The 498,783-nt window shown below is 41.6% G+C and overlaps 35 protein-coding genes, 4 long non-coding RNA genes and 3 other non-coding genes across 72 annotated transcripts; 24 read left to right on the top strand and 18 right to left on the bottom strand.

Annotated features, from left to right (window-relative positions):
- Positions 1 to 6,349: 6,349 nt before the first annotated feature.
- LOC117769423 lies at positions 6,350 to 12,526 on the bottom strand. Its single transcript, XR_004615219.1, has 2 exons — positions 11,899 to 12,526; positions 6,350 to 7,041 (listed from the first exon to the last, which is right to left on the bottom strand). It is a non-coding gene; the product is annotated as an uncharacterized LOC117769423 (long non-coding RNA).
- Positions 12,527 to 24,465: 11,939 nt separating this feature from the next.
- Positions 24,466 to 33,479, top strand: LOC117769818 (histone-lysine N-methyltransferase, H3 lysine-79 specific). Its single transcript, XM_034598962.1, has 7 exons — positions 24,466 to 24,584; positions 25,223 to 26,840; positions 29,013 to 29,041; positions 29,825 to 29,953; positions 30,640 to 30,706; positions 30,802 to 30,909; positions 32,175 to 33,479. The coding sequence occupies exons 1-7, from the start codon at positions 24,466 to 24,468 to the stop codon at positions 32,820 to 32,822; spliced, it is 2,718 nt and encodes a 905-aa protein (XP_034454853.1). The 3' UTR covers positions 32,823 to 33,479.
- Positions 33,480 to 36,197: 2,718 nt separating this feature from the next.
- rom1b (retinal outer segment membrane protein 1b) lies at positions 36,198 to 41,602 on the top strand. Its single transcript, XM_034597199.1, has 5 exons — positions 36,198 to 36,344; positions 37,772 to 38,014; positions 38,570 to 38,757; positions 39,290 to 39,536; positions 41,328 to 41,602. The coding sequence occupies exons 1-5, from the start codon at positions 36,198 to 36,200 to the stop codon at positions 41,568 to 41,570; spliced, it is 1,068 nt and encodes a 355-aa protein (XP_034453090.1). The 3' UTR covers positions 41,571 to 41,602.
- A 2,357-nt stretch (positions 41,603 to 43,959) lies between these two features.
- ccdc88b (coiled-coil domain containing 88B) lies at positions 43,960 to 89,613 on the top strand. 2 transcript variants are annotated; one of them, XM_034597193.1, is made up of 28 exons: positions 43,960 to 44,168; positions 45,319 to 45,461; positions 46,963 to 47,071; positions 53,987 to 54,056; positions 54,248 to 54,306; positions 55,758 to 55,841; positions 56,610 to 56,750; positions 58,106 to 58,251; positions 59,401 to 59,482; positions 60,367 to 60,525; positions 63,088 to 63,234; positions 63,581 to 63,758; positions 63,957 to 64,072; positions 64,425 to 64,493; positions 65,611 to 66,315; positions 67,267 to 67,446; positions 70,995 to 71,335; positions 71,523 to 71,682; positions 72,992 to 73,390; positions 75,539 to 75,700; positions 76,089 to 76,366; positions 76,614 to 76,757; positions 77,405 to 77,591; positions 80,548 to 80,693; positions 84,288 to 84,395; positions 86,384 to 86,535; positions 88,418 to 88,762; positions 89,425 to 89,613. In XM_034597193.1, exons 1-28 carry the CDS (start codon positions 44,109 to 44,111, stop codon positions 89,460 to 89,462), a joined length of 4,908 nt encoding a protein of 1,635 aa, XP_034453084.1. In that variant the 5' UTR covers positions 43,960 to 44,108; the 3' UTR covers positions 89,463 to 89,613. The 2 variants fall into 2 exon arrangements, with proteins under 2 accessions (XP_034453084.1, XP_034453085.1); XM_034597194.1 differs by lacking the exons at positions 43,960 to 44,168; positions 46,963 to 47,071 and having other exon boundaries at positions 45,348 to 45,461.
- Positions 89,614 to 100,839: 11,226 nt separating this feature from the next.
- Positions 100,840 to 214,079, bottom strand: macrod1 (mono-ADP ribosylhydrolase 1). Of its 2 annotated transcripts, XM_034597197.1 has the most exons (11): positions 213,522 to 214,079; positions 212,548 to 212,646; positions 211,585 to 211,692; positions 149,615 to 149,644; positions 138,348 to 138,464; positions 117,515 to 117,636; positions 115,020 to 115,050; positions 111,768 to 111,841; positions 108,013 to 108,094; positions 105,301 to 105,330; positions 100,840 to 101,259 (listed from the first exon to the last, which is right to left on the bottom strand). In XM_034597197.1, the coding sequence occupies exons 1-10, from the start codon at positions 213,928 to 213,930 to the stop codon at positions 105,326 to 105,328; spliced, it is 1,077 nt and encodes a 358-aa protein (XP_034453088.1). In that variant the 5' UTR covers positions 213,931 to 214,079; the 3' UTR covers positions 100,840 to 101,259; positions 105,301 to 105,325. The 2 variants fall into 2 exon arrangements, with proteins under 2 accessions (XP_034453088.1, XP_034453087.1); XM_034597196.1 differs by lacking the exon at positions 105,301 to 105,330.
- Positions 184,088 to 190,869, top strand: flrt1b (fibronectin leucine rich transmembrane protein 1b). The gene is made up of 2 exons (XM_034597195.1): positions 184,088 to 184,706; positions 187,405 to 190,869. Exon 2 carries the CDS (start codon positions 187,420 to 187,422, stop codon positions 189,616 to 189,618), a length of 2,199 nt encoding a protein of 732 aa, XP_034453086.1. The 5' UTR covers positions 184,088 to 184,706; positions 187,405 to 187,419; the 3' UTR covers positions 189,619 to 190,869.
- Positions 214,080 to 215,341: 1,262 nt separating the features above from the next.
- fermt3b (fermitin family member 3b) lies at positions 215,342 to 225,731 on the top strand. 2 transcript variants are annotated; one of them, XM_034597825.1, is made up of 15 exons: positions 215,342 to 215,536; positions 216,606 to 216,792; positions 217,689 to 217,922; positions 219,223 to 219,339; positions 219,944 to 220,112; positions 220,679 to 220,781; positions 220,930 to 221,037; positions 221,414 to 221,548; positions 221,690 to 221,736; positions 221,957 to 222,081; positions 222,472 to 222,578; positions 222,833 to 223,054; positions 223,237 to 223,361; positions 223,834 to 223,975; positions 224,595 to 225,731. In XM_034597825.1, the coding sequence occupies exons 2-15, from the start codon at positions 216,669 to 216,671 to the stop codon at positions 224,772 to 224,774; spliced, it is 1,938 nt and encodes a 645-aa protein (XP_034453716.1). In that variant the 5' UTR covers positions 215,342 to 215,536; positions 216,606 to 216,668; the 3' UTR covers positions 224,775 to 225,731. The 2 variants fall into 2 exon arrangements, with proteins under 2 accessions (XP_034453716.1, XP_034453715.1); XM_034597824.1 differs by having other exon boundaries at positions 215,343 to 215,536; positions 216,668 to 216,792.
- On the bottom strand, positions 217,153 to 217,224 carry trnaw-cca. The gene has a single exon. It is a non-coding gene; the product is annotated as a tRNA-Trp (tRNA).
- On the bottom strand, positions 218,683 to 218,754 carry trnaw-cca. Its single transcript has one exon. It is a non-coding gene; the product is annotated as a tRNA-Trp (tRNA).
- LOC117769150 lies at positions 225,266 to 249,117 on the bottom strand. The gene is made up of 3 exons (XR_004615160.1): positions 249,107 to 249,117; positions 240,771 to 240,778; positions 225,266 to 226,210 (listed from the first exon to the last, which is right to left on the bottom strand). It is a non-coding gene; the product is annotated as an uncharacterized LOC117769150 (long non-coding RNA).
- Positions 226,713 to 229,492, bottom strand: trpt1 (tRNA phosphotransferase 1). The gene is made up of 8 exons (XM_034597829.1): positions 229,205 to 229,492; positions 228,940 to 229,021; positions 228,053 to 228,222; positions 227,431 to 227,608; positions 227,270 to 227,326; positions 227,064 to 227,174; positions 226,914 to 226,979; positions 226,713 to 226,806 (listed from the first exon to the last, which is right to left on the bottom strand). The coding sequence occupies exons 1-7, from the start codon at positions 229,259 to 229,261 to the stop codon at positions 226,957 to 226,959; spliced, it is 678 nt and encodes a 225-aa protein (XP_034453720.1). The 5' UTR covers positions 229,262 to 229,492; the 3' UTR covers positions 226,713 to 226,806; positions 226,914 to 226,956.
- Positions 229,470 to 232,865, top strand: zbtb3 (zinc finger and BTB domain containing 3). 2 transcript variants are annotated; one of them, XM_034597827.1, is made up of 4 exons: positions 229,470 to 229,562; positions 229,850 to 229,964; positions 230,274 to 231,100; positions 231,290 to 232,865. In XM_034597827.1, exons 3-4 carry the CDS (start codon positions 230,277 to 230,279, stop codon positions 232,320 to 232,322), a joined length of 1,857 nt encoding a protein of 618 aa, XP_034453718.1. In that variant the 5' UTR covers positions 229,470 to 229,562; positions 229,850 to 229,964; positions 230,274 to 230,276; the 3' UTR covers positions 232,323 to 232,865. The 2 variants fall into 2 exon arrangements, with proteins under 2 accessions (XP_034453718.1, XP_034453717.1); XM_034597826.1 differs by having other exon boundaries at positions 231,287 to 232,862.
- On the bottom strand, positions 234,426 to 237,171 carry rnaseh2c (ribonuclease H2, subunit C). The gene is made up of 5 exons (XM_034597831.1): positions 237,047 to 237,171; positions 236,068 to 236,222; positions 235,833 to 235,945; positions 235,303 to 235,422; positions 234,426 to 234,665 (listed from the first exon to the last, which is right to left on the bottom strand). Exons 2-5 carry the CDS (start codon positions 236,219 to 236,221, stop codon positions 234,642 to 234,644), a joined length of 411 nt encoding a protein of 136 aa, XP_034453722.1. The 5' UTR covers position 236,222; positions 237,047 to 237,171; the 3' UTR covers positions 234,426 to 234,641.
- LOC117769149 (seipin-like) lies at positions 237,235 to 242,424 on the top strand. The gene is given in 11 exon segments (XM_034597832.1): positions 237,235 to 237,371; positions 238,844 to 239,091; positions 239,193 to 239,271; positions 239,408 to 239,551; positions 239,687 to 239,722; positions 240,360 to 240,494; positions 240,607 to 240,704; positions 241,436 to 241,565; positions 241,733 to 241,814; positions 241,955 to 242,014; positions 242,017 to 242,424. Coding segments are annotated over 10 exon segments (1,098 nt in total). The 5' UTR covers positions 237,235 to 237,371; positions 238,844 to 238,849; the 3' UTR covers positions 242,109 to 242,424.
- On the top strand, positions 242,552 to 247,917 carry si:ch73-22a13.3 (inositol-trisphosphate 3-kinase A). The gene is made up of 7 exons (XM_034597828.1): positions 242,552 to 243,593; positions 244,626 to 244,710; positions 245,678 to 245,891; positions 246,449 to 246,653; positions 246,760 to 246,861; positions 247,250 to 247,321; positions 247,515 to 247,917. Exons 1-7 carry the CDS (start codon positions 242,745 to 242,747, stop codon positions 247,788 to 247,790), a joined length of 1,803 nt encoding a protein of 600 aa, XP_034453719.1. The 5' UTR covers positions 242,552 to 242,744; the 3' UTR covers positions 247,791 to 247,917.
- Positions 249,118 to 249,750: 633 nt separating the features above from the next.
- Positions 249,751 to 262,360, top strand: zgc:153681 (uncharacterized protein LOC751719 homolog). 3 transcript variants are annotated; one of them, XM_034598635.1, is made up of 23 exons: positions 249,751 to 249,818; positions 250,037 to 250,131; positions 251,637 to 251,726; positions 252,156 to 252,366; positions 252,653 to 252,824; positions 252,912 to 252,995; positions 253,291 to 253,395; positions 253,673 to 253,753; positions 254,452 to 254,521; positions 254,736 to 254,824; positions 254,943 to 255,050; positions 255,142 to 255,251; positions 258,736 to 258,772; positions 259,152 to 259,220; positions 259,391 to 259,446; positions 259,637 to 259,744; positions 260,386 to 260,444; positions 260,745 to 260,860; positions 260,959 to 261,001; positions 261,105 to 261,183; positions 261,588 to 261,770; positions 261,861 to 261,921; positions 262,004 to 262,360. In XM_034598635.1, the coding sequence occupies exons 2-23, from the start codon at positions 250,068 to 250,070 to the stop codon at positions 262,040 to 262,042; spliced, it is 2,034 nt and encodes a 677-aa protein (XP_034454526.1). In that variant the 5' UTR covers positions 249,751 to 249,818; positions 250,037 to 250,067; the 3' UTR covers positions 262,043 to 262,360. The 3 variants fall into 3 exon arrangements, with proteins under 3 accessions (XP_034454526.1, XP_034454527.1, XP_034454528.1); XM_034598636.1 differs by lacking the exon at positions 251,637 to 251,726 and having other exon boundaries at positions 249,765 to 250,131; XM_034598637.1 differs by lacking the exons at positions 249,751 to 249,818; positions 250,037 to 250,131; positions 251,637 to 251,726 and adding an exon at positions 251,350 to 251,571.
- A 1,685-nt stretch (positions 262,361 to 264,045) lies between these two features.
- Positions 264,046 to 285,938, top strand: atg2a (autophagy related 2A). 2 transcript variants are annotated; one of them, XM_034598633.1, is made up of 42 exons: positions 264,046 to 264,595; positions 264,949 to 265,111; positions 266,049 to 266,198; positions 266,689 to 266,791; positions 267,169 to 267,313; positions 267,709 to 267,906; positions 268,007 to 268,106; positions 268,952 to 269,116; positions 269,633 to 269,775; positions 270,102 to 270,180; positions 270,343 to 270,592; positions 270,814 to 270,955; positions 271,728 to 271,826; positions 272,702 to 272,857; positions 273,102 to 273,375; positions 273,732 to 273,804; positions 274,003 to 274,171; positions 274,271 to 274,413; positions 274,721 to 274,842; positions 274,978 to 275,126; positions 275,324 to 275,456; positions 275,582 to 275,766; positions 275,848 to 275,928; positions 276,929 to 277,035; positions 277,117 to 277,209; positions 277,368 to 277,438; positions 277,988 to 278,064; positions 278,806 to 278,976; positions 279,223 to 279,349; positions 279,885 to 280,108; positions 280,236 to 280,465; positions 280,566 to 280,701; positions 281,145 to 281,372; positions 281,573 to 281,674; positions 282,070 to 282,154; positions 282,445 to 282,598; positions 282,713 to 282,782; positions 282,901 to 282,983; positions 283,167 to 283,288; positions 283,406 to 283,560; positions 283,854 to 284,012; positions 284,231 to 284,467. In XM_034598633.1, the coding sequence occupies exons 1-42, from the start codon at positions 264,425 to 264,427 to the stop codon at positions 284,465 to 284,467; spliced, it is 6,024 nt and encodes a 2,007-aa protein (XP_034454524.1). In that variant the 5' UTR covers positions 264,046 to 264,424. The 2 variants fall into 2 exon arrangements, with proteins under 2 accessions (XP_034454524.1, XP_034454523.1); XM_034598632.1 differs by having other exon boundaries at positions 264,073 to 264,595; positions 267,694 to 267,906; positions 284,231 to 285,938.
- Positions 285,939 to 286,698: 760 nt separating this feature from the next.
- trmt112 (tRNA methyltransferase subunit 11-2) lies at positions 286,699 to 289,774 on the top strand. Its single transcript, XM_034598642.1, has 4 exons — positions 286,699 to 286,909; positions 287,906 to 288,007; positions 288,343 to 288,435; positions 289,383 to 289,774. Exons 1-4 carry the CDS (start codon positions 286,835 to 286,837, stop codon positions 289,482 to 289,484), a joined length of 372 nt encoding a protein of 123 aa, XP_034454533.1. The 5' UTR covers positions 286,699 to 286,834; the 3' UTR covers positions 289,485 to 289,774.
- Positions 289,775 to 292,048: 2,274 nt separating this feature from the next.
- tgfb5 (transforming growth factor, beta 5) lies at positions 292,049 to 300,803 on the top strand. Its single transcript, XM_034598641.1, has 7 exons — positions 292,049 to 293,446; positions 294,755 to 294,918; positions 295,553 to 295,685; positions 295,781 to 295,891; positions 297,769 to 297,949; positions 298,337 to 298,490; positions 300,309 to 300,803. Exons 1-7 carry the CDS (start codon positions 293,086 to 293,088, stop codon positions 300,465 to 300,467), a joined length of 1,263 nt encoding a protein of 420 aa, XP_034454532.1. The 5' UTR covers positions 292,049 to 293,085; the 3' UTR covers positions 300,468 to 300,803.
- A 4,809-nt stretch (positions 300,804 to 305,612) lies between these two features.
- Positions 305,613 to 319,797, bottom strand: kcnk4a (potassium channel, subfamily K, member 4a). 2 transcript variants are annotated; one of them, XM_034598639.1, is made up of 10 exons: positions 318,543 to 319,797; positions 317,011 to 318,347; positions 314,015 to 314,152; positions 312,175 to 312,487; positions 311,745 to 311,862; positions 310,209 to 310,369; positions 309,713 to 309,899; positions 309,472 to 309,608; positions 308,252 to 309,376; positions 305,614 to 307,750 (listed from the first exon to the last, which is right to left on the bottom strand). In XM_034598639.1, exons 4-9 carry the CDS (start codon positions 312,361 to 312,363, stop codon positions 308,273 to 308,275), a joined length of 1,896 nt encoding a protein of 631 aa, XP_034454530.1. In that variant the 5' UTR covers positions 312,364 to 312,487; positions 314,015 to 314,152; positions 317,011 to 318,347; positions 318,543 to 319,797; the 3' UTR covers positions 305,614 to 307,750; positions 308,252 to 308,272. The 2 variants fall into 2 exon arrangements, with proteins under 2 accessions (XP_034454529.1, XP_034454530.1); XM_034598638.1 differs by having other exon boundaries at positions 305,613 to 309,376.
- Positions 319,798 to 319,959: 162 nt separating this feature from the next.
- On the bottom strand, positions 319,960 to 339,060 carry si:dkeyp-115e12.6 (centromere protein F). The gene is made up of 18 exons (XM_034598634.1): positions 338,841 to 339,060; positions 336,038 to 336,214; positions 334,891 to 335,087; positions 334,290 to 334,393; positions 333,918 to 333,979; positions 333,292 to 333,556; positions 331,567 to 331,763; positions 330,771 to 330,896; positions 330,490 to 330,618; positions 328,455 to 328,577; positions 327,458 to 327,593; positions 325,591 to 327,050; positions 323,948 to 324,784; positions 323,286 to 323,620; positions 323,051 to 323,141; positions 322,130 to 322,700; positions 320,789 to 320,917; positions 319,960 to 320,702 (listed from the first exon to the last, which is right to left on the bottom strand). The coding sequence occupies exons 2-17, from the start codon at positions 336,197 to 336,199 to the stop codon at positions 320,802 to 320,804; spliced, it is 4,911 nt and encodes a 1,636-aa protein (XP_034454525.1). The 5' UTR covers positions 336,200 to 336,214; positions 338,841 to 339,060; the 3' UTR covers positions 319,960 to 320,702; positions 320,789 to 320,801.
- A 2,747-nt stretch (positions 339,061 to 341,807) lies between these two features.
- Positions 341,808 to 343,988, top strand: zgc:162144 (RD3 domain-containing protein). Its single transcript, XM_034598136.1, has 2 exons — positions 341,808 to 342,148; positions 342,848 to 343,988. The coding sequence occupies exons 1-2, from the start codon at positions 341,841 to 341,843 to the stop codon at positions 343,233 to 343,235; spliced, it is 696 nt and encodes a 231-aa protein (XP_034454027.1). The 5' UTR covers positions 341,808 to 341,840; the 3' UTR covers positions 343,236 to 343,988.
- A 472-nt stretch (positions 343,989 to 344,460) lies between these two features.
- stx5a (syntaxin 5A) lies at positions 344,461 to 350,965 on the bottom strand. 2 transcript variants are annotated; one of them, XM_034598428.1, is made up of 12 exons: positions 350,826 to 350,965; positions 350,110 to 350,344; positions 348,969 to 349,039; positions 348,639 to 348,694; positions 348,466 to 348,536; positions 348,224 to 348,340; positions 347,824 to 347,880; positions 347,619 to 347,700; positions 346,620 to 346,706; positions 346,366 to 346,469; positions 346,138 to 346,259; positions 344,461 to 345,837 (listed from the first exon to the last, which is right to left on the bottom strand). In XM_034598428.1, exons 2-12 carry the CDS (start codon positions 350,170 to 350,172, stop codon positions 345,678 to 345,680), a joined length of 990 nt encoding a protein of 329 aa, XP_034454319.1. In that variant the 5' UTR covers positions 350,173 to 350,344; positions 350,826 to 350,965; the 3' UTR covers positions 344,461 to 345,677. The 2 variants fall into 2 exon arrangements, with proteins under 2 accessions (XP_034454319.1, XP_034454321.1); XM_034598430.1 differs by lacking the exon at positions 346,620 to 346,706.
- A 2,455-nt stretch (positions 350,966 to 353,420) lies between these two features.
- Positions 353,421 to 353,887, bottom strand: LOC117769508. The gene is made up of 2 exons (XR_004615246.1): positions 353,771 to 353,887; positions 353,421 to 353,537 (listed from the first exon to the last, which is right to left on the bottom strand). It is a non-coding gene; the product is annotated as an uncharacterized LOC117769508 (long non-coding RNA).
- A 2,018-nt stretch (positions 353,888 to 355,905) lies between these two features.
- vegfba (vascular endothelial growth factor Ba) lies at positions 355,906 to 370,670 on the bottom strand. Of its 2 annotated transcripts, XM_034598028.1 has the most exons (8): positions 369,630 to 370,670; positions 365,347 to 365,398; positions 365,057 to 365,253; positions 364,892 to 364,965; positions 364,742 to 364,777; positions 361,805 to 361,888; positions 360,169 to 360,402; positions 355,906 to 359,850 (listed from the first exon to the last, which is right to left on the bottom strand). In XM_034598028.1, the coding sequence occupies exons 1-8, from the start codon at positions 369,705 to 369,707 to the stop codon at positions 359,829 to 359,831; spliced, it is 777 nt and encodes a 258-aa protein (XP_034453919.1). In that variant the 5' UTR covers positions 369,708 to 370,670; the 3' UTR covers positions 355,906 to 359,828. The 2 variants fall into 2 exon arrangements, with proteins under 2 accessions (XP_034453919.1, XP_034453920.1); XM_034598029.1 differs by lacking the exon at positions 361,805 to 361,888.
- Positions 370,671 to 373,271: 2,601 nt separating this feature from the next.
- dnajc4 (DnaJ (Hsp40) homolog, subfamily C, member 4) lies at positions 373,272 to 378,065 on the bottom strand. 3 transcript variants are annotated; one of them, XM_034598032.1, is made up of 8 exons: positions 377,974 to 377,991; positions 377,503 to 377,616; positions 377,294 to 377,411; positions 376,763 to 376,853; positions 376,205 to 376,386; positions 375,348 to 375,515; positions 373,960 to 374,046; positions 373,272 to 373,853 (listed from the first exon to the last, which is right to left on the bottom strand). In XM_034598032.1, exons 3-8 carry the CDS (start codon positions 377,383 to 377,385, stop codon positions 373,757 to 373,759), a joined length of 717 nt encoding a protein of 238 aa, XP_034453923.1. In that variant the 5' UTR covers positions 377,386 to 377,411; positions 377,503 to 377,616; positions 377,974 to 377,991; the 3' UTR covers positions 373,272 to 373,756. The 3 variants fall into 3 exon arrangements, with proteins under 3 accessions (XP_034453923.1, XP_034453921.1, XP_034453922.1); XM_034598030.1 differs by lacking the exon at positions 377,503 to 377,616 and having other exon boundaries at positions 377,974 to 378,065; XM_034598031.1 differs by lacking the exon at positions 377,974 to 377,991 and having other exon boundaries at positions 377,503 to 377,965.
- A 934-nt stretch (positions 378,066 to 378,999) lies between these two features.
- On the top strand, positions 379,000 to 383,067 carry nudt22 (nudix (nucleoside diphosphate linked moiety X)-type motif 22). Of its 5 annotated transcripts, none has more exons than XM_034598520.1 (7): positions 379,000 to 379,055; positions 379,716 to 379,889; positions 380,899 to 381,604; positions 381,681 to 381,803; positions 382,031 to 382,128; positions 382,475 to 382,568; positions 382,730 to 383,067. In XM_034598520.1, the coding sequence occupies exons 2-7, from the start codon at positions 379,801 to 379,803 to the stop codon at positions 382,832 to 382,834; spliced, it is 1,215 nt and encodes a 404-aa protein (XP_034454411.1). In that variant the 5' UTR covers positions 379,000 to 379,055; positions 379,716 to 379,800; the 3' UTR covers positions 382,835 to 383,067. The 5 variants fall into 5 exon arrangements, with proteins under 5 accessions (XP_034454411.1, XP_034454410.1, XP_034454414.1 ...); XM_034598519.1 differs by having other exon boundaries at positions 379,014 to 379,055; positions 379,648 to 379,889; XM_034598523.1 differs by having other exon boundaries at positions 379,014 to 379,055; positions 379,648 to 379,889; positions 382,720 to 383,067.
- Positions 383,068 to 383,195: 128 nt separating this feature from the next.
- Positions 383,196 to 388,817, bottom strand: si:ch211-107m4.1 (heterogeneous nuclear ribonucleoprotein U-like protein 2). Its single transcript, XM_034598518.1, is given in 12 exon segments — positions 383,196 to 383,338; positions 383,906 to 383,958; positions 384,047 to 384,152; positions 384,154 to 384,275; positions 384,647 to 384,815; positions 385,237 to 385,338; positions 385,459 to 385,581; positions 386,274 to 386,540; positions 386,646 to 386,758; positions 386,857 to 387,099; positions 387,195 to 387,271; positions 388,093 to 388,817. Coding segments are annotated over 12 exon segments (1,938 nt in total). The 5' UTR covers positions 388,596 to 388,817; the 3' UTR covers positions 383,196 to 383,278.
- A 1,103-nt stretch (positions 388,818 to 389,920) lies between these two features.
- Positions 389,921 to 394,077, bottom strand: zgc:153018 (uncharacterized protein LOC767701 homolog). The gene is made up of 4 exons (XM_034598585.1): positions 393,499 to 394,077; positions 392,623 to 392,760; positions 391,962 to 392,040; positions 389,921 to 391,333 (listed from the first exon to the last, which is right to left on the bottom strand). The coding sequence occupies exons 1-4, from the start codon at positions 393,819 to 393,821 to the stop codon at positions 391,133 to 391,135; spliced, it is 741 nt and encodes a 246-aa protein (XP_034454476.1). The 5' UTR covers positions 393,822 to 394,077; the 3' UTR covers positions 389,921 to 391,132.
- A 1,665-nt stretch (positions 394,078 to 395,742) lies between these two features.
- On the bottom strand, positions 395,743 to 395,815 carry trnaf-gaa. The gene has a single exon. It is a non-coding gene; the product is annotated as a tRNA-Phe (tRNA).
- A 658-nt stretch (positions 395,816 to 396,473) lies between these two features.
- hs6st2 (heparan sulfate 6-O-sulfotransferase 2) lies at positions 396,474 to 399,272 on the top strand. Of its 2 annotated transcripts, XM_034598560.1 has the most exons (3): positions 396,475 to 397,418; positions 397,846 to 398,560; positions 398,591 to 399,272. In XM_034598560.1, exons 1-3 carry the CDS (start codon positions 396,844 to 396,846, stop codon positions 398,669 to 398,671), a joined length of 1,371 nt encoding a protein of 456 aa, XP_034454451.1. In that variant the 5' UTR covers positions 396,475 to 396,843; the 3' UTR covers positions 398,672 to 399,272. The 2 variants fall into 2 exon arrangements, with proteins under 2 accessions (XP_034454450.1, XP_034454451.1); XM_034598559.1 differs by having other exon boundaries at positions 396,474 to 397,418; positions 397,846 to 399,272.
- A 2,492-nt stretch (positions 399,273 to 401,764) lies between these two features.
- Positions 401,765 to 406,189, top strand: rack1 (receptor for activated C kinase 1). Its single transcript, XM_034597969.1, has 8 exons — positions 401,765 to 402,010; positions 402,894 to 403,065; positions 404,219 to 404,366; positions 404,696 to 404,791; positions 404,990 to 405,100; positions 405,352 to 405,492; positions 405,732 to 405,842; positions 406,077 to 406,189. The coding sequence occupies exons 1-8, from the start codon at positions 401,902 to 401,904 to the stop codon at positions 406,140 to 406,142; spliced, it is 954 nt and encodes a 317-aa protein (XP_034453860.1). The 5' UTR covers positions 401,765 to 401,901; the 3' UTR covers positions 406,143 to 406,189.
- Positions 406,190 to 406,577: 388 nt separating this feature from the next.
- Positions 406,578 to 408,476, top strand: LOC117769208 (nucleoside diphosphate kinase homolog 5-like). The gene is made up of 5 exons (XM_034597968.1): positions 406,578 to 406,820; positions 407,292 to 407,497; positions 407,864 to 407,964; positions 408,050 to 408,168; positions 408,262 to 408,476. Exons 1-5 carry the CDS (start codon positions 406,695 to 406,697, stop codon positions 408,358 to 408,360), a joined length of 651 nt encoding a protein of 216 aa, XP_034453859.1. The 5' UTR covers positions 406,578 to 406,694; the 3' UTR covers positions 408,361 to 408,476.
- A 1,835-nt stretch (positions 408,477 to 410,311) lies between these two features.
- nme5 (NME/NM23 family member 5) lies at positions 410,312 to 412,249 on the top strand. Its single transcript, XM_034597967.1, has 5 exons — positions 410,312 to 410,571; positions 411,022 to 411,227; positions 411,675 to 411,775; positions 411,861 to 411,979; positions 412,072 to 412,249. The coding sequence occupies exons 1-5, from the start codon at positions 410,446 to 410,448 to the stop codon at positions 412,168 to 412,170; spliced, it is 651 nt and encodes a 216-aa protein (XP_034453858.1). The 5' UTR covers positions 410,312 to 410,445; the 3' UTR covers positions 412,171 to 412,249.
- A 921-nt stretch (positions 412,250 to 413,170) lies between these two features.
- hnrnpaba (heterogeneous nuclear ribonucleoprotein A/Ba) lies at positions 413,171 to 416,899 on the top strand. Of its 2 annotated transcripts, none has more exons than XM_034597966.1 (9): positions 413,171 to 413,310; positions 413,816 to 414,052; positions 414,473 to 414,641; positions 414,734 to 414,892; positions 414,976 to 415,104; positions 415,190 to 415,280; positions 415,412 to 415,567; positions 415,668 to 415,753; positions 416,195 to 416,899. In XM_034597966.1, the coding sequence occupies exons 2-8, from the start codon at positions 413,832 to 413,834 to the stop codon at positions 415,736 to 415,738; spliced, it is 996 nt and encodes a 331-aa protein (XP_034453857.1). In that variant the 5' UTR covers positions 413,171 to 413,310; positions 413,816 to 413,831; the 3' UTR covers positions 415,739 to 415,753; positions 416,195 to 416,899. The 2 variants fall into 2 exon arrangements, with proteins under 2 accessions (XP_034453857.1, XP_034453856.1); XM_034597965.1 differs by lacking the exon at positions 413,171 to 413,310 and adding an exon at positions 413,561 to 413,696.
- phykpl (5-phosphohydroxy-L-lysine phospho-lyase) lies at positions 416,716 to 423,375 on the bottom strand. Of its 2 annotated transcripts, XM_034597953.1 has the most exons (13): positions 423,025 to 423,375; positions 422,812 to 422,930; positions 422,568 to 422,727; positions 421,771 to 421,845; positions 421,598 to 421,685; positions 421,390 to 421,506; positions 420,886 to 420,968; positions 420,568 to 420,793; positions 419,778 to 419,932; positions 418,255 to 418,344; positions 418,037 to 418,170; positions 417,847 to 417,891; positions 416,716 to 417,469 (listed from the first exon to the last, which is right to left on the bottom strand). In XM_034597953.1, exons 1-12 carry the CDS (start codon positions 423,081 to 423,083, stop codon positions 417,848 to 417,850), a joined length of 1,350 nt encoding a protein of 449 aa, XP_034453844.1. In that variant the 5' UTR covers positions 423,084 to 423,375; the 3' UTR covers positions 416,716 to 417,469; position 417,847. The 2 variants fall into 2 exon arrangements, with proteins under 2 accessions (XP_034453844.1, XP_034453843.1); XM_034597952.1 differs by lacking the exons at positions 416,716 to 417,469; positions 417,847 to 417,891 and adding an exon at positions 417,915 to 417,963 and having other exon boundaries at positions 418,009 to 418,170; positions 423,025 to 423,341.
- Positions 423,376 to 423,523: 148 nt separating this feature from the next.
- Positions 423,524 to 429,301, top strand: LOC117769205 (protein FAM53C-like). 5 transcript variants are annotated; one of them, XM_034597962.1, is made up of 6 exons: positions 423,524 to 423,842; positions 424,906 to 424,968; positions 425,689 to 425,939; positions 426,020 to 426,080; positions 426,162 to 426,988; positions 427,812 to 429,301. In XM_034597962.1, exons 3-6 carry the CDS (start codon positions 425,856 to 425,858, stop codon positions 428,070 to 428,072), a joined length of 1,233 nt encoding a protein of 410 aa, XP_034453853.1. In that variant the 5' UTR covers positions 423,524 to 423,842; positions 424,906 to 424,968; positions 425,689 to 425,855; the 3' UTR covers positions 428,073 to 429,301. The 5 variants fall into 5 exon arrangements, with proteins under 5 accessions (XP_034453853.1, XP_034453854.1, XP_034453850.1 ...); XM_034597960.1 differs by lacking the exon at positions 423,524 to 423,842 and adding an exon at positions 423,867 to 424,787; XM_034597963.1 differs by lacking the exon at positions 424,906 to 424,968 and having other exon boundaries at positions 427,875 to 429,301.
- A 137-nt stretch (positions 429,302 to 429,438) lies between these two features.
- On the top strand, positions 429,439 to 443,915 carry ctbp1 (C-terminal binding protein 1). Of its 5 annotated transcripts, none has more exons than XM_034597954.1 (11): positions 429,439 to 429,880; positions 430,937 to 430,985; positions 431,273 to 431,413; positions 434,651 to 434,805; positions 437,039 to 437,183; positions 437,283 to 437,489; positions 437,766 to 437,980; positions 438,734 to 438,864; positions 438,968 to 439,095; positions 439,778 to 439,895; positions 440,031 to 443,915. In XM_034597954.1, the coding sequence occupies exons 3-11, from the start codon at positions 431,353 to 431,355 to the stop codon at positions 440,215 to 440,217; spliced, it is 1,347 nt and encodes a 448-aa protein (XP_034453845.1). In that variant the 5' UTR covers positions 429,439 to 429,880; positions 430,937 to 430,985; positions 431,273 to 431,352; the 3' UTR covers positions 440,218 to 443,915. The 5 variants fall into 5 exon arrangements, with proteins under 5 accessions (XP_034453845.1, XP_034453848.1, XP_034453846.1 ...); XM_034597957.1 differs by lacking the exon at positions 429,439 to 429,880 and adding an exon at positions 429,971 to 430,187; XM_034597955.1 differs by lacking the exon at positions 429,439 to 429,880 and adding an exon at positions 430,003 to 430,219.
- Positions 443,916 to 448,341: 4,426 nt separating this feature from the next.
- spon2a (spondin 2a, extracellular matrix protein) lies at positions 448,342 to 460,496 on the top strand. Its single transcript, XM_034597744.1, has 6 exons — positions 448,342 to 448,534; positions 452,247 to 452,475; positions 454,461 to 454,681; positions 458,622 to 458,813; positions 459,190 to 459,361; positions 459,541 to 460,496. The coding sequence occupies exons 2-6, from the start codon at positions 452,247 to 452,249 to the stop codon at positions 459,726 to 459,728; spliced, it is 1,002 nt and encodes a 333-aa protein (XP_034453635.1). The 5' UTR covers positions 448,342 to 448,534; the 3' UTR covers positions 459,729 to 460,496.
- Positions 460,497 to 461,766: 1,270 nt separating this feature from the next.
- On the top strand, positions 461,767 to 481,016 carry kdm3b (lysine (K)-specific demethylase 3B). 4 transcript variants are annotated; one of them, XM_034597741.1, is made up of 26 exons: positions 461,767 to 462,309; positions 465,656 to 465,820; positions 466,554 to 466,667; positions 466,956 to 467,061; positions 467,875 to 467,999; positions 468,084 to 468,143; positions 468,283 to 468,984; positions 469,093 to 470,263; positions 470,348 to 470,564; positions 470,667 to 470,881; positions 470,989 to 471,141; positions 471,800 to 471,907; positions 472,015 to 472,142; positions 472,221 to 472,527; positions 472,623 to 472,876; positions 473,305 to 473,577; positions 473,694 to 473,865; positions 473,981 to 474,071; positions 474,996 to 475,126; positions 475,261 to 475,380; positions 475,747 to 475,770; positions 478,258 to 478,397; positions 478,659 to 478,835; positions 478,944 to 479,078; positions 480,021 to 480,155; positions 480,192 to 481,016. In XM_034597741.1, exons 1-25 carry the CDS (start codon positions 462,115 to 462,117, stop codon positions 480,099 to 480,101), a joined length of 5,364 nt encoding a protein of 1,787 aa, XP_034453632.1. In that variant the 5' UTR covers positions 461,767 to 462,114; the 3' UTR covers positions 480,102 to 480,155; positions 480,192 to 481,016. The 4 variants fall into 4 exon arrangements, with proteins under 4 accessions (XP_034453632.1, XP_034453633.1, XP_034453631.1 ...); XM_034597742.1 differs by having other exon boundaries at positions 480,021 to 480,165; positions 480,198 to 481,016; XM_034597740.1 differs by having other exon boundaries at positions 461,772 to 462,309; positions 480,186 to 481,016.
- A 1,653-nt stretch (positions 481,017 to 482,669) lies between these two features.
- Positions 482,670 to 493,360, top strand: reep2 (receptor accessory protein 2). The gene is made up of 8 exons (XM_034598276.1): positions 482,670 to 482,931; positions 485,479 to 485,551; positions 486,909 to 486,985; positions 487,200 to 487,320; positions 487,908 to 488,021; positions 489,437 to 489,617; positions 491,923 to 492,104; positions 492,493 to 493,360. Exons 1-8 carry the CDS (start codon positions 482,900 to 482,902, stop codon positions 492,562 to 492,564), a joined length of 852 nt encoding a protein of 283 aa, XP_034454167.1. The 5' UTR covers positions 482,670 to 482,899; the 3' UTR covers positions 492,565 to 493,360.
- Positions 493,361 to 496,170: 2,810 nt separating this feature from the next.
- Positions 496,171 to 498,178, bottom strand: LOC117769400. Its single transcript, XR_004615213.1, has 2 exons — positions 498,020 to 498,178; positions 496,171 to 497,813 (listed from the first exon to the last, which is right to left on the bottom strand). It is a non-coding gene; the product is annotated as an uncharacterized LOC117769400 (long non-coding RNA).
- Between the last annotated feature and the right edge of the window lie 605 nt (positions 498,179 to 498,783).

Below are 498,783 nucleotides of genomic sequence, written 5' to 3'. Positions count from 1 at the left end.
AGAGGGACAACTGTTTGACTGAATACAATTCAAAGTGGAAACCTTTTTCCAGAAGAAGCTTTTAAATACCACAGGCCTGAGCGCGAAGGATTCCTCCTTTATGAACCGTAGGTGTAGACTTGAATGTAGATTTTGGAAGGGCGGGCCATATAACTTAATCTGCAAGAGTCACAAATACACAGTCCCCTCCCAACCCAACAAAGCAACTTGAAGCCTGTACAGAATTACAATGACTTCTAGTAAAGAGACTTGTTACCACACTCCCTGGGAAAACAGAACGTCTTGCTAGATCTGGAGACTAGTTCTGAAGCTGCTATCCTGCGAAGAAAAGTGTCCATCTTGTTGGGTGCACCTGGAAGTTTCCTATTCAAGGCCTTTTGAGCCGGTAACATGGAGCTGTGAATTCTAGGGAGAGACTGATTAAGGCCCCACAGCGCCCCCACCCATTACAACACGTTCCAAATAGTGAAGAATAAAGAATCTGATGGACTTATTGAAAAATACCAGATACCTTCCTACATTTCTTTAAACCACAGTAGATGCACATGATCCCGATCCATAGCACTATAGAAAATAAGATGAGCTCAACTTGTAGCATGCGGCTAGCGCGGGGGAATTCTTTCGATAATCAGCTTTAGGGGGCCAGGCCTGTGAAAAGAAGAACTCGAAACACACTTTTCAAATATCCTCCTCCCCCCTTAACCCAATAACTATAATGGAAAATCCTTTGAATGAAAAATTACTGTATTCTATACAGCATAGGTAATTATGAGTTATGTACAGGATAGTTACACCCACATGTACATTTCATGCATTAACTCACTGCTGGGTTAAGAGGTAGATGTAGCTGATGTACCAATGAGGCGCTGTTGCTGAAGCACTGAAGGGTTGTGGTATACACGCAATCGGCGGCACAGGAGACCATCCACTCTCACTCCAATGCTGAAACTTCTCTCAGGAAGACCTATTGAACAACACGAGGACCGCCTCCCTCTCCAGCTGGGGGAACTACTTCTGATTGCAGGGGGTCGAGAAGTCTGAAAAGATGTTCCTCTCGCCAGCACACTACCAAGGCATTCATCACAGCAGACACCACCACACTCATGTCAGCGCACAACCGGAGGGGTGACCACGGTACAAAATGACTTACCTTGCCTGAAAAGAGGAAGAGAGAGCTGTGCGAGAAATTGTGTTCTACAACATCGGTTTCTAAAAGTAATTGAAAAGCTAAATGTCTGAGAATGTTACAGAGATACCTCTACCCATTATACAAACCACCGCATTGCTTTAACGTGTGAAGCTAGAAGACTTGTGCGCCCTGTCCCACCCTCTCATCACTGGCTGGCTTGCTCTGGAACTGCTGCTTCAGTGATGGTCCCTCTGTGCTGCTACTCTGCCCTGTGCCTCTGGCTCTCTCTGGTGTACACCAATTCTCCAATTTAAAAAGCTTGAGAACTGAAAAAAACGTCCATATAGAATAACAGCCTGTGATTCCTTGTGCTACAGCTCTGGTTATATGAGCTTTGTTTCCTTTCAAGTTGCCTTTTAGACTGTAGCTTTCCTTTGTTATTTCTTTGATCCAAAGGAAAGCTATTGTCTTTGCATTGACTATTGTCAAAAATTCTAAGCTGGTAGATGTAGACTTGAATGTAGATTTTGGAACTTCAACTTATCTGCCTTCAATTTCCACTTTGAAAAGGGTGTCCTATGAGCCCAGGTCACATCCGCTGCTCTACAAAGATCCAAGCTTTAGTCATACCTGAAAAAGCACAAGAAAAGCTCCCCCACACAAGCCCCCAAAAAGAACAAATGCATACCAAAACTGTATTCAATCACAACAAGCTATGCATTTTTTATGCAATAATTAAATCCTTTACAGATAGTTCACTCATTGTATTTTCAATACAAAGTATAGTAACTAATTGCAAAGGAATTGCAATGGAGGCATCTAGCCAGACAATGAATGTTAAGAGAAATGTGAATACATTTAGTGACCTTACATGATGCTTGATGCGCAAGGGAACTTGTACAAACAATGAGTTAGGAGAGTTCCTGGTGATCTTGGGTATTGGAAAGCGCACAGGACACAGCACACTGAAAAATGCAAAGGAAAAAGCCTCTCCCCACAATACCCTTCCCCAAATACAAGCAGTACAACACTACAAGACAATCACTGGAATTACAGTAAATTAAATTACAACTGCCTTCAGAGGGACAACTGTTTGACTGAATACAATTCAAAGTGGAAACCGTTTTCCAGAAGAAGCTTTTAAATACCACAGGCCTGAGCGCGAAGGATTCCTCCTTAATGAACCGTAGGTGTAGACTTGAATGTAGATTTTGGAAGGGCGGGCCATATAACTTAATCTGCAAGAGTCACAAATACACAGTCCCCTCCCAACCCAACAAAGCAACTTGAAGCCTGTACAGAATTACAATGACTTCTAGTAAAGAGACTTGTTACCGCACTCCCTGGGAAAACAGAACGTCTTGCTAGATCTGGAGACTAGTTCTGAAGCTGCTATCCTGCGAAGAAAAGTGTCCATCTTGGTGGGTGCACCTGGAAGTTTCCTATTCAAGGCCTTTTGAGCCGGTAACATGGAGCTGTGAATTCTAGGGAGAGACTGATTAAGGCCCCACAGCCCCCCACCCCCATTACAACACGTTCCAAATAGTGAAGAATAAAGAATCTGATGGACTTATTGAAAAATACCAGATACCTTCCTACATTTCTTTAAACCACAGTAGATGCACATGATCCCGATCCATAGCACTATAGAAAATAAGATGAGCTCAACTTGTAGCATGCGGCTAGCGTGGGGGAATTCTTTCGATGATCAGCTTTAGGGGGCCAGGCCTGTGAAAAGAAGAACTCGAAACACACTTTTCAAATATCCTCCTCCCCCCTTAACCCAATAACTATAATGGAAAATCCTTTGAATGAAAAATTACTGTATTCTATACAGCATAGGTAATTATGAGTTATGTACAGGATAGTTACACCCACATGTACATTTCATGCATTAACTCACTGCTGGGTTAAGAGGTAGATGTAGCTGATGTACCAATGAGGCGCTGTTGCTGAAGCACTGAAGGGTTGTGGTATACACGCAATCGGCGGCACAGGAGACCATCCACTCTCACTCCAATGCTGAAACTTCTCTCAGGAAGACCTATTGAACAACACGAGGACCGCCTCCCTCTCCAGCTGGGGGAACTACTTCTGATTGCAGGGGGTCGAGAAGTCTGAAAAGATGTTCCTCTCCCCAGCACACTACCAAGGCATTCATCACAGCAGACACCACCACACTCATGTCAGTGCACAACCGGAGGGGTGACCACGGTACAAAATGACTTACCTTGCCTGAAAAGAGGAAGAGAGAGCTGTGCGAGAAATTGTGTTCTACAACATCGGTTTCTAAAAGTAATTGAAAAGCTAAATGTCTGAGAATGTTACAGAGATACCTCTACCCATTATACAAACCACCGCATTGCTTTAACGTGTGAAGCTAGAAGACTTGTGCGCCCTGTCCCACCCTCTCATCACTGGCTGGCTTGCTCTGGAACTGCTGCTTCAGTGATGGTCCCTCTGTGCTGCTACTCTGCCCTGTGCCTCTGGCTCTCTCTGGTGTACACCAATTCTCCAATTTAAAAAGCTTGAGAACTGAAAAAAACGTCCATATAGAATAACAGCCTGTGATTCCTTGTGCTACAGCTCTGGTTATATGAGCTTTGCTTCCTATCAAGTTGCCTTTTAGACTGTAGCTTTCCTTTGTTATTTCTTTGATCCAAAGGAAAGCTATTGTCTTTGCATTGACTATTGTCAAAAATTCTAAGCTGGTAGATGTAGACTTGAATGTAGATTTTGGAACTTCAACTTATCTGCCTTCAATTTCCACTTTGAAAAGGGTGTCCTATGAGCCCAGGTCACATCCGCTGCTCTACAAAGATCCAAGCTTTAGTCATACCTGAAAAAGCACAAGAAAAGCTCCCCCACACAAGCCCCCAAAAAGAACAAATGCATACCAAAACTGTATTCAATCACAACAAGCTATGCATTTTTTATGCAATAAGAAAATCCTTTACAGATAGTTCACTCATTGTATTGTCAATACAAAGTATAGTAACTAATTGCAAAGGAATTGCAATGGAGGCATCTAGCCAGACAATGAATGTTAAGAGAAATGTGAATACATTTAGTGACCTTATGTGATGCTTGATGCGCAAGCGAACTTGTACAAAGAATGAGTTAGGAGAGTTCCTGGTGATCTTGGGTATTGGAAAGCGCACAGGACACAGCACACTGAAAAATGCAAAGGAAAAAGCCTCTCCCCACAATACCCTTCCCCAAATACAAGCAGTACAACACTACAAGACAATGACTGGAATTACAGTAAATTAAATTACAACTGCCTTCAGAGGGACAACTGTTTGACTGAATACAATTCAAAGTGGAAACCTTTTTCCAGAAGAAGCTTTTAAATACCACAGGCCTGAGCGCGAAGGATTCCTCCTTTATGAACCGTAGGTGTAGACTTGAATGTAGATTTTGGAAGGGCGGGCCATATAACTTAATCTGCAAGAGTCACAAATACACAGTCCCCTCCCAACCCAACAAAGCAACTTGAAGCCTGTACAGAATTACAATGACTTCTAGTAAAGAGACTTGTTACCACACTCCCTGGGAAAACAGAACGTCTTGCTAGATCTGGAGACTAGTTCTGAAGCTGCTATCCTGCGAAGAAAAGTGTCCATCTTGTTGGGTGCACCTGGAAGTTTCCTATTCAAGGCCTTTTGAGCCGGTAACATGGAGCTGTGAATTCTAGGGAGAGACTGATTAAGGCCCCACAGCGCCCCCACCCATTACAACACGTTCCAAATAGTGAAGAATAAAGAATCTGATGGACTTATTGAAAAATACCAGATACCTTCCTACATTTCTTTAAACCACAGTAGATGCACATGATCCCGATCCATAGCACTATAGAAAATAAGATGAGCTCAACTTGTAGCATGCGGCTAGCGCGGGGGAATTCTTTCGATAATCAGCTTTAGGGGGCCAGGCCTGTGAAAAGAAGAACTCGAAACACACTTTTCAAATATCCTCCTCCCCCCTTAACCCAATAACTATAATGGAAAATCCTTTGAATGAAAAATTACTGTATTCTATACAGCATAGGTAATTATGAGTTATGTACAGGATAGTTACACCCACATGTACATTTCATGCATTAACTCACTGCTGGGTTAAGAGGTAGATGTAGCTGATGTACCAATGAGGCGCTGTTGCTGAAGCACTGAAGGGTTGTGGTATACACGCAATCGGCGGCACAGGAGACCATCCACTCTCACTCCAATGCTGAAACTTCTCTCAGGAAGACCTATTGAACAACACGAGGACCGCCTCCCTCTCCAGCTGGGGGAACTACTTCTGATTGCAGGGGGTCGAGAAGTCTGAAAAGATGTTCCTCTCGCCAGCACACTACCAAGGCATTCATCACAGCAGACACCACCACACTCATGTCAGCGCACAACCGGAGGGGTGACCACGGTACAAAATGACTTACCTTGCCTGAAAAGAGGAAGAGAGAGCTGTGCGAGAAATTGTGTTCTACAACATCGGTTTCTAAAAGTAATTGAAAAGCTAAATGTCTGAGAATGTTACAGAGATACCTCTACCCATTATACAAACCACCGCATTGCTTTAACGTGTGAAGCTAGAAGACTTGTGCGCCCTGTCCCACCCTCTCATCACTGGCTGGCTTGCTCTGGAACTGCTGCTTCAGTGATGGTCCCTCTGTGCTGCTACTCTGCCCTGTGCCTCTGGCTCTCTCTGGTGTACACCAATTCTCCAATTTAAAAAGCTTGAGAACTGAAAAAAACGTCCATATAGAATAACAGCCTGTGATTCCTTGTGCTACAGCTCTGGTTATATGAGCTTTGTTTCCTTTCAAGTTGCCTTTTAGACTGTAGCTTTCCTTTGTTATTTCTTTGATCCAAAGGAAAGCTATTGTCTTTGCATTGACTATTGTCAAAAATTCTAAGCTGGTAGATGTAGACTTGAATGTAGATTTTGGAACTTCAACTTATCTGCCTTCAATTTCCACTTTGAAAAGGGTGTCCTATGAGCCCAGGTCACATCCGCTGCTCTACAAAGATCCAAGCTTTAGTCATACCTGAAAAAGCACAAGAAAAGCTCCCCCACACAAGCCCCCAAAAAGAACAAATGCATACCAAAACTGTATTCAATCACAACAAGCTATGCATTTTTTATGCAATAAGAAAATCCTTTACAGATAGTTCACTCATTGAATTGTCAATACAAAGTATAGTAACTAATTGCAAAGGAATTGCAATGGAGGCATCTAGCCAGACAATGAATGTTAAGAGAAATGTGAATACATTTAGTGACCTTACGTGATGCTTGATGCGCAAGGGAACTTGTACAAACAATGAGTTAGGAGAGTTCCTGGTGATCTTGGGTATTGGAAAGCGCACAGGACACAGCACACTGAAAAATGCAAAGGAAAAAGCCTCTCCCCACAATACCCTTCCCCAAATACAAGCAGTACAACACTACAAGACAATGACTGGAATTACAGTAAATTAAATTACAACTGCCTTCAGAGGGACAACTGTTTGACTGAATACAATTCAAAGTGGAAACCTTTTTCCAGAAGAAGCTTTTAAATACCACAGGCCTGAGCGCGAAGGATTCCTCCTTTATGAACCGTAGGTGTAGACTTGAATGTAGATTTTGGAAGGGCGGGCCATATAACTTAATCTGCAAGAGTCACAAATACACAGTCCCCTCCCAACCCAACAAAGCAACTTGAAGCCTGTACAGAATTACAATGACTTCTAGTAAAGAGACTTGTTACCACACTCCCTGGGAAAACAGAACGTCTTGCTAGATCTGGAGACTAGTTCTGAAGCTGCTATCCTGCGAAGAAAAGTGTCCATCTTGGTGGGTGCACCTGGAAGTTTCCTATTCAAGGCCTTTTGAGCCGGTAACATGGAGCTGTGAATTCTAGGGAGAGACTGATTAAGGTCCCACAGCGCCCCATTACAACACGTTCCAAATAGTGAAGAATAAAGAATCTGATGGACTTATTGAAAAATACCAGATACCTTCCTACATTTCTTTAAACCACAGTAGATGCACATGATCCCGATCCATAGCACTATAGAAAATAAGATGAGCTCAACTTGTAGCATGCGGCTAGCGCGGGGGAATTCTTTCGATGATCAGCTTTAGGGGGCCAGGCCTGTGAAAAGAAGAACTCGAAACACACTTTTCAAATATCCTCCTCCCCCCTTAACCCAATAACTATAATGGAAAATCCTTTGAATGAAAAATTACTGTATTCTATACAGCATAGGTAATTATGAGTTATGTACAGGATAGTTACACCCACATGTACATTTCATGCATTAACTCACTGCTGGGTTAAGAGGTAGATGTAGCTGATGTACCAATGAGGCGCTGTTGCTGAAGCACTGAAGGGTTGTGGTATACACGCAATCGGCGGCACAGGAGACCATCCACTCTCACTCCAATGCTGAAACTTCTCTCAGGAAGACCTATTGAACAACACGAGGACCGCCTCCCTCTCCAGCTGGGGGAACTACTTCTGATTGCAGGGGGTCGAGAAGTCCGAAAAGATGTTCCTCTCCCCAGCACACTACCAAGGCATTCATCACAGCAGACACCACCACACTCATGTCAGCGCACAACCGGAGGGGTGACCACGGTACAAAATGACTTACCTTGCCTGAAAAGAGGAAGAGAGAGCTGTGCGAGAAATTGTGTTCTACAACATCGGTTTCTAAAAGTAATTGAAAAGCTAAATGTCTGAGAATGTTACAGAGATACCTCTACCCATTATACAAACCACTGCATTGCTTTAACGTGTGAAGCTAGAAGACTTGTGCGCCCTGTCCCACCCTCTCATCACTGGCTGGCTTGCTCTGGAACTGCTGCTTCAGTGATGGTCCCTCTGTGCTGCTACTCTGCCCTGTCCCTCTGGCTCTCTCTGGTGTACACCAATTCTCCAATTTAAAAAGCTTGAGAACTGAAAAAAACATCCATATAGAATAACAGCCTGTGATTCCTTGTGCTACAGCTCTGGTTATATGAGCTTTGTTTCCTTTCAAGTTGCCTTTTAGACTGTAGCTTTCCTTTGTTATTTCTTTGATCCAAAGGAAAACTATTGTCTTTGCATTGACTATTGTCAAAAATTCTAAGCTGGTAGATGTAGACTTGAATGTAGATTTTGGAATGGCGGCCCACCCTTCCAAAAGTGCGGGCCGCAGATAACTGAATCTGCAAGAGTCACAAATACACAGTCCCCTCCCAACCCAACAAAGCAACTTGTAGCCTGTACAGAAGTACAATGACTTCTAGTAAAGAGACTTGTTACAGAACTTCTTGCTACATCTGGAGACTAGTTCTTAAGCTGCTATCCTGCGAAGCAAAGTGACCATCTTGTTGGTTGCAGCTGGATGTTTCCTATTCAAGGCCTTTTGTGCCGGTAACATGGAGCTGTGAAGTCTAGGGAGAGACCTGATTAAGGCCCCACAGCGCCCCCCCCATTACAACACGTTCCAAATAGTGAAGAATAAAGAATCTGATGGACTTATTGAAAAATACCAGATACCTTCCTACATTTCTTTAAACCACAGTAGATGCACATGATCCCGATCCATAGCACTATAGAAAATAAGATGAGCTCAACTTGTAGCATGCGGCTAGCGCGGGGGAATTCTTTCGATGATCAGCTTTAGGGGGCCAGGCCTGTGAAAAGAAGAACTCGAAACACACTTTTCAAATATCCTCCTCCCCCCTTAACCCAATAACTATAATGGAAAATCCTTTGAATGAAAAATTACTGTATTCTATACAGCATAGGTAATTATGAGTTATGTACAGGATAGTTACACCCACATGTACATTTCATGCATTAACTCACTGCTGGGTTAAGAGGTAGATGTAGCTGATGTACCAATGAGGCGCTGTTGCTGAAGCACTGAAGGGTTGTGGTATACACGCAATCGGCGGCACAGGAGACCATCCACTCTCACTCCAATGCTGAAACTTCTCTCAGGAAGACCTATTGAACAACACGAGGACCGCCTCCCTCTCCAGCTGGGGGAACTACTTCTGATTGCAGGGGGTCGAGAAGTCTGAAAAGATGTTCCTCTCGCCAGCACACTACCAAGGCATTCATCACAGCAGACACCACCACACTCATGTCAGCGCACAACCGGAGGGGTGACCACGGTACAAAATGACTTACCTTGCCTGAAAAGAGGAAGAGAGAGCTGTGCGAGAAATTGTGTTCTACAACATCGGTTTCTAAAAGTAATTGAAAAGCTAAATGTCTGAGAATGTTACAGAGATACCTCTACCCATTATACAAACCACCGCATTGCTTTAACGTGTGAAGCTAGAAGACTTGTGTGCCCTGTCCCACCCTCTCATCACTGGCTGGCTTGCTCTGGAACTGCTGCTTCAGTGATGGTCCCTCTGTGCTGCTACTCTGCCCTGTGCCTCTGGCTCTCTCTGGTGTACACCAATTCTCCAATTTAAAAAGCTTGAGAACTGAAAAAAACGTCCATATAGAATAACAGCCTGTGATTCCTTGTGCTACAGCTCTGGTTATATGAGCTTTGCTTCCTATCAAGTTGCCTTTTAGACTGTAGCTTTCCTTTGTTATTTCTTTGATCCAAAGGAAAGCTATTGTCTTTGCATTGACTATTGTCAAAAATTCTAAGCTGGTAGATGTAGACTTGAATGTAGATTTTGAAACTTCAACTTATCTGCCTTCAATTTCCACTTTGAAAAGGGTGTCCTATGAGCCCAGGTCACATCCGCTGCTCTACAAAGATCCAAGCTTTAGTCATACCTGAAAAAGCACAAGAAAAGCTCCCCCACACAAGCCCCCAAAAAGAACAAATGCATACCAAAACTGTATTCAATCACAACAAGCTATGCATTTTTTATGCAATAAGAAAATCCTTTACAGATAGTTCACTCATTGTATTGTCAATACAAAGTATTGTGACTAATTGCAAAGGAATTGCAATGGAGGCATCTAGCCAGACAATGAATGTTAAGAGAAATGTGAATACATTTAGTGACCTTACGTGATGCTTGATGCGCAAGGGAACTTGTACAAACAATGAGTTAGGAGAGTTCCTGGTGATCTTGGGTATTGGAAAGTGCACAGGACACAGCACACTGAAAAATGCAAAGGAAAAAGCCTCTCCCCACAATACCCTTCCCCAAATACAAGCAGTACAACACTACAAGACAATCACTGGAATTACAGTAAATTAAATTACAACTGCCTTCAGAGGGACAACTGTTTGACTGAATACAATTCAAAGTGGAAACCTTTTTCCAGAAGAAGCTTTTAAATACCACAGGCCTGAGCGCGAAGGATTCCTCCTTTATGAACCGTAGGTGTAGACTTGAATGTAGATTTTGGAAGGGCGGGCCATATAACTTAATCTGCAAGAGTCACAAATACACAGTCCCCTCCCAACCCAACAAAGCAACTTGAAGCCTGTACAGAATTACAATGACTTCTAGTAAAGAGACTTGTTACCGCACTCCCTGGGAAAACAGATCGTCTTGCTAGATCTGGAGACTAGTTCTGAAGCTGCTATCCTGCGAAGAAAAGTGTCCATCTTGTTGGGTGCACCTGGAAGTTTCCTATTCAAGGCCTTTTGAGCCGGTAACATGGAGCTGTGAATTCTAGGGAGAGACTGATTAAGGCCCCACAGCGCCCCCCCCCCCCCCCATTACAACACGTTCCAAATAGTGAAGAATAAAGAATCTATACACGCAATCGGCGGCACAGGAGACCATCCACTCTCACTCCAATGCTGAAACTTCTCTCAGGAAGACCTATTGAACAACACGAGGACCGCCTCCCTCTCCAGCTGGGGGAACTACTTCTGATTGCAGGGGGTCGAGAAGTCTGAAAAGATGTTCCTCTCCCCAGCACACTACCAAGGCATTCATCACAGCAGACACCACCACACTCATGTCAGCGCACAACCGGAGGGGTGACCACGGTACAAAATGACTTACCTTGCCTGAAAAGAGGAAGAGAGAGCTGTGCGAGAAATTGTGTTCTACAACATCGGTTTCTAAAAGTAATTGAAAAGCTAAATGTCTGAGAATGTTACAGAGATACCTCTACCCATTATACAAACCACCGCATTGCTTTAACGTGTGAAGCTAGAAGACTTGTGCGCCCTGTCCCACCCTCTCATCACTGGCTGGCTTGCTCTGGAACTGCTGCTTCAGTGATGGTCCCTCTGTGCTGCTACTCTGCCCTGTGCCTCTGGCTCTCTCTGGTGTACACCAATTCTCCAATTTAAAAAGCTTGAGAACTGAAAAAAACGTCCATATAGAATAACAGCCTGTGATTCCTTGTGCTACAGCTCTGGTTATATGAGCTTTGCTTCCTTTCAAGTTGCCTTTTAGACTGTAGGTTTCCTTTGTTATTTCTTTGATCCAAAGGAAAGCTATTGTCTTTGCATTGACTATTGTCAAAAATTCTAAGCTGGTAGATGTAGACTTGAATGTAGATTCAGTTATCTGCGGCCCGCCCTTCCAAAAGGGCGGGCCGCAGATAACTGAATCTGCAAGAGTCACAAATACACAGTCCCCTCCCAACCCAACAAAGCAACTTGTAGCCTGTACAGAAGTACAATGACTTCTAGTAAAGAGACTTGTTACAGAACTTCTTGCTACATCTGGAGACTAGTTCTTAAGCTGCTATCCTGCGAAGCAAAGTGACCATCTTGTCGGTTGCAGCTGGATGTTTCCTATTCAAGGCCTTTTGTGCCGGTAACATGGAGCTGTGAAGTCTAGGGAGAGACCTGATTAAGGCCCCCCCCCCCCCCCCCCATTACAACACGTTCCAAATAGTGAAGAATAAAGAATCTGATGGATTTATTGAAAAATACCAGATACCTTCCTTCATTTCTTTAAACCGCAGTAGATGCACATGATCCCGATCCATAGCACTATAGAAAATAAGATGAGCTCAACTTGTAGCATGCGGCTAGCGCGGGGGAATTATTTCGATGATCAGCTTTAGAGAGCCAGGCCTGTGAAAAGAAGAACTCGAAACACACGTTTCAAATATCCTCCTCCCCCTTAACCCAATAACTATAATGGAAAATCCTTTGAATGAAAAATTACTGTATTCTATACAGCATAGGTAATTATGAGGCATGTACAGGATAGTTACACCCACATGTACATTTCATGCATTAACTCACTGCTGGGTTAAGAGGTAGATGTAGCTGATGTACCAATGAGGCGCTGATGCTGAAGCACTGAAGGGTTGTGGTATACACGCAATCGGCGGCACAGGAGACCATCCACTCTCACTCCAATGCTGAAACTTCTCTCAGGAAGACCTATTGAACAACACGAGACCGCCTCCCTCTCCAGCTGGGGGAACTACTTCTGATTGCAGGGGGTCGAGAAGTCCGAAAAGATGTTTCTCTAATAACTAAGTCCATTCCTCCCCGTGATAACTCAGTCCATTTTCCCAAGAAAAAAAAATCTTCTGTCTTCTCTAATCAATTAAAATAGATTGAGAACTGAGAACGTCCATATAGAATAACAATAATAAAAAGTAATGAAATATAAGCTAACCATCTTATATGAGCTTTGATAACTTTCAAGTTGCATTTAAGTATGTAGTTTTAGTTATTTATTTCTTTGATCAATGCAAAGACTATACCTTGAAAGTAAAAACATCTTAAGCGAAATTGTAATGCTAAAAAGTCACTCGAGTACAACTCGAAGAATTACCAAAAAAAAATGAAATTGCATGTGTGATGGAAATTCATCTTGAGATTTGAAATAATGAAATTCTCAGACTGGAGTTGCCTTTGAGTCTTTATAATAGTAAGCTCTGCAGAGGTTACACAACAAGCACGGGTGCTCAAAAAGGAACTGGCCGCAAGTTCACAAAAGCCAGAACGTATACAAAGAGGCGTTACATAGAACATAATATGAAAAAAAGACATGAAAGACATGAGATCATCATCTGTGCCTGTCCGTCCGCTGTAGCAGTTGGAAGAAAAACATCACCAAATAAGGGCATGCACCCTGTTGATCAAGGTCATAGCAGTGAGACACCACCAAGTAAGGGTTCCATCCTGTCAGGTAGACAGTATCACAGCAGTGAGACACCTGGTCAGGGGGATTTCCAATACCTTAGACACTGGTCAGTTGAATTTTCCACTACACATGTCAAGATGCTTGCTCAAAGAGTGGCATCGACTGATGAGTCTAACAGGGCGTAATGTAACATAAATGTATACACAGAAATTGATTGTCTTAACTGCATCTTTGGTTTTTCAAGTAAAAGTTGATTCCTTTGTTGGCAAAACAAAATGAATTTGTCTCTTATCTTTGCTTGATTTAGATTGACTTTTAAGTGATTTCTCATAATTTACTTTGTTCTCTTTTATGTAGCTTTTTAAAAAAAAAGACTGAATTGACAAGCGATTAAACTAATAGTCTTGGTATCTATAGCTTAATTGTTATCTGAATTAATCCTTGACTTTGAGTTGAGTCTGCATTAATTAAGACTTTTTTTTTTAGTTAGTTGACTCCAGTAATATGTGTATATTAAATTTGATCTGAATTTAGATCAAATTTAATCTAGATTAAATCCTTAATGTTGCAACATGCAAAGTTACGAAAAACCACGTCATTCTAATAATGAGACAGTTGAATAAAAATGCCCTTTAAAAAACTTGAGGATTCTGAGATTGAGATTAAGGGCCTCTGGCTCTAGCTCCATAGCTGTGAAACAAATAGGCTCAAAACACCATTCACTGATTGTGTGCCATTTGATTTGAGGGAATATATTTAATACAATTTTTGGACTAAATAAACTAAAATGTTGGAGGTCTCATGTAGACTGGCCATTAAATTGGTTGGCTGATGATATTGGCCGATATGAGCCGTTCACACGTGTACCTGTATTTATATTTTCAGATATGAAAATCGCAATACCACAGAATAAACAATGAAGAAAATCTATTTGTGTTTAAGTTTTAGGTTAAAATGTAAAACATCAAACCCCAATTATTTTATACGATCGTTTGACAACCACATTTTGGGAATTACTGCCATGTTCTTTTTTAATATATGCAACTGCCAGTGTCTAGAAATTTGAACAATGTTAGCACCCATTTATTAATTATTCTACTTTTATATTATTTGAAAAGAGGTACATTTAGCAACATTCATACAAATTTTAAATGAACACGAGTTAGCTATAAGGTTAATTTTCATCAGCAGTCACTTTGCCAGATGATATTATGCATCCTGCACTGTCAAAATATCATGGAATAGTAGCACATTATTTGCATCACCCTTGGTCAAGGTCTACGTTTAAGGCAGGTTCAACTTTGTCAGCTTAAATTGAACTGTAATTATTTCTTTTATTTCTATTTTTCATATGGTAATTCATTATTTTTAAAGGGGACATAGCATGCAAATTCCACTTTGTTAGTGCTTCTACAGGTTAATGTGGGTATCTGGCATGTCTACCAACCCAAAAACTCTGGGAAAAAAACACTCGCGCGTTTTGTTATGGTTCCTCTAAGTCAGAACCGTCATGCTTGAGTGATTCGATTGAGCTTCCTGGGTTTTGTGTCGCAACAAGGCACTGGAAGTCTCCCTACATGGCCTTGGCCCGTCCCCCCACACTCGTTACGTTGGGTTTACACCGGAGGCAGCGAGGCTGCGAAGCGTCGTTCTCAAGCGCGCAGCCGCCTGGCTGTTCACATGGGACATGCATTTCTCCGCGCTGGTCAACCCCATAGACTGTATATATAAGGTCAGCCCACGATTCTGCTTTCTCCGCTTGTTGTTGTACCCGTTGAATGTCGGGGTTTGGGGGAAAATGATGGTCTTCATAGCCCCCTCACCCCTCTCTTTCTCTCGCTGTCTGTCTGCTTGTAGTGGATGGGCAGAGGGGGACATTTAATTATGTGATTGGGAAAATTAAAACTCCAGGACAACAGAAGGGGAATACAAAGTATGGGATGCATATTTGATAATTTATATCATAAAATATGTAATTTAAATCGTTTAAAATCATGGGGGGAGCTGGCTCATTAGCATTTAAAGGAACAGGCACTCAAAACAGGTCACTCTGTGGAGGGCTGTTTTATACAGGGTAAAAAGGGTGCTGTTTTAAATGATCCTTGTGGTATTTTGACCAAAGTATGTTACAGTCATTTCATTAAGACCCCAAGGAACCATATCAACTTGTGGTAAAATGGGCATGCTATGTCCCCTTTAATGTTGCTTTTACAGATTATCTTTACCAAGTGTGCATTTCACTATTCACATTTTGCTACTGTACCAGTTAATTCCCCAATAAAAAGGACTTCTGCTAAATTTGTGTTCCATAAAATTATTAATCCAAACTCAATGTACAAATGCCTGAAGGCCACTCAATCCAACATAACAATGTCATTATGATTGACCCTAAGTTATCACCTATGCACAAATGTTTTTTTGGTGGCACTTTGATTCTCCAAGCTGTCATATTGCCAAAAGTCAGACTAATCACATCCTTCTTTTATGGCTATCAAAAAAAGAAATAAAATAAAAGATAAGAGAACAGAAGATATTTATGTACGCTTTTATTCAGTCGTCATTGTGCTACGCAAGGCATTTGCAATCATGTGCAGTTAACTGATTTAAAAAAAGCACTTCTACCCACGGTAAAATGTCAACTTTGATTCACACACTGAAATGCAAACAAGTAGTAAATAATGTTAAAGATTCTAAATTGGACTGGGACACACAAACTGTATTGATCATTTACGCAAATAAAAAAAAAAAGTTTCAATATCGGCAAATGTCTTCTTGTTACCAACCAAAACTTGTGGTTTGCAATTGAAAATGGGACCAACTGTCATTTGAATTTTTTTTGCACCCCATTGCACAGCATTGTTAAAAGCAAGACACCGCAGGGAATTGAACCCTGTCCTGACAAAGTCAGGAGTGCCACCACCGGGGTCTTTTGCTTTTTTGTTGTTGCTGTAATAAGGGCAAAAGCAAAACCTGGAGGAACAAAACCAAGACTTTGTTCCCCCAGGAAAAGAAAACCACTCTGCACCTGGCTGCTATATTATTCTGTCACCACATGGGGATTTCTCTCGGTCAGGAGGCTGAAACTAGAAGAAAGAGACAACTGGTTTCCCCAATCCCCAGCATTCCCCACAACGACACTGAATTGGCGAATGACTAATTCAAAGATATCCTTTTATCCATATTAGCAAAGCCACGATACCAGCATCCCTGATAATAATGTTTTCCCGTTTGCAATTCGGCAGGATTCACGGGTCAAGCGATCTGGTATGGCTTTCTTTCCAAGTTTAACGCTGTAATGGAAAAAAGACAGACAATGTAAGACTCCCCACCCCCTCCCACATGAACCCCACACTGAAATTCCAATGAGACAAATAATCAGTGTAATTTTTGTTTACCGCCAATGGCGTAGCACCTTTTACCACAGCTATCGGCCCTCCACGATGCACAATTCGTCAAAGAAATAAAGACCCTAGAGGCTGGCTGTACCAAGACATCCCATGACTCCCTGCAGAGGGTTAAGTCGCCTGGCTGTCGCAAGTTAAGCTGAACAAGAAATCTGAAAAGAGAGAAAAGTGTTGCCCGTCCCCCCCTCAAGAAAAACCCTTGACTGAACACTACTGCAGTGTTTGACAACGACTACATGAACATTATGTTGTGCATTACAAATAAAATGTTATGCAGAGCTGATGTGCATGCAACATGTTGAGTTACACATTTAAGCCATGGTGTGTTAAAGAAAAATCAAGGGAACCGAAATTACTTAACTTAGAACCCATGAGACTGAAGTGATGCAGTATTAGCGAGACAAGCTTGCAGCTCTTGATCTTAATGTGACTGGATTCTCAGTGTTCCAACACAGGTTAGGCCATCCCAGATGACATACAAAGACAATTTGGGCAGTTAAACCTGAGAAACCGAAGGGAAAAGAAAAAAGGCACACACACAAACAGAGAGCGGGGCTTCTGCGAAGGCCATCAAGGATTCAGATTTAAGCTCAAGCGCACAGGGGGTTGGTACTTCATTCAGGGGCCACACTCATATTCGCTGACAGCTTCCACAGATGATTTTGCATTCAGAGGCAGGCGAGATCGAGTGGACAGACGAAGATGATCTGAAACAAAGAGTGATCTACACAACACACCCACCACACAATACTCAAAGATTTGAGGTCTACTCATCTTTTGGTTTAAGATGCAAAGCAGTAGGGCCCTGTGGCCAAAGAGAAATGCTAGTAAAGCATTGTTACTAATTATTTGAGGTTAACATAAAGCCAGTTCCAAGATGTAATTTTTCAACTACAACATTGCAGAAGTTCATTATGAAAAGTTAAGCCAGCATCTTACTACATGCTCCAGGTTAGAGGACTTCACTCGTTCTTGAGCCAGTCTTGCGCTCTTATTTCTGTGAAGAGAAGTGCAGGGACACACCCAACCAAACCCAATAGCAATATAAACTACTGCAACACATTTGCACTGCATTTCAGACCAAATTGAAGCTGCACCATGCACAGCCTTCCTCAGCTACTGAATTTTTTTTGTTTTACTTCACGCAGTTGCGCGATATGAGCAACCTACCACCTGCACAGTTGCGCAAGGGCTAGCAGCTGAGGGCTAATCATTTCAATCTATTGATCAAAAAGCAACCTGACTCCCATTGTTCAAACTGCATGTTGGTTGAGATGATTCCTGTGTTGTCTTAGGTAGACTGCATTCTTCCGTCGGACTTTTCTGCAAAATCAAACAAGAGGTAGACAAGAAACACCCCCTATGCCCCCCATGGTAATCGTAGAACTGACCATTGTTATCCTTGCCCAAAAGCTTTACTGCAGATAATGTCAGAATCAATGAAGGTCCATCAAATCTTCCACTTATCACAAGAAAGCACAGCAGTGCTTACAGTCAAGTATAGCAAGTTGCTTTCATTCCAAGAACAATGAGGGCAGTTAAACCCATTAAATATAAGTGACACCCACTAGGGTTGAGAATTTTTTGCTTCCAACATCAATATTTGATGGATTCAACTTATCTGCCTTCAATTTCCACTTTGAAAAGGGTGTCATACGAGCCCAGGTCACATCCGTGCTCTACAAAGATCCAAGCTTTAGTCATACCTGAAAAAGCACAAGAAAAGCTCCCCCACACAAGCCCCCAAAAAGAACAAATGCATACCAAAACTGTATTCAATCACAACAAGCTATGCATTTATTATGCAATAAGAAAATCCTTTACAGATAGTTCACTCATTGTATTTTCAATACAAAGTATAGTAACTAATTGCAAAGGAATTGCAATGGAGGCATCTAGCCAGACAATGAATGTTAAGAGAAATGTGAATACATTTAGTGACCTTACGTGATGCTTGATGCGCAAGGGAACTTGTACAAACAATGAGTTAGGAGAGTTCCTGGTGATCTTGGGTATTGGAAAGCGCACAGGACACAGCACACTGAAAAATGCAAAGGAAAAAGCCTCTCCCCACAATACCCTTCCCCAAATACAAGCAGTACAACACTACAAGACAATCACTGGAATTACAGTAATCTAAATTACAACTGCCTTCAGAGGGACAACTGTTTGACTGAATACAATTCAAAGTGGAAACCTTTTTCCAGAAGAAGCTTTTAAATACCACAGGCCTGAGCGCGAAGGATTCCTCCTTTATGAACCGTAGGTGTAGACTTGAATGTAGATTTTGGAAGGGCGGGCCATATAACTTAATCTGCAAGAGTCACAAATACACAGTCCCCTCCCAACCCAACAAAGCAACTTGAAGCCTGTACAGAATTACAATGACTTCTAGTAAAGAGACTTGTTACCGCACTCCCTGGGAAAACAGAACGTCTTGCTAGATCTGGAGACTAGTTCTGAAGCTGCTATCCTGCGAAGAAAAGTGTCCATCTTGTTGGGTGCACCTGGAAGTTTCCTATTCAAGGCCTTTTGAGCCGGTAACATGGAGCTGTGAATTCTAGGGAGAGACTGATTAAGGCCCCCCCCCCCCCCCATTACCCGAAGCATGTGCATGATAGCCCATATACACAACACGTTCCAAATAGTGTAGAATAAAAAAATCTAATGGATTTATTGAAAAATACCAGATACCTTCCTACATTTCTTTAAACCACAGTAGATGCACATGATCCCGATCCATAGCACTATAGAAAATAAGATGAGCTCAACTTGTAGCATGCGGCTAGCGCGGGGGAATTCTTTCGATGATCAGCTTTAGGGGGCCAGGCCTGTGAAAAGAAGAACTCGAAACACACGTTTTAAATACCCCCCCTCCCCCTTAACCCAATAACTATAATGGAAAATCCTTTGAATGAAAAATGACTGTATTCTATACAGCATAGGTAATTATGAGGCATGTACAGGATAGTTACACCCACATGTACATTTCATGCATTAACTCACTGCTGGGTTAAGAGGTAGATGTAGCTGATGTACCAATGAGGCGCTGTTGCTGAAGCACTGAAGGGTTGTGGTATACACGCAATCGGCGGCACAGGAGACCATCCACTCTCACTCCAATGCTGAAACTTCTCTCAGGAAGACCTATTGAACAACACGAGGACCGCCTCCCTCTCCAGCTGGGGGAACTACTTCTGATTGCAGGGGGTCGAGAAGTCCGAAAAGATGTTCCTCTCGCCAGCACACTACCAAGGCATTCATCACAGCAGACACCACCACACTCATGTCAGCGCACAACCGGAGGGGTGACCACGGTACAAAACGACTTACGCGGGTTGCCTGAAAAGAGGAAGAGAGAGCTGTGCGAGAAATTGTGTTCTACAACATCGGTTTCTAAAAGTAATTGAAAAGCTAAATGTCTGAGAGTGTTACAGAGATACCTCTACCCATTATACAAACCACCGCATTGCTTTAACGTGTGAAGCTAGAAGACTTGTGCGCCCTGTCCCACCCTCTCATCACTGGCTGGCTTGCTCTGGAACTGCTGCTTCAGTGATGGTCCCTCTGTGCTGCTACTCTGCCCTGTGCCTCTGGCTCCCTCTGGTGTACACATCGCCGACAGCTGCAGTTTCCTTTTGGACCCCTCTGCTCCTCCCTGGTCCTGTTCTGCCTGGCTCCACTCTTGTCCTCCCCGAGTCCCATGGCCTCTCCATGCTGGTCCTGCGATCTTCCTCTAATAACTAAGTCCATTCCTCCCTGTGATAACTCAGTCCATTTTCCCCAGAGAAAAAAAAATCTTCTGTCCTCTCTATCAATTAAAAAAAATCTTGAGAACTGGAAAAAAAAATTCACATATAATAACCTCAGCCTGTGATTCCTTGTGCTACAGCTCTGGTTATATGAGCTTTGATTCCTCAAGTTGCATTTAAGACTGTAGCTTTCCTTGGTTATTTATTTGATCAATGCAAAGTATATTACTTGAAAATAAAAGGTTAAATTGTAATGCTAAAAAGTCCCTCCAGTACAATTGAAGAATTACAAAAAAAAAGAAAGAAAAAAAAAGACTGCATGTCAAGATGCTTGCTCAAATAGTGGTATCGACTGAGGAGTCTAACAGGGCGTAGTGTAACATGTATACACAGAAATTGATTGTCCTAACTGAATCAAAGTTGATTCTTTTGTCAGCAAAAAAAAAGGGTGAATTTGTCTCTTATCTTAACTGGTTTAGGTTCAGACCGATCTGTCGATTCTCATTTACTTTGTTGGATATTATGTAGTTTTTAAAGAAAAGAAAAAACGACGAATGACGACTGAATTGACACGATTACATTAATGGTCTTGGTATTTGTAGCTTGATTGTCAAATAACCCTTAGCGCTTGAGTTGTGTGCTATAAGTCTGGCTTTTAATTCTGCCATTTGTTGACTTTACTACTTATGACAACTACTCTTCTCTGTCTGTTACTTTTAACTAGCAATCTCACTGCTAAACTTGTTTTTAAGCCTTTTTCCCCTCATACGATCTGTTATCGAAGACTAAATAAATACTTGCGGTTAATCGATGTAGCCTTGCACCCATCGTTGGTCTTTGCGGCTGGAAAATTCCTTTTCTGTCTTTCCATGTCTAGTTTAAGTGAAAATAAAAATAAGATCGGCCACGTAAGCGAGTTTTTCAAACCGTCCAATAGCCAATAGGCTCCTACGTCACGGCTCCCATCTTGTGCCGAATGCCGTTACAAACGTTACGATCACTGACCTCAAGTGTTTTTTTTATTAACATTATGTAAACCTGTGGAGTTGGCGACTCACACAACCTGTTTAATATATTGTGGCCACTGCCAAGGCTTCGATGTCACTTACATTTGTCTATATTTAGCACACATAGCCTGGCGTTAGCTAGCTAGCTACGCAGTGTCGACAAAATAAATTAAGGTTTGGTTTCGGTAAAAGCCGTTTTCCACTGAAATTTGCCCACTCAAACATATAAGTTACATAAAAAGCTTGATGACAAAAGGCCATACTGAAAAAAAAAAAAAAAAGAATAGAAGTCTTATCTGGATATTGAAGCAATGTTTGCCGTCAAGGCGGGGCCTCCAGCTCGGTTACTGCCGTCAGTAAACAATAGGTTTAAATAACGATACGCATATAAAGTTAGGTAGAGCACATCGAGATCTCTTCGTGAGTAACGATGGTTTTAAAGTATTAAGAAAGAAAAAAAACAAGGCAAATGCGATTTGACCTGCGCCGCTCGTCGGATCTCGATGAATGGTGTCGTGGCAGTGTGAGCTTATGCAGCGTCACTTGTGATACTTATACTGTTTGGGTGATTCGGCCACGACAAGCGGAGATATTCATCCGCTGAGAAAGTAGTCACGCTTTTACGCGACGAAACACGCGGACGCGTGTTGACTGGAGTTTTAGAATCGAGTTCAAAACATCAGGGATCAATAATCAATCAGGATATATAACAACTGAGAGGTTTATAAACACAGCACTATATATAACTATATATATAAGCTTCTGTTCTGGTTGGAAGCGGCTCAAACAGACAACAGATGGGGGGTTGTGTGGTTTTGCTGGTGTCGCTGGTTGGTTTCACACAATATAAACGTCTAAAATACAAAACATTAAAGTAACTTCAAAATAAAAGGAGAAAATGGTGAAAACAGCTGACGTCATGGCGGACTTATCTTTGCTTGTGTGTAACAAGGCCCCACAAACTGGATCAAACTAGAATACAGTTGATTTGCCGGATCTACTTCCCCTTTACTGCAGTGTTATGCGGTTTGTGATTGACGAACAATAGAAAACAGCCAAGTCATCTCCTTTAATGTGGATGTTGGAACTGTTCTCTGATCTGTCCATGAAAACAGATAAATAAACATGTCCTAAATGTCACTTAATAACCCAATCTCTCTCTTTTGGTTTGATGGTCACTGTAGAAGCTTCTATGTGGTATCATGGCTCATTTTACAGGCCTTCATAGTGTTAATAAACAGACTCTAATGCCTCATTCAACATCAGCTGATGATCAGTAAGAGTTTAAAGAGTGGCTGAAATGGAAATATCCAGAAACATCGAGAGCCAGGCTGCTGTAGCAGTGGAAAATTACCAGTTCTGAAAAGTCAGGAGGGAGAGATACTTTTTTTTTTTTAACCACGAGGGGGCGCAGTGCAAATACTTTGTATTTGTCACGTCTCTTGAAACATGGAACACGCCCATCCCTGGTTTTTCCATGTGCAGAACTGAATTTCAACATTGATCACTGTAGCTCGGACATGTCTGGGCAACCTCCCTTATCTAACTACTCTCATGCCATTGATCAGCAACACCCCAGTGTGTGGAGTTGTCCCTGGGATGAGTTTCAGCCGCTCCCGGGCTCCATGAATTGATCTCTTTCGTGCTTGTTAGGCAGGATATAGTCAGTGCCACAAAAGAGGCCTCTCCTTTCATGTGATAATCGTCATGCCACACATGGGCCTTTCACTTTAAATGATCAAGACCTTGGCGTGAGACTTGCTAATCAAAGTCAAACTGTATAACTCAAACAGAATCAGCTTTATTTGCCATGTATGAGTACACATACCAGGAATTTGACTCAGGTGTAGTTGCATTCAGTGTACTAACACAGATAGACATACGATTAACAGCAGGCTACCAGAAACTAGCAGAATAAAAGCGACCACTATGTGCAATAGAGTTAAAATGTACAAGACAGTACTGCAACGGGAAACCAAACGTTCAAGGGTGGACTAGAAACATTGAACTACTAATTATGACAAGAAAAAAACCACACAGAGACAAAATTCAAAGGAAACAATTCAAAGTCAGAAAGCACTGTTAAAAACAAGCAAAAATAAAAGAGTTGAATGAAAATATTAAAAGAGGTAAAATAAATAAACTGTTCAAGATAAAAAAATTAAAATAGAAACAAGTACTCAACCACACTGAGGGAAACGGCTTTGAAAAATCCCATCTTACCATCTCACTCACTGATTTGCAACATTGCAGACAATTAGTTAATACAACCTAACATATTAAAGGAGAGAATATCAAAATATTAAAAGGGAAAAACTGAATGATAGATATATTGTCATATTGCTCATCCTAAATGTAATTACAAAGGCCTCGGGTGAATGACCACAAGAAACCTTTTAAAATCAATGGGGCAGCTGTGGGCAGTTCAATAGCTTTGGCTCATGCTTTTGTATATTATTATACAATACTAATGAAAACAAAGTTTAAAAAAATGTCACACAAGTTAATAGGATATAAAGATAAAGAAGATGTGTGAGGCAGCGCAAACACATGAGCAAACCCCACTTTCAACCAGTAACCATGGGTTAAACAAAGCCCGTTATAGATCCTGGCCGCAGGGCTTGTTTCGATTGTGTCCTCTATGGGGACAAATGTCCCGCTTTTTCAGCTGCTTCAGTGAGCACCCAGCTGTTACATCAGGCATGATGCAAAACCAAACCACCATCCAGGAGCTCATACATCCTTTGGTCACGAGCCGAATTCCATTATTCTGCAGCCAGACGCTGAGGGAGACAAACTTATTCAGAGGTACTGCAGCTGGATTCTTTGCTAAAACACTTGTGGATTTATCTTCAGTAGAGACTTTCACATTTTTGAAGGCTTATCAACTAGCCTAGGACATCTTACTTTGTTGTGGTCAGAATGACTGTAACCAGCGTTAGATAATTGTCAGGTCTGAAGTGATGATCTTTGCAGCTGACATCGATACATACACTGTAGATTTATAGAGAAAAATATTATCATTGAAAAATAATAGACCTCCTGAGAAGCAGTAGATTATTCACACGGACCTCGATCGTTGCCACTTTTATAGTAAACCCAACCAGTACAGCGTCCACAGCCTAACACCAGGAAAGAGACAGGTGATGGAGAAGTATTTTAAGCCTGTTCACAACCCCTCTGACCCGGACGAGATCAAGCTACGGAGGCACCACCACCATCATCATCATCATTTTCCCCATCACCAAGACCCTCAGTCACACAGGTAGGTTGGTTAGTTACATCCACGTAGGAGGGGATGTTTCAACCCTGGCTTTTTGTTTGTTTGTTAGTTGTATAGTTTGTTTGTTATAAGAAATATTACTTAAAAAACTTCCAGACAGATTACCACAAAACCTGGTGGAAGGCTGTGGTGTGGGTCAGCGGAGAACCCATTCAATTATGGCGCAGATCCTGGATTTAGTAAAACAATTTTCATGCTTTCTTTTTTGTTATTTCTTTAACATTGTGAGATAGGGCTTCTTCTTTTTTTAATGACTCATAGACTTTGATAAAAGAAAAATCTGGCATATTTACGGGACTGATTTCTATGAGTTTGTGCAGTTTGGTGCTGCTCGATTGAATTTAAGGGGAATGTTGGCCCAGGTTTATGTTAAATTGTAATGATATTTTAGCTTGAAAAGTTATTTATATTTGCCACTGTAATGAAGAGATTCTGAATTAATGCATTTGTATGTTATAATTGATCCTTCAAATAATCAGAAACCAGAAGGGATTATAAGTAAAAACTATGCACCATCATTGTTTATGTATCGTATCATGTCGGGTATGTGCACTGATTGGTGCAGTTGCATCATTGATTTTGTTCATTTTCCTTTGCCTTTTTTTTTTACTTTGCTGTAGGTACACAATGTTTGATGACTCAGACAGAAATACGGATGAAAGCCATGATCACCCCCACCACCATCATGGTCACTATTTCCATGACAGCCCTCACCACGATGCCCACCATCGCCACAAAACACAGCCACTTCCCCTCAGCGAAGAGGACGAGATACTTTACAATCACCACACCCCTGTGACCATCTCAAGGGCCTCATCCTCTTCCCTTTCTTCATCCTCCTCCTCCTCCTCCTCTTCCTCCTGGTTCACAGAGGGGAGCGCTAATGATCCCTTCTCTCTCCGTCATGCTGTGCGGCCACAGCACTCTCTGTCCTGCTCCAACATCTTAGATGTGCGCAGAGGGTTTCAGGAAGACGACAGCAGCGAGCCCATCGTAATTGCCTCAATCAGACATGGCAAACAAGTAAGTGTTTGTGATGAGATACATGGAAGCTCACAGCAGAGGGGAAAGCCTGGTTTTTCTTCTCTTGACCGTGGTCACAGCAGGAGTGAAGAAGGCCTTCTGCAGTGTAACGAAAGTGATGTCGCAGGAGAACAATCCAGGGCTTCGCACATGAACTATGGGCCTCTGTATAAGACAGCCAGTTTGAATCGTAGTCTTGCTTTTAGTGAGGAGGATATTCTGCTTGGGGTATCCAGGGGCCCAAAGAGAGCAGTGTCCTCCAGCCAGCTACCCAGCAAAGGCATCCTCAAGAACAAGAAGCCTAACACTGACATTCGCAAGGCAAAGTCCATGGAGGTGCTGTCACCCAGAGTTTCCAAAGGACGAGATGCGAGTGGACAGAAAGGTAAAGGGACGACTCAAACTGAGATACAGAAAGCCAGGTCAAATTTTGTGCAAGGAAAGCTGCAATTCTCAGCCTTTCTAGACGAGATTACAAAACAGGTTATAAGTCCGTCAGATCTCACCAACTTGGGCGTGAACAAAAATAAATCTACTGGGAAGACGGCTGCCACCGCCCCCCAGACACCTGCTCCAGTCAAACCTCAGCTCCCACCAAAGAAGCACAGACAGAGCTTGGCAGAGGAGAGGGAGCAGCATCCCCAACAGCACAACAGACAGGAGAAGGCAGCTCGCAGCAGCTCTCGGAAACACTCAGACTGCTCCAATCCTGACAAGCTGAACTCATATGTAGCTCGGAACCATCACGGTAGCCCCCCGCCTCATCAACAGGCTCACCCTGCCAGCCACAATACTCATCTCGGAAACATCCCTAAAGACAGGAGGCCGTCGCCCACCGGAGGCTCTGTGTCAAGAGACAGATATGGCAGATGTGGCCCTCACCTTACTGATGGCACCAGCACCAGTCCTGAACCCAGCCAACCCAAACAACATCACCACCGTAAACCGCAGCACACTGCCTCTCACTGTCCACAAACCCAGCATCCCCACCATAACCCACCTCTGCAGGTGCACCCAGACTCTGGTCACCAGAGACCCGCCAGCTCACCTCCATCCTCGGCCCAGGCTGCAGGCGCAGGCGTGGGATATGAGTCTTCATCTTCAAAATCAGATTCATCCAGGGCCAGAGACACAGTCTCCACAGTTACCAGTCACACTTCAGAGAAGAGTGGTCGACAACATTCACAATATATGGGGCACTCCAAACAACACAGGGTGAGTTAACTTTGATAGTGTGTTTGCTCTTTTTAATAGGGTACAACACAATGAGACAGGAAACACAGAAGGGAAGAGGAGTTTCACACTTTCACTTCATAAAAATGGAAGTTTAATGTCACTGGTACGGGGCACAAACCTTATTTCAGTTTCACATCACGCTGAAGGGCCACAGGAAAACAAGACACAGGAATCAATATATCTTAGACAGATAATATAATTTCTATGTTTTCATTTTAAGCTATTTATTCAAGATTTATTCAACAATAAAATATGAATATAAGCAGTAGAAGTATTAAAAAAAGTTCTTAATTAAACAATTAGTAAACACAAGTTGAGGTAACATGGGTGCAAAAAGCATACAATGCCAATAAAGGGACGGTTATAGATAAGTATGATAAATAACATGAATATTACACAGTGTATTTAAGTGGTATGATAAATATGATAGTTATTGCACTGTTTTAAGGTAACATGATTAATATGATCTTTAAGTATTGCACATGATATATGTGATAACATTGTACTGAGGAGATTTTATTTAAGAGACAGCGAAGCCTCAGCAGTAAAACACAAGTGGCTTTCAAATGGGGAATCTGTGAGAAAAAAGAAGTTATGGTTCATTAAAAGTAAAGAGCCCACTATCTAAAAACGAGCTTCAACACTACCTCTCTATAATACCTATATGCTATACATACAGTATATATTGTATTTTGCTTTTATCATGAGTCACGCTCTTAAAAAAGAAATCTGGTGTACTGCATGAGTCAAGAGTCTAACTGTGAAACGATTCAGCTCCTGATGGGAAAGCGCTGCATTGAAGAGACTGTGTCGGTGTAGAAAGCACGGGACGAGCATAACAAGTGGAGGGCAGCTCTTTGCTTGCAGAGGCAGTGCAGCTGAGTCACAGGCTGTGTCAAACTACGCATTGCAAGCTGAGTCATTCTCCAGCAATGCAGCACATCCTGTACTTTTAGGGGAAACTCGACTTGAAACGACCTAATTCATCAATAATAATTGTGATAATGATAATGATATTAATAATCATCATCATAATAATAATGCTCAAAGACACTGGGTTGATAAACAGAGAAAGCAAAGAATGTAACTGTCCTGCCCATTGCCACTGCATGTCTGTAGCATGTTTACCTACACACATCATACATCCACTGAGACATGAAGCCAGTAGCAGCACCAAGTAATAAAGTGAGATTGAATTGGTTGCATAAGAATTCGTATCACATTGCTCTTATGCAACAATCCGTTCCGGCCTGTTCACTTATGTTGCCTACTAATAAATACACAACATTACATAACATGGCCTTTTTCCATGTTGCCGCTGTGCAGGGATGTGGGCCCATTTAGTTTGTCTGGTTGAGTAAAGGTTCGGTGAAATCACACACACACACACACACACACACACACACACACACACACACACACACACACACACACACACACACACACACACACACACACACACACACACACACACACACACACACACATGCATGCATGCATATACTTAATCTCACATACACAAAGAGAAAATTCTGGGTACACTTTACCTTCACAGAACTGATTGATTCTAACGAACTCCATTTCCAGCCTCAGGATAACTGAGGCCACGGCTCAATAAAAATCCATCATGTCATCAGTAGTGGAGCGGCGACCCACTGTAGGTGTAGTCAGATGTCTGTACAATGCATACGACACTAAACAACAATAAGTGTGTAAAACAAGTAAATAGATAGATGGATAGAAGGTTATGTACGTATTCTTACTGTTTATCATTCTTTATATATCTGTGCTTTTTTTTACATATAGCACCAAATCAGGAATCAGTGCTGAACTATAGTTTTACTCATACTCTTAATATAGCTGTGCTGTACTTGGGCACTGACTTGTTTTTCATCGTGTTGGATCTCGTCCAGCTCGTTGGAATTCAAGTGAAACCCCGACAACCAAGCCGGGTGCTCAGGGATTTATCACATTCCTATTAGTTTAGTAAAGAACGAGTTGTCTCCCATTTTACTGAACAAAGCCCAAACAATACTGTTAGAGTACATACAAACTCACTGTATAAAAAGTCAGCGACACATTGTTTCATATCGGACCAAATGCTTCCTGTATCTTATGAGGATTGTTTACTTTTCTTTCTTCTTTTTCCAGGACACAATTTGTGATGCTGACCATCTCCAGTAAGTGTATACTTTCTGTCACATTTTACATGTGAGCACAGCCTTTCATTCATTTCTCTCTGTCTCACGCTGCTCTCTGTCTCTCTCGTGGTGGGTCAGTGGTTATTGATCTCATTTTAATGAGCATCCTCTCGTCCTCTACTCCTGTTTCAACAGGAAGAGGTGAAGAGTTATGAAACGTATACACAACGTATTTATAACTTATCTTGTTAGGTAGGAAAAAAACAACATAAACACCAAACAAAACGCTTAAACTTCTTAGCTTTATTACCAAAATATTATTTGTTGTGTGACATAAATGCACAAGTCTCTCAAAGCATTTCCACCCAACTATTCCTCCATTATTATAATTATATTATCAATACTATTATTAATATTATATTGTAATTGGTAGTTGATATGCTGAAGTTCTGATTGTCAGCCTTCTATCTATAATTGTGCTGAGAGTCAAATTTTGTTCATAAGGTATTTATATTGTTTGTGTGGAATTACAGTTTGAGATGAACATGGCAAAGAAAAGGTATATCTTAAAATGGACTTTATACCTCTAACCAAGGCCCAAAAGTCCCCTCATGAGACCACATTTAATTTCACTAGATCCGTAATCCTACTCCTTTTTTGGAGATCATAACACCATGCATGATCAGTAGATCTCTAAAATGGAGGTACATGAGAGAAGGCCTCATTGATTTGATACCAACCATATATTTATGTTCTATATAGCAACTATCAGTATGGAGTCAAAAAGGTGACATCCTTCTCCCGTCCTCCCTCTGCGTTCAGGGCTCTCCAGGAGGAGAATGCAGATCTTCACCAGAACTTGCTGCAGACAGTGGTTTGCATCGAGAGCCTGGAGGCGGAGCTGCAGAGGACCAGGGACGAGCTCAGTCACGTCAAGGAGAAATATAAAAGGTTTGGATTCGTGAACAGAGCTAATTTCAACAGCCACGATGAGTTAACACCACTTATACCCAATCACATACATGTGCGGGGAAACATCTCTTCCACTTGTAGCGGGATGCAATGCAGTATATACGGGTAACATGCCTCTATATGAGAGGGTAATGCTGTGATGTGTGAGCACATATTGACCCTGCAGCCTCCAGTAATCATTAAAAACAACCTATGGCTTTACATAACAGTTCTTATAGATTAATTGAACAGTGGACCATAATGGATGAGCAGCATAGGCCACATGTTTCCCCCTGTACATTCCTATGGCTGTTCTGATTTGGCCGTGTGTTTCCACGAACAACACACACATGAGGACTACTTGAGCATCTGTCCTTTCCCTTCACACTCTCCAGACAGCAGTGTTCTGGCCTGGGTCCTGTCAGGCCTGTATTACATAGCACACATTGTTCAACAGACTGGAGCAACTGGAGTGAAAGTTGTCTCACACTGGGCTCCAGTTTGGAGTCAGTTGTTGCATATTCATCAGGACAGTTTGTGGTGGACACTTGCCCTAACAAACAATTGTACTTATCCTCTTACCCCCCCCCCCCCCATCTTTATTACTATCTTATGATAATGTAGGGGATATGAAGTGAAAGGTATAGAAATACGGGTTTCTTTTCTTCCCTCTTGTGTTCTTACAGCCTTCTGGAGACCCACTCTGGGACCAAACAGGCCAATAACCTGCTGGGTGAACACCTCCACATAGCGGTGAGAGAGCTGTATGGAGATAAGGATGGGTGGGGATTCATTCACAACCCACGAGCTGTTTTCATGCCTTTTAATCACTGTCTTGTTACGTGCAGTCAGAGAGTCTGAGCAGTGAGAGGAAGTATCTGCTGAACCGTGTGTCCCAGCTGAGCTCCGAGTTGGAGGACACCCACAGGACCATCGCTGCAATGGAAAACATCAACGTGAGCACGGCGCCATCTAATGGACACCCATGCACACTTCCACACACAGTGGATGTTTCTTTTAATGAATACTCTAATGGGGTGGATCGGTTTTTAATGCTGTCTTGAAAGGGTCATTTCAGAATTTGAAATTTAGTATCATGAAACCACAACACCCCATGTGCCTACTTTCACACACAAAGGTATTTTTTGCAATTGCACATGCGTTTCAGCCAGTACTAGATCCTCATCACACCCAAGTCAAGATATTAAAGTAATAGACACCATGAAATCAATGTTTGTGCACCCACAACTCTCCAGTCCACGTAAGCATGATGAGAGGATGTGTGATGAACTAGAATGGCACTAAATAGAGCGCATACCCCTGCCAAGGCCCAACAAGCTCCCTGAATTCAATCAGGCTGCACCAAATTGTGCACAATCATAGTTATTATGATTATTAATATGCCTGATTTTTTTCCTCACCGAGATACATGCATTATTTCTTGAGAAATCAATGAAAATTTTGAAAGAGTTTGTATCTTGAAATGTTAAAAAAAGCAGGAAAAAAATCAATGGGTTCCTCCTTGACCCACATCACGTTCTTCCAATAAGGTTTATGATAATATGTGCTGTAGTTTTTGCATAATCATGCCAACAAACGAACAATCCACAAAACCTCCTTGGTGCAGGTAATAATTGAATGTGACAGCTCGAGGTCCAGGGTCAGACACTGTCTCACCTACTACATATTAATGTACAGCATGTACTTCATACTAAACATCGTAATACTCTATTTAGCAGTCAGTAGATAAAATTATAATGATAATTTATGATTTTATTCAAAATATTATACATCATGCATTAGATTCAATGTCAGTCAAACTAAAGCTTTTTCCTATGAGTTAAGACTTATTTTTGTTGAATTGTTGTTGAACACACTGCTCTGAAACCTGCATGTAATCAGAATGTATTTTGGAGTTGAGACATGACAAGAGACTGTCTGAAATTACCATTATTAACCCGTCTCATTTGGAAGCCATAAAATATAGATATTTTATAAATAATACTGAACATCTGTGAGTCCAGTGTTGAAATAGAAATTCTCCGCCTCCCTTAAAATTACACTTCAAACAAGTATTTCAAAAGAGTTGAGGTATAACAAGTGTATAAAGTTTGGTGTAAACACATTATCGTAAACCTTCAGGAATGTTCAGACCATTCTTCTATTTCTTTTGCATGGATTGAATACAGAGTTACTGTTCGTGTTGGTTTGTCTTCCCCAGGTGCCGTACTTGATAAGGGATTTATTGGAGAAGCACTTTAACTCGTCTGAGGCCATACAGAAGTTCCTGACAGCTTCAGCTCCAATCAGCCGCCTCGCCACCTCCCTGCCAGGAGACGGCCAATCCCACTCTCCTAATATGGTGGAGGCTGCATCCGATCGGTTGACAAAGTCAGAGGCAGGTCTGCAGAGGGTCACTGCTTTCATGCCTTTTAAACAGGGGACGCCAACAACAGCAACTGAAGCCTGTCTCTCAAATCAACATGAGTCGAGCCACAGCCCGCCTATCTCTGTAGCTGACATCAGCGCTGCTATATATAAAAAAATGGCAGCCGGTTATGCAGCCAGACCCCAACCTCTCTATCCCCAGAGCCAAAAGCAGCCTCCCATGGGCACTAACCACACTGACACCCCTCTAGTCCCTCAGAAGGCCCATGTGGGTGGCGACAGCTGGGGTGGAAAGGGAGGGATAGAGGTAACGCTTTTGGAGCAGGACGTTGTGGATGTGACCTCCTTGTCAGCCCAGCAGATCCTGGATGAGTTCATGCAGCAGCTGCAGGCCCATAAGGAGGTGGGCGGAGGGACGGAGCCAGAGGTCAGGCAGGAGTGGGTGGAAGGAGCGGAGCAAACAGGCAAAGTGGCGGAGTGAAAATTCTATCTCAATAAACAGGGCAGGATGAACTTACATTCTCGCCTTATTGTATATAAATATATATTCATTCATATATGTCACTGATGTTGTAGTCAAAAACTGTTTCTCCCAAATTACAAGACTCACTGATTTTTTTCAGTTTGTTGTTATTCTTATTTTAGCTTGTATATATTGCACTTCATGAATATAAATCTATGAATGGCAAATTAATTTTTTTGCATAATGTTTTAACATGAAATATTATGACACAAGATATAATAGACTGGTATTTGAAATAAAAGGTACAATTTACAGGAATTGCATCAATAAAACAGACAATGGGACAATTAAAAGACAAAGTATGTTAAAAGAAGTTGAACCTGCAATAATAGAATATGTTTTTATCATAGCAAGCAAAGAAAAGTGTGATAAACTGTGATAAATTGACAGCATGTAATTCGAATTCAGTAAATACTCTGTGACATAAGTTATAGACCCAATAGTGAGTATCATCATGTGTTTAATATTTGTGGTGTAAAGAGATAAAGAGTTAAGGTCTTAAAAGGTAGGAGCCCGTGAGAAAATCTGTTAATAGTGTACGTTCAATAAGAATAACAGATTCCAGGTCAGCTCACAGTATTCTGTAACCAACCTCTTGTCAGTTTTCTAAATGTGATTTTATGCTAGAAAGCTGTGCTATCAAGCCAATGACAAAGACGGGTTGAGCCAGTGTGCAGAGCCCCCCCTTCTCTCTTTTCAAACATTTCAATCTTTTCAAACAGAAATAATCTATTGTGTGTTTCCTAACAATTGTTCATTTCTAAGATTTGTGAAGAAGAACAACTTATGAACTTTAGGCAGCAGACTCACAAGAGATTTTCAGAGCAGACCAAAGAAAACTGCTCTCATATAGTTAGAAAGTTGCATTTTTTTTAAATAATAACTGATTGACAAAATTATTATATTACTCTACATGTAACTGTAAATGTTAATTTCCTTGGTGTATGAGCATGTATATTTATATACACACAAACACACACAAACACACACATATACATAAACCCCCTACCTTCACTGTAGATGTTTGAAAGAAAGAACAAAAATATTCGGTTAAGATTTAATAATTATTCTGAATATGTGTTATTCTGAATATGTGTTGTGACAAAGTAGATAAGAAAACATATTGATGTCGTTGTATTCTGTATAGACCTTCATTAATTGAAAATATAACTGTGTCATGACAGCTGTTCACCAATAAAAGTAGTCACATTAAATTCACCAACACCTCAGATTTTCAGTATTTGTTATTATCTGTGTCTCTGTCTTTAAATATCCTGGGGAATGTTGTCAGTGTGCAAGAATAAAATGTTCAGGAGATCGAAAGTCAGTAAGAATTATATTTTTGGGTGTCAGAATATTGATACTAAATTTCATCAGAATGTGGCTGATTATTGATAAGATAATAAGATAATATTGGTGAATGGACTGACATTTCCCTTTCAGCCACAAGAGGGATAAACAAGTTTCCTCATTATATCACTATGATCAAATTTCACAAATGTTCATGTAATTGATGAAGGTGTGGTAATTGAATAATAATAGATCATTTCTAGAGTTATATGTTGAGTATTTGTCTTTTCTCCTCTGTTTGGTGTGTTGTAAGAACTGGTGGAGTGAGACTGGCTTTAAACAAGCTACAGCTCTGAGCTGTCATAGTGATTTATAATAATCCCATTGATCCTTTCCCACCCCCCCTCTCCACACCCTATTCATAATCCCAAATGAGCGTAACTCTCCCCTCCATCGTCTTACTTTCACTTTACATGAACCAGCCTCAGTCTGACCGTCCCCCGCAAAATCCCTCAGATCATTCTCGGGATAATATTCACTTAATTTCAGTGAAGAGATTAACCACTTGATATGTGGGTTGCATTAAAGGAGAAGTACGCAGTGTAGTAAATAAATAAGCCACAGCAGACATACTTGAAAGCCATCATTGTATTGCCACCACGCGACATAACACACACTTTTTTTAGTTTGGATGTTGTTGGGTTGGAGTAAGTTAAGTGATTAGTTAGTTGGTTTTAGGTTAAAACTGCATGTTAAAGTAAGTGGTGAGCTTAGTTTGAGTAGGGAGTTTATTAAAGGCCGACTGTAACATCTACTAGTGTGTTAAGTGAAGACTGATATTTATCTCCAACAATGAGCTCATGATTCTATCTGTTCTTGTGCTAGTAGTTAGCAGGATTACACAAAAACTACTGGAGAAATGTTCATAAAACTTGGTGCGATAAGCCAATAAATGGTTGGTGAATGATGGTCACAGATCTTTTCTGGGCTATTTGGGCCACATATGCAATTTTAGTAGTGGGCACACATCCATTTTGTCCAGGGGACTGTTGGGCCTTGGCGGAGGTAAGTGCTCAGTCCTTCAAGTTCTGGTCTGTTTTCATCTCCCTCCATCAACTACCAACTATATTTCCCTTGTTATACAAACACAGAGTGGTGGTGACACTAAACTAGTTTCACACTCTCAGATAAGATACTCCTTCAGTCACGATTCTGTCTTTTCTCTGTCTCTCCACAGTGCTACAGGCTTCTGATTGGCTCAAGTGAGTTCACCTGTCATAATAATCCATCAGGCCTCCCGTAGCTTACCACTTGTCTATCAGAATAAGTTTGCTGATCAGACACTGGCCTGCTTTCTCATTGGCCCTTGGACTTTAATAGGATCCCACGTACTCCGCTGGGGAGATTACGGCTCCAAACTCTCACATTTGGCCATTCTCTGCGTCCTCCAACCATGGCTACAGCGGTTTAGGGGGGCACAGACCCAGAGGGGCGCCACCAAAAGACAACGTCAGGAGGAAGAAATCATTGGTTTCAGCTTGAAAGGGGGGGGCTACAGCAGAGTAGCAGAACTTGAGGAGAAAACTCGTTATCTCAGGGAAAAGGAATATATCTCTTTCTCCAAATTTCTTAAATAAACAATTTCTCACATTTTTCCAAGTTTCTACAAGACTGCATTGGATTTATAAAAATCTTTTTGGAACAATTTTTGCATCCAGGTGAAAGTTTTCGGATTATCCTCTGAGGTCGGCTGTGCCCTTTACCATCGAGGGGATCTACCTGCTTATCCTCTCCACCTGGAACAACTTAGATGAGCTCAACCTGCTAATAACTCACCAAACGACAAGTTCGAGGCTTGAATCGACGGCTGCAGCAAAACTGAATTCACCTTCTAGTGTTTTGTTTTCTACATGCAGCTTGCGACCTCTGGAATGACTAAATATTTGACCAGAATTCGCTGATTCTCATCTCTCCTGCTCTCCTTCTCTTACTCTCTCACTCCTGTCATTGTGTTGATTGGTGTGTGGTAGTGGGCCCTTGAAGATGTTGTTGAAGATGAACTTCACCCAGCAGAGGCGGGTGCGTCTGGCACAGGGCCTCTGGCTGCTGTCATGGCTGGCAGTGATGTGCGGGGCCTTCATCTTCTGTCTGGGGGTTTACCTTAAGACAGAGCTGATACGCAGGGATGAGGTAGGGAGGAGGAAGAAACGCACGCACGCACACACACTCACACACTCACACACAATCGTCCACTAATTAGAAGGTCGGCTCTTTCAGTCAGCTTGTTGAAGTGTCCTTGGGCGAGACACTGAAGCCCATGATGGCTGTGCCAGCAAAGTGTGAATGGGATGTATGATAGAGAAGCACTACATACAGGAGCCATGAATGTCTGTGCGCACGTGTGTGTGTGTGTGTGTGTGTTTGTGTGTGTGTATGACTGTGAGCACTTTAGGTTGATAAGACTAGAAAAGTGTGACATAAATGCAGACCATTCCCCAGTGCAGTTCATATAATGGAATGTCAACATTTCGACTAAAAGTTTGGCAGTGGGGCGGAAGTCTGAAAACACTGACATGATCTCAGTCAAAGTTACACAAACAGTGCTTTATGTGCTCAGGGCTTCGCATTTGCTCGTGGTTGTTTACCGAGTCGTGTTGTCGCTTATCAGTGATATTTATTCAAAATTAGCTGGACAGTTTAATCCACAAACACAAACGCACAGCACTCAAAACACTGGTGTAAACATGCACTCAGGGACCCTCTCTCACATCAATGCATGTTAAACCATGAGGGTGGAGGATGCAGCAACATTTTTTTCCCGGAGTCATCAGGGCAGGTGAAGGTCATGACCTCCACAGATTACTCACTGGGCTTGATAGATCACTGATTGATCGGGATAGGGTGCAAGCATTGATAACCATTGGGCTGCAGATGAAAGCTGCAGGGCTTGAATGCATGCCTTCAGATATTTATTGATCTTCAATGAGAGACTGTGATTTTGTAGTCTCTTGGTTGTATAGCAAAGTGGAATTGATTGAAATCACTTAACTGAGTGTAATACAATAAACTCTTGTAGTGATATTGGTGTCAGGAAACAAAAGAATCTTGTGGAATGATTCAAAAGAGCGTAATGTTACTTGTTATTCAAATATATCATCTCAGATATATCACCTCATTCAGAAAGTTTGCTTGGCACCAGATAACAGATCTATCTTTATGATCACATGTGGCTGCACTGATGTTAATTTGTGAGGATTTTAGACAGTTGCAACAGAGCTGGGTTGAGTTTTTTTTATGGTAATTGTCGAACAACAATGGATAAAATGTGTGTTACAACTGATCGGTTTTCAAACACTCAGCCAGTAATAAACTAAGGCCTCAATTGACTTTCCTTGTTACCAGGGCAAAGAATTAAATGTGCCATCTTATTACCATCCAGCATATCAGCAGCTACCTGAATCTCTCAGTGGCCAAGGTAATTTTTTTTATAGCACAGATAAGCCTAATTGAATGCAGGATTATTACCTGCTGAAGTGGGCAGAGGAAATGACAATGTGACCTGGGTTTGGCTGCAGCTCCTACACATTTATCTTTGACTGTGCTCTTCCTCTCTCGAGGTAATGGACAACACGGAGATCCACGTGGTGCCCAACATCCTCATGATGGTGGGCCTGGCCTCCATCGGCACCAACTGGCTCGCCAGTCGTGTGTGTCAAGACTCCTTGGATGCGAGCCGCTTCCCCCGCTGGAAGGTTCTCCTGCTGGCTTGGTTTGTCGTGGCGGCACTGCTCTGTTATATGCTGATCGCCGTTGTGGTGCTCAGCTACGCCCTGCAGGGAAGCCTGGAGGAGTCCCTGAAGGTAGGGGTCTCTGGGCTGGGTAATGATTGGGGGATGACTTGGGGGTCAAAGGGCAGAATAGGCGTCAGTATGGCCTTGTGGTTAAAAAGAGATAGAGAATGTCTTATATCAGGATGGTGTAGCTGTAAAATGTAGGCTTTCAAGGTCACTTAGAGGAGGGCTACTCCATACTCCTGCAAATTGAGTAATGGTTAATACTACTATTACTACTATTACTACTACTACTACTACTAATAATAATAATTACAATAATAATAATAATAATAATAATGATAAAAATTGAAAATATATAATTCAAAACAAATACATATAACAGAAATGATGTATAAATTAGCCACATAGAGGAGTGCTATCCCATATTTCTGCTAATTGAGCAATGGGTAAAACAACGATAGATAGATAGATAGATAGATAGATAGATAGATAGATAGATAGATAGATAGATAGATAGATAGATAGATAGATAGATAGATAGATAGATAGATAGATAGATAGATAGATAGAAAGAAAATAAATGCCCCCTTCCTTCTCTCCCAATTTTCTCTCCACTTTCAGGTTGGCCTCAGGAATGGTATTCGTTTCTACAAGGACACAGACGTGCCAGGCCGCTGTTTCCAGAAAGAGACCATTGATCGTCTGCAGATGGAGTTTCGCTGCTGTGGAAACAACAATTTCAAGGACTGGTTCGAGGTTCAATGGGTCAGCAACAGATACCTGGACTTCACTTCCAAAGATGTCAAGGAGTGAGTGAATCACAGTACAGCAATGTGAAAATCATGAGGCACAGGGAGGTGAGATGATAAAGTAGAAAGGGAGGAAAGGTGCTGATAAGGGATATAAGGATAATGGAGAGGAAATTGGAGGTCTAGATGAGTGACAGATAAGTAGATTTTAAATCTAAAAAAGTCTGACTAAAGATATAAGGGAATGATGAAGAGATGCTGGGAGAAAAAGAATGATGTGGAGGCAGAGGAGGAGTGAATTAAAAATAGATCTGGCCTTTAGTTTTGAAGTGAGCAGCAGTGGATGGAAAGGTTGGTCGTGAGGCGAGCACAGAAAGGCTGATCAAAGATTAAATAAATGAAAAAGGATGAGTAAACAGAACAGACATGATGACACATGTACAGAGGCACTGCTCATTTCTCACATATGTGGAGTGTTCATTGAGTTGAGAGTGAGACGTTTAACTTGACTGGCATTTTCTATAGCTACTATTAGATCAATCCACCTTCTCCTCCTTCTTTCCTTCCTCTCACTTCCCTCCTCTGTCTCCAGTCGCATCCGGAGTAATGTGGACGGCCGTTACCTGTTGGATGGCGTTCCCTTCAGCTGCTGTAACCCGTCGTCCCCTCGTCCCTGCATGCGGTACCACCTGACTGACAACAGCGCCCACTACAGATACGAGTACCAAGCGGAGGAGCTCAACCTGCACAGCCGCGGCTGTAGACAAGCTCTGATTGACTACTACATGGGCTTATTGAATTCAACTGGTCCTGGTGTGATTTCCGTCATCTTAATACAGGTGGGGAACCAAAGCAATGCTCCACTTAGTCTGTAACACACACAGACACTTGTCTAACCTTAACCATCACAACTAAATGCCTAACCGTAACCCTAACCTAAACCTAATTCAAAACCTAACCCTAAAACCAAGTCTTAACCCTCAGTCTTAACTATTTGAATTTGTGAGGACTAGCCAAAATGTCCTCACAATGATGGTATTGAAAAGAAATTGGCCCTCATAACTATAGATAGACATGAACGCGCACACAAACACCAAATGTCCAAAAAACGCACAATGTTAAAGACAATAAAAAACATATTCCTGGATCTGCTCACTCCTCAGGATCTGCACCAAAACTTTAAAATGGGGGGTGTTGGTGGAGGTTTGGCCTAAAGGCAGAGTTAAGACAGGCGGAGCAGGGGAGGCAGTGGGTATTTTAATTGGTAAACTAGCTAAACGGACCATGAATTAAATGGACGTGGCAGGAAACAGGGGTTGACATGGGTTTCACAGGTGAACCTGAGGCACAGGAAGAAAAAAAGGTTTAGCGGTAGCAGAAACAGGAAACCAAACAAAAAGCTTAGCTGCAGCTTGTGTAGACTGAAGATCTGGGACGTAAGTGTCTCCTCACAGCAGCTGGAGTGGCTGATGAGCAGCAGGCGCACATGTGAATTACAGGGAGCAGCTACAGGAAACTGAAAAAGGATGTCGCACCTTGTTAAGCCCAATGAGGCAAATTGTGATGTGTGAATATGGGCTATACAAAATTTAATTTGAAAACATGGGGGGGAATAAAGGCCCAACCCACCAGATGCTCAAACACGTGTTAAACAGAGCATCATGCTAATCAATGACGCTATGTTTTAAATGCAGCAGCTCAGTTTTGTGTTTATTCAGAGGCAGATGAGTGACACGCGAGCAGATGAAAAGGCCTGAAGAGTAGATGCACCTGTTTCATTTTCAACTCCAAACCCTGCTATCATGTTACACAAGATCCAACCGAAGCATGAAGAGGAAACATTAAATTAAATGTGTAAAATATGTTGCAGAGCACTAACTTTGTCCCAATGAACATTTGTGTTTGTGTAAAACTTTGGTGAAAGGTAGAACCTGTACATTAATAATAATATTTTATTTGAAATGTATATTATTTTGTTTGTATGGTTAACATATTATGATGCCATTTATATAACTATATGTCACCAGAATTGATATCTTCTTTAGACCTTATTGATGTACCCACAACTTCAAACTTAACATCAAACTTGAATATGTTAATGGGATAATGGCTTTCCCTATTTTAACATTTGATTTCTTAAAATGAATCATTAATCCACAGGGTGATTTAAAATATACAGTATTTATGGTGAAAAAAAACCTTGGAGCTCTACCAAGAAAAATAAAGGGAAAAAACATGATTTCCCCCTTTTTAGTTCCCAAAGTCATTATTCTGTCAAACTGTGAACATTCTCTGCACTCCTGCACAAATGATCATTATAAATGATTGTTGTAATGATCATCTTCATTCTTCCATGGTCATGCAAGCGAGTCAAATAAGTGCAGAGAGTAGAGAAGAGTAAAGCATGTTCAGGGAATGTCAGACTGAATATGTGTATCTCAGATGAATGGCAGTAGGAATGACTGGGTTTTCGAATGTTTGTGACAAGAAAGGAGAAAGAATTGTTACATAACCGGAAGGAAAACGTTTTTGGCTGCCTATCAAACCATTTTGCCATTTGATTTGGCGACAAATTCTGCCTGCTGACACAGATATTAGATGCAGTCCCTTCATTGCCTCTCTCTGTCCAGATGTCAGTGCTGCTGAGCCTGCGATACCTGCAGACGGCTGTGGAAGGGGCCATGGCTCTGGAGGACCCAGAGGGCGACAGCGAGGGTTACCTCCTGGAGAAAGGAGTGAAAGAAACCATTGAGGACGTCAAAGCCACTGTCCTCAACTTGCTTAAGTTTGGGCAGGTTGACCCCAGCGACGCCGAAGAGTCCCCTGCGGCTGCAGATGTCGATAAAGCAGCCTCCCCTACTCCTGCCAGCTAGAGAGGGGGGAGAACAACAGTCATCAAATAAGAGTTGAGGAGGAAAGGATGCCAGGGTGTGGGTGGGGGGTGTCTGAGGTTCTTGGTGAGTGTGAGTTTGGCTGGTGGCGGGTAGAACACCTGTTGGGTTTTGACACATTAGACTTGATTTATGCTCCACTGACGCAGCAGCCGCAGCTCCCTCACACATGGCCAAGACAAGGCGACACATGGGGGAATCTTATCAGGCCTTGCACAGACCCCACAACAAACACCTCCTCTGTGCAGGAATTCATGAATGTGTAACCACCAGAGAACCTGCTCAGGAGATGCGTAGTACTTTTTGTCGTAAACTAGAAGAGAGTACATTCAGTTTAAACGGATGCAGCGTACACATACAGACACATACTTAAATTTTTCTAAATCACAATCCCGTGATGCTAACATTGATACCATGTGCAATGTATTATTTATTTCACAGCTGTAGAGTTTTTACTAAACTGCAATATAATGCTTAGAAACCTTAAAATGTCAACGCATCTGAATGATACATTAAAGGTAGAAGTTTTTAACTGCCTTGTAGTGTCGGCTTCCTTTTGTACATGTTACGTCATAGATGGTTGTATAAACAGACAACGGGTTATCTAAGTTTAACAAGGAGAGATGGATTAAGTGTGTGTTGTGTGTGCTGCATATGTGTATGTGAGTGTGGTGCCCTATATGAAGCTATCATCTTGTCTATTCTAGCAGCTCTGAAACAATCTGATAATCCCCGTTTAGTTAATCCCAGAACTGCTGCACAAGCGGTATCAGCACACACTGACAGCAGCAGCACACACACACACACACACACACACACACACACACACACACACACACACACACACACACACACACACACACACGATGAAAGTGTTTTTATAAAGCAAAACAGTTGTTAAATGCTTTTTATATGCAAAGAATATACCGTGATGATCTGTCCTACAGCTAGAGGCATGTCAAATGTGTGCTCATTCTTTTTAAATAAAACTCTATCACAGAATGAGGTCAGTGAATGTTTCATTCGATTCACAAAAAGCAGGTAAAAGCAGGTACATTTCTTTAGCAGAAATACACACACTACAAAAACACAAGCAGATGATGAAGCAGTGGCCTTGAAAGTTTGACCTTCAGATATAATTCAATTATCTGCTCTTCTTCAATGGTTACACCAAAAATAAATGAATATACCATTCAAATATTAAAATGAATTCATTAGTATGCAAGCAACATTGGCAAGCATTTTTCATGGTGAATTCTTCTCAAATTTAAGATTCCCTGTTTTTAAATGAAATACTTGATGTAAACACAAACAAGAGCATACTATTGTACACACAGAGCACATGGAAATCAATCTATACATCTACATCCTCAGAGTTTTATATGGCGACAAATCTTGATTCCAAATAAGATCAGTCAATGCAAAAGCAGAAAAAGATATTGTTCTGCTGGTACAGAGCCAGTGTCTTAAAACAGTGTTCACTGTGCAGGAGGTGCTGTGCATAAATAAAAACAGGGCTGCTGCTTGGTTACACGTCCCCCAGTGACTGTGTGATGGAAATAGTGATGAAATTCATAAAATGAGAAGATAGGGACTTTGATTGTGAACCGTTAGAGGGCGCTATTGCACAGCGCTAGAAGAAGTCTTGACTTTGAAGGACTTGGGAGGAACACGGGAACCACTTCAGCTCTGACAACTTGTTGGTATAGTAAGTGAACTGAAAGCCTGGTACAGGATTTTACTCTATGTAAAGGTATACAGGTACATATATATATATATATATATATATATATATATATATATTTATACATGTACATATAAACATACAATTTACCCATTATTTATAAAATATACCCATATTTTAAGTCCTAATGTCTATCTATCTATCTATCTATCTATCTATCTATCTATCTATCTATCTATCTATAGAATTATTTCATATATGTATTTATGTATTTTAATGAATGTACCCATTATTTAATAGAAATTTGTAGTTGTATATATCTGGGTTACAACAATAACTACATTTAGCTTACTAGTTGCTACTCGTAGTAGCACTAGTACTAGTACTTGTAGTAGTTACTACTACTTGTATACACACACACACATACATTATACATAGGAAAAATTATACATATATTTTTTATGTATATAAAAAATTACATATATTATATGGTTAACAATGTTGTATTTAAAGCACATGCAGCCTATGTATTTACCTAACATAGATATAGTTTTTGTTGAATATTGTCATATAGATTCAGTTGAGGTTGGCTCTGTGTAGTTAAGCCTTTGAGTCACAACCATGTGAGTTGTGACAGTTCCGGTGTGATTTTGGTTTTGCAATGAAACAAGAGAGAGGAAGAGACAGAGAGGTGGAGGAGGGGAAGGGCCACATGTAATGTCAAAGTACTTCACTTGAGGCGAGATGGCTTCTCTCTCTCCATTACTCACACTGCGTCTGTAATGTTTTTGAATTAGATATATTCTGTAGTGTTTCACTGCTCTTCTAACACAACAATGGACGCGGACATTACGGAGATAATAGAGGAATTCATGGAAAGTGCGTTGGCGCAATGGGTACGTCATTTATCATTTATCACTGTCAGCTAGAGAAAAGGTCATCATTTCTAGTGGTTAAGGGAGAGGAGGATAAAAAACAGTGAAGCGCTTTTACAGTGGCTAGTTCTGGAGTAAATCCTAAATTATTTTGAGTCACTAATACTCATGAAATGTATGTTTTACAGCAGCCTCCTATTCGTCCATATTAATTTAGAACCATGAGTTAAATAAACAGCAGACAAACGCCTAGTTACAGTGTTTTTGCTTTTGTGCACAGCAAAACAAACTGCACTTCTGCTTTTGGCAGCTTCCTTCGCCTCTTAATAACCTGCTCTTTTCTGCTACTAGCCATGATACTTCCGTGTCCTTGTGTACATTCCTTTTCGACATACAACATAATCCACTGTGTGTTCAAGAGAATATGTAGTTCCTCTGAAATCAGCTGAGGGGTTGTTGTATGTATAGTGAATCTTCAGCTGGGTTTTCCACATGGGGAACCAATCGGCCCAGGGGGATTTGTTCCCCTTCTGCTCAATGAACAGTATTTATGTAGTGTGATACCCTGCTTAACCTGGTAAGGATACTCTTTTTTTTATGGTGGGTCTCTTCCAAAGCGGCGGTCAGAGGTCAGGTTCAACGGGATGGCCTGCAGCGGGCAGAGGGACAGCATTTGCTCAAGGGCACTTCAGCTTATTCACTGACTGAGTGTTCCCCCCTCTGCTTCACATATGTTGAAGGACATCCTCTGCTTCCCTGTCGCACAGGGTCACGAGCTCACTCTGCCTCAGCTCATCAGCTGAAACAACCCAAGCTTGTGTTTACCCACAGTGCAGTTTTTAGAAGGTGCAGGTGGGAATAAACCTCATTATATTACAGTTTGCATTGGCACAGCTCTTTTTTAGCAAAGAGAGACAGACCTTGGCTGCAGTCCTGCTTGGCTGCCTGTCACTGTGAAGTGTTTCCCAGTGGGAGAGCACAGATCCCACCTGTATAGACAGGTGCACCGACTCAAGTGGCTTCCTGTGTGAAAATGTTTATGCCTCTCCATCTCTTTCTCTCTCTCTGCACCTATTTTTTCCTCCTGGCTGTGTCTTCCTTGTCCACCTCCTGGTCCACTCTCATGCCTGTCTCCACAAATTAAACATAACACCCCCCCTGTCTCTCATAGGTTCAGCTGTTTGAGAAGATGGTTGAGAGGGAGGACGGCATCTCACTCTACAGCCTGGAAGTGAACTCAATTTCCCAGAGTACCCGAGATCGCTACCTCAGGCTGACCAATGGGATTTTCCTCAATGAGGTCATGAGGGTCATGTAAGATTGATTTAAATTGTCTTGCCATACAATTTCAATTGTCTCGCCGCACGACACTGGCTGCAATAAAAACGACCACTAGACAATGGAAATTATGAGCTGATTTCATGATGATGGGGACATTTTCCAGTGAGACAGTAATGTGAGAAGAGCATTTAAATCTCGAATGAGAAATAAGCCTTAAGCGCTCATTTTGAACCATTTCTGTGGAAATTCACGATGGGAAATAAAAAAAATAAATAAAAAAAGCTACAATAACCTTCAGCTAAAAATTGGTCATGGCGTTTATTAATATGTTAAAAACTGGAAAACAACTCGTTCTTAATTTAATTTCAAGGCAATTTCTAGAGTGAGAAAATGGCATAAAACATGTTAAAAGCATGAAATAATAAAGTGAGACCAACAGAAGTAACTAGTTTCTAAACATGTGGCTTTAATGATGGCAAATTCACTTCCTCCTCAAGATGAATTGCACCTCTGTGTATTCATTTGTCCAGTTCTTCATTTCATGTCCAAAAATTACTGACATTACCGCTATGTTTATTGCTAAAGTGAGCATGAACTAAACACTAAACCATGGTCTGTATAATAGTATAAAGTATAATATGACGAGTCTCAACTTACTCCCATTGTACAAAAAAAATGAGGCAAATATATCCAGGCGTCGCCATTTTGCACTTTGGATGCCATTTGGACCCAGACATTTAAGAGTGTACTGGAGTGGAGCTGAAGTATCGACCAATCATAAGTCAGGCTCGGCTGTCGATTATGTTTCACCCCGTTTTTAAAGCATTTAATAATTAAAACCAGGGGTGTATTAAAAAATACTCTGTAGCCAGCCACCAGGGGGCTATCATGATGATTTGGCCTCACTTTTGGGGAGATGGCTTGTTGTAAACTAAGATGGTGAAGGTAGTAAACATTAAACCTCATTAGCATTAGCTTATTATCGGTGAATGTCAGCATGCTAATGCACAGTCCAGCCTGACAGAGCTGTTAGCATGGCTGTACACACTCAGCCTAATTCATTCTTGCGCAAATTTGATATAACCTTGTTCACATAGCCATTTTTATACTCAAATTGTTCGGCAGCCAGTGCAAAACGATGGCATAAATGTGTGACATTTGCCAAAAATTTCCAGTGAATCATGAAAGGAGGGTCTGCATAAGTGCCATCCTGTTAGTCGACTCTGCTGAATTCCTTATCTCCGAGTTCAAATTTCAGCAGAATAAAACCTTTTCTCTCTGAGCTGCCGAGGCCAGATCCTCGTCAGTATTTGCCGAACAGCTGATTAATTTTGCCTGACCTCAGCCACACCATTTCAACAAATAATTGCATGAGGATTCTCACTGCCTCCTTCTCAGACTCATTAAAATTGTATTCACTCTCTGCTTAAATGCACAGTTGCATAAGAATTTCTCGTCTGGAGAGACGTGGCGCGGGGCTGTTTGATCAAGCTGCAGTAAATACACCGCCTTGTCTTTTCTGTGTTCATCCCAGAGACCCAAACCCCAAAATGGAGCGGCTTTACAACAGTGGGAGAGATGACCACATGCTGAGAGTGCAGAACTTTTCTATTTTAAATCGACACCTCAGAGCCTTCTACCAGGTAGGGGAGGGTCACGGGAGGGACGAGGGTGAGGTCGAGGAGTTAAATCAGGTCATCAGGAGGGAAATCAGGAGAGATGTGCTGAGAATCATCAGAGCAGGCTCGAGAACCTCAAATGGGGGACATCCATTGAATGTACAAGTTTCAGTCTGTTTAAGCATTGCAGGGTATTTTGACTCTGAGATGCAATTTGTAAGAGTTGGCAATGGAAGTAATGACAGATTCTCTTTCTTCTATTAACTGCATCTGTTGTGCACTTCAAAAACAATGTTTTATGATTTTAATTTCACTTAAATAAGCCTACATTCAACCTTTAAATCAACTCAAGTACCAGTGACTCGAGATGTTCTGATTCCATTTTTCCCTCCCTGATACCGAATCCGCCATGACTTTGCATAACGCAGCACCGATCCAATACCAGTGCATTTAAAAAAACTAAATAAAAAACAACTTATATAAGGTATTTTTATGCTTGTATACTACTAACCTGCAAAGTTTAAGGACATGTGATATTACATTTTGTTCATTTTTTGGGGATATTCCTCTTAGCCGCTAGGAATGAATTGTTGTCCAGATGTGCTTGGTTTGTTGGGTGAATGCAAGATCAGTCGTATGTACTCTTTGTTTTTACTGCGGTAGAGCCAACAAATATTGTTGATCCACAAATATGAACTCATTTACTGAGACAATATGATTTGTTCTTGAATAACAACGAGCAATGCATGACGTCCACCTCAGTGGATACTTTGTTAATTTAAATTAACCTTTTGAAAAATAGGAAAAATATTTAGATGTTAGTTATCACCATATAGATTTTCACCTGCTGGAGTCTTTCTCTGTCAGAGGACTTTGGCAGATATTTCTGACGTGCTCGGATTTTTGGATGTTGGGGTTTTTATCTGCATTTTCTTGTAAATTGGTGTCTGCTTATGGTGTTTTCAAGGATTTTCCACTGTAATGACTGATATACAGTCAGAGCATCCAAACCCAGGCATATACAGGACAATGTCTTTCAAGGAGTTGTCTGCGGTTGTGACCAAACATGCACAAACGGTCAGTACTGTCACGTGTGGAAAACACTTCAGAGAGCAAAATGAAAGAAAGCTGCAGAACAGGAGGCGAAAACTGAAACAACAGGAAAAAAACAGGTGATGAGAATAAGCCAACAAAACTGAAGCACGAGTAAAACCCAGGGATGTTAATGAATGAACTGACAGAGGAGAGCGAGGAGCACAGAGACTTATATACACAAAAGGAGGCAGGATAACTGAACTCAGCTGTGACACATTAGAGCAGGTGCAGACAATCATGAAGCCGAGAAACCAGACAAAGAAGGAAAGAAGCTCCAGAGCAAAACAGGAAGAAATGAAGTCAAAGTGAGATATTCAAAAAAATCCAAATATACAAAACCAAAGTCCAAACACGAGGAAATATGTGTATTTTGTAGTTTCTTTTTATAAAGTGCTTTATAAATAAAGTCCGAACTGAATAACAAAATACAACCAATTCAAAATTGTGTTTTACAAAAATAAATCAGACAAAGACAAATCAAAAGTCTTTCAAATGGGCCATAACAGTCTCTTCAACACAGCAGCAGAATTATGACATGTTTCATCTAGTTTGTTTAATCATAATAAAAACCATATGAGCAACATTTCAGTTGTTACTGTGCCTGAGCACAAGCCACAACATGTCATTTTTAAATATAAAATTTTCAGAAAACAAGTTAGTTAATTGGCTGCCAACACTAGCTTGTATTTACTCTACAGACACGAGAGTGATCATCAATCAATCGCCTCTTTTACTCTCGGCAAGAAAGAAACAGAGTATTTTCGGGAGTTCCTATTCCTTGAAGTGATTTTTATTGTAGATATATCTCAGTGTAAGTAAAACCTCAACAAAGCTTATACTGGATATTTTGATACTTCAAACTCCTCTGACCTCCGTTGATCACTTCTTGGAGGAGTAATACCGAGGCAAACCTGCGACACAGTGATACGGACTACACGAGCATTTGGAAATGGTCTGACTCTGGAATGAGCTCCATCTGATGTGTTTTACAGAGACATTTTGAAAAGACCTATTCACTTTATGAAGCGTTTCTCCCTGAAGTTCTCCAAAAACACCGGTGTAATGGTTTTTTTTTGTGGTTGTACTGAAACGACTCCCAGTTTATTATAAATAGACAAGTGCTGTTGCTGAAAAATCCCTCTCAAACATAACTCAGGGCCACACCAAATGGCAGGGGAGAGCGGGTGGTGGGAGGAAGGCTAGAGAAGCAGTTGTGTAGCTGTGAGGCAGCAAAAACACAGGACAAGATGAAGCTCAGCGATCAGTCTCGGCGGTCAAATATTCCGCCTCAGAAAATTGTAGAAAGTTTGAAGTGAGTGGAGTGGGTGACAGAGCCCTCGCACGAAAGACAAGATGAAACACCGAATATTTCCATCCTTAGTAGACGTGTCCCTGCTTATTAACAGGCAAAGTGAGTGAGGGAGAGTGGCCAGCTGAATCTTTTATGGTTAGGGAGCGTGTTGAGGAAGGAAAGAGAATAAAACAATCTATCAAACAGCTCTCAGTATCATGCTTTTTACGTTGTAGGGGCCTGTGGCATTTGAGGAAATGACACAATTCTTTTCCCCGGAGGAGGAGAGGCCTCTGTTCTCAGCAAAGAACGCCTCCTCGAGCACCGGTCGAAGGGGAGCGAACGTGAGCTGCTTAGCTCATCACACAACACACGTCTACAAGGTTTCACTTCCATGTACATGAAGCACTGACGTCAATTGAAAGCTTGAAGTGGCAAAAGACACTGGCAATAAGTTAGAAGCAGAATGGTGTTGCAGTAGAATTTCACCTGTACCCAAAATAGGTTCCATTGTTCCTGTGGATGGTTATTTCCCCACAGGTCCTGTTTTTACTTCATCCTTTCTGTTTGTTTTTAAGCTGTGTATACCGTGTGTGTGTGTGAGTGTGGCGTGCAGCCTGGCAAGGCTTGATTTCCTCTGCTGTGACCTCAGCTTCTCTAATACAGTGACTGAGCTATTTGTGTCCATCCAATAAAATATATCTCTGAGTTAACAAAGAAAAACCGACAGATGAAATTTGGTTTGCTTACCTCCCGAAAAAAGGAGAAGCGAGTCTAGCTTGTGAGCAATGTGATATGAGGAAAATCTTTGGACGCAATCTTCGTTTATTCTGACAGAAGGAGCCAAATAACAACATCCTCTGGTCAGTTGTGTACATAAGTGAAGCCCCCTAATGGCACTCAGTAGAACACATACCTTACCCAAGGCCCAACAGTCTACTTTAAATGACATTTAAATTTACTAGATTTGGATTTTTTGAAATGAAGGATTCTCTGACAAATCAATGTAAATGTTGTCCGGTAGTTTTTGTGTAATCCTGCTAACTAACAGACAAACAAACACAGACAAAAACATGCCATTGTTGGAAATTTGTATGATCACAATGTCACAGATTGACTGTGGAGGCCTGCACATGTCAGGGACTATTTACACAGATTTTGTGTAATTATAGCTGGACTGGATGATATGGCCAAAAATGATAGGGTTAGGGTTAGGGTTTCAGTCGATATCGATTAATTATCACGATAAATGTAATATTATTATTTCTTGAGGTTTTAAAACTTTATACTAAAGATTTTTGCTCCTTAGTGAAAGTTGTGGCTATAAACTCTTTATGAGCAGAAAATGAAAAAAACTTAATAAACAACAAAAATTTGACAAATCTGAGGTCGATCAGTTAATTAATAATGTATTACACCTCCTCACTGTGCTTCTCAATACATAAGCAATACTACGATATATACATATGTTGTTTTATTGCTATTTATCAAAGTTATATTGCGATAATCATTGATATTGTTTCTTATTATAACATTAAATATTATAATGTCGTAGACTCTGTCACACATACTCCTGCTGTATAATTGGCATTGTTACAAGAGGGCCCACAGAAGAATTGGAAATCAAAACAGGAGTTATAGATGAAGTAAATATAGAGATGTATTTTAACTCTCTTCATCACCGCAGCCAGCAAGTTGATGAAAATGTTTAGTTTACAACTGTAGATTATGTTCAGTGAAAGATTCACTGAGAGATGACTTCAAGGAAACCTTATTCCTTGTTTTTATCTTGATGCGGCTGGAAAATAACCTGCAACATGTGTTACTCATTTCGTAAATCTCTTTCATAAGCAGCGCATAATATTGTACAAAATGATATTGTATAAAATGCCATGAAGGAAGGATTCAAGCTAATGCAACCTAGTGTGTTTCTTGGCTGTGTGATGCGGAAGAGGGAACTCTTCATTAGCATTCCAACAACAAGAAGCCGCTTGTATATAATTTCCAGTCTGGTTAACCTCCAGCTGAAGTCTGTGTTTGGCTTCATGGACCAAACGACAATGACTGACGCGGCAGCGATGTGGCTGATGCTCCACATGCCCTGAAGGGGCAGAAACTTCAGGTCGGCTGCACATGCCTCTGATGTCAAACTTGCACACGATGGAGCTGCTGAAGGGAGTGACTGTCTCTTGGTACATTGCTTTTCTCACTGTATGCATAAACTACAGTTAGCAAGCAGAGAGAGAGAGAGAGAGAGAGAGAGAGAGAGAGAGAGAGAGCTGTAATTGTGACTTGCCTCTGTGCTATTGTGACTTGAGAGATGATTCATGGGAGAGATGGGCACAGGCTTTGATAGCAGCTGGGAGAAGAGAGAGCCAACGTCAGCGTGTGGCGGGTCCACAGAAACTATTGTTCTGATCTTTTCTGAGTTCAAGACCAGTTAGATAAAGGAGTAAAGTAACAGGCTCATGACCATTGGTGCTACACAAGATACCAATGTAACGGGAGCAGAGCACTGCAGGCCCCCACAAATTATTTTGTTGCCAGAAAAAAAAATAAGTTTCAGTACGGGGGATGACTGAAGCACCATTAAGAAGAGATCTGTCCAAGATCTGAAAGCAGAAATTACAGCTTGGTGAAACAAGCTGACCACATTGTCAGAGTAAAACATGTTATAAATTCTGTCTAGCACAGGACAAGAAACATCCCCATTCAAAAGCTTTTCTTTCCCGGCCAAGAGGAAAGACTCAAACATTTACTCAAGCATCGCTATTTAACAGAGGGGGCATGGGTCTTCTTACTTTTGAAATTCTGGTACACTGCAAAATGTGCCCTGTCAAATGTAACTGTCTCGATATCAACATGATTTTACTCAAAATATGGCTGCCAGAGCAACAAGTGACTTTCACTTGATAAAATGTCTTAACATAAGTCGGGCTGTTCGACTGTCATTTTATACATTCTTCTAATAAGAATAAAAAAAAGGACTAATTTCAAGCAATCTAGTTCAGCCCAACTAATGCAAAAATTATTCAATTAAAACTCAAACTTGGTTACTTTTTTTTTTAGCATCAAATTACTCAAAATTATATTTTTGTAATTCTTCTTTTTAAGGAGCGAAATTAGACCCCATGACCTTAAATAAGGAAACATTGAATTTTTATTTTCAAACTACAAACAACCAAACACAATGTCAACATAGACACATCCCTTGCTTATTTTAAGCATTATTCATGTTTATATCGAGACAGTGTTGCCTTAAATTTGACAAATTTGAATGTAAATGTTTTATTTTTTTTGGGAAGCTTTCTGTTTGTAAACAAAAATAGCTTTTCTCAGATGTGATCTTTTAGTATTTTACTCCCTGGTATCACACTTCAGATAAATACAATAAAATTATTTCTGTCACCAAGTTGCTGGATATCTATGCCTATTTTTCTTTTTAGATTAGATTACCATGATAACCATATCAGACAAGTTAGTAGAGATACAGTTATCTTGGCAGAATTGCGATCATTGAATGATATGCACTTTTCCAGAGCTGTAATCTCTGCCTGTATATTTAATTCAGGAAACAGGAAAGGATAAATTTCTCCTAAAACAGCATCTTCTGACACAATCTTCCTCCTCATCTTATAATTGTATGTATCTAATGATATAATCTTTGCTTATTATAAACCTCAAGGCATTATGCCAATTGCACTCGTATTGAACTGCTGCAATAATTGTCTCGTTGGTTTTATTTATAAATGTTCTTTAAAGCCATCTGTCATTGTATGTGTTGCATTGTTTATTTATATTCACTTTGGGTATAATCTCTGCTTTAGACGATTTAGCGTGTGTTATTTTAATGAATTGTGAGTGGGTGTTTGAATTGGTGAGTTTGAATTTATGTGATCTGTTATTAGGGTGTAAGTGGATGTATAGCTTCTGTTCTGATGAAGCTGATCAGGATCCTAATTACAGAAATGAGAATATATTGATTATACACCAATATTTATAGACCTGTCTGAAGCTAAAATCAGCCAATCATAATGCTCATGATAATGTACCAGACATTATCATGAGCATTATCGGGCTCTTGTAAGTAGCTTGTTTGCAGGAGTTGTCTTTGGTTTGGTGTTAGTAAACGGTTCAGGTTGGGTTTGACGGCTCTTGTGATCTTTGTGACTCTGCACGTTGTTAATGTGCCGTGTCTGCATCTCCAGCATTACACAGACCTTTAAAGCACAAGGGCAACAATGGAAACACTGCATTGATTTAGTTATTATTCATTCATCAGATCAGTTTCTATGTTTCTATTACCTTGAGATAATCCTGAGATTAAGCCACACTGAAATATATAATAAACCTGATCAGTACAAAGCCTCCCTGACCCTGAAGAACAGAAACAACATACTCTTATCGGATATCAGCTGTTTGTTTACACCACAAACCGCAGCCGGCTGGTGGAAAGTTTTGTTGTTTATTCAGTCACACTGCGGGCAGACCTGCTGATCACTAACAGTTTTTCTTTTTTTGCCTAACTCGTCACATTTATTCTTTTCTTGCAGGAAGACCTGCAACAGTTGATACTGATGTCCCTCCCAAATGTCGCCATCCTGGGGCAGGACCCCCTCACAGGTACAAGATAGCAACAAAATCCTATCAGCACCATGTCTGTCAGCAGCGAGAAAGTAATTATACTTTATATACGAGTCCATATCTCTGCTATCTGTGAAACACATTAAGGGGATAATCATAGGAAGGATGGCGGTGGGGGCTGGAGATGATGGCGATGATAATGATGATGACAGTTATTTCTGTGTCCTCAGAGGCGGCGGTGGAAGAACTCAGGCGACTGCTGCTCCTCTTATTGGGTTGTTCCGTGCAGGTGATCACAGACTCACATGACCACCACGCTCTTTTAAAAGTCGATAATGACACGCGTTATTCTACTGAACCTTTGGACAACCAGTGCTTTGTATTTTTGTTCAGTATCTTACATTTTAGCAGTAGCCTAGTGGTCAGTCTGTCGATCGATCCCAATCCTCTGCCCCTGAGTAAAACAATTACTGGATGGATCAACATGCAATCTGACACAGACGTTCTTGTTCCACAAAGAGTGAATAATAATTACTCAACTGATGGCCACACTTTTTATTTAGGCCCAGATTTGAACTTATCCAATGTTTCATGGCAGGATACGGCCCCTGTTATAGCATCTTTCAAATTGATCCCATGGCAACACTGTTTGTTTGTAGAAAAATCGAAGTGATGGAGCCAAAACAGAATAGAACAGCAGATGTTTACCTACAGAGAAAGAAAGGCTGAACGAGAGATCTGCAGCTTATTAAACTTTTTTTTTATCTGAAAGGTCAAACATTTGGTCTATTCAGTATCGAGGAAAAACCTTCAACATAAGCACATTGTTGTAGCTTTCAAGAAGGGATTGAATATTTTTCATCAGTACTCTACATATTGAATATTACCACTGATAATGATAGATTAATCACATAATAATTTGTTTTATTAGCAAATATTTGATTAATTGATTATTGTACAGCTGCAATCAATGATTGTCTTATTATTTATTACTCCCTTGATGGTATTCTTGATTGGTCAATGAATTGTTTAGAACAGGGGTCTTCAACGTTTTTCAGGCCAAGGACCCCCAAACTGATGGAGAGATAGAGCAGGGACCCCCTACTATATATATATTGTATAAAATCGTGTTTTATATTAAACTGGGCCTAGTGCTGTGTATAAACATAGCTACCCTGTTATTGTGCATTCAATACTAAGCTATTCAAATAATACACCGAAAGATAACGTCTTCTGCCTCCATTTATCCGTTCGCTACAATATGTTGGATTCATGTTAATGTGTATTTAAAGACATTTAAATTTGTGGGAAAAAAATTTATTGGAAAAAGAAATTAAAAATTAAAAAAATATAAACAATTGTCTAATCAACCCAAAATTTCGCGACCCCCCTGCAGTACCTCCGCGGACACCCCTAGGGGTCACGGACCCCCTGTTGAAGACCTCTGGTTTAGAATGTCAACAATTGTAACAACAAATGCCCGTCATCTTTTCTCAGAAACTGAGATACAGCTTTAAAATGGGCCAACAGCCCAAACCCAAAGATATTCAGTTTATAAATCAGAGAAAAGCTCCTAAATGTTTGACAGCTTTGCTTGAAAACACAGAAATGTTGAAATTTATATATTTTGATCTAACACACACACACACACACACACACACACACACACACACACACACACACACACACACACACACACACACACACACACACACACACACAAAACCTCTGTGTCCGCAGTGTGAGAAGAAGGAGACGTTCATTCAGCAGATTCAGTCTCTGGACATTGAGACCCAGGCGGCCATTGCCAGCTGTATTCAGCAGGTACGTTCACTTCAGATATAAAAAACCTGCTGATGGAAATACTGTCCAGGGGGAGACACTTCTAAAATGATTTTTATTCATAAATATGATTTAGTAAAGAATTACATCACGGTCTGGCCTGAAGGCTGACAGTGTGGAACTATTACCTCTTCTGCTCCTAGTAAGTGTGAGCTTCCTGTCACTGTGCTGGCTCCCTCTTTACCTCTGGCTGCCACTTGTGACTGCAGGATGGATCCTGCACCACTCTTTACCTCCACCTCTTTCTCTTCATCCTCTTCCTCATTTATTTTCTGTCGTTCTCTGCTGTCCTCTCCAATAAGGCATGAATGCCAAATTGTGCTCTTTTAAAAATACACCCTGTGGATAATTGCCAGTGTTACAAAAACAGCATGTTGCATCCCAGTGTGTCTGAATTACAATAACAGCATGTTTCCACCATCGTTTTCTGTGCCAGCCTCATAAATCACTGAGGTGAGAGGTGTCCTTCCTGCAAGAGTGGATGCAGCCCCTGCTTGCAGTTCATATGCCTTCCACCTGAGGACATTTCAAACCTGTTTACATGATTATTAGTTTTGCATGCATTAGTCAGGCATTTTTGGACACACTTCACAGATAGAAATATGAGAAATATTTTTTTCCCACTGCAAACAGATGCATTTCTGCTTAGTATTCACACAACCTTCATACCTCCTGGCTAATTTGTCTCCAGATCAGCCATTTTGTGTCAAGTTTTCTTATTGCAAACCTGAGACCCTGTCCTTGCTGCAGGTGACTCAGGATCCTCGCATGGTGCTGCCGCTGCAGTGGGAGGAGCTGGTGGAGGTGGAAGGTGCAGACTTACAGCCGGTGTTCAGCTCCATGGCCAAACAGATTCAAGGCCTGATGGCACAGAGAGACACTCACCTGGAGGTATGCATGTCCACACTCAAAGGACATTTTGAGATTTTGGAAGATATACTAATTTCCTCTCTTTGAGATTGATACCACTCTCATGTCTGCATGGTAAATGTGTGGCTGCAGCCAGGAGCCAGTTAACTTAGGTTAGCTTAGCATAAGGACTGGAAAAGGGGGGAATTAGCTGTGCTGCTTTTAATCTAAATACGTGTAAATCCCATAATGTCCAACTATCATTTGAAATGATGTGATAATATTGACACTAATGTGAGAGAACCTCTAGAGCAGAAGCCAGACATGCTGTGATGATATCTGACATAGTCATAAAATTAGTTCCAAATAAATCTTGTGGGGCTTTGTGGTGAAAGATGAAAAACATCTTATATAAGAACAATATCTACCAGTGTTTCCTCTCTACCTCTGCAGAAAAAATATCCACCAAAAAACAAAAGACCAAATCCTAAAAATGTTCTTGATGTTTTTCCTTTGAGACCTGTTTCACCCACACCAGCATGATAATGAGAAATTGTCTTTTTTAAGAAGTAACAAAATGGGATTAACTGAAAATGAAAGCATGCATAAGTAAGTACAGCACTTTTCATCGTGCCATATATTTGATCAACATTTTATACCTTATCCCACTCAGATCGCAGTAATTCTGACATTATTGTTGTAGTTGCACTCCAGATGAGTGGGCGGTGGGAGATATTTAAATGCAGAAAACATGAGAATACTGTGGAATATTAAAATTAAAATTAAAATGCAGTGGACTGAGGTGCTCTCCTGCACTCTCTCAATAATGATATTGCAACAAAAGACTTTGAGATATATTATGTACAAAGAGCAAGATAATTTTTGCTCTGAGACGCAGACCACAATTATCACTCAATATATGACATTGTTTTATTTTGACACCGTCGTGCAGTTTGACTGAGATCTGTTACTAGTTTTTGCTGCATAAAAAAACATTGTTATGGGTTTATTTCAGTGTAGAATAGTGAATAATACAATTTTTATTTTGTGAATACTTATTTTTACAAACCTTTAGTTTATATTAGAAAAGGTAACAAACTGACTCAACTAAGCTCACCTGGATGTTTGTTGTTTGAACTGTGTAACCACATGAAAACTGGATTTGTTTTCTTCTTCTATGTCATATAAAATCTCGAGTAGATATATATTTTACATTCATTTTGAACAGGCATCCTCACTTGTGTTTAACATTATGAGTATAACCCTTTTAACAACCTTTTCGTCGTTCCTGTGAGTTGCTCTTATTTTCTCTATGTCTCGTTCTCAAATCTTTTCCTTCGACCTCTCTGTTCCTCGCCTCGTCTATCGACCCATCTCTGGCTCCCTCGCGCTCCCAGAGGATAGTAGAGCTTTGTCAGGAGCGGGAGGCCCAGGCTGACTCAACCACGGTGCCCCTGGGCGGTCAAAGCGACGAGCCACCTCAAGGTCTGGCACTCCAGCTGGCAGATAGCAAGGCCAAACTCCGCCGCCTTAAACAGCAACTGTGAGTGTGTGTGGATTTGTACTTGTTCTTATATATTTATGGGTACCATTTTGAGCATAGCCCTAACAAAGTGAGGACATTTTTGGAAAGTGAGGACATTTTGGTCGGTCCTCACTTTTTTATAGGCTTGGTTAAGGTTTAAGACTTGGTTTTAGAGTCAAGGTTTAGAATTGGGTTTAGGTTAGGGTTAGGAATTTAGTTGTGATGGTTAAGGTTTCGACCAAGGGGCTGGCAAATGCATTATGCCTATGAGTGTCCTCACTAAGATTGAAGTACAAGAATGTGTGTGTGTGTTTGTGTGTGTGTGTGTGTGTGTGTGTGTGTGTGTGTGTGTGTGTGTGTGTGTGTGTGTGTGTGTGTGTGTGTGCGTGTGTGTGTGTGTGTGTGATGGAAACTCAAGAGAGCCTTTAGAGAAGTTTTGATAAAGGTCAACATAAAAAATGTGCAAATGATTTAGTCACACTTAACAATACACAAAACTGTGAGTTGTTTCTCATTAGGGAACAAATCAGGGGCTCACTGCTCTAATCCAATTCACAGAGTGGATTCAATGTAGACTACATCGTAATATCACTGTTGGCCAATTATAATTCTGGATATACATGTCTCTTGCAAATATAACCCGTCAAAATGAAAATTATGAACTGCTTTTTATTTTATTTTTATGCCTCCACAGCTGCGACAGCCACTGGTGGGATGCATTGTTTTTGTGTTGTCCCTCTGCCTCCTTGTGAACTCGATATCTCAAGAATGCCTTCTTCAAATTTGGTACAAACCTCACAAACCCTATTTGGCCTCACCCTTATCTGAAGAACGCATCAAGAGAATTCTTTCAAATAGGGTTCACATAGACTCATGGATGAACTGATTCGATTTTTGGTGGTCAAGGTCACGGTGGCCTCACAAAACACTTTTTTAGCCTCTTGAGCAGGATGACTCAGGTTTGCCTTGAGGGGATTTCCTCAAATTTGACCAGTTTGACTCCAAGATGAACTGATTAGATTTCAGAGGTTAAAGTTCATAGTGACTTCATATTAATCTGGAAAAGAAATATATGTAGTCTGAAAGTGCACTGGTTGGTGCAGGCATACAACCACAACGCAGCAATTCTAGTTAAGTAATGATGGTTTTATGTTTGACTGTTTCTAGGGAAGATAAAGGGGATCAGATATTGGATAACAAGCAGGAGATCCAAACCATGGAGGAGCAGCTGAAGAAACTTCAGAAAGAGGTACAGACACCTGACCCAGCTGCGCCCGACTTGTACTGCCAAATCTGAGCTGTTTCTGTTGTAACTATTTTTAACAAGCTTTGGACACACAGGAAGAATTTATCACACATAAAACTTAACTAATTTGGCAATGGCTATAATTCACTGTATTTTAGGCTCAAAAAGGGTAAAGCACAGCCAACGGCACAGAACACAGCTGTCTTTTTATAGCCAGTAAGTTGATTCCTCTTAGGTCATGTATTTAGCAGCAATTACACTGCAGCCAACTACAGTGCTGTCCAGAGGAACACTGCTGTTAAAGTTCAACTCCTGTCCCAGCTGAACCTGACAGGTTGAACAATATTCAGAACAAAACTAGATGCATGATCCTGGGTCGCAATTTTCCTTACCCAAATCATTTAGTTGTATCATTCCAGTAGAAGTAATATTACTAACAATCTAAGGTTTTGTCATTGAGGCATTATTTGATACTACAACAAAATGTTTCAGTAGCTTCAATTAAATGACTTAAATGACCCTTATTCTGTTCACCACTATGTTATTATTTCCTTAATCTGAACCTGGTCCAGGTAAACAAATTGTTTTTTATCTCCTTTTCTCTTTGTGAGGATATTTCATTGCTGTTAAGTACACGCGCGCGCACACACACACACACACACACACACACACACACACACACACACACACACACACACACACACACACACACACACACACACACACACACACACACACACACACACACACACACACACACTATTCCTTCTCTCTGTATCAGACTTTGTCAACATTTGTTCTGCTGCATATCCCATATCTGTATACAACCTTTATTGACCTCATTCCCACTGGTGTTTGAATATGTGTGTGTGTGTGTGTGTCTGCAGAACCGCACTCTGCAGGGTGAGGTGAGGGGCATGCGTGCACTGCGGGATGAGCTGGACTGCGCCCGAGAGCGAGCTACACGGGCCGAGCATCTCCAGACTGAGCTTCAAAGTTGTAAACACAGATTACGCAGCCTGGAGCTCACACGCACTCAGCTGAAGGTACACACATTGCACGCTTACACACACACTCACACAAACACACACACACACACACACACACACACACACACACACACACACACACACACACACACACACACACACACACACACACACACACACACACACACACACACTTCTGAATAAGCACTTTACACCACAGAGGGAACAACCAGCACGTCTACATCTACACCATGAAATACATTGGTATTGTTGTGACAGTGCGTTACATATAGACATCAGATATTTTGGACATAAACACACAAAAAGCAACAAAGACAAAGAGAGTTCCTCTTATAAATATTACCAGTGAAGGTCGTATCCAGAAGATCCTCTTTTAAAAGTGTTCCCTGAGTAGCTATTATTTTTTTTAAAAGATGTACTCTCAGAAGCCATATATTCCATCTTATGGCTGTGAGGTTTTCAATCAGGAGTGAGTATGAACAAAGTCAGAGAACGAGGTTATATTGTATGATGTCATTGGGATTTACAGCCCGGAGCTGCTTCATTGACAGAGAGCAGGAGTATGGCTTCGGTTATTGGAACTTTTATACCCAAATGAGATTTATTCTGTGGTAGTAGAGCTGTTCTGAGGCGGAAAATGTGCTCATATCCTTGTAAAACACCCCAGTGTCCTCGCTGTCACCTTCTTTTTATGATTTATTCTGCGTCACTGTGACAGCCCAAATTAGACAGCGGGATGAATTTTTCTTGTGTTTGGATTCATAATTAATTTTGACACTGTGAAGTTTAGAAGAAGAGCGGCCATTAAATGTTTATATGCAATCTGTGCTGGAAAACTCCAGATTCTAACAGTTCAGATCCTATTTTCACAGTTCAGGCCGTGATAATGGAGAATGCACCAAGTGCTGACAATCTCAGTGACATCTCTAATAATGAGTCACACAGGGAAGAATCACAAATGTTCATACAATTAGATCTTTATAGGCTCGTTTTGCTTCCCCCTCAAAAATCAAGTGGTTCATATCATCATGTTGCCTTGTTTAGCATCTGTTTGTCTGAACACTTGTGTTTATTATCTTGTCACACATTATTTTAGTGGTAGAGTTTATAGATCTCAGCAATTACTCTGCTGAGGCTGCTACCATAACTAACAGACACAAAGTCGATGACTACGAAATATGAAGGGAATTACACTTAAACACAGTTTAACATGCACTGATGACACCTGTTATAGTTCTGAGCCCATTTTGTTTTGCCGGGAGCTGTAACTTTTCTTCTTTCTGAAGACAAAATCATCATCAAATATCAGGTTTTAGTGGAATTATGGAGTGATGTTTTTGTTCAAAAGGAAGAGATTCTTCCCTCTCCAGTGAAAACTGCCTCAAAAGATCCGAATGAAAAGCAGCTACAAGTCATGTCGGGCTTTTGTTGCTGGATAAAAAGGGATGCTGCATTTTTGATACAAGTGCCAGTGTGATATCTGGATTCTCAGCTCTGATTCTGGAACAATAATATTTTTTCCATAACTTTGTTTGAGGAATGTAAGCAGGCTTTTCTCACACAGGTTTTCATTTCACCTACTCTGCTGTATTCTCATGGTGTCAGTATTTAATTGTGACAAACAGCTGGATAAGAACTTCAATAGCATAAAAAGATTAATAAGATTTTATCACACTACATAATAAGTATGGAACAGTTTTCTATGTTCTACAAACTCACATATTATCTTCCATACTGAGGGACCTTGATGCATCATTCTCTTTCTTTCCTTTCCTCACCACTTCCTGCCTGCATCTTCATCATAACTACCCCAATTGAGGTTAAAGCCAATGCACGACTATAGACCTATATTACTGTTCTCAACATGTATAACTATAGAGGAAATTACTGGCCAAATTCTTTGAAATGTTAGAACAACTGTGGCAGTTATAGGTGTGGGCAAATTAGAGGAAGTGGTTGCATTGTAAATTACCATCGCTTCTCACAGAATACATGAAGTCCTGACTGTGTCCACAACATATCATCTTGTGTGCTGGTGCAAACAAGTGTGGGACAAAAATCAAAAAGCTTTGATGAGCGGAAGTGAAAAATTTGAGCCAGACCAAGGATTTGGTTGGTGAATAAAAATCGGTATTAGCATTTATGTTTGTCAATATGAAACATTTTATTATGCAGATTAAACAATGTAGAAAGGATTTCTCATAAGAACTTTAAGAATGTTTATATTTTACATAAAAAAATATTGTTTATTTTTTGATTCAAGTTCATATATTTGGTTGAATTTATATTTTCATTTTATTTATAGTTTATGATAAAGTTTATGGGTAAACTCAAAAATATCAAGGTTGTCATGAAGGTTGATAATGACAAATCAGGAATCATTGCCTGTTTTTCTTATATAAACATCGGCCGACGTATCCGTATCTGAAATCTTTTACTCCCTAATATCAGGGTTGGCCTCGGCTCGCCAAAATTGGGTTCTAGAAAAAATGTGGTCAAATATTTGTTCTGAAGGTCCACCTAATGTCCGGTTGACATAATGATAACTCCACTTTATCATTCCATGTTTTCTCTCCCTTTGTGCGGCGCCCCCTGCAGGAGCAGGAGCAGCTGTGCGCGGCGCTGCAGGAGACCAAAGCTCTCCTGGAAGAACAGCTTACAGGTGCTCGGGCACGTTGCTCTTCGTTAAGGGAGCTGGAGAGGGACAATCTTCTGTTGAGAAATAAAATCATGGATGTGGAAGCGGTGGGTGGAGCAATGATGTCTAACTTTGTGTTTGTGATCATTAATTTGTATACTGTTTTTTAAATTTGCAAATGTTTTTAAATTTGTGTGTGTCTAATTTGAAATGGTATTGTTGGACATATTAGTGTTTGTGAGGGCTCTGTTTGTACGTACGTGTGTGTTTAATATGTAAGGAAATAATCAGTCTTTCTTAAAAACCTTGTATGTCATGAATGTAGTAAATATCTTTGTATATTGTGTGTGTGCCCCTTGACATCAATGTGTGTGTGTGTGTGTGTGTGTGTGTGTGTGTGTGTGTGTGTGTGTGTGTGTGTGTGTGTGTGTGTGTGTGTGTGTGTGTGTGTAGGAGAGGGACACTGAGAGGCAGCGAGTTGACGAGCTGCTGGAGATGAACATGAGCCTTGAGGCAGACCTGAGGCACAGCAGCAGTGACGGAGGTGGCAGCGTTCCCTCCGTCGCTGCAGTTCACCAACGTTTCCACCAATCAGAACTGGACTCTGACGAGGAGCTGAGCGAACTGATTGGTCAGAGCAGCTGCCTCTCTGCACCTTGTCATTTAAGACATTTTAATTAACTGATAAGAGGAAATATGTTGAGGGGAATACTGGCCCACAGGTTATCAATCAGCAATAATCAAGTTCAATCTCTTTTCCTCCATTTTCCTTTTCCGCCTCTCCTCCTTTTTATGCTTTATTCTTTATTTATCCCTTCCTTCATCACAGATCAGAAGCCGCTGAGCGTGGAGGTGGGTGAGGCGTCAACGCTGAGGCTGCTGGGAGCAGAGCAGGAGAACGCAGAGCTGAGAAGACGACTGGAGGAGCTTCAGGCCCAGCAGGAGGTCAGGGCTGAGGCATCTAACTCTAACCCTAACAGTTTACCTACAGGTCTGAGGTCAAAGCAGATTATAAACAAAATATAGATGATGAAAGTGTATTGGAGGGATCAGTGGTTAGAGGGAGAGACAGAAGAGAGATGACAGAGCTTTAGAAGCACATGTTCAACTCCATACTATGTGAAGCAGAGCATAAACTGTGTAGAGTTTGCCCTTATGTATTATAATGATCACCAGAAAGGACTACGTCGGTGTGTTTATTGAAATCACTTGTAGACTTAGCATCTGTAAGTGTCTGAGCCGCTAAAGATTTTTGGATAAGCAGCTGTAGGAGTTAACCGATCTCCTGTCGCTGCAGGCGGATCCTCCAGATACAAAGGATGAGCTGACTTGTCTGGAGATGGAGCATCAGAACACACTCACAGAGGTGAGCAGAGAGGGACCTGAGGGTTACTGTAGGTTGTTGCAGACCCAAATTCAACAGATATAATAGAAATGTTTCATTTTACAATGTCTTTTTTTGTCTCACAGTGCTATTTCTTACTTATAGAAGTAATATTATACAATAATATTGTCTAAAAAGTTATAACTGAAAAACCTATAATAATAATAATAATTATACATTTTATAGGGGCCATTCACAGCACTCAAGGTCACTTGACAAAGGCAGAGATAAAAACAGAACAAAGAAAAATAACAATGTAAGAAAAAAAAAAGATGGTTTTGAGACAGGATTTGAAAATGGATAGAGAGTCAATATTAAGGATATCCAGTGCGAGGGAGTTCCAGAGGCCGGGAGCAGAGTGGCTGAAGGCTCTAGATAACATGATGGTCAAATCAATACTGTCATTATTTAAGAGTTAATAAACTCATATACATAGTGTCCCTACACCAACCTCATTCACTTAAAAATAAATACATAATGACAACGAAAACCCCAAATACAAACAAAAACAAATAAAAACAAATTTTCATTATACTCTACACTCACCGGCCACTTTATTAGGTACACCTCACAAGCAGCTGCTTCTCAATCATCGATCAACTTGTATCAAATCCACAGATCAATTCAAACACAGATAGGTTTGCAATGGTTTATCTCTTTGCATGTAGAAATGCTGTATTAATGGTTTATCTGACAGTGTATCCGCATATTCTCTGAATTGTACAATTATCTGTGATAGCTGTGACCTCATGTTCTTTTCAGGATGTCCAGTCTTACGGCTCAGTTGCCTCTATGTTTATATGTGTAGAGCAGAGCCTTTGTAAACTATTTTTATAACCAACCAAAAATCATTTAAATCAATCTCTAATCTCTTCGTTGGTATTTATCCTGCTTCCATCATTTTCTTACTTCTTTCATGCTTCTTTGTATCGATCCTGGTTGCATTTTAAGTAAGAAAAAGAGGTGATGACAGTCTTTTTACTCACAATGCATTCAAGTTGATTCATGTTCGATGCATGGAAGCACCAAAAGAAAAGAAACAGAAGAAATTCAAAGCTCTGTAAAAGCATAGACATTTCTCTCCCATTATACTTTTCAGTTTCAAAACATGAAGAATGAAAATGCCACATTGAAACAGCACCTAGAACAGCTTGTGACCAAACTCCAACACCAAGAAGACCAGACGAGGGAAAAAGGAATGACGAAGCCTTGCAGAGAGGAGGAGGAGAGGAGGGAGAGGGGAGTCCAGGGCTCTGAATCCTGCCGTGGAGAGGGAGAAGGAGGGGTGAAGATGATGGAGGGGAGGGAGAGAAGAGGAGAAATCATTGGGACCCGGCGGGAAGCAGGCGTGGGTGAGGAGGTTCTCCACATTATAGGGGGAAAAGGTGAACCATGTGATGAGGAGATTGAGCTCAAAAGGAGGGGAGAGGCAGAGGGGGGGCAGAAAGAAAGGGAGAGACAGGAGAGAGAAAGTGGACTAAAGAAAGAGCAGCCTGCGTCAACAACAACCTCCGAGGTCCAGAAGCATCCACAAAGCATAAAAGATAACGCCGAGAGCACAGCTGCAGAGCAGACTGAGTGCTGCTTGCCTGCTCCTGATGTGGAGCTTCTGACAACCCGACTCATGGAGGCCCAGGAGGAGGCTGACAGACAGGCAAATGTGGCTCAGGTTCTGTACTCCAAGCTGGGAGAGCAGAGCAAGAAAAACTGGGAGGCCGAGCAGAGACTGGTGGTCTTGGAGGCTGAGCTGCAGCGCCTGAAGAAAGCCGCTGCGAGTCTGGGAGAAGCTCGCAGGCAGATAGAGGTACTGATGAATGGGTGGATGGATGGATGGATGGATGGATGGATGGATGGATGGATGGATGGATTGATTGATATAACATTTAGTGTAACAAGTAATATCCCCCATGACTTTGAGTGTCCAAGAAGTCGTTATCCTCTGTATCAATAAGTTTAACAACATATTCTCAATATGATATTAAACCCTGGTTGATATTGTTTGTTCAAATATGAGAAATATACTAAGGTATTGATTCCTAAAAAGATACTGGTAGAAGGTGCACAGATTCATTCCAGCACTTACTTATTGTATAGTCCTGTAATTGTCTTGCAATCTCCTAAGATAATGTGTTTTAGTACAGTAATAATTATAGAAAAATTTGTATTTACTTGAGGTATTTATCCAGACTTAAACACATACACTTTAAGAGAGGTTGTAATGAAATCGAGTAGAGACATTCATGAGATGATTTGTAATCACTTTCATTTCACATCGAAATTTGCATTTGTCCATATAACTAATGACGTACCCTTCATTCTTGGCTGTACATTGTTTTAGTGCTAATTAGCAAATGTAAGCAGGCTAACACACGACACTGAACATTATACATGCATGATTTCAACATTTAGCTCAGACCACCACTGTACTGAAGTAGAGCTGCAAACCTGGCTGGAGACTTTTAATCTTGTCGCATATTCATCTGATCTTCTATGAAGCGGATATAGCGAGGTCCCGCTGATACACATGCTAAACCAATCGTATAAAATGAGCACATGTTCATCAGTGTGACATAAACTATTGCAAATGACAGAAACCATATTTGAGAAAATGTATTCAAATGTGTTCTTAAATTTTTTTTGTCTGGTGTATTGGATTTCAATCAGAGGGCTAAATAACAACAAACCTCTGATACAACACAGTTCAGCAGCCACACGAACTGAAGCCTCCGATAAGTGAATTTCCCCGTTATCTCAGGTGCTACAGTCGGACGGTCTGACCATGGAGGAGGAGCTGTGTCGCCTGCGGAGCCAAGCCGAGCTTCACAGGATGCAGACCACGGTCATCGCCACCCTGGAGGGCGAGCGGGCCGCACTGGAGAGAGACAAGGAGGCGCTACGCAGCACGGTGGACACCCTGCGCACCGCCCAGCGCAAGGTTGGCGAGCACACAAACGCACACACTTGATGTGACACAAAAACATTTTCATCACCACAGCAGAGGTTACTTCATTTCAGCAAAAATGAACAGATGGTAGAAAGAGAAATACACATAGAAACCAAATGAAAGGGAGCTGAGTAACAAAAATCCTCAATGACAAAATTTGATCCTATTTTTAATCGTCAATCTCATCTTTCCGTAAACTCTTTCAATAATTACTGGATTACATTGAATGAATGACATTAGATCGGGATTCTGCTTGCCAAATAAATTTATCTGAAAACTAATTATACTATTAAACAGAGAAATTGTTCAGCTGGAGGTGAACTTGACAGCATGAAGTGAACTGGACGATTCAAGATGTAAAACAACAGGTCTTCATACAACCAGCATTGAGCAAGCGAGTCTGTTTTGAAGCTGAGATTCACATATTGATGAAAGAACGAATCGACAGTCAGACCAGAGATCACAGGCTGAAGATGTAATACAATTTATTCAGTGCAAATCCCAGATGAAGGTTCAGTGAAAACCAAACTGAATCTCACTGCAGGTTGTGAGTCTCTAAATACTGTGCATAATGTGCTATGTGCAGTGAAGCATCGGAGAGATTACAAGCTGAGTAAAAGAGCAGAGCTAAGTTAGCATTTAATAAACACCATAAAACGATTTAATTTCTCCCATTCACAGAGATGTTGTAATATTCGAATGCATTAATATCATTTTTACCTCTGCCAAGGAGGTTATTTTTTCACCTGTGTCTGTTCCTGGTTTGTTGGGTTATTTATTTTTAGGATTATGCAAAAAACGAAATGGATTTTCACCAAACTTGGTGAAAGGATAGGGCCTGGGTCTGGGAAGGAACCATTAAATATTTGAGTGGACGCAGATCCAGTATTTCTTTTTTTTTATTTTACTGTGTTTTATGATTTTATGCCACTTGGACACAGGCAGAGGGTCGATCACCTGGCTGAAGCAGCCTCTTGTAAGGTTAGAACACTGATGATGTGTTTTGTGCAAGTTTGAAGAAGATGAAGAACTATGAAAAATGAATCATTAGATTATCAGACCATTTTCCTTTTTATTTTATTTTGATACTCTAAGAACTAGATGATCATGTAGGATTGTTCAGCTGTAGAGGATGTGTGAGCTCTACTGAGCGCCATTCTAGTTTTATAAAGAGAACATAGATCTCATATGAACTTAATATCTACTAACCAAAACATTGCTGTACATATATTTGCAATACTCTTGTGATCCATCCTTTATCTATACCGTTTGCTGGATAGACTGGAGTTGATCCCAATTGACTTTGGATGAGACAGGCGACCTGTCCAGGAACAACATACAGAGATATTTAGCAGTTCAGTTCTGACTTTAAGATGTATCACATGCCGTTTTAGGGATAATATATGTCCTTTTTGTATGTATCGATGTTGTTCTGTTCACTTTGTGTTTGTGTGTCCTGTGCATGTGACTGTAAGCCAAGTTTCCCATCTGGGATAATGAAGTTAACTTGAAGTTGAACTTGTACCCACACAGACGATGCACACTCCACACAGAGAGACCCTGGCCAAACAGGGGTTCGAACCACGAGCCATCTTGCTGTGTGGCGGGGAAACACACATGCTTTCACTGTACAATATACAGCTTGATACAAATGAACATGTCAAAAATGTTCTACTAACTTCATCCAGCAATAAGATCCCCAAGAAACAGGGTTCAGTACATTTGTTCATAAGAAGAGCAACGACCCACGATTTATGTCGATGTCGGATCAGTTGTCTTTACACAGTGTCAAATAATATCAGAAGTTATGTCAAGGCTCTTTTCATATAGAGCAGGTCTAGACAATACTCTTTACAATATTATTTATTGGGCCCCCTGTGAGAGAGTACTTGGCAACAGTGGTGAGCAAAAACTTCCTTCCAACAGGAAGTAACCTCGAGTGGAATCAGGCTCTGGGCCTGCGGCTGTCTGCCTTGAGAGGAGAAGATGGGGGGGAAGTATTGAGGTTATGGTGTACAGGACTCAGACTCCGGACAAGGCAGATGCAGCATAGAAGAGTGAATAAATAAAGAGGCTTACAGTCGCTGGTGACCAGGCAGGAAGGTAGGCAGGCAAAGGAAAGTCAGAAAAACGAACAAAGAACAAAGTAGAGACATGAGGGATAACTGGGGGGTAAAACTGAAACACTAAACTCGAGCGGCTCGAAAAACAGAAGAGAAACACAGCTGAGCAAAACAGAAGCAGGAGCCTCGACTGACTGAGACAAACTAGAGCACAAGCTAAACCGGGGACATGAACAGACCAACTGGGAGCAGAGAGACTAAACACACAGGGGACGAACCAGGGATAATTGGACACTCTAAAACCATTCACAGTTTTTTTTAATGAAACTTCACAGTTATGTTAAATCGCTTAGTGAATTGGTTCCTTTGATATCAGGGGTTTAATACAATTTTTATTTATTTCTGTAGTCCCATAGCGACAAGTTTGACTCGGCCAAATTGAGAGCAGGTTTGGTTTCTGGGTTAAAAATCCAAATATCTTTTTATTATATTATATATATATATTTTTTTTAAGAGAATGTTAATCAGGTAGTGAAGTGGTGCCTTTTGATATTTAATATTTTTATTTTCAAACTTTCATTCTTCTTTTATAATGATTCCAATTTTTGTCTGGCAAATATTTGCCTTTCCTTTCTGACCTAATTATTTCACAGCAAGTGATTCTCATCTGCCAACAACCAAACACAATATATACATGTAGATAACCATGAAAAACTGTGGAATACTGTGTAAACTATACAACAACAAACCACTCTCTGAATGTTACAGCAGAAGAAATACTTGGCTATCAATTTGGTGTTGGAATAAAATATCCCATTTGTTTATCAGCACCAAATTAAAATGTTAAATTTATAAAACAAAGCAGTTTCTAGTTACAGTTTGACAGTCTGAATTCATTATAACACTGTGTGTTTAATGAAACATGACTCTACCTCTTTTTTCAGCTGTAGTGGTGAATTAAACCCAAATAGAAAATTAAAACCTATCAATATCCTCCACTGACTTAAAACTAAACACAATCGTTGTGTTGATTTGGTTTACAAGAATATTATGTTATTATTATGTTTTTTTTCTTTTCTGTTAGTTTACGAATAACTCATTATTTTTCTAATACACTTGTAGGGAATTCTTAAGGTTTTCTTTCATATACAGTTTTACAGTTTAATTTCATGATTGTTGATTCATTTATTGATCCAATTTTTAGCTTTGTCACTTATTGTTACATTTGTATTTATTTATTCTACTTTAATTCTATGTTAAACTAAAAGCATCTGGGAACATCTGTTGGTGTGTGAGTTATTGGAAATACCATCATGTCCATCATATTCTGTCTATTTGTGTGTTTTGTTTCTCCTTGTTATTTTCCACTGTGCACAAGAGCCCCAACCGGTTGCCTCTCAGGCCATTAATAAATGTAGCTAATCAAGCAGCAAGAATCAAAATAGCCTGAATCCTCCATCTCTCCTCTTTTACCAGAGCGACCAGTTGGAGCTCACCACCCAGACTCTCAAAGCAGAGCTGGATCGCCAGGGACGCAGTCTAGAGACTTCTCGCCGTCGGGAGGAGGAGCTGGAGGCAGAGCTGCGGGAGGCCACCCTGGAGGCCGAATCACTGGCCAGGGCGCGAGACCAGGCGCTGCTGGAGGCCTCGCGGCTGGAGCAGGAGAAGGAGGTGTGTCAGTTGGAGCTGGATGACCAGAGAAAGAAGGGGAGGCAGAGAGAGAGGGAGGCAGCAAGACTGAGGCAGCAGCTGGAGAGCACAACCCTGGCCCTGGAGAACAGCAACCAGAGAGCGAGGGCTCTGGACGCAGAGCACAGGTACACACACACTTTCCTGTAGGCACACTTAACCCTGATCAAGATCTGAGGCACGCAGTTAACTTTACAGGGCTTCAGAGAGAGCTACTGGCTGCACCGTGCATTTACCTGTAATGTCAACTCTATCTTCATTCGACCCTCTGTCTGACCTGTGTTGCCTCTGGTGTCTGTGTGTTTCTGTTTGCAGACGTGTGTGTCAGCAGCTGTCTGAGTCTATGGAGCTCTGCAGTCGGCTGCAAGACCTGGAGAAAGACCTGAGCACTCGATTAACCAGCACGGAGGAGGGTAAACAGCAGCTGCAGGAGCAGTACACAGACGCTCAGGCCAAGATTAGCTCACTGTCCCAGGTGTGTGTGGGTGGTTGTGCATGTGTGTGTCTGTGTTGTGTTGTCTATAGTCACTGACAGTAATCACTGCTGCAGGACTGTGGTGGAGGCTAAACTCAGTGTCTACCTTTATCTAGGCAGCAGGAATGGCCTCTTTAAACTGAGATTTGTTTGTATGACATAAAGTCATAATAATAGTTGTCCACTCTATTCTATGATGTCTATGTCTGCCCTGTGCAAGTGAATGTATTTATTCTGTATTATTAGGTCTATAGGTCACACAAGCTGCACATCAATTCAGTCTGTTCATGCTGAAAAAGCAATGAAAGTCTGCGCACAAAGAAAAAGTACAGTTTGAATAACACAGTTTCTGAATTTTCACCATTCATTATCGCACAAAGCAGTGCACATGTGAAATGGAGGTGGAAAAACTTAAAACACCCCCCAGGAACCCAACATTATTATGCCCTGCTAAGTGCATAGTGCACAGTGTTGATTATCACTAGCTGAGGTGTCTCAAAGTGTCTTCTGCCCTGTGTAGTCAAATCAAAAACCTTCCTATAACAATCCCAAAATGCAACACTTCATATATGTGTTATATATATGAAGTTTAACATAATATATATTAAATATGCAACAAAGACCGTTCTGCTGCTCTACAGCTGTGACACAAATTGATGATGTTAAGCTTGAGTCAATCAATCAAAACAAACTATTATGTCTCCTTTCTTTCTTTAATTGGCTGCAGCCAAAGTCACAGTTTGATTGATAGCTGTCAAGTCAGTGAATCATTTCTTGGTGGCGTATATTAATGTCTGGTCAGTGAGCATTACTGCATGTAATTAGTATGCAGCATGGAGCTCGGCCAAAAATACACAGTGGTGTTAAAAGGATTATATGAAGATGGGTCCCTTTTAAGACTTAAAGACAGGCAAAACATTTTAAAACATGTTTTGTTAGATTTGTAATAAAACCAATTATGGTAATATAATTTTCATAATTAACAATATAACAAGAGTTCAATATATTGTTGTATTGCTTATGTTCAAGGATCACCAGACTTGTTATATATGTTGATGACTTGTGTACTTATTATGTAATTATTTACATAATCCAAAATGTTTTCAAAAATGTTCAAACCCAGAGAAATCCCCAATTTTATTCAAGGTAACAGGATGTTTCCTTCACTCAGGAGCAAAAATCTGTCTTTAAACTACAAAGAAATAATAATGTGACATTTAGCGTGATTCATCACCCAGATTTGTGTTTTTTATTTTCCACAGATTTTAAACTTTGAAAGACGTATTGTGTCATATCTCTCTCTTACCAGGACCTTTCCAATGAGCACGCACGTTTTCAGGAACTATCCACTGAAGTCGAACGTCTCAGCCAGAAACTACAAAAAACCGAAGCTGAACAAAAGGCGGTTACAGATTCCCTCAGCCAATCAGAGGCGAGAATAGAGTCGCTCTCCCGGTGCCTTAAGGAGAGCGAGTCTCTTCTCCAGGTGGAAAAGCAAAGAAGAAGTATGGAAGCGGACATTACGTCTAGTTCAAATGTAGACTCGTCAAACAAGACGCACCTTAGTCAGACACCCACCCAGGAGACGTCACTTCTGGATCAATCCCCTGGAGCCAGCAAAGGTCATGACCTTTCTGTGACTCGTGATTCTGCCACAGGAGAGACAGAGCGGCAGCTGAGTGAGCGGTTGACAGAGCTGGAAAAAGAGGTGTGTATCTGCGATTGAATGCAAGTCTGTGAATAAGCTGTGTGCTGGTGTCGGACTTTGAATCACATTTACAGGCTGTCAATGTGGATCAGTCCAACTGCTGCACGTGGAAGATGATCTATATTATGCTGAAATTCTTGCTCTAGGGATGTTTGACGACTATCAGCTCACAGTACACTCCCACAAGTGCAGCACTTTATTTCCAAAGCTACTGCTTTATCTCTGCTCATCAGTTTTCATCAGTCACTTCGGCTACTGTTAATCTTCCCTATCTCTGCTCCTGCTCTCTTGCTTCTGCTCTTACTATTTCTTTATTTCTTTTACCCTCAAACACACACACACGCACACACACACACACACACACACACACACACACACACACACACACACACACACACACAAACGCACGCACGCACGCACGCACGCACGCACACACACACACACACACACACACACACACACACACACACACACACACACACACACACACACGCATCGAGCCATAACATCCAGCATTGCCAATGTCAGGGATTTCATTCAATGCATTGCTCAGTCGGTGTGGTGCTGCATTAACATCGTCAGGATTTAAAGGTTAACATCAGGACAGATGAAGCAAAGCTGTCACCTTGAGGTTTCAATTCCTGGCTCCACCCACAACAAAGTGCAAGTACACATGTTGGGGCTCAAAGTGCCACTACAACAAATTTGAATTCATTTTTCTCCGTTACTTTTTTCTTGTCTTTCACCTTTATTGACAGGATAGTAAGCGTGAAATTGGGGGAAGTGACACCAGCAGCATCTGGTTGTCCCTCCTCTGCTTGTTGCCCCTCTTTGTCTCCTCGTCTCTTGGGTTGTTTCTGGAAGATGGAGATGGAAACATGAGTGAGAGAGAGTTGGAGAGAGGAGTTTGGGTTTTTACTGAGAGAAACTGTTATGGCTGAATCATTTTCTGATGGTCGTCCCTACGTGTTTGAGCCGGAGTATATACGGACCAAGAGCTCCAACAAATTGAAGAGCGAACAAGGAGAGAGACAGGGAGAGGCAACGAGCAGAGGAGGGACAACTAGGTTTATGGTCTGGAGCGAGACTTCTTGTTTAGCAAGGCATGTGCAATGTTTCCAGACTTTCAAGCCTTTTATTGGTTTCAAAAAATAACTTTCAGTGGACATTTCGGGTTGTCACAGTTGCCCCATAAGAGTAGATTGTAGCCACTGAGGTGATCCACTGGACCAATTCTCAAGTACTATTCATTTACACAGCCACATTTAAAATCACAGGGCCCAGAAAATTATCAGAATTCCTCTTTGATGGTGACAACAGGACACTGCTGTTTGTGTAGCATCACAAGCTAAATATATGAAACTACTGGTTTAATCCTCAACAAAGTGCAGTCATTTATAATGCAGAAGCCTTAATGTAAAATCTTAAACTGTGTAATAGTTAATAACGCTAGCTTCCAGATTAAAGTAGCAGAATAAAAGTACAATATTTCCCTCTGAAAAGCAGTGGATCAGAAGGAGAGAGCAGCATCAAATGGAAATAAAAATGAAACCTAAAAGAGAGTAAAACTTTCATCTCTAAATAAAAGTAGAGATCCCCTGTGAAGCCGAATGATTGGACCAGGTGCTGGTGGAAAATGTGACAAACTCCAAAGTGAATAAAGAGCCATCACACACAGAGCTGAGCTGCAGACTCTGGAGACGATGAACGCATGAGGCATGTTGTCGCTCTGCCAGTACTAAAATTATTCACATTAATTGTGCTGTGTGCTGTGCTGCAAGTTCACTCGGAGTTTGGATAAAACAGCAGGTTTTATACCTTCAGCAAGTTTACAAAATACAACAAGTTCTAATCTAATATTAGTTTCTTCTTCTATTTATTTCTGTCTGTTTGTCTCTATTGTTATTATAGCTTTTAAAATGTATTATATGGTATTTAAATGTCAGCAGTTTATTTGTTTTGTCTTATTCTTGGCTCAGCAGTTAATTGTGCAGCGCTTTGAACTGCACTGACCTGGATGAAAGGCGCTGCAGAAACGTTCGATTGATTGATTATAGCTGTGAGCGGTGTGTGTTAGAGGTAGCACAGCCTTATACGCCGCTGCTGTTGAACATGGCTGTGAACAAAAGGGATTTTTCTCTCTGTCAGAAAGCAGTGGCACTCGCAGGACAGGAGGCCTTGATGTCGCGTCTGTCCCAGTCCCAGGACACATGTGAGCACCTTAAGGAGCAGCTGGAGGCTCTGCACCGGCACTCGCTCAGCCTGCAGGATTCCTGCACCCGACTGCAGACACTCAACACCCAGCTGCAGGTTAGACAGACAGAGAGCATGATTATGTCCCAACTTGGAAACAGAACCTATTGAATTCTCCTTTAATATTTACACACATTATTTTTGTCTAAATTGAAGCAGAGGTACTTTTTGCAGTAAATTTAGACAATTTTATAAAGACTGTAAGGAGTGGAGATGAAACATTTATTATGTAATTATAATGTATGCAAGGTAAATATGCATTTGAAGTCAGCAGCATGTTAGCTTAGCGTAAAGACTGGTAACAGGGAGAAAACGATAAACTGTACATAAAGATGAACGACACGACTCTACTTCCTCCCACTCTTCAGAAATGAAGGTCAATAAATCTAGAGTCACAACTACAGACATGCTTTCTCTGTTTTGTACTACATATAAAAAAACATAGATGGACCAAGCATCACTGAGCTCCCAGCATTCAGCTTTGCTTGCATGCTGCAACGAGGGCGAGGCCCGGAGTGCGACCCTGGAGGCCGAGTCTAAGGTTTGGGCGCGTGAGCGGGAGGAGATGGTGGCGAGGATGGAGGCTGTGAGGCGGGACCACGAGCGGATGACGGCGCTGCAGCAGCGGCAGGAGGTGGAGCTGGAGGAGCTGCTGGACAAGCACTCTCAGCTGAGGAGCAATAACCGCAGCCTAGAGGCCCAGCACAGGGAGCTGGAGGCCAGGTACAAACACACGCTGGCTACATTAAATTAGACTCTTGAGGTGAAACACATTAAATTCTCACTGCAGCAGAGTTTTGAGTCTTTTATATATCTTTGTGAGGACGAGAGACCAGAGAAACACGTAGGAACAACACACAAACCCGCTGATACAACATCCCTAAAATATACATCTTACATCTTTCTGTCTTTCATGTATTACAAGTCATATTTTTTTGTTGGGAGTGAATTTTGTCTTTACAATCTAAAGGTACAAGGAGTTCCTGGATGGTAAAACCCAGATGGAGGAGAGAGAGAGGGAGATGAAGATGGAGCGAGAGGAGATGGGGGCAGAGGCCCAGAGGAGACTGGAGGGAAAACGAGAGCTGGAGAGGCTGAGAGAAGACAACGTGAGGTAAAGAATTCAGTCGTCTCCTGCATCATATTCATGAGATCTGATCATTCTTTCTTGCCACTCACTCTCACTGCTGCCACGTTAATTTGAATACAGGGAACAGCAGCATTAACCCGTCTACTATATATGAATTATGATAAGCAACACAGGCATTGGTTTGAATGCAAATTTACAGATAGAAATATAGAGAGGCATTCAATGCTGAGGAGCCACAGTGAACAAAACACACAAAACAAGACAGAGAAGGAATTACTTCATAGAAATATTTTTTTCCCACAATGAGCATTAAGAGTTTCATCTCATTACAAAATAAAACAAAGATGATTACTTACCTTTACCGTGCCACTGTTTTGTCAGCGATGAGTGATGCTCCACAATGTGGTCCTCATTCATTTTGTCTGACATTATGTCAAATGTGTCTATTGGTTTTAAGCAGGTCGTCCAGTAATCAGATTGTCGGTGGTTCGATCCCTGGCTCCTCCAGTCTGCTTTTGAAGTGTCCTCGGGCAAGACACTGTCCCCAAACTCCCCCTCAGTGTGCTGTATGAATGTGTTACAGGTGGAATGTGACTCGTCGCATGAAGCTACTTGAAATGCTTTTACCAGTGACAGTGGTAATTGAAAGTCCCTGTGTGTGGGTGTTGCAGGCTGCAGGCCCACCAGAAGGAGTGGTTGGCATTGCAGGTGGAGCTGTTGGCTCAGGGCTCGGTGCTGAGGGGGGAGCTGAGCACCTCCCAGCTGGAGCGGACTCGACTGGAGGGTGAGCTCAGTGCCCTCAGGGAAACCAACCAGAGCCTGGACCTCAGCAACGCCCGCCTCACCAGCCAGTACCAGGTATTAACCAGACACACACACACACACACACACACACACACACACACACACACACACACACACACACACACACACACACACACACACACACACACACACAGGAACACCATTACACAAATGCTGATACACATCAATGTTTTGTATTCATGCTGCACATTGACTATTTACATGCCAAAAAGGGATTTATGCTTCACAGTGGAAACAATCACATACATTACACTCTTGAAACAGTTTATTTTAAGTGTTATTGGGCAATTATATATTTTTATTAGGATTTCATTGCATTTTTATAGACAGTATTTTACATAGATAAAATACATCATATTATCAGTGGGGAACAGTGACTGGTTTCGAACACTTGATACAAACCCAATTTCAGTTCGACATATCAGAAAAAATGATGTATTGGTCCAAACAGAAAGTGAATACCAAGTAGCTAATAAGGAGCAGGGACGATTTTTGCCTCTAGGGGAGAATTTGCTCATCCATGTAATGCTGTCAAACACGCCCTGAATATTGAAAACATCTTTCAAGGAAACTCTCCAGAGTGTTTGAGGGATGAAACAGTTGGAGAGTGACTTCCTGTAAAAGGTTCCAGAAGTCAAGCAGCAGATGTTTTGTTCTGCTGCTTCATTCAGCTGCTTGTGAAACCACTGCTGAATCACCTGGTGGACACCTCATGAGGATCCTTTCAAATTCTGCACAACTTGGACTCAAGATCAACTGATTAGATTTCAGTGGTCAAAGGTCAAAGTGACCATTTATGAGTCTGGAAAAAAATGTATATAGACTGAAATTGCACTGGTTGGTGGAGGCATCAGCCACAGGATGGTAATTCTAGTTGATTTGGATTTTTGTTATCACTGTCACTTGGTTGAGATAACACAACTTCAATTTAGGACATAACAACCCATCTATCCATCCATCCATCCATGATCTATACTGCTTATCCTCAGAGGGTTGCAGGGGGCTGGAGTCAATCCCAGCTGACATTGGGCGAGAGGCAGGCTACATGCTGAACAGTGTATCGCAGGGCCCACATACAGAGACAAACATTAACACTTACATTTACACCTACGGACAAGTTAGTCTTCAGTTAACCTAACCCCAGTCTGCATGTCTTTGGAGTGTGGGAGGAAGCCGGAGTACTCAGAGAAAACCCACGCAGACACATGGAGAGCAGTGTAACTCCCCAAGGAATCAGACTAAGAACCCTCTTATTGTGAGGCACCCACTGTACCACCGTGCTGCCCACAATACTGACCTAAGGGAATTGTTATTCTCCTACTCTCTTTCTGTCCAAGAATTAAATAAGAATTGATACCACACTCATGTCTGTATGGTAAATATGTGGCCGTAGCCAGGTGAGCCAAAGGTAACAAAGTCCACCTACCTGCACCACCACTGCTCATTATCATGTTATTATTGTGTTGTTTTGGCTCGGAGCAGTAGTGTGGGAACCAGCAGAAACACCAACAGGTTACTGCACCTGGCCAAGAAATAGCTCAGCTCATAATTCACCATAGAACAATGACTTGTCATTTTTACACTCATGGATTAAACAAATACAACATGTTAAATTGTGAGCTTCTAGTAGGTGGATTTTCTTACCTTCAAACAGAGTCAGGTTAACTGTGTTGCCCTGATCCCTGAGCTAAGCTTACAAGCTGCTGCCTGTAGCTTCACATTTACTGTGCCGGGGGGCAATTTTTCATTTCATATAACTAGAAGCAGATTAATGCAAGAAAAATAAGAAGCACACAGAAACAGATTCTCCTGTTTAATATTTTTTTCAAATATAATTTTTGTTTCTTTAAACAATTAAATGTATCTCTATTGGTATTAATATGTCCAATTTTAACTTAATAATAATCCTCCGATTTCAGAGGTTTGTGATTTTAAGGAATGTTTTCTAAGCTCAAACATGCCTAAAGATGAAAAATGATTAAAGAGCCTTTTTTAAAAAACTTTTTCCTCTGATTATACTGATCACACCTTGTGATGTGGCCTCGCATGTGAGCCTTGGATGGTAACTCTACCTTAAGCACCTTTATGAAACTCTCAATGCTCAGTTTTTGGTCACAGCTAGAAAAAGTTGAATAAAGCAGAATGAATCGTGTGGTTGCAGTTTGTGGTTGTGTGTCTGATTGCAGTTTGTGGTTGTGTGTCTGTTGGTGAGCACCAGTGGTGGAGGAAGTACTCATTTTACTTTAGTAAAAGTAAAAATAAATAGACAAAAATATTCTCAAGTAAAGGTAAAAGTACCACTTTTCAACTTGAGTAAAAGTAAGTAACTTTTTGAGTGTAGCCTGTTTGCTAATGCAACTGTTTACTACATCATTCTGGCTGAGTGTTGGCAGTGGCCTCTTCCAAATCCATTTCAGGTGTTTCCTCTTCCTCAGTGATGCTGCAGGAGGCGGGGTCTAATCTTATTGGATCAGTGGACCAGTTCCCCGGTTGTTATTGGTTACTTTTAAAAACATGAAGAAAAACATGTGACACAATGCATCGTAAAGATGCAGAGGAGAAGAAAGTACAGATATTTTCTGATGAATGTAATTGCAAAAGGGAAAAGTATCTGAAATTAAAACTACTTAAGCAATGTACACATAAAAAAAGGAATTAAGTACAGTGTTGAAGTAAATGTAGTTTGTTGCATTCCACCACCGGTGAGCATGATACAGATGACGACTAGTGAGTCTTTGTTCCTGTTTCTGTGGCTTTGAAATACAAAATGTCAACACATTACACTACACTTCTACCTGCTTCTCTATTAGAAATGAATCAATCCTCAGAGAGATCCTTGTTCGTCCACGGTGTTTTCTATGTCAGTTTTCAGTTGCTTCTCTTGTCTACTTTGTCCGTTTTCTGTCAATGAAAGTGTGTACTAGCACACACAGGCACACACACTATCTTGGGGAAACATTCATGATGTGTTATGTACTTGCATGTGCAGCTGTTGACCCAGCTGAAGGGGAACATGGAGGAGGAGAACCGACAGTTAGCAGAGCAGAACCAGGGTCTGCTGAAAGAGAACAGGGCCTTAATGGAGCAGAGCATGGAGCGCCGTGACCAGCACTATTCCCAGCAGACGGAGTACCAGTCAGTACACACACACACACACACCAGATGATTCTGTTTCGCTGAGAATTTCTGCCGTGAAAATTGCAGCAGATTGAAGAGGGAATCGCTTTTACAACAAAGTATCTGAAATGTGTTGCTCAAATTGTAGCAACATGCAGGAGCGTTTCATGTAGGTGTGTTAGAGAAAACAAAATGTTTTACCATTTGAAACTCAGTAGAACATCGTCTGAGCTCCTGCTATGTTCATAAAATAACACTTATGTCAAGACAATTTCACAGTACAACAGCACTCAGCAGCCGTTCTTTTAAATGACTAATAGCAAGTAATAGCAGATTAATCCAGAACTAGAAGCGAGCATGCAGAGCTGGTCTCACCTTTCAAATGTTATGAGTCAAATGCCGCACAAATTACATCTGTTCATGGCTTAACCTTACATTTTTGGAAAGAACATTTTTCGACTTTGCTCAAATTACGGACTCAAATTTTTATAATATTTCATACTTTAGTGTTTAAAGGAATTTTTTTGTTCTGCACATTAAGAGGTCTGTAGTCTCCCAGCCCGGAAACACTGATGGCATAAAATCACACTGCATTGTTCAGACCGACAAAATCAAGTTTCATTTTCAGTCCATATCAGCACACCAGTATATAAGTATAAACTAATGCATATGTTTAGAGGTTTTCATGTGGTAATGGTGCACTCCTATTAAATATAATGATTGACAGTTGAGACTGACTCACGTTTGGTAGTGCATGTATCAGTGGGACCTCGCAAACACGGCCCCATCCCATGATGCTACTGTGCTGACTCCAAATGCACAATATGGCGGTGTTTGTATCCAGGATGTTTTGGCTTCCTTCGTGGATAGCTGGAGGAAGTGGCAACACATTGTCCCATCTTCATATACAGTCTGTATTTTATAGTTGGCTGCGTGGCCCCCTGGTGGCCAGAACAATGTGAAAATGTAAGATGCAACTTGTTTTCAAATGCGTTTGCCAAGAGCTAGAACGGAGCATTTCAAAGAGGTGAAAAGAGGTACTGCAGTAATGTATGGTTTGAGGAAATAATGCAAATCTTTAACAGTACAGTATGTACACCTAGTAATAGCCCCCAAAATTACAGTTATGAACCTGTACATGGCCAAAATACAAAAGTATATATACTTTAATTAGTATTCAGAGTCAGAAGAAACAATCCAGCGGTGTAAAACAGGTATAATGCATTGTTTGGAAAGCTTTAAACAAAACCTCACCAGATTCTCTGATCAGAAATTTTCTTCTGAAATATCTGATAAATTATTATCAAACCAAGACCTGAAGTCCAGAAACAAGGGCCTGCAGTGCATTTCAGAGCACATTTTTCAAACTGGAGTGTTCATTCCTGCAGTTCAGGATATTTGAGCAGGAAATGCATGTCTCTCTCCTGAGCCAGTAAAGTGCAGTGTGGCTCATTAGGTGTGAGGATGAAAACCAAACCAGTCCAAATAGGATGTGGGGGGTAGAAGGGGGCGGATGTTATTATCTCAAAGTTAGCTTGCTGAGAAAAACAGGAATTAAAAATGAAGCAAAGGTGAATCACAGACTGAACAGAGGCTGATGTGCAGCTTCTTGTTGTGTTCGTCGGTGGAATCATGGAAAGACAAAATTACAGTTGCAGTGTAATGACTGTGTTACTTATTAATCCATGTGATGCTTTATTACATGTAAACAAATACAAAATACAATAATCCACCAAATATTATATGTACTGCGTGAGTCAGATTAGAAGTAGAATTACCGCCATGCAGTTGTATACCTTTGACAACCGATGCAGTTTCCGCCTACATACATTTTGTCTGAGTGACCTTTGACATTTGGCCTCAAAAATCGAATCAGCTCACCCTTGTCTTCAACTGAATGTTTGACCAAAGTTTGAATAAATTCCCCCAAGTTGTTCTTGAGATATTGTGTTCAAAATAATGGGACAGATAGACGGACAACATGAAAACTGCACTGTTGCAGAAGCATAAAAATATATGTATAGTTGTAAGAGTACATCTAAGATAAGATGCCTCACAAACATAACTCTTCAGTTGAGGCACTTCACAGGCATCGCAGCTCCTTTGCGTCTCTGCAGTTTCTTATATCTTTATGTCTCTGCACCAGTGACAGATGTGGCCTGAGGCATTATGTTTTGTGGTGGTCCATCCGTCCGCCCCGCTCTCGTGAACATTATATATCACGAACACCTTGGGTGAATTTCTTCAAAAATGTTCACTTCGACTTGAGGTTGAAATGAGTAGATTTTGTTGCGACAAAGGTCAAAGTCATGGAGACTGTCATGGAGACAGAAAAGCATGGTTCTGGTCATACACCAATTACAGTATATAGTAATACTTTAATACTTTCACCACGTACATGAGTCAGGAGAGAGGTGTGAACAGCAAGGAAGTAATTTTAGTTTTTGTCTGTTGAAATATTCATTCATTTGGTGCAACGTACATTGGGAGAAATGTTGTGGATCCAGTGAGCAAACATGTGGAGGCATCAAAAGTTTTCATAAAATGAATCAAACTGGCCTTCAAGGGTGGGTGCTTGATTAAATTCAAATAAAATTGATACTAATCGCCTACAATTTAATCACTTGGTTTTAGTTGATGCTGATACTGAAAAAGGGGGATTTTAAAGAGGCGATACTGCACAGATCTGAGCATAGAAATAAACAGTATTTAATTAGAAAACATGTGATAAGATAGATTAGCCTTTTCATGAATGTGAAAACAAGGCCCACAGCAATGCCAGCAGCTCTGTGAGGCTGTACAAAGGAACAGTGGAGTTTTGAGCTTAATGCTAAAGTCAGCATGCTAATATGCTAATGCTAAACATGTATCTTACCAGGTGTCCAGCTAGCACATAACACAAGGTAAAGCTGAGCCTGCTGCTAATTCGCTTTTAAGTATAAAATCGGCAATTTTCAAGGCAATCTATCCTATATATTAATGAGACATTTCATTTAAAACCACTGATGTGAACCTCATGGTGGCGCTAGAGGAATCTTTCCTGATTTTAGAGTGTATTAGCGTTGGTATTATCAACAAATTAAAGTTAATTCAAACTGCACCAAATGATACGTGTGTGTTATTTACAACCATGTTTGTATGGTTGCCAGGCTGTTAGCGTGGCTTAAAATGTACCAAGACCTTGATATTAACCGAAACCTCTTATTTTCCACCACTGACCTTCGCTCAGCTGATCTAACATCCCTGATTGTTTCCACCCACAACGTGTCAGTAACCGACAGTCGGCTTGACAGTCACAGACTTTGTGTGCTGAACCTGCACACGATTTCTCATCATGTTTATCGATACCACAGCTGGAACTCTGAACCCTCTGCTCATCAGCAGCACATATGACCAGGAACATCCACATGCAGCCTCTTTTCTGATCTGATCATAGGATCTGATGCTTTAAAAAGAATCCAGTTCAAGAAGCACAGCGGGCTCAATTTCACAGCAGTCAGTTTATAGGCATAATAAATGCATGAAATGAATCAAACAGACCGTCCTACTCAGTTTTTTTCTTTATGCTCGCCTCAGCTGCTTTATTCTGATGCTTCACATGTTTTCCCTCAGGGAGAAGTTGGGCGAGCTCCGTCGGGAGAAGCAGAAGTTGGTGGAGAAGATTATGGATCAGTACAGAGTCCTTGAGCCCAGCATGCAACCTCCAACCATCAAGGCCAAGTACTGTATAAGTATTCTATATATACACACACACACACACACACACACACACACACACACACACACACACACACACACACATGTATATGTATGTATACATATATACTGTATATATATATATATAGAGAGAGAGACAGAGAGAGACAGGATCAGGGAGAGCAGAGAGAGTTTAATCCAACTTCAATCAAGTTAAAAATCCAGCTGGTGGCTGACTTATATCCCTGAAGTGAGAATTAGGCTATGGCTGTTGTCAACTACTACTACTGTACACCACCTCCTCAGCACCAAGCAGCAGAAAGACAGTTAGCGTAGTGGCTGGAACATTTAGCAGCTACGGTAAAGGGCTGGATATTACCCTGAGGTGTTGGTAGCAACCAAAAACAGAGCAAAAAGTCAATATGTGATATAAATTCATCGGATGGACACAAACCTGACTCCAAATAAACATCCATGTTACTCTCTGCTAGATAAATAAACTAAAAGGCGGAATATGTCAATGTTGTTTGCTGCTCCCAAGTGGCCAGGAAATGAGTTATGTAAAAAAAAAAATATATATATATATATATATATCTGTTATTGAAGGATTAAGAAATGTAAAAACACATCACAAAATATTTTCCAAAGTAAAAACGTACAAATATAAACAAAGTAATTTAGGATGAAAGTGCAAGGGGGATAATGACGGTGGAAAATGTTTTAACATCATTTGCACTTCTGTCAGGTTTATCTATGACTAATAAGTTAAGTATTATCTCAGAATTTGAGTGGAATTTAAGTTGGATATTTGTGTCAAAGAGGAGCTAATTGAACTCTGTTTTTTATTGCTATTGCCTCACAATGAGAGGCATCCCTAATGTTGCGTACACTCTGTAGGGATGGGCATTAATCCAGGAACACTCCTCTGAGTCTTGAAACAACAAGAGATACTATATGGTTTTAAAAATTATGCTATTTTACACTTGTGTCATTGTGATGACAATTGGCCATCACTCAAAAAAAAGACTGTTGATATTCAGCCCTAGGTTAACCATTCGACTTTTCTTCTGAATCTTTTGTTGGGCTGAAACAAGTATCTCTGCAGGTGGCAAATCCCCAAAAAATTAAATGATGATTAAATTAGTTAATTCTATTGTTTTCACACTGTGAAAAAAGCTGTAATTTTTGCCTGTATCTTGTAAACTGAATGTGTTCAGGTTCACAAGTCGTACTTTATTGGGGCCTTAAACTTAGGTCGTTTGACTACATACAACATTTTCTTCTATAAAATGTTGAGGTTTCAGAGAGTTTGATGTTTAATTCAATTCAATTCAATTTTACTGTGAGGACGGCCTCTTTCTGGTTCCCTACAATGAGTCTAGTAGTGCTCTATAAAAGGAGGAGGATTTAACTCCGTTCTCACAAAGATGCTGCAGACATGCGTCAGAATAAGAATGCCAAATGGTGAACCGAGGTCACAGCCTTTGTGTGTTTTGAGTACAGCGCTCTCGGTTCACTCAGTGGAAGCTCGTCTGTGTCTCATTTGACGGTTGACAAGTATTTTGTGCCATAAATGTAACATGTAGTGATTAGTATTGTTGTGTACAAATTGTTCAGCTGTCACGAAAGTGCGTTCTGTCCTCTGTGCTACGATTTAATATGGTAATGACTTTTTAATTATATCATTTACAAATTGATTTCCTTGATGCCATGTTTAATGTGCTTTGTTTAGCATGATAAATGACAGTCGCCAACTTAAAAGTGAAATTCTGTATCAAGCAACAAAGGCTGCATGATGCGCAATTCATCACTGTGAACAAGATGCAACTAGTGACACTTGGTATCCTCCTCCTGTTTCCTGGAAAACCAGGGCGCGCGCACACACACACACACACACACACACTCACACACACACACACACACACACACACACACACACACACAATCCCAGACTTTCTTGGGTTTACCTCATCCCTCTTTGATAATGGTCCCTGTCCTCTGTGTCCTCATAGGAAATCTAACTGGATTGCAGACAGGATGAAGAAGCTAATCAAACCGCGTGGAGGAGGAAGAGAGGGACGTACCCTCTTCACCGCCGCAGGCAGCGTGGAAAACCTGGCCGACAGCACTGAATTTACATCAGACACACACACACCTCAGTCTGGTGAGACCACACATAAACACCAACCCTCTTTCTTTCTCTCTCACACAAACACAAGCCCATTGGTTTTCACAAAGATATGCTCTCATGCTCAACCCATCACGCAAGGCTACAGGCATGCATACAAATCATCTCATGACTACCAAGTGTGGTCGGCATTGATACCACGCTCTTCTCTTCAGATCTCCCCGTAGAGCGCCAAGACTCACTGAGGCTGGCGTTCTCTGCTAACCACATGTTGAAAGGCAAAATTCGAGGCACAGACACAGAGAGAGGAAAAAAGGAAAACCCTCTGCAGATGTTTTTCAAAGCCCTAACCTGCGCTTACAACATGCTTATCTCTCTTTTTGACACACTGTTACTGCCCATTTAAATTTTATTCTTCCCTCCTCCTCCTCCCTCCTGGCTCTCTGTCCCTTGAGTTCTCTCAATTGTCTCGCAGGTAGATAAAGCAGAAAATCTCCCGAAAATGTATTTGAACCGTTGTATTTGAAAGACGATGAGGAAACACCACAAGTACAAGTGAAATAATTCAAATTCTAGTTTTATTTGTCCTGAGTAAACAAGAGAATTTGGGATTTTTGTTGAAACTGAGAGAGAGATTGTTTGAGTCCTAAACAATTCCAACAAAAACTCCACTCCTTACTAGTGACTATGCTGTGGCGACCATTCCCATAGCACCTGCATTTAACCCTGAAACTGACCTGCTTTATAGCTGGTCAAAGTGACATTAACCACTGGTCTCAGGTCAGTTTTTATGCTCCAGCTGGTGTTATGAGTCTCTGAACATACGACAAGTTTCTAACTAAGGCTCACAGTCAGAATTAAGTTATTTCAATTTGATATAATTCCCTGTCAATAGGTTAGGATTGTAAATCTCCTCAGAAAATAAGTGAAACATGGATATATACATTTTGGTTGCCTTGTTTATGCATTTTAATAGAGTCCAAATTTTTATCTAAGGAGCATTACAATTATATATTTAAAATTCTAATTATTTCTCAGTATCATCTCTGTTATTATCATAAATTTATTTTCAAATATAATTCTACATTTAAATGTAATAATACTCTATAAGAATAAAGAGATGAGCTCCTGCACACAGTCAGTACATTTATTGAGCAACAACATTAAAGCCAATAAACTCAATCAAAAGATGCTGTTGTTTCTTTTTGAGTTTAATGTCTGAAATGTTGCTTTTTCAATTGTGTAATTTATTTTGTCTTCATTCTTTTCTTTGTTCTCATGTGTTCTTGTGCATTGGCCAAATGTGCATTAGACAATATTTTTCTTAAATGCCATCGAGGCAAAGGGAATTTAAATTACTTTGCTACTATTTACACATAAATGGATAAATACTTGAGATATGTGCTTAACTACGCTACATGAATGTGGGTTGCAAACCATTTACTTTTACCTGTTTACATACTTACAGTATAAAAGGTTTTATACTTTTTATACTGTACACTCACAGTGTACAGTATAAAAAGATGAACAGATGAACTGCTGCTGATGCGTGGCCATCAGCAGCAGTTTTCAGGACATAATGAGCTGCTCAAGGACATTTGACATGTGTTCAGGAGGAGCCAGGATTCAAACCACTAACCTTGTGATTAATGGCAGACGAGCTCCACCACCTGAGTTACAGTTACACACATTTCTTGATTCATTTCTGCACCTGCCACCATATAAGTCACTAAAACTGCAACTGGAAGAAAGGTTCTTATGTACTTGTTCTTTTGTACTCGCAGATGATTACCTGAGGTCAAAATGTCGACCTATAGATCTCAACCTTCAGTATTAGATCACTACCTCTGTACAAACATGGGATTTAGATGATAATAACCATTTCTCAACTCCTGACTTCCTTTCACACTGTTTCCAGATCCCCGCAGTGCTCCGGTCTCTCCCTCTCCCTTGAGAAAAACTGCATCCGAGACAGAACCAGACATTTCACTCCCCGGGACTCCACCCTCACGCTCCGGCTCCGGGGGCCGTCGTAAACTGGGATCTCGTCATGGCTGGGGGATGGGCTTGGTCAGAGGAGGCTCTGGAGTTTCCCAATCATTCAGTCCTGGTGACAACAAGACACATCCCCGTCAGCAGCTGCGCTCCAACCTGAACACGTCCAGCGTCCTCTGGGAAAAAGAGAGGGGCGAAACAAGCGCACCTCAGACAGCAGATGCACGGTTGACCAATCAGGAAAGTGTCGAGGGGAACGAAGGGAAAGGTAAGGAGGAGAAAGTACAGTGATGAAAATGGGATTTTATGTCTCTGCACTTTAGAGATGTCTGACCAGATTTTCACTTGTCTGATTGTTTATTTGTTTATTGCATAATATGACAGGGGATAAAGTGATCAGTATTTCCGTCGGTAGTGGTGCCTTTTGATATTGTGGGTTTCATTTGTCTTTTTTTCTCTCTAATTCCATGGCAATAACTTTGACTTGTACAATTTGAGAGTAGATTTTTTTTAAGAAAACCCCTAAATTGAGTTTTTCAAGGAACATAAAAATGATAATCAAGTAGTGACGTGATAACATTTGATATTCTGGGTAATTTTGGTTGACATTTTTATTTTTGTTTATTTCCATTCAGTTAATCAATTTTGATATGTGTTTTTGTGTGTGTGTGTGTGTGTGTGTGTGTGTGTGTGTGTGTGTGTGTGTGTGTGTGTTCTTCATCACTGAGAGAAATGTTACCACTTCATGTAACTGTGATAGCACCAAATGTCATCTCATGATGACTCATATTTTAAAGTACTTGTTTTTAAAAGTGTGTAGCACATCGGAATAGATCAAAGAGGCAAGAGAGTCACTCAGAAAACAGATTATACTTTTTTTAATTAAAACGTGTGTATGCATATTACTCTGTGATCCTCTCTGCCTTCCAGACAATCAACAGTCCGGTGACAACACGCCGACGGCCTGAGAAAGATCTACAGTCTCCACTAAAAGCACTGTTTTGTGCTGTGCTTCCAGAAAACTGTTTTGATACCGCTCTTTGTATGTCTGACTATTTTAAGTACAAGATCCTTGTAGTATTTTTGAATATTTTTGAATGAATAAATCATTTACCAGTGTTGCTGAGTTGTGAATGAATAAACCACCTGTCAATAGTGAGGAGCTCTAAATCTGACAGTAAATTATTATTCGGACATTAGAAGAATATCAGAAATAATAGAGAAACTGACCATGCTATTTTTACTGACTGTATTTATCTCTAACCAGCTCATTTATATTCATTAAGTTTTTACCGGTTTTTACCTGTTTGGTCTTAACATAAATGTACTTATATATTTCATAATAACATTTCTTTCAACTTTACCCAAACTCATTCCCTAACATAAACCTTATCATAGAGGTAATTTTAGCCCAAATCATAATCGTTTCCTTTGTATCTAAATCTAACTGTAACTCAACACTAAAGGTGTCACATTAGAAAACACTGTATTCAGTTTAATTGTGAGACTTGTTGGTAACATCTTCAGAATAATTAAGGACTGAGTAACACACTGAACACCATCCAACCTTCTCAGCTAATAATAGTTATTCAGCTAATTCTAACTTTAGTCATGAATCTACAGCAGCCGGTCGACCCAGTGTTAATCATCCACAGATTGAATGTCAAATGATAAGTGTAAAACTTTATACTGTTATTTATTTATTTGTCAGTTTTAGTGCTGTATATATACATTGTGAAAATACCTAAGTAGAGAATATCTGGAGTGTGTAAAGAAACACTCCATTGAAGATGTTCAGAGAAGAAATCAGGAATATATAAAGTAAAGTGTTATATCTTCTCAATGGGCTGGGGAAGGATTGGTGTTAAATCCCCTTTCCATTGTACACTATTTCCTTCGGTCCAGTTATCCACTCGCATGGCTTCTCATATCACTTTTATGCAGACAACTCACAACTGTACCTTTCAGTATCGAACATTGACCCAACAGTCTTGGCATGAGTCATGAGTCTCTGCTTGTTTGTCAGGGATGAAGGAACGCCACCTTCAACTGGACCCCGACCATGCCATGTTTAATGACCAGGATTTGTTGCTGTTGTGAACGCGTGTGAGCAGAGAACCTCCCACTGGGTTGTGAATGTGTGAAAGGCAAACTGCGGAGAAAGCCCGGACCCAACGCTCCTGAATTCCTATTTTACATGCATGGTGAGACCTTTACAGAAGCTCCAGAATGTGGTGTCACATCTGGTTTAGGATCTGCCAAAAAGGCCATATCACTGCGCTGCTCATCCACTTCCACTGGCTAGCCATGTCCACCTGCTAAAAATTCTCAGAGGATTATTATCTTGCATTGTTAATCCTTGCACACAAGGCAATCACCGTAGACTGTTCGTGCTTGTGGCTCCCTGATGTTGGAACGAGCCACCGAATGCTATCTAACTTCAAGAACCTCATGAGGACTGATCTTTTCTGAGGGGACCTCCTCATCTAACGCCTCTACCACCCAGATATAACCACCACTTTGCAATTTCTGTTTACCTGATCCTCTTCACTTTGTCTTATTGAACAAATGTAGCACTTTGTTCTCTCTCCTTCTCTCTCACTGTACTGAAGCGTCAGTGTTGTCTCTCAATCATAAGTTGCTTTGCATAAAAGCGTCTCTCAAATGAGTAAATCTAAATGTAGTTCAGCAGTGGATGAAATAAACAAGTGGAGCAGATCAGGTAGAAGAGAAGCCCTCATATGCTAATTTTACTTTAAATTCAGTGCTAGAAGCGTCTCATCTCGTCTTTCATAAACCTTCATAGGATTAACTATGAAATGTTCAGTGTTCCTGCTGTTTCCTCTGATCACCTCTTCCTCAAGTTGGCTCACTCAAAGTAAAAAAGTATCACTTTTAAGTGCTGATCACATACTCTGTGAGACATGCTTCAAGGTAAAAGGAGAAGCTGTTAGGTACCAGGTATGTTGAATATTAGCTCTGAAACAAGGTCAACCAAAAGCATAAAGATCTCTGGAATCGACAAATCAGACAAATGTGCCACAGAAATTGATTTGAGATTAATATTAAAGTAAAGACCTGAGACTAAATTATAAATAAACCGGCAGTGGATTTTTGAGGCATCTCTCTGAAGGTCGCATTTATCCAGTGAGCCGGATAAATACGTACGTCTAATAATAAACCCCCAGATCAGATCAGTGAACAATGGGATGAGCTTGGAGAAACTCGACCATCTGGCTCAAATATGGTTGAAAAAAACCATTTCATTTTAGGATTCCAGAATAAATCCATTCATTGATCTAACGGCAAACGAACTGCACTTTAATGAGAATCCTCCCTAACTCCTATCGCTGTCGCACCAAATGGTGTCATTGTGGAGCTGGCCTGGCCTCTGTCAACACACAGACAGACAGATGGATGAAGAGAGGAGTATTAGCATGCAGCTCTCTGAATGAGCAGGCCTGAGAGATCATCATGAAGCTGAAAGGGTCCACTTATAAGACTGGCAAAGTCCAAAGAGCCTCTGCTTCGGATTAGGACGAGGACATGTCAGCGTTTCTGGTCAGGGTTGATGTTTTTTGGGTGCGCGTGCTGCAGGAGACGATACTAAGGTTACTGGCAGGCTGCAGCTCTTTCTCTCCAGCCAGCCCTCTCCAAACACACATCCCGAATTACGCAAATGACAAATGGGCCGCTAATACAATTCATGAATTATGTAGTTGTCATGGTGACATTAATCAAAAAGCAGGCCCCTCTCTCGGATCCGAACATTGTGTTTGTTGAATTGAGATGCACAATGGGGGCTGCACACCGAGCCGCCTGAGTGAGCGCAGGGCAAAGCGATAGCAAGATATTGGTTCTGCCAGTCACTCAGTGGTTTATTATGAGTGCAATGCAACAATCACATGCCCCCAGGCACACAGACAGACAGTGCCCACAGACAAACAGTGAAGGGTAAAGCTTTAAATTCTCCGCGGAGGAGCCTTGCGGTTGTCCACACAGCGAGTGCATTCAAGAGCTCCTTTTTTCCATTTATGAACCTCTGCGCATAATCAAGGAATTCTTAAAGAGGAGCACTTGAAAAGAAGAATGAATTAAAAAAAAGCAGTAATGTGATTCATTTCCTAAATGACCCTTGTTTATTCACCACGATCTCCGGCTGCGTCCTGAGGGAGGGCGATGTCCCCGCGAGCATACGAAGCAGCAGTAACATAAAATCAGTCAAAAAAAAAAGCCTTGAAGGGATCAACAAAGTAGTGAGAGAAAAGTCTTTGCTCAAAGTGAGTGATTAAGTGTCATCTCCACTCTTGATCCCAGAAGCGATGAATGATGGATGGCTGCCTCATCTGACATCACGCTTGGATTTCAAGAGTCTGCTCAGCTGCTTAGTTATCGAGCACCTGAGGGGCATCGAACTATCTGCGAAAACCACTTTTTAATCTTGTGTTTTAGCCTCCGTCCTCTTGTAAAGCTCCTTTTCTTCTCTCTCTTCCTGATTCTCAGTGAAGGTTTTTCCCCTAATTTTTCCATCCAAGCAGACGCTCTCCACCTCTCTGGCCTTGTATATCTTTCCTCATCACGCCCCCCCCCCCCACCCGTTTACCTCCATTCCTTGCCTGAGCCATCAAATTTTAATGACTGTCTTACTAAAGAGCCCCCAGCGACCAAAAACCTCACTTAAACCACTTAGTCCACTAACGGAACAGGTTGGGCATCCTAAATACTGAGATGTGCACTCGATTTTTGTTCTGGTGACTGCGTCTGTGATGAATTTGTGCGAATATCAAGTAAATCCAAATCAAGCTGCTTTCGACTCTTCACTGGCTCGTCTCTGCAGTCCGGCTGATTTAGAATCTGCGCACGCCACCGAAACTTCACTTTGGTTTGATAAAAAGTTGTAATTCTTTGATTGTTGTTGAGCATTTTCCCCCAGCAGAGGCCCCTCGGTGGGGCAGGCACAGAGACTAGAGAGCGACGAGGTGATCTTTGATCGAGAAGTGGTTGTGTAATTCAATTAATTATGTTTTGCCTCGGGCAACAGAATCAGTGAGGGGATCACTGAGAGGGAACACAATACAAGTAGGTGGAAAAATAACAAGTGGAGTGAGTGTGTGTGTGTGTGTGTTTCTGTCTGTGTGTGTCTGTGTGTGTCTGACCCTGCAACCTCGCCTCCCCACAAAACTGTCAAAATCTCAGTGCTTTCAGCGAGCTTTTACTCAATGAGGTTAGCCCAAAGGTGAGCGTGTTCATCTATACTTCCCTCCCCAGCCTCCATCCATCTCTCCCTTCTCTCCTTCTGTTTCATCATTCTCTCTCTCTCTCTCTCTCTCTCTCTCTCTCTCTCTCTCTCTCTCTCTCTCTCTCTCTCTCTCTCTGCTTCGTTCAGGATCGCTCCTCTCATAACAGTTTGTCCCTGCAGCTCCCGTCGCGCCTCCTCCTCCCTCCTCCTCCCTCCTCCTCCCTCATGCACTCCCTTTCTCTCCCCCAGTGTATTAAGGGGCTTTGACGCTCTCAGTAAAAGCTGATTTATTCTCTGGGTGGTATCGATCGGTTTCTGCATTAAAGATCATAATTCATTACCCCGGCCCCTTTTAATACATTAAACACTCAAAATAAAAATAAAATAACCCCCCACCCCTCCCACCCAGACTCTCTGTGTCCTGAGGGTCCGGGAAAACACTCTTGTCGAGACGTCCGGCCTGTCGCCCTGCGCCCCAGAGCTCCCTCCACCTGTGTCTGTGTGTGAGTGTGGGACTGACTCAGACTAAGATACAGCAACACACTCCTCTCTGTATACACACACTCACACAGTCTGATACAGGGGAGACACATCGCACACAGACACACAGCGAGGAATCACAATTTAAAAGTTGAACAGTAGATAGTCTGTGGCAACAACTATTAAGAAAACAAGTCGCTTTAGTAACCTATGAGGACGAAAATAAAAAAAACACTGTGGATAATTAATTGTGAAAACTTTGATTATCTCCCGACTGTTAGTAAGTAACAGCAGCAGCTGCAGGTTGAGACAAAGTTATTGGATATATCAGCATGGAATATGAGATCGGCATTCATGTTCCCCTGAGGATGAACTGTAATAACCTTAATGATCCCTTAAGTGCCATCAAGTTAAAAAGTCAAATGGATGGAGGGATGTTCCTTCCTTCCTTCTACCGTTTGTTTGTTCCTCCCTCCCTTGTTCCTTCATTCATTAGTTCGTTCCATCCATCCTTCCTTCCTACTTCCTTTCTTCCTTCCCTTCCTCTCTTCCTCCCTTCCAAATCAAGTTAAGGATTTGTGTGTTGCCTACATCCTCTCCTCTGTTTGTCAATACAGCTCTCCACTGTGGGATAGTAAGGATTTAAGAGGCACCATGTGTCCCCTATTGATTTTCCCAAAAAGGCCGCACCAATTCCCTGCTCAAAACAAGGCTGCCCTTCCCCGTAGCCTCGACAGATTGATTTTGTATCTCAGCCGTGAGGACTTGAGGGGCAATCCCTCTGATTCTGCCTCCTCGCACTGTCACTCTGACGGACAATTTCCCTCTTCATCCCTACCGCACCCCGTCTCTCCTCTTTCTCCTTCCATTAAAGGACTCTTCTACCTCTACACTCTAACTTCTCTCTGTCCACCCCCCCCCCCCCCCCCACATCCCCCTCCTCTGCCTCTCTTTCGCTCTGACAGGCTTTCAGACAGTAAATCAGAGACATTGATCCAGCGCAGAGCCCAAGTGTCCTGGATTCTGCTAAAGAGCCATTTTCATTTCACAAGCAGTTTACTGGCCTCGCTGCCCCCCCACCCCGTAAACATCACCCTCCTCCCTCTTCTCTCGCTCTCTCCATCATGGCCTCATCCATACACATCACCCGACTCACCTAACAGCCAGATCCTCATCTCCTCTGAGTGCCGCCCGCTATTTGCTTCCCACTTTTTGCTGCCGACTCTTGATTTTCTTTCGCAGAGAAATACTTTGAAAGCCTTGCAACATTTCACTAATACACACTGATTGCACACACATGCCTGTAACCTGCACCTGCATTCTTCCACAACCATTACAATGTATTTACATATAAATGTGACATGGCAGTGGTAGCAAATTCCTTTGACGTGCACTGGCTGCAGTGTTAAATATACCAGGGAGAAAAATTCAAACTGTGGCCGCTGTTTCTCTTTGTGTCGGTTGCATCTTGACATAAAATTAGACTTATTGTGCTCATTAAACTCATATCCCACCTTGGTATAGTTAATGCCATTCAGTTTAGCGTGAGCTACCTTTGTTTGCCCTAATCCACCTTTTATAACCAACACAAGTGGCAGGGACAACACCTTACCTTATAAAACACTTGATGCAAAGCCTCGTTTTCATTTTCCACCTTAACTGAGTGACAACATGAAGGGAGTTCTTTTATATGAATGATTTTCATGTGCTGTCTGTAAGGGATTCAAAAATGTTTTGTTGATTGTAACAGTGGTTTGTTACAATCAAACAAACCAGCTCCTTTAAATGAGCTAAATTGATTGTGTTAGTGTAACATTGGGTTTTGTGTAGCTGGACAGTAACTGTGAGAGGTTTGTTGACCCTTCTTCTGTTCTTCTGAATTTTCCTGATGATGGTGACTTGGGATAACAACTAAGAATCTTACACGTGGTTTGAACATTACAACATGAATGAGGAATATATGTGTGTTCGCTGATGTGATGAGACACTGTACAGTTCAGTTAGATGCCGCTGACATTTATTCTTAAGTGGCAGCCACACAGCAAAGTGATATGTGCGTGTCCATGTTGTGTTATTGAAGAGGGACAACAAAGCTGTCAGAGCAAACAAGGTTCCTGACGGTCGCTCAACATACTCATTACCTCAATAGCTTGGCCTGGTTGCTGACAGGACAGTAAGTTCTCACTGAAAAAGAAAATCAACTCATGTCTCATAACCACTGCTCTGTTGTGGACGAGCTTTTACTCCAACAGAGGAGGTTAAATAGATTGAATGGTGCGGCACATCTTATATTCTGCAACCACTTCCTCCAACGCACTGTAAAGTCACATGCATCCTTTTTTTTCCTCCACCAAGGAGGTTATGTTTTCGTCTCTGGTTGTTAGTTAGTTGGAAGGGTTACGCAAAAACTACTGATTTTCATGCAATGTTGTGGAGGGGTGGGGCCTGAACCAAGGAAGAATCCATTACATTTTCTGGATCGTGGGGCAGATCCAGGAATTTCTTTTCACTTTCTTAAACATTGCGAGATTAAACGCTGAGAATATTTATAATAATTAATGGAGCTTGACTGGAAAAAAATTGTGTATAAAAAGGGAACTGATATTTAAATGATCTAGTAAATTTAAAAAACGTTTTTTAAGGGGACTGTTCTACAATCCACTGTGGAATTATCAAAGTCAACTTTATTGTCAATTCTGCCATATGTACAGGACATAGACGGGATGCTGTTTCTCTCTGATCCCCGGTGTAAACATATAAGTGGACAGAACAGAAACAGAATATATAAGTATGCAACATATTAAGTACTCAAAACATAGTACGCAGTACAATGCGGCCATAAGGGTGGATAGGATGAGAGTAGTGCAAACTGGAATAGTGTAAAAATATAATTATTAGCAGTAATTAAAAAAGAAAGAGAAAAGAACAGAAACATTTCATAAACACGATAGACAATATTCAAGACACCACTGAGTATAAATCTCACTGCGGACACTTAATCAAATGGTGCAATGTAAACACAGCAAACTTAGACAGTGATTCCAGCTCTTAAGAGGACAAGCTGTGCCAAAACATTGATCTTTAAAATAAAAAGGCTGCATCTGAATTATTAAAATGTGCAGCTCTCCACTCTTTTATTTTCGCCCATAATTTTTGTCCAACGACAAGAGATGAGAGAAGGTGACAATCACCCAACACTGAGTGATTAGAATGGCTGCTGTCAGGTAGAACCAAACTTTCATTATGAAGTAAAACCCATATATATAAATCTTTATTTACCCGGCACATGCACTCAGAGAGATTTGTGTCACCTTATGTGATGCACATCACAAAACCTGCATATAAACAAATTGGCTTATCACACTGTGATTAACTGCACTTTCCAGGCCTGTACAGAGACAGAATAATGAACAGCACATCCGGAGGGCTTAGCACAATCGAAACCTTTAGGTAAAAATTGCAAAAGCAGAAAATCCCCCTCATTTTATATGTAGGAGCATCTCAGCCACACCTGAAAAATACTGGATGTGAATAAGAGCCATTTAGAATAAAACGCCACGATGAAAACGCAGTAAAGGACAGACGAACAACTTCAAGTTTATTCCACGTCTTCCCTGCCGGAAGAAACTCGAGCAGAACAGCAACAATTATGTTCAAGTGCCAAGAAAATGTTGACAACGCAGTAACCTGTTAAACTGCGGCGAACCAAGTCAGCAACATCAACCTGAAATAAATTGGTCATCAAACACCGGAGAGTTCGACCCCCTTCACATGCTGTTAGATGAACAAGCAGCTGACATTTTTCAGCACACACTTTCTACCCTGTCCCTCACACACACTTCCACAGCCGTTTGCACACAGCACTTTTGGCCATTGAAGGTATTATAAGGTACAGACACACATTCGCTCGCACGCACACGGGTGTGTTGGTGGGCCGAGAGCAGCGAGCAATTTCCAGGGCCAACAGGATTATCAGTGTATGTTCAGGAAGATGGCAGGGAATCAGCCTTCAAGTTAACGCAACCGTTAGCGTAATTGGTCTTCATCTGTCATCTCAAACAGAGCTGTGGACTGTTTTAGAGAGGAGCACAGAGGGAGGGAGGGGGGAGGGGGGGAGAGATTACTGATGGGACAGTGATGAAAACTGGTCGGAGGATAATGAGTCTCGTTGTCTTTTCATCCTCTCATCCTCTGTCTCCCCCCACCCCCCCCCCCATCTCTCTCATTATTCAGAGTGACTCGTCAGAGTTGCTTCACAGTCTGCTGCTTATTAAAAAACCCACAGTGCCTTTAGATGAGTTCATCAGGCTCTCCAGCCCTCTTTTTCCCTCCATCCCTTCATCCTCCCGCCAGCTCTGCATCCTCTCATCCCCACCTTTTTTCTCCTCTTCCTCTCTCTCAGTTTGAACATCCTTCCTCTCTCTGTCTCTGTGTCCCTCTCTCTTCCATCTGTTTATTTTTTCCCACTGTTCCTGTAGCGTAAAAACAGCAAGAAAGAGATATGAGGAGTGGGAGGAGGAAGAGGAGGAGGAAGAGGAGGGAGGATGGAGAAAAAACAGACATGGAGGGAATCAAAGAGCTCAGGAGAGGAAAAGACAATCCCCTTTGTGACAGATGAAGCTTTTATACAAAAAAGGAGGCTTCTCCCAATTTCCTGTTGATATTCTTTGTAGTTTGTCCCCCCCCCCCCCCGAACACCCCTCTGCTTCCCGCGGCCTAGCTCTCCACCTCCCTCCTCCCCGTGCGTCTGTGCCGCCGTGGCAGATTGTTTGGAATCAATAAAGATGGCTGTTGGCAGATGAAAGTCATGGGGCGGGAAGGTGGCTCGCTAAACACTCATTTCGCTTCACACAAATCACTGCCTGCATCCCGCCGACATGTGACGGCTACATCCTGCAACCAACAATTAAAAAGTCATACAGATGCGCTGTGGGGAGAAGCATGATAGCGGCTGCATAAACACACATATGGTGTGTTGTGACAAGCAGGCAGGCAGCCGCAGTGGATGGGATTTGGACAGCATGCAGACAATAAGGATATAAAGGAGGGAAAAAAGAGGGAGAAGGGGGAGGATTGATGGAGGTTGTTAAAAATGAACAGGTGCTGCAGTCATCCCAAAAATAAAGTCAAGCTATCAAAGTGAAAGACAGTAAAATGATAGTGCTGGAAGGAGAAGTGTTCAGATCCTTAACTCTAGTAAAAGTAGTAACGCTAATACATGACTGCTAATATCTGCATTCTCATTATTATTTAATATCAGTCGATTATATTTAGAGGATATAAACAATCTTTTTACAGTAACAACCTGGGACACACTTCGGAATTACGGCCTCAATCTGCAGCTCACCTCGGCATTACAAAGAATTATAGTGAGTTTCATTTCATCCTGTCCGAGCACAGATTTACCGTGTTGCCTCAATCTCATTATTGACTCTACATACTCTCCACAGGCAGCTGTTTTTAGTGAGAACACTCGAACAAACGTGCTGTAAACAACCTGCTCAGGACCAAACAGCAGACAGACAGTGACCAGCTGGTGAACATAGTGGAGCATTTAGCAGCTAAAGAGCCGGAGATCTCCCTGAAGGCTAGAGACAAAAATAAAGAGCTAATACAGAGAGATGACTGGACTGTTAGAGTTGCTCTGTTAGATGTAATCATAAGACATTAAGACATAAGGATTCTAAAAGAAAAGGGGGCTGTGCGGTGGTGCAGGGATCAGCCTCACAGCAAGATATCCCAGTTGAGCGGGGATCTCTTCCAGTGTCCGTGTGGGTTTTCCTCGGGTACACCAGCTTCCTCCCACAGTCCAAAGACCTGCCGACTGAGGTGGGGTTGATTGGAGGCTCTAAATTGACTGTATATGTAAATGTGAGTATGAATGATTGTTGATCTCTGTATATTGTCCCTGTTGCTCCGCCTCTCACCCAGTGTCAGCTGGGACTGCAACCATCCTTAAGAGGACAGAGTGGATGGATGAGGGAAAGGGCTCACTGATAATTCAGTATTATTGCTTTTTACTTACCTTCAGTGGAATCGACAATGTAAACAGTTTCTATCATCATTCTGACAGTCAAACTTTATTATAAATAAAAGTGTTACCTAAGTTCTAGATTTACACAGAAAACCGTTTAGTCTTTTCTTTCTCTTACTGCCTTATTTATCCACCTATTTGTCGAATTATGGCACATTAATATTGGAAACCACTAAACACAATATAAATATATTGTATATTGACAGTCTTACCGATGCTACCACTGGGTATTCTCTACACATTGCAGAAGCAGATCTCAATCTTCAAAGTAAATAGTAACTATGGTTGTCAGGTAGATACAGTGCTGTTAAATGTTCAGTATTTTCCTCTAAATTATAATAGGTAGAAGTATAAGAGAAGCATAAAATAGAAATACTCAATAACTACTTCAAAATTGTACTGAAGTCAGTACTGGAGTAAATGTACTTTTCCATCCCTGCTGACAGATAAACACAGTCCCTCTTTCTCCTTCACATACAGACATGAGGAAACAGGCAAGGAAATATTCATGTGAAGTTTTCCCTTGTGACAATCAGCTCACTGATTCATACCTCATGCATGTCGAGAAATAATCAATTCTCACACATCAGAAGCCTGTGGAATTCATTTTAATAAGCTTTTGTCAGATGCACTCACAGTGAAATCCAGATTTTCAAAAAGCACACAGGGCGAAGAACTCAGGTTGTAAAGCAACTGATTTCAGAGAATAAGGGTCAAGTTAAGAGTTCAGCTGAGGATATATCAGCGTCATTTCACACTTTAGTGGAAAGAAACAGAGGAATTTTTCAAAATCTGCAGGGAGGCCGATGTGCATGTAGACACAGAGTGACATTAACCTTCAAAATCAAGAATCAACCATTTAGCAGTTGTCTTCCGGCTGAGGAAGGTCTTGATATGCGTCAACGGTGAGGAGGAGGAATCTGGATGTGGAGCGTAGCGGTGTGTATCCAAGGCAACAAAATCTGACAAATCCACTCTCAGAGTTTACTCTTGACAGTGGCTTCCTTGGGAGCTGAGAAAGAGAGAGAGAGAGAGAGAGAGAGGATGAAAAGTAAAACCGGGGAAGAGTGCATTTCACCTTGGTCATACAGCGGTTAACAACAGTCTGGCTATTGGAGCGCCTGGTTGCTTCAGAGGGATCTGTTAGTGAGGAGTAGTCACCCCCAGTCCAATATGGCTGAAGTCACTTTTCAAAACATGCAAAAACACACGCACACACGCACACATCAGTAACAGCCAGTGTGGAGTGTGTAGTGCCAGGTGTTGGAGACACAGAAGGTTTATAGCCGCGACTTGGAGGCCCGCCTGCAGCAGCTCTGTCACACAGACAGACCGTTCCGGTCCATCTACCAGCCAAGCACCGCTACTGCTCGCTCACTGCTGCTACAAAATCTGCTGCACGTCCATTAGACGAGAAAGACACAAGAAAGACCGTGAGCGAGCAACAACTTTATCTTTTTAAAGTGACACACCTGCTTTTGTGGAAAAGAATCTCTTTTTAGTCAAACAAGCCAGTGGGAAGGATAAACGTGCTGATTCATGCTTACATTTCATATGTTGACTTTTTGCCTCATCACAGAGGTAAGAAAACTGACCAAGCACCTCTAAAGCTGGGTGGTTTATTATTCATTACATAAAATAACTTTACAAACTGACCATGAAATCAAGCTAATGTTATGCATGAGCCTGTAGAGCAGCATTAATTGAATATTTTAGCCGGCTGAGGGCAGAGGAACAAGCTGTAAACACAAACTGATTTATTATGACCTCATAAAGTCATCGTTGCAAACATGTAAGAAAACAACAGAGCAACATCAACTCTCATTTAGAATCTGGTTCTCAAAAGTAATGTGAGAATAAAATCACACTATTATCAGAAATAAGTCATTTTATAGGTGGGCAGTCAGAAGTCGTCTGCGGAGGAATGTTGAGCATCTCGTTGAGTTATACTTTTGTATCGTTTCACAAATAACAAAATACTTCATCTTTTGTCTCATCAGCACCGAAATGTGAAAGAAACTGTCTATTGTGAAGAAAGAACCACACAGGCCTGGAGGAATCTGCCTCTTTTGTGGAGGGTGTGTGGCAGTGGTCGACTCCGAGGCTATCGGCTGGATTCAGAGGGAGGAACTCTGGCATTCTGTCTGTATGACCTCTCAGTGAGATCATATTTTGGCGACTGGGATCGATGGCAGACTAGGATCGATGGCATCCTTCAGACAATCGCACATCTTACATTACATCCGACTATACCTTGAATAACATTTTTAAACTAACAATTTAGTAGCACTTAAATGGCACTTACTTATAGCACTTTGTAGTTTTGCTTTTTTGAAGAAATTGTACTTTCTTGATTCTTGTTGTTCTGGGTTTGTACCCTCAAGGTTGAATGCACTTATTGTAAGTCGCTTTGGATAAAAGCGTCAGCTCAATGAAATGTAATGTAATGTAATGTAACATCAAAACTATCTCTTCTTTGAAGCTAAATAAAAATCTTTACTTGCATGTGAATGTTCATTTACTTTTTCCAGACTCTGAGGTTCTGTGTAAAACAAGGAACAACAGCTTGTTACATCTGTTCAACTCAGACTCACAGTTGCACATTCTACTGTATTTTAATGTGGGTTGGTGCTTTTTCTTCATCATTGTTTCATTGTTATCAACAAAACACGTCCCATTAAACTCCCAACATACTGTATTTCAATTTTTGTATAAAGCACAGAATATAAGGGCATCACAGTTTGAGATCCCATCAGTGTTAGCGACTGATCTTCCCTGAGGCTCGCATTGAAATAAGAGAGAATTCCTTCCAAAAAAATCCCACTACTGTCTGAAAAAAGATAAAAATATCAAGACTCGTACCCCAGTGTCTGTTTTTAAAGCTCATGTGAGAGATACGGCTGCAAAGTTGTTTGGATTCTTCTCCCTTTTAACATGAAGCTCTTCTCTTCTCTCTCACTCTTCTTGAACTCCTCGTCCGTCTCATACAAGTGAAATATTTGTAATTCTCAGTTTATGGTATGTTTTTGTCTTATATGATTTACTGTGTTGCTCTTTCATGCTGCTGTTGCTTTACACTGCTTCTTTATACACGTATCTGTTGAGCATCATGCATATTAATGTTATACTGAGTGATATATTCTAACCCCGGGGGCATTTCTCTGTTGTATTGACTTTACTGCCACTGAGCCCATGAAATTTCTCCGTTCATTTAAAATTAAACACAACACTCCGTCCTTTGGTTTCCAGCTCAACCTTGTTTCACTGTGATCGCTTCTGTTGTTGTTGTTGTCGTCGTCGTCAGTAGAGCGAGTGAAGGTATGTCTGGTATAATCTTTGTTGTAAATAATTGTTCTCATTTCATGAATTTATTATTTGTCACATAATGCTGGAGACTGGAGTTAATTAAACTAATAAAGCCTGATTATTGTTACCAGTAGGCAATATGATTATGTTTTTTACCAAGGGAGATGGTGTGTGTGTGTAAAATAAAAATGCAGGGATGGATTTTCATCAAACTTGGTTGGAATATTACTTGGGAGTGTATCTGCTGTTGACTCACTTTTGGAGCTGATCTGGGACAACACTCCTGCAGGAGAGAACTGAACGCTTGTTGCATGAACGTGCACAGTGAAAGTGGTTTCTATTGAGTTTATGCTAAATCCTGTCTGCCTGCCGAAGACGGTAAAATCTTACCAACGACGCGGGTAGAAATTCTACCAGCGCTGCTGATGGTCAATTAGACTGTGCCAGATGGTCAGTGTTTGTGTGGGAGAGAGACCAAGAGCGTCAGAGAGGCAAAGAGCGCCGTCCTTCTGTTCTTTCGATGCCATTCGGTTTCAACTTTTAAGGATTAACTGGGAACCCCATGATTTAGTTAGCAGCATTAACTACGGGATGCTCATCAGCACACACAAATTGTCTCTCTGCACATGTCTCTCTCTCATAGGGGATGTCGGGATGCCTGAGAGGGGACGGCAAAATCGGCAGGTTGTTTAAGGGGGAAGGTATTTTGGTCGAGGACGGGACGGCATCATACAACATGCCTGATGGTTGTAACTGCATGGTACAGTCTATACAAACTGACAGAGGCAGCTGGTAAAGGCACTAATTCAGTTTTTTTACTAACTGTGTTTTGAGAATATGAGTTTAAGTGACCAGCTCTGTCTGAAGTTAATGTACAATTCTGATCAAATTAGATGCGGGACTGTGCAGCCACGAGAGAACCTTTCTGAACCTTTTGCTCATCTTGTGTTTATTTCTGTAGCAGCAGATGAAAAAGGATAAGTTCTATGAAAGCAGAAAGCATGAGATGTTTGAAACTCATTCTCTCAAACTGTTCTGAGGCGAGAGGTGAGTTTGATTTATGGCAGTGGTAAAGCGAGACATTAGAGGTTATGGTCTGCAGTTGTAATACCAATGCTTAATTTGAATAATTGAGTGAATGACTGATCAGGCTCAGGAGCCCAGACTGCTTGGCATTATAACGCTATCAATCACCAGCGTAATCAAAACAAATGGGTGAAGTCATCATGTCACAGCTCAAGCCAACATTGAAATTTACGTATTTACCAAACTTCATTTAACCACACAGATCAATCTGCAATGATGGCACACTACTTTCACTTTAGTCCATTTTGAAAAGTAGGTGAGACAGGATGCGCAGATGGAGCCAAGACGCTTGGAGGCTTCAATTGTGGCTGTCATTTCTTTTTCTCCACTTAAACCAGAAACTTTTCACCCTCGGAGGAAAAAGATTTTAACATTTTCGTCCACAGCAGAAGTTTGTAAACTAGCTTGAGGCCAACGGCGTCCATTCAGGAATGCACAGAATGCAAAAAAGCTTTTTTATTTAACTGAGGTGAAAAAAAAAGCTGGCAATTTTTTCCCCCATAATGTGACAAGCGCTTGTAGAAGGAAATGTCAGAGTTTCTCTCTGTCACAAGTCCTTTATATTTCACACAGGAGTTAAAGCTGCCATTCTACTGTCAGATTAATTGTTATTCCCCTTAATAGAGCAAACAATCAATCAAACAATCACTCAATCAGTTACCTGAACAATAAGCTGCTGCCATTGGTCAGGCTGAAGGGTGGACACAGAAACGAAAGCAAAACACAGACGACTGGTCAGAATCAACTTTTCCACTTGAAAATAAAGGAAACGGCTGATGCTCAGTACAAGGTCCAAACAGCACTTAAGTCGTTTTCAGACACGAAAACGCAGCAGCAGATTGTCTGACACATTCACAACAGCAGGGAAATGTGACGTCTGGGTAGCACATGCAGGAGGCAGGACATGATGTGGGAATATCGCTGTGGAAATCACGTGTTCTTGTTTACAGCCACAAGCCCTCGAATCTCGTTGTCTTTCCAAGTTGACACCTTTGCTGTCATCTTCTACGTGTATGGCACCTCCTCTTCATCCTGACATGTTTGTATTTTTCCAGTTTGGCGTTCGCCGCGCATTAGAGACGTCATCAACACGCTGTGGATTGTATGGATATTTCCCTGCTCTATTCTCACATGGGCTCACGCAGACATTTTACGAAGGGGGCTGGCAGGAAAAGTCCGGGGCAACAGACAGCCCCTCGATCATTTCAGGAAAATGTCCGGAATTCGGTGCATGTCTGAAAACTTACAGCTTACAGTACAGAATAGTTCAGTGTCCTGGGAAACATTTTTCTTGCCTTGGTCCCGAGAGTGAGATGATAAGAAAAACAGCTGAGTGTGGTGATTGTGTGCAGCTTCCCCCAGTTTGCTCCTCACAGTTTTTACATTTTTCCCATCAGGTGTCTGATATACTGATAAAATCCAGCTGTAATGTCATTTACACTGAGCCACATATGTTCTGTTTACACTGATGAGCCAAAACATTAAGACCACCTGTCTAATATGCTGCTGGTCCTCTATGTGCTGCCAGAACAGCTTCGACCTGCCAAGGTATGGACTCAGCTACACCTCTGAAGGTTGAAGGTGCTCGGTTGTATCTGGCACCAGGATGTTAGCAACTACATCCTACAAGTCCTGTAATATGTGAGGTGTCAGAGTCGCTCAGGTCTTTACACCCCCCATCTCCTCTGCATCCACCACAGACTGTAAGAACCGATCATTCACTTATTATATCCCAGAATATGCACCGTTTTTACAAGATAACCACCATTATTTACTTTATCTGAGAGTGAAGGCCGAACACTTATAAGGATAGACAACACATGTCCACTTCCTCCAACTATCCAGATATGAAGCCAAAATATCCCGGATACAAACGCTGCCATCTTGCACGAATGATATCTGAACATTCGGGGGATGATGCCACAGGATAGAGATCCTGCCGACTAAGCTGCCAGTCACGATGTTTCCCCCGTAATAATTAAAACCAAACTTACCAGAAAAATGAGCCCTGGATGACCAAGACATTTTTCACCTTTGTTGAGCCGCCATCATGTCATCCACCTTAATAAACAGTGTCTGGGCGAGACTTTTAATTTTTTTAGGCTCATCTGTGTACGTCTCTCTCTTTGCCAGACCACAAATCTGATGGCATCCATCTTGGTTTTCAAATGCTTCATTTAAATCAGAGTGGGTCTCAACTACTGGTAACTACTGAAATCTTCAGAAGATGAAACACTTGTGCACTTATCTGTAACAGTGAAAGTTTGAACAGCTATCTATGAACTACTATACAAAACCAATACTAACACATGGATGACTTTACAAAGATGCTCCCTCACCCTGTCAAACATACATTTGCACAATTTAACAAAGTGGCCGAGTACAAAGTTGTAGTGTTTGTGAACAACAAAAATAAACAAGATATAACATGTTAATTAATGACCAGTAAAAGGTGCTGACAGATTATTTATCTAGACTATCAATATGCTACACCCAGCCCTATACTGACCATACTGACATAAATTTGCTGTCATATAATAATATGATAATTATAATAACAAATAAATGTTTAGATCACTATTGAAAATAACAAGTCCTACTAATGTCCCTTAAGCTGGTTATGTGGATATACATTTTTTTTGCACACACTACTTGTGAATGCCTGTAAATGTCAGGTAGGAAGGGTAAGAAATAACTAACTTTAGTTGTGCAATAACTCAAAAAAGATAGAAGTAGATTTTGTAGATTTTTTCCTGTATGTCTCTGAATGAAAAATTCCACAGCATAACTTACATGACAGAGTGTGTGTAGCACAGATTTGCATTTGTCATCGTGTGTTAACTCACAGGAACAAATGTGTGACTCAAAGACGTATTAATCACTGGAATCTATGTTCTGATGAATTAAACTGACTGAATAAATAAAATAATTCATGAGTGAAGTAACAAGGCCGTTTCTCAGTTTGTCAGCTACAGGAGAGGCCATTCCAGTAAACAGAAAATATGGATCACAAGTACGATACGTAAGTGTTGTATCTCTAAATGTCCTCACGTGTGAGTGTGTGCTTTTGTGTATTATATTTCATAAGACACATACCTTGTATCCTTTGTGCATGTTTGTGAATGTGTTTATATATATTCTGTGTCTAATGGCCTTGTGCATGTGTGAAAGTACTGAATGAGCAATTAGCACGCAGTGGATGATGCACAATGTTTATCACACCACTGTGTGTGTGTGTGTGTCTCTATAAGCGTGTGCAGTTAAATTGAGCTGGGCTGAGTTGTCCTCACTGTATATAGGCGTGCGTGTGTGTGCGTGTGTGTCCTGCAGTGCATGTGTGCATGTGTGTGTGAGAGAGAGAAAGACAACTCACCAGCAGGGAAGTAGAGCGGGAGGTTCTTCAGATACAGCTCCTTATCCGTCGGCAAAAACACACAGAAGATGACTCTGTCCAGCTGTACACACACACACACACACACACACACACACACACACACACACACACACACACACACACACACACACACACACACACACACACACAGAATGACCTTTATTACGAGGAAGCAACAATGTAAAAGTGTGTGACATTGTGCGGCGGTGATACCAGGAGGATGCAGCTAATGCATCAGTCCATTACTCCCCTATTAGCGTCCTATTATAATCATGCCACAACACAGCGCTTACTACACTGAGCAATAGGGACAGAAAGCTGTAGGGTGTGTGCGCGTGTGTGTGTGAGAAAGAGAGGTTGGGGGTGGAGAAAATGAAAGAAAGAGATTAGAGAGAGGGAGGAGTTCAGTGTAGATCTATAAGTACTTGTACTGTATTAGAATGTGTGTCAATGGATGTGTGTTATACCGTGTGTGCGTGCGCCTTTGTGTATTTGGCACAAGGTCCTCGATCTATCTCATTAGTGTGTGAGAAACAAACAGGAGTCGACTCAATCCAGAGCCATGGCATCAAACTCTGTCCACCACTGTGAACAAACACACACACACACACACACACACACACACACACACACACACACACACACACACACACACACACACACACACACACACACACACACACACACACACACACACACACACACACACACACACACACACACACATTTTAACTTCCAAATAATATTAAGTCACTGGGCGAGTGCGTGCAGCTCCTTTATGACAATAAACTTTGTGTTCTTAAGACCCCGGCTCTCTAGTCTATAATATTTACATTATGCTCTGTATATGTGGACATTCAGTAGAGTACATAACAATATATGTCAGAGGATTAAAGCTACAGTAGCTATAGTAAAATAATGCATCCTGGGACATAAGCTCCAACATGTTCTCTTATTTCTCAGACTCTGACAAACATTATTACCACCATGATGTCTCTACAAAGATTTTCCGTTCTGGGCAAGGTAGTACAATTTATAGCCAGGCTGTTTCTATTACTTTCTGCCTGGCGTGGGAGTTAAGGTCTCATTGCTTTCAAAGACATTTCAGCAGCCTGCTTGCCCGCAGCCCGGGTTTTTCAGTCCCAGCTTGTTGCACAATTACGATCACTTGCCAGGATTTGAATGGAGGCTAAAAGGGAGATATGGAAATGTGCAGTAAGTAACTACATCCCCTGGGCTACGGTTCGGAATCTCTAACCTCCACACCAACTTGCCTCCACTTGTGCCATTTTGCAGCCTTTCTCATTCAAAGTAAGGGAAATGCTTGTGAGGGAAGATGCAAAATGACCTCCAGAAAATGGCAGCCGCAGGGAGCTCATTTTGATACCGTTGCAACATGGACCCGGGAGATGGTAAAGTTAGCAACAACCTCAAGTGAATGTAATGTGCTCGCTCACGACTGGCTGTCTTTACGTGAAGCACAGAGGCTGTAAATATTCCTGTCTCGTACAGAAAGTCTGTGTGCAGCAAGTTTCTTTTTCACGTCATGCCTGGTTCACTTTGTATTCACTGACTGTGTGAAGTCGGATGGAGGCAGAAAACATCTCCATCCTGACATGTAATATGTAGGATGTTTACCGTCTTATATGGTTTTTAATAAATGAAAAACGAGTTTATAGCAGAAATAAAACAACTGAGTTCATTCGCAATCTCGCAGACAGTGGTTGAAAAAAAAACAAACAATCAAACCACAAGGTCTATTAAGTAGCTGCTTTGGAACTTTCAGTCATAACATAGGATCGTCTTCAGCGAATGTCCAAATGTCCAAATGTTTCTGAGCCATATTGACCCACAGCTCATATTGAACATCCGAAATTGAAAGTTCACTAACTACTCTCCTGTGACTGACCAAGACGTTTGGAGGTGGTGTCAAATTATTTGCTTTTCCAAAACCACAGACACAGAAATAAAAGTGAAAGGGATGGATTCTATGTTTAATGCAACAGTGGGTTCATTGCAATACACAACGTGAGCTGGAAAAGCTTGCATGAACACCTCATAGACTCCATATAGAGAGTGAAAACAGAACAGCTCCCCAAAAGTGAAGCCAAAACGTCTTAATTGCCCCCTGGTGGCTGGCAGCAGTAGAGGTCATAAACCAGGCCTCATCCATGTTAGTGGATGGGACATGGACCAAACACTGATGTGCGTTTGTTGTTTATTTTTCCAATAAGTTTGGTTTCAATTAGTTATTTGATGCTATAAAAACGAGGTGAAACGTCACGATTGACGACTGAGACTGACTCCTGATTGGTCGAGCGTATGTATCGGCATGAACTCGGTACTACAGCATCATCCCCCGATAACTTTGACGCAGACGCTAGCTCCAAATGAAGTCATTGCCACAAGATGGCAGCGTTCAAATGCGGGATATTTGGTTCCATTTCTGGATAGTGGGATGAAGTGGAGAAGCGTACAGTCTATAGTACAGCTACGGTAAAAACTGAGCTTTAGGATCCTATTTAATTTGAAAACTGATCTCAAACATCATATTTTCTGGTCAACTTTGACTCCAATATGAAAAATATAACTGAATCTCTTGGAGCTGTCTTGGTTATTACTTTCTTGCAGCACTTTGTCACAGCGTTGTTTGTGTTTTATGAATAAATGATTGTGTTTTTATTCCACTTGATGGAGCTTGTTGGCACCTTGCCCCTCCTTCAGTCCATTTTGCGCCTTAGTGTTTCTGCCATTTTCAATTTCATTTTCTACATTACAGCTTTCCAAGCCAGAGCGAGCCCAACAAAACACACTGTTAAAAAAATTGTCAAATTGAAGCAGTTCAATTCAAGTGCAAACGCAATTTCCTCTGGTGAACAGTCTTATTTTATATGCATGCAAATGAAGTAGGTCTCACAATCTCATTTGTTTACAATAAAACTTTCTCCCCCCATAAAGAAAACACAGTGGAGCTATTTCTGAGCCGAACGTAAATAAACGTCTCATTGACTTAAACGGCTTTCTGGTCTTATTTTCAGCCGTTTAAGGCTTGTTGACTGTTGTACTCTATGGTAAATTATGTAATGTTTAATGTTCGTTTACTGAGCTCGCAGATTGCATCAGTCGACTGGCATCGCTGCAGAGGCTCTGGAGACGCCAGCGCTAACAATAACATCGTCAACACCCTCTCTGGGAGGTGATACAGCCCGGTGCTTACAGAGAGAGAGAAAGATTGAAAAGAGCAGTGGGAGGATACCTCAGAAGAGAGGGAGGAAGAAGGGAGGAGAGTTTAGAGCATGTAAACGACTGATTGGAAACTTTCTTCTTTGTTCCAATCTCCCATCAGCCCCCTTCTCCCCCTCTGTCCCTCCCCTCCAGTCATCTATTCCATCATTTTGTCTTTTCTTTGCTCGCCGTTTCTCCGGAGAGAAAACGTGTGTGTGTGTGTGTGTGTGTGTGTGTGTATGTGTGTTTGTCCCGCAAGGAGCTAATTAAAAAGCAGACTTTGCCATGAGCATGAGAGACAGAACCTGGGAGTGTGTGTTTAAATTTATGTTCAGGTGTGTGAGTGTGTCACCGCGTGTGCGTGTGTTCTCTCAATTCACCCTTCTCCTTGCTCTCACCAGAAAACAAAAACAACAGCTGTGAAAAGGAAAATACCTGGAGGAAATGGTAAGGAAAATTTGCCAATCATGCAGACACAAGCACACAGACGCACACACACATGTACGCACCTTGTCATGATGTGCATCCAGGTACTCCCTCACAGTTGCTAACGCCTCGTGCACAGCCTGTTCAGGTGGATATCCTACAGGAACACACACAACATCAGAAATATACACACGACGGAACAGATGCAGTGACAGATCCGTCTGTTTGCATTCGGTGCTATGCACTGTGTTTTCTTTTTCCATACAGGTATCCGTTCTTCCTGTTATTATTCTGACAGTTGTGTTTTCTCACTTCCTCCCATCCCAACTTGCTTATTCGGGCGAGATGCAGACACAACACACTTGTTGGTTATGAGCAGACGGATGGAGAAAAACTACAGCGTTTCCTCTTTAATTCGTTCAGCTGACGAGACCTTTCGCTGCTAGAAAATGATCCCCACAGTTGGAAAAGCAGCACAAAGGCAGAGAAAATTCATCATGGGGCAAAGTGTTCGGCCTGAACAAACACGCTGTGGCATTATACAGTAATTATTCCATACATCAAAACAGAGGGTTCAACACCAGACCACAGGGGAATACACAGGGGTGAGAATTTGCACCGAACAGTTCATCGTTTAAGTGTAACATCAAAATAAACACATGCAGTTTTCACACTACAGGAGATTTGGAAAAAAGTGTTTTTCTGTGATTTATATTTAAATCAAATAAAGTTTGCCTGAAAAATAAGCACTAGCATTTGTGAATTTCCCACGAACTACATTCATCGACTTTCAACAGCAACATCAACTCACATAAGAACATAATAGGGAATTGTTCCAAAGGAATGAATTTGTACAATATCCACAACTGGCAACGAAAGTAAGTTGTGTGTTTTTATGGCTAGTTAGTTCAAATCACATGCTAGTTAAGGAAAGATCATGGTCTTCGTTTAATATTAAAAAGTCAACAGATGCAAAGGTGTCAGAATCCGGCAAATTGTACTCACACCATCCACACTGATCATCTATGACATAACCTAGCTTTTCCTAGTTTGGTTTCAAAAACATGTTTGCAAAAGGGTCTGGAACTTTTACATTCATTTTGGATTTCCCAAGAGTTGTCATTAACACTCACAGAACAGACCAACAACCAATCAGATTAATGAAACGTGTGACGTAGCACACAGGGACATTGTAAATTAACAAAGTAGTTGTTTGTTCCTGTGGTAAACTGTCGAGTTTGTTAAATACTTTTACAATAACTCATTCAAGACAACTCACTTGGAGTCAACTTGGTTGTAAAGGAAAATGCTTTGGCAGGGCTGCATTTGGATGATTTCTGTCTGTCATGATGCCCAACCTGCCCCATTTTAGATAAACGGTTGAGATTGGTCCAACCAGGTCAGATGGTTTCCAGGCTAAAACTTTACTTGAACGAAGATAAAAAAGCTTCTAATAAAGTAATCAAGTCAGAAATTAAATTCGCACCAAAACACATTTACTGATCTTATTAGTAAATGAAGTGACCTCATATAATTCCTTGCAAATGTCTGCCCACTAAACTATAACAAGGTCTAATCAGCTGGAAGGAATGTAATTGCCTCTGTGGCTGCGCAAATCCTAAACTTTAACTTTTCTTTTTGTGTGAGACATTGGAGCGATGACTGGATGTCTGTGAAGTGGGAAACACTGGTGACAATTCTTTTCTCGTAACGTTTCAATTTCTTCAAAACACATTTTGGTTTTCAGTGCTTCAAATCCAACTTAAATCAAACAGGTCGTCTGTAGCATTATTCAAAAACTACTACTGCGACTGGCTGGAAGCCATTTTGGCACCACAGCTTCCTTTTTTCCTCAATTTCATCACATCCCAAAGAGGGTGAAACAGTGATGAGCTGAGTTCCAGTGCTCAACAGCAGTTAAGTCACAGCTCTACCTGTAACCCCCCAAAACCTTCATTATATCCTCTTATCAAATGAGCAAAGAGGGAAATAAAAAAAGATGTCTCCCCCCCCCCCCCCCCGCTATTCAGAAGAAGTGTGAACATATTCTTGAAGAGAATGAGCAAAGCAGGTTTTCCATCTTTCTTTTCATCCAATTGTAGCTGCAGACACTTATATCCTACATCTGATGCAGATGTAGCTCGTATTTTAACCAACACCAAGCTTAGGGCCCAGAACTTAATTCATTAGTTGCCAGTTAAATTTAGAATTGATTTTAACATTCTTTAATAACTTTTAAAGATCAGCCTGTTCAGGCCCCCTGTTATTTTACAGAGCTCCTAACTCCCGATGCTTCAAGCCGTAATTTCAGATGGTCCAACCAACACTTGCTGGTAGATCATAAATCAAGGCTGTAACTAAATGTGACCACGCTGTTGCCATCAGGACCAAAAGGCTCTGAAACTCCAGAGAAGATTTAAAAACTTAACCTGCTTTTAAAATCATTGATCGAAACCTATTTTTTATAGTAAAGCCTTTTATTACATGCTTTTTAAGTGGTTTTAATGGATTTTATTTGTTTTTAACATTTTGTTTTTGTTATTTTTGTTATTTTTGTTTTGTCTTGTTCCGTTAGGTGGTGTTGTATTCCCATGAATTTTGTTACGTACTTAAGTTTTTATTTATATTGTTTCCAGTAAAATGAGATAACCTTTTGTTATGCTCCAGTTTCACTTACCGCAACAAAACACTCCAGAAGAAAGAAAGAGAAATTCACAGTCACAACAGGAAGACATAGGAAACTCACTGAGTCAATAAGAACTTTGGCCTTTTCCTCTTTTCAAGCTATGGAAGAGTGTGTTGTCAACGGGTCCACCCTGGGGAGTGCTTAAGCATCATCCTTAATTCTCTCTCCTGCCAGTGTGAAGGGGGATTACAGTCAATCTGACACTATCTCTGGTCTAATCTATCTTAATCTGCCAGTCTTAATCCGGGGCCTTAATCAGAGAACCACCTCTGGGCTGCAGGAGATAATGTGACAAGTGGCCCCGGGCGGCTCAGCACTCTGGTTAAACAGAAACACTGATACTGGAAACAAGCACTCGACGGAAAAAACAGCCAGTGTGTACAGCGCATGAACACAGACACACAGATATACTGTTGTTTGACCAAAATGGATTTTCTGTGTAACACAAAAAAACTCAAGTTTGAGTTTAAAGCCCTGAGCGACCAATAAACAATTGAAGCAAAAAAAGAAGAAAATTAAAGTAACTCACACATGCGCTCATGCACTCACTCACACAGACTAGATGGAAATGTCATTTATTGCATTGCATTTTTTTGTGGTCTGAGGATGAGACACACACACATTTATACACGCACACACATGCACTGACCGTAGATTCCAGTGGAGATGCAGGGGAAGGCCTGCAGAGAAAAGATGGCAAACAAAGTGGTTAGAGTCTGTTGCTGATTACATAACAGTCTCTCTCAGACACACGCTCACGCACGCACTCACGCACGCTCACGCTCACACACACACACACACACACACACACACACACACACACACACACACACACACACACGGCTGGATCTTTGATGATGTCCTGACTGGCAGCCCTTTTTTCCATCCTCTGATTTTCACATGTACTTAAAGTCCAAACTGTTGATTATCTTGTTGCAGCAGTGTCAGCAGTGACAACCAGGCATTATTATAGTAGTTCAAAAGATGGATATGCTGACCAACAGAGAGGAAACAATCACTTATTTATTGTATGTTATTATATTTCAGTAACAAAAAGGTCAAGCTGTAATCCATACCATTTAATCTATGCTATTTCTACCACCAAGGAAGTTGTATTTTAACGCCTACCAACTTTTTTGTTTGTTTGTCAACAGGGCTACACAAGAACTACTGAACAGATTTCCATGAAATTTGGCACAATGGCAAAGAAAGACAAAGATCAAAGGGGTGGATCCAGGATCTTTCTTTTACTTTCTTTAACATTAGATTCTGTTAAGTAACAGGTGAGTGTGTTTTCAAAATGAATGTTTTTATATTCAGTTGTTTTTGTTGCTATCGGCAGAGTCAGCAGGAACCACTACAGAAATATAGAAATAACTTTTAAAAAGGGCATAAGGGGATTGTTTAAAATAAAAAATGAACCTCTCCTTTAGTCTGAAGCAGCAGCAGGAGTGATGTTGAGTTTGCATTAGCAGTAACTTAAGACACCTTTGATACCGTTTCCTGCGAATCCCGTGTGAGTGCGGGGGTAATTTAAAACCTGCTCAGGAAAGACAGTACAACAGTAATAATAAAAACAACTGAATAGAGAGGCCGTTACAGATTGTAAACAGACACAATGGATTAACTGTATCAAAAAGAGGATTTGCATAATAGAAATCTAAGCAACTGTAACTTTAAGTCATTGAAATCCATATCAGGCAGGTCCATGCCACATCCCTGGCACAGAGTTGAGTCATGCAACCAGGAGACTTCAAACTAAATCAAATCTGGCAGGTTCTCAACCGGCTGTCAAACATGGGAGGATACGAGCAGATGCCAGGATGCTCTCTGTGTCTCCAGAACTGTTCTTTTGACCAGACTGTGAAGCTGGCAAGTCAGGGTGAGAGCAGATATGACTCACAAGTTCCTCAAGAGAAAAGGTAAACATAGAAATCGATGGAAGTGAACCAGTAACAAAAAGCTTTAGGGGGTTATTTAAAAAAAACACACACACAACACTGTTGCTGGGCTGAAATTAGGTTAAATAAGGTTAAAATATATCAACATGTTTGGCTGACGTGCCTGTTTGCCTTCAGCACAATGAATGTCTTGTGTCTCCTGTTAATGTGCTATATAAATAAATCAGATTTGACTTGACTTTGTTTGCTTGCACGGTTGCAGTTTTGATTTTAATCTAGAGTAACATCTGTTTTCATCTAAAGTCTTGTGCAGTGCCCATTCCTGCCTGTTTGGAATGGGCTGTTTGCTTGGCCTGTGGTGATGCTGGTTGCAGCTGTCTTTCTAAAACTGTATGAATGACCTGCAGTATTTGAGCTGCAACAAGTAAAGGCTGTTGGACTCATTCTGCAGAACCATGAAGCTTCTCCACCGCTGCAGCACAAGGAGCTGCTCAGCTACAAAGTCCAGTTGACTCCATTTGTACGCAGAACCCCGAACTGGAAAATCACTTTCCGTTGTCGTGATTGCGCCTTACGTCGTAAGATGACTAGTTCTCGAGATATGCATTTCTCATACATACAAAGAGTACATACATACATACATACATACATACATACATACATACAGAAAGCATTATAATAATTATCTGGAATTATTAGATAGAGCCATAATTATATCATGGTATAGTCAGCGTGCCTCTTCATACACAGCATATATTATGGGGGTAAGAGAGCAAAAATACAAAATTTCAGAATGTTGAAGAAATATAACTTTAACTGTAAATAATTGTTTGCAATTAGTAAACATGACATTTTGCTTTGAATTCCGCTGTTGATGAGAGAAAATCTAATTATTCAGTCTCTCTCTTCCCACATCCTGCATGAGTTCTTTCTCATCCCACATCCCTCTGAAGTTACTTTTGTGTTGCTATAGTGTTTTTCTTTGACTTTAACACCGCGCCCTGTTGTGAAACCTCCTGCCTGATGCGTTTCATAAAAGCTTCAGACGAGTTAACACTGTTTGTGTGTAGTTCCTGACTCTCCTCTCTCAGCTCTCAGATTTCTGTTTAAACTGTAGGATCTCGTCACACTGTCCTTGCCCCCGTCTTCACCGGTTCCCGTCCTTCTCTTTTTAAATGTAATCTCTCAGGTTTCTGCTCTCATTCATTCTCTCTCTGTCATCCCTTCATCTCGTCCTTCTTACCACAGAACGTGCAGCATTTTCAGTGGCTGTTTTCAGGCTGTTCTCGTAGCATGACCTCAGAGCCTTCCTTTCCTCCTCTCCAACTCCTCCTTGAGCAATCGGCCCCACAGTGTGGATCACATCTGCAGAGAGAGAGATGGAGAGATGATAACTTAAATAAAAATTAAATATACTGTCAGTCAAGCATTTATTCAGTATTTATTACAGAAACCTTGTTAAATGTTGTCCACCTTTTAATTACTAGTACAGCTAAATAGAGCTCATACCTCCACCAAGGCCAAACAATCCTACTCCTGAATGTCTAGTTCATAGAAATTGGGGGGGAAAAATCAAGTGGTCTGATAATCTCTCTCATATTCAGGAATTTGGGTTATTACTTACTGGTCAGAGAACGCATCACTTTCTTGAAACTGTCCTCAATTGCTGCAGCTGCTCTTTTTAGCCTCTGTCTGAAACACTTGGTTTTAGGTTGTGATTGGTTAACCGCTTCTTACTTGTGTAAGAAATGCCGGCCGCTGCTAAGTGTGTATTATGCAAATGTATTTGCCTGGAAGCATCGTCTTGACTACTGTTGAGGCGTTTGAGGAACTTCCCTTGCCTTGGACTTTAGCCTTTGGCTATTTCCTTTAAAATATACAAAAAACCTATAACAAACAAGAGGAAAGGGAACAACTAAAATAATGTCCCCTTAAAGGGGACATTGTATGCCCATTTTACCACAAGTTGATATGGTTCCTTGGGGTCTTAATGAAATTTCTGTAACATACTTTGGTCAAAATACCACAAGGATCATTTAAAACAGCACCCTTTTTACCCTGTCTAAAACAGCCCTCCACAGAGTGACCTGTTTTGAGTGCCTGTTCCTTTAAATGCTAGTGAGCCAGCTCCCCCCTCCCCCCTCTCCCCCCATGATTTTAAACGATATAAATTACATATTTTATATGACATAAATTATCAAATATGCATCCCATACTTTGTATTCCCCTTCTGTTGCCCTGGAGTTTTAATTTTCCCAATCACATAATTAAATGTCCCCCTCTGCCCATCCACTACAAGCACACAAGCAGACAGACAGAGAGAGAAAGAGAGGGGTTGGGGGGGCTATGAAGACCATCATTTACCCCCGAACCCCGACATTCAACGGGTACAACAACAAGCGGAGAAAGGCTGACCAGCGCGGAGAAATGAGCATCCCGTGTGAACAGCCAGGCGGCTGCGCGCTTGAGAATTTTTTCCTGAGTTTTGGGGTTGGTAGACATGCCAGATACCCAAATTAATGTGTAGAAGCACTAACAAAGTGGAATTTTCATGATATGTCCCCTTTAAGTTTAGTGGAAATCAGTTTTGTGTTTTAAAAAAACATACATTTTAACCCCAAACCCAGTAGAGTGCATCAACAGACGACACTTGCCTATATGTTTTAAATCAACTGAAAGCTTTGCAGACACGTCACCTCCTCATGTAGATCACATGTTCTGTGCCCAAAAAATCACATGTGCACACTGTTAGACACTAAAATCACCCAGTTGTAAACACTGAAATGGTCGACTTTGTTTTCGTTGGCGACACAGTCTCACTTTCATTGTCACATTAGCATCCTCTGATCTGGAACAGCCTGTTAATCAGACTTGATTTACCATGGTTCCAGAAAGAATTTAGGCTCCCTCACTTTTGTACACTTGTGATGCCGTTTTTGCTTTTACTCCACATACTGTACAATAACCTGTAATGTTTTTAGGTTAATGTGGGTTAGAATAATTGGTTAAAAACTGTAATCTTTCAGAAATTTGATTCGTTACTTTCTAGAAGCCTCTTTCACAGCAGTTACAGCTCAGATTTGTCTTGGTTAAGTCTTGAGAAGCTTTGCACACCTGGATTTGGGCGGTTTATCCCATTGTTCCTGCCAGATCCTCTCAAGCTCTGTTAGATTGAATGGTGAGTGTCTGAGCTGCCATGCCAGGACTCTTCACAGATGTTTTATGAGGTTTAAGTCTTGAGCTTTGGCTGGATCTCTCAAGAACAGTCAGAGATTTGTCCAGAATCCACTCCGGCAATGTCTTGCCTGTCTGGCGTGAGCCATCACTCCAGTCTCAGTTCAACTCTGTAGGAGATTTTCCTTAAAGATCTCTAAGTGCATTCATTCTTCCATAAATTAGCGTAGGGTGCTATTAGCCAGGTGATGGGCAAGAGCTTGGATTTCTACCAAAAGAGTAAAATTTTCCTCTCATCAGACCAGTGAATCTTTTGCTTCATGTTCTCTGAGTCATTTAAATGCTGTTTACAAACATAAGCCGTATGCTCTCTAATCGAAGTAGCTTCTGTCCTGCCTCTTGTAATCCATGAAGATCTGATTGATGGAACGCTGCTGAGACGATCGTCCTTCTAACATGTTCTCTATTTGAGTGAAGGTTGGCCCTTCATAATCGGTTATTCAGTTTGGTTGTAAGCCAAACTCTAGAATGAGTCCTGTCACTTCCAAACTTCTTCCATTTCACAGTTATTGAGGCCACTGTGCTCTTGGGAACACTCAAAGCTTTTTATATCCTGGACCTGATCAATGCGTCACCACAACTTCAACATGGAGGTCTAAGGAAAATCTCTTGAACTCAATGGATCGTTTTCTTTCCTGACATGCAGTTTAAATTGTGGGACCTTATATACACAGCTGTGTGCCTTTCTAATTCAGTTTACCACAGATGGACTTGGATCAGGTTGTAGATTCATCCTCAGGGTGGTTTAAGCAATCTGAATGCACTTGGTCACAATTTGGACCTGGATCCTTTACTGGATAAGAGATTTCAGTGTTGGATAAAAAAAAATTGTATGTTAATGGGGAAAAATGGGCGCCTCGCAGGACATTGACTTTGCATATTCTCTCTGTGTCTACGTGTAATTTCTCTGACTATATTTCTCTTTGTACTTCCTACCAACGCACAAAGACATGCAGATTGGGGTTAAGTTAATTAAAGACTCTAAATTGACCGTAGCTGTGAACGTGAGTGTGACCTGTCCAGGGTGTCTCCGCCACTTGAACAATGTCAACTGGGATTGGCTCTTGCCACCGCTTGACCCTCAAATTTAAGATTGAATCCACAACACAGTCAATTTTGCATAAGCGTCTTTTTGTCTGAAGCCAGTGTAACTTTTTTTGGTATTGTTGATTAGGGTGTGTAAGAGGACACAGTAGGGGGATAGACTTGACATCACACAGGTCTGACTCATTATTAAACTTTTTACTAGCCATTAATGCAACTCAGCTGGTGGATGGGAGGGTCAGCAAAGATGGATTAAGATTTGTGTTTTATTAAATTGTAAAATATAAAAATTTACAGCCAAGAGAGGGAATGAGGAAACTGTGCAGTTTGTGACCTGTGTTATCGTGAGGCTCCCACACAGAATTTCATTAAATGTTCTGGACTGAGGAGGAATTCTTGAGTTTGACATTTATTTATTCAGTGGTATCATTAAATGTCTTGTTTAACAGCACGTGTGTACTGAAGACATAAATGCACCACTGTCACTGGTTAAAGTGCTGGGTTCAAATACAATTTTTGAAATATGCAACTGGGAAAGAAACCCTGAAACACCTGAATGTCCAGGGTGTTTGTCATTAATTATAAAGTTAACTGTCCAAAAAAGTAGATTTGTGTCCAAATTGGGAAATCTGCTGGTTTGTTGGGAGCTGTGAGCCAATTAGCCTGATGACCTCTGGCTTGGCTGCCAGAGGATGTATCAGGATGCCAAGGACGCTCTCTCGACTCGCTTTTTAAAAATTAATCTCACAGAAAAGCTTTAAGAGTGTGTCTAGTACTACACAAAATGACAGGAGCTTTCTCTGTGCCTCTCAGTAGGTTTACAGCTCAGATGTCTTTTAGGGTTTCTAATTGCTCGGTGCAATATTATATTATCTATGTTTTTCTGTCAGCACCTGAAACACTTAACTAATTCATACTGTGTTTCTTTGTCAAGTCAATAACAATTTTGTGTCTGAAAACATATTTCAGTCGGACTAACTGAATAAATAAAGCGTAAATGAACTAAAGTGTGTTGAACTTAAGGCAGAGAGGGAGGGAAAGAGGGGAAAGAAAACCTAACGAAGAGAAAGTGAGTGTGGAAGTTTGAGCTGCAGTCGAGATGGGGTTTAACCAACCTCTGCACGAATACGCCAACACCACCACACATTCTGATGAAGCTCAGCATGTTGCTCTCAGCTTGAATCCCAATGGTGTGATAAAACCTAGTTGGACCACTGCCTCAAAACGCACACAGAAAAATTCCACCAAAACATTTAATCTAGTATTGAGACTTTTCTTTCCAACAGGATCTCAAGGTGTGAAAATGTCTGGGTGAGTTATATATATATATATATTTTTTTTACAGATAAATCTTGAAAGTTCAGGTCTTGGTTCAAGAGTCAGATTTGTGATGCTTCTGGACTGAGCTACAGCGATGCCAGATTTGACTGACACCCAACAGCCCAATCAGACAAAGAAGCCTGACCTCCATTTAGGAGAAGGTATTTGACTGACACATAACCTCACTAAAGCTGAAGTCTGGACATTTTCCAGAATTTTCCCATAAGGTGAGAACACAAATGTTCGAGTCAGTTGCTTTGCACATTTCTGGCACGTTCTCTGCCACCCCTCTTGTGAAATGTCTGGAAAATGTCTTATTGAGCCCATGAGAGACTACAGCAGGAACATTTCCAGAAAATTCACAGCAGGTGAGTGGCCACTTTGTTGATCTTTCTAACATGCAACGGACATGAGACTGGAATAATTCTAATATCTCAGGTTGAAAAATAGGTGACACACATGTAGCAGATACAGACAAATATATCTCTGTCTGACCCCCAATGAAAATCCTGAAATGAACGGAGTCAGAAGTAGGGCATTACCCTACTGGGCAAGATTTCTCTTTCACAATTCAAGACAATATGAGTCTAATTATTGATTGTATTAAGATGGACTTTAAATAAGCACCCTTCCTCTCCATCTCTCTCTCTCACACACCCACATGCACATAATTAATAAGCTGCAGATTGCACAGCAGAAGGCGGCCAGAGGAAGTTCTTTAATCCAACCCTTGGAGGATCGGAGACCATTAGGCAGAGAGATTTAACTCAGAGTTTGGGACTTTTTCAAACACAATCTGGTGATCCCGTTCACAATCAGAAATTCATGACAAAACCATGAAACCTGCTCACGCGTCCAGTACACTTCCCAAAACCCTTTACAGGCTTGTTGTTGTTAAAATTATTAAAGCTGTAGCCACTGACAAGGAAATCCTGCCGCCTAACCACAATCAATGGAGGATATTTGGTTAGCGATGCAGGATCTGCTCATTACGGCCAGCCAGTGAACCAGAGCTCCTGCTGCCAGAAAACTGTTGTACTGTGTTTTTTCTTTATAACAAAGTGTTTGAGATACAAAGCTGGAAGAGAGGGAACTCTTGGGGAAAAAGGAAACCTGGTTAGAGCTTTAATCTAAAAGTACTTGTCTCCTTAAAGATGAATGTGGTAAGAAATATTCTGATAACGTTATATAATGTTTAACACATTACTTTCTTTGATACATATTTTTTAGAAACTTGTTCACACAGTGACACAAACTAACCTGAGGTAGCACCATTAGTCAGACATTTTAAGGTGTTTGAATACAATTCAGCACAACTCAATAAAATGTTTTATTAAATTCAAATGGATTTTCATGCCTATAAAAAACGACACATAAGTTAAAGGGGCTCTTTTATTATACATTTTTTCCTCAATTGATACCGATCAGAAAAGCCAACTTGCTCAAAATTATCCAGAGACTGAAATGCAAGAACAATCATGAAAACTGGTGTAAAATCTGATTTTAAGAGAACAGTTACTACTTTACACATTCAGCAGACACTGTGCAACATCAGCATTTATATACTTATTAGTTTTAAGTTTCTAGACATTTGATAAGTCCAATAACACTGGCCTTTGAGGTGGGATGTTTTTTTTATTCTACTTAATGTATTTATGTATTTGTGAGCAATGTGGTTACTCATTTCAAGAATGCCCTCATTTTTTTCCTTTCTTATTGCCATATGTTATATGTAAGTTATAAAGAAAGTTCACTAAGATAACAATTTTATCGAAAACTAAAAAGCACTGACCTTTTAGCTCTGTTTTGGTCTCCACCGACCCCTGAGAAAAACACCAGGCTCTTTTGCCCCTAAATGCTCCACTATATTCACCAGCTTTATTCCCTAACTTTGACTGTCAGCAGTGAACAGTGGAAGATTTGTTTCTCTGTAAAACACCTGCATGCTATAGTTGAAGACAACACCGATGAGAGCTGAGAGCGTGAACCTATAGCCAAAGAGCAACAACAGCCAGACACAGACCCTAAAAGACCCTAAAGAGCTTTACAGTACAAGTCACATTCACCCATGCACGCACACACTCATACAACAGCACTTTATCCCATCACACAGCATTCATACACTGTCAGCAAGGATACTTCAGAATATAAGAGAGGAGCTGGTGATCAAACCATCGCTATCTGGGTAGTGGATCAGCCACAGCTACCCGGATTAATTTATCAAAAACCATATGACCAAAAGGGCAGGGATGAAAGTCTGCGACACCAACTGGTAAGAGAGAGTCCTCAGAAACTTTGAATAACGTGACAATCCATCATCAAGATGCTCGCTGATGAAGGAGAGTGCAGTCCCTGAGAAATCACTTAGTCTGAGAGCATAAACCCACACAGAAAGAATAGTCAGGGTTCCAATCAAAGCCTGCAAATTGACAAGACTATTACACAATAATATTCTCTGATTGCATAGATCATCAAAGGTTAATTCTAAATCATTTCTTTCATATCTCATGAAACAGGAGGTGGATCCACAAAAAGAGCAGAACATGTTGAATCCTGTTTCTCCAGCTCCAGCTTGGTGACTGGTGTAGACTATTCCCTGGATTATGTAAATTGTTCATATTAATTGGTCTATATTTCTATAGACCAGTGGTATTTTTGGTTGAAAAAAAGATGTAATACACAGCGCTGTGCCATCAGTGTCTGATTTATTAAACACTTATATTTTATTGAATATTTATTAAATAACTATTTTTAAAGGATTTTTGAATGGATGCTAATTTTAAATATATTTTTAAAAAATCTCACGTACCCCCAGGGGTACTAGTACCCCCATTTGAGAACCACTGCTATAGACCATATTGATTTGATTGATATTGATTGTGTGGGACGTTTTTACATGAATTGTGTGTCCGCCTCCTGAAATTGATGCTCTTGAACAATGATTCCAAGCAGAATCATATAATTGTGTGAGCTGCTAGAGTCAAAATGATCAACAAAACATTTATCTTTTAAATCTTAAAAGACCAAGAAAATCTGCTATTTTAGACGCTGTAGGCTGTGATTCTTGAAGCCATTTTTGCTCGATAGTGGTTTTATAAACAATTTATCAAAACAGTTGCAGAAACTATGAATGTTGTTAGTTTTTAATGACCGCTTGCTCAAGATGATTAAGTAATGAGATCATATCAAATCAAAATGCTTACTTCATGTTCATTCGATTTTTTTAAAGCTTTTTCATGTTCATTAGATTTTTTTTTAAAGCTTTTTCTTGAGATTTGCTTATTATTAAAATGTTCTGGTGCAAAAATCTTTCTGAATCTTCAGTTCATTACAAACACTGGTCATAAACAAAACAACTTCATACCACCTTAAAATACCCTGAATCTAAATGCTGTACAATCCTGAAGCTGCTGACAGAGCCTGAGAAAACCCTCTATTACGCTGTCACATCAGGAAAAAAACAAGGGGTTTAAAACTGAAAATTTAAGAGCTCCCATGGGACTGGCTATAGAATGAATCACTATTGTGATTCATCACTTGGTGAGCAGCAACAATTTTATTTATAGTGTCTGAGGATGCTGCAGATGACTGTTTAAATAGCAGCGGAGGCAGATTAGAAGATGTGAATTAGTTCAAACACGGAGCAGATAAAACACTTGCGGACACATGAGTTTAATTACTGTAGTCAAACGTGCAGTCAAGCATGGAAGGACATTAAGGAAAGGACAGCATGAATGGAGAGGAGTACATTGTGGTCTTGGTATTACAGTTTGGCACATATTTGTTGTGCACGTGTTTGTGTGTGAGTTGTGTGATTGTTTATGTTGTTGTGGTGTGTGTGTGTGTCTGTGTGTGTGTGTGTGTGTGTGTGTGTGTGTGTGTGTGTGTGTGTGTGTGTGTGTGTGTGTGTGTGTGTGTGTGTGTTTACCCTAAACTACTGCAGTATAGTCGAGTAGCCCACAGCGAGTTTGTGCTCTCCGGTCGGCCGTGCCATCGCATCCGCGGTGTACTCAGCGGTGGCCGGGTTCACAACTCAGTCATGTGTGTGTCTGTGTGTGTGTGTACGTGTGCATGTGTTTGTGTGGGTGCACAGTGCTGTATGTCTTGTGCTGGTTCGGTTCAACAGTGGGTCACTTGGTGGTCATTCATCTACATGTCATCTGCTAAATGTCACTGCCACACACACACACACAACAAATATGTACACGGTTTCTAGTAAAATTGAATTGTAATCTATAATTGCCATGGTGATTTGTCCTCATTGCTAAACCAGTCATCTGTTTTTCTGCCCTCAGTTTTTTGTTTACCAGGGCCATTTCCTCTTTTCCACTTTCCTTCTTTCCTCATCTCCTCTCCCCTCCATCCCTCCATATCTTCCTTCCTCTCACTCCATCTTTGGCTCACTCTCTCTGTCCTTTGTCATCACTCTCTTCCCTCCCTCCCTCCCTCCATCACCATTACCTCATCCAGCCATCCCACCTCTCGCCCCCATTACCCTCTCCTCCACTTCGTTTCCGTCCCTTCTTTCATTCGCTCATCCCTCCCTCCTTCTTTTTTCCCTTTTCCATTTGTCCCTCTCTCTTCTACTTTGTCCCTCTCATCCCTCCATTATCTGTGCACCCCTGCATCCTTGTCTCTCTCTCTCCCTCCTTTCCTCCCTTCCCCCTATTAGATATTTCCCTCACCCTCCTCCTCCTGCTCACTTCTCCTCTCTCTCTCTCCGTCACCTGAGGTAGACAGTTCTGTCAGGAGTCTGCCTTATTTACCGCGTCTCTTTGCTCCTGTTTACATTATCGATCGGCAGGGTTGCTTTAGTTCCACCATACATCAACACTCCCTCCTCCTCCTCCTTCCCACCCCAATGTTACGGTTGCTGGCTCATATTCCCCTGAAACAGCGAGGGGTGGGGTGGGGTGGGGTTTTCGATGGGGAGATGGAAAGCTAGCGGAGCATGTTGGGATGTATGAGGGATTTATGTGTGAAGGAGGATGTTGTGGTTAATGTGCTATGGGGCCTGTGCGAGCAGCGGTATTAAAGGGAGAGAACAGATGTGCGTCTTCTGAACATGTGTGCAAACTGAGAGTAAGAATGTGTATGTGTGTCACGATTTTCTTGAGTTTTATTTTTTTCTTTCACGGGCCAGACGTGACAATCTAACAGGCAGTCGGGCTCTGGCACCGTGTAGTTCTATAGAGCATGATCACCCTGTGTGGTCACACAAGGCTGTTGTTTGGTTATGAAATTCTCTCTTTGAAAATCTAAATGTACATATAGTTTAAACTACATGGTCAGAATGTGTAGACGACATTATACCTTTAATGTGAATATAAAACCTTTTCCAATGGATGTCAGTTGATGTTTCATGACATCTCAAAGCAGTTTTAATGAGGTTGAGGTCAGGGCTCTGAACAGACATGATTTTCTTCCTCACCAAACTCAGAAAATAATTTTTTTTGTGGAACTGGCTTTGTGTAGGGTTAGGGTGAGCATCTAAGTTTATGTTTCGCAAACATATCCCTCACAGTTCCGCACCAGGTCCAATTATTGGTTCTTCTAGCTTTTCTTTTTGTCGGAGGAGTCGATATTTTGACTATTCTTAGGATTTTGTGCATGTTTTGGTAGTTGGGAGAAAAGGGTGGCTCGGCTCTGCTACCCTAACCTCTGAGTTAGTGTGCTATGCTCTTGGGACGTGATCCAATCAATGGTGAGAATAACCTAGTCTCACTCCAGACTCAGAGAACGTTTTACAGAACATAAATTCAAACAGAAACCTAGGATGATAGCTACAAACTCCTACAAATGCTAAACCTCACCTAGAACATAACGAGTCGAAAAAAAACAGGTGTCCGCATAGTCTACATGTGTGCAGAGTGAAAGGTAAAAAGTCACAACAGAGTTATATGATCAGAAAAGTGTATATATATGACAGTCTTCATACAAACATTTCCCAAGGTTAGGTACCTAAAGGTGAAAGGTACTGAACTAGAATGAAATCAAATTGTGCACCTTTTACTTATAGATGACACTTACAGATGTTAATGTTATTGCAAATAGCCTTTCTGTCCTTCATTTATCATGACAACCACTCATCTCTTCAATGGGGTTGTTGCTGAGGATCCTGGGCACTGCTGTGTCATTTGTGTTATTATTTTTACGAGTGGTTTCTCGAGACCTCAACCCTAACCCTGTTTATTTTTAACTGGAAATCAGTCCACAGTGCACTTCTCAGAATCCTCAGCAACAAATCCACCAAGTTTGAAGTAGATCAGATGAGAGGTTGTCGTGATAAGCAAAGAATAGACAGGAAAATAGATTTCTGAAATTATTAGTGACATTGAGGTACAACTTTTTCAAACCAACCAAATACAATTTGTTGGACTCGCATGCACCAATCAAATTGCATCTACCTCATCATATCAGGTATCCAGAAATCTCTGTATGTGCCTTGTCCTGTGTTTTTCAGTCCCTGCCTCTGTTTGTTGATTAATGAGGCAGAAACTTTACAGACCAGCTCGTTCATGCTGATTTTGCACAAGCATTTATTTTTCCCAACAAGCAGTTTTCGACCCAACAGCAGCTATCATTGTTGCACACGGTGCAAAAATGTGGACGTAATGGCCACATTTTATCATCCTGCTGGAGGTTAAATATTTTTAAATTGTCATTTTATTAACATGTGCACATGTTGAGCGCTTAAGCCATTAGTGTAAGGTATGCAGAGAGGACATTTCGAACTGCCTGCAGATGAACATTAGTGTGCAGAATTAATGGCTGTTATTACCCTGTGACTGTGCATTTCAGTGAAGCAGTGGGTCTTTGCTTCTGTGGGGCTGAAAAGGTCGAACGTCCACACAGAGGAGGGAATCATGACCTATTGTTCAACAGATGTGAGGCCTTTTGGTTTTTGCCCTGCAGACTGTTTTTCCAAAACCTCTGAATAACAAGCTTCATTGAATCATAATAGGAAATTCTATGTAATGAACTGACTGTATCTAAATGTCAAATAATCTATCTATGCAGTGCTCTCGCTGGATGTCTGATTGTTAACTCCTGCCGCTCTTGTTTTGCTTACAGGCTTGTTTAAAGGCAGCAGACCTTTCAAGCTCCAACCAGGTTTGGATGAATTCTGCCCTTTCATTCAATTTAGAAAGCACTTAGCTTAGCACAGCTAGTTGCACAATCAACATTGACATGTTTGTGTGTCAGTTATGCGCATGTGTCGTGTGTAAACTTCTGCAGCTCAGTTTGATATTCTTATGACACTTAAAGTACCAGTTCCCTAGTTAAACGGCCGGAAAATGTCAGAGTGAGCTCATGTTAGAATACAGCAGGAAAATGTCAGGAGAATTAACAGTGAGTGCTTCTAACACCCAACGGATGCAAAATCTAAAAATAAATCAAAAAAATGTCACAAATATCTCAGGAAGAAAGACACCAGCCAAGATGTCAACTTGGAAAGATAAGGTTCGAAAGCTTTCAGCGATTAGGGTCAACACTGCTGTTGATGTGCTGTAAACAAAAATGTGATTTCTACTTAAGAATTTATACATCTTGTCCTGCTTCCTGATTGCCTGGGACAATCTCCTGCTGCGTTCATCACATGTGAAAGACAACCCAATTTTCCAGATATTTTCTGGAGTTCATGTCTGACCTTTGCAATTATTTATATTAAATAACCATGTATTTTATAGAACATATACAGCATTTCAACATGAACTAGAGCAAAAATGATTAATTAAAGTTTTTCTTCAGTAAAAGCACAGAGAGGTTTCATCAAAATTAAAACATTTTGCGTAAAAGTTCTTATTATGGAGGCTGAATGTCCCCAGTCAGTTCTTTTTTTACACATTATATCAATGGATTCGACTTCACACTTAAATCTAAGCAGCAATTTTATGTTGTAGCTGATTGAAGTGGAGCTAACTTTACTGACCATTTATTTTTATGCACAGCAAAAGATAAACCTTATATCTCCAAAGTAACAAGTATCCACAGAGGCCAGAGGAATGTGGTAGAGCAAAAATGTGTGATTGAGAACATGAAGTACAAAGTAACAAACAATGGAAACACTGAATTAATTTGCACCTAAGCACATTATATCATTAAATGTTCATTAAACATTTTGAGATCACTTTCCCTGACTAGTGACAAGTATATAAAATATAATTTAAAGTCAAGCACAGGGTGGTCAAGAGTTATCTTTGAACAGTGACACTGACTAGTTCCATCACTCTCATCTAGTATATGTTTTTTGACAGTTGTTCTCACTTAAGCTGTTTTCAGACGTAAATGCAGCAGGAGATTGTCTGAGTCAGACACATTCACAGCAACAGTAACATTTCCAAAAGATTCAGGTGAGGGGTGGCATCTGTCTGGAGCATGAAGGAGGCAGGACATGACGTAAAAATCCACATGCTTCTGTCACACTGACACCGGTGTCGGCCATAAGCTCTTGAATCTGGTCTTTCCAAGTTCGCATATCTGTCAGCGTCTTCTACATGTCTGACACCTAAAGATATGTATATTGTTTTTTATTTTCAGTTTTGCATCTGTTGTTTGTTACAAACGTTTTCCAGTTGTACTCTTCAAAGGGTCACTCTGACATTTTAAAAGGGGGCTGGAACATGTCTGGAGCAAATGACTGAATGAATGAAAATTACAGAGTTCAGTGCATGTCTGAAAGCAGCTTTACATAGCCCCTCTCCTCACAAAGTGCTGATGTCTACTGTGGTTTTGCTCATCAAATTGATTGGAATACTTCCATCAGTTTGTAAAAAACACAGATCAGTCTGATTACACTCCTAACATTGCCCTTTTATCAAACTATGGATGCTCTGATCCGCTGATCATCTGATATTTGCAGTTTGATCAATGCTCTAAAAAGGCAGATCAGATGATACAAAACTTGCAAGAGCAGCTGAACCATTTCAGCTGAGGTGGGAAAACTTCCCACCTCAGGTGAAGATCACTCGTTCTTCACATTCCTCTTTCTTTGTGTGAGTGTGTGCTTGAGAGAGATAGAGATATATATAGAGAGAAAGATAGAGAGAGAGAGATACCAGCTGTGTAACTCTCAGGATGAATTAAAGAGCTGGCAGGAAAGCAAATGACCATATTGAAAATGTTCCAATTCAGAATTGATAAATTGAAACACTGATATTTTTTGACAACTCCAGTGGCTCCACAGTTCATATTGCATGCATAAATGGCTCTGGCCTAAATGATTGGTAAATGGAGCTATTGCTTTAAGGTAGTGTTGGTAAGTTATTTCTGAAACGCTTTTTTATCTTATTTGGTAAAATACTTTTCCCGTCCCGAATAATCATCAATAAATTAAATCGTGTGAACAGAAAAAGTCTGTGGCCCTCGCAGGACTGTGGGATGATCGATGAATGAATCGGTTGCATTTTTTCAAGGTGTAGTCCGCTCAGCAGCCCTATAGTTTTACGTAGTTAATATGCTGTCCTCGTTTAGGATGCCAATCTGTGTACGAAGCCAAGTTCATCACTAATCAAAGTTTAGCATGACCTATAAAATGCATTCAGAATAATTCTATTTCTCTAGTTTTCTTTAAAATTCTAAATCTTTAAAAACTCTATCCACTTTCTATCCCCCCCCCCCCAAACAAAATAGTCCCCATCACAGGTGTGACTTTCTTGTGTGTGTGTGTGTGTGTGTGTGTGTGTGTGTGTGTGTGTGTGTGTGTGTGTGTGTGTGTGTGCGTGCGTTCTCTCAGAAATGGGCGTCACACTGGTATGACCCTTAAGACTACTTGACAGAGGGCCATCCGGTGACACCCACCCAGTCTTTTCTTCTTTTTTTTGGCCATTCCAGCTTTTTTTCCTGCTTATTGTCGTCACTCCTATTTTTTGGACTCAGTTATTTTTGGCCCCCTTCCTCCTGATCTTCCCCCCTGGTCTCTCACCATTCTTACCTGGGAGGCCACGAGTTGGTGCCCCCTGCTTTTCAAACTCAACAGCCCTCAGTGAGTCCGTCCATCCTCTCCCCTCCCCTTTCTCTGTTTCTTCTCATACCTCCATCTGTTCCTCCTCTTTCTTTATTTGCCTTTAAAGCAGGAGGCAGGAAAAAGGCAAGCTGCTCCTTTGTGTACCGGGCCTCAGTTAATGCTCAGCCAAGCGGACACAGCTCTTAAATCCAGGGCCCGGCTTTGGCACAAAAGGAGTGCTCGGGTCTTGTAAAGGGCTCTAAGGCTCTCCCTATCTTTCCACCTTTCTATGAAAAAGACAGAGGGAAAGTTATTCTAAACAGGAGGACAACAGTGGACAGGGGGAGCGAGATGGCAAAGCTAGAGCGGGCATAATTCTCTTCATCCAAGAGCAGCAGCACCAAAGTCGCTCTTTACTCGCTCTCGCTCCGGCTCTCCAACTCTTTTTCCCTGAGCCAAGCAACACTGGATCTTTTTTTATTTGATCCCTTTTTTCTCCTTCAAGGCAAATGAATTAACTGAATGAATTAACACCAGGGCTGCTGCTGCTGCTGCTATGATCATCATCATCATCATCATCATCACGCTCCTCCTCATCAGCAGCAGCAGCTTTGATGAAGCTTTTTAACACCAAGTAGGATCACACTGCTGACGCCGAGGCAGGAAGAAGCAAAGACGTCGACAACCTTGTAAAAAAAAAAAAAAACACTCCTCCAACTCACAAGGTATCACAGTCTGAGTGCTACAGTCTTTAGCCCAAAGCCTTGTCAAGTCTCTTGGCACTACGACAGAAACCTCTGTGCTGATGATGGTAGGAACACTGGGGGAGGAGGTGAGATGCTGAGGGGAGCGGTGGGGTGCGCGATACCAGTGAGGGAGGAACCAAATGTGGGAGTGAGGAACGAGGGACCAAAAAGAGAGGGGGTGAAGAAACATAGGGGGAACAAGCGGATGAGGGGAAGAGGAGGAAGTGAGGTGTTTAAGTTGCTGATCGCGACAGGCAGAAACAACACATCTTCAAAGAAAGAGAAACAGACAGGAGCGAGCATCAGGGTGACAGGCGGAGCAGGGAGACGGAGGTCTTGGAGGAGAGAAAAAGGGGGAGTCCAGGGCAGTGCAGTGAGGATTTTAATTAGTGGTAATTGGCCACCGAGGGAACTGAAACCGGGAGAGGGGAGGCAGGGAGGGGAGAGAGGGGAGAGCATAGCAGACAGTTTTTGACAAGAGTGATATCTCTCTTGCTTTGTACCTCTCTATTTCCTTCAGCACTTTTTTTTTTCGACACAGGCCTTTCCAGCCCCATCTTGTTTTCCCTCCATCTTTTTGCACCTCCGACTGCGTTACTCCCACTCTCTGCCAGTTTCCCCCTAAATACAGGAGACTGCAAACACACTATACGGGATTTGACAAGCGAGACAAGATAAACCAATATGTGCAATTGCGCTGTAAAGATGTGAAAGTTGGAACCGTTGCAGCTTTACAGCAGGGATCAGCTCATTGTTTTGCTTTTTCCAGACAAAAACATCAAACAGCAGATAAACAGTTTGTGACTATAGCTGGTGAACGTAGGTTGCCTCGGCTGAAATGTGTCCCTTTGTGTTGACTGTACTGAAATGACTGTGAAAACTAATTTCCCTCAGGGGACAATAAAGTCCAAAGTCTAAATTAGTGGAGCGTTTAAAGTGTCCTGACTCCTGAGGTGTTTTCAGACATGAACTCCAGGGGATGTCCGCACAATGGGGTCTGGACTCTGAGGAACGCAGCAGGAGATTCTATATCCATTTAGGAGCGTTCAGGTCAAGTGTGGCCCAAGGGTTATCGCAGCATGCAGCAGGAGGCAAGACGTTGTGTATGCATTTGTGTTTTTGTTAACAGCATTGGCATCGGCCCGAATCACCAAAACTCTCAAATCTTGTCTTTCCCAGATAACATTTCGTCTGCATCTTATTCGTGTATTTCACCTCTTTTTCATCCTGAGATATTTGAATTGTTTTTTTTCAGTTTTGTGTCTGTTGTGTGTTAGAAACGTCCTCAACGTGCCCATTCGCTCGCGGTGAATCCTGCGGAGAATATCCTGCCGTATTGTCACATGAGCTCACTGTGACATTATCCAGAGCGTATAACTTGAGGGTTGGCAGGAAAAATTCATTTTGCATTGACATTTGCATTCTCACATTCAGCCCTTCTGGATAATATAAGGAGATGTCAGTGTCTGAGTGTTAAAGAGAATGAATGTGTTGCTCTGTGCCTGCTGTGTAAATAATAGGCAGCTGTTTTCTAGTGAGTTTGAGAAAACAACAACACGGAAGGTGATAATATGTCACAGTTCACAGTTCGTTAACAGTTGCAGTTACAAGTGCTTGAACTCGGCTAAAGTCTGTGCTGAAGGTGGGTCGACAGCAAACAAATGTGAGCAGTCAGACAATTATACAGGCCACACACACACTGGAGGCTCAGCCAAACAATCCAGCCAGTTATTCGCAGGTACAGTAAAACTGAAAGTACACACGTCCCTGATATCATCAATGAACCCTCGCAGCAACAAGAAAGATGTGCGGGTGCAGCTACTGTAAGTGTGCCGTGCTGTGATGGATGTTTGCAGACTATTCGGGTAATAGTTTTACCATTCACCTTGTTTATGTCGTGCAAATACATTTGGCCGCCCTAGGTGTTTGTTTCCGACCTGCACAACAGATCCAAATAAGTCAATGCACCTTTTTTTTTTCTTTCTTTAAACAAAAAAACTGCAGCACCCAGACAATGACATATCCATATTAAATCCATGGGAAACTATTAAGCTGTTGCGGTACACTGCCTGTTGAACTATAGACTTACTCTTTTGCTTTTGTGTTTGTGTAACGTTGTGATAAATACAGAAAACTGTTAACAGCTGATCTCTACAACAAGAGTAAATGCCTTTGCACACCACATGCATTTTTTACATGGTGTTAATTTGCTTGTTTTTAATATTTTACAAATCTGTATCCAGTCAATCCAAGGTCAATGACGGAATTTCACAGAGCAATATTGAGGTTTTTATTTTTCCAGACCCAGGTTGTTTCACTGTACACAAGAATGTTATGTAGTCGACAGTTGACCCGACTCCTGTCCAAGAAATTGAATGAACCACATGTGCACAGTTCAGAAAGTTTACAAACAAACTGGAACCTCTTCAAATTAAATACTAAAGAAAAAAAAAACAATGACCTTGGTGCCAGCTGTTGCAGCAGTTCTTCAAACTGTCCAACAGACATCATGAAATAGGTCCTGAAGCGGCTGAGGTGCAGTTTAAGCCTCTTGCGGCATCTTTTTTATCTCTTGGGCATAATGTAAATTATGACTGGCATCAGAATTCGCCTCAGAATTATTTAGCTATTTTGTGACTTTTTTTGGCATCACAGTGGATGTGAAGAGGCCTTAGGTCCGTAAGGAGTGACGTGAGTTTTGACCTCATGTTGTCAATTTCTCTCACCCTCTTTAGACTCACCCCCGGCTCCTTCCCTCCCCAGTGTGTCACAATGTCGTATTCTGGTGGGTTTGGCAGGGGAGCGAGGGGTGACTGGGGAACAGGTTAGCCGTGTTTATCGGTACACAGGTGAGCTCTGGGGCGCTGAGTCGTCTGGACAACACCCTCTGCCCATGTTCCCTTGTCTGACAACCGCAAAACACACACAAACACACACCTCGACATGTGCACGTGGATGTTACAGCATGCACGTGCCTCACAAGTGAACAACACACTAATCTTATGCACACGCCAACAGACCGCTCCTAATCAGACCCTCATTTATAGCGGCTCATATGCTCCAACGCTGACAGATTGCTGATTTAACTGCCTTTAAGTTTCAGTTAATATGTGAATTTATGCAGGGCCTGCTTGAAAATTTCCAGCTGTCATTTGCCAATATCGCAAATTGCATGTGACTCTTTGCTAAACAGCAGCAGTAGTGTGCCATGCGCTCTGCGTGTTGCTAGGTTACGGCACTGGAATGCTGCTGGCTAAGTGGCTGCGGGATCATCGATGGACACTCTGCATGGAGGGCTGACAGCAGGTCCTCTGGACCATTTGGCAACTTGGGAGTCAGACTCTCTTGAAATCTCACATCTGGTGGCGAGCCCATACAAATCAAGATCAAAGCGCTGGCTTAGAGACTGGATCTGTCTGTCAACCCCTCTGCCTTGCTCCTGTCGACTTCCATTTCACGTGTCGACTTATGCACATTTTTCCACACAGTCCTCCTCTTGCTTTGCTATCTCTCATTTGCGTTCCCCTCTGTTTTTGCTGTCTCGCCTCCCCGCCCCTCCTGCTGAGAGGTAATCAAGTCCTGTTGCGAATGTTTAAGCACTGGAGCAGATGCATGTTGAATTATTCTTGGGACTAAATATTTTGTCTGGGGAGAAGAGAACCAGTCTCCTATCCACATGCTGGGTAATGGCGACACACACCTGAATGTGTGGACTCAGGCGCGCGCGCGCACACACACACACACACACACACACACACACACACACACACACACACACACAGTTTGTCAGTCAGTGAGTCAGAATGACACTCAGTCAAGCAAATATCATGCTGACAGATACTTACAGGTAAGAGAGTGATAGGACCTGACAGGTACCATGAACTGTGTGCACTGATACACTCAGTGCAACAAAGACACAGGTAAACACAGTAACCTCAGAACAGTACAGAATGCATGTGCACAGTATCAAACTGTACAAGCGAGAGAAACTCACATGCACACAATTCCAAGCTCAAACACACACACAACCATGCACTCATAAGGACACACAGCAGCATCCACTCACACACAAACATTACAGCGGAGATCTTCTGAGTTAAGCAACTGAACCAACAAAGGAGAGCAGACAATGTTAGAACTCATCTCCTTATTATTCCCTCCTGTCATCAGCTCCTGTCGCATCCGTCCCCTCCCCCATGCTGCTTTGTTTTTATTTTTATTCTTCTTTACCACTCTCCCACTCCTTCCTTATCTATCTCCTCCACTCCTTCTCTCCATTCTGCCTTGAGCTCATCTTTGTTATCGACTCTCCCTCCTTTTTTCTCTTCTGTTCCTTTGTGAACTTAAACTCTTCATCGTATACACTCAGTTCCCCCTTTCATTTTTGTCGGGCACGAACGCACACACCTGGATGGTCAATATAATCTTCGTAGCTACTACATTATTACAAAGAAAAAAGTTTATGCATATATATTCTTATAAAGCATACGTTGTAGTGCTGCCCACCAACTGTCAACAGACTTATATGGAGTATATGGAACTCTTTAATTCCCACTGCTACAGCACTCTTTTATGTTTAATGTTTGATACGTAAACAAACAGACTGTGCTTGTGTGCATGGCTTCTGAAAGCCGGAAATAGGTGGGGACAGTGTAGCTAATATTTCAGCTGAGATGATCATAGGACGCAAGAAAGAAATTTCAACAAAGGCAGAACTTTGTGACGAGAGATTTTGTGAGTTTGTAAGAAACTACAGGCGTCTTTATTAAGGGGCCTCGCCCGGTCACAGGGACAGTTTACAACGCGGATGCTTCTGACCTCGTCTTAAGAGGTTCATTGTCATCCTCCACCATCGATATGTTTGCTGTCAGAATCTCTGCACTGCCGACAAAATGAATGCAGAGTATGGTCAGAAGGCTCCGTCCGTTTCTGTATCTAACGTTGAGCATAAATGAGCCGTTCGTGTCCACTCTGTCTTCAAATTGTCCTCAGAAAAAAGCAGAACAGCTGTGAGTAAAGCCTTGAAAACACTTTTTCGACATTTTGAAGATGAGCAAAATGGGATAAGATAACCGTACATGCATGAGTTATGGAACTGACCCAAAGACCTCACGCTTCATGTCCTCAGGGATTCCAGAAACAGAAAGAAACTGTCTGTACTTTTAATTTCAGAGTTTTTAGAGTTTAGTTTAATTGGAATTTAAAATGTAGTCACGAGTTTTGACCTAATGTCTGTTTTGACCTCTCGCAAACACAATGTACTTTGTGCTGTTCAGTTCCTCTCATTAATGCCTTTGTTGAGTACTGATAACCTCACCCTAACTCTCACCCTCCATCCAGAATCACATGTTGTGTTTCAGGCGTCAGGAAAGCTGGAGCAAAAAAAAAGTAAAAGACCTAGAAAAGGCTTTTTCTGTCATGTTGAATCTTTGGATTCGTCATATGCTGCAAAGGAGTACCAACTTAATAATTCAGTGCCAGTCACTGCTATAAATGGAAAGCAGTAACTTACAATAGTATGGATACCTAGATGGGTTTCTACTGGTTGGATGAGCTTGGGCTGAAAAGGAAAAACCTTATTGCAAAAATAAAAAGCGTAATTCATGATGCTGTTCAGCTTATATTTGTCTTTCTTGAGAAACTCAACTGTGCAGCTTGCTCATTTCCAGCGAACCTCATCGCTGTCACACTTTCCCCACACATTCATACCTGGAAACAGTCCAGCACAACCACAGGGAGCTGGAGACGCTAGAAGTTCAACAAACACTCACACACTTTATACTCACACTTTGCCGCCAGGCCGTAGCCACAGGTGATCTTGGCCTCTCCAGTCTCGCAGCCACAGTGGGAAGCGCACTCCTTTTTCAGCAGCGGCCCTGCAGCGCGGTGGACTGCTCCGTCCACTGCAGAAGAGACGACAGGAGATTCAGAGAGTTGGCCTACTTATGTGAATCTGCTGCACGCTGACTACTTAGAGGGCGTCAAAATGTTTTTTGAAGTCAAGCACACACATTTATAGGTGTCAAAGATTAGCGCTGAAAGACCCAGATAATGACTCGGCATTAGTGCTGAACAGTTGAATTTCCTGTCTTCGGCAGGTTGCAAACCTTTTCCCCCCAAATCCAGTTTTTTCCCCCTTCTTCTTCTAGAGCTTCCATCTCTCTGTACGTCACTCAATTTAATGGATTTTAAGGCCACTGCAGTAGTTAATTGCTCGATTTAATGTATTAAGGACTCGGCTGACTCTCGCTTTTTGGTCAATTAGTCTTTATTAATTACATTTTCATAAATCTACATAGTATTCAGAAATGTGTATCCATCTTTGATTCGCACCACATCTAAAGACTGTGACTGTGTTCATTTCCAGGAGGGCAGTGATGCAGGGAAAAGCAATTTTACAGCTGTGCCAATTATAGTTTCAGTCAGAATCTTTGCACCCCTCCAAGTTCAACACATTTCCTCAAAGTTAATATTCATGCAATCTTCATTTCAACAGCTTTATTACTATGACTCTCAGCACTATGGGCCTAAGAAAGCAGCTTTTCAACTTAATTCAGCTTGAAACAAAAAAAGATGCAAGACCAACTGCAGACAATTAAATAAAAAAGGAATTTGTTCACACTGAATGATTGATGAAAATATGTTCATGTTTTTCGCAGAAAACTGTATTTCCGCTCACATACGATGTAAAAATTATAAATGACATCCACCAAGGAGGTTATGTTTTCACCCCTGTCTGTTTTTGTTTATTTGTTTGAAAGCAAGATGACAAAAAAATTGAAATGACTGCATTACCACATAATTTGGTACAAGGATGTGGTTTTGGTCAGGAAAGAACCCATGACATTTTGGGGTGGATCCAAATCGGAGGCCGGATCAAGGAATTGCTTTTCTCTTCATCTTTATACTTTTCACAGATCTTGATGAAAAAAATCTGACACATTAAGGAGACTGATTTCTATGAGTGTGTAACATATTGGGCCTTGGCAGTGGTATGCGATCTGAGTGCCATAATTTTTCATGAAGTGATTCAAAATTACTGAAACAACACAACACACCGGCTTTTTCTTTTAAATTCTATAGATCACAGTTTTTTGGTCAATCAAAAGAAACCGTTAATCAATAGAACTGTGTTGTGTCAAGCAGACTTATAGGCAGCCAATGAGGAGCTTGTTTTAATCAATAGTCCCTGACTTGTTGTATTATGATTGGCTCATGGTCAGCGAGGTCAAGTCACAGACAAAGCCCAGTTTCATTTTTGTACGTTTTTTTTTGGTTGAGAGTAAACAAAGGGATTGGAAATGACACATAACAAAGATCAAGAACAAACTAGGGATGAAGAGGTTCATGGTCTTCGGCCCTAAACAAACAGAGGGTGGTTGTGTTTTTGATGATAGTTTGTATACCCACTGCTGCCTCCGACTACCTCCCTCTTACTTTAATGCTGTTTATAATTGAAGCGCTCCCTATATTTGCAAAAAATGATGACATGAGCAAAATCTGACGTTATTTTTCTTATGACGTACACTCTACAACACGATATGAGTAACTGATTAAAAAGGATTGTGTTTTTATGGTTATCACTCAGCACTTGGTCAAGGTTCAGGAAAGATCATCCTCTTGGTTTAATAATGAAAAAGTCAACACTGTTTTGAAGCACAAGAGAGGATGGATATTTTCCCTTTATTATTATCTTGTCATAATCACAATCTTTCCTCAAACGTCAACACTTTTTGTTTAAGTGAAACCTAACGATACAGATGGGAACACCAGGCTCTGGTGGTACGCCCTCTGTCGTATCTGACCGCCTCCCTATGACAGATGTATAATTGTGGTGCTGCCGTCAATAAGAAGGCAATAACATTGCCACTTAACACTTTTGTTTCCATCAAAATGTCATTGTCAAAACAAATTAGCCTGCACTGTAGTATGTACGCCATTTATAGAAGAGAGGGTTGACAGACTGTATAGATTTGAATATCCTGGCTCAACAGTGCTTTTGTTTTAAAAGATTACTGAGGTCTAATGTCGGAGGCTGGTGTAAGCAATTCATAATTAAACCAGAATAAAACACATCTATCAAGAATGAGTCTGTCACTGCACCGTGAGACTTGTCAGCACTCGGTGAAAATAGTACAATAACACCCATCCATATGTCACAGCTCAGCGTGTTGGCCTGTGGCTCTGATCTGCGTTTGTATACAGACCAGCTGTTACAGCGGTGCGTTTCACGTTCAGACAGGGGTCTGGTGTTATCTGAACGTTATTGTGTAAAGTTGGCATATCACATGCCGTGCTGAGCTGTAGTGTGCCATGTCATGCTGTGCCATGTTGAACTGGGTTGCACTGTGAGCTAAGTACGAGAGTGAGGATGTGAAAAGCGAGCGATGTACACGAGCTGCCTCCTCAGCCTGCACAGAAACAGAAGCTCAGACACAGTACTCAATCTCAAGTGTCCCTTTCTGTAGATGTGAGGAGACATTTTAGTTCAAAAGCATCAGAGCAAAGGACACTCTGGACCTCACCCCTTCAAAGAGGTTTTTGAGATTCAAGACTTGACTTTAAGGTTATACTTGCACCCCATTTGCATCTGGAATGCATTGCTGGGGATCAGTTCGTCAATTAGATATCACTTGAAAGTATGGGTGTAAATTCACCTATGAGGCATTGAGGAACAAGATAGATGGAAATAATAATTGCAAACAACTGTTACAAACCAATGAGGTAGCAGCAGCTAGGCAGCTGTAAGGCAATTACATCAGTCTTCTCCTTAGTCCTCAATTTATTCAAGACACAGTGTGAAGTCGAGACTCATTGAAAAAAGCAAACCCAATAAAATACTGTCACTGATGGCTCTCATCTTCTATTCTTGTTGTTCTGTTTGTTGTTGTAACATGAGCTGGACAGAGCGATCAGTCCGCTGTTGGATCTCAATGTGGACACTGGAGACACATATTAGTATTAGGTGTAAATATAATCAGGTTAAAATCAAATCTAGATGCAATCTGGATACAAAATGCATTTCAATGCCAGGTGTTAATGGAGTCTGAAGGCAGATAAGGAAACAAGGCATCAAAAACAGAAACGAAAACTGAGCTGAAACATAAACCAACAATATATTTTGTTTTGTTTCTTGCTTCATGAATGTGTATGTGTGTGCAAGGTGTGTTTGTGCAGGTGTGTGTATAATGGTGAGAACAGTTGACGTATTAATGAGTGCACAGCACAGCCTTGAGCTACAGCAATGCTTTTTGACCCAAGAGTCCCACACAAACAGACCTGCTAATGTGCGTTTGCAAAAACAGCTGAAATACAAAGATAACGATGCTTCCAAATGTACACAACCACACACATTAGTGCATGTGTGCACGTACAGCAAATACAACAAAATATCCAGATTAAGTAACATGTGTCCAAGGAAAGGGTTAGGGTTAGGCAAGTGACTATAAATATATCTAACCTCTAATCCATGCATGTTAACATAAACCTCAGAAACCACTTCAATGCTTTGTCTGTGCAACTTGATGCATACGTCCCCTTGTAAGGCCTCAGTGTGTGTGTGTGTGTGTGGGGGGGGGGGGGGGGGGGGGGGGACAGAGTTCATGTCAAATAAACATCCTTGAAGATGCTTTCTGTCATTTCAGGTAGTTCTGATCAAATGGATGTTTGTTCAAGTGTTCATTAATCCAAGTTTTTTTTTAATTAGTTATTTGATGCTGTATAAACAGAGTGAAACATCATGATTGACAGCTGAGACTGACTTGTGATTGGTCAAGCGCATGTAGTGGCTCGGCGATCATTTCCAAAATATTTTGGCTTCACTTCTGGATAGTGGCAGTCGTCCATCTTTATATGGATTCTATAGGAAGGACTGAAGTTGGTGGGCCCTGCTTAACTCCACCAAACTGCATTGGTTATCGCCATGTCAAATGTTGTTGGAGAAACCTGGAATCAACAAAGCAGTGACTTCAGTGTCCCTGTTTTTAACAACTCCAGACTGCAGCCCACACATCCTGTCCTTTTAGCTGCAAATAATGTCATTTGGACGACACACTCCACTGCATTCGCTTTCACATGAACCACGCTTTGTGCATTCAGATGAAGAAGGCTTTGATGTCCTCATGGTTAAGTTAGATTGCTCCTTGTCAAATGGAGATTAGGAGAGCAGAGACAGAATGGAGCGCTCCCTCTCTCTTTGGACACAGCCTGAACCTGCTGAGCAGGGCTAATAAATATCCATGCATCTATTCAGTCTCTCGGTGACTCCCACCTCTCTCATGTAGAGAGTTGTGCCTCCATCTACATTCACTGAAGACAGCCTGTGTTAGCTTTCTTTCAGACTGTGGTAACTTCTGACTCTGTGGGAGCCGGTGTAATAGCACAGCATGAGCACCACACGCTACTGAGTAGATACAGACACTATTCTGTCACTTCAATGCAGTCCGAAATATGAAGGGGGAATTCATGAGCAGAGGGGAGTGCGGGTGAAATATGTGTTTGAAGGAAAGCTTCTTCAGCTCAGACACATGAGCAGGTGTATTAGTGCCCAAGGACAGCATGTGACTGAGGGTATAAATATTATCTCTTACAGAGCAATATTAGGAGTCCATCTGGTCACACTGCGAAGGGCAAAATGAATGAATTAAAACTGCACCATTAAATATTTATTCTTCTGTAATACATTTTTAAAAAAGGGAAAATTAAAGATTTCTCTGCATTGATTGTCCAACATACTGTTGTTGCAAATTTTGTAGAAGGGATACTGAGACCTTACTTAATCTTTTTTGTTTTTCCTGTGATGTGCAACTGGTACAGTACTGGTAATGGTTCAGGTGATGTCTTGTCATTTAACCCAAACTACCAAAATGTCTCTACAGATGGCGGTGGTCACAGACATTCAAGCACCCCTCAGAATGAATTGCCATAATTCTAGCATAATTTACATATGGCAACCAAGGGATTAAAAAAACCAAAAGAGAAACAATATTAAATGAATTTTGGGCCAAGATTTAATACAATACTTACTAATGTATCCTTCAGAGTGGGAAGCCCTCACCAAATTAGCATCACTGCAGTGTCAAAGGATACTTGTTGTTCATACTCCATTGACTTTTTCGCATGCTAACTGCTCAACAATCAACCATAATTGGCTGCACCTAATGACACCAATGCACATTAACAGATTATAATGAATTAGTCATGAACATAATTTATACAACTTAACAGAAAAAATGTTTTAAGACGTGTCAAACTGATTTACATATTTTTTTAAATACCGATCATTATTTAGCCTTCATTACTTTTTGAAATAATGTGTTGGGACTGACATGTATATACAAACATAATGGAGAGAAAGAGAGACACAGACTGAGGGGATTGAAGAAGAGAAGAGAGGGAGGGAGGGAGACAAAAGATAAAAGGGGACGAGGTGAATGTTAAGCAGGGGTTCAGGGAGGAGAAAGGATAAAAAGGATGCAGTGGACGGATGAGTGCAGGAGAGGGAGTAGAAATTAGTGTTTTGGCCTCTTTAGGCCAGTCACCAGCCAGCTAAGCAGGCAGCTGACCAGTTTAGGTGTTATCATGACTCCCTCACAGGCTCTATATTGACCGACTCTGGGGGAGAGCAGGCGGGAGGAAGCCAGAGAAGTGGGGGGACTGGGAGGTGATAATTGGCGATATGCTTACCTGGCGAGGAGCCTGCAACCCCCAGCAGGCCACACAAACACACAATGACGCACACACCTGCCTGCAATCTTATATGCCAGGACAAGCTTTAACTCCCACAAACCCCCACCTACACTGCACACACACACGCACACGCACACACACACACACACACACACACACACACAAAGACACACAGGTAGATTGACATTAGAGTAAAACCAATCCGGAGGTCTCTCCTATGGAATACTAATATGGCTGCCCTTGCCAGCTGACCTCTTATAGGCCAAACAGGCTGTCCGTCAAACTAATGGGGCGGAACGCTGGCATATTGCTTTCCCACAATCCCTCAGCAGAGCTAGGACACTCATTTACTTCAGTCAGCTTGTTGCCAAGGCAACATTTAGGATGGGTCTGGTGGTGGATGCACGCACACACATGCACACTGCTTCACACTCAGTTGTATATGCAGACACACTTGTATGCACAGACACAACACGTATGCACACAGGCATGCAGCAACGTGTTAAATCCGACTACTATAAACTTATTAACACACACACACGTTGCCAACAATGTGAAACAGGCACATTTTTATATGCGGCCGAGACACTGACAGTATTGCTGTATATGGAAGGTACACTAAGTGCTCTTTGTTGCTCGTCTCATCTCAGAGCCCCAAAACCAATCTTCTGCTCTCTCCCTTCATTCACAATACATGCTCCGTTGTTCATTTGTTCTGAAGGCAAGCAGACAAGCCTATCCTGCGCCTGTATTTTTCTCCTCATCCACACAAGGAGAGAGCAGAGAGAGGTGTAGACACACAGGGACAAGAGCCGAGAGAGTGCAGGGCATCAAAACCCATCCTTGCTCTGGAGGATTGATTATAGATGTCAGCACACACAAATTCATCCTGGCTTTTTCAGCTCTGCAAGAAATCCAGTACGGGAGGATTTTGTTCTTTTTTTAACCCCCACCAAAAATAAATTTAAAAAAAAAGCAAAGTGGATGAAATTTTAATTGGGATTGTGCTCATCTATTGTGTGCTGGATATGGATGTCTTGCAACACCTAAGCCAATCAAAAGGCTGCGGTGTTTTCATGGCTGGTTCACATCCTGTGCACTCTGTCCCCACAGACCCCAAGCACAGTCTCTGATACCAGCTGCCTGTTCCTCTCTGTTTGCAACCGTGCGGCTACGTTTGATCGGGAACTTGTTATTATTCAATTGCAGCACATCACAGCAGGTGAGGGCTTTGGATAGATGATTCCATTTGCTGCAAATATGACTTGAGATGTGATGCTGTGACAATGCTGAAATGACTTTCGACTTTTTAATCTTAATCAGAACACAATACCTGCGTGTCAGATATTAGCATTAAAACAGTTATTTACTGCTTTATTCTTTCCTCCTGTCTACAGCTAAATCATCAACCATACAACTGCCACAGCATTACCCCAAAACCTCAAGCTGTTTCTCCTTTCAGTGGAGATTGTTGATAGTGAAGAAAAGTTAAAGAAAATTAAAGAACTAAATCACACATATTTTGATCTTGGAAAGCCATCTCTACTGCAAACCTAGCTGCAGTCACACCAATATAAGTGAGAATGCATGAGCACAAACACGGACCTCGCACTGCAGTAAGGCTTCTCTTCAGTAATGAGAGTGATACAAGTCCCCGGGAGCCCACTATCGCTCAGAATGACAGTGTAAATAAAAAATGTGAGCGCAGTTCAGCACCTGATACAAACAAACATTCAAACAGGAGCCTGATCATGAACAATACACTCGTCTAGACAGGTGCAATACATTTCAATTCAATGGGTAAAATCCAACACTGAACAACAAATAAATATGGTTTGAATATCTATATGACCACGCTCTTGTTGATCCCTTGCATCAAGTATAAACCCAACTTGAACTCTGAAGTTTATTCAAACTTTCGCTGAGAGATGGGAAAACTGCTTTTTCATAGATACAGAATTTGCTAAAATAGGAACATGAGACTCCAATCAGCAAAAGTCAAAGGATTGCTGTATGTAGTGGATTCAGAAGACAAGAAGAAGTTTCTGAACAACTTTTCTGCATTGGAGAAAAAGGTCAAATACTTGTGGGTGTGGGTGGGCTAAAATATACCAGCATTTCACAGTGGCTGACTGGGGGAAAAAAGTCCTATTTACTGATGAATCCAAGTTTTCGATAAGTTACAGGAGGGTGTATGTAAGGAGACGAATAAAGTCTGGAGGGGTTTCGTTGGACTACTGCACTGAACTGATTCCACCCTGACCAAGGAGAAATGTGCTCCAATCCTCAGAGACATCCTGGTTTGTAATTTTGTGGAGGAGGATTCAAACTGTAGCTGGATAATGACCCTGAACGCAGCTCAAAGCTTCACAAGAACCACTTGAAGACCAAAGGACACAGATGCGTCCATACTCTTATGTGCTGCTCTCAGACATGCACTGAACTCTACACAGTCTCCTGAAATTATCCAGAGGGGCTGTGTGAGAGTGTGTGTGTCAGGTGCCACAGAGAGTTTACAGCCCCATAGAAAATTATCCGGGAAATGTCAGAGTGAGCCCATGTGAGAATAATGTCCGAAGAATTCATAGCGAGCAAATGTATGTGTTGTCGACATTTCTAACATTCTAACAAAGAAAACATATATCTCAGGACATATATTTCAGCCATACACTTAGAAGATGGCAAAGAAGAAGTCAATTTTTGAAAGACAATGAGATTCAAGAGCTTTTGGTGAGAAGGTCAGGCCTGAATGCTCCAGACATTTTACTCTGGCTGTGAACACATCTGACTGGGACATTCTCCTGCTGCGTTATTGATATTTGAAAAGCAAAGTCCGAGGATATGCATACCCAATCATCTGGAGTTCATGTCTGAAAAAGGCTATAGACTTTACTCCAGTCGCCTCACCTCCATCCCATTGAAAATGTATGGAGGCAGCTGAAGACTGAGAAAGACCTGAATTCTGTGACATCACAAGAAGCTCTTTGGTACATTGTCAAATCATGGTGGGATAACATGGGTCAGCAGGGAGTCCATGCCAGACAATGTGCGTGCTATCATTGAAGCAAAAGGAGGACAAACAACACACTTAGATATTCTGAAATAAAAAAAAAACTCAACTGGCTGATGTTATCATTTGCAATGAAATAATTTGTATGAGGTTCGAAACCAATGCATAATAGAAATATGTTGACTAGTGGTCTCAAGTTCATTGTAGCTGTCTGCCTGACTGAACTGAATGACCTGACTGTCTCACCGAACCCCAATCATCATCATGGGCTTGCTTTCCCATTCGGAAAATCAATCAAAGCAGTGAAACGTTGAAATGGCAGATAAGCTCTGGAATAAATGAGCAACAGCAGCCAGTGGACATAGAAAAGGTTAATTTCCTGCCCTTGAGTTTGTTGTTGAAGCGCTGCCTGAGCCTGGTCCTCCTCTAGTTTGAAGTGAGAAAACAATGTCGGCAGGTGAGCATTTGATCTTACTGAATGACATTTACCCAGGTACCCTTGAGACTGAGTAGTAAAGCACTGTAAAGACCTTTTGTTGCCTCTTGTCTGATGAAAAAAAACACACTCACTGAAGCTGAATGAACACTTGGTTATTCAGTGCACTGTGATGTATACCCACAGATTTTTGTGTCTTTCTCCCCACTTAGCTCTCTTAAAAACCCTATAGAACCTTCAGTGCTTACTCTTTCTTCTTCTTCTTCTTCTGGCTCTAACCATCAACTCCCTCTCATCTCTCTTGTTTATTCTATTCTTCTCCCTATCTCTACGCTTACGTCTCTCTCTAATTAACACCTACTGCAGGCTCTGCCTTAGCAAACCCCTGAGGACAGAGCTGGAAAGAGAGACACAGAGAGTAAAAACATGAAGAGACAGATGAGAGGAGTCAACTGCGCAAGAGAGAAATGTGCAAAGAGCGACAGAGAAATAAAAGAGATGAAGAAAAAACCCAAATGCAGATGGTGGTTGGTCGACAGGTAGCCTCATTCAGTGGACATTTTTAAATTGAAAACAGATGTTGTCATTAAATTTAACGCAATAAAAATAATTAAATTAAATGAAAATAGCAAAAACCAATGCAAACAACATAATGTTTGTGTGTGTATGTGTGTGTGTGTGTGTGTGTGTGTGTGTGTGTGTGTGTGTTTAGTCTGGTTTTGTTATTTTAAAGAGACACACACAGTTTGACGACACACATTCACAGCCTCTCTAGAAACCATCTGTCTTTGTAGAACCATCAGAGACTTCAGGACAACATCAAACGATGCTGCAGATCTCGAGGTGCTTGACTACATACACAGTGTGTGTGTGTGTGTGTGTGTGTGTGTGTGTTTGTGTTTGTGTCTGAGTATGAAGCCACAGGACACAAGGGTGTGCAGTCCATTTTTATGGCTTGAGGCTCAGCTGGTGTATATCAGTAAGGGTGGAGCTCCAGTGTGTGTGTGTGTGTATGTGTGTGTGTGTGTATGTGTGTGTGTGTGTGTGTGTGTGTGTGTGTGTGTGGATGCCAAGGACTTAATAGCTTCATCAGAACCCTTGATACAAGCAAATATAATGCTATGAATTGACATATGAATGCACACACATTCACACACAGAGGAAGGTTAAAAATGGCGTTGCAAATGTGATGGTCTGAGAGACGAAAGCTGTTTGTCCAAATGAAGAGAAAGAAAACAACCACAGGCAAATACACCAGCACCAAGATTTGCAACCATCAACCGTGTGTGTGTGGTGTGTGTGTGGTGTGTGTGTGTGTGTGTGTGTGTGTGTGTGTGTGTGTGTGTGTGTGTGTGTGTTTGAGCAAATGTGGCTGCCGCATTAGTAGTACAGATTTATTACAAGTATCGATTAACCACGGACGTCCAACATCACACGCACGCAGCAAAGCACTGAGTCAACAATACACTGAAAAATGACTGTTTATATCCACAGCACTCCACACCCATAAATTATGAACTATCGACTTTGCACCTGCGCGTATACACACACACACACACACACACCCAGACAGACACACTGCGCAGCATGCAAACGCACTTTGAGCACCTGCCACAACAAAGAGCTACCTGCTACCGAACACAAAGAATAAACAGACAGACACAACACACACACACACACACACACACACACACACACACACACACACACACACACACACACACACACACACACACACACACACCATTTGGCTAGCACATTGCACTGCATCATCTGATTAAAAGAAGTACGACATTTCCAATTATTTAGTGCCCAGACTGGATTATTTGCACCACAAAGCTGCAAAAACAGCTGAGGCCTACGAGTGCCTTGGCAGCACCGGCGCACACAACAAACGGACCAGGCAGGTTGTGACTTACCTCCACCTCCACCGAGCAGAGTCTTGTTGGCTGAAAGAAAAACAAGACACAGGAAATATTAATGAAAAAAAACCTTTTGAAAAATATTTTGCAATTCATTTCAATAGACTGACAAATCATTCAAACAATGAATCATCTTGTGGATGACCAGAACATTAGTTTCTCAGTCAAAATAAATTTGGCTTTACAGAAGGAGCATGCTGATATTCTCTGGTTCTAGTATTTTTGAAGTTGCTTTACAGTCATTAGGTTGACTTTATTTAATAATGAGACAAAGGTGAAAAAACCTTTGTCTCATTTTCAATTTCAATCATTCAAGTCATTTTTATTGTTTTTCACTTTCTCAGTCCATTAAACCTGTATAAAACATAATTTGTTAATTTACTGATCTGCTGATCATCAGAAAATTAACTGCCAATTATTTTGATAATCAATAATTTATTTTGTTTCTCAAGCAAAAAATGCATCTGGATTTTCTACATTGGTATTTTATCATTGTAATTTTTAGGTTTATATTTGAGGTTTATATTTGAGACTTTGGACTGTTGGTCTGACAAAAACACATTTAAGATATTGAAATAATTTTTGAAGGTTTTTGAATTAATTATTCATCAATTGATAAATAATAGAATCGTTCATTACAAAATGTATAACAAATCACTCGACCTTAAACATTTCACCACAGTGTTGAAAATCATCACTGTATTTATAAACTGAACATTTCTTTGCACTGTGTGTGTGTGTGTGTGTGTGTGTGTGTGTGTGTGTGCGCGCGCACGCGTGCTGGTCTGAAAATAACGTTTAGCTTTTGCTTGTATACTTTCTATGGGGATAAACATGCTCCATGTTTGTCCTTCACAACATCATTTTGTTATTGGCGTCAGCGTTTCTCACTGACTCGCGCCACCGCTGGTTTCGCCAACCAGCGAGTTAACATTGCAGGTGTAACTCAGTCCTTGTCAGATGGACAGAATGGAAACCAGTTGGCTTCAGGTCCCTTCACTGGGGACTGATAAGAGCTGTACAATAAGAATGAATAGCCTCACTGGCAGCAAAGCTAATAATGATACTCATGCTTAGACTATAGTGCAAAGGAAAATAAACAATTGAGTGATAAGAAAGTGACAAGGGCAACATGGTTCAATTCGTCTTTTAGTTATTAAAAAAGTCAATCATACAGGAATTTTCCACCTGGATAACAAGCAGGTGATTAAAGCTTAAATACAATAACAATATAATGAGCTATTTTTGCCAGGCAAAGAAAGTATTTAATTTTACTGCTGCTAGCCTGGCTGCTTTGTGCCAGATCATTATACCATCCCAGTTTGAATGAAGCCACAGCACATGTTTAAACAGTGTAAATTGCTGGCTGGGTGACAAGGCTGGCTGCGGCTGACATATGCGATATCCAAGAGTTTGTTCCTCTCCCGCATATCCATAAACACACAGTGGAGTCTGCAGCGCTAGCCCAAGGACATCTGCTGCGCGTTCGGGAAACTGAAACCTGGAGACTGAGTCATAAAATAAAAAAAATCCTGTTTTTCTATTCTTTCTCTGCACATGAATCCGATTTTGAGTTCGCCGTGACCGTGTTGTGAAAATCTGCAAGGGACGGTTACAATGTTATGTCAGAACTCACAGGGGATGTCTCCCATATTCGTTTACCTTTTTTCAGTGGGAAATTTGCCAAATGGGAACATGCTCACATAATGTATCAGCCAAGTTGGTTTAAGAGAAGGAGAAAAAGAGTGTAAATCCCTCAGCTGCCTTTCTCTCTCAAGAATCCTCCGCTCTTTTTTTTACATTTTCACAATCCCCCATCGCCTCATTATTGGTGAATCTCACTTAATTTCAGCCTTTAAACACACTATACTTCTCCATATATGTGTGAACCACAGTTTCATTAGCATCTCCCAATGTGAATATCTCCACTCTGTCAGTTGGAAAATGCGCAGCTCAGTACGGCGTGAATTTATTTAATGTGACAGTGTGAGACTGTTCCAGGTGCACAGCTTGTTTAAGAGCTGATAGATCTTATGATGAACTGAAATAAAATTCATTCAGGTGTAAAAAGAGCAGACAAATAAAATGTCTCCATTACAGTAAGGCTCCCATTCACCCATTTGCTGATGAGCTGCAGGCTGTACATAGAGTAATATCAGACGCTGTGCCCTGTTAATACTCGTCCATGCGCCCCAGGCCATGTGAAACACATCTGAACCTGAGTGATGAAAGCTTCTCTTATTAAGAAAAGACACTGCATTGAAACCACACTTTATTACAATGTGATCAGTGGAGTGAACCAGTGAGTTCGCCTGATACACCAGGACTGAGCTGCAGCTACAAACATGCCAACAGCTGTGTTTCAAGTCAGGGGCTGCATCCCACTGAGGCTGCATGTGAAGACCGATTGCGTCACAGCAGCAGGACTGGACTGTACCATTTCGAAGGCTCCTTCAAATGCAGCCGACAAATGCGTCCCTCCATCCCTGAGAAATGAAGGCTCCAACAGGTGGAATCCTTACCGGCCCAACATGTGCTACGACTAAATTGTGCTTTAGGGACGAATCATTTTTTGCTGACAAGTAAATGTCCAATACTTGAGTATTACACTTCTACTCAACTGAAGAGCAAACAGTACATATGTTTAAAAAAAACAGGGGGTGTTAAAACTTTCTTGTTGCGTCCTCTGTGGACCAGACCGCCTCATTTCAGTTCGGGCAAGAACCTAAACCCCTAGAAAAACTGCTGTGTATAAAAGTGCTATGAATATGTGTGACTGGGTGGATGCATAATGTACTGTAAAGCGCTTTGAGTGGACTAGAAAATTTCTGATATTTACAGTTCCCAATGCAAACTTACAATTTCTTCGATATTCAACTTTTGTTCTAGATAGATTCTCTGGACGATCCACTGCACTTATTTCATCAGAACAATGCAGTTAAATCAGGCCATCCCCTTTGCCTTTTTCTGCGAATACTGTTAAACTACCATGAATGAAACCCTCGACGTCCTTCAGGATTTGCAGCCATCTCTTTTAGAGGCTTTTAGTGAGAAGAAAGAAGAAATTACTGGAGTTAATTGTAGTGTGAAAAGATAATTTAAAAACATGAACTGAGAACATTAGAAGGGTAATATGACTGCTGTTGTACTAATTGATTTACTGGGTGCTGGTACCACAGCTACTAAACTACAAACAAAGGCAATACTTAGTTTTATTTTACTGTATATCTGCATTAATGGAGCAATATGTGTTTTTCAGGCTTAATAGGATTCATTGAGTGTATAGTGAGTGGGATGAATTGCATTATGCTAAACCATATGACTATTTGGCCATTTAGGCCAATTTTACTGGGGTTTATTAAACTGAGATGTGTCTTTTGAAATGTAATTCCCATTTCAGATTATTTGCATTTTGCTGTTAGTTAGCAGGATTACGCAAAAACTACTGGCCGGATTACCATGCTGCAACTTGGTGGAAGGATGCGGTACGAAGAGGAAAGAACCCATTCAATTTTGGTGCAGATCCAGATCAGAGGGCAAATCCAGGAAAACACTTCAACATTGCAAGATAGGTTTATTTTTGTTGATTTCTCAGAGAATAATTCATAAATCTTAATGAAAAAAAATGTTTAGGGGACTTAAGGGAAAACTTTTTTTTATTTAATACCATAGCAATTTAATAATTTTTGGAACAAAGTAAGACTGGTTTTAACTTTGTAATTGAATATCGTGACTAATGTGTTATGAAACCAGCGACTGTCTCACTCTAAAAGGCTGTCGACAGCTTAACTATCTGGACCATGTGGTTAAATCCTGCCCATATATAAAAAACACTAAGGCTTTACCTTTACTGCACTTCACTGCCTGATGCTTTTACTGTTGTGTATCTATTTATGATGTTTAATGCATTTCAGGTTTTATCTTGTGATGCAGTGTTGAAATGTAATTTTTTTCTCCACTTGCTTTCCTTCTTCCTACCCTGTCTACATCTATGCCAGTTGATTTCCCAAAATGTCATCGCAATAAAACCCAGAGAACACACTCAGAGTGATAGTGAAATTTCTCCAGTGAAGAAAAAAAGGGCTCTCGTGTTACCCATAACACAACATGTTTTATAGCTGCATCACCCTCTGGATTTCCAACGCTGCCATCAGTGTTGAAATTTGTAAAAATCTGGCTCCTCAGCAATGGATTCCCCCATTAAAACTGATGAGTGCCTGCTGCAAAATGGTGTGTAAAAAGAAGCCCCTCTCTTTCCTTCTGAGAGACATTTTAGAGATGTTTTAGATTATGAAATTTTTTTCTGCAATCACTTCTCCATTGTAGCTGCTGGAAATTTCCCAGTGAGAGTTGGCACTGTCTGTGTCTGGAAAGTTATCATCAGAAACAAGTAAAATATACTTCCAAATAATAACAAAACTGCCCCAGAATTGCAGCGTTCATGTTTATGCAGCATATTATGTATGAATTTGCATGAGCTGAACATTTCCACACTCATCTATCTACTAATACCAGAAGTCTCTGCCCTGTCTGCATGTCTGTCTGTCTGAATGTGGAGGGCATATCTCCAGAACCATTCATCGTATCTGCTTCACACTTGGTATGTGTATTGTTAAAAGCCCAAGGAAGTGCAGTGTCAAATTTGGTGTAATTTGGACATGTGAAACGTTCAATATTAATAGCCTTTGAATAGACAGGTGACTATATCGCTCTGTAACAGCGGCCTCATGGACCCATCAACTTAAGGGATGTCAATCCCGACAACAGCAAAGACAACGGATTCCTCAGTTCGGGGTTCTGCGTACCGAGTCAAGCTGCTATGAACTTTGAATAAACAAGTGAACAGCTGTTTGTGCATCTGCAGAGGTGAGCGGCTTCAGGGTTCTGCAGACTGAGTCCGGCAGTTGGTCTTTACTTTGCCGCGGCTCAATTATTGCAAGTCACAATTAAAGTTTCAAAAAGAAATCTGCAACCAGCATCACCACAGACCAAGCAAACAGGCAGCGCTCTAGTTTATCCGATTAAACAAATATCGATATAAAAATAAGAGCAACATCCAAAACACATGTCAGGCTCTACTGTAAGGGCCTTTGTAGGTTTAAAACAAAATGCTTGTTGTATTATCTAAATGGCTATTCGGATTGAAATCAGCTCCACACAAAACAAAGCAAAAATTGTATTTCTGTGTCCGCTTTGATGCTTCAGGTAAGGGTGAGAAAATCAGTAAAGATTAAAGTTATGTTAATGATTTTAACAGTGTATCAGAGCCAAAACACATGTGCCATGATTTGAGATATTACGAGAAAAGGTTTCACTGTTTCCGACAGCAATGTAAAAAGTGAATACCGCTCATCCACCAGGAATGCGTAGATGTATTTGATCAAGCCAAGCAAGACCTTTTTAGGATGAAGTTGAAAAGTTGAGTGAGGTTCAAATGTTTTACCAGGGCACTCTGATGTGTATTTTGACTTCTTATTTTGGTCCATGTCCCATCCACTAACATGGAAGAGGTAGGGTTTAAAACCTGTACGGCAGACAGTCTCCAGGGCGGCAATCAAGACCTCCATCTTTATACACAGTCTATGGGCTCAACATGGCCCAACAACATCTGAAACCTCTCTGACGTCAGCTTCAGGGGGCTGTGTCCAACACCCTCATCGTGTGAGGAAGCCTTCGAGGAGACTCTGTCTCACAACACCTGTAGCCCCACTTGTACAACCTAATGAATCAAGACACAGACATGCAGCAGACACTTTGTTCTTGGAGAGAGAGCAGAGAGGCAGTACCATCCAGCCAGGAGGAGGCTATGAAAGCCAGCTACTCTCCCCACCTTTGTGTGTGGAGCCTCTAAACAGGTGTAAACACCTCCGCCTTCAGACGAGGTCAGACAACACGTGTTCCTCCTGGTTTGTTTCAAGGATACTGAACCGAACCGAGGCTCTTCTCTATCTTTCTGCTGTGTGACAATAACTGATGAGCATATAATCACACACAGCTGGCTGCCATGGGAAAAGCTACAATCTCACAAGCTATTTTCATTTATTTTGCCTTTCAGAAAAGGTGTCGAGTTCAAATTAAAGTTGCAAGTGTTACAAGGAATTAACTTTCATATTATCTCATCATTCTAAAGTCCTGTGGCTAGTAATCTTAAATCGTGGGATTTCATGATTATTAAGATTGTCTCATGTATAGTGCAATCAACATGTACCCATGTAACAATTATCTTCCAGACTGCGAGCCCGGTGGGGAAACAAAGGCATCAAAGCAACCAAAATACTCATGTGTATGCACAATCACGGAGTCGCACAGATCGGGACACCACACGCACACGCACACACACACACACACACACACACACACACACACACACACAAGGGTGCGCACACAGATATGCTACACCATAGCAGCAGCAGCAGCAGCCTCACATACACACAAATGCAGACAGAGGCATTTTGGTGTTGTGGTAACCATGGCGACGGCAAGGCCCAAAGGTTTGTTACTGAAACCTAGTTAATTAGAGAGAGAGAGAGAGAGAGAGAGAGAGAGAGAGAGAGAGAGAGAGAGAGAGAGAGAGAGAGAGAGAGAAAGAGTAATGTCAATGCTCGAGGGAAGATGTTTCACCATCTGTTAAACCCACATGTATCTTCTACCCGGTCAAGTGTGAAGTGAGTGTAACTGCGAGTGTGTGTTTGAGGCGTGCGCACGTGCACTGGCCACAGTTGCTGTCGAGCCAAAAACAAACACACACTCTCCCATGGCGCTCTATACAGGGAAGCTAACAGTTTACTTTTTCTTATTGGTATTAGATGACTAATTGTTATAGCTAATACTCAAAAGCTAAATAAAGCCAGCTAGCATCTGCTGCCGAGACACACCAATTATCAGAGTGGAGCAGGGATCAGGGTGATAAGTTATACAACTACACACAGAGTGAGAGCGGGGGGAAGGAGGGAGGGACGGAGGGTAAGTTGACAGGGAGGAAGTGGAGGAGGAGGAGGAGAGTGCTAGGTGTCGGGGGACAGGGGAAGGGCTCGGGGAAGGGGAGAGAGAGCGATGGCGAGGGAGGGAGGGAGGGGTGACGGAGAGTGAGTGAGAGAGACAGAGACGGAGTGAAAAGAGAGTTGAGGCAGGAGAAGGGAGACGCAGGACTAAATTTGCCGGGAACATAAAACAACAAGATGGAGTGTACTACTACTTTCTTGGGAGGTAAGTAATCATACTGAGGGGGGGAGAGACACATGGGGGGGGTGTTGGATAGATTGATGCATCAGTGAAGGACAAGAGCTAAAAGCCTAAAACCTGGCCACACAGAGGAGCAGGAGGAGGAAGAAGTTGGCTGTGATAGAGAGACTAACAAGAGGGCGAAAGCACACATCTGCTCCAGATGATAAAATAAAGGTGTGTGTGTGTATTATAAATAATAAGGAAATGAGTGGTGATGATGAACAGAAGCAAATCTCCTTCACGTGAAAGTCTGACTTAAAACAGTGTGTTTGCTTTCTGTGGCCCTCCATCTTATTTTTCTTACCCTCCACTCTCTGTACCTCTTATTCCCCAGGCCCCAGTGCAACCTGTTTGTGTATTCCTCCCTCTCCTGCCTCCCCCTCCATCCCTCCATCTCTCCCTCTCTCTCTCTCCCCCCTCACTGGTCCTAACCACCATTACACCTCTTTCAGTCTTTTAATTTCTTGCTATGATTTAGTTGGTCCACTTGAGAATGCCAATCAATTTGCTGGTGTCCTTAAGGAAAAGGAGACAAAGCTGCACCGATATGGTGAAGGATGAGTGCAGCCACAGTTCTGCACCTTTATCTGAGATGAAATTAGAAGATTGGAGGAATAAGTGGATTTTGTTTTTTTCAGCAGAGGGAGGTTGAAAGATTAAAAGAAGAAAGTGAACATACAACAGAGAAGAAAAATACCAAGATAAATGCTTTTGCTTTCAACAGCAAACCCTCCTGTAGCTGATCAGGTTTGTAATGATGGGGGATTCACTAATGGCTGCCCCACCCTGAACTAAACACACAGTGCAGCTGGGCCAGTGCAGTGCTGCATAATTAATCGATGATTGTAAAAAAATATACTAGCCTGTTTTCATTTTGAAGAGAAATCCATCTTATTGTAGTTCCTTTTGTCTGCAGCTCACTTTGAACGTGGTTTTAAGCTTCCTGTATTCTTATTCACACCTTGATAGAAGAGACCCGTATTTCACCTCATGATTAGATGCAGTGAACAGTGTTTCATCTTTTTAACACAAAAAAATCATCATATTCAGATTTACTGACACGGTCCTCCACAAATCTACAGTTGAGGTACAACAAAACAAGCTGCAGGAAAAGTTTGTATTTGTTTGTATGAAGTTAATGTTTAAACAGACATGATAAACTAAACAATACTAATTACCAATTTAATTTTACCATGTGAAGTAAAAGCAATTTTCTCTTCCTTTTAGTGACGATTGCATTGTATAAAATGCCCAGTCCATCTAAATTTACATTTACATTTTACATATATAAATGATTGGTGGACAGCATTAATTAAGAAAGAAACTACTGTTTCAGGTTTTTACTACTGGTCTGTTTTTTGGTTTTTGTGTGGGTGAGACCATGCAAATAATTTAACAACATAAATATTTATTCTTTTAACAATATTTTCACCATGTTTTGATTAAAAATTTGACATTTTAATTTAATGAACAGTTGTACCCCGAGTTCTAAAGTTGGTTGTCAAAACATTTTCAGTTTGTTGTTTTTGTTCTCGCATTTTGTTGAATTCCTCTCCCATAGGCTGTTTATCAGCTTGAATCCTAATGGGCCCTAATATGAGTCATTTCCAGATGTTTGACCACACTGACCAATCTTCCTTATATAATCCTACACATGAAAAGGAGGGAACTCATTTTTGACTAATTTTATTCAGCGATCCTCAAAGATATAAAGATCCTTCTGCAGCTCGGTGGCTCTCCCCCTCCACAAGTGAACAAAGGCCTTGGAAATATTTTTTAAGAAAGTCTATGCTTTAATTAAATTGTATGTGATTCTGTGTGAATTTAGTAAATCCTAATATTCCAGTACAGTTTGTCATTGCTTTCATTAGCACAGACATACAGGACGCCACTTAAGAATATGACCAACATGCAGAGCACTGAGCATGATGACAACTTGGAGATAAACGTTTTATTTTGCCTTCTCTGGTCCAATTAGAGGGGAACATCTAGCCAGTGTTTGGCGATGAATGTTACCACTGAGTTTAACTTACAAATATCAATGCATAACATCTACCGTTTGATATAGAGTGAATCAAATAACTGAGCTTTCTTTGAAACCTTATGTCCAATCATTAGAAATCTCATCAATATCAAATTAATATTTGATAAGTTGTGACCCTCAGAGTCCAAATGGTTCTGCCCACAACAGTTATATTCTCACCCTCATCAGTTCATCAACCATTAGACTATTGTCTTTTTGGTGGTGTTTTTTATATGAATGAGTTTTTTGGGGCAATTAAAGGGATTGTGCAGCTAACAAAGTTTAACCTACTTTTACTTATAATTGCCTGCACAGGGCTATTAAATTGATACCATGTGAGATAAGTAGACTATAATTTACAGTAATTTACTGCATGTGTACAAATAGTTCCTGCAGGACTATGGCTGCTATTTTTTATGGAAGAAACTGTAAAACAAAATTTATTTTAAAACTACTCGATACACCAAACTCATCCTGCTTTTGTATGATGAGCAAAACAATATAACAATATGCAAAACAGCAGCACTGCAATCAATAAATTTAAGGGCGTGTGTCTCTGGAGGGATGAATTAACACTTTCTCGATATGACCATAACAAAAACTGACTATTTATTAGTATTTGCATTATGAATATGATTTGCATTATACTGTATTATTCAGGTGTTCACTTTAGTGTGTCCACCCTCATTACCCATTACAAAATAAAACTGGTCACATAGCACATTAATATGTAAGGGGTTTCTATAAACATTTTTTGAAGCTGAAGGATAAATCAGCCAATTTTACCTCAGGGCATCGTATCAGTGTCCATACACATGAATGTCACCTTAGTAACAACACACTGCAGTACAGGCATGCAAGATGCTGTATGTTTGTGATCATTTAGAAACAAAGTAAATATTTTGGTTTGTTCGAATGTTTGTTCATGTTATGTGCTGCTGTTAAAAATGATTCCAGCTCATCATTCAGTTTTGAAATTCTCAATACTGATGTCAGTGCCATACATTTATTCTGTTGGGAGTAATACAGTCTCTTTCTAAATGTGGCAGTTTGACTTTGGGATTCACTTGAATTGAATTAGACTAAATCTTGGGAAGCGATCTCTGGCAGAGCGCCAGAGGGTGCTGGTGGTGCAGCTGCACCCGCACCCAGGGCCCCAAGTGGCCCACGCCGGGGCTACAGATGCTCTGTGTGCAGATGAGCAGTGCACGTAAAGTTGTGTATGAGTGGGTGTTTAGACATGGTAGGGGTTGTGTCGGCATTTTGTAGGTCTGCCATGTTCTCCCAGCGAAAGCTACACCTAATATTGCTGTGTATGCTATGCAGCAGCCAGAGGGCTAATCGTGGTCAGTCTTTTGTGACATAACAGCTCAAAGGTAGTAAATGCTAATTAATTGTGAGGTTTGCCTCCAAGGCAAATAAAAATCATTGGTCACAAAGTCTGAATTAAAACACACAATAACAATTAAACTTGTGTCATTAGCTAAGAACACACCCTCAGGAACCTTATCTTTGATACCCCAGTCTTCCTCATACAGTACGATGCCACAGATACTATCAGTGTCACACTGGTCTGTATGTTTTCATTTAAACTCATAAGTCAGAACCAGGCTTACTCTCTACATTACTGCCAAACATGTGAGAATCATTTTCCTTTCCTCAAGGAATAAAATCGACTCATTCTCCATCTGAAGGGCTTCAAAAACGGACTGCATGTGGGTGGGCCCGAGCTCCAGCTACAGTGTGTGGTGCTTTGTGTGTGTCCGTGTGTACTGGCTTTTTTTCACCTTTTCCAGCGAGAACACTGACCTTTTAAGGACCAGTAGAAAACATAGGGACCAAAGCCTGGTCCTAAATGGTTTAAGTAAGTTCGGAGAAGGGTTAGGGACAACGAAATGAAGCGGAAAATGTGAACAACGTAACTGAACTGATCTTTAAAAGATAATAAAAATAATAATATAACACCCCGTCGAAATTAGGATGACTTTACTAGCAGGTAAAACTCACTATCCTTTTCAAATTTGTATGCATCCATCTACAGGCAGCATGTTATGACTAATTACTTGATGTAGAATTCATTTACAAGTCACTTTGAAAATGTACCGAGTGGTTATCTACCTCATTTGGGGCTGTTGATGAGCTTATGTAGGGGTCCAGTATTATCTTCTTTCATGGGGCCCCAATATTTCTAGCCGTGCCCCTGGGTTTGGGTAAGGGGCTACAGGGAACGCATTATGTCTATGAGTGTCCTCACTGAGACGGAGGTACCAGAGTGTTTGTGTGTGCGTGGGCGCGTGCGTGCTCACCTGTCAGTCTAATTCTCGGTGAGTTGTAGGTAATTGCTGGACCGTGGCGACCCGCTGAACCCCTGTATCTGAGCTCAAAGAACCGATGCAAAGAGTACACCCCCACCACCACACGCGCGCGCTCACACGCACGCACGAAATCACACAGAGAGAGAGGGAGAGCGAGAGAGCGCGAGCGAGAGAGAGAGAGAGGGAATTAACCCCGCGCGCAGTCCCGGCGCAAGAAGAAGAGGAGGAAGAGGAGGACAGAGCGCGCGCTGGAGGCGACACCTGTCAGTCCGTTTCCAAACACCAATCGGTTTGTTTAGAGAAAAAGAGAAAAACCCCTGAGACCTCCCGAAGACCCGCGGGATTAACCGAGGTGGAAATAGAGGCTGGTCGCACACATCGCCGCTGTTTGACGCTCGGGGGAGAGACGGACACGGAGTGAAAACAGGAGCGTGTGGCGGCAGCGTTATGACAGGACGTGCCCGAGTTAAAGTGGCGGAGTTGACGCAGGTTAGATGTCGAGCGACTGCCGGAGAGAGAGAGAAGGAACGGGACTTTATCTGAGGTCAGTCGCCCTCTCACACACACACACACAGACACACACAGAGCGCAGAGTGGATCGACTGGGTGGGAGATAACTCGTGCGCATCGCGGAGCTCTCGGTGCGGACACCGGGCTCCATCGCCCCGCTGCCCGGGACTTAACACACCCGCACACGTATCTGTTAACTTCCCAGGGGGATTTGACGAGGGTGATGTGAGGGAGGCGAGAGGATGGATGACAAAGGTATGAATGTGGTGGTTCTGGTTGATGACTGATCACTGGGGACACACATGTTCATCCTAACAGGCTTCTTTTTTTTTAAGGTGTATGTGTGCAAGCTTGTTTATACGTACGTGTGTGCAGTTCTACCTGCTGGACCAGCTCTACACTGTAAAATGGAACAAAAAGAGTCGAGAGATTTGAAACAGCAGGGCTTCAGAGAGTTACTAGCAGAGGGAGATTAAAGTGAGAGATTATACTTTTTGAAGAGATAGAATTCCCATTTGCACGTTTTCTCTCATCTCTCCCATCTTTCTTCCCCAGCGCCCTCCCTGCATCCCTCATGAGAGCAGTGTGTGTGCGTGTGTGTTTTCGTAGACTATATATGAATAATTGCATGCCTGCACCCTCCACCTCAACACACACACACACAGGCCTATGTGTTTTGAACCTACATGCAGTGTAAGACTAAAACCACACAAACAAAATGTTGCGTCATTCCACTCATCTCAGCAAAACATGCCTCACATCTCTCACTGGATGTAAACAAACACACATCCACATACTGGTATATATACGGGATTAGCGGTCATACAGGGCCATATTGAGACAGCAGATTAGAATGAGATTCTCGGGGTCAAAGCCGTACAGAACTCGGGATTAAAGAAGAAAGGCAGAGATCGACGGATGAAGTGATGGACAGCGAACAGGGGCAAAGAGAGCGAGCGGCAAAGAGACCAAAAGGAGAGCATGACAGAAAAGAGATAGAGAGAGAGAGAGAGAGCAGCACAGAACATGAGATTAAAGTGTAATGTCCTAGAGAGGCAGAGAGAAAGAGCGAATCCAGGGCAAGTCATGCAGTTACAGGGAATAGCTTACTGGCAGAATGTGGCGAGAATAAAGAAAAAGAAAAGGCAGCAGACACTCTTTCTGTATCGCCTCCCTTTTGATCTCCTCTTATTCACCAATCCGACAGAAGCAGTGGAGCGCCGCTTACATAACTCTCCATTTGAAACACAATAAACCAAAGAGGGGTTGAATTAAAAAAAACACGTCTTGGAGAATGTCAAAATTACCTGTCTGTGAACAGACAATGCATCGTCCTTGTCCCTGAATGGGGATATTTTAATGTTTTCTAAATTCTGTCACATTCATTGTTCAGCCTGATTACTTGGCTGTTTAAAATCCTCAGTACCTGTGTGAGGCTCAGTCGACTGAGCTTCTGCTAAGTTTTTAACAGCCCATGTGTTTTAGTGCCGGCGTGTTTGGCACAGCATGTGTTGGCTGTTAACACGTTTGTAGACCCTGGCTGTGTGGTCTTTATTTGAACTCCACAAATGATTTCTGACAGAGTAATCTCTTCTTTAAAGCAGCTTTTTGTCATTTTGTGTCAGGATTGTTGACTTGGCTCTGCACTCAGGACTCCGATGCAAACACCAGGCTAATAAAGTACGATCCAAGAGCCTGACTTTCAGCCCTTTTTTTTTTCAAAATGACAAATAAGGTGTTAGAGCTCCCTCATCAGAGTATAACCTTCCAAAGCGATAGACACACTGAATACAGCTCTGTAGAAAGTGTCGTAGAGCACGCTCTATGTGGACTTTATGTAACTGAGGCTCATTGCAGTCTGTGGTGACACTGAAAGGAGGCATGGTTGAATGAAGCTCAGTAAATTTGGGAAACATTTTATTTAACATCAGATTTAAATTATACTTGTATTGTTTGAAATCCTGATAATTGCTTAACATGCACGAAGCACGTATTTTGGCCATTTACAGGCAGAGCAACAAGCTGGAAACATAACATCAACCTAACACTTTAATATCTATACCATGAACGTGTTTGAAGAGATTGCTTTTTTTATGCCTTCAGCAGACAGAACAGTAGCATTTGTTTGGAGTTGCATTTCTGGCAATGAGACTAATCCAAGTCCAATATTTATTCTCCTTTCATCTCATATTTGGTCTCCACACTCTCCTGAGATAAATATCGGACAGCCTAGTTGCTAAATGCTCCTTTATGTTCCACCAGTTTCATCATTTTGTCTGTCTGTGGGTTATCCGCTGCTGGAAATACTAGTTGCGGGCCATAAAGTGCTCCAGATAGCTGAGAGGGAACTGCGGAGTCATGTGATCATTTTCTTTGGTTTGCTTCCAGTAGCGGGAAGTGAGGGCAGTTTTCCCTGGAGGCAGTTTGTTCAGTGGTGAGCAGTGTTCAAGACTCTGGGTCAGCGCCCTGTGGCAGAAAGAGCAGGTGTCAAGAGGAAGAGATGACTCTCTGTGCTTCATGGGACTAAGCGGTGTATCTGCTATCCTGAGGCGAGTTTACCTTCTTATCTAATGTGCCTACCTGAAGGATTTCTAGTTCTATTCATCAATTTATTCATTATTTCACAAAATCCACCTTCATCATCCTATTAATCTCGTAATGTATGTAGAGTTAGGGACAGCTTCACAACACAAGACTGTCCTCTGGTTTATTTTCATGCCATAGCCATGATATTCAGTATAAATATTTCACTGCAAAATATAAATAATTGAGCAGTATGAAACCAGGACTGGACTGTTACTGAGCATATCACTGCTCGTCAACTTTGGCATGCTCTTAATATTTCCTTTCATTAATGATTCAATATTGGAAATGTTACTTGTCCAAATCAATATCTAATTGTAACAAGTGGAGGAAGTCCATGCTACGCTCAACTGGGTTGTGGCCTTATTTTAAAAACGTTTGTACTTCGTCAGGGAGAGAATTGGATAAATCCTCCGATCAGTCAGATGAACTGAATCAGATCAGGATTGTTTTATTGATCAAAATGGGAGGAAATTGTCAACTTCATCACCATGGCATACATAAAAAGGGAAACTACAGCTCTCAATAATAATCTAAAGTTAGATCTAAAAACGTATGTGAAAATACTATGGCTTACAAGCCCATACCTCCAGCAAGACTAAACAATCCTACACATGATTGTTTAGTTCTTACAGTTTAAATATTGAAGAAAAACCAAAGTGGTCCAATAGCCTAAATGATTTATTTGTCATAAAATATAGTTTGAAAAAGTGTGAAAAATCCTGGATTTGACTCTTTGTAGTTTTTGCATAATCCTGCTATCAAATACACCGACCAACAAACCAACAGACATGGCTGAAAACACAACCTCCTTGGAGGTAATGAGCAGGAGTAGGAGGAGAGTGCCTGCTATATACAGTATATGGGTCTCCAAATATACCCGCTGCGCATTAATGTTTCCAGACTCCCCGCCCTATTAAAGCATGTGTGGGAAACACTACACTTGTTGCCAGATTTGGAGTTTAACCCACCCCCGAGACAATGATGTCATAACCGTGTCCTGAACGACTTTACAGAAACACAGACTGAGACATCACGCAGGATGATTAACTGAGTTTTCAAATCTTTTAAGATGAACTCAAACTGACAACGACTGAATCTATAGTCAGAGTTAAGATTCACAGTTTCTGTCATGCCAGAAACAACATGTTTGAAGACTTGCACCGTCACACGAGACTATAAGAGGAACAGAGAAGTAAATGCAGCTCTATCCTTACTTATGATAGAAAATCATAATGTTAGTACAATAGCACTCAGTAGAGGACATAGCTCCATCAAGGCCATTCAAATCTACTAGATCTGGATTTTTATTTCCAAATTCCATAAATATCAGTCCCCTAAACGGGCTTGATTTTTCTTCGTTTAGATCCGTGCATTCATCTCTGGGAAAATCAGTTAAAACACATTATCTTGAAATTCCTGGACAGATCCTTTTGACTAGATCAGTAGCAAAATTGAATGGGGTTTTCCTTGGTCCATGTCCCACCCAAGTTTTAATGAAATCAGTTATGTCGTTTTTGTGTAATCCTGCAAACAGTCAGACAAACAACAGCGACAACATAGCCTCCTTATTGGCGGAAGTAAATATACGGGCCTGCAGGCTGAGGCAGAGACTGTGAGCTGTTAATATGTGATGTGAACATTAGTCATCTCTCATTTCTGTTTCTCTACATTATAGCAACTGAAAATGTGTGAAAGAAACAATCCTGTCTGCAAACAGACTAAAGGACACAGGCCCCATTTACACCTGTTTCTGTCACGTGATCCACATCCAGATAATGACATCTACTCCACAGGACTTTGCACTCACACCTGGTATTAATAAGTGTGCTTGTTATCTCAGTTCTTCCCGCGTTGTGATTGGATCTTAATATGGAAATGAGTTTAACTGGGCTGCTGAACAACAAACATAACACAACCCAGGTAAAGGAAAGGAAATGCCGTGGATGCAGCTGCTGGTAGCTGTGTCCAGACCTGCTTAGGCAACAACTGAGAGGCAGAGTTAGCTATTCTTTCAATTTATTGGGTGATGTTTCAGTTAAAGCAGCAATAATCTGCAGCTAAACTTATTAAGAATGCATATAGTGACATTGTAAAAGTGATCGCTTGTAGTATTGAACACGAAGAGACTCTAATTTAAAGCTCCCCTCGGCTTAATGAAGTTTCAGGTCGTAGCATAGCATCATTTTTTAGGGGCTGTTATACCTACATTGTCTGGTCCAGACATTTGGACTTTTCAGTTTGGCCCAGACCAAAATAACACATGTGAAAATAGCCTCATCAGACTTTAACTTAACCATTGTTCAGTGTGTTGCAGTGTGAAAATGTTCCTTTGGACAGTTTGTACTTTTGGACCAAACATGAAGTTTGACAGCATTAAACAATAGAAGAAGAAAAAGAAGATAATAATGATATCACAGTTGCGATGACATTAACAAATTTAACCTGTTTATTCATTTTCTCTAATGAAATGGAAAGACAACATTTTTTCTATGCACTTTATTCAAAAAAAGTTAGTGAATCCAATAGCTGAACTGACAAAACACCCACATCCGACACACGTCTGTCCAAAAACAAGTCAGGGACAAGCCAGAGAAAACAAGTGGGTTTTAACCTTAAATATGTCTTTGGAAGGGAAACACTTATTTGTAAATGGTAAGCTATCCAAAAACCTTGGAGAGGCTACAGTAAACGCATGACTGCCTTTAACCTCGACCAAAGGTAAGCCATGAGCAGCTGGTCAGAGGATGTAAGAGATTTGGGAGTGGAAAGGGAGCAGAAAAACAGAGATGTATTTTGAGGCCAGGCCATTTAATGCTTTAAAACCAAATAAAAGAAACCTGTACTGAATGCTTGACCTTGTGCCAATGCAGGCATGTCAGTGTAGGTGTGTTGCTGTCTCTCTCTCTTCCTGGTAGCAGTTAGCAGTCTAGTGTTAGCATTCTGCACCAGCTGCAAATGGGACAGGGATGACTAGCTAATGTCCAAATAGAGGACGTTGCAGTAATCCAGCTGTGATTAAACGAAGGCATTTAAAACAATCTTCAGGTCATTAACAGGGAGGAAGGGTGGCCACATTAGCCAGGTGGCCAGACGTTCAACTCCAAACGAGTGATAATATTGCATGCACAGCTTGCAATAACATACATTCACATTATCCAGATACATCTAGTATGTGACATGTTGTATATTAGTACCAGGTGCAATTGGGCTAATACAGTCAGCTTATACCTTCTGGCACCAATGATAAGGTGCACAAGCACATCATTGATATAGTTAATTTGATATGCATGACATAGTCTACTTAGCTTTACATGAAAATATAAGACAAATACTCTGTGTTTGTTTAAGAGTGAAATCCACTTTTCTTTTGCTTTGTTTGAAAAGGCGAACAATTTGTAGAGCTGGAGATAAGAGGACCAACAGATGTATTCAGACAACGTTACAAAATGGATTCTATGTAGGTCTATTCACTGTCTTAGATTATGGCTTACGCAATCTATTGTAGGAGGCATACAACGCTGAAACAGCTGCTTTTATATAATTGAGGTTATGCCATGTTTTGGCTGAGACTGTCTCGAAAAAACAAAATAAATATAATCTCAGAAAAATCTGAAATACATATATCACACACTAGATGCCAGATAAGAGAGATGCATTACACAAAGGGAGGTTTTTACAATTTAGGACACAAAGGCGTATACACACAAGCACACACAATAGCAAACAATGGCCTTGCATTAGGCTGCGTTACTTAGATTATGGCTATATATATACAGCATATATATATAGTATATCTGTGTGTCAGTCCATTTGCAGAAGCAGAGAAATAGTGTGGCAGATGCAGGTCTCAGATAGTAGGAGTCACACAGAGACAAGTTCAGAGATGAGCTGTTGTTTGAGCAGCAGAGACGACTTCACAGCGCCTGCTCTCTTCTTTAACCTAAACCAGACACACACGCCTCCACAAACACTGGCACCTTTGATTAACTGGTGCCGGGAAAAATGAGCTAAATAATTGTAAAATCAATTCAATTAACTATTTTAGTTATAATTAAAGAGATTAGTCTCACTAATACAAAAAGAGACTGAATGGTTGTATTCAAAACAGTAATGTTTTCGTAAAAAAAAAAAGAAGAGATTTGTTACAAAGGGGTTTTCAGAAACGCAAATAATGACCTCTGATACAGTCATGTGTTTATATATACAGTGTGTAACATTGTAAATATAATAGCAAGATATGCTAAAGCAAGATTGAGGTTCGGTTGTAGACTACAAAAATGTTCCTCCTCCACGACACTAATGTGGAAAAAGTCGGGGAATTCAGAATTCATGATTAATCAGCCACTTTTTTTCCAATTACTCATTTCATCTACAGTTTGTCAGAAAACAGTTAAATGTGCCCATAACAATCTCCTAGAGCTCAAGGTGATTACCTCAAATTGCTTGTCTAGTTCTGTTATCTATAATATGCAACAAAGACCAGCAGCAAATCCTCACATTTCAGCCTGAAAAATTACTAAATTAATTAACTGATTATCACAATAGTTTCTGATAATTGATCAACTGATTTACAAACCAACCATCCATTTAACCTTTAGGAAGGATATACACCGTTTGGTTGTCACTGTTTAACACCAGTAACACTATCACTAATACCTCACACTCGAAAAACAAACTGTTGTCATGAAGCGTTTATACTGTAGGTTAATGAAAAATAATTACAAATTATCTCATTTTTTACCTGCTGAGCGCCGCTGTCGCCGGTTAAAATAACAGACGTGCTGGTGGTGCCAGTCTCAGCTTCAGTTAATTAACCTGATGACGGGTCTGAATTAAACATGGGTGTAGTGTGTTTGTGCTTTCTCTGCACATCACCGTCAGTGCTCGTCGATGATAGCATGCGAGAGAAAAACAGTCACTCTGTAACACCACTGTACAACCATGAGTGTTTCTGCAGCTTTCCACAAATCCAACAGAGTGAGACGTCATGTCACTGTCGGAGATTGTATTCTCCAAAATGAGCTTTCATTGATTATCTCATCCATAAATTAAGCTCATAGATTTTATGTTTTGACTTTCAGCAAGAAGCTTATTACATAGATTATATGTGTGGGATTAACTAGTTAACAGCTGTGTCAGATACACAGGCTGTTTAAGTGACAAATTATGTATAAGACTCATTATTGGCAGATACTCAATATAAAAAATATATATAAAACAGTTAGATTGAGCCAAAATAACTTAATCAGGATACATCTCATAATAACTCACATAACAACATAATAAGAGTATATTAACAATGAGAATTTATAATTTAAATTATAGCAGAGACATTGGGACAGTAGTGTGAGGCAAGGTGCTACCATCTATTCAGGGACTGTCGGCCATCTGCAATGGAAGATCAGCCCTTCCCCTCATTGACAGCTAAGATTTCTGACATATTGCTGTTCTTACTATGGAGAAAACAGATTTAAAAAGAAAAAAACGGAGAGGAAAACATAGCCACTGATAAAAGAATGAACGAACGATGCAATTGTTTTGGCGAGGAGTTCATCTGAGGAAAATAATGATTTTGTTTTGATCCTTCTCGGATCAAAGGCTGAGAAAACTAATGAAGTGGGACAAGTATTAAAGTATTAATGCACGAATCAAGCACCTATGGCCAGAGGCTAGTGGTTATTTGGGGAATAAAAAGCCATTCATCATCTTATTTATGAACATGAACTTTTTATATTGAGTTTGTACTTATTTATAGTTTGTGTCATGACTCGAACATAAAATATAAAAAGATAAAGACATAAAAGTCCTTGTTTCAGGAATTCAGGCTTTATTAGGAACTGTATTTGATCTGCAAAATCATAACCAATCATATCAATAATTTGTTTAATGTAATTTTCATCAATAGCAATGTAACAATGTCTCTGATATTTGCACATAATATATTTGCACACCATGGCATCACTGTGAACAGTGATGCCATGGTGTGCAAATATATGGTGAACAGCAAACACAGCCACGCTATCTAATCTGATGAAAGAACAAAGTAAGTGTAAAAAAAAAGCCAATTATTGAGCCGTGTTGAGAAAGTGCTGCACTCTCACTCAAAGCATGACAAGATGGAGCTTCATTGTGAGGACGACTGGGACGAATACGCATTTGACCTGATGAATTGAATTGCAATGGATCTCGCAGGTATGCAGGGCTCGTGCCTGACTCTGCGCTTGAATAAGCTTTGATAATCACCTTATTGCCTTTTCTGGAGTGAGCTCATTGTCTCTTTATAATGAGGAACAAAGGTAAACACAGCGAAAATGGAACGACGGCTGACTGACAGACTGCCAGGAGTTGCATCGTTTTTTTTTTTGTTCACTCATATTTCACGCCCCAACTTCTTCCTTTTCTTCTCAAAATGTTTAGCTCCAGTGAAATCTTTTTTTCTTCCCAAGATAATAATGAAATGGAGAGTGACAGGAAATAATAAAGAGCGAGAGATAAAGTGTTGGAGGGTGAAAGATAACAAAGCCTGTCAGCTGGATTCAAACCTTCAGAAAGGTGCCACAGCCTGCCACCAGGAGGCCATGTGTACCTCATGTCTTATTGGATTTAAAATAACTTGTTAACACAGGCGCGCGCGCGCACACACACACACACACACACACACACACACACACACACACACACACACACACACACACACACACACACACACACACACACACACACACACACACACACACACACACACACGCACACGCACACGCAAAGAACTCCAGGGATTCTTCTGCAAAGGCATAAGTGCTGAGTTCAACCTAGCAAGAGTTATTGTATCCTATCTAAGAGTGCCTTCTGGTGGACTGTTTTGCGTGTGTGTGTGTGTTTAAGTGTGTGTGAGGGTGTCCGGTCCGTAAATTGCCTGTCTGTTGATACTTCCTGTGCATACCTCATTCCGAGTGAGACAGAGAGAGAAAAGAGATGGAGGGAGAGTGCAAATGCTTTGAGCCGGAAAAACCCTCCATCATATTTAATGGGATTATTTATCCACATACTGTCATGAGACAATGTGTATGCATGCTGGGCCTTGTGTGGAAGTGTGTGTTTTGCTGAGAGATGGGGTATATCAGAGCATCTCCTGGCACATAATATTGCAGGCAGATGACTGTGTTTGTTTGTTTTTTGGTACAGATAAATTTAATGAAGTCTCTCCAGTGTTAGACTGATATAACAAACCAATATTAAAGCTGTTTATAGCTGCTTTCAGAAATGCACTGAACTCTGAATAATCTCCTGAAATCATCTGGAGGTGGTGTGTGTGGGAACGCAAATGTCATTCTGCAGAGGTTTTCCTGCCAGCCCCCTTGTAAAAAGGAAATCTCAGAGCAAGTCCATGTGAGGATACAGAAGGATCAAGTCCGTAGATTCTCAAAGTTGTCAACTTGGAAAGACAAAAAATCGGAGAGCTTTTAGGGTTAAGGGCCGACGATTGTGTCAACGTGCTGTCAACAAAAACACGTGATTTCCAAAGCCAAATTTATACGTCACGTCTTACCCAGACGTCACCTCTCGTCTGAATGTTACCGACAGTTTCCTGTTGTTAACATGTCTGAGCCGAACAATCTCCTGCTGGGTTCTTCAAATTTGAAAGGCAAAGTCAGGAAGATGTCCAAGTGTGCGGACATCCTCCAGAGTTTACAGCAGCTCATGTTTCATTCAGACGCTGGCCTCTTCACGTCGTCTGCTGATGTGATGAAGGCCCCTCTCTAAACAGGCTTTTATAAATATTGTCCCTCTATTGCAGATGGTTAAGTAGAGAAATCATCCGTGCATGGTGTGGGAGGATTTTGACTCACAGCTTCAGGGGTGACAGTCTGTAAAACCTGCACTGAAACCCTGCCTCAAGGAGCTGCCAACACGACCTCAAAGCTTTCATCTGCGAGAGTATTACTGGCTTTTCACTGTCCCATGGTGTAATTGCAGACAGCTTTTCTATCCTGTCAAGACTAGCATGCTGGGAGAGAAACAGGGAATCATTTCAAATGAGAGTCTCTGTTTGCCATTAAAATGCCCAACTTTTAATTGAAAGATGGGGAACTTTTGGTTAGCCGCTGCTTGAGTCAGAAAATTTGTACGCTCGTTGTTAAGCCTGCATATTTGTCCAACGCTGTTGGAGGACAAGCAAGTGGTTGAAGTAGCTGGACTGGAGCTCACAGCGCTGTGAATATGTTGTCAGCACCCAAGGCTGCAGTGTTCAGAGATAATACCGTTTATTTACCGCTTATGAATAAAAATCTGTGTGCTGTCTCTGTAGCCCACAGTGTGAGATCTGACTATTTTAATTACTAGCTGCTGTGGTTAAAATAAAGCCGTCAGCATTTTCATTATTCGCAGCATATTTTTGCAAGGCACCTTCACTCTGGGTGGGTGTGTGTTTTTGTGTGTGTGTGCCTTTCCATCTCATGGTTACCTATTTCTCTCTCATCTCTACTGCTGCCCTCCCTCTTCACCTCCTCACCTCCTTTCTCCCGTCTTTCCCCACCTCCTCCTCCTCCTCTCCTCCTCCGTTTTCCTCTCTCTCCAGCAGCGCTCGATCTCTCTCTCAAAGTCTCGTTTACTCCCTCCTCTGCTGTTCACTCCCTCTTCGGAAACCAGCTTCCTCCAGGGCAGAAACTCTGCAGCTCACTTTGTCTCCCTGTCCGCCTCCATCTATGTTTCCCTCCTTCTATTTTTCTTCTTTATCCTCTCTCTTTCACCCCTTTTCACTTCTTTTATCATCTTCTCTCTCCCTCTGACAATAGGTCTCAGGACCCATCTATTGAAAATTCCCATTTGCACTGCTTGCCTCTCAGTAGCTTCCTCTCATCTTATCACTGCTGGAGTTTGTGTTCCGGCTTTACTGTTCAGAGGATGTGGAGGGAAAGAAAGGAGAGAAGGTAGTCACAGTGAGGAACACTCCCAACACACACAGATAAGGGAGCAGGAAAGGATTTAATGTAAAAGCTTATCTATTTTTTTTTTTGCTTTGCAACGTTTTTCTCCAATAAATGAACTGAAATAAACTGAAGCTACATGTAAATGTTAGGACTGAGTAGTGATGATGATAAAATTATATAACCGTGACAACGATAGAAAATTTCCACAGGAAGGAAATTCTTATTATATTATTATCCTTTGATACACAGTCGATAACCTGCATTGCTTAACAAAGTACTAATAGCCCAATCACAACAAAGACATGACTAATGTATCTAAAGTTAAAACTTTCGACAGGTGAGACGACCTCAGCCTCTGAGGAAACCTTTTCAAGTCGGCACACTAGTGACAGATCTACAGTTCCAGCAGCTGCAATGTAAAGAGCTGTTGTGAAGAAACAGGATGTAGGAGGTGTGACAGTACTGTGGCTGGTTAAAGTGGACGAGACAGTCCCAGATTAGACGAGGCTGACTTTACTTTAAGTCTGACACAAAACACACGTTTACCGGTCACAGAGCTGAAAAGCTTTTCCAACGACAAGGAGAAAAAAGCACAAAAAGTGAAGGTGACCTGACGAAGTGCTTTAGATCTCTCCAGTAATTAGAACCAACCGCAGGCACAAGGAGCAATGAAAAATACTCACATCTCACTGTGACATTAGTGAATGCCGTCACCTCTGTAGTACATCTGATGCTGTTTTTTAAGAGCAGGACATGGTGTCAAAAGGTAGTGTTAAAAATTAAGGATTTAAATTGAAATATTTAAATTGTAACTTAAGGTATGAGATCTAGCTGTAAAGATAAAGATTTTGCCTTTTCGATTTTTGTCCAATTTATTTATTCAAATATTTTTTCTTTTTGCACTTCCTGGTCATATTTTAGATAGATTCACAATTTATATAATGATAAACTATCATGGAAAAAGACTATTCTTGTATAATGAAATAATGAGAGAAAGGTCAGAAGAAAGAAAATCTGACATGGTTAAAGACAGAAAATAAAACAAAGAATCCAAGAAGAAAGAGAAAGAAAACTAGAAGGGCTGGCAAATAGAGGATGATAGCAAAAAGGATGCAGACAGAACAGAATGAAAATAGAAAAAGAAGAACAGTGAACAGGAAGAGGAGGTGTCGGACGTGACGGCCTACTGTATAAGCAAATTCAGAGATAATTGACCTCAACACTCTTGTGAGTGAGCTGAGAGAGACGTACCATGGTGGGAACTGCTCTATAAGTGGGAGGTAGTGTTGTCACAGTGCATAATGCTGTTGCTATCATTATCACTGGCTAAAAGAACAAAGAGCAGTGTGTGTGTGTGTGTGTGTGTGTGTGTGTGTGTGTGTGTGTGTGTGTGAGTGTGTGTGTGTGAGTGTGTGTGAGTGTGTCTGTGCGCGGGTGTCGGGGACAAAGAGAGAAAGTCACTGCAAGTTCACAGGTCGAAGGAACTAGAAAAAGTGTGCGTGTAAGGGTGTGTGTGAGTTTACATAAGAGAAACGATGAGTGTGTCGCTGTTTATTTCTGTATGGAAAAGATTTGCAGAACTTTGCATGCGTGTGTATTTGTGTGTGAGAGGCATCCATTTTAGAGGAGCAGCTGCTGATCGAGCCTGGTGGCGCACAAACCATTGAGGCAGAGATCTGCGTAAAATGTTACAGACAGCGTTAACCCTCTCATACGTGAATTATGAAAACCTCACTTTTCACGTGTTTTTATTCTTCTTTAGGCAGGAAAATTAATTTGAGAGTTTTCCACATATCCATGCACTCGAGTGGACAACAGGCATTTGAGTTTTCATCCCTAGAAATTAAACCAATAAATAAAATGATATATTATGTGAATACTATAAAAAATGATATGCATCTAATGCTGTTAACCTATAGCGTTCACATATTTTAACATATTATAATTTTGTTTAAAGCAATGTAAAATTTGCTTCTGACTATTCTGTCTACTCCTCTCTTCGCTCTTCCCTCATTTAGCTCCTCGACTCTCTCAGCCTCCCCCTGTTGAACTCTGCATGTATTTCTATTCTTCCATGCCATTTTCTATCAAATCAAAACAGGGGGGCCTTCCTCTGATGACCAATACATTCTTGATCTTATTAATTCAATGTTTGTCCATTTTATTTCCTGCGAATTTCTTCTTTTGTCAAGGCCAGATTTTGTTTTCAATTCTGGAGTGCATTCGAGTTTGTATTGTGCACCATTGCATTTATCAGATAAATAGTAGGAAATAGAGCGATAAAGAAATCTATTGGTTCTGTTCCCTCAATATTCACTTTCCCTCAATATTCTGCTTTCCAGACAGTTCTGCTTTGTCCTTGAGCACTATCGTGTAGTGCTTCCTCTCCTCCCCCAGCTCCACTGTCACTATTACCAGTATTTGTTAATGCTTCTTTTGCTGGCAGCCATTCATCATCACTGTCACTAGCATCATCCTCACTTAACTCGGATGGTATTCCGTCGTCTATTCTTTTGGCCTTTTTGTCACGTACCTGCACCTGAGCTCCACAAAACATGAAGACATAAACAGTTTTTTATAAAATGTAATAAATCGGCATAAAATATAGTTTTTTGTTAAAACACTGCGAGTTACAGATTATAATTCATCATAAATGATATTAATAAATGTTATTTTATCTACAAGGGTATCCTTCTATAGAGGGACTGGAAGGTTATTCCTGAATGGTTCAGCGTTTTTGGTCGTCTGTCAGCCATATTGGTTATTAGAAATTTCTGTTACACTTACAACAGCTGGCCATTAGGTGGCATTGTATGGGATAACCATAGACCGTATATAAAGATGGACAATATCCCACTGTCTTAAAATGACGCAAAAAAGTCTTGATCACTACCTGGTGGCTGGCTGCAGTATATGTCATTAATCCTGCCTCCTCCATGTTAATGGATGGGAGATTGACCAAACTAAAAAGTCAAAGTACACAGATTTTTGTAATCCGATTACATAAATCTGATCATATGTAAACCTGTTCAAGGGATTTTAGTCCTTAGCTGTAAATGGGAGCACTAGAGAATAACATTTCACCGTGGATTATTTTTTACCAGCTCATTAAAACCTAAAGAAAACATGGTTTTGTCACATCAAATGGATCAAATGCGAGACAAAAGTGAAGAACATTGATTCATCACTGCCACTTCAAAGTTACTTTACTGCTGTGCTAAAACACTGCACTTGCATGTGCGAGTGTCTGAGCATCAGGAGCAGATTAATGCTCAATTTACTGAAGGAGTGTTGTAAAGCCTTTTGTGCATGATTTTTTTTTTCTTTTTGGCTCCAAATCTGGATGAAGCAGTAAGCAGCTCCAGTTCAGGCAGGATGAGTGTCCACATGTCATCCTATAAATGATCTGGGACAGGCACCTACAGCCAATCATCCATTTCAAATGCCATGTTTTGCAGAGGAAGGCATTTCTGAGCTGGGAGCAGGAATAAGTTAGGGAAGACATTTCATATTTAATTTTTTGTCTTTGACATACAGGCAGCACACAGTTAATCAGTCTGACGGCTCAAAGCAGTTAATTTGGTGCATTTAGTGCACACCCTACCTCTGATTGGCTATTGTTAACTCCACCAAGGGGGCTTTGTTTTCATCGGCAAAGGTCTTCTGCAGATTGTGACGCAACGCTTTGTTTTAACCTCATTGCTGCAGAAGAAGCGACACCCTGCTTATAAAGGACATATTCATCAGGTTTTTATAAAGATCAGTTCTACGTGTGAGTAATAACAAAATGGCATTAATCATTATCGAGGTAAAAGTTTGAAATGATCGTAATATTGATTTGAGGTCATATAGCCCTAGATCTTAGTAGAAAAAAAACTCAGGCATGTTTAAGGGACTGCTATTTATGAGTGCGTGCAAATTATTGCCAAATGAAAATCTGAATCTAGTGAATTTAAATGTGTTTCATAGGGGGTGTTGGGCCTTAGCCTTATGCACTCAATTCTCATTCATTCTTTGGTTAAAGTTATGGTCAGATGATAGAGTAGCCGGTCTTCACAGATTACCTGGGTGGACGGAAACAGAGCAGTAGAGCTTCTCAGGATAGAGTTAAATAACATGAATATTATGGTACAAACATTTACCAACAGTTTTTTGCTTAATGGAAAATCTGCTGGCATTTGGCACTTGGGTCCATGTCTGGGTGACAGACACTCGAGTCTATTTTTAATCAGTGAAACATACACTGTCCTCCTGCCTTAAATAATCTCAAGTTCAAATGTGTATCAATGCTTTACTGAAAATAACCCCCAGACAAATCTACTATTTACTCCAGTTTGAGTAATGTTTCTCAAAATCAACAGTGGCCAGCTGCTCATGGACATAAGTGACAAATGGGCTTTGAGATGGGTTAGAAAGGTCAAAAAGTATTGAGTCACACTGTTGCAATTAATTGACAAAAAAATAAATAAAAAGAAGCCATGTTTTTTTAACTGTAAAAATTACCAAAAAAACCAACCCCCAGTGTGTCTGTGTGTGCGTGTCACAGCCCAGTGTCAAAGTGAGGCTGGAAGTGATTGGAAAAAACACGGTATCAAGCCTTCCCCTCCCTTCAGATCTTTGCTGATTATCCCTGCTCTGTCGCTTTCCTCATCTCTCCCTGTCTCTGCACCTCCCTCCCATGCTAAATGGAAGCTGTGTGTAGCTGTGTTAGAAAGCTAGTCACATCCTCTCCCTCTTCTTTTTAGCCCCTCTTTCCAGTCTCTCCCTCTCTTTCTCATTTCCCACCTCTACCTTTCTCTCTGTGTATCCTTGACACTCTCTCTCTGTCTTTTTCTCTCCCCTTTCTGCTACCCCCTCCTTCCCCCACCCTCCATCCTCTGTCCACGCCAACACCCGCGACTGATTCTGCCGGAGTCATGGCCTTCAGAGCCTGACAAGAATTCAGTGCCTGCGACCACGCGTGTGCAAGCGTGTGTGTGTGTGTGTGTGTGTGTGTGTGTGTGTGTGTGTGTGTGTGTGTGTGTGTGTGTGTATCTGTGTCTTCAAGCATAGATGAAATATGAGCTGTTAAATATGAATGCTGGGTTATGTTCTTATGCCAAGTACTCACGTCACTCATGCATGGAGCACTAAAAATGTGCGTGCACACACACATACATGGCGTTCAGTGTGTATGACAAGTAACTGCAGAGCTTCAGTGGCATTATCCTGCATCACATTTGCTTTCCATTTGTCTGTGATACTTGCCACACAGACACAAAACGCGCACATAGAGGCAGGCCCTGGATTCAGGCTTCACTGACTTTAAACCGTGCTCAGTCTGACAGTAATTTCTGCCTCCAAATTACATTCCAATGGCTTCATAAATCTGCTGCCTCCTCCTCCGCCTCTTTCTGCACCCCCCCCCCCTCGCCTTTGCCTCTCTATCTTTCCCTCCTCTCTGCCGTCTCTCCTCTCTCCCCTGTTACTCCAGCCTCACTTCATTTTTCCTGTATAAACCTCTCTCTATCCCTCTCTCTCTCTTGTTTTCTTGTTTCCCCACACTCCTTCTCTCTGGCTCTGGCTCAGTAAATGAGAAACAGGGAGGCAGAGATGGGGAGGTTACGTGTGCGGGGTAGTTAAACAGTCACACTCAGACACACACACCCATAAATCCATACAGATACATATGCACGTCCACACAAACACAGATGTGCACACACTCTCAGTCACAGATGTGCCCACATACAGAAATGTGTAAATACACACATCCACAAGCACACATCTACAGTCAAACATCATAAAAGGCACATTACACTTGGATTGAAAGACAAGCGTTTGTGCTGCCATATATTTGCCAGGCCTCTAAATTGACTTGTGTGGGCGTACATGTGTGCCCCCTCCACACAAACACACACATTCACACACGTGTATGTGCACACTCCTTGCGATTTTAATGAGAGTGTTCATTTTACAGATAGTGCCTCTCGGTGAAATAATTGCCAATGTTTGGCCCTGATGGCGGGTCCAAGTGTTCTCAGGCCAGTTGTCTTTATGGGCCATGGTGGGCCGCAAAACACACCCCTCATCTCCCTCACTGCCACTATAACTGCTGCTCTGCTGCAGCCGACACACACATGCGATGAAGACACGGGCATAATATGCATAAGCACACAATGTAGACCAACTTACGCCTTAATACTAAACACACACATGCACACGCACTGAGGCAAAGGCCAGCGGAGAACAATAGGGCCGTCTGACAATGGGGCTCGGAGGGATGCTCTGCTCCATATTAATATTCAGCAGAGTGGATGTAGGGAGAGTGTGTGTCAGCAGGGACGCATGCTCATCAACCTCACTAACACTGGGGTTAGGCAGCCACATGATTACAAAGTACTCAGACTTTGGTCCCCAGCCCCACAACTATTAATCCCTAGCTCCTACTCCCTCACTTCCTAGCTCCTACCTCCCTACAGTGCACAGAGTGAGCGCACTGCCAAATATCACAGCTGTCACTTTTCTGTGCTTTTCCATTTTGTGAATTATTCTGAAAGGGCCTGATGGAGGCAAGGGGGTGGGATGGCAATGGAAATGTGTCAATGTCCTGCCATCACCCTCTACAGGATTTCAAATTTGTGATAAAGCAGATAGAAGGTCAGCTGGAGGAGACTTTGAAAGAACAAAAGATTTAATTTCTCCCTCTTTCTCACTCTTGATGAAATTGTCAGAAACACTCGAGTATCCACTCATAGATGGTTCTTAGTCTCATTCGCATCATTTCCTTCTGTCAGAGCAAAGATGTATGCATGTGTAGTACCAGAGTCTCCTCTGAGTATCTTTCTTTCATCTGTAAACTGTACAAGTAGACTCCTGACATGCTCTGACCACATGTCTGTACATACGTGTTGCCACATCTGTACACATCACACATTTGGGTTATTGTTATAGTGCGTTCTTTTGTAGCTCTGATGTGGCTACATTTTTTTATCTGTGTATTTCTTCTAATATTCTCAGTTTATTCAGTTTTATAACTACGAGCCTCCTCTACCGGTCTCCTCATCAAGCAAAGGAAAAAAAAAAGCTTAATATCTAATTGATATTGTACAACAGAAAGAGGAAAACAGAACAGGGAGAGCATTCGGAGTGGCACTGAAGCCACAGTGAAAGTCACATACTGTAGTGTGCCTCCAGGATGCACAGTTGTCATTGACTGGCTCACAAGAACAGAGTGATTTCTGTCCCCTCGAGGAATGAGATGCTCCCTGTTATGCAGAAAAAAAAACGAGTACACAGAAAAGACTCACAGTGGAGGGTCAGTGAGAAATGCTTTTGACCTCAACACTGCATGGGTCATCTGCCCAAAGTGTGGCAACTGCTCTCTTTAATACTGCTTCTCCTCCTCACTAACGGTGTGAGAGTTGTATAAAAACTAATAGTAAGAAGAAACTAGAATGGCACACAGAGTGCATACCTCCACCAAAGCTGCAGCAAGTTTCACACACTTCAAATCAGTGTCCTAAATGTGCCTGATTTCTTTTATCAAGATCCAGTTATTGTTATGACAAACGCCCTATCGCACAATGTTAAAGATTCTCCCCTGGCCCATACCACGTGCTTCCACCAAGTTTTGTGGTAATCTATCTTTTAGTTTTTGCGTAGCCTTGCCTACAAACAAACAAACCAACCTGCACATGGACGGAAATGAAAACATAACGTCCTTGGCAGAGGTGAAGATGCTGGAATTGTTGGAAAAGTTTTACCAAATTAAAGGAAAATACTGAAATAGTTAACACTTTTTTACTGAGCAATTGTACCTTAAAATAAATTACCTTTTTAATGTCCTATTGTAACCTCAGAGCAGTTACCTAACTATCTGTGTCTCTGTAAGGAGCTGTCCTACAGAATATATGGAGACCTGCAATAATGAGACACATTTCACCATTAGATCCAAATAAAAATCTGATTCTAGTGAATTTAAATGTGGTTTCAAAAGGGGACTGGTGGAAGTATGCACTCAATTGAGAGCCATTATAGTTGTACTTAAAGTTTGAGCTTTAGTGTTTGCTCAGCTCTTGGCTTGGACTTAATTTTTGATTATGTGGTCTTATAGTTTTGTAATTTTGGGGCCTTAATGCCCAACTTTACAACATATTCTACTAAGTGTTCTTTTAAAAAACGGCACCTTTTTAACATCAAATGGTTGTAAGTTTTTATAAAAGATGCAATAAATTCAAAGAGCACTCAAAGCTCTTTGTGATCCAGTGAAAGACATCTGGCACTGTGTCAAGGTTTTCATTTAATTTTTTCTGCAGTACGTTTAATCTCTGTCTTGGATGTTCACAGGTATGTTCAGGTCTTCGATAAACATCGCTTATTCATAAGGGAGATATTTGCTTTGAGAGGTGATAAAACTGCTGCAACAATGAGCTGAAATTAAAACTGCGACAAACATACTTTTCAGTCGTTACCTTCTTCTAGATGACTTGAGTCCTAAATCCCTGCTCTGATTCATACTTCCATAATTCCCTCCTCCTCACCACACTCCCCCTAGCAAAGCTTGCTTTTGAGAATCCATCAGAAAACATTTTAAGGACAGCCACGACACTCGGCAGATAGAGCTTCACATATTGATGACTAATGGGCAATGGCAGCGAGCTGTAGAAATGCTGCTGATGTTCAATATTCACATCTTGTCCGACGCAGGCAGACATTTTGCCTGCGGTAGGTGAAGATTAGTGGCGAGTGTAGAGGGTCTTTTTTGGACCAGACATTGCAACCAATTAAGGGGACATGTTTTAAAGCGACAGCTACTGTTATTAAAGGCGACATCTACTGTTAATACATGACTGATGGCATCCAATTAAAAATCTTCATTTGAATTATGATTTGAATGTGAAGCCACTTAAAAGCTTTGGCCCAAAATACTAACACAAGAGGCCTTAATCGTTTTGAAGTATTAGACATCAATCAGTGGATTACAAATGAATGGAATGGTGAAGCACTTTATAATGTTACTCTAGCAGCAAACATAAAGCTCTCGATACATCGACACTGTCCTTGAGCAGACCATTATCTAATTTCTCCTGAAGCGTCAGTCACAATGTCGGCGCATTTCGCAACCAATGTCTGTTTAGCATTCTGTCCTCCATGTCGAGCTGTTTCCATTTCGCATGTTAGCCGCACTCTGCACTTATAAATCAGTTTACTATGCCACAAACTGGATATCAGTCTGGAGCCGTTTTTTTTAAAAGGACAATTTATCTCAACACACGCTGCCAACTTCAACCCACAGCAACCACATAACTTCCCCTCTAAACTGTACCCGCTTTAACAGAGACCAGTCCATTTGTGGAACCAGTTAAAACACCTAAAACAAACACACACACACTTGCATTTAGGATGTTTGCTGAACAATTTACGACCTTTTTAAATACCCTTCAAGGATGCACACGAGCACAGACAGCCTGTTGACCAAGCTCTTCCTCCCCTTGCTACAGCATGTGTTCTTTGAAAATGAAAATGAGGACAGCTTTATTTGTCTCTATTTGTGTTTAAGCAAACTGCATGATAATTTCCCAGTTGGCTGTGTAGTCTACTTACTCTGGGATGAAGTGAACAGACGAATGTGAGCAGCGGTGCAGTTAATGGTCTTGATGAATCTGTCTCTGTACACTCAGTATGCCTGATGAAAACCTTATATTTCAAAAGCCAGCGTTCACTAGGGGGTTTAGATTTTGCAACAAGACACAGGCACTTAGCGCGTGGTGGTTAATGAAAGCTCCAAAGCTTTGTGCGAGTAAAAAAAAACACACTCAGATATAAAACATGGAGTCACCTTAATGGGAGGTTTGTGTCCGTTGGGAGCTTAGTGGTGCGCAGATGCAGCACTGACCTTCAGGAATATTTACACGAGGTACTTAATTTTAAACGGTATAACAATTCTGATGGGGATAATTATTTAGCCTGTGCCTTTTAGTATTCCATATTGTGTCAATGTTGAAGCCCCAAGATTGCGTCTTGGTGCCATTTAAAGAAAGCTGGTGTTAAAACGAACTGAGACATGACATTTATGCAGACACTTAAAAGTAGACATTTATTTTAGCATTAAACACATGTAAGCTGCTGAGACAGTTTTTGACTATTTTTGCAGTAAAAACATGTTGATGGTGTGAGGTAATCAGCCACAGATATGTTCAATTTCCTGAACTATTCGAGTATTCTTACATTTCTTCAAACCTCTCAAATTTGAATCTCATGCACCTCAGTAACTAGGTATGTTGACTAAGCCATGTTTACATCTGCATGTTAAATTGTGAAACACAAAATAATTCCTCTAACAGATTCATAACTTTTATTGGAAAACATGCAGCCAAACAAATACAAATTCTAGTCTGTGTTATGCTGATCTTCTATGCGTTCCAAATCCTGAATGACAAATCTAAGACTGTACTTGTCTTCTCTCTTTTCCAGGTTGGCGCTCGGTGACACTCGTCCAGCTTTCCGGCTGAAGCAAACATCACTGACGTCCACCTTCAGGATAACAGACAGCAGCCCGCTTCACTAATCTGTGGGCGAACTTTTCACATCGAGCCACGTGACCGACCATCATCACAGCGCAACTGTGGACTACAGACAGTAAACACTCTCATTAGGCTTCGCTGCGTCACAAGTGGATCTGTGTGAAGTGACAAAGAAGCGATCAAACATTTAACAGAGGAAAAGAGCCCAACTCTTACAGCCTGTATTCAGCATCAGGTCAACCTGTCCATCACAGCCTCCAAACGTGCTTATTACCATCACCAAACTGTGAAATTTATGTTGTCGTAATTGTGACAATACAACCAATAATAACGGATCAAATTTTCCTAAAGACCTTTTTACTGGATTTTTGTGAGCACTGGAAAATCCCACGAACTCTCATCCCACTGCTCATTAATTAAGACCAGGACCTGGCAATTCAAAGCAAGCGTAGAACGACACGGCCCTATTTTTGCATGACCCACTGATTGCATGAATATCCAGGATTACTTTTGACTTCGAAGAAGGACCCTTGAGCCCCCAACCATCTTCTGGCTGTCTGCCAGACTGTAGCATTTGGGTGTGGAGGAGTTGTTTCAGAATTAGGCCTCTGGACACCCATTGAAGATGACTTGAGTTGGCAGGCATAAAAACCCCTTACCAAAAAAGAAAAAAAAATACCCAGAGAGAGAGGGAGCTTGGCAGCAGGACACACAAACACAAATGTGGGTGCCGAGGCGGCTTTGAGCCATGCTGGTGTCGCTGCTCGCGGAGCCCTGGAGTACAGGCTATCATCATCCCTATCATCATTCACCCAAGCTGAGGAAGATTCAACGGCCCGAAGGAACGAGGCGACACTTCTGAACAATTCAAAGAATCTGAGCTTACACACAGAGATCCAGAGCGACGTCCTCAATCACACATACAGACACACTCACGCTAAACCTTGATTCAGAAAAAACAAAACTGCAGCGGCGGACGTGAAAGGCACAGAGACTGAGCAGGTTAGCAAGCCCTCGGCAATACACCTTTTAAACACACACGCACTCCACTACATTACACACACACACACATCACCTGCATTCACTGCAATGAAGAAAACCACACTTAGCTGTCAGCTACACAATAGGAAAACAACACACACACACACAGGCTCTATTCTCCAACAAAGCCTTTTATTTCAGAGCATGATTGAAATGTTTGGGTTTTTTTATGGCAGGGGGGACCACAAATGGAAGAGGAAGGGGAATGCGGAGGCAAGAACACTGAGGCCAAGAGGGAGTGGGAGGGAAAAAAGAGAGGTGGGGTGGAGAGGGGGGTCTGCTGCAACTAAATGAAAAGGGGAGAGAAGAGGAGGAGAGGAGGAAAGGAAAGGAGGACTGAAACACAGCTGATTGATCAAATCTAAGTGTGTAGGAGTCAATGAACGACTTAAGAGGAAATCAGAGGAAACAAAATTGTTAGAGACGGGGAGGAGAAGAGGAGGATGACTACACGGACGCTTCTGTAAGCAAAGCTGAGAGTGGATATACTAAAAGATTATTAAGGGATGGAGGTGAGGGTGGGCGTATGTGGAGAGGTAGATGGCATTAAAAATAAAGGTGCAGAAAGAGGAGCGCAGCGTTAGAGAAGGAGAACGACAGTTGGAAAGAATGAGAGAACGAGCCGGGAAGCGGAGAAAACAGAGGATCATTAAGAGGACGTGTCGATAGGAGACTTTGGCATGTAGGCAAAAACACACATAAAGGTTTGTGCCAAGAGGATATTTATGAAAGGAAACCAGGGAAACTGTGGCACGGAAGCATATGCTAGTTGATATTCATGGAGCATTTCCCAATATGGTCTCTGCTCCTACCTTGACACTCCCTCTTGTGTGCATATGTTCCTCCTCCTCACTTTTTCTGTATCTCAAAAGCTGGGACTGCTTAAAATAGTCATATCTAATCTCAAAAAAATACTATTAAGAAACCAGAGAAATATCCTGGGTCCATGCCAAATTGTGTGGCACCCTCCTTGTCACCCATATCAAACAGCGCCTGTGTCAAGCTGAGACAGGAGCTGGTGGCTGTTGATACAGATCTTGTTTCACATACACACACAGACACACACACAGCTACGTACAGGTACAGAAAGTGTAGCTATTTTTACACCTATCTTACAGGAAAAAATCAACACCCGACCAATCTTTGGAACCATTTTTCTTTTTGCAGCAAACTCAGCTGATACTGACTTGAGCCTTCATTGCCAGGAACTCATTTCCCCTCTCCTCCTCTGACGGACTGTCCAACACTCCATCTGTCTCCTCGCCACCATCCCTCCCTCTCCCCCGCCCCACTCCCTCCATCTCTTCTATTGTTGCCATCTCTTATTTTGCTTTGCATGGATTTTGACTACAGCCAAGGGGCGATTTTGCATCTAGCACTGAGTGCACATATGAACTCACACGCACACACATGCCTGCATGTACAGAGGGGGAGAAAAAATATACTTGCCTTTAGAGGATTTGTTTATCAAATGTGCTGTCAAATCATGTCGAGCATTTCATGTCAGGGCACATTTTCCTGCCTCAGGCGACTCAGAAGAAAGAGTTCAAACAAGAGTGTGGCACAATGTAATTTCCACAACTTTCACCACTGTATATTATTCATATTCTATAAATAATGTTCAGTGTATGTGAGTGCACAGAGATCATTTTATCTGAATTGTAAATTTTTGTTATTGATGTTGGTGTCAGAAATTCGCTTCGAGACAAGTCACAAAACATCGACAGAGGAACATATTAATGTTGCAGAAAAATGTTTCTCTGTAAAACATCTCGCTAAAACATTTCTGGGGATTTCAGGACCAGTGCTGTGAATAATTTATAGAAATTTCACGAACAATAACAACCAAGACAAAACATGCATTATACATGTCAGCTTGTACTGAGACTGTTCTGTATGAGAAAGCTGTGTGCTTTGTATATTTACTGATTTGTATGTGCATTTCTGTGTGTGTGCTTTAGTCACAACCAAATATATGTACAATCAGTTGCTTTTCTATTTCTCCTTACACATTACTTATGTTATATATTAATAACTGTAGTGCAGTTAAGTGCGGTTAACTGTAGTGCAGTCATAACAAGTTTAGTGCTTCTGTTGTCTTCAACGTTATCAACAGCACTGTGGGCAATTAATCTGATTTCCTTCCCCCCGATCTCCCCTTCATTTTAGTTTCATGTCACTCACTCAATTTCAGTTAATCTCTGGGGAAAAAAATCTTCCTCACTTATTTTCACTCTCTGCAACTGTCACTGTCCAATTTTCTCCATCTCTGTTGTCCGTTTGCCTCCTCTCATTCTTGTAATCTTTCTTGCCCACTTACTTCACCCCTCATCGCACTCTGCCTCGATATGTCCGTTTGTCTTCTGCTTGGTCGCTCTGACCCATATAATAGTGGACAGGCCGTCTAAATTACATCTGACTTTTCAATCCACAAATCTTCTAGACTTTAGAGATAAAAAGAACTACTTTTAACAGTATGTCGAAAAAACAGAAGTAGTAGTCAAGGAATTTTAAAGAAGGGTCAACTGTGTGGTTCGTCTAAATCATTATTTTACCAACAGCTCTTTCTACTTTCTCTGTTGAATGTAGAGATGCCTCTTTGAATTACAGCCTTTGCACCATTTATAATCCACTTTCTGATTTCTTCTCTTTCAATCAGGAGCTGTGTACCAACATGGCAGCTGAGAGTCTTGCTGAGCTCCGCGACTGGCTCTTTCTGCTTCTCCTGTGCCTCACCTTATTGGCTGAGGTGCTGGAACTGGCGGCAGCGGCAATTGCCATGGAGACGGGCGAGGGAGATGAGGGCATTGTTTGTCCCTCAGTGTGCCGCTGTGATGAGGGTTTTGTCTACTGCAACGACCGTGGCCTCAGCCTAATTCCTCCACTACCGTTAACAGCTGCCATCCTCTACTTGCAGAGCAACCGGCTGAGTAATGCCGGACTGCCTCCCTCACTGGAACGTAGTAATTCCATACGAGTGATTTACCTGTATGCTAACCAATTAGATGAATTCCCTATACACCTCCCGCCTTCATTACGAGAGCTCCATTTGCAGGATAATAATATACGAACGTTACCGCGGTCAAGTTTGGCCAAATTACCATTGCTAGAACGTTTACACCTGGATGATAACTCTATATCTACGGTTAGCATCCAGGAGAGAGCTTTTTCGGGGACTCCACGGCTTCGACTGCTGTTCCTGTCTCGAAACCACCTGTCAAGCATCCCTGCGGGCATGCCAGCTTCCTTGGAAGAGTTGCGACTTGACGACAACAGAATTAGCACCATCCCCACACATGCCTTCCGGGGGCTCTCGTCACTGCGGCGCTTAGTCCTGGATGGGAACCTGTTGGCCAACACACGCATTGCAGATGACACCTTTTCCCGTCTCTCCAACCTGACTGAGCTGTCACTGGTCAGGAATGCCCTGCAGTCACCACCTGTCAAACTGCCTTCAGCTCACCTGATAAGACTCCATTTGCAAGACAATGGAATGACCCACATACCAAGGGGGGCACTTGATGGGATGCGGCGGCTACAGAGGCTGGACCTGTCAGGAAACAATCTGACCAGTCTCCCCCGAGGACTTCTGAAGGACACAGAAGGCCTGGAGATGCTACTTTTGCGAGGAAACCCCTGGTACTGTGGGTGCAACCTTCGCTGGCTACACGCCTGGCTGCACAGCCGGGGGGCAGGAGTGACAGTCAGAGGTCTGACCTGTCAAGGGCCTGAGCCTGTAAGGGGCCAGCTCTTGCGAGACCTAACTGACCTGATGGAGCAGTGTGAAGGCCCTCCTGTTGGTCCCAGCACTGGAGTCGGGGTGAACCCAGCAGAAAAAGATGGAGGAAGTGAAGATGGTGTTGGAGGCGGCCAAGCAGTGGCTTCAGTTCCACATGGCAGCACCACCACTTCCTCTCTGTTGGTCTCCACACAAGGTTCCCTCTTTACCCTGCGAGCCAAGCGGCCGGGCATTGTTATGCCTCTGCCTCCCAGTGAAGGAGGACAGATATCTGGAGAGGCCTTGGAGCTGACTGTAAAACATCTCTCTTCAGACAGTGTAGTGGTCAGTTGGCTGTGTCCACAGCCAGTACCCTCCTTCCGCTTGTCGTGGCTGAGATTGGGTAGCAGTGCATCTCTTGGTTCAATAACGGAGACTTTGGTTCCTGGGGAGAGGACACAGTACCTCCTTAACCAGCTCAGCCCACACTCACATTACCTCATCTGCCTGCTGCCACTACGACAGGAGCACTCCTTTGGGGGTTCTAGCATGGGTTCATCGCGATCTGGCAGCATGGACACAGACAGTAAAGACTCAGCCCCTGCCTGTGCTCAAATAGAGACTGGAGATGCTCTGATTAGCTCAGGAGGGGAGGGGTCAGATAAAGAGGGCCAGGACTCAGAGATAACAGCCCTGCCATTAGCTGGGATCATAGGGGGTGCTACAGCATTGGTAAGCCTGTTGTTGATATTTGGCATCTTCTGCTGGTATGGACAGAGGGCAGGTTACATGTCCGGGGACTCGGGCTCATACAGCAGGGGCCGAGGTGGAAAAACTTATGATGACTATGTAGAATCGGGCACCAAGAAAGACACTTCCATTTTAGAGATCAGGGCCCCTCCGCCAGGGTTTCAGATGACAACTATGGCCCATCAGCCACTCCAACCGAAGCTGGAGGATGTCACCTATATTCACACCATTTTCCCCTCCTCTTCTTCTTCCTCCCAAGCTAACGGGACCTACCGGAGCACCCACGGGGCTGGCAGCCTAAATGGCACCATTCTCAGCCAAACCAGCCACCATCATGTCACTTACGGCACCAACCGTGGCTACAGAGATGGTGGTATCCCCGACATAGATTATGCCTACACGTGATGATACAGGGACACTGTCCCTAAGCCATGTATGCCAGAGGTCCCATTTAGGATGACGACCCTTGGCTATTGGCCATTTTGTCCTTGGTTTCCAAAGTACCCTCTGTGCCTCTGCTGGTTCAATTCTGATTGGTTTGTTAAGTAGAAAAGCCTGATTTTAGCAATGCTGATTGGGCATTGCTATTGAGTGACAGAAGTTACTGTCCTGCTATACTCTGCTACTGTATACAACATTATACAGTAGGCCTTTTCAGCTCTACTTATAGTTATGAATGGTTACGTTTTCTCTTTTGGATATCTCAGTGTCTTTCAAACCTACTGTTCTTCTAAGCTCATAATATTACACAGTAACTTATTTGAGGTTGATATAGTAGGCTTAGCTGATTTAGCAGGAGATATATTTATTATATGAGGAAAAGGCACTTGATGTGTATAGCGATAGCTCTCGTATCTCCCTACCAACTGTAAGCTCTGTGCTGTATAGATAAAAAGGATAACAGAGGGAGAATTCAATGGTTGTTATAACCCACAGATGACAATGCATCATGGTTGACATGAAAAGATGTGTTTCTAGCCCCCTCCATTCCCCTGTTTTACTCCCCTGCTTTTTAATTTGTTCTCCTTTCTGCCCCTTTTTTTTTGGCTGAGATTCTTTCCTTTTATTTCTCTCATGTCTGCCGTTAGCAGAGGACGACTTTGTTCTCGCCAAGGGAGCTGACAGAAGTGATAACAGTCCTGACAGAGACTGGAGACACAAACCACAGCATGAGGAGACTAATGAGAGGGGGAGAGAGAGTGAGAGAGAGAGACAGAGAGAGAGAGAGAGAGAGAGAGAGGGGGTGATAAATGGATGGATGGATGGAGGGGGAGAACATGAAAGAAGACAAGGGGGGAAAGAGAAGGGTGCCGGTTTGGGCTCAGAGACGCTGAGAAAGGTGTGTTGGCTCAAGGCAGTGAGGACAGAAAAGTGGAGAAAAAAGGCAGATAAGTAAAAAGCAGGGCGTGTGACAAATGCAGCGGCAGGAGGTAAAAAAGCACACAAAAGGAAAAGAGGATGGGGGATCGAGAAGCGTGCGGGCGGGGCAAAGCAGAGAGGTGACAACTGGAGTAATGTAACATCATCATCCCAAAAAATGGCTCAAGTTCTACCCACCATGTATCCACGACTGCACTCAGCAAAAAATAGTGATAACAGGCTGCACACTTCTTTCCAAGACTGATGTTTCAGCTGCCAGTGAGTGATCATTATCATTACAAGTCAAAGACTCAAAGAATTATACCTGAGCTTTCACCTTATGTAACACGTTTCATCATCAAAACATGGACGTTTACAACCTTTACTCAAAAATCTGGAAATCAGAGCAAAACACAAAAAAATGTCAACACCGTAGGAAAAATGACAAGCTTGTGAAGAGCGGCTGTTAAAGAGCTCCCTCTCAGAATTTTAAAAAGGTACAGCATGTTCCCAGTTTCTCTTGTGGACTGGTCTCATTATTAAATTACATTTGCAAATGAAGACAGAGAAATAAAAAGTCTTATAATAGTAACCCATTATCATCTGGAGGCTGGCTACATTTATTAAATAAAACTTTGAAGAGAAATGTTTTAGCAGCTAATAATCTCTTGGTGGAAATCAAAACTACTGTGGTCTTTTGGCTAAAAATTACACACACAAATAATTAATTTCAATCTTATTGAAAAAAATTCTATACACAATAGGGTATGATTAGACAACATGTATATACATAGAGGATTACTGGACTTGGATATTATTAAATGAATAACAGATTATAGCTCAAATGACCATGATGCTTTTGGAAAAAAATAAAGACCAAATGACAAATTTTATAACTTCATCACAATGATGTAAACATCTGTTTAAACTCCTGTGTTGTCATCAAGTAGCTTTGCCTGTTTATTTTGAATCAATATAAATTGAATCTGCAACAATCATTTTCTAACTAAAAATTTTAAAACTTGTTTCCCCCGTCTTAATTGAGAGTATTTTCTACTTTTCTTGTGAATAAGAAAATGTTTTAACCATCATTTAGATTAAACAAGTCATCACCTGGGGCAGTTTTAAAGGGTGTTTCTTCACAATTTCTTGACAATTAAAAGACCAGATTATTATTTGCAGTTCTACAAAATTATCTCATTGTATACCATCTTAAAAGAGGGTATTTTAATTCTTAATGATAGTAACAATTGAAATTTCAGACTTGATGTGGTGCATTCTGGGAGATAAATTACTTTGGTTGACTGTGGTCGTCCAGTTCGGTCTTGGCACAGCATCGATACCGTTGTGTTATAACAGGGATCATAGCCTGACCGCTTCACGGTGTAGTTCAATGTAAACACACTACCCAGCTACACGGCACCTCCTTCCACTGACCCTGTGAATATACTGTAAAGGGAGGAAGAACTTCAAAAGACACCGCTAACAAAAAGTGAGAGATTTATAGAGAAGGTGGAGAGAGAAAAAATAAAGAGTGAGGCTGTGGAGGGGAGGATGGGGGAGGCCCAATTTAGATAGAGCCTGTGAGTGTTGAAGCCCATTCTTGCTTTCAGTAGCTCTCTTCCTCTGTTCAAGCCTGTGCCACTGTGCAGGAGTAATATTGGAAGAGCTCAGATGTGAGGTTTGATTTTTTTATGTCTGCATTTGTTTTTCTTTTTTACAGAGCACTGAAGAACCCTTTCATTCTGTGTAGAAATCCTTTTTCCTTTAAAAATGTGGTAATGAAAACACTCTTATGTATAAACATAGAAATGGGTGCAAAACGCTATTCCATTTATCGGTCTGTCGTCTTTTTTCTATGCAGAAGAATAAAGACTTGAGGAAAAGCAGTTTTTTGTGACTTCTCTTTGTGTCCGTCTGCGTGGGGTTCATTAATGACTGGAGAGTTTAAATAATACACTGGGATGTCTTAAACAAAAATAAAAATCAATGAGAGGCTCAGATTAATAATATGATTTATGACGAGATGGAGCGGACCTCATTAAATCACACACACTGGATGAATACATCAGCTGCTGCAAGCTCCAATTCAGTTTAGAAGAATCTGCCAGACAAGAGCAGACACTTGTGTTTTTATCCTGAGACATTAGTGTGTTCGTTTGTGTGTGCGTGTGTGTGTGTGTGTGCGCACGTATTTGTATGGATGTGTTTATTCTCTACTTGTGTGTTTGGGTGAAGACATGCCTCTCATTCTAAGTGAGTGCTAATGCTTGTGTAAGCATGGATCAATATAACGAACGGGGGAGTGTATAAGTGTCCATCTTGAAGTAACTGCTTGTGATGGGCATTTGTTAAGAAGAAATACACTGCATCAGTGGCGTCTGGTGATAAAATTTATTGGGGGGGGGGGGGGGCGCAATGTTTAGGGGGGCAAACAAACTCAACAAAAATAGGCCAATCCTGTAGTCTTCATCGAGCTGCTGAGCAATGCTAAGGCCTGCTGTAAAAATGTAGCCTCATTGTGTGGTCTTGGTGGAAATCAGAACTTTTCTCTGGCAACTTTCATGCCATTTGCATTTTTCAGACAGATGTTTCAGGTCTCACACCCACGTCGTTGTCCACAGTACCTCCGTGCCGAAACTTTGAAACAGCAAACAGGAGAAGCAATAAAAGGCATTACTTGCACCACGTCCAGTGAGTGTAAGTAAGAGCGGTAGAAGCCCCGGGTGTAAACCCGTCCTTGTCACTTGCCGGCTGCTGAATCTGTAAATTTGTTCGGTCTGGACCAAGCTCCCTTTTTTTCTTCTGCTGAACACCTTGTGAAAGGGTGTTTTTGTAAAGAAATTAACAGATTTGCCGCAGTTCCACTAAAGTTGCCATATCTTTGCCGGATAGCTCGCAGCGGAAGTAACTCAGTGACAGCGGATGTACCTAAGACAGCGTAGAGGGTCGACCAATCACATTAGATTTCAAAAAGGTTCATCAACACCTATTCGCTGAAAATAAAACTGGGAGTGTCCAGGGCGCAGAGAACTGCGTCCCATGGTAAATCTACAACAACCAATTAAAGAGCAGCCTCAGGTCCTGTGGTTGCCAAAAGTTTACGGATTCACATTCACTTTCATTTGGCCGGCGCCCTACACCAGGAAGTATTTGTATTTAGACAGAAATTAACCAAATACAATTTCTGAATTGTAAATGAAAGTGGTTTGTTCTACAATGAGAGCTGTTCTATGTCTTGAGACTGAGAACCGACTTTTCATTGATATTTCACTTAAAGGATGCATGATGACATTTGTGTGTATGCATGTGTGTGTGTGGGTGTGTGTGTATTCTGTAAATGTATACATTATACAAATGTTATATAAACAACAGTGGAGTCATTATGGAGGTCTTTCATTATCACAGTCCATTATCTAACATCTAACCCTGCATCTTAATTATATTAGCTCACATTACACCCAAGCAGAGTCATGTACATGTCTGCTGAGTCATTAAGTTATTTTTGCTCAGTGACAAACGTGATCAAAGTTATTTATTCAAAAATACTTTCATTAAGTTACATCTACAAAAGCGTTATCTATTTAAAATTTAAATACTGTAAAAATATGCTGACATTATTGCTTAAAACGTGTTTAAATCATAAAGTGAATATAAAGATGGTCGACATGACAGCTTCCTGAATGTGAAGCCAAAGTGTCTTGATCACCACCTGGTGGCTGGCTGCAGTATAGGTCATAAATCCTGCCTCCTCCATGTAAGTGTCTAGGTCATGGAATCAAACTAAAAAGTTTTTTCAAAGAAGGTTTCTGTCATTTTAAATACTTCTTATCACACTGATGTCCAAGTGTACATTTTTCAAGTAAATATATTAATTAGTTGTTTGATGCTATAAAAATGGGGTGAAACATCATGATTGACAGCTGAGACGGACTTGTGATTGTAACGGGACTTCTCTACAGTGGCTCCATCAGCTGATTGCTACTGCACAGACTCTGTTTCCAAATGGCACAGTTTGTATCCAGGATATTTTGGCTTCATTTCTGGATAGTGGGAGGACGTGAATGTTTACATCGACAGTCTATTGTTCAAGGTATCAAGCAGATGTTGGAGAGTGAACGTCTTCGGTTTTAATGCCTCGTCTTTTAATTCAATGTGTTTTTTTAAACAAATAAGCTCAACCCGCCGACACACAATAAAACGGTCAGCTGCATTATGAACTCCATGCTCAGTAGTTTCTTCACCACAGCGCTGTCAAGAATGATGTAAAGCTGCATCGCTTGGTAAAGTGTTTTCCAGTGTTTGCATGCATTATAAGCTCCCTTAGCAAAAGGTCAATGTATTTCTGTAAATGCATGCATTTTGCAGGATTTATGTTTGCTTGCAGATACCATCTCTCCCAACAACAGAATCTATTTCAACACCACACCATTTTGTTTACACCTATTTTGGTTACAAATGTTCCCACAAATTTTCAGGTAGTCACTTAAGACAAGTTAAAAATTAGAGAGCTGCTTCAGGACTGAGCATGAGTTCATGTTTCTTTTCAGACGCAGATTGAACTCGCAGCAGTCAAGAGAACAGTGGAGCGAAAATATTAACAGCTGAAATACACAGACATGGGAGCTCAGGGACCAACTCCCTTGAAACTACAGCTACGTTGCAGATAAACATCAACCCATGTACAAGCAAAGCACTGCTAAATTTGAAATTATATTCCACATACACACATTTGCCAACCTGTAACCCCAATCCTCACTTCAGCTGTAAATCAACTCGAGGTAAAGATATACATGAATTTTTAATTAATTCCAACAGTCATTGCAGTTTGACACACAACCGTGCACCATAGAGCGACACGGGACTCTGGGGGGTCCCAGAGGAGCTGGACGGAGCTGGATAACAAGCACCGACACAAACACACCGCAAGAAACCGGTGAAATACCTCAGAGATATGAAGTGATCCAACAACAACAACAGGGTTCCTTTGTAGCGAAGGATGGAGAGGACTTCACTGGAATAAACAAGGCAGAGAGAAAACTAAGACAGCCTCCGGGGGATTATAACAATACCAACTGTATGAATTAGGCTGTCTATCAGAGAGCCAGAGCCACTTCGGTGCGACTGCGAGATGTCTCTAGTGAGAAGGAGGGGGGGAAAAAATCCTTCCCAAAGAACTTCCGCCATAACCATACTGAGAGCATGTACAAAAATATAACTAAATTGCCCTTGTATAGCAATTGTCCTCCATTCCATTTGCAAAGCCTTGTGTGTGTAATCCTTTAATTTGCTTAATTATGAGCCTGTTTACCGACCGAATTTTTGGGAACTTTGCCCGTCAGGAAAAAAAGAGCATCTAAAAAGAAGACAATTGAAGTCAATTATAACCTTAAGTAGTCTTTGTGCTGTTTGCCTCATTATCTGTCTTAACCTGACAAAGTGAATAATGGATAGATTCCTTTCCGTGTTATGATAAATCATCAGGCATTCGGTTTAATCTGCTGCCAACATGAGCAAACTGGAGAGAAACAACCGGCCGAGGAGCGCTTTGGGCGGCGGGTTCCTGCTGCATGTGGTCTTCCAGAGCTCTCAGCCTTCACTCATGGTCGGCTTGCTGCCCACCTCTCCGGGGCTACACTCTGGACCTCACAACTTGTAGTTATGGCAACTTGTGATTTCTCTAGAGTACCGACTCACAGCCTTTCTTCAGCTCAGGCAGACACATCACAGCCAAAAAATAAATGAATTCCAGGAGCACAGTAAATTATTCATTACTTAGTTGAAAATGCCACAGAGTGGATTATGATCATACCAGAAGTCCAGCGAGCACACAATGAGCTGCCGGGCATTTCGTTTCACTTACAAAGGTAACAGGCTGGGTCGAGGGTAGAAAAAACAGGAACTAAAAAATGTTACAGAAGAAATGTTGAGCAAAGTGATGAAATCACATCATTAATCACAGCTATTCATCTACTGTAAATTAACAAGAAAACTATTTAACTGCCCCCTCTTCAGTTTCTAAGAATTCTAATGATAAAAAAAATTTGAGGCAGGTGATATTCTATATTTTACAAGACGGAAAACCCACTCTGAACGTCTCCTACAAATAAGTATCGTCTGTGTAGCAAAGGCCTGATTCGTCTTATTTCTCTGTAGATCTCTGCTGTCGTCAAAACATCTATTAAACGAACGATAAATCCGTGCACCCTGGTGACTTGGTGGTTAGGGTCAGACCACGACACCCGACAGAAACAATAAGATGAAGCACATATTAGTCCACTGACAGAAAAACAATCTGTAACTCAGGTAAGGATTTCCTTCAATTCTCCGTATCCAAGCTGTGAAATGTGATGCTCAGCTCTGGGCTCTTTTTCATGGATAAAAAAAAAAAAAAAATTAATCTAGAGAAAACAATTGTTAGCTGGAGCCCTTGTTCCTGGTTTGAATCTATCTGGGCTGGGGACATTTATCGGATTTAATTTCCAGTCATATCCCTCCTGTGAACACAAAACATATCCAATAATATGAATGTAATAAAAAAGCAACTAAAAAACTATCTATTGGCCAATATTAGGTTATTGAGTATAATATTGAATCCATGAATATGTCAGACAAAAGTAACAAAGTAAAAAGTGCCATAAAGAAATGCCCAAAATACCAAATGGTTGAGGTAATGTAGTAAGCATTCAGGTGTTAAATGGTTTGTCCGCCTGTGATGTACTGACCAGCAATGAAAACTTTATTGTTCAGCAGTATCAGGTGTTTCTCAGTACAAATCTCACACAGGTCACAGTTATTTAAAAAAAATGACATTTATATTTATAAACTCTCAAATATCATCAGCAGTATTGGACTGAGCAATACTGCACACATTCTTGTTATTTGTATTCTCTGGTAACACTCCTGGGCAGCTAAGGACTAATACACATTTTCAATGTCATTTTAGGGCAGAATATCTTTCATTTTAATCACTGAAACTGACCACAGGGATATCTTTACTCATGCACTTAAAATAAACAGAATTTCTTGAGGTCTTAAACACAAAATATAATGATTTATTTAACTGGAACACGGTGCAACAGCTGCAATTACACAAGTCAGTTGAACAAGTGACAAAAAAAATGGTCTGTACATTAAAGGCTAAAACTAAATATCAAATCTCTCTCCTCTGAGCTTCCAACATCATAGAAACTGTGTAGGATATTTGAAATTCTCACTATCTTGACCTTCTGATCTATGAAACCTCACCGTACACAACTGTGCACAGCTGAATCCACTGGCTCATGTTCCACTCAAGCAAACGCCCTACTGTACAAGATGACACAGTCCGGCTCTAACCAGGGCGACCACTTACACCCGTGGACAATGGCAACAACAGGATAAGTGGATAAATAGCTCCTATAAATAGCCCTGTCATTTCCTAAGCTCTGATAATGCAGCGGGGCCGATGGGATGCACATCGGGCACCACTTCACAACAACGCCTGAGAGAAAATTACAAGATTGCAATTATGTGCAGTGTGTGCCATGTGTACTCCCTGTACTCCCTCTGCGTGTCCGTGTGTGATAATGTGACAAAACCAGCATCTGTGATGGGGACACGTGAGCCGACAATGAGGGCCCCTTGTATTTGCCTGCGGAGACGGTGGGGAGAGGACTCAGGTTAGCTTCAGGGGTTACAATGATACATCCTTTGTATTCTGTTCACTAAGCTGTGATTACAAAGATGAGAGAAAATGGAGGCTCATTGTCAGCCTGCATTATACTTTATTATTCAAACAGCGCTGCCAACAATGTGGATAATCTTCCCAAATGTGCTTTTAATTTCCATATCATGATTTTATTCGTATTTCGTATGTGTGTCTCAGGTCTCTTCAGAATTATTTGCACAGCTGGTTCAGTGAAACTGGGTTGAACTCAAATGTCAAAAGTCTAAATAAAAAGCATCAATCACCAATCTTCAGAGGTTGATAAACTCATTAAAAAAGCTATTTATCAGGCGATTGTGGCCGCACTTAATGTGTGTGTGTTTTGGTTTTTTTTACAACTGCACAAGTATTCGACCTGAGCGGCCAAGGAGACGAGGACTTTGGATGCAGAGCCAAAGCCCCGATGCTGGACTGATTACTTGTCTGGCACTAAAACCAATATTTGAAAAAAAGGGCAGGCGGCACACTATTATTGTCATAAAGAACTGCAGATGCAAATGATTATAGCTACACGAAGGAGTGCATTAAGTGAGGCTGCACAGAAAATTGAACTCTGCCCTACACAAGGGAAGACACACAAGTTTGGCAGCTGGCTGCTTTACAAGTCACACATTATTATCACACTGGCAGAACCTCAGAGGACTTTATGCAATATCAATAGCCCCTGTCACATTTAGTCAGCCATTTTTAATGAGAAATAGCCTCAGAAGTGTTCAAACCAACGTGTAGCATCTGATTTTAAGATTCTTTGGTTTTTAAAGGACTAAATGGACTAACACTAGCTTCCATTTATGATCTCCTTGGTTTAATAACTCATCACCATCCACATTACCAGTCAGAGTCATAGACTGTATATAAAGCTGGACGATGTGTCTCCACTTCCTCCCACTATCCAGAAATGAAGCCAAAATATCCCGGATATGAACAATACTATCTGACGCCGATGATATCATTTTGAGCCCAAGTCTGCACAGTAGCAATCGGGGGATGAAGCTGCGGTATCAAGATCCAGCCAATACACACATGTTAGTTTCAGCCTTTAATGTGAGAAAATCTACTGACAATGACAGAAAGCATCTATGAGAAAATGTATTTGACGTGTACTTTGAGTTGTTATGTCCCATCCATTATGATGAGGAGGCAGGGTTTATGACCTATACTGCAGCCAGCCACCAAGGGAAGATCGAGACACTTTGGCTTCCATCTTTATATGCAGTGTATAGTCTTTTCCATTGCCGCTACCAAACTGTTGAACATTTTATCCATCACATCAACCAGCATTTTCAAATTCTTCCTGGACATATCTTCTGTGTTTGAGGCCCCTCAGTCGTTAATATGACAACACAAATGCTTTAATGTTGCTCTCTGAGTAACGCTACTTGTTTTTAAATGTGCTTAACATGTTGACTGGCCGGGTATTCAGAGGAGTGAAGGTCAGACTTGTAGATCTTCTCTGAAACTTTCTTTCATTTTTCACTCAACTACTTCCATCACTTATATCTAAGGTGGACCATCCCAAAGTAACACACTTATGTGTTAATATATGTTTTGTATCAAGACAACAAGGACATGCAAAAGACACAGGGCCATCTGGTCCAGCACAGATGTGACGCCTTATGCAAAACATATGTACCACTGCTGTATTAATTGAATAGACACAGCAGACATGAGAGTATTTGCAAGGTGTGCATCTCCCATCATTACATACGCATTTATGGAAGGATCACGTAAATAACAGATGGATCCATGTTAACAGAAGCTGATTATGTATTCTGCTGGATTTACTGTGGTCATGCAACTCTCAGTTTTGCAGGGAAAATTTATCTGCTTTTTAAGACCGGGCATAATCAAAACTTGGACTGGATTTACATGAGACTCAAGAGCTGCCGTAGTGGAGAAAATAATGTATATAACTAAAAACAAATTATTCAAAGGAAACATTAAGAAATTAGATTGAGTCTTTGTTTATCGAACTTTAATATAAATGTGTTTGTTTCCTGCTAATGCATTACAATTAGATATAGTCTTAATATTATGATATGATAAGTAATATTTTGAATAATAATGACAGTTTTTCTCCAGTGAAGTCAAATCAGAGTAAATGCTTTACGATCAAGAATCATGTGCTGTTATTTGTTTTCTGAGCTTCTTGGCCTCATAGAAATTAACCACTGAACTGCACTCATGAGCTCTTCTTCTTCTGCATTGTGCATCCTGGAGCTCAGGGGCTGTACTAAAAATCCAAAGCACACATTTGTACAAAAAAAATCGGGCCCAACAAGTTTTTGGACAGAAGTCGGCCATGCAGGACGCGATGGGATTCCATCGACTGTGGCCGTGAAGAACCACAAGGTAGACACACGTTTGCTTTTAGACGTGGTGAGGTGCACAGTGCAGCTCGCTCCATCAAGTGCCATGCCCTCAGATGCCCGGTCCACTCTTGTTTTGCCTCAGTTTCTATCACTCTCTGTCCTCTCTTACGTGTCCTCCAATAACAGGGCTCTTTTGCCGGGATCCGAGTTGGAACAGTCCGTCATTTCCGCTACCTGGGGAAAGCCACTCATATCTACCGGGGAAAACAAAAGTGCACCTTCTTTCTGTTTTGGTTGGTCAGTGCCAGAAAATATGGGACAAAAGACAAACACATCTGGTAAACAAAATGTCAATAGGTGCTGGATAGATAAAATAGCACAAAAGTTTGAAAAGAGAGGGATATAATTTGACATAGTGTTGTTCTAACTTCTGCACAGAGCCAGACACACTTCCTCTGTGTCGTAAAATCGAGGCTTAATATTTCTGTGAAGTTTTTGACCCAGACACGGAAAAATAATTGTGTCGTGACAGTGAGGATTATATAAAAAAAAAAATCGATGGTCATTCATTTGTCATTACATTATTCAATCAACATTCAATTCATAATCATGAGTTGAAGCAAAACACTACAGCCACATTACCTTTACCACTAACTCCATCAATGGCTTCCCCCTCAACCCAGGAGCCATCAGAGGATCATCTCCGGACCCACCGCGAGTCACAACTCTGCACAACAAACCAACACATTTGAACGCAGCACATGCCTTGATGACAGACACTCTGATGGGCCAAGTGCTGATGATCAAGCTGACTACTTTTCTCTTTTACTCGCTCATTCACTCCATCTCTTTCCATCTCCCACATCGGCCCAATCAGACTAATGAGGCTCGCACTTCCTCCATCTCTTCCTGCTCCACTAAAGTGGCGATTGATTGGAGGGGTGGGAAAGCTTTTAACAAGGGAGGGGTGGGAGAGAAATAATTAGCACAAATGAGCTTTTCTGCAAACTCCTTCAGTTTGGCCTTTCGTTTTCCATTTATTTACCGACTCGGACAACATTAGGGATTAACTCTCCAAGGGTATGTTAACTTCTCAGTGTCAGGGTGTAAATCAATCTGAAGCTGTAAACTGAGGACGTTTGTCTAATGCCAGTGTCTCGCTCCTCTCAGGTCACAGCCTTGATGTGATGATGTCTAAATGGAGTGGGGAAAGGGAAAAGGGAAAGGGGAGACGACAAAACTCTGGAGATGCACAATCCAGCAGTTAAGCTCTTCTTCCATCTTCCCACTCAAATTGAGACACAAACTGGACATCGGAGCATGCCGTGGAAACTCAGGGCACTGGACCTTGAAAGCTCAAAATTTTCAGTGCACAGCGAGCATTAATGTCGCTGCCCAAATGACCAGCAGAGTGGTCTTCTGACAGTTGTACCGTAATTAACTCGGACAGATCTGGACTGGAAAACTAGAGCAGCGGCACTGTTGAAATTAATGCATTTGAATTCACGCAATTCAAGTGAAGACACAAATACAAGAAGACAGAGTGGACACGACAACACAACTCCAGTGCTGTGATTCAAAGTATGAGATATAAGCGTCTGGATTTAAGCTAAGAAAAGACAAGGGTCAAAATGTATAAATGTAGAGACTGAATTCTAAAAAAAACAGCAGAGATCTATGGCTGCACATAAAACAAATGTCAGTCACCTTTTAAAGTGAATTTGAAGCATTTAGAGTCTGATTCCTCACAGTGGTGGAGCTCATCATCTAAAGCCTTAAAGATATGAAAAATGCCTGCAGCTTTTACCATCAAAAATGAACCACTTCAAGAGGGTGTACTAATGTAAGTTCTGAAACTGAAGACATACGATAAGCATTTTTAAATCATAAAGAATATTTATTCAAAATCCTCAAAAAGATGCTCAGAGAAACGACTATGGCTTAGATGTGAGCTCAGAAGCTACAGGGCCACGGTGTATACAGAAACCAAGTTTCCTTAGTGCTACAATACTAACATTTTAATTTCAATTTTACACCAATGTTCTACAAACAACCTTTTAATATCCACAGCTTCCATAAAGTCCAGTCTTCTCTTTCAGAAGAAAGATATGCAGTATAAAAACAAGGATATTGGAGACTTTAGCAGCTGTGTTTACACATTTAATCCACTAATATAAAGGTGTACAGATGTATTTGTCACTGCTCTTTGTGGCTGCGAATCAAAGATGGCTCTGCACTAATGCTTCAACACCATCCTAGAACCCGATGACATGAGCAACAGGACATGTATAAAGCAAGTTTTGGTCAATTAAGTTTTTTATTTGATTGACTGAAAATTCTGCAGCAGCTATTTTGATAATTGGTAATCATGCAGTATATTGCATAATTACAAATAGCTTAACGTTTACTGGTTGCCGTTATTCTTTGTCTGGTATGTAAACAGTGAGGCTGCTGACCACCCAGCTAATTAGAGAAGTCTAATTCAGCACTAAACAGCTGCTCCATCAACAAACCGACGAATATTGGCTTGCATAGTAAAAGGTGATTTTGTTAAATCAAAACTTTAAGACTCACTGTCTGCCATCTCACTGTCTGTGAGAACGCAGTGTGTCCGTGTGAGAATACAGCAGGAAAATATCCAGCGAATTCACCATGAGCAAGTGATTTCAAACGCATCACAAACGCAAAAACTGTAAAACACCTGAAAAAGGTCACAAATAACTCAGGATAAAAAAGAGGTGTCGTACATGTAGAAGACGCAGATGAAGATGTCAACTTGGAAAGACAATGAGATTTAAGGGCTTTTGGTGATAAAGGCCGACGCCGGTGATAGTGCGGGATTTAAGTCACGTCCTGCCTCCTGCATGCTCTACCCAGGCACGACCCCTCACCTGAATATTGCAGTTCCCTGCTGTTGTGAACACATCTGGCTCAGACTATCTCCTGCTACGTTCCTCCTAGAATATCCTGACCACATTGTCCAGACACTTTCCACTCGTCATGTCTGATAACAGCTATATATCTGTACATGGCCTTTGACACTGCCAATCACTTCCCTGCTTACTGTCGACCTCGCTGATTTAAATCCACTCAGACCACATTTACTCAGGTGCATATTACCCTCTTACTCATTTTATTCTTCCCACTAAAAAAAAGTGGGTGGGTTTAATGTTTCCATTTGTCACACTCTGTTTGATGCTCAACACAGTCATTTTGTCCTGGTTTAGTAGCTGGTAGGTAGAGTGGAGAGGTGGTCATGACGGAGCAAAGCTTTGACAGCACATCTTATTTACTCTGAAACGAAAGCAGAATCAGCAATGCCAATTTGCCTCTGTAAGTGCTTGAGTGTACCGACAGTTGACAGGCATATTGTGAGAATATGTCCATTAGGGCTGCTTCACAAAACACAAAGTCAGCGTGGTGGGGTTGCTGCTTTAGGAACTAGAGCTAAGGAAGTGAGTCCAGTTACTATGGCGGGGAGACAAAGTGCAGATCATGAGGGATCTGTAACCTGCTTTGCTTCATAACAGCAGCGCAGGTACTTATTTTATGTTTGAGTAAACAATACAACTCCAGCTAAATGAATTTTTAATTAACTGAAGATGAAAGGTACAAGGAGAAAAATATTTTAATTTGATCTCATTTTAATCTAGGCACTGCACAAAACACACAAATACTCAGACCAGTTTTATAGCATCTATTTTAAGGATTTCTTAGAACGAACACACACACACACACACACACACACACACACACACACACACACACACACACACACACACACACACACACACACACACACACACACACACACACACACACACACACACACACACAATACGTGTCTGCGACTGAAACTTGGTGTGACATTTTGCATCTTGTAATATGAGCCTGTCCTAAGAGGAGCTGACAAGAGCTGTGGGGGAGATGTATGGTAACTGCAGCAGAGGGAGCGACAGAGAGCACACAGTGTGGAGCCTGGGGGACCTCGGCGGCACGAGAAGTCTCTGTTCTGGGCTTTTCGTCACCTCCTCGGGCTCCTGGTACTACCAGAGACGGGTAGATCAAAACAACTTGCCTCCCTTGATTAAAACTCCAGATAAGCGACTCAATGACAGAGACCCTGCTCATACATGTCGTTAACATGCGTCTTTAATCACAACCCGACAGCTCCGAGTACGTCACTTCACACCTGGCATTAGAATGCTTCTCCATGTGCGTCTCGAGTGACCACTAGTGATGGCATCTACTTTCTCAGTCTAAGTGACCCCTTTTCCACCAAAGTGAACTGAGTTCTAGTGCTGGTTCTTAGCTGGTTCCACTTGCAAACGGTTTAAGAACCAGTTTGAATTTCTACGGGCAAGAGCTGCCATAGAGACACATCATTGCGTCACTGTCTACGTCTCTGATTTCCCAACAATAATTGTGCCTTCATTGGCAACCAAACACAACAAGTTAAACGCATTTGTTCGGCTCACGGATGGCAATTACGTTCAAAAAGGTAATAACCTAATACGTTTCGTTTCTTATTAACACTGAAAGTAAGATGTTAACCTCAGTCACAGCCTGAGCCTTTAGCTATCACCTACACTGTTAAGTCGTGCATCCTCAGTGTGTCTTGGTTGCGTTCACACACCTGAGCTTGAAGCCCTTCACTTAGATGCACGTTAATACAAGCAGTGAATGGAGCCACGTGACTTTATTGTCAACAGATGAAATGCTGCCTTGAAAACATTCATTTGGAAGCAGAAGAAAATACTACACAACTGGATAATAATCGGATAGCTGCTACATGGTGTAAATACTTAAATGAACAGACTCAACAGCTTAAGCACAAGCAACTGGAGAAAATATTGTAGCATTAATCCTTGGCTTGATGTTGTAAAATCCCTTCTAAAGTGGTTAAGTAAGCAAATATTGCCACTGTATGTCCCCTATTACTCCATTCAAGTAGGAAAAATGTAGCTCAAGTTAAATCTGGGAAATAATTTTAGCTGCTCTGAAGCAATTTAGAACAACAAGTCAGGCCTGACAATCTGCCATATACACTGTAGCAGCGTGGCGAAAGCAGGGACGTCTGCCAGGCTGATTTTGGCGCCGAGCACATCGCTAAGCCCCGTTGACAAAGCCAGCTGAGAATCAGCGAAGCCTTACAGAAGGAATATGACGCCATGCCACTGTAAGGTGAAGCTCATGTAAGGGGCTCTACCTGCAGAGCCACGGGTCCGCCTATTTTATCCTCCTGAAATCACCAAACAGGATCACTGAGCACAGGCCTCTCGCCCTTCTGCTCCAGCTGTTCAAGTCGATGCCCTGTTGCTTGTCTGCCTGTCTGTCTGGGGCCAGTCATCCATGTCTTCTGAACACCCGCATCTCTTCATCCTCTATAACCCCCCAGCCTGCCCCACTACAGCTATCGGCCATCATCGGCCATGGACTCCACTGGAATCAATAAAAGATGCTCCCCCGCTGGGTGGAATATATATTGCAGCCGATGGAAGCATCCAAGCTCAAAAAACACTGATGTTGAATTATTGATGACTACCCCATGCATCCATCCTAATATAGAGCATTGTAATAATGAAAAATTAAGCTGATATTGGAAAGTTACTTTACAGATGTACGTACAAGATGACACATTTTTTAGAAAGTACGTTTTTTTTAACCATTTAGTTGTTTCAGAACAGTTTAACATTATACATACGTGCAATAAGGAGCATATAGGCTTACATATTACAGACAGGCCCACAGTGCAGTTAAAGACTGCCACCTTTTCCAAAAGAGACCACCTCCACTAAAATCATAAAAACTGGAAACTGATAATGTTTCTTATTTTTGCTTTAAAAAGACAAACATTCAAAAATAGCTGCAGGTTAATATTATGTTTAATTGTTGCAGCTCTAAAAAGAATTAAGGAATAAATTATTATGTTTCTGAGGGAAAAGCAGACGTACTATTTCACAGCAAACACTATGCTCATAGAGGACTTGACTGTTGTTTTTGCCATTGTCTGCTTCTTACATTGATCACAGGACAAGCAGCTTGATTTGTCATATTTCATACCGTCATGTGACTTTGAGCTGAGTCAGCATCTGACCTTTGCAACAAATACACGTTCAAACCTTTATTATTGTTCCAGATGAGTCAAGCTTCAAGCTTTGATTAGCGTCTCAGGTTAACTCTGTAAATATCACTGAACTTTTCAAGCCTGCCATTAGTCATAACAGGCTTGTTTGTGCCGGAAATTTCCAGACATCTCTGAGGAAACGCTCAACCCTCTGACCCGCCGCGTTCCTTTTTAAAAAACGTACGTCACAGTGTTGCCATGCTGAAGGTAACATGATGTATTTTTGTGGAACTTGCAGCCGAGACATTAAGTGTTGTTGCCCTTCAGCTGCTTCCTGACCCTTATCCCTCCTTGTCTGTCAACTTACTGTCCTTGCAATCCATCTCCTCATCCATCCATCAGTGCTTCCTTTACAGGTTTCTTATCTGTGAGGAAGTTATAGTGTAGTGTACAGATGCTCCTTCTCTCTCTCTTATTCTGCCGTCACCTGCAGGGCAGGAAAACTATTGGACCTAATCTTGTATCTCTCAGCTGTTACCACAGAGAGTGCGTTTCCAGTGCCAACCAACAGCTTTATCTCTGACCTGCAGAAGAAAACCTTGGAGACTCTATCTCGTGCACACATGATACCTGCAGAGTGCACACAAAATGCACAAACCACTCATGCACCAGACATTATACTGCACACACGCATTCATAAGGCTGGGATTATGCGCACTGTTTCTGCCACAAGCAGGTGCAGCTGTGCACAGGTGCGCACATGCAGACATACTGTGCATGTATGTGATCTTCTCAATACATTCAAGCACATGTGCACAGGTGCGACATACACACACAGTCCTGTATATACACACACAAGCACACACACACACACACTCCCAGAGACTCCCAGCAAGCAAAAATTGTGACGATGACAAGTGGTTCAGCTGTAAAGACTGAGACAGGAGCCGAATATTCTTTATCATTTGACAGTGCACAGCTTAATTTTAGGGACAGTTTTTTATAGTCGAGCCTGAAAGATTTATCAGCCTACTCTCACACACGGTTAGCGCCACTGGAAAAAAGGACATTACACAAAAAATACCAAGAGGTTTTACCGGTCCAGTTTTTAAACATTTTTCTATTAAACTTTGGTTCTATGCTGAGAAATGGGAAGGCCAAAATAAGTAGCAATTAATGTCACACACAGTAAACAGTGCACGGCGGCTGAAAGTACAGTAAGTGCTAGAATGGAAATGAGGAATAAAACTTTTTGCGAGTAAAAATACAGCTCAGTAGAGCTAAGCAAATTTGCATTTAATCAATTTGGAAAAAGGTTTTAATGCAAAGTTAGCTGCTGAGATGTTGTACACACACACACGCACACACACACTCTCACACATGCACGCACACTCCAAGATCTCATCAGTCCAACGACATTTCATTGTGCAATCCATCTTAATCAGCTAGCCCATCAGAGACAATATATCCTCCCCTCCATCTCGCTCTCCTTCTCCGGGCGGAGTGATTGAGGGGTGTAAAGAGGAGGATGTTTCTGCCCCTCCCCCCTACACCCTCCTCCCCTCCCTCCCGCCTCCCCCCTCTCCTCACCAGGACGGCTCTTAAGTGCTTGTGGGTTTTTACGTTTATAGTGTTTTATAGGAGTGGGCAGGAGCCAGGGGCTGTAAAAGTGTGGAGGGAGAGTGGGAGAGAGGGAGTGGAGGGGCAGGAGGAGAAGTGGAGGATAAGGAGGAGGAGTGGAGAGTTACTGTAAATCCAATCTTTATTGAGAGCGGCACAAATGGCAAACAGCGGCCGCCCGGCCTCCCCGCAACGCCCTGCTCACCTGATCGATGAGTTCGGACTGAGGAGGAAGCAGGCGGGAGCAGCAAATAACCAAGTTCCCACCTGTTAATCCACAGCTGCTTCTGTATCTGTGTATCTGCATGGATCCACCCACGGTGTGCGTGGGCGTCTCTGTATGCATCCATATCCGTGTGTTTTTGTGTGTGTGCAGTCCACTGCTCACCACCAGCCAGGCCTGGAAGCCCCCCACCCACCCTCCCAACCTGCCGACCAGTCTGTCAGTATAGCATATAATTGGCCACAGTTGGCTTCAATTGAATGTTTGCTGCCTTAGGGGCTAAATGATGCTTCAAGGCCTTTCAGAGCAGCCAGAACAGAATTCTGCAACACTCCCCTCCACATGTCAAAAACCACAGGTGCAGGGTGGCTGCTCTGTAATGCTGGAGCTCTGCTGTTCCAGTCATTTTCTAAACGAGCGTGACTAACCTTCACTTTTCTCTTTCCCCTCGATGTCCGTTTGCTGCTCCCTTGCTTTTTAATGTCTTATCTCTTTAACTGCGACTCTCTGAGCCTCTTAGTCATTCAGTAAGTTCAGTTAGTCATCAAATGAAAAGGTCAGCCACTTAGTCAACAAAATGACCACAAAGACAGTCAGCCGGCCGACCAATCAGTCACACAGAAAAGGATGAACTGGCTGCGCTGCCCAAAAGTCCTTTGAGGGTACCCTGTACCTGCTTGTTGCCATGGCAATGCAGTCCGAGATTTAAATACAAGCCTTTGTCCTCCCCCCGCCTCTCTTTTATCTTCTTTTCACTCCTCCAGACTCTGCATGCTTTTTGTCAGCTGGTGTGCGCTGACTGTCTCTCAGTCATGTTTCCTCTGGCACTGTTGTGTTTTTCACTCTCCCTCCCTCACCTTGCCTCGTCCTCTCTCTGCTAAACGACACTTTACTGGCAGTTTCCTCTTGTTAATTCCATGCTACTTCGCATCGTGCGACTCTGTAAAAGCTCCAGTAAAACAAGACAAAGTCGCCTCTTCAGCCGCTCAGAGACAAATTACAATCGCCTGCTGCACGTACACACATAATTACTTAAAAATTTGTGGGCAGATGCATTAATGAACGCTTGCCAGAGCACGCACAAGCAGTAATGTCATAAATGAGAGTCAACGATCAAAACATTCACTGGATGCTGGCACAGCATGCACCTGCTGACAGTCAGCTGCCATTGAAAATCTATCATTTTCTGCTACAGCCTCATCATCAAGTATCATTTAGGCGTGGTGGCCTGCCTCACTCCCCCCCCATACTACGTCTGTGCCAAGACGCCGATTAAATTTCTCCCAAAGGTCCAAAGAGCCTTGTGGGAAAAGGTCTTCAGTGCATGAACAGCTTTGTGGCCCCATCTAGTGGCCAAAAGAAAGACCCTAATCTTTCTTGAAGCTGGTGGTGAAAGAAACAACTTATGGGAGGAAACGAGTAAATTCTGAAATAAAATTAAATAAAAGCTTTTTAACAAGGAGACAATGGTTACTGAGATTAAATGACTCCTTTATCAAAGCTGTATTAGGCTCAGACTACTAAGTAGCACTTGCGCCATTATTAGCTTTTGGTGTTGGCTATATATTATACTTGTTATTCAACTGTTACAATGACTAAAGTTACAGTGTTTGTGTACTATTTAATTACTCTGTATGACATTGATTTGTCTACGAAAAGCCCAAATTTATCAGAGCTCAGCATTTGTAAATATCTTCCCTTTGTAACAATTCCTGATATTTAATTTTTTATTGACCTCTGTTTCATTGCACCACTTGTATTTGTTTTTTGACATAGTAACAAGGAGGCTCCACATTAAAATAGATTTTAAAATTATATAAGTGGGAGCCACCAGTGGGACTGAAATGAATGAATTTCATGATTAGACAGAAAATTAATCTGCAACAAAATTGATGATCCATCTATTGCTGGAGTTGCTTAATTATGCAAACGCACACATTAGTTCCAGCTTCTCAAAAGTCTGGTGACTCGCTGTTTTATTTAAATTTTTTTTTAATTGAATACCTTTGGGGTGTTGACTTTTTCTTCTAAAAACTTCTAATGGGAAGATTTTAACTATTTTTTTTACATTTAATTGACCACAACAATAAATTCATTAATTGAAATAAAGAAATCAACAAGTTAATTGATAATTAAATTAATTGAACGTTGCAGCGCTAGCTAATTAATGGTTTCTTCGCAATAAAAGAAGTAGTAACCCAGGACAAATTACTAGAGGAAACCACGTAAACAAAACAAAAACAAACTGAAAAAAAATGTGTTTGATGGGACCATCCACGCCCTTCGAGGACATATGCACTAGTACAGATTATTTTCAAACCATTAAATATTTGCCATAATAGGATAGTAAACTAAATCTGCTGCAGTACCCAAATAAAATATAGGATTAGCTGTGCTCATTGACACTTGACTATCATAGTTATACCCTCACAAAACACCAGTAGCTATCACTAGATTGAATCTACAGTTTGTTTGGGCCTTTAAAATGAACATTGATCCGTTTCAAAGGAGTCGGCCCATAATCTTTTCAGGACTGAGATTTCTCATCAACGCTTTGTGTTGCTTTGCCTGCTTTAGATTCCAGTCCCTCTGATTCTCAACCATTCTGTTGTTCTTTTATTTTTCTGTACTATACACTAGTTTGAAGCAAACTTCCCAGTATGTTGGTAACCATATAAAAGCTTGTATCTGTCCCTCCCACACACACAGAAAGCATCACCCATTATCACAGCACAAACCGCCCTCTCAGGTGTTTTGTGCTATATTTATGTACAGTCCATGCACAGCACTGCACAAAGGGACCAGAGGCTGTGCTCAGTTTAGCACCAAGCTTTTAAATCCCTAATCCTTTCTCATATTTCCAACTGGATGGCTTTCTTATTCATATTATTCCTGTGCATGAGTTTTCCCTTTTCCCCGATGAAAACTATTACTTTTGCAGCAAATAGTGGAAATAAAAATGAAAGAAGATCGTGCCTTATGCCATTTTTATTTTAACATTAGATCCTCTGTGGCCATGTTGGATGACAAACCCTCTCACTGTTTCAACTAAGAACATTCACTTACACACACACACACCTACCTGCATTAACAATAGCATCAATCTCCAGCTTGGTGATGTCACCGCTGTAGAGGGAAATCTTCTGGTCAAACTTCTCATTCCTCTGATAGCGGCTTGGCTCAGAACCACCTGACAATGAGACACAGAAATACAGGATGAACATTCATCAGTTTGACGATGAGTCATTTTTTTATCTGGTAAATTTACACAAGGGACATGTGTTGGTGGTTTGTTCCCATACCTAACATCAAAATAACTAAATTAAAGCCACTGGACACCGATAGCCCACCCACACAAGTGATTTGTGATTAGACCTCTGATGTGGGTGTGGACAAATTGGGTTTGACTGGCAGCTAAACTCTCCTCTTGAATTTGTAGTAACTGACAATACTTGACATTGAATCTTCCCACCCATTATTTTAACATTACCAGCTCTACTCAGCCAGATTCATTTATTAAAAAATTATTAATTGTAACAGTGTGCAGAGGCTTTACATTAGTGGTATCTTGTGATTTATGTTTAAATTATAGAGACAAATATGTTTATATTACCTCTAATCAACCACAGTTCTTGGTCTTCAGTGATAAAGAGGACATGTAATGGCTAAATTGAGACCAACTAGCCTTCGCATAACAATAGCTGACATCAGAGCAACTTGGACAGCAAAATCATGAATCAAATATCTGCTGTATTGTACAGTGAAAGGAGTTTACACAACACGTACACTATGCACTATAAACTATTTATGCATAAACATTTATATTACATATTGAATACAAGGTGCTTCAAAGTCTCTGTGTTGATCATAATTTCTTGAGATGCTCTTGGTGTAGAATTGTATAAGTTCTTCGACGTAATGAGGCCAAATGCCAAATAACACTTGTACACATGTCTTTACTTCTCTTCCAGAGAGTTTCACCCCCCACAGGTCCCCAGTCCTGAGTGAACAAGACAGTGACTTTGACTGATGTTGGGTTTCTGACCTGCAGTGGGGGTCCACACTGGGATGTCGTCCAATGGCACAAAGTTAGACGTCCTGTAGTGCTTACGCCGGTCCTTCACCGACAGAGACAGCAAGACATCTGAGGTATATAATGAAGATAGAGACCAGATAGCGAGATATTTGTTACCCTGTGCATGGACATAGCCATAAGCTGGGTATTATTTTCACCCCGTGAGTGTGTGTGCATGTTTGTACAAAACTCAACAATACATACAAATATTTTCACCTTATTCTGGTATCTCAGGGCATAGCAAAAGCAGGATCTACCGAGTTAATGGTGAATTCTGCCTGCCAGCTGAGGACAGCAAAAACATTCTGGATGTTTTAACAGGACATAGGCGCGAGGGGATTGCTCCACGTGCTGCCAATGGACTGTCATAAACGAGTCAATGTATTTGTGAATTCACAACCAATATTCCTCAAACTCTCCACTTTTTTACGTCAAGAGAATGTCATAAAAATACTTTAAAATGTTACTGATATGTTGACATGTTTTCATTATTTAACCTTAAAAAGGTCCAGTGTGTAAGATTTAGGTGAAAAGGATCTATTGGCAGAAATTGAATATAAATAATAGTAGTGATGTTTTCACTAGTGTGTTTCATCAAAATTGTATGAATTGTTGTTTTGTTTACCATAGAATAGGCCCTTTATAAATGAATAAATTAAATTATATTATAGTGTCGTGTAGTACTGTGCGGTATCTTGTGAACTAACTCGACTCTGATACATGAATTACAGAAGACAAAGTATTAAAACTAATTTTACTCCTTCAGGTGACATGTTTGTACAACTATAAGCTCTTAGATAATTGTACTCATCATCATCATCATCCATCTCACATGCATGGGGCTGGTAGTTTCAGTTTAGTGTAAACTGTGTATATCTGTCAACCAGTGGCAGGTGCAGCTCTGTTAAATGTGAATCTTCTCGGGTTTCGTGGCTCAGTCTCACCCTTGGTCTCCTTCCAGTCTCCCTCCGCGGAGTTCAGGTTAACTTTGACGGGCATGGCGGACAGGGTCCCGGTGTGGAGAGACCGGACCAGCGCGACTGTGCTCACTCCAACGGCCGCACCGAGGGCGACCTTACCCAGCCAGCCTCTCCTCCCCCCGTTGCCCAGACTGGACTTCCAAAGAGCGGCCGCTGCTGCTGTGGAGAACTTCTCTGCTCGGAGGGCAGCGTTAATATGGCCGCGGGGAGGACTTGTTGCTGGCTTCCATCCCGACCGGGGGCTTCCTGGAGCCGCTGTGTGTTTGAACTTGGCCGCGGCTCTCTGGAAGTCGGCACGGACACGGGGCAGGGAGCCGGGGCAGCGGGGGAGGGCTCGGACATGTGAAAGTAGAGCTGATATTTGCAGCGCCATGTTAGACACCGGGGGGGCTGTGACACCGTGTCGAGTTACTGAAGCTTCATCGGAGACTGATGTCGGCCACACGGTTAGGTTTCGTTTTCGGTTCTAGCCCCGCACCGGACGTTTCACTGCACGTCTGACAGGCAGCTTCCATGTGCCATTTTTGTTTTGGCCGCAAACCGTGTGGAATGTACCATCTACACGAGGAGGGGTGCCAGTTAACTGTCACTCAATATACTCATTTTAAAACGTGTAAATAGGTGTTAACATTATGTATAATGCAGTTTTGTATACGTTTATATTATTACCAGAGAAAATTAAATGTAACAGTGTGACCAATGCTACTTTTATTTTTTATTCCACACAGTCCGTCCCCTCAGTCAGATGACATGAGAGAGCCGAGGCCAACGAAACAACGCTGAGGCCTCCTTCATAAATTACGGAAATATTATAATCATGGCAAAAAGTATTATATGTATATAATTATTTTACCGATGTAGAAACGTTTCTTAAACTTTATATACATTTTAAATGTGTCTTTTATTTTATTGAAATACCATCTACAGAATATTTATAGGGAAGGAAGCAGGGCTTTAACAAACGTTAAAATAAATACCGGAAATATACTCATATACTCGTGTATTTTTTTCAGTTTAAAATAATTACATATCAGGACGATCTGTCTAATGACTTTCACACATCATATTGCAGTAGGATGCAGTAGTATAGTTGTCTCCTCACACTGTTTGACTGTGTTTCTCTCCTTCAGCCCAATCTGCACAATATAAAAACGGTCCCTAAAGGCAACATTATGTTTCGCCTATTATCCTTCATTTTGTCGCCCCCTAGCGGTTCGTGCAACTGAATATCAGTAGAGTGTGTCCATGTTTGTAGTTCAGGGAAGATGAAATCAATATTCGATTGAAGGATTGTTTCCCTCAACCAGTCAACTCTAATCAGGTTAACATAATTATCTGGATTTGCTGCACACACAATGTACAGGAGATTCCCAGTGGACAGTGCCCAATGAAAAGTTTTGCTACAAACACATTATCCCTTTATTTCAAACTGGGGGTAAAATATTTTTGCATAATCCTGCTAACAAACAAACATACAACAAATGCAGATGAAAACATAACTTCCTTGGCAGAGGGAATAACACATATCCTAAGACTACTTATTGCTAATCTTGCAAAACTCCAAACGGGATCTGTGGTCTACCATGAGTTGTGTGTGTGCTTGCTATCTGAGACAAATGGAAGAGAGTGATACTGTGTATTGTCTGTCATTTAACATCTCCTCCACATATTCTGTAGGAATATGCACATGCACATTGCCTGATATGAGTAAGTTCACACTGCCTGTCAGTCAGAAATTGAGCCTGTTTCACATTTCCGCCTGGCGGAAACTGACAAAAAAAAGGAACAAGCTTTTCTTGACAGAAGTGACAAAGGCACCCCAGATGTAGCTGCACAGACCACAGCCCAACCCGAGAGACGCGACAACTCCTACACAAAACTTTTACAGAAAACGTGGGAAACTTCTTCAGAGATCTGGCAGAGGCACAGGGGTCCCTCCACTTTTCTTCTCTCAAAACCTTGAACGGAGGAGACTGAAGGTAATGTTTTTCTACTGTGAGATTGTGTGTGTGACAGCATGAGTGACAGAGAAAGTTAGGGGGTGTTACATGTGAGGCTTTTGTATCACAAATGTCTCTTACAAGGTCACGTTGCTTTATATAATACAATGAAACTGGTGCACTGATTTCACATCGGAACCCACTCAGATAAATGTAAAGTAAGTATAGGCCTCTAATAGAGGTGAGGAGTGGTGCAGACCCAACATCTATTCATTGCCATCGCATCGTTTGTGATACTACTCTTTGAAAATACAATAACATGAGGAATTAACACATCAACTGTAATATCTCTGAATTGGACTCACTCTCAAACACACGCAGTAACTGTTTCAGCTCTAGATGAACATCACACTGTGGGAGCGTCAGAAAGCGGAAGTGTGCGTCCATGGCGATAGTTCGAAGAAGAAAAAGGAAGTGCTCTTTAAACTGGACATGTCAGTATAAGGTCATAAGGTTTGTGTATGCGTGTGTGTTCGTGTTACTCCGTAACATGTGATATTGAAGCCTGTAATATAATATGCAAGTTTTCTTTGTCTCATATAATAAGTTTAATATTTAGTTCTCTCGTGCTTTTCTTACAGGATGTGAAATTCACCTTTTCACAGCAGTTTTACCCTCTTTGAAAATGTCTTTCACATTTTTGACATACGTTATTATCTTTTTTCATACTTTTAAACATGTTAACAATTTGTTCACAGATTAAAGTGTATAACTTCTCACTACTGACATACAGATAGGACAATAATGATTAAAATATAAAAAATTTCCATGAAGAAACATCTGACAAATTTGAATACCTCACATGAAGAGATGGTGTTGGTAGTAAAATGGCTGTTGTATTTTGATATCATTCAATAAGATCTGTCTTGTTCATCTTTTTTACATACTGGATGAATCACATTTATCAAACATTTAAAAATCCCTTTCTGACCAGCCGTTTTTTAACAACTTGTTTTCAGTTTGACTAAATCTCGAGCTTCTTTCTCTCCATGTTTGTCTCTGCTGCTTTCCTCTCCTCTCCTGGTATCTGTCTACTCCGCTCTGTCAGACCTGTCTCCTTCATTCCACTCTCTCTTTCTCTCCCTCTTTCTTCCTCTCTCTCTCTCCCAGTATGGCAGCGTGGGACCTGGCAGTCACAGTGGAGGACCTGGGGCCCGATGCCCCACCTGTCAACCTCAGCGTGACCTCTGAACTCCACGTCGGAGGGGTCATCCTCAAGCTGGTGGAAAAGACACGTAGGTCACTGTCTGTCTGACGCCGATTGTCTCAGTCTTTCTCTCAATCTCTCAAATAAAATTTAATTTCTTTGTACATAGCCTTCATTTGCAATCTCTTGTATGTCTTTTGGGGGGTTTAAGTCAGGTGGCTGCTATGACACTGAAATGTCCCTTTTGGGATTTCCTGTGAGAAAATTAGGACAAAAGAAAAGATTAGCAAGGAGCTCAGTGACTATATTATTCTAATCATCAATTTATTAATAGTCCATTATTTAAGTTATCACTACATTTCTTGTGCTTGGTGCATCAAAGGCACAAACTCACAATATAATGGTCTATACCCAGTCCAAAGAAAACTCTGAAATTGCTCAGAGCATGTGACCCTGACGTGATTTGAACACGCAACCTTCTGATCTGGAGTCAGACGCGCTACCGTTGCGCCACAGAGTCTCTGACAGATGACTTTGAGGTCCTTATCAAATGACCAGTACAAATACTCACTGCTCATTCTCAATTATTGCTACAACTGTTTAAATATGTAGTTTTGATAAACGTTTTTCACAGCAGCCATTTTGACATAAAACAGAAGGTAAAAACCTATGTTACTGATAATATTAATTTAAGCCTCTATAATTGAACAGAACAGAACCATAATTAATATAAGTAATTAAATACCTGTGTGTACTGTCCACTGAAGCTGCGGTTTCATGTGAAAAACATGCATCACATGCAGTCACATAAAATGGATTGTTCCTACTGAAATGAACAGTAACACAAGGCTACATAGAACGTATACGATATCAATTAATAGTTTTCCTCTCGTTGTCACTTTAATGTTTTGAGTGCTTGAAACAAATGAATGTTAACTCAGCCTCAGTCTTTAGTGACATTTGTTCTGTGTGTGTCCTCTGCAGAGATCCAGCGGGATTGGTCGGACCATGCCCTGTGGTGGGACCAGAAGCAGCGGTGGCTGCTGAGGACGGCCTGGACTCTGGAGAAATACGGCATCCATGCTGATGCTCGCCTGCTTTTCATGCCCCAGCACAAGCCCCTGAAGCTGGGTCTGCCCAACGGCATCACCCTGAGGCTCCACGCCTGCTTCTCCAGCCCCGTCTTCCAGACCGTGATGGGCATCTGCAGGATGCTCAGTGAGTCCATTCGTTTCTTTCTTTGTGTCTTTGTTTGTTTGTTTGTTTGAGTAATTTAACTATTCCCTCAGTTCTTTTTCATTCTTCTTCTGCTCAGTAGCTGTTCACGACCTAATTAATCAGAATGTCTAAAAGTGTCTCATTAATATGTTGCAGTCTAATTTGAATGTAACAACACACACACACACACACACACACACACACACACACACACACACACACACCATTGACTGAAAACAAGTCCTCCACCATCTGCTTCGTGCTTTCATTTAGTCTAATTGTGGCACTTCTTGGTCTCGATTCCTCACCAGAAATCCCCTGGAGGTAGCAACCGACTGGAAAGGTTGTTGAAAAGCAGCAGACTGAGGGGAAATAATGAAATCTGTCAGTAGAAAAGCAGCTTAGAGGGAGCTGGGGTACAGCTTAACAAAGCTCTGATTTCTATCAAATTTACCATGAAGCAGGTAGTTAGAGCACTGAGAGGAGGAACAGACACAGAAATAAATCTCTGTAAACTCTCTTGTGAATGAAATATAACTCAATACATAAAGACTCAATCAGCCTATTATTCACAGTGGTTTCAATCTAGGGGTTTTGTCATTACTGTCAGTGGGTTAGGGTTAGAACCTCTTTTGAATATGTGACTCTTGAATCTAATTGTTGATCACGATAAAGAAAGAATAGAATATTTTACCCTTACTTTTTGTAACAGTATCAAATGGCTTGCGGCACTTAACAATAATGTCAAAAAAATTTAAACTGACCCTGACGTGATTTGAACACGCAACCTTCTGATCTGGAGTCAGACGCGCTACCGTTGCGCCACAGAGTCGCATGACGTAATTCTATTTGTCAACAACACATGTAATAAACCACTCATCCGTGGTAGCGTTAGGAGTATTGAAAAGCCGTTAGATCTGGAGATACAGTAAATATACATATTTTGGACTCACTGAGGATTGAGAACAAAACTGATCTGTGATCGTATGAAATCGGTTGTGTAATTTGTAAACATAATTGTAAAGAATAATCTGAGCAGCGGAGCAATTCGGAGATTTTGAGTTTTATACTTTGCAGGTTTCAATACCCTTTGTAGCATAGGTTTTTACGTCTGTACCACAGTGTTGTACTGTATTTACAGTCGTTTAGAAGAAGAAGTTGAAAAACGTGTTCCCCGCTTAGTTTAACACACGCACACACACACACATTCTTCTGACCTGGAATCAGACCATTGTATTACAGCTGAGACAAACTCTGCTAATTAAATCAAATCTCTATTTCCTCTCTGTTACCTCTACAGACATCCGTCACCCTGAGGAGTTCTCCCTCCTTCGGCCTGTAGAGGAGAAAAAGAAGAAGAAAGACAAAGACTCAGCAGAGGAGATCTACGACCTGACCGAGGTGCCCCTCTCCTCAGGTACACACCTCATACACTCTGTGTGCCTGACATGCACACATGCGAGAAGGGGTGTCTCTGATAGAATTTATGTAAAAGCTTGAAATTTCTAAAATGTTTATGCAGTAGATGCAGAATATGTAATATCTAGTTTCAAAAGATCAATGATTGATTTACTACGGCCAATTTCACCTTTTCATTTTTCCTTAATGGAATCTCTTTGTATCTGTGCCATCAATAGAGAAACTGATAAAAATAACCTTTTAACTTTTTTCAACATATGAGTGGCACCTAAGGTAGGAACAATAATCACTGAAAGATCTTGATTTGAGTCTGTTCTGCCTCTGAGAAGACACTGGGGGATGCTCCAGGCTGAGATAGTTTGTCCTCAGGAGCTTTTATACAAACAGACTTTTTAAATCTACTTCGTGGTGCCTGTCTGAAAGGTGCCATACAAATAAAGTTTGATTGAAAATACACCATAGCAGCAGTTTTCATCTGTTTCTTTTTTCTTAATCAGCTATTGTCGGTTTTACAGTAAAAACTGAGACATTAATTGGGGAGGTCAGATTTTATTTATATATTTTTAATTACTGTAACCTTCCTACTCACTCCTCATTTGCAGTGTCCCGGCCTTGTCTGTACAACGGCATGCCAGCTCACTTTGCTGACTCACCTCAGATGGAGGCCATCTACAAGATGCTGTCGGTTACTCAGCCTCTCCCCGCCCCAGAAGTCATAGCCAAGCAGTACCGCCCAGCCAGCGTGGTAGACAAGGCCCATATCAATGGCAGGTATGTCTATACACATACACGTGTGCTAAAACCAACTAAACTTATGAACATAGTGAGGAGCTGTGGCTTTTAAGACAAGAACAAACCAGGTTAAAGCTCTACAGCCCCACAGTCTAATACTGTATATCATAGGTTATATACAAAGTTTTGCTTCAGGCCTCCTGTCGCTCTAAAAGAGTCTGAATCTAAGGAGTCACAGTTCTGACCTGTAATTGACGAGAAGTGTTGTCATACTAATTCACTGACTCAAGCCTCTTTCACAGCTCATATTTTGACTTGTACTTTGAAAAAAGCAAAGATGTTATTAACAAGGACAGAGAACTTTTCAGTTGTGCCAGTCTTGGTTGATAAAGATACTACTACTACTGCTGTCTGCCCATTCTTTTTTTCACTCTTTTCTTCCAACTGTCTTTCTTAAGTTTAAAGTGAAAAATGAAATGGAAAAAATAGATAAACAGTAGATCTCAGGAATTGTGGTACTTGTCCTGTACTTGGCATTCGCCAAAATATAAAAAATATATACATATATTGATATATTTCACATGTAAACTTATTTTTTTTCTCAGGTGGTTGGACTCATCCCATTGTCTTATGCAGCAGGGCATCCGAGAAAATGATCGACTCTGGCTTCGCTTCAAATACTTTGCCTTCTATGACATAGAACCCAAGGTGTGTGTGTGTGTGTGTGTGTGTGTGTGTGTGTGTGTGTGTGTGTGTGTGTGTGTGTTAAAACAGTATGTCTTTTTGTGTACAGTACAGTGACAGTATAACCGTTTTTTCACCTTCACCCTCTCATTCCTCTCGTGTGTCCCTGCAGTACGATGTTGTGCGTCTGACCCAACTTTATGAGCAGGCTCGCTGGAACATCCTGCTGGAGGACATCGACTGCACCGAGGAGGAGATGATGCTGTTTGGAGCTCTGCAGGTAGAGAACTCTGCTGCTGAGGGAGTAATCAACAGAAATGGAAACTGCTCTATAGGAAGTGAACGATTCCCCTATGAAACTCTGAAGTGTCCCATTTTACAGGAATTGAAAAGTTCATCTGGACACTAGTCATAACTTGTCACTTACTGGATAAAAAAACACACCCAATTCTTGTAAATTTAATAACAGATTTAAGGTTGCAATAATATTAAAGATACACTTAGTTGTAAAAGTTCTTCCACTCTTGAAGACAAGTTACAAAAAATCGCCCTTTATAAACTGATTTTAGAATCTACATGAAAATAGGAAGCTACAACACATTTTAACATCTCGTACATGATTGTCACTCTCCTGTCTTACATTGAAACTCGTGTAGTACCACATCAGTAAGGTGTCTCAGTCGGAGCCCCCGATGTTGAGCTCCAGTGCAGCCATGGATGACCTGGAAACAGCCCTGCAGTCTCTAGAAGTCAAGATGGATGGAGAGAGCAGCTCCGCCTCCGATCTGCTGGTCAGACATTTTGGACTCACTCTCTTATTTCTTTTTGTTTGAAGTATGAGTTTAAAGAGAGATTTCAAAGGGTAATAATGTTTACGTTGTTCTTCATGGAAACAAGATAGTGAAATGTGAATCATTTATCCATTCCTCCAGGAAACCATGACTGCACCAGAACTCAATGACTATCTGAAGATATTCAGGTGAGATTCATTTTCCAACCTCTCAGGTCCACATGAAATAATCTTTATGACGATATAAACATAGATAAACATCTGCTCTTTAACAAATATTTGACTTTTGATCCACTGACAAAAACAAAAACTGTATTTTCAATTCCTTTTGAATTTCTTTTATACATGAACAGGTAACATCTTGAAAAATAGTGATTTGGTGAAATCTATCCATGTGACTGTGTTTCAGACCAAAGAGGCTGACACTGAAGGGATACAAACAATACTGGTTCAAGTTCCAGGATACATCCATCTCGTATTTCAAGAGCAAAGAGGAGAGCATCGGGGAGCCCATCCAACAGATAAACCTCAAAGGTAATGAACAAATTATCATCACTTTTTATTAGTATTATATTTCCTGCTAAGTCAGGTCAGCAATAATTGTAAGTAAGTATGTATCAATTAGTGGCCGATGAACTGGCAGTCATAGTTTAGCATCCTGTTTACTTAGATCTGTGAAACATCACTGCTCAGAAATGATCACATACAGTACTACAGCATAAAGTGATGCTTACAAGTAAATCCCAACACAAACACACGCACACAAGTTTGGGCAGGTATTATTAGGATTTGCATTGACTTCCATATATTGTGGATAGCCTAGTTTCCCTCCTCTGTATGTTCCAACAATATTCCATCTCCATGTCTGACCCATAACTGTCACATGTGAGTTTTCTTATACTTCAATATTGACTCTGCACACAGGGTGTGAAGTGGCGCCAGACGTTAACGTGGCTGCACAGAAGTTCCAAATCAGACTCCTGATACCAGCACCGGAGGGCATGAACGAGGTCTATCTGCGCTGTGAAAACGTGAGGTCACACACACACACACACACACACACACACACACACACACACACACACACACACACACACACACACACACACACACACACCTCTCCTTGTTTCTGTATGTGACATCCTCTCAGTTCCATCACCTCTCTTTCAACACCTCATGTCATTGTCTCACTATCTCACATCTCTGACCCCAGTTCCACCTCTCCTCTCACTCACTGACTCTCTCTTTCTCTCTCTACACTGTGTCTTTGCCTCTCGCCCTCCAGAAGCAGCAGTATGCTCAGTGGATGGCTGCATGTCGGCTGGCCTCCAAATGCAAGAGTCTCGCCGACAGCAGTTTCCAGAGTGAAATACAGAGCATTCACTCTTTCCTGGAAATGCAGCAAACCAACACAGGTTCCCACGGTAACGCACCTGCCAATGATGAAAGCATCAATACCCACAGTCTGGTATCGCCACGCTACCACAAGAAGTACAAAACCAAACAGGTACAACAGCCACACAGGAGGAGGAATATCTTCACAGACACAAAATTATAAAAAATTGTAGATGCAAGGTTTCTTATTTGTATTAGACATCTGCAGTAGTACAGGGATGGATATCGACTTAATCAGTTTGTGCAGCAAACATATGTTTACATCTGATCGTTACCCTGTGCCTGTTCCTCCAGCTGACCCCTCGTATCCTGGACGCGTACCAGAACGTGGCTCAGCTCTCTCTGACTGATGCAGTGATGCGCTTCCTGCAGATCTGGCAGGCTCTTCCTGACTTTGGTCTCTCATACTTCGTTGTCAGGTCACGTTTACAGTTTACTTTGAAGCTTTTTCAGAATTCATCAATTTAATCCTATTTGGTCACAACATGGTGTCCGATAACTAGAACTTTCATAGTTTTAAATATTTCCTCCTATTACATAAAATGTAAATACACATTTACTCATACACAGCATAAATATATCAATGACTATTAAAGTTGTCGGTATTTTCAGAAAAGAAGAGTAAACAGTTTAAGGCCAAACAATAAAAATATCTAAGATCCTTAAAACTTTTGTCAAAATTACTTTAAAATGTAGATTGTTGATGTATTTGCAACTACCACCTATTCGCTTGACACAATTCAGTAGATGAATTGTGAAACTTTCGAACATTCATTCATGAGTCCCCGCTCCTGACACAGTCGTGGTGTAAACATGAGTGTTGATAAGAGTGATGGTATCCAAAGCAAGAATTTAACAACAGGAAGCTAAAAGACATTTTCTGACCAATAGGTTCAAAGGTAGCCGAAAAGACGAGGTACTGGGCATCGCCCCGAACCGTCTAATCCGCATTGACCTGGGAGTGGGTGATGTGGTCAAGACATGGCGTTACAACAACATGAAGCAGTGGAACGTCAACTGGGACATACGACAGGTCAGACTCTGTAATCAGTTTTTTTTGCGTGATGTGCTGGTGAATTTGATTCTTACAGGGATGAGTTTAACTTTTAGACAATTACTCTCATATTAAGGTTCCAAATTAAAACTTGGGGTAGGCTCTGTCTGTCTCTTTAAGACTCCACTCCAAAGCCCAGTCTACTCTGATTGGCCAGCTGACTCTCTCGGTTGTGATTGGTCAACTGCTTCCAGTGCATGTAGGAAATGTCAGCCTCCTCTCTTACTTTACCTGGCTTTATCAGGGAGCGTACCAGACTACCTGCTGGCGTGCATAATGTGAATGTGGGCCATTGTGATGTCACTTGACACCTCGATGATGCGGAAGTATCGGCCGAACCACTGACGAGGTGTTTCAGGAGCTTCAGGAGCAGTGTTTTCTGTGTTGGAGAGGAGCTGCAGACTTTTACATACATACAAACCTATGATACACTACTCCTTTAAAAGATCCCCTAATAAATTGTCAACATTGTATTTTTTCACTGTCTAATTATCATTCCTCATATTATACGTTTATCTTTAGCTAACATTTGTTTCTTTGTGTGTGTGTGTGTGTGTGTGTGTGTGTGTGTGTGTGTGTGTGTATCTGACCCCTCCAGATGGCCATCGAGTTTGAAGGCAACATCAACATCGCGTTTAGCTGCGTGACTGCTGACTGTAAAATCGTTCATGAGTTTATTGGAGGCTACATTTTCATGTCAACACGCAGTCGTGAGAAGAGCGACACGCTCAATGAGGAACTCTTTCACAAGCTGACCGGAGGCCATGAAGCTCTCTGAAACGAAAACACACAGTGCATTCTAGGTTGCATTCAGTCGAGTAGAAAAAAAGGGTCAAAAAGAGATATTCTGCTCATATGTTAATGTGTAAACCCACTTTATCAGCTCACTTATGTTTTTATCTAGTGTTAGATTCACACGCACTGTTTTTTCGTCAGAGGATGGAGGACTTCACATGAGTTCAAGTCGAGTGGTCCTCATACTGACTTCTACTTGCCTTCAGGATGGAGTAAACATCTGGTTCATCATCACTGGGACAAAATAATTTCATGGAGCTGTAACATCAACACTTGGATGAGCCACCAGCTACTTTTCCTTTTCACCCTTTAGTATTCAGACTTGTAATCAGTATTATTCAGTATGCAAAACTAAACTTTGTTCACCGCTGCAGTCATAATATCACTTAAACGTTTGTAAGTAATGAATGCCGTAGAAGTGCCACATTATTATTAGAGCCAACAATTAAAAATACAATCTTTGCCACAAAAACATATGGATAAACAAAGATCTTTTTTAATAAATACAAGAATCCACTTTTAATGATCTGTCGTCTTCACTCCGGGTCGTCGTGACATATGGTGGTAACTTCTGTTATTTGTTACGCAGGAAGCTTTTGATCAATTATCTCCTGTCACATGCTGTGTGTCCTTATCTTACAAGACACAGTAAAGTTAGTCCGTTAAATAAAAACCACAGTTTCTGCACCCTCTGCTTTCCTAGAGTCACATGACTAACCACATGCAAATGTTTGTTGGCTTGTTGGTGCCAGCAGGCAGAGTGTGTGTGTGTTTGTGACCAGTGTTATATATTTTATAACTTTTAAGTAAGACTGACCAGGTCGTCTAAATGGGCCATAGTTTATTTAGCACTAACAAGGCAATGGGAAAATGTAAAAAGTGACATTTGTTAGCTTAAGTTGGTTAATTTGTCATATAAAAATAAAGATGCTTCCCTACAGTTTTCCTGATTCTTTCAATGACAAGTTTTTCAATTTAGTTTAATTTAGGATTAACTCTGAATGGACTCTCCTATTCCCGAGGATGCTCCTTCCAAGTGTTACCAAGGGAACTAGTATAAGCATCAACCAACCAAGGGATGCTAGCACAGTCAGGTGAGAACTTCCTGTGACCACAGAAGAATTAGTATCCTCACACTGATGGCATTTCTATGACGCTTGATCACAGCCAACACTGAGAGGAATGGTCAAGTGCTGTCTAATCAGAGCAGGAGAGAAAAACACAGGAACATATTAAGAACCAAATAAACATGCATGTATGATACTGTGAACTCTACATAAACACATGTGTAATGCACATATTCACACTAAAAACTGTTGTACACTCATGGATGGACACATATTCAATATCAACACGGTAAAGTTCCACCAATCAAAGCTTTAATCAGACCTTCCTAACTATTCTTACATTTTTAAATCACTGACACCATCATTACTATATTCAAAGAAAGATATATATATATCATCCTTTTCCTACAGCACTTTTATTCATTGCTTTTACAGTTTCAGTTAAAATACTGCAGAGGAAATTCAGCATGTTCGCTGGAAACAGACGGGAACAACTGGGCAGTTTAATATGTGGTGTGATTTTACATGGTATAAAATAACAAACAATATATAACATGTTAAGTAGTGATATTTAAAGGTGCTGGGATTTTGTTAACTAAATATTGACAGAATCAGGCTAACAGGATAAACCTGTCTTTATGATAAGCTAAGCAGCTGCTTTGTATTTACTGTACAGATGTAATGGAGAGTCTCAGCTAACTCTTCTTTGTAATAATTGAATACATTGTTTAATTAGTAATTTTTTGTTGTTGTTGTTGTTATTGTCATCTTGGTTTTCGCTGTTATAACAAATATTAGTAATAATGACCCTGGTTGGCTGCATCCTTTTTAAATCGCCATGCACTACAGTATCATCACCATTGTTTTGAACCCACCTAACTCAATCATTCAAAACATTGGTTCCTCCCACTGGCGCTCTTGGTCGGAGCAGTGTTCCAGGAAGCCTGATGTGAGACCACGGTTTTTACCTCCACAGCTGCATGCTCACGTCTCCCAACTCCACCAGATCCATGGCGGCTCAGGGTGGGGCAGGACGAAGAAAACGGTAGGGGAGAGGTGTGTGTCCCCCAGGTTACACAGAGGTGATGCAGGCTGCTGCTACTGCAGTGGCAGGATGCTCTCTGAAACACAGGACCAGAGTGACTTCAGTGAACAAGGAGATCATAAATCCTTCAAAACAAAATCCATGTGATAGTTTTTCTTACGTGTAGGTCTCAGTCTTAAGGCTCGGCTAAAGTATTTTGGGAGAAGTTTTCCCTCTGCGTCACCTGCAGTCAGCAACACGCCGTTTTCTGACCAGAAGAACTCAATACCATCTGTACAGTCACAAATAAATACAAAACACACGTTAGAGAGATTGTTGGCTCAACATGTGGACTGAATTGGGCAACAGTCAAAAGGCTCAAATTACCAGCGAGAGCCTTTGGGACGTCGATGAACACGGCAAGATCACAGTTTCTTCTCATTCCTGGAGGGAAAATGAAATAACTCTGTAGGACCAGTTTTATCAATGTCCAGAAGACACGCGTGTGTGTCTCCTTTTCTGTCACACACACCACATGCAGAGTTTACCACTGATGATGCCCTCCTCCCCTGGGAGTCCTGATGCCAGGTGGATGTGCGTCCTCTTCATGCGGCTCAGACCCTGCTGCTGGATAGAGCTCCAATTGCTGAGGTAGGAGCCGTGAACGGCCTCAGCAGGATAGTCTGAAGAACCAGTCAGGACCGGTTTCAGCTCCAAATCCCTCACCTGACACCAGCAAAGGAACCAGGGAGAAGTTTATTGGACTAGATTACGAGTTTTGTTAAACTTTGTAAAGAGAATGTCGGGGATGTTGTTGCTTGATTAGTTGTAAAGATCTATAGTGATAGTGAAGTAAACTACTATTTAGGGGAAATTAGGAGAAAAAACTGTACTGGATAGGATTAAATTAGGGGGCATTTTAAGATGTGACTAAACCTCATATAGATTTATCATGTTAGTCCACACAGAGGAAAAGTGATCCATCTAAAAGCAGTTTTGGTGCACATTAAATAAACAGCACAAATATAACACTGAAAACAACATATCCCCAAACATCCTGGCAAGGCATGCTGGTTTGCTGATGAAAACCATTTTCTGTGCCATCCACAGATGTCCACATGTCTCTGTTCTGGAATACAAACAAATCCGAAAATACATTGCTCTGTTTACCTGGACTGAATGGCCCTGGTTGGCTCGAATCTCCATCCGTCCATCCTCTGGGTGCGAACGCAGCTTGAAGCGCTGCTTGTCATCTGTGACCACGACTCTCTTGATGTCTTCCAATGAGTACGAGCGAAACTGCGGGTGAGCCAAGAGCTCCTCCACAAACAAGAAGCCATCTGTGAGGAATGATAGCTGTTATAACTCTGGTCACAGTTCCACTTTCCACTCACCTCTGTGCACTGCACGCTGCACTGGAATACATTTACAGTCCGCAAGCATTCTGTGAAACTCAGAATACAGGTGATGGTTTTGTGAATGAATGCAGAAAGAAAACCACTGCCATTTCTAGACCTGTACATAATAGCAACAGGCAACATTTACCAAAATGTTAATTACTATCTCATATGGTCAATTGTAACTTTTGCTGGATGAACCTACGTATGTTAGACTACAACCCTGATTTTATTGAGTGCTTTGACTATGGTTCATAATATGAGTGACTCTGGCTGGGATTGAGGCACAGACCCAAAACATTTGCATTTGTTCATCATCTGTGTTTAGTGCACAAATTGGTCACATTAAAAACAAACAGTCCGATATGTGAAAATAATACAGTATAGCAAATCTATTTCTATGTCAGAGAGGCTTAAGACAAAAATAAACCCACAACATATTATATTATTATAACTTTATTTGTATAGCCCAACAGATTGAATTCAGTTCCATTTTATGCGCCAAATCATAACATATTAAGGTCGAGACCTTAAAATTTATATGGAAATCCAAATTGTGGTTGTTAGATAAAAGATAACATAAAAGCTTCATACATCCAAACTTCTGACAGAGACTGTGACGGTATCAGTGAAGGGACATTTGTTTTATGACCAGCTCACCTGCTCCCATTTGAAGACCCATCTGGTTGGCTCCATGACGCAGAACATAAGTCATGGATTTGGACAGGCGGACATCTCTGTCCTGGTCAGGGAGGACAGACAGAGACACTCAATCTCAGCTCTAAATATAGCTATGGTTTAAAAATAGAGCACAGACTTTACAATTACAAACAACCCATGCTGCCTGTCTTAGTAGTAACATATCACAGACATGTCATGAGCTAGAAATATATTTTTTGAGCTGTGGGGCGCTGCAATCTCTCACCTCTCCACCACGGGTTCTCCTTCCTCTTCCTCCTCTTCCTCCTCTGTCACTGTCCATTTCAATGCAGTGAGCTTTATCACTCAGATCATGGTTTCTAGCTGCTGGGTGGTGTAATGTATAAATCTGCGAGTTTAATCCAAAAAATTACTGTCACAAACTACTGTTACTCATGAATCAGAGGACTCGCCACAACTGCTCTCAACAAACATACAGCTTGCTACCTACTTCCTGTTTGTTCCCCCAACCCGCCTGTGGGTGGCGGTGTGGCAGGTGGTGTGCGGCTGTCGAAACCCAGGCACCACAGAGGAAAAGGTGCATTTTGTCTGGGATAGAAACAAACAAGTAGCATCTGTCGCAGGTAAGAAAACTTTCACCGCTTCTCTAAACGCAGGAGTTGCAACCAGAGCGGGACCGCTGCTCTCTGTTTCAGGCTAACTCAATGCTAATGGGTGCTAACAGAAACCATGGGATCGTGGAGCTCTGGGATTGTAGACTGAGGCTGAGCTGACTTGGCTAACAGATGTTAGCACGGGTGATCAGGAGCTGTCTGTCTGTCTGGAGGAATACCTCTGTCATACCTTTTTCACGCTGTTAGCTCTGTGTCCTCCTCCCCTGCTCCTCACTGACTGTGTTGTTTGTATGTAGTGCTACACGCGATGGTAAAACTGCGCTGAGGGGTTTGTTCAGATCACTATGGCAGCGCTCCGAAGACTCACCTATCAATAACGACGTTTGAAGAGATACACGGGCCACACTGTCGGTGAGTATCCCGCTCTTTTGTTTTACTGTTGATGTCATAAAGTCATTTTCTCAGTTACATGTTGATGTTACTCCTGTTCTTATGGCGAACACTGTATTGGAATTCTTATGTACGGTGGCCCACAAGTGTCGAACAGAATGTTATGAATATTGCATTCTCTCTATTTTATTTTAAGATAAAAACCTCATCAAATATATGTGTAATGGGATTGGTGGGGGTTTTTTTGTAATTAGAATGCACTGACCCATAACTTTTCTTTCTAGCTGACCCCAGAGCTGTCTGTACTGATTCATCCTCTCTCTTGCACAGGTGATGGAGTTCCCCCAGCATTCCCAGCAGCTCCTGACCGGGCTGCGTTCCCAGCGTCAGCGAGGCTTCCTCTGTGACTGCACTGTCCTGGTGGGATCGTCCTGTTTCATGGCTCATCGTGCTGTCCTGGCCTCCTGCTCGCCTTTCTTTCACATGTTGTACTCAGATTCCCTAGGGAGCAATGGTGAAAACAAATCTACCAGCTCTGTCACACTCGACGCAGACATTGTAACGGCTGCTGCTTTTGGCTTGCTCTTGGACTTTGTTTATGAAGGTGTGCTGCCGCTGGAGGAGTCCCCACCAGTGGAGGACATATTGGCGGCTGCGAGCTTTCTGCACATGAATGAGATGGTGAGAGTGTGCAAAAGACGACTACAGAGACGAGGGCCTCTGGCTGAGGCAGACAGCACTCGCTCCGAGGAGAGTGCCGGTGTGAGGAAGGCAATAGAGATGGGAAGAGACAGTGATGATGGTGGAGCTCAGCCTGTTGTGGCCATGGCAGGAGATCGCTTGAATTCAGTTGCAATGGCAGTGCGACTCTCACCAGTGGCGGTGAGGAGGCAGTTGGAGTCTGTCAAGTCTGAGAGGAGGACTAGTGGGGGGTCATTAGAGGCACGGATTCACACTCTTCTGAGCCCTGATCTTGCTGATACCACTCAGCCAGGTATGGATGCCCCTCCTTTGCCCCCAGGCAGAGAGTTTGTGCAGGGCCTCATCACTGGTCAATCTGTCCCCGCCGCCTCTGGAGGTCACACGAGGATGGGAGTTGGAGGTCAGGGGGAGGGGTCGGCACTCAGCAGCCCCTGCAGCACCACAGAGATGTACAGGTATAAATCTGTTGTAAATTTATCGACTAAAATTATAGAATGTTCAGAGAGAAGTGGAATTCAAACGGTAGTTCCAGTAAAATGTACAGGTTATACCCTAATTTGCTGTGTACTAATGGGCATTCTTACTATTTATTGTCGTTGTTCTTTCTATCCTCATTCCTTTCTTTCTTTCACCTGCCGCAGCAGCAACCAGCAGCCCTCTTCCTCATCTTCTTCCTCCCTGATCCCTGTGAGTGTGGCTGGTGGGCGGTCAGGAGTTGCTCTGTCAGAGTCCAGTCTCTCTCCAAGCCTTCATCAGGACGTACCACGATTACCCCGTGACAATGATGTTCGGAAACGCTTAGAGACTGACCACAGAGGTACATCAGACGGAGGACAACAGATGGTCATGTTAATCCACGCATCAGCACCCATCTCACACTCACAATCCAATCCGACACAATCACCAATCCAGCGTGCGCCTCCCCAAATCCGAATCCAGAACACTTTGTCACTCCAAAGCCAAAGCTCCGACTTTCACATTCACTGTCAGACACAAAACCTTGGGGGACCTGAGGGGGATACCGGAGCTTCACCCACCACAAGAAATGTGGGCAGAGTGCGTACAGACAGCAGTAATGACAAGAATGTGATAGTCAAAGTGGAGGCCATAGTTATATCTGATGAAGAGCTGGAGGAGGAGAACAGAGAGAGAGAACCAGTGATGGAACTGGACAATGATTTTGAAGACGACATCCAGGAAGAGGAGCTGAACAGTCCTCAGTTTCTCCACTCCCACCCGCAGGCCCTACTACAGATGACGTCCCATTCAAATGACTACTCCTTCCCCCTCTCTCCCTCCTCTTCCTCTTCTGGTGCCGGCCCTTCCTCCCAGGAAACCTCCTCTTTTGCTGCCTCCCTCATTACTCCGTCCACAGCTCAGCAGCATTTAGAGACTCCAACGTACTACCAGGACTCTATGGGTAACTTCATGGAGGACGTCCCCACTTGTGGCGTCTGTGGAAAGACATTCTCATGCACGTACACATTAAGGCGCCACGCCATTGTGCACACACGCGAGCGCCCTTACGAGTGCCGCTACTGCTATCGGAGCTACACACAGTCCGGCGACCTGTACAGACACATTCGCAAAGCTCATGACCAAACGCTGCCGGCCAAACGCAGCAAGGCAGACATGGAGCCCTCCCTGCCCCCACAACCACCACCGGATCTCAGTTAACACACAATATTTTCCATAGTTATTCACACACACCAAAACTTTAATCTGATATACTGACTGTAATAATGCCTTCCACCCTAAATTGAGTGGGGCTGCAGTTAGCGATTACTTTTTCAATCAGTTGATGATGTGTCGACTTTAAAATGTTACTGAAAATCTCCATCACAATGTCCCAATGCCCAAAATGGTTTCTTCAAATGTTATTTTCTTATTTTATCCAACCAAGAGTTAAAACTGAAACACTTTATAAAACTACAATAATCTAAATATTCCCGTTTGAGAGGCTTAATTGAGTGATTTTTTTCCCCCCAGTATAAAATAACAGCCAATCTGCTTTCAAAGTATTACATTTCTGAAATAAATACTTAGAAATCCTTTTAAATATATAAACACTAATCTGTTTATCTTGACAGTTGCATTATTTACTTTCTTTCATACTTAACACTACATTTGAACATTTGACACTTCCCTGAAAGGACAAGGCAAACCTATGATAGATTTTTTTTTAATTAATGTAACAACATTTTAAATCAAATTTCTAAAAGCACTCTTCCCTCTTGAGACCCAGCAAAATTCATGCCCTTAGTTGCGCTGCCTCAACCTTCAACCAAAAAAGTATCCATCTCATTTTATTAAAATATCTAAACCTGGACTGAAGTCACCTCGTCTGTCTATTCAAGTGAGGACGTTTGGGTCCACATAAGTACAATGAAATACAATCATTAATACTGAGAGTAAATACCAGGGATGTCGCAGTGAAATCTGCTCAAAGTAGCACACCGTATGTCAATGTATGACAGGATACCTGTGCATTACTCTTAATAGCAAAACTCATTTAATATTCTACACTCAAACCATCAGTTTATGTTAAAGCAACACTATGTAACTTTTGCTGAGCAGCAGCGCCCCCTGCAGCTGAACATAGTGATTAATTCTGTTGACTTTGGAGAAAAAACTAAGTCTATCCATGTGTTGCACAGTCCCACTCACTGAACTAAACCACAACTGAGCGGTGGATATAACCCCATGATCCCCGGCTTCCTGAAACAGAGGCTACTCTCTGTTCACTCTGTTCAGAATTCTTCATATTTGAAGTTTTAGTGACTTACAAGTCTATTTAACTGATCTACAGTTAAGCATTACTTTTTCACTTGCTGTGTCTGATGCTGGTCAGTTACACACTTCTCACCAATCGTATCCGTCACCAAAAGTACATAGAGGAGATAGACGTTCAGGATAAGGAGTGGAAACGAAAGCGGCATCATTCTCCGTAGTTCCAGTCAGTGAACCATCGAAACTCAATTCGAAGCTGCTATTTTAAGGTTAAAAAGTTGCTTAGTGTTTGCTTGAATTGATAAAATTGCCTTTCCAGTGTGACTGTGTGCCAGCAGAGATCGACCTATGTCCTACCATGGTGTACTGTTTGGGGTTTTATTTACAGGATGAAACTATCTGTCCTTTATGTGTTAGCACATATCTTCAGAAAGTATATAATTTGAATCTGATCGTGCAATTTATATTTTATGAAACTTTGCCGGAGTCTCTCAGCACTGTGCCTTATGATGTCCTGCCTTGCGATTTCTCTATCACATGTTTCATAGACTCATGACATTTCCCATCAGCATCAAATAAAAGTGGTTAGAAATGGAAAATAAGTTCAATTGTATGAGCCTACATTACCTGGTAGGATTGTAGAGTGGAGGTGAGGAAGCAGTGAATACCTTTTGTGTTTTTCTTTGCTTATTCTGTATTTTCTCCTGCCGTAGCAAACTGCATATACAGTGTGAACACACATGCCTCCTCTCTCATTGTTGAAATTTAAAACTGTAAATGTGCCTCAATGACTGTTTGACACTGTGGGATTTGTTCTTCTGCACCATTTCACCTGTTTTTGGAGCTGGTTTAATGAAATTTGATTAGTATTGTATTGCCACAGAAACCTAAGAGTTTTGGAGTCATAAAGGAAAGTTGAATCAGTTGTTATTTAGAGTTTTATAGTAGCAAATGTTGAAAATCTAAATGTTACCTTGTTGTGAATAAACTGTTTAGAATAAATGTGTAAATATTCATGTTTCAGTGACACACAATGCACAGGTTGGTCAGTTCACATTTTTTTTTATTTCACAAGAGAACATGTACAGTACAAAAATATAAATGTTACACCTGTAACTTATTGCTTTGCAACAATAACACTACACAGGTTAGTATGTCGGAAGTCGTTTTACAGGCCGGTAACCAGCAGTATCTGTACATTTCATTCCAAACACGTTGAGGTGACATCAACCAGCCTTTTCTTAGCGGGAGATTTGGTCTCTAACTTCAGTCTTCGACCGGCCCGTGGATCTGTGAAGAGAAAATATCAGTGTCCACCTACAAATCTGTCTGCCTCTGTGTCCTTGTATTTCCAAACAATGATATTCTGATTAAATATTGTTGTCAATATAATGTTTTTGTCTATTTTCTTTAATTGAAGAGAAACAAAGAGCAGTGCCACTGTTCCAATCTCAACCAGAATATCCAATATCTACCCAGAGATCCATTTAATTGAACCATTTGTATCTACTCTTCATATTTGTAAGTTGTATGTGGACTGAAAGACTCAATTAATCATAAAGCTTTTAGGCTGCAAAAGTAATTTTAACCTATAACGCATATATAACATATATGCTTATGTGACATAAACTAATGTGTGATTAAAATTATTGTTTGATAGTTTGCTCTGTCAGTGAACAAACAAATCAACAAATGTACAAATTTCCTCTGGAAAATGTAAAAACATGTAATGAATAAAAAAAGCTGCAGCTTTAGTTAACTTATATCCTTAAAGCCATGCTTGTGATTAAGGGTTAAACATACTAAATAAATGAACCCATCTTAAACTACAGTCTAGATAATGTAAGATCAATTTTCAAATATTAGGTGACACAGGAAAAGTCTTAAACCAGCGTTTTAAGTAAAAAAAAAACAACCAACAACTTACAGCTTCAGCAAGCTCTGGCCAATCCATTGCCATCACAACAGTGTCGTCAGAATTCGGAGATGTCTCCATGTTCCAGTAAGTCAGCTTGTCGAACACAGAGGACACATTCACTGTCCTGTCCTGGACACACATACAAACACATCATTTAGCATCATGTATACATTCAGTTGTTTACTAAACTTTTGGCAACTATGGTCAAACTGCATATTTGTTGATTTTTTTGGGGGGGTGAAAAGAAGTAAATTCAAACCCCAGCAAAGAAAAACTAAAACAAATGAGTGTCTCTCAGATTGTTTTATTTCATGAAGTTTAAGAATAGAAATTGCAGCATGTGCAGGGGTGCTTAGTGACCCTGCTTTTGGCAGATATCACTTTTTGTACCAACCCAAGTATTTTTATTTTATATATATATTTTATTCTGTATTGAGTCATTTTTACCCACTCTCCACCCACACCCCTGCACATCTGATTTTATGCCTCATGCATTCAACGCTATGATGATTGATCCAGACAGTTTTAGTGGTGTTTACCTCTTGGTCAGAGCCGGGCTTGTTGATATCTTTCAGCACCAGGCCAGTGTAACCCTGCGGACAGCTGAGCTCCTGCCCCTTCAACCCACGCCCTCTGAATGACACCGTCTTCTCTGTAAAGGGAGAAATACACACCAGTGAGTCTTAGCCTTAGTCTGATCATTTTCCCTATGAAATGCAGCTTTCATTTGCAAAAGTACAAATCTGACGGAGATTAAACATACTGTGTGTGTACCATATTTTTGGTCTTTAGTGGTCGCTGTGAAGTATTGTGTGACCTGGGCCGGCCCGTTGTGTTCAACCTCACAGGGCAGGAGATGGACTGGAGCTGTCTGTGCCTGGCCCACTGACGACACACGGACACGAGTCACACTGGTGTTACAGGACATCCTGCAACCAGAAGACAGGAGAGGACAAATTAATAACAATTATTTGTACTCTACTATTCCACTTATACAGAGTGTTCAGCCTGTGCAACCTCCACTATTATTGCGAAAGCAGGTTGTCTGGGTTTTGCTTACTTTACATTTTAAATTGCTCTATTCTCTTTTCTCAATTTTACTTGTCACTCAATTGTATGTAATTTTTAAATCTGTTTTATTGATTTCATTAGAACATTTTCATTTGATTTCTTTTACATTAGTCTGGAATTGTTTGAGTCATTACATCTCTGCTGTCCTTGCTCGTCAGCACGTAAAGCAATTTGAATTGCTTTACGCAAACTGCAGGGAAACTGCGATATAAATACAATTTGATAGATTAATTTCCCTTCTGTGTCCATTGGCTTGATATAAAGAACTCCAGCAAATAGATGATTAATCAAGTTAGTTCACCAAAAAATAATCGGACAGTTTCAGATAAAACTGCTTTTCTCTATTTTGTATTATGATAAACAGAACATTTTTTCACAGTTTTGCCCTATAACGTCACTGTAAAGTATTCAGACATGTTATTATAATATTTGAACTAATTAATACCTAATGAAGTTGTAGTAACAACACAAGAAGAAGTTTATTTAAAGTTGGTCAAATGAATATTATTTCGAGAGGAATCATTTGTGTCCGTATCTGTCAATGACCACAAACATCGAACACTTCCCCTAAAATAAACAGCACGTCTCCTCTGTTACAGACTTTCAAGTGTTTTTAATGGTTCCTGTTAAACATCATTAAACAAACATGCTGTTTAGAGTTTTTTATACGATGACACTTTACCTTCCTTTAGTTCTCCGTTTAGCGCCAGTCGCTGTGTGGCGGCGGAAGTGTCTTCTTCTTCTGCGCTCGATGATGTTTTACCGGGTCTCTTCGACGAGGAGGTACCGCCCCCTGTCGGTGAGAGAGGATCTTGCTTACGCAGGATGTGGCGCTCATCTGTTCATGTGGGACGAACTTAACCCTGTCGTCCAATGGCAGCTTCTCAAAGAGCTAAAGATAAGTTAGTGTTTCTCTGTTCACAACACTTCATGGAGCCAGTGTTATGCTGTGGATCAACACAAGGAGAAGTCATTTCCTCACAGTTTGGTAGCAACTGAAAGCAGAGGTGAGGATTTTTTTTTGCATACTAAAGGCAGATGACTGTTACAGGCATGTTTGATCTGGATGTTGAACTAAAATGCTTCAGTTCCCTATATTCTCGCCAAAACATAACTCTAGATATATTGCACATACTTTCATATTTTCATATAGTACATATTGTTTTACTTTTGAACTTTCATTTTTATATATATTTAATATAGCTTCTTTAATTATTGTTCTTGTGTTTTAGGTTCCTGATTTTATTTTTCTCCCAGAACTTTACTGCTCGCCTCTTACTTTACTTACTTATTCATTTTTCTACCTAGTTTTTTATGCACCAAACACCAAACCAAATTACTTGTATGTTTGGTGATAAACACGATTCTGATTATGATGTATCGTAAAATATGCATGTGAGTGAGTTTGGATAAATTGCAGCTTGTCCTAAACGTAGCAGCCAGGCTTCTCACCAAAGCCACAATTAGAGATCTTTATTCCTGTTTCTCTTTGTTGGCTTATTTTAAGATTTTCTTGTTGATCTTGAAGACCTTTTCTCGACTTGGACTCCCTCAGCAAAAGGCCTTGCTATTGTACAATCCCAAATCCCTTGAGATCTGTCTGACAAGCTCCTTATCCTAGTTTCAAACTTTTATAGATAAATAAAGTGTGTTTACCCGAGAGGTGAGGTCTGAATTCATATTGGACTTTCTAAAAACTAAAGTCAAAGTAAAGCGTTTTTTTTTTCATCCAGGCTCTGATCTTATTGGCTATTTTTATAATTTCCATTTTTTCTTCTCACATCCATAACATTTTTATGCTTATTCTTCTGCCCTAATGTTTTTTAACTCATCAAAACAATTTGTTTTAAAAGATTGTTTCATATTGCCTTCAAATCTAAATTTTTCAGTAAATTATTATTATTTGTGTTTAATAAGCAGATATGATTAAAACTTGAATTACCTGAAACAAGAAAATAATCATCTCCATCTTACATTTACATTTTATGTTTAGGGAAGCGTTTCCTCCTCCCGCATCTTGTACAGTTTATACAAACAGCTTGATGGTTTCCAGTTACATGTAATAAAGTGAAAGTTGCAGTCGACCATTGACACAGTTCTGAGTCATATGATCTGCGAGGCCTCTGCTTGTGACTGAGATTGGACTCGGTGGTTTTTCACTCATTAGTATAATGAATGTACCGACCTGTCTTTCAACCTCAGGACATGAAAATATCAGCATCATCACTGAGTTGTTGTGACCGTGTACAATTACCATGTTTCTTTTTTCAGTAAAATAAGGATCAAATCAAATAACACAGTTCATTCTCAGTGATGCCAGCATTCTTCTTTTAATTAATCTGTACAATCCCCTTGTAAAACATGCCTGTGACATGGTTCATTGACCTTTCTGGGTATTTTTGTATGCGTTGCTCTGCAGGTATTCTTGGTGAATCTGTTTTTTCAGTTTAATATTCTTCATTGCCTCTTGGATTTTCAGATCTTTATGGATCAAGAAAGTCGCTCGCGTGCAGGAGAACCGACAGTCCTCATTGGTCGGGCTCTCCTGAGGCTGCGGGATGCTGTCGCCATGATGATGTCAAGTGTCCATCAGAGAGTCATACGGAGCATTGTTTTGTTCTTTATCATCTCGCTGATCCTGTGCCTCGCTGCCTTCTTATACGGGAGCTTCTACTACTCGTACATGCCCCTGTCGTCTTTTTTGACACCTGTTCACTATTACTACAGGTGTGTAAGTGAAGTGCTGAGGGCCACACTATGAATACAGTGTGTTTTATGCTATGGCTTATGTCTTACTGTAACTCAGTCATTCACCTTTTTGTGTGCAGGTCAGACTGTGAATCTCCCAACTCTTTTATGTGCACTTATCCAGTGGCCAACATCTCTCTGATGAAGAACAATAAACCTGTATGTATGAGCATGTGTGTGTGTGTGTGTGTGTGTGTGTGTGTGTGTGTGTGTGTGTGTGTGTGCATCTAACTTTCTGTGTTTAAAGTCTGTACTACTAGTTGAAGGGTGTCCTCTTTTCAAAATCTTATTGCAGGTGCTGTCGTTTGGCCAGGCCTATCAGATCTCTTTGATCCTGGAGATGCCTGAGTCTCTAGCCAATCAGGAGCTGGGGATGTTTATGATCAGGATGACCTGTTTCTCTCAGGAGGGAGGCCCGGTCGCCTCCTCTGCTCGCACTGTGAGTTGTACTGAGATTTGCTCAGCTCCTATCTTCGGCCTCATGTGAATTTACAACCAACTGCTTTATTATTAGAGTTCCTACAAACTCCAATGATTCACTGGTGCATGTTTGCTTTTGCTGTGTGTTTCTCAGGCAAGGCAACCGCTGTCCACCTCCAGCTCTCGCTTCGTGAGTATAGCCCTGACGCACAATAGCCTCCTAATCACGCAACCTTGGCAGAGCCAGATTAGAGCAGTTTATACGCCTGCTGCAGAGATCCGCTACTATACAGGCAGTACCTTAACCGTCCATTATCTACATATATACCGCGTATCAATCTGACATTGGGAGCGAGGCAACATATAGAGACAAACACTCATAGCTTATTCTCACCTACAGTCAATTTAGAGTCTCCAATTAACCTAACCCCAATCTGAATGTCTTTGCACTGTGGATAGTACGAGGAGAACATGCAAACTCTTCACAGAAAGGCGCAACCAGGGTATCAAACCAATAACTTTCTTGCTGTGAGGCGATAGTGCTAACCGCTGTACCACTGAGCTGCCCTAGAAACCTTCGGACACTATCAGAGAGGCATTGATCATAGTTCACTGAGATCAGCTGTCATTAAACTGAACACACAACCCAGTCATCGGGTCATACAGACGATAAAAAGTGTCAACATAAATTTTCCTAAATGTTCATCAAGGCACCACTGAAAATATCTTTGTTAGTTGGGGTATCCCACATTGGAGGGTTGAGGATTGTATAAAGTAATTTCTGGTAGTGTGATGTCAGGGTGACTGTGTGGTTCTGTTGTGGTCAGAGCATGCTGCGATATCGCTCAGAGCTGCTGAGGACGTTGGGAACGCTGCTGTTCCTCCCTGCCTTCTTGACCGGAGCCACTGAGCAGAAACAAGTGCTGGAGGTGGAGCTCTTCTCCGACTACACAGACGACCCCGTGAGTAGTGGTGCACTCCTTTGTGAGAGTATGTGCGTGTGTTAAGTCTGCTTGAACAATGAAAAAGTATTTTGCTTTAAGTCTAACCAATAAATTGTGTGTTCATGTTCAGTATGCCCCCTCCGTCACAGCCGTCATTGAGATCCTGTCCACCAGGGTGCAGATCTACTCATCTGAGTTCTATGTTCATGCTCATTTCAAGGGAATTAGGTGAGAGTCACTTACAAACTTGAACATGAATCTGTATCATATAGCTGATAGTTTATGTAACATCACAAAGAAAACTGTGAAATTAACATTTTCTATCTCATGGCTGAGAGTTTGTGTTTTTCTGCCTCTGTCCGCCCCCCCATTCTTGTGAACATGATACTCAGCAACACTTTGAGGGAATTTCTTCAAATTTTGTACAAACATTCAGATGGACTGAAAGATGATCTGTCTAGATTTTGGTGGTCAAAGGTCAAAGGTCGTGTTGACCTCGCAAAATCCTTTTTTGCCTTGTCAACGTGTTAGCTTAAGAACGCCTCAAGAGAATCATTTAAAATTTGGCACAAATGTTTACTTAGGCTCACAGATTAATTGATTCGATTTTGGTCAAATCAAAGGCTAAATGTCAAGGTCACGGGGGCCTCACAAAATATGTTTTAGGCCTTTAGATTTGTTACTTGGACTCGAAGATTAATTGATTCGATTTTAGTGGTCAAAGGTCACAGTGATCTCATATGAATCTGGAAATGAAAATGTGAATAAACTGAAACTGCACTGTTGGGCGGAGGCAGGGTGGTAATTTGAATTTTCCTTTGAATATCTGTCTGATTATTGATTATTAGCCATCACCGTAGTTCTAGTACATATAGAGAAATATTGTTTCTCATTATATGACAACACCTGTGATACCATAATTACATGTTTCTTTGCTTTTCTCTGTGTCCTTTCATCAGATACTTGTTGTTCTACTTCCCTGTCATATCGGCCCTGGTGGGCGTGTCCAGTAACTTCATCTTCCTCAGCGTCCTCTTCATCCTCAGCTACGTGAGGCTGCTGATGAGAAAGGAGTGGAAAGTGGAGCAGGCGGGAGGACAAGCACAGCTGACAACAGTGAACTTACCACACACAGCTCCCTCTCTTTAGCTGCACTTCATGAGTTTGTGCTTAAGCAGAGTGTGAATTGAATCCTCTCTGGTGTTGTGGCTCAGACTGGATGGCCTCTGAGTGCTTGTTCTCCTTGTTGTTTACAGCTCAGAACAGATGGACCTGAGTCAGAGAGGGAAAAGAACATGAACAACAACCAGCAAGAGGATGAAAAAGATGTTGCTGCGGGTACAATGAAATAACACAGACACACTGGCAAAGGCACACAGAAATTTTATGTTATTTTGAGCTTTTAGCATTATTCACTTGGCACTGACAAAGTGAGTGTGTTGTAGCATGTTTGACTGCAGAAACAAATTCTTTGACAGGTACGGCAGAGCTGCTGGAACCCCTCCAGGTAACCCCCACAAATCAGAGCTGGAAGAGGCCCGATTGCACTGTGGCGCCAGCACAGAGCAGCAGAACATAAATACACGTTGTCAGGAGGAAATAAATGAATTAGAGGCAGCCCGAGGACATTAGAGAAGAAGAGAGAGGAAACAAAGAGAGCAGGATGTAATGATCAAGATTTAAGAGCGATATGTGGTTGAAAATTACTCCGAAAGAGTAAATCCAATACTGACAGGAATCCTGAGGGATGAACTTTACTTTCAAATGTTTTCAATATAATTGTCAAAGCAAAATGTAAAATTATAATTAAAACATATTGGGCAAACTATGCATCGTTTTTAATGTACAAAAATAATTTTAATTGATTGAATTTTATGTCAAAATGCTTGTGTCTTGTCCTGTCTAGAATCTACTCTGTTTACCTGCTGCAATAAACCTTTTAAAAACCCTCAAGACTATTTGTTTAATCTTTTGTGTTGTCAGAAAACACAACCCAATACAGTAAACTCACAAAGTACGCACTCATTCAGTGTGATGACACCTGCTATCTGACACAGGCGGATATCATTCCTGGATGTCCTGTTGATGTGGGACACAGTTGGCAAACTTCCAGCAGCGGAGGCTTTGGAAACGTAGTAACGTCACTGCATGCAAAATATGGCACCAGCAGAAAGAACGTGAGAGAGAGATGCAACTCACAGGCACAGGCACAGAGCTTTCAGTCACTGAAAACTAACACCTGGAAGATACAGGTAAGTTCACACAGACATGCTGGACTCAGGTGGAGATTCTCCATCAGCCTCCTCCATGGATACAAAGATGGACACGGATGATAGCCACATGGAGGGAATGAAAATGGAAAGAGAAATTGAACAAACAATGGGTAATGACTTTTCTGACGAGCTGCACCAAATCCTTCCATTGGGAGAAGGACCATCCAACTGCAGGAGAGTCGGAGCGAGATCCAGACCCAGTCTCCAGTGGACAAAGAGCTTCCCCCCTTACAGTCAGTGCATAGGTGGACTCGGAGACCGGGACAGTGAGATGATGAAGGATGAAGACTGGATGGAGGGTTTTCAAAGCACAGAAAGAAAAGATGATGTTGAAGTGAATCCAAGATGTGCAAGGGATGAGGTGAGGGCAAAATGGAGGGCGAAAATGAAGGAGAGGTCAGGAGGGAGCTATGAGGACGATACAGACAGATGGGAGGGAGGAAGGTGGTGTGGGAAGAGAAGAGTGGAAGAGAATGGTGGAGAAAGGGGCTGTGATAATGAGGAAAGGGTAGGGGGCACAAAGAGAGAGTGGAAACACAGGAGAGGTGGAAACTCCAGTTTTGAAATAAAAGAGAGGGATGAAGAGAGGAAGAGACTTTCCGTTTTATTCGAAGATGGAGAGAACAAGGGGAGTGGGGAAAACCTTAAGGAAGAGGCTGAGGAGCTGCCGAGAACAAGAGGAGGCTCCACGACATATCAATGGTCCTCCCCACATCCAATCCTCTCCAAGCTGTTACAATCCTCGTCCACCACCTCCTCCTGCTCCATCAACCTCTCCTCAGTGGAGAGCGACGACGTCTTCAGTGAAGGAGAGGATGATATCAAAAAGAAAACATCCAAGAAGGTGAGAATGGCGGAAATAATAATTGATGGATGTAGTTGAAAAACTATATATTTACTATACTATAGGCACTGGTTGTTCTGTTTTTCCATGGAAGGTTTAAAATTACATTTCTCAACTGTTCTTTGCGCCTGTGGACCTGGGGATTTGCATGGGATTGAATGAGGACTTTGACAGGGTAAGATTTGAATGGTGTTTGCATGTCCGTCTCCTGCTGCGGCTGCAGATAGAGGAGGATTACAGAGGAAATGTTGTTTTTATGCTGTGAACAGTAAACAAAGGTGATGATTTGTATCTGAATTCAGAAGCAGTAAATAAGTGACCAAAACAGTATAATTTAGGATGTAAACACCTGTAATTTGAAGGATGAAGTCTAATTTGCCATTTTGCATCATCATTGTCTCTACTGAGCATGCTCAGATCTACTTGAGCTTCCCATGTTTTTTCAGTTTGGTTTAATGTTATGTCTGTGTTTAGTGGGGTTTTTTTTTTTATTTAAATACAAACAGCTCAGTTTGTTTTGTACACTCAAGACCCATGATGAGTTAATATTGTATAATGGGCTAAAACAAACTTCGGTCAATCTCAGATATAATATCAAAAAGTGAAGGGTCTTGGGTCGTGTTTTATCAGGTTTTTCTCAAAGAGGGAAATTTAATTGGTGGACATTTTTGTCTGAAGAAACGTACAAACAAACCAATCCACAAGGTGAAACTAAAGATGAATATGCAGCCTTGTGTTGGTTCTCACGTTTTTTTGGCTCAGGCCCCTGATTCAGCAGTACTTACAGGGTGAGGTCTTTCCACTTAAAGGCATGCAGACATTCAGGTTCAGTTGAATTGGGATGGTGAATATCTTTGTCTTTATTCTTAAGCTTGATCACAATCCAACTCGCTGGGATAGGCTCCACTCCCTGTACACGATAAACATGCCTTATGCAATATTCATAATGGGTGATATTTCACATACTACTGTACTGTCTCAGCATCTGTGCAGCGTGAAAACAACATAACCTGCTCTGCTCTTGTGCCTCAGTCTCATTCCTGGAAAACCTACCTGACCATGATGCACTGGTCGCTGCGGCGGCAGAGCTCCTGGGCCCAGCTGGCTGGACATCAAGGTGTGTGTGCCACAGATCATCCAAAACAGAAACTTACAAGAACTCAGATACTGCACTTCTTCAATCAAGTCTGCAAATCACATGTCTGACCTATTTGTTTCTGAAACTTTCCATGAAGAACTACAGAACCTTCACAACCACATGTTTCTCTACACTACGGATAACTGTAAATGGCCCACATTGTCCCATATATAAATAGTACTACTTTCATCTCCATAGTCAGAAATTATGGGAAAAAAATATTTTTTATTTCAGCCACTTCAGGTTTGGGGTTTATTTATTTAGGTTTTAAATCAGGTTTCATCAGCTTTAGGATTTCTTAGTCTCACTTGATCTATCTCCATGTGTCACTGCTGGAGAGAGGCCTGGCTACTGCACCCATTATTGCTCCAATATAGGGGAATATAAACTATTTCCCCCATTTTTTTCTTTAAAACAATCAATTGTATCAGATGCTTCTAAAACCAGGATGCAGCGACTGCAAAATAGTTTCGGGGGAAATTTCTTGGTGGAACATTTACACATGAGGTATCGATCACTTTCATTGAAAGTCCCTAAGAAAATGTTACAAAAACACTCAAAGATAAATGTCGACTGTGTGATTGTAAGATTCACATTGCATCAACACATATACCCAGTGATTCAAATTTAGCTTGAGTTAGCAGCTTGTCACCTAATAGAGGACTACAACATGCAAACCTAATTATTCACTGACATTACAACAGGAAAACTACACAAATAAGCCACAGACGAAAATCCACAATTACTCCTCTCAGGCGGTAATGAGAAACGCATCACCTGTATGGGATATACAGATTATTTTAGAGATTAAGATTTTGGTGTTTAAGCCTTCAAGACTTCTAAAACTGAAAGAGTGGTCCTGAAATCAGATCATATTCACATTTGGCCTCTTATTTTATTTTTGATATGGAACCATGATCTGTTGTGCGGTTGCTGGTGTCACCAGGTAACTTCCAGCTGAGTAGTGAAGGGGAGGTGCTGAAACTGCACAATGAAGAGGAGGCGAAGTGTCTCGAACGCCTGATGAGGGACCCACTGAGACCCTTTGTCCCAGAGTTTCATGGCACGGTCACCAGGGGGGAGCACTGCTACATCCGGATGGAGGACCTGCTGAGCGGCCTGAGGAAACCTGTGATCATGGACTGCAAGATGGGAGTCAGGTAGAGTTTGAGGTCTTCCTCTAGAGGTGATGAGTCCGGATCGGATTGTGGAGAGTGGTATACGTTCTAAATCAAAAATAAAACTAAATAAAGTAGCTTTTCTGCAGTTTTCAGTCATATTGATTTTTCTGTCAGATGGATTTGAGTACTTTAAAGACATCTTGTACACATTGGCTTGAATGTTGACCCTCAAAGTTCATTACGACCAAGACAATCTCACCTCAAGGTCCATTAAGCAGATTATGAATTTCTGACTTCTACAATTTTAGCCTGAAAACTAAAACGTTGGCATCATATCCTAATTTTTAATCAACATTACATCCCCAGTTTATTAAGTAATATGGATTTGGTGGTATAACTAGTAATTCCCATACAAAGCAAATCTTTCCCTGATTATCATCTGTATTTTGTATTTGTATGTATCTGTATTGGTTTGTGTATTTATAGATCTGACATGCCTCTGGTGTGGCTGGATAGATTAATACTGGACATGCTGTTTTTTTCATGTAGCAGTTTACTTTTCAACACATTGTACAATATGGGAGTTCCCTTGTTAGGACATACCAGGAGGAGGAGTTGGCCAAAAATAAGACCAAAGCCACCCTGCGGAGTGACATGTACCAGAGGATTGTGAAAATAGATCCGTCCGCCCTGTCAGAAGAGGAACACACACAGAGAGGTGTGACCAAGTGGCGCTACCTTCAGTGGAGGGATACAACCAGTTCTACATCCACACTAGGCTTCAGAATAGAGGGCATCATGGTAGGTGTGAGGGGCCAGTAAAATCACTGTTCAACTCATACAGCCCAAAATTATCTACTTATCTGACCCCTGTCTGTGCTGTTGTGTTTTTGTCTTTGTGACTCAGATGGAGGACGGAAGCGTCCAACGGGACTTCAGACAAATTAAGACTTTAGCTCAGGTCACAGAGGCATTGCTGTACTTCACCAGTAAGCAGCTGGACGTCCTGGTCAGTTCTGTCGATACCCAAAATACCAGTTACATTACTCTGCTCTCAACTTTAAAAACGGTCCTAATCATACTGGGGGATGTGCTCCAATTTACTGTATTTGAATGTACACAAAAGCACTGCAATAGCAACCGAAGAAATGCAAAACAATGTATGAAGATATGATACATCATATAGAAAACATATAATGAATCATTTTTAAACGAGCAATTAAAGTCAAAATCAAATCCATTTTCAAAATAAAGCCAAATCGGAGAAAGATGCAAATCTTCAACAACTTCCTTTACCTCCAGAATTCAAGCTACTATCTATCTGCCGTTTTAACTTTTGATATCTTACCCTGTGTTAACACTTTCAGTCTCCCCTGTCTCTCTATCTCTGCTCTCAGAAAGCCTATCACTCCAGACTACTGGCCCTGAGTGATGCACTGATGAATTCACCATTTTTCCGAACCCATGAGGTTGGTTGAGAGACAAATCTTTTCTTTTTTTTATTAGATTCTAGCTGAAGTGTAAAATGTGGATATGAAATATAAGCTAAAGCAAATAAAGATAAGGAATTCACCAGGAGATCTCCTGGCGGATCCAGTTTATTTTCAGTTTACTTTGTTTCATAATGAATCTACTGCTTTTTAATATTTTTGACCTGATCAGGTGATCGGCAGCTCGCTCCTCTTTGTCCATGACCATATCAGCATGGCCAGCGTGTGGATGATAGACTTTGGGAAGACGACCCCAGTGCATGACACAATCAAGCTCCGACACAACATCCCGTGGGTCGAGGGGAGCAGGGAGGATGGCTACCTCATTGGCCTGACCTCCCTCATCACGTCTTTGAGCCAGGCCATCAGTGTGGCCTCCTGTCACAAGGAGGAGAGCGGCAGAGAGGAGGAGAGCATTATAATGAAGCAGACTGAGGAATGTGGTTAGACAACACTCACATTCACCATCAGATGGACAATGCTTGTGCCATTACCCCACTGAACTTCATTTCATTCACTGAAAGGGAGGATTTGTTTTATGGGAAATCTGTCTTTCCTGTTTTATTTCCTTTGTGAAGGACCAAAATCCCAAGATGCATGTTTTTACCTTCGAAGCTTTCTCACTACGATGTTGAGTTTTTTGTGGGAGCTGATCTGAAGAAAAAAAAACTCATAAGAAGAAAATCTCAGGTTTCAGACTGTTTTAAGTAAGTCTCAAAAAGACTAAAGATGCTTTAACCCTTTGATACACAAGCTATGCAAACCCCTTCTAATGCACAACATGGGTCAAAAATTACCCAAACGGTAAACGGTAGCTTATTCTTCCTTCTTCATTTAGGAGAAGGCTCCTTTGATGACACAGAAGATGAGTCTCCAATGTCATTAAAGACGCCTTCCTTATTCATGAGAGCTGGATTCCAAGACCCACAACTCCAGCTTGATGCTGTGGAACATAGTCTAGGTCCTCAGCATCAGAGGTTATAGATTCGGAATCAAGACCAAGAATTGCCTCCTCATTTCCCTCATCCTGTTGTTCATACAGCATCTTTATGACCAATGTCAACGTAAGCCTGAAATGATTGCGACGAGCCATACTGACACTCTGGATAAAGAAAATCAAAAGCATATTTTCATATCAAGCATATCAATAAGTCTATTGAGTATATATTGTTCTATTTCGTGTTTTATTTTGTTGATCTATGGTTAGCTAGCCAGAAAAGAAGCTAGCTAGCTAACAGGCTAGTTAGTATTGTACATATTTCTCTTTCTCACTGGTTATGGATTGTAAAATAAGACTTAAATCCATCAGATGTGCAAAAGCAGCTGTGTTAAATGAATGGTAGGTGTTCCGTAGTGAACACATACTGTATGGGTCAATTTTTAACGATGTGTGTAAAAGTGATGTAGAAATATAAAATGTACCTTTGTTTATAAAGTCAGAAAGGAAAAAGGAAAATAATGATTTGTGGTCATCAAAAATAAGATATTTAATGATAAAATACATTTATTTAAAAAAATATAGCAAAGAAACACCCAGCCATGCATGAAATAACACAGGAAATGAATATGTGTCATTTTTTACCCATGTTTTGCATTAGAAGGGTAGTGATACACAAATGATTTTTATTCAAAAAGTAACAAAGGAAAAATTTAAATAAGGATTTGTGATGATCTAAAACCAGTTAATTGGGGCATACCTGAAATACCGAATGATGAAATTCATTCACTGCAAAGATATAGAAAATAAAACATGAGCTGGGGCACTTTTGACCCATGTTGTGTACAGAGGGTTAAAAGATTATTATATATTGATAAAACATGGTTGCAATATCATTATTGAGGATTTTAACTATTCATTCTGTATGATGCATTTGGAAAGTGTAATACTGGTGAAAAAGTGAAATTAACAATGAAAAGCCTTGATCGACTCAGTCTTCTTATATCACAATTACAGTTTGACAAACACAATTAGATGAACCAATGAAGTGTAATTTGTACCAAACTTCTTTGCAGGAAGAAATGATCAGAAAAATTAAGTATTGTAAAAGTTAATGTAAAACAAAGCATCACAAATAATTTAGTGGAATAACAACACTCAAGTAAAGTACAAGTTCCTCAAAACTGCATTGAAGTTACTGTCCAGCTCTGAATACTGAAACCCAAATCAGCTGCACCAGGTACTACAAACGACCATTAAGTTGAATTAACGTTGAATTAAACTTCAATAGTTTGAAGTCATCATTAGGAGCCTCGCGGAGTTTAGATGTATTTTTGGGTGTGTTTTGTGAAGTAGGACAGATGCAGTGCCTCGAGGTTCCAAGTAGCCCCGCCCACTGTCCACTGGGCGTTGCCATGTTTCTTTCTTGGCGCACTGGAGCAGAGTGACGCGGGACAGACAGACTGACACCGCCCGGGACAGGTGCGCCACATACATCACAATACATTCACAGATTACTACGGAAATCGAAAAAACGCGGTATAATCGGTGAATATTGTCGGAGTGTGTCTGTGAGTCCTGAAGGATGCTCCGCCGTGTTGACGCTAACTGTTAGCTAAAGTTAGCTAAAGTTAGCTAACACTAATTAACAGCGCACCGGACTGAGGCGAAGAGACAAAAAGTTCAAACTTACATTTATAATCTGTTTCCGTGTTTTTTCTATACGACACCGTGAACTCCGGATGGATTCCCTGAAGGCTGAGCGAGTTTGACAAGGTTTCCTGGAGGATGCAGTCTCTGTTTCATAAAAAGTTTTACCCCAACCTGGTGGTGACACGTGCTGTGAACGGCGGTGAGTGCTCCTATTACATCCATGTTTGATTACATCCTTGGTACCTGTCTCAGGCAGGAAGGTCAGGGAGACGTCTGATGGGGACAATATAGCTTAAATCCCACGTAAGTAAAATATACAAAGCTTAAAATGTGCCTGCATCACTGTGTTGCAGATCGTATCTACCACTGTTTATGTGCAATAGATGCATCAGATGTATTATAAGCATTTTTCAAAATTTTGTTTTGGTATCATCAGACATTCCCCCAAAAATCTATTGTATCATATTGTTGTGTTTAATTTATTGTTCAACCCTGATTGTAAAATCTTGTGAAAACCCCTGACTGTGCAACACCAATACTGTCCCCACTGTTTTTGTGTTGACATGACATGAATTAAACTGACACCAGGTCAACACAGCAGTGATTTTTTTCTCAGGAAGCTCTTATTTAACTTTGGAAAACCTGGAAATCAGTGTTTCCAAAAGCAAACCAATGCGATTTTTCCCATTTTTAGATTCATTTTTAATTAAAAGTTTGGGAGAATGTATTTTTAACAAGAAAACAGGGCAGCAAAGAGCTGCTCGTAAAGCAGTTTTGTTGATGTAACTACTTTGGAAGTATCTTAAGGGTAGCGGTACAGTACATGTTGAAAACATTATCAAGGAATTGAAACATATTTTTTTGAATAGTAAACATTCAAGCCAAAAGATAATCTTGTGTGATTGTTTTTCGATAATTCCTTAAATTCGTTATGCATTTGCCTCCAGATACGTGCAAATGTGTTTTTATTTATAGGACTCAACGTGAATTCCACATTCAAATATTAATCTATATTTAAAGTTATTTTGAAATGATTAAAAAATATATTTATATTAAAATGTTAAATCCAAAATATATTCTAAAATGGCTCTGTCAGTGTTATTACATTTGTTCAGCTGAATGTTCCTGCCGGTTCATCACATAAAAAACGACCTATTGTGTTTTTGTTGTTTTTTGACTTTACTGGTTTGTTTGTGTAGATCCATAAAGAGCAACTGTAACGAGAGCTGGTCTCCGTTTGAGTATATTTATCATTATTTTGAAAACATAAATATCAATGTATCATAAATAAATATAATACATCCCGTCTTACGTGTATGTTAAGCTTCACGTTGGAAATGTATTCATTTTTTTCCATTGTTTTACTTTTTAACAATAACATTTTAATTTCCCGCACCATTTCCATGACCCCGGAAGTTAAAGGTATAAGAACTACTTCCTTCCTTCATCGTGACGCATTGGGCGCTAACAGCTAACAGCTAACAGTTAAAGAAACTGCCATCAGGGCGCCGTCTTATTTGTCCTCTATTCCGCAGTCTCAGCCTCTGTGTTGTATGAAATAGAGAACACGGTTTTATTGGTGGGGCTTTTGGCGAACAATATTCGAGAATCATGGCGGATGGCGGACATTACTACAACGGTAAGAAACCATTTTCACTACCGCATGATTCTTACACGTTCGGCACCTTGTACCATTGTTTTCAGAACATGGGGATTTAACCAGGAGGAGAGAGGTCAGGAGCGCTGATATCGTGATCGAAGGAGGAAAACCAGACTATTACGACGCTTCCCGAGGATCTAATCATGGCAATTTACCGACATAAGCATTTATGAACTACTTTATTATTTCAACTGTTTTTTTCCTTGTTATGAAAGTACCAGACTATGGATTATAGTCTAAACACAGACTACATTGTCTGCAGTTATTTCAGCGGTTAAAAGGAGTGGGTCTGTCCTGTACCATGTTTATTCCCTTGAGTATAGTATTCTGTTCCTACAAGTAGAATTTAAGATTTATTTGATACATTTCAACACATAACTTAGAGAAAATATAAGGTCATTACCTTATATTTTCTCTGTTATGTGTTGAAATAAATATATAACTTTGTTTGTACTTCTCTGATGTATGTGTTGATATAATTGCATAACTGTGTCTGATCTTTCTGTTTTGTTTTTGATCTTTAAGTATGTTAAGTAACGCTTGAATTCTGTTCCTTTTCTCAGAGCACGATGATAGAACCACACCACAATTTCGTAACCGCAAAGGCCGAGGCTCTCACAAGGGACGGTCGTATGACAGATCTCGCCGAGACCGCCCGCGGGGAGGCCATCAAGGTGGCTTTGGAGGTCCAGGACCACGGCCTAGGCTTGATGACATTGATGGAGATGTAACCATGGGTGAAGGCTCTCAGGACAACGGCTCCCAACACAGATTGTAAGTTTGCCCGTTGGGCTACGTCCCAGTTTTGTGGTTGAACTTTTTCATCAAAAATTAAACAGCATTTTTGTGTGATTGTAGGGGAGAAAGAATCACAACGGTACAAAAAAGATAACTCTCAGGACTTTTTATTTTTTTATTCTTTCAGGAAATTTAGAAACCCCAAATGAAATTGCTTCAGTGAATTCTGGGTTGTTTGAAAAAATCTCCACACAGCAAGAGCAGGCAGACACTGGCTGAAGGAGAGTTGTTTAAATATATGTCCTTGTTTTGTCCTCTTTAGCAACCCATATGGGAAACCTGGTCGAAAAGGAGAAGGACGATTTGACCGAGACAGGCGACAAGGGAGAGGAGGAGGTGGTAGAGGTGGAGGTGGTGGCTTCAGAGGAGGAGACCGAGGTGGAGGAAGCGGCAATGGAGGAGGAAGAAACCAGTCAGGCTGGTCTAAAGTAACAGTGAGTATTATTAATATACAAATGCCAAAAGACAGATTACCTTGTCATGTTTTGAAGAACATCATATTTTCCTTGTCTCTTTGACAGATACCACACGGACGAAAATATGACAAGAAATGGTTAATGACCGCTCTTCAGAACATCTGTTCAATTCCCTTCACAGCTGTACAGGTGAGGTTAACTCGTTTCTGCTCTATGTACATGTTAAGTATTGGCTTTTGCATAGTTCTTATTTTTGTACAAATTAAAAGATCTGCTATCAGCAAATGTTTTTATTTATATGTGAGCTTAATTTCAGCATGGATTCAGCATTTTAGTACATAAAGGGAGCTGTGAGTCCCTGTAAGAGAAATGATTTCACTTTGACAACCCACTAAGCTGCAGATGTTGTGGACGGGGTTGTTTCTCGCACAATGTCTTTGTGTAGATGGATCTTGATTGTTTCTCTCTCTCCCGAATCATCCAGTTCCATGTCGACCACGACAGAGCCCATTTCTACGTGGATGATCCCTCTGTTTCTATCGCTTTACGCAAATGTTCTCACAAGATCACAGACACAGATGGCTATAAGGTATGTTGGAGTAATAATGGAAATCTTTTTGTTTCATTAAAAAATATCCATTGTCCTTAATGATTGATTATGTCATGCATCATCAGATGCTGGCAACATCTTACACTGTTACATGCAGCTTGTAGATTATTGGTACATTGAATTGGTATCTTGGTCATCCCTATTTCTTTTCTTTTGTATATTTGTATTTATCTTACATCACATTTCATCTTAAACTCAATGTCTACAGTGTATCTTTATTTACTAACCTCTCTCACCTGATGTTTGTTCTCTGAAGGTTGAGGTACATGTAAACCCCCACTCTCCACCAAACTTCCTCCTCGCTGACCTGAAACCTGAACACTTGGAGCACCTGAAGGTGAGCCAGAGGAAATCATGCCCTGCCTGAGAGATCTGAACATGTGAATGGGGCTGTTGCCGTCGTTGTCCACAGTACCTCCGTGCCGACGCTTTGAAACAGCAAACGGGGGAATCAATAAAATGCATTACTTACACCACATCCAGTTAGCCAACTCTGTTTCTCATATCAAGAACGGCATAAGCCCAGGTGTAAAATTGTCCTCATCACTGGCCGGCTGCTGAATCTGTAAATCAGGTCCTCTTTTTTTTTTTTTTTTTTTTTTTTTTTTTTTTCTTTTTTTTTTTTTTTTTTTTCTTTTTTCTTTCTTGTTGGGGTGTGTTTTGTAAAGAAATTACAGGATTTGCCACAGTTCCCCTTGAAGTCTCCATATCTTTGCCGGTCAGCTCGCAGCAGGAATAACTCTGACGGTGGATGTACCTGAGACATTTACTCAGTCGAGGGTCGACCAATCACATTAGATCAACTAACGTTAATAATACCTATTCGCTGTAAATAAAAGTGGGTGTGTCCGGGGCGCAAAGAGCTGCGTCCCCTGGAAAATTTGCGACAACCAATTAAAGAGCAGCCTCAGGTCCCGTGGTTGCCAAAAGTTTAAGGATCCACATTTACTTCCATTTGGCCGGTGCCCTTAAATTTGTAATTTTTTTCTGTGCGGATCTGACTTCTCATGTCTGCTGTTATGTTATCTTTCACAGCAATGTATGGCAAAACGTTTTGATGGCTCCCAGCAAGCACTTGACTTGAATAACATCCGAACAGACCCAGGTAATTAGACTCATCTCTTTCTTGGGCATCTAGCCTTTCTGTGATCTAGGTAGACGGTGGTGTTTTTGTACATTTGGGATTCAATAGGGGGTAAAGACAGTCTGTGCTTGATTTGATTACTTCTCTGGGACTTAAAATGATGGTGATTTTTTTTCTAATTCCAGTTTTTTATTTTAGGTATTTTAATTGTGGATTGTTTTTTTGTATGTAACAGACCTGGTGTCCAACAAAGTTGAAGTCACCTTGAATCGGAAGACGCACATGGAAGCTGTCATTACTATTATTGAAGAAAACATTCCAGAGGTAAGATTAATACATATCTCTTATTCTTTTCTGGAAAATAAGTGACATGATTTTTCACTGTTAATGCTAAGTAATTGGTCAAACTGAATGTATGTGCATCTTATCTGACTGTTGCCAGCTGACTTGCTTGAACCTGAGCAACAACCGTATCCACAAACTGGATGAACTCTCTGAATTGGTTTCCAAGGTGCCTAATCTGAAGACTCTCAACCTTTCCCACAACGAGGTAAGACGGGCTGCTCTGTTAATCTCGACTAATAACCGCACACATTTAAAATCCTCCTCACACCATGTTGTTCTGTTTCTGTGGGGTTTAGCTCAAGTCTGATCGGGAGCTGGACAAGGTGAAAGGCCTGAAGCTGGTGGAGCTGTGGCTGAACAGGAACCCTCTCTGTCTGTACTTCAAGGACCAGGCCTCATACATCAGGTCAGTCAGCGAGTTTGGGGGATGAGGGGTAAAGTCGCTATGGAAGGGACACAGTGGTGTGACTGCCTGTGTGCAACTAGGGGTGTCCACGCATCTTTGCTCTGTAGCAAGAGTAACCAGTATTGTGCTGCAAATAGGGCTGGGCGATTATGGAAAAAAATCACAACACGATAATTTTCTTATATCCATCGATTTTAATCGCAATATAAATCAATATTGATATAATATAAATCAAATCAGCGCCACTGCAGTGAGGCGCATTACTCTGCGCAGGTCAGTGTCGCGACATGACAGATCTATTACTACTGAGGCCAGTTTGTTTGACACTGGGAGCGATTTTGGAGTTTACACACACAGGCCCCAGGGCCCCACCCCCACTCAATCACACATCGACACACAGTCTCAGGACCTGATCAGTACAAGTTTACTTGGTGTTGTTTGATCTGCTCCAGAGTTTGAGGCTGAATTTAAACATCCTGAAAAATGAGTCGTCAATATCTTGTGCGCGCTCAATACAACAACACGAGACGTGACGCTCACAGTCAGGACTCAGTGACTGGAGGATCCGGATTCATGATTCATTCACTAACAATTAATATCTAAATACATGATCGTAAGTTTGTCATCTAAATGATAACCATCCCAATATGAAAACAGAACAAATGATTGGTAAAGTAGTTCATTTTCATCTGTATGAACTGAACTTTGAACTTTTTTAAATGTGAACTGGCACAGATCAACAAGTGACTCTGCTGCTATGATGTTTTCTAATCCCTCACACATAGAACTGCTGCTTATAAACACTTATGTTTATAAGCTTATTCACACTTCTTATAAGAATCTTTATATCATGTTCCTGTATAAACGGGGCGTCGCTTCTTCTGCGACAATGAAGTTAAAACGCCACTTTAAGTCATAATCTGCGGGAAGAACTTATCTTCTGTCCGCAAGAGTGTGTGTGCGTGTGTGTCCGCTCTAATCTGTCCATCCTAACACACAAACTGATAATCACATGGGATATTCACCATCTAGTCCTATATTCTGAAATGGTTATAAATCGATGATGTCAGATCATGACTCCGGATCGTTCCAGTCACTTTAACCCTGATGTCCTGACTGCGTGTCACGTTATGTCGTGTTGTTGAGCAGGTTTAAACATGCGTCTCAAACCCTCGAGCAGATCAAGCAGCAAGATGCCTGTGTGATAACGAAACTGTTTCCTCAACAGTCAAGGATGACTTCAAGGAGCCAGCTGACATTCACTGTTTACTCCCCTATATTTGTGTTTTTGTTGTGTAGAATAGAAAGCCTTTATTGTCTAGTGATACAACGAAATGTCTAGTGCCACTCCATGAGGTGCATAGGAGCGTACTCAAATGTATAAAAAAGATAAAACACATATCATACACATTGCACCAAAGTAGGTGTATAAAGTGGGTAGATTGCATATGATTATTGCACAGTCCACAATATTGCACAAGAATGGGAGAATAGAAATGATTAAATGAACCTGCAATTACTTCAAACAGTAATTTGTTTATATACATTTCTTCCTACTTAATAATTAATCCTTCCTTCTTTCAACATTCTTTAACAAAGATTTCTATAACTACAAGTTCCTGAGGATCATCAAACCGAGATGCACTTCAACATTGTTTTCCTTTCAGCTTGCTTAAACTCTCCACACTTCCTGCAGTTATTCACCTTTGATGAGGGACATCCTATCATGCTTTGGTCTCTTTTATGGTGCTCAGTGATTCTGTACCCAGCACTCCTCTGTTGATATCCTGGTTAGTTTTCCATTAACTGCGATAAAATTTGCCACCACTCAACTGCTATCAAAAACCCTTGATATGACACATTAAAGGAGACCGTCAGCATGACAGTCCTCCTACATGATCTCCTGCTTTTAAAGTATGAATCCAACACAATCTCTTGAGCATTATTGTCTCACAGCGTAGTTGTGTTTATTGAAGAGAGGGCAATCCACAGGGGTCTTGGCAAATGTTTGGATGAAACAAGAAAAACCACAGCCAATGATTTCCATCCTTGCCCACTGGGACCCCTAAATCAGGCGAGTATGGAAGGCTGGATAGCCCATGACGGGTAAGATCCCTCCTCAAAATCCTGGGACAACCTAAGGCAGGCACAGTCACGATTACTCAGCCTCAGTCCCCAGGAGCTCTGGCTCACTAAGAATGTGACGGGAAGAAATTGAGAAGACCGGACTCCACAGGAGAAGCCGTTGGGCTGAAGCAAAGAGGATACGTGTCATTATTAATGACCAATGATGAGCCAAAGAGAAAAGGCAGTTTGTCTCTTCCACTAACTTGGTTCTATCTTGCCTGAAACATGCCGCCTCTTTTCAGTGAAGGAAGTGAAAAGTTTGACAAATACCCTTTACTAACTTCGGAGGGAAATGATTTCTGAACTCCCAAGTTCACTTTTGCCCCCGAAATAAGTCAACATAAGTGAAAATACTCTCTTCCAGTTTCTGATGGCTGTGACAAGTACATTAAGCTCAAATATTCAGCAGAGAGATCATACATGTTTAATAATATCCCACTCTGTAACCAGAGGGTTGGGGTCTAAATTAAGAAGGAATATACTCCGTCTACTATTGGTGCATCAAGACCCATCTGTTCAGAAGAGATGGTGACTGAGACAGTGATTACTGTTCTGCTTATGCAGTAGAGGAAGACTATAGGATGAGTGGTAGGACTGCTGGGTCCAGCTCACTTTGAGGCCACCTATCCTTTTTGTTGACCTCTGTTCTCAGGTTACCTTTCTTTGCTGATAATCATGGGCACACACACTGGAAAAATCACTCACATGATGATTAGCGTGCATTTTACTTTATATATTCTTTTTACCCAGACCTTGTTAGGTTTTGTCATGATGTAGATTCATCTGCTCCCCCACATCTGGGCCAGAGTTTGGGGGGAGTTGACACAAGACTCCTGGCCACCTCTCTCCCATATTTTACTATTAAACATGGACGTGTTTGCTGGTTTCCAGTGCAGTCGTGGGTCTCTGCATGTTTGTATGCGTGTGCTCCTAGAAAAGTGTGCTTATGTTGCTTCCCCATGTCATATCTGTGTAGAGATCCATATTGGGTGAGTACTTGCTGGTAAGTACAATTTGGGGTGGGAGAAGAGCCAAAGAGTACAGCATGAAACTGAAGGGAGGATGACAGTGTGTACAAGACACCATTTGCTGTTGATTCAAGAATAAGTCCTTTGAGACACTGGATGTGTTTACACAATTTTCGTGTATCTGTACATGACTGTATTCTCCTAAATTTTCTTGCAAACCCGACCACTTAAAATGACAACAACTGAGGCGCATAAAAAAAACATTAAGGGGGTCTGTGAGTGTGACTGTCTGTGGCATCATAGTTTTGGACAACAAACACATTAGAACTGTGTGGGTATGTGGTGTTTTGTGATAACTTTCCTGCTCTTGATTTTTGTTCCTGTACCAGTGCTGTGCGGCAGAGGTTTCCCCGGCTTCTCAAACTGGTGAGTCCACGCGTTTATCTCGCCTCATCATTTATCATTAGCCTCTGTTCTTTCAATACATATGAAATTGGTTGCAATTGAACCACACTGAGAGTAAGGACGTAATAAGAAACTCTGGGTTTTCTGGCACCCTGTTATTAATACAACAACATACATCTAATAGCTTTTGTGTCATTTTATAGTTTGACTGCACTTCTTTCCATCTCTATGAGCTTATTGTAAATTTTTATTTATATCGGTTACACTGCAGTATTGTGCAGTTTGCAATTTAGACAGTTTTACAAATTTAAGCTGTTCATGAGTTGTATCAGCGTCTCAAGTCTGTGACATCTACAAAGAATTGCTAATATCTCTTGTGTATTTTTTCTTTTCTTTTTAGGATGGTAACGATATCCCCCCACCCATTGGATTTGATGTGGAAACACCCACCACTATCCCACCGTGCAAGGTTACTTGTTTTATCTCATGTGATTTGATATTTATCAATATTGAAACATTCTATTCTTGTCTTTTGGTACATGTGTAAGTTTAAGATGCACTGTCCTCCATGTGAAAAGTCTCAAGATTATTTTGTTGTTAATGACCTGACAACATTTTCTTCTCTATTTGATAATCCAGGGCAGCTGTTTTGGATCTGATGAAATCAAGGCTCTCATCCTTCAATTTTTACAACAGTGAGTGTCTATATAAATATAAAGTCTGTTAATTACTGGCTGTTTTCCAGGGCTAATGCTCTGGTTATGTGACCCCAAGTAGGGGCTTGTTAATTAGTACTGCTTTAAAATTGAATTTCTATAAAAAGGTTTTTAAGCAAGTTAGAATCTCAGGAACCCAAGAAAAGTGTTGCATGTGATTGTGTTGCAGGTACTACAGTATATACGACTCTGGGGACAGACAGTCGCTTCTTGATGCTTATCATGATGGAGCATCGTTATCCATGACAACACCTTACTCCACCCAGAACCCCTCCAGGTAAGAACATGCTCAAAGACACTTCTACATATGTGCAACATTGGTCGAAGGAATGTGATGCACTAATTAATTTAAGATTTTTGTGGAGCTCCAGCCATCATGGGCTGCTGTTATCTCTGAGCCCACTCCTCCCTATCTGACGCTACATCCACACCTGTACGTTTTAGTTTAAAAGACATCCATTTCACAACAATTTTGACTGGCATCCACACAATATTTAGTACCTACAGTGGAGACTTTTGGAAAAGCTTCCGGCCCTTTTTTGGTTTGAAAACTCAGTGGTTGTGTTTTAGTAAGGATATTGATATTGATATTGATATTGAGACTTAAAAGACGAAAAAGATGATGCAGTCACCCACATTCACGTCCTGATTTGGTCTTAATAGTAACAACTGGACTAACAGAGGTGAGTCCAGGCAAAGAAAAAAAACTAGGGACTTACTTTTTACTTTTGCTGTTTTGTTCATAGCATTTTCTGCAACCTAACAACCTTATGCAAATAGACAGTGTGCTACAGAGCTAGACTGCTGATCTGGACGGTGATGGTTTTAGTTTTAAATCCCTGTTTTAAAATAAAAACATCAGTGTGGATGTAGTCTGAGCTGTATTCTCATTGATTCTGTCGCTCTCCTGGTATTTAGGAGCAGTCTGGGAGAATATCACAAAGACACTCGAAACCTGAAAAGGATCAAAGATACAAGTGAGTTTACCTTTCACAATCTTTTACTGATGGGTGAGTGGCAGTCCTGCCATTGTTCTGCTATAAACAAAAAGAACAAATAAGCAGTACAGGATTCAGTGAATTACTGTCATCACAATAACCTGCATAAGAATAATATCAATGAAACATTCTTATATAGGTTAAACACATAGGTGGGTTTTGTGGTTGGTTCTACATGGACTGTAGCCTAGTAACTACATAGCAACCATCATGGCATCTGAATAGTTGACATTGAATATTTTTGTGAATTTTTCCCTCTCTGGATCTCTCCTACTTTAGCAATGAGATTTCGACTACTGAAGCACACGCGACTGAACGTGGTTGCTTTCATCAACGAGTTGCCCAAAACTCAGCACGACATTGCCTCCTTTACCGTCGACGTAAACACCTACACAGTGAGTTCATGTTCCTTAGTTTGGGCTGCACCTTTCTTTGGCCACTTTGTCTCACTGTGAATCATTTCCATTAACTCCTTAAAAATGTTTGTTTATAGAACACTCTGCTGTCATTCACTGTGAGTGGTGTCTTCAAAGAAGGTGAGTTGTTTGCTCATAAATATTTGAAATGTGGTTCCCACCCACTGTAAAGGTTAAACAATGCTTATTTGTATTCATAATTTATGTCTCGTCTGTTTTACAGTTGCTGTTGACGGTAAATCCCGAGACTCCACCATGGCCTTCTCTCGAGTTTTCATCACAGTCCCAGCAGGGGGTTCTGGGTAAGTTTAGTGAGCTCCCAGTGGTTCCTTTCATCTTCCTGTTGTCTATCTTGTTTTCCCTGTGGAAAGTGCCTGTTTCCAAGTACAAACATAGTAACAGTTGTGGGTCACCAAGACCTGTCTTCTGCACATTAAACGTCATGAATGATAATTAAAAAAAGACAATCTCACTTACAAACCGGTTGAGATTTGTTTGATTTTTCCACATTTGGTCCTAAATTCTATTTCTAGCCTTCTCAAAAAGTAATACGTTTTTTTATTTAACCACAAGTATCTAAATATCTCGAAGCCTTTTATTAGTAAATAAAGACGACCACAAACACTTTTCCGTGTAGTAAGTCCACCACCTCCTGAAACACCTGAAGCGTTCAAACTTAATTCTCCGTCTGTTTTTTGTATCGTAGTTTGTGCATCGTGAACGACCAGCTTTTTATCCGAATGGCCACAACAGAGGAGATCCGCCGCGCTTTTGTAGCTCCCGCCCCAACTCCATCCTCGAGCCCCGTCCCCACCCTCACCGCACCGCAGCAGGAGATGCTCACAGCCTTCTCACAGAAGTCTGGCATGAACCTTGAATGGTCCCAAAAGTAAGGCTTTTTTCCCCACGTTGTGTTTGTAGACATGACATAATTTATTTTGATAACTCAAAATATCTGAACACTTGTTCTGTGTCACAGGTGTCTGCAAGACAACGAGTGGGATTTCAACAGAGCGGCACAAATCTTCACTCAGTTAAAGGTAATATGTTTTGCAGTCATTCATTTAATTTCCATATGTGATCATTATAGCAATGCTCTAAAATGCTTTTCTCTCTTTCCAGGCGGATGGCCATATTCCTGAAGTTGCATTCAACAAATGAAGAGTTAAATCTGCAGTTCTTATTTATGCCTTTTGTTTAATCTTTTTCTGTAGACTTTTTTTTGTTTTGTTTAAAAAAAAAAAAAGGGTCGAGTTTACTTTCCTTTGATTATTGCTTTATTTTAGCAGCCAAATGTCAACAGTTTGACCAAACAACTGATGTTAAGATTCAATCTTGAGCTATTATAGTAACCTTAGTGTTTGGTTTGTATAGAAATTCACTTCATGTTTTCATAGGAATAAAGACAGATGGCTGGACTTTGTTCATCTTAATTTTGTTGTATTGTGTTCAACAATAAAAATATTTTGTCACAACTGATACATTTCACTTTGACCATAATACTGTATGAAAATAATATTGAGTACCAAAGTTAAACCCTTAAACTTGGAAATACTCAAGAAAACATGAAAAAAATCTTAAATTAAAGGGCCAGTTGCTGCTTTTTTCAGGAGCTTCAAGCACTTCTCTCAGTCTCCATAAATACAGCATGTTAAAATAGGTACATGTCTTGGTGACAGCTGAGCTGGCTCATGAGAAAATGCAAATATGTGGACAACTATGGCTCCAACAACTTAAATATTACGCTAACAAACTGAGCGACAAATAGTATTGTTGGGAATTAAAATACTATGGGTATTGGGATGTAAAAAATGCTGCTGATATATAGGTTTTGTTCATTTGTAGTGGAGATGATAGGGTCTTGAGTCTTAAACTTGTGCAAGCTGCTAAACATGGCACTATTCATCTTTCTCAGATTACTATATATATACTTTCAACAATGTATTTAAGTTTTTGCAAATTATTAGTTGACTTTCCTTGATATCAAAGATCACTTGGAGTCTGAAGATAAATTTAAATAAAAGAACGTGAGTGAGGTAGTCCTCAAAATTATTCCCATATGCAAGTTGTTATCAAACTAAATTTCTAAAACATTTTCTTGATCTGAGATAAGTACGTGATGTGGATCATCGATTTCTCTTTAAATAACTAATTCCAAATCCACCTTCAATGTTTCTCGAACTCTAAATTCAAAATGTGTTAACACAGTTTAAGTTCTTGTCAGTAGCTTATTTGTTTTCAATGAAGACATTATCCTGTAATGACTTACTTTTTATTCATATTTAATTATTAGAAAAGGTGGTTATCAATCATTGCTATTTGAAAGAACAAAGACTGGCATTATGTTTTACGGTATCCAACACACACTATACGGACAAAGGTATTGGGACACCGAGCGAAGCTTTTATGACATCCCATTCTAAATCCGTAGGCATTTATATGCACTGGTCCCCCTTTTGCAACTAAAACAGCTTCCTCTCTTCTGGGAAGGCATTCTAAAAGATTTTGGTGTGAGTCTATGGGAATTTTTGCCCATTCATCCAGAAGAGCATTTGTGAGGACAGACACTGACGTTGGACGAGACGACCTGGCTCGCAATCTCCGTTGTAGTTCATCCCAAAGGTGTTTGGTGGGGCTAAGATCAGGGCTCTGTGGGGCCAAGTAAAGTTCTTCCACACCAAACCCACCCAAACGTGCTTTTATGGACCTTGCTTTGTGCAATGGGGCAATAGAGTCACGCTGGAACAGGGGCCTTCCCCCAACTGTAGGAAGCATAGAATTGTCCAAAATGTCTTGGTAAGCTGAAGCATTAAGTTTTCCCTTCAGTGGAACTAAGGGGCCTAGGCCAACCAATGGCAATGGGACTGAATGAAACACCTGAATTCAGTGATGAAGAGGTGTGTCCCGATACTTTTGTCCATATATTGGATCTATAGTATTAGTATTATTTTCCAACACAGTACTTGAAAGAGTATTAGATTAAACGGTAAAATATTCACTCGTATAAACAGTTCCCCAACAATGTGTGAATTTTTGGAGAGTTAAATTGAAAGTAATTGCTCAAAGTTCATTTTTGTGACCTTACAAAGATGGCGCCGGAGTCGAGACTAGAATCGAGCGCCTCTCTTCCGGGCTTCGACGTGATGACGCACGTACGCTCGCCATACCATCAGTCGGCGTATGATAACAATAAACAACCCTGAAACAAGAGATACGCACAGACGGGACCTGTCGCTCCGAATCAAGTCAAACTCAGCGGAAACATGAGCTGACACAGTCGCGGACATTTGGAGTAAAGTGTCTTCAAGTACCGCGGGAGCCTCGTCCGTCCTGACACCAAGTATTTTCGGTTTTTTGTGTCAGACCTCGGGGAGAAGTAGAGTAGCGGTTCGCCCCTTCCTTAGCCCCTTGTAGCTAGCTGTGGCTCATTCCTTGTTCTTTGCACACTTCGCGTTCGCCTGTTATGCAGTTGCCAGAGGACTGTAGCCGCACTCGTTCTCCTCCGGCACCTCTTCGCTCCCTCTCCCCGCTCTCTCTGGCCCTATGTCTCGCTGGCTCTTCCCCTGGTCGGGCTCTATCAAGAAGCGGGCCTGTCGGTACCTCTTGCAGCACTACCTCGGCCACTTTCTGCAGGAGAGGCTGAGCCTGGACCAGCTGGGCTTGGACCTGTACAACGGCAGCGGTGTCATCAAGGAAATCAACCTCGATGTCTGGGTGAGTTACTGGAGGATGTTGTTTTTGGGACTGGTGGCTGTCTCCGACCACCGGAGCAGCCACTGTGTGTTTTTGTTGGACTCGTGCGCCCCTGACTGTTTCGCAACTGCTCCCGGAGTTCAACAACAATCTCCAGCGTCATGCTCTCGGCCAGGCTCGCGTTTCTTCGAAGAAATGCACTCACGGGAAAGACATCATCAGCCAACCAGATTAGCTGCATCTGTCGTTACTGTCTAACACTTCCTCTCCTGCTAGCTATGCACTTCCCATGCCACCTGAGACCAATGTGAAACAAGCTACTCTCATTTCTTTTACTTTGACACTCACGTCCGACTCTTCCCTGTTTACTCAAGGCGGTCAACGAGCTGCTGGAGTCTCTGGGAGCTCCCCTGGAGATAGTGGATGGCTTTGTGAGCAGCATAGTGGTGACCATTCCCTGGCAAGCGCTCCTGACTGATCACTGCACCCTAGAAATTTCTGGTCTTCAGATAACATGTCGACCAAAGTACCGGACCAGTAAGTTTACTCAAACACAGCTCTTGACATCAGTCAGCCTCAGGATGAGTGAGGGGATCTCCGCGAGTTTTATGCTGTCCTGGTTTGAGGTGTTTGGACCAAATACCTGATTATTCTAAAGACTAATTTGTCCCTGTATTCATCACTGTTAAATTCCTTCTATTGTACTCATGTTACACAAGAGTACACAGATAAATGTCTAATATTTGACATGTAAGTACAACAGAAAGATATGCAAACATCAGCATGTGAATCAGGGTGGACGGCTCCAAGCATCCAGCCAGCCTCATTTCAATGCAAGTCTATTTATCATGTGTGTGCTCTCCAAATTAAATCATGTATCTACAGCTACAATTAATCACTTACATGACGTAAGAGATTAGTTCTAAATATTCTTTTCTTAATTAATCCAATCCTGGGGTGTTTTTCTTCAGTCCAAGATGGTAAAGACAAATGAGTTGTTTTATACGAGTGAAAGTCCAAAAACTTAACAAAAATAATCAGTAATCTGTTATATATGAAGAAGAACAACTCTAAATCTTTACATGTGAGTAACTGTCTCCGGATGTTTTTGCGTGACCGAAATTATTAATTTGCTACTATTATAATAATAATTTCCTGACAATCTCAAGAAATCATCTCAGCTCTGTACAGGTCTACAAAATGCCCTGGAGGTGCCACACAAATCTCATGTTTAAAATTCTCAATTCTATGTTAAACTCATATGTCACAAGCTTGCATTGGACGTAGTAAGTATCTCAATCACAAATGTAGAGCACGCATGTCACTTACATGTTGTCTCTGCTAAAGCACAGAGAGAGAGTGAGTGTGAATAGTTGATGCAAGGCTGGTTTTTAATCTTCAGTAATAACGCATTTACACAGCAGCCCTGAAGTACAGACATGACTGAATCCCATGTGGTTTTGTTTGCATTCAGGTGGGGGCTGGGACTCCCAGGGCTGGTCAACCAGCATGACCTCCAGCATGCAGCTGGCTCAGGAGTGCCTGAAAGACCCCCCAGAGGCGTCCGAGGAGCCGCCTGCCCCTCTGGAGGGGCTTGAGATGTTTGCACAAACCATTGAGACTGGTGAGTCAAAGATGTGTGTGAGTGAGTGTGTCCTGTCTTTGTAAACAAATCACAGTCAACATTAGACAAGCAAACTTTCCCTCAGTAAACTTTGTACACTCTGACAATATTGCTGGGATAATGTATATTTTCATACAAAGTATAAGTAAATACACTTGTTTCTTTTGTGTTAAATTGACACATATGGCTGGAATATAATTCAAAGGGATTATGTGTTTGTAAGATCCTAATGAAGATCTATTGTCGATACAGGTATGTGTTGGTCTGTCTTTCCATATGCTCGTCACTCAGAGAATAAATTAAACTTATTTCACCTGAGGAGTTTTTTCCCATGTATTCAGCAAGACTTCTGTGATCTTGTTTTTATGATATTAGTTAGAATATTTGTCCACTTAGATGAATACATGCTCTCAAATAAGAAAAGATATTCTGAAACATCAGTACTAATTAAACTTTGAATGTCTCTCATCTCCTCTGTGTGTCTGTGCAGTCCTTCGTCGTATTAAAGTCACCTTTATAGACACTATCGTTCGCATCGAGCACCAGCCCCAGGACCTGGAAACAGGCATTGCCTTAGAAATGCACATTAAACGGTAGGTTTGAGTTCATGTTTCAAGAAACACTTGGCTATTTTTTGTTGTGTAAGGCCTTTTTAGTTTTGCCCCTCCCTCTCTGTTCTGAAGAGATCTAGGCGCTTGTGATGTCACTGTACTTCAGAGGTTCAGACCACAATTTGAAGTACTACTTGTACTGATGATGTCATTTAGTGTGATATTGATTTTAAAAGCGTGGCATATTCAACTAATTCGCTTGCTGTCACAGTGCAGGTGTGGATGCCTATTCATTTGCTCTGGAGGAATAGCAGCCCCCCTTTCTTCTCAATTCCTAACATCTACCCTTTTTCCTACATGTAGTGAATTTATTTTTTGCCATCGCACTAAATAATGTTGTTTGCACGGTGTTGCTCTAGGCTGGAGTATTTTGACGAGGCGGTGCGAGATCCAGCCAGCCAGACTGCTGTGCCAGTCGACATCCACCAGCCACCTGCCTTCCTGCACAAGATCCTCCAGCTGAGTGCTGTCCAGCTGTTTTATGACAGCACCGGCACAGTGCAGGTGATGGACACCAAAGTGACTTACTAAGCAATCCTTTTTCCGCACAGTTATCTACCCTCATAAAACATTTTATGCTCTGTCTAATGTGTGGATGTGAATCTGAGGGTTCTAAAGGTGCCATGGTCTTATTAAATCAGAGGAAGTCTCAGCCTCTTTCAAACTGAGATCATTTCATTTAGTTATCCTGCAGTGATGACCGCATTTTATGCAAATTAAGAACGCTTTTATTTTGTATGTGAATAAATGGCAGCAATTGCTTTTTGTGAACAAGGAAATGTTTCACTATATCTTTATCCATCCTGACAAAAATCCCAGAGTAATATTTTATGTATCAACAATCTATAACAAGAAATGTTCAAAGATTTGACTTAATTTTTCAGGGTTTTCCTGTGGAGGAACACCCAGATTCCGCGCAGGCAAGTGAAGGAGATGAGGAGGAGGAGGAGGAGGGTGAAGAAGTTGATGAGGCAGAGCCAAAGCCCCTGGCTGCCCCTCCCTGTCCTTCATCTCAGCCACTGCTCATAGGAAGCTGCTCTGGTTTCATCGAGACCACCGTCAAGATCAAAAAGAACGACATGCTGCCTGGACCAAAGGTGTGTTGGCGTGTTCATGTGTGGTCATACTCAAGGTTGAGTAAACGAAGCGGTTCTCTCATATTGACATGTATCCCGACTCTTTCTCTGTGTTCATTAGTTGGAGTTGGATGGGAAGGTGGGCTGTGTCCACATGTTGCTGACTCCAGATCAAATAACCCATCTGACAGACCTGCTGGCAGCTCTCTGCATAGAAACTGGTACACTCACTAAAACACTGTTAAACTAAACTAATGCAAAGGCAAAGACTGCTTTTTCAGTTTCACCCGTTTTTACTGAGAATGCTCCAGATCTAAATAGTTTCAATTACATTTTAATTCAAATTGGCGTTAGCATGTGTTTAATCTATAATGGTGATAATGTCACTTGCCTTTTTGATAAAAAAAAAGAACCCAAGGCCAGTTATGATAACATGAATAAATTGGAATGCAATAGAGCGCAACCTCTGCCAACAGTCTCCTCATGAAACCAATTTAAAATCTGCCCCAAATTGCACACACTAATAAACATCAGTCTCCTAAATATGCTTGATGTTTTTTCCATCAAGATCCATGAATGATTCTTTGGGAAATTGCTGTAAAATGTCAAAAAACGCCCCACCTTGCAATGTCAAAGAAAGATAAAAAAATTCCTATGTTTATGTTCCATCTTTCCACCATGTTTAATGGAAATCAATTTGGTAGTTTTTGCATAATCCTGATGACAAACCAACCAACCAAACAACAGACATTTGAAAATAATAACTCCTCTACGGACGTAATAATAATCAAATGGATTTTAGAAGATTTTTTTATTCCACTAAAATAAGACCATAAATTCACTACTTATTCATTTCTTGTTTGGAAACTAGGAGGAAATTGTGTGCCCACTGAGACACAGAATAATAATCCTGAATAAACCTGCTCTGTTTCCCCAGTAGCTCCGAGCGACACATTAAGATCACAGACATCTACAAATGCCTAATAAACATGATTTCACACACTCTCCGTCTGGTTCCCTTCCACGCATATTATGAATTAATTTCTTTGTCCTCTGTCTCACTCAGAGCCAGATACTAAGTGTGGTGGAGTGCACAGCCGCCCGTTGGACTCAGACGACCTGCGTTTGATTGAGGAAGATCTCAGTAAACAGCTGGGTTCCAGTCCCATGGACAGGGAGTGGGATGAAGAACCCGACCTGGAGCCCTATCTCACCAGTCTGGAGAATGGAGGTACACAGAGCAGCAAACGTTCACTTGTTATGTATCTTTCTGAGATGCAAAACAACTTTAGTAGACCTGAAACTGAAAGCATGGAGTTTTTAATCATGCCAGACACTGAAATTTGTATTTATAATATATATATAGCCTCATTCCAACGTGAGGTATTGTTTTACTTTAACTAGACAGACATCCAGTTAACTTAATGGTAATGCAGCTCCAGCCCAGCAAGGACCTGCAAGACAGGTTACACGCAAATATACAGGACCAGAGCTCTTGGGCCGTCACACAGTACATATTGAATAAAATGAGCACTGATTTGAAAATAGTTCTGCTTCTCCTTTCTTAACATTTTGGTATTTAATGCTATTTATGCTTTAAATTGTATTTGTGTGTGTGTGTGTGTGTGTGTGTGTGTGTGTGTGTGTGTGTGTGTGTGTGTGTGTGTGTGTGTGTGTGTGTGTGTGTGTGTGTGTGTGTGTGTGTGTGTGTGTGTGTGTGTGTGTGTGTGTGTGTGTGTTCCTACAGAAATGTTTTTCTCTATGGGTCCTACTGGGATGAGCAGTAGCGTGACGTCTGTGCGCTCCGGCAGCGAGCTGTCAGACAGTGATATGGAGTCCTCTACACACAGTCTAGCCAGCTTCACACAGCCTGTATCACTTTCTGGACAGGTATGGTGTGTGTGTGTGCGTGTTAGCAGATGGCTGTTCATCCAAGACTGAAAAACATCAGAAAGTGGAAGATAATATCCTTGATTCCCCCCCCCCCCCCCCCCCCCCCCCCCCCCCCCCCCCCCCCACCCCCCCTTTATTAGCACAATATGCTTTAATTAGGAGCCAGTCAATATAAGTATTTCCTTCTATTTGTATTTTCCATTAGTATTTTTAATGTTACCAGACTAAAAGAGAACAACAAACACAGAACTGGAAATTGTGGCTTGTAAATATACTCATCAATTCAAAAGCAATCTTATTTCCACTTTGATTTTTCCTGCCAGGGCATGATGAACTGTCCCAGGAGGTATCCTGTAGCGGGCTGTCTGTCGAATCTACCGCAGGCCAGCAGTCGCACCAGAGGTAAAATCAGTGAACAAAAAAAAATTACACTCACAGTCAGACTTTAACTTGTTCTTTAACATACTGACACCTCAAGCTTCCTTACTGACTTTCCCTTACTTTTCAGTCTTTCTGAACAAAGTATGATGACATAAATCCGAACTCTCGTCCTCTTCCTTGCAGGACGCTCACACAGTGGCCAATCAGAGCAGATGAAGCCTGAAGCTTTGTTGCGTCTGACGCTTGGCGGGCTCACCCTAACCCTTCTGCAGGAGGACAAGCCCACTAGCCTTGACAGAGCCTCATCATTGACCCAGGTGTCTCAGGTGTTCTTTCGGGAGTTGGCCTTCTTCAAAGACAGCATGTTCAGTGAGAGGGACTTCCACCATCTGAGAGGTGGCTTTGCCAAAGCCTGTCCACACTCTCATCTAAGGTAGAAAAACACAGACACATATTTGTCCTTTCATTGGACATATCTTTCTGTTAAAATGTCTTATTGTAGAATGCGTGCAAGTTTTAAGGTACTTATTTAGGACTTGTAGTACTTAAGAAATGTGGTTTTCTACTATATTTCTACTTTCTACAATTTTTATTCTCTTCACTGAGAGTGACTCATTTTTCTCTCTCTCCTCTCCTCTGTGTCCTCTTTCCCAGACTGACGGGAGCAGCAGTGCAGGTTGCTTGTGAGACACGAAGCGGGAGGCGCCACAGCCGAGCCGTGACCTCTGACCTTTCCTTCAGCAGACTGGAGCTGTTAGAGTGCCTCTGGGAGGACGGAAAGCCTCAGTACAGTGAGGTAGAACTCTAAAACCGTAACTCTTAAATTACAGCTTTTTCACATTAGGTCATTGTATTTTAAATGAAGCCATTATTGAACAAGAAGGGCGCTCAGTGAGTGCATCTGCCCATTTTACTGGATCTGCTACAAATTGAATGGGCCCTTCCTTGGGTCATGCCATACTTCACTAAATTTCATGTATATCAATTCAATAGTTTTTGATTAATCCTGCTGACAGACAGATGGCAATGAAAACATAACCTCCTTGGCAGAGGTAATAAGGGATCACATTAGTCATTGTAAAGTGTACATTTTAATGAGTGAACACTGCTACCACAGCTGTTCTTCATTTCTCTTTTGTAATAGAACAACTTCTTATGTTTGACCGAGAGCATGGAAACATGATAATCGGTAGGCGTATCGATAACCCATTACTGCAATGTCCACAGACCTATTCCTAACTGGGGGGCTCTTGTTGTAGGTCATCACCCGCTCTCTCTCGGCTCTTGTTTTCTTTCTTTCTCAAGACTATCAAATATAATTAAAATCCTCCAAAACAATGAAAAAATCACATAAATAGTGTGATGAAAATGACCATTCATACTGAAATGATTCTGCCACAAAACAAATATGTATCCGATGTAAAACCACAAATGGAAAGTGACCGAAGCAAATCATTGTAGATGGTAATGTTTTTTACCTCTTGTCTGAAGGTAGTTTATGTTTGTTTCTCTGTAATTGAGCTGATGATGATGAATTTAAATTACAATGTGTCTGTGTCTCCTTCCAGCTGCTTCAGTTCCAGAAATCTGGTCTGTTCACAATTGGAGCTGCAGCCAGACCATGTGCCCAATTACACTACAGCCTCAGTGAAAGACACCTGCGGAAGGTACACATTTAAACACACACACACACACACCATGTTCCTTCTATTTCGATGTACACAATAAGCTGTTCAAATAACATTTGGTAGTTAAGTAGTTAAATATTTAGGTGCTTCAGTGTTAATACCATATCTGACAAAAACTGCTGTTTGAGGAAGGCCTGTAAGAGTGAATAAGTCAATAAAGACGACAAGCAAACATACTCAAATGAAGCACGGTCGCATGTTAAGCAACTTTAAATAGTAAAGCAGCAATTCTTTGCAGCAGCAGCAATTGTTTTCTCATGACAGGTTTGTAGTTACACAGTTACATTATATTGGATATTACTTTTAATGATGTATATAGTAAAAACAGGTACGTTTTTGACACCCTTACAATTAATATTAGTAACTGTTTTAATTAAAGTTTCCAAAATCCTAGATTTTACAGTATTAAATACCTTGTTTTATTGTTTTCTAGTATTAAATAATAATAATATTATTCAAATTATAATATTTTTTAAATTATGTTTCCCATTTGTTAACTATTTGTTTATCTAAAATGTTATACTTTGAGAAGGAAAACAGCTTTGGCACCAATAAAACTGAATAACTGAACTGTGACACTGTAATAACTATATGTTTACTCATGCCAACATAAATATGTCTTATAAAATGTAAAATGTCTACAAAAAGTATGTAACAAAATGTGTGAAAAGGAGCATGACATGATAACAGATCAGAAATACATCCCTCTATCAGTCTTGAACATGTGTGTGTGTGTGTGTGTGTGTGTGTGTGTGTGTGTGTGTGTGTGTGTGTGTGTGTGTGTGTGTGTGTGTGTGTGTGTGTGTGTGTGTGTGTGTGTGTGTGTGTGTGTGTGTGTGTGTGTGTGTTGCCAGGGTAAACAGCGGGTGGTGCGTCGGGAAAGTGTGGTGCGGGTGGACCTGGCGGAGCTCTGTGCTGAGTTGGACCTGGACATCCTTAGTCGCCTGGGGAACCTGAGCAAAGCCTTCAGCCACTGCCCCACACAGAGAGCTGGACCTGGACGTATACAGGTTGGAGCCCACATTCCATTATCAAAGAATGTTATAGAATGGTAGATTTGCCTGATATAAAGTATCCCACCATGTCTGACCAATCATATTTGATATGAACAAAACTGATAAGCTAATAAGCTAATTTTCAGTTGTCAAAGTCTCCAGTAAAGCTACTCAGTCGCTAAACACTAACTACAGGAGTGACTATCTGTAAAATCCATGTTCATCTAACTAAGATGTGTCTCACTTTCTTTTCTCTCAGACCCAGAGCAGTGAGCTGTGCTCCTCCTTCACCCTCCTCTCCCCACACGCTGTCCTGAGGCTGCGTTTCCCCATTCCTGACCTGCGGCCCCTCCCTAAGCGTCGGCCCCCAACTCAGAGGGCAGTGCGGCAGGAGATCTTGGTGCTGGAGCTGACAGAGCTAGAACTGAAGCACCAGGGGGCCCCGGACCTCCAGGGCAGCCAGACCACGCCGGGACAGCCGTGGGCTCCCTGCCTCACCCAGCTGCTGGAGGCCTCCTTCACTGACCTGCACGGTGGGGAGTCTGCAATTGTTACTGAAGTTGTCAACCGATGATCCATGAAAAGAGCAACTAAAGCTCGGAAAACAGTATGCTTCACTGTCTTTGTTTAATCAGGACGTTCTGGGTACATATGTTAAAAAGAAGCCATAAATAAGACAATTAATGCCGTGATCAGGCTGCATGATAAGTCTGACCCTGAAGACCTGGAGACTGGGGTTCAAACATATTATAAATCACTGCATAATGAAAATATGTCTCATAGAAGAAGTGTTTAATGCTGACAAATACTGATGAGCATTTATTGGATATTTATATACGTGTTCTAAATAATAAATAGGGAGACTTACTGATGTGTTGTGTCTCACCAGGGTCATATGAGGGCTGGGAGGGCGGCTCTTTCCCCTGTATCAGAGTGAAGAAGAACCGTGACTCTCTCCCCAGGTCTGTTGTGATAATCTAAAAGATGACATATTTAATGAAAACTATATAATCTATTTAATCCATTATTTGATTGCAATTAATATTAAAGTTCTCCAAGAAAAGGTTCTGCTTCTAAAATGACTCATGATCTCTCATCAAATCAGACAGATATTGTTCAAATCTACCCACCTTTGAAAATTGATCTTTCCCCATGAACAGGTTATCAGTGCATGTGCGTGGAGGTGAGGCTCAAGGCCCGGCAGCAGGTCTGAGTGGGACCAACCTCATCAGGGACCTGGGGGCCGCCTTCTTTGAAAGTCACTGTGAACTCAACGACAAAGCCAGCTCTCCGTTCTCCTCCAACCGCACCATGTTTGAGACTGAGGAGGTGCGGTGATGCACACAAAATATGACATGTCTCTTTTATCAGCCATTTTATCAACATTCCCTGATTTAAATCTTGTTCTCTCCTCCGTCCTTGTTTTAGATGGTGATTCCAGCCGACCCAGTGGAGATGCGTCAGTTTCAGTCGCAGTGTGTTGCTCAGTGTCAGTGTGCTGTTGACATTAGCCTGCCGCAGGCCTACATTCTTCTGCCCAGCAAACAGGCTTTCCAGAGCGTCTACAACAGGTATTTAGAGACTAGTGTAAAGTGATCTTTTCATCCAAGCTCAGATCATCCAGGTATCACCTCAAAACTTGGAAAATGCTATGATTTATCATTAGTAGAATGTCTTCAATAAAATAGATTATTTTTTGTTCATAAGATTTTATTGTTCTTCAAGTTCACTCAAAGTGAAGTGTTACAAGATGCATTTACATAATATTCCTCTTAACATCATCGGTTTTATTGACCTTTTATAATGCTGCTTTCCTTCTATGTTGATCATGAATCGGAAGTACCAATACTTTTCTCCTTCCACCTCTTTCACCCAAAGGATCAACAATGACCTGTTGATGTGGGAGCCTCCTCCCCCTCCTCCCCCCTCAGGCCACAGCCCCGACCACAGCCACCGTCGTCATGACGAGTTCCAGCTCTGCAAGTCGGCCTTCAGACTGGGTGAGCAGACAAGTAGTTCCATGCCTGCCCAAACTTCTTTTTATTAATCAAGCAGGTTTAGTGTTATATTTGACGTTTGATCCTCCATTGTTGAATGACAGTAAACAGTATATTTTCATCTCTTTTCTCTCACAGACTCTGATTCAGAGGAGGATGAGCCTCCATTCTACTTGGCCAGTGAATCAGCTGGAAAGCCAGGTCCCCGCCCAAACCACAACCTGAGCCTCCTCTCCCTCACTGTGATTATCGGCCAAGGACGGCTTCAAGCCAGAACAGACAGAAAGGTTAGGCTGATGATGGCTAACTATACTATTAGAAGGACATTTCACATCATGTTGGCACTGATGAGTTTAACGTCATCAGGTCTTAAATATTAAATCTGTTCATTTGTTTTGTTTGGTGGGGTTACAAATCAAAAATCCATGTATTTATGCCGTATAATTTGTGTGTTTAACCCTCATATTTAATTTCGTTGATTCAGGAGGACCAGAGTCATGGGGAGATTGTACTCGACCTGGAGGGAGGGAAGATTTTCAGTGTGGCGCAGCACCAGAATGACCCTAATCTCAATTTCCTGTGTCTGGAGAGCAGACGAGTAGAGCTCTATCACAAAGGTTCACATTTATATGCAACATAATTAGTATTATCCTATTTAAATTATGTTAAAGTGTATTTAATACTAAGTAGGAAAGGTAATCTATCTTAATCAAGCCCATTTTATTTCCCATCGTCACTGCAGCGGTGGTAAAAGACACCCCCATCCCACAACGGTTGGAGATGCCGAGCTTCACTCCCCCAAAACACTTGGACCCTACCATCTACCCCACAGAGGTGGGTGTGAGCAGCGTGAGCGGCAGGGAGGGGGAACTACAGATGTTATCCACAGCCATCAAAATCACACTGGACCTCCAGAGGAATGTTAAGGTACGTCCTCATCACACACCTGAGTTTGGTGTCGCTACATGTTTGAAATGAATTAATGCTTGTTTCCGTGTCTCCTTGTAGGAGTTCCTAGTTGCCGTTCGACTTCAAGGTGCCACCATGAGACATTACATGACGCAGACGAATCAGAGCTGGCATGAACAGGTGAGAAGCGTTACAGATCATGTTTTCTTCTCTGTGTTTTCGCAAGCTTTTAAAGTTCATCAACTTAATGCTACTAACACTGTACACTCTGTACGTGGTTTCTGTTTTTATTTTATCTGTCCTTATTGTGCACACCTTGTATCACTGAAGGAACACATTTTCCCCCTCATATTAAATATGGTGCATAGAGAGAATGACAATAAAGTGAAAATGAAAATGAGAAAAACAGTTACTGGTAATAAAATTAATAGTTCTTTGTATTTTATGATTTAATTTTCAAGCATTTTATATGTTTTTGTCTTATTTCATACTTTATTTGCCTTTTGAGCAATTTTCATTTATTTTGCAGGGAAATTACAGATTTGGGGCTCTATAGACATTTTTGACATTTGACATTCTCACAGAAATATACATTTCAAGAATGTAGAGTACAAAAGGAGGGAGAGGGAGATACCAATTTATCCTGTAACCATGGACCAGAATGCTTTGGAGTCCATCTAATGTCTTGAATTAAAGGCTTAGCTGTGGATTTTTTTTACTACAAAATCTCCATTATTCAAGCATCTTCTCCAACTACATAAATTGTGTCATTCGTGGTCTTGTTTTCATGAGGAAAACAGGATTTGGGGAGTTTTGTAAATTCCTTGAGTAGATGTGACAGGTTTAGAGAATCTGGGGTCACAAAGGTCAAAAAGATGAAAAGAAGTTAATGATATATCACAGACAGAACAGAAAGAGCAACTGAAGATGTTTCCATGCAGACAGTAACAAAAAGAAAAACCCAGAGAACTGGCACACAGATGACTTGACCAGGGACATCATCTTGTCTGTGCTGATACCTGTTTCCTCACAGGTCCTAGCAGTAGTATAGAAATAGTAATAGAATATGTTTGCTTTTATTTTCCAGTTAAATCGTTTTTGTTCCATGTTGAAGTCAAGTCAAATTAAGTGGATATATTTTGTTATATTCTGTATCTAATACTGACTGTGTTTCTTACAGCTGGTCGACTTCCTGGATGTCATTGATGATCCCATTCTGGGATACACAGCACCTGCTGTCATCACTGTCCTCCACACACACCTCGCTACCTGTGCCGTCGACTACAGGTTTGTAAATGAAAAGATGTTTTACATTTAAAATGGAAGTGTAAATTATCAGTTGCCATCATCTGCCTCTCTGTTCGACAGACCTCTGTATCTGCCTCTGAGAGTGTTGTTCACTGCAGAGTCCTTCACTCTGTCCAGTAACATTATCGTCGACACCGCCACCTTCCACCTCAGGTATAGCATCCATTAAATACAACACACACTGAAATCCTCTTGAGAATGATAATCAGCACAGTGAATGTTTTTAAATGTTGCTGTCAGTGGGTAGCACATTATACTACCTGGTTATTCCTGCTGTAAGATATTTATGTATTTTGCTGCGTTGTATTCAGATTCATCCTGGATGACTCTGCTCTCTACCTCTCTGACAAATGTGAGATTGACACCGTTGACTTGAGGAGAGGTAAGACACATGATGTACATGTGTTGCTGTATATAGTGGTAGAAAATGCTATTGAAACAACAAAACCGCTGCACCCACTGCTTAATGCTGATTCTCTTTTAAATAATACGATTACAATTTGAAAGCCCTTGCTCAAGGACTTGCAGCACTGTTGAGTACAAAGTGGACAAAAAAAACAAGAAGACAAAACTTCAAAGGCTACAACCAAAATAATACAATAACATTTGAATTCAGAGAGAGCAAATTATATAATACAAAATCTAAAATCAAAGACAACAAATTAGATAATACAACATCATTTAAAAGTAATGACAAAAGGAAAGGATAAAGGAAACACAAATAATAAACCTTTAAGAAAATGTAAATTTTAAGAGACAGTGATGTTTCAGGTCTAGAGATAATACAAAGACTCTAAACTTCTTCATCAGGCACAAACACACCAAACTTTTTTGAATTTTCATATATTTTTGGACCTGGACATGAAATATGTGTGTTTATGTTTGTTTGTACACTCTAATGAAAACCACCACGTGTCTGTTTGTCACACAGATTATGTGTGTGTCCTGGACATCGACCTGCTGGAGCTGGCCATCACCACATGGAAAGGCAGAGATACAGGCAAATTGGTGAGTGCTCGCCATCTGTTTATATACCTGTTTCCTTCACTTACACCCAATCATGATGCAAACCACCAACAAACCGAGATCATTATAATTCCCTTCACAAACCACTAACAAGCAGAGGCCCCTGTTTATAAATATTTATTTTCACCATAATGAAGTTCCTCTGTAAGAATAGCTTCAGACGTGAGACCTCTAATTTATGACGAGGATCACTTTTCAGTCGGAAATGGAACTTAAACTAACAAGGTGCAGTAAACACGACGTCTCAACGATGATGCAGCCATCCTTTTAGCCAATCAGTAACATAATGAATAAATGTGTGAAAGGTCAGTTTTAAGTCTGTGTTTGATTTTAATTGTCCAGTCTAGTCAATCTTATGTTAATATTCTGCAGGTGTATTCTTATTATCAATTGTTTTCATTTTAAATTTTCAGCTTTCATTGACATTGGTTTACATGTCTGTTATTTACCTACACCTCCCTGGAATTACAGAAACAGGATGGATCTGATCTGAAAGACACAAAAATACTTAACAAGTGCAGACGACAACAATATTGATTCTTTTTCATTTCTTTTACTCGCAATTGAAAAATTCTACTTCTCAGGAAAATGGATGCAAACATTAGATTAACAATTTACAGATTTATGATACATGGTTTGATTTTAAACAGAAAAAAATCCTATTGAATGTGAGTCTGTTGTTTTTCTTCGTGTTCTTATTATGTGACTTTTCGTCACCTCCAGACTCAGCCTCTCTTCGAGCTCCGTTGCTCCAACAACGTGGTCCACCTGCACACCTGCGCTGATTCCTGCGCCGCCCTCGTCAATGTGCTGCAGTACCTGGTCGCCCAGGGGGACCTGCACCCCCCACTGCGACACGCCTCACCCACTGAGATCGCTGGCCAGAAATTACCAGTAAGGACTGTGTTTGCACTGGAGAACAACAATGATGAATGGATAAGAATTTTAAATGGATTTTGTGTTCGATGATTGTCCCTTGTACTTCAACTCAGAAAGAAGTATGTCATGTATCGATTGATACAATTCAGTAAATGGCACATGTCACAAGCAAAGATAAGAGTAAAATGACTTGAGTTAATGTTGACAAGTGGTATAAAGATCCCGTGAAGTTAAAGTCTGTGTGATCTTCTGTCTTGTCAGCTGTCAGAGAGTCCTGCCTCTGTGCTGCCCTGCCCTCCAGCTGAAACCGCTGAGATCAACCAGTACGATCTGGCTGATGCCTTAATAGACACAGAGAAGAGCTACAGAGAAGACGGTTTAGATCCAGGTACTGCACAGTTTCTCACTGTTTTTGCTTTTTGCTTACACTTGTTTAAGATACAATTCTTTTGTATTGTGTCTTTGTGAGTGTGTAATGTCACTTCTTTGCTTTTTAAGATTGTTCTTTATTAACACAATGTATAAATTGTCAATCCTTCATCAGGCAAAATTAATACAAACAGCACAATGAATGCATTTTGTTTTACCTTGGGAAAAATAAATCCACCAATCAGAGGACACCATCAACACCTCATTTGCTATACATTCAAATTAAGGACAATGAGCTCCTCATATGTGAAAATAAATGCATTTCTGAGCTCATACAATTGTTAACATACATGATAAATTAGTCCCATATTACACAATGTAGCCTATAGTCTTAAATACATGGCTATCAGTGCCTTTTTCTACCTTTTTTATGTAACTTTTCTACCTTTTTATATACAGTATATGTTGTGTTTAAGTGATTGACAGTGATTGAGCTGCCACTCCAACACAACCTCCGGTCTTTGCATAATGTTGGACTTTGTTGGACTTTCCAGGTTCTCCCTCAATGCAGAGAGGCTCACCCGTCTCGGTTTACCTGTTCCCTGGTGAAGCCTCGAAGCACGGCCCCTCCATCCTGCAGGGGGAGGACTCTGAGCTTGATGGATTGGTTGCCACAGCAACAGAGGCTCAGGTAGATATGATGTCGGATGAAGGCTCAGACGGCTCCACAGACAACGACGACTTCTGCATCCTGGAGGCTCCTGGCATGGGCATTCCTGTGAGTCACGTATAACTTTTACTTTTTCTCTTTTGTCTTATAAACGTTTTCTTCAACAGTAGCCCCATAGCATGACTATTTTTCATTTATTTTACTTGTACCTGTCCTCACGTGGGATTTGTTACAGCCCAGGGATGGGGAGCCCGTGGTGACAGTTCTCTCCCCGGGGCCCGTCAGGGTGAAGGAGAGTCACTTCTCGAGGCCTCGTGGCAGCTCCGATCTGCTCCGAGCCCCCAGTCGCTTCCCAGTGCCCCAGAGCAGGGTGGTGCTGCGGGAGATCTCTGTGGTCTGGCATCTATATGGGGGAAAAGACTTTGGCGGCAAGCCCATGTCCATACATGCCCAGCAGGCAAACAGGTAAAACACACACACACAGACACATGAAGGTTGACCTACTTTTATATAATTTATTATACAAGGTGCAAACATGTTTTTTGTCTGTCCTCCTCTCTTTCAGAGGTCGTTCGGCCCCTGCTGGTATTCGTGGGTCCCCCTCTCGCTCTGCCTCTTCCTCTCGCCCCCAGAACTCCTGGCGGTGGGCGGGAGGCAGCGGCCGTCAGCACACGCTGCTGATGGAGATCCAGCTCAGCAAGGTACAGTGTTAACTCTGATGTTTAAAAAAGTTGCAGTTACATATTGCACTTACATGTAGCACTTTGTAGTTTGGCTTTTTTGAAGCACATGTACTTACATGATTCTTGCTGTTCTGGGTTTGTACCCTCATGGTTGAATGCACTTATTGTAAGTCACTTTGGATAAAAGCGTCAGCTCAATGAAATATAATGTAATGTTAGAATTAAAATAAGAACCCTCAGTCAGGTGCTATATTCACTGTAAGTATTATTCTGAGGTGCATGCACTCTAGTTAATTGCTTCCATTTTATGTGAATTCATACTTTGAACTTAGCTACATTAAAAAAATGAAAATGTAATACTATTTACTCATGTACTATTTTTACTATTTTTATCACTTTACCTATTAGAAGTTTTTAATGCATTTTTACAAAACAGTACCTCTTCTGGCTTTGTCCTCCAGGTTTCCTTCCAGCATGAGTCCTACTCACAGGCAGTAGCAGGGCAGGATGGGGAGGTGTCGCTGCCGGCCGTGGTCACAGCCGGTCCCGTCAACGAGCAGCCCCTCTCCAGGCAGGTGTTCATCGTCCAGGAGCTGGAAGTTCGAGACCGACTGGCCTCCTCACAAATCAACAAATTCCTCTACCTCTACACCAGCGAGAGCATGCCCCGCCGAGCCCACTCCAACATGGTGAGAGCGCACGTGATGAGAGGTTTCTGTGATTGAAATGAACTGACTGGGATTGAACCAACCTGATGCAGCTTAGAGGATTGTTGTTCAGGGAGGGAGGGAGAACTGAATTGAAATATGTCAGCGGCCTTGTACTTTTATAAAGTATTGATTATGTGATATGCAATAAAAGATATTGATTGTGTGTTTTCTTTTCATAGCTGACAGTGAAGGCCCTGCAGCTGTGCCCAGAGTCTGGCCTTGGTGGTCCAGAGTGCTGTCTTCGGGTCAGTCTGCTGCCACTACGACTGAACATCGATCAGGTAACTCCAGCACCTGAAACTGAATGTTAACAGCAACTGTATCATCCTCTGCAGCCAAACCTGGTGAATGATGTTTGAATGTGACTGAGTAGAATATTTTCTATAAATGCTTCAGCCCAGGGAGAAACAACAACTCTGTTAAATATATCATTTTGCATATTAATCAAGCAATCAGTATCAGTATTTTTAGTCTGTCTCGATTACAATTAAGTCTTAACTACATTCAGACTAAATAAGGTTCTCAAGGTCAATGATTTAACTTTTTCTCTGTTTTGTGACTAATAAAGTTCTGCCACATATCGCATTAATGTTTTTGGGGTATAGATGAGTGAGCACAATTTACTGTGACAGGGCTCCTCCCCTAACCAGCCTGTTTTCTTCCCCTTTCTGTCCAGGATGCACTTTTCTTCCTTAAGGACTTTTTCAGTAATCTGGCTTCCTATGTTAACCCTTACCTGCCTGTGGACCCTGCAACTGAAGGTGAGCTTTGTCTGAAAAAACAAGTTCTTTGTTGAACAAAAAAATTAATATTAATATTTCAAAAAAGATCCATTATGCAGTCTTTGCTATGCTGCTTTTTATGGAGTTATGAATTGAATTACTATTTATTGTCATTGTGGCATGAAACATTGTCAGTGGTTACAAAACATGTTTAAATTATGACTCAAGTTGATTTTGAGCATGTTTAACATTTCATCCAGTATATAAACACAGACATGTTGTGGTAAATATGTTTTTTTTTTTTTATATTTCTCTTTATTTATATTCAGTGAAGGCAGACCCATCCCCGAAGGCGTCTGAGGAGGGAGAGGCAGCTGCTGGTCTGGGACCTGACCTCACAGCATCCGTTGAAACTACCTTCAGCGAGCAGAGCTCCTCTTCTGCAGGCTCCACCTCCTCCTCTGACCAGCCAATCTACTTCCGGTATGTAGACACTGATCCACCAGGAGACACGATCACAGGAGAAAGAGGATTTAGTTGTGAAGACTCAACAAGTTCAAATGTGTCAAAACTGTAAACTGAATAATTTTTGTTCAGGGAGTTTCGTTTCACCTCTGAAGTGCCTATCTGGCTGGATTATCAGGGCAAACATGTTGTCATTGAACAGGTGAGAGTCTTCATCTGTCAGCTGGTGTGAGCATCAAATCTGTAGGATTCATTTGCATTTACCAGGAAATAAATTGTCCCCGTTATTCACTCCTCTGTCCTGCACTTCTTCATCACAGGGAACGTTTGCAGGGATCCTGATTGGCCTGGCTCAGTTAAACTGTTCAGAGCTGAAGCTGAAGAGGCTCTGCTGCAGACATGGGTACGAACACACACCTCTCGGTCAAAACAAACCGTCTCCTTTGTTGTTTGAGACTGATCGCTGTCCTATGTCTCTCTAATTTGCAACTGACCCAAATCTCTTCAGAAGTTTGAGAATGAATCATTATGTTTGAGAAATGTTTTGGTGTAAGTCTCTTAGTCTTTCTTCTGCAACAAATCCTAGTCTCCTTGGTGTGGACAAAGTGATCCAGTACGCCGTCACAGAGTGGCTGACAGACATCAGGAAGAACCAGCTGCCGGGGCTTCTGGGAGGTGTTGGCCCTATGCACTCAGTTGTCCAGCTCTGTGAGTTAAAAGTGCTTTTGTCTACAAACACATCGTCAGCTTAACATTTACATGTTCTTCATCCTGCTTCATCTACTCATTAAAATCCCTCTTCTCCACCTCGCTGTGTTTCTCCAGTCCACGGAGTGAGGGATCTGTTCTGGTTGCCCATAGAGCAGTACAGGAAAGACGGACGCATTATCCGAGGTCTCCAGAGGGGGGCAGCCTCTTTCGGTACCTCAACAGCATCAGCTGCTCTGGAGCTCAGCAACAGACTGGTGCAGGCCATACAGGTACTTGGTCTATAAAGACAAGAGGGCAGTGACTGTGAATTAAGCAATTTAACTCAGTGATGATATTAGATGGAGAAAATCTTGTTGCTGTGTTCAATTGTGTGGACAATGTTGAAGTATTTTAGAATAAACACAGCCTCAAGAATTTGGTGTCAGGTCAATTTTATACAAATAGCTTAAAATAATACATTTGTCTCACAGCTTTTTACAATACATATCACCTAATCTATCCATAGACTCTTACTTCAAATAAGGAAAAATAATTTGTGGTTTCTGTCTGCTATTTTTTAAAGGCCACCGCAGAGACGGTGTACGACATCCTTTCGCCAACACCACCTCTGAATCGCTACGCCATCACTGAGGGCCGGGCCCCCGGCAGCCGGCCCCGTAGAGCCGCCCAGCCTGCTGACCTCAGAGAGGGTGTGGCCAAAGCCTATGACACAGTCAGAGAGGTATGTCCCCAAATTGACCCTCACATTGTGCACTCATTTTTTCCCCCTTTTATCAGAAACTGTGTTGTTGACTTCCTGCAGTAATGTTTAGGTGAACCTCAGTATAAATAATCAGGGTGGGGAATCAGAGGTCACAGCCTGAAGGAATAAATATCCCGGTCGTATATTTAACCAAATGTCCAACCCGTACATGATGTTCATTCTCTCTGCTCCTCCAGGGAGTGATTGACACGGCTCAGACTCTATGCGATGTAGCATCCCGCGGCCACGAACAAAAGGGTCTGCCTGGTGCTGTGGGCGGTGTCCTGCGGCAGATCCCACCCACTGTGGTCCGACCTTTGATAGTGGCGTCCGAAGCCACCTCCAATCTGCTCGGTGGCATGAGGAACCAGATCAAACCAGACGCCCGGAAGGAGGATTTCCTGAAGTGGCGCACGGAAGATGGTCAAGAATGATGGCGGCTTCTTGTTTCTGTGTGAGAGAGAATGACTGTGTGTGTGTGTGTGTATGTGTGCACATGTGTGAGTGAGAGTGTGAGAGACATTATTGAAATTATCATTTGGGAAAGTCTGATCGAAGGGAGTGAATCCAGAGTTTGAATGTGTATTTGCATGTGTGTATGGTCTAAAGAGAATCAGCCTGTGCTCCAATGCAAAAGCAAAGCAAAGACTAATTACTACTGCAGTTACTAACAGCCAGTGTTGTATGTGGCTCCATCATATATGGACGCAGCAGATTTAATTGTTGAGTTGTGCATTCAGCGAGAGCTCTCCTCATATCCTTCCTCTGAGTTAAATACTAGTCTGCAGATGTTCTGTGCAAACATATCACCGTCACACTGATTCTCGATCCAACAAAGGGCAGGAAGGATCATCTCTCTCAAGGTTTGTATTGCTTGTAAGAAAGACACTGATGGGGGGGGGGGGGGTCACTTCATGTACTCTGAATTGTGCTGCTTTAAACTGTTTGTATTATGATTAAAAGTAGTGGCACAAGTTTACCTTCTTAGTCTCATGGGCGTCACAACTCCAGCAGCACCTGTGAAGCTCATAGCAGAGACGGAGAGTAAAGAGTCAAGGAATTGCCTTTTTCTAACACGCTCCAGATGTTGGCAGATGGTTTTCACCCTGACTTCACGACACCACACCGTGTGACTGGTTCAGCTTCGGCCCCACTACGCACCCACTTCTCTCAGTGCAGTTATTTGTGCCATAAACCTTGCAGAGTGCTCTTTTTGAAGAGTTTGTGTTGCCTTCCTCAATCCTGTTCTCTCCCTCTCACAAATAGAATGACACACACCTGACTGAACAAAATCACCTGATCACATGAAGCATCTAAACTGTGTAGCACATTGGATTTTGTTAAAGCTTCTCAAAGTCAAGTTAGACTTAAGTTTTAATTGTTTTACAAAGTGATGCCAGTCGACGTCCCTGCATTACAGCTCGTTCGTGCTTGTTTCCATGAGGAGTTTAGAGCCCGGGGCCCTGAATAAACCGACAGTAACTGTCCTCAGAAATGCTTTGCCCACTTCTTTAGATGCCTTCCTGCATTTTTTTCTTTCTTTATGTGTTTTTTATTTTGTCAAAACATAAGTATTGTTGTACTCATTTTCAAAATAAGAGTTGAGAGGATGTGAATCTGGTGATGGAGGAAGAATAATAAGGGGTTTTGTGATTAAAAAAAAAAAAAAAAAGGTTTTACATTTTTATCGTTTTTGTTATTTAGTGTAAGGGATGTGTGTGTATGTGTGTGTTTAAGTGCGCGCATGATGCATGTCTGTGATGGTGACAGGCTGATGCCTGTTACATCTCTCGTGTGTAATTACTATTTACTATATCATAAACTGTATGAATGACCTGTATAATACAAAGACAAGGAGTATACAAAATTAATACAAAAAATAAAAAATTTGAGTATAAAAATGAACATCGTCTTTGTCTGCTAACTAACACAGTCAACACAATTTAGCATATTTTGTCATTGTAGGTGGTGGAATTTAACAAAATACATTCACTAAAACACTGTTTAAATATGCTCTTGTACTTTACTCGACTATTTCAAGTGAGTATTGTTACTTTTAACTTCTACACTTCATTTCAGAAGCAAATATTTTTTACCTCATACATTTATCTAAGAGCTATAGTTACTGCTAACTTTTAAAATGTTTTAGAAAGTTATCTATTAAAAATACATAAATCATGATTGACTAATGAGATGCCATCTATTATTTAATGTAAAAAATACAAAAAAGTACGTATGGTAGCCAGCACTGGATTACACCATTATAAGTTTTGTGTGAAAGATTTTGCTTGTGTACCTTGTTGAAGTTTAATTGAAAACCATGTTACTCTACAAGACAGGGGCACAGATGATAATAATAATAGAAATATTGACAGCTCTTTAATTAAGAACCCCCCCAAAACATTTCTCTTTTTTTTAACGTTAATACAATTTAACCAAAAACTACATCCACCAATATCATACAGCTGAATATATGAACATGTGTATTTATACTAAATAAAAATTATAATTATTGAATACTGGTTACTGTTAATATAACTTAAAATGAGGTCACAATATATAGCATTGGTCCTGATTGGGTCCTACAATGTGACATGAATGTATTTATATACATTTATTAAACTAAAGAAGTGACCTAGGAACTAACGGCGCTGAGGCCAAGGTCCCGGGGAACCGTTTTAGCGACGCAACAGTTGACACTTCCGGTCCACATGTAAACGCTATAGCGTGATTTACATCTCGAAAAGACTCAGAGTGTGTGTTTGTTGTTGGTAGTAAATCAATCATCATTGTGTTTAAACATGAAGCTGCTCACACACAACATGCTGACGTCTCACGTGAAGGGCGTCACTAAAGGATACCCGCTGCTCATCAAGGTAAATCCTCACATCTGCTTAGCATCGCTGCTAACGATGCTAACACTTTAACATAACATCCCATTAGCTTCATGCTGCGTGTTGTGTCTTCACCGGGGAACGGAACTGTCATGAGGCCGTTCAACATTTTATTCATATTTCCAAACGCATCGGTTGTGTTGACAGTAATTGAGCTGGATCAGGGTCTGACAGACGCTCAGTGTTATTACATAGAACTGTGCAGTTTATGGTTATTCGTTTCAATTAACTCTACTTTAATTCCATCTGATTGATGTTAATATTGTTCAGTTTCTGTTGACATGTGTAAATTAAATACTGAAGTTAAATATTTATGGACAGTGTCAACAAAAACTGAACATTCTAAGTAAACACCGAAGTAGAAAGTAAACTCCCCATTTTGTTGTTTGTAAAACTAACCAAATGAAGTCCCAGCTTTAATCAATAATCCACATTTTACATGTACCTAATTAATTTAGCATGTATATGCTAATTACATATTTTTAAATCCAAATATAATATATTCACCTCAAATTGAGTATTTTAAGTCATATCTTAAATAGGAAAGGAAATGGAAATTTTGTCCGTCCTGTTTACACACAAGAGGAAAGAATGATATTAAAAACCTATCTGACCATAATTCAGTTCAGTACATTAGCCACTAAATATGACCTCAATCCATTTAAGTCTTCATAACTAATCATTCACATTGAAAACCATTGTGTTAAAGGTTTTATAGGGACACACCAGTAGTTTATTATTCTCCATTTTTAAGTAAAGATCAGGTTCTTTACCTCACTCACCAGTCCTCCTGGTTCCAGGTGTTTCTGTGTGATGACTTCTTCCCTGCAGCCACACACACAGATAAAGCCGTAGACGTAGACATTTTTTTTTAGACCTCACTTGTTTACAAACATGTCTGAGGACTAGCCGCTGTTTTAGGACTGCTAGTTTGATGCTGACAGGTTGTTTTTTCTGTCTGGTTGTTTTTGTGCGAAGGCAACTGAGGTGAAGGTGAATGAGGTGGAGTTCAACCCTCAGTTCGTCAGCCGGATGATTCCCAAACTGGAGTGGAGCGCTCTGGTCCAGGCAGCAGAGGAGGTGAGTCCGTCCATGCTTTGAATTTTAGTCACTGGCAGTCTTCATAGGACAAGACTTAACTGTGTGGGAGTGTTTGAACATAGGAGAAATGTTAACAAGACGTCTGCCCACGACCGCACAGGCTTGATGTTGAATCCTTAAGAAAAAGCAGCTTGCTCTGTGGTAGACAAAACGAAAACATAAAAATCTGAGGACAAACATCCATTAGTCATCACTGAGATTCTGGGTTTCAGATCACTGTGTTCCCTTTTCCCACCACTTCCACTTGTGAGGCTCATATTCAGCTGTGAAGGTGCAGCAGTTTGAATTCTCGCTGCTGTGTTTCCTCTCTTTAGCTCGGTCATCGGCAAGACCTGCCGGCTGAGCTGGTTTCAGAGTACGAGAAAGATGAAGAGTTCCTGAAGAAAGTGCATCGAGCACTGTTGGAGGTAAAAGTTCAGTCTGTCATCAACAATCTGCCCTTTGTCTTCTCAAGTAATAACTTTAGTGATGTCGTCAAATGTCTTATTTTGTGATTAACTATTTCAAACCCAAAGATATTGAGTTTCTTGTGATAGAAAACAGAGAAGATCAGTTTGACAGTTTTGCTTAAAAATGACTTTAACATTAGCATAAAACAAGCAGGTAAAGTTTAATTTGCATCTGTACTTCTTTACAAAGATCTCTTTTTCTAATTTAATGATACAAATAGTTTTTGCTCTTTGATTTTTAGACCATCTTTGTGTTCTTGATTTGTGTTCCAGGTGTGTTTTCTTATCCCTGTTTCATTATGAATAGTTCATAATGTGACATCTTTGAGTGGGACAACATGTCATGCTGAATACTGAAAGGTGCTCTAGTATCCCGTCCACTGTTACCGTAGTTACTAAAAATGTACTTTAATAGAAAATCAGTATATTGTTTTTGTTGGGAGAGTCAGGATGAGCGAAACGGCACCAAGTTCAAGATAATAACTTCAAAAAATAGCATTTTAATTTATAGATTTATTATTAAACACGACCCAGGGTTTGGGAACCACCGGTCTAACAAATCATCACAAGCTGGAGCAATAAAATCTTCCTGAACTGGAACCAAGGGGCCGAGGCCAAACCAAACAAACCAGAACCAAACCAAATGTATGGCAACAGGGGTGTCCATATGCTTTTGGCCATATGTGTATTTTTGCACTATGATGACATCTAGTGGTGGCCTCATATTGTTGTGTGTGTGTGTGTGTGTGTGTGTGTGTGTGTGTGTGTGTGTGTGTGTGTGTGTGTGTGTGTGTGTGTGTGTGTGTGTGTGTGTGTGTGTGTGTGTGTGTGTGTGTGTGTGTGTGTGTGTGTGTGTGTGTGTGTGTGTGTGTGTGTGTGTGTGTGTGTGTGTGTGAGAGAGACAGGTGGAGGTGATCGAGGGCTGTCTGCAGTGTCCCGAGTCAGGACGAGAGTTCCCCATCTCCAGAGGAATCCCCAACATGCTGCTGAGTGAAGACGAGGCGTAAACACCCCCTCAACATTTCCTGTTACACAACCTCACCCCTAACCATCACTCACATGGGTGTACGTTGACTCTGGTTTGAGTTGGTGCCAAGAGAAAAGATGCAGCGCTGTTTGGTTCATTGTAGTTATGACATTTAGGTGGCCGATGCTGCCAGTGGAGGGAAAAGATTGTAAAAGTAACGAATGGAAATGTTTCCCTGAGAGAAACCCCCAGTGGTTTTATCTGTATTTATTTTTGTAAATGTTCACTCTTTCATTTTCAATAAAACTGTCCTTATTTCCATGACAGCCAGAACTCGAAGGTTTTTGTGGAAAATATGGAATCAGTTATATTACAGACATGCTTCAGTAAAACCGTGCGTGCGCGCGTGTGTGCGTGCGTGCGTGTCTCTGAACCCCAACTCGCCCGCTCAGTCTCAGAAAGTGCTGAGGACCAGATGACGTGGCAGTGGCTGCTCTATATTTGGTTCTGCGTTAAAAAGGGAGGAAGGCAAGAAGTTGTTTTTGAGGAAGTCTTTCTTTCTTCTTTTTTTTCTTTTCAGCCACACATTAAATCAGACACATACATATATCAGCCCACATGGGTGGGCTCCTGTGACGCGAGGACCCCACAGTGTGTCTGACCTTTTTAAAAAGAGAATTTTGAAAAGAAAGGGGTTCCACAGAAACAAATGAAGTCTCTTTTTTTCACTGAGACGTTGCAGCAGTCATGTTGGAACAGGAGCACGTTTGTTCACAGGCAGTGTTATATTTTAGAAATGGTGCCAGGACAGATGATGAAGGAGCCCTGACCAGAAGCCCGGAGGCAGCCTGAGTCTCTCCTACCTTTCCCTTCTACTTACAGCAATTACAGGCCTGCGCCCGCAACTATAATAATGGTATAATGGGATGGCAGCAGAGCAGCAATAAAAACCACCCCTGACAGATTAACAGTCCTCTCCGAGTCCTCAACTGTAATTAACAATGAGACCCAAGAGGAAGAGAGGAAAGAAAGGAGCTAGATTGAAAGGCTGTAAAGATAAAAAGGGATGGGCTCTCTGTGGAGGGTTTTAATAAAATTAGGATAAGCTTTTAAGTGACGGCATGAATGAGTTTGAGCTGGAAATCCCACCGAGAGCCAGACTAGAGCTGCGTTTTGAAATCAGTGGCTTTGACTAATGCATCACATTCCTCCATTTTCCACTTTAACTTTGTCTGGTAACGATCTTAACTGCGCTGATCTGTGCAGAAATATGAATCTACAACAGAGTCTGAGAGATGAACGCAACGAAAAGGCTGGAAAAAGCTGGACTGGCTAAAGTCTCTGAGCAACATCAGCAGCGACCACAGGGGGCGTTGTCACAATCATGTGTTTGATCGAGAAAGTTTCTCGTGTTTACGACTTGTGAGTGTTCACGTCTTCTGACTACTCACGTCAGTTTGCTCTAAGCACAGAGGCGCTCGTGTGAGAGAGCAACAAATTGTGCACAGACATTTAAAAGCTGCATTCACACAAATGTCGGAGGAATAGAAAGAAATGGAAAAACACTGGTGAGTCTCAGAGTGTGAATGCATCTTTCTAAGGTGGTTAGCCTGAGTGCTAAGTCTGCTAACGGTGCAGTAATACAGTCTAACAAACCAGATACAACTACAGATCTTCATAAAATGAGATGAATTGTCTGTATTAGTAATGTTTATTTTGTAACTTCCAGCAGTGATGCGTTCACAGTCATCCCCTGTAGTTCTTTTCAAAGTTGAAGATTTTGTCTGGGCCAAATGTGATTTGCAAAAAATATATCAATTAAAACATTTTAATATAAATCGTTCCATGCGATAATTATCAACAAAGCATTCAAAGGTTTTCTCTGCCACAACAAACTGTATTAACTTTGTAAATCACATGTCGTGATCAAAAAGGAAAAATCTTTATTTCTACCTTTGCCAAGGAAGTAAACATATGTTGTTGTTTTTCTCCTCTGTCCGTTTGTTTGTTTGTTTGATTTATAAGATCCGTCCTTTATCAGTCTCACAATGGGGGGATTTACCATGTTAGAGCAGCGAAAAGGAAATACTGAAACACTGAGTAAAGGTAATAATACAATATAACAATAGAATATAGAAAAATGTACAATGTAAACTGATTTCCCTTGAACTTGAGTCGAGACTTGATTCATGTCAATAGCAGAGACCACTTATTCAAAACAAGGCTCTCAGCTGTCTTCATATTTATCAAACAGACACGAGAGTGGAGAGTGAACTGATTCAACTCCTGCGATTCTCTGTAATGACACGAATAAGCAGAGTCGTGAAAATGCAGAACTGGTCCTTTAAGTCTGATGTGGCCTCATGAGATGTTTACCTGCGGACAGAGGGTGATTCAGGCATTTTTGTGGAGAGGAAGAAATTGCAATGTGTGTGTGTGTGGGTGCCCGCTTCAGAGAGAGGAAGATGGCTCTTGCCTACATAATCACACACTGGCCTCACTTTGGTGGCAACCCGCCCCACCACCTCCTCCTCCTCCTCCTCCTCCTCCTCCTCCTCCACCACCTCTCTCTGCATCCAGTCCCTCCCTCTCAGACTCCCTCTGTCTGGAGCTCTGTGCTTTTCTCCCACTAAGGATCTGCAGAATAATGGAGTCGCATCACACAGCAGCTCTCAGTGTTTTCAGCACAGCAGACTTCACACTGGAGCTCATTTAACCCCGGGATGTATAAATTACTGTAAAGTTTTCTCTTCTTTTTTTTTTTTTTTAAATTTACAGCACAAGGACTTCTTTCATACGTTTTTCTGCGTCATGTATTTTTATGTCGTCTGACCTTTTCCGTGTTTTTATGTTTATCTGAGGGGGATTAACAGACCCACCATGGTCTCTCCTACATAAATCAACATTTTGTTCCCTATAACTGCAGGCTGCTCTCTGTTTACCTATATGAAGGGATGGGAGGATCTCATTGGGTTTTGCAGAAGAGCTGTGCTCCGTGCACAGATGGGTGTTGTGGAGGTAAAAGCAGCCTCGGATGAAGTGAGCAGCTCAGGTTTTTCTGTTTGCAGGCTGTGCGTCATGGGCTGAGCTCCTGCGATGACTCTTTTCCACCGAAAGCTGTTTTGAATTATCCGAGCATGGACGACGGAGACGGATAAAGACTTATCGGACAGACAGAGTTAAAATATCTTCACCTTTACGCGAGGAAACTGCGCGCGCACCGGCACGGAGGCGCACCGGAGCTTTGGAGCGCACCAGACTGGAGCGTCAGACAGATTTCCAGTCTCTCAATCCGAGGTGGAGTTTGGTTGTTGAGTTGAGGTTTATAGATAGATCTTCAAGTAGTGGTTTTACAAAGACATTTCCCTTTAGATTTATTCAGTTAAATGAGTCTAAATAATACATGACCATGCGTCTTTGTGCGCCTGGAGTTAAAATAGACGGTCCCGTTGATGTGGTTTTAGTTGCTTTGACCGGGACACGCTGTTAGAGTTGGATATTTGGCTTCGGGTTCATTGGTTTAACCCTCAGGTTTAAATGTTAAATCATTTTACGCACACTTCTCTTCGTGTTTGGCTTTGAGGCTCCGCTCAGTTTTACCCCACCAGAGACCCCCGTCTCCTCCATCCTCCCACCGGACCATGTGGCTCCCCCGCCTCGCTCTGCTGCTGCTGCTCCGGTTCTCCGGTGTGTCGCCGGTGGACGGACTCAACACGTGTCAGACCATCAACCTGGACGCGCAGAAGTCGCGGCGCATCGAGGCCGTGCGCGGACAGATCCTCAGCAAGCTCCGCATCCGCAGCCCGCCGGACGACGACGAGCAGCCGCCGCCGCGCCCGGTGCCGCCGGAGGTCATGCTGCTGTACAACAGCACGCGGGAGCTGCTCAAGGAGCGTGCGCGCCTGGCCGAGTCCACGTGCGAGCGCGAGAGCAGCGAGGAGGATTATTACGCCAAAGAGGTTCAGAGGATCGACATGATACCTCCACATGTTACTGGCACAAGTGAGTCCCTGTGTGAGCTGTGTGTGTGTGTGTGTGTTTGTGTGTGGGGGGTGTGTGGCCAGGGGCCTCCAGGGCACGAAATGAACCTGGTAACCTGTAGAAATGATCCAAATGAAATGATAAAGTAATGGTTCACAACCTTTAAAATGAAACCACTGCATGGTTTCCCTTCGTTTTGAAGGGTATGAGGAGGGGAAAGTCTCCACTTGGTCACAAGCAAATGTTGGAGGAATGTTGCTGAAGACTCTTCATCGTTTTGTTCGTCACTAACCCTCTTTCTCACCATTTGAATCTTCTTGTGACCCCTCAGACACACGATGGGACCTCATTGGTGTCATGAGCCCCATGCTGGAAACCAATGACATTATTATAGTAGTGATCCCTTTTTATTTTAGTGAATAACATCTCAATAATAAAGTGAGGTGAATTAGTCATAGACTTCACCTCCATCAGTTGTGTTCAAAGTGTTCAGCGGTGACAGATTGTACTTAATTAAATAAGTCTGTAGATATTTACAGTATTTGTTTCAACCTGTGTTCAAAATCTCCCTCATATAACGAGTATGCAAAGAAACTGATTTGTTAAAAAAAAAATCTAACTTGGTCGATTCCTGACAGTTACTATAAATCCACAATATTTAGCATTTAAACGCAGCTTATTTTGTTACCTGGCTTAAATATGTTCTAATTTGATTGTAAGTAACTATATGGACATTTTATTAATGAATTTCGTGTCCCCAGGCGTTGCAGTTGTTGACACTTATATGAATGAAATATGTACAACTACACTAAAGTGTGTTATAAACATGCATGTATGTGATGTTTATTTGCTGCTAATGAATGCTCAATAGGGAAACTGAAAAAGTCAAACTAGTGGTGTAAAAACTATATATATTTCATTTTAAAAATGGTAATTCTAAAATAAAGTACCAGTATTTTAGAAGTTTATATAATCACAGTATTTTCATATACAATATATCAACAGAAACAGTGGTTTCCCCCCCCCGTCCTTCAACAGTTCAACCTCTAAATTCAGTACATAAATACATGACGGCTGATGTTTCTTACAGTAAAACCCATGTATGCAACAGTTGCCCATCTATTAAACATAAGACCAGACACATTTCCTCACGAGGGTTAAACATATCATTTAGTTTGGAGACGCTCATCAGCAGCAATTATGTCTGAGACAATGCATCAGTCCCACAGCTCTGTTTTAACCAACAGCTCCAATACGATAGTGTCTTAGAATTTGCGAGATGTTGTTGGAGCTTTAGTCATCCATGTGTGCTCTTTTTCCCCCGTACAGACACAGTGCAGCCGGATGCACCGAACCCCCACCATAGAGTCGTCCACTTCGACGTCAGTGGAGTCGACCTGACCAACAGCACCCTGGTTATGGCCGAGTTCAGGATCTTCAGAGCTCCCAACCCGCAGGCCCGGGCCTCAGAGCAGAGACTGGAGATCTATCAGGTAAAGAGCAGTGTGACGTCATAGAGCACGGCCATGAGGCACCAGCAGGAATATCAGTAAGCGAGAGAGAGACACATTTTTTACATCCAAATAAACCCCTTTTTTTCTAATGGAGCAGACACTAAATCACTCAGAGGAATCAAGTGTAAAAAACAAAGTGACAAGTGTATACTGTATAGGAATATGTATGTATAAGTATGTATGTATCAAACCACTGAGAAATCTTTCCCACTTCTTTCTTCTCTAACGTTCATGTGCCTGATACCATTTAAAATGGTCTTTTTGATTTTCGCCTTCAAGCCAACAAGACTATTACGATAATAAATCTTTGTCAGTGAAGCTGAATTTACATGTTGGCTTCAAGGAGATATTTGAAACCTCTCAGAGAAAAATGTTGCCCCCAGAAAAACAAGTCACATAATTGAGATGTCTGATAAACGTTCTGCAGGTTATTATGGGTTTTTATAATGACACAATGTTTTGATCTATGCCTTTCATGTGTTCTATAACATCTATGGAGGATAAACTCACTGTGCCCTGAATCACAGTGGAAACTTTAAAAGCTCCTGTCAGGAGGAAGAGAAACTGTTCTGTACATCAGCTCCGTCACTGTCTCCTGTGTTTTCTGTGTCAGCTGCTGAAGCCAGATGAGGACAGCACCTCCACTGAACGTTACATCGACTCCCGCACCGTTCAGCCCAGGGCGAAGGGATCCTGGATGTCTGTGGACGTCACAGAGACCATTAAGGACTGGTTGTCAGACACAGGTCAGCCTCAGCACCAGGCATCTGTTTCCCACAACGATCCATAGAAGCTATGGTTGTATATTTCACCATCGTGTCTATTCTTCTTCTTGCTTCAGAGAACAATCTTGGCCTGAAGCTGGGCGTCCACTGTCCCTGCTGCACCTTCGTCCCGTCCACCAACAACATCGTTCCCAACAAGAGTGAGGAGCTGGAGGCCCTGTTCGCAGGTTTGTTGCAGGCTAACATACATATGTATATTTTTTATTTCTGTGTAATGCCAATGCATTTGGTCCATCTCTTGTTTGGATTACAAGACTGGTACAATGGTCAATGGTCTGCATTTATATAGTGTTATCTAGTGTTAATGACCACTCCAAGCACTTTACAGTACAGTTGTTGCATTCACCCTTTCACACACACACATTCATACATGTATGTGCAGCCCTTTCTCTATCACACTTCAACCACACACTAGTGGCACACACAGTCTTGGTTTTTTGCCCAAGGACACTTTGGCACGCAGAATCAGGGAGAGTGGGCTCAAACCACTGACCCTCCGGTTAGTGGACGACCCGCTCTACCTCCTGACCCACAGCAGAACCTAAATATAAAAAAGATACGCATCCTCCTCCAGTATTATACATACAAAATATTTGGGAATAAGAAAAGAAAAAGAGAAGACACGTCATGTTTGCAAAATCTTGGTTTACTATACCAATAGAATATTGTATGTATAATAGATGATTAGAGTGGTTTTCTGTGCCTCAGACTACCCCACAGCGACAATAAATCTTAAAATGCACTTGTATTTGTAGCTTGAGGGAAGATTTTCACACCACTCTAACCAGGAGAGCGAGTTAACTGGGTTTCTTTGAGAAGCTGTTTCACATCAGGGGGAAGACTTGAGATTTGAGTCTTTCCTGTCTGAAGAGGTTGTTTGTCTCCAGATCTCTGGTCAACAAAGATCAGACGTTAAACTGACCACGACACAAAAACAAATCAATAAACATGACAGGCAGTGAGCCAAAAGTCTGATGAAGTACAGTATCGATCAGACAGAAGTTAAACCACAGTTCAACAGTTTCATCCATAGGCGCCATGATGATGAGAAATGTGTCTTTAACAGCTTCGGTTGTGAATGGCTTTGTTGGGGCATTAAAAGCACTTGTTGAAGATTTATCTGCACAGTAATAACCCTGCAGGTCACAGAATGTGAAGGTTAAGTGCACACTCCTCTGGAAGACACCTCGAGGGATTCTGAGTCACTCGCAGACAAGGAATCATACAGAAACTGCTCTTTTACTCACGGTGACACTACTGAATACCAGACTGTCTGCCTTACTTCATTTAGGCCCCAAATTATGGCACTTTCCTCTCTTCACTCAGCTGAGCCAAGTCAGGGTTTTTTTAACACTTGGAAGAAAAATAATTTTTTTGATAAAGTGACACAAGCAAGAGCTTGTTTTGAGCTCAGAGAAACCATGAAACCAGGTACAAGCAGTCAGACCATCGCTCAAATGTTATTTGGAGGAGAATGTGTGAGTTTTTGGGGTATAACTGCATATGGACTGCTTCTTTTTTCTGGCATTCAAATTATGCAAACCACAGTAATTCAAAAATACAAACCATGGTATTAATGCAGTGGCTCCCGATCAAACAGCATTGTCACAGGTTGCATGAATCAGTTGAACTAATGATTGATGTTGTCTGAGAACGTTTCATGTGAATAGTTTTTGTAATCCTGCTGGGAAACAATTATCCATTACTTCACGATAAAGATGAGAGAAGTATCTGACAAATAAACGTTATTGTGTAGCACAGTCACTGTTTTTCCTTATTTCTCTTGTTCAGTATTGTGTGACTCCTCAGGGTTTATTCATTGGATCTGTTTGTATTATAAATATCAATCTGGAGTGGAAATCGTCACAAAATCTATCAAATATCTGGAAGTAATGACACATTATCTCTGAGATGTGATGGACTGGTAGTGTTAAAGTAGCATATCATCGAAATATTGATGTAAAGTACCTGGAAATTCTACTTCAGTACATTACTTGAATAAATGTGATCTGCAACTCTCCACCACTGGGCCCGCTTTCCGCAGGTGTTGATGACGAGCAGCTTCGTCAGTTCAGAAAACCCGGTCAGGTCAAAGGTCAGGCGGATTTCAGCTCCAAGACGCCGCACCTCATCCTCACCCTGCTGCCCAGCGACAGAGTCGACAACCCGACCAAGAAGAGCCGCAAGAAGAGGGCGGCCGCCACAGAGACCACAACCTGCACCCGGTAGGCCGCTATGCAGCCGCATGTGTGTGGTTATGACTGACAGCACTGACACTGTTTCCAAGATTCGTAGTTACATAATTCTGAGATCTAGTTGTTGTGGGCGGTGGATTTCAGTTTTTTTCCTGAGACTATTGTGTGGCAGCAGTAACAATGCCGACCCTGTGTTTAGACTGCAGGCCAGCAGGCATACAGTGTTTTATTTAGACTACCTCACGCTGCAGGGGAAAACTCTGGCAACACTGCACCCTCATTACCTTGTGTTGGCTGCTTCTTCAATGGTGACCCACGGTCATTTTCCCATGACCCAACTTTGGGCCATTGCCCCAGACGTTGAAGAGCAGGATGGGAGCTGAAATGTGTTTGTGTGTCTGTCTGTGTGTTTCTCAGTGGCTCAGACCAGGGCTGCTGCTTGCGCTCGCTCTACATCGACTTCAGGCGTGACCTCAACTGGAAGTGGATCCATGAGCCCAAAGGTTACAAAGCGAACTTCTGTGCCGGAAACTGTCCTTACCTCTGGAGTGCCAACAACCACTACAACATGGTGAGTGGGCATTTATATCTAATCATAACCTGAACATTTATTTTTCTTAGAGTCTGAAACATGTCTGTCGTAACCAGTATCAAAACAAGTTCATGGCACTTAATGCCTAATTAGTCATTTGCTTTATTTATTTTTTAAATCAGGTTGATGCACTTATTTTATAAATTTTCTTCTGGTTCATTTTACATTTTGTTTTCTTTTATTAAATGGAGAAAAGTGCTATGAGGAAAAAAAATATTTTAAAAGCAGTAGTTTGACACTTATTTTGTTGTTGAAGATTGATACCACTGTCATACTTCAGTATGAATTAAGGGTCAGGGAATGATTAGCTTAGCTTAGCATACAGCCTGGCAGCAGGGGGAAACAGTCAGCCTGGCATCTCTAAATATACTAATTAACACATTAATCATGATTAGATCATGTTTGTCTTCCTGTGTCTGCCCGAGAAATAGCTTCAGTAAACAGCGCTCCATGATACCACAACCTGTTTTTGTTGGATTGGAACAAACAAGGCTTTTCCTTTAAAAAACTAGTCCTTTAAAATGAAGTAGAGAAAAAAGTTTTAGTGTCAAAACTCTTATTCAGACCATATCCAGCCCTGTACTTTATGACTGGGTTCAGGCACAATATGTTCTTATGTTTGGTTTGGTTTAAGAACAGCATTTAATTTAGTTTCTGCTCGCAACCGAGAAACACAACATCACAAAAATATATGAATGAACGAAACTAACAAGCAAAAACTAACAATTTGGATGGGCACAGTGACAGAGACACAATCAAACGTTACAAACAGAAATCTTCCGTCTGATCAGTCACAAACAGACGCTCCAGTTCAAACAAAAACAACTTCTGCAATGTCAGAATAATCGACGTAGCTCCTCAAGCTCTGTGGTGAAAATACTGCGGTTTGGACCAAACTGAAATCCAGGCTGTAATGTACAGAATCCTAAACTGTGGCATCTTAAACATTTGCCCTAAAATGAGCTTCATGGGGATTGTTTGTCGTAACCCCATGGTTAACCCTGCCATCGTAAGTGGGCTGTCACCTCGCAGGCGCCTGCAGCAGAACATATAGGGTTATGCAACATGGCCTTTTGTCTTGTAGCTTATGGGCCTGTAATCACTTCTGGTTTATTCATATTTATTTGACACTTCAGTTTGCTGCAGAAAGGCCACTGTGACTTTTACTGACTTTGATGTTAACGTACATGTTAAAGTATGTGAAGCATAAATATGGAAACAGACTGTCATACAGGGGCCAGTGGGTATAACACCACTGGTTTACCTTGATTTGGGTTTTAGTATTTTTATCATTTTTATACAAAACGTTTGGAGGAAACATTCCTGGTGTTTTTCATGGAGAGTTCAACTCAGGACTGTGTTTGTGTGGTTTGATCAAATACAGAGCCATTTTAGGAGGCAGGTTTATTTACAAGTTAAATAACAAGATCAACAGCAGCTCTCACATCTGTAAAGTGAATATGAGGCTGAACCACCAGCAGCTGGTTAGCCTGGCTTAGCACGAAAACACAAGCACATGTAAAACTGACACAGGACAACCCTCCACCAAGGCCCAATCTAATTGAAGAAAGATATCCCAGAAACATGCATTATTTTACCATTAAGATCCATGAATTATTCTCTGAGAAAACAGTAAAATTGTTTTTTTTTAAAAGCCCTATCTCACAATCTTAAAGAGAGTGATAAGACAATTCCTGGATTTACCTCCTGATTTAGATTTGCACCAAAATTGAATGTGTTCCTCCCTGACCCATAACACATCCCTTCACTAAGTTTCGCACTCTGTCCCCTGCTCAGATCCTGCCCCTGTACAACAAGCTGAACCCTGAGGCCTCCGCCTCGCCCTGCTGCGTCCCTCAGGACCTGGAGCCGCTCACCATCATGTACTTCATCGGCCGCACACCTCGTGTTGAGCAACTCTCCAACATGGTCGTCAAGTCCTGCAAGTGCCGCTGAGGGAGGAGAGCTCAGAGATGGAGGTCGGGGGGGGGGGGGGGGGGGGGGCAGACAGGAGAGGAATGATTACTGGACAAAAAAAAAAAAAAACAACAAACCGCTTCGCTCGGGGGGAAATAACAGACGAGGACAGACGGATGGATCCTGTGTTCATTAATCTAGTTTGATCGACTTTAGCAGACTTTTTCCAGATATCAGGATTCTTTTTCTCCAATTCTTTTCAGGCTTGAGAACGTATCAGATCATTATACTTCATTTTCTGGAACTTTCCATCTGATATAGGACACTGTAAATAGGACACATAGCTCTATTAAACCTGTATTTGGACATCAAAAACAGGCTGTTGTGTGATTTGGCCACAGTTGCTGCTGCATAAGAAGGATTCTCTTTATCAGGATTTTGATTCCACCTCGGTTGTAATGCTGCGGCCATGGGCAGCCAGACATGTGCTTGTTTGCTTTAGGTTTCAAGGTGTCGATTGGGAGGAGGCGTCGTGGAAAGGTTTTGCAGACGGAGATCTTTAGGCGAGGGAGGCAGGCAGCAGATAGAAAAGAGAGAGAGGAGCTGTGTCCAGGCAGAGGCCCTGCCAGCCCTCTGCGGTCCCGGGCTGAAATCTGCCCGGCGTAAACAGGATGTGAAAGGGTTCCAGACACCGAGCCGACCACTCACGGAACGCTACATTTAAATGCTCCCCTCATCTCCTCTGTCTCTCACTCCCTCTCTCTCTCTCGCTGCTGCTCGAGGTTCTGGGATTTGTGGTGGGAGGAGAGACAGAGAAAAGAGAGGCTTTGAAAATGAGACGTGGGATGATAGGGCTGCATTTGGAATGGCTACAAGTTTGGAAGGTGGTGTTTTGCAGCCTTAGCAAATTTGTAACTGTTTGGGTCAGGCTCAAAAATTCTGTAATCACACACTCTGCTTATTTTCTGAATGTATGTTTATTATCTTATTGTAAAAAGCTGTTGACTCATAGCTGTTCTTATGCTATGATTATATTCTGTCATACCTATGTTTATCAGTCTCACTGATACACACACACAAACACACACACACACACACCCACACACACCCACACACACCCAAGTATCCACATTGACCACTTTTGATAGAATGTCTAAATGCTGAAAATAAAAAACATCCCCAGGGCTCATTTTAAATATAGGCCCTCTGGTATGCAAGTGGTTTGTGTGCGCGTCTGTACAGTATGTGTGTGTCTGTATGTGTGTGAGTGTGTGTAAGTGTGCGCATGAGTGTGGCTGGTGAGGTCATGCGTGATAGTACAGAAAATATCGTGTTGTGTGTGAAAAACATCTGTATATATAGTATATCTTTGTGAGGACCATTTTGAGCATAGACCTTACAGAGTGAGGACATTTTGGGTGGTCCCCACTTTTCAAAGAGCTGTTTGAGGGATATGACTTGGTTAGAACTGATATGACTTAGTCAGGGTTAGGCATTTAGTTGCAAAGGTTACTGTAGGGGGCTAGGGAATGCATTATGTCAATGAGTGTCCTCACTAAGATAGAAGACAAATAAAAGCTTTAAATTTGGGTTAAGATTCAGGGTTAGGGTTAGGGTAAGGCAAGTAGTAACGCTTAGGTTAGAGTAAGTCAGAGCAAGTAAATAAGAAACACAACTCTCTCTGTGTGTGTGTGTGTGGGGGGGGGGGGGGGTGGGGGGGGGGGGGCAATTTTGGTTCTATACTATCATTGTGACGACATTTTCAGGTTGTGAGGACATTTTGGCAGTTACCTCACAAATTAAATTGGCTTTTTGAAGCCTAAGACTTGGTTTTAGGGTTAGAATTAGGTTTAGGTTAGGGTTAGGGCTAGGCATTTAGTTGTGATGATTAGGGTTAGGGTAAGGGGCTAGGGAATGCTTTATGTCAATGAGTGTCCTCACAACTATAGAGACGCACATGTGTGTGTGTGTGTGTGTGTGTGTGTGTGTGGACAGTGAAGTTTGAGCTGAAAAGGAAGCAACCCAGTCTGACCAATACGTGGTCGCCAAAACGGCGTCTAGTCGTGGATGTATTAACAGACTCTGTGGTTTTCATGCAATTAGTCAAATGATTGCACAGCCACATGAAATACTGGCTTCTGATTGGCTGGCAAGTGCTTGTTAAAATAACACTATAACTGGACGTCTCAAACATCTAAATAACCACTAAGTTAAATACTCAAGGTGCGTTTAAGGGTTAGGTAACATATTTTCTCATTTACCTCTAATAACATAATGATGGTTTGTTTCCTATTCAGTGGAGGTAAATGGGATTTACCTTTAATGAATTTTCCTTTTTCATACATTCTTGTAACAGTTTCAATTAAAAGTGTTATAGTTAGATATTCAAATCATGTTTCTGCAGAGACTCCTGGAATTTCTCAGTGATGTTAACACAACAAACAAAATGACATTCACCCCTTTTGCCTGTGAAAATCTGGGCATATAAAAACCCAAACTGTTTTGCCAGACCGACCACTGAGGGTGAAGAAACACAAAGTGGAGTTTTTATATTCTGGATCAACCGGGCCCTTAAATGGTCCGTCACCATAGCAACAGTGCTTCTGCAGTTGTATAGTTGGCAGTAAAGTCTCACTGGTGAAACTCACAACACTATGAAGCAGCTGAGGATTTAAACAGCAGCTTTTATTCGTCTGTGGTATGTGTCATGGTCGTGGTTTAGACGTGATAATGCTCTTGAGTCTTGTGTACAACTAATTAGTCAACAGGAAGCAGCAGTGGTGCACATTAAAAGTTTATTTACTCCAATAATGTGTGAAAATTACAAAGAGTATTTTCATTTTATGCCACTTTAAACTTTTACTACAACAATGATTGTCCTTTATACCGCTCTACATTTCCTCTAACAGCTGTAGTTACTGGTTATTTTAAGGAAGATTTTAAATACAAAACACACTGAGGTATGAGCTCAAAATACGATGCATTTTAAACTATCAAACTGTATTTGAATCATTATATAATTCCGTGATGCGGATTAAATCATTAAATCTTATTATTGTGGAATTATTACTGTTCATTTCTTATTAAGAGTTTGTAAGATTGAATTTGAACTTCTTTTTAACATTATTTTTATCAAACACAAAAATAACACAAACAATGCCAACAACATACAATGGCCACAAGAACTGACCATTTAGCTTCACTCCATGATATATAAATCAATAATAATGATAATATATATTCTAAGTAAATATATATACAAATGGGAAAATTTCGACAGTACGCCCATATCTTTACCTCGATCAGCTACACTATTAAAACAGGTAACCGGCTTTAATTCAAATCTTAAAACCACGTTGGCCACAGATGAAACTAATGTATTGCACTTTTAAGTACATTTACCTGTTAGTACCTTTGTACTGTTACTTCTCTAGGATTCAGTATTTCTACTTTCTTGTATTCGTATAGGCTACTTTTACTTGAATAAAGGATCTGAATATTTCATTTACCTCTGAGGATAGGTCGTGGTCATTGTTTCAACAGGTCCCATCTCTGCCTTGTGCATTAAATAATAAAACCAGGAGACACACACACTTACCTCCGTTCATTTCAGAGTCTAACTAACGACTTCTTTGGCCAATTCAGTCACTTAAAACAATAATTAGAATGAAAATATAAAAAGGACTTCAATTATACGGTTGTGGACCACAAATAAAAAACAGTTCACCTCCATTGTGTTAAATATTATACATGGATATGTAAAATAAATGTAAATTAAACCAAACTACCAATGTTTTGCCCCTACAGGTGTTTGTTTTTCTTCATTAATTTTGGTGAACTGAACCTTTAATATCTTTAATATCTGACTTCAGTCGTTGCTAAAGATACGTCTGTCTGAACTGAGGAGAGACAGGTTTTTATATCCGAGCGGCTTCTGCTGTTAAAATAGCTTAAAGAGATACAAACTGTTCTCCAGCCATTCCTGTAAAAATTGTTTTTTCTAAGCCACAGTGAGAATGCTGTGTGTGTGTGTGTGTGTGTGTGTGTGTGTGTGTGTGTGTGTGTGTGTGTGTGTGTGTGTGTGTGTGTGAGAGTGCATGTGTGCGTGCGCGTGTTTGTGTCAGAGTGCTAGTGCATGAGCTGTGGTGAGGCTCCCTCCCCCCTGAGTAAACTTGCCCCAGCATCTGTTAGTCTTTTCCACTTAACTACCCCTTGCTATATCCAACCTGTACTTATCCCACAGCACAGCGCCCTGCTCTGTCTCACACTGGGTCCCACTGTCCTTGGGAGGGGAGTCTGCTGTGGATGTCGACCCCCGCTCACTCATTCACACACATACACACACACACACACACACACACACACACACAGATCCGGCTTGTATGGCCATAGAAAAATACATTATGATTTATGACTCTTGTTCCTGACACACGCCCCTCACTCGCCAACATGTAAAATAGAGCCTTTGATTAAGGTTGTAAAAAAACAATTCTCTCCCACATGCACCTCCTGGTCCGTCTGAATCAGCCAGATTGAATTCATTCCTCGGTTGTTTTGAAAGTTACATTGAAATTCTGCTCTCGGGGCAACAAAACACCAGGAACCAGCAGCATCTCCTTTTTACTTCTTCTCTACCAGTAAACAGGAGATACTGATCTGGGCCCACAGCCTTATTGAATCATATCCTCCAGGCAGTTCATCTGCAGAGCAGAACGGTGTTTGAGGCCCTGCTGAGACCAAACCCACAGAGCCCTGGCTGTTCCGTTGTTAAACAGATGAGGGCGACATCCTGCGATTCCTTTCCTGTCATTGATTCATGTTTTTGGATTCAAGGTAAAAAGCTGCATTTGTTCAATAACTTAAGTTATCAAATACATTTTGTGGAGAACAATATTTATATCTAGTGAAGAAGTAGAGGGATAAAATTGCATGAAAAGAAAATACTTATAACTTACATTTAACCACTGGGATTTACTTTTAGGAAAATGTATTATGATTATTTAAATGTTTAGATGAAGGGTTCAGGTAAAACTAACAGTGTCCTCTATCGGAGATATAAGTTTAGAGTTTAATGCCACATATTCAGTCTGAGACTGATGAAAACTTGAGTCACCAGTGAGACGCAATTTAAACATCCTGACTCCCCACTTTCTTTTTTATTGCATATAAAGAAAAACAGAGCAAGAGGAAAAACCTCCTTCACAGGTCAGGAGTCAGACTCATAATGAAGATGATGGTCAGCAGTGTATGTGAATATCTTTCTCCTTCCAGCCCACTGTCAACAAATTACAAAATATGTGGGAGCCTGAATGTGTGTGTGGATACAGTGTGTTACTTATTTTGGCTCTGGCAGACGACGCGCTGCCACAAGAGCCTGGTGTCGTAGCTCCTGGTCCTGAGTAAGCAGGAAGTGATCCCACATCCACAGAGAGACGAGTTCATTCAGGACTTTCAGGGTTCAGGTCATTTCACATCCACTGCTCCTCCAGGGGACAGAGGACAACACACTTATTCTGCAACTCCGTATGCCACAGAGTTTCTGTTGGTTTAAACAAGTTAAAATTAAAACTTTTTAAGACCATAATGGATGAAATTTAAGATCTATCTAAGTACAACAGATATGAAGGAATAGTCCCAGAATGACTGACGCTTCTCCATATTGCAGATAAGGTGAAGTATTCCAGCGGAGAATAACTCAAACTACAGGCAGAGACAGTAGGTATCCAGAGTTGTTGTTTTATTACATTGTGCAAATAAAAAAAAGTGTGCTGTATCATTGAGAAAGAACAACACACAGACATAACAAACTATGTACACCTTCCAAACAATATTCTAAAGCATGATGGAAGTAGCGTTAAATGAACATTAACACAACTAAGACCTGCCTAATAAGAATTAAGAACTACGTAGTATTTCAACAACGTATTTAAAATTCTAATTATTAAATTTGACTCTTTTTTTACTTTTTAAGACCCTGCAGAAACCGTCGTAGTAGCATAGTAAACTAAATGTTACTCTTGCACAGGATAGTTGAAAATAAATCTTTATATATATATACTAAAAAAGATATGTCAATTGAAGAGAGAGCAAAATGTCTCTCTACTTTTTTGGTTTTCCAAGAAGTTTCTAGAATCTTTATTTATATTTATAATATAAACTATTTTGAGTGTTCAGAATTTTGTCTCTTTTCCAGCATGAACACACTCAGATACAGTTTAGAAATAGTAAGTAGTATATTCACACTTTTTCAACTTTAAGTTTTTGTTTACATTCACTGTAAGTCTTTGTGTGCATCCCTGAAGTCCAACAAACCATCCTCGTAAAAAATTTGACAGCTTTTATATTCTTAAGTCTTTGAAACCCGCACTGTTTACAATCAGTTTACGAGCCTGACATGTGCGATGAGCTGTGACCATTTGATCAGACGAACAGTGTAAAGCCATTGGCTGGAGGTGTGATGTGTCATCAACGTGCACTGGAACGAGTAAGAAGTAAAAAAAAAATAAGAAAATAAAGCTCCATTCTGTCACAATAATGTAAAAAAATCATAAAGGCATCTGCACAGACAAGTCATGTTAGTGTCAAATAACAGTGTGTGTTAATAGAGAACTGATCATCAATAATCACTTTAATGTGTCGCTGGAGGAGAATACGAGGCAGCTCACAGAGTTCAGCCGACGACCAATAGCACTTCAAGTTGACGGGCACTCGATGGCACAGTTGGTAACCACCACAACATTAGAAATAACTTTGCTCGAGTATCTCTCTGACCACTTCTATCTGAGGCGAACACACAAAGATGCTTATCATGGTGTAAAGCAGCACAAACTTCGGAACACAAAGCGGTGGACACCAACTGAACATTCAAAAACATTCAAGAGTCATTTCATGAACCAGCAGATTAAATAACGTTTAAGAGAAGTTGTTGGTCGTCCATTTTGTCCTTCAAACTTTTGGACAGTTTTAACATTGAAGGCTTTAATGGGTCACGACTTGTTTGACGGCGTCGCACAGACGACAGACGCTGGTTTGAGCGTGAACACTGACGTACGGTTGTTGTGGTTCACTTCCTCCACCCACCACAGGGTTTTACCACAGGAATCTTTTTAATTTGAAGTGGAAAGACACCCATGAAGAACTTGACGCACTGTGTCTTGTGATTATCTTCGTTAGTAGATGGTGTCCTAAACAGCAGTCGCATTCTTATTTTTTATATTTCGTAACGTCATTTTTGATGTTAGTGGAAGTGGCCTCCACCTCAGCCGTAAAACCCTGCACTGAATTTAAGGCTGTTAGTCAGTCGTCAAATGTTAGCCTCACAAATCCACCTTAAATCTTCACTTAGTGAAGAATCTGTCTGAGCAGCATCGACTGAGCTCAGTGGCTGGAAGTCAGATCAACTTAGAGGATAATTATGTGTAATGATGTCTGGATCATGATGTGACTCATTGCCTCCTGAAACCTCGAGAATTCCCGGCCAACTATTTACGGCAGGTGTGGTCGATTTTAAAGTCAAATAAAATTCCCTCATTCGAAAAGGCCTATTTGTCTTTTTAGATTGTTTTTGGAGGAAAAACCTGGAGTTTCTCTGTGGAGGAAAACAGCCATAAATCATCTATTGTGGAGATTTCTGTCCTGAGCAAATATCTATTGAACTTTGTCACATCACAAAGTAACAAAGCAAAGTTCATGGGCTGACTTTGCGAGGTCAAACATAAATAGCAGGGGTTAGCTGCTGACTTGTGAAGTGAGATGTGGATATGGTTTGCATGTTGCGCGAGTGTCAGGTTTGTTGTTTTGGGGTGTTTATGTGTTGTCATGTCATGTTGTGGCTGTGGTGGTCGTCAGAGTGCAGGGGCGGAATCTGTCTGCTGCTTCGATGAGGGCAGGTCTGACAGAGAAGAGTCTGGGGGTGGTGTAGGGGGATTTGATGGTGGCTGCATGTCACTGTTGGGCTTCCTCACCTGCAGGGGGCTCCACTTGTGTGGCAGCTGCCTCCTCATGCTCCTCCTCTTGGGCTTTCGCGGTCGTTTCTTCCTTGCCTCGCTCGCCCCCGGCTGGGTGCGGTCGCTCAGCGTGTCTGAGGACTCATCGATGTATGCTAGGTTCTCCCCGAAAAAATCCAGTAGCTGGCAACTGGCCGAGGAGGCCGTGTTGAGGGGAGGGGAGGGAAGGATAATTTGTGGCGGAGAATGAGGTAAAAAGGGGGGAGGAGGGGAGGAGCGTGGGCGAAAGGCTGGGGTATGTGATTGTTTGTAGGTACTGTTTGCTACAGATCCACATTTCTTTGCTGGAAGCAGTTTGTATTTCTCTTGTACTGCGTCCATGTCTGTGGCTCTCGCTCCTCCCTTCTCCATGGTGCTGATGGTGCAGCAGGGCTGGAACTGGTGGAGCGCCAGGAAGGACGAGGAGAACGAGGAGCCGTCTGATCTGGAGTCATACGGAGACTCCGATCCAGACAGAGATTCTCCCTGCATGGCTGCAGCTGCCGCGTTCAGCTTCGAGGTGGAGTGGGCCATCGGGACGGAAAACGAGCGGGCCAGCAGGTGAGGAAACGACCTTCGCTCCACGTGCAGACCCACAGTGGGCTCGACCCTCAGCCCAGGCCCTGCTCTTGGGACTGTTCCCCCTCCAACAGCACTGACCCGTGGCCTGGACTTCGCCACCACCGCCCTCTCGATAGACGAGTGGGCCTCCAACCGGCTCATGGAACTGGAGAGGCCGCCCCAGCGGTTCGGCAGGTATCCATTCTGAGATCCCGCTTGAGCCCAGTATCCCAGAGTGCCCTCGGCTCCCCGACGCATGCGACGGCGCTCACTGCGTTTCCAGCGCCGGCGCTGCAGGAGGAAGGGGTCGTTGAACTCCAGAGGGTTTGGGATGCGGAAGTCCATGGACATGTTCTGGATGTTCTGGGTCCAGTCTGTGGCATGGGCTCTCAACTCCTCCATCTGAGTGAGGGAGAGACACGTGATCAGCAGAATAAAAAAAAATAAGTGCAACTCTTCCTCTATTAGTAGATATTCCTGCACCATAAATCTCTTACCTCAGCGCGAGTCCTCTTCGACAGCACCCTCAACCAGTTGCCGATCATGGTGAGGATGGAGGCAAAGTAGGCGAGACCAAAAACTATCCACAACCACACCAGAGGCTTGAAGAACAAGCCATCCTCACGACCACCACCTGGACACAGAGACGGTGGGATTGAATGTGGTGTGCTGTTTATAACATCTCCTGAGTCAGTCTCTGCTATCAAAGCCAGAATCCGCTTGCTATTCTGTCAGTACCTGGTACATAGTCTCCGAAGCCGACAGTGGTGAGAGTGATGACGACAAAGTAGAGAGACTCCAGAAAGGACCAGTCCTCCACTCTCTGAAACACGACCGTCGGCACGGCGAGGAAGATCAGACAACCAATCAGGATGGAGAGAACTGCCGAGATCACGCGCACGGTGGTCGGCCTGACCATTCGTTTCTATGGTAGAGAAAGAAAATGGAAAATACAAGAGGCAGAGTGAATAATGATTAATTGAGGCTGTCGTGATAGTCACAAGTTTCAAAATGATGACAAGGTAAAGAACTGGATTAAATGAAACAACTAAATCATTAGATTTAAAAGTTGACAACTCCAGTTTAAGAGGGAATTAGATGACAGACTTTTATTTCTGATGACCAGAAATAAAAGCTGAGACAGCGATAAAAGAACAAAGGTGCAAAGCTGTGATTCAGACGCGTATAAATCCAAATGGGATTTGGTGTTCGGGGCAGGACAGACCAATCTCACCAGAAAGAGGGTTTCAATCTTGGCCACAGCTCTCCGCAGCACGGTGCCCATGTGATCGCTCACTCCAGCCAGCAGGATGCCAAACATGGGGATGCCCACCAGGGCGTAGCACACGCAGAACAGCTGGCCGTACCACGTCCGAGGAGACAGGTTCCCAAAGCCTGTAACAAAAACAACAACACTGACCTTTAGCTAATTATATAAGTAAATATCTATCTCTTTTGGACACACAGGAGGGGTCGGGTTGGGGTCTTGAATTCCTTCAAATATGAGGGTCCAGTTCATTAGATGCCTATTATTAAAGATCCATCCATCCAGTATCTATTTATCATTTGAGGGTCGCAGGGAGCTGGAGCCAATCCCAGCTGACATTGTGTGAGAGGCGGGAGGACAGGTTGCCAGAGGATCAGCAGAGCCAGCATACAGAGACAAACTATGATCATATTCAATTTAGAGTCTAATTATCCTAACCCCAACCTGCATGTGTTTGGACTGTGGGAGGAAGCTGGAATACCAGAGAAAACCCACACACACCTGTGGAGAACAGAAAGACCCCGTCTGAACCAGGATTTGAACTGGGAACCTTCTAACTGTGAGGAGACAGTGCTAACCACTGCATTAAAGAGACGGAAATAAGAAATAGTACATTACTACTTTATTCATTTTGAGAGTTTTTTGCTGCTTTGACATGTTGGTGTTATTAAATCTCCAATCAGCAGTTTGTCAGAACACATGTACACTTCGTCAGCATTATTCATATGGTCCTGAGTTACTGAAACTGTCGACAAACCAAAGCCTCATTCACAAAACACAAAAAGAAGCTCTTGGAAGAATCAGGACAAACTAAATGTCAGAGACGAATAAGAGGCAGAGCAGAGGACTCCTGAGTCACTGTGACCTACTCACAGTCTGTAATGTGTCTCATCAGATCGGCAATTTTGATGATTTAAATCATAATAAATTTGCAAAAGCAAACAAGTGCAAAATAAACAAAAGCCTTTTTTAGATATAAGTAAAATTGATAAATATCACGTCAGCTCATCTACAATGTGAAACACTGGAGATGATGATATGTACGACTCTGCACCACTGTGGAAAAATACTGTTTGCAGCACTGATGACATTTCCCAGCGGCATGCCGTTAAATCGTCACAAACTGAAATAAATAAATTTTCCATCGCTTGTAGAAAATGAGACTGAAGAAAAGATCCTTTGTGAACGTGGCCCCAGGGCCCAGATGAGACCCCGTCAGTGTTAGGGATCGTATCATCGTTAGAGATTTACAGATATGAAAAAAAACAGAGTATTTAGTGATTTGTTTGTAGCAGTTTTAGCTTCACGCTGTGACGTGAACGCAGCTTTGTCTTTTAACTGATCTGCTGAATATTACAGAAGCTCACTGTGGAAAATTGTTTTCCTGTTAATCATTTCCACAGCATATCAGGTATGTAATCTTTACAACAGAGGTGAGGCATTTTATAGTTGAAGGATCATCAAAAGTTTCTCCTGAGGGGAGGCACCATCATCACCACCTACCTATGGTGGTGATGATGGTGCCACAGAAGAAGAAGGCGGAGGGTCCGTCCCAGCGGCTGGTGAAGTTGTCGGACAGTCTGCTCACATCCAGACCTGCGTCCACTGCAGACACCACTCCCTGCAGGGGAGGGATGGAAGCTAATTAGTTCAAAGTAATATGTCACTTTAATATAATATATAATTTAATATTTAACATTTTTAACTGTTTCATATTGTTAACCTTCTATTTTTCAGTTTTAACTTGTAAAGCACCTTGAAACTGTTTTGAAGGTGCTATATTAAAATAGTTTTAATATACTATTATTGTACTAGTTAGATGTCTTTGTTAGTGTGCCTTTAAATGGACATGCATCTTGTGTCTTGTCCATTTTTAATCAAAAAGAGTAACGTTTGTATTCATTAAATAATGAATTATGTGACGAGTTGATACCTTCACCAGCTTGTGGAAGTCCAGCTCGGTCACACAGGAGTTATTATCCAGGAAGGTTTGCTTGGTTCTCAGCAGGTCGTCGTATGACGAGCTCTCCTTGGGGGCCTCCAGGGTGCGGAAAACCAGCGCTCCCATCCCCAGGTACAGCATGACCCCAGTCAGCAGGGCCAAGAGGGTGGTGTACCGCATTTTCTCCCCGCCGGCCCCCCCGGCCCTCCAGGGTTAGAGGTCAGAGCTCAGATGCCAGGATCTGGTCGGGCTCTCAGTCAGGATACAGTGGGGCACAGCTGGCCATAAACAGGAAGTTCCTTTACTGTGTGTGTGAGCATAGAAACATGTAAACAGGTAACAAGAGTTCCTGGAAGGCTGACAGATATTAACAACCTTTATTTATAAATCTGTGCGTCAGTGTTTGACGGGGATTATGCAAATAAACAGTAACTTAGAGGAAAAGTGAAAAGTTAAGAGCTACTTTGGTGTAAAATAACATCAAAATAACATCATTTGAACTGTACAATCTGGTCAGAGAATACAGTGTGAATTAGTTTGAGAGCCACATCATCAAAGAATAGGTTCAGATAATCATGTTGTAATTTGTAATAGTGTAATTTTCATTGTAAGGACTATGAAAAAATTATAAGCTGCTGCAATTTTTATTCCTGTCCATAGTATTTGCAAAGAGGAATCTTTTATAATGTGATTCAATAGTTAGTAAGGGACTTTATTGGGAATGATCTGTCTTCACATAGCATTAAAAACAGTAACAATACAAGAAGATAATTGATAATACAGGGTGATGTAGCCCAGGTTCTTTAAACATGGTTTCAAATGCAGAAAGAAAACACAGGACAGTATCTACAGTCCTCTTTTGGTACAGTTTAGACAAAGCTGAGTTTATCTAATCAAGTGGTTAACCATGAACATGTATCAGTCACGTCTTGTGAATGAATTCTGCACAGAACAAGGACTGTGGCTTTTCTCCCCCCGACTCTTAACCTGTTACCAGACTGTTCCACGTCAGTGCACAGGCCTCAACATAATGTAGCAAAGATAATCAGGTTACTATTCTCTAAACCTTTTGATGACAGTTTGTAAATTCTATAAAAAAAAAGTCAGGATGAGAATCAGAGATACTGAACCAAAAGTTACAGAAGCACAAACATAGTAAAATAATACATTTTCTTGCCTCAATGGGAATGTAAAGCCTGTAGTTGTGTCTTTTATGAAGAAAATACTGTGTCATGACCACAAATCTGAACCAATTCTATGTCAGCAGTTACTATGGTGATATGAGGATCCTTAAATACATTGTACAGATAGAATCAGGAGACGTGGAGCTTTTGAGTGATGTATAATCTGTCGAGTACAGACCACAACCCACCTATAGTAGAGCTACCAAGGCCAAAGTGTCCCACAGGTGTAATGGTGTGTTTCAAAAGGGCTAAAGCTGAAGTTAGGCTTTTCAAATTAGACAGATAATATACTTGTAGCCACTTGTGACTGTTTTTACAGGCTGAGTAGAACTGATAAAGTCTAAACTGAACTGAGCGGTCCTTAAAGCCACCAGGTAAACAAATACAGTTACAGCAGTTTGTTTTCCTCTGCGTCACTCTGAAGTCGTGTAAGATGCTGTTAAAGTTGAGCTCTGCGATCAAACCCGAACAAAAGGTGCAGTGTGTTGAAAAGAGGGTCCAGTGTGATCACAGCCAAATGCAGCTTTTATATTATATTATTGAAAGGGACTATTCTTCACATTGAAATGTTTTCTGGGGTTTCTTTTATGCCCGCTTTTGTAGAGATAAAGAACGTTTTATAAGTGAGCAGACGATAAAGACAGTACCTTCAGCCGCTCATCCCATGTTAAAGCTCCACTAATCAGGTGACGGAGAAATCCTTGACTTTTTCTTTCCTCTGCTTTTTCTCTGGTTCGCTCGCGTCCTCTGTGTTCAGGAGTTGGATCGGTCCATTTCTTTCTTCTCTTATGAAAACAAGATGAAATGAAAGTAAAAACATAGACGACTTGATTTAGTGTACATGCACGTTGGCACAGTTGCGCTTCCCTCTCTGTTTTAATAGGTTATGAGCAGAATTGTTGAGTGTTCACGTTCACAAATGAGCGTTCCCGTAGTTGGGACTTCGTCATAATAACCAGGGAGGGACTGACACACACCAGGCCGCCCTGCCAGCCGCCTCACAAACGATTAGACTCTGCCAGAAGTCCAAACATACATCTTGACATTAATCGAAAACATGTTTATCCCTTATCTTCATTTGGCTTCTAATAATTTCTTTGAACCGTGTTTACCTTTGAGACACACACACACACACAGATGAAACATACAGACACACACACACACACACAGATGAAACATACAGACACACACACACACACACAGATGAAACATACAGACAGACAGACAGACAGACATAGAGGAAACACACAGACAGACAGACAGACAGACATAGAGGAAACACACAGACAGACACACACACAGACAAACAGACAGACATAGAGGAAACACACAGACAGACACATACACAGATGAAATACACAGACAGACACACACACACAGACAGACAGACACAGATGAAACACACAGACAGACACACACACACAGACAGACAGACACACACAGATGAAACACACGGACAGGCACACAGGCAGAGAGACAGCCACACACAAACAAACAGACACAAGGACAGACACACACACATAGGCAGAGAGATAGACAGACACACACAGACAGAGAAACACACAAAGACACACGCATACACTGACATAGGCAGACACACACACAGACACATATACAAACAGACAGACACAAACACACACAGAAGGACACACAGAGATGACACTTACAAACAAACAGACACACACACAGGGATACAGATAGACACACACACACACAGAGTTGGACACACAGAGATGACACATACAGAAACACATACACACAGGGATACAGATGCACACACAGACACACACATATACAGACACACACACACAGAGTTGGACACACACAGACAGACAGAAACACATACACACAGGGATACAGATGCATACACACACACACACAGGCTTCTCTTTCTGCTCGTCTCCACATGACAATGTTCTGAGATTTCCCAGAGTCCCACCAACTGTTAGCATTCTGCGCTAATGGACCGCTGGCTCCTCTTTGTGAAGACAGTCTCTCTGCACTGTCAGATATTATTAGTTATCACTGTCTAAACCTAAGCTGGCATATTTTGATATTTTGCTAAGATATTGAGCGAGGGGCTTAGAGAGAGCAGGGCTGTGATCTTATCTGAAGTTAAACAGAGGGGCAGGTGGGGGGGGCCATAAATCATGAGGTGATCTGTTTGAAAAGAAGCACAAGGCTGGAAGAAGATGTTCATGAGCTATTCTTAGCTTTTACATTTAAGGCAGGTGTGTGGTAGAAATCGGACCAAACTGAGCAACGACAGGAACTAAAAAAAACGACAACAGCTGCAAACATCAGACATTTGTAACTAGTCTCTCCCTCAGGTTGTGTTCGTGTTCCCGGTGACGTCAGGCTCCGTTTTAACAGCTGAAAAACTAAACTGTAAACCCCTGTCCAATCAGAAATCTGAAACTGATGATGTATTTCAGAAATCTACTAAATAATGATGAAATACTTCTTGTCACAGTGATGCAAAAGTTAAATACAGTTGAATAAAGGGTTTATGGAAGATCTATATCTATGATTGATGTTGTCAGTAACTCATACACAGATCTGCTTATCCCAAAGCTGAAATAGGTCTATCTGCATGTCTGATACTGTGGTTCATAAGAGGTGTGACAGGGAGCTAGACCACTCTGACCTCAAACATAAGTCACATCATTATGCAAGATAATATGCAACATGCAAACAAAAGGAGTGTGTAACATAATTGTTTAAGAGGTACACATACAATAACTAACAACAGCGAATAATAACAGAGATTTATGGCCATTCCAATAGTTTGTATTAAGGGGAGGGATCACTACTTCAGTTTATATATAAATATATCTCAATCTTTAGTATTATTATATCAACACATATTGCTGTGGATCAATGAGGAAACAAAGGGTTAGAGACTCAAATCACTGGATTTTAGTGACTGATGTGTTCCTGCTCTACGTCAGTTAACAGCAAGAGGCCTGTTTATGAACGTGACTCTGCCACAGCATGAGAATCAAACACCTTTGTCCCAGCCCTTCATCTGTGCCCACAAGCTGACAAAACCTCCAGAGATGAATGAGCCGGTCTGCAGATGAGGATGAAGTAATTTAGAAGTTTACAGCGCTGAGGGAAAATAAAGCCCCATAAGATGTAATTACCCCCCAAATCATTTGGCTCTATTTCTCATTGAGCCAACACTGACGTCAGAGCGAGATCACAGGTTCACAACTCTGCTTCTCCGGTTTAGCACACTGGGAAAGACTGACGCAAAAAAAAAAATGATGGGATGGTTTTTGACTACAGAAGTAGCCAAGAAAACGATAAACTGGCTAAGAAAAATAACCTCTGAACAATAAATTACTATCAAATGCAAAAGCTGCACACACAGGAAGACAGTTGCATGAAACTTTTCTGTAGTTGAGATAACTTTTATGGGCAGGAATGTTAGAGCAGCGGACTGATCGTCTGATTTTAAATCAGTCTGACAGTATTTCCTATACTTGGTCAACTTTAATCAAAAATGAGAAAGGAGCACACATGCAGACTGAATATAAAACTAAGCATCATGCATCATTTAAAAAAAATTTACATATGAAGAGAGAAATCAGTCTCTGATATTATACTTCATATGAAAAAAAAAATGTTCATGTCTTACCTTCAGTTTGGAGAAGTGTTGCTATCGCCTCATGCAGCATGTGCTGTTCTCTCACCATTCACCGAGGAACTGTGTGTGTGTGTGTGCATGTGTGTGTGTTGTGAAAGTGCATGTGTGTTTTCTCCTTGGAAGGTGTTTCCCCATTCTTGTGACCCTACATCACTCTGACAGAGGAGAGCAGATTGGAGGAGGAGGAGGGGGAGAAGAAAGGGACGAGGCGTGAGTGCATGTGAAGTCCATCGCCGCACAGCGAGTGTGATTTACTGCCTTCAGCGCAGAGGAAGAGCAGAGGGCCCAGAGTTTCCTGAGCTGGACGTGGGGGGGCTCGGCTCTCTAAATCCTTCGCCTTTCCAACCCGTGTCTTTTTGGGAAGTAAAAAGAGACACTTGTTTCTTCAAAGTCAAAGTTATGCTCCAAACAATTTTTCTTGCGCTTGAGGAGGAATTGCAACATGAAATAAAACAGGCTCTGAAAGTTGGAGAGCCCAACTCGTCCATTCACCCTCTAATTCTCTGCTGCTTGAAATCTTTCAGTAGCTTCTCAACAATGTGTGCATGACCAAGAGGCACAAAGACAGGACTTTGGTAATTGAGGAAATACTTATGTGATTTTACCAAGATATTCCACTTAAACCCTTTGAGGCTCTCCTCATTGAACCAAGGAACTCATTTAGGCTTAATTGAACGCCAGCAGTAAAAAACTAAAAAAAATCCTCACACACACCGACAGCGGACCAAACAGCGCTACCATGACAACGAGGAACACAGCCCGACTTCACATACTCAAAGGCGCTGACGGATAAAGGAATCTAACAGAGGGACAACGGACACATTAAATTCAAGCCTTTTATTCTAGTCAAAAACACAACACAGATACATTCACATCAAAGTGTCCAAAACAAGGCAACAAGATACACAGTGAACCTCCCTGCTCAGCCCCCCCTCACCGCACTGCAGATCTCAGCGATATGAAGGCAGCTGGAAGGGAGGGAGTGTGTGTATGTTTGTGTGTGTGTGATTGGTGACAACATGGCAGATGAACAGCGACGGTACTGAATCGTAACCGTCCAATGTTGTGAGTTAACAAGACAAGACCAGGAAGTGACAACTCCCCCTTAACATAAAATATAAACATAAAAAAAAACTAGATCAATCCACACTTTTAACACTAACGTGTCAACAAACCTTCAGCCTAAATTATTTCAAGTAACACTGAAAGACAGCACAGCAGGGTTTTAAAGGATAGGTTCACACTTACTATTTAAAACAACACCCACATGCTTATCTGTAAATTGAAAGAATAAACAGTTGTGTTGATAGTTCATCTGTCCATATTGGCTGCAGGACAACCTTTATTAAATCAGCGTCAGTGTTATTAAAGGGGGACAAAGTCACAGGTCCTATTTCTGAAGCTGGTACACGCCTTCAAGAGTCTGAGTTATACACAAATCAAGCATCTATATTCCAGCGTTGTCTTTGTAGTAAGAAATTCCCTCATTCAGATACAGTCCCTCCACTACACCTCGAGTAAACACTGCCCAGTAGAATCTTGAGGAGCAGATTTTGTTCTGTAAAGAATATTTGTGGAGGATGTCCACATGCTTTGATTAAAGGTTTGGTCACGCAAAGATTGGAAAACAGAAAAAATATAAAATTGTTTCTACATTTCATTGGAGTCCCTGCAATTGGTGGATCGTCTCACAGTGGAGAAGTAAATAAGATAAAAATGTACCTGTGCCAATCTTTGGAGTCATGTTTAACTTTGTGCTGCAAATTCACACCAATGTCCAATAGCAAGCTATCTTGACAGGGCTGACCAATGAGAGGACAATGAGCCAGAGTCCAAAATGAAGGACGTCATTGTTTATTCAACTTCCTCTGTCAGTATAAAGACTGCTCCGGAAAGAGCAGCAGTTCACAGGTAGTTAATGGGACAAATGTGTCTTTGGCACAAACTGTGTGAAGCTACTGTCCCGACAATTAAGGACAAAATGGTTTTCAATGATGAAGTCAAAAAGTCAAAAGAACAGTAGCAGAAAAAAATCAATTCATTATGTGGGAGCTGTTGAGACTGACTGGCAGTAACCATTTCCAAATAGCCCTCCCAGTATTGTCACCCAACTTCCAGTCCAAATAATTTCATACAGATGAACTATCATTGCTTTGACAAAGCTCCTTAATCAGACGATTGAAGTTTTCTGCTTAACTTTAGTTTGTATTTCTATAGAGAATGCAGACTGCTGATTTTCTCCTCCATCTTTCACATGAAGGCTACTTTAAAAAAGGATCTTTGCAGCCAGGAGCAGGCAGAAAGTAGACCTATGATTTACAATGTACCTATGAGCATGTGAGTATAACTTTAAGAATAGAACCTGTAATAATGTGAACCTGTCCTTTCACTAACAAGTGAAACCTTGGAAGCGAAGCAAAGTGGTGATTATCCTCTGGTATGAGGCATAATGAAACTGTACATGAATCAAAGTCATTTACAAAATCTACACTATACATACATGTGGGCTACTGGTGTCTATGATGCAGTAACAAATGTGCAATCCATCAAATTAGTCAAATAAATAATCTCTGATAAATCAGAAGAAACCAGCTGAAGTAAACACATGTTTAGATTTTGGTCAGTTCATCACACAGTTACTGACTAATGAGTCCTCATTAGAAGGAGAAGCAAAGCAGCAGAGGGAGGAGAGAGAGAGAGCACAGGGTGCATCTCCATACATGGAGCGGAAACCACTGCACTGAGTCATAGACATGTGCTCGGCCCTCTCTCTCTCTCTCTCTCCCACACACACACACACACACACACACACACACACACACACACACACACACACACACACACACACACACACACACACACACACACACACACACACACACACACACACACACACACACACACACACACACACACACACACACACACACACACACACACACACACACACAGGCGCATATACAAACAGTAACATCCAGAGGACACACATGTTTTATTCACATCTAATGTCGCACACGTTTTCACTTAAGTTTAACGCAAGTTTTGTAAACACTTGTCCTCTACTGAAACACATTCAAGTGTCCATAAATAAGCCACCTCATGAATCAAAAAAGAAAAAATACAGATCAAATTTCCACAAGAGGCCCTTCTTGGCTTCACCCTTTTGGAAAAACAAGTCAAACTTATCTTGACAAGTGCTTGTTTAAAAAAGCATCAGCAAGGCACTGTTTCGTTCAAAGTAGGCCGAGGCTGGACTCATACCCTAATCCTGAGGTACTGAAAAACTAAAACAGTCCCTTTGTAGTGGTTAACTTCCCAAAAAATCAACAAACATCACTAAATCACCACTTCTGCACCTAAATAAACAGGCGGGTGTAACGTCACTGCAGCAAGACGGACAATTATGTCTCCTCACAGCAGTTAGAGGATAAACTAGTGACCATTAAGACTTTTCAGATCCACAGTGGAGGAGTTCATTCTGCCACTGCAGGACCGGTTACCTGCTAACACTTGTTTAGAAGTCCAGGGTGAATGCGTCATTTTTTTATACTGGTTCTGTGTTGGTTTGAAGAAAGAAGTGCTTCATGTTGCTGGTGACAGGAGTTTCCTTGTAGACAGGCTGTTGTTCAAAGTGAATCATTATGATTCGTGATCAGTTCATTTCCACCAGACCTGAAGACAACCAGCGTGAAAATCAAAGATTATCTTTGAGTCCTGGACTGAGTCAAAACCAACACAGTGTAGTTTATGGTCTTTGTCTGGAGGTTACCTGTGGCTGTGTTTTAATCTGTCTCCTCCTCCTGTCCCAGTTTCTGCGGGACAGGCACAGCAGACGTCCCCAACAAACCTCTTCTCACGATGTAGGGACACGAGGGACCACTGGGGATGTCGGCAAAACCTGCAGGATGGAAAGAAAGGGAGATGGAGAGATGAATAAGAGGCTTTGGGACAGTACATGAAGGAAAGACTGAGAAAGCACAAACATCTGGAACCTTTGCTTCTTCTGCTTCTGTAAATTAAAAGGGTCAAAAACTCCCGGCAAAGATTCTTGATTTTGTTTTGTCAAGGCAGAATTTGAACTTTGAATTTGAATCCTCTGCTCTTTGGTTTTGTTCGACAGGAAGGAATTGTCTCTCTATCCCATTAAAACAGCGGTTTGATGGAACATTTTGGGATAGACACCGTCAGACCCACAATAAGATTAAAGGATCGTACCTTTTCTTCCAGATTTAACCGATCTAAGCCAATTTACACGTCTGCGTTTGACTCGATTACACAGGTTCGGCGTACCCACAGACCCTACATCCATGTCTCTGTGGTTGGACAATCACACAGATCTCCCCCTCCTTTGGCCTCAATCAGTTCAACGATCGTACACATCATCTCCGCTGACGTCTTCTCTTTTGTGTGTTGCACTAATTTCCGTAAAACTAACCGTTGGTAAACATATATTAGCTCCAATTTCAGTTGCTCTTGTTAGAATGTACACACAATGTGGAAGAGAAACTTCCACACTGTGTGACAGACAAACTGGTGTTACACGTGGCATCAATTGCACTTCTGTCCGTCCTGGGAGAGGGATCCCTCACATGTGGCTCTCTCTGAGGTTTCTACGTTCTTTCTCCCCCGTTAAAAGTTTTATATTTTTCTCCTTATTCTTGTTGAGGGTTAAGGGCAGAGGATGTCACACCTTGTTAAAGCCCTATGAGACAAATTGTGATTTGTGAATATGGGCTATACACATAAAATTCGATTGATTGATTGATTGATAAATGTTCAAAATGGCGTAGCGTAAATACTTGTGTAGGCTACTGAAATAGATGTACGGAAAAACTGCTAGTCTACATTTATCGAAAGTTGAAAAATCTGCCTTCCAACCACAAAGTAGTTTTAGGACACTTTGAAAACAAGACATTTGTCTTATTTATTTTCCTTTAAGCACAGTTAGCCAACAGAGGACATGTTTTCACTTAAAATAGAGGATAAAATATATCACCATTAAGGTGAGAAAGGTTTTGTATTTAATGTGCATTTCCACAATTTTACACACAACCCAAAGTGATTCAAGCCTGATAGTTTAGACTGTCAGTGTTTCAGCTGGTGAAGTTACCTCTCATGACGACCTCTGGCAGTCCATACGGTTCATACTCTGTGTCGTCAAAGGCAGCCGACAGCTGCGTCCTGTTGCGGCGGATTCTTTCAGCTAAACGGGCCGGGTCAGACGGGATGGGGAAGGAACCTGAAAACAACATCTTGTCTCTTGACTTTGCCCCCTCTGATGATGGGATAAGAGACACGGGAGGTGATTCCACTAAACCTAATTCATCTTTCTCCTCCTTCTCTTCAGTCTGTGTGTAAGCACAGTGAAGTTCAGATGCTGTTGGAGCGCTGCGAGGATACAAGCTCTCCTCTGTTTGACTGCTGACACTCTTCATGTCTGTCCTGGCTGATCTCTCTGAGGAGTCATTGGTTGTGTTTATTTCACTGGTTGTTCTGGAAGTGTTTGGTTTGGCCACTGGATTCTCCGTGGGACACTCTGCTGTTTTGGTTTTAGTTGGTCCTTTGGTGACTTGTTGACCTGTTTTCTCTGAAGACATTTGGATGAGTTCAGAGTCTCTCTTGTCTTTGTGCTGTGATGGACAGGTATCTGACCACTGCACAATGTTTTCTTTCTCCGATTCCTGCATCAAAACACAAAATATACAATTAAAGGCCTAAAGAAAATATGTGGACAAAAATGTACAAACTGAGGAAAAACAGGTATTAGTATTTATGGCTCCTCATTTTCTTTGAAGTTTCCTGGAAATAAACTATTAATTATTCGAAACTTAATTCTCCGGGGGTTACACTTCCAATTAACTTTTTTTTTTTACCACATCTTTTATTTTCTGTATAATTTGCACATTACACAGCTCTTTTACTGCAACTTCCTGGGAAATTATTTGGGATTTACCGAACCTTATTTGGAAAATTAAGCTTTAGTGGAAAAACTAATTCAGTCCTTACTCCTTCTGAAAGTCAAGTAAATCACCTTGTCAGGGTCCTGGTTGTATTCCTGAAGAGCTGCAGTCTGTTTAAATTGAAGGAAACTCTTTGGTTCAGGAACGTTGCTGTGCTGCAGTCTTGGTGTAAAAGGATAAAAAAAAAAAATGTATTTCAAGCAATACATGGTAAGACAGCAAACAGTACATTCATCAAACCGTGCAAATATACCCAATTGTATTGTATAAGTCGTTTCCACATTTTTCATTGTGCGAGTGTGTTACCTGGAGAACAACATGCGGCCTGGCAGTTTGTTGGAGGAGCAGGAGAGGAATAACTCATCCTCTCTGATGACTGTCACATTACTGTTGCTCTCCTGAACCTGAGCAGTCGGAGCCTGGCTCCTGGTCCCTGGTGGGATGTGGGTCATCTCATCAGTCTGTAGCTGCTGTGACTGGGATTGTCGGACAGCAGAGTTTTGGTCCTGGTTGTCTTTGTTGGGAAGGTTTTGGTCAATAGTTGGAGCTGGTTGTGAGGCCAGTCTCCACAGAGTGAGCTCCTCGGTCTGCTGCTGAGTCTCCTCAGATAGAGCCCGAATCTTCATCTGCAGCGCCACCACCTGGACAGGACAGAAAGTACAAGACAGACTGAATGAAACAGACATTCTTAATAAAACTCAAAAAAGAAGAACATGAGTGATAAACAAGTCGATCTTTACACAGTAATTCAGATAAGTTGGAATCATTTAGTTCCAAAACATTTGGTAATACAAAAATTGGATTAATCTTTTACTTTGCTATACCAGAAGTATACGAAATTCAGTTTCCTGAATTAGTGGGAATTAGGTGCTGAATAGTTTTAGGAGAATGTCAGACTTAAATGTATGTATGCAAGCTTCTTAGGTTTCTAACTTGTGATAAAAATAAACACAGTACACTGTCACTACCTTTTGCTCTAGAAGGTTGATCTGAAGACAAGACGCTTCCTCCAGCTCTTCTTCTTCTTCCATTGTTGTTCTTTTTTCTTCCCTTTTTATTTTGTTTTCATTATTCTGCAGTAGTGACTCCTGCCCTTCAGGGGTGATGTTATCTTTCATACTAGGTGGCCTCTGCTCTGTCAAGCAGGGCAGAGCAGCATCTCCTGTGTAATGGCTTTGTTTGACTGGGTCTTCTTGGTTTTCACCGTCTGTCTGTAAAGCCAGGTTTCTGGTCTCTGACATGGTCACGCCTTCTATTCTTTGTTTCAGCAGCTGATTCTCCTGTCGCAGAGCGAGCAGCTCTGACACCACGTCTACTCTGCCTCCATCTCGACTGCTCTCAGTCTCCTCCATCACACAAGCAGAATCAAGATAACTCTCAGTCTTGTCTGAGTCAACAGAAACTGGATGCTGTTCACTTAATGCACGGTCCCCTTCCCTGCTAACAGGTGTTGGTGTTTCTGCATCAGTCTTAGTTTGATCGTCATCTCTCTGTGTAGTAGAATCTCCATCAGCCAGTGACTGTGTAGTGTGAGATATGACAGTACAGTCCAGTTTCTTGTTTGGTTGTTGCTCTGTGGTCTCCATCGACGTCTCATCTCTACTTTCTTCTCTTTGATCGCCATTTCGCACCTTTGTAACTTCTTTTTCAGCCTTGAAAGCTTGCAGCTCTTGCTTATATCGCTGCAGTTCCTCTCCCTGGCTGAGGAGGGCACCCTCCTTCTCCTGTAGCTCAGCTAGAAGGCCTGAGATGTGCTGACTCTGCTTCTCGAAGGCCATGGTCAGCTGCTGAGTCTGACGTGTCACCTGAGAAGAAAAATATATAAGATAGAAACAGTGGAAGAGAGAGAATAACAGGTAATAAAACTACACCCTCTTCACTGCTGTGTTTTGAGAACAGCTACAAGGAACATGGCATCATAAAAAAAAAAAAACTACACTTTTCAGTCACTTACTTCTTTACACAATCAATTGATATGATCTTTTCAGTCTAAAAACCAAATGTCGACCAGGAGAAAAGGAGAATGCATGTAATAAAATCACTGGTATAAATTAAAATTAGCTTCCATGAGAAAACAAGTTATACCTCATTAGCATAGGCAATGATAGATATATGAGGTATGTAATTCCATATCGGCCTTTGGATTGTTGATCAATATATCATTTTTTCTCTGGTTTCTAGTTTTCCTTTTCTCACTGGTTTCTCAGATGCTTTCAGTGATAATCAACAGCGACAACAGTGATGCTGACATTATCTGTAACTTTTGTCTGTAAAATATAATTTCTGTGAGGGAGATCAAAACTTTGAAGCACCACTGAGTGACTTTTCTGCCTCGACAGATTGGGGTGAGCAGGGAAAAATGGGGGGGGGGGGGGGGGGAGGACACAATCACACATGTGCAGTATGAAGGCAGAATGTCTGGTTATAACTAAGGAACAAATCAAGACATTTTATATTTACATGTATATTTGTTCATATTTACCTCTTTGTAAGGCAACTACTCACAGCCCAAGTGTTATAATTTTGTACATAAAACATTTTCTTTGTATTATATAAATATAAGTCGTTTTTCTGTGGCTGGATAAATGAACTATACCGATGTATTATTTACCTGGCTCTGCAGGACCTCCAGTTTAACCTGGCTCTGTTGAGCACGTTGCGTTTCCTTTGCTTTCTCCTTGTGCAAGCGGTTCACCTCTTTTTCCATATCTGGGGAGGTAGACCCACATTTCTGGAGAGGAGAAAGTTCTCCTCTCTGGTCTGACGGTGGAGACCCTGCCAGATACTCTTCCGAGTCAGAGGCCACTTGACCCATTTGTCCTTCATCTGACAGAGGCAAGCGTTCGGGATCTATCACTGTTTGTTCTTCATGAATGAGATCTGCTGTTGCCTGAGATACCAGCATGTTGAGTTGGTTAGTGGACTGACAGAAGAGAAGGTGCTGCTCTGGAGAAGGGAGGAGTTTGTTGTCACAGTGAACAATGTTGGAATTGAGCTCATCATCATGGAGAGTTAGGTACTTCAGCGGGCTGTTGGTTATCAATAGTTTCTCCTCTCCTCCTCTCTCATCTTCTTCTCTGCTGCGCTTCAGTTCTTCCAATTCAGCTTTAAGTTCTGCAAGTTTTGTGCTCAGCTCCTTTTTTTCATCTGTGACCATGTTTGTTTTTTGGTTCCTCTCCTCTTCCTTTCTCTCCTCTCGTTCTAAAGCCAGCTGGGCTTTTACCTCCGCTAGCTGCTTCTTCAGCTGCATATTAAGTTCTATCATTTCACTCTCTCTGTCTTCTAATTCTTTGTTTTTCTCCTCCTCCTGCTCCTCTCTCTCGTTCTTTTTACTCTCCTCCTTTCTGCTCTTCACCTCTGTCTCCAAAGCAGCCACAGTGTTCCTCAACCTCTCTGTCTCAGTCCTTTCACTCTCCAGCTGAGTCCTCCATTCCTTTTCCTGCTCCCCCTTCTCCACAGCCTGGCTGGAATGTTTGCAGCTGAGCTGTTTGAGCCGGGTCCTGGCCTCTGCCTCAGCCCTGCGTTGGACTTCCAGGTCCTCCAATCTTTTCTGGAGTTCTTCGCGCACATCATTTATCTCTGATCGCAGCATGGTGTTAATTCTCTGGAGGTCTTCAGAGGCCTTGGCCTGCTCTGGCTTTTCAGAAACATCCACAGAGGCGTTGGTGGACATACAGAGTACAGGATCAAAGCCGGAGTGCTTCTGTGTTCCAGAGCTGTCACACTCTACCGCTTTATTCCTCCTCATGTTCCCTTCTTCCTTACTTTTCCTCCTGAGTCCTTCCCTTTGTAAACTCTCAGACTCTGAGGAGATGACGGCAGTGATGTGTTCAGAGTCGATGCCTTCACCTGGCTCTCTGTCAGAGGGGTAACATGCTGTGATCTCTGGTCTTTTCTCATCCATGCTCTCCTCCTCCTCCTCCTTTCGTTCGGCTCTTACGGTAGTGGTTGTCCTCTTGGTGTGAGTTGACATTCGAGAATGAGGAGCGTGAGAGGGCTGAGGGGAGAAACTCTGTCCAACCGGGCAAAACTGAACAGTTTGTGGAGGAGGTGCTGGTGCAGCTTTTTGCTCTGGATTTCAAAAGGAAAGAAAAACAAACAGAAGGAAAAAAATGACAATTTCTAATAAACCACACATGAACTTAGAAATAAAAGCCTGGATATAGATCTGCCTTTTTAATAAAATGAATGCATCACTAGATTAGTTTATAGTATTTTGTGAAAATGATGAACCATGAACCAGCAGGAGGCAGCACTGAGGTCAGAGACTGATGCATTTGTGTAGAATTAACATAGCATGAACTGTGAATGATCAACAGGGAGTCGACCAGAGTCCTGGTTCAAACCCCTGGGTCAGCAATTATTTTCCCAAGACAGTGAAAATGATCTTAAATGTGTGTCTTTCAATAACGTATTCAATTATTATTAACAATATCAGTGTGCATCTCATGATTGATGGATTTGTCTTCTCTCCTCACCCTGCAGGTCTTTGAGGAGACGCAGGGCGTCTGCTCTCTCCTCTGCCAGTCTCCTCCCCTCCTCCTCCAGATCTCGCTCTCTCTTCCTGCTCTGCTCCAGACTCACCACCACACCCTCCGCCTCACGCAACGCTTCCTAATGAGAGGAGGGAAAAAATTGGGTGGATTAAACACAATCACAATTTCCATTGTAAGGACTGAAGTTGGAGTCGTCAGTTCTCAGCTAAAGCTTATCCATATACAATGGCCTCTTAAATGTTGCACAAATAGTAAATGTCATATATGAATAGTATATTTGTCTGTTGACTTTAAAGCATCTACATCTGCTTTTATTAAACTGTCCAGTTCAAACACCTTTAATTTCTTACACTTGGACATAAATAACTAAATACGAAATGTGTCTAAATTATTAGTTTTAATATTTGCACCTGTATCTGTGCAGCTCTTAACACCATGTGATGTCGAAAGCTGGTACACACGTAATCAGCTCCCACTAACAAATGACTCAACTTAGCTTTTTGACTGATTAACTTCCTCTGCAGTGTGTTGGCATCAAGCTTTGGTCTTTTAAATCAATTTGAGCATTTTAGAATTTCTGATGTATAAGGTCACAAGCTTTTCTTATGTGCAAGTTCATCCAGATTCAGCATTTCAGTACAGTCGGATATGAAGTGATTCTTGTCAAAGTGACTGGTGGGGGAAATGGTTAAAAAACTAGGCTCTTAAGCTTTCCTGGTTTTCTCTCAATGCAACGTCTTTAATAAATTATCAGAAAGCAGCTGGATACTCAAATAAGCCACTTATTGTCTAAGACTGACATATGACACATTGAGGTGTTTTTAAAAATTTACAGAGTTCATTAAAACCCACTGTCCAGGTAATGAATAATTGATGCATGCAGAAAGGACCATCACTAGAGTGTGTGTATGTGTGTGTGTGTGTGTGTGTGTGTGTGTGTGTATGTGTGCGTATGTGTCGGGGGGGAGGGATGTTTTACCGTTAGTTTGGCTTGTGTCTGTGTTTCTTTTCTCTGGCTCTCCAGCAGCTGTCCCTCTGTCCACTTCAGTTTCTCCTTCAGAGTCTCCAACTCTTTGTCCAGTGCTTGTTTCTGTAGAGACAGCTGATGGAGAAAATAATAAATCGGCAGCTGCTAGAAAACATGAAAAACCAAAACCAAAAGATAACTGGAGGGAAAGGACGTGAGAAAAAAAAAGATCAAGTCAGGGGTAAAAGAAAAAATAAAGACTCAATAGCTGCTATTGCAGGTGTAGGAATCAGGACCAGCGAAGGGAATGGGAGGCAGGAGAGCGATCAGGGATCAATAGCGAGCATACGCTGTGTCCAATGTATTGTCTACATCTCTGGGGAAACTAATGAAGACTTAAGCTGATCGGCTTCCCACCAGTGCTGATATTAAGTACAATCCAATTAAAGCTCACACATTATAATTTTTAATCCAAACAAACCCTTTGTTACTGTCATGCTTCGGTCACGTCATGTTTACAACTCACTGCTGTAAACATTAGGTCATGTTTTTGTGATGGTCATAAATCAGACAACATCCGCTACTAGATTGTTCTACGATGTCAATTTTCCAAATAATTCTAAGAAAGCTCAGAACAGCCAATTTGGAAATTAATGCAATTTTATGTCATAAATAGTTTAACTTACTAATTTCCTCAGGCACGAAAGTCATAATTATAGAGAGAAATAGCAGGAACTGTTTATCTTTTCACTTATTTTCTTCAAAAACTAAATTCTCATTAATTATGCCTGCAAACAAATCAGATAAGTGGATTATTTTTAAATGTTTCATCAAGTCTATTTACTGCATACAAATATTTAGAGATTCTATAAAATTATTGAGATTGTATTGGTTACTCATCACTGAAACTGCATGCACAAGCAAAGAATACAATATACTCCATGAAAAGGCAGAGCAAAATATTCACATGAGTTGAATTAAATCTACTATCAGAAGCTACGATTACATTAAACCCAAACTGTGCCTCTATTGTGTGTTTACTCTATGTGGCCTTATCAGATATAACAAGATAACATCTGTGTGGTTTACAAAGTGCTTACAGTGAGGTGTTAAGGGACAATGTGGGTCGAATGAAAGGTCATTGCTAAGAGTTTTTACAAAATGTCTAATAGTGTAGGAATGAAGGTCAAGCAAATGCTATGTTTGTTAGTGGTAAGAGGCTCACCCTTGTTCAGAGATTTAAAATCGGTTTTACTGTTCTGCCGATAAATAATACCAAACTCCACCAGGTAAAAGAAATCGAAATAAGAAAAAAGACAAAAATACAACACTGTCTTTAACCATAAACACACTCCTCCTCTACATTCATGCAACTCGCCTCAAACACACACCTTTGCACAAATGTTCAAACCCTCTTCACCCTCATCCAGTAGCCATGCCTTCACGCCTCACTCGATTAGAACAGATTATTCCTCACACACAAGTTACGAGCTATGAGTTTTATTTTCATGCTTCACCGACCAAAGCATTCTGCATCGTCAAACACAGTCACACTGTCATTACCTTCGCTGCTCAACCTTTCCACTGGAGAGAAATCGAGAGGAGAGGAGGGCGAGGCGGACAAAAGAGCAGGTGGGGGAGAAAAAAAAGAAACACAGAGCGCAAGAGAGTGAAACAAAGAGTGAGAGAAAACCACAAGGGCAAGAAGCAAGCGTGTGAGAAGAAGTCAGAGACGTTATTATTACTGACGTTTGGTACAAATAATACAAGTCCGGGGAGAAAGGGCGAGGGAGAGAGGAGAGGGGATGGCGACAGACAGTAGGAAAGAGAAACAGGAAATAGATGAAAAAACAGATATATAACCTCAAATATCAACAATATGTACAGAACAAAATGTTGGTCCTTAATTTCCAGTGTTTTTACAAATTGGATTTTAAACTAATCTTATCTTATCTTGGTAAATCCATTAGTAGGAAAATGCTATCAGAAGGATTGTTTGCCTTGTCCATGTGTTTGATTGTGAGCAAACGTAGGTGTGATAATTTACCTTGTCATTCTGAGCCTGCAGGGCATTGTGGAGCGTCCTGGCCTGCTGCAGCTCCTGGTTGAGCTTATTCACATCCTGCTGATGCTGCTTTTCAAGCCACTGCCTCTCTTTCTGAAGCTCCAACATGTCCTGAAGGCAACACACAAGCATCTCTGAATGTGAGCTGCTATCTTCAACTGTAATGTGGAACAAGGATGAAATCAAACTAAAAGTAATCAGAAGTTTTCCCTCGCCTCCTTCAGTTTCCCCATGTGTCTATCATCCATCTGTCCCTGTCTCACCTTCTGATGTTGTTTCTCCATGTCCTTGGTGCGCTGTTGGTGTTGCAGTCGGATGCTCTCTGCATTTTGCCTTTGACAACGAAGCTCCTCTTGTAACTGCTTCTGCCTTTGCTCAGCTCCTGATGCCTGCCACACAAAAAAAACACAACACACACTCTTTAATACTGACAATAAGACAACCTTAAGGTGTCATTATCTTTGATACCACTATGGGCTTTGAGTGCGTACTACAGGTATTGATATAGATATTGGAATTACTGCACAGAAATAAGTCATATATTCAACTACTCCACTCTGCCACAGTGTTAAAACTAGTTAGTGGTTTTATGTTGTGGCTTATCTATGTTTTACTGTGATGTCTTTCACTGTTTTTAACTTTGTCTAACTTGTACATCAGGAAAGCATTAACATTTTAAGAACTAATTGTAGCTAATAATCAGAGAATTATTGGTAGAAATGCATCCTCTCCCCTTCTCTCCACAGCATTCTAGACTGTTTGCCAAAAGGTTAGATTTCAGAAAATATTTGCTTGATTGTTTTACATCACATAAACAAGTTTTCACATGTTCAATGTTTGTGATAATAACAGACTGAGTCACAAGTAAAATGAAACAAACATGTTTGTCATTTTAAGTGAGGTCAAAGATCATTGTTTTGACAAATGAGGCCAACGCCCATTTTGTGCCAAAAATAGCAGGGCCTCAGGAAAATTAGGACTAGTATGAAACATATTTGTTTTCAGTAGCAGTAGCAACCCCAGCAGCAGTATCAGTAGCACCAGTAGTGTGGTTTTTACCCGTTCACTCTCCTGGGTGATGCGTGTGTGCACCAGACTGAGCTCATCTCGAGCTTTCTGCAGGCTGATCTCCCTGGAAGTGACGTCTTTCTTGCTTTGCACCAGGTCGCTCTGAATGGACTTCAACGTCCTGGTCTTCACAGAGAGCTCCTCCTCCAGACATGACACACGGCTCTTTATCTCTGACAAAGATACTGCTGTATGGAGCAAACACACAGACTTAGTGGTTAACAAGCTGATAGAAAAAACAAGTACCCCCCAAAAAACCCTTGAATTACACCACTGAGAGTTATTTAGTTAGGAAACAGTTGAACAACTAACACTGATATTATCAGCTAGAGTTGGTTGATTTCTTACAGCTGACCACCAACAGCAACACACAGTTGGAGTCATGACAAATAAGGTCAATCCATACAGACTGATTCACTGACAGCTGCTGATTACAAAGCGAGGGATGAAATCAATTTCCTGACTGTCCAATATGTTGTCTTGTATAGTTTTCCTGTTGCTCAATTACACACACACACACACCCCATACAGAACTTCTGCAGGTAACTTAAAAAATGACCCTGTTTTTGTTTTTATCTTTTCCACGTTTTTATATTTACCACAAAATCCCATTAAAATGAAATGTTAAAAAAACATAACTAAAGCAAACACTGCCATGCCCCTCTCCCTCTGTGTCCTAGCAGCAAAAAGAAACATTTTGTTACAGGATGAACTGATCCCATCCTCCACACACACACACACACACACACACACACACACACACACACACACACACACACACACACACACACACACACACACACACACACACACACACACACACACACACACACACACACACACACACACACACACACACACACACACAGAGAGTTAAATGTAGTAAGAGCCACTCTACAGTGGATCCAGCAGGAGTCTCCAGCTGAGCCAGTGCTTTCTACACAGCCTCTTATGTAACCCGTGCTGTTGACGTTATACAAAGTACATAACATTCGGGATGATTACATTGCTTTACTTAGGGTGACCTTGCAGCTGTGGTCTCACCAAGAACTGGAAACCTTAAATTAAAACAGATGAAATGTCATCACTATTTTGTCTCTTATTGCTCAACCCAAGAACGCAACAAAAACTGCACTCCAGTCAGATTACTCAAAAACTGTCAGTATATTAGTCCTAATCGAGAAATATTTGCTAAAACTTATGTCGAGCTGTTTACTGAGTGTTTTTTGTAAAAAGAAAGTGAAATCAGAATTTGGCTAATAGGCAATAGTCATCAACAAAGTATTCTAACTAGAACTTGCTGGTCATAAATACAAATTTAAGACCATGTGCATTTGAGCCTTTGCTGCTTTGACTCAGACTCTGGAACAACACAACAATTGGTCAACAATTTTAACTTTACTGAGGTAAAAGGATAGCAAGGGCTGCAACTAATGATTCATTTCATTATCAATTATTCTGCATATTATTTTCTCAATTAATTACACATAAACTCTTTGAAACCAAAGAATATTATATTTACTGTTACTGTTACTGAAAGAAAAACCGCAAATGAACATATTTGAGAACATGGAGCCATCGCATATTTGCTTTTTAGTCCTGATGTAAGATTCAAGCTGCCAGGCTGAGATGTGTGTGTTTATTTTCAAACTGCAGATGGGCAAAACCCATTGGTGCCCTGTAACCAAGGTGTCATTATGTGGCATCCACACTCACTGTCGCTCTCTGTCCTGTGGTCCTTCTCGTTCCCACAAAGCCCCACTGCCAACTGGCCTTGAGTGATGACATCAGTGCAGGGCGTCTGGGGAGAGGTCTGGGATTGTCTCCTGTTTGTTGGCCTGGTGTCATCCCGTTCCCACGGAAACACAGCCGAGGGAGTGGAGAAGGACTCCGATTGGTCAGACGGGTGGCGGTGGGGTGTGCTCCTGTGCTGTTGTCTTGGCAGTGAAGTTGTGGGCATGTCTGAGAACTGGAGCTGCTGCTAAAGGGGGAGAGAAGAATTAGATAAAAAAGAAAATGTGAGTCTGAACATCTTAGCGAATTTACAACAGGGATCCTGGACTCAAGTTCTAAAACAAGATTTTATTGAAAAATGACTAGAGCAGGGTTGGGTGACGTCTGACCTCTGGACCATATATGGCTCAAGAGACAATTTGATACATCCAGTGAGACAACTCAAAATACATGAAACAAATAAGTAAAATAATGAAAACAAGTGAGTTTATCTCGAGAAACTCAGATTACTTGCCAAAAGATATCCAAAAACTTTGATGAACACTCCAACAAATTCTCAGTAAACATAGTTGAGGATATTTTAGTTTGATTTATATGCTGGCACTTACTCGGATGTGCTTGCTCTGTGCTTCATCTCGATGTCCCAGCTTCTCCTCTTCCTTTCTGCTCCCTACAGGCCAACAACACAACATATGCATTGGACTTACAATACCAATCACTAATGCTGAACAGAAACATCAGCAGCAAATAACCGAAGTGGTTTACTGACATGGGAGCAAAGAAAAATTCATCAGTCCCCAGAGAGTGAAAAGCTGGGAAAGGATAGGGGATGAGGGAGTTTATTTACAACACATATGTTCCCTTGGGAGTCTTGTGGTTTTATGTTTAATTTTCCAAACTATGCAGGGCCTTAATAACAAGATAAAGACAAATGGATACGGGAGAATAAACATGGGAGTCATAAAGTTACAGGGACGTACCATTATGTTCCCAGGGTGAGGATGTATTCCAGCAGGGAGTAGAAAACAGAGTGGTGTCTGCCGACCTGCTGCTGTTCTGCAGCTTCTCAAGCTCTGCCTCCAACCTGCCAGAAAGACAAACAACAACGGTCCAATGAAAGAGATGAAGGATTTGTCTTTTATTAAGGCACAATAAAGCTTGTATAACAACTGAGAATGATTACAGTTTCATGCTATCTAAAAATGTAGGCAAGGAAATACAAAAGAAAACAATGGGCCTATTTTATTTTCATTCTGCAAACAGTAGCCTCCATTTATCATCAATTATTATTTACATTAGGAACAGACTTATCTTAGTTTTATACTAATGATGCTAAATCACAATGCTAATCTGTTCCTTTCACTGCTCTACTATAATAGCTTGGATTTACTGGACATCATCAGTTGGGTTGATGTCAATATTGTTAATGTTATCCATTTGCCTTTTGCAGGGAATTCATATTATTTCTCAGATGTTTAAATTTAAATTGTAAACTCTTCTTAATGAGAATGCAAAACGCCTTAAATAAAACACAACAGACGGAGAAGTTCATTGTCTCAGATGATTTCCTGTGGCGCTAACCTTTTGACCTCCTGGGTGAGTTTGTTGTTGAGGGTGCGGGCGGAATCTAGCTGGCCCTCAAAAGAGCAGACTTGTGCCTGCTTGGTCTGCAGCTCCTGGGCCAGGCACTCGCTGCTGATCACTGCTGTCTTGGCCTCCTCACGAACATTCTGGAGCTGCCTCTGCACAGAGTGGAGCTCCCCGCGCACCTCGTCATACTAATGAGGGGAGGGGAGGTGCACACGTTAGGATATCAAAAACGGAAAACAACAAATCCTGTGAGAGACGACTGGCTATGACAGTATATGGCTGAATCATACATCTTGTCAAGTACAACTCATTTACTTATTAAAGATCGCCTCTGAACTGCGTTATCACTGAATGCTCATACACTTGTTACCATCTTTTAATGGACAGATAGAAAATAGATAAAAATAACTAAGTGTCACACCAAGTTACGTCTGGGTTTTATATTGAAACCAGGGTGTGGCCGATTGAGGGCACACTATACTTTAGTAGTATGCAACATAATCTTTTAATAGACACAGCCAAACAGACTTTATCTGGCTTGACAACAATATAAACTTAGATAAGAGAAATATGAGAAATAGGCCAACAACACACTATGTGACAACCAACTCTGAAGCATTGTATCCAGATTAGTTAGTACCTTATAAACTAAACTTCCACACTTCTGTCTAAATCATGGACTGTATATAAAGACGGATGACACGTCTTCAGTTTGTCCCACGATCCAGAAATGAAGCCAAAATAACTCAGATACAGCTGCAGCCACCTTGCACCTATTAAGTTATATGGAGCCGGCGCAGTAGCATTCGAGGGATGAAGTAGTGAGGTCACGGCTATCTCTGCTGTCAATCATGATGTTTCACCCTGTTTTCATAGCATCATAAACTAATTAAAACCAAATTCACAGGAACAAACATCAATGTGATAAGAACTACCTAAATGAAAAAAAATCTCTTTGTCGTCCATCTTTATTTTCAGTATTTGGTCAAAATCAATCACACTCTTGAGTCAGCGCCTCTGTTTGTTTGTTTTTATACTCATTTGTCACAATGACACATTTTGCAGAGAACATCGAAAGGTTGAACGGTAAAATGGTTCCCCACACTTGACCTGATATAACCAACGTGGCTGATTTTACCTTTAGAGTCTGTTTTTCAAGGTTAGTCTGGATGTTGTCCAACTGCAGCTGTTTCTGCTTGGTCTCTCTTGACAGTCGATCTTGTTGGACCTGCAGCTCCTTCACCTTTTGCAGGACCCGTCCAGACAGGCCCACTGTCCAGTCCTCCTCAGCCCAACTCATCTCTCTCTGTCTGGGTTTGACAAGATTGGAAGACAACATCAGCACAAAAAAAAAACTCAAATACAAATTCATTTTTACTTTAAATATTTTGTTTGCCTGGATTATAAAACAATCTGAAAGTATTTTCTTTCTAATCTAAAAGCCCTGGGTTCAGAGGGCTGGAAATGTAGCCCAGGAAATGTGCCAGCTGACCTGTCCTATTGCTGCTTGACATATCCAGAAGGAGCCATGGGAGCCAGTGGGAGGAGTGAAGAAACCAGCGACTCACACAGTCTGAAACAAAGAGGAAGTACAGGCCTGACAAATAAGGACTGCAGGTAGGTTGGGACAGAGGATCCAATCCATACCACACTTATTCAAACACGTTTCATCTGTGCCTGTGTCTCCTGTCTCGAATATGTTATGCTGCTATGGCTTTGATCCCTGGAGGAGACGCTGGTTGTCACCGCTGGGCAGCTTGAACTCATTTTTCCAACACAAGTCGTCTGCAATGTTCAAACAGCACTTCAAGTTGATCATAAATCCCTTCTCTCTCTCATAGTCCTGCAATAACAGCGACATATAAACATAAAACCAAACATTTATACTCAATACATCACATCTGACAACTGCCTGCAAACGCTGCATTTACCAGCTCTTTGTATAATGCAGGTAAACAATGTATACACTATATCCACACATACTGTATACGCGGTGGTAAGAGGGAGTGTGTCAGGTTATGAAAAGCTGATCGAAAAGGAGAGCCTAGCCAAACCTGTACAGGTTGATTCTGAACCTTGTTTTGATTTGCATTCCAGTCTCAAGGCTATTAACAGCCTACAGTCAGACAGTTTCCACCATAGCTCACAGGTTGTGACACTTTGTTTACCTGCCACTGGAAACAACAGGTTCAAATACTAACCTGAACGGACACATCTATTAGTGAAATATACAACACAAACCTAGAGCGGTGAAAAGAGACCTTAGTGGAGGGATTTCTTCCAAGTGAGTGATTTCCTGAAGCTGACATGTTGAGCCTTGTATTCATGAGAACGAGATCCTGGTTTAAAAGCTTCATTTGGTTTTATACAGGCTGCAACAATCAGTTGTTTTTAATAATTTACCCATAATTCTCATCATTCATTAAGCTGTAGTTTAATGTGAAAATAATACCTCCGCAATTTCTCAGAGTCCGAGGTAACATCTCAAATTTGGTTATGTTGTCTGGATAACAGTCTGAAACACACACCTATTGAATTTACGATGGTGCAACGAAGAGAAAAGTAGTAAATCCTCACATTAATGAGAAGGATGGAGCAAATTATTTTAGGCATGTTTCCTGGTAAACCAACTTTGAAATTAAGCGTTTAATTATAATTTTCTGTCATGAACTAATCACTTCAGCTCTATTTATTGTTATTTATCAGACTTCAATAGAACAATCTCCTGTATCTGTAACCAGGACTGTCCCTGATGGCTTCACAGGCCACAGCCATTTGTCAAGCTGGAGACATGTTGGCTTCTCCTCTGACCTCGTGGTCTAGACACATATTGTGTACTTGCAACATCAGTGGTTTGACTCCAGCTGGAGACCTATGTTGAATGTCATCCCCCCTGCAGCTCTCACCCTGTGTTTCCTATTTATATCTTCTACTAAATGTCGTTTGGACAAAGTTGGAGACAGACATGTGTGACAACAGTCCCCAAATGAATCATATGCAACAAATAGTGTTTGCTCCAAGAAGCAGACAAAGAAGATGGTTTAACAGACACCAAAATAACCACATCATAAACCACAGCAGCTGTGTGACATATGCTCAATAGGCAAACATTAACATAGGGCTGAGCAATAAAACAGTATAATTATCATCAAATGCACAAAGAGGAGACATAATTGTTCTACCTCGGAAAATGTTTTGCTGTTAATTAAATGTTTGTCATTCTGTGCTCAAAAAGAAGAGTTTAAAACCACAACCTTCACTCAGGAGCATTAATCAATCTTTAAACTTAAAAATAATAACACATGTATCATGATTATTATTGATATCGCCTGATTTAAATGATTTCTTATCTTGATAAAGCCTAAGTGTTGACCATGTCATCCAGCCCAACTAAGACCTTAAAATGGCTAAATGACTCATAGAAGTAATAAATAGTGTTTTGTTCCAAGAAGAAGACAAGGTGGAAGGATTGTCTCTGACAGCCAGATCACCACATCATAAACAACAACAGCTGGACGACGTTGCTCAATAACACCAGACCACATGAAACGACATGTTGGTGTGTGCACACTGTGTGGAAAACCATCTGAGAGCTCAGCCTTATTTGACACCTCCATGAATGAGGGAAGCTGCTCATCTTCCAGAGCTACATGGACGAGTTGATCCATTGGCTGATAGACAGCGTGGATCCAGAGGCTGGCCAGTGTTCAGTGTGATCACGAGGTTCAAACAAAACAAAAGACAACTCACATCAGCCATAGAACAGAAACGTCCGTTAAACGTCCCCCACGAACAGTGTCAGTGCCAGAGCCACAGCTGCTGCCCGCCTGGGACTCCTCTGTCTGTGGGCAGCAACTGACCAAGTGACAACTAACTTAGCCGTGTAGCTACAAGCTAACCCAGACGCCACTTGGAGCTAACCCAGCTCTAAAGCTACTTACCGACACTGGGAGGCGGCTACAAAGAGCCGCCAACTGCCGGGCGGGTTCCCGCGGGCTGACAGCGGGGACGGAGCTCTGATACCGCGGGTTTAAACCTCCAGCACTCACCCGGTGTTCACTACCGACAGAGTGAGTTTGAACAGAACCGATATAGTGACTGACGTTCACTGACACTGTCTCATTTCTGACCTGATTCTGACCGTGTGTCTTTGGCACGAGGCGGGGCGGGAGCTGGTGACGTAGCACGATGTTTTGGGCTGGGCTGAGGCTGGAGGAGCACGCGATGAACCTCTGATGACCTCTAGTGACAAATCACACTAACACACACCTCTCCTGTTTCACTGGCACGACACGTTACTTTACTTTACTTTACTTTACTTTACTTTACTTTACTTTACTAAACTTTACTTTACTTTACTAAACTTTATTTTATTTTACTTAATTTTCTTTTTCATTTTGAATTATAGGATTTATATTATTATTATCATCATTATCATTTCCACTATCATAATAATAATAATAATAATGATTAGTGGTGGTAGTAGTAGTAGTGGTAGTAGTAGCAGTAGAAGTAGTAGTAGTAGTAGTAATACAACAACAACAGAATTTGATCACCAAACCCTTTTCCTAAATAGAATTTTATAAAATTGAAAGTGAAAGTGATAGAAACACATTCGGCAATAGGAAAGTGTTATATGATTTTAAAGATACCGTATAAAAACTGCACTAAAACATATATAATATTCTTAAACTAATTCCAACGATAATAATAATAATAAAAGATTAACATATTTCACACTTCACAGGGTCTATGTACATAAATAATGTGCAGAATTGAGCAAGACACAGCTTCATCCCTGACCAGTGAACACACAATTATGAATCTACTTTCCAGACACTAGAAACAGTGACTGGCCAACAAACTTCACCATCACAACTGAGCTGGGTCGATGACACTAACACATGGATGCCCGAATACATTAATATTGTGATGTAAAATACAACATTTAAAACATTTTCAAGAGAAAATTGGTAGATGTAAACGCGACATTACAAATGCATGTCATTACAAATTTTGAGTGCGGATTCCCGCAAGGTTGTATTTTGGGTCCTTGGGTCTTCATAATGTATATGATTAATTGTGCTCTACTAATGTATACACACACACACACGCACACACACACACACATATATATATATATATATATATATATATTGGCAGGGTATTATCTCATCTTCTCTAGCTAATGCACTTCAGCTCCCAATTCTAGTGTTGCAGTTCAACATATCATTATTATACTAAAAAGAGTCAAAAGTACAGTATTTGCCTCTGAAAAGTAATGGAGTCCAAAGTAAATGAATATTAAATATTTTCAAAGATTGTACAAGTACCTAACTACCCTTAATACTAAATGTATGTAGTTATATTTCACTACTTCACTACGTCGACTGTGTCATTTTAAGAGTTTGGAGGCTGAGCTGAAAAAGTTTTATCGTTCAGCAGAACCATAAATAAATCTATTTTTGAGTCTAAAGTTGATTACATCAGAGTGCGTCTCATTCTAAAGCCTTAAAAAGATGGCTCCTCTGCACCTTGTCTCTTGAATTATATGATGAGGGAAGCTTGGGACATGTAATCATATTCACTCTGACACTTTGTGACTGTGCGTTTGACTGGTGTTGGAGGAAAACAGCAGAAGAAATCCTTGATGGTTTATTGTACCTGGTTACATGCAGCAACAGCCATGTTGAGTCATAGTATTTTTAATCAAAGTAAAAACAACTCCAGTCAAACAACCCTGGTTAAATGTCACAGTCACATACAGCCGTTCCCATTACAGCAGTAACAGCACCCACTGTAGGCAACTGTAATTAGATTATAATCATTTTCCAGGTAGCCTATGGATTTGGTTGTAATCTGGGATTTGGTTGCTCAGTGCTGAGTGGTGCGGAAACCCAGGAACTAGCCTGTGGTCACTCTGCATACGATACCATGTGCACACATATACCATATGCATGGGAAGCACACTGCTAACACCTGAGAGTTATTAAGTGTGAGAACAAGGGATTATTTGGGTGGTTGTGTAATATTAATGCTTGACCATAACAGTTTGATAATTACAGGTGTACATGAAGGATTATCGTCTGCAGAGTATTTTTCAATATGTTATTTTAAAGGACTGAGCTGCGTGTGAAAGCAGTAGCCCAACAGGCTGAAACCAGAAAGCACACTGGTCAAACTTTAATGAAGGCCCACTCTGAGGTATCTTTGAGCTGAACAGACTTATAAAAAGAAGGTGAACCTGGAAAACACATGCAAAAGAGAGTCAAGTGTTTAAATGAAACACAAACAGCTTTATTATCCATGCATTATGCCATTATGTAACCCACCCCCCATGAATTTCACACACACACACACATACACATACACACTCCTCACTGGAAGGTATGCTCATGCCATGAGATAAGCTCATCCCGTCACTCACTCTTTATTAGTACAGGATTACATTTATTCTCAATCCCAAACTCACACAGACACTCAGTACAGCACTGTCTGCCAGGGACCGTCAAAGGTAGCCAGGCAGTCAGGTCGCTTCTGGATTGTTTCATGCTCATGAAGGTCTGTTGCTCATTTGGCTACTAACAGAGGTTTTACCAAGAGACAGGTGGATTTCTGTCAGACACGAATAAACCAAAGTTTTGTGAATTCAGTTTCATGAAGGTAAGACAATGATCCCACTTATTTGAACAGGTGGCAGGTGATCGGTACTGACCAGTGAGCTTTTTGTATTCACTTAGTTATATCTAATATGATAACAGATGAAATTAACCTGCCATGGAAGTTGTAAAGTTTATCAGAGGTTTCTGTCTGCATATGAAACCTTGTTTTTTGCATCTGAAATGTGCATGCAATGGTCTCCAAATGTTATTTATTTAACAATATAATTCAATAATAGTAAAGTAACATAACCCTCCGCCAACCCTGTCCTTCTTCCCCAGATGTTTCCTTGGTCCGCGGTTTTCTCCCTGGAGCCCAAAGTCCCTGGCCAGCGCACAGCGGAGGAGCTGGTAACCAATACTCTGATGCTGGAGCTGGGGGCCATGGTGAAACGCACCGAACGCATCCGTTTAGAGAGGATGACAGAGGGCCGTCGCCGCCGTCGCAGCTCCTCCTCCACTGCTGACTACAGCTGGCTGGCCAACACCCCCACCCCACAGCCCTATGAGCTGACCCCCAACGACCTGCTGGAGCTGCAGGAGCTCTGTACCAAGATCCCTCCGGCACAGTGCGGCCCTTTGATCGTCAGGTGAGGAAGACGAATAGGGAGACATAGTCGAATAAGAGAGAGAGAAAGATGTGACAAGAAGACGAGTACATGTAGAAAGATACAAAGTACTAAGAGAAGGAGAGCCAAAGACAATCACAGAGACTGAAAGAGAGAGACGGGCAGGAAGGAACGCAGCATGAAGAAGAAGAAGACGAGGAGAGAGCTGCAGGGTTTCAAACTGATCCCTGTAGAACCCTTCAATTTAACTCAGAAAGTGAGCTGATACTTTAATAACTTATTCTTTCCTAAGAGACAATAGTACATGCACGGCATCTTACAAATGACATGCCCGTATTCAGGGGCGTCACAACACGGGAGGCAAAGCAGGCAATTGCCTGGGGCCCCGAGCTGAGGGGGGGGGGCCCTGAGAACGATTGGCAAATGCCCCAATTTCACAGGAACCAGATTCTAAAGTAGTTGCTTGTTTTCTTTACCTTCTGTGATAGTAAATCTAGTTAAGTATAATGAGGGCCCATATCCTACCACGGGCGTAGTTAGGGATTTTGGACCCGTTTAAAAACTGCCCTTTAGGCTCCACATATCTGTCCGTGTCATCAGCTTTGCTATTCTGACCTTGTTTGGGTCGTGTTTTGAGGCGATTCTAAAGCTCTGTAAATGTATGTGTTGAATGATCCTGTTGGTCCTGATCATCACCATTCGTTATTCCTCCTGCTGCAGGTTCAGGAGGATGGTGTCGCAGATGGAGCCTGAGGTTGACGAGGTGGCCCGGCTGTTTCGCTCGGTACTGCGCGACTGCGTGGACGAGATGAACGGAAACGAATACATTGAGGAGCAGGACACCGTGTTCGAGAAGCAGCAGCGCAGCAAGAGCCTCTCCTTCGTAACTTTCCGCACAAAGTTTCGCACGGGGCACTTCTTCAAGGGCAGCAGCATGAGGGGCTCCAGGGGGAACCTGCAGCAGCAGGTGGACTGGTATGACGAGCAGGAGGAGGAGGAGGAGGAGGAGGATGGAGCAGAGGAGGAGGCCATCAGGGCCAGGGCAAGGAAAGGGAGGAGCAAGAGCATGCCAGAGATTACCCCTATTGAGCAAAGTGACCAGGTGTGAGGGGAAGGAGGGAGAGTAAGGTCAATCCAGAAGGGGTGTTCGAAGGGGGGGCACCTGTGGAGGTGTTTTGGAGGGGAGGGAAAGAGAGCCTGGATTACAGAAGGCCAACATAAATCAGGGGGAAGGGGTGACAGGATAGATATGAAAAATGTTCACTAGATTTCCTCTAACCTGGCCACTTTTGAAATATCAAAAAGATTTCTCTACCTTCAGGAACACTGTCCATTAGCTGATGAACTTTAGTCCATCACAAGAAGCATACTTGTTTGTGTGAAGAAGAGTGGTTAACATTTTGTTTTGTTTGGCTGATGTATGTCCAAGATTTCATGAGCATCCAACGGAAATACAAATATGAACCTCATAGTGGCGCTGAAGGTAATTTTTAGAGGGTTCACCAAAGTCAGTAGCATTAATCATCTGTGGACAAGGGTTACCAGGCCTACATCTCACGAAAGGTCTCTCTAATAGTTGTTCAGATAGTTCAGTTTGTACCAGAGACTGAAGGACGCTGCCATCCCTAGAGGTGAGACGCTAATGTAGATTAAAAAACTAATATGTGCTGCATGGGATTTTCTTGAGTAAGATCTCCTGACTGTTTAACCCTCACATGCTTCAGGTATCTCTAAAACCATGACTGATGCTCGCCAAACAACAGAACAGCTGTCAGCATAGAGAGCGGGGAAGTTCAGCTCAGGACACTGATGTGGATAATTCAACTGTTTGAATCTGGATAAATCAGCACAGTTAGCAGGTGCTCACATAGTGTATCCATTAAGCAAATCCTCATCATGTCAGTCATTTGAAATCTTGTTTTTTATTGTGTATATGAAATGTATTCGGAGAAATAAACATATGTGATTAAAACATGTGTTTTTTCACAAATGCTACTGTGATTTTTGGGATTAAATGTAAAGTTGAGAAACATTTTGACTAAATGTAATTTTGGCCACGAGAGTCACTATTAGATTTACACTAAATGGTCAAATGATAATGGACGTTTTGCCATTTGTGGCTGACAAGGTAAAAATATTTATATGCATATCTATCTGGGCCTGTACCGTAATAAATGAAAGGAAAAATAAAAACCCTACAACTGTGGTGTAAATATTGGGAATATAAACTGCAGCGTGGCCCCATTTAGCACGTCTCTGTTGGTGAGTCTCAGCATGGCTAATTATATCCCTGCTGACTAATCCTATTATCTCAAGAAAATCTCATCCATAAATGCCAGCACCCCATTATTCTTTTATTAGTATGCACTTTCTTATCAATACATCATTATCACTATTTGCACTTTGTACACTGAAGTCAAGGCATTTGGCTAAAAAAAAAAAAAAAAAAACAAGAGGAAAAATAGGAAGAATGTTTTCTTTCTTCTTAAAAACCTGTGGTCATTTAAAATACTGCCCGTACATTAGATAAAGGAGGGAAGCAACTACAACAGTGATATTCAACCAGACACTTCAGGGAATCTGGCTGAACGAGTCACTTCATTAGTGGGTCTTCAAAACCAGCGCAACCCTGTCAGACGCACTGATGTCAAACCCGGGTCCTGTTCAGACACTCGTAGGCTGTAGTCTTCCTGCTGCACCGAATGTGGAAGGTACACACTTTTCCAACAATTCAACATGCTTCACGGCTGCAACCAGTTTAATTTAAAACAGTTTTCTTACATAGCTTAACATGTCATACAGCTCGTTCCTGGATGAAACTAACAAAGTCCCCTTTATTAACTGGCTCTAACTGCCTTCTTGTGCCTTCAGGAGACAAAATGCCAGCCCACAGAGAATGTCTTCGTATTGTGTCACAGTTCATTTGGAGTACTTGTTTGGCAAAAAGACATTGAAAGAAAAACAAAAGGGAAAAGGATTAAAAATATTCCTCATCATAACTGAACAGTGTTAAGTGAAAAATCGCTGATAAATGAGACACAGTCATTCTCTTCAATAAAAAGCAGGTAAACCAAGAAGCAAAAATTATTTGAGGATAAACTCCAGTTCTGTTGTTTGGCTTTGGAATAATGATAATAACAGGTGAAATGTGGCATGGGAGGACAAGAAAAAAAAGAAATTAAAAAGAGTTTGCAGAATCAAACCATTAAATTATAGCCATTTGGATTAAATGTTTATGAGTAGTTGGTCAAAGTACAAGGGCAGTTTTCTGCTCTCTCTATACAAAGCAAGGATTTTAGATAATTAATTCTTTTTTGTTTGGACAGAGTTCATCATCTTCTTTCTTCACTGAATCTTTGAATTAAGATAGAGTCTGGGGCTTGGGAATAACCGACAAGTCTGTATTAATCTGAGTGGATCCCAAGCCTCCATCAAGCCGTCACTTTGACAGAGGAGCCTGTCCTTCAAATTTTAAGTCTGGATGTGTTGTCTTAGTCCAGCTTTAGATTTAACGTCCGCTTCCCCCTTCCTTTAGCCGGTCCTCCTTTCTTTAGGCAAAGAAGACGACAAAGATGATGAAGAACACGATGAGGACGAGAAAGATCTTGATCATCAGCCAACGGTTGGAAGAGACCGACTGGAAGTATTTGAGGATCTCTGTGTGGGCGCCCTCCACGTTCAGCTGAGTGTCCTCCACGTTTGCATCGATCCTGTAAATACACGACAGGGAAAAGGTTCAGTCCAACTGAGCTTTTAAAAAGACAGAATCAAATCACATTACGGCTTATTTATTTTCTTTAAATCTGACATTTTATAGACTAAATGACAATGATTTACTAATCAATAATTTCTGTTCAAGATTCTTATTGCTCACATACTAGTGTGCACTTATTTCTCCTCATTTCTTTTTCTGTTTCCATTTACAGAGTCTTGCTTGTAAAAAAATATATTTAATGTTCTTGGTTTCTGAGAGTCCTCCGTCGTTGACCCTCCATCTGTTTCCATCTCACCTCTGAATCGTCTCCTCTTGCTCTTTGACCATGTGCGCCAGCTGCTGGAATATAGAGCCCAGTTCCACAATGGTGCTCTCAATGTTCTGCATGGTGTCTGCACGGCTCTGGATGTACGAGTCCTGTAATGACAAAGTGAGCAGGATTTAAAAAAGGGGCCTTATCAGGGAACATAAATGCACAGTTTTACTATTTGATCAAAGTTTTAAGTGAAGATTTCTATTCTACCTGCTCATCAATAAGTTGGAGCTGCATGGGATTGGACTGAGAGCCCATATCGATGGCCACATCCCCCAGACTCCGGGACTCATCCTGCATCAGGACTGAGCTCTCTGAAGGGAGACAACAAGCAAAACACAAACACATTTTCAATAGGACCAGATGGAAATGCTAAATGGTAGAGGGGAAAAGCAGTGAGAACAGCGGGCAGATACAGTAGCTAGTTATACCCACTGGGAGAGTCAAACGTTCCAGGGAAATACCTTTTAAATTTGAGGTTGTATAGCCCTGGTAGTCATTGCGTGGCTCACGAGCTGCATGCGGCTCCTGGGCCCCTTTTTTGCGGCTCCCTAAAATATTTTTTAATTTTTGCATTATAGATGACCAAATACAGTATAAATCATTCACATGGACTTCGAGCAGTTCCCTACTACAACAGCTGGTTGTTCTAAGAAATACACTGGCAGTTAAAATTTCTGTTCAACCTGAATTCATTTCAAGCAATATGCCTATTGTAGATACCGTAGAATTCAAAATATGAATGAATAGGTATAGGTGCAATGAAAAACATTATATCACTGTAATAATAATTGATAATGTTTGTTTTTACTATGCCATGAGGAGACATTTGCCAACTGTGAGAGTTTCAAACATCTTTATATTTCTATTTAGGTAGCTTTTTGTTAAAAAGCATATTAATCATAGTGGGTTTAAAAGTCAGAATCACTGGATGTTAAAGTGAGTCTCAATAGTATTAGTCTCAACTGTCAAGAATTATGATCTAATGTTATGTTCAAGAGTTTATATGTCTCTATAATTCTCAAGGTATTTAAAATAAACACTTTGCTTGAAATGTAGCCAATAGCACCTGAAGACCACAGGCTGCACATGAACTTTCCACTGACAGTGTAAATGCCTGCATGGGAAGCTCCCAGTGTTAATTAGAGGGTCTCTAGTAAGAAGCCAGATTAATTATTTCCCTGGCTCCTCCTCAGTTCACATTTTGCCAGATATGTTGAATTTTCCCTCAAAGCCAAAACCAAGCTTAAATAAAGGTGTGTTCACTCTACTACACTTGTTGGAATTGCCAGCACAGTTTTTCATGAATTACGTGATCAGATGAAGGATTTTTTAGGAAAGACTGATTTGTAAATTTGGAGAGTGAACACTCCCTGATGAAGCTAAAACAGCATGCATTGTTTACCTGTTGCTGCCATTACGTTAATGCTACAAGCCTGAAGCTAAGATGAGGACGGACTTACTGAAGTTGTTGGCCATCAGAGGAGAAGACGAGACCGGAGGCTGCGAGAACTGCTCTCTCCTGCTGCGCTGCTGCTTCAGGTTCTGCAGGAAAACAGACGAAGGATGGAGACAGTGAACATGTTGAATAACTGTGTCTGATTCAAGACGTTGTCGTGTCTTCTGACTTTGAATGATAAAGTATAGAAAATGTTAAGTATGGCTTACCTCTGTTCTTACTTCTAGGACCGATTTGAAGTCATTGGACATTGAAGCCAGTTTGGACTGTGGATAAAAGAAGTCAAAGTGAAGTTAAACAAAGTAAAGCTTCATTTAGCTGTGAACATTTGTTACAGACCTCTACTGTGTGAAAAACATTTCTTCTGATGTCTTGCAAAACTTCTTCCATAAAATTGCACACTTTATTTCACTGTACATTAACAAAAGCAGAATTCTATTTAAAATTTCACGAAAACAATAACATTAACATGTGGACAATGAAGAACATATTCTATTCTAAATGTTATTAATTGGAAAAGAACACTAAATGCTTATATATTTCACCAAAATCGAAATTGTTCCAGTGCAAACACACAATTCATTGTGAATTAGACCTTGTTGAATATACCTGTAATGACACCACTATAGTGTTAGAGTGGGTTTGGATATGCCGACCACCCGGAGCTCCGCGGGACCTCACCAAGTCCTGCAGTTGTGCTATCTGTTTATTTAGACTGTTGATGTCCTAAAAACATAAACAGAGGAGATGTAGAAATGTATTTACAGGATTGTAGAAAGCTGCTCTATTCACAAATAATGTATAGTATATTTATAAAAGCCCATTTCATGGGATATTAACAATTTACTCACTTGTTTTATGATGTACGTTAGCTCCTCAACCTCCACCGCCTTGTCGTCAAATAGAGATTTTCTCTTTGCCACTAAAGCATCAAAATGACAACATGCACAATCAGAGACTTCACAAAAAAAGATTTTTATAAAAATTTTAAAAGATGCTAAAATAATACTGATGGAACACTTACAGATAGTGAGCTTTTCCAGTTTGGCAAATGTATTGCTGAGGTCTTTCCCAATTCTCCTACAAGGAAACAAACAGAAACGTGGCTGTGAAATATGTTTGCTTGGATTCTTACCATGAGTTAGATAAGATGATTATATCAACTTAATCTTCTTCTGTGTCTCACTGCTTACAGTCTATAAGATAAGCTAGGAAAAACAAATATTATGCAATAAGCATGGGGAGGATAATAATGTGTGAATACAAATAGCTGAACACACAAAATCAACATAAGAAGAACAAACAATAATGAGTTGTTGAAACTCATTACTGAAAAGACTGCGGGGGAACTTACTTGGCCATAACTGTGAAGTCACTGCGCTGCCTGAGAGCGCTGAGTGCTGGTTTACTGGGCTGTATTCCATTCTGCAAAAGGAGGTAGTAAGTACAGTATGACATAAGAGTGTGTATGGCAGGCAACTGCGAACATATGAAAGGTCTTCTCAACATTGATTGATGACTAATAGATGGGTCAAGTGGTGGGCAATTCATTGTTTGCTATTCTGTTGACCAACTAAACATTATAGTCAATAATGCTTCCTTCGGATATCGCTAAACAATCAATTCTAAGTGCTTTTAGTTTGTTGGTCAAACTATGTGAACATAATTGTCACTGAAAAATGAGCGCTGATATCTTGTAAATATAATCAATGTGGTGTGATGTTTGACAATACTGCCAATTTAACATGACAAACAACTACTTCTGATTAAGATCCTCCAAAGGTGTCCGTTAACGGATTGTGACCAAGTTGTCAACTACAAATATATTGGCATTGCTGACTGCCATTTACCATAATCATTTTGTTGCCAGTTGTATTTGGAGGATAATAGACATCTTACCAGGGCTATAGAAGTAAAAAAGAACACCAATGTTTGCTTAACTTAATATTAAATCTGCAGATAAGAGTAGGTTAACGGTTGTTTTGATCAACATATCAACAGGTCTTAATAAGCTATTCAGTTCTCTGGTCTTTCTAAACCTCTTGCTGTTATTTTGTGGCACTTTGGGATACTTCTGTCGGTCTTTAATATCTTTCAACAGTGTCCTTTGACTTTCAAATAACATGAAATATCAACAGTGACTTCATACAGACGCCCCAGGGCCTGTGTCTCATACGCTTATGTTTGGAATCCATACACGTCACCTTAACAGGAACAAGAATCTACTTTGAAGACATGTACATTTCAACAGACTTGTGTAGTTTATAAATAATCATAGGCTTTTATATAGGACACTGGACAAAACCCTGTTATTTTATACTTTTTTGCCTTGAGAAATTAACTAAATAAGTTAAACAGGCATCAAATGTGTTATACAACTGAAGCCTTTGTGAAACCAACCGGAGAGGATCCTAAACAAGGAACCAAAACCAAAAGCAGCCAAGGCCTTAACTTCGATGGTGTAAAACTTGTATTATTGTGCTGTCCCAACATACCTGTCTGCCCTGGAGAGATTTACAGGCTGACTGGAACTCAACGGTCCGGTCACGGCACGTCATCCTGCCGCCGGGAGAGCGTCACCTGCCCGCTGAAGACCACAAGCCGCCCGGGAGCGTCGGCGTCCTCCTCCGCTGTGAGGGATGGGTGGATACGAAGACCTCCGGCTCGGTGGACGAACTCACATCCAAGGTGCTGTGTTCTTCACGGACACATGCACACACACACCCACGTCTGAAAACAAGGGACGTTACATGACAGCCTTTAGGATTTAACACCGTTAAACCTGCGTATCGCCGTTTCACGGACAGAATTGTTTTGAATTTGAATAAAGCTCCAGGTTTGGTTTCAGGTACCGTTAGCTCACAGTTCACTTCACACCGACTGAGCTAAACAACAACAGCCAGGTGACACGTAGGGGGATGACGCTCACGACTCGTAAATAAAGCCACGGCCGAGCTAAATATACACATTATTAGGTAAGAATGATTATCCAGAGACGGCGTGGACCGGTCCTGTGTGAGAGTGAAGGCCGCCCGTCAAGACTCAGCTGATCGCGGCCTCACCGGCTAGCCCCAAGCTAACGTTAGCTCCAGAAAGCTAACCAGGGTTTTCGTACGTTCTCTACTTTAACCTCCGTTATGTTCGACCTAAACCAGCCCCGCGATGTTGAACCTTAGTCGGAAGACGATAAAAACCATTCGACGGGACTTACTTGAGTCGATGTTAGATCATATTTCGAGAGCTCCCGATGTTTCTGGTGAAAACTAAATAACGCAGGAGTTAAAGTTCCGATCCGCGTCATATCCGGCAGTGACGTCACTGCCACGTCTACTTTACAAAGGCGGAAAATCCCTTCAGGTGCAACACGCCGCCACCAGATGTCGCCCTGTGTCCTGTTCACGCTGTAGTTCACAATTATTTACTTGAATTACTGAATGTTACAGTTCTGTGTAAAAGGTCTCAATTTAGCTAAAGTCTAAATATTGGAGTGTAGTGAATATAAAGTAAAGTGGACAAAAAATTAATAAATAAGGTCAAAAAGTTATTCACTGTAACCAATTCTCCTCTTGCCGCATTCAAGGTGTTTTTTTAACATCTTAAAGAAAGTGCCTCCGTTCTTCTGTCTCTTCACATGATCCAACACTGACTCCATGATGTTAAGATCGGGGCTCTGTGAGGGCCCACACCATCTGCCAGGACCCCTCAGACACCTCCCCCCAGTGGTATTCTGTGATGGATAAGAATCTGAACATGTGAGGTGCCTAAACTTTTCCACAGGACTGAATTTCCATTGCGGTGGATGATGTAAAGAAAGTAAAGATCCAGGTGGATATGTGCATATCCTATTATCAAGAAACAAACCTTATTTACTCCAACACAAATAGCTAAATTGTATGGTTTGTACGATTTCTCATAAAGGTGCATTTTACCATGTCCTGTCCATGGCTGGATTAACCCACTATGAGGCCCCAGATGCAAAGATAAGGTGGTGGGCCCCATTAAACCCCTTGTTGCCCCTACAATGAATGCAAAGTGCAGTCTGGTCTGGCGCCAGGTTTTCTTCACGGTAATTTGATGCAACAACAATTGAAAGATATGCAACATATGTGCACAAAACAGTTTGACTCAGCGGACCCCAGGATTAGCAAATGAATTAGATCCCAGCTCAAAGGCCCTTATCCTTTTAACTGATAGTTTGTTATATATATTCACAAATGTGTTTTCAATTAAATGAACACAAACCACTTCACATTTGGACAATAATAACCAATATACTGAATATGTCTCTCAATATTACTACACTATATATTCACAGTAGAGATGATGTTTGGGATCACTGCTTTCCATACATTTTACTACCACTACAATAGTGGAGTTCAAGAGAAGTTACTGTGATACAGATATATAGTATAATAAATGCAAACAGTGTATTGTATGGTATTTGGACATTCATTTGTCTCAGATGAAATATTGGAAAATCCTGCACAACAGGAGAATTTTGAGCCAGTTGGGGCTTCAGGTTGTATTTACATTGTCAACGTGGATTATAAACATTTGGGTTAAAACATTCTATGTTGTCAAACCTACATTATCAACAGATAATGAACAGTATCATCATAATAAGAAAGTCAAGCCACTGGGTCACTCCAAACTGAATTTAGTCTCAAGTGATTGTTGATGTCAAGATGCAGGAGAAATGAACCCTTTGAGTTTGAGGGAGCAGCAGAGGAATGAGCAGGCAGACAGCGGCGGACTGTGATTGGCTGCTGCCTCAGGTGAGTCAACCTGCAGGTACAGTAAGGTATGGGGGGGGGGAGAGAGATAACATCCAGCAGGCTCTCTGATCTCCTCTCAGTCCTACTGGTACCAGCATCCTCCACCTGACAGGACCGAGCATGTCAAACCACAAATATGCCTTCACCTATTTACCTGCTAGACTCACAACCACAAACACCCCCTCCTCCAGCCTTTCTCTCTCCCCTATTGCCTGCACCACCCCTCACCCACTCATCTCCACTCCACTTCACATTTTATACTCTACTTTAGGCCACCTAACATATCTCACTCCTCTTTATACTGTCACAGATTGTTTGATGTTTCAATCTGATGTAGAAAATTGCCCTGGTCTGTTTGATTTTGCTTCCAGCATCACATTACATTCAATTGTTGAGGTTATGTTTGTGTGTTGGTTGGTTTGCTTGTTTGTATCCAAGATTACACAAAATAGCTGAATGGAATTTCCTTGAACCTTGATGGAAGGATATGGGCCAAGAAAGAACCCATTGAATTTAGGTGTGTATCTTGGAATTATTTCTTCACTTTCTTTAACATCTTGAGATTTTAGACATTTTCACTGATTTCCTAGGAAATAATTCATAGATATTGATGAAAAACAAATTTATTGAATTTAAGGGGACTGTTGGGCCTTGGTGCAGGTATGTGCTCTACTGACATTAGATTTGTCATTTAGTTCATATCTTTAGCCATGATGGAAGCAGGGCTGTACGAATTTCAATTGGCTGTTTGGTCCACCACTAAATATCTTAACAATGATTAAATGGATGAAGATGACTTTTTGTACAGACACAGAGGATGGATCCTATTGACCTTGAGGATCATTTGACTTTTCATATAGTGTAGGTCAGTGAACCAATGTAAAACCCTTTTTACATTCTGAATTACTACACTCATATCATAAACACTGAAAAACAAGTTTTGATAAAACTGGACATCATTGTCCAATGGAGAAAAACATTTGAATATGGTCTTTATTTACGAAATGAGGGGAATCAAACCTCCTCTTAACTCCTCTTGGTAAAAACGACGCGTAAATCTTTCATCAAGGTTGACGTCCTTCAGTGGACTGAGACAGACGAGGCCTGTGGATCCATGTTTCTGTCGGAGATAACGCTGCTTGTTTGTTCTGTAAAATAAAGTAAAGTTCTCTGTGTTCACAAGAGACCCTAAAAAACATTCACTTTCCTGTCAGCAAACACACACAACCTTACCCTGCACATTTTGAACTCAGTCTCTCTCTCTCTCTTTCTGTCTCACTCTTTCATTTCATCCCTCTCTCTCTCTCACACACACACACACATACACGAGTGCTGATACCATCTAACAACACACTCTTGCAGACCAGATAGCATACAGTACCTGCTTCAACACAGCTGCGGCTACAAAAGCAGGGAGGAAACCACGGCTGGGGTCATTAGGAAAACACGACTGCGAACGCAGAGAAAGCAAGGTGGAAAAATACAGGAAGTCCTGGTACATGTGCAAAGACTGAGCGAGGCAGGGGGAGAGACGGATGATGAAGCGAGGGGTGCAGAAGGATGGATGGAGGCAGGCGAAGAGAGAGAGAGACGTGAGCTGCTAGTTGGAAATATAGGAGGTCAAATTGATGTATGAGTCGGGGGACAAATGGTCAAAGAGCCTATGGAAAGTGTCAGTGCTTCTGTCTAACCATTATTCATTCTGCATTATGACACATTTCTGATAAGCTCAGAGCTTTAAAAAGCAGATTTTAGAGTAAAGGCATCTTTTCGGAAACATGATGCATGAGTCACTATGTCCTCTTCTGTTTCTCTCCTCCTCTGTCTCCCTAATCTTGCAGCTATATTTAGTACTGGCATAATGCCCTTCCAGACAGATAGGTTGGCAGCAGCATCAGCTCCTCTCTTTTTTTTCCTCTCCTCTCTTTCCATCTCCTCTCTTTTACTCATCTCTCCCCAACTTTCCTTTCCTCTACTGTCCTCTCTTCCCCTTTTGTTTTTTTTTTAACTTTCCTGTCCTCTCCCCCTTTTTGTCATCGCTCTCCTTTCCTCTTCCTAAAACCCTCACACCATGTGGGTATTTAATTGGTATTTACATTGCTGCCAATACAGTGCATCATCAGTCACCATTGATAATGCTGCTGGTCATACATTTAAAACTGTGACAGAAATAAGCTGCTATTAACATAATCACCCAGGACACACAAATGTGAGGGCAGCACCTCATCTATGCATCATCACCATCATCGTCATCATCAGCGTCATCATTATTATCTTTACTGACGCCAGGGGGAAGAAAGGCCTGGTACTCAGCAGCACCAGTGCAGACATACTGTATCACGCTGTAACCTTTGTAGAACAGCGTCCACTGAGGCCATAATTTATCATTTGCGGTAGTGGAACACAAGCAAAAATGCAGCAAACTCATACCCTGCCCTTTAAGAGTAAATAACCTGATTTAAATTTTTCACTTTGGTAAAAGTGCAGATTATCAGCAAAACATGCTTAACCACTGTAAATGTTAAAATAAAAGTGATGCCGCAGAACGCCCCCTGCTGCTTTATTATCATTATAATTATTATTACCACTACTGATGCATTAACCTGTAACCAGCTTTCTCATGTTGTAGCTGGTCGAAGTGGAGCCAATTTGAATGACCACAGTTAGTTTTATCTATAGAGAGGCACCATATTTAATGTGATGGGGGTGTTGTTCTAACCACAGACAGTCATGTTGGATGATATCGGCAGGATGTACTCCAGCGTTTAATGTTGTCTCCTAAAGGAAATTGTCTAAAATGAGCTGGGTTTTAGTATTTCATATTTCAAAGCTGTCTAAAAGCTGCTATAGCCTTTGACTATATGTAGAATATCTGTGACTTCTTGTGTGAGAGCAAACTTTAAATCACATTTTGATATTTAAAATTATAGTTTGATTAATCAAAGTAGTACCTTGGTGCAAGTGGACAAGAAAGAAGTAGATTCAATGTTTTCCCCTCATCCTTTCTGTCATAGACTTCAGTTTATCTGATTATATAAAGTATGTGACAATTATTAACAATTGCATAAAAAGGAATACATTCATAAATACACAGTTTCTGTTGTTACTGTTTCCTGCTTGGCTGTAATATAACAAAAAGTACAATATTTGCCTCTGAAATGTGTTGGACAAGAGGTATAAAGTAACATAAACTGCAAGTACAGTGCCAGTACTTCATCACTGTACATGAGTAAATGAGTAATTTTCCACACATAGGAGCGTCACACCTTTGTACTCGCTGAGCCACTGACTCAGCAGAACAGACGGGAGGAGGAGAGGTAACAATATTATGTCTCATAACACCACGTCACAACAGGGTGGCACTGTAATCAAAAATGCCTGTTTGCCTTTCATTACTGTCAAATGAAGGATTAAAACAAAAGAAACAGGGGGGAGGGGGTGCTGCGGTCAAACCAGAGGGATGTGAGACGCCGGGACAGAAGCATGGATTAACAACCACAGGAAGACAATGAGAAGTTTATATGAAAAATAAGACATTTCCTTTAATAACATCTGTAACATCACGGTTGTATCCTGGTATCATTTTCAATATATTTGACGATGCAGTATACACGTTCATGTGGACATTGAATTGATTAATTGGCATTTATACTAATACAACAAGAAACTGCATTGTTTCCTACAAAGACATAATAAAAGGGCACAAATGGTGTAGCAGCAAAAAAAGAGTGTACGTTTTTCTTTATACATGTAGGCTACAGTAGTACAATGTGTTTGCAGAGAAGGGATTCATTGCAGCTGGAATGAAGATACGAATACATTTCTAACATATGCTGTACGTCATACACAAAGTCATGGCTGAGTATTAGAGATTATAAAATGTTACATGGTTAGTAAGGGGTCTCTAGGCTACTAAGACACTGGAGGCGAGAACAGGGCTACCTTGACAGTACAATGTAGACTGTGCGGATACAAAGCACACGGATGTTTAATACTCACACACACGATCAGGACATTTGAGTAGGATGCTAACGTGTCCAGGCTGTATATCTGAAAGAGTTGTGCTGCAGAATGAGAACTTTAAAACAAGAAAATTCGATGCCACAACTCTTTTGGCAGAATGTCTTCAACATATAAGGTATGTCTGCATGAATGGAGCTTTGCGGTCTGAGTCCATTTGCCCCTTTGTTTTTTTTTCCTTATTGTTGTTCCCCCCAATTGACTAAAACATGTGCTTTGCAACTTTGAACACAAGTGCAATCTGTACTGAGGTTCAAGATTTCCCAGAAACATTTGCTTGCTTTTTTACAGAATGCAATATTAGTATTAAGAAATGAAAGTTGGAAAATGTGTCCATTTACACAAATAACAAATGCATCAGCATAAAAAAGTTGCAAGTGAGTTGGACAAACTTTGGGAAATACACTTTTTCTCTTTCTTCGACGTGTTGAAATATTGCGTTGTGAGGTGACAAAATAAAATTGTTCGGAATTTTTTTTTTGTAAATCTTGTAGGGTATGATAAATATGTAGCTAAACCGGCAGTTTGCTATCTTAGCTTAGCATACAGACTGAAAACTGGGGAAAATCCATAAGCGCTGTAGTTCATTTGTTATATTTCGAATTGTTAGGTCTGAGTAAAAATAGTAATAAACCATTTCCCAGGGGGTCATGAGCCGGACTATTTCTTGGCTAGGAGCAGCGACCTCTGGGCGTTTTTGCAAATAGCAAATATAAAAATGTAACAAATAGTTCTGAACAAAACTGCAACTTGTCCTTTTCTCATATTTCTCATATAAAAGAGCTTTCCCATTTGAATTTATATACGTTTTAGTGCTGCGACACAGATTTAGTTGTGTTTGATCATTGCTATGCTAGCTGTTTGCCACTGTGTCCAATCTTTATGCAAAGCTCAGCTAACTGACTGCTAGCCTCTTTTTCTTCCTCTATTTTTACTGTGGAAGCATGAAAGATGTTTAAATCTTCTAATTTAACTCTTAAGTGTATTTCCCAAAACATGAAACTTCCCTAAAAAGCCCAGAATGGTCACCATTAGTTTTAGGCTACAAATGCTTTGGGAAACAATCTACTGTCCCACACAGTGTCTGGTCTGTTACTCAGAGGACAAGCTCATCTCTCCATCTTTTAAAAAGTGTTTCCTTTCAGATTACTAAAACACACTAAGAAACCCCCTGTAGGTTTCTCCACACCAGTGATTATCACTACATATAATCTGCTGCTTATTGCTGCATGTAAATAAAAACATAATTATCTTTGAAGAGGTCTGAAATAACACAGAGACAGCAACAACAATGCTCTAATACTTGGTCATTAATATGATATGATATAGAGGTAGTGATTGAAGCATTGATTGACAGTTATAACAAACACTGAACAATGAACGTGAGCGTGGAAAAAAATAATCTCATCTCAGGAGAGTATAAATACAGAGCTTATCACACCAACCACTGAAACAAAGTTATTTAGCTTCAAGGCCGAAACACAAATAATTCAGACTCTGGACTGCAATCTGTTTCCAGGTGACTGTTCATTAATGAGCAGGATGACATGAATCCTCGGGGAGAGTGTGGACATGAATCACAGAGTTTCACAGCTACTGTTCCACATGGAGCTAAGACGTCGCCAATAAGATTTACTCTGAATGAGTGTCAAAAATGGGTTTCAACTCTCTGACCAGCCACTGTGGGTCCTCGTCATTGGCAAGCAGCACTCTGGCTTTAGCTCGTCATGCTGACTGGCACGCTGCTCGAGACCTCATCCTTCCTGGACCAGACACAGCTCAACAAACCCCCAGTTCCCACCCGGCAGCCAGGCAGCCATGAGCGATCATGGAGTTAAACCAAGAGATTCAGTCAGAATATAAACAAGTCATGTTCCAAATGAATAATACTCTTTCCATCCCGGCTCGAGCGCGTAACAACAACAGCCATGTTTTCCTTTCACAGCACTGGGAACGGCTATTTGCTTGGTTTCTGAGTGCCCCACTGATTGTTTGAAATACACATTATAATGTATATAGTCTCCCATTCGTGGCCTGTGTGAGCCGTCTCTGTTTAAATTCAATACATTTGGGTATCGGTTCGGATGCTGTGTGCTCATAGCAGGCCACCCAGAGCGACTCTTTATAAGGGTGGATTAAGGATGAACAAAAACAAAACAAAGACACATTCTGCAATATAGAATAACTTTTCAATCATCTTTACAGAATTATAATAAAAATATAAACCAAAGGCGTATAATACAATATGAAAAAAAAGTCAATAAGAGGACTTAACATTAAATTGCAAATATAAACAACAGATAATTATTTGCACACTTTGTGTGGCATGAACAAAAGCTTATGGCTACCTGCATTCATTTCACATTGTGTGTGTGTGTGTGTGTGTGTGTGTGTGTGTGTGTGTGTGTGTGTGTGTGTGTGTGTGTGTGTGTGTGTGTGTGTGTGTGTGTGTGTGTGTGTATGCCTGCAACAGCACAAAGAGAATGTGTTTCTGCATTTGCAGTGTCGTCTGTGTTCCTGGTATTAAAAGTGTGAATGTTTGTGTGTGAAGCAGTGGACAGCCGCCAGGTCCTCATTATTGTCATTCTCCTCACTGCCTAAAAGCGAGGCAAAGGGAGGCAAAGCGGCTGCTTTCAATCGAGGTGCCGAGAAAAAGATGGAGACAAAAGGCCCAAATTAAACAAATGCCGGAAAGCAGCTTGGAGAGCCAGCCCGTGGTCATAGGCTTTGAATGAGAGAGAACGGCTGCAGGGATAACCCATCTGGGTCTTTCAGAGGGAGACCACACAGATACACTCCATCCCTGCATTCAGCTTCACTATAGGTCCTCGCACACTGGGGTGCCAGTTCATGTGCACGTCCTGTGTTCTCCTGCTATGTCTGAGTGTATATGTCCACCAATAATCTGTTTTTCAAATCCTCTTCACAAACATTAGCCTTGACTTAACGTCTCCATGTGTAGTTTCCCTGTGAGCAAAATGTCACAACTTCTACTGCAGCATCAACACGTCTGACGCCTGTGTAGGTCCACTTCATCTCTGTGCTTCTCGTTCGGTATGATCGTTCCTGTTTCATCCCTCTACTCATGGGATGAGTTTAGTGACTCTACACATCGGTGGATACATGATACATGACGGACTGATGGAAGCTTTTCCACAGAAGCAAGCAGGTGGTCAGATGTTTGGCTGCACACACACACACGTATGTAGCTCTACGGTGTATTGAAGCTGTGATGCTACACGTGTTGCTCTACTAGGGCGCTACTACGGGTTCTGATGTGCTTCCGATAATATTTCCTTCAGTCTGAGATAGTGGATGTCCGAGTGTCTGTTTGCTCCATGGCAGTGATGCTGAGTGTGGACGATGAATCAGCAGGAGGCGGCGGAGAGGAGGAGATGAAAAGAAGGTGGATGGACAAGTCAAGTCCTCATGGCATCACACCTGCAACAATAAATAATATTAGTAGACAGTTTTAGCCTGAAATTGTTTTGACAACCATGGAGCTAATACATGTAGGATTCTTCAACTTTTCTGAATATGAGCCTGGTGATAATGTGAGCATGTAAGCTTACTTTGTCCGAAATGGGTTACCCTTTCCCCTCCCCCCATCAAATATACCCCCACTGTTTGGGGTCCAGTGAACATACAGCTTCAATTTCTATGAGTTTAACTTCCTTCACTGATTTGTCTAACATTCAACTCAGTGTGTTGTGTTTTAGTTGCATACCTGTGTGTTTTTTTTCCTGTGTGTGAACTGACCTGCAGCGGTGAGGGTTGAGCCTTCGGCCTTTCCGGCTGCAGCTCTCAGCTTTAATGGTGCAGCGGCACTGACATGTCATCACATCCAGTGCCCACTTCCTCCCTTTGCACGGGCGACAACAAGGCGTCGGTGAGGGCGACGGTGAGGGAGCAGGAGTGGAAGAGAGGGTGGTGGGAGGAGGAGTTGTAGGAGGATGAGGAGATGGGGGAGGAAGAGTCGGGGGAGGATAAGTCCTGGAGGGAAGAGGGGTGTAAAGTAAGGATAGAGGCCAAGTGTATTTATTCCTTGTCACACTTTAAAGCACAGCAGAGGCCGGTGGTTTTGCAGGTTTTTGGTTATTGACTATTGGACAAATGAAAAATTGCGATGAATCATACAACACTGCTGCATAAGCCACCATCTGGGACCAATACAGGCTCTAAAAGAAGCAGCTATTTTGCTATTAATGTTATTCAAGGTCACTACCATGGCTAAAAATGAGATGCAACGCTTGTTTGAACCTGCATAGTGTTTGTCTGAATCACACCCACATGATGCAGTGAGTGGGAGATGCATGACCAATGTGGGATATTGTTTCTTTAGCTGTCGACAAACTCTCTGCTCTTTCTGTCCGTCTGTCTCTGTGTCCGTTACCATGGCTATAGTCACTTGCCTGTAATGGCTATAGTCAGTTTCCTGTGAGGCCTTCAGTTTCTCTTCCAGACACTCTGTACTTTCTGTGAGTCTGAGAAAGTCGCCTGTGTCAGTTGGTCCATTAACTGGAGCTGGTTCTGCCCACGTCTTCCCGGGAGGCTGGCGGCCCTAATGAAGTTACTTAATGAGGCAGAGAGAGGCCATCTTTGTTCACATCCTGATGACCACGCCTGCCGCTGGCATGGACAGAGGAGGTGGCATTTGGGGGTAAATTACCCAGATTTCACCCCTGCCAGAGTCTGAATAAAGCCTGTTCTCAGTGATGGATGGGTGCTGAGAGACATCACACCCAAACCCAGCCACCTCTGGCCCCCGGGGGACGGAAATGACTGACAGCAAAGTGAAGGGGAAGCAGATGAAAACACAAGTTGTGGGGAAAAAGAGCACTAACCCGTTTGTCCTTCAGTGGACCGAAACATGGGAATCATGGCACGTAGCTGCACCCCCCTCAGATCACAGTGTAACAGGTTAATAGTTTCAGGATGTTTCCACAGTCCGTGAATGTTTCTAACTGACCTTCTGAACAGTCTGAGCTGAGAATTATTTACTATCAAGTTATGTTGTCACCATTTTCTTTTGTTTGTTTGTTAGCAAGGTTACGCAACAAGTCCTGAACTGATTTGCACCTAACTTGTATGGGCCACAATACAGTGTGTGTGTGTGTGTGTGTGTGTGTGTGTGTGTGTGTGTGTGTGTGTGTGTGTGTGTGTGTGTGTGTGTGTGTGTGTGTGTGTGTGTGTGGTGTGTGTGTGTGTGTCCTTGACTGGTGTGGCTGTAAAACAAATTGTCCTTCAGTTATAATGTAGACCAGATAACCTAGTTTTGTTCCTAATCAAAACATTCCCACTGAGGCTGACAGTATCTGAACTTAACTCGAAAGTTAAACTCAAGGCTCGTAACTGATTGAAAAACAGTGATTTGTGTTCAGAATATTCAACATACGCAGCTCTGATGTCTCCACTCGTCTTCTGTCTGGATTTGCCTCTCTCCCTTTTCCTGTCTTTTCTCGTCGGCTTCAGATGTGACCTGAGAAAACACAAAATGTGGCACAAAGATAATTAAATGGAGATAAATATAAAAATGTTGCACAACTACATTAACATGAGTATCCATGTATCTATAGAGTGAATATGTTGACTGATATGACCCCAACGTACTTGATGTCCTCATTCAATGTTTTTTAAGGTTTACATAATGTTGATCAGACGTATTTAATTTTACTCAAAATTTGTTTACAGCTGTTCGACAACATGTAATATTTGATATGTTTGGCAAAATTTCTTAAATGAAAAAAAGGGCGGATTGCATAAAAACATCGTCACAATGAGGGTTTCTTAATAAGATTTTAGCTATAGTCTTCTATTGCATCTTCAGTGGGTTATCTCTTCTGTAGTGTGACACACAGTCAGTGTTTGCTGTTTGTACTTATTTTTATAACATTCTTTTTGGCCAGCTCTCTCTTGAAAAGAGAGCTTTTTAATCCCAAAACCCATTTTGTTGAATGAAGGAAAATTAAAGAAATAAAGGGCATTTGTGCTGAAAGTCAGACGCATGTTTGATAAAACCCTGATGCAAACATTTAAGCCTTGAAAAACCTTCATAAATCTCCTTTTCAAACTCAAACAACTCACAGAAACAGCCAGGGTTTAGTGGATTTCAAGGGGAAATAAATAACATTAACTTAGGGTTAGGGTTGTCTGCTTTTCTTTATTTTATTTCTCACATCTATAAAACTCTGTCGTAGCCCCTGAAGTAGAGTTTTGAAAAACAAATTCCACATGATTTTGCTGTGCTTCACAATGAGTAACATTTGATGAGGAAATATGACACTTTTCATGAACTTTATCAGACAGATTGAATAACAAGTTAAAATACTGCTAAAAATATACAATACGCTCCCAGAGTGAGAAAGAGAGAGTGTGTGTGTGTGAGAGAGAGAGAGAGAGAGAGAGAGAGAGAGAGAGAGAGAGAGAGAGAGAGTCAAACACTTCTGAGCTTTGTATTTTAGGTCCTTGTCCATTCTGCCTGTCCTTTATTCGTATTTGTCAGTTCATGTCCTCCTCATCCTGACAGTGTCCAGTATCTTTACTAGGTTGAACCTGTTTTATAATTTAATACTTTATGTACTGGTGCCCTCAGAGCAAAGAGCATCTGCCGCTGCTCTGGTTTAACATTTTCTAGGTTTAATTTCTCTAGGTCACGCTTGTCTTATCCCATCGGCTGTAAACTGTATTGAACTTTAACAGTTTGTGGGGACAGTGTTTACCAGCTTAGCCCTGACATTATTAACTGAGTCTGTTGCTGCTCCTGTCATCTTTGTGGCTTTAATTTACTATCGTGACTCTGCTCCATCGGTCTGTGAGAGAGCACATGGCAGGGGAGATAAAATCATCGCTATGGTGACAACAGGATGAGAGCCGTCCCAGGGGATGCTGGGAGAGAGTCACACAGATGCTTACTCGCCGAAGGACAAACACACACATTTGCACATACCACACAGAAACCAATATTTGCACACATAATAACTCCATCGCACATGTATACTGCTGAGTCTGACCACCTATATGTAAAGATTCAACAGGACCACATACACATGAGCCCTGACTGACTTTTAAAACAGCTCAAATCTACACACACATACATTGGAATCCTTTATTTATGTCCACATCCTAACAGGAAGCAGGGGGACATAAACATTAAAGATGCAATCATTTGATTGTGCGGATGGACCTGCCAGTATGAGGCACACAAACAAACATCAGGGACTCAGCGTCAGTGTCTGTTTCACAGTGTACAACTGTCAGTTCCGACTGACACTCAACAAAACAACTGCCTACCCAACCGAAAGGCTTCATTTGAATTGTTGCATGAATTTATGAACCAAATTTCACAAATCTTTAACGTATCACAACCGTTTCTATAATGTTTTAGTCCACTGACTTTGTATTTGAAGCCCTACAAACAACTTGCACGTGACAGATAAATCGTCCCAGTGAAATAATTGTCACATCCATCATTTTTATTTGTCAATCTAATTACTATTTTGCATCACGGTGAGCCAGATCTCTGGCTGTGTCTGTGTGTCTGGTTTGATTCCACCATAGCGTCTTCATGTTTCCTGCTGTTGTCAATCATCTAACAGAGGCAGAAAAGGCGATATTTTGTTGTGCATTGGAAACTGTGTTGACGATCAATCAAAGGAACTACACAACCGGCCTCAGAAAAGCATAACATTAAACTGGAATCAGAGTCCTGGCAGGTTTTTATTGGAAACTTGGTATTCAAATGCATTAGTCAGACAAGCACGAGTGCATATATTCTGATTGATTATTCTATGTTTAACTGTTGATTCACTTAACATGATGTAATATGGAAACACTGACATGTTTCATGGAGTGAAAGAAAATAGAGCATGGGAATTTGGGAAAGTCTTGTATTTAAAAAAGTGAAATACTGGACAGACTGAGACCTTTGAAGCAAGAGTAGAGTTTCCAAAATGGTAAATTTAACCCACAAAACCAAATGTCTGATGTTTTACCACATGCTGGCACTGGGTAATAAATAACAAGTAGCTAATAAGTATAACCTCAATTCAACAGTATTAGGTCCCTTATAGTTACTTGGGTTCAATCATGAAGTGCAGTTTATGGCTGAAACACTCCTCTGAATATCTCCTCCTCATTAGAAGCATCATCAGCAGAATCATAGTGGCATCATTAGTGCAGAGCTTGGACATTAGTTGATGGACGGGGTTTGATAATGTCGTTAGAAAAACTGAAGATCGAAGAAGCAGATGCATTAAAATAATATTTAAGACAAACAACAAGAGAAAGATCAGAGTTCAGAAAGACGGAGAGAATGAAACAGAGAGTTTGTTACCTCGTTGTGGGTGTTGGCTGGAATTCTTCTTTCAATCTGCACACAGATAAAACAGACTGTGTCAGAGCAGAGGTGCAGTGAGGTCACTGAACAGCAGGTGCATCATGAATCTCTATCTCTGTGCACAGACAATAAAAGAGTTTTCATTACCTGCACTCACACTGGCTGTGCTCGATAAAGGGCAACTCAATGAGCTCATGTTTCATGAAGGACGTCCTCATCAGCTGCACACGGGTTAGAAAATGTCACGTTAAACCACAGACACATCTCACTGTTTCACTTCTAGGGATTTAGTGTGTGAATTTGCATGGATACCTCCATGGTGAGTGTGTGCGTGAGCGAGGGCACACACTCCAGGGCCTCGTCGGCACAGCAGCCGCCACATCGCCTCACCGACACACAGGACGGGACAAAGAGGTGGTGGGTCTCCCCCGGCAACTCCCGCCAAACCTCCACCAGAGTGTCCCGAGGCTCACACCCGCTCCTCGAATACACCTCCAACCACCGCCGCACTGGTGGACCAATACAGACAAATAATGTGTGTTAAATGAACTCTTTCAGGTCCATGCATGAAGATGGGTTCTTTGTAGGAAAAGGGAACATACCTTCTCGACCCTCTCTGGATTTGGGCGAGTCTGCCGGCCGCCAGTGAGCAAGCTGTAGGGAGAAATCCAAATATTTCCAAAGTTAATGAGAAAAAGCACTGTTTAACTAAGTTTGTGAACATCAAGTTGACCTGTTAGCACTTTAGAGTCATGATGAGTGGTTTAATTTCAGTTGAACAAAGCCTTGACACACGTGCGTTAGAAATGAGTCAAAAAGCAGATAAACTAGTTACTAGCTTACGACCTAGTTATGTCTCCAAAAGATCATATAATTCAAGAAAAACAATACTTTTCTACACAGAAAATATCATCATCGTATACCCTTAATGTATTTGATGCTGACTCCCATGATTTACACAATGAATTTAATACCTATATGATCACATCACCCTAAAAACCAAACTAATCAAATTCAAGTAGAAATGTGCAAATATCATCAGCACATTAAATTATAAAATAATTTCCTGTAAGTATTTCCTGTTCACAAACTCTACAATAGTTCACACCTGATAAGATCAGTAGCACATGGTGGTAAGTGACAACCTGAGCTTTGTTACACATGCAGGAGGGTAGGAGCAGGTCTACAGTAGGGTAACAGCTAAATTAAACATAACTCACTCCAGGCTCTGTTATGAAATATTCACTGCACGGTTTTGGTTCAATTTCTGTTCACGACCAAAATCCAACAATATTCTCAAGTCTGAGGGAGGGAGCTTTTTGAGCAGCCTGTATCTGTTACCTTTGCTCTGGAGTCTATCACCTGATTACGGGGGTTTGAAACACCTTCAGCAGCCCCACAGAGACCGATAGTGTGAGACTCTGCCACTGGACTTCACTACGATGAACTGCCACAGTCAGAGAGTAGCTCGGAGTCAATGAGCAGGACAAACATGGTTATTTTATAGAATGAACTGAAGGAAGACTGCGTACTGCAGCTTGTTCAGGGTTGGTTCTGACAGTATTCTATCAATCCAACATTTTGTTGAGGTCCTACAAGTCTTTTTATTTCATCTCATGTTACCCAGATGCAGTTTACTCTAATGTATCCAGTTATGTAACCACTGCTGCCTAGGTGAGAAAAATCCAAGTGGTGGAAAGTACAGTTACTCATTACTTAAGTACCTAATTACATAAGGACAACCTTGAGGTGTTCGTGTTGTTCTGCTACTCAATAACATTTCAGTAATATCCTTTTACTGCATTATGTTTATCTTATAGGTACTTGTTACAGATTTTTCATTCAAAAATATATGTTTATAAAACACGATACTCAACCTATTTGCTTTGTGACCCCTCACAAAAAAGACTTGACACATTCACTCTAAACTTGAAATTGACCAATATTTCACCAATAACGGCAAAGATTTGTCAAAATTTTTTAAAAGATTTGCGAAGCGGAATCATTTTTTCCCACAACTAATCAACTCATGACTTCTGAGGTTTCCGTTGTGACCCTTTGGACGGGCCTCACTCCTGTATGTTGGAATTCACTGGACTTAATTTCCAAATTGTAAATAAGAGGTCAAAAATGTCAAATATCATAAGACTGTCTATCAAGCACAGGACACATTTTGAGAATCAGTGCATTAACTGTTGATATTTTACATACATTTAGCTGATGATACTTCTATACCTTTACTTGAACAGGATTCTGAATGCAGGACCTTTACATCAAACTTCATACATGAATAATTGTAACACTACTGAAAAAACACAAAAAGAGAAACTGCATTTTACAGCCCTGTTTTATTCTCTCTAACACACACACACACACACACACACACACACACAGCCGTTATTTGACTTATGAGTGTGAAGACCAAGGCCACTTGTAAGGGAATGTAGACTTTGTCCAGTTGCCCCCTTTTAACTGCTCCACCCCCTTCTATCCACACACACACACAAACACAACCACACACCCACAACGTTCTGAGTTAGGCTGGGACTGAGGCCATTTTGTGACTGGTAGGATGGGTGCTTAAGTAAGTGTGTCTTTTCTGGATCACTCTTGGAGATGGGGCTAAGATTACCTCCTTTTGGCAGCCTCATGTGCGAGGAGCTCATTCTTTTCTCTCTCTCTCTCTCTTTCTTTCTCTGTCTTTCTCTCACACACAGATACACACAAATGTGCACACACACTTCAGAGTGGCAGCCCAGTGCCATCTGCACTGGTATTGCTGTGTGCCTACTGTCTAACACATCAAACTCTGAGCTACTCCCTGAGCACCCTGTACAGATGGGCCAAGTGTGTGTGTGTGTGTGTGTGTGTGTGTGTGTGTGTGTGTGTGTGTGTGTGTGTGAACGAGACCTTGCCCTTCAGCTATACACCACCTCTCCCACACCAACCCCAAGCTTCATCGCAACAGGAGGAAGAGGATGACCCCTTTTTCAAATAAGCAGCCTGAGAAGCAGACTGCACGAGAGCTGAGCGTCTCGGGTGTGAGACAGCAGCTGTGAGCTGGTGAAGAGGCTTCTCTGTGCACGTTGACGTGTGCCATGTAGTGTCTAGGTTGACGAACCACTAAAACATATACAGCAGCACAAAGTCAGAGCTGGATCCCACACACCACCTCTGAGCACTGCTTGTTCCTGATAGAAGTCTCCAGACATAAATAAAAAAAACAGCACATGCAGGCCTCTCCATGTATGTGCCACTGTGTGTGTGTGTGTGTGTGTGTGTGTGTGTGTGTGTGTGTGTGTGTGTGTGTGTGTGTGTGTGTGTGTGTGTGTGTGTGTGTGTGTGTGTGTGTGCGTCATGTCGTAGACCATGTCAGCACAATCAACCAACATTTCTTATCCCAGAGCAAAACTTCAAGACCATGGAGGATTGTGGGTACCACTGTCTAATGAGGGTCCATTATAAAACATTATAAAGGTAGCTAGAGGCTTTAGGGCAAAAACAATTAGTCTATTCATCCATTAATCAGCTGACAGAAATGTATATAGTACTAGTTTCTGCTAGTCTCTGCTAAATGAAAATCTTTTAAGATTGTTGGTCAAACATGACAAGAAATGGGATCTGGAAAAATGCAAGGTTTTTTTTTGTACTTTATGTTCATGTCATTTCATAAACTAACTAATCTATTAAAATCATCCACAGATCAATTGATAATGAAAAATAAAACGTTGGGTGCAGCCATAAATGACTCCATCACTGGTTATTAAATAAGTAATGAATTCTTTATAGATCAGTTATATATAAGTAATAAAGAGTAACATTTGGGTTGCCAGATTGGAGGCTGAACAACACTTTAGCAGAACACTTGTCAGTTTCACTAACTAGCTCATTGATTCCACAGGAATATTTCTAAAAATGTAATGGCAATAAACTGATACATTAAATTAATTACCTTATTCACTCTCTGACCAATAGTTAGATCAGAAAATTTGAGGCACTTTCACACCTGTACAGTCAGTATGAAGCTGCAGCTAGCGGTCTGTTAGCTTAGCTCTGGCTTTGACCATCTGCTAAAAAGAAACTTTCAATACCTTAAAAGCTCACTGAATAACACATGAAGTATATTTTGTGCTTCAAGTAGTATTTACTCTGTACAAAAGCTATGCACAAAAAAGTGACATTTCACCATTTAACAGGTGGTTGAGTGCACTCATCATGTCCAAGCCAACAAAATAGATAAATATTTAGTATATTATTAGTATAAATAAAACAAACAATTGAAAAATGTTTAGAAATGAGGTTTAAAGGCACTGAGCCAGGCGAGCTGTTTCCACTCTGTATGCTAAGCTAAGCTAACGACAGTCTTTAATTGTTTAAAACTTGAATATAAATAAAATAGTTAAACTGATATATTATTGCTATATTGCCATATTGCTAGTGGCAGGATGCCGGAACACAGAATAGCCATATTTCAAGATGTCAAACGCTGGGGGAGGATTTTTCACAACATGGCAACCCTGAAGTATGATCTTACCAGTGGCTCATGATCTGCAAAGCTTTAGTGATTTTATTTATTACGGCTAATAAATGGTGCCTCATTAGAAGGTAGCAGTGAACGAGTTTATGACAGGAGACCATAAATACCAGAAAGTGACTGTAAAGTAATCTTAACACTGTTACAGCCCACAGTGAGGTTTCCTGTCACAGGGCCAGAGAAGTGACAAGTGTCATTGACCTGGGGGATAACTTCCACAAAAGCCCCACATGATCTCCACCAGACCCAAACCACACAAATACAGAAGAATTCATTTCAATCAAGTGACTCTAAACATGCAGTCACCTGACAGGTCCTGCAGCCCTTTCAGGTCAAACCATACATTCATACCTTGGCATGGGACGCGGGTATTCTGGTGAGCAGCAGGAACTGAAACATTCCTAGAATAACTTGAAGCATAATCCCCATTGTGCAGGAGTCCAAGGGGCACGCAAAAAATATTTTTGGAGCAATCCCCCCCCCCAAAAAAACAAAAAAAATCAGGAAAGGAAAGAAAAAGAAATGAAGGTGCACGTCGGTCTGTCTCCAATTCAGCTCAGTGTCCAGTAATCCAGGGTCCCGGCCTCCTCCCGGGGTGGCATCCTCACAACTGGAACACAAACTTAGACCCTAAATGATCAGGAGACACTTCCCAGCCCCGATTAGAGTTTCTTCATTGGACTCAGGAGCGGGCTGCGCGGCGGCTACACCACTCATCCATCCCAGGCACATGCGACGCGCCTGTCTCAAGTCATGCTTTCACCTCTGACTCGAAAATCCGCTTCTTTTTGGTGACACCTGCGTAAACTTTAAGTGACGCGTCCTTGTGTATTCAGGACACCGTCAGCCTGCTGGTCCTGGTCCCGTGGAGCTGCGGTGAGAGGTCCGGGGTGGCCTGACTCATTCCCGCTGAAACGTGCCGCTCTCAGAAAAGCCCGAGTCGCTGGAAACGAAGAGAACGAATCACATCCTCCAGCCACAGCACGTTGATCCGGGGATGATCCGACGCTTCGGGCCGACAGTGCCGCATATTCCTCTGTCCCCGGCTCGGTCACAGTCTCTCCACACTGTCGCTCCTTCTGAAAATGTGACGTTTCCCCTCCAGGCGCATCTTCCCGTTTTTTTTGGTGCTTTTTTTTTTTTATCCCCTTATAAATAAACCTGGAATAACATCATGCACTGACATGGCAGCAGAGCTACAGCACAGCAGCACAGACACACACACAAGACAGGTCTGGAAATGTGGCAGTGTTCATATGTTGTTGTGATCGCTTTCCTCATTTCCTCTGCCCTTGAGACGCACGCAGCGTAACCATTGCGCTGCCAACTTTTTCCAAACGGGACAGGCGCACTGAATACAGGTGCGGCGTGTCTGTTGGTCCCGGTGTGGGGGGGGGGGGGGGGGGGGGGGGGGGGGGGCGCCTCCAAGGGCCCCTCACAAGTGTAGGTGTTCCCGTTTTTTTCTGATATCTATGTTTCAGTGTGTTGAGTCTTCAACGTAGGTATTTCATATAATGATTCTTGAATTCAACTGTGTATAATGAGCTGTAACTTGTCATTGGTGAATTGACAAAAAAGATTTGAATCTGCAACTGTTTTGATTCAAGGTTTTCAGTAAATTGAATGGCAAGATGGAAACTGATGGAAGCAGGTCCGTGTCTTCTGGCATTTTTTCAAAATCAATAAACTATCTATCCATCTTCGAGCATTTTTCGGGATCTATGAAGTCTCTCTCTCTCTCTCTCTCTCTCTCTCTCTCTCTCTCTATATATATATATATATATATATATATATCTATCTTCTGGCATTTTTCTGGATCGATACAGTATCTCTCTCTCTCTTTCTCTCTCCTATTGACCAATGTATTATTCGAGAAAATAACCAATAAATGAAAGTAATAATATATTTAAATTGGACAACTTTCTGTCAAACAAAACAACAGACTCCTGTATTGTCCTGAATTCCTGGTTGTGTCAAGAAGAACTCAACTCTAACCGAAATAACAGCACTGTGTCTCATGACACAGTGACACCAATGTGAGTCAACATGCACAACACCTTTCACCCTGAAAGTTATTTGAAATCCAGACACTCGTTTTAATTATTTACAAGTGTGTATCCTGCTCTGACACGTCAAAATGTCTCATGTGGAAAAAGATTGTTTGCCTTTCGGAAAACTAATGTGAAATAGACCCAGAAAATCATACAAACAAGTTTAACCAACTTGACAAAACCCCAATAATTCAGAAACATAGAGCTTTTTGATGTCAGGAGATGGGCTGTAATGTTGTTAGGGAGACTTCAGTAATACATTTGCACTATAATTTGACCCAGTACTTGCAAACACACTGCATCCAATCAATTATCTCAGGACCACATCAAATGCGGCAGTGTGGCGTGAAAGTCTGAGAGTCAATCTGTAGCTGATCAAGTCAATGATTTATTTTCCTGCTCCATATCAGTCTTTTGTTTTCCAAATAATAAATCAGAGGGGATACCTGTCAGACACGCAGGGTAATATGTCACCGCATGATTGGACACTTTTCTTCTGCAGCTCAGATAAAAATCAATTCATGTCGTCTTTTAAAGATGGTTTTTATTTTGTAGTAGCCTTTCCCATGAGCCTTGTCTTCCAAATGTGTGTGTAGGCATGCTGACACCAGAATCTCAGTCATTATGGTGTGTTTGGGTTATGACAGGGCACTCACACGCCACATGAGGGTGAGGGTGTCTGTATGCAATGCGGGGGATAAGTTATCTCCTGCTGAAGTCTGGTGACAAGAAGACAAGACTTGCACCGAGAAGAAGGGGGGAAAAAAATTAAAAAAGGCAATACGGTTTCCTGAAAAAAAATTCACATACATTTCTAGGATTCCATAAGTTCCGTCCATACATGTGCAAGTATTCTTAAACAGAAAACACTGGAGACTGAAGTCTTTTTTTCCCCCCATCGTGCCATTAACAAATGCTGCGTTCGCACAGAAGATTAATGAGCAGTTTCATAACCAAAACGAAACAGAACTTTCAAGGTAATGTAAACATGCAAATAAACAATATATGTACTGTAACTGCAGAGTCAGATATCAGCCAATCACAAATCCAAATGTGAGTGCAGAGGTTGAGCAGCGCTGTGCAAATTCACTTTCACAAATGATGGCCACTGGGCAAATACTTTTGAATCTTGCAAAGCAGATAAATAATTATCTCTCCGCTGTGGTTGCTCATTAAAACAACGGTGGACAAATGCACATCAAAGCCTCTTGTTATTTTTCTTGTATTAATTAGTTTCACTGTATAAAAATGCTACTCAAATATGTTTTTCTTGAATTCTCTTCTCAAATTGTTTGGAGGGAAATAAGAAAAGCTAGAGGCAAAGTTTGAAAGGCAGCGTCTGCAGACCGTTCTGTCTCACAAAAGCAAAGTGTCTGGGAATGAGAGACGAAACAAATCAACAAATGATTGATGAGGAAGAGTTGATCTTTTAATCATTCCTCACTGAAATGCCTGCAGGGAAAAGACGAGGCAGTCGAAAACAAAAAACAACCTTTAATCTCTAAAAACCAAAAGGCAATATGCTAAAATGGTTTATAAAATAACCAGTGTACTTTCCATTCAATGTGCGCATTTTCATAGTCTCAATGTCATTAGGATTAACATTGTTTTACTATTGCATCACTCCTTAAGTTATTAAATATCATTGACAGTTTCAGTCTGAAACAAATTATTGTATTTTTCACTTGAATTGGCTGGAAGAAGAAGAACAGCTCGGCAGCAAGATCCTGAACTTCAAAAACTGTGAATCTTAAAAATGCCGTGTAGGGATTCATGTTTCCACCACACAAACTGGGGGGGGGGGGGGGGGGGGGAGATTAATGATAAGAATACTTTGCACTTTCAAACCTCAACAGAGTGAGATATTTAATACAAACATAGAAAAGCATCCAACTGTCCCTTCCCTTTGTAACCAGAGACATGATCTTATTCAACATCAGTTAATACCAGGAAATGTATCGGCATTCCAGTCATGACTTAATCATCTGCTGTCATGTGCCATTAATTCACTGTCATCTGTGAGCCTTGTATGTTGTGTACCACTGACACAGAAAACAGGCTGAGGACAATAACTAACATGTTCCTGTGAGGTTTACTTTGTTCATTCCGGCTCCTTCTGACAAAAAGAGGAAAAGGTCGGAGAATCTTCTTCTTACCGTGCACCTGATGCAAAGATGCTTCCTACCATAAACAGTTCAGTCTTATATAAAACTCAGCTTGGTCAGAAATTCACACCTTAGAGAACCAGTTGAAAATACTCAAACATCACAACCTGATTCTTGTGTTTCTTACTGAGGATCCACGCTGTCTTTTTTTTACTTCAACAGAAAAATTGAAAATTCTAAAACTAGCACCACATTCAGTCTGCCACCCTCCACCTGCTGAGACTTCAGACTCCACCATCACAGCGCGCAGCAGGAGACTCTCCTACTTGGCGTCTCCGCTGTCGGGGTTTTTGCATTTCTCCAGGAACTCGGCGTGCTTCTGCCGGAGGATTTCTGTCTGTTTCTTAAAACCGTTGATCCTGAGGAAGAGCACAGAAAACACCTTCAGTCTCAGCTTCATATTCAAGCATCGCAAAACAAGCATGCAGTTAGCAGCCACATGTGCCTTTACTGAGAAGGCCTCACCTTGCGCGCTCTTTGGAATCATTATAGATCTCTGTGATCACTCTATCTTTCTCGTCCATGAAGTTAGTGTGCACGTCTTCCAATTTGCTGAAAGAGACGGAGAAACAAACACTCGAGTTGCCACGATCTTAACACAGAATAAACTTTGCTCAAGCTAAAAGAAGCCCAGGGCTCAGCAGGCCGCTCCGTGTGCTCGGTCGCATTTATGAGTTTGTACAGCTGTTAGAGCAGCTCTTCTGACCACAGAGAGGTGAATCTCCACAAACAGACGCGGCACCGAGGCAGTGTGTGAAAACAAATACGGTGACACAAGCCCAGAGGTTGTGTCCAGACACATGGCACAGAGTCATGTCCACAAACAATCTCATTCAACTGGGTGTGAATTCACAGCCAAGAGAACTCGAGAGGGCAAAGAGAAGAAAACATAAATTAAGGAAACCAGTTGAAGAGACAGCGGGAAGATGGGGTAGAGCGGCATCCTCCCCTAAATACATCCAAATATTTGCAATGGAAATACTTGTAATGACAATGCATATAGCGATTCACGCTTTCCACAGAGCGAGGAGTGGACTGGTGCCTAAACACAATGAAGGAGACCACACAGACACACACACACACACACACACACACACTGAGGCTAATGCATTAACATCGCAGAGCATCCTCTTCCATGCACCTCTTTAACACCTGCGCATATCCCATTAGTTCCTCCGGTTGAACACCTGATTAAACAGAAGTCATGAAAGTGTACTGAATCACTCACGTCTGGAGGGAATGCAAACACAGGACATCCGAGACGTCAGCACCCCATGAGATCAGGTAGTCATTTGTTTGTAGATGCAAACAAAATTTATCTTTAATTTTTGATTAATTAAAGATTAACATTTGAGGCATGAACCGGTTATTTCAGCAGCCTATTAATACCCAAATGAGTTTGAATGATCGCACGGTCCCTCAGTTGTTAACATACTATATTTATCTGGTGTGTAAAACTCAACGAGTGAGTCGAGACACTTTGTTCTTTGACATTCATTATAACAGAGATCAGAGATCAGAGCCTGCAGAGCCCTTCAAGTGTCAAAAGCTCTCGATAAATGAATTTTCACAATATATAACGAATCTAAGGTCATTGAATGTATTTCTGTGGCTCCGGTGTCCCACGCTCATGGACGCAGACACAACAGCACAACTGCTGAAAACAAAATCCTTGGGGAAACCCTGGTACAGTATTTAACAGACTTTCAAGGTCAGTTATTTCACATTTTACTGTTGCAATAGTTCTGATTGATCTTTGTCATTCTTCTACTTTCTGGCATTCATTGTTGAAAGGCTTCCGATTCAATAAGTGATGGAAACATGGCGAGTATCACATCATGTACAGTTTTTACCTGAAGAAGACTATGTGAGCTCCTACGCTGAGGAACATAGTGAGGACGCAGTAGCCCACCAGGCGAAAGTTCCTCCTCCTGTTCTTCTGCTGCTCCTCTGACAACATCTCAGGGGAATGAGACCGATGAAACTGATCCCAGTAAAAACTGTTGTCCTGAGCGTTCGTACTGGGGGGGGAAGTGGTTGAAGAGAGATCATGATTGTGACATTTAACACAGACGAGAGTCAGAGCGCACCAAAGGTCAAAACTAAGAAATCTTATCGCAAGCCAGACAGACTCCAGCAATACTTAAATGTACTTTACCACTCTGTCATATGCACATACATGCACTTTGCTACTTGCTGTGCAACCATACAGTTGATGTATCTGCATCTATGTCTATATTTTGCGTATGGTTTTCCAAAGCACTGCAATGGACAAATTACTTCTGATTCTTTCATTTTACTGATGAAAAACACAGATTTTCTTGTTTTCATAAAAAAATAAAACACACAGTGCGTCTCCAGCGATCAGAGTAACAAACGATCTGCCACAGAGTGGTGCAGACAAAATGTCGATAGTTTCTAGATTTGTGCACGAGGTTGAACAAAACCTGAAACTTGAAACTATGCGGCACTTCTGGCTCGTTACTGGACAGATAATTTTGCATTCTTTTAGTGTCACTGCAGAGGTGGAGGCTTCAGGTGTGTAGCCATCACAATATCATATCCTGTGTTACAGCAAGCAAACACAAGCCAAATGGACTTAGTCTTGAAATTAATTATGCATCTTCTGCATTGATTCAAGAGTGTTGGAGTGTGAACGAATGTTAGAATTATAAACAAGCAATGGCTGACACGTTGTGTGTATCTTCACCTGGCTCTGTACGTGGTGTGATTGGAGGTGGATGTAAAGGCCTGGCCCCCGGTGTATCTGTGTCTGATTTTGAAGTCGTACTCCTTCCTGCTCGGCTCTTTGCTCAGAACATGGTAAGCCTCATTCAACTCCACAAACTGGCCGTGCAGCGCTGGGTTCGATGGGTCACTGTCTGGGTGCAGCTGCAGAAACATGGGAGAAGGGGAGCAGGGATGATCAGGTGTAGAATAAAACCATCCAACCAAGACATTATGGTGCAGACCGAGCTTATATACAACACAAAATGTTCTTTCTGTCTCTACATGAATATGTACTGTCACAACCAGGATTTTTTCTCTGAAGGGTGAGTTGCCTCATCCCTCAGTTATTCTACAATCACAAGGTAAATACACACGTCCATCCTTATTTACACTGGAAGCTACTCCAGGAAAACAAACAGTCAGGAAGCCCACTGTGGGAACAGTTACCAAGTAGAAACTCGGCTGTGAGAGGCTGCCCTCAAGTGGCCAGACATATGTTTTATTACGTGCACATGTTGTTAATGAACCAGGATCCTACCTTCTTAGATTTGTCAAAAAATGCATGTTTGATTTCCTCCAAGGAGGCATCCGATTTGATTCCAAGGAGATCGTAGTGGTCCAAAGATTTTCTGTGGTGAGAAAGCAAATAACTCAAAATTAAATAAAGGTCTTCAGACCTGAACAAAGCAGAGTACATTCAATTCATTTAAAATAACTGTATTTAGCCATTACTAACTTTATTTATGTAAAAGCATCAGTGTGTATCATACACATATATCACAACGACATACCATATATTAGATCCAGAGAGCAATGGACTGTGGTAAGTGCAGCTTGAAAGTAAAAATTCTTAATAAATAGTGTTAAAATGAATAGATTAGAGTCTGATGGATGTAAGCACAAAGCTCTGCATGGCTCTCTCTCCCCATCGTGAGTGACCTGTGGCTCCAGTCTGAGGTTAACTGGCTGGATTTGATGAGTAATGTTTGTGTGGTTTCTATATTTGCATCCCTACACATAAGAAAACAACTCTGATTAAATCCAACACTCCCACATGCACCGAGTCTACCTGTGAGCGTGGCTCTGAGAGAGCAGACGCAGTCCACTCTTGCAGCACCACACACAACTCTGACACAGTCTGAGCTGGGCCTCCAGCCGCATGATGGGAGGATCTCAACGCAGATGACCTGTGTGGGACATTTTGACATCAGCAAGGAAACAAACGCGAACAGGAGAAGCACAGAAGCCTTTGAGAGTTCACACATAAACTAGACTCACCAAGACTCTAACAGAAGATGTGTATGTTGCACTTTGAGCTCACACAGAAACTGGAGGGATTTGATCTAACTAAACCAAAACACGACCTGTCACTCACTGTCACATGAGGTTCTGCTGCAGGGGGCGTGTTGACCGTTTGAAATACAAGTTACTTTAACGCAATCTGGGTTTAAAAATCACTTTGATTGGCTGCATCACCACTCACACGCACACTACTGGCTGAGGTCACATGTCCACGCACAGTGTGTCGAGTTCAAACCCGGGGAACCAGCAGGGTTTCCAGGAGGAACACTTTGTTCTGCTGCCTCAACACACAGGCTGCTGCTAGCTGGCGTTAGCTTCAAGTCGTCCTTTGCCACTGTTAGCGCGCTAATGCTAAGAAATGTTCTGGTAAACATGAAATAACAACGAACGTGAAAACGTGATTTGAAAAGTTTAAAAGAGTGAATTGAAGGAGGGAAAGTGACAAACCTGCAGCACTTTGATTCATCACAGTGCAGCTGTGCTTACTGTTGCATAAATTCATCAATGACGCTAGCTAGGGCACAAGCGGAAGAGGGGAGGCTGTCTTTCGAAATAAAAGCACCAATGTTAACAACGGTTATAAAATGTAACTTTCAACAGATCAGACGTGACTAGATCAATTTTTTACTATTTCTACTATTTTTTTTTACAATGTTTGATTAGAGTATTCGTGAAGGAGTACAGTTTTATGCAAAAGTTTGAGCAACCCTGATGATTTTATTTCCATTCGCCCCGGAGGTTTATGGAGAAGGACAATAACACGCCCCTGCACGTGTCTTCTCTCTGGAGTTAAACAGTCTTCAACACCTGTAGGTGAAATAATTGGATTCATAAGACAGTTTTTTGAGAGTAATCTGCTGTTTAAAGATATTGAATTCCTCATACACCCAACTTTGTTATTGGGACAAGCACAGACTCCATTATCAAGAGCTACATACAATTAATTCTGTGTCTGGAATGAAACATTACTTTAAATCTTTTTACTTTTCTTTCTTTCTTTCTATATAAGATAAAAAATATATAGGGGGGGCCCCCAGCTGCCAACCTGCCCTGGTTTGAAATTCTTTTCTGCAAGCAAAGTCTGTGCTTATGGACAAAACAACTCAAATTCCATTCCCAGGATTTAAAATTAGGATAAAGTTGAACACAGTAACTTGGCACTGTCCTTACACTTTTCCTCCCAGAACCTCCTGAGTGGAGCAAGCACTAGAAAAAGTAAAGTGAGGACTACAAGATAATGGCACTGGTCCATATTAATACAACATTTGCAAATGTTATTGATATATATTCTTTTCTAATTACATTTAAGTACTGTAACTCAGGGAAGATGTCAGTACTCGGCTTTTACTTGTAATAGAGTATTTTAGTGTGGTTGTAGTACTTGTATTTTAGTAAGTGATCTGCATACTACCTCCATGGCCACAGTTACGTCTATTAGTCACTAGGTGGTGATAATGCGCACATTGTACATCTGTCAAAAAAAGAGGAAGAAACTAGTCGCATGTTTGCGGATGTTTGCAGAGAGGAAGGTAAGAACAACTCTCATATTCAGATCATGTGCATTAATGCATCACATTACAACACATATTCACGGTACTGTCATAACTTTACACTAACCGCTGACACTTTTACACGAGCACCTGTGATCTTCATCTCGTGCTCAGCTTCAGGGCGAGTGAAAAGTTTAGTGATATGAAAATGTCTCGTTTCATGTCTCAGTCCCGTGTTGTGACTGTGTCCGTTAAAGAAACAGTAAACCACAGTATTCTGCGGCCGCTGCTCTTTGGGTTGAGACGTCCAGTGGGTGGTTTCATCACTGCAGCTTTTTCTTTATTTCTCTTTCCCTTTATCTACACAACGTGAAATGTAATGTACAAAAACCAAGTTCATATTAATCCCGAAAATGAAAGTAAATACACATAAAACAGTCACTCAGTAATAAAGCAGAAAGATAGATTATTGAAATATATTTTCTAATATATTATTTCAAATTCTTAACTTCATTTTTCACTTTTTTTCCTAGGCTACGTTGTGCTTGTCTTTACTGCTGACAGCGGTGCCATTGCTAAACTATTTCATGCATACATTTACACATGTTGCGTAATTATGGGACTAAGTCAGATTCTGCGTTAAGCACGTTAACTTGATTAAAATCAATTTTTAGATTTCCTGTGTGTGGTTTTCATAAGAGAACATCCAGAGGTGACATGACACAACTGCAAAGCTGTGAGTGAAGAGATAAGTGAAGACTTGGATGATGATCCACAGTGAGAGATGATGGACCCTGACGTGTCTGTGCTGCTGCACTGTGCTGACTGGAGCGGGCTGCTGGAGTCTCAAGTACGAGTGGAGCTCTCGGAAAGGTAGGAACGTAAAGGGTGGACTCTGAACTGGGTCCAGTGCACAGAGGTACATATGGTACATATACATGTGATGTTACAAACCTGTGATGTAGATACTGAAGTGCAACCCATTGACCAATTGTGACAGATCAGTGTACATGTGCTCAGTGCTGGAGGAAGAACTCAAACATTTTACTTGAGTAAAAGTACTCAAGTAAAAGTAAAAATTCACCATTAACTTTTCTACTTGAGAAAAGTAAGTTCTTGCTTTTAAATATAAATAAAGTAAAAGTACTTTAGTTTATTGCCTAATGCAGTCTACTACATCATGAACTGTGCCTAGTGTATATTTAGTTAAATACAGACTCTATTGTATTGATGAAGAATACTGCAGATGATGAACTGAAAACACTTAAAGTTTTCGTCTTGGCAGCGGCCTCCGCTTTGCTCTCGTTGAAGGAGGCGGGGTCTAATGTTACCTGCCTGCTCGGATTTGATCAGTAAACTAATTTCCCTTTTGTTACTGATTACTTCAAAAAACAATGTGAACATGTAACACAATGCATTGTAAACTGCAGTGGATTAAAAGTACAGATATTTGCTGATATATTTAGTGGAGTAAAAGTGAAAAGTATCCGGAAATATATCTAGTTAAGTAAAGCACAGATACATGAAAAATGTGCTGAAGTACTTTATTACATCCCACCACTTTAGGTACTTGCACTAAAGGGTAGGGATCTGCAAAATATATATTTGCGATATATGTCCTCACACATTATATTAGGACTGCAATTTACAGTTATATTCATTGTTAATCTGCAGATTATTTTCTTGATTGTTTTTGTCAGAAAGAAATTCAAAAGCTTGTTATAACTTCCCCCAGCCAAGTCTTCAGATGTCTTGTTTATTCTGACCTCAGTCCAAAATCCAGTTATATGAAATCAGTTCAACATTGTTAAGTAGTTGTCAGTTGAAAAACTTTAATTGTAGTGACCTGATGTTCTGTTGACCTCCTCTTTCCTCTCCCCAGATTTAACAGGCGGATAGATGCAGCTCTAGAGCGCCACATAGAGGAGGTGTGGACTGAACGCGTGTCCAGGGAGCCGTGGCTTTTCAACGGGGCCAAATTCAGACTACACTCTTTTTGCCTGGCCTCCCCTCAGTGTCCATCCTTATCCTGTGATTCCTCAAAACCTCCACCCTGCCCTCATTCATCTTTTGTAACCTCCTTAGACTTTGTGGAGGATCAGGAAGACAAATCACAGAGCGGGCAAAGACCACAGGGTTTGTGTGACTCTGATCCTCTGCGTGATGTTACCCAGAATAGTTTGGACCAAAGAAGCAGGTCTGTAAATCACACAGAAAATGTTGAGGGTGTCATCCAACAGACGACTAATTCACTGGACCAAGATTGCTCGACTTGTAGAAAAGCTGAACTTCCTCCACACGCCGGTAAAAACACAGATGATCGAGACACTGGGCCGCTCCTCACTCTGAGACTCGGCCTGACATGCTACAAGGACTACCTGGGAACCAACTGGTCATGTCGGGTGGCGGAGCTCCGTCAGCGTGGAGGCGCAGAGTTCAGCGATCCTCTGGCGCTGCTGGCTCAGCCTCTGGGTGTGGGCGCTGTTCTGTCCACAGGTGACAGGCAGGTGGTGTTGATCAGGAGGAGCCAGAGGGTGGCAGAGGCGGGGGGGCTCCTGGACATCCCCGGAGGTCACCCAGAGCCTCAGGTGAGGTGGAATGATAAATGAATGCATATCACTAATGTGCCGGAAGCGTTAATTACACTGGTTCTGCTCTGTGCAGGTGGTGTGTGAGCGTCTGGGCCAGACAGCGGGCGATGTGGTCAGTATGGCCACGATGCAGCAGAGGCCAGAGGCCGTCGTCTCGGAGCTGTTTGCGTCAGTTTGCGCTGAGATCAGAGATGAAGTGAGTTTGTCTGCAGACGCCACAATAATTTACAGTTAACTTGATATTTCATTCAACAGCGAGTTATTAGCTCTTAAGGCCACGACAAAGAGACACACATAATGATAAAGTAAAGCTGCGTATTAAGAGAAACTAAACAAATTACATGACAAAATAGAATGTGCGCACAGGAGGTGTCTGTAGTTGACATTGACAATGAATCCCTCACTTCCTTCATCCGTCTCCAGGTGAACGTTCCTCTGAGCTGCCTCGGAGAGCCGGTCCTGATGGGAGTCGCTCTGAATCACACCAGCGCTGGAAGACCAAGCGCCGAGTTCTACGTCAGGTACTCGTGTTCCTCCATTTTAATCCTGATCACAAACTGTTTTTCTCTTAAAGCAAAGATCCCTCAAGGTGGAGCCATGACAAGTTATTCAGGTGAACAAAGAATAAAACTGTAAATCAACTGTTAATTTTATTCAGAGAGAAATGTTTTTTTATGACAGAATATTATTTATGCATATGAATGATACAGGAAATAAACCAATTTACCCTCACCCCGAAGCCTGAGCTTGTTCTTTTTCAAATCTCTTATTTGAAATAAGTTTTAAAAAGTACAATATAGCCAAAAGGAGGCAGCTAATAAAAGAAGACATGATCTGATGAAGACTCAGTTGTCTGTTTGTCCTCAGGTGTTCACTGACATCTGATGAAGTCAGAAAGTTGTACTGGAAAGGAGGAGCAGAGGCGCACGAGTCCACAGACATCGTCTTCCTCAGCAGAAAAGTGAGTCAACTAAAGTTACAGATGTGAACTGTTCTGGCAGCTGTGTTTGGAGGAAAGTTCAGTTCGTGACAGGATGTAGATACAAAGGTTGTGTTTTCCAAACAAAGTTGAGGCGAGAGAAGCTCGACAATCGTGATATTTGACATTTAGTTTTTTAACAGGAAGTGTTGCAGCTGGACAGGAGCAGCCCTCTGTGGTCGGAGCTGTGTCCTTCAGCTAAAGGAGCCGTGCTGCTTTATCAGACGGTGGAACCTGACAGAGAGTGAGACCAGAGGAGACGACCACACACTCAGGTGATGATCGCACCAGATGGACCCAGATGATCCAATGAACAAACCAAACGCTTTCATCAAAATTTTATTCACTCTTTGACTTTGAGCACTCTGAACGATACTGGTGTTAAAACTTTGCAAAATAGTGTTTTCATCATTTGTAAACTGTACAGTAAAAACAACTCATAAAAGTGTTTTTCTTATTTTGAATAAAAATTATAAAGTGACCTGGTTTTTATCGTCAAAATTCTTAAAATACTACAGCACTGATTGGCATTGACTGATCAAAGCACTCCCTGCAACATACAATCTTCAGTTCTCCACGATTTAGTCACCTCTTTTATAAAAAAATGTAATGACTGATCAAGAGAATTACTGTCCTTGTAAACACCTTGTATACATGTTGTAATGAAGCAGCATTGGTTTCTTCAATAATCCTCATATCTGAGCGAAGTCTTTGCTGTAGTTGTAGCTCTGGTCCCGATAAGCCACGTTCCACTAAAATATAAATGACACAAAAGGGCAATGTGACTTTGTTTACACAGTGAAATCAACTTGAGCTGGCTGTTGTATCACTTAGTGTTTGACAAGCTGAGCTGAGGGTTAGAACAAGATCAAATAAACCAAACCTTTACCTTTAGATATCCTGCTCTGTTAAAACAACATGAACTACAGCACAACCAGATATAACTAGAAGTAGCTAAAGAACTGGCAACTGAGTATGTGATAAAGAATAAATGGTAAGAAACATAATTAATCAGTCTATTTAAACTGATTGATATATCTAATGTTCAATGTATCAATCACCCTGGTGAGTACAAACAGAGGAGCTCACAGTCAAAGTTTTGTTAAATTCTGTTTAATGAGCAAAGAGGCTGTTGAGACCTTTGCTAATAGTTGTCTCTCTTGTTAATTGGTAATGAAGCTTATAGTAATTTATTTTCTAATAGTTGTAATAGAATAGTAAAATCTCTTCAACTATAAAACATTGGTCTCTAGGGAGAGAGTGTGAGGTTTGGCTTTTGGTAAAGGTTGTGTAGGATTCCACAGCTGCGTGATACTCACATATCTTGGGTGCTGACTCCATGGCTGCATGTTGATTCTCGGGTTGTTCCACGCTACAAAGACAGAAATAAATGAACAAATAATCTCATCTTAAAGAGTCTCAAGTGTCCCAAAATATTGTCCACTGTTTTTCCTGCTCACCATTCATCCCAGTCCACTGGATCCTGTGTGATGGTGGAGGGCCATGAGGGTGGGGTCTTTTCCTGTGAAGTCGGGGTTTCTTCTTCTCCCTTTTGGGGACGGGGGGGCAGCAGTCTGCGAGCGCAGTCTTTGTACTCCTGCAGGAGCGTCTGCGCCTGCTCCTGGGGCAGGTCGACATATAGCAGCTCCTCCAGCAGATCAGTCTGCCGCTCTGGAAGACTGCAGCTCACTGGAATGAAAGTGACAGAGGTGTAACTTTGATTATTGCAGTGAACTCCTGGTTAAGACTCTGTTGTCGCATTGTCTTTGTTATCAGAGGCTGTGGTGTAGTTCCTTACCCTGCTGCCCACATGTGTATTGTGATTAAACAATAATAATAATAATAATAATAATAACAAAAGATAGATTAGGTGAAAACCAGAATTAAATGAAGCTCTAATCATATAAGACCAAGACTAATAATCACTATCTGAAAATTGAAAATGATTAATTCATTTATGTTATTACTCATTATGATTTGCATAGTGACAGTGGTTGCTGTGGGGCACTGGGGACATCCTCTTATGAATCACCTCATGATAAAATGTAAACATGTCAGACCTTGGAGTTTGAGCAGGGCCGTCTCTGGGATCTGGTCCTCCTCGCTCGTCTGGTGCAGCGACAGTCGTCTTCTCCACTCGTCTGCAGGTGGAAAAACTACCACCGCCTGCCTCCTGTAGCCTGAGAACAGCTGCAGTTTGTGACGGCGTGCAGAGAAGAGGATGTTGCACTGGAAACAGAGAGATGACAAAGGGTAGAAGATAAAGGAGGCAGAGGTCAGTGTGCTTCAAAAGAAAACATTCTGAAACTGACGTCACAAGTGGGAGGACGGTGTTTGTACATTTTTGTGACTTTTAGAAAGTGACAATACAACAACCACACCCACTTTACAAAGTGATTGACTCAGTGTGGAGACGAGAAGGCGAGCACAGTTTGAACTCTTCTCTCAAAGTTGTGGTTCTTAGTATGAACATTTTTGCTTTTAGATTTGGTTGGATACAAACTACGTACAATGAACAACATTTTTTTTTTTTGCTGTCACACTGGACAAAGTGTTTAAGTAGGTGAATATAAACAGGTCAGTTTCACAAGTCTACATCATCCCGTTTTTAGACTTATACACAGACACAAGTTTAGAAGTAAAGGCTCACCTGGTCCAAAATGTAGTTCCCCGGAGTCTGAGCAGCTATTCTAATTAAATCAGTCAGACACTGAGCGGCCTGTCGCAGCCTGCAGTCCCTCTGTTCGCCACTCTACACACACACACACACACACGTAAACACACACATATTTGGATGAGATAGTAAGAAGTTGAAGATCAACTTTAAATGTGAATATGAAACATGAGGATTAATAAAGCAGGTTTCACTGACAATCACACATGCGAGCAGCTCCTCTGTGCCCAGCAGCCTGTAGCGTTTCTCTGGATGCTGCTTCATGTGAGACCGGGCCCAGTGGCTCTTCCCAGAACCAGGAAGTCCCATCATCAACAAAACCTGGAGGGAGGAAGAGAAGAACAACATTGAATAAGTTTGTAAAATGTTATTCTTAATTGACAAATCTCTTCAGTGTAGCACATACCTATTTTGTTTATTTTACATACAGACCCTTTTAATTACAGTTTACTCGTTTCACTAATCATCAATTCTGATTCTCAGATGATCTCTTGAAGCTCATTCAATATAAATATAACCTGTTAATCTATCTGCTGCACTCGTCACCACTTATCTCATGACAACAGCTAAATACTTAAAATATTACAAAAATGCTTTTGATGTAACAGTTACTCTTAATCCTCTTTTTGGCATTGCTGTGACAATTTACATTCTGCCACTTTTCTACATACATTTACATTACTACATTTCTGGCTCGATGTCCTACTATTCTGAAATGGATCGATGATTCACCAACACAGTTAGAAGCACTATATCAAGTATTGAACTGTATAAAGATTTTAAAAACTATACAATAAAGCTCTCTAAAACTTCCTATGTGATCACATAAAACCTTTGACACTTCCTGATGCACAGAAAAGCTCATCACCTTACATTCTCCTTCATTTTGTTTTCTTTATGTTGTTTTGAGTTGAAAAGGTAGAACTGGTTGGATGGATTTATATGTTTTTGCAAGTATTAACATTCAAATCTAATTTGTAGATAAACATGCAGCCACAAACCCTGTCTCTCACCTCACACTGTGCTCTGGAAGAAGGGCCCAGTGTCGAGCGCACCCTCTGCCCAGCAGGGAGAGCTGCCAGTGGAGTAAAACCTGGAGGGCTGGGGTACCAGGGAGGAGCTGTGGGGTCCAGGAGGAATCTGACCGAGCAGCTCTTACAGAGGATGTGAGGGAACAGAGGTCGACCCTGCAGCACAGAGGCGCCCAGGGAAAAGGCCACACCTATGAAATGACCGTTCTTATGGAAAGAGATCTGAACGGCACCGGCTGCAGAGAAAGACTGAGTGTAAAATAAACACATGCACGGTTGAGATTAGTAAAAACTCATTTGATACCTGGATCCCAAAGAATATAAAGAGAAGAAAAAGAGGAAAGTATAACCTACAGCGTAACAGCCAATGATATCCCCCTCTGAGAAAGATTCTCCAAACTCCTCTTCCTTTCCACTTGACACTTTTTTACTGCGTCCATCATAAGCGAAAGAGAGTTCATCTTCACCTGGTATACGACACATTGAGAAACAGAGGGTGTTAGAAGGGTTATCAACTCTACAAAAAGCAACTCTGTCCAGAAATGATGGTGAAGCTCATCCTTACCCAGCAGCAGGGAGGAGTGAGCCACTGACCAGCCAACTCTCGCACCACAGGGCTCCACCCCCTCTTGTTCCTCCTGCCATGTAGTCAACAACTTCCTCTCCAGCCTCACCTCAAAGCCCACCCTGCCTTGCAGCACCCCATGGGTGAGCCTGCAGCCCGACCACAGTGAGGGGAACTGAGCCCAGAACCGGGGCTGCCCCCAGGATCCGTCAGCACCCACCTCAAAGTGGAGATGACTGTCATCTGTGGTAACAACAAAGAAAGATTTTAAAATTTCAAGAAACCTCATCTTTAGAGCTCACTGTAACCAGTGCCACATGAGTCTCCACCAGACTCACATAGATCCAGGCTGACTCTATCCTCATCCTTTTCCTCTGCCTCCTCGCTGTCCACTGGAGGTTGTGGGGATTTCACTCTGGTTGAGAAGAGATACATAACGACACATGCTGTTTTATAATATTAATTGTATTAATCATTTAAAGTCTCTCAAATCTAACTCCCCCCAAAATGTTGTTTCCAATCATGTCTAATTGTGCATTCAAATCAATCTTTTTTTTTTACCTCTTGTTAAGGAACTTCTGCAGTTAACACATTTAAAGTCAGAGACAGAAAGTGGGGATTGTAACCATCTTCTTGTCAGTAATGTATATAGACAATATACCTAGAATGTGTGTAGATAATTACTTAATATTAGTATGAGCTTAAAATCTAACTAATAACTACTGAGCTGCTCAGAAATAAATCCTTAACAGTGTAAAGTTTGGTGAGAAGCTCCAGACTGAGCTGTTGTTTTCTCCAATCTAAAGCTTTAAGTAAAGTTATTCAATAGATGTCATTATGAAAATTACGGAAACCATTATTACATTTATTAGGACATTTAGTAATCATTAAACCCTTGGTTTTAACCCAATGCCTTTTCGAAATTGTTTATGTATACCTTCATCCTCAAATGTATACCTATCCCCCACAAGCATAGCATAAAATCAATCAATCACAGAATTGTGCAGAAGTTTAGCCACTGTACTCACAGTCCTTCTGCAGCATGACATAAAGATATAGAACCATATTCTGACAGATTCCCCCCCCCCCCACCCCACACAAAGGCCTGATCTCAACAGCATGGAGTCAGTCCCGGTTTATATGAAGAGACAGAAGACACAAGTTCTCCAAGGTGCTTAGAAAACCTGCTCATTTCTGTGTGTGAGTGTGAGTGTGTGTGAGTGTGTGTGTGACTACCTTTTGTATCGTATCTCCTCTTTAAACTCGTAGAAAGCTCTCCCTCTGTTCGTCTCCTCAGAGGACGGATCTCTCCTCTCCTCCCCGGGAGCCTCCACCTCTCCTCCTAACTCCGCCTGGTTCCCTCTCACGGACTCTGACACGAACTCGGAGCCGTGCTGTGGTGCAGTCGCTCCGGACTCGGGCTCAGTCTGTGTCCCGCTGTCCGTAAACTCTCTGGTGCTGTCCGGGCAACATGGCGCAGTAATACACGCTTCTGCCGCCGGCGGCGAGGAGGACGGAGCGGGGACCTCCTCTGTGTCTGTCGGTGCTGCTGGTGTCGGTGAGTCGTCATGTTGTAGTTCCACCCGAGTTTCCTCGCCTCTCCCGCTGAGTCCCGAGTCTAGAGCAGACCACAGCCTGACCACCAGCTCAGCCTTCAGTCCTCCGCTGTCCAACCCAACTTCTCTCAGTCTGGACCGCAGCTCCGCCACCTTTAACTTTTTGATTTCCGTCAGCTTCATGGTGTCCTTGTGAGGACAGATTCCCGCTGTCGTCTTATTTTAACTGTGGCTCCTTTTATTTCAAAAACAAAACAACCAAACCCAGAAGTAAAAAGAAGTAAGAAGCAGAGGGTTGGATCAAAACAATTCAATATGGTGCCCTAGTTTGTGATTGGCTCTTTGCTTCTTCGCTCTTGTCGTTACTGTCACATTAAACACTCGTAGGGCTCTATACTTCCACGCAACGACAGGAAATGGTACTACACCTGATGTTTGATCATGCACGTCCATATTTCTTGAGGCAAAATATATTTAGATATATTTCCAAAGTATGTAAAAAAGACTCTGAAGCTAATATTTAAAAAATTACAGTGACTCTGGGTCTGATAAGTTAAACCAACATTGAGGCCTCTTCAACCTGCGTTCTTTCTAATGACCAGCACAGCTGATTGTATGACATCATTAGACTGATTATAAAGATGGGTGACATGACCGCTCCGCAAAAGTGAAGCCAAAGCGTCTCGATCACCACCTAGTGACCGGCTGCGGTATTGGTCATAAATCCTGCTTCCTCCATGTTAACAGATGGGAAATGGACTAATTTAAAAAGTCAAAATAAGGAAGGTTTGGTTTCAGTTATTTGATGCTGTAAAAACATGGAATAACATCATGGTTGACAGCTGAGACTGACATGTGATTAGGCGAACATGTGTATCAACAGGACGTCGCTACCGTGGCTCCATCCCCTGATCGCTACTGTGCAGACTCTGGCTGCTAATGAACAACATGGTGGCATTTGTATGCAGGATATTTTAGCTTCCGATAGTTGGAGGAAGTGGAGATGTTTTTATTCAGTAAACATTATCTTAGAAATGTACGGTCTTCTTTAATACATGATGTTCTTTTCATAAATTATGGTCCTTTGAGAGTAAAATAGATGTAGAGTATGGTTTAGTGTGTGGCTACCATGCGATTGACAGCTGGTACTTTGCACAGCATGTTGTTTTTCATGTTTTAGTCATGTTCCTTTTACATGGCAACAGAAGTAATGTCTATCACAACTTGTCTGTCATGTAACAAAGTTCTAAAGTAGTGTTCAATTGATTACTAATACTGTTAGAATACCTGATCAATAATTTAGGTTATTTTCTTTAAAACCACCAAACATTTACTGGTTCCAGTTTTGTGAGAATTTGCTGCAATTTTTTTTATTATTACTTTTATTTCTATAATTACTATGTCACCTTTGACTTTGGGAGCTTTACATTTTCACAATTGTCTGACATTTGATTCAAATGATTTGTCAAATATAAAGAACTTGGTATGTCGGAGTTAAGACAACATTCTTTCATACTGAGAAGCTTTTTATTCAGTCAACAAGACAAGTGCAAAAAACATAAATATGAATAAGCACAAACGGGTACAAGAGGTAAAAAGCAAGTCCATTGTCAGTTATAATACAAAAGGTGTCATATGTTACATTTGATTTCAAGTCACAACGCTGTCTCGTCTCTGTAAACTTCAGATTTCTTGCTCCGCTGTCTGCGTTTCATTACAACCACTTCAGTCAAAGAGAAAGAAACTTAAAAACAGCTAAGAACAATTTGTTTATAAAAACTCAGCATCTTAGTAACTTCTGTCTTCTTCACTGAACCTTTGGGCTCCACACAAACCTCTCTCAACAGGAAACTCTCACAAATCCTTGAAAGTTAAACTCCTAAATTCATCTTCGACAGACTCTGCCGAAATCATTAGAGGAGATTTGTCTGATTCATTAACACCCTGAGAGCGGTTGTATCCACACAAACAGCATCATATAGAAATCATCACAAGAGGAGAGAGTCAGCAGCCATTTTTCTGTTACACAACAGAACATTGAGGTCATGCTCACACAGTGAGCCTGTTTCACATACACAGTGGCTCAGTCACACTCTTACCACATGCTTCACAATAAAAGCGCCTCAGTGCTACATCTGATTTATACACTTGGAACAAGTCAGCTAAACAAAAACAACAAAACAAAAATGTATTCTCCCTGATGAGGATACAACTGTGCAAACGGTTAGACTCAAGCAGAACTGTAAACAACCATGCATCCTGAGTACACTGAAACATTTTTCTGTTCGTGATGTCATCAGTGACGTGAATCAACTCTAATGCATGGAGAAAGAGTCACTATGAGGTGATGCGTGCTTGAGTTAGCAGTGCAGTTATGTAAGTGATGTTGGCCCTGCTCAAACATCATATGATTATATAATAAAGCCTGGAGGATATTGTATTTTTCACTGTGGATGGTACCAATATCCATTTTAAAAACAAAGACCAATTAAAACATTTATCTTAAAGATCCCTTAAATTTGGTTATCAACGTATATTTGACCTTCTTTACAGTGGAAACATAAACCTGTAACATAAAGTTTCTTGTTACATATCAGCTGATTTATACTCCAGTAAACTATACTCAAGATATGCATAACCTACATGCTGTGAAGAACTGTATTAATTTAGATATTGGGGCTAAGGGTAACACCAAACATCACTACCTCATTCCCTCTGACTCAGACTAAGATGGTGGGTGTCAGTGGGGGATGTGGAGGTGAGGGGGAGCTGCCACTCTCAGACGGACTGTGTCCCAGGAGGAGCTCCTTCTCTCGGGGAAGACACGGCCCACTGATGTGCTGGCTGTGGGAGTGGTAGAGCCGCAGGAAAGCCAGGATCGACTGAGCCAGCCACAGAGCCGTCACACCCCACAGAGAAACCTGAGGACACAGGGTCAGTCTTAAAAAAGACGCTTCAAAATATCCCGAAGAGCCACATGTGCATAACAAGTGAATGCTAGGATAGGTGGTGTCTTAAGATATTTTCAGCGATTCACATAGGTCTGCTTTGTTCTGTTCAGGTGCAGTTTTGCCGGTTTGGTTTAGTCTGATTATCAGATAAATGTGTGTGAGGAAAAAAAGCAGGAAAACAAACAGACACAAGCAAAAACAGAAAAATAATGGACAAACTGCATTAATAACTACATTAATGAGACTTTTTTCTCTTTCTGTCCATCTTTCTTTCTTCCTCCCATCTTCATTCGGCCTATCCTTTTTTCTGTCTTTCTTTTCTCTGGTTTTAACCACAAACATTAAATTAGTTTTGTGATTAAAACCTGCATGTACATAGAAAAGCCAGAATAGCTAATGACTTGTCAAATACTATGAAAGTAAAACAACATTATATTTATATTATATAATGATAATGATATAAAGACAGAAAGCCCATGTCTCATAATTTTAGATCTATATATAACAGAAAACCTCACAAATACATAGTCCTGTTGTGGCAACTACAAAAGTGAATGTGACCTTGACTGTGTTTGTGTGCTGCTGTTATCACTCTTACCTGAGCCAGGTTGAGCTCTGTGTAGAAAGAGGAGGTGTCCACATCCAGATACAGTGGAACAGACTGGGACTCTGCACAGCTAAACACAGGCAAACATGAGAGGATGAGAAAGTTTCCATAGCATAGTTATAAATATCAACAGCATATACAGCTGAAAATACATTAAAAAAAATACAAATTCAGCCCTATAATATTTCTTAAATACATGTAGGTTTGTGTTAATATATTTACAATAACTTATATTAACATATTTTGTGAGACCACAGTGACCTTTGACCACCAAAATCTAAGCAGATCGTCCAAGTGAATATTTGTAACAAATTTGAATAAATTCCCTCAAGACATTCTTGAGATATCGCGTTCACGTGTATGGGATGGTCGTATGGACGGACCACCCAAAAACATACGGCCTCTGGCCACTGGCATGAAGGCATAAAAACCCCATTAAATAAATCTTTATCAATTCAAAATTACCATTTAGTTATGAGATATAGGCAGAAATTTCCACAACAGCATCCCCAGTGTTTAACTGTTTTGGTTCTGGGTGGCTTTGTGCAGACAAACTTTGCACTCCGAGCAAGTTATCGCTATATCACTCCAACAACATTTGTAATTTGATGGACAGGACAGTGTCAGAACGTTACAGAAGAAGACTTCTTACCTGTATGGTCGTGTGTTGTTGTCAGTCACAGTGTCGCACCACGAGGCCAGACCCATAGACAAGAGGACACTGGCCCCTCCAGACAGGAATAGCACGCACACACTCAGCAGCACAGTCAGGAATGATGAAAACAGGGTGCTGAGCAGAAACAGAACAGTACAGACTTTACACATACTGTGCATACTTTGCAATAAATAACCACTTTTAACCTGTTGATCAATTTCCTGAATATCTGACTAATTGTTTGGTCTTTAAAATGGTGCAGAAAAGTGACAGATGACCAAAGTCCAACTTGATAAATGTAAAAAAATACTTTACTTAAAGTATCAAAAAGTAGAAAAAATGGCATGTGTAGCAGATAGAATATTGGATTGTTAACATTGAAAAAAAGAAAAGGAGCATTCCTGGTTTCAGGGGTCAGAGGGTAAATGAGATAAACCTTAGGGGTGGTGATGACACACAAGATCAAATAAAGCTCTGCTCCACACATTTGTGACATGTTCTCTTAGCTTGATTTTTTCCTGAAATATAGAATTATTTTACCTCCTATGAATGATTATCAACAACCTAATTGGAATTGGATTTTGGTGGAGCTGTTTGTCTTGTGGCAAAAATGTCCTAAAACAAACACAAGCCAAAATACACTGCATTCATCTTTAATAATGTGTTATTACTTATTACTTACTATAACTATGAAAGGTCACCAGTGAAAACATGTTATGTTATATTGTAAGATGTACATAATTTCCTTATAAACCTAGTGGAGTATGCAGTTATTTAATATGGAAGTAATGATATTAGTGTATTAAAACCCAGTTCTTTGGTTGTGTGTGTGCTCAGTTGTGTGTGTGCTCTTGTGTTGTGCAGTGGACTCACTCGTCGTGTCGTCCATGCAGGTAGAAGAGACACCTCCAGCCCTGCGCTGCCCCGTACAGCACCGAGAAAATACCGACGAACGTGGCGAACTGGCAGGCGGCGAGTGGCCCCCACTGCTGCACCACCAGCTGGGAGACGTCCCCCGGCTGCTCCGGGGCCTCGGCCCGGCTCTCGGTCCTCCAGTAGCCGGTGGAGAAGAGGGCGCAGCGGCCTTTGAAAGCGGAGCCGTTGAGAGCCATGGGCACGACCACCAGCAGCCCCGCCGCGAACGACAGGGCGTGGACCGCACAGTGGGCCAGCAGCAGCCGCCGGTCCAGCTCCATGCTCCCGATCAGACAAAACCCAAAAACTGAACCGGGGGAAAATTCACGATTGAAACCAGCTCACCCCTGTCTGAGTCCCGTGTGATGGTTCACCGTGCGGGGTGTTTACAGACACTAGTGCGGGACCCACCCGACGCTCCGCATTCCACCACTACGCAGGAGCAGCGGACATCCACAGACGTATCACTCCGCCACATTCTCCAGGAACCAGGGCGAAAGAAGAGCGATCGTCATCGTTGTTGTCATCGTTACACAACAATAAGATGTAACACAATCAAATGTCCCATTAGCAGCAGATAGAGAGTAGAGCCACTGTATAACAACATGCTTGTCGTTATAACTTCACTTGAATATTTCCACTCCTCCGTAATTTTGAAAAAAAGTAATACTTTTTACTCCATTTTATATAGTAGGTCTTTTAAGTTACTTTGCAGGATTCAAATTAACAGTCAGTATTGGGAAAGTACATCTTTTACAATTAATAGCAATAGCAACAGTTAATAAACATTGCAAATACTCAAGATTTGTCTAAGTACTAGGATGAAACTATCTGGATTATTTATAGTATTGGAATATGATTATAAATGTGAAGATATTTCAAACTTTACATGCTGCTGGGTAGTTTGTGAATTTCCTTCTGGGCAACTTATCCTAACAGTACATCATCATGTATTTATTAATCACACTTTGAATTACAAATTTGAATCTGCGAACTAACCAAAAAATAAGAATATTTATAAAAAAATTAAGTACCCTGTTTCAGACTTTCAGTATCAGACAGTCAAACTGGCATACTCCAGTGAAGTACAAGCACCAAATATTGTATTTACGTACAGTACTATTTTAAGTAAACACACTACTGTTATTAAAAAGTATTATCCAAATATATTTTATGATGCATTAGTATATCCGGCAGCGAACAACACAATTCAATCACGGGAGACTGAGTGGTGATTTTGGACCAGAGTGATACATCTGTTCACACCAACGATCGTTAGGCCTACAAATTCCTCCATCTGTGACGTATGACGGTGACCTCTCGTGACCCTGTTTTCAGCAGTTGACCTCGTTTCTTTAAATCCTCCTGCAGACAGACACACTAATCTGTAGGGTCTGATCAGTGATGTCAGCACACAGCAATCATCACTCAACACAGGAACATTATTATTATTAATATTAGTAGTAGTATTATCATGAGTAGTATTTATTATCCTTATGAATAAGCTTTAAAAGGAAACCAGCTTTTGGATCCAACTAATGTTTAACTCTCACAATTACGTTGTGACCTAAACATTTGGAATTTGTCGCTCGTGTTGAAGAGCAACATTTTACTGTGTCACCAAATGAGTCCATTACACTGCAGCAAAGACAAAGGGCAGGAGTGTTGAGATCAGCATAATAACAATGTCTTTTACATTGGCCCGGGGGGGGGGGGGGGCACTTTGGATGCTGCAGTTTGGTGGTGACTCATGTGGGCTGGAGTTGGGGGTGAAATTCCTCTCTGTGGGAAAAACATTGGTGTCCATCCACTAACCCCCATCCTACGGACACACCAAAGTCGATAAGCGAAGCTCTGGCACATATCTCAATACAAGCAGCTCAAAATATGTAGAGAAATATTTGGTCTAAGTGACAGGCAAAACTTCTTTTCGGAAAGTAAATCAAGCTAATAGAAATTAAAGACACCGACCAGAATAATTTTTTTTAACTATAAGGAAAATTCCCACTTATGTGAAGAATCAGAGTCAGGTTGTATTACCACGTACATTTACGAATACAAGGCAGTGTTTGTGCTTAAGAATAAATACAAAAATATAAAAATAGGGGAAAGTATAAAATCATATGAAAGACGAGACATGATTATCTTTGCAGCACCAGGACATAGTTACTTCGAGGACTGTGTTCTCGCAGTTTGACAAAATGCCGAAACCCGGGATCGAACCAGGGACCTTTAGATCTTCAGTCTAACGCTCTCCCAACTGAGCTATTTCGGCGGTGACATCGTTCAGCCTTAGATGACAAATTTATCTATTTTTCACTAGGTACCATAGATAATGTCGCGGTGTTTACCAGGTACATAAATGGTGACAGAGCTCTGAAAGGTTGCTAGTTTAACACCGTGCCATTGTGACTGTGATCCACGGGAGAACGTGGCTCCCGAGGAGGACATCGGAGGTCATTTAGGCCAAAAACATGGTGTCATTGACGCTGTTTCAAGTCGGATCTAAATGTCGGGGCTTACGGACACTTGGATGTTGCATTCTATGTTTTTAATGTTGCTTTACGTTTGAAGAAGCGGTCACCATCTACTTCAACTGTATTGGATTTGGCTGCAAAAGTGTTTACCCCTGAAACGTAAAGTGTTTTGTGGACTCAAACACTTTACCCTCCCCTCCATCAGCATAGTGGTGAGTAGATTGTCAATATAATTTTTTGGGGTGAACTATCCTTTTAAATGACACTTTATCACCGTATTTGTGAGGAGGATCTTTGTGGCAGGGACCAAACCTTCTTCCAGTTGATATCGCAATGAAGGTTGCTTCGGTGAAATGTTGCCAGAAAGCATGTTGTTCGGAAATAAAGCGCGTATCCTGCAGTTTGCACGACTCAGACTCGACTCTGCAGGACGTTACCTCCGCGGTGACGTAACTACACTCCCACATCCAGCGCAGGGGCTGCTGGGAAGAAAAGGTCAGGAATCGCAGGCTGTTGAACGCACCGACCTGCGGGTGCTCCGAAGATGACCTAACCAACCCCACAGGGAACAACGAGCCTCTTGTTTCAGATGAGAGCGGCACGGGTTGTATTTCATGACACAGAAGAACTTGCTCCACGCTAGCGTCCCGTTTTCCTGCCGCGCAGCCACCTTCAGCCTGGCTAGCTAACGTTAGCTGGCTAGCTGCTGCATTGTTATTGTTTTCGCTCGTTTGGCGGCCATATAAACACTACTCCCCCCGAGGTTCCCCGGCCGAGGCAGGGGTCCGGACTGCCTGAGGGATGTGTTTCTGCTCCTCCCGGGAAGATGGATGATAAATCCAGCAGCAGCCACCAGCGGCTCCTGATCGTCCTGCTCATGTCGTTGCTCTTTGGCGTCATTATGGTCCAGTACGTGTGCCCGAGCCGGTCGGAGTGCCGCATGCTGCACCAGCTGGGGTCCTGGCTGAAAGTCGGCGGAGCAACTGGTTCCCGGAGCAGAGGTAATGGAGCTCAAGATGGGCCTCAGAAGGATCCGTACATCGCAGAAGACGGCGCCCTGGTGCGCTTTGTCCCTCGATTCAACTTCACCAACGCTGATTTAAACCGCGGCGTAGACTTTAACATCAAAGGGGATGATGTTATAGTGTTTCTGCACATTCAAAAAACAGGGGGCACCACCTTTGGTCGACACTTAGTGCGGAATATTCAGCTGGAGAGGCCGTGCGAGTGCCACGCAGGCCAGAAGAAGTGCACCTGTTACCGGCCAGGTAAGAAGGAAACCTGGCTCTTCTCCCGCTTCTCCACCGGCTGGAGCTGCGGGCTCCATGCGGACTGGACCGAGCTCACCAAGTGTGTCCCGTCCCGCATGGACACGAAAGAGGCTCCACAGAACCTGCTCAGGTTAGTGGAGGCGGAGAGGTGACACACAATCACTTCACATTTCTCACAATCACTGCAGGCGACACAGCAATGAAACAGATGGCAAGATAGTCTGTGTCTTACTCTTACACAAATCTATACACTGTAGGGATGTGACATTGAAATTACATGTAAACATACATGTAAAAATGTAACCGTCACATAAATACGTGTTTAACATGTATACTAAATCGAACTGTTTAATGGGATCAATTTGCAGTGTACATAGTTTACTTTCATCTTAAGTGTGAATTTGATCCTTTGAGGAAGTTTAAATACTTCAAGCAGGACGAGGTTTTGACATGATCTATGAATTTTTACTGCTTTTTATGGGGTTTTTTTGGTCATATCAGATTACGGCTGTTTGAATTTGCTTATTGCATATCTAATGTCCTCTTTTTCTTTCTAGGAGAAACTATTATTACATAACCATCCTAAGAGACCCTGTATCACGCTACTTGAGTGAGTGGCGTCACGTGCAGCGAGGGGCCACATGGAAAGCCTCGTTACATGTGTGTGAAGGACGTTCACCGACGTTGTCTGAGCTGCCGAGCTGCTACTCTGGAGATGACTGGTCAGGTTGCTCCCTGCAGGAGTTCATGGACTGCCCCTACAACCTAGCCAACAATCGGCAGACCCGCATGCTGGCTGACCTCAGCCTGGTGGGGTGCTACAACGTCTCTGCCATGAGTGAGGAAGAGCGATGGGCAGTGCTGCTGCAGAGTGCTAAACGTAACCTACGGGGCATGGCCTTCTTTGGGCTGACCGAGTACCAGCGTAAGACCCAGTACCTGTTCGAGCGAACGTTCAACTTGGAGTTCATCGCACCATTCACGCAGCTCAACGGCACGCGCGCCTCCGGTGTTGATGTACCTCCTGAGACGCAGCACAGAATCCGCCAGCTCAATCGATGGGATGTGGAGCTGTATGAGTATGGCCGTGACCTTTTCCTACAGCGTTTCCAGGTGGCGAGGCAGCAGGAGCGCAGGCAGGCCAGAGAAAGGCGTCAGCAGGAGAGGAGGCGGCTACGTGGAAGGCTCGCAAAGCAAGGGAGGCAGCTGAAGCCTACAGAAACACCGCGTCAGCCTGACAGCCACTCTGCAGTTACTGAGCAGCAGCAGAGGGAGAAGGCTGTTGGAGACAACACAGAGTCAGAGGTGCTACTCCCAGAGTGGTGGGATCTGGATGAGAATAGCACCATGGAGGACTACATGGACAATGTGGAACAGTGGTAGCGACAGGAACATGCAGTTGGGTCTTAACACTAAGAGTGCCAAGTTCTGCCTTGTTGTCTGTTGTTAATGAATATATTTTAGTATATGCCTCCCACTACATGTGTATCACCATGAACTGTTTCAACTGACACAAATTTATTTATTGATACTGATTGTATTTCTTTGCACCAACTGACATAACAGATAACGGATGAATTTCTCGATGGAAAGAGAGGCTGCTCTAACTACCTGTAATCCTGTACTGTTCACACGAGCCTTGTCGACTCTTCTTTTGGCTTTTGAACACATCTGAACTCATATGATGTAGCTTGGAACGAGTGGAAATTCATAATTTCTTTGTCAAAAGAAACAACATGATACCTGTTTGTTTTAAAAAACATCTGCAATTGTTTGTGATTAACAATCTATATGTTTGCCAGATTGTTCTCTTCTATGAACTTTATACATTTTCAAATGTACCTGTGTTTTTAAGTGTGTCTTACATGACAGAAAAGAAGAATGGGATTTTCATAGATACCTCAATGTGTTGTATTAACTGCTAATGTTGTAAAATTACTGAATGTCTCCTGAGTCTCGATTTTTATATAAAATAATAATTTTACATCTACTGAACTATTGGTCTATTCTTACCATATAGATATATCCTGTCATGTGCACACACATACATCAAAGGGGGCTTGAGCCCCTGCCCCTTTTCTTCCTATAGAGAAAGTGCCCCTTTTCTGGGGTGCTTTAAAAAAAAAATATATACTGTATATTGCACAGCGTACCTGTCAAACAAATATATGGATTGAATTAAAAAATCCGGTTGGGAGATTAGACTTGGTGTCTGCCCTCCCTCCACGTCTCCTGCAGAGTGGGTTAGGGTTAGGGGGTTAGGGTTAGGGGTTTCCTGTCTCAGCTGTGCTGGCTTTTCTTCTCGTGTGGAGCTGAGTGGTGATGAACAGAGGACTAAGCTACCAGTGCCTTGAGTTTACAGATAATTAGCCTAAATACAAATATAGTTAACTTTTGTATCGTTAATGTACATGCATGAGCTAATAGCTAATGTAAAGAGATAGGGCATACAGGCTAGTGTACTGTACGTAAGGGGAGACCCTACAGTTGAATACAGTCAGATTTCTATCTAATGATGTCCTCACAATCACCACCTTGATATGCAAAGTAGATGTTAACTAAATAAAATGCTTTTATTTGCATACATTTGCCAATTGGCACGGCAGGTGAATAGTATTCAAAAAATTTACTAAAACGTATCAGCTCAGAACTTCCCCAGTTAATGACCTACATCAAGACAGTATTTCCCCCTGTAGTATTAATATTATTGTTGATAGAAATCTACAGATGCAAACAGACAGAGGATGGTAAAAAAAACAGCATCTAAATGTGTATTTTTGGAAGATTTCTTTCCGTAAGAGTGAAAGAAGACATGGAAGCGAAATAGACACTTTGCCTGTAGTGTCCTGCGTTAAACTGCATAGTTTAGATTTTAGGCTCCTCATCTAATAACTATTCATTTAACTAGTTTGTTGCTAATAGATCTTTATCAATACATTCTACGGACAGCCCTCCCTCAAATGTGAGAGGAAGGAAATGGTAGGTACACTGAAAGTAAGTCCTTGTCACCATCAGTAAGTATGTGTGTGTGTGTGTGTGTGTGCGTGTGTGTGTGTGTTATAAGTGTTATAATAATAATAACTAGAAAATTCCTCATAAGTAATTTTGAATTTGTGCCTGATGCTTGGTGCCGGTTTGACAGAGAGAGAGGTGAACAGAGTAGTCAGTGTGTTTCCATGATTCCAGTAATAACTCAGTGAGGATGTGAATTGATTCAAACTGCAGATTTCCTTCTTTGTGGCAGTCTTTATTTTTGTGTCATGCAATAAGTTTCTTCCATGTATCCATCTGGGGGCTTTTATTTCGATTTTGATTGATTCTTGTTGTTCTGGGTTTGTACCCTCATGGTTGAATACACTTCTTGTTAGTCGCTTTGGATAAAAGCGTCAACTAAATGAAATGTAATGTAATGTAATTTTGCACCATCAGCCATAACACATATTTATTTACAATGCTACAACGTCTCTGCTATGAGTGAGGAAGAGCGATGGGCAGTGCTGCTGCAGAGTGCTACACGTACCAGCGTAAGACCCAGTACCTGTTCCTTCAACTTGGAGTTCATCGCACCATTCACGCAGCTCAACGGCACACGCGCCTCCAGTATTGACGTACCTGTGTTACCCATTAGGCAAAATCAGCATTCTCTGAATTTTTATTTGCAATTTATTGCAGTTGATGCATGTGGTGGAGAACAATAGAGCATAGAACACAATATTAACATCGGCTTTAATTGTGTGTCATGTTTTGAGCTGTAATTCCAATTGCTAGTTTTAACAAATAACTTTATATTTGTAGTTTGATGTTAGTGAACATTAAATTGGTGCCACATTTATCACTGATCACCATGGAGGTGTTTTGTTTGTAAATGTTGCATATTCTATTTTTTTATTTTTACATTCCCAGTTTTCAGGAAATACTTCTATAACTTGTTGGGGTCGTCTTGTTTTTTATCTTTATTCCTCCTGACATAGTTTACAACAATATCAATGTACAAATATGAGTACAACAATACAAATAGCCAATAAGTAAAAAAAAAGAAAATAACGAAAATATGAAATATTTTAAAAATAAAAATATACAATATTTTTACAAAGAAATATGCAGTTTGTTACTTGTTGTTAGTTTCGATTGCTTTGATTCATTTACTTTAGAATAAATGTTATGCACTGTATTAAGTCATAAGGCTTTTTCGTATTTTCTTGATTTTGCTGTTTGGCAAATGTTACTATTTATATGTGTTTTCTTGGTGTCTTGGAATGTTGTGTTTATTTTCAGTTCTCGGTGATGACTTAACCCAACGTGGTTAAAATCAAAGTTGAATGAATGAAAATAAAGAGTATAAAGAATAATTTATCTGTGAGTGAGCAGTCAATGAATGAGCAGTAAATTCATTCAGACGTGGACATCCTGCGGAAACACTGTAGTCCCGGATGAAAGTATCAAGTCCACATTTCCCAGAGTGCACCGCGGCTCGTTCACCTCCTCTTAGCTTTTGCATCCGGGTCTGAACTTCCTTTTCCTCCGTGGCCAGATGCGATGAGGACCTAAGTATTTTCAGACCTCTGAAAAATCCGAATCCATCCTCGTCAAAGGCACCGCCGAACCTCGCCAAAATGACCGAGCAGATGACCGTGAGGGGGACCCTGAAGGGGCACAGTGGATGGGTCACCCAGATCGCCACGACGCCCCAGTATCCCGACATGATTCTGTCGGCGTCCCGAGGTGAGGCGTCCTCCCCGCCGGCTCCGCCAACATGGCCCCCGTAGCACTAGAGCTAGCCGGTTTGCTGAAATAACGTAAGACTAACGACTTTACCGACGTACGTGGCACATGTCGTGTTTATATAACAAGCCACGAATTAATGTATGTTCGTCTTCGGTTTTCATACCCGAAACAATGAGCGCCAACCGGGGAGAAAGGCACCCGTTAGCCGTGCTAGCTAATAGCATCAGGCGTCATCTGCTCTGTACTGTGTTATAGTTAACAGTGGTTCAACCACAGGTATACCATACACTTGTGTATTTAAAAGTATAATATCCCACACAGCTGCGATTAAAAGTACCACGACACGTTCAAGTGTAACTGGCAGTGTAATAACAGAAGTTTAACTTTAAATGTAACGTGCACAAATGTGTATCTACAAGTACAATTCATTAGTTCAAATAAAAGTATGTACACAAGTGTGTATACCTTTCAGTATATATGTGGCAATTCTACTAAAGTGTGTTACCCCCGGTGATTATACCTATTCACATAAAATTCTGATGTAAACTGGTGACATACCTGCAAATATGAGGGGAAACTAGTAACACACTTGTTTGAATGTTCTGCACAAACTAACAGACTTTAAAAAGTAAAGTGTGTAAAATACCATAAGATACAAGTGCACCTGGCAACATATGATAGACAACTATAACTAAGATATGATAACATGCACAGGTGTAACCACACATATCACATACACAAAGGTGAGGTACATCCATTCATGTGTGGACGTAGTAATAGCCCATTCTTAATATATTGTGTCTGCTTCTGCTGTTTGGCCATTTTCCTTGACCATTCAATTGAGCGTATTTGATTTGTGGGATGTATTTCTGTTTTTCAGACAAGTCCATCATCATGTGGAAGCTGACCCGTGATGAAACCAACTATGGCATCCCCCAGCGCTGCCTGAAGGGCCACTCTCACTTTGTGAGCGATGTTGTCATCTCCTCAGATGGACAGTTCGCCCTGTCCGGTGCCTGGGACTCGACCCTCCGCTTGTGGGATCTCACCACGTAAGTGCCTGGATTAGACATGTCTTTAGTTACTGGTTGGACGTGTGGGTAGAGTTGGAGCCTGGTAACTTGCAGTGGATGGTGTTGTGTTCGTACTGAACACCGTTGGGGTCACAGGGAAAAGTCGTGCAGGATATTGGGGCAGTGATGAAACTTCAATGCCAACTGTATTCTATGATGATAAAGAGGCTGTTTCTGAGCTCTAACGTAGACCAATTTGTTTGTTTGATCCTTTGCTACAGTTGAATTGTTTGCCTTTTTCTTCACTTCAAGTAGGATCTACACCAGGTCGTCATAAAACCCATTTCTATACTATTATATCAGATCTGAGACAAACTCCATCCTAATGTGTTGCCAGTTACATAATTTGACTGGCAACAACCACATGGGTGCACAGATGGACTTAATCAATGACTCATCAATAATTGTATTTCTCTTGAAATGTTTCATGTCAATCTTGGCTTAGCATCTTAAAAGGATACCACCAGATTAACATACCTGTCAAAACCCTGAAACATAAAACTGACTGAAATTAAAATTATCTGAGAATTCAGACTGAGTCGAGATCAGGTTGTTCTAATTTACCCGATGGTACCAATAGGTTAAACCAGTTATTCTCCCCTGCTTTCACTCGGTTACAATCTCGTGGAAATATGGTCACAAGTCATCAGTTCACAATTTACTGTCGTAGTGTTTGCAAGTAAGTGTATCTTACTTGCAATGTGCTGTCAAGATTCATGCTAGTAATAAATGATAAATATGCATCCATAAACATAGAAAATTTATATAAGATGACTTGTCTTCACTCATGTATTTGTAGCTCCTAGTTTAGTTTTACCAGTTTTAAATGCAGCAATATTGGACAGAACCATGCTTACTTCTACTTAAAATATCCAACAGTTGTGAATAGGGTTGTTCATATTCAACCATTTACAGGCAAGGACAAAACTGGGATGTCTTGATGCTATTTGCATCTTTGGAAAATTGACCCATGATCATTAAAAATATATACTGGTTTTGTTTTATATGACAGACATTCATCCAGTCTAAAAGGAACATTTTTATCCTGTTGGTCAATGGTCAAAAGTGCTCAATTACAGCTTACTCATTGAATTGACCAATGGTTAATTTTAAATGTTTTATGTTTCCCCAGCGGCGCCACCACTCGCCAATTTGTTGGACACACCAAGGATGTTTTGAGTGTGGCCTTTTCTGCTGATAACCGTCAGATTGTGTCTGGATCCCGGGACAAGACCATCAAGCTATGGAACACTCTTGGAGTCTGCAAATACACCATCCAGGTGAGTCTTTCTGACAGCGAAATTAGAGTTTAGTGGTTTTAAGTGCAACACTAGGACCTTACACAGCTTCGAATTGGAAATTGACACTTGGCAATCCCTAGTAGTGAAATTTTCTTGGGGTAAAAAAACAGATTGATGTCTTAAAAGTAGGGGCTGCTTAGCAGGTCTTCAGTAGATGTGTTAATTTTCAAGACTTAACGGCTAAACAAAACACTTCTGTACAGGTTCCAACTTTTTCCACTTTGTTTACCCGATCAAAGATGCTAATGATTTAATTTGGTAACACAGGAATCATTAATGTGGGATCATTGTACCTCTTCAATTTTCAGGATGAGGGCCACTCTGAGTGGGTGTCCTGTGTGCGATTCTCCCCCAACAGCAGCAACCCCATCATTGTCTCCTGCGGCTGGGACAAGCTGGTTAAGGTAACGTTTACATTTTTAACTCCCCTAAGCTTTAACTTAGTTTTTGTACCTGTGACCGACTATTAAAAGGTTAATGAGACTTGAGCCTAAATTTTCCCAACGATTTAAAAAGCCAACCTGTATCACCTGATCTCCCTGGTCTGAACCCAAATAGTGTCATGGTGGTGTAAATGCAAATTGTATGTCCTTTGCTCTAAGGTGTGGAACCTGGCCAACTGCAAGCTGAAGACCAACCACATTGGCCACACTGGCTTCCTGAACACAGTGACTGTCTCTCCTGATGGCTCCCTGTGTGCATCTGGTGGAAAGGTATGATGTAAACTTTATATAATGGTAGACTTGCAGAAAGATATATCTCTTTAAATGGTGATGATATAAAGAATCTTGAAGTGGTGATATATATTTATTTTATTTTTTTGTGTGTGTTGGTGCTTTTGATTAATGTTTATGGCTCTAAAGCCTAGCTGTTAGCTCTCCGGCATTATGTAAATATCCTAGATACTAGCTATATATTTTGCTTAGATATTTTATTGAAGGATACCTTTTGTCTCTCTGTACAGGACGGCCAGGCCATGCTCTGGGACCTGAATGAGGGCAAGCACCTGTACACCCTGGACAGTGGTGACATGATCAATGCCCTCTGCTTCAGCCCCAACCGTTACTGGCTGTGTGCTGCCACTGGCCCAAGCATCAAGATCTGGGTAAAAGACTCAATCCTGAATATCTTATGACCAGTATATAAAGAATTGAAGGTTGAATTGCGGTGATGAAACTTCCATGCCAACTGTATTTCTTGATGATAAAGAGGCTGTTTCTGAGCTCTGTCATGGACCAATATGTTCATTGTGTTCATTCATTTTTGATGCATTAGTTTCTGTGATTGATCCATTGCTGCAGTTGTGTTATTGATGTCTCTGTTGTTTTCCTTCTCTACTTGTAGGATTTGGAGGGCAAGATCATTGTGGATGAGCTGAGACAGGAAGTGATCAGCACAAATAGCAAGGCTGAACCCCCACAGTGTACTTCCCTGGCATGGTCTGCTGATGGACAGGTACAACACGCTGATCTCTAGGACCTTTCAGTATATATGTGGCAATTCTACTAAAGTGTGTTACCCCCGGTGATTATACCTATTCACATAAAATTCTGATGTAAACTGGTGACATACCTGCAAATATGAGGGGAGACTAGAAACACACTTGTTTGAATGTTCTGAACAAACTAACAGACTTTAAAAAGTAATAATTGAGTCTTGGGTGTTAATGTCTGTCCCTCTTCTTTTCAGACCCTGTTTGCTGGCTACACTGACAACCTGATCAGAGTGTGGCAGGTCACTATTGGAACACGATAAGATCTTATGGTTGAATCAGTTTGAATAAAAGACTCGTTTGAAATGAATGTGTGCTTTCTTTGTTTCAATGCTATATCAATGATTTATATCACGGGGGGAACTTTAACAGAATAAGTGGTCCTACGGGTTTATTATAAGATTAGTTGGGTTAAAGGTTTAAACATGACCATAATGTTTGGTAGCTTTTGTCTAAACCAATATTGCTCCGTGTGGAGATTGTACCGTTTAAGTTTTTTCATATACAAAATATTTAATAGTCTTGCACCCTAAAATCTGAGGTGAGGGTATTATCTGTCCAACTCGGGAGCTAAAGGAAGTAGATTAAAAATACGGTGACGTCATGTGTAGGGGCAGCGAATCTAGTTAAGAGTGTTAAGCAAATGAAATGGATTGTCCTGCTTGGCTTGCTGTAGAACGGTAATGGTATCATGGCAACGGAAACAGACATTAGGACCACGGGGCAGTTTGAAGTCCTCAGTCGTTCACCACCTGTTACCAATTTTAGTTGATCAATAACTAACTTTACCAGCTTCGTGAACTTAATTGTTAAAGATGGAACCGAACTCATCGCGTCGCATTTACGTAGAGAGAACCATGGCTCTCATTAAACCAGACGCCATCCACAGAAGTGAGGAGATTGAAGACGTTATCCTCAAATCGGGATTCGCTGTGTTGCAGGTCGGTTTGGTTTTTACATTTGTTATGAACATTTAACTGGTGGTACATCTGTAGCTACAGTTTCAGATGCTCCTACATGAACGGGCGAGCGGCTTCTCAAAATGTACGTGAAGTCTCACTGACGGGTAGTTGAGGAAATGGAGAAACACTCCAATAGTTGCATAATTTGTCCACCAGGGAGCGCTGACGGCACATATAATGGTCATACTTCAAAGACATAAGCAGCGTAACATTAAATAAAATGATAAGGAGTAGTATTTTCTTAGGGTGCAGCATTCTCCAGCAACCTGTATTCTAAGATTATTGCATACCCTTAAATGCCTGCTTGCACACCACCTCACCTACGTCCATAAATATTGCTCTTACACCTCGAGGAGGTTTGAATGTCTGGATTCATTCTGATGCACAAAACTTGATTCACCTCTCTCCACACATCTCTGTGAAATGTCCAATATCCCATGTCTGCTGCAGAAGCGGAAGCTGCAGCTAAGTCCAGAGCAATGCAGCGACTTCTACGCAGACCAGTATGGAAAGTTCTTCTTTCCCAACTTGACTGCCTTCATGAGCTCTGGCCCTATCATCGCCCTGACGCTGGCCCGCAGCAATGCTGTTGCATACTGGAAGATCCTCATGGGGCCTGTCAACAGCCCCAAGGCTCGAGAAACTCACCCAGAATGGTCAGTTTGTTAACTTTGAAGGTGTTGATTCAGACTTTTGTCCTGTTGTCAGGCTTTTTATGCATAAAATGTGCTACGATGAACCACATGTTGAATAAATGTACATACAACTGTACTTGGGGGAAATATAAACACTATTATTTCAACTGCCATGACAAGTTCAGTACTTACACTATATGACTATGTGGTTTCACAACACTTGTATACTCCTGTGATAGAACATAGTTAACCATGTCTTATCAATGTAGTTCATTTATTTGATTTGGTATAATAATTGTGGTCTTTTATTCAAAGTAGAAAGGTAACAGTTTGTGATCAAGACAACTTAAGCAGGAGTGCACTTCTGAAGGTGTGTTTTTTCCCCAGCCTTAGAGCAAAGTATGGCACTTGTGACCTGAAGAACGCACTCCACGGCAGTGAGTCATTTCATGCAGCTGAGAGGGAGATCAAATTCATGTTCCCAAACTGTAAGTTATACACACATCACACATACTGTGGCCCATATGGAAATGTGCTATTGAGCGCATATTATTTTGTTCTTTCTCTCTGCAGCTGTTATTGAGCCCCTTCCTCCGAGAGCAGAAACCGAAGAATACCTGAGCAAGTATGTGAACCCAACTCTGGTTCGAGGGCTCACTCAGCTCTGCAAGCACAAGCCACTCAACCCCTGTGTAAGTGTTCAGTGCACAATATTTTTGAGGTATACGGATGGATAGATTTATTCATTAGCCATTATTTATTGTTGTTATCATTGTTTGCAATAGGTTTGGCTAGCTGACTGGCTGATCAAAAACTGCCCCAACAAGCCTCAAATATGTGATGGAGCAGCTGTGGAAGACAGGAAGAAAGAGAAGAATACATAACATCAGATTGTATACATTCTAATAAATGTCTTCAGGCTTTCGATAAAGAAATAAAAATAAAATGTATTTTCAGCACAAATAAACTGTAACGTTTGCTTTCTATGAAAAAAAATAATATAAGGAGTGTGACTTGACACTTAGCTGCAAATCCTAGCTGCCATATGTGGTCTGTCAGAGAGGTTAGGTAGAGTTGAGGCCCAGTATCCTGGGGGAATGGGGGATATGCCTCCATTTGAGCGGGAGATGGCAGCCTTAACGTTTCTGGGTCTAGACCGGGTAACTGCTAATCCACCCTGTCCTCTGAAAGAGTGTGATAAGTCGGACCGACTGGTGTGTCGGACTTATAATGCAGCCCATTCGGGCAATGCATTTGCCATTTTATTGGCAGCTCTTAGGAGAACAGCCAACCCAGAGGACAAGGACACCATGAGCCTGATAGACTCTGCCCTTGTTACTCATTCCCAACTTACAAGGGACATTGGTGCAGTTATGTCATCTGCCATGATGTCAAAGAGGCAGATTTGGTTGGCGCAGACAACTTGGCCTGAAAATATCAGGAAAGAACTGATCAATATGCCAATCGTGCCAGCACACGTGTTTCATCCTGACTCCCAGGGTGTGTAAGATAAGGCTGAACAGTCTCGGCGTACCAGAGACTGTGTACAGCACATGTTCTGCAGGGCTGTGACTACCAGGTATAAACCTAGGGGCTCCCAGCCTCCCCACCAATCATCCTGGGCTCATAAAGAGCCATGGGTGTATGGCAGTTTATAGGGTACAGGATTCACAACCTCTGGTGACTCCAAACAGCCATCACAATGTCGACAAGGGTTTCATCCCTGTCTTTCAGCTAGAGATGCACTCCAGGGGAAGCGCCCCCCCAGCTCATTCCACCAGAAGTGTGGCCACTTCCTGGGCCGCGTTAGTGCTCTCAGCTGCTAGGCCATGATGTGAGGCGGTGGAGTCCTCTGTTCCTCTTGAAACTGATGGTACTAGTCATCCAAGGTAAAGACCGTGGTGATGGTCTGAGTGAGGTCGAAAATAGATCATAAGTTATGACTCTAACTATGGATCTATGAGACCAAACGGTGACCGTCACCATCTCTTGTCGCTTAGAACAGGCTGAGGTGTTCGGGCAAGGGGAGGAGGCGTGCTCACCGGGGAGCTTTATGGGCGGCGAGCCAAGGCTCCTAAGGTCAGTCACATGACTTTGTTCATATATGTTCTCGATGACAGACAGATGACGGCATCATTCAACGTAAAGACCAGGGTGACAGTCATCGTTCGGTCTCCTAGATCCATAGTTAGTCATAATTTACGGTATACAGTGTGGGTTCGGTTTATCAGTGTGGCACACACGCTGGGCATTCTTCAAATCTGTGGCTCCAGCAGAAATGTATTTTGGATGATGGGTGGCCACCATGTTGAGTTTGTAGACGGTTCTCTGGTGCCATTTGCCTGCACGCAGATGATTCCTTTTGTGGACGATGGAGTGCGGTTGTACCGGCAAAATGGTGGGAAATGCATGTATTGGCACTATGTAAATGAGAAGCATGAATGGCCTGACTGGTTATGTAAGATTATGTAAATATTCTAGATACTAGCTATATATTTTGCGTAGACATTTTATTGAAGGACACCTTTTGTCTCTCTGTTCAGGATGGACAGGCCATCCTGTGGGACCTGAATGAGGGCAAGCACCTGTACACCCTGGGCAGTGGTGACATGATCAATGCCCTCTGCTTCAGACCCAACCGTTACTGGCTGTGCCGCCACTGGCCCAAGCATCAAGATCTGGGTAAAAGACTCAATTCAGAATATCTTATGACCAGTATATAAAGAATTCAAGGTTGAATTGCGGCGATGACACTTTCATGCCAACTGTATTCTTTGATCATAAAGAGGCTGTTTCTGAGCTCTGTCATGGACGGCTGTTTAGTACATGAAAGGAACATAGGAACATAGAAACATAAACATTAGGACCACGGGGCAGTTTGAAGTCTTCAGTCGTTCACCACCTGTTCCCCATTTTAGTTGATCAATAACTAACTTTACCAGCTTAATTTAGGAACTTAATTGTTAAAGATGGAACCGAACTCATATCCTCGCATTTACGTAGAGAGAACCCTGGCTCTCATTAAACCAGACGCCATCCACAGAAGTGAGGAGATCGAAGACGTTATCCTCAAATCGGGATTCGCTGTGTTGCAGGTCGGTTTGGTTTTTACATTTGTTATGGACGTTATTTAACTGGTGGTACATATGTAGCTACAGTTTCAGATGCTCCTACATGAACGGGCGAGCGGCTTCTCAAAATGTACGTGAAGTCTCACTGAAGGGTAGTTGAGGAAATAGAGAAACACTTCAATAGTTGCAAAGTTTGTCCACCAGGGAGCGCTGACGGCACATAAGCAGCGTAACATTAAATGAAATGATAAGGAGTAGTATTTTCTTAGGGTGCAGCATTCTCCAGCAACGTGTATTCTAAGATTATTGCATACCCTTAAATGCCTGCTTGCACACCACCTCACCTACGTCAATAAATATTGCTCTTACACCTCGAGGAGGTTTGAATGTCTGGATTCATTCTGATGCACAAAACTTGATTCACCTCTCTCCACACATCTCTGTGAAATGTCCAATATCCCATGTCTGCTGCAGAAGCGGAAGCTGCAGCTAAGTCCAGAGCAATGCAGCGACTTCTATGCAGACCAGTTTGGAAAGTTCTTCTTTCCCAACTTGACTGCCTTTATGAGCTCTGGCCCCATCATCGCCCTGGCGCTGGCCCGCAGCAATGCTGTTGCATACTGGAAGATCCTCATGGGGCCTGTCAACAGCCCCAAGGCTCGAGAAACTCACCCAGAATGGTCAGTTTGTTAACTTTGAAGGTGTTGATTCAGACTTTTGTTCTGTTGTCAGGATGTTTATGCATAAAATGTGCTACGATGAACCACATGTTGAATAAATGTACATACAAGCAAAGTTGATCCATCTAAATAGCAGTAAATGTTTGCTTAGAAACAAAGGCTGCCACCACTAAAATAGGCCGTCACTGTACTTGGGGGAAATATAAACACTATTATTTCAACTGCCATGACAAGTTCAGTACTTACACTATATGACTATGTGGTTTCACAACACTTGTGTTGTGATACTCCTGTGATAGAACATAGTTAACCATGTCTTATCAATGTAGTTCATTTATTTGATTTGGTATAATAATTGTGGTCTTTTATTCAAAGTAGAAAGGTAACAGTTTGTGATCAAGACAACTTAAGCAGGAGTGCACTTCTGAAGGTGTGTTTTTTCCCCAGCCTTAGAGCAAAGTATGGCACTTGTGACCTGAAGAACGCACTCCACGGCAGTGAGTCATTTCATGCAGCTGAGAGGGAGATCAAATTCATGTTCCCAAACTGTAAGTTATACACACATCACACATACTGTTGCTCATATGGAAATGTGCTATTGAGCACATATGATTTTGTTCTTTCTCTCTGCAGCTGTTATTGAGCCCCTTCCTCCGAGAGAAGAAACCGAAGAATACCTGAGCAAGTATGTGAACCCAACTCTGGTTCGAGGGCTCACTCAGCTCTGCAAGCACAAGCCACTCAACCCCTGTGTAAGTGTTCAGTGCACAATATTTTTGAGGTATATGAATGGATAGATTTATTCATTAGCCATTATTATTGTTGTTATCATTGTTTGCAATAGGTTTGGCTAGCTGACTGGCTGATCAAACACTGTCCCAACAAGCCTCAAATATGTGATGGAGCAGCTGTGGAAGGCAGGAAGAAAGAGAAGAATACATAACATCAGATTGTATACATTCTAACAAATATCTTCAGTCCTTCGATAAAGAAATACAAATAAAATGTATTTTCAGCACAAATAAACTGTTTTATGAAAAAATTATATATATATAAGGAGTTTGATTTGATTCATAATGAAAATTCATCAGATTTACATAAATGGTCCTAATTCTTTCAATAAATGACACCTCAAATTGTCAGATTGTCCACCAGTGTGTGGGGGTTTGTGTGTTTTCACCGTTTGGGTATTGTCTGTTTGTATGATCCCGGCTGCAAATCAATTTCCCTGAAAGGGACAATGAAGACACTTTTGTGTATGTTGTAATGGTATTTAGTATTTCTATTTCTAGTCTTTCTACATTTCCCCCTGTGTGGTGCTGTGCCAATAGTGAATTTCCTCTTTGGAGGATCAATAAAAGTACTTCTTATCATATCCTAATAACAGTAACAATACATTACAGTGCAACACAGCAAAATTTGGCCTCATTACTTGTTGAATCAACGGCTCTTTGATCCTCTCAATTAAAGTAGATGCAAACTAACCAAATAGCGTTTAGTGTGGACCTGTTGTATTTAATAGTGTATTCATTTTAATTAATTTTATGGTTTCTGTTTATTCGTTCAACCCATGTTCAGTATATTTTATAAACTTATACTGTAGTCACTGGATAACATATTCATAAAGCGCACAGGCATAACCATAAGCATAATTTATCAATAATGTGCAATAATCACAGTAATCTACATTTTGTACATCTTCCCTACACTGGCCGTTGCTTTTGCACACAAGTGGATTGTACTTGTGTTGAGTGTTGCTGCAGATTCGTCAGATCCAGAGTGGCCTGCGATCCGAGCCAGTCAAACGCTGAGTGGAACATTATTCGACGCAACGTTGGAAAATGTGCTCCGAGTCGCTTCCTGTGTGAGGAGGGCGTGAACAGCTCCTGCGTAAAAAAAAAAAAAAAAAAAAGCACAGCGCCCGCAATTGGCCACCGCCGCGAGTGACCGCCGGGATCATCCAATCAGACGCCGCCTCCGCAGAAAAGTGTTTTTTTTTTTCTACCGGTTCTAGAAAACCAACCACGAGTTGTCGTCGAGTGGGAGAATCCATCTTGAAGAGAGCTCTCCGGTTGTGTGACCAGTAAGCTGCTTTTCCTTCTACTTTAGCCTCGGTTTATTTCACTCTGGCGTCGCGTAAGTACCCACTCGGCCGCGGACCTTCGGGTTATGGTTGTTCATGGCGTCGGTTACATTGCATGTGTGTAAACAGCAGAAGTAGCGGCCCTGGAGTGCGGCTGCTCGGCCTCTGCATTACGTAACCGCGAATTTGAGTTGTACAGTGGGGGCTCGGTTTATCAGTGTGGCACACACGCGGGGCGTTTTTCTAATCTGTGGCTCCAGCAGAAATGTATTTTGGATGACGGGTGGCCACCATGTTGACTTTGTAGACGGGTCTCTGGTGCCATTTGCCCGCTGTAGGTGATTCTTTCTGTGGATGCATGGGGCGCGAGTGTACCGGTCAAAATGGTGGGAAATGCATGCATTGGCACCATGTAAATGGCGAAGCATGAACGGCCTGACTGGTTATGTAACCACCGGGATTTTCTAACCTTGCAAGCTAACGTGTTTTTGTCTTTGTCTTCTAGGCTTAATAGTTCAAACATGTCTGAGACCGAGCAGCAGTACATGGAAACATCAGAAAACGGCCACGAAGTCGACGATGATTTCAACGGAGCCGGCCTCGGTGAGGAGGGGAACGACGACAGCGCCGTGAATGAGTGCGAGGAGGCTGCGGGGCCCGACGCCGACGCGGACGGGGATTCGCAGAACGGCGGCAACGAGGGCGGACAGATCGACGCCAGCAAAGGCGAGGAGGATGCCGGGTGAGTTTTAAACGCCACAACGCGAACCTTTGATGAATCCGGCGATTGTTAAGCGCACTCGTGGTGTGCCATGTTTCTTTGTTCAGCCGGCCTTTGTTGGCGCCATGTGCAGAGTGGAGGGGGGATGGGCGCGTGAAGAAGAGATCTAATGTATTGGCTAATGGGGAATTATGTACATTGATCGTACGGCATTTTTTTTTTTCATATTTTATTAATGCTGTAAAATAGCCACAAGCTATTGCAATTGTTGCGTGCCATCCCACGTCATGGGGGTCAACAGATGTTCTGGAACAGTGTGTACATTTACACCCCCTCCGGCCGGCAACCACCCCACCCCACCCCCCACAGCCATATATAAAGTTGGAGGAGTAGTGCTGCCTGTTACACTAAATGCGTCCCCTTCCTTATTTGTGTGTTTAGGAAAATGTTTGTTGGTGGTCTCAGCTGGGACACGAGCAAGAAGGATCTTAAAGATTACTTCTCCAAGTTTGGTGAAGTGACGGACTGCACCATAAAGATGGACCAGCAGACAGGCCGGTCAAGAGGCTTTGGCTTCATTCTCTTTAAAGAGGCAGTCAGTGTAGATAAGGTGAGTGAGGAAGCAATTTGATCCGGCGCTAAATGGTCGCTAATGTAGTCAGGGTGGGCAGTTTTCACTGATTTCTTTTATTTTTCCTTCAGGTTCTTGAACAGAAGGAGCACAGGTTAGATGGACGACAGATTGACCCAAAGAAGGCCATGGCCATGAAGAAGGACCCGATCAAGAAAATCTTTGTGGGAGGCCTCAACCCTGATACTTCAAAGGAAGTCATTCAGGAGTACTTTGGAACCTTTGGAGAGGTAAGAGTTTGTCTGTCTGTGAATCAAGTATCTGAATGGCTTTTATGATGTTGGCCCCTGAAATTGTTTTTTTTCTTGTTTAGATCGAGACCATTGAGCTTCCCCAAGATCCAAAGACAGACAAGAGGAGGGGATTCGTGTTCATCACATATAAGGAAGAGGCTCCCCTCAAAGTTATGGAGAAGAAATACCATAATGTTGGTGGAAGCAAGGTAATAGCATGCATTTTGCATAGTGGTGACATTTTATTATAATATACTCTTTCGAAAAGCTCTTATTGCTTGTTTTTTGTTTCAGTGCGAAGTTAAAGTAGCCCAGCCCAAAGAGGTCTACCAGCAGCAGCAGTACGGTTCTCGTGGATATGGTGGACGTGGCAGGCCCCGTGGAGGTAAGCGCCTATATTTACCTACCATCAAAGTCTTTCTATTAACCCACATTCAGTGGTAGAACCCTATTTGTGTGAATTAATTGTCTAGTATACTTCAGAGTTGTGACAATGGCTTCGTCTGATGTTTCTAGGCCAGGGCCAGAACTGGAATCAAGGCTACAATAACTACTGGAACCAGGGATACAACCAGAACTATGGTTATGGACAGCAAGGCTACGGATATGGCGGCTATGGCAACTATGACTACTCTGCTGGTTATTACGGCTATGGGGGTGGCTACGATTACAGTAAGCGATAAGTGCCCCCAGGGAACGAAAAAGAAACTTTATTTTCTTGGTCCTCCTTGTTGTACAGAAGAACTCAGTCCCTTTTTCTCTTGTCCTCCAGACCAGGGCAATACAAGCTATGGGAAAACTCCAAGACGTGGAGGCCACCAGAGTAGCTACAAGCCATACTGATCACACGTAGTGCAGGTATGCATTTTTGCATCATCCGTGGTAGTATGAGAACATAGATGTAACCATTGGTGCCTTTTTGATCCCAAAGATCTCCATCTACTCTAAATCCATTCGAGCATTGTGGTGGGGTTAGGGTAGGCCGTGTTGTGGGGGTCTGTGATCATTAAAGATGGATTCATTCCACCTGTCAGCCATCTTAAGATGCATCTCTACAAACACTACTTGATCACTAAGGGTTGAGTTGGTGGTGGTTGAGAACAGAAATAAGGACCGTTTCACCTTTTCCACATGGGTGCTTCATGTAATAGTTAGCGGTCGTGTCCCCCCCCCTCCCCAAGTGTGTCTGTTCATTCACTGACTTGTCAAACTCATTCATGCACCTGTCTGTCTTTGTGTAACAGCATGCCATATTTGGTTTATTCTAAGTAACGTTAAGCACCATGTTTTTCTCTTAAGGTCTAAAGTAAATAAGAAAAAGAGATCCATGGTCTGACCACAGCGAACATGGGCTCTGGCTTTTCCTTTGGAGTTGGCAGAAATTTGGACTCATGCTCCATTTGTACAGATCAAGTGAGGAACTGGGGAAGCAAATGTCACTTTTCCACTTTTTATTTTATATTGTTTTGTGTCCATTTACATTTCCAGTGATGGAAGTGTTATTTTTACTGTACTTTTTGGTACCCTTTTGAATCTAATGTATTGTATGGTTGTATTTTTACATGTCTACTGGATTTACAGATGAGCAGGAGCAAGAGCTTTTAAAGCTCACAATAAAACAAGTTTGCTTTTTTTTATTTTATTTTTTTTGGTGTTTCTAGATCTTAAGTTACTTTCTCCCGTGCTGAGTGTTGGATGCGAGTTGCATGGCTTCATATGTGGGGTGAGGTAAAATAAGGGATTTAAACTAATCAAAGGGTTCATTGTCAAGTGAATGTTTGCAGATGGAATAGTAGACGAAGACAACCAGCATCTTTTTTTTTTGGCTTTTAAGGAGATTCTTCCCCCACCATGTCTGCAATTTTAAGTGGCTTTACTAGTGTTATTCAACTGAACGCAAGCCTGTTAATGTAAGAGGGTATTCCCTCTCTCACTGGAAACTCATTCCTCTAGTGTCTTGGGCAAATTGGTAGAAATAAACTTTTGGTTTCTATTACACTCGGATCTTTTTGTTATTATTTGTAAAGTTAATGTTAAATGTTTTGTACTGTTTTAAATGGCTTGCTTGTTTTGTCTTGAGTAATGTTAATACCTCTGCGGATGCCTCTTTGAGAAGCTGTGGGAGAGGGCGTCACTACCTGCAGGATAACTGGCTGAGTTTTAATACCCACCCCACTAGATGAGAAACTGCGATACTTGAGCATTTTTGTGAATGTGTCCAGGAGTTAAAGATAGTGGTCTGGTAAGTGCTTATATCAACCATATTGTGTATTGAGAATATGTTGCTGATCAGTGTTATAAGCTGGGTTTATTTTTAAATACAAGTACTGTGGATAAAAGAATATAGAGAAGTCAGGAGAGGAAAATTAAAGAAAGCTGTTTATTGATTTCCTGATTTTTCTTTTTAAAAATATTATGAAAGTTCATTAGTGTCAAGATAGAGTCATATATGAAATCTCCCAGGTGAGGGTCACATCTAGCATCATTTTAAAGATGACTACCTCCAATTGGCTGGATTTCGAGAGGTAACCTGTCATTCTACCAATGTCCAACCCATAAATTGGCACTGAAGACCTGGTGGAGAAAAATATTTCAATTTAATGTTGTACAGCTCCCAATTAATTACGGAGCAGTTATTCTTCAGTATTAATATCATCTAATGTCAACACTTTTATATTTCAAGATTTAACCTTTTGATATAAAAAAAAATTTGCTGTGACAAGATGGTTGTTGCATCTTAAGACTTCAGTGATGCATTAAAAACAGATCTCGTCCCTACAATGGTCTGTGTGTGAGTGCAAGGCAGCAACATGTTCTGTGAAGTGACTGAACTTGTTTGATCTACTGGAATCCCAAGTATAAACATTCATATCTCTACCTCTGAACTTTATGAATGTGAACATCTGACAATGTCTGATGCAATTAAAAGTTTTTCTACAGGTTTAACAAACCTTAGATGTCTTCCTTTTCCAGTTTAAGGTCGTTGGCCTCGATGTCTGTGAGAACAAGCACATTTCATGAGTTATTCTGCACCTTATGAACATGTGAAATTCACATCTTTGACTGCTAATGTGTTCCGTAGATTAAATGTACATTACAAACTGGTGACAGGTGTATGGTTAAGGTGTTTGTGTAAGTAACCTGTGAGGATGCGGTCAATGCATTGCACCACCAGCTCTGCATCCTCCATACAGAAGCACATAGGGGGTTTGAACTTAACCACACTCTCCCAGGGGCCGTCTGTACTAACACAGATCCGATCCTCTTCTTTTAACCTACACCACATGGGAGAGACATAGAATGTATTCTCCCTAGAAGGTTAAATCTGCAATATTGAATCAAGTGTTATGAACAGATACCTCTTAACCACCCGCGCCGCTGTTTGTGTGGCAGGAGTCTTCTGCTCTCTGTCTGTGACCAGCTCCAGTCCCACAAAAAGTCCCACACCTCTGTTATAAGAGGAGCATAATTTTTCATTAGACTCAATTTGGTCAATCAGAAGTTGTAATGCTTTTCCTCATCCAAGGATCCCAATTACATAGAAGATATTCTATGGACCATGTGTGTTTTATGGAATAACTTGACATAGCTTTTTTTAATCACTCTACGTAGTTGTATGACAGAACCACACAAGAGAAATCTATTTGAAAAACATGAAACATTATTTGTTCCCCCATTCGAGAACCACTTCATAATGGTAGAGAATGGAGATAAATACACCTCGCACATGGCCACATTGACAAATTACCCAGACACCCACATTTTTGCATGCACTTGCTTATTCTTATCCTCGATTGAAACTCAGTATCCCATAATTCCAAAGCAAAAAACAGGTCCTTGAGTGAGTCCACCCGTGGGTCATTGAAGTGATTTGACATGATTTGTAAAGGTACAGGAATGTTTTATTTTCAGTGGCAGGGTTGAGTAAATTACCGTCATGATTTACATCCGATAGAAGTTAATGTTATGACCAATATCTGTCCTCTACTTGCTATGACAAGTTGAGCATCCCTTGTAAGGTATGATGCACACACAAAAAAAACGAATCTTGAATGAAATGATTTGGTTTTTGGAGAAGGGCTCATTCAAACAAACCAAAACAGCCTGTTTAATATAAAGTTATGTCATCAGTTACATGGCTCAACTTTCAGAATCCCTATGTATCCACATGCGTCTTCAGGGGTGCACTTTCTGTTCCTTCGCCAGAGAAATAATGGTTTCACTCACCTTTTTGCAAGCAAGATTACAAAAAACTTCTGGATTACCTCAAAATTTCGTGGGGGATTCTGGTTCTATTGTATGTAAGTTTAAGTTGAGTTAATGTGTAATGTTTGCTGATCTAAACGTCTGTTTGTCATAGATATTTAGTGTATGCTAAATGTTAGCTTATTCAGAATATCTTCAAATTTCTTCAAAATCTGATTTAGAGAAGCACTATGTACGATACACTGCTGGCATTGACGGTTTTGACATTTTCATTGTTCTCTCGGGGGATGATTCATGGACCTTGATCCAAAAAGCCTGATATATTTAGAGAACTGATATCTACGTGCAATTTGCTGCAGCGTGGTTGAACTAAAGGGGACTATTGGGCCTTGGTGTAGGTTTGTGCTCTCTGATGAGTTTATATGCACATGCACGATTTTATTTTTTTGTGGACCACATTTCCTCGGCGGCTATTTCAAAGTCGCTATCGATAATATAATCTCTTCCCCCTCATAAAATGCTACAAAAACGCTGTACTTGTACCCACTGGAGGTCTAATCAGTCAAGATACTGTTAGTGGGAACACGAGTGGACTAACCAAGGGACTGTAAGTGTTTATGTGAAAGCATTAGACCGAGTTTAAAGAGCCAGGGGGCTCTAGTCACAGCATCCTTACCTGACATCGCCAATTATTTGATGTCGGGTTTGCAGCTTTGTGAGCAACTCTTTAAGGTAGGATCCCACTTTCATGGCGTTTCCCCTAAGGTCCTCCTCCTCTATCACATCAAGGACTGCCAGGCCAATTGCACACGACACCGGGTTCCCTCCAAACTGCGTGAAGTTAGACAGAAACCTGTTATCTCATCCAGATATATTCATATCCTTTCTACTTTATAAGGGCCTATCATCATGTTACTGGCATCACCTAAATAATAATAGTCATGTGTATTATGATATCACATTTTACTGTGAATACCATGATGTGTCAGATGAAGAGTGATCTGGAGGTGACACAGCCTCATCCACACACCCCTTAAGGCATCCAGAAAACTCAGTATTATGTGTAGTTGAAATATGTCCTTCATTGATAAAGACCACACACACAAATCAAATAGATACATCAACCGAGTGATATATTTTATATCATGGTTTATGAGAATAATCTCTAATCATTGTTTTATAAAAAGTTTTTTAAGAGTGCAGGCGTCAAGTACTGTGTAATTCTGTAATTCAGTGCCAATGGTAACAAATCAATGAGGCAAGTGAGGTGTAATATCTCTGTTGCTTGTTGGTGAAAAGGTCGTAGTTGAGAGGATACTGTCAATGTGGCCGAGTCAAACTCATTGCCATAAAAATAAGGTGTATATTACAACCGTAATATAAAAAGGAACCACAAGTACGTGGGTAACTTAACTGTAAGGTTTTACCTACTTTCAATGTGGCCAATGAGTTCACTGTATAGTCACCGTGTTGAAGTACTCCACTCCGTTGGCTGTGAAAGCTCCAGCTATCTCTACAGTGGTTGCCACACAAGCCAAAGGATGCCCATTGCCCATCGGTTTCCCCATCGTCACAATGTCAGGACAGAAGCCCTGTCCCTGCAGCTGGAAAGCCCAGAAGTGACTCCCCACACGTCCAAAACCTGTCTGGACTTCGTCTGCCACGAACACTCCACCGGCTGAGTGCACGTATCTGCGGAGCGTACCAGGGAGGCGTAGCGCGTCACCATTATTGTACATGTGGCTGAAAAAGAACGAGAACTTAAATATAAGTTTGCTTCTCACTCTGCAACTTTAGCTGAGTATCCCTGGGGAAAGATGATTTGTCCTCCAACACTTGGCAGTGATTCAGCAAAGAAGGCAGAGATCTATCGGAAAACGTAACAAATAAAGAAGGTTTACATTAAGATTGCGTTCAATACAGCATTTTCGTTATGTCTTTGTATAATATGTTTTGAATTAGAGCACAAACGATGTGAATATTTGGGGGCCCGTTAACTGTTATTACAGGGTTAAAAAACATTTGTGTATATGTAAAAAAAAAAATGGCAATGATGATTTATCACAAAGAAATGTAATTGAGGCTTGATATTTTACAGTTTAACAATCAATTCATATAACTGTATTATAATAACTATGAATAAAAAGAAAACACAAATGCAAATTAAGAAAATCAATAATAAAAATCAATCATTAAAAAAATGCATATACCTGCCGCTAAATCAGTCTGGCTCTGTTTTGAATGTTACTTATCTCATTCAGGCTCCATGGAAGTGTGTTAAATTGTACCTTACGGCCTTTCCTGTGCACATCCTCAATTAGGTCTTTCACTGTATCGGCATAAGCTTGGCCTGGGTTGGGGTGATTCTCCCTGTATTTGCCTCTGTAGGTGTCGGGTAACGGTGCCTACATGCAGATAAAAGCAAATGTTTTCATATAGGCAGGAGTTCACTGTTGGTCATCAGATGGGTAATGATGCTCATATACATTTACACACCACATGAACCCATTCTTTCTGTCCCGCCAGTTTCCGGAACTTGTAAGGGCTAATGTCGATGAGGGACATTAGATGCCCATGGTATGCACTGGTGTAGAAGAAGAGGTCATTGTAATTCATAAGCAAGTGCATTGTCAGTGGGTGAGTCTGTTGCATAAGAGCACAATACTCACTGGTCAAGCACGATGACGTCCTCGTGTTGGGTGTACTGCTGTGCCAGGCGAAGGGCGAGATCGTTGGCCTCTGAACTGTCGGAAAAACAGATGTAAAGATCACTGGGTGAGTGCTTCAGGTTTAGGAACATAGGACAAGATGGTGAATATCCCTTGTGTGTTTGAAGATCTTTCCCACTAGTTAAGATGCCAACCTCCAGTAGATGTGAGGGATCACAAGTGGATTTTAGGGACATGTCTCCAGCTGGGTACCTTATCGTCAACAAGTGTTTCGTCCTTTTAATCACAAGACACCCTCGTCTAAGGCAGGCCCAGCACAGACTGATCAGACCTGGGGGTGTGCAGGAGGGCTACTAGTCTCCCTCAAACCACTTGTGCTCAAGGAAGGGAATACATGTCAACAAATTAGAGGAAAACTGATGTCCAAAAATAACCGCATTAAGAATCCAGGTCCAGGCACTCAAAGTGGTTTGAAAAATGTAAAGGGCCTTTACTTCAATGGGCTTTAAGCATTAAAATACACCAACGCCTATGGGCTTATGCCTTCATCAGGGTGTACTGACACATGAGACACAGTCACACGTTGGTGTATTTTAATCTTTCAAGCCCATTGAAATAAAGGCCTTTTACATTTTTTAAGTGCCTGGACCTGGATGCTTACTGCCATTATTTTTGGACATAGGTTTTCCTCAAATTTTTTATCTTGGGACCCAGTTAGGATCTTTCCTCCTGATCCAGAGCCTGTGGCTGCGTACTATCCGGTGGGATCTGTGCTTAAACTAAGACACATTACTTACCCAGAGTTCACAAAGTAGAAGACGCACAGTTTCTCAGGCAGAGTGGCCGCCAGGCGGTCTGCATACAGGACTATGTTGTCGTGCAGGAATCTCGAGTTTGTGTTCAGGAGCTCCATCTGTGCAGCTGCAGCCTTTGTAACGCTGGGGTGACAGTGGCCCACTATTATGGGGGGGGGTGGAAGCACACACGTTATCCAACGGTGGAAACTTTATCATGAATCAGAAAGCATGCAGTGTGGTTTACCATGATGCACGTTACTGATGCAGTCCAGGTAGCGCTTGTCATTTTCATCGAACAGATACTGTCCTCTTGCTCGGACTATTTTCACTGGGTCGTCAGAGTAGAAGAGTCTGCACGACTGTCTGCCATGAAGGGGACGAACACGTGTCAGTGTCACATGTGCATACAACATGTCGATCGGCAAGCAGCGTGAAGAAAAACATCACTTCAACGTACCCGATCAGTCTCTTCCTCAGTGCGAGGGTTTCTTCTTTCTTGAGTTTATCGAGCGCCATAACTCACAGGGCCGGTGCAGTAATCGCGTGTGAGGACTCTACTTTCTCCCTCTCGACTTTTCTGAAGGGAGTTGTTTTATTATCTCAGAATTCCAACGGACGTTTACAGAAATATAAATAATCTTCCTCTGTTTTTCTGAATTGATAAACAACTACACGGTGTTTCCTGAACGGACTGGTCAGGTGTCGAGGTGATAACAGGTGGACTCGGATTACAGTGAACAGAACTATAACTGTGACACTTATTTATGGTATTGTTTTCATGAATCTTAGCGGTCTCTTCCTGACACCCACTGCGCATGCGTCAAGAAGAGCGCTCGGTTCACGTAACCTTTGCTTGAGACACGCTCTATTTTTTGTTCTTATAGCAAGGCTATGACAGAGTTAGCATTAGCATTGTATTTCATAAATATTAACATATCAAAAAAAACATCACGCTGGCGTTTGGTCGGTTTGGATTTCATGCTGTCACTTTATTCAGAAGAGTCTAACTGTGGGACCGGTAGCGGGACAGACACCTGCAAAACAACATAAAACGTACATTGCTCAACAAAATGTTTCAGTAGGAAAAAACCGTTTGAACGCCATGTAAGAAATGTAGGTGCCACACAAGTATTGTCGTCTTTCTTCCACTTGGCTAATGTATTTTTAAAAAACCTCTGTAGTGGTATCGTCCAAAGGCTATAAATACCCCGCTGGACTGCTCCCTGGCTGCTCCGCTGAGTGCAGCTTCGGTTGCTAAGGAACCACTGAAAGCAGGTAATGCACCAGGACAGCTGCAGCATGCTAGCGTGCAGAGAGGCTGCGTAACCGAGCTAAAGCTACAACTGACTCACACGTACAGGATCGATCCAGCCTTTACACGCACTGTCGCCCCTTCACACGTTTCAGCCGAACGATTGGTGGCCAGAGCCGGCCACAGTGACAAGCTATTCCCTGCTAGCAAACAGACCGAGTGCTCCTACAGTTGGTTAAGGCACTTGTTATCAGCTAGCTGACACAACCGGCTAATAACTCGGTGCTCCGCAGGCTGCATCGTGTCGCTGAGCTAGCTTACTCTGTACTCTGTCCACCAGTCAAAGTCGCTATCCGATTTAGTTACTAGATCTATCCTCGTGATTAATAGGCTTGCATGGCCAATGACAAACAGTTGTCCCGCAGCTAACGTTGTAATGCTATAGATTTTAATTTGCTAACACAGACGTCGTGGGCTTTTCTTTGGGATGAGAGTAACAAACTTGCCTGTTGGTTTGCACTGTAAATATCCTTGGCTTAAGTCAGAACCACTTTACTAGCCTAGCATAAGAGCCTTAATCGGTATTGTTTTGTGCTGTTGTGTTTTGAGGATCATGAGTTTGTAGTAATGTGGTAAAGTTTCTGGTTGAGCAGTGTTTCTTTTCTTTTTTTTTAAGTTTGCAATGATTTGACGGTTGACAGCACTGCTCTTGTCCGTCTCTGAGGAGGGGAGAGCCTCTCTTTCACTAGGGACCGCTGCCACAGGATGAGGTTCAGCCCGTGGCCCCTGGCCCGGTGAAGTAGCTTGTCTTGTGGCATGTGGAATTAGGCTAACAGTGTAGCACCGTGTTCGCCACAAGGAGGAAGGCCCTGAAAGCCACATCTGACGTCCAGATTCACACCGAGACGCATGGTTTGAAGTTGATGCTGTTTTTGTGTTGATATCCACTTTGTCAGCATTGAATACAGGTTTGAGCTTTGTTCCTCTGCACTTGTAAAAGAGTTGCAAAGACTAAAAGGTCATGTTACATTTTAATACAGCAGATTTGTTTTTTTATTAATGTTTGACTTTGTGTTTTACTTTCAGTTTGATTCCAGGGATTCCTTACATGGACTGGAGCAGGTTAATCATTAGATGTCTGTCGATTCAGTAAGCGTTAGATGTTAAGATGTTAAAGGAACGTGTGTTTATGAAATGCACATGCAGGCTCTATGGTGGTCCTGCTCTCTGGGCACATCACACCATTTTGGCTTTTCCTTGGTAACCTAAGCCCTTGAGACCTGCTCACTGTTCTTTTGTCCCTCTTGCAAAGATACTATGGCATGCTTCCAACCTCTATCCCCATTTTTCACACACACTTCCCCCATCCTTTCCCCTTTTGCCTCTCCCTCCCCCTTCCATTCTCTTCCAGCTCACAACTCTTGTCATTTGTTTTTATTGGACTCAACTGACTTTGATTGCCATGGTATTGCCCCAAAGATTTTCACTTGCGCAATACTCTGCATTTACTTTTAAATAACCCCAGTTTATGATTGTAGTCCCAGTAAGAAGTGCCCGTGTTCCATGGGCTTGATGGAATTTTAAGTGTTTCTTTGTTCTGCGTCTCCTCACATCATGTGTTCTCTCTACCTTTTGTGAACATGAACTTCTGCCTCTGCCTTTTCAAGTGTGAATGAGGTGGCTCTGCTATATGTGGACACTCTGTGGGCTTTTCCACATAACAGCAGTTACACCATGCTGCTGGAAAGTCCCCATTAGCAGAGTTTACACTTGAATCTGAGGTCGTGGGGGATCTGTCTGTCAAATTTCTAGGCTTCTGTTCCCTGAAATGCTTCATGTGCAATGTGTGTGTCTCATTTGTCTCTGTAGGTGGCATAAAGATGACGGTGGCATAGTGAGCAAGCGGGTCAGTCTGGCTGGTTGAGGTGTGGAGGGGACACCACAAAACCACGCCAGGTTTCTGACTAATAAAATTTCCACTGCCCTCAATAAACCTCTGCATCATCCATGTCTATCCCTGGATAAAAGCTACAACTATGGTGACACTTATCACAGAGCAGCTCCGTAAGCAGAGTCTGGAAGAGCCTTATCAAAAGGCTTTCTCATTCAATGTGAATGTGGTGAGTTGGACACAAAACTAAATCTTGTCCCCTTTTATTAAAATACTGTGTTTCATTATGTTCTCATGTTTCTCTTTCAGTCATTACCTGCAGTGGGCTCCAGTCCCACTGTCTCGTGGAGTGCTGGTCGATCAAGACAAGGCAAGTTCATTCATTTAAGTCCAGCATTTGCAACCTGTCTGGTTGGCAATCTGTCTCATGTCTGTCTTTTGGCCCTTTCAGAAACCCGCTCAGCTACACACCCATCATCCAAAGCCAACTTTCTAGATGAATCCTGTGGACTTGACTCCATATGGCTTCCTTCAAACGCTGGAGAACATCACCAGAGAATGGAGGTTTCTTCCTTTACAGAAAAGGCTTTACAAAACTCCCCACCGCCACCACCCCCAAAACGCCACTGTCGGTCCCTCTCTGTTCCAGAGGACCTGTTTCGGTGCCGCTCCACCTGGCATCCTAGTGCATCCAAGGTTTGGACCCCAGTCAAACGTGGCTGCCCAAGTGGAGGAGCATCTAGTTCTGGCTCTGGAGCCAGCTCTTTGCTACTTTGTGGTCCCAGTTCCTCTTCCTCTGTACACTCATCTTCTAGCCCTACCTTCTTTAGCTTAGCACTCTCCTCTGACTCCCCACTACCATGGAGCTTCCCATGGGACCCCTGTGACACACTGAAAGGAGCCTGCTCTGCCTCCTTTGCTACTCCATCCTCCTGCTCCTCTTCACCGGCCCCCCTGATTTCTCACTTAATGCTGCAGCGCCGCTTCTCCCTCTCCCCTGTGCACATTCAGGACACCTCTGTTGTACTCCTGCCGCCCGAGCCCTCCCCTGCTTCTGCTCTAACATATGGCTGTTCTGGCATGGAGCACCAAGCCCTGTCTCCATCTCCCACTTCAGCCTGCAGTACACCATCCTCCTGTAGGCGTGACCTGCATCCAGCGCTGCCACGATGCCACTCTCAGCCCTGTGACATGCGCAAACCACGCTTAAAGAGGCGCCATGACGCAGATGTTCTCCCCTGCCCCAGGCCAGGCCTTAACTTCAGCAAGATGACACAGGTGAGCAAGACCGTGCAATGGCTGTCACGGTAGGTAGGTTCTAGCAGTCGTTGGTGCACACGTAGTTGCTGCTTTCAGACATGCACTGGATGCTGCAGTTCCTCCATATTTTATCCAGAGGTGGTGCATGTGTGAACGCAAATGTCCGGGTGAGACTATCTGCCTGACCTCCTAGTATAAAGTCTGTCGAAATCCAGGAGACGTCAATGTGTGAACACAGCAGGGGATCCCCCGCTGGATTCACTGAGGGCGAGTGGGGGGGGGGCTTCTAACACATGACAGTCTCATAAATTAAAACAACAAAGATAAAACAAATATCTCCACTTGAAAAAGCAGTGTCATACACATAGAAGACACTGATGAAGATTTCAAGAGAGTTTGAGGTGATAAGAGCTGATGATGGTGTCAACAAACAGACACTTCCTGCCTCTGTCTGCTGCACCCAGCTGCTCCACCTCTCGCCTGAATAATGCAGAGGATTTGTTGCTGTTGTGAACGTGTCTGCGCAGAAAAACTCCTGCTGCGTTGTGCATATGTGAAAGGCAAACTCTAGGTCAACTCTGTAGCGAATTCTATAGATTTTACCCGGAGGTCATATCTGAAAACAGTTTAAGTAATCCGCAGGCCTTGATTCACTCGTGCACTCTTTTTCTGGCTGCATCGTATCTCCCACAACTCTGGCTCAACACAGTTAAACCTTTGCTCCTATGCCATCATCTCTCCATATTTCAGAGTGTTGGCATCATTAATAAGATGCATATAAAACCTGGTTTAATGGTAGAATTGTCACATGATACTCATGACACTTCTTTCTCCTGTGTAGATTGGTAATCGTGAGAGCCTTGCATGTGCTACAGATGGCTGTCTAATTCCAGTGTCTTCCCAGGCAGAGCAGTGCTCAGCCTTCTCCCCTGCAGAGTTCCTGGGACGAGGCAGCATCGGGCCACTAAGTGAAAGTGAAGAAGATGAGGAGGAGGAGGAGGAAGAAGATAAAAGAAAAAGGACCTTAATAGATGGAGGACAAAAGATTGTTTTTGAGAGGGACTGCACAGAACTGGATTTGAACCTTATAGAAGAAAACTGACCACTTGTTGGTTCTCCTAGTGTAATTAGAGCCTCCATAACCATGTTAAGCACACCAGTAGGCTTTGCGTGCTTTTTGGGCAGAATCCTTGGGAAAGTGCTGACCTCATAAGGCTTTCATCCAGAGTTTGACCTGAGCAATTACCGTCAATATCAAATTACAATGTAATGATTGTAACACTTGGAACTAGTTCACTGTTAAACATTTCACAAAAATGCCAGTGCCTGCCTTTTCAACACTCCATACGGAAATGTGCATGAACAAATAAGTGAGTTTTCATGCTTACAGACTTTTGGCTAATATTTCATATTGATAAAAGTCTTGAATTAGCCTTAACTGTTGGTAAGCATCTTGATATCCCTGCATATCCTTATCGAATAACATATATTGCGTTAAGCACAACATTCTTCTCATTTGCTCATAAGTCACACACTAAAGACAGATTGCTTGGGATTGTTATTGAGCATTGGTCTGTCATCAGATGCTTATGTGTGTGGCTCTCTGAATTTGGACATAAAGTAAAGCAGAACCTAATTATACCCTGTGTAATTAAAAATAATATGCAAGTAGCCCAAATATAGGAATTATGTCCATATATAAATGCTCTCTGGTAGGTTGAACAGGATATAATCCAAGATCTTGCTGCAGTCCCTCAAATCTCTCATAGACCCTGGGAAAAAAAAATCTGCTTTTACTGCTGTTCTGTCATTGATTTGTCCTTTTGGAGCACCTCTACATCATGGAAGGGAAGGTTTTCTTCTGATAGGAGAAAGGATGCCTCCCCCTTTTTTGCGTTTGTTTGTTTGGACATTAGCACAATGTCAGCAGTCATACTGATGATACTGTAAACTGAACATTGCCTTAAGCTTTAAACACTGAGTTCTTGGGACTCTGGTCTTCTCTCTCACAGCCAGACATTATTGCAAACTCCATTTGCGCTGATTCAGATATTTTTGAACTGGTGGTACATGCACTATAATCGCCATTTGAATAACTGGATGGATGCTGCAGCTGGACTTAAACAGGGCACAATGAAATGTACTGCACAGTGGTTAGAGTGAGTACACAATGTCGAGCTAATTCTGAGTGAATGTGACAAAGGTGGGAGTGATGCAAATGACTTGGTGGCCTTTCAGAAACGACCTTTCTTGTGTTTTCAGATGGTAATATTCCCGTTGCACAATTTATGTACAAATAAACTTTAATAGAGAATGATATTTTTTTTTTTCCGAAAAATTGTCTTGTCCTTTATTTATTATAGCAAATCCATGTAGTGCAATGAAAGAGCAATGCATGGGATTGTTAAGATTCTTGTGTGACCTCTAGTGGCTGATTCCAGTGCTGTACTGGGCCAAATTAGATAATATTCAGTCCGTTCTGACTTAAAGTGCAACTTTTTATGTGTAGATTTTATGTTTAATATAAAATGAGTATCTCACACCTGCTTATTAAGCGGAGTTATATCTGTCTGCAACAGAGGAATGCTGTTAAATAGTTGGATACTGGATAAGGTGAATAGAGGGTAAAGTTAAAGTTCGCTGGCGGAAAAGTTTTTGATGATCGCACATGCGGGGTTTTTAAAAAGTTTGGTCGGTAAAGTTGCACGTCGGATCGAGAGAACCGTTCCGCCGTGGGAGATGAGGGCGCTCCTTCCAGGTCAGCGATGCTCTTTCACAGGCCGCCTGCCCCCCCACCACCACCACCGACGAGCCACTTCCTCTTTTGTCTAATTTCATGGCGATCGGGAGAAGGGGAACACCACCGACGCACGCACACTGTCTCGGCACTCTTGAAAGAGTTGATTCGGGGTAAATAATCGACTATTTCTCGCATGTTTCGCTCACTGGCTTTCAAAGCGGCGCCGTTCGGATGCAGCCACGCGGGCGATCCGCCGCCCCCCGCTGAATTAATCCAAACACGCTCCGGATCAGATATTTCACGTTGTAGCGCCACTCGCTGATAACAAATCGGACGGAATGGGCTCCCCCTCCGCCCGCATCTCCCCACACACACGGCGGCACGTTACTTAACGGCGCTGGCTAGCTAGCGTTAGCAGCACTGCAAACGCCTGATATGTGTAGCTGTGCGGATGGTCCATTTTGACACACCTCGCAAGTTAGTGGCAGTCAATCAACGCCGACTACTGTGTATGTGCGAGGGCTGGTAATAATTAGCGCCTCCGTCCAAATGCGAGCTACTTAAAGTCCTTAAATGTTTGTGTTTGGGATAGCTAGCCAACATCGGCTAGCTATCGTCGTGCTATGTACTTAGTTAGCATTAGCCCGAATCGCGATTGAACAGCTAGCATTATCTAAATCTCTACACCGGAGCGAGCGGATTAAGTGTGTTGAATGTGCTAACTGGCGTGAACTACTTAAGAAGTGTTTGAATTGAGGAGATAACTGTCCGCCATTCATTGCAAGAGTCCCGGCTATTCTCGGTAGCTGAGAAAAGGGCTAGCTAGCACCTCAGGCTAGTTAGTTAACGGTAGGTGGGCTTAGCGAGGGGCTCTGAGATGTTTCCACCGCGAAGTTGTCGTCCGAAACAAACTCGTACTCAACTTTAAGTGTGTGTGTGCTTCTTCCAAGCTAACGAGCTAACGCGACGTAGACTGCAAAGGTAAACAAAAAACAATAATGGCCAACCACATATAGCATGCTAAATAGAAAACAACATTAAAGTAACAAGGCGTCAGGTCACTTTGAACTAGTGAGGAGCTCCAGTGACTTTTCACATTTTAACGACATCGTGTTTGAAATCGTTGTCAGATGCGCTAACATGGAGTTAACGTGCCGCTGAAAGACCACCTGCAGTGATACAAACTTCATGACATTATCACATGTCTACTTTTTCTCTGCTTACAGTGTAAACTAAGTTGTCAACCTGACCGGCACAAGGAAGATTAATCTAAAGGTGAGTGTCCCTGTCACAAATATCTGAATTTAATTATCTCAAATTAGTTTTAGGGGGGGATCAATGGTTCATGTTCAGCCTGGAATTTGGAAATATATATTACACCTAAAACCAACCACATCTATTTGTCCCGGGTAAACCGCAAAAAGTCCATGTTAATATTTAACACCCTTAATTCTGTTTATGGGTCTAATTGTATTTTTTTTCACCACAGCTCCTAATTCAACAGAAGTCATTCAGTTCAGTTTTCTTTTTTTTCTTTCCTGACTTATCCCATTTGTGTGCAGGTGAATCTAAGCGGTCGTCACTCGAGGGGCCCCATCGCACTTGGATCAGTTCTCTGTCCCAGGTTCGGACTGCGTTGTCTATGGCGCTGATGGACAAACACAAACAGGTCAAGCGGCAGAGACTTGACCGCATTTGTGAGGGTGAGATTTCTTAAATACCCTTGAATGAAGTAAAAAGTGTAGTTTGTTACTTTGATGTGAAGTATGATAGTTTTATTGTATAAAGGCTATCCATACTCTTATAAGTCAAATTGTAAGGTCCTGTACAAATGGAAGATAATCTTTTAAACCTGATTGCAAAATATGCATGCATTTTGTCCACATAGGAAAGCTACTGGATTTTTGCAGATCTACATTCGAGCATGTAACTTTGCCAACTATTTGGCAGATCATGGCAACGACAGATTTGACTTATTTAAACTTGAAAGATTATTAAAGTTTCTGCCAGATTCTAATGGGATGATTTTTAATATAGTTCTGCTCTTTGATTGTTGCTGTTAACATATTATCCCAGTCCCCTAGGAACATTTGATAATACTAATGTTTTTGCTCATGAAATGCTACTGGTGAATACACGTGTCTGTGGTTTTCTTTACATTATGTCACGTGTAGTGACTGGTTTCAATGCAGCTATGTATTTCCTACTTCCTCTCAGCATGTTTGAGATTGGAGAAGATTTATTATTTTTTTTAAAATTTTAGTTCAATTTGCATGCAGGGAATGTTCAATTTGAACATTCACATCTTCAACATCTCTCATTGTGAAGATAACAAGTAAACTTAATTTTGCCAACAACAGCAAATGCAATCTTGGCAGGTACACTCAAGATTTCTTAGAGAGACATTATTTTGAGCTGGAGTAGAGGGTAGAAAAGACAGATCAGACATAATGGTGCACTAAAATGGAGGGAACAGTCTGGGAGCGTCTCGGGAGACGGGTGAGAGGACAAGGTGAAGGGTCGTGGGGCAGGGAAACGGCCCAGCTGTCTCTTTAAAAAACGACAACAGCCCAAACCGACCTCGGCGTCAGCCTCGGCTATGCTAATAAGGTTAGTGCTGGTTGGCTGGCCGTCTGTGGAACTGCATGTGATTGGAGGCTGCTCGTGGGGGAGGGGCTGGGCGTGGATGACAGCTGGGATCCAGCCAGCCAAGAGCAGGCTGACAGAGAGAGAGGGGTGAAAAAAAGCGGTAGAGGGAGCGCAAGGCGAGAGAGAGAGAGAGAGAGAGGAAGACAGGCTGGCAGACTTCATAATGCAAGGTTAGGCCCGGTGCTCATGTGTTTTCTATTCTGGCATGTGTTTTTGAATTTGTGCGCTGTAGAGGGGGAATCTAAGATTTGGGTGTGGTGCAGCTGTGTGCGGGCAGTTTCTCTTTTACGCTCGGCGCGTATTGGTCTTGTAGCAGCGTTAAAGAAGGAACTGAATAACCAAGTGTGTGTGTGTGTGTGTGTGTGTGTGTGTGTGTGTAGCTGCTTCTGGGTGGAGTACTGCTGCTTGCTGCATTATCATCGTTCGCTGCCCCTCCCCCCACACCTCTTATTCCTCCAACTGTGGCCAGAGGGAGAGAGAAGAGGAGGAGGGAGTGAGGGGAAAGAAAGGGAGGAGGGGGGAGAATGAATGAATCACTGAATGAATTGTATTGTGTGTGCCGCCATGCTTGTGCTTTGTAGGCCCTGGTTATGCCAGTGTCCTTTACTCAAATTACTCTGTGTGTAGGCCTACTTGTATATTTCCATAAGTCCTTTTTCAGAGAGGGTCTTTGTGATGAACCCCTTTGGGTTTTTCTACATACTCTGCGTCTCTTTGTGCTTTCGGCATGTTGCAGTAAGCCTGCTAGCAATCTTTAGCCATTTGCAGTGAATGTGATGCTAAACCGCCGGCTGTCGATTGTACGTTTAAATACGTGTATCAGACGGACTGTTTTTCTGTGTTTGCCCATGTGCATTTAATGCATGCGTTGGGAAATGCGCCGACGTCAGGGGAAGTGTTCGCAAATATTTGTTTTCCACCCAAAGCTACCAGCTCCTTTCCCTCCTCTGCAGTCTCACCATTACCCACTGCCCATGGAAATGTTCCAGCAAGACACACTCCCCCACCCCGGAGACATAACACACACCTGTCACGCAGCAGGGACAAGATAGTGTGTACTGGTGCATGTGTGGGGTTGGTCCATGCCAAGATCTGCTGAGAAGGAAGAGAGAGAGAATGGGAGAAGTGTGAAAGGCAACACTAATATAATGATTAGTGTTGATTAATTTTTAAATATCCCAGTATATAAAACTGTTTTGGCAGAGATCTGACATTGATTTGTATTCATTTGCATCATTTCTTTTGTTGGCAAAATGGTAAATGGCAATAATGCCCTTGAGCCAAATGTGCAGATTTTGTTATCAGTGTGATCTGTTTGTGTTTGAAGAAAGGTGGAGGATCAGAAAAATGGGAAGGAGGGACTCTTCCAGACAGAATTTAGGTCATGACTCAGACCCCACCATGAACCCCCACCACCTCCTTTCCAAGACCCTACAGTTTTCTCCACCCCTCCCCCAGCCGCCACACTCCATCACCTCTCCCGTCCAAGCTCCCCCCCCCCCTCCCTATGTGTGTGTGCTCTGCTCGTACAGTAGGCCGGTCAAGTTCCCAGAGTAAAAACTTGTATCAAAAGATCTTTGCCTCATTAACCCGAATCTAACGTTCACTTTATGTGGAGACTCAGGAGAACTGTGATGGATTGGTGAAGACTTGACAGTGCATATTGGTTCCACACATTCCTAAACAGAGCTGCATTTCAACAACAAATAGGCCAGGATGCCGGACACCTTCCTTGCCCCATCACAGATTTAGTTACACATTACTTTTGTAACCAAAGAACATATCGCTTCAGTGGGAACACGCGCATATACAACACACATCTTGGTAGTTTCCTTATGCAGCTGCTGGAGGTGAATGCGTTGGAGGGAAAAAAGACAGCCATAAAAGTCTGAGTTATTGTCTAAAAAAGTGTGGCAGTTAGCCCCATTAACTGTAGTCATGTGTGAAGGGGGGTTTGGTGTGAGGGTATGATGACTTGCATCACGTGGTGTAGTCCATACATGGAAAATGCAGACTGTCGAGTCACTAACCTCTAGCTTAATTAAATGGTTCTGAATTACAAATGGCTGTTGCTGTATACACCAGGTGTCATCAGCTAACTGTGTAACTGCAGTAAGGATGATCCCTCACAGACAGGTTTTAAGTGTTCATTTGTCTGTGCTGCGCTTTAGGTTCCTATATTTTTAAGCAGTTTTTGTCTTGGATTTGCAATTGTCAGGAAATATTAATCCACTTATGTTTAATGCTCACATGCAACAACGACACACTGTTTTTTTCCCCTCTGGACTCAGGTATCCGACCCCCTATCCTGAACGGGCCAATGCACCCACGGCCCCTGGTAGCCCTGCTGGACGGACGTGACTGCACTGTGGAAATGCCCATCCTCAAAGATGTGGCCACAGTGGCCTTCTGCGATGCCCAGTCCACACAAGAGATTCATGAGAAGGTAGAGAAGAGGCACCTGAACACTTACCCACACTTACAATCACAGTCCATGAGGACCAAACACAGAGATTCCTTCTTGTAGTTAGACATTTTGACATACTGACATAGATTCTGAACCTGGATTTGTGTGTATTGACCGGTACGGAGTACAGATCTGATACCAGTCTATTTATAGTAGGGCTGCAACAAATGATTATTTTGACATTCGATTATTCTGTCGCTTTTTTCTATAAATCGATTATTAATTGGATAAAAAGACAAAACTACATTTGACCCTTTCCAGCAGTCTATTCGAAAAAGCAACTTCATTTTCTTGTACAGTGCTGTTTTCATATGTATTATAGACATGCAACTAAATTATGATGATAATTTAAGATTCGGATATCTACAATTTAATCCTGACTCGTCACAATTCAAGTTCAAGATATCTTTAATTCGCCTCAATTTAAGATGCCTCAAATTAAGCTTGAACTAATTAGTATGGTGTTGTAGATGTCTAAAACTGGAATAAAAAATATTAATATTATATAATAATTCAACTGAATTGTAGGTATCTATAATGAGATACAAGTCAGAATGATGTATGTATCTTACATTCAAATCATTTTTATTCAAAACGATGCTGTTGATATTGTTGTTATAAATTCTGGATAGTCGAACTTGGTTAAGAAAAGTTAAAATGGCTGAGCTGTCAGTGTGACTGGTTGTGTGTCTGTCTCTCACAGCAGACAAGCTGCAATGGGCTGAATTCATGTTTGTGTTTATGTAAAACTTAGCAATGAAAACTCTCCCATCAGGTTGTTTTTGTGCTTTAGAACATAACCGCTGAGAAACAATCAAAAAATTATGGTTTGTGTTTTTGTTTCACTGCTTTGTGTTCGCTATTGGCGCACCCTCTCTTCAGGTCTCTCGACCACCGCTGCTCCCTCTTCCTCCTCGTTGAGTTGGGGAAGCAATAGTTGTTAAAAGTGTGTGAACATTTTATGTTTAAACCTCAAAGAAAACTTGTGCAAAGCTGATTTCACAAGACACAGCAACACAACATCCCTGTGGTATGAACCTATGGTCATATACGGTCATCCAGTAAATTCAGAAGAAGAATGGCTCCAACACGTCTTCTCTTCAGGTTCACACCACAGTGACGTTCTGCTGCTGTTCCATGTGAAGTCACCTTTACACAGTTTGCAGCTACGATCTCTGAAGGCTTTATTGGAAAGTGTTCCCATACTTGAGATGACTTGTCTCTGCTGTTTCGAGAGAGATGTTTTCAAATATTTAGTCCAGAGAGGAGACATCACGTGAGTGAAACAAGCACGGGATTGGCTGGTTTACTTCCCCCACCTCAGGAGACGCTGCCACAGTGTGTGCATTATAACGGACCCGGGGAATCGATTACTAAATTTGTTGCAAACTATTTTTACAATCGATAAAATCGATTAGTGGTTGCACCCCTAATTTATAGAAACAAACCACTTGTATAACATATTTAGCGGCATGCTAGTAACCCTGTATGAAAGTGTTCATTTCTATAATTTTTGTATGGCATGGCTCAGGTTAAATAATTTGAATATATATATATATATATATATATATATATATATATATATATATAGAGAGAATAAATGTCAGAGAACATCATTTATCTAGTTTGACATGACTAAAATAGAACATAAATAAATCAATCTATGAAAACACAACATCCCTTGAAACGAAAGTCTACCATATTGTACCTGTCATCGTTTTACTTACAGTGTAAAATATTGCCAAATTACTGATATGTTAGCTAGCTTGGGCTAATGTTACTCTACTAGAAATTACTTCTTCACCTCTCTAAAAACGGTACTTGCCAGTGGCAGCACAACTGCTGTAGTGGAGCGCAGAAGAAGAAGTGATGCTACTAATGATAAACTATTACACTAGACATGGGATCGGATCATAGATTTGTGTCCTTGTCGTTGCCCGATCCAGCATTTTCTGCAGAACCAGAGGCTTCTCTGATGCTGATATCGGAACAGTGCCACCTGGGCTATGACAGTAGTCATAATAGTAATCATAATAGTAATCATGATAATATCTGCACTTCACTCAAAATATTTGCTTACTTCATTCAGTCAAGCAGATCAGTCTTCACCAGCAGTTCGATAATAAATGACTAATATTAAGCCAATCTATGTGAAGCGCACTTTTACTGTGATGAAGATTTAAATCACTCACAATGCATTTGTCTTCTATAGGTGCTAAATGAGGCAGTGGCCGCTCTGCTGTACCATACCATCACTCTCTCCAGAGATGATTTGGAAAAGTTTAAAGGCCTACGTGTAATTGTCAGGATCGGCTCAGGCTTCGACAACGTTGACATCAAAGCAGCTGCTGAGCTAGGTGAGCTCACATCAGGACAACACACTAAGTAGTTCAATGTATTCCTAATATGACCGGTTCTGTTATATTTGATTCTCATCTTTTCACCTTTCCTTGCAGGCATTGCTGTCTGCAACGTGCCAGCTTCCTCAGTGGAGGAGACGGCCGATACTTCACTATGTCTGATCCTTAACTTGTACAGGCGAGTCACCTGGATGCACCAGGCCCTCAGGGAGGGAACCCGTGCCTCTAGTGTGGAGCAGATCAGGGAGGTGGCTGGTGGAGCTGCTCGTATCCGGGGAGAGACATTGGGCATTATTGGCTTGGGTGAGTAAAGAGCGTGGACAAACGTGGCTAGATTAGTTGGAGTATTATTGCCAGATATGTTGCCTTTGATTTGAGATTGCGTTAGTCTTTGTTGAGTTATGATCGAACATTTTGTGCTGAAGCTCTTCAGTGGATCAGTTTAATCCAAGCTGACAGTTGATGGTCAGACAAACAGTATGCTGTGGGAGCTGTTTGGTATTTTTGATTTCTATTTTGGTTCCAACAAGGGCACCACAGTGGCTGTTAATAACCTTACTGTGTCTTTTTGTCTTGCAGGGCGCGTTGGCCAAGCAGTGGCTCTGCGGGCCAAGGCCTTTGGCTTTGGCGTCATATTCTATGACCCCTACCTGCCTGATGGCGTGGAGCGTTCACTAGGCCTGCAACGCATGGCCACCCTGCAGGACCTGCTCATCCACTCGGACTGTGTATCTCTGCACTGCAGCCTCAACGAGCACAACCACCACCTCATTAATGACTTCACCATCAAACAGGTGAGTAGAATACAAAAAACTCTATATTTCTCCTCTTTATGACAAGGAGGTGTTTTTCCAGCCTGCGCCTATTAGTGAACTTATGATTTCTTGGTTGAAAAACTGTCAATGATAATAACTAAGGCTGAACATTATCATCAGATGTGTCTGAATGTTGTGTTGCATGAGTGTTAGTGTTCAGTTTTATCAAATGCATCTAATCTGTATCAGAAGTCCCTAATTGATACTCACCCACATCAATCATTTTTAAATTGATCAAATCGTAAATCCGATTCTGACTTTCTTCTTGCTTCGTGTTTGCTCACTCAGAGGTTTAGCTGCATTAGCGGTGGAATACATATAAGAAATAATATAAATATCATGTGACCATTTCGCTGGCATCAGCAAGTACTACCATGTTTACTTATGAAAACACATCAACTCTGCTACAAAAAGATCTGGCGTCCATACTTCTTCCGATTTTCATAGCTTCTAAAAGTTTGGAAACGCTGCTGGCACGGCTTTACTTTGAAAACCCTAGAGCAGCGTTTTAGTCTGGACGAGCAGAAACTGAGATGCTGGGAAACGATGACGTAGACACTCAGCCTCTTGCTGATTGTTTTTTTTTCTGTCACGACTTGGCCTTCACTGATTCGTCAGCCTGCTATCACATGACTCCCTTCCGGAAGAAAACAACTGGCATAAGCCTCGGCTACTGGTGTAGAGCCCAACATTGATAATCAATTACAAGCTTTGTTGACTATTTTGCCGCAGATGCGTCAGGGAGCCTTCCTGGTGAACACGTCAAGAGGCGGTCTGGTTGACGAGAAAGCACTGACGCAGGCCCTGAAAGAGGGCCGGATACGAGGGGCCGCTCTGGATGTCCACGAGACAGAACCCTTCAGGTAGCCATGCTTTACTAGGGCCACACCGGCACCACGTATGATCACTGTCGTGCATGATAACACAACCTCAGCACTCCTCTGTAACAGCCTTTCCCCTTAACAGTTTTTCAACAGGGCCTCTGAAGGATGCCCCCAACCTGATCTGTACCCCGCACACATCCTGGTACAGCGAGCAGGCCTCTGTGGAGGCTCGCGAGGAGGCAGCCAGGGAAGTTCGGCGCGCCATCACTGGTAAAGCGCACATGCTTTTCACTGAACGGAAGAAAGCCTATTGATTCACTGAAAGGAACTGATTAGTGTCAGTGTTGAGGTCAATTTAATAATGCTATCGAAGCCAACTTTCATTTAACACTACTTCTGTTGGGTTTTCAAAATTAGTTTTTTAAGAGAAATCATTTGGCGACATGTATAGGTTGTATGGTCTCAGTGTGTTGTAGTTCTTCTCAACAATACAGATATTAGCAAGATCAACATGGACCTGATAACTGGGTCTAGAAACCCTGTTTTGGTGGCAAGAGCCATTAAAGAAAAATGACTGTATGGAGAGTAGAGGCTTTGAAGATATTTAGATGAACAAGTTTTGTATGTTCACACTGACTAATCTTTACATAAACTCTTGTATAAATTGATACACATTAAAGGATACAATATAGTGATATGAGTTTCAAAGCAATTTTACATCTCAAAAATATTCACTTATCATACAAAGAATATCAAATCTTCATCTACCATTAACAATAGAATTTCAAGTGTGTGTGTGTTATGACTTCTTTTTTTATTTTTTTCAAATAATTTTATATTTGCAAATACTGTTAAACTAGAAATGGGTCAGTTTGTCCCCAGTAGGATGCTGTCAGTGGCATGTTGTTCTCCAGTTCTATGAGGTAGTAATGGTCTGTTGCTCCTGCTCCAGGGCGCATCCCTGACAGTCTGAAGAACTGTGTGAATAAGGAATACCTGATGGCAGCCTCTCAGTGGCCGAGTATGGAGGCAGCCACTGTCCACCCAGAGCTTAATGGAGCCACTTACAGGTGAGTGGAGTGGATGTAGAAGATGAGTGAAACTGGGATTAGACACCAGACAAAGGTTATGAGGTTGGACATGAGTCTGGAAGGAGTAAGAATCAGCGGTCATATAATTCTTTGGCTTCTCTGTCTGTGTTTCAGATTTCCTCCAGGTCTGATCAATGTTGCAGCAGCAGGGGGTCTCCCTGGAGCTGGCACAGGGGTCGAAAGCCTGGTTTCAGGAACCCTGCCGCATGGCATCGCCCCTGTTTCTCACCCTCCTCATGCCCCCTCCCCGGGGCAGCCTACCAAGGCCGAAGCCGACAGAGACATCCCCTCTGACCAATAGCCCCTCCTGCCACCGCCAGCACATTCCGTCACCTCTGGAAACCACCCCCACCCCCCAACATCAGACACAGCCCACGACCCTCGGATACATCGGGCAGCACCATTTTGACCTGACGTGGATCAACACAGTCTTGTTTCTCAGATCACATAACCAGCCCAGGAGTGACCCATCCCCAGCTACCCGCATCCCACTCACATCCCTCCAGAACACACACACATCCCTCCATCCAAGTCCTCATGTCATCCACTGACCCACCATCACCTCCTCACAACGTCAGCAATAACTCTGTTCTCAAGGATTCAAGGATTGGATTATTTCGTTAGTTGGCTGTTGTTTTAATGAAAAGTTGTTCTGTTGTGGTTCTAGGTGTTAATGTTTTTGTTCGTTAAAAAAAAAACAAAAAAAACAAAAAAAAAAGCATTTCTGACATGAGGCTTTTACAGTCTCCAGTCCCTCTCTGACCAGTAGAGGCAGAGGCAGAAAGTTTGAAGCCCCCCCTTTGTACATTAATGGCTCATGTTACTGCTCTCACTTTCTTCTTTTCTTTTTTCTCTCTCCTCCTCTGCGTTTCTTGGGGGAAAATTTGTACTTAAGTAAATCAGACAGAATCCCAACCAGTACATCCTGTCTCTCCCCATCAGGCATCAAGCCACCCCTTAGCCCAGTTATGCCCTGAGTTCTTCCCCTGGTACTGTCGTTGGCTTGGTCAGCAGGGGGATTTATAACGCTGTGAGTGCAGAGCGCTCCCAGACCTTTAAAGTGTTTTATCTGCTCAGCTCATGGTGTTTAGTTAACAGCCTTGATGTAGTGAGATACAAGATCATTTGTCTCAGTTTTCTTGTTCAAGCCCTGTGTTTACAGGTTTTGTCCCCCACGGATTGCTCTGTCTTGACACAATGGCTGAAAGACTCATATCAAACAGCACCTAGGCATGAATTTCTATCTCATGTCAGCAGCCACAGCTGCGTGCTGGGTCTGTACACATGGTTCACACGTAGTATCAAATGCAGCAGTTTTTTCTTGCTGCAAAAAACGGAATCATGGCAGGGGCCTCACCAGCAGAGGGCACTGTCTAACCGCTCAGAGCTAATCCCAAACAGACAGATGGACAGTTACGAGTTAGCTTTAGTGATGATCACACACTGCCGACATTCAGAACACAGGATGGGTGACCAGGGATCGACTACCGCCTTATTCTTTAAGATCTCACTGCACCCCACCACCTCCACCACTCTGCAATCCCTCACCCACCCTCCACTCTTCTCCCAGTGTCATCACCGACCCCACACATCTGCTCATCAACCAGTATGCATCCACCAATTCCTTTAAGCGGGAGGGGACAGTCGAGATTAGATTCCCTGTTAGAGCAAGGGGACAGCGTTTCTTGCATGCTGGCTTTACTGATGACAGTGGCGTGCGCGCATGTGTGTGCGTGTGTTTGCGTGCCTGCCGGTGGTTTTGTGTGAGTGTTTGTATGTTCCCTCACCCTGCTATGATAACAAGCTGTTGTCTTTCCAAAGGAAAAGTCCCTAGGAGTAACTCTTTAACGCTGTTGCCCTGGTGTCAAGGGAACACCTTTCTAGTACCTCAGTAACAGATATTGAATGTACTGTGCATACCCTTTTATTTTTTTGTACAGATTTTCTAGATACTTCTTTATTGTTCTTCACCAGAAGGGTTGTGAAATTGTAGCAGTAATGATACAATAAATAAAAAACATTGCCCCGTGAAATGAATTGACAAACTCTTGTAGGTTCGCTATAGGTCACTGAATACTCAGGCTTCAAAACCAGTGTGTGTCTATTTCCCTTTAGCTTTATTTCCTCATTGTGGAAAATTCAGCACAACGCTTTCCCATCATTAGACTTCAGACTGTAGTTGCTGTGTTTCAACCTCCAACTTACTGGCAAATGAAAAATGAGGAAAAAGAAAAAAACAAAAGGCGGTCACCATGGTCTGCTAGTTCTTATTAGAACAGTAGTTGTAGATGCTGTTTTGTTTTTTTTACCCCCCCCCCCCCCCCCTCTTTATTGTCGAGCTGCTCTATCTTTAGTGCATGTGAGGTCATTTTTTTTCGGGGAAATCCTATTGGCTTAAAAAATTGGTGTCATCATGCTGTTTCCCCTCTGCTCCCCGGCCTTCTCCCCCTTCAGAGTGTTCTCAACTCGAGTTGCCATTTTTGTCGTGTCAGTTTCCAGTGATGTACAGTTTTTCCCTCAGAGTCTGAGAGACATGGAGCATGTCCTTGTCCTGAGATGCTAGGCTCCTCTGTCATGTGATGAGTATATATTTTTAAAAAAAAGATAACCCCCATAGTTTGGATTATGAGCATTATAGTAATCTTAAATTTTGCTGTTGATGATGATTATATATATATTTTTTTCAGTTCAGCAGTGCACTGTTATGAAAACCATTCTGTTTTTATTGTAGGATTTTGTTTTTATGAATATGCTGTCTGTGTTCTACATGTTGTACTGAGACATTTCAGAGAAAACAAGAGATCCCTCTCCTGGTGATTTAAAAAAAGAATATATATATATAATTTGTCTTATCCCAACTGTCCTTTCCAAGTGATATCCTCTGGGCCTTACTTATTCTCTCCCTGTTAAAGTAGCTGTTATAGAAAGTCGCCATGGAACCACTCACTGCCTTAATACAGTTGACCACAGCAGGGGAAGTCAGGAGACGCACCCAGTCACAAAGTACGGGCCACGATCACGGCCACTCCGCAAAAAGCTCTTCAGACCCCGACAGGCCTAAATCCGCAGCACCTTGCATTTCTCTTTAGTAATGAACCACATTAAGCCTTGTTTTGACCATTTTCGGATCATAACTCCAGTGTGAATTCTTAATGTGCATTCAGGTTTATTATTATCATTTTTTTTGTCTCTGAGCTTTTAATAGTTAAGTCAGCCCGGTAGTGTACATGCACAGGCTAAAAGATAAGCACAGTGTGTATGCTCACAAAGCCACAGCTGATATTTCACTCTTGGGTGTGAGAATGCCCCTCCCTACTCACACACACACACCACCACCTCTCTGTGGCACTTTAAGTGTCTTTCACAGTGCTGCCATAGTGGGAGGGCATCGCGGACACTGGTGTGGTCTTTCAAAGAAAATAAAGAAAGGAAAAGGAAAAAAAAAAACAGAAAATTCCGGTGAGAATCGGTCACTATTTCTCTCAGGGTTCAAATGCACACATATCCTCCAGCAGTCGCCCTCTGTCTCGTGTCCCTCATCCCAAGTTTTCTGCCCTCAGAATGTAGAACAGCCTCCTGCGTTTTTTTCCCCTTTTTTTTGGATTTTTTGGAAACTCCTCACCCTCTCAATCCCCCTTCGTGCACAGGTCTGAACTTCTTTTTCTGTTTTGCTTTCTTTTAGCACTGACATCTAACCATCTAACAAGGAATGAATGAATGAATGTTTGAAAGTGACTGTGTGTAATGTTAAAATTGGGAAATGTATTTTTACAACATGTGAACATTTTTTCCACTCACTCTCATTGTGATTTTTCTTTTTTTTTTCTTTCACCAGACTGCAAAAAGAAAAAACAAACAATGAAAAAATGTCTCCTGTAACTAGGCTCTTAAGCTTTATTTTTGTTTTGTTTACTTTTTTATTAGAAACAATCATGTTTGTGATGGTAACTTCCGATGGTAAACTCCACACCGTATTTTAATAAAATCTAAAAAATTAAACATTTGCTGTTTTTAACTTTTCAGATATCACTCTCTCTCTCTCTCCTGGTGCTAAGAATCCTTTTTGTGTTGTGAAATCTGCCTTTGCTCATTTCATTTGAAGAAATATCTGTGCTTGATTATAGTGGTCAGCGACTTAATCACAATTAATGCCAGTTGTCATTATGTAGTTCCCAGTGACTGCACTCAGCAGCTTGAGGACATGAGCTATGTTTACTCTGCTTTTGCCATTAACTAAATAGTTTTCTACCACAGATTGTCAGCTCTCTTATAAAGCAGGGGGGGTTGTGCTGTGCCAGAACAGGCACAGCTTTACAAGTGGGAGGACGAGGTGGGGAGTGCGGGAAAGAGGGTTTCTGTGTACACCCACAGGGCAGGGGAGGGTGGAGTATTATCAGCCCCAAAATTGCTTCCACATGCGTGGAACCAGGAGTCTGCTCTTAAAATGGAGTGAAGGGGCTGAGGTCCACTCACTGGATCGAGCTGGTGCAGCCCTGGCTGAAGGCTGGGACCCTCAGGTCCGTCCGTCACGGATGTTCAGATTGTGCAACAACTGATTCTTTTCAGTCCTGTAACTTCCACTAATGTCATTAAGCATCACTCTCCATTGTTGGACCCATTACGGACAATTAAAATGAGCAAAATTGATGCAGCTGCACTAGGGATATTGTCTTTTTTTTTAATTCCACATATTCTTTCATGTTTAAACCTGATACTCACTGTACCCACAATGCAACTCAACCACGAGCAGCTCAGTCTGAGGTTCGAGTGTATTTATGCTCGTTGTGGCTGATGTAGTGTCGAGCCTCCGGCCTCGAGCAGAGATGGGGAGCGTGTTAGAGAGGTTTGAAACTCTTCAGCGCCAACTCAAGTGACATCATGTGAGGCAGTTTGTCTGTATGAGTGATTCATGTTCACATTTAACTTGCTTCTTTCTTACGGACGGTTTAATAGTAAATCAAAATTCCCTGTTAACAGTTACAGGACTTTTACTGGGCTTTTAATACCATGTATTTACCTAACAAGACAAACAAGCTAGCAAATCTCGATCCGCCATTGAGTGAAAGCAAACATTAGCATGCCAACATACAAAGCGAATGCTAACATGCTAATGTTGAGCAGATTTATTGGTTCAAGCAAGCACTGAGTTAACCCCTTCCTGGCATCTTCCATATATGAACCATTTCAACAGCGACTGGCAGCAACACAACGTAGAGCTGAGGATGGCGTTACAAACGGAGAAAAGAATAAAATTTTGACAAATTTCATGACAATGGACAATGGATCAAATTGTTATTTGAGTCATTTTCTCTAAACCACAAGTATTCAAGTTTATTGTGTGCAAGAGTCAAGTAATTATATATATCAGAGGGTTCATCCTCTGGAGACCATCAGTAGTTGCATTTGAGTCTAGAGACCACTGTCAGGACTAAAAAGACGGAGAGATCCGTCCACAAAAGAACAAATCACCAAACATGCTGCTCCATGGTGTTCTAGCCTGTTTCAAAGTGAGGGACAGTCCACGTTCAGTATTACATAACAGCGTGTGTAGAACTGTGTGGAGTTGAAGGAGGCCCAGGATGTGTGCGGTATTTAACAAACCTGATTCACACGCACTTCAAACGCATTTCGGCCCATTTCTGCCCAGGACCGATTCTGGAATGTGCTACATCGTGCAGGGGAGCATCATCCACCTCTCCCACCGCCACTGCCCCGTCAGCCTCCATGCTGTGCAGCCACATTTATTTTATTTGTGTGTTTAGTTCAAGAGGAGAGATATGAGGTGGGCTCAAATCGCTCAGAGATTTCATCATTTCTGGGAAGACGGTGATCAAACCAGTAAAATGAGAGCACTGGTTCCCGCACGGCTGCTGGGTCAGTAATCACCATCATCCTGCATAGGTAACTTATCCTGGCTTGAGTAAATGGGTGCAGAAAGAGGGAGAAAACAGCTCCAGGTGGGTCAAAGGTTGTGTAAGATCATTTAAATAGGCCCAGCGATGAGAACATCAACATAATAAAATTGTCTTGAGTCTCGGTGGGGAGAAGGAACAGTCTGACAGATCAGGATGTGTGTGTTCCCATGTCTGTGTGATGAATTAGTCTCCAGACAGATGACCTGTCCCACTCAGAGGGATTGGCAGCCAACCCCAAAGCTGAGTGGGTAAATATTTGTCTTTGGTTGTCTTTCGGAATGATTAAATATTATTCCAGCCACTGGAAGGCTCAGAGGGGCCAATTGTATATCCAACATCCCTGCACTGTGCCAGTAAGGTGCACATTGAAGTCATTAATTGTTTACTGTTAGCTTTATAGCTCTTAGAAAATCAAAAAATCTTCACAAATTGTCCTATTTATTAGTTAGTATAGTACTGACGGGATAGCGGCTCTTCAGTCCCCCCAACTGACCCCACCCCTGGATCTGGCCCTGGTCATATTGACCTATATCCCATATGCAACCATTGTGTGTTGTGTGTGGACCGGTGTATGTAAATGGAGTCAGAGTAAAGATATCAGACGGATAAGAGAGATGCACTGACACATTGTTGATTTTAGTCTTTTCCTATTTTATTTTTGACAATTAAAAAAAATACAGAATACTCTTGCCTCATCCTTGAATAGGAAAAAAAAACAATTTAACAACTATGCTACAAAACCATCTGCATATTTTTTCCGTTCTCCTTTCTAATATTGGATCACAGTTCACAGTCAATATTATCCATCTGTTCCCTAATGCTGCTCTTTCCTCTTCTCTGTCCGTCTGTCTGTCTTAAATGCTCTAAAGAGTTTGCAGTGGTGAAACCGAGACACCGGAGCTGGTACACCCCTGGCCAAACTATCTGTGATTAGCTCATGGTTTTCCTCTCATTGCTTCACTCACCTGGCTCGGGTAACACAGTGACGTGAGCGTGTGATTGACAGGAAGAAAACGTTCAACTATCTTGGAGATTTGCGTCAGTCAGGCAACCTGTAGCTATTCTGCTGCTGTATCTGGTGACCTTAGTACGTGTCTGTGCGTGTGTGTGTGTGTGTGCACTGCAGAGTGTGGTATAATAATGCATGTGCAATCAAAGTAATAATTGATTCCTGGTTTGCAGACACGTGTGTAAGTTCACATTTGGAGAGATTTTGTGCTCACACACACACACAGTGTATTTGACAGTGTGCTAGTGATGTACTGAGCTCACTGTCATCAATCAGAAAGCAAGTCTGCTTTTCTGTAACCTACTTTAGAACTAGCTCAATAGGCAGACAGAGAGACAGACAGACAGACAGATAGGAAGATAGATAGATAGATAGATAGACAGGAAAGAGGATGTCATTGTTTTTTTGATTGTTTATGACTGCAGGACACAAAGAACAAATTGTTACCTGATCCACACTTAAGTCCTCCTGTCCTCTTCCTCCTTTCCCCCTCTCCTCTTCGTCTCCACTCGTTCCTTGAAGGTGCATGGCCGAGCCACACAGTGACGTGGCCGAGGCGCTTTACAGGTCTGCACTTCTCCAGTTTCAGAGTCGTCTGTCGGGGTCTGGCTGATGTCAGCCAGGTTGAGTTGATGGTGCAGGCTTCGAGGAATGACTGTGCCTAATCCACACACACACACCAGATCACAAGGCGGACCGGGCGGTGCATGTGTGTTGTTTGATGAAATATAGGCTGACTGCTTCCTTGCGTCATAGCCATGGATAATAATCAGTAAAGTAACTAAATTTCCTGTCACACACACACACACACGCACATGAAAACACTGCTTCGTTTAGTCTAAGCCTTGACACGTTGATAAGTGAGTTGCGGCCGGTAACAGAAACCTCCCTGGTTGTCCATGTGTGTACCAGCTGTGGGAACTGGTGGTCACACATCTCTGACACACACACACACACACACTCACACTCACACTCACACATACACTCTGACCTGAAGAGAAGGGGTTCCTCAGCTGAGATCACAGCTGGATCTGCCACAGGACAGAATAACTATTTGAAGGGGGGGTTAAACCACTTTGATTTTCTTCATTGTCCAATCAGTGAATTAACCACAGAAATAAAATAAAAAAGCCTTTGCCTCGGCCCGAACTCCACCGTGTGCGTAAAAGCCCTATTCCTCATTTCTCCCTCTATTTTACTGCCATTATTCGGCAACTCTACACCCCTCACATCTGACAGTGTGCACTAAAGAACGGGCCAGGACATACTGAGTGGTGTGTGTTAATAAAGGCCAATGTGGTGTTGATAACCTATAGTCAACAATGGAGCTGCTAAAGTTTACACAGCCATTGCAAAACCTGGGAGAGAAAGTCGTGAGGGAGAGAGAAGAGGGGACAGTGGCGGAGAGGAGAGAGGCAGCTCACCGCCTTTCCATACAAGGAGAGGTAGGGGGAGAAAAGAGAAGGAGGGGGAGGAGAAAGAGAGAGAAAGAGAGAGGAGGGTAATATGAGGAGATACAATGAGAGAGTGAGGAGGGAGGAGGAGGAGAGAAAAAGACAGAGATAAAGACAGAGGATAGAGGGATAAAGGCTGATAAGGCTGCAACAGACAGCTCCTGAAAGTCGAGAGGAAGAGAGGAGTGAGTGGATCTGTATCCTCCGCTGCGGCTTCTATCGCTCACTGATCCAACACAGGTAGGACTCTCTCACACTGAGCCTCCATTCATTCTCTGCACTGCCGGCCTCTCGCTGAGGGCTGACTTCTTTTAGCATCACAAGACCCAGCTCAGTTTTTTTTGTCTTGTATTTTTGAGTTAAAGCAGTGCAGTGGTAGAAGAAGTAGAAGTAGCCAACAGATTAGAATACTACAAGTAAAAGTTTTGCATTAAAGTTCAGTTTGAATGAAACTACATGATGGAATATTGCCTAAAAATATATTTAAATGTAAAATGAGTATGAATTATGTTAGAGAGTGATATATTCTTATATCTATGGGATTATTGTGACTAATGCATTAACATGTAAACATAATTTGAATGTTGCAGCAATTCAATTTTAATTCCATGTAAACTTCATATGCTTGAAACTGGTTTCATCTATAACACGCATAAATATTAGTGGTAATATGTAGAATTGAATTCTGCAAGTTAATCACGACTAACTACAGGTGTTTATGTTGAGCCTGAGAAGTATATCAAGTATAAAGCAGCTTCAAATGGCACCATTCAAGTCAAGTACCACAAAACTGTACTGTTGTTTTTTGTTTCAATAAAAAGAATGCACACATGACTGCACATGCACCGTCGTCACTTCTCTCTCTGTCTGAGGTGCTGCTGCCTGTACTGCTCATGATTTCCACTCCACCAGTCATGTTTCTGGCCTCCTGTTGCAATGCATGCCTGACCAAATGTGTCTAGTCTGTCCGAGCATGCAAGAGAAATGGTACGGTTCGATGCACATTGTTCAGGGGAGTGTTAAAAAAAAAAAGGGTAATTAAAGACAACTCCTGAATCCACCACCACACCCCAACAAAAGATTTTACAGAAAAATCTTTGCCAATACAGCAAATTACCTCCCTGCTATCCCCTTGTTAAAATGAACATACCCCCCTCTGTGTGCACAAATCTGTGTTTGTGCGTGCATACCTGCATGCCTATGTATATGAGCTGAAGCTAATGTGTGCATTATCTCTGCATGAGGCTGCTGTAATTGCACAGTGAAGGTGCCCATGGGGCGGCAGCGGGTACATTTGGCTCAACGCCACATCCCCTCGTTTTATTGTGTCATGTGCCGACAAAAAAAAAAACTGCTGCATGTGTCTGTCTGAGCTGACTGACGAGAACAGGTCTGTGGAGTGAGTGCATGTGAGTGTAAACTTTATGTCGAACGAGTGTGCCTCTGTATGACTCAATAAATACCATATGGCCTGTTATTATTATTACTGCTGCATGTGTTTCCAGCAGCACACATCAGCTGGCTGCATGGCCTCTGTGCTGGCTGAAAAAGTTCAGTGTGTCAATGTGGGAATTCAAGAAATCTCTCTTCAGTGTGTTTTTGTGTCAGTGTGGCAAGTTCAGAGAGAAGGTCGAAGGATCTGCCGAGCTACATCTCAGTGTGATTAATGGCTGTTACAGCAACAGAGATTGTATGACAACCACGAACACGGCGGCCTTACAATATAACTGAAAATCACTTACTGCTGAGTTGCACGCTGTGAATTTCCAGTTAAAAACGTTGATCTTCTTTGTCTGGAATGTGTTCCGCGTGTGTGTGTGTGTGTGTGTGTGTGTGTGTGTGTGTGTGTGTGTGTGTGTGTGTGTGTGTGTGTGTGAAAGAGACAGAAAAACAACTGTATCTTTACAGCAGCCTGTGACGGGGCCGACCTCCTTTTCTATACTAAACATAGTGGATGGAGCAGACGGGACAGTAGCAGTTAACATCACACACTGATGTAAAAAATCCCTGGCTCCAGCTGGTCAACTCCCATTAACCTCTGCCTGTGCCTGACCACAAGTGCAGGGTCAAAGACTGAGAATAGTATCATGATGTCATTTTTCCGAAAGAAAGTTAGTTTTGGAGCAAGTTGCACAGATCTGAACCTGGAGCTTCATCTGCCTCCAGCAAAGCAGCCAGCGAGATGATCAGATGACCGAGCAGGGAAGTTATAGCTTGGCGCTGTGTGTCTCCATACTTGAGGTATTTTTATGGTAGGCTGTGAGACCGGGCAGTGGTTAATATACATTTAACGGAGAGAGCGAATTAATAAAACACTCAGTGACGTATAAGGCTGTGGTCAGAAAAGTGTCAGAGTTAGAGTTTTGCAGCTATATTGGCAGAGTAATACTATCTGACCTCTTGAAATAGATTTCAGGGACAATGTGCAGCTGGACATGAGTGTTATGTGCGTTGGTGTGTGTGTGTATGTGTGTGTGTGTGTGTGTGTGTGTGTGTGTGTGTGTGTGTGTGTGTGTGTGTGTGTGTGTGTGTGTGTGTGTGAGTTGGTCGACCAAATTTAACTGTCTGCATTCTGCAGCTGCTTTGAGGTTTAGTTATAGTATAGTAACCCATAGAAGCGCCACACAAGGCCGTGAAACATTACTCTCCCTTTCTGTAACACAGAAAAATCCATCTGTCGTCAGGTCATAAACTGTCATCTCCAAGTTAAAACATCTGTCATTAAAACTCGACTTGAGTGTAATAACATTTCTTTGCAGTGCAATTTTGTCCAAAGTACTTCGAGGTTTTTCTTTAACTACATTAAGGGGAAGAAACATCACTTGCACGTATCACATCATCTGTTCTGTTTTTTTTTAAACTGTGTCACCTCAGTGGCAACCTTCTCTTAGTGGTTTTGAGAATATTTTTAAATTTAAATTTGAACACATCTAAAAACAGCAGACGCACAAACTGACACACAGACACACTGCAGTAGGAACCAGACACAACAGTTGGGAAGGAGAGCAGAGATGGGATGAGAATACGAGTGGAAAAGGTGGAGAGGAGGATGGGATGGAAGGAAGTGTTTGGGAGGGGATGAGTGCAAAGGGAAGACAAAGAGCAGGAAGACAAATGGCAAAGCCTTGATTTGCTCTCATGTCCGTGGGCACTGTAGAACACACACACACACACACACACACACACACACACACACACACACACACACACACACACACACACACACACACACACACACACACACACACACACACACACACACACACACACACACACACACACACACTACAGCACAGAGCAAAACCTCAGGTACAAATAAATGAAGATGTAAAAACACAAGTGGTTCCTCTCTCTCTCTCTTCATGTCAGGCTGAAATGTGTTTTGAGCCGTTAACATGCGCGTGCCATCGACCGAACCTGTCTCTCTGAGTAGAGAGTGAGTGTGACTCAGCAGCCAGCGGTCAGTGGATGGTCAGTCGGTGAGGTCAGTAGAGCAGCAGAGCAGACGGGATTTGCATCTACCCTCAGAGATGTCAGCCGCGTTGTTTTATTTCGGGGCCGGCTTCTGCAGCAGACGTTACAATGACAGCGATGAATGTTAACCGCTTTACTGTGTAGCCGCCGACTGGCTCCGCACCAACACATGCTCGGGTCGGCCCAGAAGATTAGTAGGCACATTTCTTTTAAATGGAAGGTTTGCGGGTCAATGGGTTCAAAGAGCTTTGCTCCATGATAAAATAAAAGTGTTGTGATATGAGGTCAGGGGCGTGGAATTTCCCCTGTTATACAGATTTTCCAGGATTGTCTGGGTTTGGTTTCCTAGATGTACACGTTAGGATCCTTTCATTTGTTCGCCGAAGATTTCTTGCCAAGGTACTTTTGATTTTAAAATGCACCACACATTTCATGGTGTTTCTCACACAGCTCGTCTTCATTTCTTCATGTCTTCCAGATGATGTCATCGGAGCACCTGACCTGTGGTTGGCTGCAGCAGCTGCTCGTTGTACTTCTGAAGCTGTGCCTGGCTCTCGCTGGGCCTTTGCGATCACCTGACGGGACTGGATGCACAGCCAAGGGTCCTGCTTCCTACATCCTGGTCTTTACAGGTCACTGGAGCCCACAGGCCTTCCCCAAGCAGTATCCACTGTTCCGCCCCCCTGCACAGTGGTCCAAGCTCATAGGTGAGAGACTCAGCAGGACAGAGAAATTGTTCTCTGGAACATTTTGCCTCTAATGTCTGATAATAATCCGCTGGATGTGGATCAGTGAGGACTCAGGCATTATGAGTTCCCATGTGAAAGGGGTGCTGATCATAGGATAGGGGATGGGTCTTTCACCTAAAGACCTTTGTCTTTAACAAGGTGTCAGAGGTCTAGGTCCTCATCATCAGTGCACACACACACACACACACACACACACACACACACACACACACACACACACACACACACACACACACACACACACACACACACACAGGGTTGAGAGATGTTAATGAGCAAAGCAGCAAGAGGCAGAGAGAAATCAGAGAGACAGTTTAAATGCTACCAGATGGGGTTTTCTCTCTGTTTGTCTAACTCCTGTCTCGTGGTATCTTTAATATTTCTCTGTTGCCTTAACTCAGTCCTATGCTCTCTCCCACATTTCCGCTGGTTCACCACGGCATTGGCAGTAAAGACTGGAGTCGAGGTTTCGGGGTTAGTGAACGTGGGTGATGATAGTTGGGGTGTCGTGGGGTCAGACCGCTTACCTCAGAGAGAAGAAGAACAAGAAGAGATTCAGGCCCCCTCTATTCTGTCTTAGAGAATGGAATGGATGGCAGATGTCTTACAGTTCTTATGTGTGCGCATGTTTGTACAAGTGTAAATGTGTTTGTGTTAGACCCCTATTGTGCATCTTCTGTGGCGGCCGAGGATATGTCTGTTGTCAAGTTCTCCCTGTGTTGTCCTAATGCGCTGCCAAAGGATAATGCCCTACTTACTCTATACAGAAACAGGCATCAAAGATTCTCACGCACCCGTAATGGCTTTTAACGTTCTGGGGTAGCAGGCACTCGGGGACACGGGGCACAAGGAATGGACTTTGCACAAGAAAGGAAAAACATTAGGGTCTCCGTGGACTGACAATCCCACAGTGTGGCAAAAAAAAAAAATGGTGGAAATTGAGTTTTCCATAGCTTGAAGAAAAGCACAACTGGTGGAGGGGTTTGGGGGCCTGCAATAGTTTTGTGTTGCTTAATTCTGTGGAGTTGAAGGACCAAGGACACTGCCAGGGGGAAGGTGGAATGGAGTTTGTCATGGCCAAAGAAAAAACACATGCAATTTAAGAAGGGCGGGACACAGACTTTAACGTCTTGGTGGGGCTTAAACGTGACGTGTTATCGGGTTTCAAGGTCTTGATGCTTGTGGGAAATTTGTTAGGATGGAAATGAAATTAAGTGCATAAGTAATGGCAGTTTGGGGAGAAACAAGATAGTGTGTGAAGTGTGCTGCGCGCGTTGTGTGTGTGGCTCGGTGCGGTGTGTGTGTTAATACATGTGTCAAGAGCGTTTAAGTGTAAATGCAAGGTTGTGTATGTGGCTCTGAAAAGTGAGGTAAGGCAGAACCATCAGAGCATTTGTCAGCGTGTTTCTGGCTAACCTTACTCTGCCCTTTAAACGACTGGCGCAGGCCAGTGACTCTGTGGGTTTCAGTACGGAGCTCCAGAACCTGCGGTATGAAGAGTTTAACCGAAATCAGTATCTTGATTCTTAACAGATTTCATAGATAACCAGAACTGAATATGAGAATGTGAAGAAAATGGTTCTGTTGGCCTGAAGTGAAAGAAAATCATTTTTTCTGAAGATAATACATTTTTAGTCCTCTATCTGGTGGCCCACTCAGAGATCTTGACCTCCTTCCTCGCTGCTCCAGTCTGTGTTGTGGTTTTTTCAGTGATATATAGAGATAGAGAAAACTATGACCGTGCAATAATGCCAAAGACACACATGTTGGCGATTCCTTCAGAATTATCTGTTCAAGTGCAAGAAGTAAAATACAGGCTCCATGGTGGAAATGATCTCACCGTCTGGCTGAGGCTCTGTGGTACCTCAATGACATTGATATGCATTCCAGTGAATAAGTATCTTACTCCTGTCTTCTTTTTTGTGTTTCTTTTCTCCCCATAGCGGTCAGCCACACTCGTCATTTTCGGTTGTGGGAGGAGGGCGCCCTAGCCAGTGCAGGGCTGCAGATCTTTGCTGAACTTGGGCTGACGGTGGAGCTGATGAAGGCAGCCAAGGAGGCCAGGAAAAGACGCACGGTTGGCGCCATGTACCGAACGGCCGGCATACCTGACGGCATCGGGCACAGCTCCACGGAGTTGCTCATGCAGCCCCGGAGCTCACTGGTAAGGTCACATAAAAAAGAAAAAGAAAAAATAGTTACAATTGCTCAGACACAGTAAGTCACACAAACCATCTGTTTGACTAAATCTACTCAGTCTTTCAGTGACCTCCCCATAACGACCAAACACTTCACCTCTTCTTTCCACCATCCAGTCAGACTATGTTTAGCTCAGTGCTGAAGCCCTGCAGCCAGAAAAGCCCACATCCATCCTGCACCAGTCTACGCTCTGTCTGCTGCCTGTCCCACTGAACTCTGCACACTCAGGATGATTTTCCCCTTAAAGGAATCGTTGTGAAATATGCTTATTCCCTTCGTTTCTGGAGGAGAAGATTGATTCTGTATGGTGAACATGAAGCTGGAGCCAGCAGCATGTTAGCTTAGCTTCAGCATGAAGACTGCAAACTAACAACAAACCAGGCTCTGTCTGGACCTCTTGCACTGACCTCCTGGAGTCCTGTGACACTCTCTGACACAACCAAATCCCCCAGTAAAAGCAAAACCTTTTGGTTATTACACTTCACTGTTTATATGGATCAAATAAAAGACATTAAGACTTGCTGGTGGACAGAGCTTGGCTAATTCCTCCATCAAATCTGTATGCTAACCAGCTGATGGCTTGAGCACCATATTTAACAAAGAGATGTGAAAATAACATTAAATTTCTATTAAAGGTTCAGTGTGTAGAATTAAGTGACATCTAGTGGTGAAGTTGCATGTTGCAGCTGAATACCCCTCACCTCACCCTCCCCTTCCGAACATGAGAGAGAACCTGTGGCAGCCTCCAGTTGTCATAAAAACTCAAAAGGTGTTTAGTTTGTCCAGTTTGGACTTCTGTAAAAAACATGGTGGCCTCCGAAGAGAGTACCCATTCTAGAGTAAAGAAAACAACAATTCGTGCCACAAAGATTATTTTATATTCACTTTCTGCCAATAGATCCCTTTCACCTAAATCTTACACACTAAACCTTTAAGTCTGGGTATGTAGGGCAAATATTCCCTCTAGTTTCTTATTATTCCTTTAATTATTGTGCTATTTCAAGGGACTTTGGGGGCAAAAGGCAAAAGAGACCGGGGGGGCCCAACATTGAATATAACCGAATGAAACAATACCGCATAATTACCATCTTTAAACTATTCTTTTAGCATCCAAATTATAAACAAAGTGTGTACTGTGCATTGTAAATCAATAAAGATCCACCACCTTCCCAGTCACGTTATAAACTCACATTCAGACGTTCTATTCCATCTACGAAAAAAACAAAAAGGAAATGTTGCACTGAAACGACTAAATGCGGAGGATGCCCATTGAATTTAGCAGATTTAAACTAATAAAGTCCCACAAGACCCCACATTTAAGGTCAATAAAGGGGCTGATACATGTGGACTGTGTTTGGCGTGCAGGCTCAGTGTCCAACTGGGTTGCACCTTTGCTGGTTGCTGGACTACAGGGTACCGCTGGTGCAGAATGGTGAGTGAGTATGGGAGCCATGGATCCTAGGTTGAAACAAAGGCAAAGTATTTGAGTATGGCTCTGTGAGAAAATGTGTTGCACTATTCACAGAGTAAAAACTAGAAATAAAGTATTTCTTTATGTGTAAAGCATATGCAGCTGATAAATGAGAGGGGAAGCAGTGAAGAGGGAAGGGGCGATATTTACTGGAGCTCTTAGAAATTGGTGGGTCCCTGCCTGAAAGTCTGTTGACCTACATTTATTTATTAGTTATTCCACTGCCTGAACCCGAGGGTCCTTAAATATCATAAACACGCCTGTCAGAGGGCATCTTTGTTACGCGCTCGTCATGGGCAGCCGCTTAAAGCTCGTCGTCTGGTTACAGGATGTCTGCGTCTGCTTTTAAATGACTACGTCTGTTTTAGATTAGTGGACAAAATGGCAGATAAAAAAAAAGTAAACACACGATATGATTATTGTGCGTTTGTGTTGAATGTCACCAGCCGAATGATACGAATCTGTTAACAGCTTTGTCTGTCGTCCTGCTTTCCTGTCTGTCTGTTTCTCTCTCACACTCGCCTTTATAAATACCATCCCGTCCCTCCTGCCCACAAACCAAAACATTCATACGCAATGCTCCAAAAATCCCAAACACATATGATTTTTATCTCCATAATTCATCAGCCTCCTGCTATTGCTGTTAAGTGTGTAATTCAAAACAGACAGATAACAGCAAACAAGTTCCATTATATAAGTACCATTTGGGATCCAGTTGGCATTATTGCTGAAGATTCTGCGTTCTGTATGATCACCGGCACCGCGGAAAATGGGTCAACGTCAACAGAGCATTAAGGTGCTTGTGCCGCATGACTGTGCTGCGTGTTTTCTTGATCGACTCATTCTCTCCGGGGCTCCTCTAAAGATTTGCTGTGATGAAGAAAAAGTGAGTGGGATCATGGGAGCTTTGAGTAACTGTCTGTGCTCCAGAAACACTTCCTGGCCTGTGCACTGCAAACCAACGCGGACAGATCGAGCCAGCGACGAGGGATACCCCAGAGTTGACATCCTTGCTGAGTGGCCCAATGGATATAGCAGGATGGCTTCTTGGAAGAGACACTGGTTCAGGGCAAGAAGGACAAGAGGAGGGAGCAAAGTTAGTGAGGGAGGAAAGAAAGGAAGGAAGGGATCAGCCGGGGATTGTAAAAAGCAACAGAGCTGCTTCTAATTTGATTTCTCTGTTTCTTGCCGTGCACCACATTTAAGCAACGGACCCTGCGTGTGTCGTGCTGAACACAACCTGACCCCCACCACAAGTGGCGAGCTGGTTTGATGTCTGTTCCTGCACTCTTTCATCCAGCACTCTATCCGACTCCAGGCCAGCCTTTCCCACACATCCGAAGATGTCCAGACCCACCCATCCTACCCCGAGCACAGCTCCAGGTCCTCGAATGTCGGGCCACAAGTGAGGAGGCGTTTTCAGCTGTGGTGTTCTCTGGGTGTCTGCCACCTCAGCGTGTGCTGACCCGTAGGCCACTTCCTGTATGAGGTCACCAGCTCTCGGAAAACATCCATCACACAGGAGACACTGTGTAACCCTGCACAGGAAATGGAGTGGGTGCATGGGAGCACACACATGCAGTCCCCAGGCCCTGCCTTTATAAATGTTAGAGTTTATAAATCCTGAAACAACAGTGTGTGTGTGGTAAATGGTGAAAACACCACATCTATATTCCAATTTTCTGTCAACCACACACTGATGGAGCAACATCTGGAGCAGTTAGGGTTCAACTTCTTCTATCCGCTCTCTACCTATATTACTATTTTTCATTTAACGTATTATCTTCAGCAAAACATATATCAATAGACAAGGGGCAATGTAAATTTTTTATTTTCTCCTCAAAAGAGGAAGCGGACAGCTCGTCCTCATCCAGCCTGCTGCAGCTGGACTTTTGACTGGAGCCATGAAAATAATCACAGATGTGATTTAGTCTCCTGTGGGATTGATTATAAATTTATTTCCCTGCACTTTCTTTTTATTTGCAGTTACAAATTGACATAGTAAAAATAGACATGTAATCACATTCAGGATGTGCAAACCAGTTATCTTGGGGCGAATCACAAGTGTGAGGGTTTGGAAGATGATGTAGAAGAGAAAAATAAATAAACAATAAGCAAGTGTGTTGTTAGAGATATTATAATTCATCCTGATGGGGACCTGGGTGTGCAGTTATTGAGATATTTCAGTCTGGACCCAAGTGGTGAAGTGACCAACACAGACACACACATTTTAAACCTCCTCCATTTCTATTAGTCCTGCTTTCATTTATAAGTCGCTGAGTAGGTTGATTTAATAAATAACTTAGTTAATTTGATCCATATCTAATTTTGCATGGTTAATTCTCCCTCTATTATTTATTTTAACTGTGAATTAAATATACCAGGGGCAGCAGAGCACTTCAAACTAATTGCACTTTGTGTCTCTGTTCATCAGTTGTCTCTGATGGTGAAGATGATCCCCAGCCCTGACTGGTTTGTCGGTGTGGACGGCATAAACCTTTGCGAGGGCAGCCAGTGGAAACAGGAAGTGAACATTGACCTCCAGCCGTATGATGCAGGGACGGACAGCGGATTCACTTTCTCCTCTCCCAACTTCCCCAGCAGTCCGCCAGAAAATATCTCAATGGTGAGCTCCTGCATCGTTCACCAGCATGCATTCATACGCTGACTCATTCATTCATTCATCCGTGCAATGATTTCATGGTGACACAAAGCAATGGGGATGGCTGTTGTTTTATTCTTTAAATAGTTCAGCCGCATGGGAATGGGGCATCGGTCTTAGCTGTCTCCACTTAAATGATTGGTTGGTGGCCCTGATGCCCGACCCGAAGAGATTTGAGTAAAAATGGCCTCTATTACATCATACACCATCTATCCTATTCTAGCATGTGTTTTAAAGTGAGCTATTGTGTTATTTAAATGCGTGGTGACAGTCTGCTGGCTTCTCCTGAAGAATCAAACCACACTGTTTTGCTCATTTATTTTTTTGCTGACTTGCTCAGATCACATCTCAGATGCCAAACCACCCGGCCAACTCCTTCTACTATCCACGCTTAAAAGAGCTTCCACCAATCGCCAGCATTAGGATCACCCGACAAAACGGATCACCTGGCCATCAATCCCCGATGTCCAATCACATTCTGCCCAACTCTATCCATCCCCAGCGCTTCTCAGGTGAGACCCACATGAGTGGTACCCATGCCTTTTACACGGGCGGTCCAACATTTAAACCAGATGATGATTAAAAGGAATATCCACCAAGACGTTCAAAATGCTAAACCAGCAGAGATCACTGATACTTGTGTTGACTCACACATATTTCTTTCATTTCTCGCTCTCTCTGCTCCACGAAGTGACACCACTGGACTGTGAAGTGTCCCTCTGGTCCTCCTGGGGTTGGTGTCTAGGTCCCTGCTCCAGAGGTGGTGTTCGTCACCGCACTCGTTACATCCTTTTGCGGCCGGCCAATGCTGGGACCCCCTGCCCTGAGCTGGAGGAACAGGCTGAGTGTGTACCACACAGCTGTATGAAACTCCAGTAACCCACAGAGTGCACTGTTACAGACGCTGCCAGTATTCAACACTGACTCTCATGTTATCACTGCTGGACTGAGAAATGTTGCTGCATCTCGAGCATCTTCTTGATAATGCAGAGGATTGTTTTGTCTTTGTTACAGCCAAATTGGGGGGAATTTAAGACTTGCTGCATTGCCTATGGAGCACATTATCTTTTAGAGTGTACGCTCCTCCAGGTGTATTTTAATGAATTTTTTAAACAAAGCGATTGTTACACATTGCCCTGGAAGGACAATAGAAATACTCACAGGGAGAAGCACGGCCTTCGTTCTCTCACAAACTTTTACGAGACCTATCATTGTTTGTTCGTTTCCAACAACATATGTATTTAAAGTGCACATGGATAGTGGCACACCAGAGTCAAAAATGTACATCTTGAACATGTGCACACGTGTATGTGCACACAAAGGTCCTTGCACATACTGCACACTTACAGGCATTAGTTTACATAGATAACATATCCATGCTTGACACATGCAGCTCTTTCAAAAATAACCTCACACCCTGATTTTTAAATATCACCTTCCGCAAACATAAAAAAATGGATAGCTGACTTAAAGCATAGAGCCAGTATGAAGACCCATTTTGTAACAAGATGCAGGTTTTTATTAAAAAGTAAAGATAAACATTTGTTTTATCATCTCTTTTGATATTTTAATGTTGATATTTTGTATATACTGTATAATGTATCTTATCTTGTATAAGTCATGAATAAATATGGAAGTGTTTTTCAGTTGGAAGACATCTGTGCTAATGTGTTACCCTGTATGACTTTGGATTTGCAGTATGTTTTATGTAAAAGCAAAGTTTGAATATAGAACTCTTGTAAAGCCAAATGACATTCTGGATTTGCATGGTTCCAGTAATACAATTCGACTTCTCTTTATTTGAACTCTCACAGCCTGAGAGCAGAAAATACACAGCTGTAAATATCACAGTATGAAAAGGTTACGATGCCTTACATTCACCAAAAATAGAAGTGACTTATTTATAGATGTAATTTATATGTATTCTCCTCCTCGTCCTACAACTTGATAACCCAGTGCTTCATGCTTTAATCGTGGTGTTTGACGGGTTAATAAATTACAGTAATGTCTAAATGAACATCCCTTAAGTGCTCACTTGGTGAAATCAAGTTTGTATCAGTGTAGCACCGCCTAGTGGTCATGATAAACAACCCAAGTACTACTACTGTCACGACAATTACTACTGCTACTATAGACGACGACGACGACGACGACGACAACAACAACAACAATAATAATGATTATGACGATTATTGTTTTACGAATTATTATTACTATTATTATTTCACTATAGGTAGGCTATGTCATTTTAATTTCAGTAAAAATACAACGAGAGATAATTCATCTAAGGTATGATTTTACCTACTTGCCTTATATTTTGTAGTTTGTATTTTGTGTAACGTTTTTGATAATTTTTTTCTAAACTATACATTTATTTATTTTTTTATCTGGAACAAGAGGCTGATTTACACCGGAAATGTGTGTAGGAGAGGTGGTGAGCCTCCCAAACTGAGGGACAGTTCAACTTGTGATTAATTTAGCATAGACTGAATACGTGAGATGAGTTATAACAATTTAGAAAATATAAAGGACGTTTAAGATGGAAATCTGACATAAGCTTATTCGACAAAAAACAGGATAAGAGTATATGCTGTATAAATTATGCAAATTTGTCCGATTTTGGACTCCAATTGTAAGAATACAATTATGAAAATAAATTCGTCATGCGCTTAGGCAAAAATAGAAATGAACTCCAGCTCTGTTCAGATCTTAAATAACAAGTACATCAATTGTGATATCTACCTAAAAGGTGCCGGTCTGACTTGAAATGAAAGAATGTTGTATTTCTTGGAAGGGGTTGAACTTTTCCTCTCTGTGACGAGGAGGTCCGCCTCTGCTGCGCAAAATCCTGCAGAAAAAAACCCCCAACAAAACAAAGCGTCCCACAGTGGTTTAGGCCGCGCTGCTCGGGCCCGTCACTAGAGGTCGCTGTCTCCGCGCACCCTCTCGCTGTGTGCCTCCGCAGTGCTGCCTGTCGACGAGGAGTGCGTTTGATTGTTGCAGGGCTCAATGGCGGACAGAGTAGGAGAGTTGCGTTAGCACGGAGGACAATAACATCTCGACTACGTGAGCTCCTGGCGTGGCTCGGTCCGCCGCTTCGTGCCCGCGGATGCACCGGGTGAGACGACCCCTCTCTCGCGCTAACGTCGGTTAGGAAGTCGCCTTTTTCTGCCAATCTCGTTCCGCTCTTGAGTTCCCATCCCGGGCGGAGAAGTTCCACTGTTTGACGGCAGCTCACGGAGGGCAGCTAGCTTGCGAGCGAACCATGGGGGACTCCCTCGAATTGATAGGGAAGCGTATGCTCTTGCTCCTCGACGACGGCACGTCTGCGAATGGATCCGAGCCGGAGCAGGCTACCTGGCTCCGGGGGACGGTGCGGGCGGTGAGCGTTATCGGCCTGGCCGCCCCGGAGGTTAGCGAAGCGGAGGCGACAACAACAAGCGCTGCTGCAGGGCTGACGGTCAGTGTTTACATACAAACGACGCCGCACTTCATGGCGAAACACTCGCTAATAAATATCCAAACTGCGTGTTAGCCATTAAGTATGTTTTTCCCGCCGCATTAAGCTCCATTTTCACCGCCACTGTCGGTAGGTGTCGGCTGGTAACGTTAGCTCGCACATATATCAGCTAGCTACAAGTCGCAGGCAGCGAGGCGCAGCTAAACTCGAGGCCGGGGATTTTGTGGCCTTGGCTTTGTTAGCTCTTTGGCGTTTTGACGAATGGCATTCCGCTCCAGCCACACGAATCTTCGCCCCGTAGCGATAAATGCTAAAGTCCACACATGTTAGAGGGAATTTAACCATCGCAACATTGTGATAGATTTGTGGGAAGCAGCAGCGAAGATCAGCGTTAGCTTGTCAGTCGAGTTAAAGGCCGCACACGTTCATATGAAGGTAAACTAGGAATTTGTTCGACTTAACTTTCTGGTCCAGATCTTTAGATGTTCAGACTAAATCTAAACTTTCCAATTCAACACAAACTTTAATTAATTAAACATTTTAACCTCATTCAAGCTTTGTGTAGTTTGGTGTGCAGTGAGATTTTGCCTAAAATGGGGCGGTGGGTGACCTATATAAAAGCTGTCACTGACTAGCTAAAATGCAGGTTACTAGATTAATAAAAATATAACACGCATACTAGATTTATACATGACTTAAATTAATAATATTACATATTTTAAATGCAACTACAATAGAACATTCTCTGATGGTCCTGTGACCCTTTGCAGAAAAAAAAACACTTTGTTAAAATCAAGCAAAACTATCCAACTTCAAAAGCAGGAAGGTGCACATCTGACTTTCGTAGACCAGGACTGGTTCTCTGTTTAGCCTTGAACAAAATGGATATTTGTTGATGATCCGTCAGTGATATAAACAATAATGGGGCAGAGGATTGAACATGTCTTTTATGTTGGACAAATTGGTTCTTGTGTCCTGCTGACATTTTGAATCCTGACAAGGGTACAGTCATACCGAGGTCCTTGATTCTAAGATGTGAAGGTACAGTTACAAATGGAGTCAAAGACAAGTGCTCTCCCATGTTTGTCTTCTACTCTCAAAACAATTTTCATAATCACAAACAAAACAACACAAAGACATGTAAGACTCTTAAGTTTCTTTTTCTGTTTTTACGTCGCATATAGAGTCATCATGACTCATTCCAGGTTTGGATGAACAAAATGAATATGGATTATATGTCTACATTTTCCTCCCCTTTTCCCACCACTCTCCTGAATGTGACCAGTGGAATCTGTTGGGTAAAACCCTCATAAGTAGTGAATGTCTTGATTTTTAAAGACGTCTCATTGGGAGTGTAGATTTAGTGGTTTATTAAGAGAATGGTAAATGATTGGGAGGAAAAATCTGTGTACATGTTGCTCATGACAACAAATGTGTATGTAATACTTTGGCCAATCAGCCTTGATGGAGGTGTGCTCTCTCCGAGTGCCCTTCTGGTTTACCATGTTTATTTCCATCTTCTGGCACACCGATACAATAGTTGTAGTATGAATAACTATTCCAAAGAAATATGTTAATTATCGCTATTACTTAAGACCCAGTTTGTTTATGCCCCAGTTAGTTAGTTTGTTTATTTTTGCAGCAGGATTATGTAAAAACTACTGAACAGATTTCCACGAAGATTCTAGAAATGTTATTGTTTTCACTTTAGTTAATGTTGCATTTTTTGACATTTTGACCAAATTCTAAAGGAATAATTGATGTATCTTGATGAAGGTGTTTATATATAATGGAGTGTGCATATATATACACATTATTCTCTCTCTGACTCACTCCACATCTCCTTTTCCCTTTCCTTTTGAATCTAGGCAGGTGGGTAATTGGCTAGTTAGTTACATCAGTTGTGTTAATCAATAACATTCCATGAAATGTTCCACCCTGACTCGACCCTGATTTGCCCAGAAGCAGCGACCGGGGGAGTCAGGCACGCTGATAGCAGCCCGGTCTGTTTCTCACAGCTTGTCTCACATTCACATTGAACAGCTGCCGTCAAAGTCCTCTGAAGTGTCTGTGGTGTTTTACTTCACTGAACTCGACAAAGTGATACAATCAATTTTACATCATAAACAAGTGGGAGGTGTCATGGTGTCTTCAGATTGTGTGAGAAAGTCAGTCGTACAAATGTCACACTGTGTATGAGAGGAGGAAGGAAGTGAAGTTTACCATGTGCATTTCATTGTATTTGGAAACATTGGCGAATTAGTTTTATTGTTCAGTCTGCTCATAAATTGGTAATTGGTGCAGTTTTATTGTTTGTTTTTTGTCACAGAAAAGGTTATAAATATGAAAAGCATCTTCCATAAGGAGACAGGGTTATAGAAATTGTTGTAGATTCTTACAGAATGTGTGCACATTGTAGAGTTTATAGTGTAACTGGTATTCATGCCCACTGGATAAATGATTATGAAAAAATGTTATTATAAAAGACAAAGATACCTCCAACTGAGACATTCCATTCATGATTACATAGAACTTCTCTAGTGTAGGCATACGGTATATTATCATAATAAATAATACATTTACTATGGCAGTTTACATATCTTTTTATTGCCCCAAGTCAGCAACAAAGTTATTCTTGTGTTTGATGCCATGATTTGAATGTTGGCTTTTTTAAATGTCTCTGTCGGCCATTTTCGGCTATTTAATCATCAACCTTTACTTTAAACAAAAACATCAAGATAATTAATGATTGACAGGTACTCCTTCCTTGTAATCCTACCAGCGGGCCTGTTAATGTGTGTTTGTCTGTCACATCTAGCTCTTATAAAGATGAAGTGTTTTTTATTGAACTTTTTATTTGCAGGACCACTCTGAAGTTTGATTTGTAATAAATTTGCAAAAGGATAAGTTGTTTGATTGTATTGTACTAGTAACATGTATAAACTTACAATAGATGAAGACAGAGTGCTTCATACTGTTAGAAGCAGCATTGGCATGAAAGTTTACATAGTACATTTAAATGTACATAATGAAATATTTGGATACTTTTTTTCTATTGTCATTTAAAAAAAGTGAACACTATTGGCGTGAAACAAGTATTATCATGGTTATGAAACCCCGTCTCAGAGGAGGCTGCCGCGACACACAAGCAATACTTTGATAGTTGACCTGTCCAAATACATTAATTCTCTTTTTCCAAAAAAGATAATGCTGAACATATTTCCACCTTGTACTACATTTTGAAATGATTTTATTTGCTAGAGTTACTTGAATGTGAACTCCAGTACAGCAGTTGTCTATAAAAGTCCTTATGTTTACGCTCTGTTCTCTCTGTGTTTCTGACTAGGTATTTGTGGAGTTTGAGAATGCTTCACAGCGGTGTTCCTGGGTGCAGGTGTATGATGAAGGGGTGAAAGGTCTGTTGGTAGAAGACTCTATCGTTTGGGCCAATCGGAGTGATGGCACCGGGACTACTGGAGCCCCAGCATCATCCACTGCCTGGCCTGCTCTGGTGAGTAAACTGTTGGACAGTGGATGGGGGCAAGAATGTCTGCTTTATACACAAAAGTGTGTACCACTTGTTGAAGTGGGACGTCAGAACAAGACCAACCACTGCTGTCAGAAAAAAGCTATTTTTTTCACTCCCCTGAACTTGCTGATCGAGGCCAGTCGAAGGCAACTGTACATCCCCCTGACAAAAAAATAAATAAATCAAGGCCTGTGAAACAGGTTAGATATGTAACGTGAACATACAGCCATAAAAAACGGCATATACAATCTGATATTTTAATGCGGTCTGGATCATATTTATATTTGGGGGAAACATCTAAAGAACTGCTGATGTGACTGTGAATTGAATACACAAGTTAGAATTTCCAGGTCATTGAGATTTGTTTCAAAATGAAATTTTCCCACTCAGTCTATGCCAGACTCCGATGTTGGTGAAAGACACCTTTCACTTCTCAGGCCTTCCAACCGAGACTGGGCTCACAATGGTTCACTTTATGTTTAAAGTCAGTTATATTGGTATTGTGAGCAGAAGTAAAAGATTACTGAATTCAAAACAGATATGAAGTGTTAGACCTGAATATCACTTTAAGCGATTATTTTGACAGATATTGCGCTTGTGTTTCTGAGGGAGAAATTTTGTTAGAATTTCTGAATAAAATTTTTGCTGGAATTCAGCCCTGTTTAGTATTTTTGTTCATGCTCAGAGAATTAAATGGTGTTGTCTTTTTCCTCAGGTCTTCCGCTCACTCGTGGATAGAGTGGGTTTAGGTTCGTTGGTTCCTGTGGAGTATTTTGGAAACAAGACTTTTGAGTTCCTCCCTGATAACAAAACTATCCAGAGGTTTGAGGTGTGTACGTTTCTCATAGTATTTGTTTGAACTTTTAGTAGTTTTAAACCAGCTAGTTGAATCACAAAAAAATTATTGAAACATAGTTTTTTATTAGTCAAATAATATTTATACTGAACATTTGATATAACTCTTGACATGATAAAACTGTCATGGAAAATCAATTAAATATTATCGGCAGTATCTGTTAGTTCTCTCATGCTATACTCTAGTGTGAAGTTTTTGTTCCAGATTATTGCTGTGTAGTGAGCACTAAGTCAGGACAGTGTGTACTGTGTCCTTGTACAGGTTGATAAAGACATAAGACACCCATTACTGTTGGAGCAGCCCTCGCTGCAGGCTGCCATCTCCAGCTGGCGCACTGACTTTGAACTGCAGGAGATCTTCAGGAAGGGTAAGACGCCACATTCAACCAGTGTTTGTTGTTTTCTTTTTCTACCTTTGTGCCTCTCTTCAGTGTCTTGTCTTAAGGGGACAGAAAAATACTCAGGGGTAAACAGAGTTGCAGCCAAATACAGTACAATTGAAGTAACTGGTGATCGATTCTTCAAACATAAAAAAAAAAGAAAAACAGGAATAAACATTATGTGCCTCCACACTGTTCCTGTGGTATCATCCAAGTGTCCTTAAGCCCCTACATTCAAATCCACTCGAAGCTGCATTATTTACAATTTTTTTTACCTAAATGTCCTCTGATATCCTCCTCTGGAGCCGCGTTCACACGCACCCACCGGAAACACCGCACACACTGCAGACAAACTCTCGCCCAAGGGCACGCGTTAGCATCGCTACTTCTGGTCTGGACTTTTAGGCTTAAAACACAGTGTAAATGACACAGGTTCTGATCTTAAATAACAAATATTTATCCATTTTGAGTATTATAACTCTTTAAACTAATTTAAATCTTGACAGCCCATTTTAAATAAGGGAAATTGTCTAAATAAACATCCTTTCCAGGTTACAAATTTCTCACTTATCCATATCTGAAACATGTGACATGGTTGCACATCCAAAAGCAGCCTGTTGCAGTAGGTGTCACAGTGGGTAGACATAATGCTGCTAAGCTATTGGTGGTAATGCTTCACTCTTTGAGCAAAACTAATCACCCCTAATTAAAATATCATCTAATGTACCATCTGTTCTACATCCCCTGCATCTGTTTTGATTAGGTTTGAATGTAACTTGTTCCTTTGTCGCTGTTGCTCAGGTTCATACACTATTCAAGGACGCAGGGTTCTTGTGTACCAGCCAGAGTTTGAGGAGTGCTGGGCCTCAGGACTGGTCTCACAGCACGACCCTATTTCACACATTATGGAGATTACCTTGGATAAGGTAAAGGACTCGTATGTTTTGAGTGAGCACATTTTGGTTACGGTGTGAGAGGATGCCACTAAAATCAAACCTATTTTGCCATAGGGAAAAGAGAATCAAATTGTAGATCCTCGTGTGATCCATGTCATGATGGCAGAGGGGGAGGTAAGTTTGTCATATTATAAATCAGACTATACTGTTTACACTCTCCTCTATATTTTGTTTAAATTGTTTGTATTTTTTGCTTAAATTGTTTTAAAATGTATTTATAGAATTTCTTCCTAAAATGTTCTTCCTTTTTTAGCTTGGTAAGAATGGTCGGCGAAGGAAGGACAGTGAAACAATAAAGGGTGATAGTGGACGTAGACGTAGGACTCCCTCCGAAGGTGAGGATGACCTAAACTTGAAACGTTTTAAAGGAGCTGGAGACGCGGGAGCTAACGCACAAAACTGTGTCGATTCAAACAAAAACCCCGCGGAAGGGATGGGGATCTGGGTTGGAGACTCCGGTGAAAGAGTCAGCAGCACAACCAAAAACGGGAGCTCTACAGATGGAACCTTCGCTCAGGGCAGGGTGTCATCCCCCAATACAATTTCCTCACCCGAGATGGACCAATCAAATGCTACCCCTCCTCGATATCCAGCCCACGTCAAAGAAAACGGCCGCTCACTCACCACACAAGTGGTAGCAGACTCCACCACCCCGGTTTCCCACACTCCCACCCCTCCCCCCCTCAAACCAGCCCCCTCTCCCTTCTCCACCACATCTTTCCCTTCATTAGGTCAGATGCCAAGCCTGGTCCCTGGTGCTCCTGCCCCCAAGGCCTCCCCATCCCCCCAGCCAGACCGAGAGGAGGCTTCCCAGTCGCCCTTTTCCAAAACGGCTGCTCTTGTTTCCCCGGGCCCTGTCACGATTTCTTGGTCACATGACAGTGGCCCTAGTGTGGCCCTTTCTGCCGCTGTTGGTTTTAGTTCTAAAGCTCCCGCCTGGGGAAGCCAGACTGAGGTAAGACAATCAGTGATCAGTACTGTCAGCACCATTATTTGATGTTCATCATCGTCTTGTTTCTGTAATCAATATAAATTAACTCAACCATATTGTTTTGTTTCTTAGGGGTCGAAAACTGCCTTGGGTTTTCGATTGCCCCAGGCTGCTCCAGCTGCTCCTTTATTTGGAGATGCTACCTCTCAGACCAATGGAGCTCCGACCCCTACCACAACCTCCCAGGACACTTCCAGACCTTTTGGTTTTGGCTTTGGTGGTGCAAAGAATGAGACTCAAACCCAGCAAGACCAAAACTTGTTTTTCCAGTGCATGACCCAGAATACTGGCCCTGGCCCAAGCCTAACTGCTGGTCAGACCCAATCCAAGGACACCAATTACTTCACCACAGTGTCGGAGAGCCTGAGTAAAGAGCCCCCAAGCCTTTTCAAGCCTGCAACCTCCACCGAAGGGCTGAAAAAGCCCAACCAGCCCAAAGTGCCTGAGACCCATCCAACAGGAAATGGTGTACTCAACAAACCGTCATCAGGTGGCTCTTCAGGAGGAAGAGGCTCTAGTATAAGTATTGGTGGTCAGACGGCAGCCCCTGGAGCCCAAAGTGCTTCTAAGAAGAGCAGTAATAATGGAACTTCCATGGGGGGTTTAGGCATGCAATCCAGTTTTACTTCTTCAGATAGCCACCAGAACCTTTTTCTGCAAGCCTCCAAAGAGCCCACTAATCCATTCCTGGCATATGGGGACAAAACCTCCCACATACCGTTTGCTGGACTCAGTGGGGCTGAGCCACAGACCCTGGGTCCTACCTCGGACAGCAAGCCGAACTTGTTCACTATGGCAGAGCCACCTAAGGGGATTCTGTCTTCCTCTTTCCAATCACTCTCGGCAGCTGCTTCACCCAGCTCTTCCTCCACTCAAGCGCCAGCCTCATCTCAGAAGTCACAGAGTGAAGGGGCTTTGACCAAGGAGGAGCAAGAGGCTGCGGAGATGCCATCATCCACCTCAGGCTGCCGCATGTTTGGAAGCATCCCTGGTGGAATGGAAGAAGAGCCTGTGTCCTTTGACCAGAGCCAGTCCCAGAAGTTTACCCTGGAGGAAAGAGGCCAAGCATCCAAACGTGACTCTGACTCCAGCAGCAACAGTGACCTGTCAGACCTGAGTGAGAATGAGGAGGGCCCAGAGAAAGGCCAAGTCCCACCACTCCCCATTAAGGATGGTGCCATGTTGCAGAAAACTAAAGTCCAGGGGGCTTCTAAGGGCCGTCCACGTAACAAGCCGTTCAAAGGTAAGACTTGTCCACTCTTGAGTATGTTTGTAATCCTTTGGTACAAACTGAGCATCTGAACTAACACTAAGTTGTGTCCTTCAGTGGGCCAGTCTGTGTTAAAAGACCAGAGCAAGGTGCGTCGTCTGAAGCAGTCTGGTGAGTCCTTTCTCCAGGATGGTTCCTGCATCAATGTAGCCCCTCACTTGCACAAATGCCGTGAGTGCCGCCTGGAGCGTTACCGTAAATATCGGAATACGGATGAAGATAGCGATGATGATGATGACCCAAATGTAGCCTGTCGTTTCTTCCACTTCAGAAGGTGTGTAGTTTTTTCGAGACACTGAGGAATAGACGATGTTATAATTTCCCCCAAAATCTTTTGTTTACTGAATCAACTTTTCTTTTTTAAATCTGTGACCAGGTTGGCTTTCACTCGTAAAGGTGTGCTGCGCGTGGAAGGCTTTCTGAGCCCTCAGCAGAGTGATTCCATGGCTATGAGTTTGTGGCTACCTGCACCAGCTGTTCAAGAGGGGCTGGACCTTGATACATCCAAGTACATCCTGGCCAATGTGGGAGATCAGTTCTGTCAGTTGGTCATGTCTGAGAAGGAGGCCATGATGATGGTGGAACCTCACCGTAAGTATATAGGCATCTGCTCTTTTTCTTCACATTCAATCTCTTCATCTTAACACTCGACCTTTCAGATCGGTTTATATAATTGTTTTTTTATTCCTGTCCTTCAGAGAAAGTGGCATGGAAACGTGCTGTGCGAGGCGTCAGAGAAATGTGTGATGTGTGTGAGACCACCCTCTTTAACATCCACTGGGTGTGCCGCAAGTGTGGCTTTGGAGTTTGTCTGGACTGCTATCGGCTCCGCAGGAACAGGCCAAGGGAGGGTGAGTTAAAACAGTGACATTTAGAGATCTTTATCCAGTTCACTACATTATTCCAGTGTTAAATGAACATGTTTCATTTAATTCGTTTTTTTAGTACAACAATAGGACAGTGTTGACCTGGCCCGGATCAAGAAGTAGGCAGGCAAATTTCTACTCTGCACACCCGATTGGTCCACTTTATTCTGTGTCATTTGAATCTGCCAATCACGTTGTGATTTATTCGCCCCTTCAGAATATCCTGATTTCTGAATTGAACATAGGGCTGTGTAAAAAAACAAACAATTCTCTGATTTAAATCGATCTTCATTCGATAAAATCATTCGATAAAATCGATCACATTCAGGTCGCCAGGGGGAAAATAGGTTTTTGTTTTTGGTGCTGCCTTCAGGGGCTGTCAAAAAAACTAAACAGTACACAGAGGACAACAAAGCCAAAGTCTCCAGGATTTCCCCGTTTGTCCATTTTCAAAAGCAAACCGGGCTGTTTTTTTTAAACATTATTTCCAGCTGGATCATAATAATCTTCAGTGTTGTATTTGTCAATTCACAGCTTCCTTACTGGAACTCATCATCTGCATTTGTGCTTCTTACGCAGGCGTAAAAAACTTCGGTGGCGCAAGTCTATGCGTGGTATCATATTTATTTTTTCTCCTTTTTAGATGTGGATGAAGTTTCAGAGGACGAGGTTTTCTCTTGGTTGAAATGTGCTAAAGGTCAACCTCATGAGCCACAGAACCTCATGCCTACGCAGATTATACCTGGGACAGGTAACATTTACTTTATGAAAGAATCATAAATTCAGAACATCAAGTATTTAATATGATCTTGTACAATAAGAGCTGCAATGATTGATTTAATTGTCTGTCTCTTTTAGCTCTATACAACATAGGGGACATGGTGCATTCAGCAAGAGGCAAGTGGGGTATTAAGGCCAATTGTCCATGTACCAGTCGACACACCAAGCCTCTTGTGCGCCCTTTTGCTCCCAATGGCATTTCACAGGTACTGTCTTTTTAAATTCAAAAGTTTTTATATCTCCATGAAGAAGGCTTTAACATTTAGTTGTGTTTGTCTCTGCAGTCTACAACGAGTGGTGGCGGTGGTGGCGGCAGCCTTATAGCTGCAGCTTCTGGTATTGGCACCACTCCAAAATCAGAGGGAGAAGCGTCAGCCATCAAAACAGAACCTACACAAACAGCAGCACCATCAGACAGTGGGGGTGGGGAAAGTGTGGGCAGTACTAGTAACTCCACCAGTGGTACATCCTCCCCCTGTAACCTCGCCCAGTCCTCTGCCAAGGAGTCGCGCTCATTGGGAGAGGGCAACAGCTCTGCTCTGCACTGGCTGGCAGACTTGGCCACACAAAAAGCCAAGGATGACTCCAAGGGTAAGTGGGAAAGAGGTAATAAAGGGTCAGTGTAATCTGAGCACCTAAAAAAAAATCCAAATCTTTATTAAAGTTGAGGTTGCATTTTCTTCCAGATTCTGGTTCACTTCGGGCCATGATGAGTCGAGACAGCCGGCCTCCCTTTGGTCTGGACTCCCTCAGTGCCCTGTCAAAGCCATCTGCTTCTAGCCCTAAGCTATTTAACAGCCTGTTACTGGGCTCAAGCATGGCCCAGTCCAAACCTGAGGGGTCCAGTCTACGGGATCTGCTCAACTCTGGACCAGGAAAACTCCCCCAGGGTCCTGGAGAGAGTGGCGTACCATTCCCCTCCGTCTTTAGCACAGCAGGCGTAAGTATAAACCTTTATTATTCTGTGTAGTCTTTAACCCCTAACCATATTTATGTTTATCTCATATTTTTGCTCTATTATATTTAGTTTTAATTAAATGTCTAGATTTACTGGGAAATTTCTCGTTCCTAATGCTGTAGTCCTTTTCAAGCCACTTTATAATGTATTTCAGAACTGTATAAGTAGAGTTATTATTATTTATTATAATATCACACCTGTGGAAAAACAGGAGCAGATAATTGAAGTTATAATTGAACAGATTATAATTTGTGTTACTGCCATCGACTGGGGTTGTAATTAACCAAATCGTTTAATTTGAAAATGCCAGGATGGAAAAGAGGAAAAATATTGCTACCTTTACTTTATATTACTCAAGTGTAAATACAAGTACACAACTGAGTAACAAAAGCCCCTCTTGTGTCTCTTAGAGTGATAAGCTGAAGAGCAGCCTCCCGAACTTCCTCGATCACATCATTGCCTCGGTTGTAGAGACCAAGAAAGCAGAAGGCCGTCGCACTGGGGCCTCTGAAGGTGGCGAGCTTTCTGCTTTGGGGGGCCGCAAAGATGGTGTAATGGGACTTAGTGTTTTAGAACCACATACCTCGCACTCCTGGCTCTGCGATGGACGACTCCTCTGCCTACAAGATCCCAGCAATGGCAACAACTGGAAGATCTTCAGAGAGTGCTGGAAGCAGGGACAAGTAAGAATCACACGATAAGGATGATGGTTGGCTGTTGGAAAAACCTTGGTTGAAACTTACCTGTGTTGATTTGTGTTGCTCTGTCTGCTGTCTAAACTCTTCACCTATGTGTCCAGCCTGTGTTGGTGTCAGGGATACATAAACGTCTGAAATCTAATTTGTGGCGACCTGAAGCCTTCAGTGAGGAGTTTGGAGACCAGGATGTAGACTTGGTCAACTGTAGAAATTGTGCCATCATCTCTGATGTGAAAGTGCGAGACTTCTGGGATGGTTTCCAGGTCATCAAAAGTGAGTCCCCAATATATTTTAGCAAATTTCTGCCTGTGACTGTTATTTTAATGCCCATTTCTCTCTGATGTCAGTCATGTAACTAATGTGTTTGGGGTTTTTTTTGCGAATGTAGAAAGACTGCAAGATAATGACGGCCAACCCATGGTGTTGAAGTTAAAGGACTGGCCTCCAGGTGAAGACTTCAGGGACATGATGCCCACAAGGTTAGGCACCCAGAAATATGTTGTTCATATAATATGTCATCATCCCCAGAAGGTAGGGCTGGGCGATAAAACGCTAAAGATAATTATTGCAAAATAACTTTTCCTCGATAGAAATATAAGACTTGGTCGATAGAACTCGTTCCATCCTTTTTTTTGACAGACAACACGAACAGCCAATAATAATGAGAATAGCGCCACATGGAATCAATCATATGGCTGGAATAGAGTTACAACCACGTTAGGTTAGGTTGACGCACAGAGCGTAGGAGTAGCAGCCGGCAGCAGCACACCTGCTAATGTTTGGGCTACTGCCGCCGTGCACACCAGAACGTCAGGAGTAGGAGCGAGATAAAAGGGAAAATGACAGGAAATGAAGCAGAGTAGCGTGCACTGCAAATTGTGTCAAAAGCATGTTCCCACAAAGACGGGTAATACCGCTAATCTTGTTTACCATGATGTGATACGATTTTTTTCCATATCATCCAGCCCTACCAGATGGATTTATTTACAAATGTGCAACATAATAATTATATAGAATAATGTGTATTATTTTAGGTTATAAATGGAATGGATGGTACATGCACAACGTAGACAATAAAGTAGGATATGGAATTTGTCATTTTTCATGTGCCATTTTTGTAGGATCCTGGTGATTTGATGACTTGTCTCTTTTGGTTCCTTCACTTGCATGGTTGCATAATCTTTTTGTTTTTTAATCTTCCACAAAAATGTTTTTGTGTGCATTATCTTAAACATTCCTCATAGACATTACAACTGAGTTTAGCTTCAGGATTCTTTGAACTTATTTGCAAAACACGTTTGTGAATTCTACTTCAATCAAGCCCCTATTTACTAATCACAGTTTGTTTCATAGGGCTTAATTGTAAGGTAATTTATTTGATGTATTCCTCATACTTTCCCCAGGTTCGATGATCTGATGGATAACCTCCCCTTGCCTGAGTACACAAAGAGAGATGGTCGTCTAAACCTTGCTGCCCGTCTGCCCAACTTTTTTGTGCGTCCTGACCTCGGGCCTAAGATGTACAATGCCTATGGTAAGAAGCTTAGCTGAATTTTTCATCCAGTGTCAGCGCACCTCGATGTCTCATCTCTTTCTCCCCTTCCCTCCATTGTATACTCTATTTGTCTTCATCTTCTCTCTCTCTCTCACTGCCTTGCCTTCCCCCAGGCTTAATCTCCAGTGAAGACAGAAAGGTGGGAACCACTAACCTTCATCTGGATGTATCTGATGCTGTCAACGTCATGGTGTATGTTGGCATCCCTCAAGTCGATGCAGACCAGGAGCAAGGTCAGTAAACACAACCTCTCTTTCTCTTCCTCTCTCTTCCTCTCTGACACATATACATTCATTGAAATCATTAAATGTGATCAAAAACACTACTTGCATCCTGAGATTAATTTCTAATACCAAACACATTCTGTATAATATACTAGAATATAAAAGAAAAACAAATTTCAAGCATTGGATCACACTCACTCAACCTTCGTCTATCTCATCTCTCCCAAACAATCATGCAGAACATTATCAGAGCTGTTTTCCATCATGCTTGTACTGTTTTAGTTGCTCCAGGCTTGATTGGCTTGGATAGGACCCTGAGTACACCCTCCAGTGGGTCTCACTCATTTACATTGTGGCAAAATTTCTCATTCACAGAGGCAGATCTGTCTGGACACAAAGGTCTGTAGACTTTCAATTGTATCACTTCAGCAGCATGCCCTTCTTCTTGACTAACTCCCCATCTAATCTCCTCCACCCTATCCTTGTGTTACTATCTGTACAGTAGGGGCCAAAGCACTGGGACCCATCTGTTAGTTACTATTGTGGCTTTTTTTATTCATCCCATCCTCTATTTCTATTTAAATACAACCTTTGTTTACACCTAAGTTGCCATTGGAACTTCTATTGTTTGCCTTTGGCAATCCACTCTTTCTTTTTCTTAATTCATTTCAGGGATGGAGTAAAATGTGTGTAGCTGTCAGGTTCAGTTAGTGCAGTAATGTGAATTCTTTGAATCAACATAGATCCCACAGGATCTCATAGTTACAGCAGTATCTTCAGTTCCTGCCAGCTTTGGGTCATCTGTGCTCTTGTCCCAGCACTGTGGGTGAAGAATTTTTAACGAAGGGCATTTAGAATTGGCATCTGCATTTCCTTGCAGGCTTCCCCTCACCCATTACAGTAACATGGAGTCTGACCATAGGCATCCTGTTGTTGTACACCCCCCCCCTTCTTCTTTTGTAATGAATATGTTCTCATTCAACTTTGCCGTAGTTTAGAGCAGTACAAACATCACAAACAGCAATAGCTCAATCCAACCACCTCCCACAAAGTGTAACTGCAGGAGAAAGAATTGTAACAATAATAATTAGGAGTGAAATAAAAACACTCAATAGAAATAAATAATTTAGATGGATAACAGTCTTCTGTGTTGGCAGCACCTTATGCTGGCAGAGGATTTAGGCACGTGAGCCCCACGCTTGGGCATGAGCATAAAGTTCTACTCATACATTACAAAAATGTATCAATGATTTAAATACCCACTACTAATTATGAGGATAACATAAGTGAAGAAGCATTTTTTTTTTTTAACCATTCCCTGTTCAACTAAGGGCCAGGGAATTTACACACATTAAAGGGATAGTTCACCTAAAAATTTAAATTCTCTCATTATCTACTCACTACTATGCGCATGAGTGGTGGGTGAAGTGTTTGAGTCCACAAAACACTTTTGGAGTTTCAGGGGTGTTGCGGCCAAATCCAATAAAATTGAAGTAAATGGCGACCGATTCTTCAAACGTAAAGAAACAACATAAATGCCTCCATACTGCTCCTCTGGTATCCTCCTCTGGAGCTGCGTTCACAGCGGGCATTCAGGCTAAAAACATGTTGTAAATGACCTTGTTTTGAGTCAAATTTTAATGTCGTCTTTATAATGACGTTGCCAGTATACACACACTGACTACGTTAACATGGACACCAATTTTCAGATATTAACCCCATAAGAAAATAACGTCCTATTGGAGAATTCACAGCATTTTGTGACATTGACAGAAGAACATTTTATGTAATGATGCACTGGACATTATGATACGAGTCATAACCAGGCTGTGCTCTGTAACATATAAGAAGGAATATGAATGGAATATTCTATTAGCAACTTATGTAAACGTCATAATTGAAATAATTTCTGAATTATAATTCTGAATAAGGTCAATAGTGGGAATATTGCTGTCCATGTAAACATAGTCACTGTTAACCTCTGGTATCTCTTTGCACATACACAACGATAGTGAAGAGAATCACTGAGAATAAATCACCTTTGGCTGCTGAAAGACACAGGTTACTGAAAGTACATACATATGTCATTAATGTGTGTGCATCCACTCACCCTCTTTCTGAAAAACTTTTATTTCAGTAAGTAGTTAGTACTCCTTCACTCAGTAGTGTTACAGTAGCTCCTCTGTTTGATCAACCTTAGGCTGTGGATGTGATTGTTGTGTCAGTAAATGTAATTGTGTAGTCTGTAAATTGTTCTTTTCTTTGCACTAGTGGTTCTCAACTGGTCCAGCCACAGGATCCATATATTAATCACAACCCTAACACCATTTAAAATTTTAACTTTTTCAAAATGTATAGCTCTATAGAAACATCAGTCTGCCAATGTTCATAACCACTAATTTCCCTGTTGGAAAGATATGTAAATTTCGTCTAAAACTAAGAAAACAGTTGCAGTATAGCCCAATGTATTTTGGATCATGGGTTTGCCGAGTGTGACTAACCTCAGCAGTGCTGGCATCAGCAGCCGTCTTTCCTTGCAGGTTTGGCCACTTCCCTATGCTGAATGTGGTTACACATCCGCACAACGTTATTTAAATTTAATTTCATGCAGTCCACTTACAATGAACCTGCGGCCTGTTACAGAGTTGTGAGCCACCAGTTGAGAACTGCTGTTGCTCCAACAGTATAATCCATTTAGTCAGCCATGGAACTTAAATTAGGAGATGACAGTAGTTACTTTATCCTGAAACAGCATCGACACTGATGACGTGGAGCTCAAAAGCTACTTAATGAGGCGGCTGTAAAATCCTGTCATCAAAGAGACACGGTCAATGACCCTTTTGCTCCCCTTTATGTGTGCGTTGTTGTTTATGTTTTGTCCTCCAGAGGTCATGACCACCATCGAGGAGGGCGATGTGGATGAAATGACGAAGCGGAGGGTGTACGAGGTGAAAGAGAAACCTGGAGCGCTCTGGCACATCTACGCTGCCAAAGACGCTGAAAAGATCAGAGAACTGCTCCGAAAGGTCAGCAGCCACGTGTCTTTACGAACCAGCGTCTCATCTCTCAAGCTGCACCGTCACTGGCTGAACATGTGAAATATCTTAGCCTCAGACCCAGCATTCTTTAAAAACAGCATATGAACAGTGCATTACCTACGTCATCATGTCAACACATATCCATTACAATGCACAAACAGAAATCAGAGAGATCAGCTGCTTTCCATCAACCAAAATAGTTGTATGGATCACCTGCATAATGCCGTTGTTAATCTATATCTGTGTCAGGTGGGAGAGGAGCAGGGTCAAGAAAACCCTCCAGACCACGACCCCATTCACGACCAGAGCTGGTACCTGGACCAGGTCCTCCGCCGCAGACTCTATGAAGAATATGGTGTCCAGGGCTGGGCCATTGTACAGTTCTTAGGAGATGCTGTATTCATTCCTGCTGGAGCACCACACCAGGTCAGTTTCCATACAGAAACCATAACTTATAAATGCTTGATTCAAGGTCCATGGTCATGTTTTCTTCTCTTATCAACATATTTTACATTCTCTGCTCTTCCCTCCTAGGTGCACAACTTGTACAGCTGTATCAAGGTGGCTGAGGACTTTGTTTCTCCTGAGCATGTGAGGCACTGTTTCAGACTGACCCAGGAGTTCAGACACCTGTCCACTACTCATACAAACCACGAAGACAAGCTACAGGTCGGTCTGCTTTTTTCATATCGTTTCAGTGTCTCAAGCCATTTTCAGACACGACCTCCGGGGGAAATCCGGAGAATTGGCTATGGAGTTTACCCGTAGTCTGCCTTTCACACATGCATGACACAGCCAGAGGTTTTCTGCACAGACATGTTCACAACAGCATCAAATCCTCCACATTAGTCAGGCGAGAGGTGGAACAGCCGAGTGCAGCATACAGAGGCAGGAAGTGACGTATTAACCTGGCTGTGGAGATCATCTTTATAGCACCCTGAAACTCTCTTGACATCATCATCGGTGGTCACCTTATATAATCTGCTGGTTTCACGTGCAGGGATTACATAGAAGTTGGATCTAGTTCAACCAATATAGTTAATATCAAAATAACTTTGGCAAATTTTTATTTTTTAATCCCCTTAGATTAGAGTGTTGAGTGTTGAATCTATTCTTTTACCCAAGTTAATTTTCAAATCTTCCAGACAGCACATAGACGTGTCATTATAAAGTCTGATAAGCAGAGGCTGATTTCTCTGTACGATGTGTGCATCAAACACATGCATGCTGCTAACAGAAGGGTGCAAGAGAAACAGTGGGTGATGGGGACTAATATTGTTAGTACGCGACATTAAATGGAACTGCAAATTACAGAACAAAATAAACAACCAAACTATTTCCAGTATGCATACCTACGACTGACCTTAACTGTCATTAATAACAAGGTTCTTCTGAACGTAACATATAGTACCTTTAAATAAGAAAACGATTTTGTAGATAATAAGGTATTTAATGTTGTTGTATTAAGTCAAACACTGTATTGTGTTTACCTTCGTATTAAAAGATTGAAGTCAGTCCCCAGCCTGAGTGCGAGTTATCGTTGTTCTGAGGCAGGAGACTGTTTCCACGTCTGTCATCGTTTTAACAGACTTTTTCTGTCATTTTCCTCAGGTGAAGAACATCATCTATCACGCAGTGAAGGACGCTGTTGGGACTATGAAGGCCCATGAACCTAAACTAGCACGCCCTTAGTTCCTCTCACTTAACGCTGTCCCAAGACAACCACCCTCTGAAGACCACACCACTACACACGCGCGCGCACACACACACACACACACACACACACACACACACTAAACATTAAATACCTACATACACAAGCTACAGAGTACAGAGATAGAGTGTAGCGTTTTTTTGGGCAGTGAAGATTTGTTTTTGCGGAAAGAGAACATTTGATCTGGGGAGGGTTTAGACCGGGAGGGGTGAGTCAATGTTTCGATTAAGGAAGTCCTTTAACGCTGTTGCACAGTACGCTCAAACTTGTCTAGTTGTTTTCTTTTTTTCTGATTAACTTCGTATTTAAAGTCAGTGTGTTTGTTCTGTTGTTCTCATTGTATATCTATGATGTGAGAGTAAGGGAGGTTAAAGCTGACGTGCCTTTGGAGCAGAGGTTCAGCTACTATATAAGCGACTGACAAAATGTGAGTACTGGGCTAACTTTCCTATTTTGATGACGTCGATATTATTTTTCTTCAATAGGAGCAAGGTTAACCTGTTTTTGTAGATTTTTTTCGTTGTTGGAGTTTTTAAACAGCTGATTGCTTCTGCCCTCTGTGGCTGAAATGAATTTGGGAAGCAGCCAGTGAAGAGAAGCAGACCAAAGTTTTGTATTTTAGTTTTCTTATTTCAGTTTTAGAAAAAGAAGTCTTTTCTTTGTATACACCACAAGATAATGATCAGAAGGACTTCAGAGAGGGCAGTTTTTTCAAGTCATGGGTTTGGTCACTTGTCTTTGTCCCATGGACTGAATGAACGGAAGATTTTCAACACCATAGTTCAAAAATCCCAATTGCAGCTGAACAGAACTACTGGCCATTAACATCGTATCAATATATATTGATCTTAGCAGTCTGTTTGATTTTTCACAATAAAAGTTACAAAAATTACTGTTGGCTTCATGTGTATCTTTACTGACTAAACCTGTTTTCTTATGATACCAGGGCCGCTTATGACATGGAACAAGTATTAATGTGCCTGAATTAGGGCTTCGACTTTTATTTCTACTATCAATTAATCTGTTGATAATTTTCCGTTCACAGCCTGATGTCATGTCAGAATGCTTTTCAGGCCAGCGAATGTGACGTTGACTCAAAGATGAACTGATAACATTTTGGTGGTCAGAGGTCAAAAGGTCATGGTCACATGGCCTTGCGTTGTTTTGAACTCAATATATCAGGAAGGCCCAAAGGGAATTTCATCACATCTAGCACAAACATTCACTTAGACTCAAGGATGACTTGAATAGAATTTGGTGGCAAAAAGTCCCGGTCACTGTGACCTCACAAAGCAATTTTTTCCTTGTGAATGCAATATCTCCTAAACAACTTAAAGGGAATTCCTTCATATTTGGCACAAACATTCACTTGAGCTAGGATTTCATCTGGGTAGCCCAAGGTCAAAGGTCAAGCTCAATGTGGCCTCACAAAGTTAATTATGTTTTTCTTGAACATGATATTTTAGGACCATCTTGAGAGAATGTCTTCAAATTTGGTACAAACTTTCAGTTGAACTCAAAGATTCACAGATTACATTTTGGTGCCTGGAGGTCAAAGGTCACAATAACCAAGTTACTGTGTTTCCCTGACCTTTTTATATGAAAAAGTTATGGAGAAATATGTACACAGAAACGGCAACATTCATAGAATCACTTCCTCCTCTACAAACTGTCTTCAAACTAGTAAAAACAAATACTTGTCTGTTGCTGCATGCAATGCTTTATATCAAGCTGAATTGCAGAGCTTTTATTTTGAAAAGTTGTGATTTGAAGTCTGACTTGTGTCTGTTGCTTGACAGACCTGACATAGCTGACATGCAATGTATGAAAAATAATACCAGCTAAGTAAATTATTAAAATATGTATATGAGCCATTCAGTGAACACTAGTAAAGCAAATTAGGTTTTATTGTATGAAAAACACTGACTAAAATCTTCCTTGCAGATAAACCAGGAATGCTGAACTCAATGTGTTGTAGCTTCACTCTGCATCATAGATTGAATCTAAAAAGCTCTGCACACAAACAATAAACTGTGACAGTATATAGTAGAATTGTCTGAGGAGGGCTCACTAATGACTTGGAATAATTCTGAAGTAGCTCCAGAGTTTTAACACAGGCCAAGAAAACAGCCCATTCCACACAGACATGTTTGAAATTACACACATTTTACAAAAAACCCTTTGTGCAGATAAACCAGGTAGGATGAACACAAAGTAACCTAACTTCACTCAGCATCGGAGATTGAATATAAAAAGCTCTGCACACAAACAATAAAAAGTGACCGTATCAACTGTTTGAGGAGGACTCACTAATGATTCTGAAGTAGCAAGTCTTATGAAAAACACTTGATTATAAAATAGTTAGTGCAGGTGAACCAGGTAGGATGAGTGCTTCACTCGGCACAAGCCCAACCCATCACTGCAGTTTGATTAAAGCTGAATCTTCTCCTGAGGTCTTCTCCTGAGGTCTTCTCCTGCAGGGCTTACACTATGAAATATTTGGAAATGAAGCTGTTTTGCTTTCGGAGGTGAATGTGTCGGAGGCCCGTCACAGCGTGCTCTGGCCCTTTAAGTGTTTCCAGCCACACACTGCAGCAGATCCTCCGCAGCTGTGAGTCCACCTGACACCCAGCGCAGCGCAGCAGAGGCGGACAGACAGCCGGCTTCACGTCACCGCAGACCGCGTCCTGAAGGGGCATGGGGGGGCACCTCGCCCGCTAGCTAACCCGAATACATAACCTCGTAGCGGAAGGCGCACGGCCGGCGGTCCCCGATCATGGTGTCGTGGATCATTTCGAGGATAGTCGTGTGAGTATGCGGGGCTGGGCTGCATCTGCTGCCGTTTTTGAACGGCTCCGTTCACCAGCTGTCTGGATGCTGAGCGCTGCACCGGAACGACTCGCTAGCCCGGGTTCCATTCTCTGTCCCCCGGGTGGTTGAGGTGTTAGTTAGTCGTGAACTGCACGAACCGTCCCGACGCTGCTTCCTGTCTTTTAACGGTCACCACGATGCCGCACAGCCCGCTCCCTGCCGCTTGCTAGCTGCTGGCGGCTAACGTATGCTGGCTACATCGACTGTACCCACCTGGCAGGCAAACGTGTTGTTGGCTGGACGCTTTCACTAAAGTGAAAGCGGCTTCATTCATATGCCAGCCTCGCTCCAAACTGCGTGCCACGGCTTCTAAAAACACCCCAGCCTGGGTGATGCTGCTGTGGTGACTGAGCATCCCACCATCTGGTAACATGATGGCAGCAGCCCGGTCAGGGATGTCCATCCATCCATCCCTCCATCCACCTCATGGCTGGTCTGGGTCTCTTTATATACAGTCTAGGGTCTGGGCCCATGTTCGGTGGATGACTTGTATATATTATCTACTTACCAGAAGTACAAACTTTATACATCGATCCCTTTTTGTGTTCAGACCAGCAGTATCAGCTGTGTCAGGCCTCGGCTTCCACCTGAACACAGCACATCCTCAGGAGTGTGGATGACTCAACTAAAGCCATCATTCTGATCACTTCTGATGCTGCTTTAATCCTGGCACTGAGTTTTTAAGCTGGACACCGTGTGGTATGACCACCAGGTGTACCTGTTTGAAGCTGTCAGATTTTTACGCTAAAACGTTAAACTGACTACATGAAAATGAGCCGAAAAGGTGGGGAACCAATGATCTAGCGGGCACTTGGCTATCAATTATCCAAAACATGTTAACTACCTGATGCTATCAATCCTTCTGATTGCAAAATGATTCAAAGTTCAAATGATTACTCCCAGATTTAGTCATGGATTCGAATTGTGCCTGCAAATTCCCACATTTTCTCTTAGTTTAATGTTGATACTATAAAAGTCAACACAGTCCAGGCTTGAGTTTTAAAACGTGAGCTCCAAGCTGGGAGAGAAGTTGAAGATTCGGTGGCATTATATAAAAAGAATGGTGAATATCTTTTAAATGAGATGATAAGAAGAATGTGGATGACTTGCATATATTTATTTACAAGTATTACAAACTCAGTGGATCGATCTCTTTTTGTGTATAACTGTGACGAGCAGTAGCAGCAGTATCAGGCCTCGGCTTCCACCTGAACACAGCACATCCTCAGGAGTGTGGATGACTCAACTAAAGCCATCATCCTGATCACTTATGATGCTGCTTTAATCCTGGCACTGAGTTTTTAAGATGGTGTACCTGTTTGACACAGACACTGTCAGATTCAAGTGTTTCATAATGATACGTGGCTATGATCATTGCTTTGAAAAGGCCCAGGTGTAATAATGTCACTGTTGTTTTCATTCCTATGAATATTCTGCCAGTTCAGATTACATAAATAGAAGATAACCCGGCAAACTGTTACTTTTAGTGGCTTCCAGCTGGCTCTTGCACTTCACTGCACCTCTGGTTGTCATGCATCAATAGGGAGACTGGATATGCATCATAATGGCCGCCGCACATCTAACACATGCTCAGTCGTTTTTTTCACCCCTTTTTTCTGCTTTAAACATGCAGCTACTTGAGTCTAAGCAAGAGGAGAGGCAGCCGTTAAACCCAAAGAAGTGAACCGGAGATGGGGACACAAAGAGGCACAGGGTGTCTGCTAAGGGAGTCAACTGGCCTAGAGGCCTCAGCCTCAGCTTACTGTACAAAGCCGAGAAGCGCTGCACACATGACTAAGCAGCTCCGATGAATACTGGGACAGAGGAACGACTTAAATGCTGAGAAAAACGGTAGATATGCTCACGGTGCCAACAGCCAGGAGCACAAGCCTCATTGGGAGACTTTGTTTGATACATTTAAAATCCTTAGTTCAAGTCTTTTAAGTCACTGGATCACTGGATTACACCGTAGCAGACAGACAACTTGTGACTTTCTGAACAGTATTCTCCCTGCCGTCCCCTCACTCTGCATTCTGTCACATCAGCACAAATCAACACAGTGGCACAGGATCTGACCAAATGCACATGAGAAACTCCGCTGTGTGTGCAGTGTCCCTCTGAGCACGAGGACTAACACATGTCGACCCACCCCTGGCAGACTTCAGTGTGTTTTTCCACTTTATCCTGCTGCCGTCTTCCTGACTCTGTGATTATCAGGCCGGTGTGTCTGGACAAGGCCCTGCCCATCACCTCTCTACTGTGATCGTCATCATTCAGATCAAGCTATGGAGACACTGACTGTTAAAGTATAAGTAGCGCAGTACAGAAAGCCACTTGTATTTACGTAAGCTATGAGTAAACATAGCTAACCTGCTTTTTTTTAAGGAGAAACATGTTCTGTGAGGTGTCAGCACTAAAACCCAGAGGCTGTGTTCTCAAACTGAATCTCTCTCCTCTGAGCCTGGCTCTCTCTTCTCTTTTCAGCCTCGCCTTTGGGACGCTCTACCCAGCATACTCCTCATACAAGGCTGTCAAGACGAAGAACGTCAAGGAATATGTGAGTATCACCAAAGCAGACCATTTTCTGACCCCTGTCTGCTACACTAATGTTTGAAGATGTAAATGTGCATTGTGAAATTTATACAAATGCCTAATGAATACTTTTTAGGTCCAACAAAAACTTGACATGGTTTTGTCAGAGGCCACAGATTCATTATCTGGAGTAATTTTAGTTTTTTCGATCACTGTCACTTGAAGACTGATTGCTGAATGATCTAGATCTGAAAGACAAGGTCATAAGCATGACAGGGCAGTTAATGTGGGACACACCAATCAAATCTCGGCAAGGGGGATGCTATGGCACCAGATTGACACAAACAAAATTATATAACTCCTGCATATCTCTGTCAATCCTAATTCATTTATCCTAAATTGACATTGCATCGTTTTGACCTTTTTAAAACCAATGATGTAGCGCGCACTTGGCCAGCGACTAACACCCAAAGCATGTTAACTGCCTGAAGCTATCCAACCCCCTGATGCAAAATGATTCATAGTTCAAATGATCACTCCCACATTTTGTCTTAGTGTTGATTTGTGCCTACAAATTCTCCAAATTTCTCTCGGTTCAATTTTATGACTCAACACAGTCCACGCTTGAGTTTTACAACATCAGCTACGAGCTAGGAGAGAAGTTGGTGGATCTAAAAAAGAGAGTGACCGAAATGGGGTCCTCCCTGTTTACCTCATCACTGCAAGGGATGAGAGAAAGGGGATCCGGGAGGAGGGGGAGGACATGGCAGCATTCTGGGCCTCCGCCTAGATCTGTGCTGGAGAACTATCCCCTCCTGGTCGGTTACTATGGCAACCTCCCCTCTCAGTTGCTGCTCAAGCAGACGGCCACGGAATGAGCGAGGGAGGGACGGGGTTCGCAGGGAGAGAGGAGGACGCCATTTTTAGAACCAATGTTTTCATTCCCATCTCCTCATGTTTGGCCCGTTTCTAATGATTGAAGTGATTCAGAATTGTGTGTTTATACGGCTGCGTGCCTGTGGCCTGATGATGCCTCTAAACAGACATTACCGTCCAGTCTTGAATTCTGTAACATTTGATTAAGCTATATGCTAATTATTGCTATGCATTTCCATTAGCTCTCAAGCTAATTTGCCCTTAAGTGCCTCGGTTACTGCATATTTAGTCGATGCCCTACATTTCCTTGGTCTCCAGAGATTAACCATGCTCACTGATGTGATTTGAAACCACTGGAGCATATGTTGGGTTTCTGTGTCTGTCTGTAGCTTCTGTCTATCGCCACATGTCGCTGCACGTGTGCACTGGATGCTGTGGGTTTTTATGTGCTATTTTTGTTATGTTCTCACCCATCTGTGTGTGTTTGTGTGTGTCTGTGTCTCCAGGTGAAGTGGATGATGTACTGGATAGTATTTGCGTTGTTCACCACAGCAGAGACAGCCACAGACCTGCTCCTATCATGGTGAGTGGGGAGCTGCTCATGATCGTTACCCTCGCGTCCAACTAGCTTGTAATAAATAAACGGCTTATATAACATCTATAGATGCGTTCATGTTTACTTGATATTTTTTGTACAAATGGCTCTGATTAAAGTACCTTTGTTCACTTTCACGCATAATATAATGAAACTCTTTCCTATCATTGCTGATCGTTTATTACTCTGTTTCATCGCCAAGGTTTCCATTTTACTTTGAGCTAAAGATCGCCTTCGTGATCTGGCTCCTGTCTCCATACACCAAAGGCTCCAGTGTCCTCTATCGCAAGTTTGTCCACCCAACCCTGTCCAACAAAGAGAAGGTGGGAACATGACCTTTTTAACTCCCTTTCCAAGATCTTAACTGGTATGCACTCTGGATGTACATTTAGAATTTTTGATCTGACAACCTGACAACCAACTGCTTGTTAACTGATTATTAACTGCAGATGAAAATGTTATGTAATGGAAGAGTGTCTGAGGCACTAAAAAAATACCTGGGCAATGTTTTTTTACTGATGGGCTAAATGTGCAAACTGCAGCATAAACAGGAGAAAATGAGGATTCACTCATCAACCACCTGCAGCGCTGGTGTGTGTGCGCGCGCGCGCGCACACACACACACATCCATAGTTCCAAGTCTTTAGTGTCTTAGGCAGGCAGACGTCGACATAACTTCCCGCTTCAGCTTTTCTACTGTTTTTTATTCAGAAATTGGAACATGTTCAGTCTGGTGTAGAGTCTATTAACTGTGAGAGCCACTGCAGAGAAAACCTGCTCAGATCTTACAGAAGTCCAAAGATTTTAAACCAATAGTATTAATCCGTAAAAAAATATTCTTGTCATTTAACAGTGACATGTTTGTACTAATTGCTCTCTCTTCCTCATTCACTGTCCTCTTGTGCCATAGGAGATTGATGAGTATATAGCACAGGCCAAAGACAGGAGTTACGATACCATGATGAGGTTTGGAAAACGGGGTCTCAACCTGGCTGCTAATGCTGCTGTCACTGCAGCCACCAAGGTGAGCTGTGTGGCCTGGTTACTGAATGACTTCAAATTCAGTAATGTTTGATGTTCACATGAATGTTTTTGGCTGCTTTAAAATCTTCAATGTAGATAGTGTCTTTAGACCTATTTTGACATGCTGTCTTTATGCAGTTCGCCACAGATGTTCAAATGTGTTTCAAATACAACTGATCACTGAGGTCATTGTTTTTCCCCCTGCTTTTTTAAGCTGCTAAACATAAAGTTGTATCAATTCTAGTGTTACATTGTAACTGTGGTTGTATTTAAATGTTGCGCAAGTGAGAAGATGTGTGTTTGGGATGAATTCTCAGCTGTATTTTTCATTTGTCTATTTGACATAAATCTGATTATTCCCACATTATTTTAGTGCTGATGTCTACACAACCTCCACATTACTGGAGTTAAGTGTGTAAAACTAGAGAAAATGGACCTGAAGCCAAAATCTATGGTTCGGGTCGTGTTTAGTGTGTGAGTTATGCAGCCTCTGTAGACGGATTGATTGCTATGCAGAATGTATCCGTTAAAATCCCTTGTACACAGCATTTTTTTGGTCATTAAATATCAGACGATATGAGCCTCTTACCGACATATACGTATCGTTTATACGCGCCAATATGAAAACGGAATAAACAATGTGGAACAGATGTGCATTTATGTTTACATAAAAAAAAAGTATTATTTATTATATTGCTGTTTTTACTTTACTAGTTAAACCAACCTTGTAATACATATCAAGCCTCACATGTACTATGTGTATTTATATGTAAATGATTCTTTACTCCTAAACATCAGCATTGGCCCCCAAAATCCATATCTGTTAGGCTCTACGTTCTAACTCTCTTTCCCTTATTTATCTTTATATCTAAACCAAATTGTTGCTCCAGCCAAACCAACAGTTTCTGAAGGTGCACCAAATTGCTGTCATGATGGGCTTGTCCAAACAGGAAATTGTTGGTATTTCCTTATCAAAGTTGTGATATCAAATGGTTTGCGTTGAGTCCAAGGATACAGTTATATTCAGTTGAAGTCTTTGTGAAAGCCATTGTTTAATTTCTGACACTTATTTTCTATTGGTAATACTGGTGCTGCAGCAAACAGTAAATTCCTTTATTTATTAATGTGATTAATTAATTTCAAATGATTGAATAATCTTTTTGTCCAAAAGATGTCAAGAATTAGCCAAAAATACCCATCAAAAAAAGTAAACGCTTCAAATTACAGTCCAAAAACTAGAATATATTTAATTTACAATATTATGAAACCAGTAATAAAAAATTACTAAAACTGCAGTGCCTTGACAATAGACACAAAAATCTGTAAAAGACAATAGAAAATAATTTATTTAAGTGGACGTACACATGATAGCTTCAAATCTAACTGGCCTGCGTTTGTTTTTGGTACGATACTCAGGGGCAGGGTGTGCTGTCAGACAAGCTGCGGAGTTTCAGCATGCAGGACCTGACTCTCATCAATGCTGAGGATGAGCTGGCTCTGCACACATCAGATGCCCGCATGAGACGGGACACCATGGACGAGATGAGCTCAGGGGCCAGCACGCTGCCCCGGGCCAAGAGCACTGCTACACGGCAGAGTAAGGCCGCATAATGTGAACATCCGCACACATCTGCATTATTATATACATAGTTTGTCCAGTTTGTTGATTGGAGTCGGGAGTGTCACCCAAAGGACTTACTTTATTTAACTCTCATCAGAGTGAGACTGGGGCAGGTCGAGCCCAGTGGAGTCATGTGATGGTGGGTGGGAGGGAAGGGCAGGAGATGTGGGGAACAACACAAAGAGGGGAGGGGGGCAGAGCATGTGATTCCAGTGGGAGGAGAGGCTTGGAAGGAGCACGGTTTGTCTCACAGGCTGCTGGCTGCCTGTGTGGGCCTGAGGAGCTGTGAACTGAATACAGACACAGTGAAACAATGGACGAAAAGAGGGTATTTTAAATTTATACTAGCAACGGAACCATGTGCAAGTTCAAAAACAAGGCAGACAGAGAAATGGTGCAAAACTGGAATAGCCCTCAGTGAAGTGCTTACCTCTGCCAAGGCCCAACAGACCCCTTATGAAACCACATTTAAAATCACCAGATCCTGATTTTAATTTAGATCTGCAACAAATTGCACATACTCATAAATATCAGTCTCCTAAACATGACAGATTTTTTTTATAATCAAGATCCACAAATTCTCTTCAAAATCAACAAAAATGTCAAAGACAGTGAAAAAACTTGTTTCCACGCAAAAATGTAATTGGTTCTTCCTTGTGTCATGTCCCACCCCTCCACAAGATTGAATGGAAATCGGTTGTGTGGTTTTTGTGTAGTCCTGCTACCAAACAAACAAACGCAGACGAAACACGACCCCCTCGGTGGAGGTATAAACAGAACAGCTTGAATTAAAAAAAAACAACCTTCACTGTGATTTGACGATGGATGTTGCAGAATAATTTGTCAGAGATAAATGAACCACTGCCAATCTTGCTGCAAGAGTCTTTATTGTAAATGTTGCTGCGTCACCAGAGATTCTTTGGAAAAGGAGGGTCTCTCTGCTGCTCATGTAGCATTAGGTGCTGTAATGGTAGTTGGGCAGAGGACAGCCCTCTGTGGTGATTATACAACCAACATCCAACTTTAACACTGGTGGAATCAAAAAGTGTATTTTGAAGTTTGGCCACTGGATGGTGTGAGAGGCTGGGACTGCACTGCGTCAGCTGTCTTTGATAAATCTTGTTTAGAGGTTAATGCATTGTTGATTTTAATGTTGTTTTTAAAAAAAAAAATCCTATTGGTCCAGAGGCAATAAAATACAGGTGAAGGCTGGTGACGGAGTTAAGTTTGGACCCTGTTGTGTATCTGGTGAATCATCTGGGGTGTGCTCAAAAAGTCAATTTTGATTGAGAAGGTTCCTAAATGAAAATGACCTGGAAGTATTTCAGTGGCCGCCATAATTAGAGCTGTTTGAATTCTCTAAATTATTTAGGAAAGGAGCATCAATGCTTCCCAACTTGTGTCCTTTAGCATAGGAAACACCGGACCATCCTTTATGAAAGGAAAGGACAAAATGCGTCCTACAAGTCTTTGTGGCAGCAACATTCAAAGCAACGCTACCTTGTAGTTGCACCTGGAGAGACCCAGGTTAAATATAAAAAACCACACAGAACAGCTATTAAATCGTTGTGACATGATCCAGAACTGATGCAAATCCTCACATTTGTCTGAGCTCCCTGTTTCTTCTGTCACAACAACAAGCATATTGAACTGATAGTTCACAATGTCATCATCAGAACTAAATACAAAATTAAAGGTAATTTCAATACCTGATTGTAGAGCACAGACACAAAATACACAAAATGTCTCCACTCATGAGGTTCACTTTACATATATTCCTCACATTATTGTTTTATTTCAACATCAGTCCTGTTTGTGTTATTTTCATTTTCAATAATATCAATTTTGTTCTTTCTTCCTGTTAGTAACTGAAGGTTAAATGTTCCCTCCATATAAATTGAAAACCTCATTTCTCAGGACGTGTCATTCTATTTTGGAAAGGAAACGTTACTTTAACTGTCAGAGAACAGAGTACCATACAGTCTTTGTATTTTCTTTTATAAATACAATTGTTTATTAAAAAGTAAAAGAAGCAGATTCAATGTGGAGTTGGATTTTCTTTGCACCTTGGTTCTCCTTTCCTAATTCCCTACGACTTCTCCATCACATCTTTTTCCAGCACTATTCCTTGACCCTGATATAAAACGAGGTTAGAAAAGGAGATTATTTGGACTTTCGAACTGCAGCCCTGGCTTTGGTTTCAGTCATTTGTCTTTTCACCTGTCTGATCCATGAACTCTAACTGAGCGACCACCTTTTTTTTTCTTTTTCCCCCCTGCAGCCCGCTCTTTGGCAGCCACGTCTCTTGCAGCCACGTCTCTTGCTGATGACACGTCATCCCAACACAGCTCTGACCAATCAGACACAAGGACTGAGCACTCTGATGAAGATGCTGGAGACAAACCCCCGAAACGAGGGACCAGTGTCAAGGCAACCAAGAAACCTCCTGCTGCTAAGACAGAGGTAGAGCCAATGAACACACACACAAAGAGAAAGACATGCATCTCAATAGCATATGTACAGTTAAGACTGCTGGCAATGCTAGCTTGCTGATCATCATGCTCAGATCTATGGGATACAACAAACTGAAATTTTGACCAAATGATGGCGCTGGAGGGAAAGTTTTTATTTTCATCCTGAGAAGAACATGAAAATCTGTCATTTATTGGCAGTTCATCCAAAAACACATCACTCATATTGTAAAACCTATCAAACACCCCTTGTTAAATCATCACTACACCTCTTTTCTCGACTTTACTAGATCACTGTTGTTTCTCTTCATTTCTTTCTGTCATTGGATTAATTAGTCTTTACTTTCTTCTCCCTCCTGTCGTTCCCCTCCCTCTGCAAGACTCAAAGTAAGACGGTGAAGAAACCGACAAAGAAAAAGACCACGACCATTAATGCAGAGACACCACCATGAGGCCTGAGCATCCAGCGGCCTACACTCTCCACCCACAGCCTGCAGACGGCTCTTCTGTTTCGTCTCCACACGAACACATACCCACCATATGTATGTATAATATCAATCACCAAAATTGCATTGCTCTTGCTGGTTTTTAGAGCAAAATACAGATTTAGTTTTTATCCATATGAGGCCACCTTTATGTGGGAACGGTTCTTTTACTTTTACTGGGTTGCTGCATTTTTCCATCTCACTCAGATTTAACAGTCGGATATTTCTCAGACATCTTTTTATTTTGAAGATTATTAGTCAATCTAATCATCAAGGCTAACGTTTCCCTTTTTAACCTGTAGTCATCTATGTACGTCCCCGTAATAGACAATATGAACTGGCCATTTGCAGTTTTTCATTCTATTTTTTCATGTTACTATTTCATGTTGTGTATCGACATTCTGGATTGAAGCTGTTTTTGTTGAAGCATGTCTAGTAAATGGTTACGTTCTTCACTCCTTCCCTAGTTTTGGTTTGGGTCTCCTCTGTGACCTCTAGAAACTGGTTCCAGTTGAAGAGCAAATCAACAAATGTTGACCACACCATGATGGTAGAAATCATCAGAAACATCTCGTCTTTTAACCAGGTTTGATTTTAAGACCCTGAATTTACCAATAGTTGTAGACATCCTTAATAATCCTGTGTGAGACCTCATCATTCACACTTTTGACTACAGCTTAGGTCATAGTAGCTACCAATCAGCAACTACCATGTCCTATAATGAAACAGTCTAGTTATACAGGATTATTTATGATCAAACCTGTCTTGGTTCTCTCTCTTTTTTAAATTTTTTAAAAATGTTATTTGAACCTTTTTGACCTTAGACCTAACCGCTTGTGTTAGCGTTTAAAGTTCAGTAAACCTCTGAGTGAGCTCTGTTATGTTCACGTCTCACTTGTGTGTCAACTTTCTTCCTCACTGCTGATGACTTCGATGTCATGTTCAGTGCTGGTCATGGGAGTAGTTTGTTTAGTGTTGGCTTAGTTATCCTTCATCTAGACATCCCCCTCTTGGGGTGTGATTTACTCATGATCATTTATTTGTTATACTTCTGTTTTATCCAGTTCTGTGCGTCATGTAATATTGGCAATGGATATAATCTGCTGTGCATATCCAGGCTTCGTGTGGTGACGCTTTAACTGAGTGATGATGGCGCTCTCTCCCAATTAAATACAGTGGTCACGGACGAGTTGTCAGTGTTTGCGAGGTAACATCTGCTTTCCGTGGCGTCTCTAATATTGTTTGTATGGTGACACTTTACCTCATTATAAAAGCGGGATAAAGCATTATAGAGATAATTCAACCAAAAGAGAGACTGAGAATTATTTTCTTCTTCCCATGCTGTTTCAGAGAGGTGTGTGTGTGTGTGTGTGTGTGTGTGTGTGTGTGTGTGTGTGTGTGTGTGTGTGTGTGTGTGTGTGTGTGTGTGTGTGTGTGTGTGTGTGTGTGTGTGTGTGTGTGTGTGTTGGGGGTCATACCAGGCTGTGTGAGTTTCTAAACACCGTGGACTTTAGTTCTGTTATGAGCTCTTTCTTCTGACTGCTCTGGAATGGGAGATTTAAATAGCATGACACCACCACTTGTTACTGCTGTCTGCAGTGTGACACTAGTAAGAACCAATAGGGGGAGACAAACTCCAACTCAACTGTTGGCTAAGTTACTTAACAAGATGTAAACACAATGTAAATAGGAAACGTAACTGTATATAGAGTTAGAGCTTGCTTGCCCTATGCCGGCTGACATCCATTTAATTTCTTCATAATTTGTGGGCTCTTGTTTAAAATTCTTAGTCTTAACAAATCGTATGTTCTGAGACCAGAGAACGCTCGTAAACATCTGGTGTCGGACGTGATTGTTTTTCTTTTGTGTTTTTAATAAAGAAGTTCACTTTTCTTTTCACATGAAAGCACATGAACTCTTCTCCATCACAAAGTAGATGATCTCCAGACTGAGTCTAAACTGAGGTTTGTGTTCACTTCCTGCTATGTTCTCTACTCAGTCTGGTCATAACGTGTTTTAAGGCCATAAGTTCTTAGTTTAATGTTTACGCTATCAAAAGTAAACAATGTCTTATCAAGATACCACTTAACCTTTTTTTCCGGTGTCACATTTGGATATTTATTGTTGATTATTTTCTATTTAAAATCAGTATTGTATACAGGGAAGTTCATATATTGTTTGTGCCAATTCTCAAAGCTCCATGTCAAAAAGGATATTGGTATGTGTGCTGGGACAATGGTTTAACAAGGTCATGTATCAGTACTAAAACTACTAATAAAGGAAATAAAATCTTTGTGCTATTGCCTGGTGTATAGTTTATCCTCTCAAGGCTCACACTTCTATCTTCTTTTTGTTCTCAGGTGGATTCTGTTCTTTGTGTATTAACACAGCATTTATCTTTGTCCTCACATACTAATGCATCCTGTTTCTGTCCACACACAGCTAAATGGCTTCTTAGAGCTGAGGCTGTCACAGTTTGGGGTTGATCAGCAAAAAAAAGTACACTACGCCTCAATTGAATTGGTTTTATTAAAGATAAGAGCAGACAACAAAGATCCAATTAATGCAATTAAAGGGGAATTCAGGTTTTAATTTTTTTAAACGAATGAATTTAAAATAGATTTAATATATACAGCCGCAAGAGGGTTAAGGCTAGGGTTACGTTTGAGCCAGTCTTCCATATATGTCCTTGGGCAAGATGAAGCATTTGACTCGTATGGATGAAGAATTCTCAAATCTAACGGAGGGATCTCATAAAACTGTATAGGACTCTTCTCCCCTAAAATGGACTCCAAAATTTGTTTAAATGACTTTACTATTTCAGAGTTCAGAAATCGTATCCATTCTTTACCTATACATTCCTTTTCCTGCCTTTTTACCTCTTCCTGCCAAACATAAAAAAACCTTTCTCTAATTTCTGGTTTACATGTGCACGATTCAATCACTTTCTGTCCCTCATGCAAATGTTCATGAGTGGTCAACGATTTATTTTTATTAACCAAGATTTCAATAGCCTTACTTATATTGGTGACTTCCTCTCTTAAGGTGTTCCTATCTTTTTCTGGAACCATGGAAAAGGACACTTGTGTATCCTTATGTTTGAACAAATTCTTCAATTCTTTACGGCTCTGCTTGAAGGTAAATTTTGTGTTTTGTTCGGCGGATCGATCAGGAACACTTTGAATAACTTCATAACAATTCAATCCAATAGGTCCCCAATATTTTGTGAACAAAAAAATGGTACGTATTCCATATTTAATCTTCCATTGTTTGGCGTAAAATAAAAGCTGGCACATACAAGGATCTTTAGTATTTTCTCTCTTAAGACATGGGCTGTTGGGGGAATATAAAAAAAGAATTGCTCCTGGTATTTTGTAACCATTTTGTGTCAGATAATCATCAATTTGTCGTATGATCATTTCTTCTGTGTGCACTTTTACATCGGGACTATTTTTTTTGGGATAAATTGGCTTGGGAACAGAAAATACTTTTGTTTCATATCCTTTAGCCAACAAAAAACCATCTGTATATTGACTTTCCTGTCCCTGATATTCATTAGAGTTAGTATCTTTGAAAGACTCAAACTTTTCAGCACCAATACACACATTATTACATTGTTCAGGATGCATATTTCGAAATACGTGACAATTTAAATGAAATTGAAAAGAAAAGGTTGTTCTATCAGCATCCTCTTGATGGTGTCTTTCCCTGAAAAATGAAAAAAAAAAGTTGGGCTGAATTGAATCCACAGGTAAAAATCATGTGTTAAACATTAATTTAGAACATAGAACCAGATGGAGAATATCCCTTGTATCTTCTACCACACTAATTAAGATTGCTTCCATTTGCTACAGGTCCTTCCAGCTGATCTTCCTTTTCTCTATGCCTTCCCATTTCAATTATTATATTATTTAATTATCCATCCATTGTCACCCAGTGTACATTCAATGCATAACTAAAATGAAATATGAATGCACTTCGAGATGTGTTGGATTACATCTTATTGAAACATTAACATCCTCAAAGACACTGGCACAGCTGTTGTTATGAATCACACTGGATTGTTGACCTGTGACTGCTTGTAAAATGAATGCTGTGTCTATTCAATGTGTTTATACAAATAAGTATTTAGACACTGCTTGTATAAAGGATATTACCTTGTCTGTTGTCTCTTAACTGTTAGTTTCAAAACGTGGTCGTCTGAATCTTTTTTGATGTAAAGGACGATGTGGAGGCTTGTTGGTCGTCCGGGGAATATATTAGTTAAACTGCAAAGAAATATTTGTCAAATATTAACATGTGTGGTGTTGTATTAATGTTAGTGGACATATTTCACAGTGCATGTTTGTGACTACCTGAATGAAGACTTATCCAAGTCAGTGGAAGACAAATCAAGGATGTATTAATCTTATTTTAGTTGGAAAATTATTATACAAAGCCGCCAAGTATAACCAAATTGTGTTAGATGAAGTATGTTAAAAATAGTATATCATTATTATCACCAGTTAATACATTATTCTAGATGACAAGATAGCTGTTGGATTTGCTTATAACCATTTTTTCCCCCCATTTCCTTATTTTCATGGGAGCAGCAGACGTTCACTCATGTACCTTTTAGGAAGCAGCAGTGGCTCCAACAAGATGATTGACGACATTTCCTCTTTTGGGTCCCGCTTAGTGAGAGGGAAAAAAAAGTCGAAGTCATCTAAACTATGTTCTTAGGAGTAACCTAAAGTGTTGTATATTCAGTATTGTTCCGTGACTAGACTTGCATGTGGGCAATAGTGACAGATTACTTCATGTGTAACAGTGCCTTCCTTTATTCCATTGCATTAGGATGTGGACTATATACAGAGTATACAAATGTATATAAAAAACTCCACCGGGCTTTACAAACAAACTACATGATACCGGTCTGTTTATGTATAAAGTATAGTGCTCTCTATTTCAAATATTTATTATACAAAAATTAAAAAGCAATCTTTTTCAGTCTGTGAAAAACGTATGTGGTTCTGTTCATTTTCATATCAAATACTTAAAACTACAGGCACAGTAAAAAAAAGTAGGTAGGTTTTTGTGTTATATTTTACAAACATCCAAAGTTCAGTTTAGGTTAGAGTTAGCCTTGGACCTGAGCTGATGTGGGACTGGATCTGGGGGCAGAGCAATAAAGGCTACGGTTACCAATTACCTCCATGGTCAAATTTGGGGACATCCTGGGGAGGAAAAATAAGAGTAGATCAAAGATAAGAAAAGAAAGAATTTAAGATAAATAAAATAAAAACATATTCATTGTTTAAGTTGGTTTGATGCTTATCTTACCAGGACTTTATAGGTATACATACACACATTACATATGAATGCATGGCTACATACAAAACACCGTATATTAAACAATTATTTTGAAATGGTTGTGACTTACCTCACGGATGGGGCCTTATTCCCCAGTGCAGGGGCAGGCAAAGCTGGTTTTCTAAAAGACAGGTGTTAAATAAAACGATAAAAAATAGATTTTGTTTTAGACTCTTTAGTCTTAGTTTATCTTAATGTTTTCTGTAGAGACCAAGAATCGCCCACCCCTGCACGGTTGTCTATAAATGTATATTTTCGTAGGCAGTAAGACAGTTTTCGTAGGTTTTTTAGATGTGAAGCCCTATATATATCCATCCGCTGGCCAATCATCTTTCTAAGCCTAGTTCCATTGTGAGTACAGAATAAAATGCTGTTTGTCAAGTTTAAAGGGTGGTGCAAGGGTGCGAGCACCATTGTGTGGAAGTGAGTGATTAAAAGAATTATGCAAATACACTCACACTGCAGTAACATGTTGCTTGATGCATGTTATTATAACTAAGTATTAGGGCAAAGTAGAAGCAAAACATTGGACATTTTGAGAATAATGTTGCAATATCAGAAAAAAATATTAATTTAAAATGAAATATTACTAGAATAAATGAAATGAAAGCAAGCAGATTGTGTTTCACTCCTGGATCCAAAATCTTGAGCCAATCTCATTGTTTTTTGAGAAACTATGAAAGGTTTAATATCACGGAAATATAACCAAGAGGCAGTTTCCTTCAAGTCTGTGTGGTTCTTTCTTCAGTTTCTAACGATATGTTTTCAAAGTCCTGATAATTATGATGATGTGGCGCTGATGAGGCAAAAGATTAAATATTTTGTTATTATGAA

Source organism: Hippoglossus hippoglossus, chromosome 10 (genome assembly GCF_009819705.1).
Source record: "Hippoglossus hippoglossus isolate fHipHip1 chromosome 10, fHipHip1.pri, whole genome shotgun sequence".
NCBI classification, from domain to species: Eukaryota; Metazoa; Chordata; class Actinopteri; order Pleuronectiformes; family Pleuronectidae; genus Hippoglossus; species Hippoglossus hippoglossus.
The sequence above is the reverse complement of the archived record's forward strand: the minus strand, read 5'-3'. Positions and strand labels throughout refer to the sequence as shown.

What these genes read in the sequence shown, in the direction of transcription:
- zgc:153018 (XM_034598585.1), bottom strand. Translation starts at nt 393,821, where the DNA reads ATGGAGCTGGACCGGCGGCTGCTGCTGGCCCACTGTGCGGTCCACGCC. An exon ending in CTGCATGGACGACACGACGA is followed by an intron (nt 392,761 to 393,498) that starts GTGAGTCCACTG and finishes GTTTCTGCTCAG; the next exon opens with CACCCTGTTTTCATCATTCC. An exon ending in AACAACACACGACCATACAG is followed by an intron (nt 392,041 to 392,622) that starts GTAAGAAGTCTT and finishes GCCTGTGTTTAG; the next exon opens with CTGTGCAGAGTCCCAGTCTG.
- LOC117769818 (XM_034598962.1), top strand. Translation starts at nt 24,466, where the DNA reads ATGGAGAAGTATTTTAAGCCTGTTCACAACCCCTCTGACCCGGACGAG. An exon ending in CAAGACCCTCAGTCACACAG is followed by an intron (nt 24,585 to 25,222) that starts GTAGGTTGGTTA and finishes ACTTTGCTGTAG; the next exon opens with GTACACAATGTTTGATGACT. An exon ending in GGCACTCCAAACAACACAGG is followed by an intron (nt 26,841 to 29,012) that starts GTGAGTTAACTT and finishes TTCTTTTTCCAG; the next exon opens with GACACAATTTGTGATGCTGA.
- atg2a (XM_034598632.1), top strand. Translation starts at nt 264,425, where the DNA reads ATGTCTCGCTGGCTCTTCCCCTGGTCGGGCTCTATCAAGAAGCGGGCC. An exon ending in AAATCAACCTCGATGTCTGG is followed by an intron (nt 264,596 to 264,948) that starts GTGAGTTACTGG and finishes TGTTTACTCAAG; the next exon opens with GCGGTCAACGAGCTGCTGGA. An exon ending in ACAGCACCGGCACAGTGCAG is followed by an intron (nt 267,314 to 267,693) that starts GTGATGGACACC and finishes TTAATTTTTCAG; the next exon opens with GGTTTTCCTGTGGAGGAACA.
- ctbp1 (XM_034597954.1), top strand. Translation starts at nt 431,353, where the DNA reads ATGGCGCTGATGGACAAACACAAACAGGTCAAGCGGCAGAGACTTGAC. An exon ending in CACAAGAGATTCATGAGAAG is followed by an intron (nt 434,806 to 437,038) that starts GTAGAGAAGAGG and finishes TGTCTTCTATAG; the next exon opens with GTGCTAAATGAGGCAGTGGC. An exon ending in CAAAGCAGCTGCTGAGCTAG is followed by an intron (nt 437,184 to 437,282) that starts GTGAGCTCACAT and finishes CTTTCCTTGCAG; the next exon opens with GCATTGCTGTCTGCAACGTG.
- macrod1 (XM_034597196.1), bottom strand. Translation starts at nt 213,930, where the DNA reads ATGGCGCTGCAAATATCAGCTCTACTTTCACATGTCCGAGCCCTCCCC. An exon ending in TCTGCTCGGTGGAGGTGGAG is followed by an intron (nt 138,465 to 149,614) that starts GTAAGTCACAAC and finishes TCTCTTCTGCAG; the next exon opens with TGGACGGAGCAGTCCACCGC. An exon ending in CCCGCTCTACTTCCCTGCTG is followed by an intron (nt 101,260 to 108,012) that starts GTGAGTTGTCTT and finishes TCTCTTTCTCAG; the next exon opens with CTCCCAAGGAAGCCACTGTC.
- kcnk4a (XM_034598638.1), bottom strand. Translation starts at nt 312,363, where the DNA reads ATGCGGTACACCACCCTCTTGGCCCTGCTGACTGGGGTCATGCTGTAC. An exon ending in ACTTCCACAAGCTGGTGAAG is followed by an intron (nt 311,863 to 312,174) that starts GTATCAACTCGT and finishes CCTCCCCTGCAG; the next exon opens with GGAGTGGTGTCTGCAGTGGA. An exon ending in AGATTGAAACCCTCTTTCTG is followed by an intron (nt 309,900 to 310,208) that starts GTGAGATTGGTC and finishes TCTCTACCATAG; the next exon opens with AAACGAATGGTCAGGCCGAC.
- phykpl (XM_034597952.1), bottom strand. Translation starts at nt 423,083, where the DNA reads ATGGCGCTCGATAAACTCAAGAAAGAAGAAACCCTCGCACTGAGGAAG. An exon ending in AGAAAGAATGGGTTCATGTG is followed by an intron (nt 421,507 to 421,597) that starts GTGTGTAAATGT and finishes ATCTGCATGTAG; the next exon opens with GCACCGTTACCCGACACCTA. An exon ending in CAAATAATTGGCGATGTCAG is followed by an intron (nt 418,345 to 419,777) that starts GTAAGGATGCTG and finishes CTCTTATAACAG; the next exon opens with AGGTGTGGGACTTTTTGTGG.
- vegfba (XM_034598028.1), bottom strand. Translation starts at nt 369,707, where the DNA reads ATGGGGATTATGCTTCAAGTTATTCTAGGAATGTTTCAGTTCCTGCTG. An exon ending in TACCCGCGTCCCATGCCAAG is followed by an intron (nt 365,399 to 369,629) that starts GTATGAATGTAT and finishes TTCTCCCTACAG; the next exon opens with CTTGCTCACTGGCGGCCGGC. An exon ending in AGTGGAGACATCAGAGCTGC is followed by an intron (nt 360,403 to 361,804) that starts GTATGTTGAATA and finishes TCTTCCCTCCAG; the next exon opens with GACTTATCCTCCCCCGACTC.
- fermt3b (XM_034597825.1), top strand. Translation starts at nt 216,669, where the DNA reads ATGGCAGCGTGGGACCTGGCAGTCACAGTGGAGGACCTGGGGCCCGAT. An exon ending in AAGGCCCATATCAATGGCAG is followed by an intron (nt 220,113 to 220,678) that starts GTATGTCTATAC and finishes TTTTTTTCTCAG; the next exon opens with GTGGTTGGACTCATCCCATT. An exon ending in TCAACTGGGACATACGACAG is followed by an intron (nt 223,976 to 224,594) that starts GTCAGACTCTGT and finishes TGACCCCTCCAG; the next exon opens with ATGGCCATCGAGTTTGAAGG.
- zgc:153681 (XM_034598635.1), top strand. Translation starts at nt 250,068, where the DNA reads ATGCAGTCTCTGTTTCATAAAAAGTTTTACCCCAACCTGGTGGTGACA. An exon ending in GACCAGGCCTCATACATCAG is followed by an intron (nt 255,252 to 258,735) that starts GTCAGTCAGCGA and finishes TTCCTGTACCAG; the next exon opens with TGCTGTGCGGCAGAGGTTTC. An exon ending in CCACTATCCCACCGTGCAAG is followed by an intron (nt 259,221 to 259,390) that starts GTTACTTGTTTT and finishes TTGATAATCCAG; the next exon opens with GGCAGCTGTTTTGGATCTGA.
- stx5a (XM_034598428.1), bottom strand. Translation starts at nt 350,172, where the DNA reads ATGACGTGCCGTGACCGGACCGTTGAGTTCCAGTCAGCCTGTAAATCT. An exon ending in GACTTCACAGTTATGGCCAA is followed by an intron (nt 348,695 to 348,968) that starts GTAAGTTCCCCC and finishes GTTTCCTTGTAG; the next exon opens with GAGAATTGGGAAAGACCTCA. An exon ending in TACAACCTCAAATTTAAAAG is followed by an intron (nt 346,470 to 346,619) that starts GTATTTCCCTGG and finishes GTCTCCCTTCAG; the next exon opens with AGAGCTCAGTCCTGATGCAG.
- trpt1 (XM_034597829.1), bottom strand. Translation starts at nt 229,261, where the DNA reads ATGGACAGTGACAGAGGAGGAAGAGGAGGAAGAGGAAGGAGAACCCGT. An exon ending in GGAGGAGGGCATCATCAGTG is followed by an intron (nt 227,327 to 227,430) that starts GTAAACTCTGCA and finishes TTTTCCCTCCAG; the next exon opens with GAATGAGAAGAAACTGTGAT. An exon ending in CTTAAGACTGAGACCTACAC is followed by an intron (nt 226,980 to 227,063) that starts GTAAGAAAAACT and finishes CCTGTGTTTCAG; the next exon opens with AGAGCATCCTGCCACTGCAG.
- zbtb3 (XM_034597826.1), top strand. Translation starts at nt 230,277, where the DNA reads ATGGAGTTCCCCCAGCATTCCCAGCAGCTCCTGACCGGGCTGCGTTCC. An exon ending in AGCACCACAGAGATGTACAG is followed by an intron (nt 231,101 to 231,286) that starts GTATAAATCTGT and finishes CACCTGCCGCAG; the next exon opens with CAGCAACCAGCAGCCCTCTT.
- rnaseh2c (XM_034597831.1), bottom strand. Translation starts at nt 236,221, where the DNA reads ATGTCCTGTAACACCAGTGTGACTCGTGTCCGTGTGTCGTCAGTGGGC. An exon ending in CACTAAAGACCAAAAATATG is followed by an intron (nt 235,946 to 236,067) that starts GTACACACACAG and finishes CTCCCTTTACAG; the next exon opens with AGAAGACGGTGTCATTCAGA. An exon ending in GGCCAGAGCTTGCTGAAGCT is followed by an intron (nt 234,666 to 235,302) that starts GTAAGTTGTTGG and finishes TTCTCTTCACAG; the next exon opens with ATCCACGGGCCGGTCGAAGA.
- ccdc88b (XM_034597193.1), top strand. Translation starts at nt 44,109, where the DNA reads ATGGACGCGGACATTACGGAGATAATAGAGGAATTCATGGAAAGTGCG. An exon ending in AAAGTGCGTTGGCGCAATGG is followed by an intron (nt 44,169 to 45,318) that starts GTACGTCATTTA and finishes TGTCTCTCATAG; the next exon opens with GTTCAGCTGTTTGAGAAGAT. An exon ending in AGAGAGACACTCACCTGGAG is followed by an intron (nt 56,751 to 58,105) that starts GTATGCATGTCC and finishes TCGCGCTCCCAG; the next exon opens with AGGATAGTAGAGCTTTGTCA.
- rom1b (XM_034597199.1), top strand. Translation starts at nt 36,198, where the DNA reads ATGTTGTTGAAGATGAACTTCACCCAGCAGAGGCGGGTGCGTCTGGCA. An exon ending in GCCTGGAGGAGTCCCTGAAG is followed by an intron (nt 38,015 to 38,569) that starts GTAGGGGTCTCT and finishes CTCCACTTTCAG; the next exon opens with GTTGGCCTCAGGAATGGTAT. An exon ending in TTTCCGTCATCTTAATACAG is followed by an intron (nt 39,537 to 41,327) that starts GTGGGGAACCAA and finishes CTCTCTGTCCAG; the next exon opens with ATGTCAGTGCTGCTGAGCCT.
- hnrnpaba (XM_034597965.1), top strand. Translation starts at nt 413,665, where the DNA reads ATGCATGGGGCGCGAGTGTACCGGTCAAAATG. An exon ending in AAAGGCGAGGAGGATGCCGG is followed by an intron (nt 414,053 to 414,472) that starts GTGAGTTTTAAA and finishes TTGTGTGTTTAG; the next exon opens with GAAAATGTTTGTTGGTGGTC. An exon ending in TGGGGGTGGCTACGATTACA is followed by an intron (nt 415,568 to 415,667) that starts GTAAGCGATAAG and finishes CTTGTCCTCCAG; the next exon opens with ACCAGGGCAATACAAGCTAT.
- spon2a (XM_034597744.1), top strand. Translation starts at nt 452,247, where the DNA reads ATGATGTCATCGGAGCACCTGACCTGTGGTTGGCTGCAGCAGCTGCTC. An exon ending in TGCAGCCCCGGAGCTCACTG is followed by an intron (nt 454,682 to 458,621) that starts GTAAGGTCACAT and finishes TCTGTTCATCAG; the next exon opens with TTGTCTCTGATGGTGAAGAT. An exon ending in CGCCAGAAAATATCTCAATG is followed by an intron (nt 458,814 to 459,189) that starts GTGAGCTCCTGC and finishes TGACTTGCTCAG; the next exon opens with ATCACATCTCAGATGCCAAA.
- zgc:162144 (XM_034598136.1), top strand. Translation starts at nt 341,841, where the DNA reads ATGTTTCCTTGGTCCGCGGTTTTCTCCCTGGAGCCCAAAGTCCCTGGC. An exon ending in TGCGGCCCTTTGATCGTCAG is followed by an intron (nt 342,149 to 342,847) that starts GTGAGGAAGACG and finishes CTCCTGCTGCAG; the next exon opens with GTTCAGGAGGATGGTGTCGC.
- si:dkeyp-115e12.6 (XM_034598634.1), bottom strand. Translation starts at nt 336,199, where the DNA reads ATGAGTTGGGCTGAGGAGGACTGGACAGTGGGCCTGTCTGGACGGGTC. An exon ending in TGGAGGTCCTGCAGAGCCAG is followed by an intron (nt 324,785 to 325,590) that starts GTAAATAATACA and finishes TTTTCTTCTCAG; the next exon opens with GTGACACGTCAGACTCAGCA. An exon ending in GCCAGAGGTCGTCATGAGAG is followed by an intron (nt 320,918 to 322,129) that starts GTAACTTCACCA and finishes TCCATCCTGCAG; the next exon opens with GTTTTGCCGACATCCCCAGT.
- nudt22 (XM_034598520.1), top strand. Translation starts at nt 379,801, where the DNA reads ATGATGGACCCTGACGTGTCTGTGCTGCTGCACTGTGCTGACTGGAGC. An exon ending in GCGCTGAGATCAGAGATGAA is followed by an intron (nt 381,804 to 382,030) that starts GTGAGTTTGTCT and finishes ATCCGTCTCCAG; the next exon opens with GTGAACGTTCCTCTGAGCTG. An exon ending in AGCGCCGAGTTCTACGTCAG is followed by an intron (nt 382,129 to 382,474) that starts GTACTCGTGTTC and finishes GTTTGTCCTCAG; the next exon opens with GTGTTCACTGACATCTGATG.
- rack1 (XM_034597969.1), top strand. Translation starts at nt 401,902, where the DNA reads ATGACCGAGCAGATGACCGTGAGGGGGACCCTGAAGGGGCACAGTGGA. An exon ending in GATTCTGTCGGCGTCCCGAG is followed by an intron (nt 402,011 to 402,893) that starts GTGAGGCGTCCT and finishes TCTGTTTTTCAG; the next exon opens with ACAAGTCCATCATCATGTGG. An exon ending in GCCCAAGCATCAAGATCTGG is followed by an intron (nt 405,493 to 405,731) that starts GTAAAAGACTCA and finishes CTCTACTTGTAG; the next exon opens with GATTTGGAGGGCAAGATCAT.
- nme5 (XM_034597967.1), top strand. Translation starts at nt 410,446, where the DNA reads ATGGAACCGAACTCATATCCTCGCATTTACGTAGAGAGAACCCTGGCT. An exon ending in CGAGAAACTCACCCAGAATG is followed by an intron (nt 411,228 to 411,674) that starts GTCAGTTTGTTA and finishes TTTTTTCCCCAG; the next exon opens with CCTTAGAGCAAAGTATGGCA. An exon ending in ACAAGCCACTCAACCCCTGT is followed by an intron (nt 411,980 to 412,071) that starts GTAAGTGTTCAG and finishes TGTTTGCAATAG; the next exon opens with GTTTGGCTAGCTGACTGGCT.
- dnajc4 (XM_034598030.1), bottom strand. Translation starts at nt 377,385, where the DNA reads ATGCGGCTGGAGGCCCAGCTCAGACTGTGTCAGAGTTGTGTGTGGTGC. An exon ending in TTTTTGACAAATCTAAGAAG is followed by an intron (nt 376,387 to 376,762) that starts GTAGGATCCTGG and finishes ATGTTTCTGCAG; the next exon opens with CTGCACCCAGACAGTGACCC. An exon ending in GATTCCAAAGAGCGCGCAAG is followed by an intron (nt 373,854 to 373,959) that starts GTGAGGCCTTCT and finishes GCTCTTCCTCAG; the next exon opens with GATCAACGGTTTTAAGAAAC.
- flrt1b (XM_034597195.1), top strand. Translation starts at nt 187,420, where the DNA reads ATGGCAGCTGAGAGTCTTGCTGAGCTCCGCGACTGGCTCTTTCTGCTT.
- LOC117769208 (XM_034597968.1), top strand. Translation starts at nt 406,695, where the DNA reads ATGGAACCGAACTCATCGCGTCGCATTTACGTAGAGAGAACCATGGCT. An exon ending in CGAGAAACTCACCCAGAATG is followed by an intron (nt 407,498 to 407,863) that starts GTCAGTTTGTTA and finishes TTTTTTCCCCAG; the next exon opens with CCTTAGAGCAAAGTATGGCA. An exon ending in ACAAGCCACTCAACCCCTGT is followed by an intron (nt 408,169 to 408,261) that starts GTAAGTGTTCAG and finishes TGTTTGCAATAG; the next exon opens with GTTTGGCTAGCTGACTGGCT.
- LOC117769205 (XM_034597959.1), top strand. Translation starts at nt 425,856, where the DNA reads ATGGTGACACTTATCACAGAGCAGCTCCGTAAGCAGAGTCTGGAAGAG. An exon ending in TCTCATTCAATGTGAATGTG is followed by an intron (nt 425,940 to 426,019) that starts GTGAGTTGGACA and finishes TTTCTCTTTCAG; the next exon opens with TCATTACCTGCAGTGGGCTC. An exon ending in ACTTCAGCAAGATGACACAG is followed by an intron (nt 426,989 to 427,811) that starts GTGAGCAAGACC and finishes TCTCCTGTGTAG; the next exon opens with ATTGGTAATCGTGAGAGCCT.
- tgfb5 (XM_034598641.1), top strand. Translation starts at nt 293,086, where the DNA reads ATGTGGCTCCCCCGCCTCGCTCTGCTGCTGCTGCTCCGGTTCTCCGGT. An exon ending in TCCACATGTTACTGGCACAA is followed by an intron (nt 293,447 to 294,754) that starts GTGAGTCCCTGT and finishes TCCCCCGTACAG; the next exon opens with ACACAGTGCAGCCGGATGCA. An exon ending in AGAGACTGGAGATCTATCAG is followed by an intron (nt 294,919 to 295,552) that starts GTAAAGAGCAGT and finishes TTTCTGTGTCAG; the next exon opens with CTGCTGAAGCCAGATGAGGA.
- kdm3b (XM_034597741.1), top strand. Translation starts at nt 462,115, where the DNA reads ATGGGGGACTCCCTCGAATTGATAGGGAAGCGTATGCTCTTGCTCCTC. An exon ending in CAGGAACAGGCCAAGGGAGG is followed by an intron (nt 471,142 to 471,799) that starts GTGAGTTAAAAC and finishes TCTCCTTTTTAG; the next exon opens with ATGTGGATGAAGTTTCAGAG. An exon ending in TAAGATGTACAATGCCTATG is followed by an intron (nt 475,127 to 475,260) that starts GTAAGAAGCTTA and finishes GCCTTCCCCCAG; the next exon opens with GCTTAATCTCCAGTGAAGAC.
- si:ch73-22a13.3 (XM_034597828.1), top strand. Translation starts at nt 242,745, where the DNA reads ATGCTGGACTCAGGTGGAGATTCTCCATCAGCCTCCTCCATGGATACA. An exon ending in AAAAGAAAACATCCAAGAAG is followed by an intron (nt 243,594 to 244,625) that starts GTGAGAATGGCG and finishes CTTGTGCCTCAG; the next exon opens with TCTCATTCCTGGAAAACCTA. An exon ending in CCAGCTGGCTGGACATCAAG is followed by an intron (nt 244,711 to 245,677) that starts GTGTGTGTGCCA and finishes TGGTGTCACCAG; the next exon opens with GTAACTTCCAGCTGAGTAGT.
- hs6st2 (XM_034598559.1), top strand. Translation starts at nt 396,844, where the DNA reads ATGGATGATAAATCCAGCAGCAGCCACCAGCGGCTCCTGATCGTCCTG. An exon ending in GCTCCACAGAACCTGCTCAG is followed by an intron (nt 397,419 to 397,845) that starts GTTAGTGGAGGC and finishes TTTTCTTTCTAG; the next exon opens with GAGAAACTATTATTACATAA.
- trmt112 (XM_034598642.1), top strand. Translation starts at nt 286,835, where the DNA reads ATGAAGCTGCTCACACACAACATGCTGACGTCTCACGTGAAGGGCGTC. An exon ending in TGGTCCAGGCAGCAGAGGAG is followed by an intron (nt 288,008 to 288,342) that starts GTGAGTCCGTCC and finishes TCCTCTCTTTAG; the next exon opens with CTCGGTCATCGGCAAGACCT. An exon ending in TGCATCGAGCACTGTTGGAG is followed by an intron (nt 288,436 to 289,382) that starts GTAAAAGTTCAG and finishes TGAGAGAGACAG; the next exon opens with GTGGAGGTGATCGAGGGCTG.
- reep2 (XM_034598276.1), top strand. Translation starts at nt 482,900, where the DNA reads ATGGTGTCGTGGATCATTTCGAGGATAGTCGT. An exon ending in ATCATTTCGAGGATAGTCGT is followed by an intron (nt 482,932 to 485,478) that starts GTGAGTATGCGG and finishes TTCTCTTTTCAG; the next exon opens with CCTCGCCTTTGGGACGCTCT. An exon ending in ACAGACCTGCTCCTATCATG is followed by an intron (nt 486,986 to 487,199) that starts GTGAGTGGGGAG and finishes TTCATCGCCAAG; the next exon opens with GTTTCCATTTTACTTTGAGC.